At 36.4% G+C, this 530,487-nt stretch overlaps 5 protein-coding genes across 14 annotated transcripts; 3 read left to right on the top strand and 2 right to left on the bottom strand.

Moving 5' to 3' along the window:
• Positions 1–26,682: 26,682 nt before the first annotated feature.
• On the top strand, positions 26,683–69,341 carry znf618 (zinc finger protein 618). 8 transcript variants are annotated; one of them, XM_044144236.1, is made up of 16 exons: positions 26,683–26,854; positions 26,956–27,038; positions 42,516–42,843; positions 45,524–45,601; positions 48,380–48,424; positions 53,414–53,503; positions 53,809–53,889; positions 55,863–55,952; positions 56,458–56,547; positions 56,674–56,694; positions 57,326–57,403; positions 60,470–60,517; positions 60,901–60,978; positions 61,656–61,814; positions 62,647–63,746; positions 64,492–69,341. In XM_044144236.1, the coding sequence occupies exons 3-16, from the start codon at positions 42,543–42,545 to the stop codon at positions 65,029–65,031; spliced, it is 2,799 nt and encodes a 932-aa protein (XP_044000171.1). In that variant the 5' UTR covers positions 26,683–26,854; positions 26,956–27,038; positions 42,516–42,542; the 3' UTR covers positions 65,032–69,341. The 8 variants fall into 8 exon arrangements, with proteins under 8 accessions (XP_044000171.1, XP_044000172.1, XP_044000175.1 ...); XM_044144237.1 differs by adding an exon at positions 27,152–27,188 and having other exon boundaries at positions 26,683–27,038; XM_044144240.1 differs by having other exon boundaries at positions 26,683–27,038; positions 42,516–42,789.
• A 15,015-nt stretch (positions 69,342–84,356) lies between these two features.
• On the top strand, positions 84,357–184,372 carry pappaa (pregnancy-associated plasma protein A, pappalysin 1a). 2 transcript variants are annotated; one of them, XM_044144866.1, is made up of 22 exons: positions 84,357–85,212; positions 92,538–93,642; positions 101,712–101,857; positions 102,135–102,428; positions 103,286–103,478; positions 103,756–103,877; positions 114,335–114,836; positions 123,449–123,577; positions 123,682–123,773; positions 126,131–126,327; positions 135,375–135,485; positions 136,991–137,126; positions 137,413–137,626; positions 143,216–143,390; positions 156,101–156,284; positions 156,871–157,072; positions 157,169–157,361; positions 157,960–158,107; positions 158,302–158,417; positions 160,676–160,747; positions 161,396–161,494; positions 179,228–184,372. In XM_044144866.1, the coding sequence occupies exons 1-22, from the start codon at positions 84,822–84,824 to the stop codon at positions 179,330–179,332; spliced, it is 4,926 nt and encodes a 1,641-aa protein (XP_044000801.1). In that variant the 5' UTR covers positions 84,357–84,821; the 3' UTR covers positions 179,333–184,372. The 2 variants fall into 2 exon arrangements, with proteins under 2 accessions (XP_044000801.1, XP_044000800.1); XM_044144865.1 differs by having other exon boundaries at positions 157,169–157,391.
• A 4,663-nt stretch (positions 184,373–189,035) lies between these two features.
• LOC122819665 (astrotactin-2-like) lies at positions 189,036–503,398 on the bottom strand. Its single transcript, XM_044096573.1, has 24 exons — positions 503,383–503,398; positions 455,632–456,218; positions 419,170–419,357; positions 375,400–375,829; positions 359,310–359,462; positions 340,848–340,955; positions 336,893–337,039; positions 332,323–332,490; positions 324,013–324,097; positions 322,069–322,143; positions 320,306–320,443; positions 306,416–306,566; positions 290,187–290,353; positions 288,092–288,280; positions 257,570–257,694; positions 256,029–256,133; positions 255,695–255,874; positions 243,481–243,803; positions 232,048–232,181; positions 229,945–230,093; positions 206,431–206,572; positions 196,174–196,274; positions 194,988–195,171; positions 189,036–192,251 (listed from the first exon to the last, which is right to left on the bottom strand). Exons 2-24 carry the CDS (start codon positions 456,062–456,064, stop codon positions 192,017–192,019), a joined length of 4,110 nt encoding a protein of 1,369 aa, XP_043952508.1. The 5' UTR covers positions 456,065–456,218; positions 503,383–503,398; the 3' UTR covers positions 189,036–192,016.
• Positions 244,649–253,587, top strand: trim32 (tripartite motif containing 32). Of its 2 annotated transcripts, XM_044096575.1 has the most exons (3): positions 244,649–245,195; positions 245,499–245,552; positions 246,700–253,587. In XM_044096575.1, exon 3 carries the CDS (start codon positions 246,713–246,715, stop codon positions 248,750–248,752), a length of 2,040 nt encoding a protein of 679 aa, XP_043952510.1. In that variant the 5' UTR covers positions 244,649–245,195; positions 245,499–245,552; positions 246,700–246,712; the 3' UTR covers positions 248,753–253,587. The 2 variants fall into 2 exon arrangements, with proteins under 2 accessions (XP_043952510.1, XP_043952509.1); XM_044096574.1 differs by lacking the exon at positions 245,499–245,552 and having other exon boundaries at positions 244,651–245,195.
• Positions 503,399–521,400: 18,002 nt separating the features above from the next.
• On the bottom strand, positions 521,401–522,481 carry LOC122819664 (myosin light chain 4-like). Its single transcript, XM_044096572.1, has one exon. The coding sequence runs from the start codon at positions 522,399–522,401 to the stop codon at positions 521,793–521,795; it is 609 nt and encodes a 202-aa protein (XP_043952507.1). The 5' UTR covers positions 522,402–522,481; the 3' UTR covers positions 521,401–521,792.
• Between the last annotated feature and the right edge of the window lie 8,006 nt (positions 522,482–530,487).

Here is a 530,487-nt window from a genome sequence, read left to right as displayed (position 1 = left end):
TTTGTATTGACAAAACAGTAAGACGTTGTCAGTTATACACATGCATTAACAATTGTCATGTGGATAGCCGGGATAGCTAACACATACATAGGATTAGAGTAAGGAGGACAAACACGCTAGTTTTTAGCAGCAAGAAAAAAGCAGGTACACATCAGAAGACTGACAGTATGACTTCATTCTAGATTCAACAGAGCATTAAAAGGGCTTAAAATCTTCATTAATCATTAAGTCTCAGATCAGTCTACTCTTTCAACTTTTGGCAAAAAGAAACATCATATCTTCCCAGCTGTCCCTGCTGACTCAGTGAACTCTTTAACCCGCCTGGTGCGGAGGGACTTTTTAAAATAATTATTTGCCGTTCATTAAACTGCGTGTGTCACTTGTTTTTATTGTTTTTATGCTATTAGCCTATAACTCAGTTGCACAGTTTAGAAACAATAAATATAGTTCATTTTAAATGGATCTTGATCTGCTCTGTGAGGCCTTTAAATGCATGTTCACAGCTACATGGTCAACATCAATTCAACTCGCGATTAGCTTTCCTCACGGCTGTTCTTGGACTGGCAAAACTCTGAAAAAAAAAAGCATAAATTTTAGCCAGAAAAATGTGGTTCCACAAGTTGTGGTGCTTAGTGTTTCCCTTGAGATTATAAGTATAATGAAAGTTTGGGTTTAGGCATCAAACAAGAAAACGGGAAAGTGACAGATTGCAGTTCAATGGAAAGGTGTTCACACTATATACTTTTCACACATGCAATAGGTATTGTTGTGTTTTATTTCTGATATGCTAGGCTACAAATACAACACCAAGTCATCATCTTGCAGCAGAATCAACTCCCTTTTTTATTGTTTGCTGCTTCTATTGCCTTGAAAGGTCGGAATTTTCTTCCAAGAGGTTATAACACACTCCAAGTAGTTTTCACATAATAAAGTAGTCAGTCAGCATGATCCTTTGAGGATATTTTGTCCATTAAAATAACTGTGTGTACAGTAAACAAGAAGAAAAGCATAAAGTACCGGGAAGAGATAGTTTTTCTCAGTGCACTTAAGTTTATGCACCCGCTTTGATCCATCATATTTATAACTGATGTTTCCACTTTCGCATTTCCTTTCATCAAATAGGGTTTAGCGAAGCAGCTTGTCTTTATGTGCTCATGTTTTTCATGCACTATATCTTAATCCTGCCTGTAATTTAGGGATTTGGGGATTTTCAGTTCAGGAGTTTAACCAAAAATAAGCTACATTTGAATGATCTTCAAATTAAATGTTGAGTAGTACACACTGAATCTTACTAGTGTTGTTTATTTAAAAAAAGTATCAGATCCAAGATTGTTGTATCCCATTTCCCAAGTTCTTTGTCTCACTGAACTGTTTTGACATGGACCCGCTTAAATGTTCCAGAAAGGCTAACATGATGAAAAGCAGTGATGACACAGAGCTAACCAGACAACAGAACAGATTTTAAGTGAAGTCCCTCAGGCACAGACAAGAGTGGAGATAATGCAGGTGTTCCATGGCAAAACACTTTAAATGACGAATGCTTGAAGGAACTCTAAGCTTCAGTAATACACCTCACTAATAAGATTGCAATGGAAAAACGTCCACTGACATCATCCTATTACAGCCCAATATATTCCAACTGATACTCAAATCTGCCTCTGTGTGGAGTTTTTGTGTTCTGGTTGGCTTTGTTACCTCAGTCATTTTTGCATTGATCATCTGTCCCTCTATTTTACATAGCATTTTTCAGTATGCGGAAATTTCAGTTTCCATGGGTCAGTTCCAAACCATTCCTTGTAAATTACTATTTGTGCCTGATCTCAACCTTCTGGTCTTTCTAACATTTTCCTTCAATACCCCAGTCCTCGCTCCAAAGTTATGAGCAATGGAGACTTTTGCTGAGCCCCTTAACAATGTTTTTTTTTTTTTTTTTAAGAAAAGTTTGTTATTTTGTTATTTTCATCACCTTGGATTTTTATCGAGTGCAGAAGGTCGCTGGTCATGTCTTATAGAAGTATGTTGTCCTCAGACTAAATTCTGAGGTTGGGTTTTGAGTCAGAAAATCTAATAGAGCCCGGCTAAAGTCAAAATATCAACTCGTGACACACAGAGTTTATTCAGCCTTTTAATATATAAAATACAAATAAATACATTTCTTTGTACTTGTATTGTTAAAAGCACGGTACCTATGTTGATCATTGAGCACAGGAAGTTATGACACACTCGTGACCAAAGTCAAATTCCTTCGTTTTGGCTAAAAAAGCTAATCCTGATTTTAAGCTAATAACGTTGTAGCTAATATGATAAATTAAAATTCAACCATCCTTTAGTGGAAACGATGTTGCATTGTCATCCAGATGATTTCGTTGTAGTAGAGTATATGACCAGCAGACAAAGATCAGGGCTCATCCCAGCTTGTTTGGCAGTAGCCTGCGTTGGGATAGCAACTTGTTAAAGGTGGCAGCTGCCAGACAGATAGATTGAAACTGTTCAGTCTTCCAAAGGATCACAGCCCTTTGCCAAAAACAGATTAAGACTATAAAGCTGAGCTGTGACCTGAGCCAACTCAGTTACTGTGAGATCAGAAATCATTAAAAATGTTTGAAAATGCTAAACTCGTATCCAGTATTAGAAGAATCTATCACTGGTATCAAGTCATCCGCAGATTTGCCATCTTGGATGTTTTACTTTTTTTAAATTAAAACTCAAAAATACCAGCAACAATCTTTCTGTCTCAGTCAAGTAAGCAAGAATACATGAAAAATAAAATGTATGTCTTACAAAAGCATGTTTTTGAACTGTCATTTGATCATCTCATGACTACAGTCTGCACTTTTACCCCCTGGCTACAAAACACTTCTAGTAATATTTGTAAACAAAATTGAGAACCAGGAGTTCCCATGTGTCTATTTTTCTTTAATCTGAAAAATAATCACAGAAACCTTTTTTTTGTCAAGCTTGTATGATTATAGGGGAAATTATGTGGGTTATCTTTGGCATAGGTTGGTAAGAACAGTCTTGCAACAAAGTATTCCCCTCTTCTTACTGCTTTACAGATTTTTGCGGTTTACATATCTATCAATTTGAGTAATTGCAAAATGGAAAATTGAAATCCTGATTTTATTTGTTAAAGGAAAACTGCTCTGTAAGTTAACCTGCCGGCATTAAAACAGTAATTGTCCAAACTACTGTGATCAAGTGTTGGGATATCTACAATGCATCTTTAACAGAATTATTATCTTAACCACGCAGGAGGGTATCTGAGCAAGAACATGCTGGTCACTTGGTTTTATTTCCAATTTTTTAGGTTTTTATATGTAGACTTGCTGCAAACTATTATCCTTAAGTGGAAATACACAATCAATTCTAATCAATTCACCAATTAAGGAAAGTCGTCCAGGTCCTACAGCAGCAAAGCAGTCCCAGATCATGACTACCAGATCATGATTTAGTTTAACCAACATTGTTCTTTTAGATTGGAATTGTTATTCTCCCTGACCTTTAGTGTTTCTTTCAGTCTTAGTTCAACTCCCAGTGTTAATATTTCACTTCCCATCTGCCTGCTAGGTTTCTCACTTCCAAGCTGTTTTCCATCACCTGATTCTTTCTCCCCCAGCGGTTCGCATTTTCTTCTGATATCTGTGGCATTATCATTTCCACCTCTGCCTCAGTATATATATGGATTCTCTTTGTTAATTACTGGTTGAACAGTAATGAACAACCCTAATAATACGGTTGTTCATATTATACTGTTTGTTGCCTTACCTGTTTTATGACAGGCTTGTTTTGTTACCCTGCAACTCCTCTGGTATGGATTCCTCCCTTTCATTATTAATTAAAACTCTTTACCTTCTGCCTCTGGTTTTGCCGGCACTTTAGTCCCACTAAAAGCCAAAATAGAAGAGAATAGCCTTTATTTTCTTTTAGATCAGCTGGGGTTTTCATGTTGGTACTCCTCCATGGATGGCATTTTTTTACTAGTTCTTATTAAGACAGTTAATTAAGACAGTTTGGCATGAATAAGAAAAGGGGAGTTTTACTCTATTTTGTGAACTCCTGCCTGAGTTGCTGATGCACTTTTGGAGTAAAGTTAAGCTGATTACTGTGAAAATCACCTCTAAGACTGCATGTTTTAATGAAATGTAATTTTGCTGTTTAGCGTTGTCATCTGAGCAAATTGGAGATAATTTGTTTCCTGTTTGTACAGGAATTGTGTTCTAGACTTGGTTCTTAGCTTCCAGTCAGATGGTGGCAGCCACTCAGAGTCTTCATCGTTCCGTTGTAACACATGTTTTCCCTGCGGGTGCTGTACAGCGCTGATTGTGTTCCTTCATTCACATTAATGAGCTGACTCTGTGAACTGGCATAACAGAGCATGTGTGTCATTAAGAACAGGGAAGTGAAACAACGGAAATGAATCAAGTGCATGATGTCACGACGGTCCATCCTGCATAATTCACTGTATCCCCAAGCTTGTTTGAGTCATGTGTTGGTTCACAGTTTCGTCACATAGATATACTTTCTTCCCTGTACCAAACCTTTTTCATTATAGCGCTTTCACTTCCCTGGAATGAGAAGATTTTAAACCTCAAAATAAACCAGGGCAAAGCATATTTTAGACACAGCTTCCTCTTTGTGCAGACAAATATTTCCCTGTAGGCGTTGTGAGGATTTAAAAAGAAACTGGAAAAACATAACACGCATTATCTGAAGAATGATAATCAATGAGTGTGAAATTGTGACCTTCACTCATCGTCAATTCATGTGACTGTAAACTCTGCTGAGGCTGAGACCTGTTTTACTTGCATGACTCTGGAGCTCACATGACAGCATAAATATATATATTTATTTTTTTTTAAAAACAAATCTGATTTCATGCATCATGCAAAGCTTCATTATCTCTCTGTGAACATACACATTCCTTTAATTTTCCAACACGTCTCTGACACACCATTTGTACACAATGACAAAAAAAAAATCATGGTGTACTTTGTTTTCATTTATAAGTAACACAATGAAAGATAAGTATGCTTTTTACACTTTTTCTAGAATGATTGTGATTTATTCTTGACATTTAAAATGTTCTCAACGTTTTATTGATTACTCTCTCCAAAATATTAGCAATCAGTATGATTTTTGGTGTCACTAAATATAAACCTCCTTGTGCATTTTCAAGAGAATAGATCTTTATCTTAACTTTGAGATTTGCCGTTTACCAACATTTCCAAATCCAGCGTGTTTGATGACAGTGTTCAGAAGATCTACAAACATACGCAAGAACAACACTCCGTGACTCACATCCTTTCTCCTGTCTTTCCTTCTTTATCTGTTTTAACACATTTATTGGTTGAGATGTCTTTCAACTTGATACAACTGGAAAAAGCGATCACCTTACAACACCAAAGCCTCCATCAATGGAAGGGGAAATATTCTGGCTGTGAAAATAAATCGGACCTTAGTTGTTTAAACCTTGTCTCCATCACTAAGAGTAATGAGATAAAGAGCTACGCAACAGTTTCCATTATGTCTGTGAGTCATACAGTCACAAAGTGAATCTCCTTTGGGATTTATGCTTCAGCCAGGTCACAGCAAGTTATGCAGCAGGCAGAAAGAGAAACCGAGGCTGTAGTTTGTGCACTGTGGCTCCTTCTCCCTCCATTAGTACTAATAATTGTAAGAAAATACAAAGATATGCAATATAATGTACTCTTATGAAACTGTTTATAGGAAGGCAACAAGCTTAACATAGATGAATGATTGGTGGGAGCTTAAACCAGTCGTTACCATTGGTTACAAATGTGAATGCATACTACTTAGGTTTTCTATTAACATCCGCAATTTTTTAGACTTTAAAAGAGGAATATCCCAAATAACAACAGCTACAGTACAATATACAATGTTTAGTCATTAGTCAAGTAAGGCAAAAGGTACAGTAACATGAACCAAACTCCAATATCAGAAGAAAAAAATGATAACAACTATGAACTAGAACAAACTGGGAAGAATCAATTATGTTAGATGTTCAGCTCTAGTAAATTAACAGCATAAATAAAGAGTAATTGGTTGGTTTACATAATTAAAAACCAACAAAACCTTTCCACAAAACTACTTGAAAAGCCTGTTTTTTTGTTTGTTTGTTTTGTTTTATAGACAGACATCAAGTACAGACATCCTTCAGGAAAGGATTGTTGTGTTGTGCCCTGGAAAAATGTTCATACATTTTAAACCTGTTCACATTTTTTCAAACATTTGTGCATTTTAGTTTTAGAGACTAACACAAATTGTTATAGTTGTGAAACTTAAAACTGAATTAAGAACTTCTGATCACATAATAGCAATTTACCATATCTGCCATGGTAAATCATTACTGATAAATATCGTGAGTAGTCCCTCACATTAATATGATCAGGCAGCATGTAATCACATATATACATATATATACTATTGTTATAAAGGCTGAGCCAAGAAAATGTATATCTGTATCAAACAAGTAGCCCTTCGTGTTACTCTGGACCCGGGAAGTAGCTCCCAGTCTCAGAAAGGTTGATGACCCCTGTGTTAGATGTTTTTTTTTTGTTTGTTTGCATCACCTGCTATGTTAAGTCATTCCATGTTATGTAAAGTTCCTCTAAGGCTTTGCGTTGTTGTTCCTCCATTCAAACCATGGGAACTCTGCAGGTTTAATTCAGTTTATTCGTCTAGGTGATCCTTCCCCCTTTAAATGAGTAATTTTCTTCCACAATGATCCAAAGTGGAGACCCTCAAGACCTCCCAAACTCAGTGGTGGAGAACACCAGTACCACCTTCCAGTCTTAAACAGGCTGCTTGGCTGACCAGAAGAGCTTGTCTAGCGGCAGTCTGTCTCTAAAGACAGGGTGTGGAAATTGCATGCCTACAGAGTCTGAAGCCCGTTCTCTGGGAGAATCGAAAACAACAGCACATGCTGGATCAAAGTAAGGCCCTCTGTTTCAGTTCTGCTGCGGGGTGTCGTCTGGTTCTGGTGATACTGAGACTTTTTTCAACTTCCCACTTTTCCCCAAATCCTGATGTCTCATTGCAGAAGTTGCAATTTAGCTGTGAAGCCATTTTCTTTAGAGTTCAGGGTGACTGGCAGACTGATAGGGATTTGTTTGATTCCTTAAATTGGTTTTATATTGAATGTTCTAATTTAAGTTATTTAGTGGATTAATTTGCATTGTTGATCTTTGTCTGTTAATCTATCAATTTAGTTTTCCGGTTGATTGAAAATAAATGTACTTCTTGATTTAATTTGTTAGTAGCTATAATTGGTTGTCATAAATACTAACTAAATAACTGACTAGCTCAGATGTTTGTAATTATTTCTTAATCACAGAGAGGTGTGGTGGGGATGAGAATAAGATTTGATTTGCTGAGACAAGTCTGCCGTCTGAAATAGTAATGACTTCTTTCGTATTACTTTCATCGTCATCACTGAGTCTGTGTGAGTCGGTGGATCATTTGTTCAGTCATACAGGATCAGCAGCTGACAACATAAGCTCTATTGTGCTCTGCAATCACAGGATGTGGCCAAAATCCATTAATTCTTTTTTACCATTTATAGACTGCCGGGATAAATGGATTTCAAACCTGGTGTAAAAATAGAAGAAAGAAAGGGCGGGGTGCAAAAGAGGAAGGAAAGAGTAAATTATGAAACAGAGCTATCAGACCGCAGGGTGAAGACGGAGTGGGTCAGGCCAGGGCAGTCACAAGGCAAATTTACTGTCATAATCAGGAAATATGCTGTTGATTTACAGCATAAAAACACATTTATTTTAAAATCCGTTGAATGAAAAAGTTTCATTTTGGGTGACGTGCTTTTCAACATATTATTAGGGCAGAAAAACAACAAAGTAAGGCAAAAGAGAGTAAAGTTAAAATTAAACATGAAGTATATATGAAGTATTTCTTGATTCAGTGTGCAAATGTAAAGATTCCCCGCTCCCCCCCAAAAACTCAACTTTATCTCCTTAACATTAAGTGGAATCACATTTATAATTTAGTCTCCAAAAATGCAGTTTTGTAGATTGACACTAACATGTTAGTTAGTGTCAGTATTGAGATAGTGTAGAGGTGATTGTGACAGACTTTACACATCTGTAAGTATTGGACTTCTATCTGCTTTGGATGTCAGTTTAGGTTCTGGTTTGCTGAACAAGAATGGTTTTCTTTAGCACTGATGAAAAACCTTCTTTCAAAGTTTTATGGTAAAGAGCTGTGGAGAAGTGGCCATTTGTCAATATTGTCAAGATTCCCAGGATAGAAACACAAGAAAGATTCCTGTTAGCAATGTGATAAGTAAGATTGAAAATCGCCTGGTGAAAGACCACAACACAACATGCCTTCACATTTATTAGATATATTAGACAGTGCTCATAAAAAGTACTGAAATTGTACAAAAAGTTGAAACCAACAAAGAGAAAAGAAAATGTGTTTTAAAAACATGGTGACAAGTATTTAACAAAAGATGTGAAAACGTTGTCATTGAAGGATGAGAAAAATTTCCCATCAGAGATACCAAAGAAAAGAGTAAATGATTGTGTTTATGTCATGTTGCGTGTTTTTCTGTGTATTTATTTTGAGTTTCTGTGTCTCTCAGTTTCCATGTTGTCCCGTCTCCCCTTTATTGTTTCCCAGGTGTGTCTCGTTTCCTTGATTACCCTCTGTGTATTTAACCCCACCTGTGTCGTTGAGTCCTCGTTCGCTTGTTGCGTCATTTCTGTCTGCCTGTTTGTTTGCCACGCGTTTATTCTGTTGCTACTGGTGTGAGCCCTGGCTTCTGCTCAGCTGTGCTGCAAGAATCTTGTGGACTGTTTTGGAGTATGATTTATTATTAAAACTACCATCTCACTCTCTTACCTGGGTCTCTTAGCGTTCTACCTCACCACTCACCCACCACACTTCACGACAGTTTAAAGAAAGGAAAGTATATTTGTGTTGATGTACCATCAAGCCTTCAAAACTGTTTATTAAAAAAGAATATTGTAATATTACCCAGGCTTGTAGGATTGCGGACTGCTTCCTGACTATCACAATTTGTGTCTTGACAATACTATCACATTCCAGAAGGACAACGCAACAACAGGCGTTGCTGTGTTCTGTCCAAGCCACAGAACACAGCAACGCTTGGAGGATGTGGTTCCTGCATTCATTCAAAAGAATGAGGAACCATCATAAAGACCAGTCTGAAATCAAATAGCTGTGTGTGTAGAAAGCCTGTGAACACCTACAACTCGTACAGGAATGCAGGGCTCCATTGGGTCATGGGGAAGAAAAAACATCCAAGAGCTGTCTGTAAGGAAAACAGGGACTGTAGTTGTCCTACATACACAACAACACTCTGGCATTCAATAACAGTGAGCTTTTCACTGAAGAGGAAACTCCTGAATACAGAGGAAATTTTGTTCCAGTGAGCTAACTGTGTGAGATTTTCCATCCACGTTACTGTACAGTGAGTTACGTCCACTTAGCAACAAGTTAATGATACTCAAGTCATTTCTAAAGGGAAAATTAGTTTCCAAAACTCTGACACATGTCAGTTTAGTCATAAGCAGTTGAGCAAAATGTGGTCTCCACTAAATGTGCCATGTTCAACAAACAGTCCTCATGGGAATTAGAGCTGCAGGAAGTGAGCTGACGTATTCACTACATGGCTTCTAGATTTTTTTTCTTTTTATGTGAAGGTTAAATTGGCCGACTCTACATGTAGTGCAACAAACCACTCATCTGTAAGTTGAGAGCATTGTAATTTGGTAACAAAAGCTAAGGAAGTTTGGTTTATCCCAAGAGATGTCTGCATTAAAGCAATAATTTTATTTTTTTTATATATATTCATAAGATGCTTTTAACTTTCCAATTCCAGTGTGTGTGTGTTTTTTTTATAGGATCTGCACTTCATGATCACATGCATGACATCACCGGAAGCAAACGCATCTGGAGGCCGAGACAGTGGATCGTTTTGGAAAGTACGCGGGTGCACATTTGGTTTCCGCTTGACTGCTTCTCTGAGGCTGTTTTGTCTTAAAGGCCTGCTTTTAAAAAAAGACTTTAAAGTGTTTATTTGGTTGGTGGTCAGACAATCGTGGGATAAGTGGCTTCGAATCTGCAGTCGCGGCCAGGGCAGTCGTGCAAAAGCTTTGAGGCGAATTAGCTTTTTCCACTGTGTGACTGTTTTCACTTCCTTTGATTCTATTCCTGTTCCAGGCGCTGTGTCCCATTCACAGGACCTAAAACTGTGGTGGTTTACACAAACACGGCAAGCACTAATAGATTTTCTATCAGCAGGAACTCTGCTGATTTCTGAAAGTATGGGTAAAGAACTGGATCGTTTGAAAATCTTTTCTCAAGACCTTTTCTGATCAGATCTTCCTTGACCATTGAGATTTGAGATCTGGCGACTTGTGTAAATACATTTCATTTGAGGATTGTTCTTCCTGACAACAACTGACTGGCAAGCACAATGAACAGCTTTTTTTGAACTGTTCTCACCAAAATGTTCTATCATCAGCTTGTACATACTGTCTGCACCAAGCACTTCTGCCTTTTATATTTAAACAGACCAATTTTACGGTTGGTCATGTATCTGCCCATCTGTGTTTGCAGGACTATTCATGCTTAATTGTTCATTGAACAATTGCCTTGCTGAGAGCGTGTGCTCTGGTCTGTTCAGAGAGAACTGCATGAATTGTTGTTTTACAAAAGCAGCTCTGTAGCACACACACCCTCCTGCTTTTGCTCTCAATGTAAATGTCAAGGAAAGACCTTGCAGATTCGGTTAATCATATTAAAGCTAATAGGAACGTGTCCTTTCCTCCCCCTGTGTTACCTAATACCACAGCAGAAGATGCCAGCTTATCCAGTCAGGTTTTTGAGGCAGGATGTGAATTAAGTGACTGAAAAGGAGCAGAGAAAATAAACAAGAAAAAAAGAAAGTAAGGTGATATTTATGCATACTCATTAGCGGTTTCTGCTTTCTAGAGATTTGTCTAGTATAGCAGAAAAATCAGAAGTTTATATTTTGAGATGTACAAGTATTCACATCTCTAACTTTCTATTTTGGAATGTTGCAGCCAGATGTCTGGGTGTTTAATTGGTAATTTATTATACAGACCAGCAAAGTAGTGAATAATTGTGAAAATAATAAAAGATTTAAACATTTAAAATATAAAAATCAGAACTAAATCAACCTCTAGGAAAGACTTGAAAACTCCTGATCACAGACACTCTTCATCTGACTAAGCTTGGACTTTATTGCAAAGTGGAATTATAATAAATGATATGACTATAAGTTGTATAAGTTATACTATAAGCTATTACTATAAGTTATATTCTTAACAAAAAAATACTGATGTGATATATGCATATATGATTAAATTACTTAAAAAATCTAATTATGTATGATGGTGAACTATTAGTAGAAAATAATCAGGATTTTGATAATGACATTGTACTACTTCCTATTTATTTATTTTTCTTCATTTAACTCTTTCACTCCCTTTTTTTCTTTTTATTTATTTATTGTGGCCAATAAATCACGCTTGTCATTTCTTAAGCCCTGACTTTCCACTAGTCTCTTAGTCACTACCGCCGCATCCCTGAGGACATGACCAGGAAATTCTCCATTCCCTCCTTTTCTGGTTTAAATTAGAAAACAGGAATCGGGGTCTTGAAATAGTATCTCCTATTTTATTCCCAACTGAGTTTTAAAGGCACCTTATTTAATTTAATACAAGATAATGGAAAGATTTTAAGAATTTATTTGGAAATTCCAACTGTTCAAAAATATATAATTTGCTTCTACTATGCAGATTGTGTCATAATTGCTTTTCTAAGAGTTTTTCAGCCTTGTCAAAAGTCCCAATAACTCAGTTAGTTTTTGTTAATTGCTTGAAATTTATTTGTAATAGACCCACACATCCTTTTTACATCAAAGTTAAGCATTTTACATTTAAAATATCAGTTTGTAACTTTTTTCATCAAACTGCCAGCAGTGTATACTAATACTTCTCTCCTGCAGTGGATGACAACTATGGTGATATTTTTGAGACTAAAAATAACCAAAGGAAATTAAAACAGAGGTCAGGGAGATAAGCTCGTCTTTACTGTTTGCGTGTGCCAAGAATTTCAAGCATTTTTAACAACAACAGTCTTCTTGCCTTGATAATATATTAGTATTTCTCTTTCCTAACCTTCTCGTATGCCAAGTGGAAAAATATTTTGTTTCAGCTTAAGTTGAGGTTGCTGTAAATTTGACCAGAAGTTTCTCCAGTTAAAGAATTTCTCTCTTATTCTTTTTTCGTACTTTTTCCTTAGATATAATCAAAAGCAGCCTTAGATCTCAAGACACAACCACTAATACTTACCATGTGCAAGCAGTAAGCGGCCGGGTTTTTAGTGTTTCAGTGTTTTATTACTAAATTCCTAAGCATTGTATTCCCGTAACTATGAATTAGCTGAGATTTTCTTCTTCTTAAACCAATCTTATAGAATGTGTGCTGTATGGGTTGGCAGCTTAATCCAACTCCCACTTGTAACAAAGAATGATTAAACAATGGCGTAAATGAGAAGACAGGTACAGTGTAACTAAACAGATCATTCTATCATTTTGCAGAGATTTGAATTAGAGAGATATGTTGGTGACACAGACACAATAAAGCATCGGAGATAGAAAGAGACGGAGGAAGAGAAGGGATGTTTTTGCATTATTGTGTTAGTAAATGAAATAAACACGCTGAACACAGCTTATCGTCAGTGTATGCCCATAAATTTGTGAGTTCAGTGATGACGCAGGCTTTGCGCCACACTGTGACTAACAAGCTTAAGCAGCTGTGTCAAGGCTGGTCTGGGAATGAAAAAGCTAAATGCCGCTGGGGGAAGGTAAAATGGCACTCTGTTTAATATACGTATCCCAAATACATGGCTAAATAACTGTGGCTGAACATCGTCACCCCTGTGTCTAACCGGACTGAGGTGGGATGACACAAAGAATATGGGTGCATGTACTGTAAAAATATGTATTTTTAGTTACTGAGAATGGTGGGTAACTCAGCGTGTGTACACACTGCGGAGGAGTGTGCTGATGTACACAAACCCAGTTTTACAGTAAAATCTAAAAGTGAATCTGGGAAGCTATGTCATTTCCTATCCTCATGAATGACTTCTGTGGTAGTGAAGCACGGGGTGGGATATGAGAAGAGATCCATTGTTTAATGTTTATTTTTATATTTGCGATGAAAAGTCAAAAACTAAAGACAAAGCAAGACAAGTTCATTGTAGAGTACCATTCATGCACAAGGTTATTCAAAATGCTTTAAAGGAAATGAAAGAAACTAACATGAAGGGAATTATATCAAAATCAATTATTGCAGAAGTTTACCACAAGCTGAGCAAAAATGGAAAACAGCATGCACTTTCTGAAATTCAAAACAAGCACTTAAAAGGATAAATGTAATTTTAACCTCATTTAATAATCAAATGAAACTTTATCAAACAAAGTCATTCTGTCCCAGGCATTGGAGAAAAATAAAAAATGATTAATTCAAGACCTACTGCTTTTCAAATAAAACAATGGATCAGAACAAATGAAAACTCTACAACTCTTCTTTTCTAAAATATGTTTACAAACATTGTTATGTTGCCATAGCTGCCTTAACTTCTGGAGTTGATTCCTGTGAATTCTACACAACACTGCAATCCAATGACACTTAATGCAGCATACAAACGTTGACATAATAACATGCCATGAAGTCTCAAATTAGCCAACTTTCCAAATTATCCCATTTGAAGGTGTTGCACTTTTGGGTACAGAGAAGATCACAGTGTTCATGTACTAGATGAGGGATCTGGAACCTGCGGCTCTGGAGCCACAAGTAGTTTGTTGGCCCTGTGGCTTAGTAGATATGTTAAACAACATAATACTGATTTGTTATTTTAACTCCCATGAAAAAACACTGGAGTCACCCTTCCCCCTCCAGTATATGTGATCTAAAACCACCACTGCCACAATATTTTTGGATATTTGTGCATATTATTGTGCTTTTCTATTTTATCTTCTTGACTTATTAAGCCAAAGCTGACAGCATTAAACTCTAAATATAGATTTAACTAAGTGTCCGTCATTATTGAATAAAACCATAACGGGAAGCCTGCCACAAAGCTTCTAGGTCACAACACTCACTCAGGGTTGCAGAAAAATGAGATAAAAATTGTCGGAAACTCATCCAAGATTAGAGATCACGTTTGGTTTAACATAATCCTCAGCTTCAGCATCATCAGCAAAGTGTTGTGAGTAGAGATGTTGCTCAAAAAACAGAGTGCGCTCACATGAGAGTGTGTGCCTAAACAGCCCTCAGTCCTGTTCAGAGCTCTCATTGGTACCAGGAGGATGTATCATCCATTAAGATTATTTGAGTTCTATTTTTAGAATGTGTGCAATGAAACAAAACAATGGCTGTTATTCTGACAATAACACACAGAAGTATGCAGGCTTGAAATTTTGCTGTGTTGTTCCAAATTAAGACTTATTTTAGGAGAACTTGCACCTGTCTTCAGGTTGACAGCATGACCACAAAAATAATAAATACAATGTGTCTCTGTTTTTATACTTCTCACATGTATGGAAAATAAATACCTTTCCTGTACTATGTGTACTACGGTGCAACTTTTAGTTAGAAATCCCTGCACTTCCACAGAACCCAAAACGATCCATTATTAATGCTGTTAGTGCTGGAACGGGGAGAAATGGCCTTTTAAGGACAGACAATTACTCTGGAGGTTTAGTTTGCATTGTCTTTCTTCTGTCACTGGCTGAGCAGACCCAGAAGAAAGCAAAGCAGAAAGGTACACTGCAGCCTATTACCATGTAACTATTACCATGCTTTCCAAGTCCGTTATACCTGTGGGTCAGTTATGTAATTCAACACAATTAGAGCAAGAGCTCTATTTCTGACACAGGTAGAGACAGAAAAAGGACTGAAATGTTCTCTCAAAAGAAGAAAGGACAGTATAAGATGAAGCTGCACTTCATAACAGGATGAAAGAGTTTTCTTCTCTATGTGTGCTTGTGGACATGCTTTGCATATTGACCCACACATTTTGAGTTTATTTTAAGAAAAACAAAGAGGAACACCAGTGTCTTTGAAAGGCGGATATGATGAGATCCTATAAGGGGCTTTCTGCATTTTTCTTACTTTTCAGCAAGAGAACTGTAAACATTGTTCACCTTTAGTCCATATCAAGAAGATCCAAAACTTTGTAAATGTGGCACCCTGTCATTTTAGTATCTGAAGCAATTACAGAAACATCCATCCATCCATCAATCCATTTTCTGTTCACCATTGTCCCTAATAATTGTCCCTATCTCCAGCTACGTTCTGGGCGAGAGGCGGGTTCACCCTGGACAGGTCGCCAGTCTGTCGCAGGGCAACACAGAGTCGGACAAGGCAAACAACCATTCACACACACTCACACCTAGGGAGAATTTAGAGAGACCAATTAACCTGACAGTCATGTTTTTGGACTGTGGGAGGAAGCCGGAGAACCCGGAGAGAACCCACGCATGCACAGGGAGAACATGCAAACTCCATTTCAGAAAGACCCCGGGCCGGGAATCGAACCGCTCTACCAACTGCGCCACTGTGCAGCCCCTAATTACAGAAACAGTGGGATACAAAGTAAGAACAGAATAAACAGGAATGCATACCCACTGCCAATGAAATCCAAAATCAATTTGGAATTAAAAGGTGTGCTTATTTTGTATTCTTGCAAAAAGGTTAATGCATTAGATAGGAAATTACCAAGTCAGCATGATCACCAACTTGCTGGATAAGCAGGAAATCTACTTTTCTTGGCAACAGAATTTTTAAGCAATTGTAATTGACTGGACAAAAGGGGGGCAACCCAAATTTTTTACTTTATTAAACCGTTAAAATGGTATGAAAAATAGTCAATTAATTTACCAAATAGAAAGAGCTTGTGTGAAAATAAATATCTACAGCATACTCCCATGTTTTTGCAGTTCAGTATTTACAAATCTTCCTATTTGGAGATTTTCTGGGGAATGAACGAATTCAGCTGTATTCATAGGGGTTGTGGTCCTTAACCCCAACGAAAACTGAGGGACCTAAATTAATCGACATGCAGAATTTACAATTTATTTTAACTTCTAACCGTTTAAATGTCATTTAGACAATGACACATGTATGCTTGTTAGTAAAATAATCAACTGAATAAAATGCAAAGAACATCCCGGTATTGTTACTTGGAGTGTATTGCCAACAGTAGCTACCCTAATTATACCTGATTACTAACCACAGCGACTAGTTACTCTATCTTGTTTCCCAGTTTGTAACTGAATTATGATCATGTTGGTCGTGACGTCATTCTCAGATCCAATTTCCTACTAAGTTCCTACTTCGGAGGTGAATCATGTCCAGCATTTTGATGAAACACTAGCTCCTTGGGAATAATAAGATTGTTAGAAACCAGGACATCCAGAAGGTAATAAGGAGAGCAACCTAGAGCATTCAACAGGTATAAGACTAAAAAGAACAAGACTCTCAGTTTTTAAAGCTTTCCACACTCAGTTAAACAAAAAGGTCTAGGGAAAATTCAGTAGAGTCTGCTTTGCAGGGGCACGTGGAAAAAGTGCTGCAGTGTTGTGTAACATCTATGTGTAGGCTGCAGTGTACCGTTCTGAGTCTCGCTGCCTCCTCATTCATGAGAGAGACACGCATGTGGTTGGAGATTTGATTAAAGCAGAAAATTACAAAAGACAAGATAGATATTGAGTAAAAAGGTCAGAGTCTGAAAGGAGAGTAAGTAGAACCGCAGCTGTAGGGTCATTAGGAGAGAGAGTCTAATAAGGCTTTACACAAATTCAAAACGGGATAAAACAGGAAGTTAGAGCAGAAAAAAAAATCTTTACATAAAAAAACTGAAAAGGTCCTCTCTGATTACAAATAAAGATAAAATATGCAGCTCATCTTGAGTGTCTCTGGATTCTTTTATCATTGGTTGTTTGTCATCCTACTTTCAAGACAGGGGAGACAAAAACAAGCTGCACAAGAGGATCCTGAGTGCAGATTACACTCAGTGTGATGAAGATAGAAACTGAGGGAGGCCCTTGGCATAAAAAGGAGATTCAAACAGGGGAAAATCTCTGGAGTGGAGGGTCAGATGAGTGTGACGTTAAGCAACCCTACATTTCAGAGCCATAAAGGGTTCCAGCTAGAAAGGCAAGGGGATGTGAGTTTTAGCAACAACCATCCGCTAGAACTAAGTGATCAGTTTGTCTGAAAGTGTCTCAAACTTGTATGAGCTAAAATCTATTTACACTATGGAATGACTTTGCAAGTTGAACATGACTTTTTCATGTGTGATGTAATTGTGAAGCATGTACCACATTCATATTCAAGAACATATTCATAAAAAATTGATAGAACAACAGAAATATATGTGAAAGTGCATACAATACAAGAAACTAAATTCACCAAATAATTAAAACTTTCTAAAAATGTTTGATTTAATTTTGGTTGTGTGTCATTTTCATAGATTCTTAGCTAACATAATTGAAATGAAAAAGTTTCTGATCAAATATCGATATATTTATAACTGATGAATTTCACTGCATGTGCATTACATTACTTCATAACTTTTTACTTCCCTTATTATATCCTTACTCAAAACAAACACGTTGAACTTCATGCAACAGCAATACTTTAAGACAAGAGAGTTTAAGTTCATGAAATAATTTGTTACTAAAAAGCTTCCTTGAAATCGGAAATGTCACTGCTGACATTTCCTGATCCCTGATTTATTATCTGCCCAAAAAAGACACCAGGCAGTGTTTACAAGATGCCTTTTATAGCTTGTTCACAGAGGGTAAACATTTTTTTTTAGTCTTGTGTTGATGGTGTGGGTTGCAGAGAGGCAGTGCAAAGCAAAACGTGGTTTCCTAAAATTCTTCTAAGAAACTGGGACACTGAGCTCAGTTTCGGTAAATTTAAAGTGTGCAGACAACCCAATCACTTAAGTGGCACCATTTCATGTTTCTGGAAATACAGAGCATTTGTTGTAAGCCAAAGACATTTTTAGTCTCTGTTACTTTATTACTTAGTGTTTTTTATTCTCTACTGTGCTATTATTATACTTTATGTTGTCTTTAAAATGTAGATAAAATGTTTTATTGCCATATCATGAGAAAAATGCACATCCGTCTATACATTTTGGAACCCACAAGACATTGAAAAAGTGTAGAATTAATGGACATAATAATGACTTATCACAAGATGATTTGGGCTATATAAAACAACCCCTACCCTAGAAAACTAGAAAAACAAAAAATGCACAAAGTTAACATTCATTGACAGTTTCAAGATTGGAAGAAATTATGAGGGACAATTTCTACAAATTTCAACAAAATGAAAGAAACCTGCTTCAAAAGCAAGATGTTCAATATTAAACTAGAACAAATATTTAAATTTGTACATTTCTTATAAATTTAGATTCACAGTGACATGAAATTAAGATATAAAACTCAGCTATGAACTTATGCCTCTGAGGTGTTGCATCACTGACGGATTTTAAGTCCCTCAGGTCTGTCTCCATTATAATAGCTATCTAATGAGCTTCCATTTATAGGCTATCATTTATATGATGTCAGTCCTCAGGTCAACACACGACACCCACATGCATGCACGCACAACCATACACACACAGCTCTATATCTGAGTCTCCAAGGCACATATTCTTTGAAATGTCTTCCGTTCCTAATTTGTGATGCTAGGTGTTTCTCCTGACCCAGATGTAAACTATAACAGTTACATAATCCACCTTATAAATGGACTGAACGTATACACTGATGTTCTATTCATATCCACCACTCAAAGCGATTACTGGAGCTACGTTCACCCAGCTGCACTCACTGACGTGAATACATTCTTACACTATTATGGACGTCAGTAGATAACTTAGGGTTAAGTGCACAATGGCATCTGAGACGGGAGGAAGTTGGCTTCAAATCCACAACTTCCCAATTGCAAGACGATTAATCTTTCCAGTGAACCAGGTGTTATCAATCAGAAAAGAGCTGAAGCAGATGATGGGAGAAATTTATTGAAATAAAATGTAACTTACAACACAAAAAAAGCAAAAGAAAAAAAAGCAAATTATTTATGACCAAATAAAATTGATTGCCTATTCCACTATAATCTACTTTAATCCAAATTTAACTCAATTCCATCCATCCATCCATCCAGGTAATCTCTCTGTTATGAACTGGTGGTCGTTATTATTTTAGGGCACCTTTGGTGTTTTGTTTGTAAAATATTACATCACTGCTTTTTGGCACATGCAGGCTCATAGACATTTGAGACCAATGCAAATGTTTCTGGTTTCCAGTTGGTACGTATGTCAATTATTAGTTTAATTAATAATTTTATTAACTTATTCAATTACCTTTTAATAACTAAACCAGTCCTTGTGATGTACAGCTTTAAAGCAGCTCTGTAAGAGGCAGATCCCCAACACAGGAACACATTGATCAATCACATCTAGGTCACCTCATTGTATGAAGCTAAAAGACTGAAGGAATATCAATAAAACTGCATGGCAGCAAGACTAAAAGAAATGTCTAACTTGGTTCTGCATCACACAAAACAAAACACAGTGCACTTTGAATAATTTTACTTTCACTTTGAAGTGTCTCAGCAAGGATGAAGGACGAAAGCACTTCCTTTCGTCCTTCATCTTTTTCATGAGACTGTTGTCATCTATAATTTTTTCCCAGCATTTCTCTTATACAGATAGAAATTTGTTTTATTTTTATTCATACCTTGAGTCCTGTGTAATAATAAACATAAACCTCCTGGCTACATTTCTGGAATGTATACTTGCATCTGGAAACAGATGGGTATGTTGGCCGTTGTCACTTTTCAGTAGCCCATCAAGCTACTTTTCCATTTGTGTGCATTTCTGATTAATCTGAGAGTAAATTTTGCACTCCTTCGTATCTACACAAATTTTACAATTACTTGTAATTGCTATTCTGTCATCAAATTATCAGTGCATACTGTAAAAGATCTATAAAGCATTTGTGATCAATATTTGTATGATTATTTATGTGTTTCTTTTCTTCTGTCACATAAGGAACAAAAATGTACTTTGCCTTTGAATTTATTTCTAGCATGTTACTTCCGTATTTCTATAGGTGAATAAAATATCTCTGGCATACAAAGCAGAAGATGAATAAAGTGTCAGAAAAAGGACAGAACAGAATGACCTGTTTTATTTCAAATTCAGTTCAGGTGCAGATTCTTAATCTGGGCCTTTTTATCCTGGGTTGGTTTAATCAAATCCAACCAGACTTCAACAAAAAACATTATTATTTTCTTTTTTTTTTCAGATTTACTGTAGCATTCAATCCTCTTCCATGATGAATCATTAAGTGACATGAACAACCAAAGATTTTACATATGAAAATATAAACACAGGAATGAACCATTGTCTGCTGTTCCCAAATCTCCTAAAATACCAGAGTTGACCTATGACTTCATTTCTTCTAAGAAATATCTGTTAATGAAACATCAAAAGATAATAAACTTATATTTTCCAAAAAACTGCAAAATATTATGTTGTCCAAAGTGGGAGTTATCATCTGAGGCAATCAGAAGTTGTTGTTTGAAAAAACTCATTTTGACTATTTCAGACAGCTAAGGGATAATGACCAGAAAAATAAATATTTTTCAATACTCTTGTCTTTTTCTCTACCCAAATGATGAGAAATGCACTGTTGAAGAAAACTCATATCATGCCAAAAGTCATGTGGGAGACTACATGTTCAAGTGGAAGAAAGTTCTTTGGTATGATGAGACAACAATTTAGCTTTTACTCCATCAGACAAGGTGCAATGACACCAAACAATGCACATCACTACAAACATAGAGTCCTCAACATGAAGCATGGTGGTGGCAGCATCATGTCATGTGATGCTTTTTGGGCCCCAGATGGCTTGCAAAGGTAAAATAAATGCAGCAAAAAATAGAAAAATCCTGAACAACAATTTGCAAGAGAACTTTGTCTTCGAAGTGTATTTATTTTCCAGAAAAACAATGACCTGAAGCATACAGTCAAATCAAAGGCAAGATTTCAATCTCACAATTCGTGGCAGGACTTGAATAGAACTGTTCACAGCTGATCTCCACGCAACCTAATCAAGCTTGAACAGTTTTGCAAAGAAGAACGAAGTAAAATTGCAATGTAAAAGTGCCATATAACATTAACTGGGATCCTCACTGGGTTTTTGTTAATAACAAACCAAATCCTGTTATTCATTTATGCAGTCATCCACTGACACTGATTAGAAGGCTCCTTATCTAAATGTCCATTTTGGAGAGCCCAAAGTATGAACCCATCCTCTAATACACTCAGTTTTGTGAGGATGATTGCAGCCTGCGGTCTTGACTCCCCAGTGACCAAACATAAAAACAACTATCAAGGACTAAAATTGGATAACTATAATTAGCATTGGCAAGGACACTGCTGTAATCAAATTCATTCTGGGCAACAGAGGCTTGTGTGTTTTATTCTTAGTGCCCTCCTCAGCTTCTCTAGGTTTCTCATGCATACACAAATGTAGGAGGGTTAGTCATTTTCTGCCCTATCATAACTATAATTACAATAGGTGTTCTTATCTAATCAGGTGCTCAGAATGTAAGTGTAGGGAAGGCAGGTCAACCTATTATGGGCTTCTTTTGTGGGCTTTGTGCTATATTCATGGTGTGCAATCTAGTGAAGAGGAAAACAACCAGCAGCCTTTGATTAAATGCATGGTGCCTTTGAAAATAACATGACCAAAATGCTATAAAAATAGAAAAAGAGAAACCCATGCTATTCTGTAATGCCTTTTAAGAGCACAACAGGTTAAATGTTACACTTGGGATTTTAGAAATATTTTTTAACTGTAAAATATATCCCTCATCACACTAAATGTGATGAGGGTGATAAAGCTATGGAGAAAAGAAGATGATAACATTCTTGTATGGCTGTGATGTCATCTAAGCAATATTTTTCATCATATCCTCTTACTAACATTACTTAATTACTAATCACGTGATTAAACATGTTTGTAATATTACATTACATGCCTAAATTAAACATATGATCCTTTAATGTGACTCCATATGACAAACTGTAAAACCACATCTTCTAAATAAGTAACAAAATAACTATTATACTGTTTAAGTAGTCATTTTGGCAACGAGATTCAGCTGTTTTCCTTTCTACACAGACATGGAAGAATTTTGGTGGAATTTGACAAAACGTGCAATTTAGGTGTCAAGGTCAACAAACACCAGCCTGGATCACAGACTACTTTTACTTCTCTGAGGTCAGCCAGCAATCACTGTTTTCTTGGACCAACAGGAGGATCCTCTTCATTGGACTGGACAGTTGTACTCAAGCCTGTCACATTTGAACTGGTAATAGAGATTAGTCAGAGGTTGCATCACTGTGTTTGCTGATCTGTTATAGCATCTGCTAAAATAATAAAAGTTGTAAACTTTGTGTTTAGCTTAAACATGGTTATCAGATTTAATATGTCCATCTAAAACACAAACAATGTGTATGTGTGCCTATTGTCTATATCCACGTCATTGCTGCCTTCAGGTGCTAAGATGTTGGTGTGCTTTTACGACTTTGCATAAACCTTGAAATAAACTGAGGTTCTTTTGTGTTTCTGTTTGTAAAGAATTTATGTTTTATGGGAGAGAAGTTATATCTAACCATTGAGCAGCATATTTCAGTGTCTTGTTTTGCTATTTGCTAACCTTCACAATCCCCGGAGGCTTGAATTCCCAGTTCAATTTCTCAGTAGCAAAAATAAAGCTTGAAACCACGAAAGGTCATTACTAAAAAAGCTGGTTGTTCACAGAGTGCTGAATCCAAGCATACGTATACAAGGTTGAGTAGAACGAAAACGTTTAGTAGAAAAAGATGTATGAGCAACAAGGAGAACTGTCAAGAAAAAGCCATTCAAGTATTTGTAGGGGCTACTCAAGGAGTGGACTGAGGCATCAAGAGTCACTACGCACAGATGAATCCTATACATAGGGTACAAATGTCACATCCCTCGTATCAAGCCACTCCTGAACCAGAGCCAATGTTAGAAGTGTCTTACCTGGAGCAGAAATAACTGAACTGTTGCTGAGTAGTCCAAAGTGAAGCTTGAATTTAATTAGAAAATCAAGGTCCCAGACACTGGAGGAAGAGTTGAGAGGCACATAATCGATTTGCTTGAAGACCAGTGTGACATTTCCACAGTCAGTGATGTGAAATTTCACATTCTATGTGAAATAAGACTACCTAATATACATGTATAAGCTTTGGTTTCTCAAATGAGTGACAAAAATGTTACTTTTTCCATATATATATATATATATATATATATATATATATATATATATATTCAGATTTTTATTGTAACACAGTGAAGAGAAACACATCTTTCCAATCTACATTTATGCATTACTTTGAGTTATTTTATCACAAAAAAATGAAGTACACTGAAGTTGAAGCTCTAATGTGAAAATGTGTAAAACTCCAGGGAGTGTGAACACTTCTGAAAGGCACTGTACCTCACAAGGTGGGCTAGAGGTAACTCCAGAGACTGGTGCCACTGTGTCAAATATTACATAGAATTAAGGCCAAAAGGACAACTTTGGTCCCAATATGAGCAATCATTTAGTTTTATCTCAATGCCTTCAGTTTATTAAATTTGAAAAATGATTAACTGTTGTCCAACATACTGACTGCAATGTGGAATGTTGCAGTCAGGTATTTATTTACCTTAAATAAATAACTTCACTGTGCAATGCTTACACACCCAAAAGCTGCAGTAAAAGTCGAGTCCTAAAGTCAGGAGATTTAGTCATAAAACAATATTTGTTATAAATTGGCCAAAATTAGCCATCATATGATTATGATCGTTCGAAAGCAAGAAACAAAACCACCAAGAGTGCTAACTGAGAATGATCATGCTTTACTGCTATCAATTGTGATCACTTTTTACTCTGACAAAGGTCTGCTAAAAAGTCATAAACGTAGGCCTGACATTAGACATTCAAAATGTGCAAAATTCTATAAAATGCATTTAAAATGATTGACAGGTGCACATTAAAATGGGATTTTCTTTCACCATGAAATGGTTGTAGACTGAAATCAATTATTGGAGACAATGGAGAAATTAAAAGCTATGAAAATATAGATATCTTAGGAGCTTTTATGTTACAAAATCCCAATGTGCCGCAAAAGGAGATCTTATGTAAGTTGTTGTGATCTTCCAATTAGTTATTTTTGTCAAACTTTGCAAGACCTGAATTGTTTTGGGAATTTCCACCTAATTTATGTAAAAGCTCTTGAGCATCCTGCCAGGGTACAGTGGCTCTCAAACCAAAGTAGGTCATAAAGAAAAAATAGCCCAGTTGTTGTCAGCCCCCCTCACCTGTTGGTTCCTCTGCTGCTTCTAGGAAGATTTTTCAAAAACTAGGCTGGGAGGAGGTCAAGACAACCTTGAGCTGTGAAAAAAGGGAGAGGAGATAGATTTTTTTTATATGTAACAACACACTGACATCTGTTCATTCCAAATCTTGAAGCTGCTAGACATTTTAACAATATTCAGAAAGACTGAAACTGTGGATACTTGAATTCTCTCTCATTTTTTTAAGGTTGCTCAAAATAAGCAGCTTTGCAGTGGTATTCATTTTTTTCACATTTTGTTACACCTAAGCTTCGTAATATTTTATCCAGATTTTATGCAATGCACACCGATACCAAGAAGGGGATAAATATAAGAGGGAATGAGAATGATACACAGTTTGCCACCCGAACTGTGTATTCCTATCTTAAACTACCTGCAAATTTCTACAGCATAAATCTCAATCTAATCTCTTTTATAAAAATAAGCCTTCATGCAACACTTTCAATCAGAAACATTTAAATAGTCTTGCAGAGGAACAACACAGAAAGCAAGCAGTAAAAATGTTCATTGTGACAGCTTGATGACATATGACATTACAATATGTCAAAATATCTAAAATCGTAGTTGGTTTGAGGGAACAGCAGGGGGTGGTAGAGAGCAAAAAAGAGAGCGTTTGTAATAGATGGGATCACTGGCAGGCAACAGTCTAAATTTATGTGCTCCTGCCCTCTACTGGGCACAAATAGTGACTGCATCAAACGATGGACATAAACAGATGGTAAATTTTAAATGAAGAAATAAGAAAAAATAAACAGACGATGCAACCGAATAATAAAAAATACAAAAAAATTATTCCACATGACAAAACAAAAAAACATTCTGATAATAGCTATAAAGATAAATGATTAATCCAACTATTTGTTTTTATAACAAAGTGGAAATACATAAATCACCATTGCATATATTTTCAGAATGTAGTAAGAGTTGCTATAATTAAGGGATAGTTATTCCAGAGCCGATGCAGAAAAATAAAACGCAAAGTAACAAGCCAGGATAATCAATTACGCCCACATCATTCTGAGCAACATTAATAGCCCTATTCGTTATCTGCTTTTATCTCCTCCACAATTTTCAAAACTCTGCTTGATAAAGTGCTTTTTTCATTTTCGTATAAGAGGCACACTTAAGAGATTATTTTCATTAATTATCCTTTATATATAAGCTTGGCTGCGTTTACAATATTTGTCATGTTTTGTTTCTTATTGTGATTATGGCACAGCACATCAGTGAGCAAGCAAAATCTAAATGTAAGGGAAAACAATCCTCCCAGAAAAAAGAACTTAGATCAACTTGGCATTTTAGAGAGCATTTCTTTGCAAGTGATGAAACAATTGTCATAATGATAATGCAGTGTTACCATTTATGTATTATTTACATTTGCATTGATCTGTAAATTCAGATATTAAAAAGTCATATTTGTAGTTATTATTACTATTATGTTCATGCTATTACATAAAATCTGTATTAATACTGTAGCAAATAATTATCCGTAACTTTACTGAATATAAAAAAAACAATATACCTACAACGCTGTATCAAAACTCTTAAAACTCTGCGTTAAATCTAATTCCTAAGAAACAAATACTGTAAGCATATTTTAGATTAGAACAACACTCAAGTTCAAAACTTGTTGGTCTTCAAACAAACAAACAAACAAACAAACAAACAAAAAATTGTAAATTCTCCAAGAATGCGATTTTGAAAAGAGAATTTGTTGGTCAACAAAAACTTGCGCTGAAAAAAATGTAAGCCAAACTTGTGCAGTTTGGTTTACATATATAAGCAATTATACCTCAAAAGAGATAATTAATTGTCACTTTTTGTCAAATTGGGCTTTAAGAGCAAACGCACATCATAAAACAATACATTTGTCTCACAGCTCGCTTACATTGTATTAATTGAATGTACAGTTATGTTTTTTTTTAGATTTGAATGACATAACATTACATAAAAATTGTATCAGATTGACTATTTATTTTCAACTAGCCGTAAATTTCTAATAAACTTCCATCTTTTCGTTTTTGTAAGTCCCTTTTTTCCCCTGTGCAGCTTCACAGTTGGCCAACCTATTTTTTTCTGTCTCCATCCCAGACTTTTTTTCTTTTCTTTTTTTCCCCCCATGCAGGCTAATATTCAGGCCGGCGCTGCAATTTCAGAATCTGCCCTTGTATATGGCGGACGAAAATTTCCACAGGAGGAACCGCAACACTAACCCCCTGTGCACAGCACAGACGGAACGGCTCGACGAAGCCGTCAAACCCCTCGAATTCATTACTCAAATACGCCATCACGCTTTTCTAAAATGTAACGTAGCGGGTCGCAAGAAAGGGAAAAACCGCTTTGGTGAAATTTTTAATCATTTGGAATTTCTCATAACTAATTCAGAATTTTTTTTGAGGAAGCAGATTTTGTGCCGTCACCTCTGGTCGGGGAGGGAGGATTTTCTGGAGCAGTAGCCTGTTTCGCATGAGCTGCATCGCATTTAGAGGTATGTCAAACCACTGTTTTCGTTTTTTCAGATTTAAAAATCTTAAATTTCAGAAATTTTTGTTGCGGATATCAAGTTTTACCCTCCTCTTTTTACACGACAAACGAGCACAGGCAGCCTCTTTGCACTACTGTTCGCCTCTACAACCAGGTAAATGGCTTTTTAGCAATTTGAATAATCTGTTGATGTTATTTTTTGGAGGGCTAAAATTTTTAGTAATGAAGTTGCAGTGAAACTGCCGCCGTGTCGTTTGTGCAGCTAGTTTGCGCACACGTCCGCCCAGGTAAAAACGCCGTTTATTTCGATGGAGCAAGCCGGACCAGGCGAGAGTGGCAACATGAAGGACGATGAGGGGAGGAACAATCTGAAACACAAAAACCTCCTGCAGCCATGTTTTGTGAATTTTCCTGCAAATTTGAGCAGAGCTCTAGAGTTGCCTTTCTTTTCGTCAAACAGCACTACTGCTATCTCCGCTGTGTGGTTTTGATGTCTCATCGTTTGTCGTAGATAAATGAGAAGCAGACGAAAGCGTCCTGATTTTAAGAAACAGTTTCGAAATGTGTTTTTAAACAAATATAGGGTTTAAAATCAATGCGCCAGTGGCGCCACCTGTAGGTAGTCATTTTTTAGAAAATTAGAAAATGTAACGAGATTGGTTGTGCGACTTAATAATAATCAATTTTACATTTCATTACTATTATGAAATAATATTATTATTGTGGAATAATATGATGTTTTGTAATGCTTTCATCTTTTGTGTGAAAAAAGTATAATTTTAGCTCTTTCAGTTATTTTCATACGAATTTCCTAATCTTGAAAGCTTCCTAATCTTTCAGATCTTTTGCATCTACAAGTAGAAAACTATAACTGCTTGCTCAGTTATAAGTCTGTAATATCTGCATTTTGTGCCAATGGAATTTATTTGCAAAGATTGAAGCTGTGTAGACAGGGGAAAAATGTATCTGAAGTGAACTTTATAGCACTGGAAGAAGAAAGAAACATGTCAGCATAATTTGAGGGCAGGAAAAACAATCACAACCAGTGCCTGTACTGTTTATATTAATCCTGCAGACGCCAAACAGTTTTCCCATCTTGCACGGCTTGCTTTTTATTTTAATGTGAGGGGGGAAACTGCAAGAGGCCATTTTTTTTTCTGTGGGTGATTTTAATGCTGACCTTCAAAAATCTTTATTCATTCAGTTCCGAGAGCTTGTGGGGGAAAATGTATGGTCGGTATGCAAAATCTGAGTGTAAATTCTGACCTTTGCTTTAAAAGTCTAATCAAAATGCAAGAGTTCTTGTTTGACTATGGAACCGCAAAGAGGCAACCACTGTCATTCATGAGTTCAATAGAGTTAGTGATAAGAATGTTTATATGACGTATGCTTATGAAAACAAGTAGTAGGTCAATGCACTCTTGAGAATAAAACTAAGTGAACTTTGGTGAATTAAAGTTTAGATGCATAAGAGAAAAACAAGAATTTTGATAATTAGTATACTATCTGTACACTGGTATTATGATATCAGTTGGGCTAGCGTCACTCTAATATGTATCGACACAGAAGTTTTATAAAAAAATAATTATGTATCTGTATGGATTATGTACTATTACAGTGATTCCCAAAGTTGAGTTCAGTACTTCATTGGGTGTTACAAATGTGGAATCTTTGGGTGTTGTTTAGCAATTAATGTAAATAACCAAAATGATTGCAATGGCAAAATTATCAAATAAGCAAAATCTAACAAGCAAAAAAAAGTAAGGAAAATATGTTGGTAGTTGGTACTTGTATTTTCATCATACCTCTTTTTAATTCCCTTAACAGTAATGCCTGCACTACACAAGTATATCGCCATGTCATCTACAGTATCGCAAAGAACTGTTTTGAATGCATGAATTGTCGGCTAACATATTTTAGCTTTGAGGAACTTGATTTTTATTTTTTTTTTTACATTAATTTAAAATTAAGCAGTGTGACAACAGCAGATGCTCACACCAGATGCAAATTGTATTGTCCACTAAGCTAAGGGTCACAGAGTGATTGAAGCACCAATGAGAAAAGAGGGGATAGATGAAAATGGGCGTATGTTGTAACTGATATCGTCATCACAGCTTAGGCCAATTGCCATATTTTCTTATATCGTGCTGCTTTAGTCTCTTGCACTGTTATTTGTGGCATCACAATCATTTGGGAATCACTACACAAACAAAAGACCAGAATACCTTAATGCAGAGAATAATCCAGTGCCATTTCTTTGCGTAAAAGTATAGAACGGTGCTGGGCAGTTTCTGTATTTTACCAAAAAGAACCAGACGGACAGCTGTTGGTGAGGACCCCATCATTTCCTGAAAACACTAGTAGAAAAGATGTCTTCTTCAAAATAAATACAGCATATTCAGATTCATGTAAAAGTTTTATGTATGTTTGATTGAGAATTTTCAAGTGCGCTGGTTGAGAAGATCTAAAGGCACTCTTCCACTGGGAAATCGCACAGTAACCAGTTAATGTGCGGTTTGGTTCTATCCCAGGTAGAGAGCTTTTCCATTATACCATCTCTTCCTCACTATAGTGGGCGGGCCATGAGCGGCAGGAGCTGTGGTCAACTCTTTGCTGATGTTTACAGTGAGACTCATCAATGGAGAAGCTTGTGGTTCTGATGGACTCTAATAAACCTAGATATTTAATTTCGTCTTATAGAAATTTATTGCTGGCCAAAGCACAATGGTGACGATTATTTTGCAGTACAAATATATCTACATTCTGGCACTTTATTTTTTTTTAAATTTGCAACCTTTTGGATTTAGGTAAAGATGTAAACCAATAGCCAAACATGGAAAAAAAAAAAAATCAAACAAAAAATAAAATTCACATCACACCAAGTTGATATTATGTAGCTTCGGTTTTTCACACAGTTGGTGCAAAACTACAGCTGACCACAGCTTCAATGTTTCTCTTTTCTTTATTGATGCCCGTTCTTCAGATAGACAAGCTGCTTGCAGGTTTGCTAAATCACCGTCGTACCGCTAGCGTTGCTCTTCATTAAACTCATATTTACGCTTCTCTGTACTGAGAAGTTCTCTGACAATAGACCGCATGTCTGCGGTCCATAGCTAAAGTATAGTCAATCAAATAGCTTCGACGCAGTACTAGGCTAGTGCTACCCCTGAAGCAGGTGCGAAAATCTTAAAACAGCCACGCAGAGCTGGACCAGATCTGCTAATGGAAAATTAGGAAAATTAATCTGGCGGATCGGGACCAAACCGGTTGGAGGCGGTCTAGTGGAAAAGCGCCTTAGAGGACCTAATGTGGTTCAGAAACAACATCAAATTAAAGTTTGTTTAGCATATTGGTGGAAATCCCAGTTCTCAAGGGCTGGTGTTCTGCAACTCTTGGATGTCTTCTCCCTGGTCCAACATACTTCAATCGAATAGCTGTATTACCTCCTCAGTGCAGTAATGTTCTCCAGAGGGCTGCTAAGGTCTGGGGTCTATACAGAATGTGAAAAAAACAAAAAAAAATTGTAAGTTATGCCTTGTGAAATGCCTTTTTTAAAATGAAAATTTTAACATTCTTCACTTAAAAATGAACCTTTAAGTTGGAAGGTTAACAGCATTCCTGCTTGTTGATACTTATATGAGGAAAAGCCGAGCTTAGACTGGGATCAGTGAAGTCACTAGTTTAGATGAAGAGGTAAAACTTCCCTTTGGTCTCTGAGAAACAAGATGGTGGAAGATTAAATCACTGGCCCCAGGGTGGAGGCTTTGAAACCTAGTTGCTGCTCACATTGTCATAAAGTTGGTGCAGATGGATCAGGTATCTGTTTCAGGAAAACAAAACAAAAAATAGTTTGTGTTTATTTTATTTTTTTTTTTTCAAATGCATAATTCCAGATTTATTCTTAAATATGAGGAAAGAAATATTCATACTGTTAAGCCGAATGTTCTGTTTATTTCCATAGTGGCATGTTGGAAATGTCTGAAAAATGGCTTCAGTTAAATTAGTCTCGGGGGATAGGTTTTTAAGGGCGTGGAGTGCTGCATTAAAAATTTCTGTACATTCCGCTCATTTTTTTTCTTCCTTTGTAAAAATGAACCTTATTGCTTTCATGAATAATGCATATGGGTGTTCAGTTGCTGCAGCGATGAAAATTAGGCCTGTTTACGTGCTGTGGTTATATACACACTAGCTTTTTTTTTTTTTTTCCCTCAGCCATTTCTAGAGGTAGAGCAGAGCCTGAGTAGCTTTTCTGAAAATACAAATTTTCACCAAAGCAAATCTCATTTCTTTGAGTGAAAAGAGGAGGGGGGGGGGGGAAACTCCCGCGGGTTTAATGAATCCATAAATCACAATAGTGCCAGGTTTGCTGCGGCTGCGTCAGCGTGCAGTGTAATTTTGATTTTCATCAAAAATTTAATCTGCCAGCCTACAAGGGTTTAGCAGCAGTCCGGATGCAGCCCTGAATTTCTAATTTTAGGGGCCTGATCTTTCAGGATTTATTTTTGTATAATTCAACACTGCTTTTCAATATCTCTTGTTATTAAATTTTAATTCATGGCATTAACATATAGATTGAAAAGGTTTTTATGGGTTTTTTGAGTGTATGCTGATGGAATTTTACTAGACGACACAGTTTCTTTTTCCAGAACATCCCATGTGTGTATGTATGTGTGAAAGCGAGAGGCAGCGGTGGCGGAGTTTATCCATTTCTTTGCATTATTGCTTTTTGAAATCGTTGGTCATACACCATCTTGGAATATATTTACTACCGAGGACAGAGAACTTTGCATTTGATTAAAGAAATGGAAAATGCAGGCATTAGTGTGAAGCAGGTTTTGGTAAAGTCCAGCTCCTAGTCACTCACTCTGCTCTGGATAATATAAACATGCAGTCAAAGCAGTGATTGAAGTGACCCCCCCTCCCCCTCTGCCACCCCTCCCTCCTCTCTCCTTTTTCCCCTGTTTTTGCTGATTCCTATTTTAATCCCTCCAGAGTGGAAACATTTTTATGAGCGTTAAGCAAATTTGTATTTTATATTTGGAATCTTTTTTTCCAGCCTGTTAAACATGCAGAGCTTTGGGACTTTAGGTCAAGCAATGCAATTTTGTAAAAATGAGAAAACCTCAGCGATTTAAAAAAACACAGTGATTGATAAACAGAGTTATTGTGCAGAAACTCGTTTAGTATTACCCAAATATAGGCTGAGTATTTTAAGTACCTCTGGTAAGCACTAAATTTGAAGCAGAGTACTGTCCTAGAGATGTTTTTCATACGCATAACCTCATTATGTTGAAGCCCAAGATAAATTTACCACATATTAGTGCAGAAGTAAATGTGCACAAGTATGTGAAAATGAGGTTTTGCAAATCTGAATGTAATGACATAAACACACTTGGGTGCTTATGTTGACATTGATTTTGTCTTTTGTTTTTAAAATGCATACTAAACAACATGAAAATTTTCACATTTTGTCACATTGCATCCATAAACTCCGTGAAGTATTGCTAGGATTTTATGGGATAGAGCAACACGAAGTAGTGTGTTGAGAAATGAAAGACAAGAATATATTGTTTTCAAACATACTAACAAATTAAAATCTTAAAAGTGTGGCTTCAATTTGTATTTACCCCAGATGAGGTAATACTTTGCTTCCTTCACTGTCAGCAGCAGCAGTTTTTAGTTGAATTCTTGCCTTTACTCTGGAGTTTTACTCTAACACATGTGCATGTTTTGATCTAAATATGTTACTTTGTGAATGTAGATTTGCAAAACCAAGAATCAGCTCTTTCATCTTCACAATTTTGAGTTTTTGTATGTCTGTTTATAACATTTTACGATATACAGACAGAGACATGAAGCCAATGTGCATCTGGTTTAGATTTTCTCTTGCCATCCTGCTGTAGGCTATGGTATATAGGCCGCCTCAGACTGTAAGAAAACCTAGACCAGATGGCAAATTTTGCATTTTGGCTTTAATTAGAAGAAAACAAGCCACATCCAACATTTTATATACTAATTTAGAGTTTGCATTAAAAATGATACTCAAAAATGGTTGCATCGGTGAGAAGGGGAGCGAACGTTTTCTGAAAGGAAGCGTCCTTGGCATTATTTATCCTGATTTCAAGTGACAAAAGAGAGATAAAAAAAATATCTATTATTTAGCCTCAGGAAAATTTGTTGCATTGTTCCTCTCACAGGTCAAATTCATTAAGAGTACAAATCAAAAATCTTTTCGGTGTTTATAAGTGAATGTTTGCTCAGTCTTAGGCTTTTTAAGGACTGAAATTCAATGAAAAAAATTCTATTATCTGACTTTTTGAATTTTATGATCAAAATTATTTGATGTAATTTAGCATACACTACGTTTAAAATCCAGGCACTTTCATAATTTATAGCTATGTTCCTCCAGGAGTTCTGGGTATGTTTATTCCTCATCATGGTAAGAGGTCTTGCTCCACACATCATTGCACTTAGAACAAATAGATGCAGGAATTTAAAAGAAAATTAAATGCTTTGTTTGTTTCTTTTTAACCTAAAAAAGTACTCATAAAAAATTATGAGCCTTGGCCAAAATAATTAAGATTTTTTGCACAAGCCCTACACAGAGTTTGTCAGACATTGCTTTCAACATTCTTAATAACCAGAAAATATATTAAACACAAAGAGTTCTGCGGCTGCAGTAAAGGGTAATGATATATGACAACATAATATTTATGTAGCAACATGTGTGCGCTATTTTACTGTTTCAATGGGTTAAATAGAACATTCTAAGTACTTTCCTACCTATAAGCCATTCTGTACCTTAGTTACCAATTTACGTGGAGAGCTTTGAGATGATTAATGACAAGAGTGACCAGAAGGAAAAAAAATAGTACTGCTGGTCAATCTGTTTTCAATTTAATTAGGAAGTTTCTTTGGTCTTTGCCTTTTTGTTCTTTAATGAACAATTTTGCCTTTCTGGGCCCCAAACAGCAATTTAAATGAAACCATCTGAGAAGGAATGTGGCACTGGGTTAACTGGGATGCTTTTTATTTAAGTACAAGAAGCAGAACATTTTGCTTTGTGTTGTCGATATATTTTGGTAAATAAACATTTTTTTGTCCTAATTCTTTTTAGTGGTCATAAGCAATAGTTATTTGCAATATCTTATTGTCCGCTGGACCTTGTCTGATTTTTTATTTATTTTTGTTTTGTGTTTGTACTTGACCTTAAATCATTCAAGCATAAAGAACATAATTCAAAGGATTACCCATTATTGTGTCTACTAATGCCAGAATGAAAAACTTTTAAAACGCTGTAGCTGCATCAGTGAGGAAGGACATTAAATTAAATTAAATTAAATAGCTAGACCAGTTGCTTTCAACAGACAGTTTTGGTTTAGGGAGACAGTTGAGCAGCAGCGGCCCCTTTAAGGGAGGAAGAACAGCTTAGGGGGTCTTAAAATGTTAAATTTGGTTATAAAACAAGTTTTATATCCAGGAAACAGAGTAACTTTAGAGTGATTGTAGATCCAGGAGAACCCGGGAACCTGATCCAGAAGACTTTTCAGTTCAAAGGCAGAATCAGAAATTTATCTAAGCTAAATTTAGAAAAGTGCTTTTTACCTCAATTAAATTTTTTGGTGCCTAGTTTGGTTTGTTGTTTGTCTCAGCACGTGATGTAAATGAAACATAAACCTGTAAATGAAGAATGTGGTATTTGCTGTTTTTAGTGGATTTCTGCATTTTGCATTCAGAATCTGTGTGTATGTCATTCATAAACCTTGCTCACTTTGTTGTGGAAATCCACTCATTTTTCCTTTTAATTTGTGACATAGAAAGTTAACTTTTTTTTAACTACAGGGCAAAACCTCAAAACCTCTCTTTTTTTGTCATTTTTGTTTTACGATTGAATCACCTGTTAGTCCTGTTAGTAGTTTCAAAAACCTTTTGTTTTCAGAAATATAAGGTTTACTATTTTTTAAATAGTAAATAAATTCACTGTATTATTCCAGCATTATCGGCCAAACAATTTTGCTGCAACTGTAATTATTTCTCCAATTTAAATTTAGGAGGAGTTTCATGTGCAAACAAGATTATTCTATATTTGTAGCCTGATTCCAGGCTAAATAACCCAACAGTGTATGCATAAGGTTCTAGTTACATACCTTGGTAGTCTAAAAATATTTTACAAAGTGTGTTTTCTTTTGATGAAATTGTAAACCCAGATTAATGTCCTTGTCTTTATAGTACATTCAGTGTTCTTTTCCTTTACAGTTCTTCATGATACAGCTATTTTTGAATAAATGATTCAATTGTGGGCTAGTAAAGGCCTCATTCTCCTTATCCTTTGAAGGACATAGTTTACTGGAGTTCAACTTTGCTGACTTACTCGTACTGCTTTAAGATGAAACTATTCTTTTGCATTGAAGTATTTTCATAAGCATGCTATGATCCTTGCCTCTACAATACTTAATTCCTGAGTTTTGCCTGGAGTCCTTTTCACTGGTTTGATTTGACTACTGTCTGAACAGTGCTTGGTTTTGCTCATCAAATTTGTTTTTACTTTTAAAAACAATTTAAAAAAATATTTGTTATAGAAGTGGAATTTTGAAGAAAGAGATTAACTTGAATAAAGCTGTAAATTAAAATGTTGAAAAAGTGAAGTTCTGTAAATACTTTCCAGGCGCACTGTAATTCCGACTAAATGAAAAACAGCTATATATATATATGAGGTATACATCAATGGAAACTGAAGGATCTCAAAGTGGAACACCATCTTAAGAAAACACTTTTCCACATGACTGAGTGGGAGAATGTTGAACTAATGTTTTAATGTATTATGTCACCAAGACGTAAAATCTGGCGCCACTCTGTAAATGATAAAAGAGCAGCTCATTTTGCAGTTGACCCAGAAGACTTTTGAGAGGTCTGCCCACACGTTGCTTCAAATTGGATTGAAATGTTTTTTGCAGTGCTGAAATGCATAGATGAACTTTTGCGGCTTGTATTGCTGTTGGGTTGTCTCCTGTTGAAAATCCACTATTAAAACTACATAACCAGGGGGCAGTCCCACCAGATTAACATGTTTCACTGTTAAATCATCATCTTGTTCCTATCACATAATTACAAATAAATTGAATTTACTTAAGTAACTCAGTTTATTTGTAAAACGTGTGTAGGCTGATGTTTTCAAGCCTTCACCTACTTGAGATGAAGTCTTGATGTCATTGTTTACAAAAAGACGTGACTTGAATGGCCACATGGATGCATGAAACTGGCATTTTGGAATTTATTCGCACTCGGACAATGAGCATTTCAGAAATGATCATTTCTGGTCTACCGAGAAACCAAATCTCGGTAGATTGCGGATGCAGACACACCTAAAATTGTTTCTGTGTGAATAGGGCCTAAAATTACAATATTACGCGTGAAAAGCGAGTTAAATATCCGCTTAAATTTTATTTTCAAATAAACAAATTACTCATGCAACAAGTTTGGTTTGACAATGAATAATTCATAAAAAGCAAGGACAATTATTAATGAGGTTGTTGATAGAACTGGGCATTTAATTAATTAATCAAATGTGCTGTTTATCATTTAGGAAAATCAGGATTGTTTTTCACCATAGCAGTCTTTCGGCTCAGCCTACCCAGGGCCTGCCATCTTGTTTTACAATCATGTTTTACAGCTTGTATTTAGTTAGACTTTGAATTCTGGTCAACTCCCAGAAGGGATGATTAAGGTTTTGAAAATATTTTCTAATTTCTTTTAAAAAAAAGAAAGGAAGTTGATTAAAATCGGATTGAGTATGAGATTTTATTTTTAAGTCATATTGTCAGCAGTTTTTTTTTTTTACTAATACCTGCTTATGAGGCTTAGAATTATAGAACAAAAGATGAAGCAGTTAATTCATTCACTGTTGTTTAATGTTAAACCAACACAACTTTCAAATTGCGATTTCCAGAATGTACATGTAAATCAGTACATACAATCTTATCCAACATAAGGAGGTCCAAATCTTGGAGAAACTTGAGCTTCATTTCCTCAGGTTTACTTGAAACTGTTTATTCTTGTGTAGATTTTACAACTTCTTCTTTGGCTGTGACTTTAGGATGAAGCTGTTTTAGTTGTTGTGAAGCGACACATGGTGTTTCAGAAAGAATATCTAACAACATTTAGGTCACACAATTATAAGTAAAACAGCTGTGTTCAAATCAAAATTCACTTGAACAATATGAGTGGGATGGCTTCGTTTTTTTTCCACTTCATTCTATTTTAACTTGTGACATTTTGTGGAATTAAGGGGTTTTAAAGTCCACTTATAGTTTCTTGGGGAAGAAAAAGTACATCAAACCCTCAAAGCAGTGCCGACTCGCAACATGCCACAAGTATCATCTACTATTTTCTGTAGAGTACAGTGAAGCACACCAGAATATGGAAAATATTAATGTTAGTCATAACTCTAGACTGTTCAATGACAATAAAACAGCAGAATTTAGTGGAAAATGCAGGGGGGAAAATCCAGTTAAAAATATCCATCCATCCATTTTCTATTCACCCTTCGTCCCTAATGGGACGAAGGGTTGCTGGTGCCTATCCCCAGCCAACGTTCCGGGCGAGAGGCGGGGTTCACCCTGGACAGGTCGCCAGTCTGTCGCAGCAGTTGAAAATATGTTTCTTCAAACTAAAGGTCATCATAAAAAAACTTAACATCTTCATTTTTGTCTTTTAGTGATTTATTCATACATGATTAAAGTTATTCCTCAATATGTTTTATATGCAACATGAACTTCTCACACTTGTATCTTAATTTCTGTAGCTCCAGTAAACAAGCTAAATATTTAATAAACTAACAATAGACTCTAAATAAATAATCATAGATGATTGGTTATTGCTTTGGTCTCAGCAAAGCAACCTCTCAGATCACTAAATTTTCCTGCAGGTATTCTACAGCGATGTTAATAAAGAGAAATATTGTGTACTTTAAAAAATTTGCCCAGAAAGCTCTATTTTAAAGAGAGGGTTTTTTCGAAATATTATTAGCTATGCTGTGCTTATTGTTCTCATTGCCTCTATGGTAATCATTAGCTGTTCTGCATGAATAAAGGAGGGCCAGAAAGCTCTGCAGGTTTTTCGCCTCATCTATGTGGTTTACTGTGTGTGCATAGAGGAAAAATACACCCATCCTTTAGATTAAAACACGTACGTGCATCTTGTTTGAGGATTTGACTTGCATTACTTATGTTGACCATTTTCATTCCAGTGAATATTTACATTCATGTCAACCTGCTGAGTTTACAGTGAGACATGCATGTGTGGAATATAATAGTAGTAGGATAATTTTGGTTGCAGCTTCTTATATTTCATTTTGCTTTTGGTTTCTCGTTTCTTGTTCTTTTACTTCAGAGTCTCAGTTTTCTGATCTTTAGCAGCTGTTCCCCAACTTTTCATTTACTTACCAGTGTAGCATCCAGACCGATATGCAAACCTGGGCTGATGTTCGAACTGGGGAGGAGGGTGGTCATGTGGTGTTTGTTTGTTATGACAGTGACAATCACTCAGCACAGGATTGTACAGTTTAACTGAAGCAGAGATTAAGTGGTGATGTCAGCAGGATGTTCTTTTTTTTTCTTCCAAAATATCAAAGGGTAGTGACATATGTGATATCGCTATCATCCATAATAGCAATATCTATGTCAAATACTAGCCCAAATATTCATATTGGTGTATCCGTAGTCCATATCATGATGTTTCCAGTCTATTCCTAATAAGTTCTGTTAATAAAAATACTCCTTTTTTCATTATGTTCCTGTTGTCTTCATTCCTACATTTGGGTCCCCAACAACACTTAAACATTAAGGGGTGTTGTCTCTTTTTTTTTTCACATCGCAGTTTAACTTAGCCATCCTTTTGTACTACTGTGAAATATGTGAAAGTAGAAGTTGAAATAAAGAGTGAGATCTTTGTCTACTAGTAATGGGGGGGCAGAATTTTAAATTTTAAAGCCTTCTTGGATCATGTCTTCATGAAGCATCATGTTTTTATTTAGAGATTTTTGGAAGAGTCCCTGTAAAATCTAGGCCAAGTGAAGAACAGAAGATTTTACATTTTAATGATCAAGTTTTCTTTTTAAGCTGACATTAATACGGTTTATTTAAGTACAGCTGTGTTCTACGTATCTTTCTCAAATTGCTGTACCTGCCCAGAACATGAAAATATAATTTTAATTGTCAGTTACTTTAGCACAGAGATGAAGTATTCTAAAAAATCACATCAGTATCACCACAATCTGCCTTTGTTCTGTTTCAGAGATGAATGGCTAATTGTCTGAACTATAAAAAACTCAAAGGAATTTTTTTTTCTCAATTTTTAAAAGTTGTTTTATATAAAATTTCTTTTCAGACTCAAAAGTACCTCAGCCTGTGTCTTCACCTTTTCTGAAGACTTTCAGAAAAAAAACAAAAAAAACAATCAAATTTTATTTTCATTTGATTTCATTTAATCAGTTTGGCTTCTAAAGAAGATAATCAGCAAAAGGCAATTATTGAATTGCGCTGTTTTCCATTGATGCTTTTATTGTGTTATGCATTCTAAATCTACTTTCGACTTTGCATTGCTTTAAAACAACTTTTAATTTATGTCCTTTTTCTTTAAATTGTACTGAATCAGAAACGGATCAATTACAGTAGTTGCAAAAGTCTTTATATACCTTGAACATTTTCTTATTTGATCACGTTCCATCCACAAAATATAATGGATTTTGATTCTGTGAGATCGATCAACACAAAGAAATGGATAATTGTAGGGCAGTTGTAAACGAATATTGTAGTAATCAATTATTCTTTCAATTACCGTAATTGAGTAATCAGATAAAAAAAAAGATAAAGTAAAACATTGGTAAATCTAACATAACAGCAGATATCAGTATCAGTCCATTTGTTTTTACATTTGAACTTCCCTGACAGTTACTTTTCTGTAGTTTAGAAAATTAACCTGTAACAATAATAGCTCACTTTCTAAGTTAACCTGAAGAAAAGTAACACACAAATTTGAAATTATATTTAATAATAAAGAGGCTGCCAACACAAATACACTTATAAAACATGTCTATACTCCAGCTTTTTGGTTTATGCATTCATCTTCAGTCAATTTAATAGGTGAACTCTCACCTTGCCCAGATATTTATAGATTTTGTGTTTATGTCAGTGACGGGATTTGGCTCCTTTGTTTGTCACACACAGAAACACATCTACCAGCTATGTATCGTCACAATGCGCTCCGCCACACATTTGTTGAGACCGGGATGATATGAAATAAATTTTCCAGTTCTTCCGTAAAGCTACACTGACGTAAATCATCTAATGCGCAGCCGGCCGCAGTGTGCAGTCTATCCGCTCACCTGTATAAATACACCTGCAGCGCTCTTCTTGAACCAGCCACTAGGCAGCAGCTCCCGGAGGAGAAAGGCTGCCGTACTCCAAGCACTGTGCCAGTCATGTTAAGGATGCTTATTGATCCCCCGAAAAACAATAATAACCCAGATATTATCATGAATCAATAAAATCCTCCCAGCCCGAACTTGAAAACTGGACCTTATGCTGCTAAAACTTAGCTTTCGTCAACAACTTAGTGAGAGCTCTGCGCAACGCAAGTAATAACCCGGCCGGAACACGCTGCACTAAATGATAAAATATAACTTAATGAAGCTTCGAGGCAGATAAATTTTCCTCTAGGAATTTTAAGAATCGAGGTACTCGAATCACTCGCGGAATTTTTTCAGCCCTACATAATTGTAATATGGAAGGAAAGAGCTACATGATATTTACATTTGAAGTAGGCACTTTTACTTGAACTGGAAATAAACTCTTATGTAGCCAATTGACTTCAGAACTCACCTAATTGGTAGACAGCTATTTTATGAAGGACTCAACTGTTTGTTAGAGAACAACAAAGCAACTATTTTTAAATAGATGTTGACAGATGCTGTCGTTGCATTCTGACTGGGCTTGAGCTATTTTGGCAAGATGCATAGGTGAAAAAATATAATCTTGCAATGACATACCTTTAAAAGATTTTGTACAGTATTAACTCGGCTTCTTTAATTTCTTTAAAAAGTTGGGTAGTTTAGGTGGGAATATGAGAAAGTCTCAACCCGTAGGAAAACACCTAGTTTTAATGTTTCCACCACCTTTTTTTAACTGCATGTGCAGATCTACCATATGATTCTAAAAAGAGCAATGTTTGGTTTTAGTATTACCCATTTTAGGTCATGTGTCTTATTCAGAGAGAGGTGCTTTTGGGGTTTTAAGAGACTTGTTGCTGTATTGGTGTGCTATTATTAGAAGACAGATTTTCCTTCCTTCCATAACATCATTCATTTTGGCATACTTCTGTTTTGGTTGGTTGCATTTGAGCTCATTCTTTTAACAAGGCCTTTTATAGCCACGTGGTAAGCTGTGTAATTTAGATATTTCTCAAATTGCAGTGATTTGAGCACCACAGGAGTGTAGGATTTAAGCCATTAAAGATGACGTCCAATAACAGCCAAGACGCACTGAACATTACCACAGTAAACATCTCCATCAGTGTCTGGTTTGTGTGTACATGACTAAACAATTTTAATTGTTAAACGGTCTCAGCTAGCATGCCAGGATATCCTAAAGCAATAAGGGTGCCCAGATTGTTGCAAAGAATTAGGTATAGCCAAATGCTCCTTACTTCACAACTTTTGCAAATTATGTTAACAAGATAACTTAAACCTTTACTTTGAGGTAGTTAAGACTGATGGCATTAGTAGGATATTAGAAGATTGAGGCAGCAGTTTATATTTCGAAATTCTGCAAGTATTCATATGTAGTAAATTACTCTGAAGACTCAACTTTATATAAAAGCTTCTAAATTTTTTTATTAAAACAGCTTGTATTTTTCAATTAACTAGCTTGAATGGAAAACAAAAAACAAGGTGATTCAATGTTTTCATCAGGTGTTGTGAAAGACCACATTAGAGACGTCTTTAATAAACAGAAAAGTTTCTGAATGGAAACCAAACAGAATTAATGTTTCAAGCTTAAACATTTTCAGGAATTATATTCAGCTATTGATTGGATTCTTTTTTTTTTTTTTCTTATTAAAAATATCAAAAGGCACACTTTTTCAGAGCACAATGTTATAATGCCTGACATCAATGGCACTGTTTGCCTTCCTTGCTTCTAATTGGTTAATTGTAGGTTCCTCTCAAGCACTAATTAGATCCTTTGTTATCTCAAACCACAGTCCTGTGTTTTCATTACCATGCAAAAATGGGTCTCATGTTAAGCATTTTTTAAAAAGCAAGCTGCTGATAATCTTTGATGGCTTGTTCTTAGATAATAGACAAATATTTATTTCCATATACTATTGTATAATGCAAGAATGGAGTAAAGATTGGAGGCCATATAGCTTCAAATTACATTACTAGGATGTATTTTTATATCTACTACTGTTTTTACTCCTTGTACAGAAGCACAGGCTCAGAGGAGGTGGAGTCATGAGTGCACCGGAGGCACCTAATCCTGGGAAGGAGCAGGCTGAAAGCGGAAATGGGAATGCAGCCACGGATCCCTCCACAGCCACAAGTAGTACGCCACCGACGGTTGCTGTGAAGAAAGAGCCTGGGATCTCAGAGAAGAGCAATGGGAAAGTTGGAGATGCCAACCCTGCTGAGATCTGTGTCGTTATTGGAGGAAAAGATGGAGGATCAAGCGGAGGTGGAACCCGTAGAGCTCAAACCGAGGGTATGTTTGCCCTTGGTACTCCTCCTCCAACGAAGAGCACTGACTCATGCATAGGTGTGTGATTATACTGATATATCCTTGCATTTGCTTGAAGCCTAAATAGTTGCATTTATTTTTATGTGTCAAATCTATTGCCAGTTTATGAAAACAATATTCCTGCAGTGCAAAAGTCTACATTCAACTGATTATTGTTGGATTTGTTTCTTAAAAAGATGGACTGTTTGAAGGTTTACTGACATCCAGTTGATGCTCTGTTCAGTCATTTTTGTACTGCAATCAAAATGCAGTTATGTCAACTTGTTGGGATAGCAGCTAAATATCAAATATCAAAATATCAAATAAATGTTTTTCTACAAGTTTCTTTTAGGGGTGGAGAAGATATTTTGTCTTCCACATCATTCTTTCATGCATCTGTTAAGTTTAAATTATGTTAATGTCCGCTATTTTATAATATTGAGATACCATGTAGATGATTCAAAAATCATGTTAGCGTCATGCATGTATACAAGTGCAGCTGTATATAAGGTTGATTCATTATGTAAATTTGGTTAAAGCTCACGGTCTAACACAACAGCATTTACATAAATCATTATTCTGGGTAAACTAGAGCAAATAAAAAATTAATTGGAATCAGCAGCTTTTAAAAACCAGCCTGTGCCGGTTCTTTCTGGCTAGGATTAATAATAAACAGGAATTTAATTATAGATGTTGACACAAACAGTTTGTCCAAAATTTTAGAGTACTCCTAAATTTAAGTGTTTCATATTCATATTTTGCAGCTTCATATCTTCACATGAGTACTACATTCCCCCAAATTTTTAAAACTCGTCCCTCCTAATTATTGAATTCAAGTGTTCAATTTTATACACCTGTGCGTAACCACAGGTGTATAAAATTCAGCACTTAGGCTTGCAAGGCTGCTTCCATAACATCTGGTTGTGAATATCTAAGCAAGGATCTTTTTTATAGAACCAGTTCAGAATTCACACTTTGTATAAACCCTTACTCCAGCACTAAAGATGCACTGATGAGAGAATGTGACCTGCCAATAGCTATTTAGCTGAGTCAAGAATTTGTCGCTCGCTAGATCTCATTGAATTTCACTGTGGTACCATAGGATGCCACCTGTGCAACTATTTCCTTCATATTGAAGATTCCTATTTATGGTGCTATAATCAAGCGAAAGTGGTTGTGAATGAAAGCAACAAATCCACAAAATTGTAGGCTACCTAAAATCATAGACCAGAGTCAGGAGATGAGTTGTGAAGTGCACAGAGGTCAATCACTACACACCGCCAAGCTTCATGTAGTCTCTTAGAGTTTAGTGCAGGAGTGGACAACTCCAGGCCTAGATGTGTCTCTACGTCAACACACCTGAGTCAAATAATGAGGTCTTTAGCAGGACTCTGGACTGCACTTAGGAGGTGATTCAGCCGTTGGACTCAAGTGTGTTGGACCAAGGAGACATCTAAGAGTTGCAGGACACCGGCCCTCGAGGACCAGGATTGCCCACCCATGGTTTAGTGCATATCAGTGCACAAAGTAAGGTTCTTAAAGAAATGGATGAGTGAGTTTGGAGTAGAAGAACCTAAGTGGCTGCACAGAGCCCTAACCTCAAACTGAGCAAACACATTTTGGATAAATAAGAGTGGACACTGCTATCCAGGCTTTTACATCCAACCTCAGTGTCTTCCCTCACAACGTGCTTCTGAAAGAATGGTAAAAAAAAATATTCAAATGAATGTTCTCCTAAGTCCTGAGCAAACACTTCCTCGAAATGTTGGAGCTTTCATGGCTTCAAAGGATGGGTTGACATCATGTTAATATATAATACGAATTAGATATCACTAAAGTTAATATGTGAGTGAAGACAGACGGGCAAATACTTTTGGCAATAAAAAGTATATAAGGATTTGGAAATGGAAGCTGACTTCTTGTGATTAGTGCTACAGTTTGAGTATATCCTTCCTTCACTCCCCCTTGTTAAAGTTTTTCTACCAAGCAATCTCAATTCTAAAGCTATGCTAGTGTTTGCTTGCACCAATTCTGTGATTAAACATTAACTGGAACAAGTATTTAAAGTAACACAGTGATGTAAAACAGTGCTGAACCTTTATCTAAGCAAGGATCTTACTAATGTTCTGAAGAACCAGTTCAGAACCCACACTTTGTATAAACCGCTACTCTAGCACTAAATATGCACTGATGAGAGAATTTGACCTGCCAATAGTTATTTAGCTGAGTCAAATTCATTTTTATAAAGTGTACTTCCAGCATTTAAAATACTTCTTTCTGGCCTTCATGCCAAGAGTGGTCATTAATTATTTATCTTAGGAGTCACAAGATGTGTGAGAGAGCAGTCTCTGTAAAGAGGAGTTTGATTTATTTCAAACAAATACAAATGATTTGGAGTCGACATTTTAAACTCTTCCATCTTATACCAGCAATTATAATGATTGGGGCAATTAGTATTAGTAACTGTTAACATCAGTTGTTGTGTGTATTTCTGAAGGAATGTTGATGCTTGTCCTAACTTTGAGATCCAAACTCAACATATTTACTGAAATTGTGCAAGACTTGATCTTAATATCATTATAACAACAATAATCTAGTTTCACTTGAAAAACTTTCAGAAGTTAATCCCAACTTGAACCATATGGTTAAAAAGTTTGACTGTAATAAATTAATTGCTACTTATGAAATGGTACTAAAACTTACTTTTTGACCTTTGCAGGTTCGTATGTATGTGCAGTGTGTGGGAAGAAGTACAAATACTACAACTGCTTTCAGACACACGTCAGAGCACACAGAGGTAAGATAATAGATTTTATATATATATATATATAAACTTCTTTCCTTAGAGTTTAGGATTCTAAAATGTAAATGAAATACTGGAAGTCAGACTGCACAATATATTGAAATGCATTTGGTTTTGCAATATCAGTGTTTGCAGAAGACTTCCTTGAAAGGTTGTGGAGTAATTTCATGCTCCTCATGTTACTAATATTTTTTTGCCAGTTTTGTTGTCAATTACACAATCTTCCAGGAAGAGTTAATGCTGTAAGTCAGTTCTTCAATTTGGATTAAATTTAAATGTATATAACTTACTTGGAATCTTCTTATTATTGGATTGAATAGATATTTTTATTCTTTTTAGAAAGTGTATTGAGATGGAATTGTTGCTCGATTTGCCCACATGGGATTTTACAAAGTGGTGGCTGCATCTTAATGACAGCGGTAAAAGAAAGGGCCCCCTAAAATCTGTTTTATTTATATGCAAATTCCTCCTTTTATTCTACGAAATTACACTTTTCCCATTATTTCTCTGAATTCCACCATTTTCATTCTAACCATATTTATTAACCCATAAACTGTGTAATTGTAGAGTGAATTAAAACTAAATCAGCAAATCAATAGCCAAATAATTCCAATATTAATGTTATTAAGCTTTCACAAATATCACAACATTCTGTAGATCGACAAATTAGAGATTGTTTTTGAAGGTAATAACTAATATCACCCTCATTTTTTTGTTTGTACTTTTTTAAGGTATTATTAGCTCTAGTGGCCTTTATTTGATAGTGAATTGACAGTGAAGTGGGTAATGAGAGAAGGAGGAAGACATGCAGCAAAGGTCTCCAGTCCTGGAGTCGAACCTGCGGCAGCTGTGTCGAAAACTGAGGCCCCCATATGTGGGTTGTGCTTCATCCATGCACCGTCACAGCAATCCCACCCTCTTTTATAAAAAACAAACAAAACAAAAAAAAAACAGAACAAAGAACCTCTCATTTTTTATTAAAAAAGCAAGTCTTTATGTTTAAAGCTTTAGAGTTGATCTAACCTATCAACAGCTGAAATTTTTTCTTGAAACACTAAACTTACAAACAGCAAAACTTTGTGTACATTTGCATAACAAAAATGATCTGTCTTCATTTGTTTTTCTTCCATCTGTCACAGACTTAACCACTGAAATATATCATTATCAGTCAATTTGTGTTAACTCGTGTTATTTGAACTGACCTGAGTTTTACATTTTGTTGGAGCAAGTTTCAGAGAGCCTTTTTGCCATGGCTGACAGTTTTTTTAGAATAGAATAGAATAGAAGTACTTTATTCATCCCAGCAAGAAAATTACTTCGCAGTTGCAGCATGAAGACAAGACACAGTAACAACTAGTTGTAGATAAAATAAAATAAAATATAAAATATAAAATGCTATAAATTGTAAAATTATAAAGTGCTGTAAAATATAAAATGCAACTTAGTTGTATTTTTGTGTGTATATGAGAAGGAAAGTTAATCTCCTGCCTAACCAAGTAGCGATAGATACAGGGGGCTGCAGTGGCCAAAATACTTCAGAAACTTGTATCTTTCAACAATTGCAGATATGTTGAAAGATATCTGCAATTCGAACCTAAATTCTGTCATATTTTCCATTTGTATAGACGTGGGTTAATACTTACTGATGAGGTCAAGTCAGGATTAAATACAAACATGTTGATCACTGATCATCAGAAACAATATTCCTTCTCAGTCAGGTTCCAGCACTCTCATTCAACAGTCGAAAGGTCAACTTTGCAAGATGAAGCTTTCTCATCTTTTATTTTCAAATTAAATTACATTTGCTACTAAAATAACTGGCTGGACATCCTCCAGCCAGTCATGGAGGATGCATTATTTATTATTTTATCTGTATTTATTCTTTACATCTGTGTTGTATCTCCTCTAGTTTCACAACAACACATATATTTGGGAGCTTTTGAAGTCACTTGTTACAGTTTTGTAAATGTTTCCCTGTTCTTGGTTGTCAAAGGATTTCAACTGCTCAGCATTTTGAGCTCTCTTTTGTTTTGTCTTTTGTGTCATAATGATTTCAGTGAATGACAGGTCTGGTGTACTCAGAGGTCAGTATAGGACCTAGGTTATTCTAAAACAATGCAATATAATGCAATTCATGGGGTAAAATGCCACCACAGGAAGGTGTTATGATTTGCATCGACTCCAACCAAAACTAAAAGGCAGCACCTTTAAACATTGACGCCCTGTAAGAAAAAGGAGCTCAGTTCAGATTCATATCACATTTCTCTTTGTGGGCCCTTTAAAAAGAAAATAATACAATATTTAAAAGAGAAAAAGCTTCAACTTTGCTTGGACTTAAAGGATTGCATGCATGTTCTGGCATGAGAAGCCTTCTTTTTGGCTAAAACACAAAGGAGCATAAAATACAAGGCAACAGGGGGGTATTATAAGCCCGGATAAGAAAATCAATAGACTTCTATATTTCCACATAGGGAGGAGTTGCCTGTTGCTGTAGGTGTCTTTCTTTTTGTTGTTGTTGCTATCAAGCCTCTGATTCCAAATTGCCAACATGCTTTTTGAAAGCACACACTCAGATTAGAGTACGCCGACTGTGTTTGGTCAGTGTGAACAAAAAAGGTACAAAGGAACAAAATAATAGTAATTGTTGCCACAGTTTGCTCATATGCTTTATTGTCTTCAAATAATAATTTGGTGCAAACAGAGCTGGATCTTTACGTACATGTTGGCATTAATCTATTCAAGCAAGTCCAAACCTATTTTTTTTCATTATAGAATCAGAGAGCATGGTTGGAGATGGTCTGCCTCAGACACCCAATAGTAAGTACACCGTTACCAATTATCCATTAAACAAACTTTGTTTGCATGACAGCAGATTTGATGTAGCTTTTAAAACAGATGCACGAATGTAGATAATTGCAAACACAATAGGAAGATTGTGGGGAAAAAAAAATGCAAGTAATTGAGGTAATCTTTTACAGTGTGCAATTTAAAAATGGGTTACTGAGAAAAGGTTAAGTCCAAGATGATGAATACCAGTCGTATAGGACCAGTTTTTATCCGGCGCCTTAACATCACTTTTAAAGTTTGATTAGGACTAAAAATACTTGTGCCTCAGAGTAGTACTTGCGAGTTATTTATACATCTACCTACACATGCTCACTGTGCTTTTTATGTGAATATGCAACCTAGAGACTTCAGTACATGTACATTGAAAGAAATCAAAGTAAAGAGCAGTTAATGGAGATAGAATGAGAACGTCTAGATGGTGTATGAGGAGTATAAGCTGAATGCTACAATGCTGTTTAATATTTAGGCCACTGGACGGGGGAAAAAAACAACAACTTTGAGATTAAATTCTAGAATATACTGTAAAGCACTTTTGGTTATGCTGAGTCTTTATAGTTTAAACTAGGGCTGTTGTAAATGAATATTTTAATAATTGCGTAATATATCGATTATTTTTACGATTAATCGAGTAATCGGATAAAAAGAATTGATGAAATAAAATATTGATAAATCTAGCATAACACCAGTGTTACTATTGGATATCAACATCAGTCCAATTTTTCATATTTGAGCAGTTACTTTTTTGTAGTTTAGAAAGCTAACCTGTAACAATAATAGCTCACATTCTAAGTTAACCTGAGGAAAATGTATGCAAAAATCTGAAATTATATTCAAGTTAATAGTGAAGAGGCAAGCTCACAAATAAGTTTTTAAAAAATGTCTATACTCCAGCTTTTAGTTTATGTATTCATCTTCGAACGTAAGATGGGGGTTTGAGGGAGGAAATAGACCAGGAGCAGACGGTAGGTCTGGAGGAGACAGATGAACGAATGAACATAATGTGGGGGGGAGATACAACCTGTAGACCAGGGTACGAACGCAAGACCCAGGGGGAGAGCAATACGGGATACTTACAGAAAAATTGTTTTAAAAAAATCGCGGGAAAGTGGGATAAAAAACTGTAAGAAAATCAGTAGTTTCCCTGCCAAAACAGGAGACTTGACAGGTAATAAAACATAAATTAACGAAACTTTGAGGCAGTAAAATTTTCCTCGAGGAATTTTAATAATCGAGGTACTCGAATCATTCGAGCAATCGTTTCAGCCCTACTTTAAACTTCAGCATATTATGTATTTTATTTACAGGATATGTGTAGAAAAAAAAGGTAAATCTGTGAGATACCTGAACGGCTGTCCAGAGAGACTCTGTGAAGGTGATTAACGACAGATTGATAAGTCACGCAAAAAAATGGAGGAAAAATAGTCTCTTTCATTGATCAGACTAGTGAAACATCTGGGCCCAGTTTTATTAAGAAGACAGAACAGTGTCTTTTCTGAAATTGGGATAAGTGTATAGATGAGTGGGTGAGGTGTTATAACTGTACTGATCAAAACACAAATACCAATTTGAATTATACTGTCTAAAGCAGTTTAAGAAGCAGAGCAAATGAAATCATAGCTCAGTACAGCCGATAATTTAAAACTAATTGCCTTTTGGTTTTTGAACCTGATCATCTAATCATCTAGTTATTTATATTTCTGTCAGCCTCAGCTATAAATTTTATTGTGACTGGCATAAGGCTTCAAAATGTCTTTACAAGCTAATACACAGCTTGATCTACAGACTGCAGCTGCTAACTGTCCACTCTTGCATGTCTGTAAATGACTGTGATTTCATAAAATAAAAGCATGTAAAATCAGCATTGGCTGCAAATGATTTCACAACTTTTGTAAGAGTCTCAGTAAGATTCAGTAAGTCATTGTAAGATTGTGCATCCCTTTACAAAATCTATTGTTTTACCTATTGTGTATGGAATAGGTTGTAAAATCATTTTACAGCCAGGTAAAATGATTTCGATCTAAAATATTTAGATAGAACGTGTACTTTCAAGATGACTGTGCAAATGTCTTTATGTTTATGTGCAAACACAAATATTATGAAAGTAAAGAATTCCATTCCTTTATAGAAAATAACTTGAGAATCAAATCACTATGATTTTGTACATGAAACTGTCCTCAAATCATGCACTCAAGCTGAAACTTATATGAATATGTAACAGGACCTCAGATTTGTTTGCTCATACCAGATTGTGGAAAGTAAATATTGACAGTCAGTGACAGACATGACAATATCTAAAAGCAGTTTCTGACAATTCAAAACAAAGTTATGTTTTTTAATAAAAGCATTTTACCATGGCAGTGAATAGTCAGTTTGGATCATAGTGACGTTTTTCAGCTTCGGTTGCTTTGCGCTCACACAGAGGTGGGCAGACCGTACTTCATTTTAGACACAGGCTACAATTCTCTAATGATCAGTTCTTTAATAATTCCTTTGAAACATGTGATCATTATTGCAAACCTTGATCGTTTTTGTCAATAATAGCCAATTTCAGGTGCTAGCTGTTAAAATTATAGATCACTACCTCTTTGGCGTTGCTATGGTGGCACAAAATGATTTTCTTTGGAGAAATTTCAAAGGTCAGGCTATTATAAATCAATCAGCTCATTAAATACTAAAAAAACAGACATAAAATAATGTCTCCATTGTTTTGACAGCCAGAAGACAGCATAGCACAACCTTAATCCATTTATATCAAGGGGATTTTATCTCTGCATGTCAATTCCTGAAAAGTCTTTTTAAGATTATTCCCCCTTACTCATTTTTAAGTAACCTGTTGAATACAATAACCTTGACTTAAAGCCTTCTGGCAAGTTAAATAATGGACTTATTCTCAGCCTTTTATTTTAGGGTATGTGCTTCATAAAGGCTTCTATGGGCTGGCTGCAATTCAGGATGGATAATATTTTAGGATCTGAAATGAAATGAATAGAAAATATTTTGCATTAATTATACAGGAGGATGGAGGCTTTTTTGCCAGCCAACTGAACATTTTACAAACCGAATAGTTTACATTTGTGCTATTTGAATTACAAAATAGCAGAACAGTTCTTACATTCGCATTAGCATTCTTGTCAGATGTGGCTTTCATTGTTTATTCTGCTATTTACCGAAGGGACTGAAACAAATCATCAGCTACAAACTCCACTTGATCAAATTAGCTGCCGTTTCTCGTGATGATGTATTGATTCTGTGTTTGAGTGGGTGCAGAACAAAGAGAGATGCCAATGTATCATGTTTGTACATGAGTGGTTGGGGTTGCTGAATCACAAGAAAGCACAAATCTCTGCGTTTTGGATGGTTGAAAAAGGGAAGTTGGCTGCTACATTGCTAAAATGTAGCATGATTAGATTAGTTTGGATTTTGCTTTAAAACTGTACTGTTAATGTTTTGCTACATTTGATTTACAGAAGACTGACAATGAAGAGAACCCCATCTAGAGGGATTCAGGCTTCCATAACCAATATTTTTTTTTTGTTTACCCCATTATTGATTTACTATGATTTTGGCCTCACCTGTGTCTCGAACCATCTCATCTGAGCTTTTAGGCTGACAAATCGAAGAAATCATCTAATGTTTGTATAATAACCTTGTGTTAAAATGATATTAAAATGTTACGTTTTTGGTTCAGAGCTTTATTATTGATTTTAGTTGTTGTTTAATTATCGAGAGAAGCATAAACCTTCCTCTGTTGAAGATATGAAGTTCATCCATCCATCTTCTAACACCCTTGTCCCTAGTGGGGTTGGGAGGTGCTGGTGCCAGCTGACGTTCTGGTCGACAGTCTGTCACAGGGCAACAGAGTCGGACAAGACAAACAAAAATGCACACACACTCACACCTAGGGAGAATTTAGAGAGACCAATTAACCTGACAGTCGTGTTTTTGGACTGTGGGAGGAAGCCGGAGAACCCGGAGAGAACCCACGCATGCACAGAAAGAACATGCAAACTCCATGCAGACCTTCTTGCTCCAAAGATTTTATCTTGTTGCGTTGTGCTTTTCTATTTGCATCAGTTTCTCTTGGATCGGCAAACACATTGCAGATATTTTAACATTTTCTTTTTTATGTTTTGTTTGCACTTAAAACAGCATTTATATATTAAAATATCACCGTTATTGAAATATGGGTTTGCTTGCATCTAAGTATATCTATTTTAAGCTGACTTTTATGACATCGTAAAGTCTTTGAAGCTTATTGATTTTAACTTTAACAAACAATATTCTACATCAGTCAGGTTCTACCTTTCATATAAAGCAGTTTATAGATCACTCTTGTAGGATAAAGGCACGTCATGGTGCTTTTTTTTTTTTTTTTTAATGTTTTTTTTTTTTACAAAAATTTGCCAGCCATGTCATTGAGTTTTCATTTTATCATCAGATTCCTCTTTGTGTGATTTAATTTAATCTCTGTGATGCATGCATCTTTCTCCACTGAAGAAAGACTGAAAGCAGAACATAAATCATTTTTTATGGTTCTGTCTAAAGCTGATTTGTGAACCACTGGTGAAGAGAGACCAATGCATCAAGTATAACCCTCGCTTAATCCATCTTCACTGTCACTGTTACTGGTATATAAAAAAACAACTATTTAAGACAATGCTTACCCTGGTGAGAGGCCAAATAAAGCCTGGTGGCCCGCCAGGCTTATAGTATGCTGGAGTTTTTATGTAGAAACTCCTGTGTATGCATTGCACCTTCTTTGCATGTAACATTCCTCTGTTCTTATATTTAAAATGCAGAAACATATCTGTTTGCTGCTAGCTGGCGATTATTGACCCATAATTCATTCTTAATTGTTTTTTGTCTCTTAAATGTAAATATTACAGCAATTGAAATCCTTTGTCTAGCTGAACCTAAGTTGGAAAATATAAACTTTGCCTCTCTTCTGTTCATATACAGGTAGCTTCCGTTACTCTTGTGACATCTGCGGCAAGAAGTATAAATACTACAGTTGTTTCCAGGAGCACCGTGACCTACACGCAGTGGATGGTAACCTCAAGTTTTAGAAATTACATAAAAAATATGATTGTCTTTGAGAGAATCGAAGAATGATTGTTAATTAAATTAATGGTTTCATTGATGAGAATGAAACCAGTAGAGTTAAGCTCCTCATTTGGACCTCTTCAGTTCTGTTTGCAACTCTCTCATTGTGCATTGTGTTATAGGCCTTATTTTATATTTATTTTGTATTTTCCTCAAATGTTAGTTTTTAAATCTCTTATAAACAAGTTGTTTTTTTGTATTACTTAAGAAGGTTATCAACATGTCAGTGCTTATGTTTCCGTCTCTCTCAGATCCGTATGAACAGGTGGTTCTCCCTGTTGATGGCCTTAAAGAGGAGGAGCCTATTGAACCCTATCAGAAAATTGGACCAAGTAAGACTGAAGTACTCATAGTTTGTTTAAACATAGGCTATTATGGTTCTCAAAATAGCGTTTCTTTTTCTTACATTTTAAAAAGTCCCATAACAAATCGCACACTACAAACCCAAACCTATTTTCCAATCAGTGTAAACCATCAGAAACCATCCTACCTAAGGTTTTTGATTACTGTTATCTATAGTTTCTAACTTTTTAAGTGAATTACAAATAATTTCTATGTCCAACGTTCTTTTTTGTTGATTTAATGTGAATTGTCAGGTGTTACATGTCTGCAGTCGGTTTTAACCAACATGCTCCCAAGTTAAATTGGATGATTGACTCATTTATTGTGCAAAGAGATGTTGTAGAATCTTGTCTTGCTGACGGGACAAATAAAATTTGCAAAGAGAGTTTAACATAGAATCAACAATAAGAAGAATTTTATTTGCAGTGTAAGCATGTCCTAGCTAATCAGATACCACTGGTGCACTATTAAACTCCTACATCCTAGCTGAGGATGAGTATTTCTACAGAAGACTTTTAGAACATGGATTTACTGAAGCATGATCAAACAACAAATTTTTGTTTTAGGTTAAATGTAGCTTGCCATTCTCTTTAGTAGGTTTTTCCCAAATGTGAAAAATAGGCTTTAATAAGATAACAAAATGATTGTTCAAATATCCAACCAAACCAATACCTGGATCTTGTTGCTGTTTACAAAAAGCACATGGTTGATCCTCAGCAGTGTTACATTTATTCCAGAATTAATAGGGTTGTATATATATATATTTGAGCCTGGATGCATGACTTTAATCTTATTAATTCAAAAAAGTGAAGCTATTTTTTTTTACAAATTCTTTATACACATAATGATGTATTTCAAGTGTCTGTTAATTTTGGTGATTAATGTGTAGGGCTCCTAAAAAAATTTAAAAAAATAAAAAATTCTGAGAAAAAGTGAAATGTTACAGAAGATTGACAAAAAGATTTTTCTTTTTTAAGAGAAATTTTAGCATCAACAAAAGCATGTCCATGCACTGTATAGTACAGTACAGGCCCTGTTATTGGTCTTGTTACAACCCTCTTTTGTATGATTTACTGCATGGCTTGGATGTGATCATCCTGTAGCTCCGCTGCAGTGTTGAGGAAGCCCAGATTGAGTTATAGCAACCTTCATTTACTCTACATTGCTGACTCTCATCTTCCACTTGACAGTACACAAGATTCTTCCCTAAAAAAGGTATTAATAGTTTTGTAAAGTGGGCTGGTGGAAAGTGCTGCAAATTTGACATTTCCAGTTTGGTGACTGGTGATTTGATAAAATGCTGTGGACCAACACAAGTAGATGACAGTGCTCTTCAAATCATCACTGATTTAGGAAATTTCAAAGTGGATTTCAGACAATTTAAATTCTGTGCATCTCCATATTTAGTCTAGACTAAATATGGAGGATCTTGATTTCCAACTGCATTTAAAAAATTACTTTTCTCTGATAAAAGCCATCAGACAGAAATTCTGTATTAGCTTCTTGACTGACACCGGTGTCCCTACAAACATGTCTATGTCTGACATGTAAGTGTTTGGCAGTGAGAGGGTTTAAAACATTTTTATTAGTCTTGTATAATATAAATTTATTGGGAGAAATTGAATTCATTTTCATTTGGTTTACGCCTTAAACATCAACTTTAAACAAATCCTTTCCCATATTTTATCCCTGTGTGTAATAAATCTATTTAAAATGAGTTTCACTTTTTGAATTGAATTATTGAAATAAATTAAAAATATATTGAAGATATAACTTTTCAGGTGATATCTTCATTAAATTAAATGCACCTGTATGTAGGGACAGACACTGCTTAACACAAAGTCTGCTCTGCAAACATAATCACCAGTGTTATTTTAGCCTCTTATTTCCTGATGGCAAACGTGATTGTTTCTGTATTTATTGGAGTAATTAACAGGTTAATTGTGTTTATTTTCATCTCCAGAAACTGGGAGCTATGTTTGTGAGTTCTGTGGGAAGCAGTACAAATACTTCAACCCATACCAGGAGCATGTTGCTCTTCATACACCATTGGGTGAGTCTTATTACAGCGCCAAGCCAAAAAACTTCATGGAACTAAAATTTCATTTAGAGCAAATAGGAGGAATGGTGGAAAAATATTGTTTTTACATTGTAGCTTTGTGGAATATGCCTATAAATGTACCATAATAGTTTTTTTCCTTCAATACAAGTAAAAAAAAAGATGATGTTGACATGTTCAAAAACCAAGGAAAAATTAGAAAATGAAACCAAGTAAGATCAGTATGATTAGTTTATTTGTGCCTCCTTGGATTTAATGGTGGCTTGAAGTCTGGCAAGTTTTGACTTTAATCATTAAGCATTAATTAAGTTCCAGATGAAAAAAATGTCACAAACTACCTTTGTAAAATGAATCTTCTCGCTAAACAGTTACAATGCTTTATTGTATAATATATTACAGGAGTTTGCAGTTATATTGCTTTCCTAAAAGATGCTCTATGAACATATATCACTAAGTATTACATTGGTGTGTACATGACTCCCAGATACTTTTGTTATAGGGTCATTTGATTTGAAGACTTCACGTGTACAAGAATGTGGTACCCTGGACATGAGTAAATTTAGCCACAGCCAAGCTAGTAAGATAAAAAGTAAGTATGGCCTTCTTTTGTGACATTTTTGTTTATTGTTATGTGAAGTTGGATGAATAATACCCTTCTGAACGAAACTTCAATCAAACTCACAATAAATTTTGTCTGTTTCCTTCCGAATTACAGGTCTGAGCAAAGCACTGAGCAGTAAGTTTCATTTTAAACCACTTTTTCTGGATTTCACTTTAAATATATGCAGAAAAAACAAAGTTGCTTTGCTTTTGTACGATGGTCTTTTAAAAAATAGACAGCTAATGCTCTTGGCCATTTGTGTAACTAAAATAAGCAAAGGAATTCCAACACAAAAGATAAAATAAATGCAAACTAAAAAAGTCAATCATCATTTTTAGGTTAGCAAAAATGGACAAATTCTCAAATGGTAATACAATTTTTGAGTCTCATTTTGCCTTTCCACACCATCCCCCACTTCCCCCAACCTATCTTTCTGCTAAGAAGCACTCAGCCTATTTAAGGCACGGCACACACTCGCTTCGTAGAAGTGGGTCAAAAAGATGAAACGAATAGGCAGAATTAAACCCATATTTAAATGTAATATGATCATTTGGATCCTTATTCAAACCTGTCAGTATGATTGATTTTGATGCTGCAGATTAAAATTAAATGTACACTGCATGCCATTAATTTTGCTTCAACCTAATAGCTGTGGGTGTTCGTAGCTTGAATTTAAAATATTTTGGCCTTTTTGTTTTTTATGCGCAGTTCTCTTGTTTTGTTATGAGTATGCCACTTAATGTTTCTCCTGTTTTTCCCCTTACAGACAGCCCATTTAGACGGAAATTAGAGAGCGCGATTCAGACCAGTTTGGTTGATACAAACAGTTCGCAGAACTCAAGTGGTAAGCACTTAGTGTCTTGTTTAGTGCATTTCTAACTGTGCATGGAAATGTATTATTTCTACTCAAAGTGGGAGATGTGTTTTCATGTTTTACTAAGCAGATATTTGTTTCTGTCTGCTTCAGATGCTCTCAGCAGATATTGTTTTGCTACTCTTTGCTGGGCTGAAAATTGAAATGGAGTCTGTGTATAGAGGTTTGAGTGACCTACCTTGCATCAATTGTTACTATATAAAACTCAATTCTGAGAGCTGAAAATAATATTTTTCATCTTCCCACTCTGATCATGAAACCAGAGATGCTTTTGAAAATCATGTTTTCTCTTTTATAAACAGCTACTTTATATTACCCCAGATTTTCAAACAGAACTGTGTAACCCTCTTCTAGTAGAAAATGGCTGGTGAAAAACAATACATCATAAATTAGAGTGCAATGATGTGCAAAACATTTAAAGTCGGCATTCATTTCAGAGTAGTGCAAGCTGTAAGACAACATCCAGTCTTGAATTTGAGAAATGTTATTTTTAAATGTTTACTCTTTTTTTAAAATAGATGCCAACCACATGTTTAAAAATAGCTTGCACCAGGGTGTGTTTTACCACTCTATTGCATCACTACTTATTTTAACAACACTCTCGGTTTAGAATTGAATAGCTAAGGAAAACTGTTCCGTTTTAAATTTAATATTAGTAGTAGTATTCCTTAATTTTTGGGATTAATCTCTGAAATAATTTTTACTGAATCCTTTATTTTTATTTATTGGGGAACAAGTCTTGACTGGAGTTAGACCAGATTACAGAAAAAGTTCCAGTCACAAATTGAAATGCACTTACTATGGATATGAAGGTCATTGATTTGGGTATTTTTATATTTGTAGTTTTTAGTGCTTAGGTTCCACTGCACAAAAAGTAAAATTTAGATGCAAAAGTTTGAATTTATATTGGACTTTCTTCTTATTCACACAGGATAAAAATCTCAGACTCCAAACATATATTTACACCACCTCTAATATTTGGCTAAATGTCTTTCTGCCATTTGACTACTTGCTTGTTGTAGCGATTAACCCGATTTTATTGAAACCCTGTTTGAATCTTTGATTTCAGTTTTTTTGGCAGAGTTCATGCAGTTCATTTAAATCGGTTTGTGTCCCGGCTCTGAAGCATAAACCACATATTTTCTTGAGGGTTGAGGTCAGAGCTTTAGGAATGTCTTTCCAGAAGCTCAGCGTTAATCAACTTTATCTATTTGGGAAAATTTTTCTGTTGAAACGCCAACAATTTTGAATGACTTGGTCTAAACTGTCACATAGGGACATGGCAAATACCTTAATGAGAAAGTTTTCATACGAGACAAAGACTGAAAACCTTTGTTTGAATTAAAGCTCAACTTACAAATCCTAACTTTGGGGGAAAAAAAACCCAAAACAACTATGACACATTAGAAAGACTTAAAATTTGTAATAAATTTTCAGAAAGCATAAAATTGGATAGACTTTGCATGTAACTAATAATAAGATTTAAAAATACTTTCACAAAATTTTAATATTATTAAAATATTCTTTTATTTCAGTAACTCAATTTACTAAGTGGAACACATTATAAAGATTAATTACATGCAGACTGAGGCTTTTTTTTGTTAATTTTGTTTATTTTTAGCTTGTAGCCGATGCAGACATGACATTTAGGATTTAGAATGTTACATCAGGTCAATAAAAAAACATTTTAATCCAAAAATATGGGCTTAGTGAAATGTATGTGTATTGCCTGCTTTGTTTTCATATGGTGCTTTTTAATTTGACACACAATCTAATAGGAATCAGTATGTGGTTATAAGCCCAAATATTCAAAGTGTTACTGTTTGAGTATACTATGATCAAACCAGAAGACCACATATGCTATGAAGTTCATTTTGTGTATACAAAATCTAGAACAACAGTATCCCAATAACATAAAATTGCCTGGCTGCACAAAACTCATAAACAGAAGCCCCCTGGAGTTCCAGCAGGGCATAATTCACAAAGTAAAAGTGAAAACCAAAATAAAGTTTCGAACCAAACCAAGATGCACATGAAGAACTCATTAAGCATTAATCTTTATTTTGCAAGTTCATGGGAGGAAAAAGAGAGTGGGGAAGAAAAAAACAAAACATCCTAAGGGATTGTTAGGATTTCTATACTTCCATTTAATTGGGCAGGGATTGACTAATAATAGGCTGTCTTAACCATTGCATTTACTTATTTTTAAATGCAGAAAATAAGGCAGTTTCTACTGCCAAACAATAAATAATCCTGGGAGCTTGGATCATAACAATTATGACAGAAAATGACTGTTTTGGGATCTGTAACCAAAATAGAATAGAAGTCCAGGGATTAGCAAATCATCCCAGCAGCTCAAGGCTTCCACAACTGCCTGAGCTAGTCCATGGTTTCACTGCAATAAATTCATATTTACAAAGCAGTGTCATATAATAACCTCTTATCTTTTTGCAAACATATTTGCAGGTAAAAGCTCAGCGAAGTTCATTTTGAGGGAAGGCATTACCAAATTTTGGACGTTTGAAAGAAGGTTTTGTTTTTGTTTGTGTAGTGATCGCTAATTAAAATATTAGTTGCCATATAATCATGTAAAAGCAACCAGACCAAAACACACAGTGATTATTAGCTTAACATTATTATTGCTTGTGTGGACTTGGAAGTTTAAATTTGGTAGCATGATTATAGGCTATTTACTTCAGTTATAGGGTCTAAGATTAAAGCTGACCATACAGGCTTTAGCTACACTATATCAAAGCAGCCCTGATGATACTGCAACTAGCCTTTATGGCTCTAAAGATGAAGGCCTTTTCATGTTTTATTAGACTGCACTTTGGTTTTGCTTTCAAAAAAAGCATTTACACCCTTTTGTTACTTGATACTCCTGTTTTTGAATAAGTCCCCTCTGTATTATTGTTGCAAAAATAGAGGCACGGAATCTGGAGTTCGACAGATTTAATGAAGAAAGGGAAAGAGCGATGAGGAAAGGCCTGCACCACAGTGTCTATAGCTTTAAATCCTTCCCTCTCCTCTTGTCAGCAGGAACTCCGAGCCCTCTGGTGGCCACCACCTTCTCTACATCACAAAGTAAGTAGTAGTGCCAAAAATTAAAATATTGTGCTATTCTTTTGGACTCCACCTTTCCAATTCTTTTTTTTTTTGTTTAAGTTAAGATGTAAATGCTGTTTTTTCTGTTATTTTAATTTTTTTTGCTTTCATAGAGTCAATTACTAAAGACTAATATAGCCCACAACACTAACTGAATAAGGAGGGGCTTCTGTATTGGATGTGATTCTGTCTTGAATCACAGTAACTTGCAAACACTCTAAACAGTTATATGATAATAGAACTGAATTTGATCAATCCATGACAGATCAAGGAACATATTACCCAGGTTTACAAATGCACAGTATTTTTATTATTCTGATGACAAAGAGTCAACAGTCTTTTGGGCGTTGTGATCTTTTTAGAGCCCTACACTTGTGGTGCCTGTGGCATCCAGTTCCAGTTCTACAACAACCTCCTGGAGCACATGCAGTCGCACGCTGGTGAGTTTACGAATACAGATAAGCCTTGAGCTTAGCACCGAGACAAATGAATAATGTGCACAAGTCCTCATTGGCAACAAGGTTTGAGGTGTAGTTTTTAAAGTTGTGCTCAATATTAATGCAGAGTTTTAAGAAAGAGATTGTTATAAGGGTTGTTGCAGATCTGGATCTGAAGCTGCTGTGGTCTTTGTCTTGTTGAAAAATATTTTGAGAATTATACACTTAATCAGGTGCCTGTCTTTTGTTTGGCTGTGGGACATTTTCCGGCTTTTACCCTTGTTTATCCACAGACAGTCCATTTCGTTCCAACATATTTCCGCTTTGTGCCAGTAAACAAACCATTTTGTGCCCATACACTTAAAATTTATGTTTGTAGTTGAGTGGTTTTAATGAATTTTGGATACTGGTGTAAACAGTTGAGTTTCATGTTGTAAAGGAGATAACGCATAGCACTGTGCCTGTGATCACTCACTCAAAAGGTTAAAGATGTACACCACTGATTGGAAAGATGATTCACCTATTGATGAATCATGGTCGTCAAGAGAATAATTTTAAGGTTTCTTTTCCTATTTTGTTTATCCCTAAATTTTTGTACCTTTGTTTTACAGTTTCACTACTGGTTTTCCCAAGATGTGCTCTATTGATGGATGCTTTTTCTGCCATCTGTCTATTTTCAGCTGATAATGAGAACCACACCAAAGGGGACTCTCCCAAAACCTCTTCAGCTTCGGGTCCTCAAGAGCAGCTGTGGAGAGGGTCCCAGGCTCAGGCCCATCCCTCAGTGAAAATACAAATCCAGCCTCAAAGTATCTCTCAGAGGAACCATACACTCAGCCGTAAGTACTGCTAGCTCATGAAGTCTAAGGGTGTAGACACATAACATGTAAATGAACCCTCCCTCTTTCATCTTTCTTCTGATATCTACAGTTATACTATTATATTGGTATTAGGGATATCCTGATTAAGATTTTTATCAATGCCAACCCTAGTGATTTTAGATTAAGTGCCAACAGGTTTCTGCAGCAGAGCTGTTGCAGAACAGCACTTTCCAACATGGGGAATCTAGGTTACAAAAGCTTCTTTAGTGTTCTGATATTGTATCTCCTAAAGCAGATGGTGATATTATATCAGTTCTACTTCTGTGTTAAAGAAAAGTAGACAGAGTTGATTGTAGCAGTAGCTTTTTTATAATTTCACTTACATTGTTAACCCAGACTAGCTAAATAAACAATGCATTGACTATCTCCTATAATGCAGTTTTTGCACCACCAAATAAGTTTGTGATTTTTTTATTTTTCAAAACTGGCTGTGGAAAACCCGGTTCACCCTGCAACACTATGGGTGTAACTGGCATCAAATCACAGAGAATATGTCAACAATATATGTTTTTGAGAGCTCTTTAGTAAGGATCAGATCTAGCATTCAAGGTTGGATTGGGACATCCCTATTTGTATAGTATATTGGTAATGTTATATGTAAAATTTAGAACCCTTTTCAAAAACAATTCCTGACTTTTTCGTGTTATTTTCAGAAAATTAATATTTTTCCAGCATCTATATATTTTTCCAGCATGTCAAATATTGAAATCAGTCCATCAAATACCTCAAATAATGATACTGATTATTTGTTTTTTTGTTTTTTCTTTTTCCCTGGTAATCCATCTGGCAGAGAACAATGGGCTACCTGAGAAGGAGAGACAGCAGGTGGCTGAGCGCCTATTACGGGTAATGTGCTCTGATCTGAACATGCTCAATGTGCTAAACAGCAAAGACTTCCTGAAGCTGGCACAGACCCTTGTGGACACAGGGGCTCGTCACGGTGCCTACTCCACCCGCGATGCTCTTGGCAACATGAGTGCCTTGGCACTGCGCCAGCTCCCCCGTATGTACAACCAAGTGAAAGTCAAAGTCACGTGTGCCCTGGGCTCCAATGCTTCATTGGGCATCGCGGTGACCTGCCACTCCCAGACCTCTGGCCCAGATGCCTGCTACGTGCTCACAGCCTATCAGGTGGAGGGATCCCGCCTCAAACGTTACGTGCTCGGTGTAAGGGAGGCGGAGCTGAGGGAGGGGCCCGAGCAGATCCACCACTGGGTGCAGAACGTGCTGTCTGAGTTTGTCATGTCAGACATTCGAACCGTTTATGTCTCCGAGCCTCGACTGTGGGCAGCCGGATTCGCAGGATCGCCACTGGGAAGCGGCGGGCGGGGCAGAATATGTTTGCGGTGTGCGGGCTGTTCGCTCGGTGCCGTCGTTCAAGCAGTTCTCGGGAAACGCAGCCTCCAGGCTCGAGGGCTTCACGAGTTAGCCGAGCTTCTCTCAACCTGCAGAGATATTGCCTCCTCTTCCACGCTGGCCCTTCGTGAGGAACAGTGCTTCAACACATCCACAAGCACAACTGAGGAAAGTACACAAGGCTCCCCTGCACAATGCCCCACACCTCCATGCTGGGACCGCATGGCAGAGGCCCTCCTGCAGGTCCACGCACACTTCGAACACATCTGTGAGGCTTACGGGCGCAGTAAGTCCACCGCGCCACTTCTTCAAGGACTTAACAAACATCTGCTAAGCACCCTGGCTTGTCTCCTGGCACCTCTTCGCCTGGCAGCTCTGGAGCTGAGCAGCCAGAGGAGACCAACCCTACAGCAAGTACTACCTGTCTATCTGCGCTTGGAGAAGTTCTTCACATCTAAAGCTGGGGAGGCTGGAACCGGCACCGCTAGCAAACTCTGCCACTATTTTCTTGAAGCGCTCAAGGAAAACTTTAAGGTACCAAATTGATGATACTTCCTTCTTGTTTCCTGAACTGTATTTTCTCCTAAAAACTTTTATTGTATATTTCATAAAAGATTACAGCTGTCAGACTCTAAGCTTGATAATAAGGAAAAAATGTATTCATCTCATTGAACTAGTGTCTCTGATATACAGTACCTTGCAAAATTATTTATACTGGTGGTGATGGCATTATGTTGTGGGGATGCTTTTGTTAGGAAAAACCTCAAAGATAATAAATTGTTCAATCCAAACAGAGACTGTGGTGAGTAAAACTACCCTAAACATACAAGCAGAGCTACAATGGAATGATTTAGATCAATGCATGTTCACATGTTAAAATGATCCTATCAAAGTCCAGATCTACATGCATTTGGGATTCACTTGTATGACTTAAGAATTGCTTTTCACAGTTGATCTCTGTTAAAACTCACTGAATTTGAGCTATTTTTCAAATAAGGACAAGCGCAGTTGCAAAAACAAGAACAAAATCTATTGAAGATTGAAGCACAAGCTGGTAGAGACTTACCTTAAATAACTGTCTAGCAAAAAGTGGTTACATGAAAGAGACTCAGAGGGGGTGAAAATAAATGCATTCTTTTTTTTTTCATTTTTGTAAACATTTAAAATAAATATGTATGGTGTCCACTTTGTGCTAGTCTGTAAAATATCCCAATAAAACACTCAGAATATCTGTACAGAACTCTGTATAATATAATCAGTGATATTTCTCTGCCTATAGGTTGAAAGAGCCCACCAGGTGGCCATGGTCCTGGACCCACAGCTCAAGCTGCGTTCAGTTCCAGCCTACCAGCACGAGGACATCATTTCCCGTGCCTGCGAATTGGCTGCTGAAACCAGGGATGGAAGTCTGAGTGGTGGAGGTGGTTCTAGTGGAGAAGAGAGGGATGGAGACGGACCTCCCACCCCGAAAATAAGCCGTATAGATGGCGCTGGAAACAACGGCGGACCCTCAAGAGGTTCCTCTTTGGTTTCTGGGAACGACGAAGGTCCGGGGCAAGTTAGACAAGAGATTTTTCAGTACCTGGCCGAACCTCTTGTCCAAGGTACGCCTGAGCTCTTTCAGTACTGGAGCTCGACAGTGAGTGAGAAGTTCCCCCGGCTCGCTCGCTTGGCGCTGTGGCTTCTCGCTGTGCCTGCGGTGGGCATACGCAGTGAGTGTGTGACTGTGTGTGAACAAAGTCTGGCAATGAAGAGGAGGCAGCAGGTCACTGCTGAGGAGATGAATAAACTCATTTTTCTTCGCTCTAATATGGGTTAAAAAAACCAACCCAACATTCCCTAATCAACCAAACGATCATCCAACCAATGACTGAAGATGCATATTTATGTACTGTAGGTTTTAGATGAACTGTAAACATCAGTGTGTAAGAAAACTAAAGACTCCTCAAGGCAGAATAATACAGAAAAAACACACACTGCAAAGACTGTACACACATATAAAATTAAATGGCTTTTTATATATTTTGTGAGGACCGGGCTGATGTAAAGTACAGAGCAAAGAGCAGGAGTGGAATGGCATCTCTGATAAGACGAGACAGTCCTGTTTGGTGCGCTGCCCTTGGTTTAAGACGCACGTGTGAGCAGGAAGAATTTCATCTGTCAGTGATTTAAATTACTCCAGCCTAATGATTAAACCTCTACAAGGCTACGATGCTGTTACTCTCACTGGTTGACAATATTTTCAGGTAATTAGAGCTCTCACTGCTTCGGCCTACTGTTACACACCTCTGAAAAAAACCAACCTACTTCTCAAAACCGTTCAGGAGGGAGATAACGGCAAACTACTGTAGCAGTATATTTAGGGTTATAATGAAAGGATTACGTAGTTAATACTCACTGCCACTGCACCTCTGAAAATTGGGTGCACTAGGTTTAGGATTTTCTTACACAACTAACCTAAAATGAAAATACTTCAGCTTAGTTGACATTGGACTATAGGCAGGAAACGGAGCTTAAACGTTGCAGATGCTTTGATGGCCAGAAAATGTAGCGTTGGAGGATTTGCATGCACTGCATGCATTTTTTTCTCAACTGAGAAGGTAACTAATTTTATGTGATGCTTTCCTTTTTAATTACAGATGGTGAAGAAAATTGCTGAAATTGTTTTCTTCGCTTCTTGATATACAAGTCAAACCATTAGAGTTGCACAGGTCTGAAATTAATAGAAGTGGAAGGATTAAAAGAGGAAAGCATCCAATTAAATATTTTCGTTTCACGTTTTTTAATGAAATTGTTCAGTCATACTTGTTCTAGCTGGATTACTCCCAAAATGTATTCCATTACATTATGAAATAATAACTTTTAAAATGTTTTATTGTTTTAAAACAGCACAACCCAGGTAGTATATTGCTCAAAGACCTCCTACCGTTGATTTCACTAGCTTAATGGTTACCATTGCTGGTAATTCAGGAATGCCACATCACTTTGCACCCGCTATCAACGAGTAGCATCAATGCACTTGTTTTAGATTCACACATTGTACCTAGACTCTCAAAAGAACAGCTTATCATTCATTTGGTGAGCTTACTTGCACGAGTTTATTCCATAATGACATTTTTCAGCATGTAAATGTTTTTTTTTTTTTTTCTGAAGCTCGTTTAGAAGAAAAATACAGTCCATTGGAAGTGTGCTGGTTTATTTATTGTTGCTTCCCAGTGTTCTCATTCTACTATAAACATCGTCTTCCTATTTTGAGCTATAGATTTCCATTTTTAAGGCAATAAGCTTTAATACAGCACACAGGTCCCGTTATCTGACTGTTCTCACAACGCAAGTCATTAATCTGCATCGAATCGTTTTAACATTTGTAAAATCAATAGGATTTTTCTCAGGAACGAGCACATCCGAGCAGGCACCGCCACTTTTTCCTCACTGTACCTAAAAAAGAAACCAAACTGTGACCTCAGTGCTGAGGTGGATACCGAACCACGACTTTGATTTTCAACCATTCCACCCAAAATACACCTGGTGCCATCGAAAAGAAACACTGAGGAATTTTTATTTTTTTTAATTTTTTGGTCTACCAGTGTATCCGCTAAACTTAACGTAAGTGTGATCATGAAGTGAGTGTAGATTAAATTGCGCTAATACCTCCTTAAATGGCTTGGAAGAATGGAAACTGCTGTTTGTTGCCTTTGGTAATTACTATTCAATCTCTGGTTTGTTCTCTCTGTTTATGGGCCTTAAGTCTCTTCCTTGACTCGACCTGTAACCCTTCAGTTATCTTGCCTTTGTTTTGTAGATTAATTGCCTTCTTTTATGTTAAGCATTCGCTTCTTTTCTTTTGGCCATTCATGTAGACTTATCAGGAATTTATAGCTGGAAACAGCGTCCTCTAGTGTCCACATGGTGACATTTTTTTTGTGACTTAAGTGCTTTATTTATATGTTTATTAGGTGAAATCAACTGAGCATGTATGCTCATAAAACAGGTCAGTAATAACTTAAGCATTAAAACAGGTATCCACTGTATAAATAGACTTAAAATGACTCTACATGAGAATCGAATTTCAATATTTAGATTATTTTTATTGGTCTCAAACCGAAGGACGTTTCAAAACTGATACTGTGATTTGAGATTGTATTTTCACACATCTTGAATTTTGCTTAATATTCCTAAATGCTGCAGTGCAGTTATTTATTTTCTCATTCCTCCCCCACCACCAAGTAACCCTTCACTTTGTAAAATAATAATAAAAAAAAACACTTATATTTCTCCACACCTCAAAATCCCCTTACCATATTATACACTGTACTATAAGAGATGTTTTGCAGCTTTCAGGTGATATTGCATTCTTTTCTGTTGAAGCCTGAATGATGACAGTTTCAGTACAATAACAGCCTTCTCAGAAAACACTGATGGACTGTACACAGAAACAAAGTCCTTTTAACACTGTTAGCACTCACTTTTGCACAGACAGCTTCACACTAATGCAGTTCGCAGTGATCATTGGAAGGCAAAAGGCAGGGCTGTTTTGTTTAAAGTGAATGTAAGTGTGCAACTAATGAAAATACATATGTGGGAAGAGTAACACGTTTGTAAAGCCAAAAAAAAAAAAAAGAACAAGAAAACTGATCAATCTTTTATAAGAATTTCAGATCAGTACCAGTTTTGATTCAAAATCTTTTTTTTCCCCCTTTTATCTGATTTTAATTTTATGAAACACTTAAAAAAAAAATGAAGACAAAGATCCGAGGATTTGCTTTGCAAACTTTTTGTTTAGCTACATATTTTTTAATAGACTTTAGATTTTCTTTTTCCCAAGTTCCTAAAGGCCTTGCCACCCCTACTTCCCTATCCCCACGTTATGATTTCTTAGAATATTTTGATTTTGTTTATTATATTTTAATAATAAAAAAAATAGCTAATAAAAAAGAAAAAAAAATGACTGTAAAATCTGTTTGAAATAGTTTCCAAGTACTAATCCAATGTTTTACCTCAGCACTCAGAAGGCAGTATTGAGATTTTCAGAAAACAGTTAATTGAAATGTGGGTTAGATCAAACAAATGGTCAAAATATTGTACCTGGTTGTTGGTTTCAACAATTTTCCTGGGCTTACTGATGAAGGGATTTTTCTCACAATTTTTATTTTTATTTTTTGTTGTTGTTCTCCAATAGGATATGCTCTGGGACAAAATGCCATTGTTGACAAGAAATTAAATTTTCTTAGAAATAGTATTCTTTTTTTGTTGATTAAATGAAAAATATAACTAAGATATGCATGCTTTTGATAAGAGTAATCATATATAATATTATTAACCAGTGTTTCTCATCAGATAAAAATGAATCCTTCTGGCTCTGACGTGATGTTACTTTAAGGTACTCTGACTGAATTTCTGCCTCTCAAGGTGGAAGTAGCTATTCTGTTTTCTGGTTGGTGGTTAGAGGTTGACATCATCCCTTTTCAGAAATGGACTATGTAAATACAGGAGAACTGCTGTTTTTATGCCACAAGGGGGCGCCTTCATTCAAGAGAAAAAGTGGGGAGCACCAATAACATTATACCTCTTTTTTCTACAGTAGCATTTCAGAAAGTTTTGATATAATAGAAAAGTCAGCTTAGATACTTACACTAGAAATACTGAATTCAGCTGTAAGTTTTCTTTTGTTTAAGGGGTTTAACTTATTCAGATAATAAAAGTTCAGTTGTGAAGTTGTGGTAAATGAATGCTAACATGGAGATCTGTTCAACTAGTTAATTAATTCAGGTTAAGAACTCGGTGTTGCTTTCATCCTATTTTACAGGCATTTCTTCCTTTTTATACTCAGCTAAAAAGCAAAAAAATAATAAAAATGTCGGCTTCTGTTCAGCTAGTCTTTTTATCGCACTTTGGCAGCAGACTTCTGTGTAGATTCAGATCTGAGTTGTCTTATTAGTAAACCTAATTTATACTTTTGTAGCAACAATATTTTTATATAACGGCAAAGAAACGGTTGTCCTTTTGGTTTTGATTTTTTTTTTTTCTGTGACATATATGACAGCGCTATTCAATGTTCCTTGAATACATTATCCTCTGTAGTATGTTATGTGTGAATAAACTTTAAACTTCTGTGTGACAATATGCTAAGCTTGCTGTAGTTCTTGTATAAAGGTTTTGTGTGTAATCTGTTTGTCTTTTTCTCTATTTTCTGTGAAGATGAAGGTCAAGAGCTACGCTTCCCTGAAAGCTTTCTCTTGCATTTGACTTCAGCTCCGCTTTCTCTTGGCCACATCTGACCGGTGCTGCAGTCGCAACAATTCATCTGTTGATCTCCCGCTTTTTCTCCCCTCACTGGTGAACAATCCCCTTGCAGGGTAAAAGCTAAAGCGGGTCCACTGACCCTTCCTAAAACTGCGAGACTTTCACTTATGCAGCAACCGCTTGCTGCATTTTTGATGGTTGTGCAGCAGACTCCACTTCTTCTTCCTCTGGACCTTACTCAAGGTCAACGATGTACTGTTGCGCAAATTGCGCATCTGCTTGTAGCCATTTTCATGTGTGTAGAGAGTAAATTAAATTCAAACATACTTTATTGTTCCCAAAGGAACATTAAATATTGTTGTACGTCATTTAAAGAGTTATTGCAGAAACAAAAACGTGGAGTTGGAGGCGTGGCCAGCATTGCACAATCCTGAAATAGCTGATGCTCAAAGGAGCCCAAAATGGACAGAATGAGCAGATGAAATCTCATGATCTGAGAGTAATTTTTCCCAAAAATTGTAATGATTATATTTAATATGTCCCACAGATCTATCCTAACTTATTCAATGAAGCCTGATAGGTTTTGTTTAAACTACACAAGCGCACAACAGATATTACAACCTGGGTTTTATCTAAGGACCTCATGTCACACTTTTTATACTTTTAATTGTAAAAGAAAAAGTCGCAAACCTTTTTTTTTTTTATTCACATAAAAAAAATACAACTAAGCTTGTGGTAGTAGAGTGGCAAGCTGAAAAGATGCATGAGATATAAATACTTTCGCAAGGCTCTGTAAAAGTAGTGTAAGAGAGCCTTGTCACATTTGAGATTTTACTCCTGTAGAATTCAGTTCGCTTTTTTTGCCCAGTATAATTTCACCTCCAGGGAGAAATGAAGCCTTCCACAGTTTCTGACATAGGTGGGCGTCAGACACATGCTAAGTGAAAACAGGCTTTACACACACAAAAACAAAACAAAACAAAAAAAACCAGCCACCTTTGAAGCCCGCCCACAGGGAGTGTATACGCAGAAGCTGCTTAGAAGTGCGTGCAAGGGTTCCTCAAGGGGCTACGGATGGGGGGAGGGGGGGATAGGGGAGGGAGTGGGACCAAAAAAAGTTTGTCTGTGTTCTTCATAGACTGCTGTTGTGGTCCCTCCCTTCACACCCAGGTCAGTCTGTCCCTAAGGTGCACTGAGGTGCAGCCATGCAGAAACACCTGCACTCCCGTCTCCTCTGTTGCTCTAAACATAAGGAAATAAGGGGCTGCTTGCTTAAAGCCTAATTTGCAGCATGTGTCCACATTTGCCCTCCCTCCCCAGCTCTTTGTCTACTGCCACACCAGCCCCCTCACCCACCGCGCGCACACATACAACGTAACCCACTGTTGACAGTGACGTTTTGTTTTTTTCAAGCAATTACTGATGTGACGTGCTAAGTTTGTTTTTACTTAAGTGCTTAGGAGCCGGTCCTCATTTTCTGTTATTAAGAGAAGAAACATGGGAGAAAATAACCCACCTAACGGACAATTACTTCCGTTTAGTTCAGGGTTAAGGAGAAATTTCAAATCTGCATTCTCTCATAGAAACCTCTACACAACCTTTTACGTATCCAAAGCGCAGAAAATATGTTTTTCAATTAACGCCACATTCTGAAATAAATGTTGACTGAGTGCAATAGAGCAATAATATGTACCCTGGAGCAACAGAGTGTAAAGGGGGTTCCTTCTAGAAGTCAGTTTAACATTAGGTGGCAGTATAGGCTTTAGATGATTCAAAAAAAAAAAATAAAGGACATAAAGCCAATGCAGCTTTAAACTACGAATAAAAACATCAGATCTGGAAAAAATTTAGAGAATGTAGATTTTGTTATTATGACTGTTTTAATGAGAATAATATCAAGAGAAAGATTAGCATAAATCCAACCAAAAAAATCTCATACCAAAAGATTACACGCTTCACTTTACCCGCTAGAATATATGTGACTTAAAGTGAGCAGGGAAAGTTTCACAGACTTCCTTTTTGCCCTTGGCTGTTGTACAACTGAAGAAGCAGCATCCAGGTTTCATTTCCCATGCTCAATTTGTCTGCTGTCATGCAGCTTTCCTTCCACCTGTGGAACTCACAAAGTTGGCACTTCCACTCCCGATCAACCAAGGACCATCAGAGCTGTCGCAACTTCTCTGCCCAGTGAGCATCGGAGGGACAGGTATGTACAGAAGGAAGGAAGTGTTCCCATCTTCCTCTCTTTTGTCTTGCATGGAGGACCCTGTGGCACTGGGATGGAGGTTTCTCCTGTTCAGTGGGTGCTGACTTTTATCAGTAGTGACACGAATGTACAGAACTGCCAGGGCAAATCCACCTAGTTGCTGTCAGGTGTCATTACAGCTAACACTCCACAAAGACCCTGACCTCAAAGGTACCCAGTACACCTCTCTGTTCACCTGCCTGCTTCGCTCCCTTCCGCACACCTGCACACTCACTCGTATACGTGCGCACGCACACCACACACTTGGCTCACTTTTTTTCTTTTTTTTTTTATCCACAGGAAACCAAAAATGTGTATCCTTGGGGCTTCTCATGAATCTCTCAAATGCACTTCAGCCTTATTTCATAAATGATACAATATTGTTGGAGCAGATGACATTTACAGGATTGGGCAATCAGATTACACAATACTACAATCAGTGCAGGGGTTTTTTAAAATTTATTATTGAAACCTATAAAATTATTACAAAGTATAATGTAGCAACCATGCTGTCAAAATGTGTTATATTATTTTGGGTATAATTTTTTATTTTATTTTTTTAAATTGACTAAGTGTTTTTATTTATGCAGCTAGATGTGCAATTATTTTGAGCTATGAAGTTTGATTGAAAGTTATTTTCCTTCAAACAAGAAGCTTGTTTCCAACAACAAAAAATAAAGCTATGTACAAGCTGTATGACTAAAAAGGTAGAAATCATGATATACATTTACAAATAAATATGGCTAACATTAACTAAACCTTTCTGAGTAACAAATGGAAAAGCTTCAATTGCTATTGCAGTTCTTAATCTGCTTATGATTGTTAAGAATTTTATTTTAGTTTTTGGATGTTTTCAATGGTAAATTATATTTTTCAGGTTTTTGAGGTTGAAAGGCCTCTTGGCCATGACCCTTATCTTTGTCTGGACCATTCCAAACTGTTCATATTAGTTCCAGACAGAAGAAACATGTTGTCAAGTTAGAAAGTGTATTTCAGATGTAAATCTACCAGGTGTATATGTGGTAATAAGCCTAACTTATGCAGCTTTTTTTTTTTTTTTGAAAAAATGAAATAGGTTTTCATATGCTGCAATATTTTTTTGCTGCTTCGTGACAAAATAACAGGGAGCTGAATCCTAAAAAATCCCTAAGAATAAGCTTTGCCACCTATTATGAGTGACAGTATATATTTGAGTGAAGTTACATAAAACATGTTTTTATTTACTTTACAAGCCACCGTTGTTGGGCATTCTGGTAATGTTGCTAACGCTACTGCTGCATGTTCTGATTAAACTGAAGGCGTACCCGATCTGTTGTTTTGTGCTCAGTGATGCTGCTGCCAGCATTTTGGGGATGCAGAGAATCTCATCTTATTCAGCTTGTAGAACCCATTTGCCAACTCCGAAGACCAAAAGATTTCTCTGGTGTGAATGCACCCTAAGTATAACACATCTTAGCTCCTTTCTTTATAACAGTCACAGTGCAAAAAGGCCCATCCTGAGTCACTGAGAACATTTTGAAAGTCTATAGCAGTCCCTTTTAGAGGTATTGACACTCATTGAACAACTTTTTAACAGTCAGCAAAACTCAGAGCAGCATTTGACTGTAAAGCGGAAGAAAAATAATCCCAGGGTTTTGACTTTTTTTTTTTGCAAATAAGGGTGCAGTCACATGCAGGTTTGCTTGTCTAGCAAGTCCACTTATTTGGGGAGGTGTAAACTCTGAGATGAACCAAAAAAAAAAAAACCCAATTCTGGTCCACCTAAAAACCAGAATTTCGGTTTGGTTGAGGTAAACTGATGCATTTCGAATGTATATATGAAGGCTAAGCAAACAGGAGATTCCCCAAAAGCAGGAAGGACAAAAAATAAAATAAAAATAACACCAAGATTTATTTGGATAAATGCAACCAAAACAAATGCTTGTGTCCAGTACTAGTGGGGGAAGAGGATTGTGCTGAATCCATTGTTGAAGAGTGATGGTTTGGCACATGTGCCAAAGAGAAATTCTACAATCACTATAATCTGATGAGTCTCCATTTTTGCTTAGATTTCAAAAAGAAAGTTATGGTTAGAAGCTTAGAAGAAAGTTATGGTCAGTGTCTTGATCAGAGGATTTTGTATCATTTCTTTGGGTTTGCTCAAAGGGTTTGGTGTGCTTGACGCAATGCAAAAATGAATTGCATCAGCTGAAACAAATGTTGCAGTTTTGGTCCCCAATTGAATCAAGTCAGGTGTGAAAGCACCCTAAAACTCCAGACATCAGTACTTTCTATAACCACATTTTATTTCAGTTACTGCTACTTTCATCCAGCTTTGCTCATCTAGACTCTGAAATATTTTACCTTTTTGGGATTTTTTTTGCGCAATAGCTCAACTGGATATAGGTCCCGATCTTGACTGAGCCATTGGTAGTCCTTTACTCTCTCACTGTCTTCGTGGAGACGGTGCTTAGGCCCAAGTACACGCCAACGATTTTCTCCCAGGATTACACTTTATTTAGTACCAAGCAGTACTCATCAACTCAGATCCAACTTCCTTGTCCCTGACAAATGAACACATTCCCACAGCATAATGCTGCCACCATCATGTTTCACTGTGGGGATGGAGTCTGTCTTTGGTTTCATCTGATCTGGATATCCATATGGCTTTTCACAAACAGGACTCTGTGTTAAAGACAAAATTCATGGAGTGCTTTGGCTTATGCACTACTTTTAATTAAAATTAAATGCACTGACGTTCTGTTGATGCGCAGATTGTATTGCTTAATACTCATTGTTAAAACGTATTGATCATATTATTATTTCTTTCATGAATATATGTGCCAATGTTACTCTTTTTTCATCTTGTATGATTGTGTGCCTCTAATGTCTTAATAGGATCTATTCTAATTTAAACAGAGGTATGTTTACCATTGAATCGGTTATCACAGCTCACTCTTCATATTTGGCCGTCAGAAGGCTAATCTCATGCAAACTAAGTGTTGCTGTGGGGTGGAGGAAAGGAAGTACATTTTTAATGATTTAGGATTAAGTGGCTTTCTCTTCTATATACCATCATCTCATTTCCATGATTTGTAACTACTTGGTGGCTGGAATTATACCTTAGGGAGAATAATTCCTTGGCAAAATACACACTGAGCAATTATAATTTCGGAGGATGCTGAAAAATTACCCCTTTTATTAAGCCTGTTTGATGATTAAAGCCAATGGATCATTAGAATTTTCTAAGGTCTGCCAGTGCTAAAAGGCTTTTTGTGTCTTGTAATTTGGAAATGTGAAATGGGGGGCAGGGGGGTGTTTATAAATGTAATCATACTTATGTATTTGCATACTTTAATTGTTTTGGTCATTGTATCGAGTAACAAATGTACTACAAGGATTCAATATAAATGTGTCATGCAGACATTAACAATAAAAAAGGCTGAAGATAACCAGAGTATGAGTCTGTTAATGCCATAGGAAACAAATTGTCATGTAGCAAGACATCCAAATTTCCCACAAAGTGTCTGGAATCTGGAGCAAACACAAAAAAAACCCCAAGGGCATTACAGGTGCATCATGATGACGCACGCCAGTCATCAGTGTCCTCGACAATGTCATTCCAAAGTTTGGGGGGGAAGAAGCTGCTGGAATGGGTTCAGCGAGGCGGACTTGTTCTCCCTATCCTAATTCTTTCTGACATTCTTTTTTCCTCTCACTCTATTGTTTTGATGCAAGCTGGTATCCTATTGGTAGAAATGAAAAGGCAAGTTGATTGATCAGACTGGGGGGTATTGATCAATGTGAACCTCTGCCATGACCCTTGACCTACCGATTGACAGCGTCCTCCATAATGAGGCCTCAGTAAAAAGGCCATGGGATAGAGGTTTTGGGGAAGGGCAACTGTGGGGGGAAAAAAAAACGAAACCCAAGGGAATGGGTTGTGCAGACACACAGATGCACACACAAACACAGTCCAATCAACTTGGCGCCATTGTTAGATTGCAATGCCCTCGATAACCCCAATTTGCATAATCGGCTTTTACATTGTTCAGCCCAGACACATTAAGGTGCAGTGTTTTGCATTGTTGACTCCGAATCAGCACGTGCCTATTGTTTGCTCATCTCAATGTTGTATTATGCGTTGTTGTCTTATGCTGCAGCATGATTTTTTTGTGTGTTTTTTTTTTCTGCTTACTGACTTTAGTGTTATACTAAACACATTGCGCTTGGCTCGTGCTTCATTTCCCGACATCACAATTGCACTGCAGCACCCCGCCATTGTTTATGCACTCCACAAAGCATGCTGATTGCTTGTGATCTAAGCAAGGCAAATAAGATATGTTCGTCACAAAGTGAGCTGCATTTTAGAAGTGTTGTTGACCAGGTGCATTCTAGACATTCTTGCAATTTTTTTGTGTTTGGTTATAGTTTTGTAAGGGCTGCAGCTGTACATGGAGATGTTGTTTTTTGGTTTTGACATGGTTTTTCAATCCCGAGCCGAGGCCAGAGGAAAACTTCTGAGGAAATCAAACAAAGCGGGGAGGAACTTTCAATCTCTTTGTGTACATGAAGTTTTCTTTTTGGAAAACAAAGCGCGCGCATTTTTTCGACGCAAGCTCATGCCAATGTGTAAAAACTCCACAAGCTCTTTGTAAACAAAAAAGACCATAAACAATAAAATATTTGTCAACTGTAGTCAAATTCAAAACAGTAAAATTGATAAGAAACACACATGCACACGCCAATTTAAAAACAATGCTGCTAATCAAGTTTTTAGTGTTCACATCAGTGTAGTAACATGTAGCCAAAACAGAAAGGTCCCAAATTATGAATACACCTAGAAACATTTGTTTGAAAATAATCCCTTATTTTGACTCGTATGCGTGTTGTAATTTAAAATTGTATTTATTGATATAAAAATATAAACATGTCTCCTCCATAAATTGTAAACATTTATCAAAAACTGCATTGTTGTTGCATAAGCAAGAAAGTTATATTGGGTTTTACATTAGATAAATAAAGACTACTTTAACATTTTGTATTGTTAGATTTTTTTTTAACATTCCTTTGAGTGCATATTTTTTAATCACTTGACAGAATTACTGATCATTATTAGCATTTCAGAGGGATTGTGTAAGCTTCTCCCAAAGTTTCTGTCATATCCAAACAATTTAATATATATATAAAATAGTGAAAAGCTATTTTGTAAACTTCTTTACGTCCACCATTTTGGAATTATAGAGATTTGTAATTATTTACTTAGAAGTATTTGTTAGTACATGGTTTGTTACCACTGAATAAAGTTCAATGCAGTGTAAAGTAAAATTAAAATTGTTGATGACATATTCATTGAACCCCACTGCAGGTTTATTGGAGTATGGGATTCAGCAAAACCCATACTTTTTGTGGAGTAAAATAATAGCATCCTTTTAAAAACAAATAGAAAGATTTATTCAAATTAGATTCAGAATGGACATCTAAAACATTTATGTTTATTTTGACAGATTCAAAGTTTAGCTGGAGTTCAGTATCCCTCTTTCTGTTTAATTAATTTACAATTATTTTTCTTATACACACTAAATTGCTTCAATGGGCTCTCAAGTTTGTTGGCCTTTTTTAGCCGGTTGATTAGTGAAGGACCGGTTGTTTGGGCTTCTATGCAGTTATTTGTGTAGCTTTATTTCTCGTATTCAAATAGATTCAGTGTAGATAGAAAAAGTTTTAATAAAGACTGTGATTGTTTATAAAAGGTATTAAAAATCAATTTCAGAAAAGGCTTTTATTGTTGAATTGTTCACTATATCATTTGATTAAAGAATGAGATCATACGCATAGCAATAGAAAAATTATTTTCCAACATGCACTAACAAACATTCCTTTACCCTAATTAAACTTATTGCAACATCTATCTTCTGTTTTGACCTAAAATTTGTGCATTTCTTTCTGGAACAAAGGTACATTTATGTTTGAACAAATTAACTCGAAAAAATAAGAACAATTGGAGATCATATATGGTTGCATTCACTAACATTTTTCAAGTCTTCATTGCTTCTGTTTCATTAGACAAGCTCAAGAAATAATTTTAAGTTCTTACTCTTTTCCTGGAAAATTTTAGCCCAAAAATGTTGTCATTCCTGGGGGCTTGATACCTCAACCTGGTTAATACCACTGCAGAAACCAGTCTACTGTGTATTTTTATGGACAAGCGTCACTGCAACTGTATTTCAAGTAGGCAGTCTAATGAGCTTTCTAACTATCTCCATATGGATGTGTTCTAAAGTCTAGACGGAGGGGCAGTATTGGTGGTAAGCGATGGCGTGCTGACTGTGCCGTACTCCGCACTCCTGCACATGTAGCTCTTCCCCGTAAAAACACCAGAGTTAAACCAAGGGCAGCCCTCACTTGTTTTGTGAACCACCGTGCATACACATATTTACACATATAGGCAGTGATATGTTATGTTGTTCAATGCCAACCCATATTTTGTCAAGAATCTCTCCAAAACTACTTTGGAAGTCCATTTTTCTTTTTCTTTCACGTCGCCTTCGTAAACTTACTTTTTCTTTCTGAAGAATGCTGGCATTTTGAAAATGAGCCAATAAACTTGCATATCGTAGACAACTTTTACTAGACTATCTTAATATTGAAATGGGGAAGGCTTGTATAAAATCTAATTATAGAAGTAGTTTTATACTTTTATATGCATAATGCATATATATATGAAGTTTATCTATAGATAATTCAGCTGATTGTTGGAGTTGCATAATTTCATAAGAGTGAATAATTTATATATTTTTTTTAGGAATTAATCTGATATTAAACTCCACAGCTTGAGAAAAATATTCTTCTACACAGTGAGAAAATTGCACTCACCAGCATGACAGATTTCCTGCAAGTCAGTAATAATCTTATTTTCTGTCAAATCACCATTTCACATTCAAACTGCAACAAAAAGCAGATTCCATTTTCTGTTTATATTGTGCCTCTGTCCAGCTGAATGCTACTCTTCCACGCTGAGTACATATTAATGACAGCTGTCACAAGCATTAGTGAAGATTAACCCCCATTCTTGCACATATATGCATTTTTAGTAGCAGAAATATTCTGTGCTAAAGTAGAAACCACACCTCCATGTCAGCCAGTGCTTTCTTTTTACTGGAAAGTGCATGCGTGCCAGTTTTCACAGAAGCCTGGGAAACTCAGGCTGGTATCTGTTTGTGGGTAGAATGGGATAATACTCTTAAGTGCTTTAATGGATATTTTTGTAACGGCATTATATTTAGAAACAGTGGCCACCTTACTAAGTTCTGGATGAAACTAAAGCTTTTCTTCACTAAATGCTTAACAGTTCCCATGAATATACTAATTTCAGCCTAATTTACAAAGTTTTATAAAGACATGCCATTATGTTTTATTTTAACAAGAGCTTAGCTACAATAATCAACACAAGGTACTTAGATTTTCTTTCTAGAACAGCCACGGTACAGATTAAACTGAATGCATTAATGGATTATAGGACTGCGCTTTTTTTTTTTCTCCCCCACATTTGACTTGCACTTCTCCACACTCACTTAGATGATGTAGCAGGATTACAGCAGAGGACTGCAAATACATTTATCACAAGTGATCAAGAGACTACATGGGCAGGATTGAGAAGCTGAACGCTGACGAGACAAACGAAACCGATGTCAGAAAAATGTTCAGGATTCTATCGCGCACACAGATTTGACATGAAATCTGTGCACTCGTATATTTACCCACTTTATCAGGCTGTTCCTTTTTTGATATCACAGATGTAATCCCCCACTGGGTCAAAAGTGAGTGGCACAGGGGGTGGGGGATTTTTAATGCAGATAATCCCAACAGTGTCACTTACAGATATAGCTCTTTATTTCATACTAAATATTTAGTTTACCATTAATACAGTAAACATAGAGTAATCCATAACATAATTTTGATTTAGTTTGTGCTGCTCTTTCTGTTAGGGGAATATTTATAATGCTTTCATTCCACATTAGCATATTGCACTTTAAAAAGAGTCAGTAGATTTAATTGCCGTTTACCATACAGTTTAAGCACAGTTTGGGATTCTTTCCTTCACAAAGGATTATCTGAGGAGTTTGTCCTTTTCACTCCTGCCCCATCTGATCTTAACGTGATGCTTCTTTGATGCTGGTTTGCACTTTGTGGACTAACTCGGATCTGCCATGCGATTTGCAAAATTGTGTATGGGCTATATGGATTAGAACGTCACAGGTCATTGGGTTAAAGTGGGATGTTGCTTTCCTGGGTCCATAAATAACCAACAATTGACCTGTTTCCAAAAGAAGATGTCAAAACGTTTTACAACTTACAAATAGAAGAGATATGGGTGGAAAGCAGTTTGATATTTTAAAATTATGATTTTAAAATTATAGAGTGGTTGGTTGATGGGTGACATGTTATCCAGAAACAGTTAACCAGTTAACAGTTGTCTTCTGTTGACCTTTCATAACAGAAGACAACCACTATATGAGGCTGTAACATGGTATTTCTGACTAATTTATAAATAGATTTGTGAAGTAATTGTGTTTTCTGAGCATTAATATTTTAAAACTACACCAATAATTTCAAATTAAGCTTTATAATGTAAAGTGTTTACTGACCAAAGAGAAGAGTTAAAATTCAAACAGAAACAATTTCACAGGAAGTGTTCGAGACAATCACCCAAAAGAAAATTTACCATACAACTTTATATACAATGTTTATTTTAAATGTCCTCAAAGTCTGTCTTTATTTCCTTTCATACATGTGAACGTGTTCTTGTAGCAACTTTTTAAACTAACAAACTTCCTCTCTATATCTCCACCTCCCTACTGCCACTCCACCCACCAATACCCAATGCCTGGGACACAAAAAGAAATATGTGGCTCAAAAGTCACAAGACCATATTAGGAGGAAAGTAAATATTTAATGTTTGTTCCTTCTTCTCTTTATGGCTGGTGCCAGCTTTTCGCTGTCCGAACACACATTTGCTATAAACAACAGAAGGAGAACAGACAAGAAACAGGAAGATTTCAACTGTCTGAATGTTTCTGAATGCAAAGATATATATATTTTTTTCTATATGTGAGAGTAATTTGCACTTTAACAGAAACATTGTCTAGAAAAAAAGTTTTGCTTTCAGTTAGCTGCTTGGGCCTTTGAAAGGTTTTACACCAAGCTCAAAGGCTTAAAAGTATTGACTGAGTGTTTGATTTTGAAATTCACATCTGTCAAAAGTGACAGTCAGTAAACATCGGCATGCTTGAGTGAGTCGACCTGAAACTTACACATTTTGTCAACATTTGGCAGACATAGACATGAGAAAAGAATGAAACAGTTAATATACATTGTAAAATCTAGCAAGTTGTTTCAAATGAAAAACTGGAAGGCTCAATAAAATTGGAATATTTTATAGAAGAAGTTGTTGAACCATTACTTGGTTGTCTTAAAAAAATTTATGAGCTGTGTGTGTGTTTTATTGATTGGATTTAATAATGAAACAAACTCCCTTGAGTTGTTGCCAAACTACAAAATTATTTGCGAGCTTTTTGAGTTTGTTACTTTAAGTTGGAGCAGTAATTTTCTTGATTCTGCTAATTGCTTTCTTCCTTAAAAATCTGGTGAACTTAGCAAAATGTATTGGTTCTTTGAAAATGGTGTTCTGAGAGAGATTGTGGGTTTTGGGGCCAATTAGGACCATTTGTAACCTCTATAAACAGGCGAGAGCTTGATTTGTTTTACTAGTAATGAGTAAGACTTTTCCCCATTTGCTGTTGGACTCCATCAGCCTCACCAATTCTGTTTATAGCTTTAATAGACATAAATCACTTGTCCAGTTGATCAAGTTTTGGTCAGATGAGGGCTTTCATGAAAGGACCCAACATTGCAGAATAAGAATACATTTGAATGGAACTCAGTTGGAGTGAAAAAAACAAAACAAAACATTAATTACCTTAGTTTTGTGCAAACGTTTCAACAGCAATGGCTTAATTATTGTCAATTATGATAGTTGGTGATGCAGAACTTTTCTCGATTTTCTTATTTTCAAGCATCACTGCTGCTGAAGAAACTACCTGCAGCTGAAGTTCAAACATTTTTTTCTGTCCCTGCACCCATCAAAACATTAATGTGTGTTAATGGCAAAACATGCCTTCTGTGTTCTTGTCATAAATCCTTAGTCATCATCCCATCACAACCTAGAGCTAAAGAGACATCTCCCTAAATCAAACTTTAGGGAGTAGACTCTGGATTTACTGGAGAGATTATATCTAAGAGATGGTTTGGGAACAGTCTTGATTTGTGTTTTAAACCGGGGCCATATCTAAAAGTTTCAGGATACTGACCATTGAAGATTGGAGTTGCAGACTCCTGCACATGGTCAGTGGTCAAAGATATCCAGAAACCATATCTGTTTAGGGGAACTGCAATTAACTCAAGAAAATATCACAAATGTTTAACTTTTGTTCATATGTTATGCTTACAATGGCCTTTTAGGACTTTATTTTATGTCTCTTTGGTTTCTCAATACTAGTATAATGTTGAAAGCTCACATGTGATGGATATCAACCACTTGATTCATGATTTATGGAAGACCGATGTAGCTCAGTCATGGCCTTGTTTTTCATGACGGAACCAGTTTTTTGAACGTGTCTACTGTCTACCAGAGGGGAAATTGATCAAATTATTCCAATAAACAATGTATGCGAGCAGAAATGCTTTGAGGAGGCATTTGTCAGATTTAATGAGTCGACTGGCCCAAACACGCATATTCAGGCTGTCTTCAGAAAACAGCATAGTTTCAATTATATTTGAGATTCCAGCAATTTTATGAATATCTATCTCCATAATTTATCAAAAATACTTTACAACATTAAAAATAAACCAAAATTTACTGGGTTAAGAGCATAGAAAAGGTTTAACTACAATTGTGAAACTGGAGACTTGAAGGGCTAAAATGACAATGTGTGGGTACAAAATTATGAGTACAAAATTTCAGTGCCATAATTATGATTATTGTGCAATTTATGTACTAAAATCATGCCATATGTTCTGGTTCCACATTATAACCCAATTTTAGTGCTATAATTAAAATGATTGTGCACCCAGCAGAGGCTAATTACTTGTCTCAGAATACTATATCCCTTCCAAAGCCAGCTACTGATCTAATTAATGATAGGTCGACACTGGTGAGTGAGTAGCTAATGCTATCTGTGCTAATAGACAGCAGAGGAAGAAGCCAATCCGGTTGGTGACCAGCCTAGACATGCTAGTCACCAGCCTCTTTAAAGCAACAGTAGACTCCTTCTCATTTGCCAGCGCCAGCCGCTCAGTTACCAGTGACGACATATCATTAAGCAGCTGGATTCGGTATGGATAGAGCCTCCTATTTCAAGGAAGTAGTCACAGCTGGGAGCGCAGTATTCTTAATTGTGGCACTAAAACCATGTCATACAATATAGAGGTATGAATTATGTGCAGGGTCAAAGTACTGGAACTTTTCACCTTTTTTTTTTTTTTTTTTTTTTACGGAACTTTTGTTTCTCAGTTGTCTTGATTTGTTTGATTAAAGGCAAAGATGACTTTTGAAGTTGAGTTTTAGGGGCACTTTTTTTTGCCAACTTAAACCAATCAACATAACTAAATAACATTAACTAATCAGTTAACCCATAAATCAAAATTTAACCAGAACAAGCTATTCAGTTTGTAAAGAGAGCATTACTAAAAATAGCTTTTCTTCTTTTAGATCATGATTTGGTCTTTGTTGTTAAAATCCTAAGTATAGCATTTGCCTTAATCTCTCTCAATTTTAAATTAAACAATTTTAATAAATGTGGAGTCTGAGTGATAACTAAACCTATATGCAATGTAAGTTGTGACTAATGACACGCCACAAAACTTTTTTACAAACATAATCGGGCTTATACTGCCTGGTAATGATCTCCTGTTGTGCGAGGTGTGCAAGTGTAGGATTGTTTAAACTGTAGCCGCTAGAGGGATACATATACGCTTCACAAACTCTAAACATCATCGTATCACTGTGTACCGCGAAGGGAACTGCCGTCAGTGAGAGTTGGCTACCTGTGTGACTTCCCACTATGAAAACACGCGCATTCTCTCTCTCTCACACACGCAAAACGTGTATGAACAGCACACACACACACACACACACACACACATACGCATGCACACAGAAAGCCCCGGAACGTTTGAAACATGACTTGTTCTTTAACTGAGTTTTGAGAGTAGCTGGATGCGGACGTCGGGCTCCGACTCCTCCAAGTGAAGGCTATCTGCTTCAGGCAATCAGTGAGGACCGCGATGGTTAGTGTTGCAGCTCTCTGTCCCTCTGCCTCTCCTGCGCCTTAACTGATATATCATAGTGAATTTCAACTTTTGTACTGCCACACAGACTAAAAGGGAAGTTCTGTGTTGTTCTTTTTTTTTTAAAAATATTATTATTATTATTTCATTTTTGATCTCCAGTTAGCTCCCTTTTCTCTGTAATAAATATGAGAGGTCGGGTGGCTGTCACTTGGAATTTAATAGGCTGTGTGCCATTTCTTATGCTGTTTTACGAGTAGGATAAGGAAGCAACAAAAAGGTGTGACAAGAGGTTGGCGGACAACTGTGGATTTCTACGAGTTACTCCTACCTTCCAAAGGGATTGAGGGGGGCATCGGCCAGACCCCCCTCTTGATTGATTAGTTATTAGTCATCCCCTTGGCTAAATGGGACCCACTGAAAAGAACTCGTGGAACACATACATGAATGAAATATTCCTGTGTCCCCTGAATGTCTCCAGAGTAGTTTTGCTTAAGAGAGGGGGTCGTGGCTTAGCAATATAAAGAGGGAAAAACAGCATAGCTTTATGGGTTTATTTAGACAGTTTATACGGTTTGACATTCTGCCGCTGTAAAAAGAGAGAAAGGAAAAACTCGGGAGGATCCTAAACAGAAGAACATTTTGGACATTTATATTTTTTCAGTTTTTTTTACTTGTTTATTTTATTTTTCTTTTACCTCTTATTTTGAATTTTCTTCTTCTTTTTCTTCCTCTTCTTCTTTTCTTTTTTTTTTTATTTTTTTATTTATTTTTTTTTAGCTTTTGTCCGAAAAATGAAACTTTGGACATCACCCTGGGTGTCTTGCCTGGTGATTCTCATCCTGTGTTTTGGATCAGAGTGCGGGACAGTCCGGAGAAAAGGGAGATCCAAGAGAGAGCTGGTGCGCATTAGGGAGGCGAGAGCCACCATCCCAGGGGCTTGTGCCACACGTCTGCCCCGGGGCAAGCGCTCTTTACCCGGGCTGGAGCGGCGGGTGCTACGCCAGCGCCGGCGCTCCTCTCACGCGGAGGAAGACTCTCCAGAACGGGGGAAGGCTGTTTATTTTACCGGTCGGGGAGATCAACTGCGCCTGAAGCCCGGCGTGGAGATACCAAGAGGGAACTTTACTCTGGAGATGTGGATCAAGCCGGAGGGAGGTCAGCGATCGCCCACAGTGATAGCAGGTAGAATTTCTATCTTTTTATTATCATTCCAACTCAATTGTGAGAGTTGGAAGTGGATTAATGTATCATGGTTTTGTGCTGTTTTCCAAAAGAAGCAACGCATAGAGTTTAAAATGAGTTAATTTATCAGACTAGACAATGATGTAATGCTCTGAAAAGTGCAGCGGATATTTTAGGCAACGCACCGGAGACTTTTAAAAAAATATTTTTTATTATTGTATTAAAGTTTGCCACCTTATAGGGAGAGCATTAGTTTGACAGAATTTTCCTTTAAGCACAAATTTATTTTTGGTCTATTATTAATCTGTATATCCATGATTTATCCTATAAGAAATCTTAAAGCCTATAGAGGAAATATGGACATCAGTTATAGGCTACTGCATCTTTGACCGGCAGCTGATGTCACTGTGCGTAAAATGTAATTTCTCTGAGCCGGCTTGGCTATTTTAAAGCTATGATGTAATGGTCAAAACTTTGTGCGCGAGCACGTCACGTTCGGCACAAAACGGGAGAGATCCGTCGGAGGGATATGTGTAGGCGCTCAAAGCTCGCAGCTCACGCTGCAAGCCCGAGTGTCCCCCCTCTCGGCACTCCACCTTCCACCCCCATCACCAAATCGACACCTCTGGATTGGCTACCGGAGTTACGAGATGGGAGACTGCAAGATGTAGGGTTTCCCCTCATGTGCAGACGTGTAGGTGCGCTTTTATTCCGGAGGCTTTACAAGCGCGCCTTGTGTAACGCCGACAACTGTGCGAAACAATCGGTTCTAATTTAAGACTCAGTCAGTCGGAGGTGATGCATTAATATTCAGCGATAAAGGCAGATGTAGGTGCACTGTCACTTCGGCAGACGGATCCCTGCCGCCAGGGGAAAAGCTTTGCTGTCTGTGCACACTGCTGACTGCAGCCATGCGTAAAGGAGCCCCACAAAAGCATTAATACTACATCATTTGCTTTTCACCAATAGCGCGATTTGTGCATTACCATATCTCTTTTCACTGACACAAATATATCTTTTTTTTCCCATTCCTTACCGATAGGGAGCGTTGCAAACACAAGTCATTGCTTGCTGTACAGATGTCTGGCGGTTAACTGAGGTGAACTGAATTGAACTCAGTTCTCCTTGCCCTCTTGTAAGCCAGTCTGCATTGAGACGTTCTAAACAATAAAAGAAATTTTACATGCCTCTCCAAACCCCCCTCCCTCCCGCGGACCTGTCTGTCAGACCCCCAGATCTCAAAACATCCCTCTTCTGTGATCACATAAATACTCAGTGGTGTATTACCGAACACTTAAGCATAATGTTAGCCACTCTTAGACGACAAAAGCCACCTCTTGTGAGTCTCAAACGAAGCTGAGGGTGTTGAGGGAAGGTCTGCTGAGACCCAAGTGACACTTTGATTTTCCTCAGTATAATATCAGGAACATATATTGAGTTTATAGAATCTGATGCAGGAGAAACACAAGATCCAACTTCCAACTGGTTGTCCAAAAACATTCCTGACACAATTCTCAGCTCAAATTGAGCATCTTTGCAAATAAGGTATGAAATCACTTTATTTTCTGCAGGTGTTGTTGTTGTTGTTGTGCCCAGTCCCCTCATCTTGTTCTGGCTCCTCCTGACTAGAGATTAGTGTTTATGCATAATTTTATGTGTGCATTTTTAAGACAGAGGTCCATCAGTGCACCAGAAAGATGACTCAAAAGGCAACAAATACAATAATCAAACAAATTCAGCAGGGCCTAAACTTTTAAATCTAATTCAGCCCACAAAAATCTGACTGCCTCTAAAAATACTCTATCCCCTTGTTTTGATCCCAGCACGGTATTGTTTGCGGCTGCTGCTTTTTTTTTTTTTTTTTTCAACTGTTATTGACCACTGCAATATCTGTTTACTCCTTTTTTTCCCTTCTCCAGAATGCATTTTGTTACATCAATGCTTATGGTAATGTTTTCGCTGACCTTTGGAAAGCTTGTTTTCAATTTACGGATGCATGCTGACTTAACTGGTTTCTTAAGTGCTCAACAACCCTCATCAGTAATTTTTCCAGTTAAGTTTTTAAGTTACATTTAAGTAGCTGGTTTAGTAATCTGATATGATACAGGTGACAGTAATGTTTACCAGCTCTACATGCAGTATTTGCTGTTACTGTTAAAAGTGAGCACATGTTCTTAATTTTTAATAATAATGACATACAATACATTTAAACACAGTGGTTTTCAAACATACTCATACCTCTTGAAACTTTCTGCCACAAGCTTCAATGTATTTTTTGTATGTAAACAAACAACATGAATTAGTGGATTAAAGGTCAAGTGAAAAGAACAAGATGCATAGCTATCAATAGTTTTATTCAAAGATAGATCAGTGTGAAAAGTATGGCATACATTTGTACTCAGCCCTTTGGACAATACTTTATAGAATGACTGTTACCAGCTGAAAGTTTTTAAGGATATTTCTCATCAACTTTGCACAAAGTTGACCCAGTTTTAAGTTTTGTATGGCCTTTATCAGAATTTGTTCATCCACCCACCTTGTAATCTACTCTAACCTGCTTCCCTGGCCTTCCCACAGCATGATGCTGCCAACCTCATCATGGCAGTGAAAATAGGAGTTTCATGTAAGAGACAAAGCAAAGGTGTGGCCTGTGGAAAACTGCAAACAGTATTCCTGATAGCTTTTTTCATTAAAGGCTATCTCATTGCTTCTGTTCTTCTTGCTGCCAAACTTGTGGAGTGCATCGTTTATAACTATCTCTAAACATATTCTTCCTTGCTAGTTGTGGATCTCTGCAGCTCCTCCAAAGTTACCATGGTTCTCTTGTTTGCGTCTCTAATTAATGCTCTTCATCCTCTGGAAGATGGCCTTGCCTAGGAATTTATTGTGCCATATTTATTCAATTTTTGCACAGTAGAATAGTGTTACGAGAGTAGTGAATAGTGCTGCATTATATATTCAAAACCTGTCACATTGCTATAAAACCTTATAAGTTCCTCCACTAATTCATCTTTCTCTGCGTTTGTTGATTTCTGAATGTTGCTTAAAACCTAACTGTTATGAGGACATCAGTGTCTTCATGGATCCATTGACTAACATGCAAGCACATTGAGGGTGACAGGGTGCTATTTTAAGACATCACAACATTATAAGCAATCTGGCTAGTTGGTCTAATTATGTTAGTTAAAGGAAAGTTTGTGTATAAAAAGTTTGAATGCCCAGATCTGACATGTGTCTTTCTCTTTAAGGAATATGGTTTCATATTACATTATCTGATGATGATGCAGAGTGACAGGGGTTTTCTAAGATGCTCCCAGCCCAGTAGGATTATATTGATTATGGTGATGATTTCCCATGCAGTACTGTCTGAGGGCTTGAAAGTCACATGCATCCAGCGTGGCCTGGTACACAGAGTACTTGAAACTTTTATTTCTGTTGACTTTGATGACTATGGATTTGAGCAAATGAAAAATTCCCAGAACATTACATTTGAAACCAATACCTTTTTTGTAAACAGAAATGGTACACAAACGTATGTTCATTTATGCTATAGTGTGTGCTTACTTTTGACTCTTTGTGCATGAATTATTGCATCAATGTGGCACAGCAAGGAGGTGAACAGCCTGTGGCTGTGCTGAGGTGTTAAAGAAACCCAGGCTGCTTCAATGATGGCCCTCAGGTTGTCATCAATACTGAATGTGGAAACTTCACACTAGACTTTAAGCAATTTTGACTACAGTGGTCTTCTATTTTCCTCCAGATTCTGGCAACTTTATTTCCAAATGAAATGTAACATTTAATTCAATCTGAAAAGAGGACTTTGGACAACTGGCCAACAGTCCAGATGTTTTTTCTTAACCCAGGTGACACATCTTTGGGACTGACCTTTGTTAAGTAGTGTCCTTACACAGGGATTGCTACACTTGTAGCCCTTGTCCTGAATATGCCAGTAGGTGGTTGGTAGCTTCTGTTGAAGTACTAACTACAGCAGTAATCTACTCTATGTAAATCTACCCCAGATGCTGGGATGAACTTTGCTTGCCATAAATTTAAGGCTGCAGTTATTCTTGTTCACCTTCTTCTGTTATGCCTTTTCCTTCCACCTAATTTTCCATTAATATGCTTGGGTGGAACACAATGTTAACAGCCAACTTTGTTAGCAGTGCCCTTTTTGGCTTACTCTCCTTGTGGAAGGTTTCAGTGACTGTTAATTTGTACTTTTTGTAATTTCCCATGTATTTGCATAAGGAACAAAAGTTACCTCAAGGACACTATACACACACAAATTCGCACAAAACACAGAATGACCCACCATTGGGACACCAAGTTCTGCATCCAAGTGTTATGCAAACTCTGTTGTTTCCTATTAGCCTTTGCATCCGGGTCATGCTGGGCTATCCAGCATCAAAGAAGAGGAAAAAGAAAGAATCACAAAAGAAATGGTGGCAATCTTCCATGCCCTGTTGGAAGCAATTATATGCAGACGTTAGCAGATAATTGCTGTGATAAGAGATATATCTTGGTGCTTCCACCAGTGCGAAGGTATAAACAAAAACATTGAAATGTTACCCTAGCTTGTTTTTTTGACCTCCTCTGTTCTCAGAAAATGTCAAGGTGATCTTATGTGAATTCAATGGTGATACAAGGAGGGACATAAATAAGCCTAAGATTATGATTAATAAACTGTTGTAGAATTGTCAAAACATTTGTGGACATAGTTTTGCCTCAGCTTAACTTTTTTGGAGTATTGCATCCATACAGGGTTGTGCTAGGTGCTGACAGTAGGAATTTCAGTGTGCATGTTATTTTATCTAAGATTTAGTCACTTTTCTTTAGACACAATTGAAATAAGCTAATGACATTTTCCTAATTCTTACTTTTGACCTTGTTTTTGACCAATATTTTCTACTATTTTCTCCTCAAATTACTCTGATCACTTTAGTATAAAGATGAAAAAGACTCTTGCTGACCTCAGAGCCAGAACATTTGAAAAGTAAACAAGTCTTAATTATTTCCTTCCTCTGCTTTTTATCAAGTCTATGTGACATTTTTCATTGTGAGTGCATGTCTGCTTTTTGACTCCGTCATCTTTACGTAGTGTGTTGGTATGGGAAGACAAAAAAAAAAAAACAAACGAAGGGAAATTACTGCCTGGGCGCATGCATCCATATGTGTGTCAATTGTGGGACACAAATATGCTTTAACTTATCTGCTCACGTACATATTTGTCAGTTCTTGATTATTCATATTTATATATATATATATATATATATATATATATGTGTGTGTGTGTGTGTGTGTGTGCGTGATAGATTGTGTGAGTCCTGGTGCCCACAGTGTTAGGTCTGGAGAAGTGCAGTGCACTGGATTAATTGGGCATGGCAGAATTATGACAGCTGTTTACACAAGAAACCCTATGAGGACTTTAGCACACCTTTTAGCTCTGAGTACACAATGTGACAGATGGAAGGTTTTTCCTTCCAGCATTTTGGAAGCCTGAACACATCCACCCGAGGTTTGACCTTGATGTTGAACTCATCCCAATGTTTTGAGGATTTGTGTACTAAATTCCAAGTTAATGAATGTATACTGTTGTGTGTATTTAATTAGAAACAGGTCAAAGTAGCTAGATGTCTCTGCACCATTGGCCAGTCTGTTTATACCATTAGTCTCAAACTGTGGTCCAAGTACCAGTTTTGTGACATTCTGGAGAAATTTTGGTATTGCGTATCTGCACAGCAAATTCCCAGGACTCCCACTTATTACTATAGTCTGTTTTGGGGAGCATTCTATTTTCTCATTCAAATACATTAAAGATGGATTAATGTAGACCGAATCAAAACTTTTATATCAGTGTTTTTTAACAGCAATTCGCTATATAGCTACATTAAATTAACTTCTCCCCTGAAATGATGACAAATACCATAAGAATCTTGTAGCGCCAGATATTAACCATTCAACGACATATCAAGGGGAACCAGATGCTCTTAACTGTGTGTCCTAGTACAACTTCTACACTGTATTTAAAAACTATATCCAAATATAAATAAATACATACTTAACAAATATATTGACTGCTTTCAGTTATTTCTACACAATGGTTTTATTCATTGACAAAATAAGCCTAAATCTTTAGTTTAGTTTAAAAATGGGTACAGTTTAAAATCCAGCATATATTGATAAAATCAACTTTCTGTCAGAAAATTTACTTTTTTTAGAACTTGTTTCTCAGAAACATTTTGAAAAATGAATAATGATTTTTGTGCACCTTTACAGTCCTACTGCAACATTCCTAGTTCTATTGGATTTTGGAAATGGGGATTGTGAGAAACCACTAACTTCTACAGTGCAGATTTTGACTTCTTGGACCACTCATTTCTATTGCATAACATAACATTTTTGTGACATAACATAGCAAGTGCTGAGAGGGTGCTTATTTAATGAAGCTTAACAACCACTAACTTAAAAATATAATTTTAATAAATAAGAAATTAAGTCATCCAGGTGGGCATGTGCTCAAGCAAAGATGTAAACATTGTTGTGGTCACCAGCTTTACTCTATATAAAGGTATGATAGGCAAGTATGAAAGGTATTTACAGAAATCTCAAGTGCTGATCTCAATGTTAACTGTTAAGAACACTTCATAGCTCTTGGAACTGGGTGTGTGGGTCAAAGATTGAGTGTCTCTTTGTGGGTAGGAATAATTGCTTGAAAGCCCATGAAGTGCCTCAAGAGCAGAGTCCAGCTCTATCACCTGTGAACACACCATTTCCACTCTCTGAAAAGAACCTTTTAAAGGCATTTCAGCAGGCCCTAAGCTAACAAACAAACAGTAAGCATTCAGAGATCCCCTAAGAAGTAAAAACACATTACCATCCCGAAGCTGACAGGCAGGGTCCAAGTGAAACAGGAAAAAAAGTGTTTCGGTGCCTCTGCAAAAACAAGGCTTTAGCAGAAAACTAGCTGTTTCTGGCAACCCCCACTGGCATGAGACGTTGCATGTACAACTTTCAATGTACTCAATGTTAACATAAACATAAATATATACAAGAGACATTTCCATTGGGTCTCCCGTAGTTAAACACACACTTCCACCTAATTTCCAGGATAGCATAGTTTTAGATATCAAAAGGACCAATCATGGCAAAACCCTTCTTTTGAATGTTACCAAAATGTTTGTATTTTCTCTAGAAAAATATCTTGAAATCAATTGAACAATTATTTGTTTTACAGAAAAATCAATCACCTCTATTTTAGATTTACACATAACCACAGAAATAAGACAAATATATGTTAATTTACCTTTGTTTTCTTCTCTTTCCAGGCCTGTACGACAAATGTTTCTACGCCTCCAGTGACAGAGGTTGGCTGCTTGGGATCCAGGCTGTTAGTGAACATGGAAACCGCGATCCTCAGTTCTTCTTTTCGCTCAAAACTGACCGTGCTCACAAAGTGACCTCCATCCACGCTAATGTTCGTTATGTACCTAAACAATGGGCATATGTGGCAATCACATATGATGGTGTGTACATGAGGCTGTTCGTCAATGGGGCCCAAGTTGGTGTTAGCCGAGAGCAGTCAGGTGATGTCTTCAGTCATATGACCAAAAAGTGCAAAGTGCTAATGATTGGGGGGAATGCACTGAATCACAATTACAGAGGGGCAGTTGAAAAGGTGGGCTTGTGGAGGCAGGCCCGTGGACAGAGGGATATTATCAGGGATATGCAGGGTCACGAACACCCCAGAGATCTACCTCACTTAGTCATACGCGAAAACTTTGAACACCCAGGCCGCAAGTGGTTGACAGTTAAAGACGGCAGTTTTCCTCAGCCAGAGAAGCGAGGCCCTGGACACAAAGAATATCTAGGTACCGATGGCGTGGGAAATACTGAGGGATTATTGGACACAACTCTAGAACCTCCAGCTTGTGGCCAAACTGTGTGTGACAATGTTGACGTCATTAAAAACTACAACCAGCTTTGGACTTTCCGTCAGCGAAAGGTAGTCCAGTATCGCGTTGTAAATATTTGGGATGATGAAATGAAGAGACCAACTGTATCAGACAACCAAATTATCTTGCAACACCAGAAGTTGAATGATGCCTTCAATCCCTACAATATATCCTGGAATCTTAGCATTCATAATGTGACTAGCTCCTCCCTACGTGATCGCTTGATTCTTGCCAACTGTGATATTGGCAAAATTGGCAATGATGAATGTGACCCTGAATGTAACCATCCACTGACAGGGTTTGATGCAGGTGACTGTCTGTTTGGGCATCCAAGCAACTGTCCTAATCACAAACTGGGAAATGGAGTATGTGACGCTGAATGTAACTGCGACACTTACTTTTATGATAACGGCGATTGTTGCAATCCCAATGTGACGGATGTGACCAAGACCTGCATCGACAGCTCCTCTCCACACAAGTAAGGTTCTTGTTTTTAAAGTTTTTATACTGTTACCATATTTGTCCTTTTTTATTGGTTGTTTCATAAACACATGATTTTAATCCACTGAAAAGTTTCAACTAATCACAACATTGTAATTCATTTGATGAATATTTTTACTGACGTTACACAAAGTACACACGGAGGCCTCTTATGACTTTCCTAAATCAAACAGCAATTCTTTTCATACATGGATCCCTTAGGAAAGCTTTTTTTGGTCTGGCCTCACTGTTTCCTTACTATTTGGGCTGATGCTTAGAGTAACCCAACTCCCAGCCTGTGTGGCCAGGAAAATCCTCTGGGGTAGCCAGTCTAATCTAGCCTTGGCCTTGTTCAATCAGTGTTCCACACTCAAACAGGACAAAACAAATGCAAGATGATGACTTTCCTGGTAGCAAATGTGGAGGCCAGACTGTTCATTTCTGTCCAATTTTCAACACTTCCCTTCTTTTTTTTATACCCAGTGGTCTTAATTAAGCTGGCTTAGTTGAAGATTGGAGATGACTTGGGGGAATGATAACTTAAACAGAGTATAGGTCCATTAGAGGTCAAAAATAAAGGGTAGCATGTCTGTTTCTTGTAACAAACAGGATGATTTCTTAGACACATTCCCACACGTCAAGGAAGGGGAGTTATAGTTCCCTGAATCCTGGTAACAATGCATTTTCAGCGGAAAACACAGATGCCAGTATTTCTTGTGTGTGATTGAACAAATATTACATATTTTCCAGGTTATTAGGGTTGCATCCACAAAGAGAAAAATATTGTTCTTTACACAACATCAAGGCAATTTCTTGTTTTTGTGGTAAATTTATTGTGGTTACTAGATGATGAGTAAATCCTTAGCGGGAATTGTCTTTAGAATTTGCTGCAATAATTTTTAGCCAGACCTCCAATAGCATGATTGTTTGATTCTTAGTACACTGAAAGTCAGCACACCAAAGTAAGAAATTTTTGCGGACAGCATAGCAGACTGTCAGGGGTATTTCAGAAAAAGGAAAAAAAGTTACCAATATTTTAGCCTGTCAACGGAGGACATGTGAAAGACAAAACAAAGTATCTAGCATATTATGTTTGTTCCTCTATTTTTTCCTACGTGATAATAAGAATCATTAAGATAAGTCTATTTTATCTACAGTTGAGACAGAAATGCATTCTGTTTTACAACTTACCATTTAAGTTAAAATGACTACAACTAACCTAACATTTATATCTAATCACAAAAAAAAAACCTCTTCACCAACTTAGTCATCAGCAGAAGCTAATTAAATAGACGTTAACTATTTAGTTAAGATGAACATGCTTCCAATTTTCATATTTCAATCCCCCTTTAGGAATTGAACTTATTGCTTTGTAAAAAGACAGATGCCGGCAAGAAAGAAGCAGAGAAAAATGTCACAAGATTCTTCATCTCAAGAAATAGATATAATCTTCCCAAGTGGTTGCTTATTTTGCTTTGATTATGGAATGTCTGGAGAGACTTGCACTACAAACAGTTTGACATTCCTCTTTAATTATGGAATTCTTGTTGAACAATGTACTGCACATGCAGAAGAACAATGGCTGAGAGGTCTAACTTTTTTTTTTTTTTTTACCATTTTCATGTGATACTCCTCATGTGCAATCTGTGTTTGACAAAACACCAAATTGTGGACACATCCCATAAACAGTAACAAAGATTTTTCTTGGTCTTAAATAGGGTTATTGAGGTTTGAATTATATTCATGTGAGATTTAAGTTGAAGCTACACAGTCCGTTGTGATCATCAAGACCCAACTTTTGATCACCATAAACCATCATCTAGCAAGGGGGAACAGAATGCATTCTGTCAATAGAGTGTTCCTATGAGATAAACAGTACACACACTTTCCATTATCCACATCTGGTGAATGAAAACATTTTAAATTGTTTTTACAAATGTTGACATCCCATGACTTGTGTTTTCTCTGTTCTTTGGTGTTAAGAGCAATCCAAACAGTTTTAGAGTCTACTTAAATGCGAGATCGATTCAATATAATTGTTTTTGTCAACTTTACCAGGATCTAGACTACAACAAATCAGGTCATCACTGCAATTCATCAAAGTGAAATTTGAAACTTCAGCATAACACCGGAGTGAAGATTAAACAGTATTAATATGACCACAATCATATGCATCAATATCTGTAATTTGTTCATTATTTGACCAGAGAAGCCAAAAACACATACACCTTTCTTTGACCTTTGTGCAACTTAAAATGAAAATACTTCTAAACAATTCACAAATGACAGCAAGACAAATTGATCAGGAAAAATAATGGATCTATTAGAGGCTTATTAGGGTTTGAGTAAAGAAAAGTCTGGCTTGGAACTGTGTTTTTCCATCTGACTCTATTACTCTATGCCCCTCATTGGTCGATACCTTTCACTGTGACAGATTAACGTTTGGGCCATCCTTACATCTTTCTTTCAATTCTTCTCTTTGCTGCATCCTGGTGAAAAGATAATCTCTAGGGCTCATTGTTTGTTTTCTTTTTTTTTCTTTTCTTTTGCTTCTTTTTACTGTCGGTCAGCTAAACCTTAACCCTGTTTCCCATAAAACATAATGAAGTACTTTGCATTAAACAGCAGGACTTGACTCTTCTCTGTTTAACATTAAAAGCACCTGTAGTAAAAGTTTCATCTGTGGTCTCATGTGGGTTGATCCAAGTCTGAATTGGCATTTGTACATAATTAAGGGACTTAAGGGAATGTTGGAATGCAAAGGAGTTACAACAGGCCTATGAGATAAACAGCATATGGCAACATGTCAGGACAATATGTTGCCATTTATGTTTGGTGGTCCCTAAAAATATGACAAATTAGGGAATTTAGCTAAAAATGCAGTGGTATAGCCATCGTGGTTCAGAGCTCAGAGAGATCAATGATGAAGAGGTTCTCACGTTTCTACCTAATTGTGAGAGTTCACTAGAGTAATCTGTTAATTTTGACTCTAAGAATTAGAAAATATGAAAATTTTTTATCGTTTCTTGCGTGTTTCTCTAAATTGGGCTTTTGAAGAATCCAACAACAGCGGACATGTTGTCCTTGCAAAGCGAAGAGTTCCCAGAGGACTGTGCTGGAAGGTTAAATAGGAAAGTGCAAGCATAGTAATAAAGCCAGAGATGAATGATGGGTTTAAGGGCTGTGTTGTTGACCAATGTGATGACAGGGGAGCCAAGGGCCCCTCCAATTTCAGAAGTGTTCTTGGCTGTTACACTGTCATTGCAATGCCAGCTCACCTCAGCTTCCCTGCTGCCCTAAACATATGTATGCAAGGCAAATTTATAGGCTCATTTGAATTTTATGTAGAGTCAAATGAAGGAAGTTATAGCCCAACATTTAATATGTTTTAGGTATAAAAGCTTTAAGATGATAGCATGGCCTACTCTATCTTGAATTACCCTGAAGTGAAGCCTTTTTGTAGAGGCTTGATTTTCTTCACATGTTATCTTTTATCCAATGACAGAAGATAACTATCTTCTCTTTCCATTTAGAATTTAGTATGTTTGTATCCAGTTCAAAAGTGTTCTCCAGGAAAATTGCTTAAAGTTGTATAAAGGGGCTTCAGTGAGAGGGCGAAGCAGATAAGGGATTGTTGGTCTGGGTAAGAAGGTTGATACAGAGACTGGATTTTCAAAATATCTGTACTGTTGTGATTGTGTGAAGATGAACAATAAAATATTTATCTGCTTAAATAGCGGTGTAACGTAAATTTTCCAAATACACTATTCAAAAATGTGGAACAGATTTGTATTCCTTTTGGACAAGGGAATTGTCCCGCTGCCCTCCCCTTACCTCTACCAACCAAACAACTTAACCTTAGAACTGTGTTTCCTTCAATAGCTTCTTGCATGTAGCAGGCACATGGGTGTTAATGAAACAGAAAATATTAGATCCTTGTTGACCTCAAAGTAGAAATGCTCCTTTCATTCATTGCTGCCTCAATCATCTCAGCATCAAACCTTCTGACCCCATTCCCCCGACATGCATGTCCAAAAACTCTGGACAAATATTTTTGAGGAAATAACGAAATTCCTCAAATTATTGGGAATAGAGACCTCATATTATCTGCTTTCTCCCCAGTCTCTCCCACCCTCTCCTCTTAGACCACACCCCATTGAGGCTACTGTTGCTTTTGCACAGATCTATGGCCATGTACTATATATTGTACCTTCCATCCAAACTTTATGCAACAGGGCATGCTCACCTTTTCATGACACATGTCATTATAACATTATTCTTTTATGAGGCACATTCAAACTTTTTTAAAACCCTTTTTTTGTGGAAAAAAAAAATCTTCACAGTGCTGTTCTGACTCACCACTTAATATGCTAGTTTACCATAAGAATACGAATTAACCATAAGAATACAAATTAGATAGCTAACTTTAAAAAAAAAATGTATACACATAAGCTTGGTTCTGAAATGATAACTATTTTTTTACTAAACAAAATAATGACTGAAGAACTCACAAACATTTACAATACAATCTTTTTTTTCTGTCCAATTAACCCTAGAAATAAATCCCAAAGTTTATTTGCTAGCTAAAAAGATGAGGATCTTTATGACTTTGACATTAGATCTAGTTAGACATCTAGTATTTTAACCCTAGTTTCCACCATTAAATTAGCATCCTAACACATTATTCAAAGTGCTTGTAACCAGTGAAGCAAGTTTTTACAGTCTCACACCCCAAACTGATTCAAGATGTCATTGGAATAGGATTAGAGGCTGGTCTGGCTAAATCTAATAGTACAGCTAGGCTTTTTGAAAGGATTTGGTGCAAGCAGTTAAATGTATGCGAAAGGTCAAATCTGAGGTGTTTGTGTTCACATACAAGGCAAATTTGCACTGTGTTGGGCGATAGCGTCAGATAGTCTCAATGTTCTAACGGAATGAAAATGGTAATTGTTTTTATTGCAATGAGGAAATCATCAAACACAGTGGGACAGATTGAATACCAGATGGAATTAATTCTTCTCATCTCCTTTTTTCCTCCTAGTTCTTGCTGTTTTAAAAACCACCATGTGAGATTTTACGATTGGTAAATGTGTTTACTGAAAAAAAAAAGCGAGCAGTCCCAAATGCAACATTGTCATTAAAATTAAATTGTCCTCCCAGGTCTTGTGTTCCCATCAATGAAGTAAATTATTACCAGTGATTACTATATAGTCATTTATTGAAGGACTGATTATCGAAATAAACACTTCACTCGAAGGCCAGATTGCAATGAGAAGTAATACGTATTTATCCAAATAAGTCACAGATCCTAAGTTTTAATGTCTATATTATCCAGATAATTTGTTTGGATGTATGTGTCTTCAACTTTATTAATCCTTTTCTTAGTACACATTAAAATGTTTATGAAAAGTCTGAAAATATATTAGTGCCTTTTTTGCAGGGGTTTCTATAACAGTCCTAATTAGGTTACAATTAATGTCATACAAACAATGGAAAAGAAAAATGATCCTTCTTTTGAAGTGCTCAACCAGTTAGCATTCCAATTAAAAGATGTCAAATCTGTTCCTCTGGCCTTTATGCATCACCGAGTCATTATTGATAAGTCAAAATCAGACTTGAATTTTGCAAAGATTTACAACTCGCAAACTTGTAGCAGTTCCTAACTCATAGACGTATCTTATTTCAGCCACTGAGAGTAGGGGTAAATATAAAGAGTACATTCCAGGATCAGCTGGCTCACACAAAGGTATAAATCTTTGAAAACAAATCCTTTTATTCTGTATTTACATGAGCCCACTTAAGAAGGCGTGATTTGGAGTTTCACAAAATCAACACTCACTATAACATATTTATGTTGCGCAACACTAAACATATTACAATACGAATTCAAATCTATCTTATGACATCAAAGTACAAATTTAGCTCACAATAAAAACAAAGCAAGAAAGGAATAAAGCATGTTTTCAATCAGTGCTAAACTGGGATAAATTCTATTGTCTGCAAACTTTGTTTTACATGTTATTAGTACTATATTCCTTGTCTTAAGTAAATGTTGATTGTTAATTAGCATATACATTTGTTTCAGTGTAGAATGCAGTATGTTTCAGTGCCAGACTGTTTTATTAGACAGAGCAGGTAGGACGACAGAATCAGCATTGATGAATCGCCTCTTCTGCTTTTTTATTTGAAGAAACTGGAGTTTCTCTGCAATGCACAAAATCTTATGAGGTCAGGCAAAATATGAGCACAAAAGGAAAAGGCAGGCAAGTGGGCCAAATAAACTAGGTCAAAACATTAGAAGAAAATCTATTTTGTGACAATTAGGCCAATTTATGGTGTTTTGTTTTTGGTCATCTATCTTTATCTACTGAATGTATGTCTCCAAAGCTTTCACAGAACCAAATAAAAAGAATTAACAATCGGTTGCACTCCAGCATGTGCAACCGATTTCCAAGCTCTTCCAAGAAGACAGATCTTGTTGACTCTGTTTGCCAGGACCACCAGACAGACTCAGAGAAAATGTGTCAATGAATAACAGTTTCACTGCTGTGAAGATCTCATTTTGTTGAGTGATTGCAATCATTACTGTTGCCCTTACTATTCTCAGGGCTTCATACAAAACATTAAGTCATGAACAGGAAAACATCAGACTACCTGAACAACAATTGAAGTCTCAGGGTGACTTGTATGAGTCAGGCTGATCTGGGGTCCTTTCAGAATGCAAATGTCAAGACTATGTTGAGATGCAATGTTGAGATAGATGTAAGGAGGCAAATGAAAGCTTACTGCAGGGAAATAAAATATGTTACAATGTCACAAGGGACCATACTTTTTTTTTTTTTTTTTGTTGGAAAGCGGTGGTTTGTAGTAAAAATGCCATATTCTCTCTATTGATGCCAAACAGATCAATCTGCTATTTACTCTTTTATTATTTTTTTGGAATTACATATTGTAGTTTACAATTGAACTTTGAAGAAGCAAGAAGGATGGCAATTCAGTAATTTATTCATTTAAAAAACAGGCGCCTGAGTAGTTCATGGGAGAGACATACACAGTCACAACAAACTGGCACTTTCTCTTAATGGTGGTCAACAGGTTGGTCACACACTGCTATTGAATGGCTTACCATTCTTCAAACAGCATTTGTTATTAGTCAGACAGTTTGCTGCAAGTGTAAAATGGGGTTAAGGTCTGGGGGGTTTGCAGATCCTGCCATCCTGTTTACTCGGAAATCCTGGAATTAGTTGTTCATAAACCCTCATCGACATTTTGGAGTCTGTAAGAGTGCAGATGTGGAACTCCAATTAGTTGGCTCACCAATTGGTAAATAAAAAAAAAAAAATCTTTGTTAAGCTATACTATAAACAACAGAGAACTAAAAACCTTTAACAAAAGTATGAAAATATCCAAATCTGAACAGATACTTACTTTTATGTCACGCAATATAGCTAAGTAGCTTCTTATTATTCTTTTTCATAAATGCCACTTCAGAAATGTCACACTACATTATTAACATTCAGTCGTGGTCACACAACAAACAAATTATCCTTAGACCATGACATCAAATTAAGAAAACTAAGACAAATTAAAGAACAGTTTGTATAATTCCTAAACTACTAGGATTAGAATAAATAATTCAGCTTTAAGAGCGATCATCCTAACTGAACTTGATACAATCAGATGAATTTTCTCAGATAAGGTTGAAGGAATGGAACTGTTTGTGCAGTTGAATTTATCATAACAATTGAACATATTCTTTGTTGTGATCTTGAGCTAAATAAATGAAATCAAAACTATTTACAGAAAAACACAAATTATGTTATAGAAGGGAAAAGATACTTTTTGTTAAAAGTCAAACATTTTTAGGTTATTTGTTAGTCATGAAAGGCTCACTTTGAAACTTGTTTATTTCTGAAAGATGACATATATGATTTATTTTTCGCTATTTTTGCTGCTTTAGGAAAATCCATGAAAAATGTTCATTCCCTGGAAAAATGATCTTAGAATTATTACTTTATTGTCAACTCATTTCTTTTTCTGCCACTCCCTTTTGACTGTATTTTCTAGAGCCTTTTTGGATATGAAAGAAGTGAAAGAGATTCTACGTTTGGATGGGTCGACTCACCTGAATGTCTTCTTTGCCAATTCGTCTGATGAGGACCTGGCAGGAGTTGCCACTTGGCCCTGGGATAAAGAAGCCCTTACACATCTGGGTAAAAAATAAACAAAACCACAGACACACATTCATACACGTATGAACACTCACATGCACCACATCACAGTAAATGCATGCACATGTCCCATGGACTTCCCAGATTGTTGATTTTAACACAGTAACACAGTTCAAGCCATAAATAGTATCTAACATGTTAGAATAATATTGTAGCTAGGGGAGCTTATTAATAATTCACTGTCTGAATTAAGACAGACTCTTGTTTTATGCAAACATTATTAGCCTTTTCCCTATTTTTCTTTTTTTTTTTTTCATAGGTGGGATTGTGCTGAATCCCTCTTTTTATGGAACATTTGGTCACACTGACACAATGGTCCATGAGATTGGACATAGCCTTGGATTATACCATGTATTTCGAGGTGTATCAGAGATCGACTCCTGCAATGATGCTTGTTTGGAAACTGAACCCTCAATGGAGACTGGAGACTTGTGTGCTGACACCAATCCCACCCCAAAGTGTAAAGAGTGCAATGATCCTGAACCAGGCAATGAGACCTGCGGCCATCAGCACTTCACGCATACCCCTTTCAACAACTACATGAGCTATACAGGTGAGCTTGGATCCACTCATGGATTCTGCTTTTAACATGTTTCAAATTTACAGCTAAACTGAAAAAGATTTCCATAGTAGAATTTGATGATATGTGTGGATACCAAGCCATATGTGGAATTTTACTTCGAAAAAGCACTGAAAAAACTCAGCAGGAGGGATACATTTTTATGTTTCTTGATTTATACTACAGCCAGTTTTTTTCTCATCCTTGAAAAAAGTGATATAATGCTAAATGTAAACAGATGGGTATCTTTATTCATGTGACATGGGCCGTTAGAATGACTTAATGCTTTTTTCTTTGAACAAAAAAAAGATTGTTTTATCATAACAATTAGCAAAAATTTCATGCCGGCATTTTTATTTAAATATTATGTTGAGACTACTATGCTATCTTATTTTGAAATTTAGTTCTGGAATGAAATTCTAAATAGATATATGTCTTGATGAGCAATAACACATTGTCTTATAAGAGAATTGTCACTGCCAAGCTTTTCAAGCTTTCTCATTGTGTTTACTTCACTTTAATTTCATGTGGTAGACCAAAACAAAGTAGCGCATAATTTTGTATTCACAATAAAACTATACTTGGCTTTCTAACTTGAAAAGATGAAGCCTTTAGTTGTATTTCACTGCTATAAGGTGACTTCTAAAGCAACCATTTCTATGGGATTTTATTTATAATTAAAGTAAATTGGGGTGTATGCAAATGTTCACTGCAATTTTCAGATTTCTACTTGTTAAAAAGATAAAGTAAAATTATTTGTTAAAAACCACATGTAATTTTCCTTTTACTTCAGAATTATGTGATGATTGTTGAAAAATCTCACCTTCATGAACTTCCTTCTTAATCCTCAGATGATGCTTGTACCAACTCATTCACATTGAACCAGGTGGCAAGGATGCACTGCTACTTGGATCTTGTATACCAGAACTGGCAAACAAGCTTCAAATCTCCTCCAGTGGTGATGGCACCACATGTAGTTGAGCAGCATCACAATTCTGTTACCCTGGAATGGTTTCCACCAATTACTGGACACTTCTACGACAGGTGAAACAAACTACTGCCCAAAGGTTAACAAACAAATGCCGGTGCAACTAACGAAGTTACAAATTTTCATTTTATAAATTGATTTCAGATGATAGAATTGTATTTTATATTAGTGTCTTTAATATAGGCCGGAATTTGCCAAGAAAACCTTTTGGTTAACCTCCTACTTGTCACATATTTACGGTTCTTACTATTTTACATATACTGTGTTTGAGTGTTAGAGGTGTTTTTGATCTGCATCTAAGTTGTTTTTTGTTCTTGCTTATTGGTTTCCTAGAGAAGTGGGATTAGCGTGTGATAAATGTACTGAGGGGAGAGTTCTACTGCAATATGCCTCCAACTCTTCATCTCCAAGACCATGCGACCCTTCGGGACACTGGTCCCCCCGAGAAGCTGAAGGTATGTTTTTCACGTTACATGCCATGAAAGTTTTACTATTGAGAGGTTGCTTTTTGGTTAAACATTGAACACCTGTTTGGAAAATTTATTAAATATTCTTACCAATAGATGACAGATGTGAGTCACTTTCTTCAACTGTTTTGCCAATTTTATGTTCAAAACCAAACATTATATAAATGCAAAGTAACATCCCCCTTTAATCTTGAGTTTAAGAGCTGATTACATGATTTGAGGTTTATCTGGTGTTGGATTTCTGAGTTAATACAGCATACACAAATTTTGTGGACTGACTCTGACCCAAAATGATGACTCATTGGATTCATGACTTTTGGGCAGTGAAGAAACATAGAAGGATCAGAAGACGTTTGTAATAAATATTTCAAAACACTTTGAAAAATAAATCTGTTTACACTGCAGATGTAGACAGCAAGACAATGCTTTAAAGAAATGTGTTTAGAAAAATATGTCTGTTGCATACGTGATATTTTCCACTATGGACACCCAAGCAGAAGCATTGGGATGAATCTGGTCTGGGTTAAGCGGCTTTTAAAGTCCTGTGTTTGGAAACACATTTATTTGTGCTGCATGCAACTAGCAACAGAGGTTTTATGTGCTCCGCCGAGCAAAGTGCATCACTTTAGTTTTGCACAAAAAACACAGCAATGATTCACTTGTTATTATGAACGCTAGACCTCTTTGATGCTGGCAGTCACGAAACTTCAGGGTTCATTCCTGTATTGCACAGTAGTGAGTTTGGCACATGATAGCAATTCACAAATCTCTTTGGTATCTTGGTACATACTGATCCTTTGCAAAAAAAAAGAAGTTAAAATAGACAAAATTTCTGTTTTACAACATCTAGAAACTCAGTCAATATAAAATATAGACATATTTTAAACGTACCTCTTAAATTTTCATTGTTTTGTTTTTATCTAGAATTTTGTTTAAGCACATCGTGTCTAAATTCTTTGCACAACTAGCCATTTGGAAGGATGCACACATGTCCATCTGTCCCGTTTGTATACACACATTCCTTTGCTTAGTTCAGATGAACACAGATGGATACCTGCATGTCCTTAACCCAAGCTTGGAACACGTGGTGTTTAAAAACATCACGTGTGTTTAACCCTTAAGTTAGTTCTAATTTAATGTGTCAAATTCAGAATATTTAAAGGTAGTAATGCGTCAATATAAATGTTTATATTAAATGCCTCCATAAGACTCCTCAGCAGGGTTTTGTGTCCAGAAGAGGACCAAATGTGAGCTAGCAATAATTTTGGGGTGTTAAACCAAAATAAAGACCTAAGTTATAAGCAGGACAATTATAAACTTTATAAAACTGAGTGACTCACAAATAAATGACATTAACATGAATACATAAAATATGTAAGTAATTCTTATAATTCAAGCTATTTCAATTAGTAATACAGAAGCTGTAACCATAACCACAGTAGCTGTAATTTGTTGAGGGGTACGTATAAAATTACGGTAAGATGATGTCTAAAGTACAGTGTAAAATGTGCAAATATTAGTGGTTGCCACGGTATCCACAACTAAATAGATACAAATCTGCTGCTCATGAAATATTCCTGCCTGCGAGACTCCTGTGGCAAGTATTCGATTCTGTACATCTTCACAGAATAGAGTGTAAACCTGTTTCTATGCAAATCAAAGTGTCAGCCCCTCAAAATCAAAACATATTTTTATGTAAATCTGATAATGTTGCCTTTGGAGTAAGTAGAACATGTGTACCACAGGCAAGTCTGGACATGCCTGACATGTTGTGGGTGTGTGCATATGTGTGTGCGCACAAACTGTGCTCCATTTCCCCTCTTGGAACGAATCTCTCTCCTTGCTCTAGCCTCTACTGGATAAACAGCTGCTGTTCTGCTGCAAATGTGTCACATATTTTCTTACTTCCACTGGACATTTCTGTAGAGTACATACTCAAATACTCCCAAACAAAAAAAAAACACTGACATCACCTTATTTACAAAATAAGCATATTGAAGTTTACATATCTAATACACCCCAGATATGTATGGGGTGTAAACTTAATTTGACTCAAATTAAGTTTTTTTGTTAACTGGATTAATGTCCGCAAACACTGACTACATTTGTAACTTTATCTTAACCAGTACGTCAAGTGTGCCAGTACAGTTAAATATTAGTCATAACGAGTCTCCTTAAAACATTAAGACCTCTCCAAAGCAATAAAATAAACACAATTCGATTAAAGTATAGGAATAACAGGAAAATAAATCTAAATTTAATTCTAACACACAGTACGTTTGAAATGCAAACTGGTGCAAAAACAATTAATGTATCGTAATACACATATCTAGGCTGACGATAAGTTTGTATAGTGAAAAAATAAAGACACACAACTTTTTAAAATTATTTATGTTTGATAATAAACTTGAAAAAACACTTCTTGTTTCAGGTCAGTTATAACTACCAAAATTGTTTCAATAGAATAAACATATATAACTTAAACAGCTGTTTGGCCTGTTGTTTATCCTTCCATATGGTTTGAAGAATAGTTTGCTGGAATGTTGGCCCAATCCTCCAGGCAGAACTGGTGTGAAAATCAGGTTTATAGGTCTGCCCTTTGTTGTTGTCCTTAAGAGCTTTTAAACTAATATGCTTGGGATCCTTGTTCATTTGGAGGACCAACAAGTATTTCAATGAGAATAACTGTTGCACCTAAACACTTTTATGCCTTTCATCTGGTGAACAGATGAACATGGTAACTTAAGCAATAGTTCTCTTCAACTCGTCAAGGAAGTAATATGCCAGAAGTGTTGCCTTAAAATACTTCACAGGTGGGCTTCCAATTTACTTAAATGATGTGAATCAGGAGCTTACAAACCATGTCATCATTATGTATACTTTTCCAAAGTGCTTAAAGGTTTAGTAACCTAGAAAAGAGAAACGCTAAGTCTGATTTAAAGTCACACAGAGAGGAAAAAAGGGTTATGCATCCTTTTATACAGTCTAGGTTAATGACTGGTTTCTACTGTAAGATACCCTGGGCATTGCCTTCCTATGCAATTTGACTTGGTTCTCATTTCCCTTCAGTGCTCTGTCTGGGATTTCCCCCATTAAACTTGATTTCTCCAGCTGGAGTCTGGCAGACTCCAGAACAGAGTCAGCAACAGTACCAATAAGCAAACAGGAGTTGTGAACAATGGCATCAAATTTCTGCACTGTTTTAGAAATGCGGTCTGCCTTTGGTTGTAGTTTGGTAATAGCAGCGAAAGAAGTGAACAAAGCCAGTCCATGTTGGCCACACTTGAAAATATTGCGCAACTGAGGTCAGAACGTTTAAGACGTTTTATTGCTGGGAAAGATGCCATGGCCATACTCTCCATGGGGTTGTTTAAAGTGTATGCAAACTTCATCAAGGTGCCCATTACATATGTAACAACTAAACGGTAGTGATTGTGTAAAATCAGATTCATTTGTTCATAACTTCGTCATCCAGCATGTAATAATTTTCTTAATAGCAGAGGGTCGAGACCCTCTAGTGTAGGACTAGAGGCGTAGGCCAATTGGCTGGAGTTTCCCAGGGTAACAGTAATTCAATCTGGAGAGACTCAGACAGAGAAAGACAGTGATTAAAAAGATTTATTGACATACATGAATTAAAGTTCTTTGGCCCTTGGGCCCCGGCTGAGGACATCGAGCTGTGAATTGCAATAAACTCGGATGAGCATTCCCGATTCTGGTTAGGAATGTCATCCCCCAACAAAGGAGAGCTGAGGCCGGGGAATTACCGACAAGGAAAGTGGGAACAGGTGTTAGAAGCTATGCTAACTTTGGCTTATGGGCTGGGAATGGAGTTTGTAAAAGGCGACATTATTGTGAAAAGGGGAAAGTGATGTGAAGCTGATGGATAAAGGTCAACTGGGGACGCCGCCAGGCGTGGAATGGCGGGATGCTGGCAGATGAAGCCCAGCGGGAGACGCTGTAAAACGGATACAAAATGCATCGGTTTTATTTTGTAAATGGAGGTGTTCATCTGAGGGAAGGTTTTGCTACCTGTGTTCAGAGAAAGCAAATAAAGTTTAACCCTGCGAGCCTCAATAAAAAAAAAAGCTAAATCAGACAAATTCATACCTCAGTTAAGGTCAAAGTTTATGATTCAGCAAGACAGACACTTGATTTAAAGAAAAAACATAATTAGAAACATTTCAAAGCCAAAACGTCTAGGAAATTAATCTGAAGATTGACCATAACAAAGCTAAATTTGCTGAGAGCGAGACTGGAACAAACACGTACGAGCGTAGAACCTGGGTAAGCTAGAAAATAGGTTGCATAGACCTAGAAGTGACAGGATGGCCTGGGAAATAATAGCATGCAGATTTGGGGGAACTTGGATGAGATTAAATGTAGAAGCGCCAGAGAGGACATGAGTTTGAATGGGGGGGGAATTAATCTACGTAGCTGAACATGGACAGCATCCTACAGTAGCCTACAGGCTACTTGTTAACAAGCTTAAGGTGCTGTTCTGTGCAAAGTTCTTTGCGTTTAGCTGTTTGTTGCAATGATTCCAACACACACCTGTGCGTTGGAATGTGTTATGAAACTGGGAAAATTCCTATAAGTCAAACACCAAAACACACCTTCCATTTAAAGTTGCCTTGATAAGTAATAAAAAGGACATTAAACAAAATCTGATGTAAAACAATGATTGGATGATGATCCTTGACAAACGACAATTTGTGATTTGTTTAACAATTGGCGAAAGCACTGAGCCGTCTCTCTTCGGCTAGTGCACGATTAGGGACGGCTTTGCGGTATACTAAATGTTTTTTTTTTTTCTCTCGCCCCCCTGACTGCCTGTATTAAATCTTATGGGTCATTAATACACATCTCATTCACTAGTGTCAATGGAGGCATGACTTGTAGTATCACGCAGTTAAAGACAGCGAGTGCACTGACTGACGGCAAGTTAGCCACTATTGAGCAGAGAAATGAATGTCGTAACCATGATGACCCGTGAACGGCTCTACGTAGCTGGGTGAGCATATGTGTTTTTTATGAACGAATAATCCCTCTGTGCGAATAAGCATCACCCAATACCCAACCGTTTATTTTATCATTTTGTACAGCAATGACAACCATATTTTTTGTCAACATGCTGATATTCTGTTACCATACCAATACACTAATGGAAATGTACCATATTTGCCTTAACATCTGCATTTGTTTTACTGTTAGCTTACCAATTCTGTGAAATAACCTCAAACATACTAAAGATTTGTTGTTTGGAAATAAGCAAACTGGACAAGTTATTGATTTATTTACATGGAATGGTATCTATCATTTTCTTTTCATGGTGACATTTTGTGTGTATACAACTATAAGTAACCACACTAATTAGCAGTGACCATATTCTCTCACTGACTTTGTATACGTCAAACCAAAGTAAAACAGACATTATCTCACCATAATGTTTTTTTTTTTTTTTTCACAAAAATGCAAAACAAAAAAAACAAAAAAAACCAACTTATTTTAATTTAATTTTAATTCAATCTTTTCAAATCTATGTCAATAAGTTTGGACGTGATTGTTGACTGCAATTAATGTGTCACAAAATATTGATGCAGTATGGCAACGATATCCAAGCATTAGTATCTTTTACTGTTACAAAGTGTTTCTGTGTCTGCAAAGTGTGTATTTATGTAGTGTTTATTTATGACTGTGTTCATGCTAAAGGTTGGAGTGGGTCGATGTCTATCTTCTAAGTGAGGAAGTGTGTAACATTGTGTGACAGTGAGTCATAGATAGTGAGAGCCAGAAGCATACACTTCTTAGAAAGCATAAAGTGTGCATGCCCGGACATATTCTTGTTCTGTTTATCCATTCCACTCTTCAGACTGGTTTATAGTGGGGTAGTGGTCCAACAGTTATTAGTAATATTACTTTTCTATTTATACATTAAGCAGCATTTGTCATGGTGTTGACATGAAAGAATATTGCTGATTATTTTTAAAAGAAGTTTCAAAATACATCGGAAAGTATGGTCAAGTGCCCTTTGGCTGTAAGGTCAGTGCTGTGAGTTTTCCTACTCACAATACAAAAATGCATGAATGTATTTTATCCATTCTTTGACTTTTACATGATTGCTAAGCACCTGTGTGGTAAAACTGACTCTGAAGGATTTGAACAAATGTTTGATGAGTTTGGGACTGAAAATGTGTGTAAGTTGGAATTCATTTTCAATGATCTGGTCTACATTTCTGTATTTATTTAGAATTAACTCCAACTTAAACACATCCTCAGTCCCAAGTCATCACACAATTGTTCTACATTTATAAAGGCATATTTTTTATAATAGAAACGAAAATGTCAACTGCCTTGGACATTTTGTTTTTAATATTTACTGCTTATCCATACCTACATCTCCTTCACCTGGACATGGGACATGAACAATATATTATTGAACCAAATGCTATCGGGTGGGAAAAAAAAGAACACAAATGCAACCACGTATTTGTTAGAAAAAAATTAAAAAGTCTCTAATGCACTTATACTTGTGGTAAGTTTAGGTTTAAAGTTTAGTGCTCTAACTTAACCAACATATTTGTTCTAATTGGAAGAAATATTTAATGAAGTAGCAGGGGAGGTGTTATTATCAAAGAGAGCAGAGGTGTGCGAAAGAAGCACTGGGCAAGTCTAGCACAATGATAACTATGGTGAGATTAAGCTATGTTTTCAGATTTTACTGTTATGAGCCAATCTCTCCCAACCCCAGACTGTCCAAATGAACCTGACAAATGAATTTGTGACCTTTTCATTGAGCAATCTCTACCACATAAAAAAAAAATACATGCTGATTTTGGTAGATTTTTTTTAAATTTAAGTATTTAATTACAATCAGAAACAAATGCCACTCTAATTAAAGATACAAAGAATCAGCCAGCTAGTAATCAGTGAAATCAAGACTTAAATATATTGTTAATCAATGGAATGCACGAGTGTTTATCTCCAGTCCTCAAGAGTCAGAATCCTGAGTGTATCAGATATGTTCCTGGTTCCACACAAATCAATACAACAACTGGTTCTGCATAACATGGTCAAATGACGTCACCTGCATTAGAGCTGTGGCACATCTGAAGCATGCTGGACACTTGCATTAGAGAAATAGAGTTAAACACCCCTGAGCTAATGGCTATTTTCAAATGATTTTCTGTGCTACAGAAACATACACATATCTAATAACAAATATTGTGACAGACCACTTGAGAGCTCCCCTTGCAGCTGCATTGGATTTTAAAAAGAGAAAAAAAAAAATATTTTTTTGTAGCTTTCTGTTACTCTGTGTACCATTATTCTTTGCGTGATTCTATGTTCTGTTATTTTTTATGTTAGGCAGTGCGCCGTTACTTGGTGGGTGTTAGTTGGAGTCGAGTAGATGAAATGATTGAACCAAGCTCCTGTGTCATCCTTTTTTCTCCTCCACAATAGTTGTCTGTAGAATTTGTTTTCTACAGACTACTAAAACTATTTTAACTCATTAAAATCTAAGATTTACCAACAGTTCACCAGTCACTCAGAAGCTTAAAGAAATGACTTGCACTGACAAAAGGTTCAGTTCAGCAGTTTAATCTGAAAACTAAAAAGACAGGCAATGACAAAATTTAGAAAGCACATTTGATTTATCTGCTAAGAACATCAGAACTGCCACAAAAGTAAGAACATAGCATCTTATTCTGGTCCTCGATGCTTTACTACAGTGGTGCCCAAAGTCGGTCCCCGGGGAACGGTATACTGCATGTTTAGTTCTCTCCCTAGTGGTAGTAACAACCTTCTCAGCATGTTAGTGTTCTTCATAGGCCTTCTAATGAGCTATCATTTGATCCAGGTGTGTTAAACTAGGGAGAGAACTAAAACATGCAGGATGCCGGCCCTCGAGGACCGACTTTAGACACCAATGCTTTACGACCTCTCCCAGTCCGACCAAGTCCTCCCCAATCCTTCACCACAAAACAGAAATTGACTATAACTTTTGACTGGAAGGTTGGATTCCAGAAAAACTTTAAAGGCTTTGCCTATGGGCTTGTACTGAACTGGACTGAAAGTGATTTTGAAGATTTGCCAACATGCCACCTGGTGGATGGGTCCGGAAACAGTGTGAGAGTATTGACAATGGCGATGGGGTGGCACTCCCGGAGCTCCCGCGGTTGCCGCTGCTTGCAGCTGTAGTTGTCTTTGCATTTTAGCTTTTACTACAGATAAGAAGCTTGCATTTACGCAAACACCCTTACTGATCCATTAGGTTTTTTAAAAAAATTTATTTTCCTTACTAAACAACAACCATAAATAGGAACTTCAACTCCATATTTCGTCTTTGCCCTTAAGTCTTAGTCTCCATTTAAAAAGAAGTTCATATTTTAAGTAATAGACACAATGACAAAAGTCAACCAATAACTCAATCTTTTTGGCATCTCATGTATTAGGTCTCAGCTTTGATGATGACACTTTCTCCACAAACAACCATATTCTTCAAATAAATGATAACCATTTTGATATTAATTCATATCCTGTGTGTGGGGACAGACTGGCTTGTTAGTCACAGATACATACTTGCTTGGCTGTGAAACAGTTTGTTTAGGTTTCACAATGGATGATACCCCTGCTCTGTCTCTTCCTAAATCTCCAACAACATTACCAGCAGCGCCAGAGCAAAAGTTGGGCCCATCATAACAGCTGACATTACAAAATATTTTCAGTGGCAACAGCTCTTTTCCTTGCAAACTCTATAAAAATATACTCAGAAATCCAGGACTACATGAGGAGAGTGCAGCCAATCTCTTGGAGAACCTTAGTTCTTTCCCTTACAGCCCCCTCTTTCTCCATCTTTTCTTTTTTCACTGACTCACTTTTCTTTAATTCACCTTCACTCTGGCCACACACACACTTACAGTACGATAATAAATATGTTGAGATAATGTGGCTTGGAATACATTTTCAATCCTCACTTGATTAAACATTGGAATTTTGCATGGTGCCCAGAAATGAGGTTAGCAAATGGCTTCGATGGTTGCCAGCTTGGAATTGCTCAAAAGGAAAACGAGGGAGAACATAGTGTCTACCGCTTGCTGGCTCCTGAAAGTGCTTGATGAATGTTAGTGTACGTCACTTGGGATAATGCGAGTTAGCTGTGTGTGGACTCCAAATATGGCTGGAGTGTGACTGTTTGAGGTTGTAATGACTGCGCTGAAGTGAGAACCCTGCACAAGGCCCCTCTCAGAAGGTACACACCTCAGCTCTGCCTTTCCTCTGCAGATGGACTCACAATGAACTCTTAGTTTCACCTTAACCTTGATGTCGCAGGACCTTTAGAAACACCAAAAACATGAGTATGTTTCTTAACTGTGCATAAAGGTTTTTTAAACTGTTTAAGGAATATTTGAGATGCCTTAAATAAAGCAAACTAACATGCATTACCTTTGCAAAGGTATCAATAACCCTTAAATTTCTTCAAATTCTTTCACAATACAGCCACAAACCGTTTTAGAGGGATTTCTTTTATTACAGACCAAAACAAAGTAATGCACAACAGTAAATGTTAAAATGATACATTATTTATTTTTCAAATAAAAAAGGAATTTGACAGGTGTTTTATGTATTTATTTTCAGATACCTTTACTAATTAAAATTCAGTGCAACCAATTGCCATCAAAAGGTACCTAAAATGTAAATATAAATTATGTGCAATTTAATGTTAGTATACAAATGTGTTCTGTGGAGACCTAAGTGGTTTGTTACAGAACATTAGTAAGTAAACAGCATCTCGAGAACCAATGAACACAACAGACAGGGTAGAGATAAGATTGAGGGAATGTTTAAAGCAGTGTTAATAACATAGCACAAGGGTCCTCAAACTGAGGCCTCGAGGGCCAATGTCCTGCAACCTTTCTGTGTATCCCTGTTTCAACATACCTCAATCACACAGCTTAATTACCTTCTCAGTGTAGTCAAGTTCTCAGAGTGCCGCTAATGACCTGATTATTTGACTCAGGTGTGGTGAAGCAGAGTCAAACATAAAACCTGCAGGACACCAGCCCTTGAGGCCTGGTCTTAGTAATCTCTGTTTTAGATCCAACATCATTCTTGTGCTAGACCAAGACCCAAACTGAGTCTTGGTCTAGCACATGATTTTTAAGCGTGTGAGGCAATGCTTAAAAATGAATGTTAACAGGTGCTCTCTATTCAGTCTGGCTGAGTTAGAGCTATTTTGCAAAAAAAATAATAATAAAAAAAATAAATCAAATATGGTAAAAACTCAGGGGGCTCTATTGCCATACATGCCAGATTTCTTAATTATTTTTACTTTTCCTTCTACTTCACCATTATTTACTGCTTTGTGTTGGTCTATCACATGACATAGCAATAAAAAATAAAACAGTAAACACATGTTATCTGTTTTGCAACTTATCTTACAGGTCCTCCAGATGTGGAGCAAGCTTGTGAGCCAAGTGTACGCACATGGAGCCCAAATGCAGGAACTGACCAGGGTGTTGTTGGCCTATCAGAGTGTCCTCCACAGGGTTGTATGCTTCAGTTGGAGTTCCAACACCCAGTGGTACCCGATTCGCTGACTGTATGGGTGACATTTTTCAGCCCTGAAGAGAGCGCTCTGCCTGCTATCCATGACATCTTGCTTTTGACTGTGAGTGGAAACAACATTTCGCTGGGGCCCAGTAATGTCTTCTGTGACACTCCATTGACTCTGAAACTGGACTTGGAAGAAGAGGTGTATGGTGTACAGTTTTACACAATGGAGCAACACCTAGAGATTGACGCAACTTTATTGACATCCAAGCCAGACTGCAAAGTTTGCAGGCATTGCAAACCACTTCATTACAATCTGTTGCGCCAACCGCCCTTCACACATGCCCCGAAAGGCCTGCAACTGATTGAACCTATCCGCCGATATACAGACAGGTGAGTTGGCGTGGTGAATTGCAGTGAGTGATGACATACCGAATATTGCCTGCTTATTCTGTATTATTTTGTTTGCCAGGGTTTACAAATAACTTAAAATATTAAGCCATACTTTTTTTTTTTCTACAACAGCTGTTTTTTTCTCATTGTTTTCTATTAAAAGGTTAGAATGGCTGAGTGTTTATGATTTTGCTCCTGGCTTTCGTGTAGGGTAATTTTAGACATGTCAGTAAAAGGTGTTTATTTATCTGTGGAAAAGATCCACTAAAATTTGCTCATGTAGTAGCAGACATCCTTTTCAATACCCTCTGGAACACATGGAAGCCACTGCTGCTTCTGAGCTTTCAGATCTGTTTTCCCAACATTTGTTTCCTAAGTCACAGGTCAGTTGTCGCCCACATTTGTGTTTTTTCCTATGTTCCATGAAGCAAGGGCAAACAGATGACTTGTTGAAGGTATTATCTGCACACTGTGGAGAGAATTTTGTGCTTTTCTCTCATGGAATGTGCTGACTTGACAGAAATTGTGCTATACATGGCGCTGCTGCGTGTCATACCATCTTGCTGTCGTGCTATCAGTGAGATTCACATGAGAAGGAAAGTGCTAGATAAAACACAAAAGGGGTGGGTTTGCACGTTATGCAAGATGAAGTGATGAAATCGAAGTTTCAAAAGTGCAGAACTTCCTGGTTGAATGGTAGTATCTGTGGAAGGTTGCCTCCAGTAAGGATGTATTTATTTGGAGGTTTTGGCACACTTTGCTGACTGTTGATGTACTGTAGGTAGTTTTACTACTGTGGTACATTTCACTAGCTGTGGTCGCATTCCAGTGGTAGTGGTCAGTGGAAATGGCTGTATATTTTTTTCTTATGAGACCATGTGGGATCTTGTCTGTTAAGCTTCAAGAGAAGCTCTGTAGTAAATAAGTATAGCTGCATTGGATATAAAGTTTCCTTTACACATTTCTTACAAAATAAAGAGTGTAGTACAGCACTTTGCAGACGTATTTATATCCCTTGTAGTACTACAAAGAACTCCAGTGTCCTATATTCTAACATTTTGTGATAGACCAACACAAACTAACACAACCCTTTGAAGTATGAGGAAGAGGAATGATGCATTTTACAATGGGTTTTTTTGTTGTTGTTGTTTTTTTCAAATAAATATTAGAAAATATAGAGACATACATTTTTGTTCAGCTTCTCTAAATCAGTACATTGTACAATCGCCTTTTGATGTGAGAACAGCTGCACACCTTCTGCTGTATGTTCCGGGGAGCCATTGTGAACGAGCTCAGGGTTTGTCAGATAGGATAGATGGCATTGATGAACAGTGATTTGTTAGGTCTTACCACAGATTATCAGGTGGATTTATGCCTTTACTTAGAGTGGTCACTTCTAACACATAAATATGCTTTAATGTAAACATTTCCACTGTAGCTCTACATCATGTCCTACAAAAAGTCGAGTCTTGTCCCCAATTTTCTTCCAGCGTTCAGTTTTGGTTTAGCTTGACCAGTGCATTTTCTGTAACTGTGTATGGTTTTTCTACTTGCCACTTCTTTGTAAACACCAGATTCTCAAAACTGAGGTGTGACTCTTTTTGAGATGCTAGGAGATTCTCAGCTGCTTCTTTAATCATTGCTTTCCTTCTGTTGATTTAGGTTAAAAATCATGTCTTCGTAGGTGTGCTGTTGTGCTTCACTCTCTGTTTCCCTTTTGGGGTGATGATAAATTATTTATTGATTGATCTGTTAGACGTTTAAGGCTTATAGCCTAACTCTACTTTAACCCTCCTGTTATGTTTGTTTCTGAGGTACAGCAATAATGTTCGTGGGTCAATTTGACCCAAACAGTATCTATGTTCCGTAAAAAGTAGACACAAGGGGTGGTGTAAACGTGTCAAAAGAATATATTTTCAATTTATATGTAGAGTGCACCTATTAAGACAAATAGAAAAAGTTTCATGCAGAAAAAACACTTCCAACTATTAAAAAAAATAATAAAACTTTAAAACGGGTCAATTTGACCTGCAACATAACAGGAGGGTTAAATGTCTCCAGAACTGTATCCTTGGCCTGTCTAGTTTATCGCTTGGTTTTTGTGATACTGTTCACTGCTTTTACCAACAAGCCTCAGGAGTGCATGTACAAACATCACACATACAAGTATGCTTATGTAAGAAGGAGTTGACTTCTGTAGACAGTCCATTAAGGAACAACTATAGAAACATCCAACAATAACTGTGCAAGGTGCTTAGTGATCAACTTGAGCACCCAGATAAAACCCAGGCCTTGGGATAGCATTTAAATTTACAAGCACATTCCCCATCTGAATTTTGAATATTAAACCTCTTAGCTATGAAATAATAGTGCCAACTTTGACTTCACAGTGCAACTCAACTCTTTTTTTGAATAAGTGTTGTATTCATATCACAGAGTAAAGGGAAATCAGACTTTTACCCATTGTATTTTACCTAACTCTTCTCAACCACATGTTTATTTTTAGAAAATGATGGATGAAGCCGGTGAGAAATTTCTTAAAGACATATTTAGGACTTATCTATCATCTGGGTCCAGCTTCTGAAAATTTTTCGGTTGACCACACAGAAAGTTAATTCTTCCTGCAAAATGTTTCCCTGGGATTCAAAACAGTGGATGAGAGGTGAGGGGAATTGACCTCTTGCTGTCAAGCCATTGGCCTTCATCTAAACCGGCGCAAACAACAGGAGGAACGTCTAACATCTTGGCTCCTTTGGCCCCATCAAGGAGTGGTGGTTTGTTTAGAATGGCCAACGGCTGGGAGGTCAGGGTGACAGTAAATTATGGTGCAGAGTTTGAAGGGAGACACTGAGTGGGTGGTTGTATCAGTTGGGGGGTAAATTATTGCTTGGCTTGGGAAGGGGATAGGGGTGAATGGCAATGGGTGATGAAGGAGACATAAAGAGGTCAAGAAAGTATAAGGAGAGAGACCTCCCAGGCAAAAAAAGGACACAGGACAGCTCCTACACCTTCACATCTACTACACACTCTGTCTATATTAGGACTCTATCCTGGTTATGCTCAAATCTTTCACATAATGTGCCCCATCCATCAATTTAGAGACTGAATGTCTTTTATTAAAACTAGATCTGGTGACTTTAGGGGCAAAGACATTGAACAATTGATTAGTAAGCCTTCCCCTTACTTTGTCATAATGGTGGGATTGTGGCAGGAGCTATGTTTAACAATTTGTTCCTGAAGTCAACTCTGTTCACCCTTTTAATTTATTTTTTTCAAGCCTTCTAATTCTATTCATCAGATCGCAATTTTTGTCAACCTTTTTAGGGTAAAAATGTGAGGAAATATGTAAATAGCATATGGGAAAGCAAAATTGGAGTCCCTTTATTGTTGGCTTTAAATTCTACCTACCACCATGTAAATGTGAGAGATTTTTCATTCATTCGTACTGCTTCAGCTGAGGTAAAACCCAGTCATTTGCAGGAACCTGAAAATTCTGCTGACTATTAAGAGAGAACCTTCACCTGTTGCTTCCACTGCATCACCAATAGATTTTATTGTTTGATTTATTTTAAAAGCCCATACAATTTTCAAATTAGATCATGCACATCTCATTTGTATGCGCTGATTGTAATTCAATCATATTGCTAAGAATTATGCCTTTCTTAATTGTAACTATAATGCTTGGACAGCAAGCAGAACCAGAACTTGCAGAATTTGATCATAATGCCCTATGAAATTAAAAGAAACCACTGGTATCAATTTTCATCATCCTTTTATATAGAGATTAATTTTGCTTTAAATGGTATATTTCTCTTGTATCAGGCTTCTATTGAATAAAGTAAACAGTATAACTATGTTTATTATAAATCATATCATGGGCTGCATAGATGATAATTAGAGCATCTTTGGATTTCAAAGATATTACTATTAGCATCAGTAAGTAAACTTGCCAGAAGGACTTGGATGTGAGGTTACTAATTATTCAGGGTTCAGGAAAGATTAACATTTTTCAGAAAGCAGTGTGTTTCTGTCACAAAAAGTAGCGTTTTTTTTATTTCAACCCTACACCATTTAGTCTCTCTACTCTCACAATTGTCTTTTATTCCAGCTTGCCTCTTGATAGTTTATACTGGTTATGCATGAATTTGTACCAGCCCTGGGGACATTTTGCACCCACAAGGCAACTGATGATTTAAATTCTATTATGTACTCACTAGTTTACAGTAATAAAAGTGGGGTTGGTGATTCATAGGATTTTATGTATCAGCAAGTGCCACTCCAAGATTATTTTTGGTTTCATCATGAGTCCTAGCCTGTCATATTTCACAGGTACTCACTATCTCTAAAGTGTTCAATCCAAATATATGAATGCTAAAAGTTAGGCAAAAAAATTACCTCCAGTTAAACATGAAATTGGACATTTTTTCTGAGTTTTCCTGCTTTTTAATCAAAATATTTAACTACCAGTGACAGTTATGCTGATACCCTGAGGTGTAGTACATAGAAATAAAATGGTTTGTTTACAGCTATGAAATCTAAAGTTAAGTAAAATATGATACACTCCTGTTATTATGCCAGATTTTTGTGATAAACCATATTATCAGCTATTGTTCAGAATACATATTCAAATTTGGGTGGTGCAGGATTAAACAGAAGACTTCTGATTAATCCCAGTCCAACAGCAAAATTTAAGAAGCTCCAGGTTCTGTGCAGTACATGTGAAAACAATATTGTACATTCTTCGTATACCTGGGCACTTGTACAGGGTGGAAGATGGAAGTTGGAAGCTTTTGCTAGTAAAGAAATACAGCCAAGTCCAAAAAGATTTTGCTACACTCCATTTGAAGTCTCTAAAATATGTTTTAGTCCTGTGAGTTAGTTTATTCTTTTTGCAAAAGGTATGCACATTACCAAAGAACTCTGCACCTACAGGAAAGCATGTTTGTAAAAGCATCATGATTCGAAACTGGTTTTCTTGAGCCTGAAGGGTGGGGCTTGTCAGTTTGAAGAGAATTACGAACTGTTCTAAAAACTGTTGGGATAAAAGCTTCAGACATCTGCTAAAAAAAACTGACGATGATGAGAAATGTCATAACTCGGCATAGCACCGACACATTTATTAAAAATAACCAAAGAATGGCTTAACAAGATTACAGTTTTACAATGGCCCAGCCAGTGTCTACAGTAGACCTGAGTTCAATTCACAATCTGTTTGATGATCTGAAGAGGCCTGTGCACAGGCAATCTTTGCAATCTAACAAATGTAGATTGATTGTAAGCAAATACTGATTACATGGACCCCACCACAGCAAACTCCCAATAGCTGAAAGCCATGAAAAATACCATATATACCTTAAGATGATAATATAATATGCACAGTGGAAATCATCTTAGCGCTACCACTGAAATTAATATCTAGAGTTTCCTTTTTCCCACTTTTGGGGGTATAGCCAATCAGTGCCAAAGTACATCCATGGTACTCATGGATTGGCTGCCTTCTTAGAGCTTTTCTCCCTCCAACACACCTGATTTAATTTGAATGGTCATTAAGAAACTTCTGGAGAACTTGGTGACAGACTGTGGGAACAAAGTTGATCAGTGGAATCAACTGTCGAGGATTGCAAAAAAACAAAAAAAACAAACAAAAAACTAATCACCTGTGGGATTGGGAGAAATTTTAGGGAAAAACAAACAACAAACAAAAAAAACGTAATGATGAAATTTGTTGCGACGGTGATCATATGTAATATAAGTATTGTCCTTTTATGGCATATTAGATGTATACGTCACATTTAACTACATATATGAAGAGGCACTTTATTCATTCTATGTGGCTTAAAATAATGTGATCTTGATGCTGTTCAAAAATTATATCAAGTCATTATATTTAGCTGACATTTATTAAAAGCTATGCATATGTAACCTGTGTATGGAACTCTATGGGAGGATGAACTCATAGAGTTCTGTTACATCTCTTCTGTTTCTGCTTTTTTCATTCTTCCTTGCTGAAAGTAGCAACACTTTACATCACCAGTTGCAGTTGGGTCAGAGGGAACCAAGCATGCACCTAATTGAAAACAGGTTAAATCACACATTGAGTAGTTGTCTTACTCTGAGGAACAGCACTTTGACCCTTCCCCAAAGGGGGGCAATATGACACACAGTCATGGGGTATATGATCAGTGCACTGCAAAACATGGAAATCCTGGAGATAAGGTTGAGTAGATGTTTTTGTGAACTATACTGGTTGCTTTGTTATGGCATTCCATGTATTCCTTTCCTACCAGTTTCTAACACCCTGCTGTGGGATACGGAATTGCTTTTGGGGGCCTCTTTGTTCAGTCTGCATCTGGGATCTTGCCTAGTGTGTTATATCTGGGCCTCTATTGCTCTGGTCCTTAATATCTGCTCCTGCGCTGTCGTGATCAGTTCTTTTGCATTGTTCTTCAGACCTGTCGTATCTTGTGATTGGCCACTTCTGTTAGATTGAGCTGTGAGTGCTCTCACAAAGCTGAGCAGAGATCTCAAGTTTGACAGATGGTTCAGTATAGTATGGAGAGTGTGTCAGAAAACTATTGAGCAAGTGTGTATGAGATTGAAACACACGTGCCTCAAATTATTGTTCATTCACATAGATATGTGCGCTCAGCTCATTCTCACTGTGCACAGATTGGTTACTGCACGTTCAAGTTGGTAGCATTAACGATGGCAGAAAGAGAAAAAGAAACAGGTTGAAGCTTCAGCATTGTTTTACACTTATTGACCAAAAATGCAGTAAAGCATCATTTAGCATGAACTACTGAATCAACACCGAAGTGCTTTGAACAAATTAAAATCATTAAATGTAATAAATATGAAAGCAACATATACATAAGGAATGAGTTCATGTTCAGCCACTTTCATATGTCCTGGTTAAAAAATGATTCACTTTTAACAGCTGCCAATCAAAAAATATGTAACATGTGAAGAAGTTTTGCAGACTTTGAGGACTGACTTGGTTTTCCAATTTTTCTCAGTTGCTTTGGTGCATTACTCACTTCACTATTAACATTTGCACAACTGTTCATGCATTTATTAAAACAGTTAATGCAAACTCCAAAACCTAGTTAATCTTCAAAAGTGAGTCAGTTGTTCAGAATCGATAGCTCATTCCTCAAAAACAAGTGTTCATGTTAATGAAAGTGCTGATATCATGTTTATGTAAACAGCAACAAAAAACAAAAACAAAACTTTTTATCGCCTATGTTTTGCTTTTTTATCTTCACACAGTGAAGGAAGTAAATTAGACAGAGGGGGGATGTTTTATTGTCACCTGGAATTACATGAGCTACTACTGATGAACATGATAAAAGTTTGAAAAGAAACTTCAAAAGTAAAAAAAAAAAAAAAAAATCCAAAAAGGTTTTAAATAAAATTGAAAAACCTGACGTAGTAGCCAGAAACTGGTGTCAATAACCTAAATGCAACAATTTTAAATTTGTTCTTCAACAAAAAAAAAAAGGTAATTATGTGTTCTTGTACAAAAAACTGAGATGAGAAATTTTAGGTTTCACGTATTGTTATGTACATGAGGTTTTGTGGGAAACCTTTTGTTCTGCCTGTGTTTGAGAGGGTTCTGCTTTTCTAAAAATCAAAAATGCTGAGGGCTCATCAAAGTTTATGACTTTCCTGTACACCACTCAAACACTTCCTTGGTTTAACTGCTGACTTTGGCCTAGAGTTTGATGAGTCAGAGTGACTTGGCATCAGTATTTGCTCCTGGTGGTAAATTGCATTTACACTGAGGATTATATAGCTGTATTGGGAATAGTGGTTTAAACTTATGTTTATTTGTTAAGGTCTGGGGACAGGAGTTGGCCGACGTTCATTTGTCTATATTATCCATTACCGCATTTGAGGGTGTGTGTTTGTGTTTTTCTACTAGGAACATACTACATATCCTAATGATACATGCAATGGTATTCCTTTGAGGATTTTAGTATTTTGGGCTAATTGTCACTGCATCGGTGGCATTGATGATGGAATTGTAAAATTAAGTCAATGATACTTGATGGTCCACATGAAGTAATCTATGTCAAGCCCAATGGACACATTTACCTCATTTAGCGATATCTTCCCCACCCATTTACCAGTGTTCAAAACACAGATAATAGCTGTGATTATAACAGATAATTATGACCCCATCCTTCCATGCACTAAATAACATAAAATCACACTTTTTGTCTCAATTTTTCCATAGTCCAACTTAGTCTAGCCAAAAAAAATGTTTTACAGGTACTACTTGTATTTTTGTCCTTGTATTTGTATTTATATTAAAAAAATGGATCAGTACTCTGTTATTCGCTGTTGCTCATATAACCTAATACAGTTTGATAAATGAGCAAAAGAAAAATGGGTTGTATCAAGGGGATGTGCAGTCTTTTCAACATGTGACCAGTAAAGTCTTTGTTGATACACATTTGTCTATGTTGGTTGAAGTTATAACATGAAGAAATCTCACTATCAATCAGAGCATCTGTGCTATTATCTGTTTTTTTTCCCCCTACTAGATTTATTTTTGATTACTTGGAAATATGAACTCTCTGTGATTTTAGTTTTCACTTTCTGTGTAGAGACGTGGTACTGCATGTCCCGTACACCTACCAGGTCCAGACAGTCTCCCGTGTGGGCATGAGTGAGCCCTCTCCACCTCTGGTGCATGAACTTGGGGGTCCCTATTGTGGAGATGGACACATCCAGAGGTAAGGACTTGTGTAAAATATATATTTTAAATGGATTGTTAATTGAAATGATACATAAAAATCTCATTTATAACCTTTTAAGCACAGTTTCTATTTTATTTTAGTTTCAGGGGAGAGGAATGTGATGATATGAACTCTGTGAACGGGGACGGCTGTTCCAGTCAGTGCAAGGAGGAACCCTTTTTTAATTGTGTTGGTGAGTCTTATGAACTAAGTTGTTTTAAAAATTAATATTTGCCTTGATGCTGATGCAAATGATGGTAAATAGCAATATTTCCTCCCAAATGCCATTCAAATTTTGAGCAAATGTTTAAAATGTTGCTAAAAGGGAAGAAAATGTAAATTAGGTGTGTCCATCTGCTGGCTTTGATGCAAATCAACCTGCCAATACAAAGAGTAATTTTATCAGATATTTATGTTATGCATTACTATAACCATCAATGGTCTCAAAAAACAAAATCAAAAATTGTTTACATCCCTGCTGGCATTTGCACAATCCTTTGCATTAATTTTACTCATTTTCTGCTGTTGATACACATCTGCACTAATATACTTTGTTGCTAAGTCTGTTTTCCTTTTATTGTTCAGCTCACAACCACATTACATATATTAAAACCCCCCCCACAAAAACAAAACATCATCCTACTCAGTTTCACATCCTTTGCCCAGTATTTGTATAGTATAGTATATTATAGTATAGTATTCTTATTGTTGTTAATTGTGTTTTTGTTTGTATATTTTAACACTTTGATATTTTCTGTGAAGTTATCTTGATGCTGCTGGTAAACCAGAATTTCCCCACATTTTGACAATAAAGGCTATTTTTGCTTTTACTGCTAACTCCATTACATTTAGTCAAATCTAGGTTAGCTTAAATACTTAACAAAGCTAACAACCAATCATGTTTAATGCAATATTGTGTCTATAGTTTGATTTTCAGCCAGTAACCGCCCTTCTCCCTCCTACTGGAGGTCTTTCCTTCTTGTTGATGCACTCAGTCACCTTCCTACTCTTCTATTATCTGTTTATTGTATCCCTCTTCAAATCCAAATACAATATGAATGCATCGTTCCTTTCCTGAACTTGTTACTGCTCTCTCTTCAGCTCACACATTGCCCTTTGTTCGTACACTTTTCATCCGACACTATTTGAACTTCCTCTTGTCTCGCTCTCTCTTCTTGCCTACTTATTTGCCTGTTTCTGCTTAGTGAGTGGCAGAAAGCTCTTCTATATGCCCCCTCAGTAGCCCCTCGTTTCACCGTTGCCAGAGCACAAAACTGACTTGAGCTTTTGGCCGTGCTGGAGATGGCTGGAATTTCAAGGAGGAGGACCCGGCCAACTTGGCACAGAATACCGCCTTTCCCCCTAACTGGAACCCCACCGGCTGACGCTGCTTTAGCTTAGACCACTGGGGCCCAGGCAACCTTCCTGCTTCACTCCCCTTTCCTCCAATACACAGGCTTTCAGTTCCAGACCCTAACTCCGGGTGGGATGTCTGGAAAAAATACTGCTGTATCTTTCTTTTGCCTCTTGACTTTGTCTGTACTGCTTCTTCTCTCCTCCTCTTGTGTTGTGTTCTTTCATGATTTCATTTACTTATGCTCTCCCTTACATTCTTCTTTGCTCCCCTTTCAAGACCCTAACATACACTTGGATTCTCTAGTACATCTAAATTCACCGTTCCCATCCTCTTCTCTTCATCTTCGTTTTTGATAAAGTAATACCTCAGGTGATGCGTTATTGGGGTTTTGTGTTACTGCTCTGTGTGGTCACACATAAGAGTTAGAAAGGGATGGAAGATGTCCAGTAAATGTACTTTAGAATGTCAAAGTTGTGAATTCTGGAAATATTTTTGTTGAAAATCATGGAAATTGATTTGAATGTTGAGAAATTACAGACATGTATTTATTTTTGAATTGTCATATCCATACACAAATATACACCTTTGTTATTTTTCCATATGCAAACATCAAATAATAGCATACATAAAATCTATTTACCCAATAATGTAATTCAATTTCCTTTATGTAGCCCCAAAATTCAAATATGCGCCTTAAATGCGGTCTTACTTGTAAAGGGATCTAGAAGTAATCTGCACGTGACTAAAAACAAAAAGTGTAACATAACATAAAGTGACCTATAGTGTGTCCATACACAAAAGTATGCTATAATTTTTACTATCTTCTTGCACTATATAGAACAGGACCCCACCACAGGCAAAATCCATACTTTATTCATGTGGTGGCATGTAATGTTCCACAAAATGTTCTTTATTTCTTCATGTTTAGGCAAAAAAAAAAAATTAAAAAATTAAATGCAGACATATATGATAAGATACGTAGCAGTGCAATAGTGTTAACATAATGCACTTGAAAATAGGTAAAAAAATAAAACAATACAAAAGGCAGGAAATGGTAATTTCCTGTCTTTTTTTTGCAGGTTTGTTTTGACAAAGAAAGTGGCTGACAAAAATAAATCCTGATTGGTACTGTAAAAAATGGTATTTACAATTAAAAACCTGTTTGAAATGTACATTTCCTGTATCCTTCTCAGAAGAGCCAAGCATGTGCTACTACTATGACGGCGATGGGGTGTGCGAGGACTTCGAGAGAGAAACGGGTGTGAGAGACTGTGGCCTCTATACACCCAGTGGTTTCTTAGACCAGTGGGCTTCCCATGTTGATGTCTCCCATGAAGAAAAGCCATATTGCTCTGGGGATGTGGCTGCTGGGTATCCTGCTGTTACTAAGGTCAGTTCATACAGAAAAATGTGCAAGATTAAGTTCATTATCAATGTCACATTACCTCAGTGTAATGTGACACTCAATAATATAAAAGTGGTCAAGGTAATGCATCATAAAATAAGCTACAATCAGTTAAAAACTGTTCTAGGAAAAGTAAAATATTTGTTAAAATTCAGAACAATTAGGGGCAGGACCTCCTATAATGGCTGCAGCCTCAAGCACTCATCTACCTTTGTCTGTGGATGGGCTGCACAGAAACACATTTTGTTTCGCTACTGTACAATGACAGTAAAGACTGATTATGATTCTGAGGTCATCTGGCCTTACAGTGTTCAGGCATTTTTTCTATGTCACACAATAACACACATAACACAAAGGGAAGTGACATGCCTCCACATCTTAAAACTGAGTAAATTGATTTCATGAACAATGTAAAAAAAACAAAAAAACAAAAAAAAAAAACTTTTTTCTTCCTGAGATTCTTTTCTTGACATCTATTGTGGTGTGTGGTTGATCACTTCTTTTTTTTATCATTTAATATCCACATTCCCATCTGCATTAATCTTATACAATATTTTCATTTGGAGAGAAAAAAAGTACCCTTTTATGCATCTGACATCTACCTGCTACATTCTTCCCAGGATCTGTGGAAATAGTTTTGCTCTAGTGGGTGGTAATTTCTCATGACAAAACTAACCTGAAAATCAACTATGCTTCAAAAAAATGCATCTATTGCATTAGAAATTGTGAATCAACAGAACAACTATTTGATGGTTACATGCCATTTACAATGCATTGATTTAATGTTACAACAACTTGTCAGATGCAGCTGTGGAGCTACATGTCATTTAACGGAAAATTTCAAGCAACGCTAAATTTCTTTTGTGTTTTACAAAAGTTTGTCTATATCCAAGGGCAACAGATAGCCTTAAGCGCTCGATTTAAGTTTTCAGAAGCCTCGTATAGGTTTTGAAAGCTATTTTATTTTGTTTATTTGAATGAATCTTAGTTAAAATAGATACAAATAATGGAAATATATGTGATTAAATCTGAGTAATGTAGAGGAGAATAAGCAAAATAAATGTGATCTACAGTTTTATTGAGAATATGAAGTGCTATGCCAGAGTTATGCCTGCCAAAACAGCTTTGCTGTGCTGATGTAAACAGTTTATTTTAATTAGTTTGAAAGCAATTTGCATGGTGGGACCAAATGACTGGCTGCATTGAGTTGGGGTCATCAAAATAAAATGGTAAGAAGTGAGATTTAATGGCCATGGCTGAGGTTATTTTCTAAATTGTATTTCTTTTATGCAATATATTTCTCTAAACAGACTTTTTGCGTATGTAATGTTTTAACTCAGACATAAATTTATTGGTCATCCAGCGCCACCTGGTAAACATGTGACCAAGATATTGGTGCCCTTCTACCAAAAGTTAGTAAAACTGTTCTCTCAGCTAAGACAAAACAGATGTTGCCAAACATCTCTATCTCTTTTCTATTTGATAAGTGCCCTTTTTCAAATGGGTTTCTTTTGTGAGTGCAGCCATCTGCACTCACATCGTATTGCAGATTATATCATCCTTTCTCATGACATAAAGATGTCTGGGTTAAACTCTGCACCGTGGTCAATAGAGAATAACATTCCAACTGTTTTTTTGTGGTTTTGCTATGAGTAAAAATAACTTTATCATAACAACAGCACATTTTCTACACACACAAGGTAAATCCCTAATAAGCATTCTAAGGAGAATTGGACCTAGTATTAAATCCCAAGCTACACAACTTTGTGAACTAGATTAACAGTTTGGTGATGCAGCAGACACCACCATATGCATAAGCAGTTCAATGTTAGTGGACTTTGCCAAATTTTATCTCTCTAAGGGAATGAGCACCTAAACCCAAAATATAACATTTTGTGGCCAAGTACCTTAGATAAAATTAAAATATGAAGCTACAGATGCTAAGAAATTAAAAACCGCATGGGAGCCAAAAGAGTTGGCTATGTAAAAAAAGCTGACATCTTCCTAAGAATTGATCAAGGACTCCAAGAGGGTTAAAACAAAAGAAAAGAAAGGCCTTACAGCTTTTAATCCTTTTTATAGAATCATGAAAATATCCGTATATGAGTCAAAGTCTATTTGCGAATTAAGACAAAATAAAGATCAGAAAACCTGGACAAGTAATATTAAAGCCTGCTTTATTGGCTTCGTTCTTTGGTAATCAAGCTTGTACAATTACATAGTCATCCAGAAACATGTGTGCAAGCATGCATACATACAGTCCCTGTGCTGCCTCCTTATAGGTTTATAAGGTAAATCCATATGGGACTGAAATGTACTATTTTTGTCGCTCTAAAACAGTACGTAACGTTTCTCCACTACTTTTCTGCAGCATGCTTTAGGGGAATTACAGTTGTGATCTGGCCCTCACAATTTAGTTTGGTGTGTTTATAATTATTTGCATGTGTGTGGGCATGTTTTCTCATATTCTTGGGTTCATCAGTCAATAGTCCACTATGCTTGTGGGGTACACCAGTTTATTAGGACTAAAATGGCCCCAAAATTTTAAAAGGTTGTTTATGGGTTATTAGGACGTAGGTTTTAGGGTTGCTCTTGTTAAATGGTTGATAGAGCTTTATCATGCATAACAAGAGTAGACAAAAGTAAAAGAATGTATAGTGCAAAAACTTTACTTTTGCATATGTGTGTTGAGGAACTTGTGGAAGTGGGGAGTCTGCATTTGCATTCAAACACCAAGATTAAACATCAAACCGAGTGATTTCTCCAGAGAATGCTACTGCCCTCACAATCTCTCAATGGAGCTTTAATTATACATTAGCAACAGAAGGGATAAGCCTTAAGTGCTGCCACACAAAAGGCAAGTCATATGTAAAATTAAACTACCTTGGAATTTCAAATAAACATATGAGATGCACAATAGGGAGTGGGATAGCTAGACATTATTAACTGGCCTAGTTATGTTTCAAATTGCAAAAACATCAATGGTTTGTATTGGAGACAGAATAAATAAACTGCTTAGGAGCTGCTGCAGGGAGATATTTTTCTATACTATTTCTTCTCCAGCTAGATATTCAGGTACATGAATGAGATACTTGCACACAGCTTGAATCACACTCTAAAATGAGAAAGAGAGAGAGAGATACTAACAGACACAGAAGCTTAAACAGTAACTGAAATTATGCTTCAAGAGGGCAGCGAGGGCAGCGAGGGCAGCTTTTCTGGGACTTGCTCTCTTTCCTAACATTCCCTACAAACCACAAAATCCTCATCAACCATTTGGCACTGACATAAGCATGTGGTTATATTAAAAAGAGACCTCTAACATTGTGTCTTTTTATCTTTTTCACTATAGAATATTGTAAAAATACAATAATAAAAAAAACATCCTCTGCTTATTGTGAGACATTATTGATTAATATACAAAGTTTTTTACAATGTTTTGTTGAACACAAGTATCTTTAAGGTCCCATTTTGTTGACATTGCACACACTTTAGTTCTTATGTGAAAGCTACTTATGTTTTTCCTGATGAGACTGACAGACAAACTGCACCTACACATCAACTTGAAAAGATTAGTTTCCACAGTTTGCCACTGAGTTTGTCTATCATCAGCTTTAGCACAATGAGACGGTGAGCTTTGGTAAGTATGGGTGGCTCTGGGTGCAAGGACATTACCTCACATACCGGGAGCTTACCAGCATTCCAGTAAACCATGGGATGGTGCTTGGAAACTCATACTTTCTTCTCTCTGTTTCTCTTTTCTCCTTGCCACAAATGTCTCACAGATGCTCACAACTGTTTACCGAGTGCAGGCTCTAAATGTGTATGTACGCCTTCATCAGAGAAAGAATGAGAACTGGCAAAGAGGAAAAGAAAAAAAAAAAAAAAATATATATATATATATATTTGAAAGTAATACGGTGTAGTTTCCATCACTAAATAATCATTCTAATTAGGCTTTTCACCTACGTAAGAAAAGCTGTTTGAAATTAATAATAAGTTATGAAAAGCTAGGTGTTTTCTTTCACTTTCCATACTTTGAAACATAACGTAAATCATTCAAGGTTTTGTGACCACTATTTAATATCAAATTTTCTTTAAGAAAGGTTATTGACACTCTGTCAATACTGAAAGTGCTAATTCTGGCTTTTACTATTATTGTAAAAAAAAAAATAAAATTGATTAGCATTGCTAATTCTTAAATTTAGTGTGTTTGTGTACTCCCTAGGTAATGTTCCCAAATCAAGCACGTGTCATGGCACACAGAGCTAAAAGCTCCAGTGGAAAATAAAATGACAAATAAACAGAACAACAATGAGCAACTTCCTGGCATTTATTAAAGTCAGCTCTGGATCAATAGGCCTGTCAGTTAGGTGAATCATTCCCAAGTTCATTTAGTGGCTGCTGTGTTCCAGAAACTAGCTTAGTACTTCACCTTAATAGTTGTGACATAACCAAATCAGAAATTAGGCAATAAATATACAATGAAAGATTACTTCATCTATGCTTCAGATTGAATAGCTATGGGAAATCAGTAACAGGTAATATTTTAAGTGAGCTAATCTTTGTCTCTAATTTCTGGACCAATATCTCATTTCTGGAGTTAGACAATTTTTGTATAGAATTTTTTTCTTATAATTTTCTGCTTTAAAAGACTTTCAACACATTTGGACCATATCTGAAGAAGTATCTGTGAGATTATTGACTTGCTTCCTAAAAAGGTGCTTTCCAAAGTCTGAAGATGTTTGAGTGAAAATTTAAGCCATATAAGGTGCTTCATGCTCCCAAGATATGTATGTTTAAATTCTGACTTTTACTAGGTTGCATACGTGGAAACTGTAAAAACCCAATAGAGAGAGTCTGCTGGTGATGTGCATTACACAGTAGAAGGGTTATTGACATAATTTCTTTGCCTTTGCTAACAGCTCCCTTATGTGTTTCCTGCTTTTTAAGTTTATTGTTTCACTTTATGTTGTTAGGGAGTCTTTTTACAGTACAGACATAACTTTAGGGCAGTGAATCTGACAGTTGCACTCTCACTTTCTCTTTATCCCATTCGGTTTCCCCTTGGCTTAAGATGCTTTAGTCTCCTTTTATCTGAAGTGGTGATTTACAAACACCAGTTTGTGTCTGCCGAACTCCAGTTGACAACCCAGCTGGTAGATATTAAGACCATGTGTGTAACTATGTGCAAGGGCGTGTGTTTGTGTGTGTTTTGAAGCTTAGTTGCTCACCTTCTGTCTAATGTAATTGTGAATGTTTTTTTTTTTGAAAGTGAGAACTTGCCTATTCAAAACAGATTTAAACTTTAACTTCTTAGGTCAAATTGTAACCTCAGAGCTTCCATAGTAAATAATCAGTTATGTTTTTCAATAATGCTTGTCCAACAAATTAATAAATCTTCGGGTACCTCATGGGTTTTACACATTTTTTATTTTCACTATTTAACCAAAGCCAGCCATGTTCTGAGTATCTTAAACCCATGTGTGAATGTATTGAAGATGTATCAGGGATGGTGTTCTTCAGACCATCAACAGTGGCGGTCTCGGACACACTAGTAAAAATACAAGAAACACTGAGAAAAAGCAGATTTAAAATTAATATTTTTGATTGTTTTCTATTTAAGTGCCACCTGCTGATATGAGATGACTCTCCATAAGCATCTCGCTCACCTGAACACTTATCTCTGCAAATAAATAAATAAATAAAACTCTTCTGTGAACTGCATTGTCAAAATCAAATATCCGTCTTTTTGGGACATTTAAGAAAAAATATGTTTGTCATTTCCCAAGGTGCTCACTTGCAATTTTAACAATTATTTTTGGTTCCACTGCATTACGGAGCAATTAGTCATTCTTTCTTGGTCAGATTTTACTTGGAATCAAAAAGACCAGGCCAGGTGGCTTTGGTGCTCTTCCCGATAACAGTACTATTTATTTATAGTAATGGAAGTATAACTGTGATGTTTTGACTAAATGTTGCTGAAACAGCACTCATATTTTTGCCACTTTTGTTAAATTAAAGTATCCTTTTTGTATTGATAATAGAGGTCATATGTTGTACATTTGCAGAATCTGTGTAAAATGGCCCCATTTTTCTACATACACTATGCCAAACAGAATGCTGTACATGAACTGAGATTCATACTCCACTCTTCTCGGCAAGAATCAATGAATCTTTTTACTGTCCTCTGGGATTTAGTATTGAGCATGCACTCTACTCCTTGGAAAACACCTGATCATAGTGCACTCTTAATTGTGTTTTATTATTTACTCTTCCTATCGTCAATAGATTTATACTTAAAAATGTATAAGCTAATGAATGGTAAATGGACTGCTCTTGAATAGAGCTATATCTAGTACAGAAAACTCCAAGGCCATTTACACTATATTCAGTCATTCACACATTCACACATTCACACGCTCATGGTGGTGCTACATTGTAGCCACAGCTGCCCTGAGGCAGAATGACAGCTGCCATACATTTGCATGAACCTAAATAAGCTTAAATAATGAATCTAAATTGTTGTCAAAATTTCATATTATCTTTTCCTTTTTCATTGTCCTTTTCTCTCTCTCTTTTTTTTTTTTTTAGGCTCAATTAAATATTGGTCCTTTGATGCCAGCATTGCTTTGATGGACATAATTTTAAACAATTTGAAACCAATCTTTAAACTCAAACCATACATTGGTCTTTTATAAATGTTCACAGACAAAATAACACAAACGGTTTCTTAAAAAAATAACTGATGGCCAATTACCAATCAATAGCATTGGACTAGTGAATGTCGCACACCGTTTTATGAGAAAAAGATATTGGAATTCCAAATCCAGCTGATTCTGGTTTGGATTTTCCAGTTTTGTCGATGCTCGTTTTTCTTATAACTCTTATTTAACCCAAAGTGAAAAAGTAAGTGTACTTGCTATTTCCAACAAATAAGGTCTGAAAGAGAAATTCAACAATTTTCTAAACAATGCCTCTTACAATGAGCTTTCACATGGCCTTTTTTGACCCCACTCTTTGTAAAAGTTTATTGATGAACAAATAAAACTTCATTGAAGATAAGTACCTAAGTGCTTGACGGATGGAAAGTTGTCTTGCCATCAACACCCTTCCTCCCACTTTTAACACTGGCACCCAATCAATGACAAATTTATTCAGATTACTGTGATTCTGCACTCACATGGGGGATGGTGGAGTGGTGGGATGAAAGGAAATGTAATGAGCCACGGGTCACATGCGAATTGCCTCCCATTGGTGTGATGCTTTGTAAAGAGGGGGATGTTTGCCTGTGGGCAGGAAATTATGTGAGGAGGAGGGGTGCTGAGAAAGGTCTAGCTGGTTCCACCTGTGTTTATGTACAAATCGTCCCCTTGTCCCACAGTGCTTTTCTCCATCTGCCCTGCTACTGAAGTTTTAGCATTGGAAAAAGGTCATCCACAAGCAAAAAAAAAAAATAGTTTTAAGATATTTTCCTGTATCCAAATGGAGTGAAAAAGACGAACTGTCAAAACTCTCCCCAAATGGGGCAAGAAAAGCCATTCATGGCAACTAATCTTGTAGGGTGGGGTGTTGATGTTTTTTGTTTTCAACCGCATTTCTGATTTTTGCCAGTTCAGCTCTGAGCGGAAAGGTCATGTCAACAGATTCAAAGGACAGATATACTGACGTATAGCTGGTCTGGCCAGTTTTCTACGGTGGCAGGATCTTGCAGAAGCCTCTCTAGCAAAACTCTCATGTTACTGGTGTCTCATTTCACCAGCTCAGGGCAGCAGCCGAAACTCATTGTCCTTGGTGTGTGTCCTTTCTTCTCTTTATCTTTGTTTATCCATTGCTCAATAATCTTTTACAATCTGTATATATGTTTTTGTCCCTCTGCTACCTAATTCTGACCTTCCCACATTTTATGTAGATCGCACTTTTCTACTTTTAAGCATTTTGCATAGGTAATGTTAATGAGTTACCACAAATCCAAAGTAAGGATACCAGGATTTTTCTCTTGCCTTTGTTATCTACCCAAATAATGTGATGCCTTCAAAACTGTTGTGATCCAATTTTTCTCTCGCGTAAATGCAGCTCACCAGTTCAGCCAAAACATTTTACTTTGACTTTGGACCTTTCAACATGAAGGGCCTTATAAAAGTATTCACACCCTGTATTTTTTTTTTCATATTGACCAACTAGCACACCAGAAAATGAAGGGAAATGGATAGTAGTTCAGAGGTTTAAAGACCCCAAAGTTTAAAAATCTTACAAGGAACCATTCATTACATGATGCAAAATGCAAAGAGTACACCACAACTGAAAAGCTATAAAAAATGGCTTTTAATGTAAACCAACATGTGGGGAAAGGGGCCCATGTCAGTAGTTTTCAAGGTTTACATGCAATAATGTAATGTCATGCAGAAATATCATGGTCCTTTTTAAATATGCAGACCTTTTACTGTTTCACTACTTAAACAAAGGGTCTTCCAAAAACTGGCAGTAGGTTCAGGAATTTATTTTCAGTCCATCTGTAAACTAAAATCTACATAATATAGAACAGCCCCTACTAGAAACCCAGCTTCACCTTGCTGGAGTCTGAGTCAAAGTGGACCAATGAGCCCATGCACCCAGTCCAGAGTCACACTAATCATTTTGATATCCTTTTTCAGATGATTATATTTCTCGCTCACCCATAGACTCGTAAGCTGACTTTCTACATTCAATAAGAATTGAAGTTGATATTGCTCTGATTAGGAAAATATGACACAAAAAACGATTTCTATGGGTAAAGTTTGTTATTTAATGGTTAAGATGAGAGCCAAATGCAGAGAGCAGAGGTAGGCAGGTGAAAATAGACAGCACTTACTAAACAAATTAGGAAAATCAAAAACAAGAAATCCTAAGAGGAACAGAAGTAAACAGGATACAGTGAACTTGGTTGAGCTAGACTGATGTGCATTAAGATCTGACTGGGGGGAGGTTGATAACATAACAATTTTAAGAGCATGATGACATGAATCTAATGAAATAATCTTTATTTCATGCAGACATGTCTGTCCAAAGTCTTTGACTTATCTGATGGAGTCTCCCAGTATGCATGGTTCCCTTGTCAAGAGGCTTACAGACAAAGATCGGAATATTCTACTTACTGGCTGAAGGTAAGTTAAATACAACGTAAATATATTCTCAAGTGAGAATGGGAAACTTCATGTGTGATACTTGATATGGGTTGAGTTTTATTTCTTAGTATAATTAGTGTTATTCTACCTTGAAATAAAAAAAAAAAAACAACAACATTGCATGTTCCAAAACTCCAGAGAAAATCAAGTTTTAGATTTTGTTAAAATTGCCAGGTTTCAGATTAAAAAAAAACAAAAGATTCCACTGACATTGTCACACATTGCATTTTTGGAATTACTTTGTTTCAGTGTATGGATTTGGGAAGCTAGGGTTTCATATGTAGCAATTCTTCTGAAATTGCAATCTTCAGTTTATACAAAGCTCATTTCAAAAGCCCTTACAATTCATTTTGTTTGTAAGAGATATGGAAAAGGAATGAGAAGCATTTTATAGCGTCCATAAACCAAACAGAAATTTCTGTGGAATTTGGGGCTGGCATTTTTTGGCACACCACATGAGATGTAGACAGCACTGTGGGTTACATTGTTTTTTTCATTTTGAAATGCCAGTAACCGAATACAAACTCTGAACCAATGTTACGTCATGCTATTTGTGTTTGTATTAGTTAAGGCTAGCAAAAGTGACTTGATGACGGACTCTTCCCACATGACAAATTCCAATACCAGATTTTGAGGAAGGACTGAGTGCTAAAATATTGATTCAATAAAGTTAAAACATGAGAAGGAGTCTAAGAACAATATTTTGTTGACAGTCGTTTCAACCCAGTGTCAGTAATGTCAGTTAACAGACTGCAGCAAAGTATTTTTTTTTTTATAGCAAACCTGGGTGCTAGTAGCCTGGCCATTGCCTTCATACACAATTCTATTTGGTTCTCATCTTCTCTCAGTGGTGAATCTGGGATTTGTTCCATTATGTTTGATTTCTTAAGATGCATTTCACATGTCATAGCCCTACTCCCCATCTGGTTGTTTATGCAATTTCCAGTGAGTTTCATATCATAGGTCCCTTCATGATCAACATAGCGCATTATATACGTCATGGCCAAACAACTGGGTAAAAATAGATCCAATTGTTTAAAACGTCAACAGAGTCCACACCACCAGAGCAAGCAATCGTTTCTCAATAGCGGTACAAGGCAAACTGTAGATCAAGGTGCTTGTTATTAACAGACTTCATTTCATCGTTTATTGTTATGTGGTTGGAAAAGCAGCACCGAAAAAAAAAAAAAACTACTTGGTGAGTACCAAAAATATGTCCCAGTGTCAATTTGGCCTTCATTTTGGAAAAAAGGTATTCCAAATTTGGGACAATGTTTCACCTTTCAGTGATTATATTGACTGTGAAAAATCATAGACAGTGGCTACCCAAATTTGGTATTAAGGGGCCTAAGAAAACGAAACCATTTAAAGGGATTTGAATGCCTTGTTTCTAACATTGCTCAAAAAAGGGAATAAAGTGGAAAAAATAAATAAAATCTAGACAAACTATTGTGTTAAAATGGATTGTGTTTTCTTTCATGTAGGCAAACTTTTCTCATCCCATGGTGGCTGCAGCAGTAATTGTACATCTGGCTGCTGATGGGACAAAGTTCATTGACCAGACACAGTGCAACATTACTGTTCAACTGGTGGACACCAAGGATGGTTTCCACAGTCTAGGTGAGAACTCTTATAGTATTTTTAAGCTCCATCCCACTTCATATACTTCTGATACCACACTTTCATACTGAAAAGAACAACTTAGATCATTAAAACAAGGCAACTTAAACTGTAGCTCCCTTTTTATCGTTTGCTTGTGTTGCTTTTTTAACTTCAGCATGCTGCCTTGTTTAGTCACCACTCCTATTTTCTGAATGGAGAGGAATTCATTCCCACCGCCCTTATCATTTACTCTGCTCACTCTGTTTTGTCTTTGGCTCTGTGGCTTCTAATAACATCTCCACAGGTGAGTGGCGTCTGAGCTGCCGCACTAACCCTTTGGTGATCCCCGTGAGCCATGACCTGTCAGTGGCCTTTTACCACACCAAGGCTATCCTGGTCATGTTTTCCTGTCAACTGGTGGCCATCTCTGGCATTGGCCTGCGATCCTTCCAGTCGTTTGACCCCATCACAATCAGTGGTTGCCAAAGTAATGAGATCTACAACCCTACAGGACAGAGGTGAGAGATCTGCCAGCTAAAAATGAATGTGTGGAGTGGTAAAGACTTGTGCCAGAGAAAATAAATAGTTGATGCGTTTTTCAGTAATGCTGTCATGGTATTTGGTGATAATCCATTGCAGTAGGTCATATTTTGCATACATTCACAGTGACAAAATCCAAAAGATTACCAAATTTGAGATTACATGAATCAATAGAATTAAATGAGGAAACAACAGTTTTCCAGCGTTACTTTTAATAAACCTGACAGAAAATGGATTGTATCAATGATTACGCAGTCAAACCAGTGCTATCATCATAACTGTAGGAAATTGAGCAAACAATGTACCATTGCTTTGAAATTGTGGTGCAGCTCTGCAAATTTTCCAAAAATGAAGTGTCTGAATTGCCTCTAACCCTACATTGTGTTTACTGTGACGACTTGTTTTGTATCGAGCTCGGCTAAAGACCACGATACATTAAAAATAACTTTTTCTTTAAAAATCAGTAATCAGTTCTTCATGTTATCCTCTCCATTGCCAGTTCTGACTTGTCTGGCAACACAATTTCAACGTACACATCAAAGGGATTGCCACATCCAGAATATTATTTCTTTACTGGTTATATTTCTCTGGGTTCAAAATATTTAATTAAACACACACAAGATGTAAAAATGTGCATGTATATTGTTGTAAGTGGTTCTGTGTGAATGGACTGCTTGAATAGATTTTGTGTTTTCTTTTTTTGTTGTTGTTGTTTTATGGTGCCAGTCAGACCTACAGAGGATTGCAGAAATTTGAATTCGGCTGCAGGTTTTTCCATATGTTGTTGCTCTACAGCCACAAAATTAGAAAATCTTTATTGGAATTCTTCGAGTTTTATTATCACGAAATATTGTGAAGTGAAAGGAAGATAATGTGGTTTTAATTTTTTCTCATTACAAATAAAAATCTGAAACGGATGACTTACATCTATGCAGTAATGTTACTTCATGCTTATGTAAAAAAAACCAAAAAACATTCAAATAGAAAATGGTGCAATTTTATGGATGCAATGTGACAAGATGTGGAAAAGATGAAAGCTTATCTGTTATTATTATTTATTCCATAGTATTTTTCAATTAATTCAGCATTTAACTGAGGCCCACACCCTAATTCTCCTGCTAGTATTGACAAGGTTCTGCCTTTTTGATCAACACCAATCCATTATCTCTTTGTCATCAACCTTCCAATTAACCACTCTGCTTTCACTTCCCGTCTGTCTCTTGTACTTTTCCACACATCCTCCTCCTCCCATCCTTCAGCTCTGCTGTTATTCTGTGCCATCCTCTCATCTTTTTCGTTCACATTATCTTCCTTTACCCCTCAACCACCATCTCCAATTCCCCTTTTTTGTGCCTCTTGCTCTCGCTTTATTCCTATCATTTTCCTGTGCCAAACAGCACATTTCCTGTAACAATTATTCCCTCACTAAACACCACATCCCTTTTGCAACAGAGTTCTTAAAAACTGAATCTATTAACATGACTCAGTTTTGTGTTCCACGCGAGTCTGTGAGCAAACGCACATGTATGTTTTCCACGTTGTTTATTAGATTAAGAACCGAGGGGAATCCCAAACAGTTGACATGGTGCAACTGGTGGGCATCGGCGGTATGTGGAAATGTTTATTACTATATGTAAAGGTCATTTTTATATATGTTTATTATATGTGGTTAAGTTTATTCAGTTAAAAATGTTAACTACAGAAAAACATAACTCACTTCCAAATCATAGTGCAGCAAATAGAGCGGCTGTTCCCGCCGCCTTTTATCAAATGCCTTTTTTTTTTATATATATATGGCAAGAGAATTTAGAGACCCATTAACTAAACAGTCAGGATTTCAGACTGTGGCAGGAAGCCAGAGCACCCGAAGAGAAACCTGCAAACAGGAAACTACTTTTTGATATTTATATAATTTAATTACAAAATGTTTCTTTGATATTTGCTTAAAGTAGTTTTGGCCCTAGTAGCCAAAACTACTTTAAGCAAAAGAGAGCGGAGAAGACATGGGGCAAAGGTCAGCGAGTCATCTTTTTGGACTATGGGAGGAAGTCGGAGAACCCAGAGAGAACCCACTAATGCACTTGGAGAACATGCAAACCCATGAAGACAGAAGAACCCAGGCAGGGAATCAAACCCAGGGAACGGTCTTATTCACAAAAATAAATGTTTTAATCACACTAACGGAATTTAGAGAGCTATTAACTGAATAGTTGTGATTTCAGACTGGCAGGAAGCCAGAGCGCCCGCAGAGAAACCTGCACACAGGAAACCTGTCAAATCTTTTTACCCTTGTGTCCCATAAATTCAAGTCGGACACATGTTTGGTCCCAGTCAGATTTCTTCAGCCTCAACATGGCTACTAATTAGGTCTTCTAGGATTTTTACTCCTTCTGAATTTAATATTTTTAGCTCCTTTCCAAAGGCACCTTTATCATCTTCCAGAGGAGGGGCTGGAGAAACTGTAACATCAGGAGTTTCATCATTTCTTAACTTCTTGTAAATGTAAATCAATACATTTTGGGACATGTCTTCACTGCAGTCGCTGTCTGCAGTGAAGACATGCTCGTTGTCAGCCTTCACGGTTTGTTCTCCTTTTATTGAATAAGAGTAGAACTTGGCTGGCTTTGAATCCCCACAGATAATCGAGGACAGGTGGTACCTCTCCGTTCCACATTCACAATCTGCAGGCACATCCATGGTCTGATTGGCAACTACTTGGTGTGTCCTGCTCGACCTATGTAGAAAAAACACCAGCACGTTGTTATCAGCCAGGCAGTGTTTTCTCTGTAAGGCTGACCCGCAGCCTGAACACTGACGTTTGCCCCCCAAATTCAACCAACTGTTAAAAAGTGAAACTAAGTCGGTTGGAAATGTTGCCGGTGGAAGGGCAACCAGGGGGGCGTTGCTCAGTAGCTCAAGGAAAGTGGTTCCACAGTTTGAGCAAGAGTTTTTGTTGTATAACCCTCTATCTGTGTCACCGCCAAAAGAATCCAACCAGACCAACACGGACTCCAGCAAACATTTGATGTCATATTCCCTTCCCACGTCTGATGATAGTGTCTTCTCCCTCAGCTTCATCAGAACTGGGGGGAGAGGTCTTTTTGAGAAAAATGTTTCCTGGGCTGACGCACAGCTGAGAGGATGAGACTCGCACAACACGGTATGGACGATGCCTCCAGAAAAGCCCTTTTCTGAGCGAGACACCTCCTGGTGACGCTCAGGTTTAGGACACTCTGGAATGTAGCATTCACCCAGCTGTTGTGGAGTTTGCTGGAGAACTTAAAGAAGTTCTCCTCCATTTGTCCTTGTCCTGCAGTTGCTGTCCTCCCTACATCTGGGATAACCGAGCCAACTCTATGTTCTGAATTAACATCCAGGGAACAGTAAACCTCGAGCACAACGGTAATCTTAGCATTTACAGACATTTTTTGGGACAAATTAATGACTCCGTTTTCGTCTGAATTATGTTCCCCGTCCAGGGAACTTGATATTTGAAAGACGCTTGTAAAAGTGCTCTTCAGAGAACTCTTGTCTGGAAAGGAAAGCGATGGAACCAACGAAACCAAAGCTTGTGCTGTCACTTCAGCCACAGCTTCGGCTGTGAGGTCACCCGCAGACAAATCTTCCCCATCCGGGTTAGATTTTTCTGTGACTGTATTCTCACACTCACTGTGTACCGTCGTCTTTGAACAAATTTCCCCAGCCAGGTCAGTTTGTTCGAAGACAGTACCATTCTCCTCGGTACTGTCTTGTACAGTCTCAGTCACACCAATGTTTGGGATCCCACAGACATTGGTCAGTTGTTCAGAGCAAACCTCCCCAGCCGGGTCGGTTTGTCCAGAGACTGTACCGTCATCCTCTGTACTGTCTCGCGTAGTCCTAGTTGGGTCAGAGTCTGAAACGCATACATCCGTCCCCTTTTCAGAACAAACCTCCCCAGCCAGGTCGGTCTGTTCTTTGGCATTGGATGGAAGATCTTTCCAAAACAAATCATCCTCATCATCCTGATTATAACCTTCGCTAGAATCCTTCCCTGGAAAGTAACGATCATACACTTTCTTCAACCCCGTGGTTGCAGCATATCCAAGCGGGATAAACAAAGGAACGAGCGCCTTCGAAACACTAAACGTTATTTCTCTGCACAAATCTGAATCTCCAGGAACTGACTGGATCTAATTGATATTTTGAGATTCACTGGACTTCTGGCACAACGTCTTGCTTCTGATCATTGCTATGGAAACGATCAGATCAGTTCTGCATTACTCAAGCTGACATAAATACTTTAATTAAAAGTAACATTTTTTATTTATTTAACATGAAGAAATTAATGGATTTGTATACAATTTATTTTTTGCATTTGTGGTTTTCCATACCTGCTGTGGTATAGAAAAACATAATTTTTTTTCTTAATGTCTGACATTCCAACAGACTTTTCCAACCTTCACCGTTTTCTGTATTTGGTGAGTTAGGATTTGTCATCCATCTCCTGTCTCCATTCTTCTGCCTACTACCTACATTTAACCATGACAACATCTCTGTCTCCTGGTATATATAATGCATTCTCATTTTCGAAGGAGGAGGATAGTTTTCCAGGTAGTTAATTGTAATTTATGTCATAAATTCCAGAGTGACTAGCAGGAAACCACTAAGAGATTGTATTGAAAGCCAAACTGCCTACAGAGGAGGCTTCAAGGTTTCCCTGGTTTGTCTATTAAGGCTCTACATGAAAGAAGGTTTTTTTTTTTTGTTTTTTTTTTACGAACAGGCTTTATAAACAGTCTTCACCAGCTCACGTTTGTGGTAAATCTGATGAGATGGGAATACAGCAACACAGAGGTAGAAAACAAAGAGCACAGTGTGGTTAATATGATGGCTTCCATCAAGTTATCTGGAAGACAAATGAGGAAAGAGAAAGTTTATGTCTGCATTAGGAAACAAAAACCAAAATGGATGAAAAGAACAAATCAACTCATGAAAGTGAAAGTTGATTTTTTTTTCCCCTCTCCCATTCTGTGTTTTCACATGTTTTCTTGTTCCTTCTCTCCTTGTGTCTCTCTTCTTGCTTCCCCTAGTATGTTTTCCTACTTTTCTTTCCCTACAGTATAGCGAATACCTATACCTATGCTGTAAAATGTGGATTGTTGTAAAAAAAAAAAAGGGGGTGGGGGAAGAATTAAATGTTGCTGCTGGAATCCAGGAATTCCAGCAGCAATAAATGCCTTCTCCATTTGGCCAATTTCTGTTGTTGTAATCTGCAAGTGGTCTATCCTGTTGCTTTTAATTTACTATGTGTGCACCGACACCCCTTTTTATTCACATATGGCAGTCTGCTCTCCATGTGGTTTATTGATTTGATTTGTTAAGCAGTCATTGATGGATGAATGTGGTTCACTCAGTGCATAATTTGTTTGTTTGTGAGCAAATGTGTGACTGCTTCCATGTTTGCATCTGGAGTGTTACTTGGATAAAAAAAAAGCCTCTTGTTTGATCCTTAGTATTTCCTCTTACTCTTTTCTGTTACTCTTGCTTTTTTATCCCAACCCTCTACCACCCACTTCCACACACAGTTGTGTACATTATTCGTGCGAAGCCATTGACTGCCAGGAACCCTTAATCCGCAATGCAGAGCTAAAGTGCAGTAGCCCTGGTCGCCACTTCTACAACGGAGACCGCTGCACCATCTCCTGCAACTCAGGATATGTCCTGCAAGTCCACCAGGAAGACAACATCATCAAGACCCAGGTGAACACACTACTACCTATGTGCACTTAATGGCAGTTGAATAGCTTTATGCACAAGGAGGCACAAGAATGCTAAATTGTGAACATGCTTACCCCTGGGTGCAAGCACATTTTTTCCAGCAGATGGAGCATGCATGGAAACATAAATTTATGAATGCCTCTATACACATGCACAGGGGCAAACTCAAGCACACAAATGTCCACTGAGAAAAGGTGCAAACAAGCTTGCTCCCTTCTCTACTCTCAAAACTCTGCATTCTTTTGTCACCTGTGAAAACTAGGCTTGGCAGGTCCAGCCTCCAGGGAGGGTGACATCATAAAAATCCATGTAGATCAGTGCACCAGTCTCCTCCAGCAAATCTCTCATACACTTAAAATCACACATATGTGTACGTGCACATCCACTTATTCTCTTCAAGCAAAGACGTAAATGTGTGTAGTCTTCTGCTAAGCATACTGCACCATCACCTCAGTCACTTTGCATTGCTACTCCGTTGGGACAATGACATCATAGAGTACTGTCTGCTCTCTCTCCCTTGCAGGCATCTGTTAAAGGGCAGACACTTGCTACCACAAAATGGCATTCATTAAATGTCTATGCGTAGATAGGACACACATGTGATAATCACAGTAATTTAAAAGCAGTTTTTTCCACAATCAGGACATGGTAACAAGGCACACAAAGATATACATTAAGGATCAGAATAAAGCACAGTCTCTTTTAAATCTAGGGTTTATTGCATCAAAGCATAATATAAGGATCATAATGGAAATTAACAGCACCTAATGTACTGTTTAATAACTGTGATCAACTGGAATGTATGTGTGATTGAATTGAAATTATTTATTGTTTTGTAAAGTTCCTCTAGGTTATATTTGGTTTAAATTGGTGCTATATAAATAAACTGAATTGAATTGAAAGACATCCACAAACAAACAATGTATGAGATTAATCTGTAAAGATTATAAAGCAATTTAATGTATTATGAATGTAATGTCCATTATTCTACAGGGACATCAGGAATCACAAGGAGATGGTAGCTACAACAGCTGCTTGATATCCTGGGATTAGATGAGAACATCCTCCCAAAAGTCAGACCATGCTGTGCTCAGGGAAACTGCAAATAATGTAGTAACTACAACTTAGACTCTACAGATTGTAGTTACAAAGTTTATTCTTGAAGTTACACAGCATATTCAGAAAGTAATTGATAATAATAAATATTAAGTTTAGTTTAGAGCTGCCAGGAGAAACTTTGCCTGTAAAACGTTAGCTTTCAAAAGGTGCTTTTCCACTGGCAAGTCTGGATCCAACTGGTTAATGTCTGCTTTAGTTGTACCCCAGTTTACAGGGTCTCAAGGGCTGTGAGCATGTAGGAACTTGGGTTGTTGCTCTGGTCATTTCTCCCATTATGTTTATAGCAACACTCAGCAATGGAGAACCTCGAGGTTGTGCTTTTGATATACTCAAACCTAGATGTATAATTTTTGCCGTACATACATTAATTACCAGCTCAGCATAGTGAAAACGATTCAGATTAGCTGATTATTTTGCTCTAGTGTAGAAGTGACCAATGTATCTGTTTGGCTAATATGAGTAGCTCGTTGTTTGGTGAAAGACCAGGACAACATATTGACACAAACCTCTCAAGTATGGTGGTGGAGGAATGAGTCAATCACAAACTCTCTGTAAACCAGCACAATCTAGAACCACTGTGAAGACATTTGTTCATCAGCTAAATGTGTGCCCAAACTGGTACATAAAGTAATGACCGTGATCATAAAGGCAGCAGCAACTCCACAAACTAAACAGTTGTAAAGGAACAGAAGTACATTTCTCCACATTAACATTAGACTTATAACCATATGAAATAAACCCCTATTTTAAATTACTGCTGAAGATGTAGAGTTCACCTCTTCATTGTTAAATAAATAAAATGCTTAGGTATCAATACAGAAAATTTGCAATACAAGAAAATGTACTAAAAAAAAATCTTGTCTGGTTTGGTTTGGAGAAAAAAAAAAGTACATTAATATCGTGTGTGCGTGTGTGTGTCTGTGTACAGCTCAAAAATAGTGTTGTAAAAAAATGAACATATTTTTGTTTGACTTTCATCCCAGAAAGTGAAGCGCAGATTTGCTACATATTAATTGAAAGTTTTTAAGCATTTATTTTTTTGTGATTTTGATAACTATGGTTTACAAATAATAATATTACTGATAAAAAAAAATAGCATTGTTTCAGTAAATTAAAGCTATACATAATGTCAATTAGAATGTATATATTTTAAACTAAAATATCAGGATTGTGTAAGGTATGTTCAAGTTCTGGTCAGGACAGTTTGCCGGCTAATACCAGCAATACCCTTATCTTTAAACCAACTTTTTGTAACTTTGACAGTGTGCGCAGGTGCCAAGTCCTGCTTGAAAATAAAATCACCATGTCGATAAAGGGTCAGTGAAAGGCAGGGTTAACTGAAAGCAAAGCTGAAAAACAGCTGCAAAAGGACATGGCACCCCGACTCATGACTGACTATGGAAACTTCACATTCATTGGACTTTAAGCAGGAGGGGTTCATTGCCTTACTTCCTACAGATTCTGGGACCTTTATTTCCAAATGAAATAAAAACTTTACTTTCATATGAAAAACTGACTTTTTACTACTAAGCAACAGTCCAAACCTCTTTCTTCTTAGCTTTAGTAAGACAGTTCTGACATTGTTTTTGATTCAGGATTGGCTTGACACGAGGAATGTGACATTTGTAGTCCATGTGTGGGATTTATAGTAAGATGGCTCTTCATGCGCTGATCCCAGCCTCACTTCACTCTTTGAGAAGCTCCCCCAGATTCTAGAAAATATTTTGCTTGACAATACTTTCAGATGGAGTTATCTCAGTTTACAACAGTCTAATTTTCTGAGACATTACATTTGGGGTTGTCATTGTCTGTTAGTCATAATAATCAAATTGGCAAGAAATAAAGGCTTGAAATATTTATCTTCAAATCTAATATGTATTTTAAGAGATCCACTTTCTAAAACGGGACAGAAGAAATCGCAAACATTTTCACAATATTCAAAAGTTTTACCCGTAGTTGGATGTGTCAGTGTTCCTGTGAGGCTGCTATGAAGGTCAAAGTTCAGAGACTTAATAAAGCAACAGTGGAGTGAACCTAAACAAGGGAAGAGGGAATATTTACTTTTTGGAGTTTGGCTAGGATCTTTTTAAATTTAGAAATAAACCTTGGGATTTCAGTTTTCTCCAAGACAATTGTGCCGTTATACAGTTGTGAAGGTTTCATATCCTAATGCTTGCAATAGTTCTCTATTAAGTCTGCACATATTTCTAAATCCATTATGTTTTTGATTGACAGGGCGCCATGTAGCTATTAATCAATGTCAGCTCATTTTGGTGGTACATTATGCTTTTTAAAGATGGAGACACAGGAATATACTGTGATAGTGAAGCAGAAGGAGCAAGGAGAGAAAAGAAGAGGAAGCAGAATTTTGCTAAATATCATTTGCTAGATATTCAATTCAAGGCAGAAGGTTAAGGTTTGTTACAAAGGATGATAAAAGAAAACAATAGTATAAAAAAATACTCTACACTTTTTTCCAATTTGCTTCCATGGGGAAAAAAAAACAACTATTCTGTTAGATATTTTTTAAATTACTCAGCAGATATTGAAAGGCATTTTCTTATTTCTGCCAAGTTCCTGAATACACAGATGTGAATTAGTATATAAAGTCGATCTTTGTGTAGCTTAATCTCAGCATAAATGTCTTTTCTGTGAAAGCAGTTTGAGGTCAATCAAAAGGAAAAAACATAATGAAAACTAAGGAACTCAATGGATAACGTAAAGTTTAAAATATAATCATGTTAGAAAATAATATAAAAGCTCTAAACACAGTGACCACAATTCAATGTCTACATTATAACTTTAGCACAGTCACAAAGCTAACAGATATTGGATTCCATTTAAATTCATAGGCTGGCGAAGGAAAGCATTAATTAAACAAACTGGGAAGATTCTCATGGAAACTACAGCGATTCCCACTCAGAATGGGGTATTCGTGAACATCTGTAGATTCAACAATTAGTTATGCATTTCATAAATCTGGCCTTTATTGAAGCATGGCTAGAGCAAAGGTATTTTTGACAGAAATTCAGAAAGTTCTGTCTGGCACATGCCATGTTGGGGGCACAGAAAACATGTGTCAGAAGATGATTAAGTTAAAAATTTAACTTCTCAACATACAAAATGTTATGTGGTAAAATTCTGCATGGATTCCACACTTTTCTGAGTTTTAAAATTTGATTCTTAAAAAGCGCATTTAATCTTCCTTCCGCTTCACAATTATTTACTACTTTGCTTTGGTCTATCACACAGAAATCTAAACAAATCACTTTGAAGTATTTATTGCAATGTGAAAAAAGGTCAAACTGTTAGACATAAATACTTTTTGCAAAGCACTGTAAAACTCTGAAAAAGGAAGTTTTAAACAAAGTATTTAATAGTACAAGTTGGCATTTAATCATTTGTATCTTTCCGTCTTTTGTTAGTCATTAGTCTGTAAAACCACAAACTTCCACTCTAAAATTTAAACGTGCAGTGTTAGGCACAATCCTGTTTCCTTTCATTAGCCCATTACATTTTTTTTCACTGATGACAAAGTGGTTCTGGGAAAACCACCTTCTTAGTTTCTATCTTGAGCACAAATCTCTTCCCTTCACATGCTTGATTTGTTTGTGTGTGTTTCACGGCTGTACGTTTTTTTTCCTACCTCTCTCTCTCTCTTTGAAGATGCAAAGGAACACTAAGTGCTGCTGCTGATCAAGTTACATCATCTTCATACTGAACTATTCTTTAAGACATTTTACAGCCTTGAACATTACATTTTAAAAAGTATTTCCTGGCCTTATGTAGTTTATTTTACATTGTATTGTCTCCCCAATATGAATCCAACTTAGGTGACAAATTTCCTGTGCTCTTCCGTAAAGTAACTCATAGTGTGAACCTCAAGACATGAAGCAGTAAACTCATGTGCTACATTTCAGATGTAAATCAATATCCATTAAAGTTTAATTTTAAGATACAGTTGTTATGTGTTTTTTGAGTGCACGACAGAGATGTTTACAAGTCGCCTTTTTCCTTGTGAAATTTAAAGTCTTTAAGGGGCAAGTCTGAAGGAAGGCAAATTCAGAGAAAGCCCACCTCATCAAGTCCTTATTTTTTTAATTTAATTTTTTTCTCACTCAGGGCTGTAGAATTTTGTAATTGTATTGGGAAGTCATTGTTTACATCAACGTCTAAAACTAGAAGACAGGCGGGGCACAACCTGGAGAGGTCCATCGCACATTTAAATGATTTGTTCTTAATTCGAAATGGTAAAAAATGTTTAAACTGAAGGTGTTAATTACAACATAATGAATGCTGACAAGTGTAGTGAATAGGTGAATGTTGAGCTTCTACATGAAACAGAAAGTGCCTTTATATTGATATTTACAGTCAGAAATATTCTTAATGATGCATTGTGCTTAACGGCGAGAGAATTAGAATGTCAGAGGTAAGTTAGGTTAATTTTTTTTTCTGCAATGATCCAAAGTAATTTAATGCAGTTGTTCACTCAGTTGTAAGTTAATGTTATCATTACTGTGAAGCCACTGAAAACATGACGAGAATTTTATAAGTCAAAATCCACCAATAATAATCCACTAAAAATCAAGTTTATCCTTTCACGGTAAGAAATTTATCTATGGATAGAAACAAATATTAGAATGATGCTCTGACATGTTCACACACAATGTTTAGTGTAGTGCACAGAAATAATTTTTATATATATATAACCATTGCAAATTAAAAATCCTTTTTGTAATTAAGGACCTATGTTTGCATATTAAAAGTGACTTAGGTCTAACTCTTTCCATTAAATATTTAGCACAAAAGCTTTTAAAGATATCATATTTAATGGACCAAAAATATTAAAATGAACTATTTTTCTCCTTAGCAGCAGTCGTACGCTTTTTATGTGATTGACCAACATATTTGACATAACGACATCTGCCAATCAATCCAGTGGGTTTGTTAGAAACTGACGAATTGGCAGTCGCAATTTGTCCTGAAGGAAAACTGGAGGAACTGAACCCACTTTACCTCCAACAATGTTGTTGGAGTTTATCATTATGAATTAGCTGCGGTCATAGAGACTTGGTGAAAAGTAATCAGAAAAAATTGTTACACATTGTCAGTGGGGAACGTGCGATTAATTGATGTGAGTTATCTTGTCGTAGGTAGCGTCATTTCAGTTGAAGATTAATAGGGAGAAGAAGATAAACTATACACAGCATAACTTTCAATTTTGCTTTCACTTTTCAAATGCAAACTGTTTTGTTTGGTGTGTTTAAAAATAAATCCATATACTTCACAATAAAATATGGGACTATAGTGTGACGAATATAAAAATGCGGTCTAGGGATGCATTTGCAAGGCACTGTATGTTGGACTTGAGCTATTTTGGCTTTATTTTTATTTCTATGGAAGCAGATTTTTTTTTTTTCTGATAGTTCTTTGTGCTTTACTGTGTTGGTCATTGTCTCAGCTTTTACAATTTCATGGAATTAACAGACTAGATAATTATTTTGTTTTAAAATGATCATGAACACTTTCCTCCTGGAAATCGTCCAAACTCTGGAAATGTTTTATAGTCTTTCCCCGAACCATGGCTTACTGCAGATTCTTTGCAGAGGTCTACACATATCTCCCTCTACTAAATTGCCTGTTTATAGTCCTGGAACACTGTGTGAATTGTGGGACACAGATGTCTTTCTTCTCAGCTTTATCCAGTTCATTAATTTTCCTACATCCGAAACAAAGAAAGTGTTGCTTCTCACAAATGACAGATCTTGTCAATAAACTTTCAAATACTAATGAATCATGGTTCTTATGGCATATGGTTCTTATACGTAGAATGAAAGGATTTCAAGCCCTCTGTAACTGAAGGTACAAGAAAAAGAAATGGACGCAAAGTAGAAGCTCTAAAAGCATCATCTGAACAGGAGCTTTAGACTCTCAGATGGCACTTTGGGATAAATACAATGTTTAAAAAAAGTCACATGTGCTTGAGAGTTCCTGTAGCTACAGGTTTTACCCCCTAAGAAGTCCGTATGCTATTTATTGTTTTATTGCACTATAAGGGCCCTTAAGGCCCATTTTGAAAAATCTGATTGTTAGCCATGAAAGCAACAATCGTAAATGTATATTGTCTTACATTTCCTAAATTATTGGTGGTGGTGTTGGCATTCCTGAGTGCTCTTCTCAGTTTATTAACCCTCAATAGTAATGAGCATTTTTGTACTGTGATAGTTTTTTCATAGATATTTTTAGAAATAAACTTATATTCAACTAATAAGAATACATTTTGGTTTTGTTGCTACCTATCTGTGGTTCGATCTTTGTGGAGTCGTCTATTAACAGACCTTTCGGTGGAACATGACTCCAATTTTCTCTAAAAAAAAAAAATAAAAAAAAAAATCACCAATTCACAGATTTTATAGTTATACACATTTTTAGAGGGAGTCTCAAGCATTCGAATATTTTGACTACTTGTAATTGTATTTCTTGATCTCTGTAAATACTTTAAATTAGGCTTTATCTTTCTAAATTTCCATAACATTTGCAATTTGATCTCCAACTTCGCCAAACTGGCCACTTTACCAGCATTAACAAGTCACAAATCCCATAGCATAAAACATGGCATAGAAATACCATGTGTACCACACATAGAGACTACTGAAATGTATCTAGTCAGTTGTTGCACAAAGAAACCGATAATTAATTACTTGATCCCATGCTGTGGTGCAGAAGCTCTGTCTTCACTAATGAAGACTCATTCAGCTCAGCATGCTAAATGATTGGAGTGGATGAGTTGGCAGCAAACTTGGCCTTATTTTCTGATTAAGCAAGCTAATAATTAAATTACCACAATCATGGACTGTGTATAAAGTATTCTTAAAACCCAAGATAGTCAGGCAGTCATTTAGTACGGGGGAAAAAAGACAGTGACCACCCACCAAATTCTAATTTAATTAGTCCTTGCATATTAGCGTATAATAAACTGCACACTCTTCACACCAATACACAAACGCCATACAAAATGAGGGTGCATTGCAAAAGAAGCAGGAACTTAAAAGATGCAACTAGTTTGATGTTTCACAGAATTGGATCAATTTCATCATGTTCAGGACCTTATAAAATGTGTTTTTGTTGTGCTAAAATTGTAATAGCAGTTCCAAACTTTTTTAAAGCAATCAAGGATCACTTTTTCTTCACATAAATAATTTTGATTCAATTAATTATGATTCTGCTAAGATAAAGACAAAGTGAACTATTTTGAAGGCTTTATATTGTAACCATAGTTCTTAAATCATATTCTTATGCAACAATAACTTTTTTGAATTATGTCCCAAACCTCATCTTGTATATTTAAGCTATTAAAAACTACCACAACCTAGATAGTTGACAATTTACTGAGCAAAACCTGGAAGCATGTCTATTTCTGGGTACAGTATAATTCTGAGTAGCATGCTTCTTTCCTGACCTCTGCTTTCAGAAGATTTATACTTTGTGATTGTGTGCATATTCTGAGTAAAAAAAAAAAATGCTTTCCTTCAAACCAATCCCACAGAACATAAATCATTCTGTCTGGTTGGGGAGCAGAAGTTTTCAAACTTGCTACTAGAAGAGAAACAGATGGCATTATCTGCTTTAAAATGATTTAAGATTATCAAGGTCTTATATAAAACGTGGACACAATATAAGTTCTAGATTGCATTTTCTTTGAATCCATTTTGTTACATTTTGAACATTGTTTGAAGTGTAAACAAAAATCAATGAACACACAGACTACAACCCCCAATCACTGCAATTACCCAAACTTCAAGCTCCGACAGATAAACAACATGCATGGTAAGCACATATTAGAAACATGTAATTTTCTTTTTTCTTTTTTCAAAAGATGAAAAACTACAGTATGTGAACTACCATCTTTCGGACTTTGTGTGGTGGCTGTTATCATCTTTAAATTAACCCCTGAACTGTCACATCCAAAATGCTTACATGTCAGACAAAGGCTCTATAAGGACTCCAGTGTCCTCAGAGTGATAGAAGGTTAAACCCAATTATCATGACTATATTCTCTCCTTACGGTATTAGTTGAACTATGAGCTATTGCTGGAGCTTCAGTTCACAATCCCTGCAGAGCAGATTTCCTTTTGATGTCCGTTTGTGTTTGGCTGCTCTCATGTCTATCTTGACTCTGACCCCTTAACATGATTGACTGTTGGTGACAAAGTAATTGTCAGGAACTTATTCATCTCACTGGTGTTTGCCATTTTTCTTAAGTTACTTATTTTCACCAGATTGTTAATTCTATGAACTGACAATCTGCTCAAGTCTTGTTTCAAAGTCATGATGAATAGTCTCCTCCTAGAAATTCTTTTGACCCTGTAAAATTTATAGTCTTTCCCTGAATCATCCCTCACTGCAGTTTTTCCTTCTTTTTTTTTTGAAGAGGCCCAAACATAATTCCTCTCCCTAAATAGTCTATTTATTGTCATGAATAACTACAGAAATTGTGTGATACAAATGTCTGTATCAAGTGCCTAACAATGCATAGTGCAGTGACTCCGGCTCTTCATGTTTATTCAAGGTTTGTTGTATTTAAAATGTAAATCATCCTTTCTTCCGATATGCTTGCATACTATGTGGTTTATGCACTTTTTTTTAAAGACAGTTTTACATTTTGTTGTTTCTATCTTACTTGCAAAACCTTGCACACCAGACACCATTTATGCAAATAATCATGCTTTAATTCAGCATTTGAACACCACATGGATTTCTTTCATGCAGATTTTGCTCAAAACATCAAATCATGAGTGAGTCACTCACCTCTTCATGCAGTTATTTTTCATGCAGCCCTCACATGCAATGCATATGGTACTTTGTTGAGTATCCAAATTATGGATGGAGCTTATTTATTTCCAGGGAATCGGATACTGTTATTTGGTATCATATAATGAAATCAAGATGAAAGGCTGCTATTATTAGGGAATAGACATGTAATCTTACTGAGCCCAACATTTTTAAGCTTAAGGTTTAAAATGAATAAACATAAATAAACTGACCCAAACATGTAACACGTAGTCTTACTGATAGGCTTCCATTTTTACCTTTCTTTTTCTGTTAGAGATGGAAAATTGAAAATGATTGACTTTAACAACTTTGTTTTGTGATTTTTTTAAATTTTTTAAAGTTTTCCCTTTGGGCTCAGCTACCAATTCAAGCATCCATTTTTTTATTACACTGTGCAGTTTAGTGGAAGATGATAAAAACAGTTTAGGTTTGGACTATCTAATGCCTCACTGTTTTGCTCATGTTTCTGCAAAATACAAGCAAAACAATTTGCAGCAATCTTGAGGTTTTATTGTTCAAAGTATCATGATTGCAAAATGTACAAAAAATAATGCATTTTATTTGGATAGCACATTTTCAGCAGCAAGCAAAGTCAAAGTGCTTTACATGATTAAAAGAAAAATAAAACAAGCAAAAAATAAAAAATAAAAGGCAGTGCAGTGGCAAAATGAGGGAAAACAATGAAAAACAGACAACAGTTTACAATGTTCCAGGGTTTTCTAATTGAAGGCAGCTCTAAACAAATGGGGTTTTAGCTTTATTTAGCAAATTTCACTTTTTGCACGTTTTTGTACTTTTGGGTTCTACTGCTTACAGAAACAGTCCACATGCAAAACAGATTGTACCTGCTATGGTAGTTATGTTGCAGACACAATCCTGGTTAAACCTTGTTTGACGATCAGGTTTGCACCTGTTTTTATACATACATATAAAAGATCAAGCCCAAAAGCTATACAAGACACTTACTTTCAATCTTTATAGGAAGTAAGGTCTTGACTTTACTTCCTAAAGAGGATAAGGCCTAAAGAGGCCTTATCCTCTTTAGGTTTCAATTTAAACTCAACTCCTAAAAGTTTTTGCCTTATTTCTGACTCTTTCCACTCTGGTCTCGGTCTTGACTTGGTCTGGGGTTAGATGGTCTTGCTTATTGTGCAATCACCGTGTAGCCAGCCTAGGGTTGCAGATGTCTATTACCCACAGGAATAAAACAAATAACTTTGCATACATACTCATTCTTTAGACCAATCTATTTCCTCAGTTAACCTAACATTCACATTGCTGAACTGTGGCAGGAAACCAAAATACATAGAAAAAGGCCACAGATGCTTAGAGAAACTAACAAATGGCACTTTGAAAGGCCACAAAGAAACAGCCATATATGGTCAGGATTCAAACTGTTAGCTTCCTGCCTGCCGCCATACTACTGTGCACATACACAGACATAATCAAAAACAGATGAGGTTTCAAAGCTTCTGTCACGTCATGCTTGGTTATGAACATACTGAGAAATATCAGCCTATTATCAGATAATTTATAGTGTGCTATGCTGAAAAATGGAGCTTGATTTATTTTCCATAGCATTGTGTTGCTATCAGACATGGACGCTTTGCTAGTTCACTCTTTTGTAAATTTTACGTGTTCTTCCGATTTTTATAGTGGAATTTCTTTGGCTTATCCCATTTCCTGATATATTCAACATGTTCGACTAAGTTAAGCTCTGTAGGCTTGTTAAGATTAGAGAGGATGTTTTGTTCCCATAAAAAGTTGAGAAGACGTTGACGTATTTTCATTTTGGCTAAAAACTACCCAATCAAAACTCATAAGATTTTGGAAAACATAGAACAAAAACAAATCAGAAACAGCATAAAACAAGCTCTGAATCCATAGCTATTATATGTTCAGACATTTTTATCAGTAGTATTGACACAGTTTATATTGTTCATGCAAGTATCAACTGTTTAATTCGGTTTTCAACTAAAACATATATTTCTTGAGATTCAATACAAAATAAGATGCTGCTGTGGCATTTTGAACATGCCAAAATGAATGGGTTGTAGACTGAATCAAAGCCATTTAAAAGCTCCATCTATAACAACTTCCATAAGAGTTGTTCTTGAAGATCTATTTGCCTTTTTCTTTAAGTGTGTGTGGCTGCGTGTGAGTGTTTATGTGTGTGTGTTTAGCAGAAGGTGTCACACTTCCTTTAAATCAATCTGTTTTGGGTCAGGGCTGATTGTGCAGTTGGTGGATATCAGTTGTCCGTGAAGCATGACTTGACCTTACATATGCGACTACCAGTTAATTGAGCTGCTGAGTTGCATGTGAGGCTTACTCACATACGGTGAGCTAAGCACTCCAGGATTTGTTGGGCTACATGACGACTGGACAGAATCCTGAATTGCTGTTGTCAAAGATTTATACGATGAGTGAAACACTCCAATATGTCACATCAGTGTGGAAAGTAAAACTTTTGCCCGTCTGTACTTATACTTTGAGTCAAACCTTGACCAACCATTGGAAATTTTAAGAGGTCCTGAGGACTGACAGTAAATGACATAGTTGTAGTTAAACGTCTCTGCCATGTAAAACAAAAGATGTGAAATGCACCATTATATCAATGACGTCTCCTTAAGAATATAAAGAAGTCCTAAACAGCCTACATCTAGACCTATCTTTAATTACTAGGCCATCAATCCTATCTGAAACAGATTTTTTTTAGCATTTCTTCTCTTATTTTCTAGTTGGATTCTTCAGTAACAATAACCTGTACCAATGGGAAGTGGAACAAGCAGGTATCCTGTGAGCCAGTGGACTGCGGTCTTCCAGACAAATACCACGTTCATCCTGCTCATTTTACCTTCCCAGAAGGCACTACATATGGCAAGAAAAGCACCTTTCTTTGTCGAGAACCTGCCCAACTCATAGGTGAGATTCATCTGGTTACTCATAAATGGAAATTTGCTTTAAAAAAAAAAAAGCAAATGTTCTTCATTAATTTATTGTAAATGTATACCACTCACAGCACATTTGACTAACTTAAAAAAAAGTTTACATAGATTACCAGTTCATAAATATATGTGTAAGGGTAAGATTTATGCATATGAATTATTTTAGAGCAGGACATTTTTCGGTTTGGCCCCCAGTACCATATTAGAACACAAATCAGCAATGGATGCCGTAAAGGAGCACAAATACAAGAAAAACAGTTTTTCATTATGTTATGAAACACACTACTATATTTGAATACCATGCTATCTATAGCAAACACTGACCATGTTTTTTTTTTATTTTTATTTAGCCACATACCTTTATACCAAACCTGGATTTTAGAACAAACAATATTTTTACTCATCTTGTTGTTACATATTCTGTGAAGCCATTCCAAGGACCAATTTTAAGAAAGAAAAGTTTATTAAATGTAGATAGGATCTACCAAAAGCCATAAAATGGTGGTTTTGGTTTGCTGACTAGAATATTAGAAAATATTTGGATTTTTCTTTTGTCTTTCAAGGAACCAACAACACTCTTATCTGCCAGGAAGATGGTTTGTGGTCCTTCCCCGAAGCTCTTTGTGAGCTGCGCTGCCCGGCCCCTCCTCCTGTACCTAATGCTGTTTTACAAACAAAACGCTGTAATGAGACGGGCTTAAAAGTTGGCACTCTCTGCAAGTACAAATGCAAGCCAGGCTACCATGTTACCAATAAACCCAAAAGGTGAAAACAAGATATAGTGTTGCAAGTTTTTTCCACCTGAAATCTGGTCTCATAAAGTTTTTTTTGTTTTTTTTTAATTGGTCTTGCTCCTTTCAGACGTGCTTTTAAGCGCCAGTGTACAGAGGATGGCACCTGGCTGGAGGGTGCATGCGAACCAGTGACTTGTGATCCTCCACCACCCATTTTCCATGGCTCATACTACTGTACTGATGGCTTCCGCTTTGACAGTATCTGCAGACTCAACTGCTCTGAATCCGCCGGTAATCGTCAAGGAGTCTCTGTCCATACGGTGAGGTTGCTGCCCTCTTCCTGCAAGCAGGTCTGTCTATCTCTTTCCTCTCTTTCTATTCCTTATTTTTTAAATTATTTTGTTAGGCACATGCTACAGAATTTTCTCCTTGTTTTGGTATTGTTTTTAATTGTATTATTCCCTTCTTGTTCAAAAATGTTAAACTATTTGAATAAGCTAGTTGATCCCTTAAGACTACCAAAAACAGTGTTTAATAGAACGATGAACACTTTTATTTTGTCTAAAAGATGCTATAAAAACAGCTTTTATTGCCATCTTTTACACACTGCTGTGACTGTGTGTTTTTCCCCTTGTCTCCCTCAGCTCTACTCAATTTGATGACATGCTAATTAGATTGCTATTGATTTCCAGAATAGCTATGCCTGCTACAGACTTTTGAAATGTATACACCTTTTAATCTGTTCTGCCTCCCAGGCATTGTTGGTTGGATGCCTGATGAAAATTGTATTGTATTTCTCCATATGCAATGCAATGCCATCTGAATGTCCTTGGCTCTGCACTGTTTGTGTACCGTACTAGTGCGATTGCGAGTATAACTGTTAGTCTGCCATTATGTGCGTTTTTTTTTTTTGTTCAGGGCACAGCCTCCAACATGATCCGGTGCAGAAAGGATGGAAACTGGACAGGGTCATTCCGCCTATGCCCGAACAGCAAAGGCCAATGCTCGTTACCTCAAAACCTGCATTACAGCCTCCAGTACTCTTGCAAGCGTGGACATGGCATAGGTGTGTAACAAGAAAATTATATTTTGTATTGTTGTAGTGTTTACAGTTGGTCTTTGTGTGAATGTGGAAAATCAGATGATGCAATCTAGCATTTTGATGTGAAGATATTCCCAAAATGAAGATAGATCTTTTTTGATAGGTCTGACTTGTACATTCTTTTATGCAATTTATGCTTCTGTTTTAAACATGCACAGGTGAAGAGTGTGAGCTCTCATGCAGAGAGGGTAACAGTGAAGTGGTGATTCTCCCTAGCAACATGACAGCAAATTTCCTACTACGAGAGCACTGGTGGAACCCGCAAAAAGTCAAGGTACGTTTATAACTATGTGTATTTGTGTCTTCTTAATATGTCTGACAAATGCACTTCACAAAGTTCTGTGATCCACAACTCTCCCATCAGGAATTTCTCATCCAGTGCCTATATCCCCGCTGGATTACCTACAATGCAATATGCCAGCTTCCCTGACACATCACCACAAAAATATTTGTCTTTGAAGCATGGCAACCCCTAAAACAATTTGTTATATTCATGACAGAAGGTATGGAAACTTGCTGGCTCCGGAGTGCCTCAAATCAAAAATGGGCTTGGAGAGCTGAGCTTGGAACCACTAAGGTTTCATTACCCTAGATGCACCACAGGATGTTATTTGGGCTCTGTTAGACTCGCATTCAAAAAGGCTGCTTTTGGTTATTTTTAAAACTTTTGGAGGCAAACATTTAATCAGCAAATAAAAAAAACATAGATCTTTTTGGATAGATTAATATTTCACCATAAAATTTTTACTTTAAATTGTATCCATATATAAAATACTACTTAAAAATTTAATGCATTAAATAATATGACTCTATACAGGGTAGAAACAACCATCTATCATCCATACCCGCTTGTCCTTTCAGCACCGTGGGGGGCTGGTGCATTTCTAAAGGGGGAAGATTTGACCATCTATTCACTGATCAGGAATTAGCCTGACCAGTGTCAATATAATTTATTGACACTTACTTATCAATAAATTATATTTCATATGAATTTCTGATATCTGTTTCTTTACCTTTTTCCCTGATATTCAACAGGTTATCTGATTGTCAGATTTAAGTTCGCAGAATGAGCAAAGGATCTAATTTAATTGCAAAATGTTTTGAAATTAGAAATGTATAACAGTCCTCTCATATAAGATAAGAGTTAAAGTGGTTCAAACAGGGAAAATCAAGAAATACAAATAGAAACCATGAAATTATAAACCAAATATATTTTGGAAAAAAAAGACCATTCCTAAACATTCCTAGTCCAATTGTGGAAATGGTATTTCTTCCTCTGTTGTTTCTACACTTAAAAGAAAAGAAGAAAATAAACAATGGTATTTTAAAGTTATCGGCTTGGAATTTATGTTGTCCGTCTTAATAAGTAATGCTATTTCATTAACTCGTTTTATTTTTGTTGTTAGTGACCTGGTTAGACTCATACGTCTTTAGCTCCATGTCCTCCTGTTCCTTTCTCTTTTACTCTCTTTGATGATTATGTGCCCCACACCTCCTCCTCCACACCCCAATCCTTATCAGCAAAATTACTCTGTCGAGGCAGCTGTAGAATTAGTCATTTTCCATATGACATGACCTCGTCTGCGGTGGCGCTGAGATAGAGATCTATTTTTATGTGCTATGAGCGCCCCGGGGATGCTTTCGAGGGTGAGGATCCCATACGTAGCTAGGGGTGAGACCAGGCCACAGTCATGGATTATCATGATTTACGGCCTGACTGAGAAAGAGAGAGAGACAGAGAAAAAGAGGGAAAGTTTGTGAGATGGAGAGAGAGAGAGAAAAATGGAAGAGCAGATAAAGGAAAGAAGAATATGAGTTTCTGGATGACATCATCTGATAGGGTGACGGCGACAAGAAAACCGAGAGAGCTGCAGGATATATATATCCTGCAGCTCTCTCTCTCACTCTCTCTCTCTATATATATATATATATATACATATATATATATATATATATATATATATATATATATATATATACATATATATATATATATATATATATATATATATATATATATATATATATATATATATATATATATATATATATATATATATATATATATATATATATATATATATATATGATAACTAATCTATTACTCACACAGCTCTGTTGTCCTCAGACCCTGTTGTTGTTCTTTCTAGCTACCTTCGGGCCGAGATCTATATTTTACATTGATTTGCTGACTGTACTGAAATAGAAAATACCTTAGTTTGCAGCAACAAAAGAAAAGCATGTCAACTTTGGGAGATATTGGAACATGGTAGGTTTGGGATTTGGACCACCTGAGATCAGCCAGGACTTTGCAGTGGATGGCACTTTTAATTACAAATTACACTATCCTACTTATGCAGTAAACAACATGCTTCTTTCTGTCTTATACCCCCATCCCAGACTCAGGCTTACAGGCATCTTTTTGCAACTTCATGTTCATTTTGGAGGTGTGCCTGTGAACAGTTTCGGAATCACTGAAAGCAGCAATATTTTTTAATCAACTGAACAAACACGTGTTGTCTTGTCTTTCAGAGTATAGTCTGCACGATGGGACTGAAATGGTATCCTCCTCCAGAATTGCTCCATTGCATCAAAGGATGCGAGGTTGGTGCAAGACCTGAGCAATATATTCCTCTGATATATTTTTATTCTTTAACCTCTTGTGGACTGTGAAACATTAAAGGTAGAACATAAAGTTTTATGAGCTGTACTTGGTTAAATTGTTGTAGACAGAAAATTAATTGGCAGATACTGCACAAATAAAACATAGAAAGCATAGGTGAAGACAGCAGTTAGCAATAGAAAATATAATTAGTCCTACAACAGCCTTTTTCAGTAATTTCCAAACACGGAAAATCTTTCAAAATCTTTGTATTTAGCTTTGTTTCATGAAGCTATTAAGTAATCCGTTGAGCTGAGTCCAACTGGATAACCTGATGGGTAACCCAAGCGTTGAGGGCGGGGCCAACCCAATAAATCACCTTACTGGCGCGTTTTGTGCTGATTATGGTTTATGGTGTCCCGATTTGATTTACGGGTCTAGCTGACTAAGGGCTGAAATAGTGACATTGAAGAATGGGGAAAATATAATGTATTGGATTCATCAGCAAATACATTCAGAGACTTCTAAAGACTTCAAAACGCTCAAGAGCCAAACAGAACAAAGCTTTAGGCCTTAAACAAGGTAATGAGAGTCTTCTAGTTTTTGCTCTGTTGTTTCACTCTTTCTGCACTCTTCTCTTCCTTCAATAGCCATTTATGGGAGACAACTACTGCGATCCAGTCAACAACAGGGCCTTCTGCAACTATGATGGAGGAGACTGCTGTCAGTCCACAGTCAAGACTAAGAAGGTAAGTGGCATGCTCATATTTAAAATAAATTATGCTGAATTTAGACTGACTGATAAATCGATCTACTACAAGTTATTATTCTTTTGTCCTAAAGTCTACTCTTGTTCTTTAGTGGAGATTTTGTAATACCCCCAATCCAAAGGCATACATACCCGGTTGATTGGTGACTTTCGATCTCAGATGACCTCTATGATAGGGTTCACGCTCTTACCATCACGAACAGGATTAGATGGAATAAAAAGTGCATGATTTGATAAGAGTCATTTTATTCTGACTTTTTCTGTTTAGTAATTGTTTTTGTCTGTCTGTGTTCATAAGTGAACAAAGGTTACAGTATATCGATGAGAGATTACAGGCATCTCCTAAGGTCACATTCTCCTCATTAGGTACTTCAAAGTAGTCTGTCAGTTCTTAGTCTGCTTTGTATTTATTTGATCAGTTAGAACTCTTCCCTTGTCCTGACATAACTCTGTTTGATTAGTTTCAGAAAGCTGCTGGCAAGATATGTGTTTAGACCGGTTTATTCATGCTTGTTTGCCAGAACAGTTGCATATTTGACCTGACCTGTTTCTGTGAAGTTTGGATGAACTGGGCTGCACTGTTATTCCAAAGGCTGGTAGAATAATATGGATTTTTTTATTTAGCTATGTAAGTTTTCTCTGTCCATGCAGGTTTTTCAGTGGGGAGCCAGTTTAATTTGTCTTTTGGAGGAAAAAAAAAAGTGTTAATGAGGAGAAAAAGTTTCCTTTACTGTGAAGATGGCCACAGAACAAAAACTGAAAACTCCCTATTAGTCAGTAGCTTGTAGAACCACATTAAACACAATGATCACAGTAATCTCCAGCATGACTATCGGTCTCTCACTTTGATGTACAATGATTTTGGCAAACTTTTCTATCTATCATTGTTTCAACTTACCAAGGTTTGTGGGCATTTTACTTATGCACAACTTACAGAGGCATCACCAAAGCATTTAAGTCAGGTTGAGGTCTGGACTTTGACTGGGAGGTTGTAGCACATTGATTATTTTTCAGCTATTCTGCTATAGATATGCTGTTGTTTCATAGATCCCTTTACACTTATATTTGTGTACTTTGAGCAAGCATTAGCTGTTATGCTGTGCTCAGACCAAATGCAATTCATGCATCAGGGGTGTCTGGTTTGCAGGCAAAGTCTATGGTGGACACAGATCTAAGGGCAGTGATGAGATTTGTGGTGTGGTCTCATGCAATTAGCATTGCACATTTTAACGTGCTTTGCACTTCTGGTCTTTGAACACTCGACGCATGTATAGCAAGTTCAGTACATCCAACAAGACAGATGCAAGAGTTGGAAAATCTACACTTTCGCAGTTTGGACACAAAACATTTACTGGAGACTCTGCTATGTGACGTCAGTTCATGTAGTTGGTGTCCTAGCAGGAGACGCAGGCCTGTGAAGTTCAGCAGGTCATCATGGGTGAGACAAAAATAGCATTGACTTAATCATATCGCTCCTGGAGTAAGTACAGTTTAGTTAACCAAACTCAGAACACTTCTGAATTATCTGGTGAATTCAAACACAGCGCATAGGCTCCTGATGATGGCAACATTCTCTTGTAAATAAAGTCAAACCACTCTCTCAGTTTCAGCTGCCATTTTACAAAAAGACTGTCAGAGGGAAAAAAAAGGCAAAAGTCAAGAGGCTCCTTCCAAAGTGCATTTTTCCACACTTTGCTCTTGCACACATCAAAAGCAATTTTGACACTAGATATCAACCGCCAGACTTTTACTTGTACAAGCATTCAACTTCAGGCATTGGACGCCCTTTTCATGTGCAAAACGTGTTTGATATAAATTCAACATTAGACAAACAGCCTTTGACTCTGCAATACTTTTGCATATGAAGGTATTCATTATAAAAATGACTTCAAGATGCCCAGATCTGGTGGCTGGAATACCAGTCCATAACTTTACTCTTCTCCTCTATCCTCAGTGTTTGGTATGTGATGTTTCTGCTTCTCAAACATCTCTACTATAGTTCCATATGTCAAAAGGTGTCTGGAAAAAGAAAATGCACCAACATATTGCTTTTAGAGAGATGTTTTTTTTTTCTGGTAATTCTTTCAAACAAGTCGTACTAAGATTAAATCTTTCTTCTCAATATACTCTGTTGAGCTTTAATTGTCCCTGGGGTATTTTACAATTTCTTTGAGCCTTGTATTGTTTGACCTTGTCCATCATTGGGTAACTGTCTTTAATATTTTCCATTTTCCACCAAAAGTGTTGTCACCGTAGAATGATAAAATTGCCTCACAATCTTTCTCACTCTTGCGTCTCAGACATTAGAGTGGATGGGTTTTTTTCTATTCGGTTTTGTTGCATATTTCTATGCTTTTAGCTCTGCAAGCTGCCATAACTCTTGCTTTTATAGAGTTGGTCACACCTACCAAATATCCGTTAATCAAGTGGATTTAATTACACGGTCACTCCTCCCACTCCTAAAACATGTGGAAGTGCCATATGTACTTAGCTTCCTTTATCCATTTATTTGTGTCTTTGTCAGTTGAAATATGTTTTTTGTCACCTCATTTTTAGGTACAATTGAAACCAGAAGTTTACATATGCCATATAAAAAGACATTATACAACTTTTGTAATTGAAGTTAGATGAGACCAAACATATCTTTATTTATTTTTTTTAGGTCAGGTAAAATTCTTAAAATTTGGATGAGGGAAAGCAAAGTGACAATGTCAGACCTTTGGAAACTTCTATTAAGTATATTTCACATTTGAGTTAATTGTCTTGTTTAACACAATGGGAAAATTAAAAGAAAAAAGCCAAGATATGTGCTTGTAAATTTCTTTTTGTTTGTTGTATTAAAACAGATCTCTCTTGTAAATGAGATCTTTGATCTCAATGAGACAGCCTTTATAGATAAACATCAAGTAAAATAAAAAGAAGTTTATCAGGAAGAGAATTGTTAAGCTTCACAAGCCTAGTTTGATCCTTTGAACAATTTCCAAATTATCCTGGGTGCCACTTTCATCTGTGTAAACAGCTATAGGCCAATATAGACATGATGCGAATGTCCAAGCATCACACTTCTCAGGAAGGAGCTGGGCTGAAAAGTTGAAAAGACCATGCTACAAAATACTGAGGAAATATATGTAAATGTTTTATTTTCAATGAATAAAAACAACTCTTACATAATTGGGGCATTTACCAAATGCAAATAAATTAGCTAATTCTGACCTAAAGCGTAAAGTAAAATCAAACTTCACTGATTGAAGTTTTATTCAACTTCAAACAGTGAAATAAATTGTTTTTTTTGTGTCTTATTTGGTGCGTGTAATCTTCTGGTTCCATCTGTATTTAGAAAAGTCCCAATTACTGAAATTCTTAGGTTACATTTTAGCCTGAGTTTGTATTAGTTTCATTTTTGTCTTTCCATTTTTTGGTTAGTTTAGAATGTGAAAGAAATTACCACGTTGCAATTGTATAAAGGTAAAGTAAACAAACAACAACAAAAACAAAATAATGGTTCCCTTGTGCATTCTGGCAACTGCCATGTTGAGTATGTGCTGACCAAACATGTAAAAGTTCATGTTTTGTCCTAATTTCTAAGTCTGTTGGGTTTGGAGGACAAACAGTTAGGCCAGTTGTACACAGTCCTGTACAGGAAAATAGCAAGAGGTTCATCATTTGTTTGAATATTTTATTTCTTAAATGTATATTAGCAAATGTTTGGCCTAATTTGTCAGATTGGTGGCGCTATAATTTTGTTTGTAATTGCATGTGAAACAGCCTCACTTGTGTACGAGTTCTGCTGCTGTTGATTGACAGTATCTAGTCTCCACATCGTCTGAGACCAGTCTTAAGTAGTGACATCAGCAGAACTTCCAGAACTTTCTTTCAGACCTCATACAATTCAATAAAAGATTCAGGCAATAAGAGATTGAGCTTTGGAAAGGAAAGGAAAACTGGCCATGGGTTGTGTCATGAGTTAGGAGTTGGTATGTTGGATCCTACTACAAAGAAAAACATGTTCTCAACATCTTGTGTTGGTATGTATAATAACAAATGTGTTGTTTTTGAAAATGAAAAACCTTTGAGGATTTTAACAGTTTGATACACTTCCCAAAAATAGCCAAAACCAGGCCTAATCCTATTGTAAGAACAAAAGTTTTAATGCTTTAGTTAAACTTAAAATACAATAAATATTACAATTTTTGGCCGAGGACGGCCAAAAATTACCGTTCTTCAAGAAGCTTGAAGAAAACAATGATCTGCTAAAAGGGGAAATATTCTGTTAGAGTGTCCAACATAATTTGTAGCAAAAGGATGTTGAGTTTCCAAAATTGCAACTTTAAATTTCTGTAACTTTTCATTGAGTGGACCAGAGGAGAAGGAAGGGAAAATAGTAATACAGTATGTCAGGACAGTGTTATTGTGTCACAATGAGACTTGTCATTTAATACTTCCTAGATGTAGCTTTGGCTTTGTAGACATGGCCTGGAAAAACCTTAAAATACCTTGAACTCCTTAGAATGACTCTAGATGAACTAAATGCCCTGCTTAGCCCACAAAGTCAACATTATCTAGATAAAAACAAATACTTCAATAATTTATTGAAATGCAAACAAATGCAGATTCAAAGTGGTTGTATTAAAATGTGATTAATGATTAATTTTTCCATTACATTACAGCAGGGATGTTCAAAGTTTTTGGAACTAAGGTGTACGTTATTTTCTCACCAATCTGCTAAAAGCTTCCACTTGGCACCGAGATGTGAAAATTAGAAATTAAACTCTATACTGGTACATTTTAAGTGCAAATGTACATCAGTTAGCAGAAATATTAGCGTGAAAAAAAATGTTGTTTCTCCCTCAGAGGGATCTCTTGCCCAGGGAGGAGGCAGCTAGTTTCTTATTGTCAGGCCAGTAGGAGTTGACTGTAAGCCATAAGCAGGCTAGCAGGGGACTGTCAATCATGTTACATCTGCACTTTAATTGATGATCTTCATGTAAAAGAATTAAGATAGATTCACACAAATTGGGAGAGCAAAATAAGTGCCATCAAGTTGAAAACCCATCTTCTGAAGTTGAAATATTTTTACCCTAACAACAGGATTTGGAGGTGCTTGCTCATACCAGATCCTTCACTCAGTTTTTATTTCAATGTCATTTCCAACAGCGGACTTATCCAGATTGAAAAGGGTCTTTGCTTTGGGGACTTTTTCATCAAAATCAAGGTTCCTATCAAACTTGTAAGCTGGAAACAAAACTAGCTAGCAAGAGGTTTGATAGATGAAAGAAATTAAAGTGCATTTCGAGTTCTATCAAGAGCAAACCTGCTGATATATTGTGCAGTGTCAAGCTGTTTGACATCCTTGCTTTGTCTTTGTAGCACTGCTTGTATGTAAGAAAAATTGCTTAGGTCACAGTAGGTATGTTTACATGCAAAATTCCTCGATTGGATTAAATTATCCAAATGTATCATGTATATAGACACAAAATAAATTAATAAATTAATCCAATAATGATGTGGGTTTCAATTTCAATCGAGACAATCACTGAACAGAAGATGATGTTTTGAATGATAACTTCAATTTTCAATTTAAAATTGTAGACTTCCTATAGTTTTAGCAATGGCTGCAGAGGAAGTAAACAAAGACATGGTATTGGCTGTGGTTCCAATTATTGAATTAGCATTAATTAACTGGTAAACTTCATAGTGTCGAACTGGAGGATTACAAACATCATGGGCAAATGTTAGCGATTGGGTAAATTTCAAACTTCAACAGAGTCCAAACATCCTGTCAGCAATAGATTCTCAGTTGCCCAGGGTTAAGATCCTCTGTAAGAAGCAGAGCATAGCCAAAAGCTAGTTCTTACCAAACTAGAGTGGAATAGGATGCAATGTCAAGCACAGAGTTATAAAATTTTGCTGAAAAACAGAATTTGTACTTCCACTTGTGCTGAATATATATTTAAAAAAACTAGCAAACACTAGTAGTGTGTTCCATTTTGTGTTTTTTGAGCACCCACAATGGACCCACACCTGGTTCTAATCATGGTTGAGACATTGGTGCACTTACTTTATTAAGCTACAAGCTAAGCAGAAGGTGGTTGGTCTTCCTGCATTACAGAAAGAGAAATCAAGACTAATTTTATCTCCCCAACATAGCGCACGTGTGTGAAGTCAGGTTAGTTTGCCCCAATCAGAATAACAAGATTAGAACTAGGAGTTGCAAGTCCACTCTTAGACTAGTTGAGTCTGTGCTTTGCAATGAATTTTTACATTTCACGTTGACTAGTTGTGATTCCGTGGTAAAACCTTTTTCTAAGATGATGAAAGATGAGGAACTGGGTGGTGAATGGCTGATTCTCAGATGAACAATGTGTAAGTACTGCAAACCCAAGCAAAAGCTAACGGAATAATGTGCATATGTTACATGTCGGCCTCTTTTTCATCCATCCAACAGATTTTCAACATGATCAGTCATCCTGCATAGCAACATAGCAGCTTTATGCTCTTTTAAAATCACTATGACAGTATGTGGAAACATAGTTTAAGCTACATCCTGAGGATCTGACACAATCTATTTATGTTGTTTTAAAACCATGTTTTTAAAACAGTGGCTACACCTTTAGAAAAAGAAGAATTCCAGTAGATTAAAAACTACCAAACCTGTTTTAGATTATGTGAGATATCACACAATAAAATGATCAACACAAAATACTAATTACTTGACCAGATTATGCATGGTGGAATAATGTAGGCATTTGTGAAAACAACAATTGACGGGTGATTTCCACTTTTGGGTCCCCTTGAAATGGTTGAGAAAGATAAAACAAATTGCTCTGAAATTACCAATCATGACTTGGTTAATCAGCTGCTAGAAGTAAGGGTCAAGTAAAGCTTATTATGGGTGAGGAACAAAAAGGAAACACTAAGGAATTAGTCAGATAAGAGTGATTGGTATCTGAACAGCAAAAAAGCCAAATGTTTGATATAATTAGCTTTTCTTCTTAATCGGTTGCTAAATTGAGGTTTACTTTCAAAATATGTGTAATTCAATGGGAAATAGCAATGGGGTTTGTATTAGAGCTCTAATAAATCGGAAAATGTTTTTCTGATGCGCATATTTAATCAGTTTTGCTTTTTTTATTCATAATCAGTTTACTTTACTTTCAGTTAATCATTTAAACAGATTCATTACTGACAGGAAATGTTTATCCTCAACAACCTTGTGTGAGCAAGTCAGTGGGACCAAAACTGGGTATTACACCTGATTTTCATTTTCTCCAAATAGAACACATGTGTGGCAGACAACAGGATGGAATTGAATAAAACTTCTACAAGCAAACAAAACAAAAACAAAGAGACTATATGTCAAATGAATCTGTAACTTATTACTGAAACATTCTCTTTTCTTAGCTGATGATTCACAAGCTTATTGGGTGACAAAAACTCACAGTATTTCCTGCTTTGTCGGAATTCAGCATTGTTGTTCAAACCACAATTGATGACTTTATTCCAAATTGCCTAGCTGTTTCTAAGGACTTGTTTTGAAACAGAAGGTATATTTGCTTGTTTTATTAGTGTTAAAGCTGGAAGTCTAGATGTTTGTTAATGTAGTCATTTCTCCTGCTTTGTGTCAGGACATTTGTATTTAAAGGAAAATTGTATTTAGAGCCAGTCTGCTTTTTCTTGTTGGTGTCCATTTGGTAATTCTTTGCCAACAAGGTGCTGATAATGGAAAAGTAGTTAGATATGAAATAAAATGTTAATAACATATACAACAAGTTCAATGTTTTGTTCTTGGGAAATGACACAAAGGTGTAGTTTCTTATTCTTTGAATAATTATCTTTACTTTTCCTGTGACAAAGCAAAATGTCTCTCTCTCTCTCTCTCTCTTTATATATAATTCTTCAATAACAGTGGGTAACAACTGGTTTATTTGTTTGTCATATATATGATATTTAGAATATGTCCAGAAACTGTTCTTCCTTTCTCTGGATAAAGGACTATTTGATCAATATCACTCATTGACCAAAAAAGTTTGTCTACTACTGGTATTCAGTATACTTTGGTATTGAGCTCCTCTGCTGGTTGAGGACTGGTGATAATCTATATCAATTACATAACCTCATTCGGGTTTAAATCAGATTCACATCAGCATCAGAATATAAGTTTCTCACAAGGCCTTTCTTATTTGAGCTGAATGAGGGTAGGCAGTGTAGACAAGAAAAGGCTGTAAAACTGTAGTGCAGTTATTTCCTGCCATTCAGCAGGGATTTACAGGAAACAACTTCAAGTTTGGACTCCAATGTCTAGAACACTTAATTCTGTTGGCCCTCCCTTGATCTGCTCTGTCTGCTTGGTGTCTCTTCAGCTGTTGTGCATGCAGCTTCTCTTACTCCATCAGTCATTGGGAGGCCTTGTCAAACTAAGACTGTTCATGTTGCTATTGCTCAACCCTTTTGGGTTTTTACCAACCATTATTTCATTATCTTCTGCTTATTTGAAATTTAGTTGTGGTTGTAACACATTTAGGACTGAAGCCCAGAAATCCCTCTTGCAATTGATGCTCTATGGTTATTTCTGGGATATTCAGTCCCTCCAGTGGGCTCATGTTCTTCAAAGTTTCCTACCATTGGGGCCTGCATCCAAAGGAATTGTCCTGGGGCAATTGTGATCATATGCCTGAACCACCCTGGCTTACAGCTTTCAATGTGAAAAGGGAGAAAGTCTACTCCTGGATCTCCGAGGGTGATGAGTCTTCTCACTCTATCTTTAAAGTTTTGCCATGCAACAAATGAAGCTAATTTCCTTTGCTTATGTCCAGAATCTTATGCTTTTCATCACAACTCATATCTAGCAACCATAAGTCAGCATCAAAATGTAAAATAAACAATAAAAACATTCTCTTTTTTCCTAAGCTCTTTTTTCATCATGACAGGCCAGAGCAGTACTCACACTTTATTTAGAAATGGTCCTGTTCCTTCTGTCCATCACTGGAGAACAAGAAATGAAGATACTAGAACACCTCAACTTCAAAGACTTATGACTGAACTGCATGCTGAAAGACGTAAATAAAATCACATAATTTGCAAAACAACAGAAAATCTCTACTACTGCGTTAGAGTTTACAGACAATTCTTATTTTTGTGATTTTCCTGTTGTAAAAATTAAACATTTTGTATATTCTCCAACATCATGTAAAAGAAAATTAAACTTCAAATTGATTCATACAATTGGAACCTCCGAGAATCTCTAAGCAAAAGATGTTTGAAGTTTGGGGTGCTGTGGTGGCACAGGAGTTAAGCACAACCCACATATGGAGGCCTTAGTCCTCGATGTGGCTGTCGAAGGTACAATTCCCGGCCTGGTGACCTTTGCTACATGTCTCCCCCCTTCTCTCATTGCCCACTTTCCTATCAATTCACTATCAAATAAAGGCCACTCGAGCCAATAAAACCTTAAAAAAATGAAGTTTGAAATACACCGTCTTCCAAATTATTATGCAAGTGATATTTTCTCAGACTTTCTTAAATGGTCAATGCAAATGATGGTCAGTATATTTTTCAAGTCATGAACTATTACAGTATAAATCAAATTTTACTGAAATTTTACTGAACAAAGCTCCCCATGAGAACTGTATTTTTTTTTTCAAAGCTAAAAACCTCAAAATGCACCATTTCGGCCCATAAATTATTATGCACAGCAGATTTTCTAAACATTTTATGGATTATAAAGAACTGCAAACAGTCATTCATTGAATGTGCAGCGTTAAGTGGTCACATGTACTAAAATCAAAAGCTATTTAAATCGAAACATCTTAACAGACAGAGTTGCATGTTAACATGTTATCTTTGATATCACAGCACAATTCTTGCATCCATTGAACTTGTGAGTTTGTGGAAAGTTTCTGCTTGAATTTCTTTGCAGGATGTCAGATTACCTTCCCAGAGCTGCTGTTTTGATATGAACTGTATCTCAGCTTCAGATTTTCTGCTTCAGGAAACTCCAAAGGTTCTCAATAGGTTTGAGGTCAGAGGAGGATGGTGACCACACCATGAGTTTCTCCCTTTTTATGCTCATAGCAGCCAATGACACAGTGGTATTCCTTGCAACATGAGATGGTGCATTGTGATGCATGAAGATGATTTTGCTACTGAAGGTACGGTTCTTCTTTTTGAACCATGAAAGAAGGTCAGAAAGTCCATATACTTTGCTGAGGTCATCGTCACACCTTCAGCGACTCTGAAGGGGCTGACCAGCTCTCTCTCTCTCCCCATTTCGGCCCATAAAATGACCCCTCCACCTCCTTGCTGACATCACAGCCGTGTTGGGACGTGGTGGCCATCCACCACCAATCCACTACTGCGTCCATCTGGACCATCCAGGGTTGTACAGCAGTCATCAGTGAACAAGTCTGTTTGAAAATTAATCTTCATGTACAGTTGGGTCCACTGCCACCGTTTCTCCTTGTGAGTTCTGGTTAGTGGAGGCCAAATGGTAGGTTAATGCACCACAAGCCTCTGGAAGATCCTCCACCTTGAGGTTCCAGAGGCACCAGCAGCTTCAAATAACTGTTTGCTGATTTGTAAGGGCATTTTAACAGCTGCTCTCTTAATCTGTTGAATGTGTCTAACAGAAACCTTCCTCATTATGCCTTTATCTGTACAAACCCATCTTTGTTCTGAATCAACCACAAATCTCTTCACAGTACGATAACGCTTCAGGTTTTGTTAAATATCTAATATTTTCATACCTTCTCATTCAGTACTACACTATCTGATGATTTTCGTCAGCGGATATCCTTTCTCTTTCCCATATTGCTTGAAGCCTGTGGCCTGCTTAATAATGTGGAACATCCTTCTTAAGTAGATTTCCTTTAATTGAGCTCACCAGACAAACTAATCAACCAGCTCTCTGAAATTAATTATAGTGATTCACAGAGCCCTGACACACAATACCATCTATACATTTAATAGCATAACAAAAAATGTTATCTTTATGACACTTAAATCCAATTTGCATAATAATTTGGAACACGGTGTAATCTCTATAACTACTAATGTTATACACTGATTTGATAGCTTGTAGGTTTAGAAGGTATATCTCATGGTACTGAACTCATGAATTTAGGTTGTTTTGGGATTAAACCAGTAGACCTCACTTTTACATATTCTCATCCATTCTCTATGTCATTCTGTCTTTTCATCACTAATTGCTTCTCAGTCATTTACATGCTCTCTATCTAACTCAGAAACAAGGAGTACACATAAGCTTTCCTCTGGTTGCTATGCAGTAGTCTGGTGTCTCTGTGGGAATCTTGGTCAATGTCATGCCCCCATTATGTTGTGACAGCAGAACAGCGACTCCCTCCATGCATCTTTACTGTTCCTAACTTGTTACATCTATATTTCTCTGTCAACATAGGTGTTAAGGTTAAAGGGAAAATAAGGACACAGTGATACAGACAAGAGATTTTATTCACCCTCATTTTCTAATATTAATTTTACACATGAGGGAAACAATCTTGTCTTACAAACATTTACACACTTTGTTTTACAAAAACAATCAATCAATTAAGTTTATTTGTGCTTTACATAATAAAACCCCCAAAATCAACAATTTTTCCAGATTTGTGGTGTATAGAAGCTGAATGCTGCTTCTCCATATTTGATTCTGGTTCTGGGGCTACATAGCAGACCAGACCTAGAAGACCTGAGAGATCTGGAAGGTTGATACAACTGCAGATCTTTAATCTACCGTGGAGCAGTACATTTATAAACTACTATTTTAAAGTTTTAAAGTATTTTAAAAAACAAACAAAAACACCCTAAAAAGTCTTATATTATAGTACCACTGAGGCGTAGTCCATACATAGCCAGTTATTTGGGAAAATAAACAATTTTTTCATTAAAAACTCTATTTAATATCACTATTTAGTTTAAAACTATATATCTGTCCACACAAAGAAAATTTTGGTACCATGTTTATTTCCTTACCAAGAGCCATGGTTGTTTTAAAGCAATCTTATAGACTGACAGGTTTTAACTTGGCACTATAGTACTACGAGTGCTAAATTCACTGGGGGTACTATGGATGAACCCACACATGGGTTCATGTGGATGAAAACTTTTCTGAAACCGGTCCTTTGTATACAATATTGTTTTTTTTTTGGTTTTTTTTATGTGGCTGAGATTTTTTATAAAGACCTGGCTACATGTGTAGAAGGCCTGAGACTGCCATTTATTGTAAGGATTGTTTTCAGATTGCATCCAATGTTTCCTAAACAATGATGGATTCTGTGGTGGATACTGTGTTTGAGGTTACCAATTTGACAGTACATAGAAACACGTGCAACTTTGAAGTAAATGCAAGTCAGAGGTAGAATATGAGTTTGCTAAATACACCAGAAAAAAACTGTCACGTTTGGGTTGGGGCTAGAATGATGTTATTTTATTTACTTTGCTGTTAACCAACATAGTGACAATTATTTTTGACTGGAATGTAGGTACAGTGGAGCTAACTGTCAGGGCTGGACTCGTTGTAGGTTTGCCTTCTTTATAAGTTTGTTGTACATATAGCATCACTTCTCGATGTCTTCCACCACAAGAAAACATAGAAACTGTCTATATTCTACAGTAACGATAGTGACATAAATTAAGTGCTGCAATGCTGTCAACTAAGCTACCTTGAACTGCTTGAGGTCCAGGGTTAGGTTTGTAAAGAAAAGACCTTAATATTTTCAAAGAATATTAATGTTGTCAGTACGAAAACCCAAGAAAGAGATGTTTAAGTTTTCTTTTGAACTTAAAAAATATATTAATTCAGCTTAATTAATAAAAGGAAATTATATTTACAGAGGAAAATAGAGATTGTTTATAAAAGGCTCATAAGCATTTCTTTATACTACATCAAGCACACTGTCCTTTACAATTTCCAGCCTCCTATTGTCCCAAAAAACCAAATGTTTTATTATTTCATCTTTATTATTTTATCCTTCTCTCTTATCTGTTTTTATCTGAAATATATTTTGCAACCATCAGCCCACCGATTGGAGGACAAACCTCTACTAACATTGCCAATGGTAATGGCAATGGTAGTATACATGTGATAAAAACATGTTTACTGGAGATCACTGGTTGACATTCACAGTCCTGCTGTGTCTTGATAGGATGTTACTTTTTTTTGACATCGACATCTCCTTTTATACATTAGTTTTCCATAATAAGGCACAATATACCACGTACAAAAGACATGTCAACCCTGTAAGGATAAATCCAAGGGGCCAAATTATTATTTCCTGAATTAAGTTTAGGAAATTGCCTGGGGTCGTATATTAAGTAATGTTTATATTGAGTAACATTTGAGTTGTAGTTGCATTGATTCTGCAACAGAGGTGCTCATGTTCTACATACATAATGTGAAAGAGCTAAGGAGTCAAGGAGTAGAATTTTTTCAAGATGAGCAAAAAAATGTTTGGCAGGCTAGTTTATGTGGTGAACAAATTGAGTGTGATACAGTCTTACATGCACTGGAAGGTAATGTAAGAGAAATATTTTTCTCCAGTATTATGTTTATAAATGTCCTTGGATCAAAAGTCTTTTACACAATAGTGTGAAAAGTTTATTTCTCAGTTTGATCTAATAAGTGACACCTTTGCTTGTTTTCCCCACAAAGTTTCAAAACGTTATATAAATATTGACTTTGCTTAACACATTATGTGTTAAGAAAATAGTTTTTGTCTAATTTTAGGACCTAAGTACACTAAAAGTGTATTAACTAACAGAAACAGCTTACAGGTGAGGGTTATTTCTTTTAGAATGACTGTACATAATGGAATTCAGCACATAAATTTTACATTGCTTCCCAGATTAGTAAAGAAGCCTTAATTTTTGTTTTGTTTTAGTAAAGATTTGTGTATTAAGTAGTTCTGGATGACTTGCTGTCTATTATTCCACTTCAGGATCTTTGAAGGTGAAAGGAATGACTGCATGTAAGGTCACCGCAGGATCTCCCCTTAATAGTTGCAAGCTGTTGGCTGGATTTGGAGAGGCGGGGGGATGGAAGCAAGAGTCTGGAGTATGCCTCTCTGAGGGTTCCCTTTGCAAGACCCTTTTTGTAGCCCCCCATATAGTTTGGAAACTTTTTTTTTTTTTTCCTCAAATAGACTTGGCTTCTCTGAGACATTTTTTATGAATCTGGGTATATGTTTTTCTGTCAAAGTTAAGGTCTTGTGGAGGTGCTCAGATCACACCAAGGTTTCTAAAACTGCTTGCAAATCTAAGTCTGACACAAGTATGCCCAGTACATTATTTGCGTGTGACATGGGTGTCTGTCTCTAAAATGAGACAGGTTTGTGATGTCCCCAGCTAGCCATTAACCTCTGTCTTAATATGTTATCAAACTTAGCAGACTACACTTTTTGAGTTGTTATACAGAGATAAAAGCACATACATGGTGCACATAGTTTTTTTTCTAGCAGTACTTGTTAGTGTCACCAGTGCTTATTTCTCAGCATTCTAGGTAATTTATTTCCCGGCTGAACATGTCTTAAATGAAATGTACACATAATTATGAGCTAAAAACCACTCCATATCCTTTCCAAATCCAAATTGCTTCGTTGCTGTGAGCACATGGCTTCTAGTTTTCACTGGCTTTTAACAAGTCCACCTTTGGAGGTGCAGAGGAGCAATGTAAAAGATTAGAATTTTAGTACTGTTATTATAACAAACCCCAGATTCTTTAATCATTGCGTTCTTTTGGAGCCTGTTTGTCCAATCACTTTTTTTGGGCTAAGCAAAGTTGCCTCATATAATTGCATTTCAGCACTTTATTGGTGCCAAGTCGTCGGCTTTTCACCAAATGTGGATCTGATTCCAAAGATCCACCCAATTGATACTTTGCAGCAAAGGAAATGAGAAAACAAGTCCAATGTTAATGGCAAAACTTAATAGCCAGAATCAAATATGTCACAGAAAAGGTCCAGATTCTTACTCACTACACATCAAATAACTTTTATAAACCTTTTACTTATTATTTTCTCTTTGCAGAGTTCATAAAAATAGTAAATAAAATGAGCTGCTTTCCATAAATGCATTTTATGCATACTGGATGTGGAATGAGAATTATGGATATCATAAAAATATACACATAAACCATTTTGATCAAAAATAGATCATGTTTGTGAAGGAATTAGCTGATTTCAGTTGCTTGCAACCACTACTTTCTTCAAATCACATATGAATATAGTGATTTGAAAATAAATCCAGTATTATATAGGTTACTACATAATTTATACACAGAATAGAGGATTGCCATGTTTTACCTGTTGCTGAAATAGAAGAATAGGGCTCTGATAAGATTTACAACTTCAGTGGGTCTAGTGTTGTCCTTGCCTTGCTTTCACCTCATGGTCCTCACTCAGCCCTCCTCTAATTCTGGGACCCTGGACATCAGGATGGCCTCCAGTATTACAAAACTAGTCAACCCAGTTTCCCAGCCACCCTGAGAGAAGCCTTAGTCAGGGCCAGATGTGGCACCTGGCCCAGTCACCCTAGAGGTCAAGGTCAAAGGAAAGCATGTCAAATCTGCCACCCACCATCATTTTCTGCATAGAAATATAAGCAGAACTGGCCTTGGATAAGCAGAAACTGCACAAGAGGCTTGGATTATGTAGTGGGAAGCAGTGCTGTGAAGGAAGGGAGTAATAAAACAAAGATAGGAAGAGAATTTAAAAGAAACAAGGTATAAGTGTAAAACAAAGATGTTGTAATAAAACTCTGAAAGAGTCAGGTGAGAATCAGGAACTCTGTGTTCTTGGCTTCAAAATGCCTCAGAGGAAACGGTGCTCATGCAGTTGACAGCTGTTTCTGAAGTGTGTCCGGCCTTTAGCTTGTAAAGTCGTCCCATGTAGACCTCATTTTCTCCAAGGAGTCTGGGTCCAGCCCACCTGGCCCTTGCATTACAGACACCTCCCCCACACAAACAAGTTATTTTATACCCTATTTGCAAGGAGAGTCTGCATTACTAGTCATCTGGGACAAGCTCCATCTCATTCCATAGATCTGACATCTATATTGTCCTGTTCACACAAACTGCACAACTGGTTTTTTTGAGTGGTATCATGTTTATCACTGTAGTTGACATTTTTTTCGTTTTTTTCAGGTTGTAATCTCTTTTTTTAGGAACAGTAGTGCACACTGTTTCACACTATCAAGTAAACACACTTTCAAGTGTCTATCATTTCAGTAGCATATGAAGACATTGCTTTAAGTAACAAATGCTCTATCATCATGACTTACGGTGATGTGGTGACCGTAACTAAACCTCATGCTACATTATGCAGACACTCTTTCTCCACTGATTAAAAAAACTCATTCAATTCAACATAGTGAATACTTGAAATGGTTCAAGTGCAAGGCACTTTAATCTGATTTGTAATTAATTCATCTAATAATTGTTTGACAATTTGGGGACATCGATACACAATCTATAGAAAAGTAACTTATTTGTAAAACAAATTTATAAGACTGCACGTCACTGCTTGGAGGTCCTCCTATATAGACAATTTACACATACTGCATTGAACTAAAAACCGTCTTCAGCTGAGTAGTGTTTTTTGTTAAACTTGCAATGTTTGTTGGGACTTATATTCCAAAAAAGAGCAATAATACAGCCTAATAAGATCAAGTGATTCTGACTGCAGGCTCCCAGCCGCTTGGAATATAACCCACCAATACACAAATACAAACATGTCCTTGGTCTGCTGCCTACTTTACATGACTTGGACAACACGTGTTTCCTGTTTGGCCTGGAGAAGGGGGACACATTTTGTGTACCCAAACAGCTGAAGCCAACCCCTCGAGAGGTGAGCGAGCAGACAAGGCAGCAGCAGCTGGTGCTGGTGACGCATTGCCAACGTTATCCAGCTACGTCAAAGCCAGGGGCAACAACCACTGATCGCAGTGCTCTGCTTTCACTGGCAGGAGGTTATGTTGACAGAAAAACTATCAGAGAAAATGGAAATGCATGAAAAGATAAAGTGCTGTGATTTCACAAGACTGTGACTGAAGAGAGCCTCTATAGCAAAAAAACTAGAAACTTTCTTGCTTCCAAGCTCAGGAGCTGCAGTTTTTTGGGGTTAAGCCGTTTTCCTATTGCATGACATGTCACATGCCACATTTAGAAGAACGTTTTCTTCTGGCCAGCACATGTTTACTGTTGTGTTTGAGACTGTGTTGCAGCTTCAATATTTCCAATAGGATTCTTCATAACAGACCAACCCTAAGTAGGCATAATTTGAACGAATAAGAGGACAAATAATGATACACGATTATTATTTATTTTTTGCTTCGTAAATAAGAATCTAAAAAGTCCTTTATGGAATTGTTTAGTGTTTGTGTGCATGTTTGGGGTTATTATCTGAGTAGAAGGTGAACTTCCAATATAGCTTCAAGTCTTTTGGTAGATTGCCCTGTGTATTAGACTCCATCCATGTTCACACCAACTTTGTCCTGATGAGGAAAAGCAACCCTACACCATAATGCTGCCACCACAATGTGATTGGGTGCACTGGAATTAATTGTTTGTGTTTAGAAGTAGAAAGGCAGTTGAGTAAAACTGCATGCCACATTTTTCACAAAAAATCCCCAATACACCTTGCAATTTGTGATTAATGTGTATTTTTCACTACTACAAAAATGAAATACCTTTTTCTCTTTTACTTAGGTAATTCCATTCCCCATATCCTGTGATATACGCAACGAATGCTCCTGCCGGGATCCAAATGCTGCAGAGAACAGAAAACATGAGCGCGACCATTCCCTAGGGTGACCAAGCTGAGCAGGGATCTTCATTCATTGTTCCGGGACCCTTCCCCTACCACAACACATCCAGAATGGCCAACCCAATCTTCATCATCCTCATCTTGGCCCACAGTTTCCTGCACATGCTGCTAATGAAGGCATACCTCTACATCTGTACTGCAAACGCAACCAGCTTCCATCTTCAAATGAAAGGAAGATACAGAAAGAGGACAAGACTCACGGGACTCCACTGAAAATATTGTTGCTCTGCAAAAAGGAAAGTAACTTGTGCAATACCATCCTTAAAGATATGTAGTATTAAAAAAACCTGACAGACGTTTTCAATAACTCACCCAAAATAAACAAAAATGTAACTAAGTCTAGGTAGCATGCCTTTTGGTGAGTTTTGTGCTGGCTTTAGTATTGGTTTTAGTTACCTCACTCTACAATCACATGATTGAACCAAAGGTTTATCAAAACATGCAAGTTTGGGATTGTGTCAATGCTGGCTCTGTGTTTTGCAGATAAAAATGTTGACCAGAGATTTAAAGAAATCCTCATACACCTTGAATCCTCAGCACCTCCTCAAGGTGCAATCCCCTGCCTTCTTTCAGAGGTTGTTTTAATCACTTCTGCTTTTAAACTAGTCAGATATTACTTACCTCTGTGCCCTTCTTAGTAATGTATGCTTTTTTTATGGAATGTCGGTGGATATGGGTATTATATAAGACAGCCATATTGTTTTAAGCCACAGATCTGACACAAAAAAGGCAAATTGCAATGCACAAAAACTCAAAACAGTCAGCTATAGAAAAAACAGTCTAGGTCAATAGCTGTTCATAGAAAAAAAACACATTTGAAAATGTAGTGTGGCTTTTGCTTCTTTGAATCCATAATAAATAGTAGGCTTAGACAGCTTTGTCTTCCTTGCTGCTTACAGCTTCTCCGAATAGCATTAATTCATTCCTGCATGTTCTTACACAACTTTGTCATTTCGTATTTAAGAAGAAAACCCGTTGACAGCATCATATGTGAAATGCACTAACAACTGAAGAAAATCCAGAACCTCACTTGGCACCCCTCTTCGTATGCAGCTGCCCCCGGAAATAACGCTATACCTTGATTATGACTTAAAGAATGTTGTCGGTAACCTCACTTAGGGTTTGGGGTGATTTTAGTTTCAGTCTGAACTCCTCCCTTATGGAGATAGATAAAACCTTTGTTACCTCAAGAACCATCTGAAACTGAAAACAAAAGCTGAAAGTAAATCTATCCCAGTCCTGTTCAGAATGTAGTTAAAGCTTATCAAAGGCTTGTGGCTTTCTTGATCTCAGTTCTGCACACCACATTCACACTAAAGTACAGGGATGAAGGGTTGGCTAGACTATATCTCAGTAACCCTAGCCCTAATACCACCCAACACCCCCATCCAACAAGCCACCATTCCATGGGGAATGGACTTACCTTTCACAGACTCTCTCCTTTCACTGGGTAGTTAGCAGTTATACATTAAAATGACATTTGGATGTATATGTCAACACAGCATTTCCACCCACAGATTACCTGCTGGGTCTAGTTTCAGTTGTTTGCTCATTCTGCTTCCTCTTCAGTACAAAGTGCACTTCTAAATAGCATTTTTCTGTGTTGTGTGTTCCCATAAAATAACTTTGTTAAACAATATAGCTGCTATGATAGAGTTCTATTTTGTTACTCCTCTTTCCTGACACGTACAAACTGATCAGTTTCATGCAACATGTGAAAGTGTTGTCTGTTTGGCATCTTGGTCTAAACTTTGCATCAACTATTTTGCAACAATTACAGTGACAATTACCATGATTAATAATTATTTCACTTTACCAATTTTCTCTCTCTGACTCATATTTGGCTGCTATGGCATTCAAGATCATTCCTGTAAAACACAATCCTACATGCCATTTCAGAGCCAATGTTTGTGGAAGCCAATGTAAGAAAATATGAGAACATGCAAAGAACATGTGCAGATTTTATTTTCCATATAATATTTAAAAAAATTCCAAAAATGATCAAATAACAGAATTATTAAACAATTGGTTTGATTTACTGTTTTGCATTTTATGGAACATGCTATATTTAATCAGTGTTTGTACCAATGACCTCAATTACTGCACTTTCTAGTTAGAAAAACAATGTATATGTTTCAAAATTCTGTAGAAGCTGCTATCAACAGAATGGTGATCTAAGAAACTGCATAGTGTTTAGCAATTTGAATCATTGTGTTGCTTTTTGCTTTTCTTCCACTCTTGTTTCTACTTGATATGCTACATTATGCAGATGACATATTGCTATGCTTCTCTGCAACATCAAAATGGTATTTGCATTGGATGCTATTGATGAAGTAGAGTGGTAATCCCACATTGAAGGATATATTAATTTACAAATTATTCGAAACAATTAGACCAACATCAATGTTTTTCAAGACATGTATTATGGGCTGCTTAAAATTTAACTAGATTGCAAATGCAATGTCTTGTGTGTTGCCTTGGTGTTTGCATAACATCTTAGGTCTCAGAGGAAAAGTGAAAAATGGAGAAGATAAAAAAAGGAAGAAACCCCCAACAAAAAGGACTCTTGAAAGACTTTGTAACTTTTGCAAAACATGAAACTTTGTGAGGACACTGAAGGCTACAGGATCTTCAATGATTACATTTATAAACTTTATATGAAAACTATATATTCCTGGTAATTGTATGTATTTGAGATGTTTTGTTTGTATTCTAGATTCTGCTGCCTCACATATAATTCCTACCAGTGGTAAGTGTCTCACCTGGAGTCACTCCACATGCAGTCCTGTGGCTCAATATCTGCTACCGAGGTCATAGATAAGCCATTCCAACTGTTAAAATGAATCAGTCTCAAACTATGTAAATAGGTATAAACTTATTCTAGCATAATCAGAGGTCTCTTCTGCATAATTATATCATAATTATGTAATAATATCATATTATGTCAATAACTATCAACCAAAACAGCTGATTGTAATTGCCACAAAAGGCATCAGAATGTCACTACATCAACTTGAAAAAGAAAAAAAACCTTAAGATTGGAGAAGTTACGCATAAGCCATAGCTAACAAAGACAGTCATGGGTGGAAGTATACATTTGTGCATCGGAATAGAGGACATCACCTCTCTACTGTAGTTATCACATGATCCCTTTGCTGTACCTCATGCCTGTAATGTTTGCTGCTTCTATAGTTTTGGTATTTTAGTGACATTTTGAATCTCATAACAATGGTGTAAATAGTGCAACTATTTATTGAGAGTGGTATACTTTTTTAAGTTATATTTAAGTTCCATTTAAATTATTTTTTACATTGTTTCGATATGAACCAGCATATTATATGTTATGAGTCATTTTTATCTCCATCGTCACAGTTCTGTTGATTGTGATTGTTGCTGATAGGCACTGATCAGACATAAACAAGTTTGCCCCTTAACCATGAAATAACTTCTCTCAATGATCATTATGTGTAGATGGATACTGCTTTCAAATGTTATCTTTTTCTCATCTAAAGCTAGAATTGTGTTTATTTTTATTTTTCTATTAAAAAAAATGTGTGAGTGTCTAAGAGAGAGCCGAATTTACAATCATTATCATTGCCTTTTAAGCCAAGGCGTTATTATTTATTATAAACAATATACTTCTAGCTGAAGGCAGAAGGGGAAAAGGACTAACAATTAAGGAAAAAAAACAAACTAGAGGTGACATCCAGCTGTGAGCGTTCTTAAATGGGGCAAATGTAGAAGAAGTAAGCCAGTGAAGGAGAGAGAGGGAAAGAGAGGTATTTAAGGGTGGGCTGCTTTTCCTGGCCTTTGGAGGTGTTTGTCCAGGTGTGAAAGTGTGTACTCACAGAGGCTGCCCCTGGGCAAAGAGCGGCCAGCCTGACTGGCAACATGCTAAGGCAAGTGAGTCAGAGTTTCTCCAGAGAATGGCAGCCATCCCACGATGGGACTCCCTCCACCTCACTTACCTCCATATTCCCTCTAACTCGACACACAGCCTCATCTGTCACTGTCAGGTATGCCTTTGTGGGGCAGCCAGGGTCAAGCTGGCCCTGTGAAAATGAGAGGGGATGTTTGCCCAGTTTACAGAGCCAATTGAAGTCAAGATGAAGGAACACATTTCTTCTCACCTACGGTCTATACTTATCACACCATAGGAAACTCTACCAGTGTTCTTGTTTGACAAGCTTTGATTCCTCCATGTTCACCACCAATATTTGCTCCTGTAGTTTAAATGAAACACCGTTTGTTTTTCTTGTCTGCAGATGTCAAATGTTTCTGTGTAGTTCATCCAAAAAAAAAAAAAAAAAAAAGCAGAGAAGAACTGGAGTGTGTAAAGCCCTAATGTTTTTGCTCTAATCTTTAAAATGAAGGGTTATGGTGTTTCCCAATTTTTTATTTTTTTTTTGTGTGCTGTAACACATTAAGTATTTCTCACATGACTTTTGGTTATAAATTGGTCCTATTATTTGTTTTCTTATCCTTCCGTGAATAAAAAAAAATGTTGAATTATAGTTTGTTTTTTTCCATAGAACAAAAATGACAAAAAAAATGTACTTGCATATTATGTGGATATCTAGTGATATTACTGTAATGTTTCATACCCAACTGCTCAACAAATATATTTTAAGATGTAAATATTAATATTATCTTATGATTGTATTCAAAAACATGTACTAACTGTTTCAGAATAGGTCTTGGATTGATTTTTATCATAAATATAACATAAAAAAATGATCCATGAAATGTAGTGTCAAAGTATCACCTGCAACAAAAAAAGTAAACAAAAAAAGTAGTGATGCTTTATCACACCACTTGCTGTCAGCATTTAGTTGTTCATAATGACCTAGTGTAAGCACTGTTGTCAGATGTATAAGCCATGAATTTATCTGTTGAGTCCAATATTATTTATTTGTTGTCAATTAAAAAAAAAATAAAAAAAATAATATTCAGAACAGTCATCTTTGGGTTCCAGGAGTTTGTCAAAACTGATCACTACAATAAAACCTGTATGTTTTGGGCACTAAGACATCTTTATTATTTTGAATGTTTGGCACTTACTAACACCTTTTGTTCCTCTCCCATTCATTATGCACATTATCGAGTCTTATTTGTAAGCCTTTGTGTCAACTAAAGATTTGCAAATTCAGTAAAGGTAGTCAATGACCTTTACAGTCTCCCCCTACCTGTAGGCTACACTGTCATTAGTTTATGGTTTGCAGTTTTTATGCCTCATGGATACCAGTGAGTGAAACATGTTTCTTTCTATGTTTTTGTGCTTCTATATTTGCTGTAATATATACCTGTTGGTAGTCTGGTACATGGATGCAGACTTAATGCATTGTAGGGAATGACATACTAAATTCAATTAGATTTATTATATTTATTATAATACACCTTACTTTTTTTCCCCATAATATCAAAACAAAAATTAAATGTTGCAGCTCTTCAATCATTTTTTCCTTTTCATTATTATTTCCAAACTTGGGAACTTCTAAGTCATTCCTTTCTGCCATGAGTGCTGTGCTCTAAACCCCACACATGACGAAACACCATGACATACACTGGTGTCCAGTTCCCAAGAAAATTAAAAGCTCAGTACTTCTGGTGGTAAAAGAGGTGCAGCTTCTACTCAAGAAGTCTTATTATAATTTTAATTATAAATTATGATTAATTTTATTGGACGATAACTTTGCACTTCTACGTAAGTGAAAATATGTTATTTTATTGCCAGTCTTACTTGAGTATGATTTTTGACTACTCCACCAACCTTTGCTACTTTGCAGGCTATTTTAAAGGTTTCATAGATAACAAAAAACTTTTATATAAAGGTAGCTAAATTAAGCTTCATCTAGCGTTGGTCACATTTATCCTACATTTTTGGGGCGTAAATGAGGTGTTACAAATTCACCTTGAGGTTTTTTAAAATTAAAAACAAAATGTGTCAGGATGTGGTTGTAATAACAAAAAAACAGGAACTTGTTCAATAATGCTGCATTGACACACAAGCATGAAAATGTGAGGGTTGTTTCTGGCACATAGGTGACCTTAATGGCCTAATTTGTGAGAATGCACATCAAGCTACTGATTTTTAAAGTGCAGTTAATGTTGCATGACTGAAAAAGAAACTGGATCTGAGCTTGAAGGAATAGTTTGTTGAGCGAGGTGGAAAAAGTAAATGCTTCCCAGCAGCTCACATGCAGAGAGGCATAGCCACCTTCAGTTAATGATATAAATTAGAGTAATTTGTATGGGATGGATGTCTGTTAGTTTAGTGACTGATTTCCCTCCTTTCCATCTAAATGTAAATATTTTTCCAGCAAGATCATGTAGCAAATTGGCTAAAACTTAGGAAATCAACATTAAACCTCATTTTACATTTGCTTACGGCAATCTTCATCTGTGCCTTATTTTGCTAATTAATTGTGATCCAATTATTGCTCTACAGTTGTAATTTGAACACCAAGGGGGCTTCTCTGTTGTCAAGCTTGAGTCAGTAAAGAGTGTCTATGCATCCAATTTAAGCAAAATTGGTAGCTTTTACATTGCAGTAAATTTCTACTATTGGAAAAAAAAACTAACAAAAAAAGAAATAACTAAAAAGTTCAAAAGCCTATGTCCCTGGACCAAACACTATGTTATGGATGTTTATGTCATTTATACATCCAATAGACTTGGACCTGTTGTATGCACTACAGTCCATTTACAGAGATCCACAGACATTTCGTGGCAATGGGCTGATGGTTCTCCAAGGATAGTCTAGCAAGAAAATGTTTTATAGTCTAAATGAGCATCAGTGGTTAATTATGAGATATTTTCAAATTTTAGGAAAACTTTGGCAGCTCCTGATCTAGCTATGAACCTGAGTACATCACAAGAATTTTCCTAAAATAAGTCTGCTCCATCTACTGTTTAATAGCCGTAAGAAAACATCCCACTTTTTCCCTTCATCTCCAACCAAAAAGTAATGAGTATTTATTCCCTTCATGCCTATTGAAGGGAATAACTAGGAGCAAAGGGATCCATAAGCTGTCGCTTTCTCTCATTCTCTTTCCCTCCATTTCCCTTGATTTTTCTTTTTCTCCCTATCTCTCGGTCTGTCTTTTTCTCTGAAACAAATATTAACAACAAAAGCTATCTGTTATAGTTGCACATGTAGTCAAACTCAAAAACTAGATAAGGTATTTTTATGTTTTTTTCCATGTCCATGATGCTAGAAGTAATTCAGCCTGACTGAAAATATATCCAAACAGGCTGCCTCCTAAGTATTTCATCTAAATACCACATCTTTCCATTCCCCCCTTGTAGTGAGAATCCAGGGCAGATCCAGAAAATGCTGGAAAACAATGAAATATCTAAATTTTAGCCAGAGAGAACATAAATGTCTATCCTGGATGGATGTCTCATCCCAGATGGCCTCGAGGGCCGGTGTCCTGCAACTTTTACTTGTGCCTCTGTCGCAACACATCTGAATCAAATAATTAGGGGATTATCAGGACTTTTGTCTACATACTGAGGAGTTAATTCAGCTGTTTGATTCTGGTGTGCTGCATCAGTAGCACATCTAAAAAATGCAGGAGAGTGGCCTTCAAGAGTTTTACACTCATGTCATTCATGAAAGGATGGATGGATGGTCTAAACCAAGTACACGAGATCTAGGAGTTTCCCCAGCAAGCATATGATTGTTAAAAAATGACATGTAAATTTTCTAACAATAAATGGACTTGTAAGTATGGACTTTGGCTGTTGTTCTTAATACTTACACTATTATCTGCCTTGTGTTTCTATGAAAAAATCATGTGTTTTATCTTAAGCAAATTATGTATTAGCATAAACATCTACATACAAATTTTCACACAGGACCAAGTAGATTTAGAGTTTTCACTTCCTTAATATTAAACACATTAATTTAAAAACTGCATTTTGTGTGTACTTGTGTTGTCTTTCTTATTTAAATCCCTTTGACATTCTGAAACACTTAAAAAAAAAAAAAAAAAAAAAAAAAAAAAAAAAAAAATCTAGGAAGGAGGCAAACACTTTCTAACACTGTCTATGTAAAGGGATTTTTGACTATCTCAGATTTTGACATGTCCAGGATTTCTGTGGACTGATTTCTATGAGAACCCATTGCACTGTAGAGACGAAAATTCACTCACCTCGGTATGCTGCATGCTTTAACTGAAAGAAAGTGCAGCAGATCCTGCCCTGTCATCTGAGTAACTTAGAAAATGATCTGACCACTTGGGGGACTGATACATTGTGTATAGGGCACATTGTTCAGACACTCAAAATTTCAGTGGTGGCAGCAAAAAGAAAATTCTTGTCGTCATGGTTTAGAACACAAAATTTTACAACCTTCATCCCTTGGTGCAATATTTAGTAAATGTATATTATGAATGACACAAAAGTACACTTATTTTCTGTGTCTGGACCTATTTTCAGACTTTAAAAGGATATTATTATTTTTAAAAGGACTGTTTAAAATAAATTGTATGAACATTTATATGTATTTAAATGAGAACTTTCATAGTAAAGTTGATCAAAAAGATCAAGAATCAAAAAAGTCACCTTATTTAAAAAATAAAATAATAAATCCAAAGGGTTTGTTATACATTTCATTTCTATAATGAAACTATTAAGTGGTAAGACTGAATATTTTCCTCACTTTACAAAAAACAGCAGCAAAACTTATATAGGTTGCAGCAAGACACAGCGCTTTACCTTTCAACTGAATAAGGAAGAACAATGTTGGTCAGACAACATTCTGCATTCTGCAAACTAAGTGAAAAAAAATATACTGTGAAAGACACTGAAACAACAAACCTAAATTACCTTCTATGAATTAAGCAAGCACTTTACTTTCTGACAAACACACAAATTAGATCATTACAATAGGCTTGAAAGTAGTCCTGACATGATCACCACAGAGAGACTTTATAGTTTCCATTACATCAATCCTGTTGTTCCCACTGCCATCTGGATTAACAACTGTCAATTGTATTACTATTAGCCAGTAGTTGTTGTAGTTGCTGTCTTTCCTTTCTTGATATAACTACAATAGCAGTGCTACACCCATTCAAGATTTTCTGTTTAGAATGTAAAGAAACATACATAGAAAGTTGATGTTTCAAAATTGTTCCTTTTCCTGTTGGTGCCACGGCCACACCTTGTTCTTGATGCTCTAGTCTGCAGTTAATATACTGCAAGAAAAATGTTTTCAGTAAACTTATGAGTTAGTCAATAAATATTTTTCAAAACCTAAAGTTAGATTTTTAGGCCAGGTGTAAAAGTTAAAGAAACTTTAACCCTGATATAGCCACAGTGTTTCCTTTTGAATCGTGGACAGCCGGAGACAGGCAGCAGCACCCCTCGCATGCAAGATAATGAATGGACGGATTCAAATTAAAATTTGTATTACAATGTTCACTGAAAAATTGTGGAATATATATTCTGATAGGAGTTTCTTGAATTTAAAACTACCTATTTGGTATTTTTTGTGTGCTGTTTGGCAAGTTCCATTAGTAGAAAATAATGCAAACACAAGAACTACAGAATGAAAAGAGCAGTACATTAATATATTATTATTTTTTGAATAATTTTTTGTAATTTTACTATTTAAAAATGTGATAATAAAGACAATAACAAATTGTGTAAACTTAAATTGTGAGATATTTTATCACAAAGGAATATTTTGGAAAATAGACAAAAAATAACGCACAAATATAGATATGTATATACATTTTTAAAGCAAAATTGGAATAACTAAATGGCAGAATGTATTGTTTCCTGATCAAAATATTTTTTTAACCTCTTATGATAATCGCAGTGGCTTGTTCAACAACCACTCAGTTACAACCAACATTTTAAAGAAAAATCCTTTATCAGTGAAATAACAAAAGTCTGATTTTACTATACATGTTTAATACTCCACATTGTTCAGAAAAAAAGACAGTCACATGATGACACTGTTATATTTAAATATTTACAATTGAAAATTTACAATATAATAGTTATCACAAGTCCTACAATTAAATAAGGATTTTGTAAAATGTGTTTCTCACATTAAAGGAATTCATGGCTTTAAGAGATGTCATTGGACTAAATGAGAAAAGAATTCAACCAATGTCAATTATAACAATCACCAACCTTACTCAGCCTACTAGCACAGGACCATTCAAGCTTCCTGGGATTCTCAAATCTATGTTTATTTCTTGAGGAATATATCAACCTAATCCCAAAAATTAGCTTATTGTCAGTCATGGCATTTTTGAAAAAATGACCACATTGCTTAATTGGACTTATTAAAATGTTGTCGCCTTGCTGTCAAGATTTTACTTCAACCATAAAAGTATTAAGCTATGAAAGAGTTTCCCCTTTTCGCTATTTCACAACCTTGCAGTTTTGGTCGTTTTTTTCATATGTACAAAGTGGTGGTAGAGTAGAATAAGTGGACATTTTTCACTGGCATCTACTCAGCGTTTCAACCTACTTCACTTGGGTTCCAAACATGCCAAGTCGGGTTGAAAAAACAAAAACAAAAACAAAAACGGAACATCAGAAGACTGTTTGTCCCTGACTGGCATCACTGTTTGCTTAACATGATTGCGTCTTACACTCTTGTACTTTACCACAGTGCTTTGTCTCACCACCCACAGCTGTTTCAAACTCTCTTCTTTTTTTATGACAGACAAAAAGCCACAGACTGATCCGAATGTTCAGCATAACTTCCATGTTTTCATTGTTGCATTGTGTTTTTTACATACAGACCACATTACAATACTTTTAGATTTTGGGACTACCCACTATATATATGATAGCCCCACCCACTAGAGGTGCTGGTCGAAAGGGGCGATATTCTCGACATGGAGGCATGAAATAGATCGACTCCAAGCAATTGCACTGGCATATCCTTGTTTTGGGAACAATTTTAAACAGAAAAAAACCCCAAACAAACAAACAAGCAAAAAAAAAAAAAAAGAAAAAAAACCCAAACAGTTCAACTACTACTTTATTCTTCTGGTGATGCTGTAAGACCTACTTAGCGAAAGTTCATCTAGCTAACTCTTAAGGTAAAGCAACAGACTTTAGAGGAAACTCTAAAGAGAAGAGATAAAATTCCAAAGGACAGCAAAAAGAACTTTATGACTTGACTTTATCCTTTAGGATGACAAGCCCATTGCAATCATGGAATTTTTAATTTTTTTTTCATCCTTTAAAGCTGCTAAAGTCATGGTAAATCCTTACTTCTAGACACCAGATAGCTGATGCAGCAGTATTGTAAAAGTTTCCTGATACTTTCAGGGTAGTTATCTTACGTCTCTGCTCTTAGCTTTGCTACAGATATTTAGAGTTCTGAGGTGTGTCTGAGGTCATTGCCTAGACTCATGGTACACCAGATAGATTCCACATGGCTCAACAAAGGGGTGTGATTCATTTCGTGGATGTCATGCTAAAGAGCATATATGCAAGCAATCATGGAGCTGCGAAGCAGGTGGGGGTCCACATTAGGTTTTAACACAACAAATTTTAAAAGGTGACAGACGACTTAAGCACAGGACATTTTGTACGCAAGCTATAGTTTGTCGCCTTGGTCAGGACTCGCCTTAGAGGCACAGCACAGAGGGACCAGTGGCTACCAGAAAGAGGATAGTTGGTTATTACAAGCACTTCAATTTCTTAGGCTTTAATTATGTAATACATGCTTAATAGATTTCTTGTATTAATGTGCAGAAAACAAATGTCTGTATTTAAATGACACTGCATGATGTATGAGTACTTACCTAATTTTTGTGACTATCAGTACCAAAACTTCTTGATAAGGACGTCCCTTTCCCTTTAAAACATCCTTTAATGAAAGACTATATATGAAATGTAGTTTTTTATTAAGAACAGTAAAGATGAACGTGAAAAATGAGAAAACTATATATGTAGTTTAGTTAGGAAATTAAAGCTTAAGAACAATTCAAGAGTGCCTTGTTTATATTCTGCTGATAAACCATCTTTGCATAACGTCGCCAGTCTTCAGGATTTTCAACTTTAACCCTAAAAAAGCTGTTAAAGTTTAATACCATCCACTCATTACTCACCTAATAATTTTAAAACCTTGATGAAAATATTTTTTTCTCAACTAATTGGAAATTCAAAAATAAATGATTTTTATATGACTTTCACATAATTCCACTTCTCTTTTTTAAGGAAAGTAGCAAAGGCAAATAAGTTACAGAATCATTATATCCTTTTTCTTTTGTAGTATCCAAGGTAAGCACCAAAAACAAACCATATTATTACATTCATTGTTTTGAAGCCAACCACTCTTTTTGTTTGTTTTTCTTTTTATCCTTTTGATTGACTATCAGTTTTACAGACTTATACTGCATTTCCTTACTAATGTGCACAATCACTGGGATTCTGTAGCTGAAAAGCATATCCACTCCAGTAACTCTTCCATATCTTCTGTCTTCTGATAAAAGTATGCCACACAAAAATACGTTTTTGTGTAGCTTTAACAAGATGTTCTGTGATTTCTGAGGATTCTTCGAAGGCTCTCCTGGTTTTTAAAATGCGCCAGTCATGTGAGAGACACTTGCTGCAGAGCGTACCAATGAGGTTCAATAATCAATGATGTCATTTTGCAGAAAAGGATGATGTGTGCTCATCTCTGCATTTGTCTCTCACCGGAGTTTGGTGTTACTGTAAGTGTTGCGCTGTAAAGAAATGAGCTTTTCCATGCACAGAGCACGTCTTTCATGTAAAGAACCATGCCACATGCTGGGAAGTCCACCCTCTTCGCTCCTGCAGTAGATATATGCCAATGTGTCTGTGCGACTTTGGATGTGGGTACTGCGAAGGAGGGATCGGCAGTAGAGGCTGATCGTTTCCACCCTACGAAGTATCAAGTTTGCTTTCCTACAAAAACATTAGAAAAAAAGAAGCAGAAAAATAATCTTTGAAAAACAAACAATTGTTCAATTTTCATGATATATAGACACAACTGAGCAATGTATATAGTTAAAAAGAGAATAAAAATGAAAGAAAAAACTACCAAAGTCAAATAGGCACAAAAAAATCAAGACTGATAGTTATTGAATATGTTCTTATTACTTGATTTGTTTGTTTGTTATTGATATATTGTTCCCATAGTCTCCTGAATTTAGCTCTGTGATAATGGGCTGGTAGATCTTCACTCCATGAGACATTTATTTTTTAAGATAAACATCATGAGTTACATACAAAGTCTTCCTTAAAGGTAACTACTGGGCTCAGAACTGAAGGAGTAAAATTAACTTCACTTGTTTAAATAAAACTACATCACCAGATTGTTACATAGTTTGGGTTAATCTGTGCTAAAAACTCACACACACTGCCACTACAGCATAGTGTTGTTTATTTAATGCTGCAGTACTTTTTACTATAATCTGTAAACCAGGCCAGAACATAAATACATTTTCCGATCTTTAAAATTCTCTTAATATTTATTTTTTCCCATTTTGACATGTCTATCCAGTTACTGCTGCTTGAAGTCGAATTTAATTATTGTCTCAGTTTCAGCCAACAATAACATGATTATTTATTCAAATAAATTCATACATTGTTACAAATATTTATGAATTACAATAATGCTTAAATCACAAATCGGCATAAACATAAATGAGTAGTTTCACTTCTAAAGAATATAAACAATGGAGTACCAGATTCAGAAACTTTGTAGGGCCTATGATGATCAAGAATGCTAGTATAATAAGACTGACATCCCGCCTTCTGTCATTCTGAATCGACAGCCAGTTTGGCTCAAAACCTGAACTTTGATGCAAAATTGCTCTGTGTAAGACAACAAAGAATGTATCTGGGTCACAGTTCAGGAGCTAAGAGATCAGCAGAATTAAACACATACAAAACCACTGGACACCAATGATGTACCTTCTTCAAGGCTTTTTAAGCTCATATGGATATCAAAAAGTACTAGACACACAAGGGAAAGGCCAAAAATACGATTATTTTGAAAAGCAGCGTCTGTTGAACATCAACATCTGTCTTCAGTTAAGCAAGCAGTACAGACATCCTTTTCACTTATTTGAAATGTGTGCGTGTGTGTGGGGGGCATTTTTCATTTCCCTTGAATTCTTATGTCTGAAGTAACAGAATTCCAAGCTCATTATCAAGGGAAGCCTGAAATTACAAGCCCTACAGACAGAATATATGCATTTGTTGTTGATAAGAAACAGAATTACTATTAAATTAGGACTAAAAACTGAAAAAAAGGATGTTTCTGTTACTCATCTTACTTGAGGGCAGTCTAATTTCTGGCTAAAACCTACGTGAAATAAGGATTAATGATGAGGAAGTAGAAGGTGTTTGTCAAAAATACAGCACAGAAATACTGTTACCATGTATAAGAGCATGTGCAAATCACTAAATGGGCAGTAAGTTGGAACAACGGTGGACATATGTGGGGGGGCTCCTGGGATTCCAGCAGGAGTGCTGACGGTGCTTGCGTTCTTCTTGGCCATTCTTTTACCTTTTAAAATGCACCACCAAAGGAGCCTTCTTGTAAATTACTGCAAGGAGCCTAAACCCTGCCAACTTAAGGCAGTAAATAATCCACAGTCACTCACCCAAAAGCAACTCCCTATCCCAACCCCCATTTCCCCAATTCTACCCTCTTTGCCCACACACATACAAAATGCATACCATTCAACAAGTCCACATTCTAGGTCCCAATGGCCAACTTGTGTCTCCCACCCCCGTCACCAATCAGAGAGAAGCATAAACTTCCTACAGACCAAAGTTATTCCTCAATTATTATATTATTTATAGCTGGAAAAGAGCGCTTCCAGGCAGTGGGGGTGGACAAACCAAAACATTGGGCTGTAACCTAAGATTTTGTATTGCTATCATGAGTCCTGGAGCAACTCCTTTCTCAGACTCGCATGCATAAATGTTTTTGTTTTAAACATTTTTTTCCCCTCTAAACTCATTGTTTATACTTCATTCCACAAAGTTTTTTTTCCAGTCACTGAGCCTCTTTTTGTTCTCATGGTGTCGTAACATTTCACTGTCTGTTCAAACTACCAATGAGGGTGTCCCTGTCAAGAAGGTCATGGGTGAAGGGACATTAGGGTGGTATATTATGGTTATAAATTAACTATTTTATAGGAAAGAAGAGGAAATGGACGTGGAAGTCAAGTTAGTGTTAGTCGAGTATCACATTTACTGTTTGGCTTGGCTGTCAAATGCTGTTTTGGTATTGCCATGGTGATGTGTGGAGTGACTGCAGCCCAAAGTTTTTAATGGTGACCTGGCTCACTCCCCTTTCTGGAGAAGCAATGCTGGAATTATTATTTTTTAAATTATTCCTTTTGTTTTGGGATTTTATAGGGAGGGTAGATAGGCGAATGATCTGGATCTGACAGCTGGTTAAGGAGGCAGCACCTCTTATGTAAGAAGCCTCAGAGTGATGGTAAATGACAAACAGCACAAAGTCGTCAAGTATGATGAAAAGATGACCTAAGTACCAGCAGATTGGGGAAAACAAGTGTATTTGTTTTCTTCTGAACAGGATACAAAATGTTCCCCTTCAACTCTTTAGGTAGCTTTAGAATAATTTCAAAAAGCAAAAGTTTTTAAAGCTCGCTGTCTTCTCACCTGGGGCCCAGCTCATCCTCACTCCGCCACACAAAGTCCCCAAACTTCTCATAGTGGGAATTGTAGTGGTGCTGGACTCTATAAAGCAGCGGAGGGGCAATCTCCATCAGCATATTGTAGGCCATCTGCTGTTCCTTTCCACTGGTGTAGCCATTGTATAAGTTGTACACCCTGTCGGCTATTTCTGTTATGATGGAAAAGAGTTACAGAGGTACAAAGGAAGAAGAACAGCGAATAATCAATTAATAGGTAGTATTAAGATGATGGTTTTCAGCTAACAACCAGTCAAAATTTGCTATATTTGAAGTATTTTTGCTGTTTGTGTGATCAAAGTAAACTTTTTGTAACACCTTTCAACTGTGAAAAAAAAATTCTACCCTTTTAAGTCAGTAAAGAAAAAAAAAAATTACTACCAAGAAACATTAACTGCATAAATTTCGTAAAAAAAAAAAAAAAAAAACTTGATGAATTCCTGCTCAAAACTGCAACACATTCAATACTTTTGAGGATTTCAACTCAAAATTGTCATTGCTGTTATTAACTTCTCTCACAGATGACAGCTTGTGGTGATTAGACTGCAGTATTTGTAAGGGTTTTAATTTGATGTTACCTGCAAAGCACAGGGATTAAATTTTTTTTGAAAGGTCTACAATGGACAGATTGTACCAAACCTCGGTTTGGTATCAGTCGATGCTTGTGCAGCTCACTGAAAGCTGCCACATTTACAGAGAGAAAACCTATTGCCTTTGCCATGAGGTCATGCGAGTGTGAATTCCTGACAGAAAATATCACAAAATCCAGTTTTAGACACAGATTGTGATCTTAAACTTTTAATAAGCTCATATTTAAATGCAGTTTTTAATAACCTATTTGCTCTTCTATGGCTTGATTCCACTTTGAGCTTCTCTATGCATGTCAAAGCTCTTCTTACAACCTGGTTATGATCCATCAGGATGAAATAGAAATGCTCAAAATGTCTGCCACGGTCTAACACTTTTAAAGAAAAAATATGGAGAACAGTAGGGAACATTGTACATTCTTGATGGAGTATAAAGTAGGAGGAACATCATAAGAACAACTAGGATCTTCAGGTAAAAGGTTATTTGGGAAGGAAGTTACTTCTCAAATTTTTCAATATTGCTCAAACAAATATGAAAGTTTTCGGCTTCAAAAGCCGCAAGGATACCTTCTGCACGACTGTCATCCACCACTGGGCAAGATGTGCGTACAGAGACAAAGCTTGACTCTGTGTGACTGCCTCGATTATCCACTGCAGCAAGGGTAAACCTTTAAAAAAAGACAAAACAAAAATGCATTATTTGTTCATAAAATTCCATTACCTAACAATTTTATATCTACCATCTGGTACTATTTGCTATTTGTGTTTACTCATAAACACATATGATTTTATTGTTACTAAGTAAAATACTTAGTCACCTAGTAAACTAAAGCAAACTCATAAAAATAAAAGTTCAGATTTTGTAAAGTTTATTGCTTCATTAAATTAACTAAAACTCACTGGGATCATTTTAATCTTATTGAATTTCCATCCCAGAAAATTCATTGGATGTCTTATAGGCACAGTCCAGTTAACAAAACATGTCTCTTAAATTATTTTTTTTAATTTTATTTCTAGAATCATACTCCTCTTTTTCTCCATTACATTATTGAGATATTGAAATTCCATTCCTTGACCTGCAATACCAAAAAGTGATCCTCCTGTTGTCTCCACCACACAGGAGCTCATTTAAGATTCAAAAATAAAGATTGCAACAACAGACCCTGTTTACAATAACAATTACAATTTACATTCTTTGTAAGAGTATGTTATGTATATTGACTGACAAAAGCCAAAGACAAACCGAAATTTTTAAGAAGGAAAATATTTTTTCAGAGCACTACAACATATACAGTACTGCTGCAGCACTTAATTGGAAGAATAGGTTGCCAAGGTTTTTTGACTACCATATTCCATTTTGTGATGCCATAATTATTGTACTATTGTGGTGAAGCTTGTTCTGTTAGTAAAGATTTACTGGAAATAGAAAGAATGAGAGAGACCGAGTGAGCGAGGGAGGGGTGGTCGGCTGGCGGGGGGTAGAAAAATCATGTTTTGGTCCACATTAACTGTTTTTCCTACTGCAAGGAAAGTTTAGAAAAAGTGAATTAAATCTTGAGAAATATTTATAACTGGTTAAGAAAAACTGTAAGCTTTCAACAATATTTCCACAGAGTAACCACTGTAAAAACAGCAGAAGGACACAAAGGAAACCACAAAACAAAGTGAGACAAAATGAGCAACTCGCATGGCATTCCTATCCTAAAAGCTGCTCTGAAATGCACAAAAAAAAAATTAAGATATTATTGTTTATGCAAAAGTCACTTTGCCAAAAACGCCCATTCTCATTTTGATGTCTCTTGCAATCTGTTCCAATGCTATCAAGTGATTGTTTTGCTTGTAACATGACCTGTTTGGGCATTGCTTGCATAGTTTGTCTGGTCTTGTTATTCAGCAGGGTGGATGTGGTATTCCCCAAGAACCTCAAAAAAGACGTGCAGACCTCGCTGGCTCCTCTGCCTGGCAAAACAATGCCAGCATGTTACAGCCACGCTGTTTAAATTATATGGCCACATAACGTGCAGATGGCTATACTGAGGTGGGAGAAACAAGCAAAGCAAAAAGATGACATGACAGGGTTCTTATTAAAAGAGTTTTGGGTTATGCATGATCACTTGAAGAGTTGTATGTATAGGCTTGGTGCCTCCTTTCAAATCCCCCAAAACAGTTTTGGTTTGTAAAAATGAGTTAAGCCTCTCAGGAAAACAACATGGAAAAGATGTGTGCAAGATTTTTTTTTTCTACTCAAACCCAGAATGCAATGTTTTGATTTTGGTCCTAAAATTCAGCCAGGTGACTTTCTTATTATTATGTGTCTCATTTATGCAACATAAAATAAGTTGTTAAAAGGGGTGGAATGAACATAGTATACTAATTTATAAACAGGCACTCTATTATTATGAAGCTAGCCTGAGAGAAAAACAGATACAACCACAAGGAACGAGCTGAAAAAAGATCTACAACCACTATAATGACCATTCACCCACAGAGAGATACACTTTTCTTTGTCTGCGCTGTAGCTCATCTCTATTTTTTTTTTTGCTTCATTGTCTCGTTCTTTAGCCTCCATGGGAAATCATTGATTTCGTCAATTTGCTATTGATTAAAACAACAATACAAAGAGCAAAAGGTTTTTGTGTTAATTGGCAATGCTACCAGTAAAGCGAGCGCTAAATAAGAATCACAAAGTCAGAGTGATCAGAAACATGAGACAAAAGGAATGGGAAAATGTGAAGCGATAGTCTGGGAAGATCAATTAGAGCAGTATCTCTGGCATGCCGAGAGAAGCCAAGATGGTTGGGGATGCCTTTTCCATTACATCAGCATTTGGACACACATCAGTCGAGGCCGTCTGCAAATCAATCAAAGCAGAAAGCTGTTTCTCCTTGCCCAAAGAATTTGTGTCAGCTTACAGTATATCTCATGACTCCGAAATCATCCAATCTGAGTGGCATCAGACTTTCGTCATTGCTCTAAATAAGACTGCCTTGCCTCTCACTGTAAATTAGAAAAGATGGTCCGGCTCTGAATGAGCTCTGCAAGGCTCAGCAGAAAAAAAGTAATAATGACTGCACTCCATTAAAAGTCATCAACGGTGAAATAATCAAAACTTCTGGAAATTGAGTTTTGGGAAAATCCTCTAAACTGTCATTGCAGTGATACTTTTGAATTACAAATGGCAGTCACAGTGACCAACACTTTCGGCACACAAGGATTGGAATGTGTCATCATAAGAAATTTAAAGTAAGTGACATTTAAGTAATTAGTGAGTGAAAAATCAATAAACTAAAAAAGGCATTTATGCTTCCAGTATTATTGGTCAGACAGAGACATGCAGTTGCATGAAAATGATCAACAGCTAAAAAAATAAAAATAAAAATTTACATTGCCACTGGATGTTGCTGTAAATTCTTGTTTACTTGGTTAAGCTCAGGGGTTCTGCACCCAGTATGAGAGGTATGTGTGAAAATGAACGTCAACCACGAAACCACAGTGTCATTTTATAACCAAATCAAGTAACCATGTTACCTTCAGTTGTTATAAAAGTGCTGTATATATTGAACAAGATGTAAACGAAATTTCACTTTGCAATTTAGTGCCTTGAAATTGGCCCTCTGCCTCTTTAAAGCATTTAACAACGTATGTGGGAGAATTGCACTGAGATGTAGCTCATGTAATAAGCTATACAAATACACAGTTTCACCAAGTGTTTACTAATTTATAAGACAAGACAAACTTACAAGTTACTTTTCAGCAAGCTATAGGACCTTATTTTAAGTTAACAATTCTTTAATATTTGTTAAAAAGTAGTAATTCTGCAAGCAGATGATTTCATTATAGCAAGACATTTTATCCATGTTATTAGTGAAATAATCTTTTTTTTGTCAACATTAAGAAATTGTTTACTCAAAACAAACTCCTAAATCTAGCTGAAAGATTATATGTATGTTAGTTTTGTCCTATTTCAAGTGAATTTCCACTAGAAACTAGACAAAGATACTCTGTAAGACTTTGTGTTTTTCTAGTGTGGTTGCCATGGGAGAGTCAAGTATTTCTCCAACATGCATGAAAGAACTAAAGCTACAGTCCAGAATTGTTTTTAATGAGGGAATTACATTATAACATAATGCAAGCATAAAAGTAAAGGTTTAGCAAGAGCAAATTTGGCCTTGATGGTATTTAATGTTTACCAAAATGTTTTGATCTTTCTTTTCTGTTAATTAAACTTATGAGGAGACACACAACACTGGTATTACCTTATGAACTATTGAAGTATTAAAACTAGTAGCACAGAATGTACACTCATAAAAAAGCAGCATGATAATAACAAAGAAAACGTGTTTTATCCACGTGCTGCTCATAACACATGACTGGCTTAGGTGGTCAGGTGATAACACTAAAGAATATTATTTTATTGTTCCTGTTTTGTTTTGCTCACAAAAACCTTTAGGGTCAAAGCAGCCTGCAGTAAAGAACCAATGTATAGTGAATACAAGCTTAGGTTTTATCAAGCTTTTAACTGAAACAAATAGAGTTGGCTTCAAATATGACTCCTGTGACATAATTTTGATGCAAGTTCTTCTCTTATCAGAAAAAAAAAAAAAAAAAAAAAAAAAACCATCACTGTGGAAAATGCCTAAACATTGATACCAATGCTACAAAGTTAGATGTTAGTTGGAAGCTAGAAACCTTCTTGTTGAAGGTTTTCACAAGTGGTAGCCTGATTTCTGCATTGGACCCCCACAGTCCTTCAGAGGTAGTCAAAATTTGGTGGGAAATTGTGAATTTAAAATGATAAAAAAAAAAAAAAAGTGCTGTGTAACTGGTAAATGAAGGTATTTATTTTCTAATGTATTAAAATTTTCAACAGCAGAAAAAAACAATGCTAAACATTTTTTGTAGTTCTTTTTTCCTCTCCAGGGGTTTTTTGTGGGCTCTAGTGTCCCTTATATGAAAGTAGGCAGATAGGAAAGGGGAAAGCAGAGGGAGAAAGACACGCGGCAAACATCGTCGGGTCCGGGAGTCGAACCCGTGACAGCCACATTGAGGATTCAAGGCCTCCAAGCATGGGTCGCGCTATCCCCTTCGCCACCACGGCACGCCCATTTTTTGTAGTTTTACTCCATAGGTGGCAACAAAGCCTCTACACCATAAATCTCAATTAAAATGTGCAATTACTCACAAATACAAGCCATAAGGCTTCTCGAGAAATTTTTTAAATGATTTTTGTTCAATCATTTTTAGTTAGATAATCAATTAAGTTTATTTGTACGGCACATTTCAGCAACAAGGGAGTTCAAACTTGTTTACATTGTGAACATATAAAGGAAAAAAACTTAATGAACACATCATATAGTCAACAGTTGTAAAAACTAATAATAGACACTTTGCTGCTCATTACACATGACATGTCTCAGACATTTTGTCAAGAGCCATGACCAAAATATTTGATACACAAACATGTTGGTCAATGTTCTGTTTATTATGGCTCAAAAGCAACTCTAACCAAGTGGGTTTCTAGCCTTGATTTAAACAAACTCAGTGTTTCAGCTGTTTTACAGTTTTCTTGAAGTTTGTTCCAGTTTTGAGGTGCACAGAAGCTTTGGTCAACCTGGATGGAAAACAAAGATGGAAGAGTACCACCAAATTCTTTAACTTTATGTCACTTCAACCTCTTGGGTCCACTGGTAGTACTAAGTTTGCTTTCAGTGGTACTTGGAAGAAGTTGTGCAGTTGAGCTTTTATAAGTTCAGTATAAGGTTGTTTAACTGATAATAATAGATAATAATCCAGATCCAACAATAAAAAAATAATAATAAAAAAAGATAAGTAAAGAAGTATTCACTTCAAAGTGAAATGAACAATGGAGAATATTTCAGGAACTCCAATGATCAACTGAAATTTACAACAGCTAAAAACAAATGCTGTTGGATACTTATTTAATTGTAAGATACCACCGTGCATCTGGGAATGAGATCAAACCTGAATTTTCTTCATTGTGCAGGCAGAGAAACTAGAAGTATATGGTAACTGCTGTGCTTTGTATAAAGCTTGGTCCTATTAACAATATAAAGTAATAATGGATTTCTGTGCAAATTATGTATGCAACAACAGTGGAAAGTTCACTAACAGAGGTTGCAAAGAATTTTGTGTGAGAAACGTTTAATGAGTGCAAATAAAATGTTTATTACTGTGGTCAATACAGTTTACACAGCCATATTAGATTTTGAGGTCAGGGTTGGTTCCAATGCATTTTTTTCAATGGAATGCTAAACTAAATCATGCCCTTAATCCAAACATGCCGTTCTACTGGATAAGAATAAACTGCTTTCTTGTTTGGTTTTCTGTGAAGAAAAACAACAAATTAAAAATGTTTAAGGGCTGTTGTGTTGCTGTTCTAAAGTCTATAAAAATGGTGTTATAAGGAAACCTCAGTATTTTCTGAGGTGTTACTTAAGATTAAAAAAAAAGTTTGACAACTATCTAGTTGAAAAAAGGAAATATCAGTGTTACAACATGATAGTGAGTCCAACCTTGTGTCAAATCTGGTTATAGAATAGTTGTGGATGCAAGATGTCGGAGACAAAATAGAATTTCATATTGTTTTAGAAGAAAATAATCATAATCAAAGAAGCATGTTATGTAAAAATAAAATGGACTGAGAACAGACAAGCGTAAAGCATATACCAGGTGTGGACTATCCATCGGCATAACAGGCCATGCTCAGGGAGTCAATTCTCATGTCTTGGCCGGCCTGGGGCTGTCATAATTTCAACAAAAAAGTATATTATAAATAATTGTTGTCAACCGCATCATCTTGTTGATTCATTTTCTTGAAGGACATTTGACTAATCCAATAAAATCTCTGAACCCTCCTTGTCCTATCCCCTCTTCTGTTCCACCAAAGTGATCAAATTTTGCTGACTGGAGTTAGAGAGACATGAGTAGTGATTGGCAAACCACAAAAGTGCAATAGTGGGCAGGAAATCTGTGAGGAAAAAAGGCTAAAAAGCCTGAAAGTGGAAGGAGCAATATGTGCCAAAATAATCAATATGTTTGCTATTGGCATTATAAGTTCAACTATGTACCAGGTTCAAGGCCTTAAGAAGGAGCAGAAAAATAGGGATTCATCAAAGGAGAATGAAGATAGAGATGCGATCAAGAGACAGATTAAGAAAGATGACAAATTAGTGTCTGCCAACACTAAATGAGGTAGCCAAAATGTTCATGAAGAGGGATGTTTTATGACTGGAGAAGAGACGTTGATGTGTGTGAGAGAGAGTGAGATAATGGTGGGTGGTGATGTTGATGGTGTTGGTGAGGGGAATTAGAATACAGTCAGAAAGACACTGAAATGACACCAAGGATAATGGCTCATACAGTAAAAAATATTTTGGGATGGATGTAAAAAATTGTAAATTAAAACTACTAAAAAATAATAAAAAAAATAAATAGTTAAAACAGTTGGAATGGATATTATTTTGAAATAAAAAAAAATAAAAAATTATAGACACATCTTCACTAAATAGTAGCTGGGGAAATTGTAGCCACAAGTGCAGAAATGCTCAACTTAGGAAATTCTTACAAGACTTATTTTAATCAGTCAGGCTTAAAACATGGATAATAATGTTGGCCTGTAAAGTCATGTATGATTTGTGTACAAAACTAATGCTTGTGTACATACTGTGTATGCATAAGAGAGAGAATTGCCTTTATGATCTGTTTTTGGTATGTGGATACCAAGTGTCCACTAAGATAGTTGTTTGGTGTCCAACTTACCTTTTTAACTTCCCATAAGATTACAGTTTGCAGTTGTTACAACTTACAGGTATTATCACATAATACTAATGAAACCCTGTTTTGGGCAAATTAATGCTTCATCACTGGTAACCAGAAATATGACACCAGTGAAATTAGCTCCTTGTTTTTCATAGCATAAAGTGACATTTCAATTAGTAGCTCCTTATTTGTTAAGGATAAGTGGTCTTTAAATGAACATAATTGTGTATTTCATAAAACACTGAAAAAAAATCATCTTTAGCAATGTTTCTTTGACATTCACCTTCACTTCTAGAAGGGCCAGGGCCATTTTTAGATCCCGTCATGTATTGTACATACTGAGACATTTACTGACTAATGTTATCAAAGAGTATTGGCATGAGAGACAATTTTATAGAACTCCTGTCTCAGCTTTACACTTTCCAGCAGAAATGTCTTTTCTATGCCAAAGTGGTGATTTTCATTGCAGTGCTTGTTAGGGGAACAGAATGAGCTCAAATCTACATGATTATGGTTTCCTAAAGATTTCAGTTGTGGCTGTTTCTTGCGTAAAGACATTGAAATTGTTTCAAAACAAACCAAGGCTTTAATGCACCAAGACACTATGAAACAAAACCTGAGAAGACAAGCAAAGTTGAGATGCAATTGTGTTTCATGTGTCCAATGACAGCCACAACAACATCTGGGTCTTGTCTGCTTCCCTCATAGTTGTTGGTACTTCAGCTTAATTTCAGAACATAGTGGGGACAAATAGTACTCAAGAGAAAGGTAAATCAGAGACCAACCAAAAGTCTGCATTGACCCTTCTAAGTAGCATATCCTTGTATGATACATATAACAATAAAAATGATTACTACATTGTACGCTTAATTCTTGTTGACAGTGATTTATAAGTTTGCTGTATCAGCCTTATGATAATTTTTGAGCTTTGTTGTGCTGTCTAAAGTGCACAGGGCTCTTAAAACAGACAAAGGCCTAGATATTTGCTGATTACAGCTTTTTTCAAATTACTGCAGCTGATGGACTGTCATCTTTATTTATTTCGTAATTCATCATAGCAAAAACAAGCCTGGCTTAAATGATCACTTTTCAATTTCCTCCTGAATTTCTCTTTTCTATCCTTCAATACATTTTTTTCAGCAAGTTGTTTCGCATAATTTTTATATTGTTGTTTATGACGGGCCATTTCAAGTTGTGGACTATGCCTCCCGCACTCTGCCTGGGGGGGCACCGGAGCTCAACATGAGAAAGACATTAAAAAAACAGTAGCAACTCTAAACATTTTAGCCAATTTCACCAAGCTTTTGCCAGAAACATAAGCCAGGAACACAAAGGTTTGATTTTTCATGTGTAAAACTATGATGAGTAAAGAGAGTCAGGGCCAAGCAAAATAAAAAAAGGATGTATTACCATGATTTTAATTTGGGATTTACATGGGCTGGATTTAAAGATGCTCCACTGCCACAGTCTTTTCTCTAGTAGTTTTTTAAACTGCAGTCACAGCCGAAAGAAGCTCATGTTTGAGGCAATGTAAATGGCAATGCAGCTGAAACATCATGTCATATATTGCTTCACAACATTTGGTAACACAGGTAAACCCCACAACACTAGTGAAACATATATGATTGGAACCCCAAGTACAGCAATAGAAAAACATTTACAGAAATCGTATCAATAATGTAGTTGGGGTGGAGGAGCAGTGTTCTACTTGCTGTCTGAGTGATTGTAAAACCTTGTGCTTTAAGAGTCAGATCCACTGTGTTATTCCGAGTCTTCCTTTCAGGTAAGTGATATGAAATCAAATAATGATTAAAGGAAACCTTTTCACACCACAAAACACTGTTGTAGTTTGGGGTGCCAAAAGAATATCCATGTAGCTTCATTGAAGTAAATATGAAACCAAAAGTCTAAATCTAATTCACATTCTTTTCTTTCCACCTCTCGGTATGTCCAACTACTCAAGACTTACTTTGTAACGTTCAAGTTGTAAATACATGATGTGTACCACTATGATATCATTGTAACAACCTACTGCAGCACGTTATGAAGGCATTACATGATGTGGTTAGTTTGTTTTTTGAATGTAATTAACACTGCCATTTAACAAGGACCCTTCTGTATTCACTAAAACCTCTGACTAAAGAGAACATAAAAGAACGGAAGCATCGACCACGTTCAGGCTAAGCATGCTTCCCGGCTTAACTCAACCCAGCTGTTGGTCAGGAGAAGGTAAGGAAATTCACTCTTTTGAAACAAAATAACATTTGCAAAAGGAAAAGTAGGCAACCAGGAAAGAAACTGGTGTTAGTGGTACTTCCTTTTGCCTGGTTAGGTAAGCTTGGCGATATTGACACAAAATAATCCACGCAGATTCTATACCTGTCTAATCTTGTTTTGGGTTGTAAGACTGCCGGTGATGCTTATCTCTAGTGGTCAATAGTCAAGAAGTAGAGTACACCTGGAATATGTTTATAGTCAGTCACAGGTATTCAAGGCAACTATTCATGCTAACTATTTGAAGGAGAAAAAGGTTTTAAAATCCTAACAGTTCCACAAGGAAAAGGGCTGGTCCTGTTTAAGGCCAGACACTGATGGCAGATAAAAACTCCATTTAGACAATTCATGTAAAAATCTAGTTTTTGTGAGCCTTGATGCGTACCAATATTTTTGAAGGTTTTGGATTAAAGTAGCAATATTTTTCTACTATTATTTTGACCTTTTAACGTTAATAATGAGATGGCAGAAAATTCAAATTCAACTCCCTTCCTCTGTTTTTGCAAGTGAGCATAATTTAAGAAAGCTTTCAAATCTGTAATTTATGCCAGGTTGAACTGGTGATTTATGACTACCTAGAGTCAGTTTAACAGAGGTTTCCTCTTATGCCAGGGCTTATTTATTACCAAAAATGTATTTTATTTATTTATTTTCTTTTGGGGGGGGGTTGCTACAATTTTCTCCAACCTAGCACAAAAGGGGGATAATGAATATCATTGCAGCTGAATGACTGCATTATTTGTCAAAGCCTAAAGGCATGTATAGACTTACCTGTAGAGACTGTCAGGTTCCAGGCACTTGAAGACAACCGAATAGACCACAGACTGGGGGTGATCTCCGGTCCTTTTTCCCGCAACAACACAAGATGAGCTCAGACCAGAGAATACATCATCCATCAAGCTCAGAACCTCACCTGGTAGAGAAATAGGATGAAAAAGAATATTTTAAATGAAGAATGAATACAGTTTCAAAAACGTACAAATAATTTCATTGACTTTCCCCATGTTGCTTAATCAGTTTTCAAAAGTTGGTTTTAATGAATGCATCAGCTTTTAGAATTTAGAAACAAACAAGTAGCAGACACATGAGTTATTATATGTTTAGTCTAGTAGCTGTTTCCTTCATATTAGTTGTACCATTTCCCTCTGTTTTGTATGTTTTGTCTCAGCCTGGTCCTGTGGGAGCCATGTAAGCAGCAGCAAGCCCAAGGCTAAATTAAACATGACATGAAACCCCAGCACAAAACATTATAGATTCTGAAAAAAAGAAAAAAAAAGATTTCTTTCCTTTGCAGACACATACACTGTACTGTTACAATGACATCCCACCAAGCACACTGGTGTCTCACAAAACAGTGCTGTGTAAGCTGTGAAATATTTTTCTTGTCAGCTTACAGGAAAGGCAAGCAACGAACAGTTGTTCATTCAGACACTGACTCTCACACCAGTTTCCAGTACTCACAGGGCTGGTGGAAAAAAGAGAGACCTGTCAAAATAGTTTAAAGTACTCAAATGGTTGGATTTCCAGCTATTTCTACATGAGGTAAAGGGCAGCTTCCTTTTAGCTTATGATACATGGGCCAACTTATAAACACATTGAGTAATTCTGGCTGGTGGGCACAAGGGGATGGTAAGAAAAGGTTGCAAAAGGAAGGGAAAAAGAGTTGCACAAATGAATGAGTTGACCTTTTTACAGAAAGAGCTTTGTATATAGGAAGTTGCCCCTGAACACCTTCCAAAGCTGTGGCAGGGTTATTCTTTCAAAGAACCCAACAGTGGAGTTACTTAGATGGATTTTAAAATTTTCACAACTCTAAAATAAGATGTATATGTAAGACTTTTACATATACAATTTTGGTGCCAAGCTAAATTTAGTATCAGTCCGCCCTCTGACTATATGCATAGAGTATGTAAATTTAGATCCCTGAATATGAGGCGACTGTGATATCCTCGCTGCACTTTTACATTGCTGCCTGGTGTTTATCTGTTGTTTGAAGATATGCAGCTTTAGGTAAATAGTGTTCCAACATCATCTTCCCATATATTTTTTTACTCTAGAATCTAAAATGTAATCTCAAATTATTTCTGAGTTGCCACTGGGTTTGTTTTTGTTTATTATTCTGTTCTACCTAAGCATTACTACTTAGAAATGCCATATGTACCACATATATGTCACTGCTACAAAATTTATCTGAGTGCTATGCAAATATCATGGCAACCTGATGATAATGTTGTTCAACCTAGTGCTACACTATGCTGACACTCTGTCTGCGTCAATAAAGAAATAATGTCTGTTGGGTTATTTAATAAATATACAATTCTAAGAACCAAAGAATTTGCATTGCAAAGGAGAATATTTCAGTTTTAATGCAATGTCAACAGAGGGCATCACTTGATTATGTACACTTCTAACATAGTTCATCACTGAATAGGGTATTTAGATTACTGTCAATCTTTAACTGAAAATATGGCAAATGAGCATTTAACCAATTACATCTGATAAAGTTTGATTATTGCAGAAGACATAATAAAGCCAGGTCTGAAATGCCTTCTTATTTACGTGAATTATCCAAGGTATGGAGGGCTGAAATATGCTGCTGTTACACTTTCTACTCACTGCCTTAGGTAATTATAGAGATGATTTGTCAAGTAGGTATAAAGTTGCTGCTGTTCACTGGTTCTGTAATAATGTGACTGACTTGAGTAGTTGACTCAAAAAGTTAAGATGGCTTATAGAGGACCAAGTCTTTATTCAGGAACTGCATTGCGAAAATCCCTACAGAAAACTCAATTACAGTGGAAGTGATATAAAAAGCATCCAGTGATGAGAAAGCCAATATTTATTGCCAGCCAAATCAAACCAAGTCAAGCAAACTTTACTTATAAAGCACTTTAAAAACAGCAGGCACAAACTAAAGCACTGAACAAAAAGTACTATTTTATGTACTTTTTGTTCAGTACTTTTGCCAACCAAAAAGGTACATTCTGTTCAGCATATTAGAGTTTCATATCCAAATTTTTGTATGATAAAAATATTACAATGTAAAATAAATAAATTGATCAATATATAAAAAAATCAAATGAAAAGTTTAAGCAAGAAAATATTACAAAAGAAAAAAAATCTAAATAAAATCAATAATTTATACTGGGTCAAAAACCAAAGAGGAAATGGGTGCCTTAAGAGCAGATTTACAAATGGCTAGTGAAGAGACTTTTATAAATTGCAACGGGAAAGTGTTCCATAATTCAAGAGCTGCAGTGGCAAAAGCCTGATCTCCCCTGAGCTTTTGCCATGTCCTTGGCACCTCCACAAGCAGCTGGTCAGCTGATCTGAGTGACCAAGAATGGGGGTGCAGGTGCAATAGACCATAGAGTTAGGGAAAGGCAAGACTGAAGACTAAAAGACAAAAGATATTTAAAATGAGTGTTAAAAATAAGTCTATTGATAAGAAAAATATTACAGGTATTTTCACAACATAACATCTCAAGTTGTTAAACATTAGCCATATGGCTCTCCAAATGAGGATGCACCTTAATTTTACATTTTTGCCAAAGTCCCAAATTTCTCCTGTATTCTTTCATTTCATTTACCGGAACAGCACAAGAAAAAACAAAAAAAAGAAGACAAAGAAAACCTTGTCCTGGGGTTGGTGTCTGTTTTTATTGTCTATTTTGTAATGCAGTTGAATGAAATGAAAGAAAATGGGAGAAATTTGGAACGTTGTGTTCACAATAAAAATGCATCTTTAACGGTAATTTTCTACGTTCTGACTGGTAATGTTAATGGCTGTGCTATTATAACGCAGATACACACACTCTCTGTCCCAGACAACACACTATTGAAACGCTGTATTAGTCTGCACTATTTCAATGGCTGTGCAAAGATCCGGAAGGTAAGTAGTCAAGATAACTACTCTAATATGGATGTTATAGACAATGACAAACAATGAAAGTGTTGCAGGTCAGGATGTGCATTAATCAGCAGATGACTGCTTGTAATTTATTTTCTCCGTTGCACATTTATCTCATCAATGATATATGGCACAATAAAGCTTGATTGTCCCTGATCGATCATCCTAATAAGAAGGTAGTGTTTGCTCTTGCTGGCAAAAAGTTTTTTGTGTATTTCAGTTACGGTCTCACCACTTATGTGATGTCTTTTTCTTTTCCAATGATAGGTCTAAGATAAGTTTCTGTAGTGTTTAATGTGGCTATTCTTCCCTTCCATCTGCTCGTATAGCAGAATGCGCAATTTATTTTATTATAAAGTTGGATATAGTAAAGGTTTGGAAGCCGCAATATAACCTTCAGCAATCAAATGTTTATGTCTCATCTATGAGGTGGCTTGGTATTGAACAAAAATGGGTATTGTTCAGAATGCATTTTTACTTGAAAAAATAAACTATGCAAAAGTTTTATTATATTGTTTTGTTGAGATCTGAATTAAAATCCAAATGATAATAAATACCTTGTATAGATTAGTTGAGCTATGAATATAATAATCAGTGTTTTTCTTTCATATTAACCCTTCTATTGAAAAAGCATGTTATTCTACAATAAAATAGTTATATGCTTCTTTTTAAAAACTTAAAAAACAAAAAACAAAAACAGTATTAATCAATATGTTATATCAATTATCACTTAAGGTCAGAGTAAAGATGCAATATGGATTTTATTTTCTTCCAAAAAAATAAAAAGCCATGTTTGGTTAAAATGAAAGAAACTTTGTGAGAGAATGTTACGAATATATACTAGATACTGCAAAAGAGTTTTAAAAAAATAATGGGACTACACTCAGAGTTTCTCTTCTTCACTGTAAATGAACTTTGGAAAACCTCTGAATACAGTTTTTTTTGGTTTGTTTGTTCATTAAATTTTTTGTTTTAGATTTCCTTTTCTGGATCAGTGTTTAAGAAGCCATAAAAAAAAAAAAAATAAAAAAAACTGAATAACTGCCTTAAAAGAAAAGGAAGGATTTGGACTGCATAATCCAGAACTAAATCAAATAAAAAACGTGTGGGGTCACTGGACCGAGGTTGTCGACAAAATACATTCTTACATTCAGATAAACGTTCCTCCACTGCGAACAGAGAAGTGCCGATTCGAACGAGGCAGCTATTAATGCTAGTTCAATATTCGGAAGCATTGTCAACACAGACTGAATAGCTTTTGCTAAAACTACAGGCAAATTACAATACTAAAACAGTGCCAAAAATCAAAGTTCTTGTTCACAATTTTACTTTGTATTTGCTGATTGGCCCGGTCAAGAAATGACCAGAGAAAATCCAGGTCAATTAAAGACAGCCCACACTGTGCTAGAAGGAAGACCTTTTTTCGAGGGGAATTGCAGAGGAAGGCCTTGACCAGGATAATTGCAAGGAAGATTAGGCAAATATTCTCAATTAAATATGTAAGATGCTGATAGATTCCTGCAAAAAATGTTGTAATTAAATCAAAATAAAATATCCACAAAATATGAGTTGAAAAGTGTGTGCACTTGTTTCAGGATTATTATTTTCCTTATAAAAAAATATTTGATTTTCAGTGGAAATGTATGGGATAAATAACACCTTATGGTCTTCTTTTTAAATCAAAAGCAAGGACTTTAACAGGGTGTGTAAACTTTTGAGGTCTACTGTACATAAAGCCACGTTTCGTCACAACCGCACGAATGCGACGCTGGCTTGTACCAGTGTGAGAAACTGAAAAGACAATAAGTGGAACGAGCAACTCATATCTAAATAAAGCATTTCAAACATCTTCAGCTGTTTGGAAACACTTCACACCAAATCATAGGGGAAAGTGAAACAGTGAAAGTTAAGAGTTTCTCACATTGAACAAAGTAGCACAAACTACTTGAAAATCTGGTACTATTTGTTATTTCCTGGAAAGATTTATTTAATAATCACCTAAAACAATCCTGTGTTTCAGCCAGCATTGATCAGATGAACATAACTGTTCTTATTTATGATCACAAGCCATGAGAAATGAGAGGAGTAGCTTGAATGTAGAGCAAACCAGGATGATGAATTGAATGTGCTCACACATGCAAAAACAATTCCACTGCTGAACTGTAAGTGTTTTTTTACAAGTCGCTGGCACACACACTGGCCAAGACGTAAGGCTGCATTTGTGGTTGTTTGCTCACTTCCACTGAGGACTTTAAAATTTCACTGCACCCAAGCTGGTTGCTTATAAGCACGTGCGTATAGGAATTTGCTAATGATAATCAAAGTTCTATTCATTAACTCTAGAATAATGTTTTCAACCCACCCAGAAGTACAGCATTTAAAGTTTTACCCGCTGAAGGGGTTCCACAAGGGCAGGCCTGTGGTCCGTCAACATTTCTGTAGCTACCAAAGCCAAAACAGCTCACAGCTGGCAAAAATTAAGCCTCTTGAAATTCTATTACGGTAAAAGCTATTTTGTGTTCTGCAGCTTACATTGCGATAAAAACCTCATGACAAATGCCAGCTGAAGCTAAAATAAGCAGAATAAAGAACAAATAATAGCAAATCACAGGAATGTGACGAGTTGGACTGACAGACAGTGTACAGAGGAAACCGCTCTGATTGAAACAAACTCAGGCTTTGTTACTACGCTGTAGTCACAAACAGAGTCAAGTCATGTTTATTTTAAAGACCAATGTCATATAAGATTTCTTAAACGGCTGTGTTGGCCCAGAAAAATCAACAGTTCCTGACCTAGACTGGCCTAAATTTGCTACAAAAACAAGGAATACCCTTTTCAAGAACTTCAGCGCAAAACTAAACACGAGAAAGCAGGGGTGTGGTGGGTATAGGAGGGGAGATTCTTCCTCCCTGCCCAGCATGGAACACATTAGTTGGCAGGGGGGGAGTAAAAAAAACATAACATTGCAACACCCCATGACAGTCTGTGTACTTTTCTAACACATTTGGATATACAGACATTTAACATCATTATTATACCATACTGAAAGTTTCAACTAATATAAATAAATAATGTAAATTAAAAAAACAACAGTAAACATTTCTTATTTCCCCAAACCAAATCATTGGCTAAAACTAAAAATTGTCAAACAACATCAGGTTCATATGTTTAGAACATTATTACTCAGCATACTAAATGAAATATGAACATGAAATTTCTCAAATAGCTGGAAGCTGGGTGTAAAAAAAAACACAGGACAAACTTTTCCCAGACCAGATGGATTGAGGTTTATATTGACATAAATTTTCAAAACAATGTTATTTTCTGGCGTGTCACCTGTACAGAGAAGAAAGAAAGTTAGAGATCAAAATTTATTTTTAATAACTTGCACATATAATGAGATATCCTAATGTATGAAACATTTCACACATAAAGGTATGTTGTTTTCAGCTCCATGTTCACACCAAGGTGTGTGTGGTATTTTCTGCAAACGTACAGGCTCACCCAGGAAAATTGTTATCACAAACATATCATTTCAGTTTGACTACTAAATCCAGGCTGTGTGTCTTTGCCACAATCGTTAACTTATGTGTGTGTGTCTGAATAGGTGTGTTTTAGTAAGTGTATGCGTTAACTCTATAGGTTATTGGGTTCATGGGTGTTTTTTTCCCTCAAAGAGGAAATTTGAGGGAAAGTAGCACAAGAGAAAAAAAAAAAAACTGTTCTGTTCAGATTATGTACAAATCTAGCAGCAGGTGCTTGATCAGTCTTCCTGCAAAATAGACTGAACATAAATATAAACACAGCACTTATTTCATCCATTTTGTCACACTCAAACTGTGCGACTAAACTGCACATTTAAGAGTGGTCTTTTATTTTGATCTGCCTGAGGTACACAAGGTAGCATCTTGATATGTTTTACTTGTGAGGTGGGATGGATTAACTCAGTAAAGGAGAAGTGTTTACTAACAAATTTTTGAGAGAAATACTGTGTCTAGAAAAAGGTCTGTTTGTTTCAGTTGAGCTCATGACAAAGTGGGAGCAAAAAAAGTGTTGTGTTTATGTTTTTGTGTAAATACTCTAAATCATCATATAAGTAATAGCCTACAGCATTGACAGTTTGCAGTCAAAATAGCCTTTGTTTTACTACGCCTTGTTTCCTGACACAACCTTCTTTTAGTAAAGGTAATGGGACTGTTTTTAAACAAACAAAACATAAGCTTTTTATTAACGAACAAATCACAAGCTTTATATTTCCTGTGGGCTGCCAAACCCGCGATGGCCTCCTCTGTTAAACTGTCAGCACTCAGTCCTCCACTCCCCGCACTGCGTCCGCACAACACCGTCTTTCTGCCTCTCTCTTGCAAGCATACATAGTAAACTTTGTGCAGATATGTGCACTCACTAACACGTAGGAGGAGTAAGCCACCATAGCATAAGAACAAGCAAAAAAATTCAAACATTCAGGTACAATAAATGGTATGGCAACAATAAAAAACTGTGAAAAGTACTAGATCTACTGAGTTACACATAACAGACAATTTTTTTAAAAGTCATGTAAAGGGACAGTTGCTTGATCTAACCTGACAGAGCAGCCTGCTAGGACGTATATTAATGTAGTTTTGTAAATGAAGTGTACTTCATAATGCTCTCATGTACCACACCTTAAACCAGCTTAAAGAGTACAGGATGGTAACCAAATAAAATTTACATGCAAAGCAGTACAATGTTTTCATCTCGTAGTTAAGCACATAATATTTTAGAGACAATTACCTTAGTGGGCATTTATTAAGTACTTAATAATGAATTCAATTTCTGACAATGAAATATAATTGAGATTTAATAGTGGTCACAGACAATTACAAATTCTGACAAAAATCATGTCTCACAAACACACAACACAATTTTGAGGCAAAATAAACCACTGGAATAATTATTAAAATATGATGGAATAAACAAAAGTAATAAAGTGAACTAAAAAAAATTACTATATCAGGATAAGTTTAAGTACAGTCAGTTGAAGAATATTTACAAATCTGCATAAAATAGTCCTATAGCAGTTTTCTCACTGTCTGACATTGAAACAGATTGGACCTTTCCTGTTTTAGATCAGATATTGTTGACAAAATTAGATACAAGATTAAGAGGAAAGAGAGGATGACTGGTGAAGAACTGGTCAAAGTCACATCAGTGCTTTTTTTTTCTTTTTTTTTTTGCAAGAGACTTTAACAAAAGTAGTTGAGGTACACTTACAGTCATTGTCCCTCCTGAAGACCCATTTGTGCCCAAGCAATAGCATGTGTTTCCAAATTTGGCCCTAAAGTTGTCTCCTGCTGATGCCTTCTAAACTGTAAAGAATTTACACAGTTCTTCCGGAAGCCAAATACCCACACAATATGATGACGCCACTTATAGTTGGGACAGTATTCTCAGGCTTGAAAGCTTCCCCCTTTCTTCTCTAAATTTGCAAAAGCTTGTTATGGCCAGTTTGAGTTTGTTGCTGAGTGCATTTGTAAACTGCAATCTGAAATGTTATGCTATTTTGATAATGGCTTCCTGCTCCCTGAGTGGCATATTCCCTCGATGCCAGAACGTAGTTTGTTTTAGTTGACAAACCTCGAGTACCATTTAGGGATGCTCTTCAAACAGGTTTAGCCAGCATCTCAGTAAGGTCTCCTGCTTTTATTTAGGGGTTGTCACATGCATTCCTTTCTGATCAGTGTGACTGAACAACATTCCCTTGTTGTTTATACCGACATAAACTTGCTTACACAAATGAACGTGATACTTTTCGGTATCTGCAAGTGGTAAACAAAGATGAACCAGGCTTGTGGATCACAATTCTCCAAAATATTCTTTATGATTCCTTTGACTTTACCATCAAGTCACTCAAGGAAGCAGTGTGTTTGATGTGTTTCCTTAGTGTTGGATTCAAAGATGTGTCTATTTAACTCAAATGTTGTGAGTTAATCTATAAAAAAATCAAAAAGCCACAACATAAAAATAAAAAAAATCAATTATTTTGACTTTATTAAATTTAAAAGCAGAGGAATATTGGTATTTGTACACTAGTGAATGATAATATTCTCAAAACATGTGGAAAGAAAAGTAAAACATTATTTTAACATCATTTTTTTTCATTCTGATATTTAATTAAATTGAACTAATTTGGTTATACTAACCTGAAACTTTAAAATGTTAGTCTGATTCAATGTCCAACAGCGAGGACAAAAGATTTTAATATTGTATTTTTATATTGAATATATATTGTAAACATCTGGACACAACTGTATGTCTAAAAATGTTGTTTTCCAACATATTTTAAAAATATGTTAAAGGATATTTAAAAAAATATCTTTTATTTTAAAAAATATATTTTTAACATAGAAATATATGTTAAAATGATAGTTTAGAAAGAAAATTACAAATATTTCAGGGTAAATTTACAAGGCATAATATTGTAAATAGAACATATGTCTCAACAGGATATCTTCTACCCCATATCAACATATGTAAGATGCACATCCAGAAAATGCCAGACCTCATGCCCATTTAACAGTCTCACATTGTCCTAGAGAACAGTTACTGACTTCCAGTGTGTTTACTTTTTTTTTTTTCCAACATTTTTCAAGTTTTCTAAAACATTACCTTTAAATATTAGGCAAGCTCAGATTAATACGAGATTAATCTAAACAATTAGATTCATAGTTTTATATAGATCTACAGTTAAATTATTAGAATTACAAGTTTTGTATTTATTATTTGCTAAATCTTCAATGTTATCAATCCAAAGTGCTGCTAATGGCAGATATTTATTTGTATTTAGTTGTTTTTTGTTTTGTTTTTTTTTTGCTATGGACTTCCTCCTTGTTAGGTCAGCCTCCTGCTGCAATTAGCAAGCAAAAGCAGATGCTGTGGTTGAGCTTATTGTTTGCAGTGAATGAGTGAGATGTGAAACAGTTTGTAAACCACAAAATTAACAATTATTTTGGAATTTTTTGTATGAAATCAACTTAGAGGATAATTCATTTATTTTTATAAGTGAAGAAAATGTTCTTTTTGAGACCAGTAAACTCTCTGCAAGTGATTTTTATTTTGGATACGTTTGGAACCTCCTCCTCAGAAACTACTCTGGGATTCACAGGTTTTTGGCGCTAACTATGAAGCAAGAACCATGACAATGTTCTTCCAAGGGCTCAGGAATCTCTGACATATATACAGGGAGAGTCTGTCATTGACCTGTGTGTTGGCAGTCGGGAAGAAGAAACAGTAGACCAAAACATTGTGAGGCATAAGACTGTAAATATACTAATAATACAAAACTTTCTTCCTTTGCATCCACAAAATAATAATAATAATAATAATAATAATAATAATAATAATAATAATAATAATAATAATAATAATAATAATAAAAATAATAAAAATTCATGCACATTGTAGTACTCAAAATAGCAAGTTATGTTAGACCATATTTAATGGAGGCAGCTCTACATTTCTAGTTAGGGATTTTTGACAGTCCCTGTATAAAATGGAGTAGCAAGACAAAGATTGCGTGGTGCATATCTTTAAATCAACATTTGCTTTATGATGTCTTGTCCTCGGCAGTGTTCATCATCACAAATTATATTTCAATTTCTTAAATGCACCTCAAGATACAAGAAAAATAAAAGAGATGGCTTCTGGACAGTAAGACATTAGAGAGGTATACTTCCCTATGTGTCTCTCTACAAAACGCAAGAAAAAAATGCATAGATGGTCCATTAGTATAATGAAATAGAAGAAAAGAATGACGTAGCAAGCAGGTCTGATGTATAAAGCAATTGTGGAAGAGTTTAAAAACAGTTCTTCTTTTAACTGAAGATGTGTGTATAGATTAATATTAGTTAGTGCTAAACCTAGCAGTTTTTCGGCAGTTTGATAGTACAAATCCTAACAATATCATAACAATATAATGACCAGGAGATTGAGACACAAGACATCACCCAGTATGAAGCCAGGGCCTCACCCTGGAGTAACGGTGACAGACAGACACACATTTCTATTTTACATTTTTGAGTGAAATAAGTCTTAATTTGGATCTATAGTGGTCTACAAAAATTCTTAATCCTCCCTCTTAGCATGACACTCAGGAGGATGTCTTGGTTGATAGTCGGGCAGCAGGCAAGCATGGGGACGGTGTCCCGTTAGACTAAAACCACAAAAAAAACAAACTCATAAAGGCACACCGAGGGTCAGTGTGACTGCTGGACTCTGCACAAGGTCAAAAGCTTGCAGTCAATTTTGTCCTGTCTCTTAAGACCGCAAAAGAGTTAAGTCTTAAATTTGAGTTGGTGAAACTTGCAGAAAAATAAATGAAAATTCATAATCGATTGTCTAATTTGTGATCACTTTAAAAACTTGAGGGAGTCCTAGGCCAGCTACTTCTTCTGTGCACCAAAAAATAAATAAAAATAAAAACATAATTGTAAAAGAAATATTTTAATAAATATCACTAAACAATTGGGATAATGGCACAAATGCAAGTAGGTGACTCCATACAACACATTATTTAAAAAAATAAAACTGTCCCTTCAAGAAATATTCCATAAAAAGTAGCGTCACAACACTTTGGGACACAAAAGTGGTTGTGTTTATTTGTCACAGTTTTCAGTAATCATCAAATATTGTAATTCACTAATTCTCATCAATATTTAACATAGTAGTTTGAAGGAAAAAAGGAAAACAAATAAAAACAAAACGCATAAGTAACTCTCCTAATGCTCCAGGGAAAGTATTTCTGTCCAATCAGGCTTCAGGTATCACCTTTAAAGATAGAAGTTTGATTGTGTGTTTTAGTCAATAACACTAAACAATCATTTGTAACCCCGTCTGTATTTGCTAGTGAGCTTCTTTTTTCAGTACCTACTGTGTTGAAGAGATAAGAAAACAAATCTAAATGGTTCATTATTGCAGTGGCTCCTGTGTGAATAAAATTCCCAACCTGGCAGCTGCTTTGTTCCCTCTAAATGTAGGATTTTCCCAGCAAACTGGAAATCATGTGTTATTTTATTGGAACCCGTGCCCATTACATAATCAATGTTTTCAACAAACACATTGTTAACTTTGCTAAAATGAAGGCTCACTTTATAAAAACAACAATTTATTAGCCATGGTTTATACAAGTGGGCTCAAACAACAAACTTTAAGAATGATTTAATGAATACTATGGCTGAGACCATGTTGTACCCTCTTGGATAATTTTAACTAGAAGGGTTTAAAACACCATTATTGTCCTGCCTCATAGTTTTCTAAAATTTCTCCTTGTAAATGTTCAGGGCTTTATTTGAAAAAGCTTTCAAATAAAGTTATTGTTGTTTATTAATTATTATTATTATTACTCATACTATTTCCAGATAATGATAAGTGTGCATAACTAGAAAGTAGAATGAAACAAATATTTAATATTTTTTGTTTTTTTGGGATAAAGTCACTGTTGAAAGAAAGCCAACAGTGAAAGAAAAGCCAAAACTCCAGTTTGCATTTTTCAAAAACCCATATAGGGTTTAGGTGGGTGGACTGATTCAAAATTTTGTAAATATCAACAACTTTCTGGTTGATGTACAAAATGTGAAAAGCAGCATGACTTACACTGAAATGACACTGCAAGTTCAGTGGTATTTATTGCAGCATCACAGTCAACCAGTACAGAGTCAATATTAAAAATAAAATGATAATTCAGTGTTGAAACATTTGTTTCATAAAACATATTTGACTGTCATGAAACTGACAAAACAAACCAAATTTATCTGAGAATTACTGTAAAATTTCTAGCATATATCATGCATACTAAACTTTTCCTACATGCCATTTGATGTACTGGGTAATTCCCAGTTCCCACCACAACTCCAAGACTCTTTGAGAGTAACAACCTGAAAATGACACCGTGCTTAGCTCAGTAGCCTCTGCCCTTTCTGCACAGCAAGACATTGGGTCAGGTGTCGTGGTTTGTCAAAGACTAATGAACCCCTGTGTCCACCATTTTGATGTGAATCATGTGTGGTCTAGTTTTACTGCACTAAACTTTTGTTGTTTTTTTTTACTGAGCCTCAAATTTTGCCTGAATACACTCTTAACAAAAAAGTCATTTTCTGATTTTAGGGCCATAGATGTGAGCATCTAATGTTTTAATCCATTAAAAAATGTGTATGAAACATTCAGCTTTGGAAATATTGCCTTCATGAAATGGTTTAACCTGGCTTTTCAGTAAACGTCTTCAGCTGCTTTTTAAGAGTCAGTGGAGACAGTACAACAGAAAACGTCCCATCCCCATAAGTTTTAAACCGAATGTGTGGGACTACCTACAAATTCTGACCAGTTGACCTTGGTTCACAGGAAGAAGAATAGGGTTTCAGAAAAGTAAGCAATATACTGGGACGCTTGACATTGTAGGGCCTTAAAAGCAAAAACTAAAATCGTAAAATGAATTCTAAAATTTACTGGCAACCGAAGAAAAGAAGAGAAAGCAAGACTGGAGTAATGTGAGACGGGAGCTGCATTAGAACCAATGTGTTTTTGTGATTTTGGTAAAGGATTATTATTTGTATTATATTTAGTATTATAATAAAGTCAGCACAGGAATGATTTCAAGGTAAAATATTTAGATTTTTAACCATTTTAAGACATTTGAAACATTTTAATAACTGGAAAACAAAATCGCACAACATTAAAACAATATCCGTACCTATTTTGTGTCTATGTTTAAGAAAATGTGTGCCCAGAAGCAAGTACGTCTACATCAGACATCTCAGCCTGTTTCAGCTGTATACCTTGCAGCCATGAAAGAGGAAACATAAAATGAAAAGTTTGAATTAGAAGCAAACCTAATCATCAGTTTGCACAAACACATCCAAAGGCCAACAGAAATGACAGTATGGTAGAAGATAAACACAGTCACACAATAGTAAAGTATTTCACTTGCATGTACACACAATAATAAGTCAGGTTTTTCCCGTCTGCTGTAGCCACATGCATGCTCAGTATGAGGGATTGCCGCAAAGTAAACAACACAATGAACGTGATTGTCCACTGTTGCTCCATGACATGCAAAGGCTGCAAGTCAATGACTATGAAATCTGCTGGGTTTCATTAGACAGAAAAATGTTTTTAACCAATTCGAATACTAAAACTGAAACTGTTTGATAACTAGGATCATTTGGAATGTTTATGTGACTGGATTGAAATCACTTTTTGTAAAGTGCCTTGAGATGACATGAATTGGCGCGATGCAATTTAACTCAACTGAATTTAATAAAATAAAATAAAAAATCAGTAAGCTAGAATGGGGTGAATTCAGAATTCCTGGAATATGAAATAACATTTTGCTGAATAGAACTAGCAAGAAAAATACCTCACTGAATCAATTTTGAGCCACAATTCCTGTTCACATGGTCCCTGGTAGTGAGGCTATAACTAGACTGACTAAAGATAGATGTGGTTTACTTTCTGAATCGTAACAGTAGAATGAATTTAAAACTTTTTGCACATTTTGTCTGTTTTGAACAGTCGGGGTAAAGATCTTGTATAAACACCAAAATGTGTCCATTGAATTATACAAACAGCTCTCAGTAAACCCAGCTGGATTATGGATCCTGTCTTTATAATAATGCAAGCCATTTTATTATGGGTATGTATTTGTTTCTCCCACTTTAAAAGCCTGCTATGCTTTGATTCTGAACAGAATGAGACTAATCAATACCGATTTAATGCTTAAATGCATTGAAAATTGATTTTTTCCCAGCATCAAATTTGACTGACTCATAATTTGTGCCAGATACAATTTCACTATAACTGATAGGAACAAAATACCCCGTAATATAAAAAAAAAAAAAGACAAATGAAAAGAGGCAATATTCTTATCTTGCTTCAGTGATAATTTTATAATTCCTGCACACATTCATTAGTGAGCTTTTGGCAACACTGAGGGATTATCATAATTATTGAAAAATTGGGAGGAGAAAAAAAAAATAAATCAGGGAAGTCTAGACCTGTGGCGAAGGCAGAGACTAACAATGTGTGTGCAAAGAGGCGAAATGGGAAAGGAAGCAAAAAGGAATAAGGACTGCAGAAAGCCTTTGGCCCCCTGCCTGCAATCTGCAATCTGCTGATGGCGAAGCTCGTGACGAGGAGGTGCACAGCATCCATTTTTAGCGATGAGGTCATCTTTAATTAACAAAACAAAGAGAGTCAGCTGTGTCACTCCAATCTGTTATCTGCACCCATACTCAAGGACACCGTTTATCTCCATATAATTCAATCTCTTTGAATAAGAGCTTATCGACGCATTGGGGTGTATTCTTGGTCTCGGGCAATGATGGAGCTGTTACATAAACAAGGGAGGAGGGGGGATACCGCTGATTGTGATCGCAAAAGACATGTGGAAAGAGCAGAGTTATGTAGAGGTATTAGGCATATGACAGGAGAGGAAAAGCAGAACAAGATCCACATGTCGTGTGTCTCAATAAGCTTGCGGCATGAGCTGGAAGAAGCAAACTGGAACTAAATTAAGGGCAAAGATCAAATGGTTAAACTGTTTCTGAGTCCAATAGTACCAGCATGAGGTGACATCATTGCTTTGGAGCCCTCCATGCTGCTGCTGTCTGGTTCCCCCTAGCTCTCTTTTGCTTTGTGCTCTCTCTTTCCTCGTCTCTTCCTGGCTATACTGTCCTAATATGACTCCAATCTTCTCACAACGCAGTCGCTGTTTCCGTTTTTACACAGTGTTCGTAATTAATTTGTGACTAAATAAATCTCACTAAAAAATCTGGCCTTACAAGTATTGGTGAGTAGGTTTTTGTTTAGTGGTGAATAGCTTTGGTGAGCACAGCCTCATGATGAACGCTTATAAGAAGATTTCACCTATGATTTGACAAATCAATATGACACAGGAAGTGAAAGCTGGCAATGATGGTATCCAGAAGTAACGTGGGTTTTTTTTGGCAGTTTGCCTTTTACAAGGAACCTCTTGTAAAACAGACAAGACAGACACAAAACAGACCTGAAGGATGTTTAAAAATACTCCCTATTATCTCTTTATCAAAACTTTGTTGTATTATTTTATGAAACACAAATGATGATGTCTGTAGTCTCTGAGATGGCTAAAACTGGACTGAAATAAGATTAATACCTCTTCACAGTCAGTAATAAATACAAATACAAAGGATTACTACTTACATTACTACATACCCAGATTAAAATTTATCTTTCATGTTATCACAGTGCCATTGACACAACTTAATATTTTTAAAATCTGTGAGGTTTTGACTCCAAATTCTGTGTCTACTGTGAATGTACCTTCACATTTCACAGCTGGTTTGCTTTAGAGAAATGCTGAGCCTCACAATAACACACTAGTGCTCTCTATCTAACTGGTTTTCTAATAAATCCTGGCTCTGCCTTGTTGTGCCATCTAGAGGTCTGTGTAGAGCCCAGTGAAGTCACTCATTTTCTGCATATCCATCAGAAATGGAATCCATCATTACTTAAATTTATGATACATAAAGACTTCTCGGGCTGCACAGTGGCGCAGTTGGTAGAGCTGTTGCCTTGCAGCAAGAAGGTCCTGGGTTCGATTCCCGGCCCTGTCATGAAATTGTTCTCCCTGTGCATGCGTGGGTTCTCTCCAGGTTCTTCGGCTTCCTCCCACAGTCCAAAAACATGACTGTCAGGTTAATTGGTCTCTCTAAAATTCTCCCTAGGTGTGAGTGTGTGTGTGAGTGGTTGTGTGTCCTGTATGTCTCTGTGTTGCCCTGCGACAGACTGGCGACCTGTCCAGGGTGAACTCCGTCACCCTGCCTGGAGATAGGCACCAGCAACCCTCCCGACCCCTCTAAGGGACAAGGGTGTGCATGAAAATGGATGGATGGATAAAGACTTTTCGTATATGGAAAGCCCTGATGATGATGACATTTATCGGCAGTGTCACATGTTGTACACCCAGGCAAACATTCTGGGGAGGAAATTTTATATGTGCACAGATGAGGTAAAAATAAGTCTGCTTAAAGCTTACTGTGCAACCTTGCACTGTAAAAAGTAATAAGTTCACTTTACTTAAAAAAAGTTAGGAAACCGATTGCCTCAAAATCTTCAAGTAAAGTAGCTAATTCATTTTAAGGTGTTATTGCTAAAAATAACTATGTTTAGACCACTCAGATAAAGGCAGTAAACTTGAGTGCCGTTAACTCAAAATCATTAGTAAAGTTTACTATAAAATGTCAATTATGACTACTTCAAATTGTGAGTTATGTCAATTAAGCAGTACTCATAAAAATAAGTTATACTTACACGTTTAAGAGTTCACATTACTTGCAAAATATCAGGAAACCGATTGCCTTGATATGTTCAAGTAAGATGAACCAAAAGTGTTAAGTTATTGGAACGAAGAGCCAACAGACAACAGTTTGAATGGAAAAAAATGTTTAATAATTAAACAAGTTTACCTTAAATACAAGGTTCTCAAGTGTGGTTACATACACACTAACCTGGAAACAAAGTTTTCCACAGACTTTTTTTAGGGAAAAAAAATGACACAACTTTTTTTCTAGGGTAGCCTTCAATCTAATATTGAATCCTTCAAATGGCCCTCAGTCTTTAAAACTTTGAGAATCCCTGCTTAAATGTCTTTGTTGACTGGTGTGAAACAAAAACTAAATTCTCAATACTAGAGCCCAATATTTATCATAACATTGATAAAGTAAATAATGAAGTAGTGAAGTGAAGTAATGTTTCTCCTCATTAACATAAAACCATTTAGTAGTCTGCAAATGCAATGATGCTCTCTCCAACAAAAAAAGAATCAAACAAGAAATAAAAATCACTTTTCCAATAAGGGTAAAGGCATCAACGTTGATCCATAATGTCACATCACATTCACTCATTGCATCAGAAGATTTTTGAGTGATTGTATTTTTGGTTTTAGGGATTTATATCCAAGTGACAGAAGCACCCTTTGGATGAAGTCAAAGGTGTACTTCAGTTGTTGAGGGTACTCCAAATTCAGAGAATAAATAAGTCCAAAGAGCAAGCACATGGCATGTGGAAGATTCCCAAGATCATTCATGACAAGACTTCCTTCCAAAATGATGGCAGTACTTGAAGACTGGAGGTGCAGTGAGTCAGTGGAGGCCTGCCTGTCCTCAGGAATGATGGTCAGGATCCCAATGGGGGTGTGAGACACGTCTGGGTCTTCGCAGTCCTAACAACAATAGAAGCAACACCACAATTACATATCAACATAACACTTCTTTAGGGTGACCAGACGTCCTCTTTTTCCCGGACATGTCCTACTTTTCAGACCTAAAAAAATGTCCGGGGGGAATTTAAAAATCGTCCAGGATTTTGGTCAACTGCCTCAAAACACATTACATAGCTTACAGTGCATTGTGATTACATTGCCACTCCGTTCCACTACTCCATTCCAGGTTTTTTTGTATGGCAAAGAAATCGGTAGCACATGTACACACATGTTCCCCCCGCCCCCCGTCTCCCCCATCTCCACCCCCCGTTGGCGCATGTGTGTCCACCGATTCTACCCCCTCGCCAACAAAAAAAGAAGTGTCCTCCTTTTCAGAAACCCAAATCTGGTGACCCTACACTTCTTCATCACGGCTGCTTCTCCTACAGTTTACAGCTGTCTCACCTATGGCAGTCTACTCATCATAAGCCTTCTATAACAGTACAGCGGCTTTTTTAACCCGCCAACATCTTTATCCTTATCCCTTTTCCTTTTTTTGTTTTGCGCCCCGGACAGCTTTTTTGCATTGCCGCTCCATCTTGTTGCCACTACATAAACATGATATTTTCGACTAACGTTAGTCCCAGGCATCGCTAAATCATTACACATAAAGTTAACCTCAAAACCTGGACTTATGGATGAATTATACGGCCGAGATAACGAATATAAGTTTGCTAAAAAACAGTGGGACTTACCGTGACAAAACTTAGCTGCAGCAACCGCCGTATTGTTGACAGTTTGGAGCTTCTTTCAAACACGTCGTCACTCGTCAGTGTCCAATGCGCATGTGCGTTCAACGAGAGCTGCCGAATGATGCCGAGTTTTTTGCTGGTTATGCAGATGCGTTTTGCTCACTCATAACTCCAAGTTCGGGTTACTTGCTGCTGATGAGTTTGATTACTTGCCTCAGTAGAAAGTTGTCTTTGCTAAGTTTAAGTTAGTATAGTCAACAGAATAAGCTGGAATGAGTTCAGGTCACTTTTCTTTTTGAGTACACTTTACTTTTACATTTTACAGTGTGTATACAGCTCCTTTGTGGTGTAAATTTAAAAAAGCTAGCATGCAGAAGCTTAAGGTTGCTTATAATGACGCCCTGAGAAGTCTGCTTAAAAAACCCAGGTTCAGCAGCGCAAGTGAGATGTTTTGTGACGCACATGTCAGAACATTCTAGTAGTTAGTAGTTTAGTAACTACATTTAGTAGTTAGTGCAGCCCATTGAACAGTCTTATTGTAATGTTTTCAAATCCCTCTCTCAGTGCGCTAAGACACCAGTCGGCTCTGTGGAATCATTGATATGCAAGTATTTTATAAGATTTTATTTTTTTATTTTTTTATGTCATGTTGTTGTGCATCATCTCTTTGTGGACCATGAGTCTGTTGAATAAAGCAATCTAAAAAAAAATTATCTGACAGTTCCTTCCCCTCCCCCCACCCGGGCCGCAGCAAAATTGCCAAGTCTTGACCGGTCCACGGTAGTAGAAAGGTTGGGGAGACCACTGCTTTAAGCTACCATAACATTGCTCTTTCCTCTAAATACAGAGGTCTGCCCACAAGAGAGTTTTACTACTGGCTGTTTGGTTTTGTGGTTCATATAACAGTAATGTAACATGCTTTTAAAACTGGGGATTTCTTATCTATGTTTCCAAAAACCTCAAAGATTAATTTAGGCTTTTTCATCACAGATACTTCTATCCACGATTTTCCTTTTCACAATCTTTAAGTGCGCATCTGTGCTTTGTCCTATTGCCAAAAACTGCAAAGAAGTTTGAAAAGTTTTCTTACTGAACCTCTAGAACAGCTTTCTTTACATTCATGCCCCTTTTGAGAAGGCACATTGTATCTAAATGAATCTAAATGTGAACAATTTGGCATTGAAATGGATCATTAAGTTAGTGTCTGTCATATTGAATGAAAGGTCTGCTCCCATCCCTATATTCATCTGTCCATCTGTAAGTCCATCCATCTTCTGTACCCATGTAGGCCTATCAGGATCATCAAACTCTGGAGAAGAATGTAATTCTCCTCCAGAGTTTAATGAGAAAGAGGCACGGTACACCCTGTTGCCAGTCCATCACAAGGCAGCTATAATGCTAACATTGTAAAAATGTCAACTAGAATGTGGTGTTCTCGGTCCATCTCCAAGTTTTAAACACCATTTTTGAGAATGTTTGACAGAAGGCCAGAGAGTAAAATGTCTGATTCTGATGCAACCCACTACAATGATGTCTGGAAATAACTGGATGTGAAGCCTCCTTAAAAAGCAGGATTTTTTTAATGTTTCATTTCAACTAAATAGAGATTATCATAAGCTACCAAGAGTGATATCTTTTCATTTGATAATGAAAGAGGAAACTCATATGAGCAAAACCAATGAGCATTACAGTTAAAGAAAATTATGTTCAGTGCATGGAGTTTCTAAGACTTTAATTGCATTCATTCATGCAGGAAGCTGCAATGAATGTCAAATCTCAGGCAAAATGTTGGCACATTGCATAATGAGAGCCTTCTTTTTAACAATGACCTAGGTGGTGTGAAAAATAGTTCATAAGCAGGAAATTTTTAATTTTAAGTCATAACTGGAGTAATGAGAACTATTCCCACATATTTATTCAGCAGAGTTAAATTTTCAACGTAGTCAAACTATCTACAAACTCAAAAGAAAAAAAAAAGTTATGGCCTACAGTTAATTGGTCTTATTTCTGACATCAACTTAAATGGATTTTTGTCTTACATGTAATTATGCATGAACGTAAAAATAAAATACACATTTTAGTTGAATACTGACTTCACATTATGAGTTTTGAATGATTTTTCTACTAAACCCCTAGACAACAGGATCAAATTCCAACACCTTGTCTGAATAAGACCAAAATCATGGGACCTTTGATTTTTCAAGAGAAAACATGTCTATTACCATCATTATATGAAGTACATTTATGATCAAAGGAGTCAATCTCCTCTGCTGTTCAATAGAAACATAGCTTTGGAGAAACAGGGAGGGCAATATCCAAGTGTATGAACATCCTCACTCTTTGCCATCTGTATGAGTGTGCACATGGCTGTATGTGTGTGCTCAGTGAGTGACTCATACTCAGGATGGTTGAGTGGAGTGTCTGACTATCTCATTTCGCTTACATGCCTCAGTCTGAAGCAAGATTTTAATTCTTCAATGGGTGCCAGTTTAGCCACAGGTTCTTCAAACATGAGCACCAGCTGACTTTCGTTTTTATATATTACATTTTTTTTATGTCAATATTTAAAAATATTAGTTTTTAGTAATCTGATCGTGTTTTCTCCATTCTTCCTCTTCTATCTACCTAACTGTTCTCCCTGTCCTCCTTAGCACCATAGGGAATGGAACCTTTTCTCACTCTCCTTCCCAACTCTGGAACTCCCTCCAGAAAACTGTAACATTGACTCTCTTCTGCTTTTAAAATCACAACAAAAAACAACAACGAGAAACTTTGTGCCTCATTTTTTTTATTTTTTATAATATTACCTTATTTTAGGGTTGGACACGTAAAATAGGTGTACCCCTTCACATTGCCCTACACTGCCAAATACCTCTACATGCTTAAGCTCTATAGGTTGTGATTTTACCATGTGATTATCAAACATGGTTCAAAGTCATTCTGTTGAACAAATCTTCGACATGTAACCACCTAAAAAGTCTGGAGGGGAAGCCATGATTACACATGCCTTAGTTCAAATCATCCAACCACCTTGAAAAATATGAAAAAGTAGGAGAAAACCACTTGCTATCCAAAAAATGGCTACCTTAAAAAAGGTATCTATCCCCAAAATTTAAGTTCCAGTGCCAAATTTTTCCCACTTAATTTTATTTTATTTCTGAAATAAATCTGGCCTCACAATTTTAGTTTTGTTGTTGTTGTTGTTGTTGTTGTTGTTGTTGTTGTTGTTTTTTACTAGAGTCTCACTGAGAAGTAGTCATAGGATGAGCTCTGCAAATGTGTAGTTCCACCACAGGTTTGCTAATTGCTGCTGCTTGTCTTAAGGAGCTGAGTGGGGGATTTGTAGGGGAGGTGTTTTCTGTAATGTGGAAGCTTGGTAAGGAGACTGCAGCTTGGGGGAGGAGCTTTGTCAAATAGGCATCGTTTGATTAAACTACTAATTCTCTGCATCCAGAATAGCTACCAAGAGAGATTAAAGGATTTCTAAAACATACATAAAAGAATCAAAGCAACACTCCAGGTATGTTTTTGATGATGGGATAACATTATAATTTGATATAAAGCTCAAAAAAGTTGATTTTACATAATAATGCTACTTTAGACAATCCTTGCCCTAGCACTGGGCAGTCATGCTTTACTAAAAGTTTCATTTTCAGTTTACATAAATAAAAGTTATTAATGGTAAATAAATTAGAGAATTGCAAACAATAAACAGTGACATAAAAAGTTGAAAACAACTACTCTAAAGTTGAACTTGGTCTCTGTTGCAACACCATTTACAACACGAGTGGTGACTGGCAAATAGAAAAGTGAGTCACCCTCGCCATCTGCCCCTTCATGCCTCACCTCTGCCAGCATGTGTGTGCCTAGTTGTCTGGGGCCTCTCTTTGCTCACTGGTGCCCACGCTTCATCAGCATCACTTCCGGCTGTGATGGATGGCTTGTCTATACTTCTCAATGTCTGAGGCCACTTTTTTTTCCCACACCACCTAGTTTCTTGATTGAATCTGGCTTGTTCCTATGACTCATACCGGCCCTGATCACAACAATGACCATTCCCTTTACCTGCAAATACAATTGCCAGCACCACTCAGAGTGTTTGGACAACCTCCTCTACGTCATACCATGTCCTCAAGCAAATGTTTTATATGTGGTTTGTATACAGGGCCAATTCCTCCACCTTGTTTTTACAACACAAAGTTATAGTGTAACTTCATGCTTAGAAGAAGTTTTAAACTTGACATGAGCAGAATAATCATTATCTATACTTCAGGAATAATTGCTCACAAGATCACTATTACACAAGATACAAGCCTTGTGTAAGTCAAATGTGAAAAAAAACATAAACAAAAATAAAACAAAGGTTGTAAAATATAGCCAAGAAACTAGCTTTAAAATTAATCTTTTCTACCTGTGTAAATTTCTGCTTCTGAAGGATCCTCCACACGTTTATGTTGAATGATGTAGTCAGAAACTTTGCAGCCAATAAGTGGCTCCACATCCATCCATTCCAGGGCCACTGTTGTGCTTGACGGCTCCAAGTTAGGGGCTAGACGCAATCTATAATAATACAGGAAGCAAAACAGTCAGCATTTAAATTACAGTCACTCTGGCTGTTACGGTTGGCATTCAAATTTGATCAATGCTCTATTATCTTTATTTGCAGTTTTTTCACTCGCTTTGGTGCAATTCTCAAAACAGAATTAAAATTCTCAAAAGTATTTGTTCAATCTTCATATCATTGTATCACTTGTTCACATCAACAAATCAGTTTCTCATTCATTTAGGCAAGTTGCTAATGCTTTTGTACATCATGCAAGTGATTATGTACAGTTCTCAGTACATTTCAATTGCTTATGGCATGTTGATCAAAATGCATTATACGGGCCTCTGTTGAATTGTTTTGTCACGTTTGTTCAAGTCTTAACTTACAAAATGTTTGAACAAGTTGTCATAATATGCTAAGCATATATTTATACATTTCTATTAGACATTTTTTCTAGATATTTCCCAAACTGGTAAATTGTTTCCAGGTGAATCCCAAGAAGGTTCATGTGTGAAGCACTAGATCACCCAATGATCATACAATTTTCTGAAATAGACTGAAGGTGCATCTCATGAACCCTCAACTGGTAAGCATATGGTGTATAAAACACAATGTTACATTTCTGAGGAGTTAGGAGGCAAAACAGTGGAAGAGGCAGAAAAGGTTGAGGACATATTACCAGTTTCCATTGTAGGAACATCCACAAGATATGGTTTACAAACCACAATAAAATGCTGACACAGTTCCTCTCATCCTGCACCATTGAGGAATTGTTCTCAGTATGGAGATGGGAACTAAAGGAATATTGCGCAATATTCCCACAGACCTGCATTGTTCTGTTTCCATTTCTATTTTTTTTTCCTTTGTTCTCTGTGGCGCTGTCTAGTTCTTTATGTATCATAATGACATGGTCTGTCAACAAATTACAGTAAAAGTATAAATTTGAATTTTGTCCAGTCTCTTGCCATTGATCTCCAACAATTACTATTTAGAGTATTGTTATCAAAACTTTAGCCATAGTTTACAACAGAACATCCCTTCAGAGTATGTTGTTATATTGACATCATGACTAATCAATTTGACTGTCTTATCCATATGTAATGAAACATGGGCTTGTCATTCTGAGGCACTGATATTTAATTCTGAGAGACAAACTAAGGATTTTGAGAGAGAAATTTGCTTTTGCAAGCAGACATATGCCATGCTAAGATGTTTGTACGAACTGTTTTGAGAAATGCACTGTTTACACATGCCAAGAATGATTCAAGAAATGCACCAAATGGCCTATAAGTTCATATGAACACAAATTCAGGAGTTAGCCCATTCTCTCATCTTTCATATTCAAATTTAATGTGGCTAGCATAGCAACTTGAATATATTACAAAGTTTGTTCATATTTTTGCCTTTGGTATTCTTTCAAAAAACCACTAAATAGCATGCACACTGTGAAAATGTAAGCTAAACTTAAAGTGATTGTTATTTATAATGGGCAAATAACACTAGGATATGCTAAAAAAAAGGAACAATATATTTTGTATGAAACAAACACAACCACAGTCAAAGGTGTCTATTCAAATTCTCGTTTCAGTCATAAACTAGATGCCTGAGCAATAGCTCTGTCCTCTCTGGTTGCTTTTTCAACCCACTACTTTTTTGTGGAAGTCCTCATGACAGAGATTTCTTGAGAAAATGACTCACAAAAGCCTTAGGAGTATTATTAGGGCACCTTGAATGAATGTGTTCTTTTAGGACAGGGAGAGTGTGAAGTCAGCTAACAGTTATTAGAACTTCAGGGACCAGGCTTGTGTCTACAACATTCTTAGGAATCAGTAGAGGCAGGTGTGTGTGCGTGGGTGTGTGGGTGTGTGTGTGTCTGTATGCATATACTAATTTATAACTAGTGCATGCATTAAGAAAACCTCTCTTTGGTATGAAAGCCTAGATGTCATGGTGTCACCTCATACTTACATTGGCTGCCTGAGGGGACTGCAGTTAGGCAGGCCGTCTTTGCTGAAGGCACTCAGGTCACAGCGACACCAGTTATCAATGACATCGCCCTTTCCAGCACACCAGTATGAGCTCATTGTGGCGCTCTTGAAGGCCTGTAAAGGGTAACAGGTGAGAGAAATGCAATTATCTCTTGGAACATGTGTTTCGTCTCCATCAATGCTTAGCTCATCCCCACCCGAACCTTTTCAACCAATCCCATTGATACATAGTTATTTTCCATATGGTGGCCTCCCATCATTTCTCTCAGTCTGTCTGACAGAAAAACAGACAAATAGAAAGATAGATCATTTTGAATATCCTCAGTAATTAAGCATGGCTCACTTAGAGGAATTTAAATATAACATATTGTTCACACCTCCAATCAGTCACAAAAAGAAAGCCCTAGAGCTATACACTTCCCCCTACATGCAGACTGACCTTTTTATTTCCACCTTTCCCAATTACCGGATGGCAGGAAGATCTCACCAGCACCAACAAGCTTGCACTCCTATATCATTGATGCACTGTTACTTTTATGATGGATATGTGAGAGCAGTGTCACTCCTCACCTCCCTCATTCTATGTGCTTCTGTGCGAGATCTGCTTGCGTTGCTGTCAGTCTGACTGAGGCGGGGATGGAGGGGGTTGGGTAGTGAGATATTAAGGGGTGACATCATCTCCTAACATCTCCTTGTGCTACTTCATTAACGGGCGAAAAAGGAAAAAAGTCAAAGGCAGAAGCTCAGTCATCCTCTAAAAGGCAGCAAAATGCCAATATAACCGTCAAAGCAATAAAGTATAATGTCAGGGCTTTTCCTTAAGCCATGGACATGATATAGAGTGACTTCCAGGGAGTTTGCAAGCACTTCTGCTCCCCCTAGTCACACTATGGATCAATAGCGCTCTCAGTTATTTATATGCTTTAACTGGTTGGTAATGCTGTCTCATGCATACTGCTTTTGAGATGCTTGATCATGGTCACAAAAAAGAAACTGAACCATGCAGAAAGATAATAGTAGGATACCAGACACCCACACAGAGAACCGAATAGCCTCTTCTTTTTTCAGACACCATGACGTCCAATAATTAAAAAGCAAATGAAAATATGGGATGCCCTATTACTCAAAGAAAATTGTGCATGATTTTCACATGCATGCAACATTATATTGATTCTAAGTTAGTTGTTTCATGTTTCATTTCCCTGAAGATATGCCACCAAAAGATTTTTTGCAATGTACCAAGTATTGAAAGTGATATTTGAGGTGATTATCCTTTAAGTCCTCACATGATTAAAGGCAGCCTAGAAAAAAACAGTCAAGGTTTAAATGCAGAAGCTGATGTTTTTACTCCGTCAGACTACCACATACCTGCCTTTGACTGAATGACTTAGGAGGACAAGGTGTCAGCAAAATAAGTCACCCTGCTGCCGATACTTTTGGTCATAATTTTAGAAAAGCTTTTGTTCCGTGAGTGCCGCAGTTCACACAGGCCAGGAACACACAACATAAACTATTGCTACATAGTCAAAGCAACAGTGACTGAAATATAACAGCAAATATAGACACATTTACTCTACTATTCAGAGGGTTTTAAAAGTGAAATGCTTTGAAGGTGCAACAGGGCTATATGTTCCACAAAATCCATATTCTCTCACGATACCCACAGAACATGTTTTTTAAGAAGAATATATGGCAAAGTAGAAAAAACTGCAACTTTGACATTTCCACAACATTACATTGTTAGCTGTGGAAGAAGCTCAAGATTTTTTCATGGGAACCAATTCCTTCCAAAACCACTTGGTTTCACTCAAGCATTTTGAGAGCACTAGTGACCTAAATGAGCAGCAGAGGAAAAACTGAAGAAAAAAAGAGGGAGTGAGGCTGGAGAGCCCATGAAAAATAGGACAGTCAAAAAAACAGCAAGATGCAGGAAGAAGAAAAGGTGCAAAAAAGGACTCTTAAGCCATTAAAGCAATTCCCTACTTTACAATGAGGATAGAGGGGATCCCTCAGAGATCAACCTCTTCTCATTAAACAGAATGTACTCCAACGTAAGCCCCTCTAACTGATACTGCAGAACAAACAGTTACTGTAGAGTGCTAAGCAAAGACTGCAAACCATGAACATCTAATGACCCCATGAAAAAAAAAATGTCAGGACATATCAACCCCCTTTCAACCATGTGGTTAACTGCTGCCGGAAAACACCAACAGCAGGAAACTTGCCACCCCATGTCAACAGGAGGTACACCACAGACAAAGGCATCACAAAAATCCCAGACCCTGTGTCCATGTATGCACAAAGAATAGATAAATATGAGAAATGACCCCACTACAAAGGGCAAAAGAGAGAAAGACCACAGAACTGCCATGTGCTTACCACCCTCAGTTTCTTAGAAAAACCTCATATGGGCATGTGCGCTTGATTGCATGGCTGCACATGGGAAACACAGACAAAGCGATCACCACCGTGTTTATGTTTAAAGAGTAACGCAAGCCAGTCTTCACTGGGTAAACAGGGAATCTAATTGTGGTTAAGGGAATGAGGTGGGGAGATGTGTGGGGCCACATAGGAGGTAAAACAGAAATGAAGGTTTATGGACAGGGGAAGAAAAAAAATAAAGAAAAGCAGTTGCATATATGTGGAAAGTGATAATGTGTTAAATGTCTAATGGTGAAGATAAGGAACATGGATGGAAGAAGAAAATTCTTTAGAAAGGTTAAATGAGAAGATGAAGGAATCTAGACAGAGTACTTCTATAGTCAGAGTACAGTTGACAAGAGGTGGGTAATGTATATTTCATTAATTAACCACAATTCATACATTCCACAGAAACTTCAAATTCATTCCCTCTGTGCTCACCAAACAAGAACATGAAATAAATCGTAACTGCTTGTGCTTCATATTAAAACAATAGGTACTTTGACAAGGAGAGATCCACCAAAGCCTTGATAGCAACTATGTTGGACAGTTCAAGGGCAAAGACAGATTTTTTTTCAGGTACTGGTGACGTCCCTGTTGTTCCAGTGGCTACATTGATCTTAGCAGTTCCCAAATCTGCTGTGATTGGTATGCAGGGAACTTACTTGTGATCAACAATTTGATATTTAAATGCAATAATTTTCTGCAGTGTACATAAAATGTTACAAATAAACAGCAAGACCAATAACCATAAACAACTATAGCCATGTGAAGTCAAAGTCTTGACGTCATTTAAACCATGCAGACTCAGTGGCTCCAAATCACTAAGTGAACCTTTCACTTTCATAGAAACCCTGTTGTGACTTACAAGAAGCCAAGTGAGGCCATTGTGACCTCCTTACTGTATTAATCTGTTTGTCTAGTCTGTGCTGACCAAATTACTGTCTGTATTCTGAGGCTAATACACAAAAACACTGGCCAGCTGGCCCACAGTATTGATTTATAAGATAATCACCAGTGGTGGAATAGAGTCTAAGTCAGAACACACAGCAGATCATCTGCGTGCGCATGTGTGTGTGTGTGTGCACCCACATCAGTGCCTTTATGGGACTTTTCCAATCATTCAAGGGTAATGGTGTTAACAAAGAAGCCAATGGGCTTCTTCTAGGAACCTTATCAGTGGTAGCACTTCCAGGAAATTGTGCACTAAGGGCAGCTGGTGGGTTGGTTCATCCAGAGGTTGATGGGGGATTGACGTGTCACATGACAACTCCCAATCACCACATACGGTTTACCTTCCTGGAAAGGTAACTCAATGTAAAAACATTCTAAATAAATGTGAGATGTCATGCAACATAACTTGAGTCATCAAGAATACTGTGACAATATAGTTCTAAAATATACCCCAGTGACCAGAAAAATAAGTAAAAATAACAATGCAATCCATCCAATAAATCCTACCTTAGAGGAATTAAGATCAAAATGGCTGATAAGCTTATAATGTCAAATTTTCAATAAGTTTTTCTTAGCTGTCCTTTGACAGCCATAAACAAATTTGGTTAACTCATAGCATGAGTTAACCAAATTTGTTATTGTCAAAGCAAATAGATCATGACACATAAAATATTGCTGAAATTGCCTCACCTTTGCAAAAGGCTAAGGATCATTGGTTTAGTTTAGGTGTAGCAAAAAGTTAAATAATATGCTCCTGTTGATGTAATACATTTTTGAAGTCAAGAAGATGGTATATAGTGGAGACAAAGCGAATGACTAAATCTGATCAATGACCAGCAATATTACCTTCCCTGGTAGTGTAGCTGCATTCTTGGATTCAAAAGTTAATGTGTGCATCAGACTGGAAGAAGTGCTGCTCTTGACCTATATGACTGAATGCTACCAGAATGAAAGCACCATCTGCACACCCCAAGTTATTTTCCTTTAGGCTCTGGTTATATTTATGTGCCAAACTCCAGCTTGAGTGGATTTACATTATTGCTAAGGTACAATCTTTCTAACATATGGAAACAAATCTGTAGGGGTTTTGCTTCAGTCAAAAATGCAATTTTTATGTAGTACTGACCTAGTCATTATTTATTATTTAAACTGTGCTGAACAGAGCCTAAAGATGTGGACACAGTGATCTGTACGCCTTGTCCTGCCGTACATCTTCAAAGTATGGTGGGGATTAAGATTTGGTTTGGAAAAATATAGCTATATGGTGATATTACTGTTGAATGGATCAACAAGATGGGAGAACATCATGCACACTCAAATTCATCCAGACACATTAAAACTCTTGGAACAATATTTTGCCTTCCGCAGCAACAATCCAACCAGCCTTTCATAAGTTTTTCAAGCAAGTTTTTGGATCTCAGATCAGTTATGGTGTGGTACAATTACTGAAAAAAATGGGGTCAATAGGTTGCTTAATACACAGTCTCTGAAAAGACAACATTTTTGGGAGAGAAAAAAAACAAAAAAAAACAATATAAAAACCAGACATAATAGTTTTGCTTAACTCAGCCTAAGCCTGTTGAAGCTTCTTGGACATAATTTAATCTTGGACATAAACACTTTAATTATAAAGTGTTTCAAATATTCAGTCTGTAATATGTGTTGTCTAAACATTATGTGCAGTGCTGGGTCTGTTAAGATTATTTTTTTTTAATTAAAATGACCTAGGTCATAATTGTATCAGCTGCTGTTAATTCTTGGTTCATGCTCGTTTGCCAACAGCACAGTACTCAGTTGTTGCCTATAACATTTTACAACTCTGAAGAATAAAGTGAGAGGAATCATTGATCATTCCTCTTTGCTCAAACTCTTTGCTGTCCAGAATCCTTGACTTCTGTTTGAAGTTTCTTCAGCAAAACCTAAATGTTTTCTGTTGAATGTTGATCTGATGAAGGTAGATTTTGTGGCTATGTTGATTGGGCAATAACTTTTGTATCTTTATAAGTAACTAAAAGACAAGCTTGCAGCCATATAAGTATATATTTCAAATATTTTCAATTATTTGAAAGAATATATGACACCATTGTTTCCAACCAGGCCCTTCAGAAAAAGAAACAAGCCCATATGTATCTTCCATTACACATAGCAGAGGGCATGGATGCTTTTTTTAGTAATTGATCCCATTTTACTTGTGACTTGGAGGGTTTCTAACAGAAAAGTCGAATGTTAATCTCAACTAAGCCAAGTCTTTTTAAAATTTTTCCAAAGCTCCCCCACTTAGCCCCAGTTCTCTAACATTGAAATTGAAGCATTTCTATACCTTCCCAAAGACAATTTTTACTATGTGGTAATAAGATAAATATGTCTTCTTGCCCAGAATAGTGATCAGTGAGTCAAGGGAATAGATTCTGTGGCATGTCACTCCTATAATGAACATTGTGGATTACTAATTAGATATTTCTAGAATCTCCAATCATTTTTATTACCATAGATTTATTGGATTTGTAATTCACTGTGAGATTGTCTACTTCAATAAAAACTCAACCTATTTTTTAAGTTGTTTTTTTTTAAATATCAACATATTTGTTAGCGTCTGTAAATTGCTTTCTGTGCCTATGCTGCACTTGAGCTTAATCATTCTACCTCTCCCATTTTGAACCTGCCACCTTATATCTATTTCAAATGCAGTTTTGTTGAGAGGAAGCACAGTAGTGGCCAATAGGAAGGGTATAGAGCATTCTGACCCATTAGACTCAAAACCAATTTGTTCAAAAGGTTTGCCATAATTCAGTCATAGCAACCCAGGGGCTGAGGGACCACAGGCAATAGTTTACTTATTTATGGTCTGAGCTCTTTTTCCCTGGCATCAGACCACATGTCGGAGTTAGTGTTTGCATGTGTGTATAACCATGACCACCTAAGTCAAATCAAATCCAATTCCACAACTCCTTTCAGTACAAATGGTTTGAAGACCAAGTCTAAATTGAACAAAGACAAAAAGGAGCAACTTGGGAAATATGCATCTTTTGAAAAACGTCATCACTGAAGGAATGGCAAATGTACCGATAAATTATATAGGCAAATATTTAGTTTCGGCATGCAAAAATGGGGATGTATTATGGGTATTTAGTTTGTTTTTGCGTCGTTGTCAAACATATCAGGTCATAAACAAGGCTTTCTATCAGACAAATATTATTTTGAGTGAATACAACATGTATTGTTTTATGATATTTAAACGGTAATGTCATTTATGACAGGAAAAAAAGTACCAATAAAACCATCCTGACCCTGTGTGGAAAAAAAAAGTTATTGTCCCTTAAACCTAGTAATTGGTTGTGCCATGGCTTACGACAAATATCATCAAGAATTTATGATAACTGGCAACGAGTATTTTCAATAATTCCATTCCACTCTTTTTTCCTGAATTACCTTTTTACTTTCGACCCCCTCCAAAATCACATTTCAAAAGTGGACTTGATGTGCTATGAGCATTGTTCCAAATGCTCTTGAGGTTAAGGTCATGAAACGATACAAAATACCAAAATGAATATCTGGGTAACAGACAACAGAATTTACAATTATAGAGAATCAAGCAGGTTATGAAGAAGCAAAGCATCCCCAGAACATATTTAACTGATGGTATGGTGTCTTATTCGGAAATACTGTTAGTTTCCACTGACAATAACAGGTACATTTTTATTTCATCAGACCACAATATTCCCAGATATCTTGGGATTATGAAGGGATATATCAAAAAGGCCATTATGAGTTTCATGGGGAGAAGTGTGGGGTCCTTTGGTCTGCAGTGAATCATTATGTCATTGACTGCATTTCTCATCTCTTGTGGAATTTCCTTAGCCAGTTTCATATTGTCATATGGATTTCATTTAAGTATTTCTCAATTATTCTGGTCTGGTAATATTCTGGCTAGGGTGTGGCTTGTGAAATTAAATTCAGCCTCCCAGGGGATTAATTACATGATTTAACAATGGGGGTGATTACTTTTTCAGATAGGACCAGAATGATTAAAATCTTAACTTGGTAGAAACTGCAGTTTGTCTGATAATACATTTTCCTTCAGGATGATTAGACAAAAAGACAAAAAGAGGAAATCTGCAAATGGCAAAATATGTTTTCACATCACTGTACTAAATCAAAAGTCACTGAGACATTTGAGGTCTAAAAAAATTATCTCATACATCCCATCCAGTGTTTTCGACTATGAAACTGTTCTATCGAAATTTGTTTCACCTCTCTCTTCACTAGTCTCTTATAACTCACAGCAAATTATGGCCAAATAAATATTTCAAAACCCAATTTCCAACATGCAGAAACTAAGAAGAATGACTCCTATAGAGGTAGACCATACTTAATATTCATTTCAGTTTCTTTTCATTTCTAGTAAAGGTCTTTAGAAAGAAATGGGAATAAAGCAATTGTCCATACCCCCTTCTGAGTTAACATGGAATATATATGAGAGCTGTGTCCTGTCAAACTGCCAGATAGCGTGGTTGAGGTCACTGAAAAGATACCAGCAGCTGAAAAAAAGAGCAAGGAATGGAGCCAAAGTGAAAGTGACATATCTGTTGAAGCCAGATACAAGGCATTTACAGACACATTTATTCAAATAGAAATGCCGATTCAGATAGAATCTAAGTCCATCTAATCATAAACTGAACTAACAAGCTTCTATTTGATTGCTACCATTGATTCAGGGTAAAGCGGGAAAAAAAGAGGCCTTATTTCTAAGAGAGCTATGGCAGCTGTCTTTCCCCATAGACTCAGCCAAGTAGAAAGACAGTCTCAAGTGAAATTGTGTGTGAGAGACAGATGCACACATGAAGATGAAGCGACGGAGCAATTGTGTGTGCAGACAGACAGGTTGCTGCGAGTCTCTAATGCAATATACGTATCTGCCATTGTGATGTGCAGCAGCTTTGGCCAAGAAGAGAGGAAAATGCAAGCAAAAGAGTAGCAGAGTGATGTACTCCCTGACCTCCGCAGAGGTTGATGGCATCAATAAGAGGCTAATAATCCTGCCTCAAGCCAACTCAGAGGGGTAGCTTAGTCTACTGCGGTACCAGTCTTCTTCTCGCACGCCTTCAGAAGACCAAGGATAGTTTTGGGGTAGACAAAAATAAGGGTAGTTAAGTGGTTGGAACAGCACCATGAGGAGACATTTTTGCACTTCCTCACATTTAGGTATTGACTAGGCCCGCTATGGGTTGTCTGCTATTGATTGCCCCTCCTACTCTTTGGGGCTGTGGTGCTTGTTATGAGAGGCACGTACAGAGGTTAATGCTGTGCGTGTGCTTTCTGAATGCACTTATCCATATTTACATGGATATTTATGGAGATACCTAATCAGATGCATGCTTTACGGATGTTGAACATTTCTGATTCACCTGTTTTTGCTTCCCTTCTTGCGCAAATAGATCGCAAATATACCAGACATGAGCTTCCGAAGAACACTAAATGCAGCACAAACAGGGCAAAATGTGGTCAACTAAATGTCAAGTGAAGCCAGAGCCTCTTCCTAAATTAGGCTTCTGGAAAACAGATCTGATGTGATTAACTTTCACTGCAAAAAAAAAAAAAAAAAAAAAAGAATCCAAAGACATCTTATACAGAATGAATCAGAAACACAGCATGCTGCTATTACGATGATGTTACATTCAGCAGTGCATCCTTGTTTTAAAACACAGATAGACACACATTCAGACACACTCACATGCATACACGCCGACTTCCCCACAAGTGAAAAACCATGATGTCATCTTTTCATGCAGCCTGTATTACAGTACTCCTTTCCAGTGATCAAAGTTAAACAACTCATGCCCTCTAAAGGTGAGATGCAACAACTGCACCTGACATTAATTTAATGCTTCAGAGGAAACAAAATATACACAGTTTACAAGTGTTACACCGCAGTCATACTATATTTGATTACATTTCAAGCAAAACATGTCAAACAGTGTGCTAGCACCTTCTGAATAAGCAGCAATGAACACAATTTGAATTGTTTTCCTGAACACTCACATGTTCATTCATATAATTAAATAATAAAAATGCTGTTCTTTTGCAAAGTAGCCAAGTTCCATAGTAAATCTACAATTAAATTGTTTCATTTAATATCATAATATATAGTACCCAGCAAAAGTATCCATAGCCCTTTAAGATTTTTACATAACATTTTTGTCCGATATATTCAGCCTCTCCAACTCAAAGGTTTTCAGAACCATCATTCACTACATCTGAAAGTCCATTTAGGTACATATATACTAGTGTCAAGTTATGTCAAAAAATGTGTATTTGTTTCAATAAGGAACATGCAAGCCAACTGATTCCTCTCCAAAGACAGTATATTAAGACCCATGGGACTTGGCCAAACATGGTCACATGAGACCTGAGTACAGCAGAAAAAATCTTAATCATGAGTTCATGGTGAGGAATAGTTTTATACACTCATTGGAGTGTCAATGAAATTACAGCTGGATAGTCCAGAACATGACATAGCTGGTTCCTGTCCCAAATATATACCCTATTAATGCCTAACATTATCAATTAAGCTTTTCTGGACACTGTCCTGAACAATAATATTCAGTAGTATGTGTGTAGATTATCCAGCCAGAGCGTATTATCAGCTGAATGCTCTTCCTGCCAGACTTGACCCAGCAGGCTATTTTTATCAAAGACACTGGGTCACATCTGATTTACACCACCTGTTACAGCTGACACCTTAAACTGGTGGTCACAAAATTATTCACATTCCTCCAAATCACACCCCTTCTAAATAGCTCAACCACACCTTTACACCTCTAGAGACAGAAATTATGGTGGGGAGAATATGAAAATATTAAAATGTAATGTTTCTACAGATTCCCAATTGAATACAGGTCTAGACATTGATTGGGGCATTCTAACACATACAGCATATTTCTAATTAAACCTTCCCATTGTAGTTCTGGCTGCATGTTTGGGGTTATTGTCTTTGCAGAAGTTATCGTCTTTGCCCCAGCATCAAATCTTCTGCAGCCTCTATCAGACTTTCCTCAAGAATTACCATGTGTTTAACTTTGGTGATTTTACAATAAATTATGTCCAGCTTTCCTATGCCTGCTGAAATAAAGCATCTTTACTACTTGAGCCATGCATTAGTCTTCTAGCATGTTCTGCAGGCAGACCAAAATTCTTCATTTTTGGCACCATCTTCCACATCTGCTGTGTTCCCTAAAACCAGGGCACAGATGTGTGTGTGTGTGCTCTTTTTCAACACAGACTCCTCATGCCACTCTTCCCTACAGGCCGGTGATGCATGATTAATGTTTGTCCTGTCAACAAATTCTTCCACCAGAGCTTCAGATGTCTGTGGCTCCTCCAGTGTTACCATGGGCCTTTTCACTTCTGCTCTGATTAATACTCTACTTGTCTATTTCAGGTGTCTTAATAGGCTTGCAGTTGTGTCATAATATTTCCATTTTCAATTGATGAACTGAACAGTGTTCAGTGAGATGTTCAAAGTTTAGGGTTTTATTTCATAACTTAAACCTGCTTTAGTATTACCTAGAACTTTCTCTCCAACTTGTCTACTGTCTCCTTTGTGATACCTTTTGTTCACTAATGCCCTTTATTAAACCACTGGAGCCTTCTAAGAACAACTATCAATGCTGAGCTTAAATTAAACACAGGTAAACTCTTATTTTTAAATAGGTGACTTTTGAAATTAGTAATAAACAATTAGTTACACTAGATTTTATCTAAGAGTATCAGTTTAGAGACTGAATACATAGAAGGCACAATGTTCATTTTTATTTGTAAAAAGTCAGGTTTTTCCAAAGTCAGGCACTAAAATAAATTGAAGCTTGTTGTTATGTGACAAAATAACAACAAGCACTATTCAAAGCATTTGTATTTTCTGCAAATCACTACATATCTAAATGTAGTTCAATTTGATCAGTTTTATTTTGGTTTATCTCATTTGATTATTATTTTTTCTTTATTAATGGTATAATGAATAATTCATTTGTGTCTCTCTCACCTCTTTGGTAATGTTGTCTTGGATCAGGCTGTAGAGAGGCACAACCCTGCTGACTTCAAGGAGGACAGGGATGGGAGAAGACTGTTCCCCACTCCTACCATTACCATTGCGGCTTCTCCCTGATCCTCCTCCCATCATGCCCTGGTGATGGCACAGGTGGCAGCCGGAGGGACAGCTGCCCTTTTCTTCACAGCGGATCTCTACGCCATTTACCAGGTCATCTGACAGCAGCTGGCTCTTCTGTAGAGCTAACAGGTAGTTGATAAAGGGAACAGACTTAATCTCCCGTCGCCCTCCGCCTCCGACTCCCTGGTCTGTTGCCTCTGGAAGAGCATGGAGGAGAATGATAAAGGATGTGGAATTATCAGATATCCCTCCTTGATGCAAGGGATTGTGACTGTAAGAAAATCACAAACAAAAATCACCAAGGGTGGATCCAACACTCCAAGGAGTTTAAGCTCTATTTTCGATCTTTATGGATGTTTTGTTCTTTGTTAGAAGTTATGTCAACTCCCATGTTTTTGTTTTGTTTTATATTTTTTTCCAATGGCCCAGAGGCACTCTTAGTAGTGTTTCCAAACATAAAACCAGATAAAACCAAAAACCCTAAATTAACAATGCATTTTTTGTTGTGACACAATTACCAGAATATTAAACGTTGGTGCACTTAAATTGACAGCAAGTACCTTGTGATTAAAATCAAAGGCTTTGGTTAGCCAAAATGATTTCATACTTGGTCAAATCTTTATTTTAATAAATTTGTGTTACATGCTTTTGGCAAGACAGTCAACAAATATCTTGAATTGTAAAATGTAGGTATGCTGCATTGTTACGAACTACAAGTAGGCTAAGTGCTTTTCAGTAGTTATAAAAACAAACAAACAAACAACAAAAATAGCATCAACCCTGAAATTTTTTTTTATGCCAAACACTGATCCTTATTTAGAGGTTGTTAGGTTGGACTAGTTGTTAGGTTGCAGGGTTGTTTTTTTTTTCTTCTTCCACAAATCTTGACTTGTCACCTGATTTTTAGACTTTTTTTTTTTTTTTTGCTTTAGTGCCTATCTATCTATCTATCTATCTATCTATCTATCTATCTATCTATCTATCTATCTATCTATCTATCTATCTATCTATCTATCTATCTATCTATCTATCTATCTATCTATCTATCTATCTATCTATCTATCTATCTATCTATCTATAACATTCTACTGTGAATCTATGCTGACATCTAGTGGGCATTCTCAGTCATTACTGTTGTACCTTGACAAAAAGTTTTGTACGTCATTTAACCTTTGAGCATTACTTTAATTGAAACTTATCTCTGTTAAGCTTGTCCAGCCTGATTAGTAACTACAAGTATTTTTTTTTTATTGTCATTTGCAGTTTAACATGGCCTCGTGTTGTACTTTGAAAACCGAGCTATTTGCACAAAAAGAACAAAATATCTGCACAAAACATTGCGGTATTATTTGAGTATTTAATGGATCATGACATGGTGAAACCGCACAATAATTTTCAGTAAATGGATGCATGGCGTGAAAAACCTGTTCACTAGCCAATCAAAACAACCATCGGTCTCTGATGCAGGCGCTTTACGTAACCTACGACTCTGCGTAGGAAGAGTCATCAGCATTGCAGCTCCAAACAGCGGCTGTAGCTCAGTGGCTACACACCCTCTTATTTCTCCTCTATCAGACGTTGGAGGAAAGGTAAAGCTAAAAAGCAAATCTACGAACAAAAGCGATATTATTACCAGTTGTTTTGATGCACGTCCTGTTTCAATCAGTCCTGTATATATATATATTTTAATGACGCAGTCTCGATCTGTTTACCCTTCAGTACACCGTGAACATTTGCTGTCAGATAGATAGGCCTTTACATTCATGTTGTGCGTAAGTTAAGGGACCAGACAGTTTCTAAACTGCAATTGATACGCAGGCGGTGTTGAACAAAGTGTGACATGCTCCCATATGATAGCACACACATATGACATCATGTCTGTTGGCTCGCAGAAAACACCAGCTCAACATAGCAGTCAGCTTTCAGCGTAGGATTTATTTTCGTCGATAAGTCTTTCTTTTCTCGTCTAAATAAGTTGAGTTCGTTTCGTCATCGTGTGCGACATACAGGGGCTACCTTACAGTTCTAATAATGACATGCTTTCGTAGCGATCAGATGGTCATAGTTACTGAAATTACATTACATTAGTTATTAAGTAGCAGAAAGCTTTATTTACAAATAGCGAAGGAACTAAAATGTGATTGTTTTATTACAACTTGACACGTCAGTTGAAATAATGTAAATTGTCTTTTTGCAAATAAATATACGTGCATTGAAAAGGTTACTTTTTAGGAATTTATTTTCTAATCGAAATAATATATTGATTTTTAGATTATGAAAATTTTGATATCATCATCCCTGTAAAACAATGCAGAATCTTTCCGGTTTTCAATCGTTATTGAGTGTGCCATTTTAATTGCACCACCATTAAATTTTAAACTCAGCATTCGGTTAATCTGACACTTACATGCGAAGTAGGAGTAGATGATAAGGTTTTCAATTTCTTCATGATATCGTGGAGTATTGTAGTGGCAATAACAATTACAATGAAGGCAATTTCTGCCACACCTTCAGTAATAAAATAAACTCAAATGTATTATTCTCAATTTTTTTGGCCTTGGGCAATCTTTTAAGATTTCCCTTGGTAGGTGTGAGCTCTTTTAGTTAAGTCTTACGTTTAGATTTTTCCCATTCATTGCTTCTCCATTAGGCTTTTAAAATATTAGTTTTAGTATTGATTTTTATATTTTTTTGAGAAATGTAGTGACATTAATTCATTCATTGGATGGACAGATGGATAATTCTGCTGTACACAATACTTGTGTTTTGTCATATTTAGAAATATAAACACAACAGTGGAAAACAGTCCAAGCAAAAAAAAACAAAAAACAAAACAGTAAATACTGCAACTAACCTGTCTGTTTTGCAATTTGAAAATATCCTTCCTTAGAATTTAACATTATCATCACAATATTAGTGAATTAACTATCTTTATGATGACATACAGTATAACTGCTTATCCTTACTGTGACTCATTAGATGTTAAACACAAATAGAGTTTTATGTAGATTTTTGTCAGTTGTAATTTAATTTCCTTTTTTTTTCTGACAAAATTGGAAAATATTACAATTTGTTCTTTTATTTCCACTCAAGGGAAAAGACGATAATGGCAGCAGCATGCTCTTCTCTGGACCCGGACCTAATGAGGGAGGTTCTCGAATGCCCTATCTGCCTGGAGACTTACAACCAGGATCAACTCAGACCCAAACTCCTGCAGTGCGGGCACACTGTGTGTCGACTTTGTCTGGAGAAACTGTTGGCTAATACCATCAATGGTGTCCGATGCCCCTTCTGCAGCAAGGTCTCCAGGATGAGCAGCATCTCCCAGTTGGCAGATAATCTTACAGTACTGAAAATAATAGATTGCACTTTGACCTGCAGTGCTGCTGCCGCGGCGCTAATGTGCAAGTCCTGCGGCAACCGGCTACCAAGACAGTTCTGCTATGACTGCACCACAGTTCTCTGTGAGGTCTGTAAAGAGGATGGCCACCTGCATGAAGGCCATGCAGTTCAGCCGATAAAAGTGGCCGCTGAGCAGCGCCGTAAAGAACTGAGTGGAAGACTGGCTGCCCTCCGTGACGTTATGGGTAATATTCAGAAGAAAAAGACAACACTTGAAAACATTTCCAAGAGCTTGAGACAAAAGTACCGGGCGGTTCAGCAAGAGTATTCTACAGCAGAGCTACATCTTCAGGAAGAACTCAGCAAATCTCGAAGGACATTCACAGCCTCTTTGGGAGAAGTGGAAAAACTCAATGCACAGGTTCTTGAGGAGCAGACATATCTTCTTAACCTCGCAGAGGTAAAAGTGGTTTCACGTTGCGATTATCTGACTGTAAGGGTAAGACAGAGTGACATTGCCTTATTAAAGGACGATGGCGCAGGAAGTGATGATGAAGAGCTGGACCTCAGAAGCAGTTTACCCACAGAGTTCCAGCTACAAGAGCCAACACTAGCCAGAGCAGAACACTCTAATCCCATAGAAGTGAGCTGTTTGACCACAAACACTTACACAGTCAATACTGATGACGAGAAAGGTGGGTTAGAAACAATGTTGGAGTTTAAAGCAGAGGATGCGCCCTTTGCCGCTACAGGTGGTTGTGTAATGGTTCCAGGGGATCTTTACCGTGATGTTGACATGGTTTCAGCTGTAGATGAGACAGTATGTGGTTCACCAAGTAGCTTTAAGTCAAAGTCCATGGATGCAGGTGGGGAAACTGCGGGGGCTAGTTCCAGGCCACCAGTATGCCAGTTTGTAAAGAAGATGGGCTGTAAAGGAGCGCTGCCTGGAATGTTTAATTTACCCATTAGCATTTGTGTTTCACCACAAGGTGATATTCTGGTGGCCGATCGAGGAAACTGCCGTGTCCAGATTTTCAATCGTAAAGGAGTGCCGCGCGAAATCCGACGCAATGCAAGCATAGACAACTTTGTCCTGAGCTTCTTTGGTGCTGACCTGCCTAACCTTATCCCGTTATCCATAGCTGTGACTCCTCAAGGCCTGATTGGTGTTACTGACAACTATGATAATTCAGTTAAAGTCTACACCATGGATGGGCATTATGTGGCCTGCCATAAAAACCAGCTGATTAAACCCTGGGGAATTACTGCCATGCCATCAGGCCAGTTTGTGGTGTCAGACGTGGAAGGCGGAAAGCTGTGGTGCCTTGCAGTAGACCGCAATGTAGGTGTAGTCAGCTATAACCGATTGTGCTCTGCAGTCCGGCCAAAGTTTGTGACATGTGATGCAGCAGGAACCGTGTACTTTACCCAAGGCCTGGCCCTGAACTTCGAAAAGCGCCAGAACGAGCCCCACTTCGAAGGAGGCTTCTCCATTGGCTCAGTGGGTACCGATGGCCAGCTGGGGAAACAGCTCAGCCACTTTTTCTCCGAAACAGAGGACTTCCGCTGCATCACTGGCATGTGTGTGGATGTCAACGGTGATTTGCTGGTCACTGACAGTGGAAGGAAAGAAATTCTTCAGTTTCCCAAAGAAGGAGGATTTAACATTCTGATCCAAGAAGGACTGACCTGTCCCGTGGGAGTGGCCATCACCCAGAAAGGACAGCTGCTAGTGCTTGATTGTTGGGACCACTGTGTCAAAGTCTTTACATACATTCAAAGGAGGCATTCTTCAACTTCCTAGAAACATTTTTCCTTCCTGTGAACTTAAGAGATTTAGTGGGTGTGTATGGTTGGTCTGGTTGAAGTTTGAGAAGAGATAACACTATTAATTGTCTCTGTAGTGTAGCTGCAGCCAATACTATTTTATTTCCCAGCTTGGTTCCCAGGTGGCTTATTATATTTATCTCTATAGCAAGTTGTCTAAGTAGATCATGAAAAACAAGCCATTGGTGTTTAAGCTATGAAGCACAAAGAGCCAACATTCCCTTCTATATTAGCCTTGGTGTCCCCATTCAAGCATGACTGTGCGACTTACTGCAATTTGATTGAGAAAAATTTGTCAGAGGGGTAGAAAATATTTTCAGATTTACATATAAAACCAAGGCTGTTGGCCTGCGATGCACTTTATTATTGACTTGTCACTCTGTCCCATTATTAGGTTTTAGTAGCACACTAACTATTTCTACTGAATGCAGCTGGCAGCTTTAAAATTTACTTGACCTGTCTCTAATGGCAAAAAGTAACTAGGAATCAGCTTTCATTCTGTAATATTCAGGGAAAATTATATGTTAAATATTTACTTCTTATAAAAAAGAGTATTTAACCATAAAATCATAACCTGATGTGGTGTGGAGTTAGAGGTACATCTCCAGAGATAATTGTAATATTGTGCAAAAGTTCAATATATTTTGTCATTCCTTTCAGAAATTGAAAGTCATATATTACATAGAATAATAAAGTGAAAATGTCAAGCCTTTGTTTCTTGTAGTGTCAATCCTTATGACTTATAGATATAATAAAAGGGAATATTTAAAACAGAAATAAACACTTCTGAAAAGTACTCAATACCTGGCTTTTACATGAATAACTGCAGTAATGCAACATGGCGTGGAGGCAAGTAGCCTGTGGCTTTGCTGATATGTAATTAAAGCCCAGAGTGATATGATAGCTGCCTTCAGGCCATCTGCCTTGTTGGGTCTAATGTCTTATCTTCCTCTTATCTACAACCCGTTGGTTCTCTGTGAGCTTCAATTCCAGCCAGATTTCTGGCGCTACCCTAAGTGTGGACGTGTGCTTAGAAATCGAATCGGTTCAGGATAGCATTTGTCTGTGTGTAAGTGGCTCTTGATGCACTGTCTCTAGCCTCAATCTGCTCTATGTGAAGCTTCCTCAATTCTTTAAAGCATTTTGCTTGACAATCCTTTTAAGGCTATGGTTCTCTTTATTGCACCTTTTCCTACCACCCCTTTTTTCTTTCACTCAACTTTGTACATGTACATATTTGGATATACACTCTTAGAAATAGTCCTTTTGTGACTTACCTCACTGTGAAGCATGTCAGTGACTGTCTTCTGGATATATGTCAAATCATCATTCTTCCCCATGAATGTGTAGCCCACTGACTCAGAATAAAACCATTTAGAGCCTAAGAAAAGGAAAACTTTGCAGGTGTTTTGAGTTAATCAGCTGATTAAGGTTTCACAATGAGTTGCCAATATTTAACTCTATTACTATATTAGCATTTTTTGAAACACCAAAATTTTAGTTATTGCAAATTAATTATCAAAATTAAAGAAATAAGGGCTTGAAATATTACTATGTGTAATAAATGTATATAATATAGGATTATCACTTTCTGAAATGAGTGACGCGAAATATTAAACATTTTCCACATAATTCATATTTTGTTAGATGTACCTGTTTAAGATTCATTGAAATAACATTGTAGAATTTCTTTTTTGATTTTAATTATTTTTACTTTGTAAATCATATATATTGAATATACAATGATGCAATCAAAGTCCATCTACCTTGCTCCAAATTTTAGTCAATTCATGGTTTATTGCCTGGGTCAGACCTCTTCATCTCCATTTGATTCTACCAGCATAGTGCCAGTTTTCTCAAGGTTGACAGATCTGTGTGTGTAATAACCAGAGAAGAGATGTTCTTATATTCCAAATGAGCTGTGATGATTTGAGTGATGGAAACTAAAATAGGGCATACTTTTCCATGTTTCAAAATATGATGTGCTAAATGCTGCCATTTCAGGCCTTTTTGAGACATTTTTATATGTACAAGTCTACTAGTAGAAACACAGACAAAAAGACTGTTTTTTTTTTTTAAGATGAATTAAGCATGTTAGTGCAATTTGCAAAGGGTGTATGTCCATTCTAGTTGGATCACAAACATTTACTAACTCAGTCTCATCGTCCACTCATACATGACTTGTTAGAAGACTAGAGTAATATTGGGTGAATTTTCTTTTTGACAAGACTCTGGAAGTGTTTGGAATTTCTAGTGCATGTTGATCAACTTTTAATGGTTTTTATTCTATTAGGAGTGGAATAATGTTTACTGTATACAATACAGTTTTGCAGGAAGTGAACACAAAAATTAAAGGAAAACAAAGATGTAGATTGGTGCCACAAAACTCACATGTAACTGGCTAAGTGAGTTGTGGCACTTTTCTTTGGGGGTTTATTGTTGTTTGTTCAGTGGTATCGTATCATCAGACAGAATATACTTTTTGTTCTTGCTATTCCAGGAGAGGCATGTACATCAGAGCTGGGTCAAAAGCCTGATAAGAAAGCATAAGGTTGAACATTCAGTGTCCCAAAGGTGGTTTATGTCTTACTATGATACATCATCACAGAGAACTTTCACTTGGTAAAAGATCAAATATAAAAGGCAATCATTTCTATTTATCATGACTATCTGAAGTGCTACACTGTCAAGTACCTTTTTGTGAGAATTGTGACAGGGAAGAAATTCTTCCAATATTTGAAGCCAATGTGAAGTTAATAATAAACTTGTAGAGTACTTTTTTGAAAAGTAACAGTTTAATATTTGTTCTTTTATTTTTTAGTGTGAAATTGGCAGTGGAATGAATTAAAGTTTTAATAAAGTTTGAAGAAGCCAGAGTTACATCTGTGAAGGAAATCATTAAATCTAGTTAATCATGCCTTTAACAAACAACATCCCAAACATTTCATTTTGTTGAAGAGAAAATTGTCGAAAGCCTTGAGAGCAATATAATTAGCAATATGTGTAATTTATGCACTCAGTTGTTCTTTGAGGCATTACCCAGCACAGATGTAGTGTAACCATATCATAGGCAATGAGTATGGAAAGTCTTCATGCCTGAGATTTTTGTTCTTCCCATGTAAAATACCCAAACCTGGGTTCATGTTTGTGATTTGTTCTGTTCTCCTCTTTTTAAAAAAAATATATTACATGCATAGATCCATAACTGCGTACAGAGCTGATAAGTAACACTGTGACATCACTTAGTATGATCTCAGTTGATTTGGCTTGTTGAGTAAAAGCAAAAGTTACTCTGCACAAGCTGGACCTGAAACTTAGTAAAGCCTGAGCTTTACTCCAGATGCAGAGGACCATTTCATTGTGGCTATATGAGCCAATCCACAGACACAGTTAAGACCATAGCTGAAAGCAATATGAAGAGTACCAAAGAAAAGATGAGTAGAAGTACAACAAAACAAATGGTTTTTCATCTTTCCCTTCTGTAAAGAACAATTTCCCTTACACCATTGTGCATTGTACATTAACTATTAACTACTCACAAATTTTGGCAATAAAATTAGACACATTGAAGCCATCAACACATCTTTTATCAAGGTTTTTAGTTTCTTATAACTATGGAATGCTCTGAGTTTAGGCATGGTCTCATAAGAGACCCATGTGGTATGATAATCTTGAATAAAAATATCATATTCATAATATTTACACAGGTATTACAAAACAAAAATGTATAACATGATAGTTATTCTAAACAGCGAAACAGAACGTATTCATAATACTGCTAAAATATTATTTGGAATATAATCATGTTCATCATTTATAGTGATTAAGTGCAAGAATAGAATAACATCCTACAAAGTTAGCAGTAGTTTACCACCTTGACATTCACCAAGTTAATATTAACTGGTTCTACGGTTTTGCAGATATGCTTTTCATTGTTTGCAAATTTATTATAAAACGGCATCTTGAAAAAAGGGACAGGTACTGATTTAGTGTCTATGACACACTTATTTTTTTAAGACACCAATATTTTCAAATTGGTGATGCGTTTTCTCTTTCTTAAATGAAGGGAAAATATAGGAGTCTTCCGTCAGCATGCTGACCTGAAGTTCACAGTAAAAATGTAGGCAATTTTCCTTACACCCAGACATTAGTCACTATGGTATATTCCATGTATACTCTCAATACTCTGTTTATTATCCCCTGTCTTCTGTATATTTGTCTTTCCCAATACAGATTTGCTCATTTGAGCATTATTTATAATTACCTAAAAGTTAATGTTCCCAAGACAACCTTTACTCTGCATATTTATCCCCATCTATTGTAAGGAACATAAACTTAAAACTAAAGACAAGTTAGATTAGAGTATCAGTTCAAGTTTGCCATAGACATTTTCTTTTTGTCATTAGATATTTGTCCATCACTTTATTTTCTTGCAAATCCATCTCTGTACTAAATACATTTTGATCTATATGAGATCTATATTTGATCAACTGCATGTCATTCTTACCATAAAAATCCTCTTAATGATCACTTGAAGCAGTAACAAAATAACCAAGAATAACAGTTACAGAAAAAAAGCTTCAAATGTTTGAAAAGTTAAGTGTCCTTGTTTCAGTGTGGTCAGTTGTTGAGTGTCTCACATGCTCTAAATATGTCCTTTATAACAGATGCAGAGTTGTTAATTCATATTATTATACAGCATTTTGTTTAAAGTGAATCAAACTCCCATGTTGTTCATTGGTGTAATCAAAATCATGTTTGTATTGTTGATAATCCTGAGTGCAATAAACATTGTCAACCAGTAAATTAAAATATCTGCAGTAGTTTTTGTTACGCTGTTTAGAACATTTGATTTTAGAATGTTGTACTAAGCTTGTGCTATTCATTTTTAAAGTATTCATATGCCTGTCAGGTTTTAATTTAAAAATATTTCTACCAACAAGTTTGTTTCCAACAAATTACACAGGACTCCTTAAATATAACATAATAAACAAGGCAGGGAGTTTCTGAAGAAAGAGGTTTTTTTTATCTACATTCTTAAAAGAAAGTGTGTCCAAAAGTTACAAAGGTTTTTAGCTTTCATAATAATTATGGGAACTATCTTTAGCAATTAGAGCCATCATACACTTGCTGACTAAGATTTGTATATTTTCACTGACATTTTGACTGTTTTTGGTTATGAGCTCGTAGCCTGAGGCTGGAAAGCATCCTTACCATCACCCTAATCTGTAGCTTTCTTTACAGATTCTCTATTCAATTCAAGTGCAAAATTTAACTGCTGGTCCAAAAATGGATAATTCTAGTGATAAGAAACCATTTGTAAAATACAATTGATTAAAATCTGCCAAGGGTATGGGTAATTTGGTGCTTACCTGTAGACTTGTTGCTTTAATCCTTTATTTACAGGGTTAATGATTTGTATTTTTTTACTTATTCATTCATAATGCTTCTAAAGTATTAAATAATGTTTCTAAAGAATTTTTATGGTGTTGTCATTTTATTTAAAGGTCTGAATACTTATTTGTTTTGGTCCTAACACGTAATGGTTATACGTGTTAGGACATTTAAAATCTAGGTTTTGTCTGAGACAAAGTAAAATCCATGGGAAATCATTGGTAATCCAGGAAAAAAAGAATATTCATCCAAATATTTTGAACATGTTCTTTTACTTATTCATGATCACGCTCCAGCCAATTACAAGCTACCAATGGTTTTCACCCTGGATAGGTAGCTAATCCATCACAGGGTCATGTCTTTCATGACTCAATGTTTTACTTCATCATTTGTCCGACAAATAGAAAATGAAATGAACAACTCATGGGTAAACAAGAATAACTGGAATGAAAAGTACTATTTTGTTTAAGAAAAAAACAAGAACTACACATGCTCTTCTATCTTGTTAATTCCATCAAATATAATTTGACTCACCCTTCTTCCTTTCTTGTACACTTTACACAGACTGAGGATATTGATTCAACCTTAATAAAACATATTCATACTGCATATGTTTTATTAAGGTTTCCTCTTTCTACAAACATTTTCTTCATTTAAAATAAGGAAACATGGTCAAAACAGGGGTCAATGTTAACAAAAGAAATTCCATTGAACACATTTTTTTTTCTTTTGGTCATGCACCCACTTTCCACCACAGGTCTGTCTATAACACAAACAAACATCAATGCCTGTATTCACTTTAAAACCTTATTTATCCCTTCTGTCACATTGTTTCACATTTTCCTTGTGTTTGTTTCTGTAACATGCAAAGACATAGTGGTTCTAAATAATTAAGATTTTGTCACCTTTCGATGCATCTGATTCTGTAACATGTTAACTTTATCAGTCTGGCAGGTTTTTTGGACAATTTAAAACATTTTGTGGCAAGAGGATTGCAATTGACTAAACATAAGAACACCCTCTCTCTAATTTAATAAAGTGCTACTCAGTTTTAACATCAATGATCCATGACTTTACCTGACTTTATGGCAAACTATGCAGAAGCTCTGTCTGCACAGATAAAAAATAATTTACCTCAGCATGCTAAATGCTTGAAGTGGTTCATGTTGAAGGAAGGTTTTGATTAGCTGTATTAAAAAATAATTTGACCACTTGGTGGCATGCAGAACATTGAACCTCAGTCTGCATATGGTCAGGTAATTATTAAGCAGGAGGGGGAAAGTAACATAGGAGCAAATTGCATCCTCCATCCCAGTACACACACTGTACGGAGCTAGGAGTTATATCTCCTCTTGATACAACATGTGCTTAATTTCTTCATATTCAGACCCACTTAAATTAGTTCCTTAGATAAGTCAACACGCATGCCACCTTAAAGAACATGTGACAGTAGCTCTACATTCATGCTTTTGCAAATTAGGCCTACGGATACTTGGCCTTTCTCTATCTCGGTCAGTTTACTCACCTTTCTGGTACTGCAGCCAAAGCTGCTGCTGGGACTTCTTGCTGGGAAAGTAGATGCTGCAGCTGAGCTCAGAGCCATAAAGGGCCTCTGACACATAATGGCTGCCGTACTGTTGGAGAAAAGCAAGGAGCTCCTCACGTGTGCTCTCACCTGAAAGCGTCTTGAGCACCTTAGAAAATTCTACCGAATAAATAAAGACATAGAACAAAAGTAAATAGATTTTCACATTGCCCAGATTAAGACAGACGTATCACATTTATTTAGGCGTTGACTGATTTTCATATCCGTGAGGTGATAAATGATGAAATCCATATTACATTTTTCAGTCACTGACCTGTGGATAAGGTTATCGAGCTGAGTTTGACTTTGTAAAGATTACTGCGCACCCTCCACTGTTGGACCATGGGATAGCCTACCGCTTCACTGAACTGGGCATCGCCTGATGAAGAAAGAAAAAGGAAAGGAGACAGAACTGAAGACAAAAGAGCACATACCACAAACACAAGAATTTTAAACAAATTATTGGGTCGAACTCATAAAGAGAGGCAGAAGTTTATGATAAATGAAAACCTAAATAAAATCCATTGTTTTATTTTCATCATTACAGGCTTATTGCACAGCCATTACAACATTACAACCAATATTGCCTTAACATCATTTATCACCAGAGCCCACAACCCAGCTGCTCCTGGATCAATGGTGATATATGGTGCAGCTTGAACTCCAATTGGATTGCTGCCATTAGAATCGAGCAATCTTGGCTTTCAGCGCAATTCAATTACCTAACTTTCACACCGGTTTAGAAGTAAAGCTACAAAAGTGAAGAGCAAGGGAAAATAAATAAAGAAACTGCTTACAGGAATCTTGACCTTTTGCCTCTCTAAAGCGATTTACACCTGAGACATTCGTGCGCTGGGAAGAAAAGGGCAATTTACTTTGTGTACGCATGCGTCCAATTGTGATGAAAGCGGATCCCCAGTAAAAGATTTTAGAAATCAGCGTGGCACAAATGCCAATTTAGCTAATGGACGGATTAGGGGAGCAAAGGTGCAGGTGGAGGTCTGAGACAATTTCTGACTGACTCTATCCAAAAAATGCGGTGACACAACAGGATAAAATCATAGATTAGGTGTCGGATTTTGCAAATGCTCATTATCTATGGTATATTTTCTTATTCTGAACAAAGAGCAACAACTATGAAAGGTGACATTATATTCAAAAGGCCTAGAACCAAATGGTATATTTCTTAAATAGTCTGCACTATTACTTTGAAACTGATGTCTCAGAATCACAGAAAAGGTAAAAACAGCTGCTGAATTTCACATTTTGATTTTCTTTTTTTTTTTTTTTGCAATAAATCTTCATAAAAAATATTTTACATAGAGAACTTCTTGCCCTTAATTTCAGCCTAATCCCTGCTTTTAAAGTGGTAAGAAGTACCAATTCTTAACTGTACTAAATTCAGTACTACAATGAAAACTTAATATGCTTCCCAGAAATGAAAGAATACATGTAATTTTAAAGAATTTCTTTTTTATTTCTTGAGTACAAATAGACATATTTTATTTTTTATATTCTCAAAATGTTTCAGCTATTTGTCAAACCTATCATCACATTTGAGCTTATGTTTACAAATCGCTACAAACATTTTCTGTAGTGCTTTTATACATGTTGCTATAAATCTTAAGCTGTTACTGGTTTGTTTTGCAGGTTAAATAAATTTCAGGTGCACATTGACACAGTACTTCCAGTCACTTGACATTTATACAGGCCAAAAATTATATCTAGATTACATGAATCCAATGCTGTGAAATATGTATCAAAAATATGGATAAAAGGAACAAATTCCTCAAAACTCCTTGAATCCCCTTTTACCTGATAGAAGCTGCAGGTTGGGTAATGGCTCTGACAAGATTCCCCGACACTGTTCCTCGACTGGCAAGGGGATGACCATGAGACCATCGGCTAGCTGTGGAAAGTCCTTAATATAGTTGTTGTCCCTAAGATAAAAAAAAGAAATAATTTTATTTCTAAAGGAATCCTTACGCAATACATGATGCATTGACGTGCTCTATACTGCATATGAACTAGTTGAGCATTATTCAGAAATTCTTTGAGTAAACAAGAGCCTCTCAGGTTGTTTGTCCTGCTTCCTTTTAGTTTAGCAAATAGATGATTTTTCTTGAACTAAAGGATTTGTAAGTCATGTCAAAAAGATTCTCAGCGCATTATGAAAGCATGGTATGCAGAAGCACCCATTTCTCTAATCCATTTTTATGAGACCGAGTTTTATAAAAAGAGCTGAGGTTTTAGTCCTTGTGCCACATAAACTCTGGGTTTTCACTACTTCCTGATATCAGCTTTCATCCAGTTTGTCCTGTCGCTTCCCCTTTACTTGCTCTAACCACAAAGCCTTCTAGAAGCAATCACAGCTGCATGGTTAGATTTGAGGGTTACAAGGGCAATGGATAAGAGGAAAGAGCGAGAGGAGAGGTGCTGTAAAAAGATTACCGTGGCTTAGGCTCACAGAAAACATATTGATTGCTAACTAAATCAGCTGGCTTCAGGCTGTGGCTCAAAGAACCTTTAGAAGGCACGTGGACCCAGATGATTTGTAGCTATATGGATTTTCAAGTCTAGATGTGGTCTGTCCTTGACATGCTGGACAAGTAAATTAAGTCCAATGTTAGGTCTATGTAAACTAAACATGAGAAGGAGACACACAGACACACACACGCACACACACACACACACACATCTTTATATATATATATATAAGTAACATGCGGTCAGGTGAGGCAGAGCCTCACTTGTCATCATGGAAAAATAATATACAAACGGCAGAGAACGGATTCGAGGTGAAACAGGCAGTTCTCTTGCCTCATGGCAGGAGGCGCTCATGATCCCAGACATTGTGAGTCCACGACTGCAGAGTAAGAGACAGTAACAGCGAGCTAGCCATACAGTTGCTGCGCTGATACAGAGAGCGAGAAAGAAGTGGTTTTGAGTTGTACTTTAAAAAATATTTATAAAAATATACTGGCATATGCTGCCACCCCTACAAAAATTCCTGTCCCCCCCTTGCCACCCCATAGATATTTTTCTAGATCCGCCCCTGTGGCCAAGGTAACAATTAATGATTGATCCAAAGCTCCAATAAGTAAGCTGGACAAAGGTTTTAAGATGTACGCTTCATTATACTTTCAAGGATACGGAAGTGAGTTTTACTTTGTGACTAACATTAACTTTAGCTTATGCTAGTAGGCAATGTTCTCTGACATTTTTCTTGTAAAAATGTGCTATTTAAGTATCTAAACATTTGAATCTATTCTAATGGACAATGTTTTTACCTTATCAAGTATATGTTGAGGTTTTTACCTTATCATGTATATTATGTGTGTTTATTGTCATTAGTGTCAAACAGAGACCAAGTAATGGGGGTTCGACCTTTTTGCTTCTGAACCATGAGAAAGCACAACAAGCTTAAAAGTAGGGCAGCTCTGGTGTCAGAGTTTGAGTTCAGCTGACTGTTCAAAGTTGTTGTGCTACCAAGTTCTTTAAGGTCTCCGTGTTATTTCGTTTTATTACTTTTGCATGCTTCTTGTGAAGAGCTCAAATAGGATGGCGTTTACAGCAGTGTGTACAGGCGGATCAGTTGCTCGGCTGTCTGGCTCTGGTCTGTTCACTCGTTCTTATACTTTTGCTCTATCAGGCTCATCTTCTTAATTCAGGATTCTTTGGAAATCCATGAAAACTAAAAGCCCATTATATTAGCAAGACAACAATGTTCATAGTATTGCTTTATTTGCATCTGAAATACAACTTTATCTTTTCTAGCTGTTGTGGTACCTCAAAGCGGAAACAGGAAAGCTGAATTTCGCTCATGCGGATGTAACGTTAGTGCCGTACGTGCAAAGAGCACATTAGGTTTCTAGCAAGTTTAAAGTGCAACTGGGAATTTATGATTATACTGACTGGTAGCTGTATGTCAAATTAAATTCCATCTCTTGATGTTATGTGTTCATGAACCAATTAATCTAAAATAGTGTGAGGCATAATTCAAAAGAGAAACAGTTTCAAACAACTACGGTATTTAGAATTTTCAACTAGTGGCCAACATGTCTTGGAGAGGGTGCTACTATATTTAATGTGACAAGATTTACTTTATTTTAACATAACAGATGCACAAACCTTTTGAAAGTTTTGAACCATTAACACTGACACACAGTGAGTAATATAAGCATACTCCACACTAACCTTTCTTTCTGTGTCTTTACGTATCTGGTGTTTTTCTCGTGTTCAATAGAAATGAACAGATTTCATTTGGTGTGAATTGCATATGAGTAACCCCATTAAAAATACACTTATAACTCTATAAACTATCCAGAAAACATGCAGCTGAAATTCTTACTGAATATTGCTGTAATGCTAGTTCACCTTAAGCCATAATTTTGTGAGTCTTTTCTATCTTCTCCTCTTTTTGAAATGTCTTCAACACTCTTTGTAAGCATTGGTATCACAGCTACATTTGGGTCTGGGCATTAAGGGCAGTGAAATTCCATTCAACAGGCCAAATAAATTAAGGGCATGCAGAATTTGCATGCATGTCACTTGAAATTTAATAGCCTCCAAAATATTGCACTCAAGCAGTCCTTCGTGATTTGAATATTGAACACATTGACAAACACATTCAGTATATTGTGCAGCTCTCTAGCCTGATGAAGAAAAATGTTGATGTGTTGCATGCATGATAAAAATAAAACTGAAGATAGCTTGGGTAATTTGTAACAAAAAATATTATTTTTCTTTTTTTAGTCTCTTTTTTTGTTTTATTTCTCCGTTTGTTGAAGATAAATATTGTTTTTTAGTCTGTCAAATAAATAAATGAAACACATGCAGTACATATATTTTTTTTGCATGCAAGTGTTGGCACTGGACACCATGCTTCCCAAATTATTGAGGCAAACACTAGAAAACACTTTTTTGTTGTATCATTCTTGCTTTTTTCAATGCATTTTCTCCAGCTATACCGTTTCATTGTGAACACTGCTGTAGCACATCTCACTGCTACAGCAAACAACACCTTCCGTCTCACATCCATTTTTTTGTTTATCACAGCCGGACGTCAACTTCAATATTTCTACCTGCAGACAGACTGTGACAATTGTTTGCTCTGTGCTCAGCCTAAAACCCAGCAGTGAACCTTTCTGGATTTTCTCTATTGCCTACAGTTCTACTATCCTTCAGCTACACTTTCCTCAAATCGGTTGAAAGTGTAAAAAAAAAAAAAAAAAAAAAAAAACCTGTGCCAAAAAAAATTAACCTTCCCTGAACCTGTAATGATAGATGAGCATGGCTTTTTCTGCCTTAGTTTGCACCATTTTGAATTTATGTATCTCAGTTTAAGACATAAGACGTATCTTAAGTAATTTCTGCGCCAGACTGGCGACCTGTCCAGAATCTACCCTGCCTCTCACCTGGAACGTGAGCTGGGGATAGGAACCAGAACCCCTCCCCACCCCACTAGGGACAAGGATATACAGAAAATGGATGGATGTAAGCAATTTTGTTGCAGATGCTGTTCGCCTGTCGACACATTTACGCTTAAACCACAATGTTAAATGAATATTAACTGGATGGTTATATTAAAGCTATCAGTATGACTGCAGATCAATATCATTCATAAACATGCTTAAGGAAGTATAAGAATATGATAGGATCCCCTTTTTTCTTCACTCAGAAGTTTCCTTTGCGGTAAGAGACAAACTTAAATTAATACTTGCTAATTCCCAGAGGAAAAGAGAATTGAATTAAAATACTAGTCATTGGTGCCAAGCTTACAAAGGCTATCAGAGTTTCTGTTCCGCCTCGGCTGCTAATTGAGTGTGTGCAGCCTTTTCAGGTCAAAGCTTTAAAAGACTCTTTTGACTAATATTTAGTAGTTTTACAACATATTTTGAAAAACATTAGTTTTCAAATTTATATATAAATATATATAGAGAGGGAGAGAGGGATGGATGGATGGACAGACAGACGGATGGATACATAGGTAAGTTATATTATTTAAGGGATGCATTAAAAAAATTTTGAATTTAAGATGACAAGCAACAAATTATGACTAAAATCAAAAAAATCATTCTGATAGTATGAAAAATGAATCACATATTTGCAAAACTGTCTAATTTATGAAAGGGTTGAGGTTGAGAATGGTGAAACCACACTTTAAATGACTAGGATGCAATTTAAGTTTCTAACACGCAATTGCTTAAGATTAATTACAGTATAAATTGGTAGTCAGTTATAAACTACAGTCAAGAGTCACATTGTCTGAACTCTGGAATGTGATAATCAATAAATGCTTGACTTTACAATGAAGGGGGCAAGCGCAATAATAAATGTAACCACCAGAGGCTGCTCTGTCTCCGTGTGAAAAAAGTCACAATGGACTTCACCCAAAGCATTTATGAGTGTTTAACATTGCTGCACTTATGTAGACTTGAAAAGACTGGAACCAAAAAAAAAAAAAAAAGTAAAAGAAACGGCACATATTGTAGATAGATTGCACTATTGCTAAACAAGCTGTGTTCATGTTGTAGCAGTTCTTTGGAGGAAAATGCGGGATTCTGTGGGGTAGGCAGGCAAAACGCTGAATCACACAAGCAGCTGTTTTCAGAATGTTTCATCTGGGATTTATTGGAGTTTTTAAAAACATTTCTCCTCACAGACACCAGAAGAAAAAGCATCCAACCTTAATGGGGGCTGAAAAGTCTAGGCATGACAGAGCAATGGTCTGTTTACTTCAGACAGGGGCGGACAGTGAAGCAAAAGCTAAGGATGAGACTGTTAACAGTCTCTCACACTGAGCAATCATAGGGTAGTAAACCCCTGGTAGCATTGTCAGATTAGAACTAACAGCAGTGCTTTGAACTGTATGTGAGCAGCCACTGGGTGCCAGTACAGTGCACAAAGGAGGTGGGTTCTTTGAAGCTGAAGATAAAAATTGCTGCAGCATACTGGGTAAGCTGAAAAGGTGTCAGAGTGGATAAAAGACGGCTGGGAAGGAGGAAGGAAATACCGCTGTGTGGTGTATCAAAAAAGAAAAAGTCATTTCGTTTGACAAAAGTAATGCCAATCTTTTAGTATCAAGAAGATTTTTTTATTCTAAGAACAGTCTGAATTTTGCAAGGTTCTATATCTTTCTGACATTTAATAAAAACAGCCACCGATTAAAATACACAAAAGAAACTTAAAAACAATCCAACTTCCTGATGCAACTTTCATTTAAAGGTTCTTAGGAATCAGTGCTGCTGAAATGGGCTGCACACAAAGACAACCATTTTCAGATGAATTTCTCCTTAATAGAAGTGATTTTCTTGTCTAGAACACCTCTGGTATTGTTAAGTGTAGTTTTTATTTTGTACTTTCTTTCATGTTCCTCTCAACTCAATAAATCATCTAGGAGTGGCGATTACTGCCAATTACTATAATCGCATGGATTGGCTGTTCATTTTTCAATTTAGCTTTAAATGCTACTGGTCTTAAGCTCTGGCAGAAAGGACAAACATGCTTAATTATTCTGAAGAAAAAAAAACACAAAAATCTTTCAGGCACAATGCAGCAACTGTTTCAGTCAAAAAGACAACTGAAAAACCTGTTTTGAGTAATACAAACTTTAACCGACTGAAAACTGTAAGACTCAACAGGCTAGGTAATAAACAAAGTCAAATAAGTCTCACAGCATTGCCAAAATACAAAAAGAAAACATTGAAAGTCAAATACACATTGCCTCCTGTCAAGTAAAATGACAACAGTTAGCTAAAAAACAATGTTGAATTTAAACCATTTTAAAACTACTTGAATGTGAACTCAAGTGTATGAAAACTGAGAAATTACACAATGTCACTTCAAAAAAAAAAAAAAAAAAGAATAGGGTACAATGCAATATTTTGTACAAATACTGGGTACAAGCTGTGATTCAATAGCTGCAATGAACTGAAAGGTATTTTTCTTTGTTTGACTATGAGTTTCTCCTACTGCTGAGGATGAATTCAGACCGATTTTCCTCTACAGCGTTGCTTCAAGTTTTTGACATGTTTCTGCACACTTTTTAATCAACTTCAGTGCAAGTGACTGGAACTCCATGTTTGTTTTTCAGCCCCTTTGCTGTAGCTTTGCTGCCGTGTTTAGAATTAATATCTTGTTCCATGACCCAGCTGTAGAAAAAATAATAGATGTATACAAATTTTCCATTTTGCCTTTTTTTATTATTATTATTTATTTATAATGACTGTGTTATCGATGTTTTTGTACGCTTGAGGCATTAGAAAAATAATTAATGACCAAATCATTTCTATTATCTCAAAATAAATGTAAAATTAAAAAATCCTTAGTTTTTAATCATTACTGCAAAAACGTTTACTCTCCTGAATATAAATATTGACAGTGTTTGTGTAATAAATATTGCTTCATCATAAAATATCTGAATTAAAACGTTTATTGTCCAATTTTCTGATGTACATCATTCCAACAGTATTTTCTACTATAATTTCTCGAATATTGCTTTGAAATCTCTGCCACACATGCCCATGGGAGCCATACACCAATTTGTTGGAATGCATAATCAAAGATTCATAAGAGCCGGCTGTGTGCCTGGTTCAGTTGCATGTGCTCAGCAGCTGCAATATCTCTTATCTGAATAAATGCTAGGGCAAGAGGGGCCAGACAGAGGGCCTCATAACAGAGATAAAGCGCCCTGTGTCACCCTGGGCAACAGGCCTGGTGGAGAAAATTAAAAGTTATTAAAGGGCAGCGTGAGCAGAAAGCCTAATTTGCGGTGTAAAAACAAACAATCAGACGTGTTTACCGTGAGAGTTATGTTACAATCTCTCATTACAGCTGCAGCCATCGCTCAGTTGACAAATGATTCCACTGAGAAGAACTGGAGACTTGTCATGGCCAGTATTGATTAGGCTAGGGAGTTGATGCTGTGAATGAAACGGTCTCTAATGGAGCTACAGAGTTTGTTTTGACCGACAATGTGCATGACTTGCAAAGTAATTGGTAATGTTCGGGGAAATGTTGAGTCAGATGACAGGGAGAAGTGTTACCAGTGTTTCAATACCAAAGCATTACATTATTCAGTGTTTTTGTCCAACTCTCTCCTCTTAACTGTCTCTGGCTGGCACGCAAATATTAAGCGCTCCACCTCACTTTCATTCCCCTGAGTCGTGTATACAATTGAAATACAATGTGAGCGTGCTTGTAAAAAAAGGGGGGGGGGGGCTTTAATATCTCTATTGGCCTGAGGAAATTGTGGAAATGAACTCTGGCAGCAGGGAGCATTACCATAAAGATGGCACGTGGTAATGCAGAGCAGGGGGACAAGCAGGCCTTCCGGCTGTGGAACTGATTAGTGCTGTAGCCTTTCTACTTTTTTATGTTATCCTCACCTGGGCAGTCTAATTTAAACCAGCCATTTTAATGGAACTCATGCAAGAAAAGGTCCGATAGTTCTCCAATTTCCTGTCACATTTGGTCTTCTGCTTTTCTTTTACATCCTTTCAAACAAAAACACCTTCTACAAGTCTCCATCCCGAAAGCTAAAAAATATTTTCAAGTATCTTACTGGAAGAAAGTGAAATGAAACAGGGGGCTATCTTCACGCAGCTGGCAAAACTGAAAAGAAGCAGCATAATTCACCTTCCAGGCGTTTCTCTCTCTCTCTTCTTTTTTTTTTTTATAATAAAACAATTTAACAGGCAAATATTATTGCAAAATACTTATTTTCATGCTCATATGAATAGCACTTATGTTTCAAATTCTGTGCAGTCTGAATGATAGGGGACATAGAAGCGCACTCCAGGAAGATTTTTTGCTCAGACCAAAGCCTTGCAGTAATTGCATTCAGTTCTATTGGCTTCTTAAATGAAAGTGTGAGCGTGATTGCGTGCAGGATGCGTGCAAGGACTGTTTTCATCAAGGCCTGCTCCACATTGTGTTATCTTGATACAGAAAAGATACACAACAGGCTTTTAGTAATCTCATCACATTTTTTTCCACGTGCTCTATCATCTTGTATTTGATCAGCAGTGATGGGCCAACTGTGAGCGCTCTTTGTATTCCTTCTATTTGCAACTATTACTACAAAGTAATGCAACTTTCATGGGGTCTGATTAAATAGTATTATGATTTCTGAAACATTTGAGGTGACTATTCAAAAGGTTATCTTATTCATTTATATATTTTTTAGCAGTAACCATTTTAAAAGTCTGGCTCTGTAAATCATATTACCCAGGGACAATTAGTTGCATTATACCATGGCCTTGTGAAAGGTAGTAGGGAAATGGTCAATGACAGAACCTATTGGGCTTAAGAATAAACTGCAAGTAATTGTAAAGTAGCATTAGAAAGGAAATGATACAGCACTCTCCAAATTTATGGTGCATGTTGATAGATGTGTGTGAAAAGCCTTGAAAGAAATTCTTCTAATTTTAATTGTGGAAAAAAAGCCAAATATTGAAAATGCTGACCTTTAATTTAAGAACATTTATCAACTGGATATAAAACCCCACATAAAAAATAATTTTGTTCAACAAAATTATGGACATTAATTATTGGCACACCTGCAGAAAATACTTTTGAGAACATTTCAATCATTCAGAGACATGGACCATCTCTTATGCTCTTTTCATAGGAATTAAGTCCCAGAAATGGTATCTATTCATCCATCCATCCATTCTTTATATCAGTTTACAATTGCAGGGATTGGATGTGGTGGTTGGGAAAAAAGCAGAGAGTAAACAGTAAACCAACAAAAAAACAAAAGGCATACCTTTATCATAAACCAAAAGCTCTCTGCAAATTTCAACATGTCTTCTTAGAATCATTCAGTATACTTCTCAGATAATTTCTTTTTAAATACTAACTAACTAACAAAAACCACAAGTGTGAAAATGCTGTTCGGAAGCAATAGTTTCACATTTTTATGCCTTTTTATCAGAAAGGCCAGCAAATGTGGAAGGTGTTTCATCTGGTATAATTGAAAACTATGAACAACACTGAAATTACTCTGCTACTACTTGTAATTTCAGATTTAATATCAGTCTACAAGCTTCCTTTTTACTTTTACCGTCATTTAAAAATTCTCTACACATTTAAGATAATAATTGCCTTCAGCAAATGCCCTAACACGATTTGAGGGGCTTCATGTTGCATTTTTTATTGAGTCACTGATGGCAACAAATGCATGTGATTTGATCAGAGTTGCTCACCTGGGCTGCCATAACATCTTATGACCTTACAGCACCTTAATATGCCAAAAATCATTACACAATGTTAAAACGAAATAAAACAAAAAACACATCAATTCTATACATGAATATTGAAGGAAGACATGAGATTAGATTTAGAACAAAAAATAAATTAGAGCATGGTGTTAATTGTCTTACATTAAAAAAATTTTGCAAAGAATGAGTAAGCCTCTTAGTAAAATTTTAATTTTAACTTTTATTTCAGTAATAAATTGGACCCTCAATTTAAATAAAACATAGCCAGTATGTAATTATTTTTTTGCTCACATATGTTTTTTTCTTCATTCATTTTCTTCAAAGCTCTGGTTAAGCTATTTAAAATCTGTGTGCTGTAACGTTCCATCCGTATTCCAAACAAGCTATTTTATATACACTTCCTTGCTACTTGGACATTATTTATTTCAACAAGAAATAACAATGAGACTAATGTCTATTAATGTTTCTTTTTGTGGCTTAGACTAAGTGCAGGTTTTGCTGTGATAATACCAAGGTTGAATGGTCTGGGAGAAGAGGTTCTCATTCTCTTCTGTCTCTCCGCTTGTCTGAGCATGTTTTCTGGATGGATGAATTACTGTGACAATGACTGAAAACCACGACAATACAGGAAATCTCCAATATTTTTAATGTATCCTGGCATAAATCCAACTGAGACTGCGATGCGCTGAGACTATTGAAACTTTCATGCAACAAGAGCCCTTTCTGAAAAAGGCTGAAGAAGAAATTAGAAACCAGTCCGCATTGAGAAACTCCTAAAAAAAAGACAGTGATGTATTACTTAATAGGAAGAAACAAATCACAAAACAGATTTTTAGCATGAGTAAAATAGCTGTGTCTGACTAAATTAGAATGTCAATAATAAAAAAATCAAAAAAATCACATGAGACATATCCAGTAAAGTAGATATCCTGAACACTGGATTTAGGCTCCTTTTGCACAAACTACTACATCTGTGGCTTTGATGAAGCCCAGGTTGCTTTGATAGCAGCAGCCTTAAACTTATTTGCTTTGTAGTATCTGGTGTCTCAAATCCTCACATTGATAATACCTTTTCATTTGTTAATGGGATTTATGTCATCTAAGGTTTTTGCACAATGAAACACAGTGATACCAAGGCCAGTAAGCCAGGTGCTAGTATAGTAGACTCAGAGGACAGGTTTGAAGTCCTGCTGAAAAACATATCAGCAGAGCTTTGGAGAAATTTGGATAACTTTAATGAAAGTTATGAGAGGTATGTTGCATTCTGTGTTACCAAGTACTTTCTCTACTGGTTCATTTAAAGCAAAGAAAATGCCTTTTTGTTTTTGTTTTGGAGAAATTCGTCTTTTTCTGGCCTCTTGAATGATGAAATAAGCCCCCTTAACAGACAAGAACTGTCACTGAAACATAGTGTTTTGAATGCAATAAAAAACAATACATAATTCATGACCATCGGTATAAATACAGCGGTTTTTGTTAAGTGCACATTTGCATTCAGACATCACTCACACACAGTAAGTGATTTTTATTTTTGCTTTATTGTAAACAACGCAAATGTACATAATAAAAAGATAAAAAAGGGCTGCATTTTGGTTAATGCTACAAGAGGGACCGAATGCCTCGTTGCTTTTCACACAGCTAAATGTCTACACCTATCTGAGTCTTTTTTTCAGTTTTGTACGGTTGAAAAACTCATTTGGCATACATGTGTTATCGGTTCCTACTTCTTTGGACTTCCTTCATAAGTATTCCCTCCAAAAAGTCTAACTTTTGCTTAGCTTGGCAATTTGGTATACTGTTTTTCTCTTTTCATGTATTTTCCTATTAATCTTCTTTCAGAATGCTTATCGCTGCCTCTACCATTCCTTCTTCCTCCCTTCCTTCTCCCTCGCCTTCGCCAGTAAAACAGCAGGTAGTCAGCTATAAGCCTCTCTGACATTAGCTGATATTAGGCCACAGGGTCTATTGGATGTTGCCTCACTATGTGTGTTATTGAGCAAAGAGTGACTTTCTGGGGAATGATCAAGCTCACATTTACGTGTGCATGGGCTCTCACAAACAAACATATTCCCTATCCGATGTAAACACAAGAACAAATGTTTGAGCCCCACACTAAAGCCTATGCAATCTCCTAAACACCATTACCTTGCACACAGTCTGAAGAATGAAGTAAATGACAAGGATGTAAAAATCTGCTCTACACCTGCACACCAAATACACAACTCATTTTTATACAGCTGGTTTTAGGTTCAGCTTATTTGAGCTGTCACAAAGATTTCATTGTCTGCTGCCTTTTTAGTGAAATCTGAAGGATGTTCAGAATTTCTAAAGTGTGGCCCTAACCATAGTAGACGTCATTAACAAAGGACTGCACACCAACCACTTCTAGACAGCTCACATATTCAAGTTCTGTAACACATACTCCTTGTACTACCAGCTGCAACATTGTTTTCCCCTTACCTAGATACACTGCTCAAGTAGGCGTTACTAGGGTCTTAGTGTGTCTCCCAGATGAAAAAAATATTAGTCTGCACTTCTTCTCAGTAATAGCAGGAATATATGTCTGAGTAGCATCATGTTAAACACCCATGTATTTCAGATGCGATGACCCATGATTTCATGATGTCAGTGTCCAAAGAAGCAGCTCATGTTAATTGAAAAAGGGTTATTATATTCAGCGTGTTTGGGAAGACTTCACTCAAGACCCATTTAAGAGCTTTCTTTACACTTTTGCAGAATTGTGGAAAAGTTAGGTTTTTTTCAGGTCAGTCAATACACGATGTCTATGTTATGCGTGTCGAAGTGGGAGTTCCCTGACAGAGAATGTGTAAAATTTCCATGCAATATTGTTGTATTTTTCAACAATTTGAAGGAAGACCAGCTGTGGTGGCCTTATGCCATGGTACCCAACACATCCCACCCACACAGATTTGACAGTTTTCCAGGTAAGCAATAAGAACATTCTTGGCACTGACCATCACGTTCACAGTAAGTGTGCCTGCAACCAAAAGGATCTCACCAAGCAGCTCCAAGTTACAGTCTGAATAACCAACAATCTCCATATCAACACATACTGAGTCGTTCTTTGGCCTCCTGGCAAAGAAATGTATTTGCACCATTCGCCATGTGTGGTAGGGATTCCAGCTGGGGTAGAAGTATGCATACCTCTGAATTGTGCATGTGGTTGCTGGGTGACAAAAAGGAAAGCTACAAGTAATTTAGGCTACATTTCATTTGAACAAAATAAAAGCATTTCTGAAGAACCCAGGGGCCATGTTTAGAGCTAAGGTTTGGATGAGGAGTAAAATGGATTAGCAGCAATTCAAAGGAATGAGAAGGTCATTTTAAAATACTTGCAGCATGACTTGTAAAAACATCTAGTGTTATGCACCTTACACAAAGAACCTCAGAGTCATCAACAAAAAACAGAGCTTTTGCAAACATTATTCCTTTTCCATTAGGTTGAAATTATTGCACAAGGGGGCATGTTCTGTATTGTGAGTCCTCTCATACAGAACAGCTGGTTCTGTATGAGCAATAGTTCATTCTCATGCTGTAGATAAATTGATAAAACAAAATGTTATTGTATTTCTTCTGGGACACATGGGCTGATTTTCTTGATGCCAGTGCAGAAATATTTGATATGTACAGAGAATTACAACAGAGTCATACAATTCTAAGTTGAATTATTGGGTTGTGTCCCAGAGTATTCAACTTTGACTTGAAGGAAGAGATTTCAGCAGCACCATGAGTGCATTATTATGGTGATTGATTTTGGACTGAAATTCTTCTTTTCTAAATGTTTAGCAATCCAGCTATATGAGAACAATCTTTCGGGTTTCGGAGAAACTAGGGCAATCTTACTCCAATATGAAGGAGAACTAAGAAACTAACGACTTGCAAAGATAATATGATAATATGATGCATATCTTAAGACTTTTCAACTTCAATAAAAAAATAAGAAATAATAATAATTTAAAAGAAAACTTCACAAAGGCATAGGCATTGTCGGCTACATATACTGAAACAAATTAATACCTTCGGCTTATTCAAGGTCCTCTGCTTAAACTCCACTGAACCATTTGACTCCTAAACCCCCTTTATGTAACCACATCCTAGAATCTGTGAATAAAGAGTTTCACTGTCAACAGTTCTGTTAAAAGTTCTTCTTGTCAGTCATTTTATGACCCCTTTGGCTCTATGTTTCAGGTCACCGTCTCATTGGAAAGTTCAATGCTTCCCCGGCCAATTTATTTCTCTTTTTTACCTTCCCTGTTTTTTCTGCTAACTCCCTTGAGGTTGTCTATGCAATTCTAATAAATTATTTCTCCAGGGATTTCTGGAAGCCCTTTAGTGTCCACATTACAACCAAATGTGAACTATTCTGGCCCATTTATATATCACACTAAATATAAAACTTGCTGTGGGACATAGTTTCTGTGTCTTGGTTCCGAAAGGTTGATATTTTTTGCTAGTGGCAATGTTCAGCAACTTATTATTATTATGTAAAGAACTACCGGTACCTGTTTTGGCTTTCGGCTTTATATACTAAAAATCTGAAATGAAAACATTAGACAGAGCATTGTTCTGGCTGTCATTAGCTCACCTGAAGTCTATCTGCAATAACTGTAACTCCTTTATACTTATTTCAAAGAAATACAATACTTTGCTTTTTACATTTATATTTTTATCAGATGATTCTATCTTCCTGGGGTTGTTTGGTGTTTCACCTTAGTCACTGTTTGGTTCAGTTTCTGTTTGATCTTACAATTGCAATATCTTTTGTTTAGTCCAAATCATTAGCATTTTTGTCTTTTCCTGCCTGCCTCTGGACTATTTCTGCTCCTGCCCTATTTCAAGCTTGATTTTGGAAAGTGATCTTTAATTCAATTTGGATTTACAAACAAAGAAACAGACGTTACTTTCAAAAATTTCACAAACTTTTTCATGTCTTACTCTATGACTTGATAAAAACACAAACAATACTTCATAAGAAAGTTAAAATAGCTGAATGAAAAATGTTTTTGATGCAGAACTGTTCAACTCTTGAGAACATTATTCATAAAGTAAATGAATTAATATTTGGTCAAAGCTCCCTTTGCATAAATTACTGCATCACTGCAGTGTGGCATAAATGTGATCAGACATAGCACACCTCAACAACTCTGTTGAGCTGTTAAGGAAGCCCTCAGCTAATTTGCATGGTTGGCTCTGGTTTCTCTCTTTTCTCTACACCAGTAGCCTCCTGAGTCGGTTTGCACATCCAAATCGCAGTCATTAGTGTGATTCTATAGAACTAGACTGCATGCTGAATAGAAACTTTAGCCTTTTAATTCAGATGTACGAGTCCAAAAACACAAGACAAGACACTGCTTGACTCCTAATGAATAGAGTCTAAGATTCCAGACAATATCCCATAGCTTACAGTATCTGTGGAGTGGTACTATTGTAATTAAAGCAGGCATTGGTACTTTTAGCAGTGTGGGTATGTGCCAAGTTCTTAAAGAAAATTAAATCAGCATCTCAACAAAGCGTGTCAACGAGGTCAGCTGCTCTGGAAAGTGCTCCAAAATTTCCAGATAGATGGCTGTGCTGACTTTGTACTTAATGAAACACATTAAACCAAACCCAGAAGAGAACATGACTCCAAAAATCATCACAGACTTTGTAAGCTCCACACTGGACCTGAAGAAACATGGATTTTGTTCTTATATGCTCTCCCTCTGGACTTTGGTATTTTTATTTTTATAAAGGGTATTTTTTTTCTTTTACTTTGACTATTGACCAATATCCTCTTCTTTATTACCATCTATATTATTTTAGTCCAAAAATTCTGACATTTTTTTTTCTTTTTAAGGACTGGCTTCACAGTAGGAATGTGGCAGCTGTAGCTCGTGTTCTGGATAGATCTGTATGTTGTGGCTCTTGAAACACTGACTCTATTCACAGTCTATGACTTATGAATCTGCCCCAAATTTATGATTTTACTTTGCTTAGCAATGCTTTAACAACTGTGGCTATCCGTGTTTGTGGATGCCTGATAAAATTTTATGCAGTTAGGTTTGGGATTCTGTGAACGGCCATTTTCTTAAGCAATAACCATTTGTGACCTCCTGGTGAAGCGTGTCCGCACCAGCCTGGCTCACAACTGTCAGGTAAGTGGTTTTCCATAATATGGAAAATCTTTTTTATGGAAAAAGATTTTTGTAGTAAAATCAATTTTTTTTGTCACTCATTTAATTTTCTAACGTTTGAGTGAAACAGCTATAAGCCATAATCATCGAAATGAATAACAATTTATTTCACTTAATTTGTAATGAATAGGTGCTGCAATACATGAACTTCACTTTTATAGAACAACTTGAAGAAACTTGGTGAGATGCACCTGTAGCTTTTGGGGCATATGGGCACAGCTATAAATTCATTAGCAAGTCTATCTTAAGCCAGAGAGGAAAACACAAATTTAAATTCAGCAGAAAAACATGACCTTTGGCAGAACTGCATCTTAGAACAAGGCAATTATCCCTAAGATGCAGAAGAGGTTGCAAACAAAATGTACCTTAGAGCTTTATCAGCATTTACGGGAGAATGAAAACTAAGGAGTGTGTTGACGGGAAAAAAGCATACATCCTAATTTGCAACACCCATGAAAGTTGTGGGATGACAAAGACTATTGCTTGCAAAACAACAAAACAAAATACTTTTTTTTTTCTAAATTACTATATGCAAGTTTATCAAACCACATTTCTTTCACATTGTGTCATATGACATTATAACATTGAGGTATCAGATCATACGGTTTGCCCTTGTATATTTTTTGTGGATGAATTTTAAATGTAGTTTAATGCCATGTAAAACCTGTTTTCCTTAAATAAAAGTATGTTAATATTAATACTAATATACTAATATTAATTATACTTCTAATAGTAATAAGATGGATTGAATATATATTGTCTCAATGATCAGAGCAATAAATTGTAGAACTAGCAACTGTTCAAATCCTGATAATTATACTGAAATGCTAACGTTGAGAAAAATCAACTAAATTCATAAAAAAATCTTTTTTTCATATCACTGTGTATTTTATTATGGACTTTTTAATAACACTGTTTCCTTGCAGCAAACACATTGTACTCTTTGTGAACATGTGAGGTGTCTCCTCACACACTCTAAAAACTGAAGAGTTTTTAGATTAGGTTAAGTTGTCCTTTGGTATGTCTGTGCATATTGTTTGTCCTTTTGTTGGCCTGCAATGGACAAGGGATCTGTCCAGGGTCTACCCAGCAACTGCTGCTGGAGCCAATACTCCAGGCTTACCCTGAAAGAATAATGGATGTGATGGACGGATAAATTATATTTAATTTGTTCAGATGAGTTTTCATCATTCCTGAGAGAGTTTACTATTAACCCCAAACAGTTTGTTCTCTTGCCATTATCAGCGAAAATGTTGCCGTTTGATATATGTTGACTCAACTCCCCAGATCAAGCTATTGTGTGCTCACCAATGAGATGATAATTACTGAAAATTACTAAGGAGCATGTAAATATAACTGTCTGCTGAATGCCAGTGAGCGCTGTGGGTTGCCAGATTTGCAAATTATTTGTGTTGTGGTGTCGTTCTCATTTTAGAGGTGAACAGTGAGAAGGAGGTTTAACGGGATGCCTTTCACAACTGATTTTGTGTTTTTGATTACTGTATTTTCTTTTCAGCCATTACTTTATGCTCATTTGTGAAATCTCTTTCTTGTTTTGAAAGAAATGTGTTGAACAAAATTGTTCCTCTGCTGCCTCCTGACACTTCCTCAGTTCTTCTCCAGAACTAAAACTAAAACATTTCTCATCAGACCATATAATTAATTTTGTCAAGATGTGAAAACCCTTCAGATAAACATGCTACCATAAGCCTTTTATGAAGGAGTATTTTTTGTCTGAAAACTCTGTTATTAAAGGCTAATTGGTGGACTGCTGCAGATATAGTTGTCCTATCTTGTCTTCAGAGTAAAGCTGGAGCTCTGACAGAAGGACAATTGGGTTTCTTATTGACTAAGGCCCATCTCCCTGATCTCTCAGTTCATACAGCCGGCATGCTCTATAAATCCTGGTGTTCTGAAATGTTCTCAAATCAATCAAAATGAAAGAACATTTTTCTGTATCTTTTCCCAGATCAATCCTGTCTTGGAGTTCCAGAGACAATTCCTTTGATTTCATGATTGGCATGTGTGCTCTGACATACAGTACAGACCAAAAGTCCAAAAGTTTGGACACACGTTCTAATTGAATTCAATGAGAAGGTGCGTCCAAACTTTTGGTCTGTACTGTACACTGTCAACTATCCAACCTTATTTAGATAGGGCATGTGCCTTTACAAATTAAGTCCAATCAACTCAACTTACTACAGGTGAAATCCATATAGATGTTGAAATATCTCAAGAATTATTAGCAGAAAGTGTTCAGTTTTGAGCTTCACTGGCAAAGACTGTGAATACTTAAATTTGAGTAGTTTTGTTTTCTTTTTTTTTTTTTTTTTTTTTTACAAATTTGCAAAACATTAAAAAATGCTCACGTTGTCATAATGGGATATTTATGTGTAGCATTATGAGGAAATAGATTGATTGATTGACACAACTTGCAAAAGGACTGTAACATAAAATGAACGATTTAATCACTGTGAATACTTTCTGTATTTATGTCAAAAGTGAAGTTTTCAAGTGGGAACATGTACGGCTGTGTGGGGCTTACATGTACATGATATTGTCAGACTTCATATTATGAAAGAAGAATGGATGGAGAAATGTACCAGAACTTACTGGATAGGAACTTGAAAATTAAATCAATGTGAATTTGAAAGCAAAACAATGGTCCCAAACATTCAGGAAAGGAAACAGTTGCAGAAAAAGAAAGGATTGAGCTATGGGAACAATACAACACTGTTCATGATACAAATGAGTCAGCAGGAAAAGAATGAAATAGTATTTTTTTGTGCATTGTCTTTTTTTTTTTTTTTTTTTACTAATTTTGAGTTTCATGTCAATCCAAAATGCCTGTTCCCATATTAATCTTTTTAGTAATTAAACCAATAACCACACTGTCCGTACATTTCTCCTAAAGTGTCATGTAAGTGAGTGGAAAAGTGTGTAGTACACAGTGGTGCTTAACCACAATAATTAGCAAGAGCAGCAGCTTACTTTGTCTCTATCTCTGGGCAAAATGGACAACAGATTATATTTAAATATTCTGAGTTTCCTTCTAGCATTACTTTGAAATGACATTTAAGAGGTTCTGACAAAGATCAGTTTGAAATCCTGTTAACCTTTAAGGCTTTGGAAGGTGAAAGCTCCTACTACTCTCACCTATTAAAGTCTTACTCATCTTACTCAATTGTGGAGTTCGCCTCTTGAAAACAGTTGCAACTCAACGGTGGAATATGCATTCTTGTTTTAAGTTAGTGGCGTGACAGGCAGTGTCTTTGGAATAACCTTTTGTCAGCTACACAATACTGTAGTCCAGTTGAACATTGAAGAATAAAAAACTAGCAAGTAAAAAAATAAGATTTTATATGCTTTTATTCACTGAAGCTGTGTAATTATTGTCATGCCAGGTTATTTTGTTTAAGGTTTTTTGTCCAGATTAACAACAATATCAATACAATTTACAATGTTCTTAAATTATTGCCAATTATGCAGAAATACACAACAAATCAAATTAATTCCTGACAAGCTTAACCCAGACAGCAACTGCTGTGCAGTTAACTAATGCAAAGTGTTTTGGTTTGGAGAAATGAGACTGTTGGCCCACTCATCTCAGCAGAAACTATGTCTACCTTAATGCTGCCAGACTTTCTATGTTTCAAGAAAACAATTTCCAAACACTTATTTGCTGCTGTGACAAATTACAGACAGACTGGCTTATTGTAGAGCATCTTTAAATCTTTGGGTAGGTCGCCTAAGTTACATCTGTCCAAACTACTGCTACGGCTTTTCTCCTGATCTCAACCTACAATTATATTGCCTTAATATTGAAATTATGACCAAACCGGAAGATACTATCATTAAGTCTATGTTGGGGAACCATTATTTCATGTACTGTTTTGAGAGTTTTTTTTTTTTCAACTAGAATGCTCACACAATTCTGCAACTTTCAGTCGTTCTTTATGCTCAGTTCCTTTCTTTATTGTTTTTTTTTTCTCCAAATGCTACTTCTTGATTTTGAACATGCAAATAAATATGAATGCCATGAGCTACAAATATGAATAGTGAAAAAAAGTAAAACTTAAAGCATTTTTAGTATGATGAATTTAAATATACACTTTTTGTTTTCTTTTTCTTTTTTTTTTTTTACAGCAGATAAAGAAAATCCATTCGCTGCTGTAAAACTTTTAAAAATTTCAATTATCATTTCGATAATTTCCTGAACTTGCCAGGGTAAAACCTTTATATTTTGTATTTCATCAACAAATATTACTGACTCGGGAGCAGTGAGGATATAATTAGAGCTTCAAAAGAAAATCATTCACAATGACTTCTACGAAACACAATTTCTGGGATAGAAATCCTCTTACAGTTCTGGCTAAAGTGAAAAAAATTAATAAATGCTTCACCGGTAACATGAAAAATAGACAACTGACTGTATAGAAACATTTTTACAATTTTCTACATATTAAGAACATGAAAGGTGATCATTTCCTTGAGAATCTCAATATAAAATGTCATCACACTTTATCTTCTGCTAGATTAGGACCATCCTCAAGACTACTTAAAATAACATTAAAACCATCTCAAAAGATAGCATTTAAAATATTTCTTTCCACCTGTCATGTCCACCATGTTTTTGAAATACACTAGCTAAAGTGTTGAGCAGGGCTACCCAAACTTTCTCATCCTGCTTGCTCATGCCTAGATAGAATCTTAGGATGGAGTAGCTGACAGCTAAAATGAGAAATGTTTTTGATCTTATATTAGTTTTCAAAGTTTCCCCCAGAAAACTTGCTAAATCTGGTGGTTGGGTGCGAGGGCAGTCATACATTTAGCGGCCCGTCATGTTTTTGAGTTTAAAAATGTTCAAAGCTGACAGGAACTTTGAAAATATCACTTGATAATTATGTGCTATCACATAACATATAATGTTATGTGTTAGAATTTGATTCATCATTTTAATTGGTAGATTCATACCTTCCAATCAAAGTAATGAATCAAATTTTCCAAAAGATTGGAAGATTAATACCTGAATACCAGCTACAAAGTCTTAAAAAATGCAAACGCTTTAAAAAAGACTTAAATAAGTCTGGTGGTGGCTTAAAACCTGGTGGCCCAAAAGGGTTATAATACATTGGGGGAAACCCTGGTTTCTTCATCCTTTCATTTTTTTTTTTTGGCTGGGGCAGGAGGAGACAGTGTGGTGTTTGATCAGCTGTTCATTACACAGTGATGGTTTTTGCCGTCAGTGTTTACATGCTCACTTTGATAGGGTTAGTTGTGGGTTCAAACTCTATTGTGCGAGACATTTTAGAAGTTCAAACATGCCTGAGCAGAAGTCAAATGCAATTTGTTTGAGGGCCTATCTAATGCTTGTTTCAAACTGTTTTGTGGTATTTGATGCTTAGGAAATGAGACGTAAGCACAGCCCAAAATGGATTTCTTCCTTTAGTGACTAACTCAAACTAAAAGTTGCATGTCAGCTGGTTTCTCATGTCTTAAATTTACATTCTCTTTCAGTTCTTGACATAATGAATGTCTGTGCACGTATAATGGAAAGGTGATGTGATTTATTTGACAGCAACAGAAATGTTCACCTCAAGACTGATGGACAACCTGCCTCTCTGCTCCCACACTTTTCACACATACATCTCTCCATCTCTTGGTTGGCCCATCTATTCTGTTTCTGAGGGAATTAAGATGTTTGTACTCTGAATACAAAGATGAAATGAACATGGGAATCTTGAAAAAACAGACAACACATGGGTTTTTATACAGGAATTTTCCATGGAATCTTTGGTTTCCTGGTATCATGCAGTGACATTGTGTCATAACATCTCAGTTAAGATGTAACTTTATCATAAAAAACTTTAAATGCTTGCACAACTTTGCATAACTCGCTAGAGATTTGGTGGTACATCCAGCTCATGAGACAAAACTAGACATGATTTTGGAAATGGATCATGAAAATGAGACAAGATTTTGACAAAATCTTTGCAAAAATAATGCAGTCTCGGTTTTGTTTTTACAAGAAGAGGGGGATAAGGGGCATGCAAATAAGAAACTATTATTAGTGCAAAATAATTCAGCCCAGATTTGACAAGGCAAGATATTACTTTATGTGTCTGGGCAAAAATAAATTATAAATAGAATGACTTAGAATTTGATTCATTGCTTTGATTTAATGCATTTTTGAAGTGGAAAACCAACAGTCTCTTTGAAGAATTGCTTATTGCATAGTTTGATCATATTCACTGTGTGTTTAATAGGTTGGATCCAAAGTAAGGCATTGAGTTTAATTTGTAGGTACAGGCAAACAAATTAATAATAGCAGACAAACCCATGCATTGGGTCAGCTGTACCTCTCTTTTCTTTTTCTCCCTGTAAACGCATTCAAACCATCAAAGCTCATGTTTTCTTTGTCTGGGTTCTAAAGCTAGAACTACCCATGGTTCTATAGTTGCATTGTTTTGTCTTTTAGGGCCAGATTTCGATGCAAAAAGGAAAAAAAGAAAGTTGGTTTCAACTAAATTTGCATTAATTAAAGTAAATTATTTGCTCCAAAGCATTGCAGATTAGTTGGGCTGGTTCTTTTAAATTACATTGGGACCAACTATAGTAAATGAGCTGAATCAACCTAAATAAATCTAATTGAGCCAACACATTTGCTTTAAATTGGAATAACCTTAAAAAATTAAGTTGAGCCAACTCATTTTATTTAATTTAGAATGACCATAATATATTAAGTTCAGCCAACACGTTTGATTTAGAATCAACCATAGAATAACCATAATAACATAAGTTGAGGCAACACAATTGTTTTACATTGGATTAACCTTAATAAATTAAGTTGACCTAACACTTTTGCTTTAAATTGGAGTAACATAATTACATGGTGCTGAAATAAAGCAAAGTAATCAGGTGGAAATCCTTTCCATGATTTTTTTTTATGTTCATCCAAAGAGTTATTTTTTTCAGTGTAATAAAAGGAAAAAAAAATCTTTCATTTTGATTGATTGCAAATGTTTGCAATGGCAAAGATGTTTGAGGGAAGCTGATTTTATTTTCTTCTGAAACAGCTCAGTGTGATCTGTGTAGTCCATGATATGAAACAACAACTGCAGTAGGAGCAGATTATTATAAGCCATAAACAACCCACAGTCAGTGAACGTCACTGGTTAATAAATCAATCGTCCTCTTTCGCAGTAAAATATACATAAGCCACATGACGTGTCAGAGCTGTCGTCTACAGCATACATAATGGCTTGGTTTAAATCTAATTCAGTTAAATAAAGACTGTCTAAGGCAGTGGTGCCCATCCACCGGTCCGTGGACCAATTGGTACCGGGCCGCGCAAGAAATAATTAAATTTGTCCCTTCTAAGTATTGAGTCTGGAGGAGCTTTTATTTTTAAAATCCTAAACCGGATGCTGTTGGTTTCGTTTTGCAGCAGTGAGTAAGAAACAACAGCATCGGTCTCGGTCCTTACAACGCGCACCCCCCACCCTCACCCTCACCCCCAGACAGCAGAAAATTTATGAAGGGTTGACCGGTCCGCTGTACTAAAAATGTTGGGGACCACTGGTCTAAGGGACGGCATTGACTATATATAAATCTGAAATGTTCGATTTTATGTAGCCCCATTCTGACTCTCAAACCAAAAAGAGCATCTGTGGTAGCAGCTAACCAGTGTTATGAAAGTGTTTTCAAACCATTTGTACATACTCCATCACACTTTTAGCAATTATTTCTTCTACTGAGTACCCAACATGTTGCCAAGTAAACAACTTAAGACGTGGGAGCTTCTTCAATGCTTTTGTAAATAAGTGTTGTTGATTACCCAGACAATAAGGCATGATGACTCCATGAAGACATCAAGAAAACTCCAGAGCTACTTACTTTGTTGCTTTAAAATAGTCTCAAAAATAAATTAAACTGTGTTTTTAGCTCAAAAAACACAACTTCACATCGAGGAATCATAAAAAATAGAATACATGTTTCAGATTACACACTGACAACTGGACTGGACTTTTAAAAACATACCTCACATTGAGTAGAAATATCATGTGTCAATGCATCCCAATTAGTTATTAAATATTAGTAATTAGTAACGTTCACCTCACAGTGTTAACAGAGTCCCCTGCGATAAAATGCATGTAAAACAGGTGTAAATGAGGTGCTTTAATTCTTATTTAAAAAGTGAGAGGATGTGAGACAAATAAAGTAATTCATATCAATCATTTCAATTTTTTCCTTTGAGCTGCTGATGCAGGGGAATGAATTGTTGGGTAAGTGAGAGGGAATCGGTATACTGCTGAGGCAAGAGGGAAAAAAAAAAGGATGGGGGGGCTGTGAAATAAGAGTCACATCTGCATTTCAAAGATGTTGTGAAGGAAAGTGCAGAAAATAGGAGTAAAACTAGCAAAGTGCTCCTATAAATACACAAAGTGTGAAGTGGAATCTAATGGGAGCAAGTGTTTGTGAAGATAAAGCTTTGGTTCTTCTGACAAATCACACAGTGGATTTGAAAATGTGGAATAAGGACTTAAATGAGATGACATGCCGTAATACACATGTTTAATTAGCAGCACTGGGAGTCAAGTATTAGACTCCTGTGTGCTTGGCTTGTGTGTTTAGATTTACAATGATGAATGGAAAATTTTATTGTAATGCCTTAAATAACTATAATTCCTTTGTTTGAAAAAGTTTTATGTTCTTGCCTTCAAAATATCTGCTGATTGTGAATAAACAATTATTTCTACCTCAGAATAGAGTTAAATTCTTTGAAATCACATATTGAAAAGGACCAAAATTGGTCTATATTATGTTTTTTGCACTTAGTTTCAAACAGACTTTACACAAAGATATGGGTGTTATTTATGGAAGTACCCACAATCAGCCTGAATGTGTTTTTTGGCTGTCATCTGCACGCAATCAGCCAACTGCAAGGGAATATGCAAGTACAGCAGTGTGTGCATCTCACAATTAGTATGGAAATTTTTTCGAGCTTCCGGGAGCAGGTGCAAACTGGAAAGGTGTAATAAAGTGAAGAGCGTCGAGATGGGAAAGAGAACATGTGGTTCTCTGCAAATTACACAAGTCTCTCGGTGGACAAAATGTACCTAACATTCTTGGAAAGATAAATAACCACAGCAAATGACCAATTTATAAAGCCAGGGAAAGGGTGGTTGGAGTGCTGTGGATGAGTAGTGATTTGATGCTTGGTAGGACGAAACAGTCTTTTGGTGAATTATTCATCAAATATATTTAAAGATATTTTTTACCAGCCATTACTTTGATTGTAAGGAAACGTCATACTATCTTGACTATATTACCAAAACTATAAACTTTTCTGAGTGTCCTTTTTTTTAAAAATGCAGGCAAGTAATAGATTTATTACACATAAAGTGATATATTCTGAACAATTACTTTTGCTATTCTGGCTAACAGCTAATGCTATTCCAAAAAACAGTTTCTGTGTAGCTTAAAAGTATAAGAATAATCAATAAAAAATTATTTTTAATTCAGAAATGTAACATTAGAAGACTTCTGGTTTTACAGCTAAGGTAAGGTTAAAGTGATATACTCAACAAGTGGCGAAAAGCCATTGCTAAAGTGACCAGGTGTTTACAAAGTGCCATGTCTAAGCATATTATTGGACAGTTCAGTAGTAGAAACCGGTGCAGGATAAACTACTGGTGACCTTCATGTTAGACATATTTGATGCAGTAATTCATGCTAATGGAGCCCTGTCAAGGTTTTTGGAGCTAATACTATACAGTACATTGACACTAGTCTGCAAATATTTCAAAGCAGAAATGTAAGTTTTTCACCTCATTCTTTGGTATATTCCAGCTTACTAAGAAACAAATCAGTTTTTTTTTTTTTGTTTTTTTTTTTCGGGCTGAAAATAATTACAACTTAAAAGAGATTAGATGTAAAAAGGTGAAAATAGTCATGTTATTGCTTGACATAGGGCCTGATCTTAAAAAATTTCCAAATAATGAGCGCTAAATTGCTTGTTTCAAAAAAAAAAAAAAAGAAAGAAAGAAAATATATTACGTATTTGCCATGTGGCCATACAAAGATTGAGGGCACATCTAATTAACAGCGTAACAGTGGTGTGGACACCAGATCAACTGTAAAAACATAAAAAAGCTCTAAACACTTCTATTTAATGTTGTAACACTTTTTTCCCTCATAGACAGACAGATTTAAGGGATTTTAAAACCAGCATTTGTAAAAGTCCAGTTCAATCTTGGCTTCAGTACAAATGTCTCAGAGTTTTATTTGACCTGGTGTACAGACCTACAATCTAGAGGTATAGAAACCACTGTGCTCCCCACTGCTTAAGGGCAAATGGATCAAGACTGTCTCTCTCCTGTGGTTAAAATCTCTAAACCATCCCATTCTTTTATCTGTCAAACTGTGCCCTGTCAGTGTATCAGAGGCAGTTCCCAACTGGTTAAGCCTTGTGAAACATTAGAAAACATTTGGTCTTTTCCCATATTAGGCTGTAGATACGTCAATCATGTTAAAGTAATTCTCTGAAGATGGATGTCGAGGCCCATTTAGCTTACAGCTCTTAAGGTGATCAAATATATAAACAATTCCCACTCCAGGTCTTCATCCCTATCGTATTTCTTGACATGTGGCCCTTGGGCACACACAAATACAAAGCCAAGTCAGTTAAATAAAACTATGAAAGCTTTATCTGTGTTTTCTATGCTCTGCTAAATGTTTGAAATCTTTCTAATGCATTAATAAGCTAATTTGGGATTGCATTAAATTCTTATTCAAAAAGCAGTTCATTTTGTTGCAAAGTAGAAAGGTTTACTTTAAATAATAAATATGAAGTCAAAATTATAATATATTAAACACAAAATTACAAAGCAAACACAGCTAATGCTATGTTTGCTTAGCATTAGCTGAGCAACATAGCTAATGCTAAGCTGAGCTATGTTGCTCAGGTAAATCATTTTAGCTGAGCAACAAGTTAAATAGCTAACTTTATATAAAGGATTCATACAACAAAATGTCAATGCACAATAACAATAATAATGCTAAAAAAAATTATATATGAAGTGAAAGTTATGTTTTGATGTCAGGCCTAATTTTTATTAGAAAACTGTCCATGACTGCACAAACCTGTTGGATTGTGTAAACTTGACAACTGGTTTACATGTAGTACTTGATTATAATTTTATAAAAAGCATGTTCAGTACATAGCTAAGGTTGTTAGTTTGTATAAGGTGCTTTTAATCAAAATAATAAGTGTCATGGGAACCCATTTTCTAATTTATTATGATTTTATGCCATCTGTTGAGACAAGATTTAACAAGGCTCATGTTCATATAATGACTGTACATTGATTGATTCTGCTGGCTGTATAAATCCAACGAATCATCTGCTAGTCCTCTCTAGCTAAACCGAGAATAAAGAAAACTTGTGTCAGGCTGACAGGTGTACAGCAGCACTGGAAATTATATGTTGCTATGTTTTCCAGGCCTCTTGGTTGTTTAACAATTATTAGCTAATTAGATTGACTGAAGCCAATCTAATCAGCTGATGAGGTAATTTCTTATAGCATACATATGGTTAGCTTGTAAACTCCATCACTCTATGTAAGAAACTATTACAATAATAGCATAACAGAACCTTACTTCGAGAAAATCCAAATTAACCCTTTACAATTCTTCTATCATAATTGCAAGCAGTGACAAACAGATTTGAGAGCTTACATTAATTAAATCAGTGTTTTGTGATGTTCACATTCTGCAGGACAAATGTTCAAAGGGGCCAACTTTAAAATGTCAAGTGGAGACACTGTAAGCCAATTCATTAAGGTATACAATATAAAACTGGATGTCATGGGCTATTATGTCTGGCTACCCTTAGCCTATTTAGTGGAAGATGCAGGAAGCGTGAGTGGCTGGAAGAAGGAAATGACTTAACACTGATAGTACCAGTGTCCTTTCATTCTACATGAAGTGTGGAGAGAAAAACATTTTCAAAAAGCCTTTCAGTGTACTTGTAAAATCCATAAAACAGCCACTGAAGACCAGAGTGTTTCTTTGAGGATGAAAAATCTCCAGCTGAACTCCTGGTGTCCTCTACTTGAGTCTGAGATGATGTACCAGTAGCACACAGGCAATGGAAGATTTCAATAGAGCTTTTAGTTTTCTTAGTAATTTAATTTCAAAATGGTAGTGGTGGGAAAGTTCACCATAATAACTATTAATACCATCAATAATTTTTGCCTTACCTCATCATTATCCTTTAAGCTTTTTATGTAGCTTAGAAACTAAAATAGTTTAGTTTTTTAGTTCAATTTTTCCGAGAACACCTCTGGTCCGATTAAAAGAATTCATTTCTTGAAACAATATCTTGTCAGAGTTGAATATCTTTGATTATCATCTCATTAAATAGCTTGACTGCTTCACATTTTTAGACACCTGGATGATTTTTTTTTCCTCAAACACCTCGGTAATCCTCTGATTCCATCATCCATCTAGTAGATTTATATCTAGCACTGGGGGTACTTTTCTCAAACAAAAATGGACTTTTCAATATGTTATGGTAAAGGTTCTTTTCTCTTTGGATTGTATTTCATCATTCAAATCCAAACTAAAGTACTGCAGTGCGCTGCTCTGCAGAGATGTTTTAGGAAGCCTATGTTTCTTTCCCAAAAATATCTGATCTTCAGTCTTTCTCCCAGTGTACCACTATGTGAGAAAGGCCCGCATTTAAACATTTGTACTACATGTGTACTATTTGGTACAATGCAAAGCACAGGCAATGAGCTAAATCTAATAGTCCAGATTGCTCCACTTCGGTCTCAAGCCCTTTTGCTTTATTTTGTTCTTTGTCCTAAAATTCGACAGTAACATAAACAATACATTTTTAACTGGGATACTTGCAATGATTAGCATGCATTTTTATATAAAGGTGGATTTCAGTAAATGATCACAGAATAGATAATTTATTTTAAAATATGAATCTTGTAGTACATTAAATTCAACCTGAGTGACAGAACTCAAGCTTTCATTCCTCTTCATGTGGATGAACATGGTCCATCTAATGAAATCCTCATATTCAGTTTCTCAATGGGATGCAATTATGATATAATACCAATACAAAATTAACACAAATTGCAGCCAACTGAAACATACTCCCATTTAAATATGTTGTGATATAGTTGCACATGTCACAGCTAGGTTTGCATTATTTACTGCATCAATCCGGTGTGGTTTCAAGGCAACCCAAACTCTGGCTCTGCAGAGATGTTTTAGGAAGCCTATGTTTCTTTATAGCAGCCTTTAGCTCATTTGCATTGCTAGTTCTGGTGTTTCTCATTTTATCATAAACGTCTGTTGGTTTTCTGGGTTTTTAGGTCTGGCAAGATTGTCATCCAATCCTGCACAGTCATACTATTGTCATTAAACAAGGTCCTGGTAATTTTGCAACTGCCAAGCCAAGCAGGTAAATGAAATCAGGCTGTTCACTAAGTTTAAGTAGCTTATATTTTCCTGGTAAATGGCTGTACTAATTTCAGACTTGATAAGCACATAGCAATTAGGCACAGAACCAAAAATCTGTGCCTCCTCCATATTCCTTCAAACTCCGGGGCTTTAATTCAAATTAAATGCAAAATTTACCTTTTTCTTTTTTTTTTTTTTTTTTTTAAAGGACTTTGGACCACTGAGTAGAAATCCAGTGCTGCTTCTCCTTAGGACATGAAAGACATTTCTTATGCTCTCTCTGGATCAGGAGTGGCTTGCCACAAGAAATGTGACCACCGTCATCTCCTGCATACATCCACATTTGGTCACTCTCATAGCACTGGCTCTAGCTGCAGTCCATGCCTTGTGTATTCCCTACAGAACTCTTTAAAAAATTTATTTGATCAGGTAATTTGATCAGTTAATTTGAGTTGATTTATTTGGCTATTAGCTTCTATATAGGCTGTATTCTGGGTAGAAATTTAGTAATTGTAGATAAATTTTAAACCACAGTTACGGTGCATCTATCTTAAAGGCAATTGCTGTTCTTTTTGAATTACTTTTGGAAGTTTATATCAAGTGCAATTATTTTCCCCCAAAGTATTGACCCATCAAAAACGTATTGTCAGCTCTATAATAAAAGGAATTGTTTAATTTCACTTTCACTGTTAGAGACTGTTCAGTGTCTCATTACAGTACACTGCATCTCACACTGTGACTCACAGGACCTACAGCAGGTAGATAATGGTATCAGCTATTACAATTATTACTTTTTTTATTAGCCAAGCTGAGACACTGTGACCCACAAGGCAGAACTGATGAAAAGCACAACATGATAACATGTGGAAAAAAATAAAAAAAGCTGATATAAAAACTGGGTAATGGAGTAATGAAACAGACAGAATGGTATGAGTAAAAGATATACAACTAATGTGAGATATGATTTGAGCGTATTTTCTGTGTGTATTGAATTCATGCATAGATAGAACCTCATCATCTTTCTGTGTTATGCTTTTCATTATAGACAGCATATGACTTATCACAGTGAGCCAGATCTTCAGGAGGCTGCCGGTTTAAGGAGAACTGCCAAAGGATAAGTCTCAATCCTCACTCAGCCATCATTCTCTCTCATACACTTCTCGCACTCCATGCCCCAAAATACAAAGACGATGCACACATCTGTGCAAAGGCAGTAAAACCAACAACCCAGTCAACTGGCTTTTAGAGCTTCTTCCATGAGGTCACTATTAAGAGAAATTTTTTTTTTAGATATTTTTTAAGAATCTGAAAAATTTGTTACAATGTCAGCAATAGGTGTTTTTAAAACTATACTTTGTAACTTTTCAGTATAGTCTGAAAACTGTATCAAAAAAGCAACATCTTGTGTTAGTGTCATGTGTGTATTTGGACATAAATTACCGGAAGGTCATTTGGAATATCTGTCCCAAGTTGACTTTCTGCGTTTTGTTGTTGTATCCATGCAGCATCTCACCAAACAGAGTGTCATTGAAGTGGACATCTTGCCTCAGGCATTTTTGTCCCTCACAGTTCTCTGACTGCAGGAGGCAGGAGCGCCCATCTCCTGCCAACTTGTACTCCTGCACGCACCTGCGAACAAGGCACAAGCTGTCAGCGTAATGCAAGGTATCTGAACATATACACAAACAAAGGTGAAAGGTCTAGTTAAAAAAAAAATAAAAAAACATATAAAAGTTTCAGGTGATATAAATAAAGGACAGTCAGGGACATGCTCAAACTGGCTATATCTATATCTATATGTCTGTATATGTCTATATGTAAAGGAGTAAATATAGGACTGTTTTGTGCCCAAACTGCAACGTCCTGGCTCATGTCTGTAGTGTTGTAAAAAATACCAAATTGTACCAAGTAGTTTTGTGCAGTTTCTGGTCCAATAACCTAAGTACACTCAAAATAAGATAAAACTAGCTTACAATCAACTTTACAGCAAGCGGTTTTTATGATGTAAAGCACTTGAACTTGTTACTGAAATACAAAAATTTCTTAAATATTGATCAAAACGTAATTGGTATACTGGCAGATTGTTTCACTTATAACAAGACTTTCCTCCCACATGGAACTAATGCATATTTTATCAATTGCATATGTATAAAAAATTTAACATAAAGACAGAAAAATTAAAATTTGATTTGAAGGAGAAAGGAAGTCACACTAACAAATCACTAAGTTGCATTTTATGTCACATACAGTACAGTGTTTACAGATTGCTTTAATTTTTAAATGGGCATTAGACTGAAGAACATTTTTAATTAAAACCTTGCCATAAAAACCCTTATTAACAAGGAAGTAAAGTTCCCTGCAAGTAGACGCCAAAGAAAAAAGTGACATATTCCCTTGTCGCTTTGATAAGCTTTTAGAAGTAAAAGAGCAGCCAGAAAGTGCTAATCAAATGTGCTTGATTAGCTGATTATTAGCAAATGGGGCCACCTATGAAAAAGCAAAAGATTTTTCAGCTTGTTGGTCTACTGCATATAATGGGAAATATATCACCACAATTCTGCTACTGAAATGAATTTGAAATGTATGTTTAGAACAGATCATAATGCATTGCCAAAAAATACACTATAGAAATATATAAAATAAATGATAAGATGACAGAGATATTTCTCTTATGTAATAGTGTGTTAGTGTTGGATCTTATCAATACTACAGTGGAGATGCTGAACACACAAGCTATTTTTGCTGCTCTCCAGTCTGGGGAAGGTTATAATGATATTTTTAACCAAACTGACATCTCTCAATCTACAGTGAGACATTTTTTTTCTTTGTGTTAAACTGGTAAGACAGCTGCAGGGACTATACTCCCCTGGAATTTCCAAGAATCTTCCAGGGAAATTCCCCAAAGCTCACAGACTTTTTAACAAAAATATAAAAAGGCAAGCATGGCTATTTTAGGAAAGACTTTTCATAAAAAAATATGTTCTCTATTATGTCAGTACAACCTTGGTTTATAAAGTTGCACCAGGATGAACCGCAACAATTCTGCAATGACATTCATCTGACAGATGAGACCAAAGCAGAAATGTCTGACTATAACGCACACAACCATGTAACCCCAGTCATTAAGCAGTCCAGTGGTGATGATTTGGGATGGATTTTCAGCCTGCACACTTAGCAGTCACAGAGTCAACCATGAACTATACCAATAGATTCTAGGGTTACAGATGAGGCTGGTGTATGACAACTCTAGCTTGGTTTAATCTGAGTCAATCATAAAAGTGCCACTATGGTCCAATCAAAGTTCAAACCTTAACCTGACAGAAATACTGTGGCAAAACCTCAACCTGCACACCTCAATGTATTGGAGCAATGTTGCAAAATTTCTTCACAAGGATGTTAAAGACTTATTAAGTAAAATGAAGACAAGTATGGTTTCAGACATATTGAATTCTGGGGTGTACTAAATAATTCCCATGACTGTTTTTACACCATGGGCACAGTTTTTACAGATTGTCTTTCTAGTAGTCATGCTCACCCGCAAAACATAAGAACATTGTTGGACGTGGGGTCATCTTCAAGGGGTACAAGCTGCTGAAGGCACAGCTGTTCACAACCTCCGTTGAAGCCATCCGTGCAGTCAACACCTCTGGAGTAGTCATAGCAACCTGAGCCATCCTTCATTGGTCTCAACCCCTCAGGACACTGCAAGAAAATGGATTAGGAGAAGGAGGAGAGAAGGTGGGAGACACATGGAGGGACAGAGAAGGGAAAAGGATAGATTAGGGACAGAGAAGAGAACAGAGAGGTACCGAGCTCAGATTGTGCATTTTAATAAGGCGCCAGGGTAATGACAAGATGATGATTAATGAGATATCAAACACAAAATAGAAGTCCTTGGGCCTTGGATTTATAAGAAAGAATTCTCAAACACAATCAAGGATTTTCATACAGTGTTGTAATAGAGAGGTTTTCATGTGATCCCATAGCAAAACAGAGCAAACTGATGGCTCTTATCATAAACACAGCTCAGCTCGATACAAGCTTGGATAGACACTCCACCAGCACTGAGATCTGTGTGTTGTTTTTTTCTGTGCCAGGAGCAAAACTCCAAGTGTTATGTTGTTCCGATAAAGCTGCACACTGACAGGAGGAAAAGCAGCGCAGGAAGCTTTAATGTTTATAAGATGAGGGATGGGTGTGTAGTCTGTCCCTAAACCAAGGAGTATGACCAAAGAGGGGAAATTCTTGATTCTGGAAAATGGGGGAACAGAGAGAAACTTCAAAGTCATATCTCTGCCTTAAGTTTAACAAATAATCACTGTATATTCCCTTGATGTGTCATTTTAAGAGTTTAATATTTAAAACCTTGCAATTAAACTGTGTCCATTGAAACTTGAGTGCATTAACAAAATCAGCAACTCACTGACGTTGCCCAGCAGTGAGCTTCCACTTTCAAATCACATTATACTCAGTTTAAATACGCAGAATGTAAAAAAAAAAAAAAAAAAAAAAAAAAAAAATTAATAAAACAATAGGCCCAATGCTCTAACTTTAGACTGGCTAATTTACAGAACAGCCACTCATTTATGAAGTGGATTTCAATAAATTATGACTTCTCCAGCTTAAAGAACATTAATTTTGCCTGAATGCAAGAAGAGCAAATGCATACTTAACTAACAGCGACTCCATTAAAAATGCAATTTTACTTATAATTAATAACTTTAGACTTAATAGACTACTTATAATTATTTGAATTGCCTCATCCATCTCAGAAGTAAACAAAAGATTAATGCATGCATGGAATGGGTTGGTTCAGCTTATATGCTAGCAAAACACTTGGAGGAGGCACTATAGATAAGTGTTAAAATTAAAACCCTACACAAAGTGATGACATTGACAGTTGGAAAATACAGGAATAAGACTGATGGTAATATATATATATATCAAATTTGTGCAATATTGCTATGTTCACAAATCATTTTTGAATTGTTAAAATGTTACACTAAGGTGACTTACTTAGATTATTTCTTAAAGTAATTTGATATTAAAGGTATTTGAAAAAAAAAATTATATAAAAACTAACAGGTGTTTCTGTTTTTAATGTAAATTTTCTCCACAGCAAGGTTGAAATTTCACAAGTTAGTAATGTGTCAGACTGTGCATGCATTGTGTCCCACCGGGTGTGATATGAGACACAGAGCAACAACAAATGCATCTGCAGGTGATACAAAGCTACAAATGCATATACAGTCAACAAAACCACAAAGTGAAGACAGACAGACAGACAGACAGACAGACAGACAGATAGATAGATATCTATAGACATCTATCTATCTATATATGTATATAACTATCTATATAACTATATTTAACTATCTATATAACTATATTTATATCTATATAACTAAATATAGTTATATAGATAGTTATATACACTATTGTTATATATTATAGTTATATACACTATTGAAGTGAATATCTTGAATTTGACAGTGCTGCCTGTTAATGCTGAATTTCATCAAACTGTTCTCAGTAACATGCAGAAGAGGTTTAAGTTCCTGTCAATCAGGACTTTCTTCAAAGCTGCAGGTGTTTCTGCTCTGTCGTCTTTGCCAATATTAATATAACACATCTGTGGATTTCAAATGAATGCTGTTAGGGACACAGTTTGAAGAGTGTTGTTCACCACATTTACTGACGGCTACTGACTCATCTGTAACACCTCAAGTTCTTGCTTCCTGCGTGGGCTTTACCTGTGGGCATATAATGACTATAGTTAATGTTCTGTGTTAGTTTTGATCTATTTCTGCGAAACAAAAAGGAGAATGATGCAACCATTTATAAAACTGCTAATGGTAAAACTATTCAATTTCATTATTCTCTGTTTTAATTTTGCTTTGGAAGCTGAACAAATGGTGCGTACAGTGTGGGGCTTCCACTTTATTATTACTGATGGCTTCATAGCTTTGGGTTCAAATGTTTAGGTCTTTATCAAAGTACCTTGCAGTGCCTTCCAATTAAGTTAATACCTTTTGAGCTACTTTAAATCTTAAAGTATATATGCAAAACAATAAGTCTACAGTGTACATAAAGCTAACACTTCACACTATTAATATGAAGACAGTTGTGGCAGTAGCATGAATCCAGAAGAATAAATTATGAGAAGAGGGATGGAGCTACGTACATACAATGCAATTGTGTAATCCCAAACAGAAACTGGGATGTGTTACTTGAATATGTCTAGAGCATCGAGACTGAGGTGGAGGTTGAACTCTCAGCAAAAACTACTACAGAATGGTTTAGAGCAAAGCTTATTCATGGATTAGATAAATCCCAGGCCTGATTCCAAATTAACATCTGTGGCAAGTCTTGAACATTGATGCTTAAAGACACTGTTATTTCAAGCCGACTGAACTTGAGTTATGTTTTAAAGAAGAATGGGCAAATATTTTCCCCAAAATAAACTGGAATTACAAAATTGTGGGCCTTACACAGCATTTACTCTGGGGCACTGAATACTTAAATACCTCACACTTTTAATTTTCTTATTTCTAAAACGCTTTTAAAAACCATGTTTCTTTTTCCTATAACCTCCGAATAAGAACAACATTCTTGTGTATTTTAAATGAAACACAAGGAAGTTTGTGGTTGTAGCATAACAAAATATGAAAAAGTCCAAGAGGTCTGAAGACTTTTGCAAGGCAATATATGCAGGTATTGGGGATTTTAAAACTAACCAAAGATAACTGAAAAGTCTGAGTTAATCGCATGAGCCTCCAAACATCTAGGCAAAGAAATGTATAAGACTCAGAGAAGCGCATGTGTTTTGGATTGTGAAACCTGCTTGACTGACAGAAGGCAACTCAAACCCAGCGGCAGAACTGTTGGGTGGAACTGGCTCATCTGGTGGGAGTTGTTGTCGCTCAGGATTACAACTTTATATGAACATCTCTCCCTTCTGGACATGGGAGATCGTGAGGTGAGAGAAGTTCCATTGCTTATTTCTCAAAGCTGTTTGCCTAAATTATCCAGACAACAAATGCAAAGTTACTGTTGCTGCTAGCTGTGTGCTGCCGGATGTGAAATCATTTACCCTAAATCATGCTAGAGTCTACATAATGAATGACAAACTGCAAATGATAGACGATATCTGCATATCAGAAAATTTGTGAAAAAAAGGGTGTTCTAGTGAAAAGATGTGAAATATTCCCTTAAATTAGAGACAAGCCAATCCCATTTTATGAAGTCATCAAATCCAGTTATCATTGCATACTGATAGTCTTTGTGGGGACCTGATTTAAATACTACCTGCCTCTTTGCTTGCTTTAAATATGACTCAAACACATTTTATTGTGTTTTAAACATAAATCTGACTGAAGGACAATCCGCTGACTATCATAATGTAAGGATGAAACTGAAAGACGAGCAGAAAGATGAAGCTGCAGCTTTTAGTTACTTCTAAATTTCCTCTCAGGGCATCATACAGTTAAAAAGCTTAAATGACTCCCCCCGGTTTTACAGAGGTGAAGATTTTGTCAACAAATGTGCTTAAAAACAATACAGATGTTATTAAGACAAATACTACTCTTGTAGAATTCTATTTATGAATCCTGTTCTTCTAACTAAGAAGAATGAATTAATTAACTAATCAAGTTGAACAGAATTTCAAATTACCTTCTTCAGGCTCGACTGTTACAACACTACAGGCCATTACTTATAGAAGTGAAGTCAAAAAAGTAGAGGCATTGATGTAATCTACTTTAAAGTGAAGTAACATATTCATTTAAAAAAGGATTGAACTTTTAAATTCAAAGACAGTTAGTTAATGATATACTAAGTGGTAAGTTCAAAAGTATCTCAATGGAATTGTCATATTCACATTTTTCTTTTTTTCTTTATGCATTTTTATTCCATCCTCCACAGTTTGACACAATTTCAGAATATCAAAGAGCTACTGAGAGTAAACCGATAAATAGTGGTCCACAAAAAGGAAACACTATTCACATTCTAATTTACAGCTACTTGGTGGAAAGATGAAAAACCCACAGACACAAGAAATGCAGGAGCTCTAAGATCTCACCACTCTGATAAGAACAAGTTCAATGCTTAATTTAAACCCAAATGAAAAAAAATTCTTCATTCTTGAACAAAACAAAAAATTAGCAAAGCTAATGTTTCTTCTATTTCAAGTAGGTTTTAGCATGGAAATTTATTTTAGTCATACTTTTTGCCACTCTCCATAGCAACGGGCCAGATCTCTCTTCTTGTACACTTCATTAATCAGTACCTGTTTGAGATATTTGTGTAAGCTAATTTCTTCACTTCTGGGACTGTATCAAACCCAGGATGAGACTTCTTGCACTTTCCAAGACCTGAGCGAAGAGTTGATTAACCCCCATCCCCTGATTAGAACTGGCAGTTACCAGCCCACAGAAAAGTGATCAGGAATAAACTAGCCTTCTAGAGAGATGGTGAATGTAGCATGATTTGAAGTTACAGTTGGTAAGAAGTAGGGCTATTTGACAGATTTTCTCCGTCCAACTTTCCAATCTGGTACAGTAAGGTGCCATTCCCCGACAAAGCTGGAAAGCTTACAAAGTGAAGCATATTCAGACATATGTGGCTCAAAACAATGTGTTAGGTTGTATTCTTGAGATGTTAGACAACCAAATATATAGACCCAAACATAGAAAAAGCAAGATTTTCCCTTTAGAAAATATGACCGATTTATTTCTGAAGTTTAGCAGGGCTCTGTGAGACACGATCTAAGGCTGGGTGAAGAAAGCCTGTATTCAGTAGCTGACAGCTGTATTTTTTGCTCTTTTGGTTTTGAGTAAATGAATATATTGGAATTTACAATGTCAGATAATGAATACATACATGTTTGTGTGTCGTTATAGAGTGAAATAAAATTATTTTTTCAACAATATGTACTGACCAAAAACTTAAGATTAACAATTTCGATTTTTTTTTTTTTTTTTGACAAATAAATTAAAAACTCTGCATTTAGTTAAGAAAAATCCGATACCAGTTGAAGCTAAGGTTGTCACATTGATTCAGTGCCAAATTTTCTGTTTGTTTTGACATAACTGCATGGCCTGCCCTACAGAACATATCTACATAAATGGCAAAACAACATTGCTGAGAGGTGGTATATTTGGAGTTTGTTGACAATACAGAAAAGCAAAATTAATTCAAAGCAAAAACAAAATCAGCAAAGCCATTCACTAAGGCAGTCCTCATAAATAATCAGCATCATAGTCTGGTTTTGTGTGTGTTTTCAGAAGTAGTGGCAATTCTGTTTGCAATTATGCACTATTAAATTAACTTTTATTTAAATCAATGGGATTGTATCTATTTTTGATAGAAGTCATCTCCTACCAGCTCTTGCCTAACTGACAGGTCATGTCACTGTTAGTTGGCAAGCTGTACATATTGTGTTTTTCATAAATTGGTTAATAATAAACAGCACGATTTCAAAATCACTCCTCATTACTGGTATTAACAGAGCTTTGCTGCTAATAACCAAAGCTTTGTATTATTCTAATTAGATTCCTGATCAAAAGGATACTAGCTAATCACATTAAGATCTTCACACATGAAACACTTTGTTTTTACACAAACCATAAATTAAGATCAAAGTAAATTATTCTGTTTTCTTGGAGACAGTTTTCGATCACACTAAACAAAAATGTATTAAGTTGTGAATCGTCTTATGAATAAATGCAGATCATTCATTGTGTATTCTAAACAAACCCCCTCATGTTTGGTATCAGACAGGGAAAAACCCTCCAGTCTCAGACCCATTAACTATATTTCATAAATGTAATGTTACCCTTCTCAGGAGAGGAAGATTGGAGTCATTCATCACAATGAGGTGGAGCTGTAGGTATAGTTGTCAGTAATCCAGAATTGCCCTGCTCTACTCTGAGGCTGAATCCCTGAGGTTAGACCACTTTAACACATGTTGTTGTTCTGCCAGCTCTGCTTTTGAGATGAAACATGACAATAAAAACTCCAAAAATATTTGATCTAGTTGTCAAAATGGATAAAACAATCATGACTCTTAACTGAACACATATAGAATTAAATTGGCAATTCAAATCACGTATGTATCTATTGACCATAAAACAATGTTGGCTGCAAACATTACCAAGAATACTGAGATTTTGTAGCTAAGGTAAGCAGATCTAAAAAGAATTAATGCATCAGAAAAATTAAATAGCTTGTACATGCTCAAATATATAAATATCGCACTGCATTTTTCCTGTTGATATAGATAAACAATCACAATTTCCATGTATTTTACCAAGAGCCCCTAGCTTTTGTACAATCTATTGAAAACTTTATAAGGTTACACTGACCTTATCAAAATTATATGCTGAACATTAAAACATACTTGTCACTGCATATTGCAGAGAATGGAAAGATACATGCAACAAAGCAATAAATGCTTGAAGATGATAAGAAAAAAAAAAAAAAAACTTCTTTGGAAAGATGCTGAGTCTTTCACAAAACAATGAAAGTTCTGGAAACGGCACAGCCCTAAATCACACTGACAGACGAGGTGCGGGGGAAGAGGTGGGGGATAAAATACTTATATTTGACAGCCTAATCGAATTTAGAGGTGGCTGTGATGCATGGCCTAAAGCTCGGGAACCGCTCAGATGTGTTAAATTAGGTAAAACAGTTTTATTGCTTCAGAAGCAAAACCCTTCCTCTGTAAGTATATCTACACTGGCCATCCTAGATAGGAGGTTAACATGGGCTGGAAACAATCAGAGATTTAACAACTCAGAAAATACAGAGAAATGTAGAAGTGCATATCTTTGTATGCTGAACAAATATGAGGTACTGACTCACTCTGCACAGCCGGGTATTATTTAAGCATAGGCTGGCATTTTAACCACTTACGTGGTTGTCTATTTGTCCCTCCCTCTCTTTCTATATATATATATATATATATATATATATATATATATATGTATATATATATATATATATATATAAGCCACTTGGATGTATATACATATATAACTTTAGGGGTCAGGAGTATTGAAAGTAGTATGTACTAAAACTTAAAACAGTAGAAAGTATGCAACTGACTAAATTAGTTTGAAAGTAGGTCAGACTGCATCAGATAGAGCTGCTCCAGCTATTCACCATCCAGATGCAACTGAATCTTTCACCAGTGCAGGCAGAGCGAGTGCAAAGAATAGCATGACATTAAGCAATGTTGTTAGGTCACTGCTACAACATTTGATTCACACTTGAATTGACTCTGCTGCAGTGGCACATTTGTGCAGTACACGCCATGTCTCCTTGTTGCAAGCCTAATACTGCATAATTATTTTAATGTATCGGCCTTACCAAGGGATGAGGTTGTTTGCAGTAGAGTTAAATGCATAATGCATTGCAGGGATGTTATTGACTTAAAGGTGCTTATTTTTCTGAGCAACTAAAAAGCAAAACAGACCTGAAATAATGGCACAGAGATGCAAAACAGGGGTGTTACGATTTTACTTTCCATTTTATTTATCTTCAACTCAGTCAGCAGTAGGAAATATAGGTTTAAAAACATCTTGAAAAGATTAAGAGGTTTGTGTGGAATAAAAACTCAACTAAGCACATTTTCATGTAACCTTAATACAAAACAAAAACAGGGAATTTACCTTTAGCCTTTACTGAAGTTTGTGCTCTCATGTTTTTCAATGGTGTTGTTTCTAGGTTTTTATGATGATAAAAGCAATGCTTTGGCTCAAACTTGAAAGGCTAAAGCACTCTAATGAAGTTCTACCTAAAAAAACAAAACAAAAAAAAAAAAAAAAAAACACAAAAATGTGATCTAAAGCCTGACCACCAGAACAAATAAGCCAACAAATATTGCTTTGCTTACAAGCCAAAATGGATCTGGGAATAAATTTCTAGTTTTCAAATACTGTATAATTTGTACAATTAAAACAAAACAAAAAACGATTTACTGTATTTACTCGACAGTCTTCATTAAGTGACACGACAATTTGTGCCCCCCTCATTTTCACATAACCATCAGCTAAAAGTTCTAATATGTGATCTCAGTTAGCTAGGATAAGCCCACTTTGCACTTTGGTAACTGGCACATTTAAAAGATGCTGTCTCCATTTCTCACCCTCCTTTATTTAGTGGTGACTATAAAACAGATGGTTATGGGAGTGAATAATAGTGCTGTGATGCAGCTCCACTGCATTGTGCTTCTCTTAACTCAGCTTGGTTGTCATAGACATTTAGAAGTGACAATAATATACTCTGTTATTTGGACAATCTAGAACTCACTTTTGTTTGTAACTGAGCCAAAGTTAAGTAATTTAAATAAATGTCTCCTGCTATACTTTTATTACCACTGAATTGTTGAAGCCCACATTTCGGCTTATAACCCCTCTTAAGACTGTTTTTCATTACTTCCACTCAACACAAATCTTCCCTCCCTTATTTGGCTACAACAGTGCAGTGTGCAACTTTGCATTGCTTTAAAAAGAAACTATTAAAGCAAAACGCAATAAACATCAGAATTTTCCCCCCCATGCATTTCCTTCAAAGTATAAACAACTGAAATTCAGTAGTAATGATGTAAAATGAGGAGAGCTCTGCAGCAGAGCAGTGAGAGTCATGATGTTCAGTTGTCAGGAACACAGAACCATAGGGACACACACGGGAAGGGCTGTGGAGGGATTAGGGGATAGGGGGTTGCATAAAACGCTCACTGTGTGGGAGCGATATTTTACCTCCCTGCTGACTCTTTATGTAAAGCAGACAATGCAAAGCAAAAATCTCCCCACATCATTCCATTCTTTATTTCTAGAGTGTAAACTCAAGCACTCTAGGATAGCATAATAAAGAAAAGATAAAAAACAAGATTCTGTTCACTGACTCTTCATGAACATATTGAGTTTGACAGTTCAACATTATTACCTGGTTTGGTGATCCAACTAAAAAAAAAAAAAAAAGACATCTTTGTTAAATTTACAACCAAACAGCTTCCAAAATATTTCCCAAATGAGACATAGACTTTTGAAATATATGCTACCAATGTTTTGGTCTGTTAAATATCTGCTAAGCCTCTGTGATCTTCCTTTGGAAAAATGTTATTGGTAAATACATAAATGCCTTACAGAGAAATATAATTATGCATTTAGAAAATCTCTATCACTGTCAAACCAAAGTCCTTAATGCTGCAAAAGGTTTCACATGAGTTGACCTCGAAAGTTTAGCGGGTAACTGCTAAACTCAAATGTATAAGGTCAACTAGATTTTACTCAGATTTTGCTGTCCAAAAAATCAACACCTGAGAACTGATATTCACTCCAAGAGGAGGAGTTGTGTCTGTACTTGCTGGTGTAAGATGTTATGGCACAGAAATGATTTACATAAAGCAAAATTCATTCCATATTCATTGGAAACCAAAGTTTTTTTTTTTTAGAAAAAAAAAAAATCTCTCTGACAGAAAGATAACCATAAAGCAACAAGACAGTATCTGTCCAAAAAGAATATTTCAATCAGAATGTACACACTTTCATGGTGGTAGTAACATCATGATGGGTGCCTGTGTTGCTGCCTACTAGTGCACTGCAAAAAGTGGCTGTGATATTGAAGAGGGAAGACTGCCCCCTAATTCATAACTTTCCACACAAACTTTTCACAGCAGTTGTCATATGAGTGAAAATGAAACATGGTCAAAGTCCAAAGGCTTGCTCTTTTTACTGCATTTTTAAGCCCTGATGTAGATATCCATGTGTCGCACTGTTAACTAAGAAACACTTTCAACAGGAAACTGGATAGGAAAGAAATAAAAAAAAGTCAATAAAAGCGATATGAGCACAATCTTTTGAAATAAAACCATAGTGCTCATGCTGTTTAGATGGTTTTGCCTTCTTTTTGTAACAAATAATAATAGACAACATCTGCAAGATTGCATTTCCAGAAAATCTATCAAAGCTCATTGTCTTGTTGCTTTCTTGCAGGGGCCTTAATGTTTTAATCTTCTGGGTCAACATTTCTCTCTGACTATGCTCACCAACTATGACAACTTGCAACAATTAAAATGTGATTTGACATACATTTGTTGTAATATTCAATGTAGTACACTGACTGAAAAACGTTCTCACTCATTCCCTCTTGCCCCCATGAAATAAAAGAATGAAAGTGCTTTATAAATAAAGCTGGTATGGTATGGTATGGTAGATTTTACTTACTCCAGGTTCTGTACTCCCTCCTGCCCTGCATTTCATCTCTGATTCTAATCATTAATATTATCCCCAACAATAAATAGAAGTTTGAGTTTTGGACATTTTTGCTTTCTCCGCCTGAAGGACCTGTGTTTTGTGAGTTGTAAATTTTTCTGCCTTTATAGCATTCTGTCTCATCCATTTTTGCATGCTATAACTTTTTGGTTTTTGCAGGTGTGCAGCTTAATAAAGCCCTGGGGGTTAAAGGTTTGACCAGGACCAGCTCATTGTCGGGGAAAAAATGGAAAAAAAAAAAAACAAAATCTGCCTACCTGTTTTATTGGATGGTTAAACAATAAAACAGTTGTTCTGCCCAAAAGGCATGTAAGCCTCCTGGGAGAATGCCAGATGGCCAGTCCAGCCCTGTAAGGTGTAGAAAATGTTAGAAAGCCTGTGAAAATTCCCCCCCAAAAAACTTCTAAAAAAATCTATTCCTGGGGAAAAAAGTTTTAATGTCAATAATATCTTGACCCTTACCTTCGACATAAAAGGCACATTATCAACACTAATCAATCTCCTCAGGCACTGATGTTCTCCTTCAGCATGAAGGTGAATCCTTACAAAATACCACACTCTTCAGCAATGGCTTGATGCTCTCCACATAAATCCAAATCCCCACTGAGCATCCAAAGGGATGTGCCATAAAAAGGCGGATCCCTCAAAGCACCTTGCCGCACCCAATGCACAGAAAAAGTGTCAGATGCAAGACCACGGAACATACCGGGAGATTACAGTGCTGTTCCTTCTTTTTTGCACCTCATCTACTTTTTTATTTAAAAAGTTTGACTTAAAACAATATGTAGCTTATTTGATTGAATGTGTTTTATTAATTGCTATTATCAAAAGCAGTTCTTTGAAAAAAAACCTTTGTGATTAAAGAAAACTTAATGTAAGCAATACAATATTAGTCATCTAATAGGAAAATCACAGCTCTACTGTATAAAACAGATTGGATATGGGCAAAAGAAGGCACAAGCTCAAAAACATGAGCTTTTTCAAAATCACCATATGCAGCCTGCTGAGGTCAGATGGCGCAAGAATAAACTGTCAGCCTCTCTGTCTCAGCACAAGTGGAAAAGGAAAAGAGGCAAAATAGAATAAACAATGTCTGTTAAACTTGGGCTCTGGGGTTGACTTGAATTTAATTTATTGTAAAAACATACCAACTGTCCTAAGAGCAGCAGTGTGCCCAGAGGGACTGACTTTGATGACATATTTTAAGTTCTTTCTGTGAACTTTAAATGATCTGTGTTCACACAAGCCTTACAAGGGTGTTTGAAAGACAGCTGCTCCCCCCACAAAAACAAAATATCAGAAAAATATGAGGCTATATTTTTCTGTTCTTGTTTTTTCCCTCTTTTTGTGTCTCTTCCACTTTGTGGTAATCCCTTTATACTAGGAGGCATTGTGAGTCCTTTTCATCCGCACAATAATCAGACTTTTGCAGAAAAGTGAATTATTTTTTACAAATGTCCTGTCCTTCCTTCCACTATTTACGTTATTTTGTACTTAAAAGTACAATTGACACTTGTCCAACTCAAAAATGACAACAGAAATGATAGGCATAAATCATGTCTATCGGTTGGTAACAAGATTGGTCAGCCGATAAACATCTTCAAATCCAGATGTGACAACTGCATAGGAGCTGTGAAGGTTTTCAGAAATATGAAGAAAAGTGGTAAAATACTTTCACCATTTTTGATGCTGGCAGTGTGCATTTAAATTTAGGACTCATTTTGTCTCTTAGTGAGCACTGTTTATAAGTCATTGGGTGTGTTTAATGGAGTAGCATATTGTAACAGAAACCTTTATAGTAGCTAAAACCATCTGCCAAACCAAGTAGGAATCTTCATGTAACTTTTTCCTTTAACAGCATCCTGTGAAGTTATTTTGGTAGCTTATGAGAGTATTAAATATATATTGTAATAACTTCTATTATTTTCTTTTACAGCAATTAGAGAAAAACTTTTATTTTAGCAACAAAGACAATTTTTACAAACTATTAAATGTTCTGTCTTGCATTTCCAAGTCAATGTCCAGATTAGATAGGAATTATTATGAACAATATATTTTTTACTCACTTTACCAAGGGTTTTGTAAGAAAACAGTAAACAACTAAAACTTTCAAAATGATTCTCAAGGCCTCTGTGGGAGAAAAAAACAACAACTTCGTTTTCACCACCATAATTTGGTTTATGGGGAAGGTTCACTCCAATGCAGCAGAGAGACCTTCTATCCTACATTTTACAACCTTAGTTGCAGCATTTGCCTTCGAAAAAAATAAATAAATCTAACATCTGCAGAACAACCAAGATAACAATTGATTCCAACAACAACAACAACCTGCCAGATGTAGAATTCCACTCCATCCCTATTTTACAAGCAGTAAAATATGCAAGTCCTATGCACAAGCAGTCCACAGTGTAAAAAACAGGTACCTGAATAAAATGTAGGGAAGCAGAAACTCTGTATCCATACTTGAGATTACATGTCACATTATCATATTACATTGTTATTTTTCTGCTGGTTTATTGCATGTGTTTTGTTTTATTATTATAATTACCAAAATAGTCAGTTCTGTCTTGAGCTTAGGGGTTATTAAAATAGTCGAGGCTGCAGCCCCACAAGATTAAGATAAACAATACCAGTGGCTCACTCATTACCAATTTAAGTACATGTAAATGTAAGAAGTCGGCAATGATTAATTGAAACAAAGCCAGCTGATGCTCACAAAACAGTGGTGTGAAAAAAAAATGCAACAGACAAAGAAATTACTAGAAAAAGTCAGAGATAAAGAAAAAATAAGAAGGGGACCCAATAAAATCTGGGCATACTTTATGATAGGGAACGGCGTAATTTCTACAGTTGATTCTCAATAATGATGACTATGATTATCACACATTAAATTGTACAGTTATTGATTAATCTTCACGGTGAGAAAGGAGGGATGTAGGCTCTTTGGAAATAAAGGCAAAAATACTCAAAAGTATTAAAAGCATACGAGCTGTAAGTTATTCTAGTAAGTGGCTCTCATGAGGAAATTGGCTTGTTATTAATCATTTTTGATCATCGCCTGTCAAAGCCAAGTAACCTGTGGGTCTGCAAAGCCACCAATGTTATCTCCAAAACAGCTTTGAGAATGTAGTAACAAGAAGTTAGATCAAGTTTTTCTGATGAAGAATATTAGTAAGTCAGAAGCCAAAAAAAGATCTTCTTGTGTTTGTCTTTAGTCGTCACAAACAACAAAAACACTCATCGATTTACAGCCACTTCAAAGCTTTTAATGACTCAGAGAGCCGTCCTCCAGTAATTAAGATGGCTCATCAATTTAATTACTTTACAATGCAGGCCTGCCCTCTGCTATGCAAAGCCTGGGGTTTTTAGCCACCCTTCAGTTAGAAATATGCCAGGTTTGAATCTCATATACACTGTATAATGTCATTTGCAATGTTACATTTTAAGTCAAATTAAGTTTTATCCAGATTTGTGCTCAAAAATACAGATAGTTGATCACAAAGCTAAGAAAAAAATATATTAAAATCTAATTACCCAAATCAGAAAAAGGTAGAATTGAAGAAATCCTTTTTCAAAAAATCTCAATCACGTTTTTAAGAATCTTTAATTAACATTTTAGACTAACTAGCATACAGTTCTATTCGTACTCAAACGAACCTTTGAAAAACAGTTGCAATTGGCACGTATGCGTATTATAGAAAACAATAAAGCCATATACATAAAATATTTTTTTAAAAATAATGAGGTTAGAAGTAAACATTTAAATGTAAAGCCTTGTGTAACATTGTGAATTTATTTTTACCTTGCTTTATGTGAAAAGTACTGTACCTAAAGTAGATTTTAGTTTTTAATTAACTTTGTGCTGAGCTCTCACTATTCATATTCTTAACCCTGAATTCAAATTTGATTCAATTCAAAAATATTTTCTTAATCCAAGAGGAAAATTAATTCTTGCTGTTCGTACAGATGTTTATGGCTGCGGCCAGGAATTATGTCCCCTCGCTATCTGCATTATAAGAACTCTGTAGAAGCCTCTGATCTCAGAGTGTTGTTGTACATTTATGAGTAGGAAGTGCAAAGTTTTCCACAATTTTCTTGGCTTTCTGGAGAATCCTTAATTATCTCCAGATGCTCCATAACTGTTTAAATAACAAACAGCTTCTGGTTCAGATGCTGCTACGCCAACAGATAATGGCAGAACAGATAGAACTCTCTCTTATATGAAGCATCTTTGTGCAAACCTTGAAATTACAGACATGTTGATTGTTTTTCCTAATTATATAATTTCTGTAGGAATTCTGCGTCACACTGGATTTTATTTTGGGATATTAGTATAAAATTGCAGAAAACATCTACTTAACAGCTTTGAGATTTTAAATTGTAGAAAAGTTTTAAGCCCATTTATCCTTTCTTTTAATACAACATTTTATGCTTATGCTTTGTTGTTTCATTAAACATTTTTTTTGATGTTCTGAAAAACACTTTGGTTTGATTTATGTATGTATAGAAATAACTTCGCTATGCATTTTCCTTCTGACTCACAATATTGCTCTCGTATCACATAACATTCCAGTAAAATACATTAAGAGCTGCAGTTGAACTGCGACAAAATGTTTAAATAACAAAGGGATTTGCATAATTTTAAAAGCACTGCTTGTAATATAAAAAGCTTTAATGCATACATTCACTCCCAATATGTTGTTTCCAAAAAGATTCTTCCGGCATTATAATTCTACTATACCACTAAGAAATAAAGCCCCTCTCATGATTTAAGGCTTTGTTCCTAAACTTTGTTTCAGAAAATTTTGCCTTTGGCCACAAGCCCTGGGCTCTTAGCAGCACTTAAGGGCAGACTAATATGTGGGTAAGACAGTCTTTGCGTTCTTCTCACATGGATCAGGCAGTCTTTAGAAATCCAGAAAAAAAAAACAAATTAAGATGAACCAGTTGAGGTGGATGTAAAATTTAACAAGGATGCCCACTGGGCATCTCCATTCAAGGTCTAATTGGCATGCCAGGTCTCGCTAAAGGGATTATAAAAAGAGCTGGCCAGAGAGTGGCTGGGGATGAAGGAAGTAACTAAAGACAAGGAGACCTTGAAATTTTGGTTTTCTCGGTGTGACCTAAACTCTATAATTTGAGTATGTGGCACGTAGAACGGTTGGATTGTTTTAATATTTCAGGTGAATCTTCTTTCTGCTAAGAGTCTGGCTTTAACCTTGAGGAACCCATGAGAATATTGCTGGCAATTTACACAGCTATTGCAAAATAAATAAATAAATAAATAAATAAATAAATAAATAAATAAATAAATAAATAAATAAATAAATAAATAAAATAAATTAAAATAAAATAAAAAAAACAGGAGCTGGAATACACTCAACCAAAAGGGTTGGGTGTTCTATGACCGTCCTGAACAGGTATCACTAGCCATTTCCATTTCTGTGTGAATCTGAAAGTAAACAGTCTTTATTTGAAATTAGCTTACCATGCAACCAGAGGAGTCCATCTGTCGATCAGAGACACACTTAAAATTTTTTTTGCAGCCACCATTGTCTTTGGAGCAGTCACGAACAGGTCCAAAGGACGCCAACAGGTCCTGTACTGACTCAAAGTACGTAGACATCAAAGCCTCTTCCCTGGAATTGAAGAAAAAAAAAAAGGTTTAACTAAAGAAGTACTGAACATTTTACATATGTTTTCACAAAGGAATTATGGACACACAAGTACAAGTAATGTCTAATTAAAAACAATGCATAAGGAGCTGAGCATAATCCCTTACCACCTGGAGAGCAGTCTCTCAAAATGTTTTGTTCTATTCTACCGCAATTAGGAAAATATTCAAGCTCAGCTGTATTGTGACAAAGACACATCATTTTTTTAAATCATTTTAATTGATACACATAAAGTTTATATTAATATGTGCATACAAAATAAAGGAAACTGTGAACCTCAGCTGCATTTTCATGTTGCTGTTTATGAAATAAATTCTGAGATCATTTTACAAATGGATCCACCTTGGGACGTGCTATTCTGGTGCAAGGTACATTTTTTGGAAAGCAACTGTGCTCTGGGATTTATCCGCTCATGTGAATCACATCCATTTATGCTGAGCCCTGCCATGCCAGCACACTGGTGGAAGCTAGCTAGACATTCTTACCATGTTCCATTGATGTGAAGCCTTTGGGGAATTAGCATTCACTACGCATTAATGGTGATGACAGCTTTGAAGTAATTTCACTGTAAAAGTTGCAAATGTTCTCAGTTTTTTTCTGATTTATATATAAGTATATTTCTGCCCGAGTTGTTCATTACTTGTTCCTGCATGTTTTGTGTGGTTCTCCTATGTACATAAACATGGAAATGAAAATAAATGCAAGCAAAATTACACAGCTGAAATGTACATTTTGTTTACCCTACTACAGAAAAGTCAATACATTTTGTAGGAACCCTGTGCTTTATACAAGAGGTGGTCTGAAGGTGGGCAAAGTTTTGGACACATTACTTTTCCTTTATTTGTCCACATACACATTAAGGAAAATATTCAGTTTTGCCTTGTCCATCTAGCTTCCTCTCATTGACAGAGATCTGGGTAGGATGTGTTGCCTTCTAAGATATTTTTGCATATTTCATGTTATCAGAGAGTTTCAGAATTTCAGATTTAGCAGCTAGTAATCAACAAAAGTTGATTTGGATAGCCTTGTTGCTATAATAGATGAAATCATTATAACATAAAACTTGTATTCTGTTTTCACCCAGGTTGATCACATTTTTGATCAAAATTTGTAAGAGTTATGAAAAAGTATCAATAGAAACATAAAATATTCCAAAACTATGTTCACATAACATCACCAGTTGCGCAAATCTTATATTACACGTCACAAAATAAATTTTTTCCAACACCGCTGGATCAACATTAACTGCCAACACCCACATGTACTTGTAGAAATCATGCAAGATAAAGGAGCAACAGTGCAGAGTTTAATTTGTGTTAAAATAGAGCATGCAAAAAAAACAAAAAAAACAAAACAAGGAGACGTGATCCAAACACTCACAAAAAAATTAGCAGCCAGTAAACTATCTTGGCGAGGTAACATTCCAGGTCCATAATGGCACAGAGCATTATTTGTGTGTGAAACTGCATGATCAAGAGAGCATTTCATCTCTCTGTGCACAAGCAGATGCGTGACCCTCTGTTGCTCAAACCTGCCAAGCAGTCCAAGAGTTGAGGGCATGCTTGTGACAGTCCTGTGCTCCTATCACACTCCCTTAAAAGACAGTTTTAACTCTTTGCACTTGGGAAACAGAAAGTCTGTTTTCCAAGCATAGCTATGTCAAAAGTATCACTGATACTGTTCTCTGTGTTCAAGTCAAGCATAAACAGGCTGTTTTTCTTGTGTTTGGAAAGCGGTTTTAGAACTAATTAGCTTCCACAGAAATACCACAACTGGACTAAAGAACTACTTGCTGTTAAGCCTTGCATGTTTTGAATCCTTTCTTTCTTAAATGAAATTGACATTTTTTTATTATTATTGAAGCCAAACATTAATTTGAATGAAACAACAACAAAAAAGCCTATTTATGTTTTAATTAGGGTTCAGTCAAATAAAAGGGATACATTTTGGAAGTGCATAGCAAATTTACGTCAATTCTATGTTCACCTAAGCACATGCAGCCATGTCTGTATACTGACTTTAGTGCACTGGCTGTCACAAAGAATGAAATAATAAGCCACACTGTCCCCAGGCGTGGGACTAGAGGGAGCACTGTATGTTGTGAGGAGGGGCTCAAGACTAAAGGCAGCAGAAAGGTCTTGACTGATGGGAAAGACAGATGACTTGCTGTGTAAGGAGGAGCTTAGAGCTCCAGCTCAGTTTGTGTGCTTTTGCGTGCTTCGAATTGCTTGTTTGGCAAAGTCATTTCAAGGAAGATTCTAAAAAAAAAGTGCCACTGAACAAATTAAGTTCCTATTGATGTTGCTAAAAATGTGATTAAACTGTCCTCTTAAAAAAACATCAAGCTTAAAGCGGGATTAAAACTTCTCAAGGTTACATGCAGAGGAAGTTTACTCAATGAAAAACTACAAATCTAAGTAGAACAGATGTACGTTAAGATTATATGGAACACCATGGATAAATCATTTGTAATAATCAGTGTTAAAATGAACCATAACATTTGAAAGGAGGGTGGAGGGGTTTGAGTGTCCCAATGATCCTAGGATTTGCTGTCAGGGGCATGAAGCTCCTGACAACTTAGGTAGCCCTGGTAAGGTCACCTAAGGTGAACAGGTCCTATGTGAGGGATCAGGCAAAGTGCAGCCCAAAAGACCCCTTATGATGATTGCCAACAATGGTAACAGTGTTCCCTTGTCCAGACACTGGTTACCAAGGCACCATTCTGGAGCCAGGTCTGGAGGTAGTGCATGCTGGGGAAAGTTTGGTGGTGCTGAAGAGCACTCCTCAAGGGGATTCCCTTTTTTTCCTGGGAGAAAGCTTGGTGAGAAGCTTGTTCCAGGGATATCCCACAGGGAGAGACCAAGAGGAAGAGCCACCACATGCAGGAGAGACTATGTTTCTCGGATGGCTGGGCCTCTCTGCTTAGCCGGCTGCCATAAAGACCTGACCCTAGGTGAGTGGGTAAGTGGTGGATGGATGAATGGATCTATGAAAGCAAGTGGGTGGAGTAAACGGATGTATCAATCTAATGAAAATACTACTGATTTTTTTTTTCTTACTGTATACATGTGCATTAATTTCTTACAAATGTTGGTTAAATCAAACATTTAAAAGCCTTAATTTTCTTACAGTCTTCTTTGCATGTTAAATCCATGGCATCTTTTATTAAGTGAAGTATTTTGTTAAGAATTAAAACTGCCAGTGCTGTTTAACAAATCCTTCACTGTTACCACATCACATACCGAATGTGAGAAAATGTGTGCCTACTTGAGAATAAACAGCTTAAGTAACAGTTCCTTTGTTTATACAATGTTTATTGTACTGTGAAATAATAGCTGTAATTTAAAAGTGCTTTAAAATGTTTAAGGGTAAATTATCTCATTCAGTTTGTTGGCTATAGAAGATAATTTGGCAAAGATATATGCAGTCAGACAGCAAGTATTCTTTTTTTATATTTTATTCTATTTTGTTATGACCATAAAATCATACTTTTTTTTTTTTCTTCTTCAGCTTCAGATTTCTAGATTTGTGATGATACACAATAAAACTACATTTCCTTGAGCAAAAAGTGAAAACATCTGACATTTCAGGAATCGTTTGCTACAAAACCAATGGATGCATGATCATAGTTTGTATCTGTCCCATTTAAATGAGACAGCATTGATATGGAAGAATAAACTGCTGTTGTATTCACATTTTGACATCTTTGGGTGGTAGCTAACTGAACCAGAAGCGTTTGTGCAACCCAGACCTATATACTATTTTTTAGCAAATCTCAACTTTTTTTTGCTGTTGTTGGCTGGAGAGAGCTCATTTTTAGCAATATGTTATGTCATGCACACATAATGGCAAAAGACTGAACATTGGCTCTATTATAATACTTACTGCTGATGTAATTACACTGCAAAAATTGCAAGGTCTGAAAGGAACGCCTACGCTTCACATGCTTTCCTACACAGATCTTGGTGGGTATAGAAAAGGGTTAGTATTTTAAAAATAAAATAATAATTTGACCTCACTTATTAGCAGGGGTGGAATTAAGTAAAATACAAACGAAGTTTGGACCATGAACAAACACTTGTCTTGGCTTTAAAAACTCAATGAAAATGCTATGTAACAGAGATAGAAGGTGGAGAAACCCAGAGAGAATAGCTACACCCTTCCACCCCCCAAGACTGGAAGTGGCTACTGTTCTTAATTGCATATTGATGTTTGTTGTTCTTGTTTTCACACCACCTCAGGTTTACGTCCCTACTTAGCAGAGGCACAAGTGAGTAATGCCCTGCCATCGTACTGCACCAGAACCAACCAAAGTGAGTTCATTCTCTTTGCATGTCCCTTCTTTTTCCTTATTTAGCAGCTCATCTTTTCTGAATTATCCAGCTGGCATTTGGTTTCATCTGCCAAGTATTTAAAGCAGTGAAAAATGAATCCTTAATTCAGAATAGTCTAGTGCACAGGGAAAGAGGGGGTGACTAAAATAACACAGACAGATTCATAAAAAAAAAAAAAAGAAACGCTCAAGACTTATGTTATTTAAAACTTCAGTGAAATGCTGTGCAACTATTTAATCCATGGCAAAGTAAAACTGTTTTGGAAAGCTAGCTTTAGTTTAACAGGTTTTGATCTATTATGGTATTTACAGAAGTAAATAATTCAATTTATGAATTATGGTCACTATAGTTGACAGGTTCTGTCACTGCCTCTCAAGAGGAAAGATGGATATGTGCATTGACAACACATCAATGTACGTATTGATGTGTTGTCTTTATCTCTCAGCATTCTGAGAGATAAAAGATTCTTTCCCTTTTTTCCATTATAAAAGAAAGGGAAATATCAAATATTCAAAAGCTCAACTGAACCTAGTTAATTTTCTGTTTCTAGCTGTACAGATAGATTTCTGTACATCATTCAGTTTGTTGATTACTTTCCTTTTCCTTTAGTAATGTGCATAATACTTTAGTTGTTTTTTTGTTTTTTTTTGTTGTTTTTTTTTTTGTAGATATGTTTGGTGGAGGAGTCGAAGATATTCACAGTTATAGTTTTCAATACTGTTCATGTAATATTGACATTCCAAAGTTTAAATGTGATTTAACCTGATTGGACATGTGGACATTTTTTTAAATATTCAAGCTTAAAGAAATGACTTTTATTGTCATGCCTAAAGAGATTTGAAAACAAAGTGAGAGGCAACCATATTTCATGCATAAAAAATATTCTCTCCAACCCTTTCCATATCAAGATCAGTGCTTTTGACTCTTTGACTCTATTACATGACTTAGCCTTACACTGGCTGCATCTAAACACCGATGTGCCATACTTGTTATTAATCTCCCTTTCTGCCTCCTGCCTTTTCCACATGATGAACGACCACATGACACTGCCCAAAGTTAGAGCGCTGCTCCAGCATGATTACAGAGCCCGTTATTGGTCTGGCCCTGCACTTGATTAATGCTCTTATTCCCGCTCCCCACAAATATGCTGACTCTCATCAAGCAATTTTGTCACTGAATGGACCACCTATGCTTTAGAATTTCAACAACCACAGAGCAAAAAGGTGGTTCTTCACAGAAAAAAACTGGTAAAAGTAAATTATAAATTGAAGAGTGATGGGGCAGTTGTTACGACCATGTAACTGTAAAGCATAAGTGAGATTGTCTTTATATTTGATTTATTTATTGTTTTTTTTGTTAGTTTCCAGAAACTCTGGAAGTGTTTCTTTGTTTGTAATGGGGCATTTGAATTATGCTTCACTTGATCGGGGCTTGCAAACTCATTAATCACAAATGAAAGTGACAGTAAGTGTTAAAAGGTTATGAACAGTTTCTTCCCAATGTTTTTTTTTTTTTTTTTTTTTTTGTGTATGCAGCTGAAAGAACCTTAATTGTTCATTCTATAAACACAAAGAAGTAATTCTCCAAGTTAGAGAAGTGCATGATACGTTTTATTCTGCATTATAATAATCGCTTGAAAGGACAAAACCTCATTGTTTGGCATAATTATTGAGAAAACAAAAGGTTGTTGTTTCCAAATAAAAACAAGGCCATTGATCTTTGGATTGAAAAAGTGAAAAAAGAGAAACAAAAAAACATGAGGGATTTTTTCTCTAAGTCATCTTTTACTGCTTAATACTATATGTATTTACTAATAATATTAAATAATTTACTAGATAGGAATTTGACTAAGAGATTTTTTTTTCTTTCCATATAAATAAAAAATAAACAATGTAAACAAAATTGGGTTTCAGTTCAGTTCAGTTCACCAATTTCCATTCAATTTCCATGGTAACAAACCACTGTCATGTCTGGCGGGAGGTGCTACGAGCTTTGCTATAAATGGTTGCGGTTTTAATTTAAATATGCACCACATATATAATTTTCAGAGCAGAAAATATCTAGGGGAGTGCTACGGTGGCGTAGGGGATAGTGCAACCCACATTTGGAGGCCTTGAGACCTCGACACGGCCGTTGCGGGTTCGATTCCCAGACCAGACTGACATTTGCCGCATGTCTTCCCCCCTCTCATTCCGCCTTTCCTGTCAGCCTACTGTTATATAAGGGACAATAGAGCCCACAAAAGACACCCTGGAGGGAAAAAGAAAGAAAAGAAAAAGAAAAACAATTTGTTGAGAAATTTTTGTCTAAATGGAATGATGCCAAAGCAGTTATGCTGACATCCAGCAAGATTTAGAGAGATGTTTTTATTAAGCAAGTCACAAAGAAAACTGCTTTTTCTTGTGGAAGTAGGCCTTGTTTAGTGCATCCTTATTCTGTCAGCTCAGGTAGTTTGAATCCTCCTTAACAGTCACTTACACAATACTTCTTCCAAAATCAGCCATCTATTATCTTCCATACAACTTTACATCTTAGAAAGAATAACCTTGAAAACCATGAAAAAAACCCTGCATTGTAGTGCATGGTGCAAAACAAAAAAAAAGAATAATTTTACATTTCCTGGACCAAGAAAGGTCATTTTCAAACTACCACAGGACTCCTTAGTATCTGGTTTGTAAATATTTGCAAACCTTCTGAGTCTCAGACCAATCATTCCTAAAATTTCAAAATGTAATTGTCCAATATTGAGTGCCACATTTGTTTAAATTCTCAACTTTGTCAAAGCAGTTTTTCAGTTTTGTTATTTTAAACACACATGCCATTTGCATAAAACCAAAACCAAATGATTGTCTTTATCTTACTTTGCTTTATGTTTCCATTAATGTACATTCTAGGGACTTCTCGGAATGCATGTTCCTTTACCTTTGCCTGGCTTTAAATGTCACAGTCAACCCAAGTGAAAACATTCGGAGTATCTATAATGAGAATAAAAGAAACATAAAAAGCATGGCATATAGGATGATGGTTTTATAATTGACCGTGCTTTTGAAACATTGTTAGGCAATTGTTTTGTGAATGAATAACTTCAGGAAGCTGTTTTATCACCTTTTATGTTCCATATCAAGATGACATTTAAATGAATTTATGTAGTTTCCGTGAAACCTGAAAGGAACAGGATTCTATTTTAGAATGCATTATAGGGCATTAGCACCTCATGGATTAGGAGTGGTTAGACAAAATTAGCTGTCTCTTGGCCATCAGCATTAAGAACCACATTTAGGTTGGATTAATGTGAGTTGCGGTCTTTAACACAAGAATGGCCAGGATTTCAGTACCCCCTTTGAATTTGTCAATGACAAATATGACATTTAAAAAGGCTACTTTAGCTAATTTTCAACAGCCTGGTAAATTCCACGTCGAATAAGAGTTGACAAAAAAAAAAAAAAAAAAGATCCTTGGGCAAAATTTGATTAAAATGTGGTACTTTGGGGTTAGAGTTCTAAATTATATCTTAATGCAAAAATATTAATCAGCAATTTACAAAAGGCAAAAGCATTACTCACAACAGGAACAATTCAGCACTTTTCTTTGTCCCTTATTTGAAGTTGCAATAAAAGTCCAATAATAGTGCCAACTTTGCATTATTTGGTAAATAATGACACTTTAATGCAAAGTTGGCACTACTATTGGACTTTTATTGCACTTTTTAAAGCAACTTTAGATTAAAAGTGTCATAATATACAAGATGACACTTCATGACAACAGTTCTAAATATTCATAAAGACTCCTTCATATTCATAAACATCACATCATGTTTATGACAGTGACAAGTCAGTCTTATGCACATCCCTTCAAATAAAGTGTTACCATACATTTTTTATTTATTTATGCAGGAACAGTTAGTGGTATACTGCACAAGGTAAATACTGCTAGATATGCAAACAACACACATAAATCATGCAGGCTTCCATATAACATATGTTATAATCCTTGCACTGGGGAGTATATAACCTTTTATTGACTTACTATAAATACATTTTGTAACAGTATTTTATTTTAAGATTGAAGACTCAGTGTAAAAGTAGCCAAAGGATCATAAGACATGGTGTTGCAGCAGAAGACCCATGCATCTGTTGTTTTAATATAATGAAACAAAACATACTATATAATATAAAGTCTGCTTGTCCAAAACAAGTTATGTACACAGTTTTATCTTTTCTACATTTAAGTTACTTGACAATGTTATAGTCCAGAAACACATTTTGGGACAAGACCTCTACTTTATCATTTGTGCTGTAAGAATGGTGCTAGTTACTGTGTGAATAATCCAGACTGACTGATAGCTGCTGTGTGTCTCAGGGCATTCACAGTAGTAATGTATTTGTCACTTTCTGAATGCAAATTCACTGCCTATGCACCCAGTTTTTCCAGTTTTATGGGGTTGTTTTTGCATTGTAGCAGTAGGTTTTAAAGTCCCTATTTGGATCAAGATGTTTGGCTTTAATGAAGCCTTAAATTTGTTTCTTTGAGCCTAAATGTTGCTGAATTTTTATTTCCCCATGCTAACAGGGGCACTTCTTCAGACCATCAAATGATTTAGACTTGCCAATAACAGAAGATCTGATTGGCAGGTAGTGTGTTTGTAGTTACTTATACAATCCATAAAGCAAAATAAATGAAGTGACATTTTATTGAGCATTTGAAGTACCAATACATTGCTACTACATTAACAGACATTTAAAATAATTCAAAATTTAAAAACTGTAACTTTCAACCATAAAAAAAAAATTAACTTTACTGGATAATTTTGTATTAAATTAATAAGTCTTAATAAGTCTTAATTTTTTTATTTTTTTTTTAATTCAAAACCTGCAGAAACCCTGGAAGTTTTTTTTAGGCCCTTTTTTGATTAAGCTGTAATTTATGAAATAACATTCCTTCGATATGTGCTGTCTGTACTTTTGTGTCATAGAAAAGTGAATGAAATGTTTAGATTTACCTTACTTTATAAATACAGTTACATATTTTCTTGTTCAATTTATGAATTATAGCAATAAGAATGGTCCATGCATGAATTCTGTTAACACCCCATTTTCACACTTCTCTCAGTTTCATATGTCACAAAGGAGGATTGGCTGTAGACCTAAAAGGCAAAAGTGAGATTGAGATATGTCCCTTTAAAAGCTCCAGCTGCAATGCATTTTTGCACTCACCACAAGAGCCTATCTATTGTGACTAACTATCGACATAAATGTGCATATAAACATTTTGGAAGAGAGCATCAGACTGAATCACCATGAACTCCCATGGGACTTATTCCTGCAAAAAATTGCTTTGGATAATGAGCTATCTGCATTATTCATGACAATCTGACAGATCTGCCTCACAGTTACAGGGACTAATCATCACTTTCATATACAACATTAAGTTAGTATTCCAAACGAATGTTTTACATCGAGGAGCTGTATGCTGAAAAATGTCTTGCATTGAGGATTCAGGATTTCTTTTTATTTCAGGTCTAATATTTCAAGAGGCCACTCTCAATGATATCTCTATTTGAAAAGTCAAGATCAAAAGACAATATTCTTAGACAGTATTGTTGAATTGTAATCATAAGGGCAAGAGATGATTCTACAACGACTACTCTTGTTACAGAGCAGTGAAAATAGAATATATGTCCTTGAAGGTTTGTTCCACTGACAGCAAGGGTGATAACCTAAACAGATCTTACAAGCTGCAAATGAAACAAAAGGATACTCTGTAACTACTTGGTGAAACATTATATTACTAATTGAAACTGTGACCTAGGGTAGAAAGATCTATCTATCACGCGTACAATCATGTCAGACTAAATGAAACAAATGAAAAGAAAACCTCATTAGCGATTATTTATACAACCTCTATGCCTCTTGGGTAAATAGGCATGGGTTATTTTTATTTTTATGGGTTATTTTATAAATATGTGCAAACTGATTGGATCATTGTGTGCCCAAAATCTTTTTTTTATTATTATTATTATAGCTGCTGTACACTGTGCACTAGTTGCACAGCTTACTTCTTTGGTTGTGGAATTATCTCAAAGTAAATGAAAGACCAGGAATAATTACTCAAGAAGCATACAATAATCCTATTTACCATACATCAGAAGCATAAAGTTCCTTGGGAGTTCTGTGCTCCTGAGGCAAATTTATTAAGCCTCTAAAAATTAAATTTACGCAGCAACATAGAAAATTTGCAACATTGAAATATATGACAAACATTAGAAAAGAGCTGTCTTCTTCTATTACTGTAATTGTATGTTTTGCTGAATGCCATAAATCAAAAACACTCAAGAGTGTGCTCAATTGTCCTTTAGCTCTTGCCTAATTTTAAACATGTATACATATACAATACAATACAATACAACATATTGATGGGCCCAGGCAAGGGGAAAACAAAAAGGACAGAATAAGAGACTGATAAAAATGTTCAACCCCTGAATGCTTATCCCATTTTCATATGTAGTTCCCAGGGTGGGAGGAATCACAGATGGAATACCCATGATGTCATTGGACAACAAAACTCTGAAATAGCAGTGTTCACTCTCTTTATCCACAGTTCAGAACAGGTTGCGCTAGGGAGGATGACTTAATATTGTTGGGAAAGTAAAAGACTGCATTTTTTAAGAAACCCTGGATCCAAAGAAAATTTCAGTCTTCTGTGGTGTAGCCAGTGACTCTGTCCTAGCCAAAAATAAACCTTATTTTCTTAGACTTATAGGCTTATCTGAGCTCCTCCAGAAAAGAACCTGGCAGAGTTATAGATTCTTTAGAAAGAGATGCGTCTCTTGACTATGTCTGTTGTGAAACTGAACTGCTAATCCTGGGTGTGACATCATCATACCTAGTACTTGTTCATGATCTTGTGAGCACAAATTTTTTTTTAAACTTCCACCTTGGTAGTCAGTCACTGTGACGGCTAATTAATACACCATCCAGGATCAATTGACCGAAAGTTTAATGACTTGTAATTCCGCTAAATATTTGTATTAAAAGAATGTTTAATTTTCTCTTTTGCATTGTGAATTAGTGTTTAAACATATACCAATTGTTGTTCTTAATGCACACACATACATGCACACATATAAATGAATGTACACAGATATGGATATTGTACACAATCATCAAAATAGAAAATGGTGTTTGATTCAAAATCTTTGTACTTTAGTGAATGGTATTTTGTATCTTTTTGTTTCACTAATGAAGGTAAAATCTTCATCATGAATTTCATCACAGCGTAGCACCTTCCTTCCAATCAGTGAAGGTCAGTTGCAGTCATTGCTGAAGTATGGCCTTTGTCCCTTTAGGGTAGGGTTTTCTTTTTCTGTTGCTGAGTGTGACTATGGGCAATGATTGGTCCAAGAGACTCAACAATGTGTGTGCACACAGTATACAACTGTGACAGTGCACCTTCCTGCTTCTCCACAGTGTGTTCAAAGAGGACAGAAATTAGCTGAGAAAAAAGAAACAGATGAAATGCAGCTCTTCTCAACACAAATACATTAACTCCATTATATCTGAGTAAATACAATGGCGTAAATGGAATAAGCTATTTCAACTGGCAGGCGTATTTTGCCAGAAACTCTTGTTTAAAATACATGCTTCCACAAACTCAACCAGTCATATGGTCAACTAAATGCACTGAGGCATCTAGATGTGGTGAAGACGATTTGCTGAAATTTAAACCGAACATCAGAATGAGGACGAAAAGTGATTTAAATTAATTTAAACATGATGCCAGAAAGGCTAGCGTGAGTATTTCAGAAACTTCTGTTCTATTAGAAGTTTCACACAACTCTCTTTCAGGTGTACCAATTATCTGAAAAAGCAAAAATATTGTTTGAGTGCCTGTGGAAACCTCCCCCCCCCCCAAAAAAAAACAAAACAAAAAAAAAAAACAAAAAAAAAACTGCCTTGTCATTGTCAGATATCACTTCTAAATGATAGGAAGGAGACTGTAGCTTAAATAACCACATGTTAAAGCAAATATATCTGGAATTGTATGAGGTTAGCAAGTTAATATGCTCAAAAATCTCTGATAAGTGTGTTCGACTTCTTGTTGAATCTAGGCTTTGTAGTACCTTATCAAATGAGCAACCCTTACCCCAATATACAGCATATAGCTACTCCTACTCATTTTCTCATGCTACTCTTTTTGAAGAAGCTATCGCTGCTAGTATTATAGCTAATATAGTACATTTGACGTGCTCTCTTTGTTTGTCACTCCCACAGAAAATTCAGCTTTTGTGATTGGCTGTGTATCTTTCCAGGACAAATATTGTTGCCATTAAGTCTGTGTTTTCTGCTTTTCTTTTTTACAGAAAGGACTCCAGAACTAGTGTTTCAGTTTTTCACTTGTATCTTCTTTCTGTCCTCTTAGCCCCCAGTTGGTTTCTTGTTTCTGCTGGTAGTTTCCTTCAGTTAACCGGGTAGGGGTTTCTCTTCACTGTCGCCACATACTTGTCCAAGATAAGTGATATCGCCAAAGTCATTGGCTCAAAATATCTGGCTGGTCTTCCTTAGATTATCTTTGTGCCAGTTGGCATTGCTTGATTAATGGAATTTGACTGTGTTGCATTATGGCTATCAATTTGATTGGATAATTTCATTCGACTGAGTTAAACAAAATTTGGCTCAAAATCTGTACAGAATACGTGCTATGCTGTCCAGTGCAAAAAGTAAGAGAGTTTAAAAGAGAGTTTATTACTCTCAAAATCTACTTTCAAAAAGTAAAAAAAAATAAAAATCACACTCTCAAAAGCAATCCAAAAAAGGTTTTGAGAGAGTGTGGTATGGACTCAAAAACTTCTGGTAGTTTTATTTATTTGTTTTGTGCAATTTGACACCTAAATTGTTTACTGAGAAATGTAAGAAATGTAAGACATAGCTCATAGCAGATATTGTGATTTTTTTCTACTATGTTAAAATTTTTAATGAGAGCACAATATTCAGTTTTAAAATATATGTATTGGTAGAATAAATGAAATATATATATATATATATATATATATATATATATATATATATATATATATATATATATACTACTATCAGCATGGAGCTGAACTGTAGCACTGTGTCAGACTTATATATGCAGCACTGCTTTGCAGAATTGCTTTCTGCAAAGCAATTCTGCCCTAATGTTGGATGATATACAACATTAGTCCTTGAGTCATGGAAACAGCATGTCATCTAAACACCAATATTGTTGAAGCTTGGACTCTTCGTGACTGTTTATCAACTCATCCATTTAGTGAAGAGTTTAGAGTTATGCAAACACATTTGTCAGAGTGCCTGTATGAATCTGATCCCAGACTGGTAGTTTTCTTACCTGACCTCTCCTGGATCTTCGGTAACCAACACATCTGTCTTGCAGCTGGCAATTGGGTTGATGGACAGTTCCACTGGTGGTACTACAAAGCTTTTACTGACTGGGAGCCACAACCCTTGGCCCAAACTGTAGAATGATCTGTACAAACATAAAGTATGCAAATGTTACTTGAGTTCAAGTCAGATTAAAACATTTTGACAGAGTACGTGGCGTGGCAATGGAATAGAGGGTAAAGCCGGTCACCAATGTACAAAGGCCTCAGTCCCATTGACCTTTGCCACATGCTTCCCCCCTGTCTCACTACCAGCTTTCCTGTCAATCTGCTATGAACGTTAATATGAGAAAAAGTAAAAAAAAGAAAAAAAAAAAAACTTGCAAACTCTGACAACATTCAAGGTACTGAGATTGCACTGCAGATGGGTAGCGTTGGAGCACCAAAGAAGGATTGTTGTATCACGATTCCTTTGTGTAAACTCAGTTTAAACTAGCTAAATACACCTTTGTGTACAACATGCTGCCAATTTGTGTACAACATGCTGCCAGTTTTCTGATTTGACTCAACTAATTTGAATAGATTTCACTCAATATAACCTCTGTTCAACATTTGACCGTTCAAAACACATATATATATATATATATATATATATATATATATATATATATATATATATATATATATATATATATATATATATATATATATATATATATCCAATGCTTTTGTGGAGCGGCTACCTTGAGATCACAACATGCTTTTATTTGTCACTGTTCAGGTAGCTCTGGTTTTACTGAAAGCCTTCCAACTGTGAATCTAATCCCTGTTTTAATAATATTCCTCTCTTCACTGACATAGAGGAATGATTTTGTCCAGCTAAGGAGCATTGCAGTCTTCTTGCCTCCTACTCCAAACAGCACAGATATAAAACCAGTCCAACTCCATTCTAATGCAGGTTTCCACTTTACTGCTGCAACTTAACTCACTTGTGTTGTTATCTGCACTGGTGTGTTCAAGGCTGAATGCATTTTGCACTGCAACTGAAACTGTGTGTTTGGTTAGTGCCTGAGGTTTTGTGTGTGCGACCAGATCACGGACATACTGTGTAGCCTTTAACTGGCTGTGCAGGTGTAGAAAGGAGAGTGTTTCTGTCCAAAACACAGATTGTGAATTTAGTGCATCAGTTCTTATAATAGACTCCACCTGAACAACCAACTCTGCAAGGTCAGTGTAAAGTAAAGCAAGGCTATGGTGACAAATAATTCCTCCCACCTACATAAAGGAGGTCTAGGGAGCATGAAATAGGAGTTCAATTTCTCAAAATCAGTACCCATCATCTTTTAGAATGTACACCAGTTTCTGTATTTTCGGGTGGGTTGGCTGGTTAAAAAGAGCAGCCGGGCAACAGAGAATGGCTCCCTTGCCTTTTACACATGATGAAAAATGTCAAACACAATGACCCCATCAAGAGTGTAGAGTGGAACCAAAATGGCAGTAAAAGCATTTGAAATGAGGCCTTCCACAAGTTTTCCTTGGGCTATTCTGCGAAAACACAAAAAAACCCACTGGCAAGACTTTACTCCACCAATAAGGTGTCTGTCTTTGTCAGGACAGCTGTATTTATATGCATCTGCCAGCTACTTATCAGTATGCTCTGTCACACACATGCAAGTCACATGTCAAGAACATGACAACTGTGCAGTTATAGACTCACAGATGGCTAGTACAAGTCATATGATCAGGAAATGCACTGAGGCGTAGGACTCACCTGAAGATTCTCTCGGGGGCCTGTGCTCCTGTAACTAGGTCATAACCTTTCTCCAAGTTAGCATATGGCCAAGGACTTAATTCCAGGGAAACAAGAACAGAAACAAACATTATTCCTTTTGGTTTGTAGATTAACTATGTCACTAGAAGTTTTTTTCAAGCACAATAACTTAATATAAAGCTAATGGTATTGATAGTCCCGATGCTTTAATAATGTGACTGAGTCTTGTTAAATGTATTGCGGGTAAAAGAGCTACATGTCTATGCACATCTATTTCTAGTTGAAACATTTAGACTAACTATCTAAATACACTATACATAATTTTTCTCATGGATTGCCTTTTTTCCTTTTGTTTGGTTTTGTTTTTATGATGCTGTTTGCTTTTTCTCTACATATTCTCTACCACTGTGGTCCCCAAACCTGGTCATCAAGTACCCCTGCCCTGCATGTTTTAGGGGTCTACTACTTGCTTCAAAAACCTGAGTTAAATGAATGTGTTAACAGGCTTCTGTAGCTTTTGGTGGCTGCAAAGAAAGTCATGCAATCATTTGAATCAGGTGTGCTGGAGCAGATACACATTTAAAACATGCAGAACAGGGATACTTGAGGACCAGGTTTGGGAACCACAGCTACAACAAACATCTGAAGCCTTCACAGAACAGTTGCATTGATACTGAGGTTGAATTACACATAAATCATTTTCATTTACAAAATAGACAGCTTATGAATGCAGTTGATTGCCCCTTTTTTGGTTCCTTTAGGATTATCAAAGTAAAGTTGAATGAGAATGCATCCTTTGCAGATCAGGCTACTATTTGTAGAAAACACTTTGTAACAGTTTATCTGCTCATGTCATATAACAAACAGTTTTACACTACTTTAATTTGATAATCTGCAGAAAAATAAAGAAAAAATAGTTTGTGTTTCCAGACTAATTTTCTTAAATTAAGTAGATATCTGACTATTGGGCCATTTCTAAATTGTGCCAGTCTTTCTCACTGGCACAATTAGCCATTTCAATCTGACTAGAGATGACAAACTCAAAGACTTGCAATTTTTTTTTCTTCTTAGCTTCTTAGTTTTATCATAACTATATCTGGACAATGCCAAAATATCTCGTATTGTAAAGAGGGTTTCATTTGTTGATGAACAATTATTTACGTGCATTCTGAAGGCATTGAGCACTTTATTCACAAACTTTTAAGATGGCATAATAACATTTCTGTAATGATTTTCATCTGTGTTCAAAATGGCCTAAATCAGGCACCTAATGAAGACAAGATGATACTTAATATCTTGACAGCGGTTTCCTGTTCAGGATTAACCTACAGCATTTCTTTTAGAAAACAGTGAATGTAAAATTGATTAGTGATTGGACTGAAGCCAGCTGATGACAAGCAAAGGTGGCATAAAATGTGATCGCTGACTGGGAAAAGCAGCTAATTGTCGAGCAAGGTCAGAGTGGTTGCTTGTCTTTCTTCCCATCTGGTTGCCTTTTAAGGACTTTCTTTCCATCTCATTCTTCAAGTACTCCCAGGCTGATATATTTAATTACGCGATACAACATCCTTCCTTCTTTCTTTTCACACTTGTTTCATTCTTGAAAATTATGTTAACACCTTACATATACCTTAGCATGTTCTAATCTATTAACTATACATTCTTAGATTCCTGAAGGCCCTCTGCAAGTGTATAGCAAGGTTTACCCTTGGGTTTTAAATTATTCTAATATTGCAGTAGGGAAACATAATGGTACGGAGATTTAAAACTTGCTTTACATTCGAACAGTACATAAATACGTCAAGAAAAGTAGCCTTGGTATATTAAATAAATGTAATGAAATATGCCAATAGAGCAGAGGATATGGATTTTTAAAGAATTTCTATGGGTGTTCAAGCAGAAAAAAGTCTCCAGATGTAAGAGAAAGGAGCAAACATGTCTTACCCTTCGTTGCGACTCCAGTCACTGCGAACGCAAAGGTGTTTATGGACAGGGTCAGGGGAATAACCCTCATGACAGCTACATTCTCCTGTGGTATAAAGAGGATAAAATAGAGAGGCAAACATTTATTTTGTTTTATTCTTACTGAGGGAATCTATTCCCATTTAATTTGTTTTAGGCTCCCTTATTCATTAAAGATGTATTAACTAACTAGAGGGTGGTTTATATAATTGCACAGCTCCTTTTCTTCACTGAGGTAAAAATTAAGTTCATTTGCTTGGGAACTAATTTTATTAGCTGGGGTCAGTTGAAATATTTACCTATATAAAAGTGGATACTTTTTTGTGTTGTGTTGAAACAAGCCATGGTGTTAATATGTTTCCACAGCTGGTTGGTTGCTTAACCAACCAACCGGCTGGTTACATTTAGAAATTTGACAACATTTCTTAATGTTTGCTTTACTTCCACACACAGAGCCACTTAGAGTTTCTCCTGCTGACAGAGGATACCAGCACTAAACATGGTTTGATGACCAGTATCACTTTCCTTTGGTTTACCAGCAAACTCACCCAACCTCAATACCATAGACAACTTATGGATTTTATTTTATCTTTTAAATGAACATAGACACTGTGCAGAACAAAGAACAAAGGCCACTGATGAGAAAAAACTATGTTTTCATAACCCCACAGCAGAAAAACAGGACAGGCATCTCCGTCTGAACAGGTGTACCAGTTTTTGCTAAATGTACGTCAACTAAGTCTAGAGCACATAAAGTACACAATCTACTTTTCAGTAAACCAATATTTCAATGTTTTGTCAATTAGTTTTTAACAATTATGAGAAACAATTAATTTTGTTCAGCTTACTGTTTTTATAGTATTCTTTTTAGTTTTATTTATTTATTATTATTTCTTATTAGCTCTTAGTCATAATCATCCAAATGAACAGAAACCAGTACTTAAAATATACCACTATTATAACAGAAGAGTTTCTGGAACTGTATTACAGAAACTTTTCAAAGAAATTCAAATTTCTTTGAAAAGTTTAAATTTATTTGAAATATATGCACTTGCATATATTTAAAAAAAATATTGAAACCTGAAGCCTTATGAGAAGTATGGCTACAGAAATGCCTTGTATTGCTTCAAAGTCATAGGCCTTATCTGAGCAGCATCTATACATGTTTTTATTTTTCCTCAGAGATGAGCTAAAGAGAGTGAATATTATTTACTCTGAATATTAACAACCAAAATTGTAGAACTGTCATACAGGCTTTATTATGCGGCTTCAGAGATGGCCAATTAAACACATTCCAAAGCAACAATGTCGAAGCAATAATAGTATGCTTAGCTTTATATAGGGATGTTGCTCAGCTCATCTTTGATGCCAAGAATAAATTTCAGGCAGATGGACAGACAATGTAAAAGCAAGATAAATCTCTCCAGCAGCTGTCTCCTGCTCTACAGACAAATACATAAAGATTGAATGTGCCTGATGCTGTAACTTGATGAATGCTATCGTGAAATCTTAAGACCCTATATGAAACAGCCTTATGCTGACTATTTGTTCACAGCACAATAAAATTAGTTTATTAATCTACAAACCAAATTCATACGTTTAGAATGAAAGTGAACAGAGAGGAGAACAGATATATTTATTTATTCTTGTCTGCTTAATGCAGTCTTTCTAAAAGAGGAGCACGACCTCTAAAGATATCTTCCTTTCAAAATATAACAGAGATTTGATGAAGTTAAACAGAGTAAAAAAAACAAAAACAAAAACAAATAATACTTCATAAACATACTTTTAAGATTAAAGAATGTCCTGTAACAGAAATTATGTAACTATTGCCAACATTTAAAAGGATAGAATGATCTCACCTTACGACTATGACTAAAAATACTACAAAATAAGAGTCTATCTATCAAATGATTGATTTATTTCAACAGATTCATGGTCCACATAGACATAAAAAAAAGTGTGCATGTAAGATTACCAGCAGGGTAGTTACACTAATTTCACAATATAAGCTAATATATTAAAATGAGTATTTACTGACATTTCTACATTTAAAGGGGATAAAAAATAAGAACTTTTCTACTGACTGCCTTTGTTGTACACAGCAAAACTCTGTCTGTGAAAAATGGACGTGCTCACACAGTATTAAGAATATAAAATTTTCCATATGTTTCTTTTAAGACGCATACAACATATTTTCTAAAAAAAATGTAGTCCTTGTGGAAAGAACACACATTATCTATGAATTCTTGACTTTTGACTTTCAAATGATCTGCCTTGTGCAATGCACTTTTCAAAATGTGTCACTATGCAAACTTTAGCTGTGAAAGCTGCACACTTTTACCAGCTTGTGAAATTGTTTAACTCTAACCTCAAGTGTAACAGAACCATCAACCACTGATTTCACCATGTTATTATTTATTAAATATAAAAGTTTGTGAAAACATTATTCCAAAACCCTTAAATACATGCAGAATGTATAAAACATTTAGATTTTAAGGGTGTGTTCTTTCTTTTTGTCACAAGTGCACATAGCGGTTGAGCTGAGTACACTATTAGAAGTACTTATTTTTACACAACTAAATGTGTAAGCTGTAAAGGTGCCAAGGGACATGTTCTATACACCTTTCCCACCTTGTTTCAGATGAGGTGCACTAGCCTGGAAGCACTTTCCTACTCTAATCTGAAACAGACCTTGCAAGTAATCAGTGAAGTGCGGCTCTTTCTTCACTGCAAACACATTTAGGTTGGGATCAAGCAATTAGCAGGACGATTTATGCCTGGCTGATTACACTGCCTGCTGAGTTAACCTTTAACCAAAGTCAGGCGCATGTGTTTTTGCATGAAAAAGGGCTGCTCAGGTACATAAATATTGATTTTGTAGTTGAGATGCAAAGCCCATTTTATTGTTTAAATAAAATAAGCTCAGTGAGTGTGACAGGGGGTTAAAACATATCCTTTGTGCAGAGTTTTGCAATAAAAACACATTTTGAAAAGGTTAACCAATTGTGAAAATAGAAGATAAGTAAGCTGCTTAAACGCATGTTAACTGCTTCTTTGGATAATATTACAGACCATTTGAATCAATGGTTCATTTCATAAAAGATAAATGGTAATAGTTATTTGTTTGTTTTTCTTTTGTTGGTTACTATGTGTATAAAAAATAGTTATATTTATGAGCACAAAATCTACACTTAGTAAATCCACTGGACTGATAGGCATCAGAAAAACAATTAAAAAACAACCTGCTTTTTAAGAATCAGAAATCTTAATTCAAAGCATTTATTAGTAGTATTTAATTTTTGCTTCAGGCCTTTGTAAAATAAATATTCCTAATTGCTTGCAATTAGCTATTTTCATGCCATTGATTTGTCAATAGGTAAGGTGCTTGTTTATGAAGCTTCCATAACATGACTGAATTTAGAAATTTTAAAGATTTTAAAGCCACAACATCTTCTAGTTCTACATTAGAGATACATACTCACCTGTGATTCCAAATCACCATTAGATGAGCAACACTGTGCAATTGTCCTTATCCAGACCATCTAAAATTGTAGGAATACACATACCTGGATAGTGCAGATGGGAACAGTAAGATGCTTCATGCGGACTAATAGAACATTGCCAATGAGTTCAGTCTCCCTTTAGCTCCTTTCTCCAGTCTCTCACATCAACCGTTCCCTCTGTTCTAAATTAAGAGGCCAAAGCAGTTAAACAGAGGCAATCAATCGAGAGCACAAAGCAACTCCGTTTCACATCATGCTGGAAATGATGTTCGTCACCGTAATAATTTCTGTATCTCTTTCTGGCTGCGTGGATGATTTTCACATTTCAAGGTTCATAGTGTTGGCAGAGAAAAGATTTATTGTTGGATGGATGCCTATTTGTGCTTGTAATAATATTTCCAGGAAGAGAAGTCATTCTTCTTAAAGAACTTGGGTGGGTTTAATAAGTGTTTTCTCCCAGGAATGTGTGAACACCATAGATGTGTTGGTACACATATATGCAATGTGTTTCGGTGGTCAGCTAAAGCAGTTGATAAGATCAATTCAGTTCTATATGTGAAATCCTTTTCAAAAGTTTAAATACCCCTAAAACCTATTCACATCTATGCACATGTTTTTGTAAAGATAAAAGTCTATGAATTTAGATGTGCAGTTCTATCCATCCCTCCTGGGTTTTTACTTTGTAAAACCACTTTATGTTACAATTACAAGTGCAAGTTTGAGGGGGTCAGCCATACAAGCTTTACATCTGGAATTAGATTTTTTTTTTTGGGCAATCCTTCTTTGCAACTTGCTCAATCTCAATTGTGTTTTGACAGAACTTTTGTCTGATTGTCTGTGAATCACGTTTCTTGCCACAAATTCTCAACTGGATTCAAGACTGGTCAATACAGCACATTAATATGCTTTGATTTAGTATTCCCGTGGCTTGTAGAAAGCAGCACAAAACCCTCCTCTTAATGTCTTTTCAACAATGGCCATTGTTCCATAAAGAGTGAACATTAAATAGTTGTCTGGTGCCAGATTCACCCGCTTAAGCTGTGGATGTCTGCAGCTCCTCCAAAGGTGCCTGGGGCTGCTTCTGTAATCAATGCTCTCTCTCCTAATGACCATGCTTGGTACATTTGCAGTTGTTCCATAGTCCTTTAATTTATAGACTTTGGATTTTCAATAAAACCTTTTGTATCAGGATGTTCCATTATCATCACTACATTAATTTCTTAATAAAGAAAAATCTTGAACCTTAAATTAAAGATGATTTTTTCTTTGACTGCAAAAATTGCAACATATATCTAAAAGTAAATTGCTTCATCAACTACTTCCAGTGACACTTTTCTTACATTCAGACAAGAATTATTGCATTATTAGTCACCCAATTATGGTCAGCCAGGGTTTGAGCAACAGGGTTTCGGCAGAAAGCGGAAACAATTGCATCATCTCTGTATGCTGACCTCCACCCTGGCAGGTGAATTATGGAGTGAATGTGGAGGAAAAAAGGACTGATTATCAAGTCACAGTGATGCAGCGACAGGTAGTCAACAGTGCCTGTCAACAGGCTTCACAATGAGGCATAATGGTGGATGGGGGGAGGACAAATGATGGAGATGCTGATAGAGAACCTATGGAAACACATCCTAGTTTGTGATTATAGAGGCCAGAGAAAATATGTCTGCTGGCTGGCTCCTCTTTGAAAACTGCACAACTTCACAGGTCTAAAGGCCAACCTATTTAACTTCAGAGCTGTTTGTACAGAGTGCAGAGAACTTTCTGTACAAATTAATTATTAGAAGCATTCTTCTGAAACCATCATGTGAAATACCTAAATAAATGGACATTGCGGCTCCATTATTTAACAAATACGAATCCCATTCCAATCAGCAGAATTTGCATTTACGCATTTTCATTATGCAAAATTCTGAACATTTGAGACAGAACTTTGCAACTTCACAAACTAGGGAATACACAAATGATGTCTATTAAAGGAGCCGCAATTCCATTGTATTGAATTAAATAACTGACTGTACATACAGTTCATTTCAAAAGATTCATAGGCACCAAAGGGGTTGGTGAAATTCACCCTCCATTATTACACCCCTGATCCATATCTGGAGGTAGTAATAAACCTGTAAATTTCTCTGAACCGCAGGATGTAATTTTGGATTGCAGAAAAAATGAGACGCACGATACTAACTACAAATACAGAAAGCAGCAGCAGCAGCAGCTGTTCAGTATGTGGATTCACACTGAACAGAGACATGTGTCATCCTTTAGTGTCAATCTAATCTGAGAAATATGCTAATCAGTGCAATCTGATGCAGAAAATACTGAGGATGGCCCACAACAACTTTGCCTGTGTTTGAAGCACTGAATGTATTTGGACAACTCGGCTCTGGGGAAATCTTCTGCAGGTGAAGGCTGCAAGTTGTACGGTACAACTCTTTGCTTCCATAATCACAGCACTATGTGCTGAAATCTCAAAGGACTGTGGTTAAAACAGATCACCTGTTATATTGTAAAAAGACAAGATAAGCCATAAAGGGGGTGGTGGGTCCATGGTTTATTGTTTATTTTGGAACTAAGAGGTGAAAGGGGCTAAAGTAAAGAGGGATTTTTATCTCCAAAAAAGCATTTGTAAACCACTTCGGAATTGTCTTTCACGTGACCAAAACTTTAAGCTTTTTGTCTTAATTCCTTATCCACGAAAATACACTGTTGTTTGTTGTTATAATCTGACAAAAGATTTAAAAAAAAAGGTTTCAGGAGTGATTTTGCAAGACAAATTACTGAGCTTTATTGTATGGTGCTTTAACCAACAGTTTTAATTTCCTGATGTGTAGCATGTACCTAGATCAGATCAGAAGTATTTTGACCATTCAGCAAAAAAATGAACGGGGCTGGTGATTTAAATTTCCTCCTGTAATGAAAATCTTTTTAAGAGCACCTTTGACGCCTTGGTGAACCATTATTCGCCAAGGACAACAAAAATACTTAAGAGCAATTGCTGATTACACAATCTAGCTTCGGATAAGGACAGATGAAAGGAGAAATAAAAGGACAGTGACAGGAAGACAGCAGCTCTTAGAAAGTAAACATTTTGAATGCAGTGAGGGCTGGATAAAAGACTCAAAAATTGAGTTACAACCTTTAATGATTTCACATTGCAGCGACGTGCAGCGACTAATGAACTGCAGTTGGATGCACTCTTGTCTCTACACATCCGGAATCTCCAAACACATATGTGCCAATTCCATCTTTGGCATTGTGTGTACTGACTGGGCTGGGAGTCTGGGCCTCTAATACATTATGCATCAGCCCTCAGTATGTCCTTGACTTGGGTTACATAAATTTCACATACATTACAGATGTAATCCATTCTAATGAGCTTAGATTTTATCCAGTCGGGCAAAAAAAAAAAACACTGGGGAAACAGACCACTCAAGGTAAGATAAATATCATCAAGCTGCCTGCTCAGCTTTTGCTAGGACGGTTTTAATGTCACTAGGTGCAAAGCGTTCTGGGCTGAATGTGTACATACTGAAGTTGGTGGTTGTTTACCGAGACGTGGCGAAATACATTGCGAGTTCTGCTTACGCAGTGTGTGTGCTGGAGTCTGGCTGTCGCTCCAAGGATAGACAGAGGACCTTAAGAGGACTGTTACATTTACCTAAAATAATGCCAGAAAACAAACAAAAAAAAAAAAAAAAACCACTTTCCTAAAATATACACTACAGCTTGTATTATTTTAGATTCATATCACATCAATTATGAAATACTACCAATGGGACATCATTCAAAATGTTTTACATATATAATGTTGTAGATTCTGCAATAGTCTTAGGCTACTAAAGGACAAACTGACCGTCTTTTTTCACTCTGCTACTTTCTTCTTTTACTACAATTCAATTCGTATTATTTGCTGTTATTTAACCTGTTAACTTATGACTTCTCCTGTATATATACAGTACAGACCAAAAGTTTGGACACATCTTGTAACTGAATTCAATTACAAGGTGTGTCCAAACTTTTGGTCTGTACTATATATATATATGATCTGTGCCTAGTCTGCCATGCTATTTGCCTGTCACACCTTCCTGGAGGGGGACAGCTGAGAAAAATGCTGTCAACAACAAAACATTTCCCTTCTCCTGCTATTAACATATTAACAAAGTATTTCTCCATCAGTTCTTTTGTTTCAATTTTGTGTCTGTTCTCTTTGCTGGCAAAACAAATGTGGTTATTCTATGGTCATACCAAGTTCTACCGGAGGTTTCTTCTTGTTAAGAAGAGGTTTTGCTTCAACATGCTCATTCTTATCCAGGAGTGAGTGCTACAATCAATGACTCTATACAGTCAGCTGGGTTTACTTAGATAGAGCAATTTTGAAACTAATGTGTATAATGAACTGAACTTGATGCACAGATTAACAACTAGGCCGTAATGTATGTGGGATTAAATTGAAATGGCTTTTTGCAAAGTGCATCAAAAGGACATTCGTTGTGAAATTGTCCTTTATAAATCAGCTGAATTAAATTGTACAAAGATAAGTATGTCACTTGCAGATGGCCACTGAAATTAGTGGTTGAATGCTTTCACTTATATTTATGCGTCAAAATTAAAATACCAATAATAAAACGGTATAGATGTAATTAATTTTGCTCAAAATAGAGACTGTTAAAGTTTTTATACAGTCATAAGCAACAATCTACAGGAATCATTCACTACTCTGTGGAGGAGAAAGGGCCTGTGTTTATATTGAATGAAAATGTGTTGGGTTGTGTGAACCAACCTGTCTCTTGGTCACAAATCTGTTCACAGGGCTCAGTGGTCCTTTGGCCACAGTAGTCATGGACCCACTGTGTTGATGAATTGGTCTGGTAGTAAAGCGTTAGCTTAGCTGGATTTAGCCAGTTGGAGACATCCAGGAAGCTGCCCATGCTCACCACAAAACTGCTTCCTGGAATATAACAAATAATGGATTCATTTAATTTCACATATGCAAAAAAACATATTCTGAAAAAACTAAAATATCCCCCAAAAAATTGACTGATTGGTATGTTTTAAAAGCTTCTTTTGACATTTAACTGAAAAATGAATTGGGGAAGAATCTAATTATTTTGTCTTCACTGTAATTTTATTTTCCATCCTGACTAGACTGAATTTCATTGAGAAAATTAAGACCCATAATGTGTGTATCGATGGGATTTCCTTGGTAATTGCAGCACATGGGATAAAAGGGTTTCACAAGTCAATCAGTGAATGCTATTCTTACCTTTTTTTCTTACAGCTTCCAGACCAATCGTTAGACTCTGATCACTGAACAAGACTATTCCTAATTGATGCCAATGAGTTTCAGTTCCACAGGGAGCTGTGAGGGGATTGTGCTTTAGCCCTCTAGTTAAAGTCTTAAACAGCTGTATTGAAAGTATCAATAACCAGAAAATTAAAACCACTGGCAGGTAGGGTAAATAAAACGTGGACTCCAGTTTAAAATAAACAACCTTCAACAAGGGAACCTCTGGTCTGAGTACTTTGGATTGATGAATTTCACCTTTGATTGTGTTAGTTCTCTCCTGAAGACAAAGCACACCCTCTACTTTGCAATAATGCTCCTCGAAAGCAGTGGCCGCTTCCAAGAGGACAATGTACTCTGCTGCTCTGCATAAACTGCTGAGAAACAGCTTGGAGAGCAAAGAGCCAAAGGCTCTGACTACGTCTCCAAATTTCCTAGATTAAAATCTGATGCAACGTCCGTGGAATGCACTGGACCAGACCAACAGATGCCTCAACCTACAACCCACAGGACAAAAACAAAAACTCAGCTGTCAGTGACCTGGTGCTGGTAACCAAACCAGACAGACTTGATGTCAGTGGTGTTTATTGCAATTTAAATGACTTTAAAATGATATATAGTTTTTATTTTTATTTTTAAAATCTTACAGCTTTGGCGCGACTGGGCCATTAGTACACACTGATGCGTGTAAAGGTTCTACAACATCTCTAGTTTTTTGTTTTGTTATTTTGATGCTGAAAACCAAACCTTAACTCTAGTCTGTAGTCCTTCACACTGTTCTTTCCAGGATTGCCATATAACTCTATCAAAGGTGTGTTCAGGGTGATTGTGCAGTGCTCATTTTCCCCACATGTAACATTTTGCTATTGAACATTCACATCTGATTAGGTCACCTTCTTCCACATGTCTGGCTTGTGATCAATTTTAGACCAGACTGCCAACAACTTTCTTCTAACATTGAGTTTCTTCTCACCATTGTTTTATTGAGGCCCAATTTGTGGAACGCCTGACCTTTAGGTGTTCTGTCAGCAGAGTCGCCACCTAAACTCATCCATATGTCCATTGTCTCCGTCTCCGCTTACTGTGCTCCTTATCTGACCTGTTAGTTTAAATGCAAGAATGACTCTGTAGACTCTCAGATGTTTCATTATCTTTTTCACTGATGGACTGGACTTTATTTTGCAAAAAGTTGGATGTATTCTTTCTTCTGGGAGAAGGCAGAGGAGCTACATTTTTCCATATATATATATATATAAGTTACACACTTCAGCTTTAAACATAAGTAGAGATACAAGTCATGGGTAGATATCACATGTATGTCAATTTTCAGTCAAAATATTGTGAAGTGCATTGTGATTTTATGCTTTCCGAGAAATTAGGGAAATTGCTGCTGCTTTTAAAAAATTAAAGTACCCCACAGAAGCAGGAGTAAGCTATACACTCTCCAGAACAGACTCTTCAAGTAATCTGCTGGGTCAGACTGAGTACAGGCGACCATACTGATACCCATTCCTGCAAGAAGGCAGTTTAGCTAAAATCTCCACTGAGAAAACAGATAAACTTAAAGTTCTCCACCCTCACAGTGGAGCTGCAATTGTAACATTATTGCTTCTTTTCTCTTGGATGTAAAAAGAAAACACTTAAGCAGTAGGAGGATTGTTTATTTCACAGTGCACATTTTCTATTTTTAGTCTTCCTCCTATCGTTCAATAGAGCAAAGAAAAACTGAAGAGTTAGTCTGTGAGATAAATATTTTTTATAAGTGGGAAGTTATTGAGAATGCAATGCTTCGGCAGTGCGTATGTTGTCTTTTTTTGTTGTTATCTTTGATGCATCACCTCCAACACCAATGGAATGATGTATCTGAGGCAAGATTGAAGCATGAATAATTTGGAATAATTATTTTTAATAGATATTCTATGTTGGAACTCTGATGTTTATCAAAAAGAGTTAATAGCTGAGATTATGAGATGAAAACAAAAAAGATTTACAAACATATTTAGCAGCACCCGCACTAAAAACTGCAGTAGCATAATGACACACTGGAAATAAGTACATCAGTTTCCTAACGAAGCTTTGGGAGACATTTTTCTCCTCCTCCAGTCTCGTCTAGCACATCTTCATTTTTTCTGTAATGGGGAATCGTTTCTCCACAATTAGTCCATTTGTCAGCAAGTGTATGAGATGGACTACACATGTAAAAAAAACAAAAAAATATTTTAAATATAATAGTTACAACCTGCACCTTTAATACCTAGCCCAGATTCTATAAAATCCTCTCATGTAATGTTATACTGTGACACCTTTCTAAAGTAAAACACTAAATTTAATTTAAAACCAAAACCTTTGACTAATCTAAATCTGATCCCCTGTTTTGATTTCATGTCCACAGATGCTAACGGATCCATTAAATCTGAAAAATTGAGAGCTGCGTTAACACATGATGTATTTACAGGCAGGTTTGCATTTTGCTATAAAACAAAAGTTGATTTCTAGCAAAAGCATAGTTTAGTACGTGTCAGTCTACAGTCTTAATTCACATGTAAGGCAGTCTGCCACATGACAAGTCTGAGTTCATCAAAATAATTAGAAAAAGTCTACTATATTTCAAGCACATCCGTTGAATGACTGCAAATATCTGTTATTGGTTAAGGCAATGAATATTTTTCTTTTATTTCCATTGCTTTTTGCACACAAGTTTTTTTTTTTTGTTTGTTTCTCCAATGTTTGCTTTTTTTTCTTGTAAAGGCTTTTATTTCCCTTCAATAGTTGGAAAACTACCGTTCTTCATTGGCTGTAGTCAAAAGCTTTTGAATGTTGTGATAAAGTGGTTCAGTTTGTGTTTATCACTTGTCCCTTATTGTTATTTCTGATTCATTTAATCTTTCTATAGTTGGTCATAATGCTTCACAATTGAGGATGTTGAGATTTTAATGCAAGCACTTTATAAAAAAACATGAAAAACAGAAGTGTTTTTTTAAGGTAATCTTTTGAATTTACATACAAGCATGTTCCCACTAGAAGTAATCTTACCTTTTTAGAATGACCCAGCTAAAGTGCAGATATGAATCTGACAGAGAATTTGTGGATGAAGTTTAGAATTATGACAAGAAGACCTTTCACTAAACATAGTGATAATACCAGAAACATGCAAAAAACCTAAGGATTTAAGTGCTGTAACGGTAATAAAGATTTTTCTATTGATTATTGAGAAGGGTATGCATAACATCAATAATGCTGTTTTTTAAGAAACTGTAAATATATATACATATATATATATATACATATATATATATATATATATATATATATATATATACATATATATATATATAAATATATATATATATATATATATATATATATATATATATATATATATATATATATATATATATATATATATATATATATATATATATATATATATATATATATATATATATATATATATATATATATATATATATATATATATATATATATATATATATATATAACCAAATGTTTCTCAAACCAATATGTCTATTACAGAGTTGTATCTTGTTTGTAATCACTGAGAATACTATGACTGACTAATAACACACTCAAAACTATCTGCATCACTGTTTACAATTTTGCTCTCAGTGAAATGGTTCTTTCAAAGTTTTGCTTTAAATAATCTCAACTGTATTTTATCATCTAAAATTGCTTTGACTGGTCACACCTGAAACAAACTCTTCTGACATAAATTGCAGAATTTGAAGGACATTATTAGGAGAAGGTTTCCAATGCTCTTTTGGCAAAGGGACAACCACAGAAAGAAAAAAAAAATAACAATGAAAACTACAAATATTCAAGCTTGAACCTTGAAAATACTGTTTGTGATTTGTGGAGCCTTTATTTTATTTGCACATTTAAATACATTTAAAAAAATATATCTAATTTCTGATATATATCCTGTCTTCTAGAACTGAATGTAGTCTTACACATTTTTTTTTTCCATAAATACCTAAAAATGCACAATGTCTTGGTTTCTAAATCTTTTCACTAGTCAGCTAAGCTTTACTGTATGACTTGTACTTACCATCTGCAACAAAATGCTCTGGCACATGGAGAGTAACCTTGACGGTAAGAGGGCAGGAGTCCTGTGTAGCATAGACAATGGCGATGACACACGTGCTGATGGTAATCAGTGTCAGGGTGACCTTATTCAGGGGACTTTGTGAGTGGCCTAAAGGTACAGATAGAGAGACAAACAGAAAGAAAAAATTAAGGAAAATATGGATTTAGTGTTTTTTTTAAAGATGATTATTTATTTTTTAATTCTGCATTTTTAGCAGGTGAAGAGAACATTACACAAATCTACATCTGCCCTTTTGATCATTAAAGATAGAGCTTCCGAGCTTTTCTCAACTGAAAAGGAAATTAATTTCAAGTCTGTCTTGCAATAATAGCCATGACTCATATTGTGACGTACATATCTGGTGCATAGCTGAGGACGCCACAGCTTCTGAACAATAGTCTAGAATTATTTCCAAGTGTGATAAATTATTTTATCGCCAGTGACAGGGTTATAGATTGGTAGTTACTGTGGCACTTTGGCTCTGTCAGGCATCGTATTTCCAAGCTGGAGGATAGGGAATGAAATTAGCCGCTTAACCTCTGCCTGCTAATATCTATCATGGGACAGAACGTGACGGTTTAAAAACAGGTTTACTGGAATCTCACTGTGGTTGCTAGAAAATTCATTTTATTGCATCTTAATGATAAATGTTGAGTTGTATTACTCTAAAAGAATTGTTCAAAATCTGAAATGTTGATAGTTTGAACGCTAACGATGGTTAAATTAAGACTGTCCATTAGGAAAAAAAAAAAAAAAAAAATTCAAACTCATTGAATTAGTGATACATCAAAGAGATCTATTAAAAAACATTTTTTATAAATGACCAATTAAATTTATAACGATGGAAACCTTGACAGGAGTCCAAAGGTAGGAAAGTGCAGCACAAGGTTAAAAGTATGGAGACAAATTTAAGATTACAGAAACAACAGCTGCCTCCATCAGAAGAGGAAGTGCAGTTAATCCTTCGGGGTCGGGGCGGTGTCAGTAAGGTTCTGAAGGGGTCCCTCAATTACCGTAAAAGCTTACTGAGTGAAGTAAAGAATGTAAGCTCACGTTGGCAAACACTTCCAACGTGGGCAAAAACCAAACACGTCTATACTCTCAAACACTCACAGTAAACCATTCAGGAATGCAAAAACTAATGTATTAAGGGTCGACAAGGAAAAAGCTGTTTGATTTAAAATACATTTATCATTATTTAATGAACACTTAATTCCCACATTGAGTCAATTGTATTTTCTATGATGTCTTTTATCTATTGAATATGAAAGTTAATTAAATAATTAATATAATCATTTATTTTACTTTGTGTGTTAGTTAAATTTAGTGTTGTGTTTGTTTTTCAATAAAAAATGTGAAGTGATAAATATTAATAACTATTAAGACATAAATATTAAACACAGCCAGGTAATAAAACCTCAATATTTTATACAATATTCTTATACAGCTTGCAATCTTGTTGAAGCATAACAACGGTTAAAAAAAAGACACTTCAATTTTGTATTACTTGGATGACATCATAAAAGGTACAAAAATGAAGCATCAGCGAGGGTTATTGAACATTATAGCAGGCGAGCAAATATGATTTTAGTTTAGTTGGATTGTAAAAGGATTAAAGTTCATTTGAGTTCCAAAGGTTTAAACCCTCTATAGTTAGGCAATAGTTTTGCACCAACCAACACCATTCTATTAATTAAAAATTATTGCCTGGTTGTCATTTTTGGCAGAAGTGAGTGATGCAGCAGGACACATTGTTGGGACTTAGAAATCAAGTCAAGTTTATATCTTACCCAGAATTTATTTTAATCAGTATAAGTCTTCAATTACCATTGAAGACTTTTAGTAATATTAATTTTATCATGAATAGGTCCTCTTTACAAACTGCTTCCTCGCATTTTGGTGTTACCAAATTTTGCTAAACTCCACCCAAGGTTTTCACATGTGGCTCAAACCTCTTTATACAGCTGTTAAAACAAAACAACAACAAAAAAAATCCACAAACACACACACAAGTAGACATCTTTTTGAAGAAGATGTTTAATTAAAAACTTGCAAATGAAGAGAAAGAACAGACAGAAAAGTATTACTGGGCATGATCAAAATAAATCTGATCAGCTCCCTCATGTCATATCAGAAATTAGTATTTAATCGTGTATAGTTGATCCTACTTATTTTTCACAGAATTTAATAAATTCTGTGAAAAGACTGCGTGGAAAGACGTATAAAAATGTATATGTTTCTATACATTTTTCAAGCTAAACAAGGGAAAATGTGCTTGTAAAGGAAATATATGTAGCATTTGCCACAGCTAATTAGCTGCATTCACACACTTTGGCTTAACATTTTTGTCCTTGGTACGACTGCATCAACAATATAACACAAGGACGAGCATTATACTTGTTTAAATTCTGTGCCACGGGCCCTCCTATATGCTAAACGCCTCTGTCTGCACAGCTTCCCAGTCATGGTGTTTAGATTTTCAAAGGTGATCAGAATGTTAATGAGAATAGACCACACTTTTATCAACTTATTACTAAGTCTTTTGGAGGATGTGGTTTTAATGGCTGACTGGCTTAATTACAAATAAATAAAGAACAAAAATAAATAATCTATGGATAACTTATAGAAGCTGAAATTTTAGTGAAGAAATGAAGTAGTGTAACTTTAATTACCAAAAGCAGGAAAAGCTAACTATATTACTTTCAATAAGTAATTAATAAAATGAGCCATCATTTCCAGGTCAAGTAGAAAATGTTACAGTCTTACTCCAACCAATGTGCAAGGAAACATAAAAATAAAGAAATCAATCCAAGATCCATGGTCACAGATCCATGATGATCTATAACCAAGTATAGCCAATCTAGTTAAGATTTTGCATTGCTAGTTTCTTTACTAGCAAAGATCTCAGCTTAAACAGCTCTATGTTTTGATTTCAGAAACAATCTCCATATTGTTTTTGAATTGACTACTTTAAAAAAATACATATATTTTTTTGTTTTTATCCAGTCAAAAAATACCAATTTTAGCATTCACATCTATTTATTTAATACATGTCAAAAATAATACAAATGAAATTGTTTATTTGTATTATTAACAAGAAAACGCTCCCTCATTCCTTTAAATATTGTGGAGTTCTCGTAAATATAGAAATTGTTATTAATTTACATGCTTGTTTTTCAACCAGCTTGCTAAGTAGTACCAAAGTTTGCTCTCCATCTATTTGTTATTTTGGACAACAGTGGCATAAGTATTGTTTATTTTTTTCTTAAAGAAAAAACATTGGCAAACATACTCATGAAAATATAAGGTTTCAGGCAAACTGTAACCAAGGAGATGAAGAGTACAAACTGTTTTTCTTCTTCACTTTTTTATATGTTGACATTCAGGAGGACACACACTCACAAACTATAAACTACATTTCCTCTAGGTCTTCCAATACAGTCCAATACTTGTCCAATACAGTCTTCAGTATTACATGTCATGGAAGTTAAAAACACGCTTACGGTCCAAGTCATTTGACTTAAGTTTCATTATCACAGAAACTCCATTTACATCAGCTCATATATCTCCTTTGAGTGTCATTGGCTGTGCTATAAAATAGCACTTTACACACCGCAGGGAGTGTGCAGAACTCCTTCCTATTTCAAGCTATGCTGACAATTCCAAAAATGTCTTGGCTCATTTCTCTTTTCTGAATGCCATATATATCATTATTCCCTTTCATATCCAGCCACTTTAACATTAGAATTCATTTGTTTTTAAGCACACTTTACTGTTTTTTTTTACTCTCCATTTTTTTGCTTTCATTGCATTCTCAGCGAGAACAGACAAGTCCCTTACTGTGCACAGTGAGGAGTTTAACATATGACATCCATCCCAAGGTTCAGAGAAAAACATCTGTATTTTCTTTTCTTACCTTTACTGCGCCTTCGTCCTCTGTTCTGCTCTGTGTAAAACTTCATTTGACTGTCATCTTCAGGCTCTGAACTTGATTCCTCTTGGGGACCATACACACCTCCAGTCACTGCCGAAGAAAAGTTGAGTGAAAAACAGGGGGAAAGAACCTTATTAATTAGACTCCACTTGTGTGGTCATGAGAAATCATCCTAAGCTTCCTCATTCAGGTGTCATATAGAGAAAGAATCAACACTACATAATTACAGTGACAAAATTGCGGATTAATTGTTAAGAGTTTTGATTTTTGACTCTTTTCAAGTCCCTCCTAGCTTGATTGGGGGAACCTTTTGTCTCTGGAGCTCAATTTTCTAATCACATTGTGTCACATCTGTGGAGGATGTTCATGTGCCTGAGAGCACATCCACGACGAGGTGACAGCAAGACGGAAGATGTGAGAAACTTTGTTTATACCAATATGCCTGCGAAGCATCAAAACACGCAGTATTTTTTATCCGATTCTCACAGAGGGCTGCCTCAAAGTGGTAACTGCCATTCTGAGGATTTGTAAGCTCTTAAAATCTCTGAAAGATAATTAAATTCTCTAAAGCAGTTAAAAGACACTCAAAATGAACAAATAAAACAAAAATATGATGATCGTAATTGTATACCTAATACTGACAATGATAATGGCAGAAGTAAAATAAAATAAATAAATAAATAAATAATTCAACTAGATTACCAAAAGCTTTGGCTCATACATCCCAAAAATTATGGATGTTTTCTAAACACTTCCGAAGATGCATATAACATAAAATCAATGACCTATGTATGCAGAGTGCTTCTATGGACATTATTGAAGGAGAAAGAGTTGCCCCCAGGAGTCCAGAAAATTCCAGCTTTGTACTGTGAGAGAATGCCACATGTGCAAAAAGTAAAAGTAATGTGCTACAGCCAAATGTCAGTGTTGTTATAGCAAAGTGGAGGTTACTGGAATGACATAAATTCAGTGAGAAGATGATAGGCCACAAAAAATTACAGAGTGAGCTCAGGGGATGCATGGAGTTCAGCAAAGTCACCAACTTTCTGCAGAGTGTGTGTGTGAGAAAGCATGCAAGTAAGTAATTTTGCAAGAATAGTGTAAGTGTGCCTTCTCCATCCATAGCTATCCCACTAGCAAAGAGTGTATACTATAAAAATGTCTCTGGATTGTCTTTGAATATTCATTTATGTGTGCATGTGTTTGTCAGCACAAAAAACAAAAAAAAAAAAAAAAAAAAAAAAAAAAATCAACTTGTGCCTAAGGTGCAGATTATAAACATCACATTAATTTTTAAATTGTCTAAATAGGCCAAGGAAAAGTGGAGTTAAGCTACAATAATTAAACCGTCTTTTTTTTTAGAATGTCAGAAAAATGTTGAAACTGGCTATTCTGGGAATGTGAAAAGGAATGAGCTTGCAAACATAAAAAATGAAAATAAAATGCAAAATGAGAGGCCTTTGCTATTGGAAATTTTATATATTCAGCCAAAAAGTATCTTTTGCATTTGTTGCTGAGAAACAGAGTAAAGTTGCACAAGTAATAACAAAAAAAAAATATCAATAAGAAGTGGGATTGGCGAAGCAAGTGCAGGGTGAAGAACAGTGAGCTACCAGTGTTGACAGAAAGTTTGGAAAACTTAGTGGTTTTGTTTTGTATGTGAAAGAATGATGCAGATAATGAATATGAAGTAGGCAATTGGGACTCAGTTTTGAGCTGGAAGATGAAGAGGGGAAACTCACAGCCAGAGTCTGAGACAGACAGTGACCATTTCAATGTTTATGTGGAGAACCAATCATTCTTTTAAGAAACTAAGAAAGAAAGGCTGGGGTATAAAGCGAAAGATGAGGTCCTGACATGCTCACAATTAGCTTCTCAAAGATCCAAGCAGAAGAATACTTATCTTGGTTTATAAATCACTAAAAGCCTTCGCATCAAAAAATATGGAAGAGCTTTTGTTGTATCAACAAATTTGTAACCCACTCAGATCTTCTGGTTCTTATCCACTCTGCATTAACAGAGTGAGAACCAAACTAGGAGAAGCAACATTCAGTTTTTGGCTCCACTAATCTCAATTAAACTTCTAGAAAATTGCAAAAATGCTGAAACACCTTATTTTCTTTTTAACAGGACAAAAAAAACAAACAAAAAAACATGCTTACTTACATTTGCCTCTGATTATTAATAATAAATGCAAAAGGGAGTGATTTGATGTATATCTGATTATTATTAGTATTCATGATGGCATTTGACCAATTTAATGTTAGATGCTTGCTTCATAATTGATTATTGGGTTGCGTTTTTTTTTTTTTTATGTACACCATTAGAACTGCCTTGTGGCTGATATATACCTTACGAATAAACCTGGCTTATTTGCTAGTCGGCAAACTTGGGGGGGGTGGAAATACAATCTGTGCTGTATCAAATAGTTATTTTCCTCTCTGTGTGTATTGATAACAAATGCCAGATGAAATACTTCTCTCTTTCACTCCATTAGATGATGTGCAATGGCTTATGAAAAATTGCCTGCATCATAAAGATTTTGGGCATGATTAAAAGTTTTATTAAGTCTGAGTAGAAAGTCTATACTGGAAGCTAGAGTCAGTCTCTTGGTCTGGTGCACTTATACTGGGTGAGAGTTGAGTAGGATTCAAGTGCTCCAGCACAGCTGTTTGGAAAGTGGAGCTCAGTCAATGTGGTGTAAAATTGGTTCTGAATTTATGCATCGTGTTAGAACATGCTCACAGAGTTGGTGGGAGCAGAAAACGAGGGAAGAGGAGCAAACGCAGGGCTGGCTTCACAGGGTCAGCATACTGGATGTTCACAAAGCTGAAATAAGTGTTAAATTTTAGATTTTATACAAAACAAATTTAATTTATTTAAAACTATTTCACAAAAAATGAAAAGAACCTACAAGGATGATATTTACTTTCCCAGCAATAGATGGATGGCCAACAATTCGCTGTATTTTTATTTTTTTTTCTTGGTGTTTAGACATTGAGATTCCATTAAAAATATCCCTTTTAGAAATGTCTCAGCATCCTTGAGATAGGAAGTAAAATATCTAATTTAGACTTGCTTTAACCCTTGACTGTGTGCATATTAATGCTGAATACAATTTAAAATACCTCAAAACAGCAAAGAAATTTTGGTTTTAAACATCTCAAGCCATTCAAGACCTAGATGGATTTCAGGTGAAATCATGACCTTAACAGACATTGGTTTCTGATAAAAACAATAAGAAAGTAATATGTGTATACATTGTGACTTCAGTTTGACAAAACCTCATTCTTTATAAAAACAACAAGCAAACAAAGAAGTGCATTGAATTGAACATACTGATTTAATCTCATATGGATCTGATTTTTGTTTGTATTTTACAAGTTTAAAAGGTAACATAGGAAGTAAGCCAAGTCTTCAGTTTTTATAGACAACAAAAGAAAGAAGAAAAGCTTTCTAGCGACATACTGCTGTGATCACACCTCATCAGTGAGTGTTTGCTCATGTCAACCAATCCACTCGGGAATGAGTTCAGTGGTGGTGTAAAACGGGGCTTTATCATAAAAAATACCAATTGTAACAGCTGAAACTGGCTACAGTGCATTGTATACCTTGGCACGCTACCCACTGTCAGGATGTGGCACTGACATTTACAAATTTACAATAACAGTCTACCAAATACGGCCATTTATAAAATTTTGCCTGCATGTTTAAAAGCCAATTAGACACATAAAATTAAATGTGCTCGTTTCACTCCATTGATGTCTTAATTGTGTCTTAATGTTCTTTCCTCATTACGTACTTTGTGACCCATTTCTCCTGCAGCAAAACACCAACACAGCAAAATGCCACAACTCCTTTACTTCAAGGCCAACCTGGACTTTATAGCCTTGTTGTAGTTAGAGGGGCATCTTGAATTTAACACATTTACCATAGTTCCACAGATTTTGATTTGTAATGTTATAACAATGATGATAAGCATTTGTCTATCTTGCTGCACAACTAACCTTTTTTTAATATATAGCAACTAGCAACAAACAATAAAAAAAAAAAAAAAAAAAAAAAAAAAACTCTTGTCTTATTCTGACATTTAGGATAGACTATTTAATCTAACTAATCTGAAACAAAAAAACAATGTGTTTGCATATATTTATATTACATATGACGGAAAGATCCTGGTAACTGGGTAGTGTATAGCTTCGATAAATAAACACACACAAGAACCCATTTAAAATCACTTTGGGAATATGCTAGCCATCCTTTCACTTCCTATCTGCATTTCCTTCCTTTGTTAAAAATATTTTTCTTAACCAACTTCTTCAGTTACTTTGATTTAAAATATTTTTTTTCTCTCTCAACAGTAGTGTCTGTGAAAGTCTGTCCTTTAAAAAAAGGCAAACAGCTATGTCGCTAAGGCTAAACAGAAGCATGTGTACACAAGAGAATCCCATTAAAAAGAGACATCATTCTTCCTTTAAGTTTCCCAGAGATAACATAATTTCAAAAATCTTTCAAAGTCATTTTGTATGCTGTTATCGACTGTGCTGACATTTGGTTTGTTTGAAGCTCCATAAAACACCTATTTCAACTCAAAAGTTGAATGCCAGTCTTGTTGTCTCACAGTACAAATACATAATTTTTTTATGGTGTGGCTTTTCTTTTTATTGGACAAACAATTTATTTAATATTTACTCTTTTATCATATTATTTTAAGGTTTTTGTATTTGCTTTTCATTATTACAGTTTTATAAAATACCAGCAAACATGCAGTGTCTACAGATTTGACAGGACCTGTACATTTCAATGATCAAAATGAGTACACACACTTAAAGCAGTCTTCCATGTGTCCCTCTTTAATAATGAGCTGTTTGCAGCGCATTAAGCTGTTTGAACATGGCAAATGTTTAAAGTAGAAGAAAGTGCCTGTAGAGCTAAACTGCAATTATCTGTCACATCAATTTAATATGTATTATGTATAGTTTGTATTCACGTTTATGTACTGTTTTTGTAAACTAAGCCACAGTAGCTTAATAGTACCTAATCCATTTATCATTCAGCTGTCATCTTGCCTGATCAAGCAGAAGTGGAGATGCCTCTTGAATCGGATTGTGAGTTGCCAGGTTGCAGAGACAGATGGGTTGAAATTACAAAAAAAAAAAAAAAAAAATGTTGATTACACAAAACTTTAGAACATGGGAGTAACGCATAATGAAAGGTTTTCAGGTCATGTAAAAAGGAATAAATAATAATATGCCTGGGCATCTGCTGGCTTCTTCTCCACATATGCTGACTGGGCCATAAGAACCTTTCAAGTGAAGGACCCAGTAGGTTGACGTTTACATAACCATGGTTACCTGCCTAACTGGTCTATTACCATAAAATAACTACTGAAACTGACACTGAGTCTAGCAGTGAGACCAGCACAGAACACACGCATGTGCACGCAATGAAAGAACAGAAAGTCCACAGGAGATAAAAGGATGTTCTCCTTTGTAACATTCCCTGTAGTGAGAATAATTAGCTAGATGATGAGCTAAGGAATAGCAAAGGGCTGAGGTGATGAGTTCAATCTGCATAGTAAAAGCTAATAATCTTCTGCGTAGGAAGATGGTTAAACATGTTGTGGTAGTACAGTGACATACTGTAGTACAAAGACATACAGTATGTCATTGAGTGAGTGAGATTCTCACTCACTCACTGCTTCTAGCTCATATAATTAACCTTACCCATTTAAAGTGTTGCATATTTATTACAACACTATGACAAGCCTTTAGTTCTAAGTTTGTGCCTTATTTGTATGAGTTAGCAAGTTTTTCTACTCAGCTTTAATCTGATTATTCTGATGACATGTGTATATGCATGTGTACATTTATGGCTGCATGTATACATGCAGACCAGAAAATTTGTAATTGTAATTTTATATTTACAATGACTGTACATAAAGGTCCAGTTTGTTACTTTAGAGAAACAGCTAAAAATAATTGAATCATTTCTGAACTTAGCTTTCATCAGATTTATTCATATCTCCATTCATGAACAAGATTATGTTGCCTAAACTAAAGCCTTTAGGATGTACAAATAAAATCAACAGCACCATTTCTGAGATGTTCAAGCTGAACTGCATACATTTGCAATTCTTTAGCAAACATGACTCCAGTTTCTGGGTAATAGCTCTATGTGGTGATGACTTATTGAATAAACTTTGGGGTAGTGTGAGCAAAATGGGCTCAGATATGGAATTATCCCTCACATATTGCATCAGCAGAGTCCACAGATAATACTGAGTCAGTTTTGGGTCAGCTGGTGCAGTGAAATAAGTATGCCTCCCCCAAGAAGGAAAAGGAGATGTAGAGATCAGGGGAGGCCACAAATTACAAGGAAAGAATTATGTCTCCAGGGAAAGCCATTTGAAATAATAGCAAAAACATAAACTTAATCATTTGTGTGTAACCTCAGGGTGAAGTGCAGTTTCTACTTTGGCCGTCTTTGATTTATGACCATGTCATGAAATATCTTGTTTGCAGGTTATATAGTTTTTATTACTGGAACTAAAATCTTTAAACGCTAAAGTAGGAGAAGCTTGCAGAGAGATACGGTTTCTGGAGATTCATACTTTGTACTATGAGTTATACACTACATTTTAATTAATTGCAGACAGTTTGTAAAAATGGCACCAAAGTGTCATGACATTACATTTAAACTGAACAGTATTAACTGTAAGTAGATTAAATGAGCATGTGTTCTGCTAGTTGGGAAGACTTGGCATTTCTAGTTGATTATATTTATATGTTGCACACAACGTTTTTCAGCTTCATCAATACAGTTACAGAGTCTTGCACAAGCGTTCCTACGAATTGAACTTTACCTAACTTCACAGTACAACCACCAAATGCATTGTGATTTCTAGCTCACTCCAGATTATTTCAACCTGATCCCTACATGACTTGTTGAATCGTGAAGATTCATTTCACTGTGGCAAGTGAGGTCTGCTGTGTATATGATGTTGTTACGGGGTTTTTTGTGACCTCTGATGAATCGGCAATGAGCTCTTGGAGTACTCTTGATAGGTTGGCAGGCCACTCCTGAAAAGGCTTTTCACTGTTCCACATTTTCTCCATTAGTGAATACATGGCTCTTAATGTGGTTCATTCAAATCCCAGAGCATAAGAAATGGCTTTGTAACCCTTTCCAGACTGTTAAAGTCAGAATAAAGGAAACTGAAAACAAATGTAATCCCATATATATATATATATATATATATATATATATCTATATATATATATATATATATATATATATATATATATATATATATATAATGTCAAACATTTCACTTTGTGTTGGTCTATAGCAAATCCCTAAAAATACATTAAAGTATGCAGTTGTAATGTGACACATTGTAAAAAAGTGCTTGGATGTTTTTTGTTTTTTTTTCTTTTGTTCTTTTTTGGTATGGCACACAAAAACAAAGGGAATGGAAAAGATCACCCTATTCAGAAACAAACAACCAGATACAAGCTTGGTTTGTAGCTTAAATAGGTGGTACAATTTGTGTATGTCAGATGACTTTTGCTATGCCTTCACTTTACTGAGCAGGACACATTGGCTTAATTTACAAAGGAAACAAAAGTGTTGGAAATTGTAATTTCTTGTGCATAAGAAGCAATATGAAGGAGTGACTGAAAAGTCAAAAAGACTTATTTTTTACTGGCAAAAGTAAAATAAAAAATAAATAAAAATGTTTTTTAACAGTGAGATTTTAGTACTTGTATAACTGTTGACAGGTGCACACGTCTTGCTGGGATCAAGGTTAATGTAAAGAGTTGCCTAAATTCCTTGTAGGTTTGATGTAAACCAGTCAGATTGACATGAGTAATAGAGCTTTGAAATTGCAAACAGGCACAAACACAGCCTTCTGGAGTCAGAATAGCATGGAGTGCCTGAGGCACTCCATGCTACATCAGCCAAAGAGATTCAGAACTGCAAATCATAAAATCAGAGAGACAAAAAGGTAAACTCAGGTAGTTTTTATATATTTTTTTTCTTTTTTTGCAAGTCAGTCGGTCTCCTTTTAAAAAGCAATCAAGTTTAGTTGTACAACATATTTCAGCAACAATGCACATCATGCAGTCACCAACTGTGAAACCAGTAACAGACATTACACTTTGTCAAGTGCCATCATTGAGCTCATCAAGACATATTAAATATGTTCCATCTCAATGTGTCAATGTTTATGTAAAATAGTAAATGGCCTGTACTTGTTAAGAGCTTTATCAAGTCCATAACAACCCAAAGTGCATTGCACTACAGTCAGTCTTTCACACATTCACACACTGATGGTGTCAAGCTACTGAATGGTAGCCACAGCTGCTATGGGGAAGTCTGTCAGAAGGGAGGCTGCCATGCACCGGTGCCACAAGGCCCTCTGACCAACAGCAGACAAGGCTCAAGGACCCGACAGCAGACAGCAACACAACGACAAAGCAGGCAGAACGGAAACAGACAATCCACCGATAGAGGGACGAACTCCTACCACTGTTGCCAATATCATCCTTTTTTTATGTGTCAAAACCACCTCTAACCAAGTGAGTTTTTAGCCCTGATCAAAAGGAACTCAGCGTTTCAGTTGTTTTTCAGTTTTCAGGAAGTTTGTTCAAGATTTGTGGTGCACAGAAGCTGAATTCTGCTTCTCCATGTTCGGTTCTGGTTCTGGGGATCCAGAGTAGGCTAAAACCAGAAGATCTCAATGGTCTGAAGGCTTGATACTTTGTCTGTTCTTTCACTCTGCTTCTTTCACTCATTACTTCTTTGCACCCCAGTCTACTTCAGCTCTGTTTCTTTATGTCAGAAAAAAAAAATCAATACTGTTTTACCATACAGTTGGACTTTAAGCATTCAGCAAACAAAAGCACGCACACAAACAAACATCCACACACAATTCCATTTCATACAAAATGAAACCTTGGCATGATGAATATTATTATAGAGAGCGTTGCAGTATAAGTGCTGTTGACACATTTTACAACTAAAATTTATGAGCAGCTACCAGTTTAAAGGGAGAGAAAGGATTTGAAAAGGTGGAAGGTTTAACAAGCCACCACTTGCCTCATGTACTTCAGTGGGCTCAGTATTTGTTGGCTGCACTTATTTCAATGTCTTTTTTATTGCATCTCACTAGAATCAAGAGTCTATCTGGCTATTTGGAGCTAATATGCAAATAGAAAAGTGTGGGGAACCCACTCAGGGATTTTAGCTAGGTGTTTGCTAAAAAGGCGTGCCAGGTTGTCATTTTAGATGCAAGATGTTTTCACCCCCCTTGACAGTGAGCTTGTGCAGAAAAAAAACTAATATATACGCTGTCAATTGTAAAATAAAAAAAAAAAAAAAGTGCATGAATAAACATTGGCTAGCCCTTAAAACTCAGCTGAATATAAAATTTACTTATATAAATTTGTTGCATTAGTATAATTACAATAAACTGGTTTGAACTAATTTCTTCAGGTGTCTAAATTGTGCAGATAAATACTGATGGGACAGAAAAACTGAAAATGCAGCTAATTTTTACAGGATGATTATCCTGACTTGCTGGTCTTTTAGATCAAATGTGGATCCTCTAATAAACATTGACATTAGTAAATTTGGTAATTTGTACAGTAACAAATTACCAAATGTTTTATCTTTTAGACATTTTCATGCGCACACAAAATGTTACAGTTGCAATGAACGAATAGCAGTTGGGTTCAATTTTAAACATATGCACCCTGTGTCAGTCTCAGATTGTTAAATTAATAAAAATAATAATAATCTTTTAGTACAAGATTGTTGAAACTTTTAATTTACGTAGTGCTGGTGGAATCTATTCCACTGATTATTGATTCAAATGGTTTTCATCATGCAATATTTTGTGTAAATTTGATCAAAAAGTGAAATCCTCGTACAATCCACGATTATCTTTTGTAAGATGCAGGTCTCAAATAAACAGCAGTACTTTTGGTTGATTTAAAACATTAGGATTAAATCTGTGGGTATGGTTAATTCTGGTCAAGCTGTATGCATACATTGTGCATTAATATGTCTATAAATTTAGCTTAAAACCATCCCTATTTACAATGCAGCATTAAAGCTTAGCTGGATTTTGTATATTGACAAATTCACCTTATAATTAATCATGGAAGCAGCATTCAGCTTTTAGGCACCACAAATTTGACTACAAACCCATGGACTAACTTCCTGTTACTCTGTAACTATAACTACTGTGACCATAGTAGCATCCTTCTGCCGTAGTTCTAGTAGCATTAAGGCTATGTGGTTTTGGATGGATAGTAGAATTTGAAGTATCCACCACAACTAATTTTCAGTGAAATACTTTAACCAAAGATCAAAATGTCTGTATACTCAAACCAGTAGCTCATTGATTTCAAAAGGTTCAGAAGCTCTTTTGATCATAGAGAACAGAATTAGATCAATAGTATGACCTGCTATACATCTGGCTATGTTGCATGTAGTGACTCATTTAAACTGTGTACAGTCACCCCAACCACACATGCACAACAGGTCAGTTCAATTTTATCGTAATGACCTTTGTTACGCAAAGGAGCCCTTCAGCACCTCCTTTCCAACCTCCTCTCAGTCAGGATAGAGAGCCATGGCTAGTGTATCGTTGTAAATCTTTCCAGCCTTCTGCAAAAACACCAATAAATATTGTTCCATAACTGTTCATTAGCTGTGTAAAAACTGCAAAGCTCTCCAGTGAATTTCACCCAGACAGCCTTTGAGCCTTGCTCAATTTTGAGCAAGAACATTTCCTTATACACGAAGGTAATGAGTGTTTCTTTAAGGAACAGTTGTAATTCTTGTGAACAATGAGTGCATATGGGCAATTTCTTTCCCTCCTTCATACTTTCCATTTTTCTCTCTAACTCAGAACACAAAACTAAAATTGGTTTTAAATTTGTTATTACAAAGTCAATAAGTGATGAAGACCACAGTTAAAATGAATTTCAAATCGGTTGTCAATAAGTATTACGTTTGCATACATTCAGAGTTTAATTTCATGCTTCATGAACTGCTGTGCTGAAGAAAAAAAAGGGGAGAGAAACACACAACCAAAGACAGACACACTAGCTCCAAATCATCTCTGCCAGTTCCAAAATGTAATAAAGCTGGGTGCTATGCACATTTACACATATAAAGAAGAGCTTTGCTGACCTTAAGCAAGAAAAGTAGAGATGGGAAGCTTGGACTGACAACTTGTTGAAATTATCAGATGAATGCTGGTTAAACAATCCCTGCCGTTACCGCCCTTTTTGCCGTTATCTGTGCGGAGCACACCATCAGTAAAAGCACTAAGATTCATCAATACTGACTATGTTCAAACATGTTTCAACATACAATAGATCCGATTTTTTTTTTTTTTACAGTAATCTACAAGGATACTCCAGTGGGGTGAGCATGATTCAGTTCTACTCAGAAGCTCAAAAAGGCACCAAACTCCAGTATTGCTGCTGACACGCTTATGGGTGTGTGAATGAGAGAAAAAAGGACTGCATAGTAGATCAAAGTGTTTGAGCTGAAAATTTTAAAATATGTAGTAAAACCATTTGTGCAACAAAGCTACAGAAGATATGTGTGTGACACTGACAAAATAACCATAGCATACAGAGAAATTAGCTTGATGGGATTATAGCACCTGCCATAATCAAACGCTCCGCTGGCATTTCTCCAATACACTAAGCCATAAATTATAATCAGGACTTAGAGTTGAGCTGTATGTTTTTAATTATCCCTCCTGTTATGTGCTGGGTCAAATTAAACCGTTTTAAAGTAGAATTTTTTTTTTTTTTAATAGTTGGAATTGTTTTTGTTTTGTTTTTTTGCATGAAACTTTTTCTATTTGTCTTAATAGGTGCACTCTACACTATTGCATGATTAAACACTTCCCTGGGTCAAATTGACCCACAAACATTATTGCTGTACCTCAGAACTGAACATAATAGGAGGGTTAAGTTACTCAACATAAATACAACTTCTTCCCCTGAAGTTAATTTAATGTGTATTTTATGCAAAGGATGTCAATCTGTTTACAAATATCAGTAAAAAACAAACACACAAACAAACACATTTTTGGGTAATCATAATTATGAAGTAGCTGACTCAATACCAGATCTCTGTTTTCACTGGGGAAAATGTTTTTATGCTGCACCTGATACAGTTTCTGCAAAGCATGAGTGCTGGCCTGTTATCAAAATAGTGTAACTAGCGTATGGTTTGAAACTACTTTAAACAGAAAATTAAAGCAGCTAAGTTGTTAATTTAACAGTACGGGTATTTGTTGAGGGGGAGCTGAAAAGTGAAAATTTAAGTTTATGCAGCACATTATACATCAGGTTCTTAGTCAAGTTCTTAGTCAAGTTGGGTTGACCCAACTTCAACAGTTGGGTCAACTAAATTTGAGAAAGCTAAAGCAAAATTTATTGCAAAAAAGTTAACAGGATTCGTCACTCTGAATGACTAAACAATTGTTGTGATGTAAAATATAGAACATATCATTGCTTTTTTGCAGCGTCTTTATCAAGGATATGTCTCCCTTCCTCCCCCCCTTCAACACAGTGCTGTCTCTGCTGGATAAAAAACAAAAAACAAACAAAGAAAACCAAAACAAAACGTTTGTCATTGCTTGTGGGGTATTTTATCTACTGCAAATGCTTTTGGCTACACTACAGATATTTAGTGTTTGAAGATTTGCCCAATGTCACTGTTTAGCCTTGCACAACATAGAACAAACTCATCATTGAATAAGTGCTGTGCTCCATACCCAGCAGTTTCTTAGATCTCATACTACAAAACCAATACTGTAATCAAACAATTGAAGAGACATTAAACAGATGAAGAATCAACAAAGAGAGCGTCCACTTTGTTTCGCCAGAATACACCCAGTGTCAAACTAGTGGCTGTACATGTAGAATTCCTCTTATTGAGAATCTTCACAAAAAATGCGGCCAACAATTGCAAGATAGTAAGTCATATTGAGCAAATCAAACATTTTTTTAGAAATATTGAGAGAGGTGGGACTAAGTCATTGTTTTGCACGACACAAGAAAGTCTCAGCTCTGTCTAATCAAGTTTTGAGTCAAGTCCTGTGTAAAGACATAAAATCCAACAAAAGTACAAAGTCAAGACTTGGAAAGTTGAGAGTCAAATCAAATGGGTTCCAAATAAATGAGAAATCATGTAAATATATTGTTTTCATTTTTTATATTAAACGCCGTAATTATGATTTTGATTGCTCCCTGATCAAGGAGATCTACTCTCCTGCCTTACTACAGTTTCCACAGAAATTAGAAAAAGAAAACTGTTCCAGCTTGGCAGTACATCATATGAATGGCGTGTTGTGAAGAGACGCCTGAGGGCTGCAGACCAACAAGTGTAATCACTGTGTTTGGTCTGCACCAAAGACTGAAGACGACTGAAAGTGAAGCCGAGCTCTGAAACACAAATCCTCTTGCTGTCTCTCATTCTCCCTTCCACACCCACAAGCACATAAAGACACCAAAAGCTAATACTTTCATGTGTCACTTCAAAACATTAATTAAAGGATAAATCCCAGATATTAACCATAAGGTTATCATTGTTGAAATAAGAAAAAAAGTACTTGTTGCAAAACATCAAACACCAGCACTTCACCACGCTAGCACGCTGAAAGACATGAACAGTGGGAGATTAGAATGCACAGAAGTGTATGCAAATAAGGTAGCATGTTTTAAGGACAAACTTGTTATTCACATTGCCATAAATATTACTCCAGTGTATTTACCCACAGGTTTCTACGATACATTCTAGATGTTGGAATTTTAGATTGCAACTGTAAAGACAACATAAAACTAGCAAGTTTGATTAACTGAATAAATGCTTGATTTGATATTGCTGAATCTGCCAGTAACTGTAGAACTTATAAAGTATGCAATTAAAGTAATATACCTCCTTAAAAACAGTACCAACCATATCAAGCAGGAAAGAAGTGATACATTGAGCTGTATGGTTTGTTCACCCATATTTCTAAGCTAAAACCTTCTGCAACCCGTGCTTTATTCAATGACAGACACTACAGCAGACGTAGAACACAAATTAATGTACCAACTGGAAACATAAATCATTGAATAGCAGTCTAAAAATATTCAGCTAACCATTACTGAACATAATTTTGTTGACATAAATTAATGCCCAATGTAATTTTGATAATCATAATTTTAATGAAATCCTAATAAAACTTCAATGATTATGAAGATATGCAGAATATTGTCATCAACTTTATTATGCTTATTAATAGTAGTCGCAGTAGTAGTAGTAGAAAATACCTATTTTCCAAAAAGGGAAATGCAAGCTGGTGTACTGTGAATTTTATAACTGCATGATAATGATATTTATGCATGAGTCAACATTTCAAGAGTCCAGGTATATAATGCAGCTAAAAACTAGGACAATATGCTGAATAGGGAGTAAGGAATGTTGCGACAGTGCATATCTCTATATGAAGGTATGGGGACACTATGAACAGATGCAGTGTTTTCCTAATGGCCCAGAACAGCTTTGCCAGGTTGCATGTTACTGAAAACTCACTGATAGTTTTTGTGATAAATCTGACAATAATTTTGACTTTTTTATTTTTTTATTTTTATCAGACACTGAACAAATGTCTTTGCAACTTTTATTAATACGATAAAAAATGTTTTGGTCTTTTTGGTGTTCTGCATAGATTTGTGGACAATGTGGACAGAATGCAAGCGCACTCAGTGATTGGCCATTAGCTGTTTTTTTCTTCTCCACCCCAAAAAATAAACTTTTTTAGAAAACTGCTGTGTGGTGTTGGATGCCGACACCCCATGCATCATATTCCAACGGTAACTACTGTTTTCCCTCCCACACAGACACTGAAGACAATGAGGTTTCCTCTTGTGCAGACAAGCCAGTTTGTCAGCACAAGCTGGCTTCTGTTGCCAATATTGGTCTGTTAACCCCTAGATTGCATTGTCACACACCATTCACATGTTGCCAAATAAAAGCTGTGCAGATTATGGTATTGTTAAGTAAAATTGTAAAACTGTGCTTGTTATTTATTTATTTTATGAGTAGGTCAGAATGGCAAAGGTTTTAGGAACAACAAATAGCAAAAAATAAATAAATAAGTAAAAAAATCATGACTGTTGGATGCAAAAGTTAAAAGTTGCATAAAAAAGTTAACCCATTTTTTTGAGTGACACTTTTGGTGTCACTCACAAAAAGTAAATACTACCATGCTGTGGGAGGAGGAGCCACAGCAGGAATTTCTGTGAGCATTCTTCCTCTTTGCCCACAGTTCTCCACAAGCTACACTGGTGAAGATGTCTTGATCCCATTGGCTGAATAAAACACTGTATAGCTTTGAAGAAACCTTAGATCCAAAGTAAAAGACTTCACCAGGCAGGTATTCAAAAAAATCAATAACTGAAAGAGACTGAGGGTTGCTTGCTCATTAATTCCTGATAATCAATGTTGTTCCATAACACAAAGTTATGTTAATGGGAAAATAATGTGAATCTATTAAAGTAACTTCAATCATCCAGTCCAAATACCTTTCACAGCTTCTTATAAAATGCATCAATGATGTATTAGATTATGGAGTACAGATCTAAGTTACATCAAAGGTTTTTTCACCAAACCGGTTATAGCATCTACTAGGTGATAGTACAGTCTTAGACACTGATAAAATAGTAATAAGAGCATTTTTACACTCTGTGGGTAAAAATCTTAAATCTGCTTTTAAGATTTGTTGGTCTACAAATCTTAAAAGCAGGTCTATGAACTGCATTGAGCTGCTTTGCAAGTTGCATTAACAGCTGAAATGAAAAAATATCTTTGGCCCCTTTGTCCCGAAATAAAGTCGAGTCACTTCATTTCTGTGAACATTGTTTTTCCCTTTGTGCAGAACTGATCTTTGGGGTCTGACCAGTTAAATTGCTTTTAACCCCAGTCCAAATAAGTGTACATTTTTGTAGCACAAGTCAACTCTCAGGAACTGTTGTACAGTTTGAAATTATAAACTCACAAATAACATATTTCACCACTGACCTCAAAAAGCACATCTCTCAGTCATGTCCTTCACAGTTCTGAGAGTGTGGGAATTAATGACTTTGTCTCTTTTGCTCAGTAATTTGACACATGATACACTTCAGTAATGCCCAATCAAATTCCCAATGGCAATTAATAACAACACAAATTGAAATTTTTTATATTATTAATGTAATTGCTCTGAATCGCTGTGTGATTGGGGAAAATGAAGAGGCAAGTATGTAAGACTTGTACACAATGGAAAGAAAAGAAATTCTTGGTGTCATTTTTCTATTGTGCCATTAAAGCAAAAGAAGGGTTATTCTGTCAAGGGTGGGTAAACTCAGCAAGGTTAATCTCTCATTATAATACAAATTTCATCTGTGGTCATAATGGCATGACAAACGACATAGACTGTATTTTTACGGCATATGTGACTGAAATTATCATTGCAGGTAATGAGCTGTACTCAGTGCTAATGTTGCTGATCAGATTTTAAAACTGAAATGAGACGTCAATTGTTTTTTTTGTTTTAAGAAATGCTAAAGGTTTTGTAGCCATGCATATTTAAAGTACCATGCAGAGCAACCATTCTATAACATTTCTAACATTTATATTACTTTTCAGACAGTAAATACAAAATGCAGTTTACAAATGGGGTATTTTATAGTATAGGAAAGTCAAATAACTCTGGCCCTGTATGAAAAAAGTTACTGATCCAGTTGATTTATGTTGTCTTTTTTCTAATCTACATTTGGTTCTGCTAGTGGCCGTTTCTCCCATTTTTTGACAGGAAAGGGGATATAAAGAAAAGCGGAAGACATGCGGCAAAGGTACCGAGGTTGGGAGACAAATCAGGAACAACTGCAATTGGGACTACAGTCTCTGCTCCACCCTCTACACCACACGACACCCCTCATCCTTCATTGTGGAATAAGAGTTATAGGAAAGCTGTGATTAATTCCACTATCTACACAAAAAAAAAAAGCCAAAATCAATATCTTAAAGAAATGCTGACTTCGATTTGCCCTAGTTTGGGTTGGTGTTCTTGATGAAATAAGGTAACGGCGGGGCAAAAACTGCATTAATGTGAGATATTCTAGGTAAGAATGAAAGTGGTTACAAAACACAAATTGTGGTCTTTGGGTAAAACATGTTTGATGATTTGAAACATCTATATGTGGAAAAATAGGGGAAAAAAAGATCACACAGAGAAATACATTTTCAACAACTTCAGTCCAAGCATCAAACATGTGGAGGTCAGCACTTCTACAGTAAATAAAATGTGGTATCTGTCCATAGAATCAAGTTAATATTTGCACATGTTGTCTACAATATTATTCAAAGACAGTTTTCTCAGTACCAAGTGGGAGTCTGAAGGTTACCTGACTTTGACATTTATTGAGATAGCATAAGGCCCGTTAGCTTAACATTCTTGAAGCAATTTCATTTTGAATACATTTATTTAGAAAAAAGTACTGTAACTAGGTGGTGCAATAATAATTACTGAATTAGTGCGTATATATATTTTGGGGTTGGTACATTGATCCAACATGAAAATCTCAGACTAATTATAGTAATCACTCTTCCCAATTACTTATTATTTAAATAATATTACCTTCATAATCTTTGAAAGTAACTTACTGGTTACATGGTGTGTGCATGTTTTTTTCCCCAAACACAACCCGACACCTACATGCTTTCTTAAGAGGCTGAGAACAATAACTGTGCACAGTTCTGTTTTCTGTTAAAAGTTGCAGTACGCAACTTTCATAAACTATTTTTTTTTTTTTTTACATATTTGTTAAAACTTTCACTATGTTTTGACAGTATAACACGAGAGAGAATCTGAGGGAAAAAATAAATAAACACATAAATATTTTTTTTTTTTAAATCAACAAATAATTGTAGTTTAATTCTAATGTACAAGTATTCTGGTTTTCAATGAGTTTTAAAAGCATTAAAATCTAAAGTTAAACATATAAACCTATGCAAAATAGATGCTGCTATGTCTATATTTCTATGCAAAGACAAAGTCTTAAATGAGTTTTTGAACAACTAATTATTTCCCAAAACACAAACCTTTTACCACATTGGATCATGTAAGTCTCTTCAATGACAAAAAAAAACATATGCATGTTTCAGTGAAACAATAAATATAATAAACATTTTAACTACAGTAAGCAGTAGTAATTGTAGTTTTTGTTATGTACATTTGAATACATCATTCAATTATTTTAAAGTCTTGTTTTAATAAGACTTCAGCAGTTCTCACAAAATAAGTCTAGTAGTATTGGACTGGTGACAAGCAGACTGCCTACAATTAAGTGTTGCTTTTGTTTTCTTTTCTTTTTTTCTTACCTCTGGTGCGGCTGGAGAGCCTCCGCCGGCCTGTTGATGAGCTGTGCACGGTATGCTGGTAATGGGACATGTTGGTCGGTGTGTTGGGAACACGAAAGTTGTCCTGGAACCGCTGCATCAAATCCTCTATTGAGTCAGTGTTTGCTTCGATAGCTATAAAAAGAAGATGGTTGTCATGTCAAAAATGTAAGGTTGTCTTTTTTTTCAAACACTTTGTAAAGAGCGACTCTCTCTCAAGATGATTTGAAAATCCATACAGAGATACAAACAGCGTTTTTTCAAAAGTGCTTGTTTCTATCTTTTTCTTCTATTTAGGAGGGTTAAGATATTAGACCATGAAATGCACTAAAACCCACAAGGCTGTCTCATTTAGACAGTAGGAAAAAAAAATGGCGTTGTTTTCTTTCTTCTATTTTTTCAGCTTTTAAATGATACCATCAATTCAATATTGCCTCATCTCTACAGGGATCCTGCCAGCGCTTCCCTTGATTGTTCAGTCTCACTTCTGCTGATGAATGACTCCAAAACAACAAGCTGGAGGCAAAGAGGAGGGGCTGGGAGAGGGTTTTGCCTTGTTCAATAAAGGATAACACAAAAGGAAATAAGGGAGATTCTACACATTTTAGAAAATTTGTGGTAGTAAAAAAGTTAAGCGTACCTTTAGGATGTTGTCCCTTCTTTGCATTTGACACACATGCACACCCACACAAGCACGTAACACATTTGAAAGCAGTGTGTATCAGAAGTGGAAAATTTAACAACTAGATGAAAAACATCCTTAAACTTCCTCCAGCGAAGCCTTCTCTGAACGATGGGGCCATTCATCACCCAAAACACCAGTAGCCCCAACCTATCATCATCATCTTTTGATCTGTCAGTCTAGCTCAGAGGTGTACTCTGTCCATGAATAATGGTGAAATGTTGCACCCACTCAAGTATCATCATGCATGCCAATGAGCTTCCAGGAAGAGGAGATGAAGACACAGGTGAAAAGAATACAATTGCTCTCACAGGTCTTGATTGAAAACAACAATAAAGCCATTGCAGTTTGAACATTATGATGCACATTTGTTCATATTGATGCGCAGTTAAGCTCAGCTTCATCTGCTTTGTTTTTCATGGAGTTATTTTAGATACGGTGTAATGCAGGGCATTTTTTTCTTATAATTTACCCCTTCAATATGAAGAAACTGAAGTCCAAACTGCCCATGAATGTATTTTTGAACATTGCTAAAATCTTCTATGCTTAGTTTTAGACCTCTAAATGAAAATTCTTAAAAAAAAAAAACAAACAAACAAACAAAAAAAGACATTAACTCTTATTGATCTACAAAAATATGCAAGATAAACATTGATGAACAATAGTATGGCAAAAATTGTATGAGGAAAATAAATTTCAACGCAGCTTCTACAAGAATTCTAGCAATTAATCACATTTAATTTAAATATTTCTTTTATAGATTGCTTCAGGTAGGGCTTTTCCTACCTAAAGTACTTGAAGTACTTGCAAAAGCAGGTGAAATCTGTAATGGCCAATACTTTCCCAAAGTGCCATATATCTGCTGAACAGAGAATGTGTTATGTTTGAGTATAATTTACACGAGTCCACTGTTTATTGATTTTAAAAAAAAACAATCAAACTTAAAGTTAAAAAATGCAGTAAAGAAGCATTTCTATGGTAAACCTGTCATTGCTTTCACATGAACTTTCACAGTTCATGTTGCTCATTTTTTCATTTTGGCATTTCTTTAATCTAAAGTTGACTACTGTAGCCAACGGACGGAGGCAGAATGCAAGATGCATGTTGAGTGGCGCAGAGCAACTGACCCTCATGGTCTATTGAGCAAGCAAATTTGGTCTCCACTCTGTGAAATGCACAGCAGTGCAAATTGATTTTTATTGCACTATTGACAAAAGAAGCTTAAGATGTTTTTTTTGTTGTTGTTGTTGTTGTTTTTTTTTTCTTGTAACTTAGATTTAGAATTTAGAGCATGGCTCATGGCTAATGTATTTCTTGTAAATAAATACAGCAGCATCAGGAAAAGATTTAAATTGTTAATATGTAAACATGGGACAACTTAAAGAAAAAAAAAATGTTGTACACAGATTTTGTTTGCCAAAGTGTTCAAAAATAAAGATTTTAAGATTCATCAAAAGTTATCTAGACTGTGGATGATATTACCTATGTTATTTGATAGTAGTCATTTAATTTTCATACAAGTTTAGCTGATATAGGTTATTAGGAATATTTCTTTAGTTGTGCCTTTTCTGCATTGTCCAGGTTTTAGTTGTGTCCATAAGTTATTGTTTATAATACCAGTGACTGACTATAGTGTCTACTTCAATTTACTGTGTTTGATAGAATTCAGCATTTTTTTTCTAAATAGTTCATCTGTTATTCTGTCAACCTCACATGGCCTTCTGTGCCTTTGTACTCTTATCCTTTGTATATCTTGTATTGTCTTGCAGCTAGAGGAAAAAAATAAAAAATAAAAAATCCAGCAGAGCTATCACACTGGAATACTGTTTCAATTTCTAGTACAAAAGAAGACAAAGAAAATCTGTCTGGAAACGACATTGGTTTTAAGGTCCACCACAGCGTTTGATGCTGAGACAGATAATGTATTGGTGCCTATGTTTCTAGCAATGCTGATTTAAACTGAAGTGCATGCCTTGAGGGAGTAGCATCTTCCTGCTTGCCCCAGTGAAGAAGCTATTTACGCCATTTATATATATATATATAAACAAGTCAGGCCATGATGAGTTCTAATAAAACCTTGGGGTTAGACATGTTGTGCAACAGTGACATTTAAGAAGTTAACATACCATGCAGACATGATCAAATTGCTGAAAAAAAAACTTAAAGAAAACAGTTTGAGCCAAGTAAGACAAAGCAATTAAACAGAAAAGAAAAGCAGACAGATTTAACAGAAAGCTTTTTAGTGCAATGAGTCACTTAAAAATTAATTATAAAAGTACATTTTGCTCGAAGGTTGTTGAATAGAATTAAAAGCATAGGTAAACAATTGTGTCTCCAACAGTCTATGCGATGGAAAGTGTGTGTATATATTCACAAACTTGTTTCCACTCAATACACATATCTTTACTCTCAATAAAGAAAGAAAATATCAATGTTAGTCATGAAAATAACACAGAAAATTGTTGAATTGTGGTAGTATAATGTCCTGGTACACCATTTACTTGTGCCACAAGAAAAACAAAGATACTGTTTTTTGGTATTTTTCCCCCATTAAAAAGCCTCAAATAAATTATCATTCTGAATTCAATGTCAGTTGAAGCTCTAGTGCCTTTATTTTCTTCTTTTCCTCTCCCTTATCTACCTTTTGTCTGTTATCTGTGGTTTGCGCACATAAATACCGTCTCATGAGTGAGGTATGTCAACAGCATCCTGCCTCAGTCAACTTATTCCAGGTGGTCTCCTAATGCCCACTGTGGGAAGATAACACTATTGTGTTTTCTGCATCTGTTCAGCTGGACTATTTTGTTTGTTTACGTGCTTTGCAGACTTGCATTCTGCATTTTTGTTTTTATTTTGGTTTATTAGTACAATTCTCCCATCCCCAGTCTTATTTATGCATTTTTGTTTATACATACTATTTGAAAAGCATTGAAATATATGTTGGGGTTTTTCCTCAGATTTCATTAAGAGAAATGTGTAGGACTCTTTCAAAGCAAATCAAATATGTATAATCCTTAAAAGGAGAAAAAAAATCTGGTCACAATAGTTGAGTGTAACTTTCTCAAAAAGACATCTTTACTTTGAGGTAAATCTGTAAATGTACCAAAACAGTGAAAAAAAGATTTTGCTGGAACATCCACTCCAGACACACTGCAATCTATCTGCTTCTCCTTCTGTCTTCCATCTGCAACTCTGATTTTGCAGCATCCCCCCTTGGGATCTAATTGGTAAAAAAATCATGTAGATCTGGAGAAGTCAAATACTCTGCCATTTGTTTCTGGACAGACATTCGGTGTTCTTATTAAGGGTGCACTAAGGTGACAGGAAAGGCTTTACAACTCGGGTGAAACACATAAAAGTTTAACATTAACAAGTCTTTCACTGGCAACTGCTGTCTCCTAGGAATAGATTGTTATATATTTGCTGATACACCATGCACCAAATGGACATTCACTTTAACATTACTTTCTGGTAAAAGTGAAAACAACTAAAAAAGTCAAACTTTGTTTTACATTTTTTATTGTGCTAAATGTGATTGAATAAAACATTTTATCCTGTTTGTACCATGTCATTTTGTTCAAGTTTAAATACAAAATAGCATCTTGTAGTGTTGTATTCAGATTTTACAATAAAACATTAAAACATTATACTTTTCACATCACTGTAGCTTAACCTCAGTTAAACTCTGACATCTTTTTTCATAAAATACAATTTGCTGTTTAAAAATTATGTTCTAATACAGAGTTCAGCTTGATAAATATCTACGTGGTCGTTTTTATACTTCTACAACAATCAGCCATGTTGCTATGGAATATTAACGATTCAAAGTCTGTTAATAAACCTTTACCAATAAAATAAAAGTTCTGAAGTCTGACGTTCACTGTATTTGCACTGCGAATACCAGATTGCCAGATGGTGGTAATAAATAAAAACAGATGGAGGTTACAGATAACTCCTTTGACTTGGTTTTACTGTCATGAAACATTTCATTGAACTCATATTTACTGTACAAAATCACCATGACAACCAGTCATTCCCATGCTCTCCGATAACTCTTTAAACAACATTATTCACTAACGCAAATGATCCCTACCAGCTGGCTATGTTTTACCCTGATTTCATGAGGTAAAGATTGTTCTCGAGACTCTAGGCCTCCAGCTTGAAGACTTTGTTTTTACCACTTTAGTGCTACTTCAGTTTAAGATGCAGACTTGAGTCCTCATCTCTGGTAGTGCCTGGCTGCACTTTTGCCCAGTGATTAGCGCTGTTGTCTCATAGCAAGAAAACTCTGGATTCAAATCAAAGCTTTCTCCAAGCACAAACTCCAGGTGTATGCACAGCATTCCTGTAAGTACTTCAACATCTACAAGCAGTCCAAAAAAGTAAATATTAAGGTAACTGGTTCCAACTTCCCCTCAGCTGCTGTTATATGTGGTTGTGGTTGTCTGCCTTGTGTGTATCTTTGATAGACTGGTGACCTGGCCATTGCATTCTTTTGCTTTAGCCCATTGGCTTTTCACGACGGGACCCCCACAACCCTGAACAGGATTGAGCTGCTGTAGCATAGGTGGATGGATTGGCTGTGTGAATGGCTTACTTCAGGGTGTAAGCCCCTTCTCTTCTAGTGATAGCTGGAACAGACTCCAGTCTACAGTGGCCCTGACAGAATATTTCTGTAGCTTAAAAAAAATCCACTTTTTTTCATAGCAAGAGCAAACCACTCGATTGCATAAGCAGTGGCTTCTAAAAGACATTTCTATATAATATGATCAAATTTGATACAATGTTTGTACATTTGCTGGAAATGATACTCAGCACCAGGAAAGGCAGAAGACATTAAATCAGCGAAAAACAGACCTACAGTGAAGGACTAGCTAGATGCCAGTTGAACAAAGCAAGGCCAGATTCCTCTAAACCGCTGATGCAGCCTTTGGGAATTTTCGTCTGCCAGAAATGAAAACCTTTGACCATGATTACCCATCCACACGTAGCGTTTGACCCTTATTTCTCTTAGGCTCAAGAGGATATCTCCTATCTGCCCAAAAGTCAGTGAAACACAAGGTAACATTTTCAGATGCTTCATCTATGCCCCATGCCCTGAGGCAGGTGGTGATTCAGCTTGCATGGCAGCTTGAAAGATGAATTGCAGTGCTATGAATGTGCACACAAGAATGATAGTGTAGAAACGTCCTCGAGAATCCATTTCTCTATACAGATTACTTTAAGCTACACAGGCTGCAATTTCAAAAACAAAGTATTGATTTAAAACTATGTGATTTTTTTTTGGCATTCACCAAAACATGAGTTAAAAGCTCTGGGGTTGGATTTTATAAGAGCATTTTTCAATAATCCTATTAATATATTGCAATTCCCACAAGATGGATGGGCTGAAAATTTTGTCTGTGTCTCTAAATGAACCTTTCAAGATGGATTTTAGCAATGAAAAAACCCTTGTCCGATTCAGAGTCAGAATGATAGTTGGAATGGTTTTACCATTTCTTGCGAGCAGTTCGTTTTTCGGTTTAGATCAAGATTCAAGACTACTGACAAGCATTCGAAGCTACTCATAACCTTAAATAAAATTAACAATTTTCCCATGTAATGGCAGTTGATGGATATTTTTTAAATAGGAGATAGTAGGCTTTTTCTACTGTTCACGCATTCTGCCTGCATGACAGCAAACATTTGTGCTTAAAAATAAAGATGCAGGCTCAAAGGAAAGGATGCATTTCTGTAGATTTGTGGAGTATAGACCTCCTGCTGTTTTAATTTACTACTCCCCTGTGAGAAGAAAAAAATGATAGCATAGGAAATTAAATTCCTATTTTTAATACATTTCATTATTTACTCACTTTTTCACATCCACCTCAGCTGGCTGATTTTAACCACACACATACTCAAGCTCTCAAATCATGTTCATTTTTTACTGTATTTTATTTTCATATCAAACGTGGCTTAGGGTGCAAGCAAGTAAAGAATAGATCAAAGTTTGCTTTTTTTCACTCCAGCTCAGATTTGCCTCTCTGATTTATTAAATTTGTCATTGTTTGAATTGGAGCAGTCCATTGTGGATGTCTGTAAAAAAAAACAAAAAAAAAACAGGCTCTACTTCTGATAGTGTGATAGATACCTACATAAGAGGTCAGACAGAAACAAAGAAGTGTCGGAAAGAAAAAGGATCGTGTGCAAGAGGATACATGAGAGAGCTGAAACATTAGAAGATTAAGTCTGAGACATGTGCAGAAGGTAGAGCACCGATAAAACAGAGTTTAATGAATGAATAGCTACCTGGAAAAATAGAGAAATTTCAAAGTCAAGAGAAATACCTAAATACCATTTCAAAATAGCAACAGAGCCCTGAAAACATATATAAAGGCAAGGCAGACAAAAATAATTAAAATATATGCAGTACATTGGAAAAGTATTCAGACACCATAAACCATTTTAAATTGAGTTACACCACAAACTTTAATGCTTTTGATCACAAAATACCATGTAAAGCATAATTGGGAAGTGGATGAGAGGGATCACAGTTTTCAATTGCCCCCCCCAAAAAAAAAATAAAAATCTGAAAAAAAGCGGGAATGCTTTTATTTTCAGCTCTCCCAAGACAACTTTAAACAGAATGAGATTTCATTCCATTGAAAGGCCCTCATAGACATTCTGATTTGATGAAAAATATCTATTAACTTCTTCTAATCTGAAATGCAAAACATTTCAGATTTGCAGCTTGCATTACAGCCTCGGCTGTGTGTTAGAGATTGATTGAATCTTCCTCCCATTCATTTTATCTCATTCAAAGTGTTTTGTAGCTTCTAACAGTTTTTACTTCTGCCTAACAGTTTTTACTTCAGGGTTTGCCTATTTAGCTCCATCCATCTTTGAGACACTTCTGACCAACTTGCCTGTCCTTGCTAAAGAAAGCATCATGCAGCCACCACCAATTTTAATAGAGTGGATGGTGTGTTTAGGGTACAGTGTTATTTTTCTTCTTCATGGGGCATTTTTCCTCTACACCAAAAATGTAAATTTTGGTCTCATCTGACCAGAGCATTTCTTTCCACGTTACAGTCACCAACATGGCTTGTGGAAAACTGCTCAAGGGACTTCTAATGGCTTTCTTTCATCAAATGATTTTCTTTTTGGCACTCTTCAATAATCACAAGTAGTTGTCTCATTGGCAGATGCTCCCACCTGAACTGTGAATGTATCTAGCTCCTTCCGAGTTACAATGTTCTGCTTTTCCTTCCATGGCCTGTCAGTTGATGCAGATGATCATATTCTAATAGCTTGCATTTATGCCGTTCTTTGCCCATTTGTGGACGACTCTTTTCTCATTAGCTGACATGTGAGGGTCAATTGGTTGCATTGGATTTTTTAAATTTTTTTACAGAGAAAGACACAGAGTCCATTTATGACAGGGGGACACAGAATAAGACAAAAATATTTGAAAGCCATGTGTCATCTTTCTTCCACGTCACAATTATGGAATACTTTGTGTTGCGCGATCACATAAAATAACAATAAAATGATGGAACTGTGTTTCTAAATGTGACAGGATATGAGTTCAAGGCACAATAGTTTGTTGGCCAATATAGACTGGTCCATTTTCTTATTTAGTGTTTATTTTTTTTTTGCCAAAACAGTAAAACAAAATCAAAATGACAACTAAGTTCTCTAAAAGCCTTGAAAACAACAGGAGCAGACAGTACTTCACCCCATCTGTCTCCCTTTCTGTTTGGTCTGCAAATTTTGAACATCTGCCCTCTCATGTCTTGTCAATCCTACCCACCGGAAAACATGCAGTGTCACATCTTCAGTGAGATACTTTTCTTGTCTGGCCTCTACTTGCATATTTTAGGATATTTGCCGTTTTCAAGGCAGCACAAAAAAAAAAAAAAGTTCTATCTATAGCTCAGCTCTTGCCATGGGCCAGAATAAAAAATGGATGTGTCTCCCAATGCTGCGGCAGCAGAACATAGCAGGCCACACTCTGACCTCCAACTGCACCAGACACACTGAAAATCCAGCATGAAAATAAGAAATAAGTCCTTGCTATAAACATTAAAAATCAAATCTGGTGAGGAAAATTATTTCAGACCTATTTTTATTTTTTTTTTTATCTACTTGCATATCAAACTTGGTTTGGTGTGGAAATCTGCATAAAATACCTTACATGACTGAGAAGGTGCAAAGATCGCTGGAACTATATAAAGCTAATGTGTGAGGTTATGTTTCTCATAAATAATCATTGTGAGTATGCATGCAATTTTGTGATTGATTACCAATTCTTTTACAAAGTGGAGCGATTATGAAACTTAAATGAATTTAAGGAGAAATGCTTGATGCACAAATTTAAATGTGTGCATCAATGTTGGAAGATGATTATACATATGGGTTTAGCATCTAAACATAAATCCAACATGGTAAGCTGTCAGGGGGGCACGAAAAAACTTTTTCACAGCTGAAAAAATAATTTTTAGTGACCTAAATATGTGAAAATTACACATAAACAGACTGGTCACACTAAATTAAAATTGCACATATATGTGATTTTTTTTATATAGGTGATATGATGCAGTGCCCTATTTATTTTTGTCACTTGGCTTACATACAGAAACAATATGTCTATGTTTTCAATCATGGTGTGGTTGAGTGTCTATGCTTATTAGCACTGATCAACACAGCCATTGTACTGAGAAACTGGTGTTTCCAAGAAACCTGCAGAACGAGTTACTCTTCAACACCAATTTAAATTGTGACCTCAGGCTTTTTCCAGTTTCTGCGTCTTTCCAACCATTAATGTGTTTCTATGTATTCTTCTCAAAATGGCTCAGACAGCTGTGTGTCATTCATGGTGTGGTTGCTAATGTTTATCATTTTACCTTCCACATAAAAATAAATACAATAAAGAAAAAAACAATTGTTCATATGATGCTTCTGAGTATCAGCAGTAATAAGGTATGACTAACATTACTACACTCATACTGAAGATATCCAGAATGGCTTTTGCAGGAGTCTAGATGGAGTGTTATATGCTTGTCAACACATGAGGAGGTGGACGAAAACCCAACATTTTGGGTCTGTACTCAAATTGTGTCTTTTATATCCATTTTCACCCCACTTTTTTTAAAGAAATAAAAATGAAACATACAAACAAACTTGGGAAAAATTTGTGAAATCGGTTATTTTTATATCACTGTTACACTTTTTGTATGTTTATTGTATTCCAAACGACCTCAGTCATATTCCCATACTTCCATTGCTAAAGTCATAATTATATTTTACTCAATTTTTTTTCTTTTTTTCCCTTTTTTTTGCATTAGTGGTTTTAATTAATCCGCAGCTCAAAATGCAGAAGGTTAGAGAGGACAAGGAAGCACACGCAGTAAATGGCCTGGGGTCGGGAATCAAACGTGGGACAGCTGTATCAAAGACTCTATAGGGTGCATTTGTTCTACTCCTGTGCCCCACATAAGGACACTGAAAATCATGAACAGAAAGGAACGGGCTGCAGAATAAAAAGGCAAATGCACTACCACTTTTGCCTTAAATAACAAGACTATTTTTATTTATCTATTTAGTACATGATTAGGCTAGATAGCTCTGAAACACAGAGTTAACTTTTGTTGTTTCTCTGTTGAGTCCATGAGATCAATGTTTGCATTGTGTTTACATTTCAGTACGTGATTAAATGTAATTATCATTTACCATTTAACAGTACAGTTGTACTGCTGAATGAAACTGGGTATGTTTTATTATAAGAGTAATATCTCATTATGTTTAATGTTATTGATGTTTTTTTTTTGTTTGTTTTTTCAAAAAATGACTGATCAATTTATTGTTATTATAATAAGCATTCTATAACACTATAATAAAATACTTTTGTGGCATGTGCACGTCAGGACAGTCTACTGCTGACAATGTTGTGCTGCATAGTACTCTAGCCAAGTGTAAAATTATTTTTTCTTTGTTTTGATACGAGTCATTTACAAAATGACTGGCAACATATTTTAATATGATTCAAGTTAATCAAGAGCAAACAACACATACAGAAAAAGTAAACAGTGCTTCATGAACTTGTGATCATTTTCATGTTTCATAAGACACAGACAGATTAACAGTAGTCAAATTTTCTCTATCGATGTCATTGTGAAGCATGAAAAAACCCGGAGACAAAGCCCATATTTATTAGGTCAACAACATCATATGCACAGACAAACGTTTTAGCAGCCTGTAAACATACAAGTAGGCTCAGATTTAAAAATCTGTCCACACAAAATATGACCACGAGGTCTGCTGAAGGAGTGGCTGGCAAAATCACAGACCACTGGCATGCATCTGAGCTGGATTTTGTCAGAGCTTTTGAAAAGGTATGGTTTGGCAACCTGAAAACCCGATCTGGAATCCTTCCAGGAAATCCAAATGTTTTACAGGTGGAAATGTAAATCAAGGGAAATAGTCTGCTTCAAGGGTAGAGTGACATGTTACTGCTATGACATCATAAAACTTAGACAAAACTAAACTTTTGCTTAAATTTTAGCAACAGTTCGATTCAATGGTAAAGTCAGGTCTGGTCTATGTTCACAATGAGGGCTTATTAGCTTGTTTTTATATACAGCAAAACACACGGTTGCAGAAGGAGAAACAGCTGCACAAAAGCATCAAGATGGAGGGGATAAAACTTTATATTCAGACAAAATAAAAAGCCACAGCAATAGTATGATGTTCAAAACAGAAACAAAACACAAATTAGTTTGCAAAAGAAACAAAGGAGCACCAAAGAAGAACTGAAGAGAAGATGACAATGTGGCAAAGGTGGAACTAAATCCCCAGAAGTACAGGGATTGTGGATTGTTTTTCCATTGTGCAAAGAAATTTTATGTCTAGTAGCAAGACAAAAGTACAAGAAGGAATAAGAGGGCAGGAATGGCACTCTAATATTGATTGGTAACATTCCTGAACATTTTTCAACAGCTGGAATTATATATATTCCAGCTGTTGAAAAAAAAAAATATATATATATATAAAGCCTTGATGTAACGTATGATTAGGCTGGAAATTTCGGCACAGACAAAGAGATTTGTTTCATATGTCTGGTAATAACTTGGCAGTATAAGTGCTATGTACAAAAGATGTTCATAACAGAAATTCCAGATCCTGGATTCATTGAGTAGAAATTTTTCAGGCACATGCCTTTGATTTTTTTTAAAATAGTATTTAGTATTCCTATCACAGAACATAGATGAGCCGTTATATGTATGAAGTCAGAAGGACTTTCTCGGTAAAGACTGACAGAATTTTTATGAGAACCAAAAAAGAAATTGCTGTCTTTCTACTTTCATTTTAATTGAAATGGCCGTTTCTCATCTGGGTGTGAGGCTAACAGCATGTCCTTTTTACTGCTTTGCACTCTAAGTAGTTGTGAGTGAATAAAAAGTGATTCCATTCATTATGCAGGAAATGAACAAACAAGGCCTGGACAAGTCATGAGCCATATATCACTAGTCCTTCAACAAGATTCACATTCTGTGTTAAAGTGAAGATACATGGTAAAATATTCTCTTGGCCTTTCAAAATTACAAAACAACAACAAAAGGTCATTTGTGAGATTAAGTTTGCTTTTAGATGGTTTGCAATAAAATTTTAGGCAGTTCTAAATTAATTTGTTCAATTAAAAATAAAATTGTGTATGAGAGTAATTTCAAGTCATTGTCATACAATAAAGGTTTTTTTTAATGAATAGAAGAAAAAAAATCAGGCAAAACTGACTCATGTACCAACTTAGCAAATTTAGAAATGTGGTCCAGAAATCTCACCTGATAGCACACAGTTCTCCGAATAGCTGTAGCTATCAATGCTTGTGTAACATTACTATGTTTCTGCAGTATGCCTTTAGCTGCATGATGTGCATGATTTGACCTTCTGGCAACACTTGCCCTTTTGAAATGGCTTTTTGCTGTGCAGGATATCCTGAGAAGGTTAGGTATGGCTGATGGGTTATGGTGGAGTAGTATGATAGATAACAGCGCCATGAATGCCCGTCACAGAACAAGATTTTTTTTTGTATGGGTGATTTACATGGCCTTATTGCGTCCCTAGAGCTTTTCAAATCTTGCAGAATAATGAAACTGACAACTCTCATTCGTTTGCTTCTCTGTGTAAAAAGAGCTTATGCAATGCACAAGTCTGTGAGCAACAGTCACATAATCCCTTGAGGAAATACCATACAGAGTTCAGTTGTATCTGGTACCTCTTGTCATGGGCAGAAAATAGAGTGACTGTTATTGGAAAACTACATAGCAGCTCCTGAAAAATACATAAATATAAACCACTTTAGGGTAGAAAGATAGAAGTCATTAATTCAAACAAGAATTTGTGTGCATTCTCCTGGAAAATACCAGATTGTTTCTAATTTAGATGCAACATAATTAATTATTAGTAAGATGATAATACGTCTAAACTATCCAAGACCGGAAGCACTTCCTCATCAAATGCTAATTCTGAATCAAATGCAGTTCTGTACTTTTACATAAATACCATATTTTGTACAATTGTTAAGAAAGGCTTGTGTGTTAATTATTAAAATTCAGCTCAGAATCCAAAAGGTTACATAATGCTTCCACAATATATTCAACAAATCTAAACCTCATTTTTTTCACAAAAAGAGTAATGGTTGCATAAATGACAAATTGTGTTTTAGAAGGCGCTTTAAAAAATTATAGATTAATTAATTATTTCATCATTATAGTGTCATAATGATGATTACGAAATGATGAGTCTTTGATGTTCCTTAAATGAAGGTTTCAAACATCACAAACTGTGTTTTTCTTAATCTTTTTGTTAATGTGGTAAAGTTTGAAATCTATGTCCAATAATTTAGATTTTAACCTAAAGAGTTCATAAACCTCAAAGAAACAGTTAAAAGATGCAAACTTCAGCGTTATTTTAAAGTTTTCTTTCAAAAATTAAAGTAAGGTGTGTTTCAAAAAATTATCATGAGCAGTAAATCTTTTGATATGCAAAATACTGAACATTTTAGATTTCGATCTACAAAAAGAAAGATTAATCAGAGGCTAACTTCGGCACTGGTGTATGAAAATACTTGTTTATAGTCCCTACAGACATTTTTGGACTACCTTCAAGAATGGGAGTCTTGCAGATTGTGTTTTAGTCTATTTCTGTGCCACAGTGCTGCAGCACAAACTGTGGGTAATGGAAGCAACGTCAATACAAATTTATCCATACACAGTCATGCTAACTACAATTTCTTTATAAGGGAAGACTTCCAGATGACAAATAACATTGTGTTATACTGCCACAGTACCTTGTTACTTGACTTGTTGGTAATGAGACAATTTATATTTTGTCTGTTGCCTAATTCATTTGTTCCCTCTAACATTTTGGTGCTATCAACTTGATAAGATCACCCCTTCAGGAAAGACATTATGTTCACATTATCTTCATTCCTCATTATGAATTATTAATTATTTCTCATCACATATGTAAAAGGCCAGGGTTACTTGACGAGTATAACTTAACTGTAAAAAAAAAAAAAAAAAAAAAAAAAAAAATCCAAGCTTGAAGTCCTAAGGTTTATAAAACATTTAATGTTCTTCAAGCTTCTAAGATTTTAAAACAGTCTGTTTACTATTTCTGCTCGTCATTTGATATCCAATGATGTTCACGTTTACATCTGTACACTGAGTTCTCTGAACCAAAAGTCAAATTCCTTGATTGTGAACACAATCTTGGCCAATAAAGTTGATTCCAAGTCTGATATCTTATGTCAGTTTTTTTTTTTTTTTTTTTGTCGCTTCTGCTCTCCTCTTAGACTCATACAGCATTACATAAACATAATGTCCAAAGTTCAAAAAAAGTTTACCACTATTACTGCCATTGTCCTTGTAAACATTATGCTCTTAAACTTAAAAGAAACACAGTAATTATTTTTTTCTTTAACTGCACCTCTCTTTCTCTACCTCTATTTCTAAAGTACTATATTTTCAACAAATTCTGAAATTCAGATGTAACGCTGACATATTGTTCTATTTTCAGATAAACTTTCTTTAAGTGCACAGAGTAATACTTAGCATGTTGAATAGTTATGTGTATACTAAGAGATCATAGGGGCATTTCAATCAGGTTTATACATAATTCATTGTAGTACGAATAACGAGGGCATCCTCTACTCAGTCAGCACCTTTCAATTATTAAAATCTAAGCACCAAAGGTTTAAAAGAACCATGTCAACAAATTTGCTTAAATAGTTGGAGAGGTTTCATAAAAAAAATAAATAAATAAAAAAAAACATTAGCAGACAGATTTAAAAAAAGGCTATTTTTACAACATGTGCCATTTTTATTTATCATTTGGTTTAAATGGATAACCTCCAAATATAGTTTATGTTCAGGAAAGGTGAGCAGGTCAAGCACTCTTTCCATAGTGTCTACCTGACTGGTTGCCATCACTTGACCTTCACAGAATATATTAAGCTGCATGACTTGACTTGAAAGTCAAGGACTCTGGGGCTCAAGAGGAATCAGTCTGTCTTCATAATACTGAGAGTTTGCAGCCTCTGCCATAAAGAAAATAAAGACTACATGTTTTATTAAGGATACAAGAACCTTACTAATTTCATAGAGAAAAGATAACATATTGCATGAGATCAAGGATAACATAAATCCAGTACAAGCTGTGAAATGAGAGACTTGGATGGGTTGCAAAAGTGCATAATCTAGGCTAGCGGTTTGGAAGATTTAACACTCAGAGAGACCACAGATTTATAAATGCTTAAAGCAACACAACCACCTTCTCTGAGCAACAGATCGTACTTGTTTAATATATTTTTCTGAGATCTGGTTAACAGAAGGACACGGGATGAAGGAGATACACCTAAATGTTTCAATTAAAGTTATTCTGTCAAGCCCAAATTACATATGCCTCTGGCAGATTTAAATTTTAAATTAAACTCATTGGGCCAATGAAGTTTGTTTTTCATAGGAAAAGAGACAGACATCTCTCAATAAATAAGCAAACAACGTAAAAGGACAATCATTAAAAAGAATAATTTATTTAAATTTCAGCCAAAATGGCATGTCTAGAATTACACATAGCCAACTTTTTGCAAGTTCCCCCTGGTATTTTGAGCTTCAATTCTTTGAGGCTGAAAACCCTGCACAGATAGATTAATAATTTGCTCCCTCTGCACACTCTCAAAAGACTCAAGTCATGACACTGGCTGGGATACTCCAAAATATTACTTCCAGAAAGAAAAAAAATATGTTGGCATACCTGCCAGGGGTATTAATAATTTTGGTCTTAAATGTAATGTGTATTTTTATAAATGGTTTCTATTTTAAGAAAAATATTTCTGGAGCACCAACTTACCAGTTTTTTCAAAGTTGTGTTTGATATCGTCATCCTTGCACATGATGTCTGCATGTCCTCCAATGCTAACATTAACTCCATATTCATCGAGAATCTTCCCATCGTTGAACTTGTTGTGGAGCTGGTTGGGTGTGGAGTTAAGCGAGTGTCCAACTCCATCCTCGTCATCGCAATCGTAATCATCAAGAATGGGAGTCTCGCGAATAGGCATTCCGATGACAGAGCTGCCATGCTGGTGAGTGCCCCGGGAGCCCCGGTAACTGTCACGGCCCTGCGGACCCAGCAGGACGGAGGGGATGTAGTGGATCTCATGGGTGGCTTCTGTGCTGGCACTTTTTTGTGGAATCCGGCGACGCTTACACCATCGATGACGGGTATACAGGACCAGGGTGAAGAGGAGAATTAGGAGGAGAAGGGCAATGAGTCCCCCCTGGAAAAAAAAAAAAAGAAAAAAAAAAAGAGGAAAGCACAAAATGTGAGGAAAAAAATATCTAAACACTGAAGGACATAAACCTTCTGGACAAATTATGCTCTAGTTTCATATGGTACCCGGAAATACTAAACTGACCTAAAAAGACTATCTGGATTTCTATTGTAGCAACAATTAATGTCTACAAATGCTGCTTAGATATGAGATTTATAAGATTAAAAAAATTCCACCAAGAGTCATTCAGATTACAGTGATGGTGGGGTGTACATTAATAGCTGGTTATAACTTTATATTTACAGCAACTCAGACATGAATATTCAACAAATGTAGGCCTTTCTTATGTCACAGACACTTTTGGGCTTTTGCTATTGGATGATGCTAGTGGTCATTGGTTGAGTGTTAGGATACATCACTGGACAGAGTTATTTCACCCAATTTTAGACAAGTTGCCAGAACTATTAGCATCTGGTTGTAAGGAACATTTCTATAAATATTTATGGTGTTTATCAATTTGAACCTCGAGGTTTCATTTTGTTATTATGTGGATGACAGAATTCCACAACAAATTCAAACTTGTGCCCCAATTCTTGTTTTCAAAAATCATTGAAATTGTATGCAATGTTTTTTGTCCACTCCAAAAAAGAATATATATATATACACAATTATGTGTGTCCATTGTAGGTGTATGTCAACTTCTGACATACACATAACACTTCTACTGATCAAAAAGCTCTTAATAACCTTTATTCTTTAAAAAAAAGAACTTAATTCATTATCATTGGCAGAGATATGTTGCATATCCAGAAACTGGAACATTAATCCAATTTTGCAGTTGTGTTATGAGGAGTGATCTGGTAAGTTTAATTAAAAACTATTTTCTAACAAACCTGATAAAGTCATTGTAATACAATGAGAGCAACCAAGGATGACAAATATTTGTGAACTATTTCCAAAAAGAAAAATGAAAAAAAGAACAACATGGAGCATTCCTTTGTACCAATGGTGATGTTAGCAAGTAATTAGAAGATATCTTTTTTGCACATGCAAACCAGAGTTATTGTGCAAAATATGCAATTGTTGTGTTCTGTGTTTTTCTGTATGTTTATTTCTAGTTTCCTGTGTGTCTGAGTCTCTGTGTTGTCCTGTCTCCCCGTGATTAGTCCCCAGGTGTATCTCGTTCCCTGATTTCCTCTTGTGTATTTAGCGTCACCTGTGTGTGTCTGTCTTCGTCGGGTCCTACGTCTACGTCAGTCTGTGTACGTCTGTGTATGTCGAGTCCTCGTATCGCCTGTTGCTACCTGTAGTGAGCTTCAGCCTTCCGCTCAGCAGTGCTGCCAGGTCTGTGGACTGTGTTTTCTGTTTTTTCGGTTCCATTAAACTCCTCATCTCACATCATCTGGGTCTGCTGCGTTTGCCTCACCGCCACCAACACACCGCTTCATGACAGAAGGACCCGACCAAGCTGAACGGTGAGGCACGCACAAACCACCATGGACCCAGATGAAACGCAGGAATTACTGGAGACCATACGGGAGTATGAGGCTGCCATGGCCAAGCCGTACGCGGCGACAAGACGGCTTGGATTCGCCATCCGGTTGGGTCTGTTGCTGGATTACTGGGTTCCACGTTTTCCGCTTCCTGAGCTGGTGGCATTGCAGAGGGAGGCAGAGTGGGAGCGTGAGGCAGCGCTAGCTGTCATGGCTGGAGAACCGCTGCCTCCCAGACCCCAAACTCTGTCCTCCCGATCCACCACCCCCGTTCCGCCGTCTCAAGAGCCAGCAGCAGACCCTCCGCAGCCGGAGCCGCCAGCAACACTTCCGCCACCCGAGCCCGTTCCTGCCGCCGCTCCAGCCGGCGCACCCGAGCCCGTTCCTGCCGCCGCTCCAGCCGGCGCACCCGTTCCTGCCGCCCGCTCCAGCGCCGGGCGCTCCCGTTCCTGCCGCCCGCTCCAGCAGCGCGCAGGCTCCCGTTCCTGCCGCCCGCTCCAGCAGCACCAGCTCCCGTTCCTGCCGCCCGCTCGCAGCGCACCCAGCTCCCGTTCCTGCCGCCCGCTCCAGCAGCGCGCACCCGAGCCCGTTCCTGCCGCCGCTCCAGCCGGCGCACCCGAGCCCGTTCCTGCCGCCGCTCCAGCCGGCGCTACAGAGAGTGCTTTCCCCGAGACTCCTAGTGCTCTCCCCGAGACTCCTAGTGCTCTCCCCGAGACTCCTAGTGCTTTCCCCGAGACTCCTAGTGCTTTCCCCGAGACTCCTAGTGCTTCCCCCGAGACTCCTAGTGCTTCCCCCGAGACTCCTAGTGCTTCCCCCGAGACTCCTAGTGCTTCCCCGAGACTCCTAGTGCTTCCCGAGACTCCTAGTGCTTCCCGAGACTCCTAGTGCTTCCCGAGACTCCTAGTGCTTCCCCCGAGACTCCTAGTGCTTCCCCCGAGACTCCTAGTGCTTCCCCCGAGACTCCTAGTGCTTCCCCCGAGACTCCTAGTGCTTCCCCCGAGACTCCTAGTGCTTCCCCCGAGACTCCTAGTGCTTCCCCCGAGACTCCTAGTGCTTCCCCCGAGACTCCTTGTGCTCCACGCCGCCCGCCCGTGCGCTCCTTGTGCTCCTCGTCGCCGCCCCCGTGCGGCCCCAGAGACTCCTTGTGCTCCTCGTCGCCGCCCCCGTGCGGCCCCAGAGACTCCTTGTGCTCCTCGCCGCCGCCGCCGTGCGGTCCTAGAGACTCCTCGTCGCCGCGGACGGCCGCCGGACAGCCTCCGTGGTTCCCGCCTCCTGCGCCGCGGACGGCCGCCGGACAGCCTCCGTGGTTCCCGCCTCCGGCGCCGCGGACGGCCGCCCGGACAGCCTCCGTGGTTCCGCCTCCTGCGCCCGCGCCGCCCGGACCTCCTCTGTGGTTCCGCCTCGGCGCGCTGGAGGGCCGCCGGATCTCCTCCGTGGTTCCGCCTCCTGCGCCGCGGTCGGCCGCCGGACAGCCTCCGTGGTTCCCGCCTCCTGCGCCGCGGACGGCCGCCGGACCTCCTCTGTGGTTCCCGCCTTCCGGTGCTTCCGCCCACCCAGTTGGGTTTGTTTTGTTTGTTTTTGGACTCTTGGCCTTCGTGTGCCTCCGCCCACCCGGTTGGGTTAGTTTTTTGTTGTTTTATGGACTCTGGACCCCCCATCCAGCTCCCCTCCGCCCACCCTCGTTGGGTTTCCCGTTTTGGGCGTCTGGGAGCCGCCCGTTAAGGGGGGGGTACTGTTGTGTTCTGTGTTTTTCTGTATGTTTATTTCTAGTTTCCTGTGTGTCTGAGTCTCTGTGTTGTCCTGTCTCCCCGTGATTAGTCCCCAGGTGTATCTCGTTCCCTGATTTCCTCTTGTGTATTTAGCGTCACCTGTGTGTGTCTGTCTTCGTCGGGTCCTACGTCTACGTCAGTCTGTGTACGTCTGTGTATGTCGAGTCCTCGTATCGCCTGTTGCTACCTGTAGTGAGCTTCAGCCTTCCGCTCAGCAGTGCTGCCAGGTCTGTGGACTGTGTTTTCTGTTTTTTCGGTTCCATTAAACTCCTCATCTCACATCATCTGGGTCTGCTGCGTTTGCCTCACCGCCACCAACACACCGCTTCATGACAGCAATAGCTTTGGTACTTTGAATTAACTCTTTCTTAATGTTTACTCATGTACTTTTTCATGGAGTGCATACTCTCATGAGGTTAAGAAAAGTATTCCCATCCATCAAATGTTACATTCACACGCTTTTAAGTTTTTTATTGTGATGTTAGAAGATAGGCCAACACAAATCAGAAGCAAAATCTAGAAATAAAAAGGGAGAAGGTTTTAAAAGTTGCGAAAATAAAATCTGAAACAAATAAAAAATAAAAAATAAAATGTTTGTATTCAGCCTCTCCTATGCTGGTGCCCTGAACAAAACAAAATCCAGAGAGATCAATTACCTTCATAAGTCATCTAATTAACAGTCTATACCAGTGTCCACAATTATCTCTGTATAAAAAGAGAAAGTCTGTGAAGGACTCAGAGGCAAAAGATCACAAGGAATAAACAGCATCATGAATACCAAGGACCACACCTGAAAAGTCAGGAATAAAGTTGATATATTTGTTATTATTTATTCCTTCAACAAATGTTATCACCTAGAGCAAAAATTATATGCATGTAGTACATAAATGCCCAAAACAATCACATTGAATATTATTGCTGTAACTTGACAACATATAAAAAGGTCCAATGAATCTAAACACTGATCCTAAACAATGACTGCATATACAATCCCTTAAAATGCAAGGATGTAAGCAATGAGTAGTTCTACTCCCAATAGAGTATAGTGAGGCAGAAATGAAAGTCTCTGTAACAGTGCTATGTCCAGGGGATTTTTGTCACACACTGTTGCCCAGCGATTGCTTGTCTGCTTTGCCCTTTCTTTCTTCTCTAAGCCCAGACTTTAGCCCTGTAGATTCACCAGGGAGCATCACATTTCTCCATGGTTCATTCAATATGTGGCCATCACAGAAACATCAAACACCCCACCATACATGCAGTGGTTAGAAAATAAATCTATATTCAAAGACAGAGTGGTGGAAAGACTTATTCTTTGATTTTTCACAATGGCATCCAACGGGTGTGACGTGATATTGGATTCTGCAAGACAAGGCAACCTAGTGATTTATTTTTAATGTCAGGCTGAAAAAGCGAAAGTCAGCACTTTTCCAGCCATACATATAACATTGGAGCTGTATTTATAAAATGATATGTGTACATGCACACGAGAAAAAGGCCGGACACAGGAAACACATATGCATGCATGCATCAGCTCTTGGCTACTCTACATCAAAGCAGAATAAATACAAACTGCAAGGGTTCATTCATCACACCATTTAAAATTCTATCACCATGAGGAAAAACAAACCCCTTTCAAATTATAGCTCATGCGCTCCTAGGTGTTCATAAATCAAATATGCTGAGAGGTGAGGCAGTACAGAGAGGACTTGTACTACGGACAAACTTGTCCATTAATCTCCAGCAGGACAGCAGCTCTTCTGGTATGCAGTCACCAAAATTCTCCTTCTACTCTGTATGTCTTCATTAGTTTTCTTTAAAACAACAAACACATAAAAATACACAGGCCTATAGTATCTTTTGGTAACAGCGATGTAATAGATCATGACTGTCCATCCATCCATCCATCCATCCATCCATCCATCCATCCATCCATTTTCTGTTCACCCTTGTCCCTAATGGGGTCGGGAGGGTTGCTGGTGCCTATTTCCAGCTGCGTTCCGGGTGAGAGGCGGGGTTCACCCTGGACAGGTCGCCAGTCTGTCGCAGATCACCACTGTATGCCTCTGAATTACAATAAAAGATAAAATGTATGATTTTGTGTTTTATATTGGTGGGGTTTTTTTTGTATAGGCATTGTATAATGTGCCTCATCTCAATGAAAATATGTCATGCAAGCCTGACTTTAGGATACAATGGTAGACAACACATGTATTGTCCATCTGTCAGATCCAGACTGACAAGTCCTCCTATCTCATACTGCGAGTTAAAAGGGAAAACATGCCAATTTCAGTGTAATCATTACAATTATTGTGTTCCAGAAAATCTTACACTGGCAACAGATAATTTGTCACAAAAATTATTATGACAAGCAATAATGTCTTTTTGAGACCAAAATTCCATAATAATGCTAGAAGATTCTCGCAAAGATCAATAAACTTATTCCTAAATAGTATTTAACTCTGGGACTGGAAGACATTTTAAATATCCAAAATAAACAAACAAACCAAAAGCAAAATAAAATGGATTGTGAAGTCTCTGTAAACAAACTTGCCCTTCAAGATATATTGGTCATTAGGCGCAGAGAGAAAAACAGCCAATACCGTCGGTTAAGACTCCTGTGAAAAATAAAAGTGTAAATTTACTGCTGTCTACTGGGTATCAAATGTTTGCAGCATTTCTTAAAATGCTGGATTAAAGGGCAACATCTCTTTGGCAATTAAGCAAACTCTCATAGTGTGCACTAACAGCTTGCACTGGCCTCTTCACATTTTGTGATTGTGGAGCAAAACGGAGACGGGCCATTGGTGATAGCTTTTTTTTTTTTTTTTTTTCAAGCTGAGAAATCTTCAATAGATGATTATGTTCTACCATGAGCCTGGCAGGTAACTAATGTCAGAGTTCACTCTCACTTATGGGCTCGACACGCAGAAGGCAATGTCACCTCCTCGCCATTCATTTCCTATGTTCCATTTGTTGTCCGTGTGAAATTTTGAGCTTGTACAAATAGGCATGCAAATACAGGCTGACAATGAGACAGGAAAGTTGAGAAATGTTCACATATTGTCACTGTCATTGCTGTGGCATTACGTCCCATGTGTTAGGATCACCCACAGTGATAGAAAACTGATCCTTTTTGCGGTTGTGCTTGGTAGAAACAGAGAAACGGTGAAAGCAAACAAGCATGCAACTGGGAATTATCTACTTCAATTTTAATTTATTGAGCTCATTTGAATTTATCATGTGACTAACTGATTGATTGCGTATTGCAACAGCCCAACTGCTAACTGTAGGTATTTTAATATTTATAACATGGAATGTTTTGTGTATATATACATATATATTTATATCTGTATACTCCCACTTTGTAATGTTTTTTGTACATCACTGCCTTTAAGAACTAATCGTCCTGATAAGTTTATGTTGGTTTCTTTTTCTCTAAGGTCCCAGTTTGTTTCTCTTCTGTATGTTTCTTGTTTTACTTTGTGCTTCCTCTTGAACTACTTTTGTTCCGTCTCCCTCATCACCATTCCCCTTCCTGTTTGATCACATGTTTACAACATCTTCAACAAAGAAGCCAGGTAAATTCATGTTGGCAGATGTAACGATGAAGGATTTTTTTCTGTTCATCTTCAGACCTGAGAAGTCTCTGCAACTTTAGTTCTAAGTGACTTTATGGGGAAAAAATGCCTGAATACTCCATATATTTCTTCTTTGCTCCATTTACTCCAGCTCCTGCAGAGCTTGATATTTTTCCTTATAGTGATTCAATTTCATATTCAAATTACACTACATGGTCTTCTGGTTACCTTTTATTTTCTCTCTGCACCTTCACACTTTAGCTTTCCACTAACTGTGCCGTCATCTCTTACTTTTCAGTTTTCATTCCCCTACCTTTTCCTATTAGACCCTATTTCCTTCTTATGTTCAAATTGTTCTTCCAAAGGCAAAGCTTAACAGAAATTAAAATTTTAACTCTGAAATAGCAAGCAGCATGTACATTTCTGAAAAAAAGCGTTTGCCAACTGTAAGAAACAGTGGCTCTTAAAAGTGTACCAACTCCTGTTAAAATGCCTGGATTTTGTCATAAAAAAGGAAAAGTTATTATAAATATATTTTTTAAGAATAACAATAGATTTATCTTGGGCAATATAAAAAGATCTGGAGATATTTTGAGAATTTTTGCAAGGCACACATTCTGAAGCCAACATGTTAGTCACTTAGTCACTGCTAAGATTGACTCAATGGCGTTTCTGTAAAAATATTAAATAATGCTGTGATATAAAAACATATTATTTCTGTTTCTCCTCCTTTCCTCCACATAAACTCATTCAGTTGATGTGTAATACTATTTTTATTTTTGAACACTCTGGAATTTAGAAAAATAAAAATAAAAAAAGGGATAAGAACAAACAAAAATCACATTCAACAATGACTGCTTTTATGATCCCACCTACTAACTTCAAACAGGATAATGCCAATAGGTCAAGACTTGCAAAGCAAAAACTCATTATACTCAATCAATAAGCTTGAGTGGAGTTAATCTAAAATAAAGGTATTCAATCAATAATCTGTTGTATATTGCCCCTCATGTGAGTTAATGAAAGTAGGAGCATCGCATTGAATGAAGTGCTGCAGAAATTTTATGAGGTTTTCAACAAGCCATACAATAAAATAAAAAAATTGTTTCATTTTAGTGGTGAGTTGTAGAATTGACTGTGTGCATATTTCTCTTTTATCCATGTAGCTGAGATAAGAAATTATTTGCATAAGTCATTTCCTGTGTAATTTCCTGCTCAACTTTTCCTTAAAGGGTATATTAACTTTCATATAACTTTTAATATGCACACTATAAAAAGTCAGGTTTATAAATAACTTTGTACGGTGTTCTTTATGATAATTAAAGTTGGGATATTTCTAGTCACACATCTATCTATCTATCTATCTATCTATCTATCTATATAAATAACAAACATTAAAATTTACTGAAAATTAACCACACATTAAATCATATATTGCTTTTTGGGTGAACAAAATCAAAACATGATTGTACCTCTAGAAAAGCCCAAAGGAAAATGTTAGACTAAGATGTGTCCTCTGATGACCACTTCAGGCGTCTTCCAGCTTGTAATCAGTGCGTCATTATTTAAAAGGTTACACATATTCACTGTGCTGTTGACTAACATGGAATGCACTCGACTGAACATGGAGCACAGGAAGTGAAGAAGAGATTTAATGTTATCCTCCAATAACATTAAAGGTGAACCGCAAGAGCCAAAGTGAACTTCATGGAAGAGGTCCAAGGAAAACACAGCTGTTGAAAGCCAATCATAAAAGCAAGACTGAAATTTGCCACAGTGAATACTGACAAGCCACAAAACCTCCAGGAGAATGTCCTTTGGACTTATGAGACAAATAGAAGATTGAACACTGGGGTACCACACATGTGATTTCTGTCTAGTTAGATGCAAAGGTACCTATTGCCAAAAATAAGTCCCTATTCTTTAGATAACCAGTCAAATCCTGTATCAGGGAATGGACCCTGAGACGAGTTTAATATCTGAAACACATCACATGCAACTTTCTTAAGTTTTCTGTAGGATATCAAGACAACAAGAGGAGGATAAATATTGATAAATAGTTTTTTTTTCAAAGTTTTTAAGGCTGAGTTGGTGGTTAGTTGTTAGTGTTATTTTCTCTTGTTCTAAATGGACATAGCATTTGGTACTGGATTGGAAATTTGTACTGGATTGGAAATTTATGTGCAAATGAACCTACGTTTTGTGTGTGTGTGTGTTTTTAATTTAACAAAGTCAGTGCAGGTGCTGGTAGAGTGGAATTCAGATGCTAGAGTTACAGGAGGGTTTGTCATTCTGTCAACCATGGCAAACAAGACACAAGCATTGTTAGTGTTTCTGTTAATGATTTTATAAAAATATTTTTTTTCACTTGCATGTTTCAGTTGAGTGATTCAGTCGTCACAATCTCACAGTGAAGCCGGACTCAAGTTTTCGGCCATTTTTGTTCAGGGACAAAGGGATTTTTAACTTTCTAAGAGTGGAGCACTTTTCCACGGAAACATTTTCCTACAAGACATGACCTTCACTTCAATTGAAGCCATGGAATCAATGATATCTGAAATTTTAGAATAAAAGTTATCTACCAAGGATAAAGGGTAAGTGAAAGAGCAAATTTAATTAAACTTTTAAGCAGTGCTGAAAAAAAATGTTAAAGTCCTCAGTGGAAAACAGAAACATTTTAGGTTAGAAAATAAAGTAAAAAGATACAAAGTCCAAAAATTTGAAGTAATCTAGTTATAAGGGTATAAAGTATAAAAGTAACTACACACGCTGGGTGTATTATATAACTTTCAAAAACTATCAAAGGCAACACTGAGGTGAGAGACCAAGAAAAGCCACTGCTCCTTCGCAGGTTGACAACACCATGTGTTTGAATAATACAGCAAAGTCCAAACCTTAATTTGACCAAATCCTAGGGGGAGAACTGCTATTTACTGATGCTCTTTATTGAATCTGAGTGAGCTTCAGCTTTTCTGCAAAGAAAAAATTGACACACATTACAGTCCATGTATTTGTCTCACATATATTTCTAATAAATCTACTGAATGTGGAATTACTACTAACTTACTGATGACAGATTTTGAGGTATAAAATCTTTGCTTTCGAAAGTATTTAAAGATCAGCTTTATTGATCTTCCCTTCACACTTCAGTTAGTAGCTCCTGTAGATATCCAGCAAAAGGGAAACATTCATCTACATTCACATTATAGCTTGGATTGTATATCCAGGGTATTGGTTATTTAAACATATTAATAATGCAATTCTATGTCATCAAATGCATTATAATACTTTGAGTTTTGGACACAATGCATAGTAACATTTGCCCTTCTGCTTCAAAGAACAAAAGCAATATTTGCAGTATGCTTTAGAAATGTTGCAGAGATGCACAAATGCTAAACTCAAGATAGTTGAAACATCAAACAGAAATGAAGGAAAAACTGACATACATGTATTACTTCAAATAAGGCATATCTTGCAGCACTGGATTTTCCTGTATGCAACCACAACCAACCAGACTCAGAGTACACTCTTCCCTTGGGAGGCTTTTAATTTGCTGTTTCTCTGTTCATGCCACTGCGTATCAAACTTTCAAAGCAGAAAAAACCATCTTTACTCTGCTAAGCTAACTTTTTCTGTCACTACATTTCATATCAACCACATACACTTTACCTTCACTGTTCTACTATCAGTTCTAGAGTTGTTTCTCTGTCCTTCTAGCTCTCCCAGTAGGAAGTTAAAGTGGCATGTGGCTTAGCATTTGCTGTTCATTCGTTCTGTGTAACTGCAAGCTGCCGTGCAAATAGCAGCGTTAGCCTCTGGTAAATATTCCCATATTAGCAGTTTACCCCCAAGGAAACATGCATGTCCCTTATTGGATTGCATAGATGGTGTTAGATACCAACATTCTACAACAGCAGCATATTAGCCTTAATTAGCTTTTTAGTTTTAAAACAGCCAAATATGATCTTTGTCATGTCCAAATGTTCATTCATTAACTCTGTAAATAATAGTATCTGACATTAGACCAAACTACCAAGCTCTCCTCTTTACAACTGCATCAATGGATAATACATTTGTAGTATATATATTTATTTAATCCAAATTCTAGTATACCTATTCTAAAATATATTTAAAAAAGTATATCTTCTTACTATATTCATTAGTTTTTGTTTTAAGAATGGAAGTATCAATCCATCCAACAAATTGGTTTAGGTTTATTTCACATATGATGGACCCAGAGTTGGAAAAGAAAGATATTTGTTACATAATGATGAGTTAGAGAGTTGTTTATTTTTTTACTTAAAAACTCATCATGACACTTTTCCCTAGCTAATTGGTCCTCTGATGTTCAATTTGTGCTGCCAGTATTCCTCCAACTTTGTCGAAATACATTTTTCACTTAAGCACCTAAGTTCCCCCAGCAGTTCCCCAAGAGTCAGTAAATAACTTATACTAAAAATTACTAAAGGCCCCAACCTAATCATAAACTTTAATTATAATATGATTGAAAGCTGAATAAAATTCTACATCCTTGCTAAAAATTAAATGTTGACCTTTCCATTTTGTCCCTCTTGCCAGGGAAACTAATACATTTTCAATTTTCACTCCTATCTCATCCCTTTTTCATTGTCTCATGTCTTCTCCCTTCATTACTCTCCATCTCTGTCCTTCCCTTTTTCATACCACAGTGCTCCATCACACAGAATCAAACGATTTAAGGGCTGATAGTGCTAGTTTGAGGTCTGGCTTTCTGAATTATAACAGTTAGGGTTGATTCGCCAGTGCAGTTCTCCCGCCTACCTGATAATTCTCTCCCAGGATTTTTCCTGCTACAGCCAATGCCCTATACACCCACGACTTTCCTTTCTTAGACAGAAAAACAACAAGTTTTGTTCTAGACTCTCTACACTCAGGGCCTGTAGTGAAATATGGACTCTGCATTGATATCATAGATTATGGTGATTAATTTTCAGCTCTGTAGGGAAGGATGTTTATAAATATGTAGCAGTTGCAGAGCAAACCCTTTTTTTTAAAGGTATAATTCCAAAAGATCCCTTTTATAAAAAATATTTTTAGTTTTATAGACTTTTAAGAAAGTACTTTGTGAGTAATGGTAATGGAGAGAAAAGACTAACTAGACAAATTAAACAATATGTCCTGCTGTCAAACTCCTCCGCACATCACCCAGTTAAGCAGTAAATTGCAATATGATGTGCGAAGCTATGTTCAACATTTACCATTTTGCAAAATTGCATGCACATAATAAATACACTTGTACAAAAATACTACATGTAATAGATTCCTAGAGGCTTTGAGTCTAAGAGCCCATGAGCAAGTTTAGCCACATGTAAATGTTCTTTACATTTTCATATGAAAACAGATTCACATTATCACAGTCTGTTTTTATTTTTCCACAAAAACACTGTATTCCTTGAGGTGAAATAAGCATTAGTGATTCGTTCTTTAAATCATGGCCTATGGCTGTGGAAGTTTTGCATATTATAAAGTAATTAAATAGCAGACCACAGCGATCTCTCGTGAATTATCTTACCATTCAAGATAATTATGAACAAGCACAAATTAAAAACAAAAAGAAAGAGTAGACAGCATAGCAGCTGAATATTAAAAATACTAAAATTACAGCATTGATTAAATCTAAGAATTTTTAAAACTGTTAATTCTCAAAATGTTGAAAAGAAATAGGTAAAAAAGAAGGTGGTATCATACCACTTTTAAGATAAAGTCTGTTGTATTTCTTGGTATAATGACACTGACACGATGCTCATTGTGGCCAAACATAATTGCCTGATAAAAATGCAGGATGGCTTCCTTATTAATGTGCTAATTTAGCTTTGCTCAAAAAAGGAGAGATTACATTGCCCTCGCATGCAGACCCCAACACATTTACCCAAACCATGTTATGGCTCTTTCATCAGACAAATAATAGGTTCACATTCTAGCCGTATATGTCAACTGTAAGCACATATGCCCCTGGCCCCCCTCCCTCTTTTTGACATTTCCAGGGACGAAATGTGATTAGAAAGGTAATGTCAATATTTGCAGTTGCGTCACAAGAGCTCAATCCAGGACTGCCAAGGCTGATAATAACAAGGTAGTGCAAGGGTCTGGACAATGAGGCCCTTGGGGTGACTTTGATTGAGAAACATGCTTTGGCTATGGAGAAAGGGGGGCAGAAAATGGATTTTTGCTTTTGTTAAGGTACAAGTATAGACGAGCAGACAATAGTGCATACTTGTAAAGGGCAGTGAGTGGGGAAATAATGGGGAACACATTACTTGCGGACTATATTTTCAAGACATTATTTTGAAGTTTTAAAAAATTACCTTGGTCTTCTGGTGTTCCTGTAAGGAATTGTGTGGTATTTAACAGAACAGGGAGAAAAAAATCTAAATCTGTGAAATGAATTACTTTATTCTCTGCTGCATATTCTTGTTTGGAAAGCGTCTGGGTGCAATGGAGTTGGGTGCCATTACAGGTGTTTTTATGTGCCAGTCGCCAGCTCCACATGAGCCTGTGTATTTCTACCAGAGGCAGCATAGAACTTGGCTCTTGTTATAGCCCTTTTCATTTATCTTGAAGTGAGGCCTGCAGCTGTCGCCCGAGTGCTACCGCAACAGATTTGTGAAAGTGGACCTGTCAGTGAAAAGCAGCAGCTAAAAAGAAGTGTAGCCTTTGTCCATTCAAACTAGGGTCTAACAAAACGTCCCTTTTGTCCTCCATCCTGCACTTTACCACATCAAAGCCTTCTTCTTCTGGTCTACATATCACAGCACACTAACTCCAGTTCAAAGGCAAGTCGATAAACATATTTAAGGTAATTAATGTCAAACATTTTACATGAAAAATCTAAATGAAAAAGCATGGTCCTGTCTTGAATCTTTTCATTAGATTCTACTGGATGACAAGGTCTGATTCCCTCTTCCAAGTGCCACTACCAACAACATAGATGTTCCCAATTTAGTTCTTAAATCATTGATGGCTGCTTCCAGATCCCATCTGCTATCATTAGCGTTAAGAGGAGGGCAAACAAGCAGTTCAAATGCTCATTAATTTAACATTTGTTTAAATTTTTGATAGTTGACTTTTAAAGAGCCTTATCAAGGGAACTAAATAAAATGAATCAATAATATTATGCAAAGGATGTCTAACTGGTTGAATGATTTCAAGTCTGATCCATATGCAGCTTAAATGCAAAGATGTCAAACTTCACAAAAGGGTCTAAATCGCAGGTGTCAAACTCCAGTCCTCAATGACCGCTGTCCTGAAGTTTTTAGATGCTGCAAGGAGGAACTTATCTCCTCCTTATGTAGATCAGTTCTCCAGAGCCTTGCTAATGACCTAATTATTCTATTCAGGTGTGGTGCAGCAAAGACACATGTAAAAGTTGCAGGATATCGGCCCTTGAGGACTGGAGTTTGAGACCCAAGTTCTAAGTGCTTAAACTCAATATTTATTCATAAAATAAACATGATGTATGTCAAAACTGGACCCAAACTGTTGAGCAACTTGGCCACCCCCTTTATATAAATTAACCACAGTGGCTCATAGGTCTATCTCTAGCAACAGACAGTCCTCTAGGGTTTGGTGCAATTCTACTCTCTTCAGATCAGCTATGTGCGATTATCATTCAGCAGAATCAGAAAATTCAGGTTATTTACTGTTGGAAGGCAAAGGAATTGGAGAGAAAGAGTGATATGAAAGTGACATTACAGTGACTTTTTCCCAATGGGATGTATAAAAAGACCAAAAAGAAACAGATAAACTAAACAGAGCAACATAATATGTAATAAAGAGTTGAGCAACAAAAGAAAAAATTTAGACGCTACAAATATTTACAGTTGTAATATACAGACTGAGATAGTAATATATTATTTTGTTGTCCTTTTCTCTTCATTTTGAGATTATGTAAGGTCCAGTTTTAATACAACAATATTTTTAGGCAATCGCTCTTCCTGCATTTGTGGTGATCCTATCAAGGCACCCTGTGCATGATAAACTCTTGTGCTTGTTCCCAGCCTCTGGCTCAAGAAGGGTAGAAATTTCCCTGGAGATTGGAAGGCAGACCAAGAATCATTTTTCTAAAGTCAGTGAAATGTAATCTTGAATTTTTTTTCAATACATTTCCATTAATTGAGTTAATAAAACATATAAACACATTCATCTAGGTATATCTTCATATAGTTATAACTTCTACAAAACATTCATATAATGACATACAAGGACTTGAGAGCACGTAAATGAAAAAAATAAAATAGGTTATCCTATTATCCCCTCCCTTCAGCACATGTTATGCTCCTTAAACCTCGGGGTCTCAGTCAGTTACAGTTACCCGGGCAACAGAACACATAGAGAGAAAAGGTGATTGAATGTGAAAAAGGGAAAGAAGTGAAACACAAAGATGGAGGGAATGCTCTACTTGAGTTTAGTCTCTCACAAGGCAAACTTTATGGTATTTTTACTTTCATCATAACTGGAAATGAGGACAGAACTAGATTTTATTCATAGCTCTTGCCCAGTTGGATAAGTCTTATTCAGATTTATCTACTAAAGTTTGGACTTGACACATGTCTGAAAAAAAATGGCGTCCAACTTGTGTTTAAAACTTTAGGGATGATAAAATCAAAAAAGAAACTCAGGTCGACATACAAGTACCCCCGGAGTGCTTTGATAGTTTAGGCATGTTTCGAAGCAGTGTTTATACAAGATGTAGAGGAATTGATTTTTTGTATTTTTTTTTGTTTGTTTGTTTATTTTGATTTGCTTATATAAAAGATGAAAGCTATGTTTGTTACTGGAATTTGTAGCTTCTGTAGGCTCTTCATTTGCAGTAATTTATGCTGTGGATCAGCATCATCTTCTTAATTTGGCGCCTAATGTTTGAGAAAACAACTCCAGCTCACATGGCATAACACTGAGAAACAATAAAGTGAATAAATTTAAATATTTTGCAACTGTTTTACAAGCGCTATTTTGTTTTTTCGTCACAATAATCATGCAGTGGAATGCACTTAATACAAGTAGATGCAAACATACACCGGTAGGTGCAGAAGATGGAGCATTTATTTTCTCTTAAGCCAGAAAGACAGGACAGGCAAAAGGGAATCAATTAAGCAGTAATAGCGTAGTGATGCAACCAATACAGGATCAATTCAAAGTTTTACAACAGGGTTTTCTGCAAAAAGGTTTCTTTAAAAAGATTTTGCCAGTCAGACAATCCATGTTCCTATATAGAGCTGATAGCTTTATAATCTGCTAGTCCACTCTAGCTCCTCCAAAAATGGATTTGGATTTAGTATGAGATTCTCTGTTGTGCAACAGCGATGAAAATGTTATGTTCCTGCACTTTCCAAATATTATAGTTGTTTGAACATTATCCTAGCAAAGTCAATCTGCTGATCCACAAAACTAAGGTGATAACTTCAAGAACCTTGCTAAAGAAACCCTTTATCAGAATTATTCTGAAGGGGTGGCCTTGATTAAGGTAAACAAATGGATCAAATTGTTTTAAGGTGTCTGCAAAAAGTATACAGTTCTATTCTGTGATTAAAGCAAGCTGTGTGCTCCCCAGGTACTCCATCTCACCCTCCTCCTCCATCCCCCTGGCCACTTTTGTATCATCCTCAACTCAACAGCCAAGCAAAAGAGAGATTTCTCTGTGCAGTGCATTGTCCAAGTAGATCCACATGTCCGGGTCTCCTGACGGAGTTATTTCATTTGTGTTCTATTTATTCCCTTTGTGAAATATCTGTGTATCTATGTCCGAACCTTAATCATATAGTTTGTATTGTGAATATTAAAAAGAAACCAAATAATTTTAAAGACAACTTGGAAAATTTACTTGATTAGAAAAAAAAGTTATCTGCAAATACATCTACAAGGGCTTACTTAAAGGGAAGATAAAATACCTTAAATGAAATTTAGGCACTCTTTTTGAAAAAACAGCAGTGAGAATTGTCATGATCTCCCACTACACCAAATTAAAATTCATTTTCAACATATGGTAAAAAAAAATTAATAATAAGAATAATCACTTGCTAGTAGTGATGTCATAGCCAAGCTTGGGCCTAAGCCATCTTGACAGGAACAGAGTCCTTTAAGCAGAACCAGTGCACCTGGCCATGTGTTTAGTGTCCTGCTAAAATTCAGAAACAGGTTTGTTATGAAAGAGAACATGTGTAAGTCCTGCCAAGATTTTTCCATATCACGCTGCTTGTACCAATCCCTTTTATATCGATACAAGTATAGGCAGAGACAAAATCAAGCTCAACATACAAGTAACACACTGAGCTTTCGGCATATTGCTCCTTGCTTTCCAAGTGCATAGACACCAGCAGTACGTAGCAAGCCTTACTTCTTCTAATGACCTAATTAAAAGAAATAAAGACTTTGCGCTTTTGTCTCAAGTGTATCATATGCCTCTTGTGGAAGCAAAGGGCCGGGTGCAATTATATGCAGACCACTATAAAACACGTAAAAAGCTTCAGAGATCTTTTCAGTGCAATATATTAACTGGATGACTGATAGCAGAAAGTACTGATGTAGTTAAATGTTTGTGCTAGCAGTTATTTTTAGCTCCTCTTAAGAGCAAATGACAAATAACTTTACAGCTCAATTGTTCAGCAAAGATGAGTAAAGCACAGGCTAAAATCTAATCTGTCAAAACGAACAGCAAAAACATTATAGTCCACAATTCTATGACACGACAACAAGGAGTTTTTTTTAATTAAAATGCAACGGTAGGTTTAAAGGATATTGTCTTTTTTAATCATTAATTCTTAAATGGACATGCAATGGGGAACCAATTTTAAATGTAAAGGCAAAAACCTCTTTACAAGAAAGTTGTTTTGACTCCTGGAAAGTAACGAAGAACCTACGTCTTCCTTTAGTGACCCAAGAGATAAAAGGGTGACTCCAATGAGACTGGGTGTTGCAGAAAACAAAGCACAGTATGTTTTTACCTGTGCTAATTATAGCAGCTTCAGTAAACAATGAACACCTGCGCTGGTCAAGGATTTTCTCCCCCATAATGCAGGCACAATACTTGGGCTTGAATTACAGTATAACTCTGAAAACAGAGTCCTTCTGTCAAACTAAAGAGAAAAATCCTAGTAAAATTGAAACCCAGCAGAGAAAGCTTATATTGCGTTCTTATAGACTGACTTTTAGTCATAATCAAATGAGAGAAAAAAAAAAAGAGAAAAAAAAATGAACCCAGGCAAGGGATTTGTATGTTTTATTTTTATTTTATTGTATTATTTATTTTCTAATATACTCTTCTGTTCGGCTCTCTGTTCCCCAGCTGGTTCAGGCAGATGGTGAAACACCCGCTGTGGTCCTCTCTGGAGATTTTTGCTAGTCAAAAAAGCTTTTTTTCACCCCACTGTTGCCAAAATTTTGCTCAAAGGGGAATTGGCAGGGCTCTCTCTTTAATATGGTGAGGTTGTGACCTAACTATGTCAAGTAGAGATGATGTTACAATTTGGCCTCATATAAATAAGGCCAATTCGAATTTGAATTGAGGCTCATGGCAGGATTTTCATGGGGGCTCAGAGAAGCATGAATGCAGAAACAGTTATGTGCTCTTGTCTGAGCAGACTGCAGCTGCAAAGTACAAAAAGATTACTCTGACAGCTACATGTCTGACAAGCCTGCAGTTTCACATTGTCTGAATGCCAATTTGCCAAATCTGCCAATTCCAGCACTTTCAACAAACACAATATTTACAAATCTGTCAGGGTAAGGTTTTTCTACAGGTGTCAAATGGTTTTGCAATGTAATTTGCAAGTCTTGTTGAATCTGTATAAGCACGTTTCTATCTTACAGGATTCTTACACCAATTTGAAAAAAAAATAATGAAGGTGTTTTAAAGAAAATGTGTTTCTTTAAAATACTAAAAGAACTGAGTAAAGTGTGCACTGCATGGTTTCCAATTAGGTCAGCATGTCATGGTTAAAAAGAAGACATTCAAACCTCTAAAACATGATTGTTTTTCAGGCTAAAGCATTGTTATGATGATGTGCTGAAGGAGGAGTGTAGGAAAGAGCAGTAAGTTCTTAAAGAAACAGAGGCCTAATTTAAAGGTGTTACAATGGGGAGTACATTTCTTCAAAGTCATGTTTGATATACACAACTGGAAGTAGCAGTTACTTGACTGTTCTACAACATAGTACAATGTGCCTGTACATTACATTTTACTTAACTTTAAGCTCACATTCAGCATGCGGGGCACTAACAGCAGGTAATTAGAATAGACTCTGATTATGTATATGATGTAAGTTGCAACTGAACAAAGTGGTAAGGTTTGTTCAATTGCAACAGGGTAAAATTTTAACATAATTACAGTAGTTTTAAATTCAAAAATGTATGTTGCTCATGGTTGCTATTACATAATTAAAATCACCTTATGAGGGATGTGTGCCTGCAGTGAACATCAGACACAACTGTATTTTACTATTATCTAGAAGTGACTCTTGTTGGAGCTGCTGAATCAGTGTGGTGGAAAATTACTACAAGTTAACATCTGCTGATCATGTTATATTAAATGCTTGTGAACTCTTACCAAAAGAACTATTTGGGTTACATGTACACGGCTGGGAGTTGTTTTCTACATATGCATCAGAACCAGACTGTCTCACCCCTTGTCTTGTAATTCCTTATGCTTGGTATAAAACTCATGTATTGTCTCTGCCTGGTAGAGCTTTTCATCCAGACCTGCTTCGTTATTGATTGTCCTACAAGCTCTCTGTACTGTGCACAATATATGAATAAACCTGATTGAGTGACTTCACCTGACAGAACTCGGTAAAATTGTTGGGGTTTTTTTAACAAAAAAACAAAAGCTTTTAAAACTGATTTAAAGGCTCAAGCAAATGATGAAACTCAAAATCTTTTGTTATCCAATTTCCATCCATTATTCACATTTTCAGAAAAAAATAATCCTTCACACTAGCAAAAAATAAAAAAAATATTTATTTCTGAAAACACAATTATTATTTTTGTAGACCACATGGTGAAAATGAGGTAAATGGCCAAAATGGGAATGAAATTTGATTAACCAGCGTTTATGAGCTGTGATGATGTGCTACAAAATAGCCTTACTAACTATACACAGCAACAATTAACTCCTCCAGAAAATCCCTTTTCAATACACATTTTTTTTTCTAATTTTCTAGTAATTCCATTCTAGAATGTCTGTCTCAGCTTCCTAAGCTGCAAGCAAGTGCATTTTTTAATTACAAGTCATTTTGTATTCATTTTGCATTAACACAGATGTGTAAAATTAGGGAAACCAGAAGGTGACTGAAACAATTAAACCTCGGAGGCAATTAAAATGTAACTTCCTCTGACTTTTCATGTGATAATTGAAAGTGTCCTCAGTCACAGCGCTATTACGCTGTCTGTGTTAGGGCCTGGTGAAAACTAATTTCTACAGCACCTGAGTTTAATGCTGCCAAAATAGCCTAAAATATCTCTTTGATCCAACACACTAGTGGCTATATATTATCAGCGACTGTTTAATTATACAGAAGCCATTTGAGTCATGCTGGGTGCTTAATCTTCACACTCATCGATCATACAAGAGATAAGAATAATCCTTTCTTCGTTTTGCAGGAACCCTGGAATATTAAAAGGACTTCAGACATAGGCCCAGGTGTAGAAAATGAGCCAAGTTAATTCTAAAAATGCAGCAAATTTCAGTTTTGTTATTGCTCAGTTTTACTTTTAAATATTAATTTTATTTTCATGGCTGATTAATTAATGCTTTCAATGTAATGTCCAGACAGTCAGGATAATAATAAAAAAAAAACGGACTTGTACATATTTCATTAGATCTTGTGCTTCAGACAGTCGGATCCCCTGAAACAGGTGATTATTTTCATCAATGTGGGAAATGAAAGTCTAAACTGTCAGCTTTTCTTGCATCTCATTTTAGTAAAGTACTACCTGTCCTCCCAGTGAACTCAAATATTTCCTTGAAAAATCCACCACACAACACGAGTAACCACAATATGACATATTCCTGTTCCCTCTGAACTTCACATTCAGAATTCCACACACTACATCATTCTCAATAATGATAAGAAAGTAATGTAATTATATTTCTTCTACAATTTCCTTCTCTGAAATCAAACTTTCTCTAATGCATAATTCTTTGAGAATGAGAAGGTATTTGCTGTAAAGGTGTTAGTGTGCATGGGTGTGTTCAGAGTTGCAGAATGAAAGCTTTGTTTAAGAGCCCGTTTCAATGCATCCCAGGGGTCTGATCAAACCACGGATGTGACTTCTTTCAAGAGGCAAACTGTCTGTTGTTAAATGCTAACGTTCCTGCAAATCATCCCCCCCACATCTTTTTTTCCCTTCAGAAATGAGAATGGGCATTCACAAATTATTTAATAGTCAATCAGTCATATTTGCCTCCAATGGTGCAAGTAGATTTATTAAAATCAGATTTATATGAGTCATAAATCTGATTTTATTTAACTTGTGAACAGTGAAATGCTGCTCCACAAAATTTAAATTGTCAATGAAATGGAACATTTTTTGTTTTTGTTTTTCTACAATATGAGATACCTTCAACAGACAAGTGGACATGTCCAGCTACCGTCTACCTCAGCAGTTAGGACTGTCTTGTAGTGGATGACTGAGAATCTACTGTGCACCAGCACTTGATGTATGGATCACAATACCAGAAAACCTTGTAGGACTTGGCCAATAACTATCTGGACATAACATGAACACCATAACATAAAAGATATTGCCAGCATATTTACTGTATTAAGCTTTTAGTCTCACCATTGAAATAATATTTGTAAAAAAAAAATGTGACATTTCACTCTGAACCTGCAGTTATATACACATGTATAGCTTTAAATTCAGAACTTGTCAAGATAATGCAATAAAGCTTTGTGTACACTTAACATAGAGTTTTTTCACATTATAAAATAAAATGTATATATAGATATATATTTTAGTTTTTGACCAGGACAAATAAAATAAAACACATATACATGTGTATGCAATAGTCCCCTCATTATCTGGCATTGCTAACATGTTGACTGTACCAATAAGCAAGTCAATAATCATTTTACCTTGTGTTAAAAGGAGGGTGTCTGTCGACTGCTGTCACATGACGGGAAAGGACAAAAAGACAACCAAACGTAGTAGGAGTCACTACTGGTAATGGTGCTTGAGTGAGTGAGAAGCTGACAACTCAATGCTGAAAAAATAGAGTTCACACTTCAGCCTGGACAAAAACTGACAGCATCGACATTATGATGTTCACAAGAAGAGCCAGCAGACACCTTAGGGCCATGAAGCCTAACCAGAACACCTTCTATCCCATTTTGAGTGCCTCCATATGTTTCCCCCTCTCCTCTCCTTTCCGATTCGCTTTACATTTGAACTATCTCAAAACTTTGTGTGTGGCTGAGGTAAATAGAAAGCTAGGTGTAAGAAGGTATTTTCTGAATCTGACACATGACCTAGTTAGCATTTAATTATGCAGGCAGGAAAAACAGCAGCCTTTGGGTCAAAATAAGGTCTTGCGCAGAGCCTTGTGAAAGAATTTCACCTTTTGCTCATGTGCAGCTTGGATTTAAAATATTACTTGGGAAGAGTTGTATGTTATTCAATCAATAAATCATGATTGAAGATACTGAAAATGCAAAGAAGTATTAATTATAGAAAAAATAGACATTCACAACTGTAAGTAAAGATAAACCCAGTCCATGTAGTAAACACACTTAAGCCCAAAATTATTCCTACCCCTTGATGATTTAGAGCTACTATGATTTTTCACTGAGCAAAGAACTTCGTTTCTAAAAGAAATTAACGACATTTTAGAAATATAAAGTTATAAGAAGAAATACTAATTATCTCTTTTGTATTTAATTTTAATCCAAAGAATCATACCGAAAAATATTTATACCATTATCATTCTCAATGAGCAACATGTGTAGCAGTGTCTGTCTCCAGCGGTTTCACCTAAAGACTAAAGTTCCTGGACAGGTTGCCAGTTCATCCTTGGGCAACACAGACACACACTGGACAAACAATCTTGAACCCACACACTTAAATCTAAGGACAACTTGGAGAGACAAATTAACCTAACAGCCTAGACTTTGGGAGGAAAACCAGAGTACCTGGAGAGAAAACCATGAATTCACAGGAAGAACAACTCCAGGTTAGGATTCTTCTTCATGATCTTTTTGTTTCGAGGCAGCAGTGGTACCAACTGAACAACTGTGCATTCCAAAGTACAAACATTGAACAAAACCTTAAATTACTTCAAACATTAAATAATCGTAAAGAAATACTCAAGAATGTTAAAATCTTAAGTAACTTAAATATTTTTTACACATTATCTTTTAGGGGGATTACGTTATCCTATGAATTCACTGGTCGTGACTTTGGTCTTCTTAGGCAATGTGACTCGCCTAAATATGAAATATTATGAAGCTTGGTGAAATCAAAGAAAGAAAAAAAAACAACTATGAGCCATCTTCTGCTGACAGATGTGATTTATAGAGGTCAGCTAGCAACATTTCCATATTGTAGCATGTGAGAATGTGTACAACTTCCTGAAAAAAATGTCAGGTACACAAAGAAAATCTGAAAGAAATCTGAAAACATATGAAACAATGATGGGAAAAAAGTACTTGCTCTCTTAGAGTTTAAATTAATAAAATCTAACTTTCTTCTGACAAGCGGAGTATGCAAAAAATTCCACTTCACTGGATTATGTGACTGAAACTGTCAAAAGACAGATCATGCAAAAAGGGTACTGCAATGAAGTTTGCCATCATTATATTTAAGTTTGCAGAAGGAAGGATCCCAGTATCTTGCAAGTAATCACAGGTGAAAAGATACGCATGAAATAGACATAATAATGAATAAATATCTAGCATGTATCTTATAGAAAACATATTGGTCCGATCTATCCTTACCTGCTATGGATTTTTTTCTTTTAAAAATTCTTAATAATACTGTATAAGTATAAGCGATATTTTTTTTTCTGACTTTAATTACTTGCATTAATCTAAAATTAACACTCATTTGAAGATCCTTGTTTCAGCACCATGGGAACAGGGAGATGTAGGTGAATGAGATACTCTAAATATACCCACTGAAGCATTAAAACATAACTTTAAACTCCTGCTTAATTATTTTTTAAAATAATTTCATGATATGCCAATCTTTAACACACCACTGAAGAGGATACAAAAATGGTTTAAGAAAAGGCTGAACACTTAGAGCTATGAGCAGAGGAAGTAAGAGGAACCGAGGAGAACACCAACATGAACACGCAGAGGAAAAGGACTGTTAAAGACAGGCAGGTTACAGAAATAGAGGAGGAGGAGCAAGAGAAAAAGGTGAGGAGGAAAAGAAGTTAGCAGCAGAAAAGGTGCGACACGTGAGAATTAATCTGAAAAGTCGAACATATGAGCAAAGTGTTGAGAACAGAGGCTGATGGAGAAGATAATTGGGGGAAGCTGGCAAATCACAGTAAAGACAGCTCATAAGATGCCAGAATGCATCCATAAATGTAAATAATTTACTAATGGATATTTTATATTTAGAAAGAAAGAAAATAGCATATCAAAAAATATTGAAGAGGTGGTACTAAAAACTCTAGTCAGAAAGAATTTTGGTAGTGGCAAACAAAGTAGCAAAAATAAAACTAGAACATCACTAATGTGATGTTCCACACTTTTGGTGTCAGTGATAGAAGCGACAGCTTATACTCTGAAACATCAATCATACTGCAGCAAAGCAATAAACCTGTGCTGCAAAATTTTCCAAAACGCATGCCTTCACATGCAAAGCTAGATACAGGAAACAAAAACCAATCACACTGAAACTACAATAACCACATGCTTAAAGCTGGGTAACTTTCACAAAATTGTGTAAGAAAAAGAAAAAAATATATTTTTATAAAAGTTACTTCAGCTTTAAGGTTAGAAAATTCACAATTCACAGTAATTAATTAACCAGCTTCCAAAATACATGAAAAGAATACAGCACAATAATGAAACGCTCAGCTCGGAAAATTCAAGATCTTAACCTGCACATCCACCCTTGACCTTGTCTGTGACACCATACAGCTGCCTCCAAATTCTTTAAAAGCAAACCCCACTTCAATGCCTTTGAAAACCCCAAGTTTACAAGAGATGTCAAACATCTGAAAAACTAATCGCCACATTCATAATCTCAAAGAAAAACCTCACAAAGTATAAACTGTCTAAACATAGACTAAAGGGGCTGGTAAGCATTACCTTCAAACCATGCATCAATGATGGAGGACCTCTTTAAACATATCAATTTGTGGGAAAGCAATGGATTTTAAATGAAATCATGTCATCCAAAAAAAACTTGCCTGTTTAAACTACGTGCTAACATCCTGAAAGAGAAAATAAATAAAATTAAAGCTGCAAGCAGCCTCGTGCGGCCCTCGCAGCAAGCGCTGCTCCGGCTCAATGGCCACCGCGGAGTTCCAGCCACCGCGGAAGCTCTCGCACCGTTTCCAGAGCCGGCAACCGCTCGCCACAGCGGGAGCCGTCGCGAAACTTCCCCGCCCGATTGCCCGGCAGACGACACACGTGGATGCGTTCGGCAGCGCTCCCCGACGACTCACAAAAAATCTGGTGCAGATCGGTCCATTTACGGCAGAGATATAGCTGATGGATTAACCTAGGGGGCGCAGTGGAGTCAAATTACATTTTAAAACATTTGAGCCCTTTAAAGGTTACAACATTCATGTGTGGAGTAACAGTGACACCAAGAGGCCTTAAAGGGAATTACACATATTTATTTCTGAACAGTGAACTTAAATCCAAAATTACAGAAAACCTGTTGAATTTAGAACATGGCTCCAAGAGACTTTTTTGTTCGTCCTGAAAAGTTACACATATGTACAAAGTTTCGTAATTCTAGGTTAAAGCATGGCTTGGGGCTGATCATTTAAAACTTTCTATGGGGCGCCATAAATACAGTAGGCCACGCCCACCAAATTTTATTATGGATTTCTTTCAGGGGGTGGATAAAGATCCATCCTAGTGAGTTTGGAACAATTCGGCCCAAAACTGTGGAAATCAGAGCCAAACGAATGACAGCGGCGTTAGAGGTCACTTCGGCACGCCGCCACGCCCACCTGTTCCATCCAAGCCGGTCGGGGCTGGAATCTTCAATACAGCAACATGTTTTCTGTCTATGGAAAAAGTTTCAAGTTGATTAGTTCAAAGGTGTAAGATAGCGACCGTTCCCAGTAAAACATGACACTTCCTGTTCTCAGGGGGCGTGGCCTTAGTAATGTCATCATTTGACCACAGGGTATTTTAGGTGAACTCATGATGATCAATCACTGAAAGTTTGCTTCCTCTGACAGTTTTAGTGTAGGAGTTATAACTGTTTTGAGTTTCACGGCGAATAGTCAAAGTTTGACACATAGCCACGCCCACATACTTTGAAGTACGAGAATTCCTTTGATAACTTTTCACCTTTGATGCCTCAAGTGTGTGCTGAGTGATTTTGAAGTCTGTATCTGAAAAACTGTAGGAGGAGTTCGATCAAATACGAAGGCTGTAAACATCAAAAATGGGGTCAATTTTGGAACTTCATTCCAAAATGGCCGACTTCCTGTTGGGTTGAGACCATGGCTCCAAGAGACTTTTTTGTACATCAGGACAATATACAGATGTGTAAGAAGTTTGGTAATTCTAGGTTAAAGCATGGCTTGGGGCTGATAATTTAAAATTTTCTAGGGGGCGCCATAAAGACATTCGGCCACGCCCACCAAATTTTATCATGGATTCATGTCTTGGGGTGGATAAAGATCCATCCTAGTGAGTTTGGAGAAGTTTGGCCCAAAACTGTGGAATTCAGAGCCAAACGTATGAGAGCGGTGTTAGAGGTCACTTCGCCACGCCGCCACGCCCACCTGCTCCATCAAAGCCGGTCGGGGTTGGAATCCCTTATACAGCCACATGTTTCCTGTCTGTTAACACAGTTTCATGTTGATTAGGTCAAAGGTCTAATATAGGGACCGTTCCCAGTAAAACATGACACTTCCTGTTCTCAGGGGGCGTGGCCTTAGTGATGTCATCATTTGACCACAGGGTATTTTAGGTCAACCCATGATGCTCAATCACTGAAAGTTTGGTTCCTCTGACAGTTTTAGTGTAGGAGTTATAACTGTTTAGAGTTTCGTGGCGAGTCGGTGAACTTTGACCCCTGCTAACCCCCCTTCAACATGCTCAAAAACTCACCATTTTGATAACTTTGAATCGCCCATGCCTTCTGATCAGACTCACCAAGTTTGAAGCCAATCACTCAAAATCCCTAGGAGGAGTTCGATCAAATACCAATGCTGTAAACAGCCAAAATGGGGTCAAAATGTGACCTTCCATCCAAAATGGCCGACTTCCTGTGATAGTTGGACTATAACAATAATTGTAAATTCTGAGCATCTCTGGGAGCTCTACAACTGTACCAAATTTCAAGTCTCTACGACGAAGTAAGTGAATAGCAAAGGGTCCTTTGAAAATTGCTAGTTGGCGCTGTTGAGCCATTTTTTTTTAGATTTTTGCGTCGACCTTAAAATACGTAAATTTTAAACAGTCTCTATGCGTCCGCCAAATTTGGTGAGTTTTTGAATATGATAAAGCCTCCAAAAAGGCAATTCATTTGGAGGAAGAATAATAATAATAATAATAATTAAAGCTGCAAGCAGCCTGCCCTAGCAAGTGGCGCTGCTCGGCCGCCACCGCGGAGTTACAGCAGCAGGAAGCTCGCACTGCTTCCAGAGCCGGGCGCCCGCCGCTGCAGCGGAGCCGTCGAACCTTTCCCGCCCGATCGCCCGCCAAACGACACACGCGTGAATGCGTTCGCAGCGCTTCGACGACTCACAAAAAATCTGCTGCAGATCGGTCCATTTACGGCGGAGATATAGCGGATGGATTGACCTAGGGGGCGCAGTGGAGTCAAATTACATTTCAAAACATTTGAGCTCTTTAAAGGTTACCACAGGTCTTACATTTCAAGTTTGGTTCCAATCGGATCATCCATGTGTGATTTAAAGACAATCGTATGAATATGGCGAGGGTCTGACATTCGCCATCTGGCCACGCCCACACTGTTCAGCCAGCATTGACAGATGTCATCACCTTATCATTTTAAGTGGGTTTGCACTGGATTAAATCCATATAAAAAACAGAGAAAAGTTAGACATACTGCAGGAAAAATGGTGACTTTCTGTGGGTAGTGGGTGGGGCTAATGAACTAATCATTCTATCCAGGTGGTGCAGCAGCGGCACATCTAAAGTCACCAGGTTACTCAGAACCCATCCAAACACAGAACAGATGCTTAGAACAGATAATGTGCCAAACTTTCTCCAGCTGAACAGAAACAAAACTGAAGTTATTATCTTTGGACCTAAAGAGGAACAATCTAGAGTCAGTGCAAAGCTTCAGTTATTACAACTAAAATCAGCAATCAGGCCCGAATCCTGGGAGTAGTGATGGACACTGACCTGAACCTTCATAGCCACATAAAGACAGTCACAAAGATGGCCTACTATAACCTGAAGAACATTTCCAGGATTAAAGGACTAATGTCTCAGCCAGATCTAGAGAAACTCATCCATGCGTTTATCTTCAGCCACATTGATTATTACAACTGCGTCTTCACAGGTCTGTCCAACCAATCAAACAGCTGCAGCTGATCCATAATGCTGCTGCTCGTGTTCTCACTAAAACCAGGAAGATAGAGCACATAACACCAGTTTTAAAGTCCTCCACTGGCTCCTGTAGCTCAAACAATAGACTTTAAAATACTGTTGTTAGTTTATAAATCACTGAATGGTTTAGCACCACAATACATTAAAGATTTGCTGCTGTTGTATCAACCTTCCAGACCTCTCAGGTCTTCTGGTTCTGGTCTGCTCTACATCCCCAGAACCAAATGAGGAGAAGCAGCATTTAGCATCTATGCACCACAAATCTGGAACAAACTTCCAGAAAATTGTAAAAGAGCTGAAACACTGACTTCCTTTAAATCTAAATTAAAAACCCACTTGTTTAGAGTTGTATTTGAAATGTAATAAATTGCAAATGTATTGACAAAACCTGACTTGATGTTTTGTTTTGATTGTTGATTCTATGTTGCATTGTGTTTTTGTCTTTGATTTGGTGTAAAGCACTTTTAAATGCCTTGCTGCTGAAATGTGCTTTCTTTAACTAGGAAGAAAGTAAACAGATCTCAAAGCAAAAATTAATCCCTTAAAGCTCACATAAATGCTGAAGAGCCATGGCATTAAAATTAAAATTAATTTAAACTCTAATTTAAACTCTAAGAATGAGTTTAAAGTTCATTCAAATCATTGATTTTTATTTGATTTGATCAAAATCAAAACAAATTTTGTTTTGATTTCAAACAAAATCCGATTTGAAAAAATAAATAAAAAATTCACTGTGAAAATGTCAAATATTTACAAAATATTTTTTATAATTTAGAATTACAATATATACTGTAAATTTCTTAAACTGATGTAAAAATATTGCAAACAACAGTTTTACAACATTATTAGCATGAAAATTAAGGCAATTCTTCATTCGTTTCTATGCAATTTTTGAAAAAAACATCATAAGTCAAAACAAGGGAGCTGCGTTAGCTTGACTGTCAACCGTCATATTCAACCCTTCGAGGGTGGGGGGATGGAGGCGTGCGTGCGTGCGTGCGTGTGTGCTAAAGATCGAGCCAGAACCGCACACAGTAAAAATCTCTGCTGGGATCCAAACCGCTCTTAGAACTACCGGAGGTTCAAATTCTGCTTATTCATTTTTAGCTTACAGAAAAAGCACCAAATAAACAAAACCGAACTGAGAAATAAGATTTAAGCTTTGGCGTGCGCTACGTACAAGATGTTTTCGCTGGGATGCAAACCGCTCTTAGAAGTACCGGAGGTTCAAATAAAAAAAGCGAACTGAGAAATAAGATTTAAGCTTTGGCGTGCGCTACGTACAAGATGTTTTGACAGAGAATCTATTTTTCTCCACAATTTTGTTAATTATAAAGATGATTCAATAATAAAATATCATAAATTCTTCTTTTATTACTTAAGGGAAAATTAATAAGAAGAGTGCATCTGCAGTCGCTGCTCTCTCCGATAAAATCCTGCATGCTTCTGTGCACGTAGATAGCTTAGCTGCGTTAGCTTGACTGTGAACCGTCATATTCATATTCTGTTCTCTAGTGCTAATAAGTGATATAAACGCAAATATAGGAGATGGAAATGTATACTTACATAATAAAAACGCACATGCAGACGGGATTAAGGAAGGATTGATCGTTAATGTTATCCGTGGAGGCTATTTTTATCCCAACGAGCCAGCAGAAGTATCGAAAACAACGTAACTGTGGAACTACAAAATACACAGATGCATCTTTGGGAATTGCAGTGGTAAAAATGTACACATAGTCATGTATGGCGTGATAGTGACACCAAGTGGTTAATATCGCCATTACAGCACCTTTCTCATACTGTGTAATTCTCGCCTTATTCATGTGTGGAGTAACAGTGACACCAAGAGGACTTAATGGGAATAACATATGTTTTTTTCTAAAAAATCTAAAATTACAGAAAATCCGTTGAATTTAGAATATGGCTCCAAGAGACATTTTTGTTCGTCCTGAAAAGATACACATATGTACCAAGTTTCGTAATTCTAGGTTAAAGCATGGCTTAGGGCTGATCATTTAAAATTTTCTATGTGGCGCCATAAATACATTAGGCCACGCCCACCACATTTTATTATGGATTTCTTTCAGGGGGTGGATAAGGATCCATCCTAGTGAGTTTGGAGAAGTTTGGCCCAAAACTGTGGAATTCAGAGCCAAACGAATGACAGCGGCGTTAGAGGTCACTTCGCCACGCCGCCACGCCCACCTGCTCCATCAAAGCCGGTCGGGGCTGGAATCCAAAATACACCAGAATGTCTTCTGTGTCTGGAAAAACTTTCAAGTTGATTAGGTCAAAGGTGTAAGATAGCGACCGTTCCCAGTAAAACATGACACTTCCTGTTCTCAGGGGGCGTGGCTTGAGTGATGTCATCATTTGACCACAGGGTCTTTTAGGTCAACCCAGGATAATCAATCACTGAAAGTTTGCTTCCTCTGACAGTTTTAATGTAGGAGTTATAACTGTTTTGAGTTTCATGGCGAATAGTCAAAGTTTGACACATAGCCACGCCCACATACTTTGAAGTACGAGAATTCCTTTGATAACTTTTGACCTTTGATGCCTCAAGTGTGTGCTGAGCGATTTTGAAGTCTGTATCTGAAAAACTGTAGGAGGAGTTCGATCAAATACGAAGGCTGTAAACATCAAAAATGGGGTCAATTTTGGAACTTCATTCCAAAATGGCCGACTTCCTGTTGGGTTGAGACCATGGCTCCAAGAGACTTTTTTGTACATCAGGACAATATACAGATGTATAAGAAGTTTCGTAATTATAGGTTATAGCATGGCTCAGGGCTGATCATTTTAAATATTCTAGGGGGCGCCATAAAGAACTTAGGCCACGCCCACCAAATTTTATTATGGATTCCTGTGTTGGGGTGGATAAAGATCCATCCTAGTGAGTTTGGAGAAGTTTGGCCCAAAACTGTGGAATTCAGAGCCAAACGTATGACAGCGGCGTTAGAGGTCACTTCGCCACGCCGCCACGCCCACCTGCTCCATCAAAGCCGGTCGGGGCTGGAATCTTCAATACAGCAACATGTTTCCTGTCTGTTAACACAGTTTCATGTTGATTAGGTCAAAGGTGTAATATAGGGACCGTTCCCAGTAAAATATGACACTTCCTGTTCTCAGGGGGCGTGGCCTTAGTGATGTCATCATTTGACCCCAGGGTATTTTAGGTCAACCCATGATGCTCAATCACTGAAAGTTTGGTTCCTCTGAGAGTTTTAGTGTAGGAGTTATAACTGTTTTGAATTTCATGGCAAGTAGATGAACTTTGACCCCTGCTAACCCCCCTTCAACATACTCAAAAACTCACCGTTTTGATAACTTTGAATCGCCCATGCCTTATGATCAGACTGACTGAGTTTGAAGCTGATCAATCGAAATCCCTAGGAGGAGTTCGATCAAATACAAAGGCTGTAAACGGCAAAAATCGGGTAAAAATCGGACCTTTAATCCAAAATGGCCGACTTCTTGTGATACTTGCACTATGACAATAATTGTAAATTCTGAGCGTCTTGGGGAGCTCTACAACTGTACCAAATTTCAAGTCTCTACGACAAAGTAAGTGAATAGAAAAGGGTCTTTTGAAAATTTCTAGGTGGCGCTGTTGAGCCATTTTTGTTGTGATTTTTGCAACGACCTTAAAATACGTAAATTTTAAACAGTCTCTATGCGTCAGCCAAATTTGGTGAGTTTTTGAATATGATAAAGCCTCCAAAAAGGCAATTCATTTGGGTGGAAGAATAATAAAGAATAATTAAAGCTGCAAGCAGCCTCGTGCGGCCCTCGCAGCAAGCGCTGCTCCGGCTCGCCGGCCACCGCGGAGTTACAGCAGCCGCGGAAGCTCTCGCACCGTTTCCAGAGCCGGCGCCCGCTCGCGCAGCGGGAGCCGTCGCGAACCTTTCCCGCCCGATCGCCCGCCACACGACACACGCGAATCGTTCGCAGCGCTTCCCGACGACTCACAAAAAATCTGGCGCAGATCGGTCCATTTACGGCGGAGATATAGCGGATGGATTGACCTAGGGGGCGCAGTGGAGTCAAATTACATTTCAAAACATTTGAGCTCTTTAAAGGTTACCACAGGTCTTACATTTCAAGTTTGGTTCCAATCGGATCATCCATGTGTGATTTAAAGACAATCGTATGAATATGGCGAGGGTCTGACATTCGCCATCTGGCCACGCCCACACTGTTCAGCCAGCATTGACAGATGTCATCACCTTATCATTTTAAGTGGGTTTGCACTGGATTAAATCCATATAAAAAACAGAGAAAAGTTAGACATACTGCAGGAAAAAATGGTGACTTTCTGTGGGTAGTGGGTGGGGCTAATGAACTAATCATTCTATCCAGGTGGTGCAGCAGCGGCACATCTAAAGTCACCAGGTTACTCAGAACCCATCCAAACACAGAACAGATGCTTAGAACAGATAATGTGCCAAACTTTCTCCAGCTGAACAGAAACAAAACTGAAGTTATTATCTTTGGACCTAAAGAGGAACAATCTAGAGTCAGTGCAAAGCTTCAGTTATTACAACTAAAAATCAGCAATCAGGCCAGAATCCTGGGAGTAGTGATGGACACTGACCTGAACCTTCACAGCCACATAAAGACAGTCACAAAGATGGCCTACTATAACCTGAAGAACATTTCCAGGATTAAAGGACTAATGTCTCAGCCAGATCTAGAGAAACTCATCCATGCATTTATCTTCAGCCACATTGATTATTACAACTGCCTCTTCACAGGTCTGTCCAACCAATCAAACAGCTGCAGCTGATCCATAATGCTGCTGCTCGTGTTCTCACTAAAACCAGGAAGATAGAGCACATAACACCAGTTTTAAAGTCCCTCCACTGGCTCCCTGTAGCTCAAACAATAGACTTTAAAATACTGTTGTTAGTTTATAAATCACTGAATGGTTTAGCACCACAATACATTAAAGATTTGCTGCTGTTGTATCAACCTTCCAGACCTCTCAGGTCTTCTGGTTCTGGTCTGCTCTGCATCCCCAGAACCAAATGAGGAGAAGCAGCATTTAGCATCTATGCACCACAAATCTGGAACAAACTTCAAGAAAATTGTAAAAGAGCTGAAACACTGACTTCCTTTAAATCTAAATTAAAAACCCACTTGTTTAGAGTTGTATTTGAAACGTAATAAATTGCAAATGTATTGACAAAACCTGACTTGATGTTTTGTTTTGATTGTTGATTCTATGTTGCATTGTGTTTTTGTCTTTGATTTGGTGTAAAGCACTTTTAAATGCCTTGCTGCTGAAATGTGCTTTCTTTAACTAGGAAGAAAGTAAACAGATCTCAAAGCAAAAATTAATCCCTTAAAGCCCACATAAATGCTGAAGAGCCATGGCATTCAAATTAAAATTAATTAAAACTCTAATTTAAACTCTAAGAATGAGTTTAAAGTTCATTCAAATCCTTGATTTTGATTTGATTTGATCAAAAGCAAAACAAATTTTGTTTTGATTTCAAACAAAATCCGATTTGAAAAAAAAAAATTTCACTGTGAAAATGTCAAATATTTACAAAAAATATTTTTTATAATTTAGAATTACAATATATACTGTAAATTTCTTAAACTGATGTAAAAATATTGCAAACAACACAGTTTTTTTAACATTATTAGCATGAAAATGAAGGCAATTCTCAAACTGCCAGAATCTCATCATACTCTCAGTCTCTGATACTCTGTCAGTTGCTAATAAGAACGATCGATCTGCCATCGTCATCATGTCAATCCTCACTGCGCTAACATTGCGGCTTTGGGTTTCCCCTCTTCGTCTTCCAGCACAAAACAGAACGCTGCTGCAGCGCGTTCATTCTTCACATAATCTTTTATATACAGAACAGAAACCACTAAGCTAAAAAGAAATTAGTTATGGATGCCACCGATCGCCCCGATATCTTTGCATCAATTTTGCGATATTACTGCATAAGATGCTACTCCGTTAAAATGCTTTATGCTTCTGAGCAGTTCTCCATATCAGCACTTCGTATGCTATGAGCATTAATACCGATATGTTTTCTAATATTTCCTCGTCCATGCAAGTCAACGTATGAAACAAACTTCACCCACTTCGTAACTAACATGTGTACACCCGGAGAAAAATCAAAGCAAAACATGATCACACAATACCTAACAGAGTGAATTTTGACACTCACCAGAATCGACATGCCTCCAGCAAACTTGTAGATAACTTGGGATGTTGGAGGAAGTAATATCAGGACTGCTCACCGTTGTTATCCAGCATATTAGTTCCGACAGTTTAGTTCCGATAGCTTAGCTGTGTTAGCTTAGCCTCCTCGTTGTTAACAGACAACACCGTTTCTGTTGTGTGATTGTACATTAGAGAAATATGAGGACAATTTCCTGGGCTAATAAGGGATATAAACGCAAATATCGGACATGAAAATGTATACTTACATTATAAAAACGCACACATGTTTCATACACACTGGATTAAGAAAGCATTGATATTGTATTTTATCCGTGAATGCTATTTTTTCCTACCGAAGCATAAAAAACAACTTGATTGCTACGTAAAAGTAGAACTACAAACTCAGCAGATGCATCATGGGACATGTAGTAACGAAACTGAACAAGTCCTCCTGTCTGAGGAGCTTAGTCATGTGTGGAGTAATAGTGACCCCACTGGCGAATATGGCCATTACAGAACTTGTTTCTAATACTGAGGAATTATCCCCTGAGTCATGCGTGGAGTAACAGTGACACCAAGAGGCCGATATGGGAATTGCATATATTTTTTTCTAAAAAATCTAAAATTACAGAAAATCCGTTGGATTTAGAATATGGATCCAAGAGACTTTTTTGTTCGTCCTGAAAAGATACACATATGTACCAAGTTTGGTAATTCTAGGTTAAAGCATGACTTGGGGCTGATCATTTAAAATTTTCTAGCCAGCGCCATAAATACATTAGGCCACGCCCACCAAATTTTATTATGGATTTCTTTCAGGAGGTGGATAAAAATCCATCCTAATGAGTTTGGAGAAGCTTGGCCCAAAACTGTGGAATTCAGAGCCAAACGAATGACAGCGGCGTTAGAGGTCACTTCGGCACGCCGCCACGCCCACCTGCTCCATCAAAGCCGGTCGGGGCTGGAATCCAAAATACACCAGCATGTCTTCTGTTTCTGGAAAAACTTTCAAGTTGATAAGGTCAAAGGTGTAAGATAGCGACCGTTCCCAGTAAAACATGACACTTCCTGTTCTCAGGGGGCGTGGCCTGAGTGATGTCATCATTTGACCACAGGGTCTTTTAGGTCAACCCATGATGATCAATCACTGAAAGTTTGGTTCCTCTGAGAGTTTTACTGTAGGAGTTATAAGAGTTTTATGTTTCATGGCGAATAGTCAAAGTTTGACACATAGCCACGCCCACATACTTTGAAGTACGACAATTCCTTTGATAACTTTTCACCTTTGATGCCTCAAGTGTGTGCTGAGCGATTTTGAAGTCTGTATCTGAAAAACTGTAGGAGGAGTTCGATCAAATCCGAAGGCTGTAAACATCAAAAATGGGGTCAATTTTGGAACTTTATTCCAAAATGGCCGACTTCCTGTTGGGTTGAGACCATGGCTCCAAGAGACTTTTTTGTACGTCCTGACAAGATACAAATGTGTGCCAAGTTTCATAATTCTAGGTTAAACCATAGCTTGGGGCTGATCATTTAAAATTTTCTAGGGGGCGCTATAGAGAAATTAGGCCACGCCCACCAAATTTTATTATGGATTCCTGTCTTGGGGTGGATAAAGATCCATCCTAGTGAGTTTGGAGCAGCTCCCCAAAATTGTGGAATTCAGAGCCAAGCGAATGACAGCGGCGTTAGAGGTCATCACGCCGCCACGCCCACCTGCTCCATCAAAGCCGGTCGGGCTGGAATCTTATACAGCCACATGTTTCCTGTCTGTTAACACAGTTTCATGTTGATTAGTTCAAAGGTGTAATATAGGGACCGTTCCCAGTAAAATATGACACTTCCTGTTCTCAGGGGGCGTGGCCTTAGTGATGTCATCATTTGACCACAGGGTATTTTAGGTCAACCCATGATGCTCAATCACTGAAAGTTTGGTTCCTCTGAGAGTTTTAGTGTAGGAGTTATAACTGTTTTGAATTTCATGGCAAGTAGGTGAACTTTGACCCTGCTAACCCCCTTCAACATACTCAAAAACTCACCGTTTTGATAACTTTTAATCGGCCATGCCTTATGATCAGACTGACCGAGTTTGAAGCCGATCAATCGAAATCCCTAGGAGGAGTTCGATCAAATACGAAGGGTGTAAACGGCAAAAATCGGGTCAAAATGTGACCTTCGATCCAAAATGGCCGACTTCCTGTGATACTTGGACTATGACAATAATTGTAAATTCTGAGCGTCTTGGGGAGCTCTACAACTGTACCAAATTTCAAGTCTCTACGACAAAGTAAGTGAATAGAAAAGGGTCTTTTGAAAATTTCTAGGTGGCGCTGTTGAGCCATTTTTATTGCGATTTTTGCAACGACCTTAAAATACGTAAATTTTAAACAGTCTCTATGCGTCCGCCAAATTTGGTGAGTTTTTGAATATGATAAAGCCTCCAAAAAGGCAATTCATTTGGGTGGAAGAATAATAAAGAATAATAATAATTAAAGCTGCAAGCAGCCTCGTGCGGCCCTCGCAGCAAGCGCTGCTCCGGCTCACTGGCCACCGCGGAGTTCCAGCCACCGCGGAAGCTCTCGCACCGTTTCCAGAGCCGGCAACCGCTCGCCACAGCGGGAGCCGTCGCGAACCTTCCCCGCCCGATTGCCCGGCAGACGACACACGTGGATGCGTTCGGCAGCGCTCCCCGACGACTCACAAAAAATTTGGTGCAGATCGGTCCATTTACGGCAGAGATATAGCTGATGGATTAACCTAGGGGGCGCAGTGGAGTCAAATTACATTTTAAAACATTTGAGCCCTTTAAAGGTTACAACATTCATGTGTGGAGTAACAGTGACACCAAGAGGCCTTAAAGGGAATTACACATATTTATTTCTGAACAGTGAACTTAAATCCAAAATTACAGAAAACCTGTTGAATTTAGAACATGGCTCCAAGAGACTTTTTTGTTCGTCCTGAAAAGTTACACATATGTACAAAGTTTCGTAATTCTAGGTTAAAGCATGGCTTGGGGCTGATCATTTAAAACTTTCTATGGGGCGCCATAAATACAGTAGGCCACGCCCACCAAATTTTATTATGGATTTCTTTCAGGGGGTGGATAAAGATCCATCCTAGTGAGTTTGGAACAATTCGGCCCAAAACTGTGGAAATCAGAGCCAAACGAATGACAGCGGCGTTAGAGGTCACTTGACACGCCGCCACGCCCACCTGTTCCATCCAAGCCGGTCGGGGCTGGAATCTTCAATACAGCAACATGTTTTCTGTCTATGGAAAAAGTTTCAAGTTGATTAGTTCAAAGGTGTAAGATAGCGACCGTTCCCAGTAAAACATGACACTTCCTGTTCTCAGGGGGCGTGGCCTTAGTAATGTCATCATTTGACCACAGGGTATTTTAGGTGAACTCATGATGATCAATCACTGAAAGTTTGCTTCCTCTGACAGTTTTAGTGTAGGAGTTATAACTGTTTTGAGTTTCACGGCGAATAGTCAAAGTTTGACACATAGCCACGCCCACATACTTTGAAGTACGAGAATTCCTTTGATAACTTTTCACCTTTGATGCCTCAAGTGTGTGCTGAGTGATTTTGAAGTCTGTATCTGAAAAACTGTAGGAGGAGTTCGATCAAATACGAAGGCTGTAAACATCAAAATGGGGTCAATTTTGGAACTTCATTCCAAAATGGCCGACTTCCTGTTGAGTTGAGACCATGGCTCCAAGAGACTTTTTGTACATCAGGACAATATACAGATGTGTAAGAAGTTTGGTAATTCTAGGTTAAAGCATGGCTTGGGGCTGATAATTTAAAATTTTCTAGGGGGCGCCATAAAGACATTCGGCCACGCCCACCAAATTTTATCATGGATTCATGTCTTGGGGTGGATAAAGATCCATCCTAGTGAGTTTGGAGAAGTTTGGCCCAAAACTGTGGAATTCAGAGCCAAACGTATGAGGCGGTGTTAGAGGTCACTTGCCACGCCCGCCGCCCACCTGCTCCATCAAAGCCGGTCGGGGTTGGAATCCCTTATACAGCCACATGTTTCCTGTCTGTTAACACAGTTTCATGTTGATTAGGTCAAAGGTCTAATATAGGGACCGTTCCCAGTAAAACATGACACTTCCTGTTCTCAGGGGGCGTGGCCTTAGTGATGTCATCATTTGACCACAGGGTATTTTAGGTCAACCCATGATGCTCAATCACTGAAAGTTTGGTTCCTCTGACAGTTTTAGTGTAGGAGTTATAACTGTTTAGAGTTTCGTGGCGAGTCGGTGAACTTTGACCCCTGCTAACCCCCCTTCAACATGCTCAAAAACTCACCATTTTGATAACTTTGAATCGCCCATGCCTTCTGATCAGACTCACCAAGTTTGAAGCCAATCACTCAAAATCCCTAGGAGGAGTTCGATCAAATACCAATGCTGTAAACAGCCAAAATGGGGTCAAAATGTGACCTTCCATCCAAAATGGCCGACTTCCTGTGATAGTTGGACTATAACAATAATTGTAAATTCTGAGCATCTCTGGGAGCTCTACAACTGTACCAAATTTCAAGTCTCTACGACGAAGTAAGTGAATAGCAAAGGGTCCTTTGAAAATTGCTAGTTGGCGCTGTTGAGCCATTTTTTTTTAGATTTTTGCGTCGACCTTAAAATACGTAAATTTTAAACAGTCTCTATGCGTCCGCCAAATTTGGTGAGTTTTTGAATATGATAAAGCCTCCAAAAAGGCAATTCATTTGGAGGAAGAATAATAATAATAATAATAATAATTAAAGCTGCAAGCAGCCTCGTGCGGCCCTCGCAGCAAGCGCTGCTCCGGCTCGCCGGCCACCGCGGAGTTACAGCAGCCGCGGAAGCTCTCGCACCGTTTCCAGAGCCGGCGCCCGCTCGCCGCAGCAGGAGCTGTTGCGAACCTTCCCCGCCCGATCGCCCGCCTCACGACACACGCGAATGTGTTCGGCAGCGCTTCCCGATGACTCACGAAAAATCTGGCGCAGATCGGTCCATTTACGGCGGAGATATAGCGGATGGATTGACCTAGGGGGCGCAGTGGAGTCAAATTACATTTCAAAACATTTGAGCTCTTTAAAGGTTACCACAGGTCTTACATTTCAAGTTTGGTGCCAATCGGATCATCCATGTGTGATTTAAAGACAATCGTATGAATATGGTCTGATATTCGCCATCTGGCCACGCCCACACTGTTCAGCCAGCATATACAGATGTCATCACCTTATCATTTTACGTGGGTTTATTTAACTAATTTTATATTTAAAAAATATACTGTATATAAGAAAATTTTCATAAAATGTATTACCTCACATGATCATCACATTTGTTAGCTGTAATGTTCAATTACATAAAATTGGAGGACAGAATCTATTTCATCACATGCTCACTTCTTACATGAAACATGTTAAATACAACAAATATTTACTTTAAGTGTGACAGTTGTGACAGTTTAACCTTAGTGATGTCATCATTTGACCACATGACGATTAATCACTGAAAGTTTGGTTACTCTGAGCTCCGTCTACTGTGAAAATCACATTGAGCTTTGCCAATTCTTAATTGTAAGCTATTGTTGGTAACATCAACAATGTTTCTCCACTGGTAAGGTTGAACTGAAGAGGAGATTGTCCAAAAAATAAAAACGTGAGTAATTTGTGTGGTCCACTGCTGTGTGGAAAACTCTAAGAATTACTTTAAAGCCCCCCACCCCACCCCCCGCCTCCAGGTTCTGCGTTACGGCCCTGCGTTTAATATCAAAGCTCAGCGTTCATCCTGCTCATATTGCTGCACATATTTGTGACACTTATCTCAATATTAATTGTTATAGTGGCGTTAAGTTGCCATTATAATTCTTGGCAACTACGGACACGTTCATTCGTGGCTGTTTTCACGTTTTTTGGACCAGTTTATTTTATTGTCTAATAAATAAAATTCACTTCCTGTCAACACTTTGGAGGTAATATCGTTTAATAGGTTTGCCAGGCAAACTTTTAACTGTAAGGATATTTTGAAAGTACTAAACTCCACAGCTTTGAGTGTGCAGCCCATGTACGGTTCAAACAAAATAATGTGGCTTCCATTAAATGAGCAAGAAATTGTTTAGCATATCAGACTCACCAGAATCCACATCTCTGCAGCAAACACGTTGATAAGTTGGAATGCAACAACAGGACATCTCACCGCTAATACCCATGACATCTGTCTCCTATTCGTTAGGTCCGACAGCTTAGCTACGTTAGCTTGACTGTCAACCGTCAGAGAACGGGGGGGGGGGGGGGGCGCGTGCGTGCGTGCGTTATAAAGATCGAACTGCACACATATCATGACGGCTTGATTGATCGTGAATGTTATCCGTGGAGGCTATTTTTATCCCAACGAGCCAGACATTGCTACGTATATGTGGGCGGCGGAGGGGGAGGAGGGGTGGGGGCGTGCGAAAACCGAACTGAGAAATAAGATTTAAGCTTTGGCATGCGCTACGTACAAGATGTTTTGAAACAATGTTTCCATAATTTTCTTAATTATAAAGAGGGTTCAATAATAAAGATATCAGAAATTCTTCTTTTCTTTTTTTACTTCAGGGGAAATTAATAAGGTACAGCTGCAGGCGAAATTCTGCAGGCTTCTGCGCAGTTCTCTAGTGCTAATAAGTGATATAAAAGCAAATATCAGACATGGAAATGTATACTTACATAATAAAAACGCACACAGGTTTCATAAACACGGGATTAATCGTGGATGTTATCCGTGGAGGCTATTTTTATCTCAACGAGCCAGCCGAAAACAACGTAAATGTGGAACTACAAAATGCACAGATGCATCTTTGGGAATTTTACTGGTAAAAATGTATACATAGTCATGTGTGGAGTAATAGTGACCCCACTGGCGAATATGGCCATTACATAACTCTTTTCTAATACTGAGGAATTGTCCCGAGTCATGCGTGGAGTAACAGTGACACCAAGAGGCCGATATGGGAATTACATATATTTTTTTCTAAAAAATCTAAAATTACAGAAAATCCGTTGGATTTAGAATATGGCTGCAAGAGACTTTTTTGTTCGTCCTGAAAAGATACACATATGTACCAAGTTTCGTCATTGTAGCTTAAAGCATGGCTTAGGGCTGATCATTTAAAATTTTCTAGGTGGCGCCATAAATACATTAAGCCACGCCCACCAAATTTTATTATGGATTTCTTTCAGGGGGTGGATAAGGATCCATCCTAGTGAGTTTGGAACAGCTCGGCCCAAAACTGTGGAAATCAGAGCCAAACGTATGACAGCGGCGTTAGAGGTCACTTCGCCACGCCGCCACGCCCACCTGCTCCATCAAAGCCGGTCGGGGCTGGAATCCCTTATAGAGCCACATGTTTCCTGTCTGTTAACACAGTTTCATGTTGATTAGTTCAAAGGTGTAATATAGGGACCGTTCCCAGTAAAACATGACACTTCCTGTTCTCAGGGGGCGTGGCCTTAGTGATGTCATCATTTGACCCCAGGGTATTTTAGGTCAACCCATGATGCTCAATCACTGAAAGTTTGGTTCCTCTGAGAGTTTTAGTGTAGGAGTTATAACTGTTTAGAGTTTCGTGGCGAGTTGGTGAACTTTGACCCCTGCTAGCCCCCCTTCAGCATACTCAAAAAGTCACCGTTTTGATAACTTTTAATCGGCCATGCCTTATGATCAGACTGACCGAGTTTGAAGCCGATCAATCGAAATCCCTAGGAGGAGTTCGATCAAATACGAAGGGTGTAAACGGCAAAAATCGGGTCAAAATGTGACCTTCGATCCAAAATGGCCGACTTCCTGTGATACTTGGACTATGACAATAATTGTAAATTCTGAGCGTCTTGGGGAGCTCTACAACTGTACCAAATTTCAAGTCTCTACGACAAAGTAAGTGAATAGCAAAGGGTCTTTTGAAAATTGCTAGGTGGCGCTGTTGAGCCATTTTTTGTGCGATTTTATGACGACCTTAAAATTCAAAATTTTTCACCAGTCTCTATGCTTCCGCCAAGTTTGGTGAGTTTTTGAATATGATAAATCCCCCAAAAAGGCCCCTCTTTTGGGGGGCAGAATAATAAGAAGAAGAATAATAAACAGTACAAAAACAATAGGCCTTCGCAGCGCTTTGCTGCTCGGGCCTAATAATAATAATAAACACTATGAAAACAATAGGCCTTCGCAGCGCTTTGCTGCTCGGGCCTAATAATAAACAGTACAAAAACAATAGGCCTTCGCAGCGCTTTGCTGCTCGGGCCTAATAATAATAATAAACACTATGAAAACAATAGGCCTTCGCAGCGCTTTGCTGCTCGGGCCTAAAAAGCTATCATATCGAATCTATTTTGTAACCCCATCAACCTTTTACTGGTGTCTGTGGATGTTAAAACTTTAAAACAGGACAGCTTCTAAGATACCTTGGAGAAAGGAGTCAAGGAGAAAGCATGCATATTGTTGAAAAAAAGAAAGTTTCAAACTTGTAGAGAACAGACCATGTTTTACAACTACAGCCGTTACGTTTCAGTCGAGAACCTACCATAACTGAGATGTGAAGCAGATGCATGTGCTCGTGCAGTGCATGAGCTGGCTCCCGAGCTGTGGGCTGCGTCGTCTGTGCCAAGAGTTCAGGCTCAGTCATGGAGACGTGGAAGTACAGCGTCCCGTTTTCCAACCACTGTTGCTTCCAGTGCACCTGAGAAATCTCCTCTCCCGTACCTGACATCTCTGAAATTCAAAATTGAGAAAGAAAAGAAAAAACTGTTTTTCATATAAAAAATGTAATAAATATAACTGAAAAAAAATAGAGGAAATGTGCAAATTGTAATGACAAAATAAAAAGAAAAAGAAAAACATTAAGACTTTGGCATAGGTCTACTTTCTTTTTAAATAATAGAACAATTTTTAATATGGTTGAGGTTCAGGTTCCGATTTTTAACGTCAGCCTGTTTTGTCCATTCCAATGTTGTTTTTCTGTTTGTTGGGATCTTACATTTGTCCAAGTTTCAACAATTCAGCTTTTGCAAAATGGATCAGCATGATGCTTTCACTTCCATGCTTAACAGTTGGTTTAGGATTCTCAGCTTCTAAAGTCTCATTTTTACTCCTCCAAATATTGTGGACAGATAGCTGGATCTTTGTCTCATCAGACTACAACAGTTCTAGACGACTATGTAGGTAACAACCATTAGTTGCTCAAAATTGAAGGTGTTCCCTTTGAAGCAGGAGCTTCTTTTTTAATTAGTACCCTCTCTGCGCATTACAATTTAAAATTGACTTTTCTGCAGAGAATGACACAGTTTGACAAATTTATAATAGGCTGGAGTCTTAGTGGTGAGTTGTTATTCAAAATTCTAACCAATTTTCTTTCATGCGAGAGTAACAGCAGGAAGCAAACCAAGTTATATTAGCTCTACTGTAGGAGTCAAATATCTGTCCAGAGTCATGCCAGGTCCTTGTTGTGGGCTCAATGATTCTGCTTTGTTCTCAAATCATTGAAGTCGGAAGCTGTATGAACAATCCACCATCACAAAAAAGTTCTAAAAGCCCAAAATTACGCATTTTCATGGCAATGTGTTTTGAATGGAACTCCAACTGTTTGATAAATTAGTTTTTGAGTCATGTATGAACATAAACCATTTCTTTTTAACACGTCGCTACAGATGCTACACTTAACTCAGACAAAATAGGTACTGGACTAAACAACAACATATTAAAAACCCATTCTTTTGGCAAGTCTACATTTTACCAATTGAAAACCCACCTCCTGGGCAATGCTGGGCATTGGGCTTTCAACGTAAAAGGGCAGAAGACACAGCAAGGTAAAAAGCAACAAAAACAAAGAAAAAGTCTGTACATTTATGTGGCAATACAAAAAAGAACAACAATAAAAAAAATAAATAAAAAAAAAAAACAGTTGAAAACAGAGCAATGGAGATCACCAGTTTATCTCACTGCAGATCGTGGCAGAAGGATCCAGTACTATCAAGTGGGAGTGGTTGTTCAGTATAGTACTAAGAAGCCTCAGGGAGTCTAAGATTGCAAAGTGTGATACAGTATATGTCATGTAGTGGGGAGGGGACAAGGGCATAGACATTCGTTGACATCTCTTATCAGTGGCAGGTACCGAATGACAAATGGCTTGTGGTGCAGCTGGTTATTAACCTGCTGATTCTAGGTCAGAGGACACAGGCAGCAGAGGAGAGCTACATGAGTTGTGCTCAATAGTAGCAGTGGCCTTAAGGTGCAAAGAGGGAGCAAAGAAGACTTTGACTCTGAATTAAAGTACAGTTATACCTCTCAACACTAAATAACTAAAATATTTTTATTTGATTCCCTTTTCTTACTTAAACTTTTCCCACATGCTACATGACATTTATTTAAAGGAACAAAGCAAGTAATTTTATGATTAAACAGCGGATCGCTATGAAGTGAAACTGCAACTTCTATATTGCTTTTAGCATACAATGCCACTTTTTGCAATTAGAGGAATATCTTAGCCTTGTCCTTTTAAACATAAAATCCTAAAAATGTTTTTCAAACATGATGGGACCTCGTTCTGTTGTATGAAAATGTTGGAATCACTATTGGTTTTGCAAATGTAAGATGTAAAAGTTATTTTACTCAAAGGTTTCCACAATTTTTGAGGCTACTGAGTTGCACTGTAGACAAATAGAGCAGCATAACAACAGACCGAAACAGAAACAGTATATCAAATAAAGTGCTCAACACGGTTTGCGGATGCAAGACAGTAACTCTGCTGTGAATTATGCTTTTCATACATGATTATTACCATAGTATTAGCTATGTGTTTATCTTTTATTGTGTAAGTTAGCTTTTTTTCTTTTATGAATAAGCTCTTTCATGAATGTGATTAATTCTTTTCTAATGCAGTAATTTTGAGCTCTGTTTCAACCTGAGAAACTTGAGCTACTGTAACACAGATATATTTTCATGCTGGGAGAATTCAACTCTGAAGTTTTGAATTGTGAATTATGAAACAAATATCTATAAAATTGTCCTAGAAAATGCCCTATACTTTTGCTGACTACAGGTTATGATAATATTTTGTAGAGTGCAGAAGTCTCAAATGCCATAACTGCTGGGCGATTATTGAGCTCTTTATGAGTAATCTGTGGGTTGAAGATATGCTACTTCACCTTTACCCTTGACAGGAGATAAAGCTTTGTCAGCTGGGCCAATAGTGCTGTGCCTCCCGCCATCTGTTCATGTGGTAAATACTGCATATCATGCAAAAAAATAAAAGATGGATTAAACTTTGCCAAACTGGATTTGTGCATTTTGGCTACATACTATATATATATATATATATATATATATATATATATATATATATATATATATATATATATATATATATATATATATATACATATATATATATATATATATATATGTGTGTGTGTGTGTGTGTGTGTGTGTGTGTGTGTGTTTCTTCTCATTTTGAAAGATGGTGGGGCAGTACTATTTTTTTGGTTTTATTGTTCCACGGTATGACTGTTATGTAGATGAGTAAGCATGCTATTTTAAGAAAGACCAGTATCAGTGTTTATGAGCATATGTCTGTGTGTGAGCATGTGTACTTGTTCTTCTCTTTGTGCCACAAGGTTCATCATTGGGCATGGATCCTATTTGTGAAATATAGGCATATGGTCCTGGGGGTTTACATACATACAGCTATAGATGTGTGTATGCTTAGAAATGTGCACACATTAGTAAACATGACTGATACTGATAAGCAACAACGTCAACAGCTTGGATAATTCAGCATTATATATATTTGTACCCTAAAATTAATTTTCTGAAGTCGATTCATCTGCCAGGGCTTGGGGTTGTTGTCATGTTTCTCCAATTGAACACTACAATGTCTCAATTTAGGAATTTGTTAATGGTACCAAGTTCGAAATCCTTAAAAGAAGACAAATATCGCAACTTCTGGTGTTACATAAGATTCACATAAAAGAGAGTATTGCTCCAACTCCTCTCAACAGGTTCAAAGCCTGACCAGCGAGTCTGCCCTTGGCTTCTTTCAGAATAGGAGCAATGGCAATCTTAATCTTAAATTTGTAAAATTTCCCTAAAAAAAATAAAATAAGAATAAGAAAAAGTTGTACTTTTGGGTTGTGTTGCACATAAAAAAAACAACAACAATAAAAAAAACAATTGCAGTGGTGTCTTCTATCTGCATCTTCTGAGCACCCAGAATGGATGCATGCCAGGTTCTAATAAAGGTTGAGACCCCACTGCACTCAGTAATTAAACTACAGGCTGAGCAGTATGCTGTTGGTCTTCCTGATTTAAAGGATGAGAGATCAGCAGACCCGTTTTGCTAACCTAACAGAGCACACATATGCACAGTCACTTTAGTTTTCCACAATCAGAACAGCATGACCTGAAGCGTTTACATGGAGGCTGTTCAAATTATCAACTGGCATGAAATCGCTTTCTCATTTGCGTTACAAATTCACTCAAAATGAGCTGAATCCTATTGGGGCATTTACATGATGCATTTTTATTCAGATCGGTCGATTTTTTTCCGATTGCTGAAGTCCACGTAAACGTAACTAGTGACAAAACAATGTACCCCTCAACCACATATCCCAATCAACGCAAACGCACCGGTATTGACAAGCAGATGTCATGCAGTTGTACAAAATTTGTCCTTTTTTGATGGACTCAATGACACCGTTACTTTATTCATCTCTCCCACTGCATCCATCATAATTACATGCAGATAATCAATTGTGATGTCATTTAGCAGCTTCTTTCAAGGACTTCTTGTAGGACAGTCGGTAGCTTACTGAGGGGTTGGCAGCAGTGATGACAATTTTGTCTTTAACCCATTTTAAACAATTAGTCTTAAAAGGTTTGATTTTCTGTTTTCAATCCATTCATACTCATAAATGCTTCTCGTCTATTTGAAAGTGGATGCTGCAACTTAAAATTACAATCCCATTTAAAATTTGTTTTATTATCGTTGATAAAGAAATTGTGTTATGGAGAATGAGAGCAATATGTGCCATCGTAAGTCACAGAAAAGCTGAAAGGTGTGGTATTTACTGCACAGTGAAACAAAGACAACACTGATGTACTGTCTATATATATTTATATTGAGGGAAAACAAAACAAGAAATCCTAAAAGATTAAAGGAGTTGGCACAGCTGGCAACTATCACATATATACAAACTAACATTGACTGTTCTCCCAAGGTGGTCTCACAACTATTCACCAACCCAAACAACACATCGGATGGACAAATAGCTCAATGACACATGGCAACTTTAAAGGTTTTCTTACTGTGCTCTGCCTTGTTATAGATTAGAACTCTGAAATTCACCAGCCGACATTAAAGAACTAAAAAAAAAGTGCTTCAACTGAGAGGGCAAGTGTCCAAAAATTAAGACTAGCTGCTTTTTTTTTTTTTCCTGAGCTCTTATGAGTTCATGTTGAGATATATGTGCAAAAGTCAACAGCTATACCAATTTTTCAGAAATTGAAAGATATATTATGCCTGATACAATTACTTAGCTTTATTATTAAAAAAACAACATTGATGTGTTTACAATTCAGTTCCCAATCTCTTCATTATGCATTTAATAAAGTGACCAATATTGACCATTTGACTAGGCCCACTTGCAACATGAATACATAAATAAATTCATTAAAGAATTGAACAAAAACTAAATAACTTGTCTACATGATGATATTTGTTTTAGATGTGAAAAACTTCATAAAAAGTACTTTGTAAAAAAAACTGGTTTCTATAGGCTAAAGGAAGATGAATACATTTCCAAACATACATAGACATACATATCAGATGAAAGTTACATCAGAAATGAAAAAGAACAGTCAAGTTAAATTAGTATTTTGTATATAGAAACACACTCTTGTTCACGCACTAAAACTTACTCTTAAATTTGATAGAAATGGGCTACTATATACTTCAAACAAGAAGCTGTGAAGACCCATGGCTCATTAGTAAATATAGTTGAATCAGCATACACCAGTGAACATCAAGTCTTATGAAAACTGATTTCTTAGGGGAATTAAAAACATACCACCCTCTCGTTGTTAATGATGATACAACTCGCACAGCCTTCAAGCTCACCAGGCACATTTAAACCATGAATAACATCACATAAATTTTATAAGTAGACTGTGTTTTAACACAGCTGAACATCTTGGCTTTATGGATGAATCAGTGTCTCACATTACATCCAACATATCAACATCACACTACCAATGCACACCACACTAATATTGCAAAGGACTGTTTATGAAACAATTTTTAGATATTTTTAAACTATCATGAGCCAACACGTTCAATGCCAGTGAAATGATCAACTTGCATCACTGAGAAAAATATATTAATTCAAAGCAATATGTACAATTAATATCACCACTGTATGTTACACACATACTGCCCCTAACCATAGCTGTTTGTTTATGTGTGCATGAGCTATAATTGCACAAGTGTATCCCTCTGAGCAAACATAAAATATGGACACATATTAAAGAAGACACAAATGACCAGCATGCTAGAGGTTTATGCTTTATGATTTTACAAGGCAAGTGGCAACAGTTTTTCCAAAGTTTTCTACCTTTAAACCAAAATTCTGAATGAAAAACTGATAATATAAATGTCTGAATCTGGGGCATAAAATGGAGGAAGAGCTGAAATCGCTGACATAAGGGACTGAATCTGTGTCCAAATGTTCATCTGATGGGACATCTGACAGAGTGCTGTCTCTTCAATAATGGTTCCAATGTGCTGGTTCAGCTCAGATAACCCTGAGGTAGCGAGCTCTCATCTTGAGCGTACAAAGCTTTTTTTCTATACGTTTTTAAATCGCCTTTTATTCCCTATGACAACTATTTACTCTTTTATTTTACCGATGTGATGCTTCACATTTTTGTGAAATTAAGATAAAAGAATTAACTGAATATAAAGCAACTTACCAGGAATCTCTTTTCATTCTACCTTGTACAGATCAATATGACAGGTTGTCTGCACATTTCCTGAGTTTACATTTTCTTTGAGATAATCGAGACAACTACATTTCCCATGCTTATTTCGGTCCATCATAATAAAAGCAGATTGAAATAAATCTAAGAAGATGTTTTGAACTTGATGAACTTCTTCAAACTGTCACGTGTGTTACACATACCAGTTTTATGTAATATTTAGATTTTTGGCAAATAAAGTCTTAATTGCCAAAAATCTAAATATTACATAAAACTGGGTCCAAATATGTTGAGTGCAAGGAAAATGGTAGTAGGAAAATATGCAGCCACAACAGGGATAACCACAGCATTGAGGATCTTGTCAAGCAAAATCCATCCAAGAATTTGGGAGATCTTAACAAGGAGTGGGTTGAACCTGGAGTCAGCACATTCAGAGCAAATACACAAAGAAGAATCCTATACATGGGCTACAAATATCAAATTCCTTGTGTCAAGCCACTCCTCAACCAGTGACATTGGACACAACACTAGAAGTGGCTTTCCTGCAGGGAGAAGAAATTGGATGCTCAAACCAATGTTGCCCTATATGTAAACAAAGTAACCCTCAAGAAATAAAGAAATCACTTACACAGGACCTGTCTGACAACATAAAATCGGGCCTGCAACAGACAGGGGCATCGTAGGGCTCACATACAACCTTTGACAGGTCCGCCTGACATTGTGGTGCAAGTGGAAAATCCATTACTTTGTTATGTGCACAAAATATAATGACTTAGCACAGATACCCTGCCTGTTATATTCATACTTTATAGTAAACTCTGGCAAAAATACTTTCAAATATAGCTTTTTGCAAAAACTACTTTACTTTTTTGCTGTCTCTATTTTTAGCCATTGCTTGAATGCTTTCCCTAATACTCCATTTTCAGTGCTTAATCAGAAATGCTGCATCTAATTCCAGCCTTACTGCTGAATTCATATTAATGTATTTTTTTGCTTTGAACAAGAGCTACTTCTTCCATGAGGTGCAACCACTCAGAAATGTATATTCAAAAAGACAAGCTTTACCAGCACCAAAGAGTTTGAGTATAAACACAACATGGCAGATGAAACCTCTACATGCTGCCTCATGAAAGAGGAGCATGACACGTACAGAAAAAAAATGAGATAAACTGTTGCTTTTAAGCATTTTTACCACCACTAAGGATCTGTTGAAATACAGTCAGCTTAATCTTAGCATTACTACATGCCTGCATACTGATCACTCCTAATATTAACAAGATCTTACAATAATTTCTCAATTTAATTTCCATATGCAGGAAATTAAATCAAAACTTTAAAAACATTTAAATGAATAAACAATATAGACCACCAAAGTAAAAGAATAAAAATTGAAAGAAATGTATCGTCTGACATTAGTCAATGTTCACATCAATCAATGAGTGTTACTCACACTGCCCCAAGCTTTAATGGACTCTTATATGGAGTCCAGCTTTCTTACTAATTAGTTGTTGCCAACATAATGAAAAGAAAAAAAAAAAAAAAAAAAAAACAGTTTTTCCCCCCCCCCAACATTCTCTGTTGAGTCTTGCAGATCAAGTCCACATCTCCTCCTTTAACTGTTCTGACTAATGCTACACTTCCAATGAGGGATTTTGATTGCCGTCTCTGGTTCAGTTCAGATCCTCTTGACAAACAATGCTATGATTGATGTTTCTGCTCCTTATTTGCTTTCAGTTCAAACAGGCAGCTTTGCCTACTCAGATGTTTGTCTACATTTTAAAGAAACATTTTCACTCTAACAGTACCTTTAATGGTCTCTGCCCAGATGCAGCTCAGATCTGTACAGGATTATGCTCTTTATCAATGGATGCAACAACAGAATTGCCTTCACAAATCATGCAACTCTTAGAAGTGCTCTGTACCATCAGCTGGCCCAACTGAGAGTCCTAGGTGATTTGTCTGCCCTCTAAAACTTAGAGGTTAATGATGACCCATAAAAAACTGGAGATTCATGTGCGTGCATGCATGAAGAAATCTCGTTAACTGTGTATGTTTTGGAGGTGCCTTCATCCAACATAATGACAGGTGATAGAAAGTTACCCAAAAATATAAGAAGTGCGTGAAAAGCAGTGTTGAACCTGCCTTGTTCTTATTCTATAAGGCATTCTTCTGTATTAATCTGGTGTGAACTGTAAAATATTGTGAGTGTTGGTGGCTTTCCACTGTAAAAATATGCTTCATCACTTCTGCCCTGCTTTGAGCTCTCTGTGCTTTAAGACAGCATTTACAGTCACAATAGACACCTCATGGTGCAATAAAGTACACCTCCTGCATTCAATTATCTATGTTGAAATCCATGTACAATTACCTTACTACTTAAATTTTGCTCATTAAACACTGCTTAGGGGCTGCACAGTGGTGCAGTTGGTAGAGCTGTTGCCTTGCAGCAAGAAGGTCCTGGGTTCGATTCCCGGCCCGGGGTCTTTCTGCATGGAGCTTGCATGTTCTCCCTGTGCGTGCGTGGGTTCTCTCTGGGTTCTCCAGCTTCCTCCCACAGTCCAAAAACATGACTGTCAGGTTAATTGGGCTCTCCAAGTTCTCCTTAGGTGCGAGTGTGTGTGTGAATGGTTGTCCTGTCTGTTTTCTGTGTTGCCCTGCGACAGACTGGCGACCTGTCCAGGGTGAACCCTGCCTCTCACCTAGAACGTTAGCTGGGGAAAGGCACCAGCAACCCTCCCGACCCCATTAGGGACATAGGGTGAATAGAAAATGGATGGATGGAAAAACTGCTTAGCTAGTACATAATATTTAGACAGATTTTTATTTATTTTTTTTTTCAGGTCATGAACTGAGCAAATCTGACCAAATTTCCAGTCACTTCTGCTCTGGAAACTTTCCAATAAGATTTCAGAGGAGACAAACACAAACACGTAGTAAAAATGGTTTAAAAAAAAACAATTAATGACTGCATGTCTGGCTACAACCAATCCCTGAGTTTAATTGCTTATTTTTATTTCTACAGAAGAAGAATTTGTTAATATTTTCTGATAAAATCATGGTGTATTTTGCTTGTGGTATTTTCAATAGTGGGTAGTATAACTAGAGTTTAGGTGCGAATTTAATGAGATTAATTAAAACCAATGTCCAATTAATCTATTCCTGAACAAAAAAAATATGACTTGACTTTAATGCATCATGCTCTTAAAATGAGGTCATTGATACATTGGTAGAAGTATGGCTGGTTTCACTTCACCACATTTATTGGAGACCGAAGGGCTCCGACCCATTTCAACCCTTACACAGAGAGACTGCTGATTTAGCAGTTTGTCCCTTTGACTAATTGCTCATATGAAATGCTACAGATAGCTTAAAATATCTACTGTACAATAACAATATGCTGAGTGCAGGTAGGCTTGAAAAAAAATTTGCAATGAGAAACTAAATCTGGTAAATCTTTATTAAAATTAGAAACCAAACAAAATTCTTATGGATGCATCGCTAATATTTGCCTACAATGATATTTTGGGCACAGTCAACAATGTACCACTAGCAGACACCATAACCAGGCTGTTAACTGCTGGTTAGTGCCTGTGGGGCTTTAAAACACTGAATATATTTGTCACAGTAGAGAATGACAGATGCTTGAGTTGAATTGTGTACATTCTGTAGCCTACCTTCACCTTCCTTCATACAAAAAAAAAAAAATAAGAAACACACACAGACAAAAAAAAAAAAAAAAAAAAAAAAAAACACTTGCTCCCAAAAGGTTGGTATTCATCAGTGAAAAAGGTGATCATAGCAGCACAGCACCAGTGATTGTGCAAGCTTGACAGCTCCTTGACAGTTTTGTCAGCTCCACAACAAGTCGGTGTCATCAACATTTACAGTGATGAAAGCTGGCACCCTAAAGGCACTTTGCTGCCTGTCATTACAGGCCTGGTGGAACGTGCCAGTCTTATATGGACTCCAGCCCACAACTGACTGCTGAAGCTGTCTGCAGTGTGAAAGACAACACATAAAGTTCAATAATTTATGTGATATATAAAGATGGATTCACTGATTCCAAATCCCACTGTCTAGATAAAAAAAAGGGACTGACAAAGAGCAGTGAGAGTGTAAAATGTGTAAAAAAAAAAAAAAAAAGAGACATGCAGACAAAGTAATAAGGAAAGGCAAGGAGAATCTGACACCCTTTGAAAAGTGTTCAGGAATATTAGCATACCTCCTAGACAATTCAAATTTTACCTCAAAACCTCCCTGTCTGGTGGTTCATCACACCTCAACTCCTGCCAAAAGTTAATGGGAGATGTTGAGCAGAAGAAGAACAAACAGGTTAAAAATAATGCCTCCTTGATACACATTCCAAAGTAGTTAATATCAAGCCCTTCTAACACTGTGATTGTACTATTGGGAGTTTAAAGTCACCAAGTTGACTTTCTGCACAATTACATTGTAAGCTGGATTGATTCTTCTTCTGATTTAAAGTTGACAGAATTAATTTTTAACATAAATGTGTCTTAAAAACATTATTCAGATAATGCCTCTCCACATAAATATTTATTCTGGGAAAACTTAGAATCATTTTTTTCACATTATGTGAACACCATTCATGTTAAAAATTGTTAAAAATTCATGTTTAAAATTGCATCATTCTACTGTCAGACATTAAATACGCATGTGCATTTAAGTTTTCAGTTAAACCTAGAGTTTCATACAATGGCTTAACATACTCACTGTCACCTGGACAAACTGGGCATCACTATGAGCATCTGTTTTGCTTTCTCCAGTGCATTAAAAAAAGACAACTTAAAATGTTTCTTATGCATATAAATTCTGAATGATACTTTACAAACTCACCTGGATTAACGACTACTTGACAAACAGAGCACAGTGAGACTGAAGAACAGTGTCTCGTCACAGGTGGTTAACTGGAGTACTACAGGGAACTGTACCCTCGCCATTACTTTTCCCTCTGTACACCTCAGACTCTGAGTACAAGTCTTATGATCTGCATAAATCCACAGAAAACTCAGGTCTATAAGAAGAGAAAAGCAGTTTGCGGGAACAATCATTTAATCTTGAATGTCAACAAGACAGAAAATAACTGTGGATTTTTGAAAAAGCAGAATCATTTTAAACATTATTTCATCATAGGACAGGAAGTGGAGGTGGTAAAAATACCTTGGTGCTCACCTATACAACAGACAGGACTAGAGACAACAGTGAAACCATCTACAATAATGGACAAAGTACACCACATTTTGTGAGGAAGTGTTTACAAAAAGACCCGGAATATTTTACTCTAAGTCTTTTTTAGAGTGTGATCTTTTCTACAGTCATCTGCTGGTATAAGAGCATCAGAGCCAGCATCAGAGTCAGCATCACAGCCAGCATAAGCCAGTGACTTAAAAGCTTCGACAGCTGAAAAGAAGGCTGGTTTTGTTCTGGGGAGTGTCTCCACAGATCTTTGTGCAAAGTAGGATGCTTGGTAAAATGAAAAACAAAAGCTGGTCAGGTCTCATCATCATTTTTGCCACACAGTAAGTCAACAAAGGACTGCACACAGAGGGGTTTGTTCTTCTCTGAATCTGCTGCAACACAGACTGCTACAGGACCTACTTTAAGCTCACTTAAAGTATGTGAGTTTAAGTGAGGTATTCTTTAAAGAAACTCAGGTATTGAGAGCTCCTATAATGACTGTTTATTTCTTTAAGATTCTTGAATTTAATTATTAGTGTTATTTGCACTATTACTTATAACTACTCCTTTTATTCTTGAATAGTATTATTTTTAGTGCCACTACTACTGAGGGTCGCATAGTGGACAGTTGGTTGCTCTGCTGCCTCACAACAAGAAGGTTTAAACCATGGCTTGGGGTCTTTCTTCTGTTGAGTTTTCTCTACATAAACAGTGGCATATCCAGTTCTGTTGACTCATCGGTTACTGCCTGTTAATCTGAATGAAATTCCTTTCTAGCTTTGCAGATGACACTTTGAACACATTTTAATAAATCATAGTAAAGATATACTATGGTATAAGGTATTGTTAGACAATACCTTGTCTAACCTTATGCTTCAGATATTACTTACATTAAGTGTGTGTTTAGTTAACATAGAAGGTGGAGGAGGGATGTTGCAAGACCTGGCAGAACAAGCACAATTTTGTCCCCAAGTTCTTTGAGAAATCGTCTGTCAACAAAATGCCGTGCCAGTGCCAGAAACATGTGCAAGTGATGCCCAAACCCAGTGCAAGTCCCCACTGTGCTTCATCACAACAGCAACTGTTAGACTTTGCACTGGCGACCTCCTACAGAAAACCAATCATAACGTTGGATGCCACCACTGTGACCCAGCATGAAAAAGGAGGTGACTTATGACCCAAGAATATAAAACCATAGTACAGAAGTAACAATATTAGTTGTAGTGAGCACCTTAGTGAAAGTCAAATATTTGTTGGCCCTACAAATGCCAAGACATAGCCACAGAGCCTTTCATAACTTCAGAAATTAAAAATAAATACATAAAAACATTTAAAGTTGACACAACACTCTTAAACATACTATGAAAAGAATGTCACACCCATTTAACCTGCAATACAAAAATATATTCAGCTGTGCCACAATGTATGAAGGAACCTATATTCTGAGGTAAGCGGATGTCTATCTAGCTATCTATCTCATAAAACAGATAAACATTTACTGAATAATTTCATACAAAGCTAAAAAGTAAGGAATTACTTTGTCCTTCAAAAAATATTCTGTTCAAAATCTGTTGTGGAGTAGCTGAATTGTGGAGCAGCTCTCATTTTGATCTGGGGCTAACAGACCTCTGGGAACCTCTTGTGACAGTGTAAATAGAATAAACAAGCTGCTGCTCGCCACTAGCCCTGCTGTGCCACGGTGGGAACTGGATTACCCCTCATTACCATTAACTCCGTTATATTGTGTGTGTCAATGTAGGATTGGTGTCACCTTGTTTTCTTTACGTACAAATGTGTTTGTGCTCAAGTTGTTCAAGGTTAGCGCAGATCCTTATAACCCATTTTAAAAATACAAATTTATTGTGCAAGAGATTCCTCATATAGTTTCATTTTGTCATAAGGATTTTGTATAATTTCCCCATGAAAAACTGCCTAAGTTTATTGTTGGATACATAAACACTTTGTTCCTTATACTCCTTGGGATTAGTGAGGCAGAGTGCCAAAGTAATGCAGGGACCCTCCCACTCCTAATGTATTTAAAATGATGCATTAACAAGATAAACACTCCCCTTATCTGCCGAGTGCATACACGTCTTTTAAAACACTGCAATCCTATTAAAAAGGACCTGTTCTTATTTTACATCTCCTACATTCACTCTTAGTATAATGGGAACTCTATTTGTTCATGGCGTTCTGACAGTGTCACAGTGGGACATTTGGGTATAATAATAATAGAGTCACTAATCCCTTGCTTTGGCCACCTCAGTTAAGATGTCAGTAAAATGAGACATGAACTTGTACAAGAAATCTAAACAGTCTACAATGGTTTTATACCCTCACACACATTGCAGAATATATATATATATATATATATATATATATATATATATATATATATATATATATATATATATATATATATATATATATATATATTTTTTTTTTTTTTTCTAATCAAAGAATGAAAAATGCTTTGGCTGTTGTGTCATTTCTATTTAGTCTATAAAACCAGTCAAAATTCAAAATGCTTTGGTAAGTGAAATATACCAGATTGTTTCAAATGTGCAAAATTTCTTAAAATTAAAGGTTTGGGGGAAACATATTTCTCAGTAACAGTGAAGTTTACTGTAATAAAGTCACAACTTAAGTGTACATGATTAAACAATTAGTTCTGATAGGATAACAAAGGCTACATTTTCTTCTTGTATCATTTCACTTATTACCATTTAAATTGACCAAAGTGTAGACTTTAATAATGATTTTCAGCTTAAATTTTAAATAATGAAATCAATCTTATCCCTGGAACAGAAATAAATTAAAGCTTAATCTCCTTCAGCCAGGAAGTGGATTATTTACTTTCCTTGGAGGTTTACCAGCACAGCCAATACAGTTCAGAGGAGGGAAAAAAATGTATTAAAGTCTTGTGTCTCTGACACTGGCAACAACATCTCTGATGGTGTATCTTGCAAAATAAAGTAAATTCAGGGCTCAATCAAAATTGTACCTTTGAAAAGTTGCAACTGCCACAAGTCAACTTAATGCACACCATGATGTTGGTGTGTTTATGTAAAGATTTTTATGTAGCAAAATTAACATTTTTAATTACCCTTCCATATTTTACTACAGAAATTGCATCTACTAAAAGGATTTTTATGATACTTTTAGTAGTTTGTTCAATAAGTCTACTGCAAGGATTCCTGCTTTGTTTCTAATGGCACTTAACTCATATCTCCCCTGACTAGTGATGCAAGGGTGTTTCTTGGTCAGTAGTTTTATATAGGACTCCTAAAGAACTGGATTTATCTGTGTACACAATGTGACGTACACTGGCACAGACAAGTAAACCTTTCAAAAGTGGGAAAATGTACCAGTATTTTCAAGAACTGGCTGTGGACAGTGGTAGTTAAGTAACTATGGGATTATTTATACCCCAGTTGTTTACTCTGACTACAAGCGTTTGGTGTCAACTCAGATTTGAAAAAAAGATTTAATTGAAGTTAAGGCCTAAAAGCAAAGATAAATTGATTGTTGAATCCAACTACAGTTTTATAGCAGTACATGTTAGCTTATTTACTCAAATGAGAAAATTGAGTCTCTTTGACCATCTATGGTTGTACACTAATTATTCATTTCTACCAATGTAAAAAAATAAAAAAAAGTCAGTCTTCCTAATCTCTCTTTCTGGCTGCAGGATTTGGTATCTGGCCTAGCCAAATGGCTAAAATGGAGTCCTAATCCTTCTTTCCTCCCTGCAACTCAAACTGCTGAGTGCCATCCAGTAGCTGTAGGGATAGTAGAACAGGCTTCTTGTTCTCCACCATCTCAGCAACTGTTTATCTATTTATCTGGGCAAAACAAATCAAGAACCAAGGCAGAAATACTAACCATGCATGAAGGTGAACCAAGGTACTGGTACAAGTGTCCATGTTGTGTTCTGTGTGATGAAATACTCTTGAATCTTTTCAAGCCATGTGATAATGTTTTTTTTTTTTTCATGTATTAATTACATAGAATTAGCTGGTTTGATGCTCTTTGCAGCCATTTTGTTACATATGACAGCCTCCCCAGCAATCAGTTAGATGAGTGGGGGGTGCACTGTTAACCTTCATAGCTGTCTTTCTACTCGTGGTTGACTTTACAGCATTTCATTTGCTTTAATATCAAAGCAACCCTTTTTCCTGTTGTACTACAGAGTCAATGCTCTCCAGACTCTGCCCCTGGTCCCTCAGGACTCTTTCCGAAACTCATCCTGACTGCCAATTTTCAGCCCCCAACTACAGTAGCAACACTTGCCAAGCTGGTTACTGGCACAAGATGGTACAAAGTGGAGGCATCTTCTGCTATCCAAGTGCCGGCAAGGACATCTCCACCTTGACTCACCAGCTACTTCAAAATTAGTGATGTCAACATCAACAACTTTAATAAGTCAGCAATCAAGGACTCACAAAGGTGACATTATCTTCCAGTGCGAGTCAGATTCTGTCAAAACAGAGAAAACCGTATATGACCTCGGATTCATTATTCCTGCTATGTTTTTGATACCCCGACAGCTTCACATTGGCTTTAGGGGATTTATTGAAACAGAAATGTCCATCTTGATTCCGTTTCTTCCTTTCATCACCAACATGATGTAAGAAGACTACATCAACCCATCTGTCTCCAGAAAGTATAGTTTTCTACAAAATGAAAAAGTAAAAGAAAGGATGAACTGATTGTTACAGCTTGACGTCTAAAGATTTCACCCTTAACATTGACCACATGTTTTTGATTCTGCTAGTCTCACATTTTCTCATCTTGCTTTATGTTATGGCAATAAATACATTTACAAAGTGCTACTGTGTAGCATACAACTCCCATGTGTTAAACAAAGGTAACCTTGGTATCCTATTAGACACATTGTTTTTTTGTTTTTTTTCTTTTTAAACATTAATATTATAAATAAACAAACCTGTAACTGTATGTTCAAGAGCAATGCAACATGTGCCGTATGCTACAGAAAAGCCCCAACAAATAATGAGACTACTGTATGCTCATTTTTAAAAGTTAATTAATTTTCTCGGGGCATGGTTGTATCTTGTCTGATTAATGATTGTGATGCCACTGGCATACTGGCTCCAAGGCCTCTGTCACAGGAGATAAATCAGCGGTGCAGTAAAAAATGCTGTGCCCCACCTGTCTTCAACATATTCACTGCAACTGGCTTCTTGACCTACAACCCAATTAAGAGGGACCAGGGGTGTACAGGCTCATAGGCCAAACACTTTGTTAGTTATAGGACAATGTGAATCAGTACAAAATTCAGAGAAGATCTAGATATCTTTGTTAATTGGTTACGTTCTCTATCTTCATCCTTGGTTTTGCTTAGGAGTCCTTAATTGGTAGTCGGGCTGGTAATATTCAAATCTCTGAGTTACTGTTTTTAAATGTATTCAGTTAATTATTTAAGGTTTCACTCAACATATCTAATCTAATATGAGGAACTGCCAATTTAGCAAGACATAGGTCAAATGGTAATTAATATTAAGACCGTTGCATAATGTGGTCAATCTGATCAGACCTAAAACTAAGAGACAAATATGACAAGTGAAACTATCTATACCTTTGTATGATCACATGTTTTGGGTTTGGATATGCAATATTTCCAGTTTATGCATTAACAATTATTGAGTTTATTATGCCAAGACATAGTAGACAAATCAAATACCAAATTTGAGCCAAGCACACATGATTTTTTTTCTGCAAAAGAAAAGTGCAAAACTTTGTTTTTGCAAGAAAGATCAGAAAATATTAACTTTTGTTTGTCCATTTATTTCTTCTCTTAGAATGCATTGCTTCATTTATTTTGAACAATGGTGTAATGCCATGGTAAAAAGAACAGATTTTTATGTATCAGGATACAATCCCTTTCAACAGAGACTAAAGTTATTTAACTCTCACCTTCAGTACATAAAAGTATTATACATTATTTAAAACTGTGAGGATAAATAAAAAAAAAAAAGAAAAAGCTGTACATGACTAACTACACGCTAAGATTTCTATAATTTGTGGAATTGACTATAGGAGTAATAACAGTAACACAAAACAAATATACTTCTACACATTTTCCTTTTACTGTAACTGACATGCTGTTAATATTTATTACTTTCTTCAAATAAATTGATTCATATTATCCTCATTGTGCTTTCCTCCATTGTGTGAAACATATTTAACTCCAAAACCTTAATCCCTTTTTTGTTTTACTTTCTTTTCTAAAGGAACAAACAATTGAAAAATCAGTCGAGTTGGCATTGCTCACTTCATTACAGTAAGAAGCTTATCTTCAGCATATGAACCCAGTGTGATTCAGTACCACATGAGCATCCAGCTCCAAATACTGACAGTATTGTCACAAAACAGTAAATGAAGATTAGCAAAAGGTTACAGAAGAGACATGTGGTTTTACTGGGGTAGTTTATAATTTTATAAAAAGAAAAGGGAATAAAAAAAGTATGTAACAAGTTTTCAATACCTGCATTTGTTTCAAAGGAAAGCACAGCAAGAGCTTTTGAAATGATGCAACACCTCACACCACTGAGGGCTGGAAACCATAGATCCTCTGCAATTCAGACGACAAAGATTTACTGATACTTCAATTAATGATAAGACTGTAGCGATCTCTTTTTGAGCTAAACTTACTAAACCTAATCTTGTGGTTCTTTGTTTTTAAGAATTGTATTCTCTTCATGCAAACAGTTGGGTTGCAGAATGTTTTAAGTTCTGCAGCAGAAAATGTCTGATATATGGTCTTAATCCTGCCGTGGTCTTAGCGTGACACTCAGGAGGAGCAGGGAAATTGTCATGGTTGCACAGCGGGAAGTTGGGGGTGCTGTCCCATCATACTGTCAATTTCCAAAATCACACACACACAAAAAGACAACTTGTAAAAGCCTTGTAAAAACCCAGGGGTCAGTGTGACCCCTGCTGGACCACGCTCAGGGTAAAAAACTCATGGGGTCTAAATGAATTTAATACCACTACCTCTACCAAGTTTCCTTAGGCATTTTATTTCTTTTCTGCTCAGCATCCATTACAGTTAATAATTCAGTAATATGAAAAACACAAATTGGTTAATAAGTGTTGGTGTTCTCAGAAAAAAAAAAAAAAAAAAAAAAAAAAGGAATGTGCAAAAAAAAAAAAAGATTATGATAATGATGGACTGATCAGGCTTTTACTATGTAAAAGGCCTATTGTGCTTCTCTAACCATTTGCTTTTAAAAGAACACCCAAATGCAAAAAAAAAAAAAAATGTAAATGAGTGACTGTGAATAACAAGCCAATCACAGGGTTTCAATGTGCCTCTACTACACCTGAATAGGATGCCAATTTTTGTCTGATCTCCAAGATCTACAACATCCTACTTTAACCTGTTACTGCATTAGAAGATATTTTAATTTCCATAGCCAGCTGTCTACTGGAGAGGCTTCTCTGTGATTATAGCAGACAGCAAGCCCCATCAGCCAAGGTGGCTAAGTGGTCTGGCAGAGAGAAGCTCTTAGACATTGTATGCAGTCCCTGTCGATGGTAAAGGTGTATGGCGCTCATTAGACAGGCACACAGTGGTCCCAGGCTATGAAAGCATTGTCATTGAGAATTATATTATGCAGTTTGTCAGACACTCATGAGGATTTACCTCCTCAGTAATCATATGTATTTTGAAGTGCATTTGAAAGATGGCCAGTTCTGTTTCATTTAGGATGTTTCCGATCTGGTTTTCTATATTTTGGGATGACAAAAAGTATAGCACCTGCTATATTTAAGAAAACAAAAGAACAGCAAAACTTTTAAGACTTTAAACAATTGCACAAAATGTATTTTAATAGGCTTTCTTTGGAAATGGTTGTTTCAGGTTAGGTTTGCTAGTAAGATGTCTGCTTTCTGTTAATAAATCAGCTTTGTTACACATCTTCCTCAATAAATACACTAGTCAAACAACTATGCACTCACAGCATATCACAAGCACTATGTATGTAACCTCGACCACATTATTCATCCGTGTTCAACCCTATTTGTGTGTGTGTGTGTTTTTTTCTCTGTGCACCCCACGGAGCAGCACACACGATCTGAGATGCAATCGTCTCTGCTTTCTCTTCTTCACTCGCACCCTGTTGTGCCACAGCTCTGTGTGTCTGAACCGAGCTAGACCTGCATCCATGCAGTCTCTTCACCTCTGATTGCGATCAAAGGTCTGTAAGTGGATTTCTATTGCACCTGAATCCACTTGACTGGTGCATTGATTCATCACTGACACATTTGAGATGTGAAGATGCAGGCATATGTGACTGATAAGTGTATGAAAATGGACGTGCCTATGTCAGTGGAGCCTTATGAAATTATGTGAGCTCAAAAATTTCATCAATTTCTTTCATCAAAAAGCCAATTTGATAAAACAGATTGTATGTTTTTTGTTATCGTTAGTACTGGGTAACAATTATGTAGAGAGGTACATTATGTAATATGTATATTTTTATTTTCTCTGAAAACAGAATTTTTTCCTGCTGAATTTATCTGCATATCTGGCCTGCAAACATTAAAAGTAGCGAATTGATAGAGCTTAAATTATGATATAAGGGACTGGAGAAACTCTTAACTAACAGACATAGTAACAGTGTTGTCGGATTCTTTTTTTTTAAACTGACGTAGAATACTTAGTCTAATATATTTCTCTACCTTAAAAAAGTCATACAGAAATGAGACCGAGTTGAAATTCCTCATGTTAAGTATTAACTCTGGATCAGTGTCCCCCACTGAACTAATATCTTAAGGATGTCCCACTCACAGTGTTTTTCAAATGAAAAGCATGAAGAGTCCATACCCTCTTTCACAAAACATAATCCTGAAAAGACAAGCTGCTCTCCGAGCAAACATACTAGGGTTACCCAAGCATTTCACAAAGCTGCACACAGTCTTTAACAGGAGCAACACATGAGTACAACATCATTTTCCTTATAACTCTGGAGGCTTTCTAATTGAAAAACCTGCTGGGACAAAATGTCTAGTGTTATTAAAAAATGGGATCCTGCAGAATCAAAAAGATCCCTGGTGAGTAAATTAATACTAATCACACATATTTTAATACACTTTAAAGTTGCTGACTTTTCAAGTATATGTCTGGCACTGACTTTAATAAAATATCTGACAAGCACTCTGCATTTACAAACGCCTGCTATTACAGGCTCCGATTGGTATTGAGGACAAAAAAAAAAAAATTCTGATTGGGACCTCTCTAAAAACCACAAATGTTTAAGTGAAAAAGCTTGGCAAAATGTCTGATTTCTGGCTAATTTACATTGGCTTATGCTGAACTTACAGCAGCTACAACAACCAGCCATATATATGCCTCATCTGTTCCTTTCTGTTTCCTTGTATGAAGGCCACATCTATTAGGCAAGCTTCAGCTGCGATGAGACTGTATCACATCACCATAACAGACGGCCTTTGTCAGATGTCATTAGCCAGCAACTCTGTTTCTTTGAGACAGCAGACAGCGCAAAGATCCATGCAATACAAGGAAAGAATTACAGGCAACAGAAGCCATAAACACACAACAAAAATGCACAAATAAATGCAGCTGTTTTCATGCCAGCAACCAGAATGATGCTTCACAGAGCAGGATCGCTGGAAAAATCTGGAAGAGTTCTTTATTTTGGTCCTAAGTCCTGATTTAAAGGAGCCAAGTTCTTTATCTTGTTTGTGTGATCACATACAAAACACAAAAAGGACACAGAAGCTTTAATAAGCAAAGGATAAAATCCCCCCATAACAAATACACTTAAGGTACATATGGTACTAGAAATTAAGATTTTGATGGCAATAAAAACTGACTTTGGACATAAGTCCCAGACATTTCCCCATCTATGCCGACTGACAAAAAATGCATTAAAATCCACCCTCCTCAAACATTGCGTCAGGTGCCAAGGAGCCTACTTAAGCGGATGTCGACCAGTTGGATTATCATTCCTTTGGCTGCAGTCAGTTTTTGGCTGCATCTCTCTCCTTCTGTTCTCCTCTCTAGTCAACATTTCCAAGATCTCTTCCATTTCAAAGCTAAATATTCTAATTTCCTCTGGTCTTCAAGATTTTCTACCATAATCTTGTATAATTTTTTTAAGTATATCAATCTTCCTGGTTTAAATCTTAGCCCTTTGCATCACTGTGGATCTTTTTCTTCAGACACAGTGTAAATCTTCCCTCTATCTATACAAGATATCCATGTGTCAAAAATGTAAAGAGAAAACTATAGGAGAAAAAAAAACAGCTTGAACTAAAACTTCTATGAAATTAACTTAACTTAAATCCCACTAGCAATTAAATTAACACAAACTATTATTTTTTTTTCCCCATGCAAACAAAACGAACTACATTCCAAGGCAAATTTATCAAATCACACAAGGGTTTGATGCAATGTAACTATACACCAGATCCACAATAGTTTTTCATTAATAACAACTCCAGCTGTTTATGTTTTACACACCAAACTGAAAATAAAATTTATTTGGACTATATATGCATAAGTATACAACTAAAACGTTAAAACTCAGACTGAACAGTTTGTCAAAATCAGAGTTTGCTATAAATTTTGTACAATACTTTTAGCTCACTTCATAAGTACGTTTTCTGCACCATAATCTATTATATAAATATATAGAAGACAATCTTTTATATAAATAGTCTTGATAGTAAATACACAAAACTTTTTTAAAATAGGACTTTGCAATTGTGAGATACTCAACCTGAATGGTGTCATTGCACTTATGTCGATTTTTTGGTTGTTATTCATGGCACTTGTTCAAACTCTGATGGTGCTCTCACCTCATGAGGCACATGGCATACCTTCATCATAACCGTTTCACATACTGAACTCAGAAATATTTCTATTGTCTGTAATTTCATCATGGATAGTATAATGATTCATGCAGGTAACGTGTGTCACTGAATCATGTGTTCAAATGGCCAAGATTGTCACAGCATCCAGATGTAAAGTCAAAGGAAAATGACTGGGCAACTAGAGGTCTTACCTGTTATGAACTACATACAATGAAATATTACACTCTTTTCCTACTTATGCAACTATGTCATTTTTCAAGCTCAAACTTAAGACAATTTATGTATGTTATATGCTGCAATAAAAATAGCAGTGATCTTTAAAGGTATGGACATAAACTCCCTTCAGTGGCCAACACTACTGGACAGAACTGGAGAGATTATAACTATGTTAATGGTTTCTCTTAGCTCTGTCATGTTCTTTGAGGTGTTTATGAGCAAATTTGTGAACTGCTAAGAAAAGCAGAAGGTGTGTTTAATCAAATATGAAGTGAGGCAATGTAAATTTCCCTCTTACTGAGATTTATTTTATGCTACCACAGTTTCTGTTTTGGTTGTGAAACTTGGACACTGGGCTACTCTTCAGATTTAAAAACAAGATTTTCAGTAAGGAAAATATTTATTTCTTAACAAGATCATTTTCCAGAGAAAACATTGTGCAAGTACATTTACATCATTTTGATCAGCATAGCTTTGAAGAGCTGGAAATTTGCTGGAAAAGCTGTCCAGTTACGCAGGAGGTCTATCTTTTTAGTACTCGTTATAATCAAAAAAAGATATTCAAAACCAGTTTTAATTGTCACATCATAACAGTGTTCAGATTTGTGGCATTATTTTTATCTGCTTACATTATCACAAGGGACAACATTCTGGATGTTGCTTAAAACCAAAACCGAACAAGCAAAAATAAAAAAAAGAAACAGAACACTTAAATATTTCTGCTTAAAGACAATTTTCCCATTTTTAGTTTTTTCAGTCATTTTAAATTGAGAGCTGAATGCTCTTCAAAGATACATAAGAATAGAATAGAATAAAAGGCATTTTCATAGCTCAGATGAGATTGTTACTCCAGATCACTGAGTTTTGCAGAAAACCTTGGACTATAGATTGTAAAAGAAAAAAAATGTTACAAAACCTGGAACTGAAAATCTAAAGTAAGGTGTTCATGGTCACAAAGACTTTTCAAAAATTAAAGTGCACACAATTTTTTTAGATACCCATTGAGTATGTTGACACATTTCAAAATGCATTAAGGTTTTGCTACAAAATAGATTTCATAGCATCTTGCAAAATATATAGCGCTTCGTTGGTGATTAATGACTTCAGGAATCACAACCAGAGCAGAAATTGTAGTAGAATAAAATAAATCTCATTAAGGGGCACATTTAATGAGATTTACACCAAACAGGAACTTTACCATTCTGATATGTAATGCACTTTCTTAGCTTGAATTTGAATTTTTACATCTGAATGCATTAAGAGGTATTTCAATTTTAGATCAATAAGTGAAAATTACCTAACAAAACAAAAAATCTTCTGTGAGGCTTCGCTACAGTAAAAGATCAAAACAAATGAATACCTTAAAAATTGCTTGTTTTGATCCCAGTATATTAGTTATTGACTTTTCTTAAGCCTTTAACAGTCATTAGATCAACAAAATAAAGCTGAGAATCTAGCCCAAATCCAAAAATCGAATTGAAATTTTTATGAAGATATCAAAAGAAAGGCACAATCAAGTTGACATCTGCATTTGAAGAGAGAGAGAGAGAGAGGGAAACATTGGCTCAACTTCAGTTAAGGACAAGAGAGCATGCCTGTAAGTAGATCCCATCCATTAGGAGACTGTAATAATGACATATAAATGTAATTAATATGACTGATGAGAGACAACATCCTGGCAATCATCTGCCCACTTCTTCCTCATTTTTACAGTAGCACATCTCTGTAGATGTATGTAGTGAACAATGACAGGATGAAGGAATATATTAATCATAGGGTTGTCTAAAGATGAATGAATGATGGGTAATTGAGAAGCATTCAGCATGAAAATAGTGTAGTGACAAATGGCAATAAAAAAGAAATTGAAACATATTTTGTGTTTAATCAATATAACTTGAAATAATAGTTTTCAGTAACAGTAGCTCATTTTACATTCAACCTTGATTGTTCAACCTGAAGTCTATAGTACTACAATAATTGAAAAACTCTGGTAGGTAAAGTTTAGCAGACAAGATTTTGGAGTACTTCCTGGTGCCGTTTACCTCTTATAAGTGTTAATTTTACTTGGATTTCACTTATAAACGAACAAAGATAAATTAAAGAAAAATGAAAATGTTATCTAAAAGCCTTGTCCACAGATTATAGAAAAAAAAAGAACTTACATGAATCTTAAAATTCTAACATATCTAATGTAAAATTGCAACAAAATCAACTAACAAATGCAAGTTTTTACTTTAGCTCAACAGTTTTTTTGTTCCCCCCAAAGACTCTGACATCCCACAGCTATAAGCCTAACTAAGTGCTGATAAATGGAGAGGTCCCATTTATTTTGTTTGTTGAGCTGTCTCATTACTGAGTTAATAGTGCATTTGTCCCGATTGCGGTCATGTTACAGAACAGTGATTGCACTGTTGGATTAATGAGTTGAAGGCAAACCACATGGCTTTCTGTAATCATTTCCAAATGACTTAGTGTTGGCTGTACAATAATTTAAAAGATCTGGTTTTATTTTTCATTGTATTTATGCGTTTATCTATATACTTCAGTCACTGGTGTTGGATTAACTAACAAGAAATTAAATGAACTAATTTGTGACTAATTTGTGAGTCAGGTGGTGACACTGTAAATCTGCTTTTGTAAGGTCTGACAATTTTGTGTTATACATATTTACATTTTTTGGGGTCAGTTTTAAGCAACGTATAAACTGTGAGTTCTACAGGTTGACATTAAAATATAACCATGTGAAGATTTTTTAAGTTGCTTTGAATTTTAACTTTTAAGTAAAGTAGTAATTCATTTACTTGTCTCCAAATATATTTTTTTAGATCTAAACTAAAAATAAAATAATAATCTAACAAAAAGGAAAACACAAATTATGATTAATTTTACTAAATTCATTTTTGAAGAAATGTCAGAAAATAACAGTAAAATCTGCAAATATACAACCTTGCTAAATTAAGTATTCCCCCTGAATTTCAACATATCATCATATTCCAAAGCATCTAAAGGGGATTTTATGCATTAGACCAACTGATGATTAATAAATGAAACAACAAATCATAAGACAAATACACTCAACAGAACAAAGAGTTAAAAAACAGGAAGGAACAAAGGACAACATACTGCAAAAATAAAACGGGGACCAAAGGCTACAATTTATTTTTATCATCATTATTATTTATGGTATTTGCATAATCTTCAGCTTTAAATACTCCAAACTATGCAACTCCAAAAATACCTTGTCAAATAATCAGCTTAGTATTTCAGATAATTAGAGTTTTTCTGCTTGATATGAGCACAACAAATTAAAATAAAAATGTCGTCACACTGCTTATTTAAGCAGTTTGATCACATCACATTCCGTGACCTCTGAGCAAACTCTGCCCTTTCACACATCTAAGGGTAAATGTTGTCAGTTCATAGCTAATTTAGACCCCGACAAACTAACAGAAAATAATGCATAAAGTGTGCTCTGCCTCTGAACTGAGGTAAACCGAAAACAACCATGACATACCAATAAGCTTCTTCTGCATCAGCTTGCAGTATGTTGGGGGCAAACTGAAATTTTTCACAGTGGTTTACCGTAATGTGTTGAGGACACCTCAATTTGGGACTGTTGCAGATGTAGAAAGGTAGGATTTAACATCAGAGGAACCAAATTCTCAACATGTAAATGTGTGGCATTTGATACATAGCACTGATTCAAAAATAGCCATGCAGTCACATCTAGATTGTTGTATTGGTGACTTTTAAAACCATAATCTCAGCCTACTTTTGTTTTAAATTATATGGGTAATAGTATTGAAAATGGCTCCTAAGAAAATCATACTCATGCCAAAACATGCGTTCCTGTGCAGATAAAAGCCACAAAGAAGTCAGACTGATGATGGAGAACAACAAAAACCAACACTCCCCTCTACCCCTCACCCTCAGCAGAGGGGAGGATTAATGGGGATACTTTATCTGGGAGGAAATCTCAGAGACAGTATCGCTTAGAGAAAATGCAAATATGTACAAACACGCCAGCTTAGATAAAGGGTTTAAAATCTTTTGTAGGACCCATGGGGATCTTGTGAGGTGTGTAGAGCTGGTTGGATGCTCCCAAGGTGCATAACAAATTCTGGTGGGAATCAAATTTTATGGGTCTTATAATCAGTGAGGACAGCTTATATGAACAATGGCTTTTCTTCTACTTACTGAATCACAAAACCTGCTTGTCGTGTTTCCAAAATAAGATGCCTATATGAGTTGTGTGATTTTAAAAGTTCATTAAGTGGATTATTTAAGATAATTTCCAAACACTTTGAGGCTGTAAAATTTGTACATAAGAGGGCTTTTCTACATGAGTGCAGTTGTTGCTCCGTCTTACAGCTATGTGGTGATTTTGTTGTCGTTTCCCCCCCAAAAATATTCTCTGTATACTGTTTTAAACTCAAAAAATAAACATACTGAAATTGTAACTGATTAAAAAAAAAAAAACAAAAAAAAAAAAGAACTTGTGAAAATACAATATGCAAGGGCAAGCAGGTTTGTTTCCCTGCAAGCAGGTTTGTTTCCCAGGATTTGATTTGCAAATCCTGCTGGTTTGATTTGCAAACCAGCAGGATGATATTTAAAGGCTTTCTTGGCTGTCTAAAGTCAAATGTAGAGGTGTGGGTAAATTACACTGAGGCAAGATCTTGTGTAAAGTCAGATGGAGAGTCTTATATTTAAATTATTTCCCACTGATCTGGAGTATACCAGGACAGAGTGGCAATGTTTTGCATATTGCAGTTTAAGAAAGCCTGCTACCCACAATGGACAACAGAATGAAAAAAGCCATTTATATAAATGGATATATTCAACCCTCTATTTCTGCATTATTCTTGTTGTCGCAGAGATAGGGAATGTGTGTATGGAGGGGATCTTTTACCAGGAAAGACTCTGAAAACAACATTATTAGATCACCAGCCTACCACAAGTCAATGTTATCAAGAAAAAAAAAAAAAAAAAGATAATGATTAAAAAAATAATAATTACATGCATGCCCAGTATTGGAGATAGATTAAACTTACACACAAGTGAAAGCTCTGTCTGAGCAAAGGAAATTTAACTAGATGTTGTGCCCATTGATAGCCAGTGATACCAGAAATGCATATATGACCACTATTTACAGTATCAAGTAATCAAACAATGAAAATCAATAATTAAATTAAAATTAGTCATTATTGCTCTGTGAATTATTTTTCTCATTTCCTTATTTTAAAAAAAAAAGATATGCTTGCTTTCTTCTTGTGCCATGGTGATTGGCATTATATATATATATATATATATATATATATATATATATATATATATATATATATATATATATATATATATATATATATATATATGTCAACTTACACGTAATGCATACCAAGCAGCACATAATTTATTTCTGCAATAACCTAATGTGGTTCCATTTTTCTCCTTTTGAATTAATATGAATTTTACTTCATGCAGAAGATTCAACTTTTCTGTGAATTCTCTCATAAAAAGAGTTACTGTTACGGTTAAAAATGCAATTCTAAGAGAGTGAGTATTGGCAAGGTAATTTTTTATGTTTTTTGGAGAGGGGATTCATCAGTAGTCATATTTTTTTTTCAAAGTAACTGCAGCAACACTTAGTAGCTAACTCAAAAGGATGATCTTCATATTTCTAAGCATTTCTACAGCTTTCAAGCAGGAACCCAAATGAGAACAGCATCAGTTCCACACACAAATCTAAATGACTAAATGACTGACTAAGCCATTGATCCACTAATATTAAATATGTATGAAAATGGCACAAACTCACCGAATGCTTTCCTAGCATTTTTCTTTGCAGTTGTTTATTGTAAATATGTTTGTCATTCAGGAGTAGCTCCAACTAATTTGTTTTCATAGCCATGTGTGCTTCAAGCCTATTACAACATACAAAAGATATTTCAAATCAACTGGATGCAAAATCAAATGGGTCTTTAATTTGAAAACGTTAAAGAGCAAACTTATGCATTTCATTTTCAGATAAGGTAGATCTTGCTGTGCCTTGAAAATGTACTTGTACTCCTTGAACATCCTTGTTAACAAAGATCTTATGTGAGAAAATGTGCTGAGAGAACAATAGTTGGACCATACACAAATCTGGCCTTATCGGAAGGAAGGCATCGTTATAAAAAAAAAAAAAAAAAAGAAACCTAAGAAATGTATATCCTCCACTTGGGCACAAGCAGTGCAAAGCACACATGTAGAAGAAGGTGCTCTGAACTGACTAGATGAAAATGTTACTTTATTTTACAATAAGCTTCATGTGGGAGAAAACTATCATGTTGAACATACCAGAACCTTTTTAAAAGGGAAGCTAATCAGAGTCAAGAGAAAGGATAGTGTGAAATACAAAATCCTCAATGAAAATTGGCTACATAGTTGAAAATGCTTTTAGCAAGATTTGAGGTTCATCTTCCTTTACATCCATCTTTGTAGTCACAGAAAACTGTGGTACAACAAACTCAGCGGACTTAATATATATTGTACGTGCAACATTTTAAAATTATAGTTCCTTTCCATTGTACAATTGCACACTATTTTGTATTGATGTATCACATAAGATCTCATAAAGATATCGTAAAGTTTGTGGTGCTATGAGAAATAATGGAAGATGTTTTTTTGGCTTTAATACTTTAGAATTATATTTTGGGGACATGTGGCATCATTGCTATAAAGCCAGATGAACAACAATTTATTTGACATGCTTTGTTATCGTCAGAAATAAATTACAAACAATCTTTATTTGTCTTATTTTACAGAGTGTGACAAACTTTTCTCTAGGCTAATTTGTGTCTCTAAGAATCCAAAAATTACCTTTACACAAAGGTAACACAAACTGCCCATTTTTTAATGTGTTACATTAAAGCAAAATCATAAACTGTGTCTAGTGCTGTTTGGAAAAGGCAAACTGAGATTTTACACAAAAACAAACAAACAAAAAAACACGAAAACACGCAAGGTTTAACTGTTTTGAGCGTAGGTTGATATATGTTTCATGCAATGTTCCTGTGTCCCCAATGTCTTGCCTGCATTATACAAAGTATTTTGCAAAGAGGGCAAATTGCAGACTTGTTGTCACATGGGGCCTTCTATTATGTGGCAATGACACACCAAAGAGCCTAAAGAGCAAAAAGAGTAACTAAATGGAATTGCTTTTATAAATCAGTGTCACATTATACATTCACTGCAAAGGCTAAAAAGCCCTTTTACAGTATACAAGTAGAAAGTCCCTGAATCTTTAGGGGATCAGCTTGTAGCATGCTCCTGTGAGATGCACTTTTCAGGTTATTCTTTGATATAAGTCCAGCTTTATGAAGATAAACTCTTATGACCTTGTACAGTTACACAGACAACAATGCCTGGGCAGATTTGTCAATTTTGAAGAAAGTGGGAAAACAATTAATGTCGTAATTCCAAGACAAGAAATTTCTAACGGATGGAAGGGGGTACTGAAGGGGCTTACGGTCTTTAGTCAAGATGTTTTTATTTATTGATCTTGTTTCTGGTGAAAAATTAGAGACAATTGTGTATGGTGTTGCCTTGCATAAATCACACAAGTAAAAAGGAAAAGAAGGCACTTGTGCATTCATTAGAGGCATTTACATAAAGTTCTGTTTATCCTGTCAAAGACAACAACAGTCTGCCTCTCTGCAGTGGTAATGATCACATGATTATCTTCAGATCAAAGCTATCCACCAGTGGTACACAGCAAGACTGGAGACTCTGGTAGTAAAAATAAAGCTTTCTGAAATGCAGGATCTACAAAGGACGGACTTCACATCAGTCACCCACTGTAGATCATTCATTTTTCAATGCCATGAATTTCATCAACTGCCCTCACTCTGAACAAGAATGCCTTTTTCTTGTAAATTAATTGCATATGTATTTGTCCAAGTGAAACATCCCATCAGTACAAATTTGCAAATAAAGTATCTAATTGTCAGACAAAATGTTGCAAACATACCTAAAGCTGCAGTAAGTAACTTTTATAAACAGTTGTTATAATCTATGTTGTGACAGTCTAATATGAGACAGATAATCTGAAATTATCAAGCTCCTCTACCTCCTCCTTGTAGCCCTACAACCTTCTGCAGAAATACACCGGTGGGTCAAAAACAACCAATCAGAGCCAGCTCTGCTATTCAGTAAGGCGTAGTTGAAAGACTGTTTGCAAAACTGCAAACTTGACATGTCAGTTTTTGATAAGAAATAACAGTGGGTGATTATGATTGACAGAGGGAATAAAAAATAAGAGCTCAAAATGTTTTTGATCTTCCATTAAGTGTCTGATGGTTTTCAAGAAGGTGAACATCTAATGAGGTGTTCAGAGAGTGAACCATGTTGCCAAAAGGCATTGATTTATTTTTTTTTATCTAGTTCCATGACATCATTTAAAATGAGTTATCCAGAGTGACAAAGCACATCAACAGAAAGATCTCACTGAATTATTCTCCAAAGTGCAATTTTTAGCACATTTTGCAAACATATTTCATGAAGAGTCATTAAAGTCCTGACTTTAAAATAAAATATGCACATAGCAGAACAAGAAAATGTGAACTGTTTAAAGGCATGGTAAACTCTGCTGCACAACATTTACATCATTAAGATTAAGTACATATTGGTTACACATATCTGTCAATGTTTGTTCACATATAAAAAATGAGCTAAAAACAAAACCAGAAAGGAGAAACTGTTCTACACATTTCTGGATGGGTAGAAAGGATGTCCTTTCTACCCATCCATTCTCTGTGACACTTTGGTAATAAATCAAAGCTGAGGAGGCAGGCAAGAGAGGGATGGAGACTTGTGGTCCTTCCTCTCTCTTCCCTCAATAACCTCTGATGCTGGTTTGACAAAACAATCGAACATCTGACAGTGCCATAGAAACAAGACAGAACTATGGTTATTGTGGATTTCATGCATATGTTAAATTTATGTCAATTTAAAAACATTTTTTTTAACGTGCTTGTTCCAAGTTAGATTTTTTTAGATAGTAATCAAGTATAATGAATGACAAATGTTTGCGTAAAAATGTTTTTCTCTTATTGTTAAAACAAATGTTGGAATGAACAGTACAGGATTTAAAGTCACTGCCTGTTCAAATATACAACTTTAAGTTTTTGTAGCAGGTCAATTTCCAAAAGACAAATCTTTCGGAAACTAAAGTAGAGCTATCCACTTCACCCGGTTTTGCTCTGAAAAGACTAATCTCTTTCATTATTCTCACTTTTGGTTTGGTTTGCCTTTAGTGAATCATAATTCAATTCCACAGTCAATTTGCTTCATTTGTGCAGGTGTGAAAGCTCATCTTAACTCACCAGATAACACAAGTCTCAACTTGCTAGCAAGTCAACCCTCGTGCAATTTGCTTACAGTGGGAAATCAAACCAGTTATTTTGTCAGCCAAATAGAGGAAAGGAACCATAAAAAGGGAATGACTTCAACATACATTTGTACTATGACAACTAAAAAGTTTATCCCTGTCTTAAACACACCTAGTTGCTTAAACAAGTCTATTTATTAAAACAAGAAAAGTGCGATGGACCAGGTGTACCAAGTAAACCAGATGGTGCATAAAACACTTCAAAGCAAGACTTAGATGCCTTATGGCTTTATCTGATTGATTTCTGAAAGGGTCCAGATGGTTGAAGTTATCCCAAACTCCTGAACTTCTTTAGTGCCCAACAAGGTAGAAATAATGACCAAAAATAGACCTATATGCATGTATTTGCTGCTTGACGATGGGATATAACATTGACAGAAAATCTGTGGGATTTTTTTATATGGTTTTGTAGAAAATACACGAGTACATAACGTGGGATATCATTTGATGCTTGTCAATAATGTACATTTGACTGGTGGTGGTGAAGTGTACCCATAGCAGGTCACACTTAAAAATAAACACTAGCTATGGTCAGAGAAACAGTACCGAAGTTTAAAATGTGAAATATAACACAAGTTAAAGTATTTTAAAAATACATGAATATTAGTAATAGTCATTCATATTAGTCAATTATTTCACTTTTATTATGGTTAATTAAGTAGAAACAAGATAAAAAATGATCTTATAACAATTTTTTGTAGCGACTAAATACTTAGTTTTGCTTTCTAATCTTTCTGAACTGCAATAGGTACACCCCTACTAATAACACAATCCAGATAAAAACTAACTGTAGTGCCATATATTGTTTAATAGACATTGAAGTATATGAGCATAAAAAGTGAAGAAATAAAATCTGACCAAGTAAATGTCTAAGCTGCACAATGTTTGACCTATGTGTAGTGAGCCTCTGGGCTTTTGGGTACATTGCAATAACAAATACTACTAATATGGTTGGATTTGTATGCAAAGTGGGTTCTATTTAACTATAAAACATCTATATTACAAACACTAAATTTCTTATTTTTGTTTAAAGCTCTGTCTGAACTTTGAGCAAAAATATTCCTGTGGTGCTGGGTTTTCTTCAGGTGGTATGATTTAATTCCATAGTCCAAAAAATGCATAATGTAATAATTGGAGATTTTAAATGGAGTGTGTTTGCTTTAATGATTGGGATGTTTCCTATTTCTCGCTCACTGATCAGTGACATTAAGGAATCGGTTGCCTCCTGACCAGAAACACCATTAAGTCTGTATAGCAAATGGACTGATTGAAGAGCCCTTTATTATTTTAAACAAGCAAAGAAAAAAAAAGTATTTATTTGATGTCAATTACAGCTTTCAGTTTCAGGTGAGAGAATAAAACTTCTAAAAATGCTCATGAGAAGAGAAGGTGAGAAGATAATTGGCATGTCTTTATGCTCAGAGTAAAAGGAATGTAAAGGTGGGACCAAGAAATTGGGATGCAAGCAATAAGATATAACAAAAGAAAAGGAGAAAAACCAAGATTTAAATAAGACTTTTGTAAATTAGCTTTCACTGTGAGACAGGATTTTTAGAATGATACATGCAGCACCCCTCACATTTCTTCACACCGCCCATAAAGTGTGTGAAGCCATAAAGTATGTTTTTTTTGTTTGTTTGTTTTCTGCAGTAACATAATTCCAAGTTAAGATTCTGGTAAAATTTAACACAACACTCGCATACAAGAAATCTTTCACAGTCTGCTTTGTTTTCCAGAATTTCTCTACATTTAATGCCACAACAACCTGCTATTTTTGTTGCTAAAAAGTTCAGTCCTACTCTTGCCTGAATAGCACATAGTTCCTGCTAAATTCCCAGTGACATTTGGCAAACTCCATAGGTTTACATTTATGATGGTAGGGAAAAAAAAAGATACTCATATTTTATCACTCAAAAATAACTGCTAGTAGCCCTGAAGACTGTACTTAATAGAATGGGGACCTGACCTGTGACTTTTTGGGAAAAAAAAACAACAACAAAAAAACCCCCCTCTAAACTGTCTACAGTTGGAAAACATATATGGCTTCCATATCAGTGCCAGGTGACAAAAAATACGGCACTATATTAGGTCACCTGTATAAAATTTCTACTTATTTGAAGTCTTTTCAAACAACAATTGTATGAATAAAACTAAAAGTTGGTGAACAAGAACTTTAACTACAGAACATTGTAAGAGTTTAGTTGAAAAAGTGCCTTTGCACAGTCAGCCTTCTCTTATACAGCAGTTCCTAACTGAAGTATTGTACCAATAACTCTTATTATTTTTGTTTGGTTTGGTAAACTCTAAGTGCTTTGTAATTTACTAATAATGTGAATCAATGTTTTTAATCTATAGTGCAATACATTTACATAATAGGCTGATTTATGTTAATGTGCATTCTCCCATTTTAAATAAATTCATTAAACCACATCTTTACAAGAGGTATCAATAAATGTGGGTGGCTCTGTATTTGTATTACTCAGGTGTAACAATGGGGTTTGAAATCTCATATATTTAGAATGTGTTTAACAAGTCAAAAGAAAAATCTACATTAAAAAAAAGTAGCCGGGACAGTACGTACTTGTTCTGGAAGACGTATTACACATTACATTAATAAAATATAATTTAACAATCTGAGCCAGTCTCTTGCAGACAGAACTGCATTAGGCAAAAGGGAAAGAAGCATCCAAATGCTATCAAAGCATGTCTGTAAAACTATGTTTTCAAAGCTTAGGTGAAACTAAAGCACACTGCTGTGGATTTCCAATAAACACCTCAAACACTCGGATAAATAATTTATAAAAAAGAAAAATGAAATAAAATGGTGTCTACACCTCACCGGAGAACACACTGAGCTCATGCTGCGCCCTCAATATGTAATACACACATGGAACTATTAAAGTCCATTATACCTTCTTTTCTCCCTTCATAGCATGTAGTCATCCACTGAGAGGGTGGAGCAGCAAATTTGCTAGCTGGCTGACTGGGAGGACAGAGAGGCCTTTCTCACCAGTCAACGGCTGTCCTTAATGAGAATAGAAAGTGATTTAGTAGCTTAATGCTCCAACCCTCAGCCTGCCTGCCAGCCTTTGCTTCGCATAGCCAGCTCGGTCGACACTCCTTATAGAGGGGATGAAACTGAGAGCAGTGAACAAAAGAAAAAAAAAGGAAAGAGAAAGGGGGATGATGGCAAACCACTGTACAACGTAAAAAAAAAAAAAAAAACAGCAAAAATGCTAAACAGGAATGATACAGTTTTGTGTTTCCTCAGTACCCATATTGCTGACCTCTATTCGTCTTTGTTTTGACCAGCTTTCTATTCTACGTTGAAGTGATCTGGAAATGACTGTAAATTGAATAAGAGAACAGTGTGCAACTGTTGTTTCTCACTTTATCTTGTGTGGCTCCAAGTATTTACCTTGTTCCCCATGCTGTTGATGGACTGATGCACAGTTGTAAAAGCAAATGTGTGGCTCGCAGTACAAAGGAAAAAGAGGTGAGGATACTCATCTGCCACATGCTTTTTTCAGGCATTTAAATGAAAAAAAAATACAGAGACAAGCAAAAGCAGCGAGTTGGTTTTCATGCAAAGTCAGCTCCCTCTTGCAAAGCAAATACATATTCTGAAGGTAAAAGCCAGAAACACTTTCTTGCTATTATGTACTCTGTGATTATCCAATCAAACATGCTTTTACCCAGACCATTTTAGAGTAGTTGGCTATCACACAGAACTTCAGATGACCTGTCAAACACCAGTGTTGCATTGCCCTGATTCACTCAACTGTCTGGGGATGTGAACAGAGCTCACACACTAAATCTGATGTCAGGGGTTCCCCAAAGACCTTCAAAAACTAAATTGCTGACAGCTAGTTAAGTTATAGCCCAGCCGTTTATTTAGTGTAACTTGCACCTTCATGTGTGCAGCCAATTACAGACTTGAGTGAGAATAGAAGCAAAACATCATGCATATTCGCAGGGCTAAATTGCACTGCTGCATTGGGGTACAATAATTAAGGAATGTATTAAATTTTAAATGATTATTTTTAACTGGATAAGCCAAGAGAAAGGGACATCACATAAAGTTTAACTTTATTATGCGGCCAATATTTGTTACTTCTAGAATATCGACTTTTAACAGAGGCAGAGGGTAGAACAACTGCTGAATTTCTGGTTGCACATCAAACAAAGAAGCTTAAGCAAATTAGGTGATTTAATGGCTGGGATTGCATGATTTGAGAAGTCCATCTCAGTGTAGGGATTTCTGCTCACACCATGGAGGGTAAACAGACTACCACAATAGTTTCTTACCGAGTGTGAAGTAGGGAAGAGCTGTGTTGTCCAGATCATCCATTACAGAAATTCGGCCAGGTAGGTCTGTTCGAACGAATAACAGGAGCCGGGATTCGCTCCCTCCTCCTCCACCACCTCCTCCTCCTCCTGCCCCCGCTCCACCTCCCCCGGTTCCTCCTCCACCAGCACCACCTGCTCCAGCAGCAGCAGCGTTCCCTCCTCCAACCACGCTCCCGGAGGCTCCACCGGTGAAGCTGAACTCGTTCTCCCGGAGCACGGGCAGGGTAGACACGGTGACGGTTTTCACCTCGCACGGCGTCTCCGCGTCGCTCTCGCTGTCCCGCTCCTCGTCAGGCGACGTCGCACCTTTGCTCGTCCGGAGTGTCAGGCACCCAGTCAGGGAGAAACCCACGAGAAGAACGCGGATGTGCAGCGCTGGTATCCTCGCCATCCCGCTCCTTGTGTGTGGTTCTCTCGCTTTGAGTGGGGCTCATAGGCTGTCCGTTCACTTATAGTACAATCGCTGCAAAGGAGTCGCGTCCGTCCAGGAGGCGGCAGCACAGGTGTAGTGAGAATGACAACTCTCGGCTCCTAAAGATCCATTTCTGCCAATGTTGCGAGGGAAATAAATACTTGGCTCAATTAAACACGTGATATTAATTAATGCATTAAAAACTTTGTCTTTTTGTGTGATTTTTTTAAACGACGAATCCACATTTTTATTAAACTAGAATATATGTTTTTGACATTCATTTAAGCTCCAGTTCAGCGTAGAGCTGAAGATTTAAATCTGCATACGCTGAAAATGCCTCCTTATTTAGTTTCAGTCAGAGTTAAGGTTTAAAAGCTTATTTTGGAACTTCAACAATTAAAACAAAACAAGATGGTCCCGAAATTAAAAACACCTCTATTCGGATATGGATTTTTTTGGTGTGCTTCAAAGCCATTATTGGATTCACAAATTCTGCCTAAAACTCTGAAAGAGAACATCTGTTGGCCACATCCAGTTTTGTGACCTTAAGCTCGACATACTGTGGTTATGCAGCACGACAAAGATCTAAATCAGACTCAAAGCCACTGCTACATGCCTGAAAATAGTAAGATAATAAAGACAAAACTAATGTTTTTGAGTTACCTAGTAAAGTCGTATTAATAAGAGGTTTTTGATCTCAATGTTTTTGGTTTTTATATATATATATATATATATATACTCGTAAAGAAAGTTAAAAAAAAATAGTCTGAAGTGTAACACAATTGACTTGGCAACTTCTGTCAATCATTTGAGGGGGTTTGTCAGCAACTGACCAATCAGTGGTCACAATTTGCAATTTACAACACACCCTTCATCTGGAGGAACTCAACCTCCAGTAACGTTGAAAGGGGTCATCATTCCTAACACACTGTGGTCTTAGAGATTTTGAGGAAACTAATAGGAAATCATAGTTGAACATTGTCAGTGGGGAACGTGCGATTCCCATAACCTTTACCCAGAACGTATAGAGGGCGGAATACCATTTATTACATTTCCAAAACCCAAACGGAGTCTGGAAAATGCAAGAAATGGATCAAGACCTGCAGCTAACTTCATGTCCAGCTGAATAAAACTGGTTGGCTGTTCTACAACATGTTTGTCTGTACAAAGGTTACTGGTAAAGAGCCCTTTTTTGGTCATAATGACACTTACTGATAATCAATTCAAAGATCAATAATGAAAGTAGTTATGCTTGATTTTATGTGTGTAAATGCCAATGGTAGCTCTATGGCAGCATGAAAATGTGCTGGTGTTCATGCCTATTTATATATTTATTTATTATATATTTACACTTAAGTACCTTTTTATGCAACTGTTTATTTTTAAGCATTTTTGTGCAGGAAGATTTTCAAAAGCCGGTATTATCTAAATTATTACTCAACCGCCTTGTATGTGCAAAATGCATCCAACACAGGGTTCACTCTCACATCCAATGGAACTCAAGACCCCCTCATTCTTACTCAGACGGCAAAACTCTTGGATTTTAAAGCTGATTTCTCTGTTGTTTTCCACAAAAATCTAGACACTCCTGATGCCCAACTCATTGGAGAATGTTCTTGTAGTCTTTGCAGCAGTGTTGGCTTATAAGGCAAAAGTTACTCAAAAGATGTCTCAGGAAGCACATTGAGTTTCACTACCTCTGCAACTATAACATTGTTTGTTTGTTTGTTAGAGGTTTGGTCTACTTCCACATGGGGGCGGAGCCAACATCATGTTAATTGGAATGACCTTAAACATGGTTCATTTGTGGCTGAATTAAAATAATTTTCCAAAGAAATGTGCTTCAATATTGCACAGTGATGTAAGAGACTTATTCCAAATTACCTCAAATGCGTCATGGCAGCTGCTGGCACCAGAGTTGGCAGAAGTATTTATTATATTAATTAACAAATACTTTTTCCCTGAGGGCCGTCTTGGTTTCCAGTAGCAAAAGAAGAAAAAGATGTCTCCATTTGAAAACATATACAGTATACACAGTATATATGCAAGAGAATGATAATATTAGATTGTTGGGTTAACGATAGCTCAGGAGTTAGGCAGAGGTTCGACATGTAACCAGTGGGTTGTTTCTACATGCACCTGTTTTCTTTTAAGTTCTCATATGCATATTAGAAAATACATTTCCTATTACATTAGCAAAGAAGGCTGTGTACTTAGTATGTTTTTTGACAGAAATAATAATCCTACCAGATACGAGATAAAGTGATAATCTTACAAAATCTCAAGGATTTGACAACAGAATACAATCTCAACATACATTTGATATCCTAGCATTTGTTTTTTTGTCTGATCTCCTTAATGCCATTTTTAATTTTCTGAATTGCCCTGTCTATAAAACGCTTGTGTTTATGCTTTCCTGTTATTGCTGCATGTTTCCCTGGTGGGCAACAAAAATGTCACACTCCATTGTTCTTTGTTTGATGCTCAAACAGTTAAATCCCTCCTGGATACTGACGTCAACTGGCATTACAAAAGAGCATGCAGAGATTTTGAATTTGCAATAGATGCATTTTGAAGTTATTGTGCAAATCTCAGGGAATCAAAATTCACCCTTCAACTGTACTGACATAATAACCATAAATCCAGACATTATTGCAGCTATCTTGAAAATTTCCTTAATGTAACATTTTTAAAAAAATCCTCAGGTCCTGTAAAAATTACAGTTTGTATTTTAATACCTTTTTCCTACTTGATCATTTTAATTTTTGAGGTACTATCAACACACAATAGTGTGGACTATATCACTGATTTTACGTTGATTTTAAAGCCTCTACTCCTTAGCAGAGAGTTCCACAAATAAAGAAGATAGGAAAATATTTAGCCTCCAAAATTGACATTTTACTGCGACAGACTGGCGACCTGTCCAGGGTGAACCCCGCCTCTCGCCCGGAACGTTAGCTGGCGATAGGCACCAGCAACTCTCCTGACCCCATTAGGGACAAAGGGTGAATAGAAAATGGATGGATGGATGGATGGAATTGACATTTTAAACTTTGACAGAGTTAATGTTATCTCTGGGAAAGTATTATATAGATTCACAGGTCTTTAATAATGTGCTGCCGATGTCACATATGTTTGGGCTGAAGTAGAAACATGGTACCACTTTTCATTCTGACCTTTCTAAACAAGTGATTTTATGCTTTAGTTGTTTGAAATGAAAAGCACTAATGTATACTTGAATTTGTAGAATATTGTTAAATCTATGGAAATGCAAATCAAAATACTGCAGTGGCAATGTATGTCATGTCAGGGCAGAGTCCCACAGTCCCCTGACAACTTATCTTCTACTTACATTTATACTTCCTTTGGGATTTTTGTGATCTTGTCACAATCTCCAGAAAATTTTGAAGCCCTCATTTACTGGAGTGATTCTCGGGACAATAGGCAGCAGATGAGGCACAGATCACCTTGCCATTTCATTTATGTTTTTCCTTTTACATCTTTGTAACATGGATTTTACTTCAAATTTGGTGTTGTATTTTTGCATGAGTCAACTGCACTTTCAGCTGCTTGAAAAGTTTTGTTTCAAGCTGTGTTAATGTGAGAACTTTAACATATAGTTCTAATATATTTTTTGTCATGTTATAAACACCAAACATCAATCAAAATCCATTCCAGAATTTGGGGGAACTTCACAAGACGTGAACTGAGGCTGTAGTAGGTCCTTCAATAGCCACCACATGGAGGAGAATGTGAGACCTGGGCAACAAAACATGTTCTGTCTGAGTTTAAGGGAAAAAGAACTCCTCAAGAAAGAGGAGTTCTAGATGGAGGAGTTCTATTCTTCTTTTAAATATTATGTCTGCAATGGTACCCTTACAAAAAAATCCCATGAAAATCACATGTGACTTTCACATGTGATCACATGTGGTTCACACAAATTTTTACATGTGAATGATGTGAATCACATGTGAAAGCACATTAATATGTGTGATTTTGGAAGGTTTCGTGGTAAAATCACATGTGAATCACACATTTCCACATGTGATTCACACATTTCCACATGTGGATCACATGCGATCACATGAAAATCACATGTTTTCACATGTGATTTTCATGGAATCTTTTTGTAAGGGTACAGAGTCTTGTTTCCAGATGAACTTAAATTAATTGATAAAAGTGTTGAGAAAATGTGCATTCCTGTGCCATAGATGATGTGAGAAAGGTCTTACCTAGGCAAAGGAGAAAAAATAATTGGACCGTTGCTCAAAGTGCAAATTTCTAATTTCACATCAAAGTAGTTTGCTCTGCATTCAAAAATCAAGGTCTCAGATTCGGGATGAAAAGTGGAGAAGCAACGAATCCATGTTGTATGAAGTCCAGTGTAAAGTTTCAACACTCACAAAGGATTTCTGGAGCTATGTCAAGTGCTGCCTTTTGTCCACTATGTTTTCACTTTGTTTTTAATCTGTGCTTCTATTACACTGAAGTAGAACCACAGAATGATTGCCTCCATGCCATGTCATGTTGATGCAATAATTCATGCAAAATTAATCCAAACAAAGTAAAGATTGCATAGTAGTGAATATACTTTGAGAATCTTGACAGTTTGCCATGACCATCAAAATTACAAGAAATTACCAGAAATCCAAGCTTGAAATATTTCACTCTGTACAATGAATTTATATAGGAATTTCTGAAATGAGTCACAAAATCTTACATTTTTTAATTACATTATTTTTTATATGTACAGCCATATTAGCAACATTTGACAATGGATTGAATATAAAGAACTTCTATGTTTTCATTTTGCGGGTGAATTAGATAAGAGAGGGATATAAACTTAGTTGTATAATTTAATAATTTATAAACCATAAAAGGCTGTAAAGTAGCAAACTATTGCTTTAATAAAATTGTGAGTAGTCTTCGCTTCTTGGCATCATTTTGCTGGACACATGAATGCTCAAGACCAACACTGCCAAAAGTTCTATATTTTAGAATTGCTGGCGCTTGCTGATTTTTTTGTGATTTCATCACATTTAATTAGGACCACCTGGCAGATTTGTGCCATTTAGTTGTAATAGTAAGTATTTTAGGTTTTTACACATGTCTTGCTGGTAAACCAATGTTGCATTTTCCTAGTTAACATCCTTGCCAGGAGCTAGTTATTTTAAATCTGCCCAGTCACTTCCAACCTGACAGTTATTTGAATTAGTGCAAATTCCCTCTTTTCCTTTTGTGTTAATTTGACATTTTAGTTGCTCTGTCATAATGATTCCCTGATAGAAAAGTTGACTACAAAGATTAGCCCAAAGGGCAACTCTGACAATCTCCGCAGCCCGCTCATAAAAGTGCTGACACTGTGGAGAGACTCGATGTGAGCCCACAGAGCATATGCCATAATTGTGCAGACATGACCTCTTCTGCAGATGGATTTCATTGACTGCGCTGTCTGCTTTTAATGGGCAAACAGTAACAAGGCATCAGATGGGAATGATTGATGTTGATGTGTTAGCAAGGTGGTGGAGATCTGCAAGTAGCAACTTAAACAAGAGTCTGGAATGGCAAACGGCATTGTTATTAGCTGATGGAGAGCTTTTAAATGCTCTGTGGTATGTTATATGAGATTTATTGCTCAGGAAATTGCTTCGACCTGCACACCATGGCAGCATCTCACTGCTTTAAAATTAAATTTGACAGACAACAACCTACTGTCCACTGCGAATAGACAGAGGTGGTTAAATAGATTTCTGTGGCATAATAAGCAAAGAACCTGACCTTTTCCATCCTTCCTTCCATCAGCATGTCTGGTAGATGGTTGTTTAATGACAACAAATGATTGTTCTGTCTTCCACTTTGTTTCCTTGGGTTAGGTGTTAATAATGCACTTACAGGTAAAGTTGTGTTCAGGGTGTTTTTGTTTTTGTTTGTAAATTCTACAGAGATTATTTTTATGTCATAGACCAACATAAGTAGAGCCACATTTGGTTCTTTACAAATGTGTGTGGTTTATATATGTATTCAGGCTGTCTGTGATTTTCGTAATTGACATCCAGTGCAACCATCCCCAGAACGGTTATGAGAAGGCCTCATAGGTTTGAACATGTGTGAACACACAGCATCATTAGACACCAGGGATAAAGAACTGGAGAAGTGTAAAACATTGTTCAGTTATAGCATAACATCTCTATGTTTGAACATTTCACTGAGAAAAGTTCATAACTGGTAGACCTGCAGAAATCTACAGCCCAGGCAGAAAAATTTGTCAATAACTATTATTTTGGTACTTGGCCTTTGTGGAGAATTGACAAAGGGAGTTATATTGTTGAAAGCGAGCCACAAGAAGTCTTGTTTAAAGTTTAAACCAACAATGTAGAACACAGGCAAAACATGGAAGAAGGTGCTCTATGAGATTAGACAAAATTTGAACTCTCTGGTCATCTGTGTTAACATTCAATTTACGCAGATGTAGTATCATCGTGGTGTGGGGGATGTTTTTCTTCAGCATAGACAGGGAAGATGGTCAGAGTTGTTAGGAAGATAGATTAAGCAAAACACATGGAAATGCTGAAAATAACTGAGACTGGGCTGAAGTTCCACCTCCCAGCAGGACAATAACCCTAAGCATGTAAGCTGAGCAACATTGGATTGGAATAAATCAAAGCGTGTCCCTGTGCTTTAATGAATTTAAAGAATTTCAGAAGGCTTTAAATTGTATCTTCACAGATGCTTTCCATCTAATCCACACAAAAATGTGTGTGAATTCCTTTAGGTTAAAAAAACCACTTGCAGTTGTATTTGTTCTGCAAAGTGTTGTTTCACATATTCCGTGACATATTTCTGATTATTAAAATCATGTATTGTCTCTCCCCATCCCTCTTAACACTCATGTGCTCCTTTGGGTTTATAAAATCCCTTTACAATATATGGAATTTTGTAGAAGTCACATTAAATGAAAAAGTTCAAAGATTACAAAAGATTTAATGGCATTTTCATCAGATCAGTCTTTAAATGTGCATATCTAATTGGGTTTAATGACCTGTGAAGTTGTTGAAAGAACGACTCACACAGTCAGAATGGTTCAGTAGCATTCAGATCCAACTGCTGTCACAGAAATAGTACACATGTTGCAAGTACTGAATCTATTTCCTCTAATGTGGGAGGGATTTGGCAGTCAGCGTGAGCTCTGTGATTATGTACATAAATATAATAAGTAATCATGACTGAACTCAACCTTTTTCTCATTAGTGTTGGCACCTTAATAAAAAAAAAAAAAGTCAGGCATTTGTTAATGCATATTAATCGTGCCACCCTGGTAGCTGTTTCATGCAAACCCACAAATGTCAGCTTCATGCTGGTTAGAGGAAATGTCAGGGCAGGATCACCAAAATCATTAGAAGTCCTCCTCTGTGCGCAAAAGATTTAGACAATACCTCCAAATTCCTCAGACAAAAAGAAAGGGGGACCACGTGGTGGCAGTAGAGGAAAAGATAAGCATTTTCTAAAATCACATAAATTCACCAACATAAAACAGGGCATTGCTACTGAATATGAAGGCAGGCAGTCTGATAGTTGTTGAAACATTACAGCATAGACCACCCTACCAACTCACCCAACTTCCTTACCATTTGAGTCGTGATTAAATAAACTATTTCGTGGAACTCACGGAGCCTGGGAATTATCTTCTTTTTTTTTTTGCTCTTCATGAGGTTATTTGTTAGTAAAAAGCTAAGGGCCATGCTGGCAGTGCCTTCTTTTACTATCTTGCTAATTGATTAGTTTAAGATATCTAGAGGGTGCTCCAGTTCTGCAGGTGTAAACAAAGAGCTCCTCAATTAGTAACTGGGTTACACCTGGAGGACAAACACTCTGCCACACACAACCAGCAAACACACAAAAGCACATGGCAAATATCATCTAACAAATTGGTTTAGTGGGCGCTGAGCGTGCATTCCAGTAAATGTGTACAGCATCAGTACTGATAAGTCCTTTTAGTTCAAAGCACACACGCACAAAAAACTTCTAATCTGTTAGTCCTAATTTGTCATGTGATGTAAGATGTGCGGGGGTTAGAGCACATCAAATCCTCCATCGGCGCTGGTGCATTTTCCTGAAATCAAGAAAGATAAATGTGTCGGGATGTAATCATCAGTGTTTCCGTTTAATCGGCAGTTTTTTCCCCTTTTCTCTGTGATCCACGCGGGAACATTTGGCTGAGTTCTTACAGCACCGTCAGCAATTTGCTCAAAAATCTTTTTTTTGGTTGTTTTCGTCCTCCACAGAGGACATGCAAATTTAGGATTTCTTCTATAGTAATATGTGAGGGAGAGCTCTTTGACTAAAGTATTGAAGAACATAAGCATTTGAACAATCTTCAAGAGGAAGGAAGGCGCTGACATCTAACTCAGGAAAAAAAAAGTTAACTTAAAATAAAGAAAATGGTTTTACGTACATCTTTAATTCCAAGGTAGCAGTAGAATTTAAAATTGCCTATGGTCAACAAATAGCATTTTTGAATCTTGATCCTTAAATCCATTTGCTACTGAATTACTGAAGGTTCACCTTGAAACCTTTGTTGAAGCTGCTTTTTGTAAAAGATTGCAAGGCGTCGTCTTTAGCATGAATTCTTTCCTGTTTCATTCCTTTTGTATTTGTGACAGGATGCTGATTTGTGCCTGCAACACTGGTGTCATGGACTACTGTCATTGAGGAAAAAGCCCTACCTAGCTAGCAGGGCTGTGGCTTTCTTGACAGAGTCTAAGAGTTAAGAAATTTACCTCTAGATGACCCCACATCATGGTCAAATCCACCTCCATTATCCGCACTGAGTGCTGGCAGGTCAGCTGTCACCCCTGTTTACCATCCACATCTTGCCCCACTGGCTCATCCATCCATTAGGCCTGCCTGTGATTGACTGGTGAGGTGGGATACTCCAGCAAGGTCAGAAGAATGGCCCTTTGCTCATTATTGTGGCCTTGCTCCTTGTGATTACTTTCAGCTTTGTCTCTTCTGTTCCCTGAATCCATCTGTCAAAAGCATTAAAAGCGGTGTAATATATCCATCACCTGTCAGGCAGGTTTTATTGAAGCATTTAAACTGTAATATGCTCTATTTTAGAATTTGTAAAAAGGAATGTATATATATGTTTTACCAATTTCTAAAGGTTTTTAATTTTTCTAAGTAAAGCTGAGATTTAAGATTAACATTTTACATTTCTCACAGCACCTTGTTCCTATTACCTTTCTAAAGTCTGCATCCTTCTTGAGTCATTTAAAAAATACAAACCCAAAAAATGTATATATGTTGTATGGTCTTGCATTTTGCCCCTTTTAGTCTGACACGCCTAAATAAAGTCATGTGCAACCAATTGATTTTGTAGGTTTTTAATATTGTAAACATCAAGAAAATCATAAACTCAACAGCTATAAAACAATAGTCCAGAAAATCTGATTTTACACAAATTATGTCATCAGTTGCATACTCACTCAATAATCATTTGCAATTAACCAGCGATTTTCTTGCAACTGCTGTAGTGTCCCATTAGCAAACTTAGGATCACTTGCTCTTTGAGAGATGTACAAAAAAAGTACGGCTTTTCTTTGAATGAAAAATGTTTTTGTTTTGTTTTTTCAAACTGACCTTGCCAGGGGTTTTACCAAATAGCTTCAATGTTGTCATGAAATTGAGGGTAGCTTGACTGTGATTGATCTTGGAATAAAATGGGCCATTCACTCACCTGCCAGAAGTTTTTTAGAGTTCATGCCCTCTCCATAATCGTTTTTAAGAACAAAAACAGAAACAGATAAAACCTTGTCTTGAACTGCTACTGAAAAATTTGACTTATAACAAAAAAAACAGGGATTTATCTGCACTAAAAGTGACAACATATTTATTAGCCAAAAGAAATGTCTTGTGCTATGTCACCCATAGAAACCTTGTCAGTGCAGTATTCTTCATTAGCAGTAAAGCATCACCTGAATAGCAGATATTTCTGCAAACTGAGCTCAGGTTATACAGGCACATTTCGTATCGTATTGCTCGACTCCTCCCTCCTGATCAGCTCATGTAACTGTAAGACTTGACCTGATACAGAAATAGTTTACTGCGCACTGTGTTGAGGAAGGCAGAAGGACAATGTTGTAGGTTATGCAGAAATTATTTGAAATATGCTTTATTGCATCCATGTGCTATTTATGCATTCTGGCATCTACTTCAAGGCTTCTGGCTGATCAAAAGGGGCCCAAATCTGATATGCAGACATCTCCACATTGCCCTCCCATATTAACCGCAAACCAATTAGAAACTATTGCATAAGGTCATTATGTATTCCTGAAAGAACAGTACTACTTCTACCACCATACTATCACTTCTCATCCCAATATTAATATGGATTCTAATACCATCACTAGTACTAATAAATACCAAGACACTGGTCAAGATCACAGAGTTCATATAACCTTCGATTCAACCCCCAGTTTGGAGCTTGTACTGATTGAGGAACAACTGAGGAGAAGGGAAACTCTCGTAACAGGAATGCACCTCCAGCAAAACCAGACTCAGAAGGGCTGCCCATCTGCTCAGTTTGCCTGGGGGAATGAAGGAGAGAGCAGTCATAGACAATGGCAAAGCACCAAGGCAGGAACAACTGATAACAAGAAAAAAGTCAAAGAAAGAAAAGGAGAGTATGGCAAAATGCTCAAGATTTCATGGGTCATTTAAATACTGAAACAGCCTAGTTAAGGGTAAAGCCCAAATGAATCCAGGAAAGTTAAACTTTAAGATTGACAAAATAGAAAGAGTTTGTCTTGGCACAGAGGCGTTGATTCTCCTGCAAAAATACTTATAACTTCTTTTGACATCAGGACAGAAAAGGTCAGCTACATATGACCTTTAAGCCAGCCCAAACTCCTCCTGGGATTCTGAGTCCATGCACTATATGGCAAAAAAAGACTCAGTAGAAGAAGTTACATGCTAAGCATCATAGTATTGTGGTAAAGCCTTGCTGAGGTCAAATGCAAAACGAACGGACTGATACATACTTAAAATGTAGCACTCATGTCAAAATTCTGCCCTAAAGTATTTGTACTGGAGGCCCTAAGCTTACTGATAAGATGCAATAAACACTTGCAAAATAGATAAGTGAAAGCTCTAAAAACAGTGCTGTCTCTGGAGGTTTAACATGACTGAACTTGTGGCAGTAAACAACAGATGCAGCTATTGCAGGTGTAAAAAAAAAGAGCAACCACCAGTTTCAACCTATTAATCTACACGGATTTAAGACCAGCTGAGTCCTACAGATTACAGATCAAATCAAATACTTGATTTGCTTCTGGCATGCTGCTCCAAAGTTTACTCATCACCGGGGTATTTTTTATGATCATAAAACATGAAAGCTCGGAAACAGAACAATTCTATAACTGTGCACCACATTGAAAGAACAGCTCACTGATAATAAATGTAGTGTCCTTGTAAAGATACAATCTCTTTGTGCCCAGAAGCCATTTTTCTGTGGGCACAGCATAGCTAGATGTTGGCTTTGGACTTAAAAGTGACAAAGAGGCTGTGCTTTATGTATATGAAAAGAAATTATTTGATATTGCTTTTCTAAAGACACGGCGGCTCTCCAGCTGTATGTACCCTGCCGTTGACTTTAATATGGGTAAATGGAAAGTGTCTGTGAGAAAGAGCTTTGGCTCAGTCAGTCAGCATTTATCCTTAGAGCTGAGCATTTGAAAATTTAATTTTACCTTCCATTTCATACTCTCTGGAAATACCACATGTCATCAACTAGGTTATAAACCCCCCCAAAAAACAGCGAGGAGTAGACAGATCTACGGTTTAAGCATTGTGGGATGTTCAGAAGTGCGTTGGCCATTTTAATTTTAAGATCACTCCAATCAACAGGAAAACAAAGGTTGAAGTGCTCTGAGGATTCATTTTGAAACTTATAATACAAAACCACAGAAAATAAAACACACAATGATTTTTAATATCAAACTATGTCATTAATAGCCCAGTTGTTTTATTTCAAATCATGTGTTTTCAAAGGTAACAGTGTGTTATTTATGCACACAATGGAAAGCATCTTACTTAATGGTTTATATGTGGGTTAGTAGGAGACTGTAGAAGCTGAAAGGTGGTAGAAAATGGAAGACTTTGGATGTTAGAACATTTTCTCCATCATTTGTAGCTATCCAGAAAATAGTAAAATGATGCCCAGTGAAGGAAAAAAAATTGACTTTAAGACACTTTAAAAAAACAACTGGGTAAATTAGTACTTACAAAATGAAAAGTCGTATGAATCTCCTGTTACTATGTTTGTCAAAGTGAGAGATTTAATGATCAATGGATGTATGAGTTTAGAGTCAAATTAACTCTAAATGTAAAAGAAAACGTATTCCTTTATGTTTTCCACTTCATAGTCCATTTCATTCTACTTATCTTGTGTCTGCTGTATATGTTAAGATAACTAGACAATTTAAAGAAATGGCTACATTAAATATTTTGCTTTCATCTTTTAGAATAGTTGTCAGAGAACAAAGCATCTCTTGTCACTGCTGTGTGCAAGCACACAAGTTTATTCTTTGTGTCTTGGATTCTCCTGATAGTTATTCTTAATTTAACAGAGAAGGTTAAAGTAAATAAGTAAAGTCAAATTTAGGATGGCTAATGCTTTTAATGTATCTACACCCTCACATTATAACCCCATTTTCTGTGTGTATGTCAGTCTATCCATTTTTCTTTTTGTTTCCCACTGTACTCAAAACAATAGTTCACATTTAACTTTTCATCTTTTAGAGATTTCTTGTATTTCTCCACCAACACAGCTATGAATAAAAACCAACAAATCAAAAAAGAACCGTAATGTTGTCTCATGGTCATGAGCATACAGCTGTGTTTTTTATGCTGTACATCTCAACACCGGGGCTCTTACACACAATGAAAGCAATCAACAAAGACCTGGCTCATGCAATCACACATGTTACATTGGTGGGCTTCAAACTGCAATCTTCTGCTAAGTCTGGCTGAGATGGGTATCATTCAGTGAAGCATTAGTAACGTCACGGCTAAACTGATGTGGATGCTGGTTTTACTCATTTGGAACCAACAGGGGGCAATGTTGTTCTGTCAGTAAACCATCTCCTCAATGGGAGACTCCAATGCAGAAACATATCTGGAGAATAGAAGAAAGTCTGACAAAAATATATAAATAAAATGAAGAGAAAACAAATGAATAAAACCACCAGAGGAGATAAGTCTTGGGCAAAGCCAAATGACTTTAGGCAGTTTCATTTTAACCGCTAAATCAGATTTTATGCTGAAATTGTTCAATAATTAGGGAATACAGTGAGACTATCGTAAATGTCGGAGCAGATATATCAGCACATGCTTTCAGACCCCAGTATAGCCCTGCAAAATACTGTGGAAGTCTTTCCAGGGACATGGCTACACTGAAATTAATGAAGTACTGCCTCCTACATTAAATCTGTTTATTGGAAGTCTCCTCATTTGTGTATATATAGTACAGACCAAAAGTTTGGACACACCTTCTAATTGAATTCAATTAGAAGGGTTTGAGATAAGGACTTTGTAACAGCCTCTCAAAATTTAACTTGTCCTTAAGATTCTTTGTAACTAATTTGATGTCATGATGAAGATCCTTATCTGTGGATGTTTAAGCTGTATCTACTTGTCTTGAAATGTTACCTCAACATTTTCAAATAATGTTTTTTTTCTTGTGGCGCCATGTGTTTTTGGGAGTACACCATTTATTTCATCCAGCAGCAAACACCCACAGCATATAGTAATTACACTCTTACATTCACACTGAGGATGGAAGTATTGCAAACTTAGCACTTTTATTCCTCAAATGGATACCAGGTCCAAATGTAAGTTTAGTTTTATTACACCACAGGACATGTCTCCCTAATTATGGTTATTGCTCTAGACTGCTTTTGTAATCTGGCTTCTCAAGTTGTTTGTAGAATAAAGACATCTTCCTCTCTGAGTGGCCTTTCAGCCCATGTTGCCACAGACTGCATTTTATTGTGGATAATAATACTCTTTTACCTGCTTCAGCCAGCATCATAACATGCTTTTTTGCCCTTTATCTGTGCTTGATATGCAAATTTCACACCAAAACACTTTCATTTCTGGGACACAGAACTTGTCTGTTTCCTGAGAGGTGAGTGGTTGGGCATTCCTATATCCAACCAACTTTTCCAATCATAAGAAAATATCCCCCTCTCATAATCTTATCACCTACCTTGAAACTGTCTGAACAGATGAATGCAGGATCTTCAGTCATTAGGAAATTGTTCTCTCTTCAACATCTTTTCCGTGTTTATTGTTTATTAATCCTCATCATGTCACACACACAAAAAAACCCCATTGTGTTTTGTGAGGTTTTTGTCCTAAGACACATCAATGGTGCTCAGTTGAACTTCAGTGTTATTGATTAAGCAATTAACCATCAATCAGAGCTTAAATAGTCCCAACATTTTCATCTGGGATTTCCCAAACAGTTTAAAGGAACAGTAGTCTCAGTGTAAGTAAATTTTTTAATTTGAAGAACTTTATAATTCTGACATTTAATGTGCATATCCAATTTTGGTAATTCCAACTGGCCTAAAGGTGCAATATTGACTTAATCTGAGTAAGAGTAGTTTGAATTTTAACTGTCTGAATTAAAATCAGACTGAAATAAAAATGACCACTGAACCATAAATAAATTCACATAACAGAGGAACTGCTCATGAACATTTTTAAACTACTAAACATATTAGATCCCATTCACAGTTCATAGCTTGTATAGAGATACAGGTACTGGTATTTATCTTTTTTTTTTATTTTTTATCCTTTACGGCATCTAAGGTGAATATTCAATTAGAAGAAAAAAGAAGGTTGCAGAAGTTCAAGGTGAAATATATACAAAAGGCTCCTAATCTTCTGATTGTGTAACAATGATGCTCCCTGTATGTAATGAAAGTGGAGACATTATAAATTAAACATGAGGACATAATTTTTTATAGCCACTACAACACCTCCTGCAGTACATGGAGAGAATAGCAAACAATCAAATAGTCAAGAGATGAGCTCACTCCAGAGTGACCGTCTTTTGAAGTTGCATCTCTCTGCATTGTGAATTTCTCTGTAAAGAACAGGAGAATAATAAAACGTTCCATGTTTGTCTCTTTTCATTCAGGAGTTTACAAAGGTTAATTTGCACATCAATATCCAACAAGGGGCTACAGAACAATATGTCTTTTACCCATTCGCACCTCTCTGTGCAATTGATGTAAGATCATAATAAAATGAGTCTGTGATTGATGTTGCAGTTATGTCGCTGGGACCTGAATTTGCTCAGTTTTTGTATTTTATTAGTATAATTATCCTTTTTTTTCCTATTTTACTAGATTAGAATCTTCACCAGTTATTTTTTTCCCAAATACTTTGTGCATCGTAAAAGTCAGTGAAACATTTGTCAGGCCACTTGATTGTCAAAGCGCACCAAATATGAACCGTCCCTTTCTAAGGGATTCAAAGGTCCAACAGGGATCAGCGACTACTGTGATGCTCTTTATGTTTTTCATACATAATCTTTGGGTGAGCTTAGTGCTGGCTTATTGTAGCCAAAGCCAAAAGCTGACACAAGTTTTCATGTGAATCAACACATGACTGAGACAGGGTGAAAGACAAAGTCTCAAACTAGAGAATCACAGGACAGAAAGTAGTTTTTTATTCCAAAAAAAGAAGTGAAAGATCGATATGGTACAGTTCAAATCAATAGCTCTCTTGGTTGGAGATTGTGTCAGAGCGTTGTCCTCAGGAATACAAAAAAGGGTGAGTATGAGGTTCAGGTTGCAGAGAGTGTGTTTGTGGTGGAGAGGGCAGGTAGAGGAAACAACATGAGTTCAGAGTCATGCAGCATGGGTCGTGATGAGGAGAATTGTGTAGATCAAATGTTTGAAGTGCAACAAAGAATTTCAAGCAAGGACAACAAAGGTGCTTTTCATTATTGTAGATCAGAGCTCTATTGTCGAAGAGAAACAGCAAAAGTAGTTGAAAAATCCGCAGAGTGTTTCTACCAAATTTCATTCAGCTCTAAACTCCTCTGCACAGAGATAATAATTATAGCGGTGCACTGGATAGTTAGTTTTTCAACCCTTTATTGCCTGATGTAAGAAATAACTGCACATTTTGAAATTGAACTATTCATTAACAAAATCTGTTTAAAACATCATCTGGATTTCTCACTTTTTGCATCGCAGCTGAAGCACTATGCATATGGTAATTAATGTACCTTATTTTACTCAACTAAAAAATTCTGATTGCATGATTTATAAAGTCTTATTACAGAAATCATTTAAAAAGCTGACCCATAACATCTACCTTAGCAGTGAGATAAAGAAATAAGGATCTGATTAAGCAGATTTATCAGAAAAAATTGGGTTAAAGATGTAATTGTCTCAAAATTATTGTACAAAATTGCATTGGCCCAATCCCACATAATGTTTGCCATCAGTGGCAACTAATGAGCAAATGTAAATAAAAACTTTTGAAAAATAAAGAGTATGTTTTAATAACATTCAAATATTCTAATTGAGTACTCTAAGCTTTGTTTTTATTTGTTGTGAGCACAAAATACTGCCAATTAACAGAAATTAAGCCTTGAAAACATCAATGTGTGTAATTAATCTACATTGTGTGCTTCACTTAGGGAACTGAGTTAGTAAAATTAAGGAACTTTTAAATATTCCAATTTATTGAATGTGACTAGATAAGGCTATAATGTGTGTTCACCCTCCTTTATTTCAGGGAAAATATTGTCAAAACAGAAATAAAACGTCTTATCACTGCTGTGGAAGGACATTGCCTCATTTTAATTGTGTAAATCTAATCAGGTTCTTCTAAGAAATAAGAAGCCAGTAGATCAACATTCTACTGTTTGACCTCTTCCTTTATATAAAATCATGATTATGTGATAAAGCAGGAATTTCTGTGGGAGACTTCCTCACAAGAAAAGGAAAACACAGTGAGGCTACATCAGTGCATGGCATTGTGGTGTCAGCTCTTTATTGTGAGCAGTCAGCCATCCTGCTGTCCTTGCTGTTTAAAAGGTAAAATGCTGATGTTTTTCCTTCCCATGCCTTAGCAGCTTCAGATTCCATTCTAAGAATCTGTAATTCAAATGCAATTATTTGCTATGCTCCTGTTGGAACTAAAAACTCTAACTAGTTGCATTTTTTAATTGGAATTGCTTACAACAGAGAAACTGGTAGCATCCGTTTTTCTTTCTTAAACTATTTATTGATGATATATGTAATGTAAAAGGACTGGCTGTTTCTCTGGCTACTTTATTGTAAATCAGTTTTATATATTCATCATGATGGCGATGAACAGAAGAGTGTCTTAAGCAAAACCCTTATGTTTGTTGAATAAAATACATCATTGATCCCCTGGCACAATTCCAGAGAAAAGTCAGTCATTGTATCTTTGTCAAAAAGCATAATGAATTAACTTTGTACTGGGGAGTGTCAACCTATTTAGCAACAAGACAGCAAAAGACAGATCGAGAAGGAATTGGGTGCGTGTGTGGGAGTGTGTTGGCGTGTGTGCGTGTGAGGTGTGGGGGTGGAAAGCTGCAAGAGTGACTATATCTTATGAGCAAGTGTCTGACAGTGAAAAACACCAAATCAGAGAACAAGTCCTCACTCAGCTAGTGGTTATTGATCCAGGTTCAACAGGCCATCCAAAGAATCATTGATCTGAATCGCATCTTCCCTCATTAGTAGTCAGCACAAAAGCCAGTACTTTATGTAAGCTGGAAGATTTCTCTTCTTTATTTTCTTATTAATGCCAACAGTATTGAAATTTATGTTATCTATCTGTGTGATGCACACATAAAAGTAGAGTTAGGTGTCACTGTGTTTTCTCTGATGTTTATCCAAATTGTTGTTTTGGGTGGTAACCTACCAGTGAAAACACTGGATGCTTTCTAGCAATCATTGGAAAAAAGATTGCTAGAGACAAAAAGCAAAAAAAATAAAACATGTCCTCTTTGTTGGCTGTTCTGTGTAAATGAGCAGAGCTGAGAGAGCTGTGTGTTTCCAATAGCAGTATGTGCATTGGTTTGCTGTGTCATGCCTGTGAAAAGCAATGTAAAAACAGTGGAAACTGTGTTTCCGTGGCAAAGAAAGAAACTTTAATAGTTTTATTTTAATTTTATTTAACCAAGAAAGTCCCACTGAGATTAAAAGCCTTGATGGGTTACACAACAATCACAATTAAAATGCCTTTAAAATGTAAAAATTGAAGGTACTGTAGTCATCTCTAGTCATCTATTAGTTTAAAGTGCTCAATGGAATAATTTTGGTTAATTTCCAGTCTTTTTGCAACACAAATAACCAAAAAAAAGAACATAAAATACTTGTTAAACAATTTACGACCTCAGTTCTCTCATACAGTGGAACCAATGTTTTACAATAAATTTTGGAAGATTTGTCTATCTATTCTATCTTCTATCTATTAGAAGATAGAGTCTTAATCTCTTTCTAAAATTGAAAAGAGATGGAATTCCCATCACTAATTTCAAGATTTTATTGTTCCTGAAAGTAGCAACAACACAATGATCACTCAGATCATTTCTGGTGACACCCAAGGATGAGAATTTATGAGAAACATTTGTTAGAAGTAAATCGATGATGGTGGACTTATCAGGACTTTTTAGTTTTATCCTCTTGAGGAGGTTGACCAGTCGATTTAGATTAAGTCATAGAAAGATTTAAATTAATCAGAGGCTGCATTTTGGCCAGTCCCAAGTCTCCGGCCAGTAAAATTTAACTGCAATCTTAGTAAGCAAGACAAAAAATGCTTTAAACATTTGTGATTTCCACAGTAAGGCCCACAGAGACCTTCTCTTGTATTTAAACTCAGACAAAACAACTGATGTGTCAAATTTTCATTTAACATAAATTGCAACACCACTATCTTTCTTAAGCATGTCAGTGCAAAAGATATTATGTCCAAGTATAGTAATGTCTTCAATAATAATTGTGGTGCATTTGTTAGCATTATTGCCTTGCAAAAAGAAGGTTAGGCTACTCGTAATTAATTTATATAGTTGTACATGTAAATATTGTCTTTGATCTTTATCATTTGTTTACATTTCCTTTAACAACCTTGGGAATTTAACATAAAGCCTATGCAATCAAAAGTACCTTGTCTTTAACAGAATAAATAAAATTTTGTTGCAATGTAAAATGTTCACTCTTATTTTCTGTTAACAATTTTATGAAAGTAGTTTCTTCACTTACTTTATTCTGTGATTGTTTTGTGTATGGTGTGGCAATAAATGGGAAACCTGCAAATCAGAGTAAGAATAAAAATGCTCATTTGAAATCAACTTCATTATGCAAAAATCAGGTTCAGACATCTGAGCTGTTCTAGCAGCTAATGAATTATACTTTCATTGGCAAAGGTAGCCTTGAAAGTGCTGATAGCCTGAAAGAATCCTCATTTAGCAAAGGTTTCCCTAAAAACAAATGGAGACACGATTATCAGTCAAGATATCCTTTTGTCTCTCCAATTTTCTCAGGCTGATGTTGCAAATGTAGATTTTGGTTCCCGTTACTACCTTCAACACCTTATTCACAAATGTTGTCAGCTTTGACATTTGTGAGCCGGCAATTATTTTATCTCACAATTTAGATTATCTACAGTATCTGACGAGATGTATTTGTAAAATTATTTGCTTGTCTAACAACAGAATCGTTACACTGACGTCAGCCGACTCTTTCTGTAAAAATGGCATTGAGAAACTTCAGACATAGAAGTTGAGCATACTCTTGACGGTAATGAGGCACCACGTGTCTTGTCATCCTGCACTACCTGTATGTTTTGTAAAAGTTCACAGCTCTGTGGAATTTAGCTGCTTCCGCTTACAATTTATAAATAGCCTGTAGATTGATGATGGAAACATTTTATGAAAGAGGCTTGTGTCTCTAACAGTTAAGAGTTTTCTTTAGGGGTTTAGGGTTTGGGTTAAAGTAGACATGACTATTTAGCACCTTGTAGTAAAACAACAAACAGACCTTAATGATCAGATCTCATGTACCCATTTAAATGCAAATGTGCTACAGCTTTGGAGATTTCTCTACTTAAAGATGTCTTGATACAGATATTAGTGATTCTGCATGATTGGGCAGAACATGATTAACTGCTCTCAGTGGACAAAACCCCCCCAAAAAAACAAACAGAAAAAAAGGTTTGCCACAACCTATGTGTAACAGATATTAATAAAAACAGGTGAGATTCAGTTACGTCACATATTTGCTGAGCTAGTTGGTCTGTAAAACTCTTGGTAACGAAACGTCTCCCACCCCCTACTTTAATGGGAGAGATTCAGGTGATAACTTTGCAGGCTTGAGGGGAGTCACATCACATCAGAGTTTGTTCATTTGTGTCAGACAGGGCACTGTGTTTAGATGGTTAAATGTAGACGAAAGTGTCCAAGCTGACATCTGAAGGGATTTTGAGGCAAATTGTATGCAATTTTTTTACATGTGTCTTCAGAGCACCAACTAGATGGTAATGAGCTCATGCGTTATGTTATTGCCCAGCATTAACAGGATCTTGGTGTACGTTCTACATGTATCTCTGGTTCTATAACTACAAAATCTATTTCAAACTAAGTTACTGATAGGTTCCTAAAGAATTGTTTGTACTGTTTTTTCCTGGAAAGTACCCTGTGTCAGCATTTTGTTCTCAGTTGACACAGAATAAGTCAAATAGTTTTAAATGGTTAAATCTTTCATTGTGTTGGCTTTTTTTCCCTGCTGTCATTGTTCTATCTAAGCAACAGCTTTTAAGGCATAGAGCTAATGGCATTCAAAAGCTCAGTTTAATTCCCAAGTCTGTAGCACTTTATTGGAGTTACTTACAATACGTCTGAGTTTTATAATGCCATTTGTTATAACATTAACAGCTGTAAATACTCAAGAGTCTTTTTATGTTCAGAATCGATGGAAGCAGTTCAACTCTGTCATTAATCATGTTCTGTACCTTTTATGAAGCAATCTTACTTTATTCATAAAGGATAACTATATGGCTCCATTAAGGTGTCACACTATTTATCTTCCTTATAACCTGTCCCTAGCATTACAAAGTGTCTTGGCTTGCTTTACTTTTTCTCTTGTCTCCACTCCATTTGTCCCTTTGCCCTCTTCAGTATAAAATAATTGGAAAAACATAGAGGGACTAACGGGTAGGCATTTTACTGGCAATCACCAAAATGGCTGTAAAACAAAAATTGCTCCTTTCCTAAAGATATATGTGTATTCACATGAATGCAAGAGTGTGCCATTCAAAAAACAGCATGAGTAGAGGTGTTGGACTTCAGTTAAATTTTTAAATAAATAATGGCAATGCAATTAAAATATTGGAATGGGGATGTATTTATAAGTGTTATAAGTGTAGTCAGCAGTTACTTTTCATCTAACCTTATCATTGTACCAGACAACTGCTTTATACAAAAACTCTAATTAAAAATATTAAAACAAAGAACAGAACAATTTGCAGGCAGTAATAAAGCTTGCACATGACTGTACACCTCAATCTTCAATTATTGAAAGGGGATCTATAAATATGTTGACCCTCATCAACACTGTTGCCTGGCACCAGATGATAGTAATTTCTTTGTTTTCACCTGACTGTAATATACTGAACAAAAGACAAAATAGTGTTCTGTTGTTATAATGCAATCACTTTTGACAATGATGGGAACATAACAGTAATGGACATGAGACTTTTCCTTGAAAACAATTGGTAATGTCATTTCAATATATTGTAAGCTAAAGCTGTCTCTCAGCTCTGAAATATGTAGATATTCAAATTCCAGGAAAATTACTACAAATAATAATAATAATCCATCCTTGTATCTTTTTATGTGTAGAAACTCCTACTTTCCCCCCTAGAAGCATTTCTTGGTTGTTTTCAAAAAGAGATGAAATGCAGGTGGCTAAAATGGCTTGGTGAGCAGGTAACGTGTTTACCTGCAGCCCGGTCCACCAGGGGAGTAATTGGACAAATAGCATGTCATCTTGGGCTTGTGTCATTTTGCAGATATCCTGCAACCATAAACATTTACAACAAAGATCAAAAGAAACCAAGTTCATCTCTTCGTTTTAGCTATATGTTCTTCCTGTTCCTATATTATTATAATATAAACTTATTCTTTTTTAGGCAATTTAAATATAATGAGTTTAGTTTCACTGCCTGGATGAAGCTTGGATGGGAAACCAGTTTTGTAATATGTACTGTGAACAAGAAGAGACCTTTCCTTGTAGCTTCTGTGTCCTTCCAGGACATGAAAAATTAGCTTTTGAGACACCCTGCAAGCAGTGAGGATATTGGTTATTCCAATCTTCTCTGAGGATCATTCTGGCTGCCTGACCTCCCTTCTTTGAAAAGTTAGCAAGGTTCTGCGGTTTTAAATCACAACCCTTCATATTAACAGATCATGATATGTGTAACAACACATAAAAATATCTTCTGGACAAAGTGCAAGGTCAAAAATACTGAGCTTTTATCACAGGGAGACTCCAAGACTCTGCTGCAAATTTATAATTTACACTGTAATGGTGGTCTGGTGCAGGTCAGTGCCATGAAATTATATTCATAATTACGCTTGCACCAATCTCATCTTCTGTATCTACGGCAACTGTCTTAATACAACCCACATGCAACCCCTGAACCAAGTTATAAAATATACAGTGTGTGATTTATTACATCTGAGCTTTTGCCAAGAGCTAGCTGGGGAAAGCATGTTTTATGAATGTCCAGCTCAGAGTATTTGATGAACTGGTAGACCACAGTTTGATCCTTGGCGAAGGCTGGATTTAATATCTTCAGTGCAAGTAGGTAGAGCCCTGGAGGAACCACCTCTTTCTATGGTTATGGAAGCTCATTTTGGTTTTTAATGGCAAATAAAAGAAATGCCCTAATTTCTTCAACTCTACAGTCAGAGGTTTTGATGTGTTTCTTTATTGTGAAGTACTTACCCATAAGACTTTCTTCAAGGCAGCAATATAAAGAGGTTAAAGTGCTTAGAGCAAAGCAAGGCATGCTGCTATAATATGTGCTTTTAAAAAAATGGGTCAAAATACAAAATCAGCAAAACAAGGCAATGGCATTTTGCTTATGAGGCAAAAGGGGGAAAAAAAATACAATCTTCCATTAAGGGACTGTTTACAAAGCTATTATAAATGAAATCTTGTCCCAACAATTGAAAACTAATGGACTATGTCAATCTAATCTATTGATAAAAGCTTGTTAAAAATGAATAAAACTGAAATACTACAAACAAACTCAAATACTACAAAATGCACGTTTGTACGTTTTGCAGTATGTCACATGTTCACTGTTGCTACATTCAAGTGAAGAAAATGCTGCAAAAATGTTTTTTGATGATAACATTATTTGATGATATAAAACTTTAAAAAGTAAATTTTACATAACATTCCCTGTTTAATGTTGCCATCCAACATGGTTTCAATCCAGAAAAATGTTATTATTATTTTCAGTATTATTTTTTTTTTACTTTAGTTCTCATCTTTGGGTAAATATACAGCATGCCAATTGGGTGAAGACCCATGTCAAGAAAACAAAATTTTAAGTAAAGTAGAAGATGTAATGCTCCACTTGATAAATTAAAAAGATGTGGTCAACAGAGTCTTAGGGAGTGATCTCAATTACACACAAAATAACAGCAGTCACCCTCTGTAGCCAATAAAAGATACACTTTTAATAGTGCTGTTTCAGTGCTATAAAGAGCTTTAAAACCAGACTGAAACCCCTCAAGGATATTGTGAACCTTAAAAAAAAAAACAAAAAAAAAAACTAGGACGACAGCTGCAGAAATTCTGTCCCTTCTACAATTTTTGATAGCAAAGGAAGTTTTGAAATGGGCTAAAAACATAGAAGGACAGACCACGGGTTTGTTGGTTATAAAACATTGGCACAACACTTGAGCTGCAAAAAAGATTAGAATGTCAGAACCAACAACCTTATAAATTTCCCTTGTAGAATCTGTTGGAATGACATTATTTATAGAACATGAAGTCTTCATGCAGTTCATTACTTTTTGTCCTTTGATTAAAAACACACTTGCTAAAGACAGCAGAACTAATGACTATGTTAGAACGATCATGTTAAGGTATTGAGATTGTAAGGATTTGGGTTGTTGTCTGTGTTGATCTGAGTTCTCTGTGTATTTCTTTTTGAGTTTCTGTGTCTTCTGAGTCTCCGTGTTGTCCTGGCTACCCCTTGATTGTTCCCAGGTGTGTCTCGTGATTATCCTCCGTGTATTTAACCCTAACTGTGTTCTTTGGGTTCTTGTCTTGCTGTCGAGTTAGTCATTTGTTGTCGTGTGCTGCCTCCCCTGTCCTTCGTAACCCTGTTGCTACCAGTGGTGAGCCTTCGCATTCCGCTGTGCTGTGCTGCCAGGATTTTGGACTATTTGGATCTGTTTTTATACCGCCATTCTTCATTAAACCATCACTATTCCTCTTACCTGGGTCTACAGCATCTGCCTCACCACCTTTACACATGCACTTCATGACAGAGATAAGTGATCAAAGGTGTTCAAAACAGGAGACATTCTTATAGATTTTTAAAACATGAAGTGGCATTGTTGTCAGTTGCTGTTGTCAGTCTTATATATATATATATAGGAGAATGTATGAGAGAGTTTGTGTGTGAAGATGAAGATGAGAATTGGCACTTTATATAAAGCTTCAGAGTTAATACTAGGTAATTAGTGGGCTTAAAGGGGACTGTATACCGTACTTTGGTCAAAAATATCCCATACTTTTCTGGTAAGGTTAAGATCTGTAGGCTTTAAGGGGTGTTATTTATGTGGTAATATTAATTAGGTGCACCATCACGAATATCACAACAAATCAAGGCTAAATATTTTGATTCGTCATGACATTTTCTTTAGCAAACAGGTGTATTCAAACATTGCCAGCAAAATGCTTCCTACACCATTACAAATAAAGCAAATCCTCTTGCCACTGGGGTCAAGCATTGAGGCTTATAATGTTCTTATGCGCAGCTTGCACACAATCGCCCACTTGCCGAGAATCTGGTACCGGATGAGTCAGTCGTGCACAACAATTTTGTTTCTACCTTTGTGGTTTTAGCTGAGCTCAACTCTTAGATGTACATTTATATTTTCAATGATGGTTTAATTTCTACTATAATCATCTTCCATATACTGGTAAATGTAATTGTTACTAACCTGTTCTTTATGACATATTCTTTCATTTGAAAAGCACCAAAGCCTTCTAGTGCTAGCGGTTTATCATTTTACCCTTTATGGTGATGTTTTCCTAATTAAAAGTTGAGTTGCCTTTCTAAGTAAAAGAAAAGTTGTTTCTAAGACAATTAAGATCGTCTTTATGTTTTTTATTGGTGAGGCTTCAATGACAGACCCTGTATTTTTTTTCCCCTTAGTGTGCCTTGATAAAAAAATAAATGGCATCTTTCAGCATTTCTAAACATTTCAGTTTACAAAAGTACATTATTCACCGTATGTCAAGGAAAAGTAGCCACTCTAAGCCTCCAACTGGATTGCTGCACAGAGACGATGTGGTAGCTGGGTTGACGATGACAGTGGTAGGAATTTTTCCTGTGGGCTGCAAATTCGAATCCTGAACCCCAGTCTCAGTCTTTGTGTCCTTATAATATGTATGTGTAAGGCTGATTAACTAAATGTAGTGTAAAGTGCTTTAGAGTCCTCTGGACTAGATAAAGTGCTACACAAGGACATGCCCTTTTCATGAGTGATTATCTTTCATCTGTCAGATTATTGAACTCCAACAGCATATTTTAAACAACCACATAAAAAGAGAATGCAGAAGATGATTGTCCTCTTGTTTGAGAAGGGTCAAATATTTGAAATGAATCAATAAAGTAAAATCTTTTGACAAGAACTGCCTAATGCAGTATCAAGAAAATGGAATCAATTGCAAAATATACTTAAAAGGGGATGTATTATGCAAAGATAAGTTAATATTTTGTATGTTTTTGTACTTCCATTTGGGTTGCTACTGCTTCTAAATCAGGCCATGTGTTTTTAAAAAAAGTCCAGCTGGCTATTGGCAATAAATGTATGTTTTTTGGTGTCTGAAAAATGACCCCCATAAATAATGTGACATCACAAATCAACAGGCACTGCCCCTCATGAAGCAACAATGGCAAAGCCCAAGTTAGCAACCCAAGTGGAGCGACAGGACATTTGGTCAGCTGGTTTTACTGCTATATGCACTGTATAATGGCTGCTGGAAAAGACAAGTGTTTTGTTGTTGATTTACCATCCAGAAACCACTTGCTACATTCTTGTTGGAGGGTCATCTTCTGCTTTTCAAAGATGTGTGATTATATAACTTCACATCTGTTTGCAGATGTTTCACATGTGAGTGTAAATATTGAGTTGAGGGAGATAGCTAAGCTGCCCCTTCCATATTTTGCAGGGCTGAGCGGAGGGGTTGAGTGCGTCTTAGATCAAGATGAAGGAATGTCAATTTATCCACATTGTTATTATATTTATCAAATTTTCAGACTCCTCTAGTGACTTTTTTCAAAACACCAACTAGTATTCTGGGTTGTTGGAGACTTTTATGGGAACAACGCTCTGCAGCGCGGATGCAGTATATCTGCCATTAGTTTCTCCCGCTTCCTCAGCACTGCAGTCAGTCTCACACAGTCATCCATTCAACACCATACCTTTGCATATAGTCAGAGCAAAGGAGACCCATTCCATTCTGTGTCCACACTGCAAATAAATCACGCATTTGCAAAGTTGAGAAACACTATTGATCAATGCTTGCCAGTCACCATGACAATGCTTGGTACTCTCATTCCTGACTCGCGACCAAGTGTACGTAGGGAGAGAGCGCTTTTTTATTTGACAAATTTGTACCTAGCTGTACCGCTGCAATCAATAGAAAAATTTATCGTTTGACCGAAGAGGCCAGTTGCGAGATGTTTCTAGGGAAAATTATGCCAAACTAAAATGTCAATATTCACACTGAAACATAAGGGTAGAACTTTTAATAGCCAATTTAGACAGTTCAAAAGCCAAGATGATTGATTTTGGGGTGAGTTTCACTTTTAGGTACCAAGAGGCTCCAAAACAGCTCATGCTGAAAGGAGCTCAAGATATTCAGAACTGAGTAGACAAAAAATCTCATCTAGGAATAATTTTGCACAAAAAATTTACATGTCCTGTATGGCCCATACACCTATCATAACCTGTTCAAGGAACCATAAGGGGTAACCTTTTAAGGCACGTAGCCTGAGAAAAAGAAAGTGAGCTGAACTAAAACAAATCATAACACTCCCACTGCAAGATTTTAACTGGCCCTATTATTTCATCACTTCAACCACAACTGTTCTGACTCTGAAACTTGCATAACAGCTGAACAAAATAAATCTGGATTTATCACACCACATTAGTTTATATGATTGCTCAGGGGCTCAGATTTAATGCGGCCTCTCAAACTGAAGTCAGAGATTAGCCTTCTCTATCAGACCTTTTTACACCAACAGCAATTTTTTGTCTCCCTTTACAGAGCTCATGTGGAGCGTTGCAACATTCACTCTGCTTTGAATTTAAGCACATGGTACTTTCATTAACCTCTGATCAAAATCATTCTAAATTTTCTTCCAACTGTTATTGTTCCTAAGAATTGGGGTTCCTCACAGCATTTTCATGTTATTTTGTTCTATTGAGGTGTCTACACTTTAGAAGCCTCAGAAATCTAACATTTCCTCTTTTTTATGTTGCTATGAGATCTTTACCAGAGATAAGGAACAACTCACCTCATTGGGTCTCAAGAGTTTGATATCTAAATTATTTCAATCATTGCGCTTTAACTGACTAATTTGAAAAGTTACATTTATCCTGCCAAATATGTGCACAAAAATAAATGCACAGTATGACTGGAGTTTTAACTTCTGCTTTTTCAGTCCCTGGAAATGGTATGCGCCTAATGCTTGATGTTGCACTCTGAAAGGGGAATTCACAAAACTATACAGTTTGCCTAATTCTCTGTGGATATTTTGGAATGCTATCTATTTTTTTTCTGCACCAGATTTATGATGCACATCACATTACATGCAGACTAAATCTCAACCCTCTGTGCTGTTAACTTCATTTTTACTGCATGTGTCGAAAGTATACTTTTTGTATTTCTGTTTCCTGCTGATCAGTATGAAATTACTGGCTTTGAAATTTTACAGCAAATTTTCACAGTTACATTTGACAGTTCTGCAAAATTAATGTTTTTTTTTAAGACACCAGTCACCCACTAGTCCATGATGTTGATACAGGTAAATAAGTGAAAAGTCTAAGATTATCTGGTAGTGGTGTATTGTACCTGCAGAGAGTGTGTAGCTTCAGGTTATTATATTACGGCGCTCCCTTTACCTGATTAAGGTTTTATCTCCAGCCACAGCTGTTCCAGAGATTATATGCTACTTTGACATTATTTGAGCCATTGGAGCTGTGTCTTCCTGCTGCCAGGAATAAAAATAAATAAATAAAAGAGTCTGTAAATCTGCCTATGATAGTGACATATGCACTCACACAGTTTTACTATGTAAGTGTAAATCCACATGTCCATGCATTTCTGTATAGCAGAAACTATGCAGCACAACATCTAATCATTCCCAGTTTGCTATCTGTTGCTTTGTTCTTCGGCTTTGTTTGTTGCCAGCTCTGTGAATAGTGGGCCTCTTAATCCCTGATCCCAGTGGTCACTCCGGATTTCCTGTCTCTAAATCAAAAAAGCTTTAACTCACCAAAGCCTGCAGTAATTATTTTAAAGGTTTATCTGGCTTCATTGGTGATGACATCTTCAGTTAAATTGAACTTTGTTTTTTTTTTAGGGATGACAAACAAAGTTTGAGAGAAAGTGCTTACAATAATGTCAGCATTACAGCAATGCTGACATTATTGTCTGCCTAAAATAGCTGGACAAAGATGTTCTTGTTAGAAGCCCCTAAAGTCATTGAAACAATAAAATGTACTTGTTTAAACAAGAAATGCACTGTCCAAAAAGTACACTGCAAAATGAGGTTTTTCCAGCATAATTATTACTAAATTAAGAAATGTGTTATGTTTCAGCATCTTTATTCACCATAATGTTTATTTAATTCAACATTTACATGGGTGAATTACAACATTTTTTTATCACTTTTATTCTGGAGACCAGCCACCACACCACTTTCTTTAAAAGGAAAAAAGAAATAGTGGAATGAAATTAGATTTATGCTTTTCCTGATGATCCGTAACTATACATAAAGACTTCACAACTAAAAATGACATTTAAGCCAACCTAAATCTTAAATCAAAGTATGCAAAAATATCTTTTAAAATTTTTCCCATCATAACATTCCACTCTATGGACGATCAATGAGATTAACTTAAAGAAATGGCAATATACCATGGACACACGTTCACAATTTTGACATGCCAATAGAAAATCAGGAAAGCCACAGCCTTCCAACACAATTCCAGTCAATTCTCATCTCCCTTCAGCGCTCCGTCTGGGATTTCTTCTATTGAGCTTGATCTCTTCTTGGGAGGTTAATAAAAAGCTTAAATCTGAAAGTAGAAATATTCAGCCCTGTTGTACTGATGTGCTTTTCCACTATAACTTGCAGGGGACAGGAGTTGCCTACTGACCTTCTTTCCAAAGCCCCAGACAGCAGAGGAAGAGTGCTTTACCACTCTTCAAGGGGCAGTGTTACATATCATTTTATAGTACAATCAAGTAATTATGTCATCCTCTGTGAAAGAAATTTCATTTTGTAATTTACTGGCTTGGAATTTGTCATTGCGACAGTATGCCTAACACAATCCTTGTCTGTATTCCTGTGTTGGAATAATCAGTTTATTCCCCCTTATACCATTTCTATTAAAAATTTATCAGGTAACAAAACGTGTCGTCACAAAAGATGTGGAAATGTACCAAGCTGAGTCCGAGATATGGCGGTATACACAGTGACTTGCCCTCCTGTTATTTTGCACCATAGTGAAGAACATGAATTTGCTATCAGACAAGTACAAACTCTTTCAAGTAAAAATGTATCCTAGGTTTCTGAGCCTTTCCCCAAGATGGAATATCTTCATGGTTTTAAGGCTGTAGAAGTATCAAAGAAACCAATTCTCACCATCCTCCCATGGTTTCCCTTGGTAGGCTAAAGCCTTCTGAAGTAAGTATATCAGATGCTTGCCTATCTGGGTCTGTTATGCTAATTTAAGAAGAAGGCACCACATGTTCTGTCTCACCGGTGGTGGCTTTGAAAGATGGATAAGGCATAATCATGTGTCACATCTTGTGACTTTCAAGCATGTTTTTTTTTTTTTTTTCCTTAACACTTCAATTTAGGTTAAAGACTAGGTGGTTAAACATGTAAGAACTAAAATGTAAGAATTAAAACTTAGAAAAGTATTTTTTGTCCAACATTACTGGCCCACTGAGTCATTTAAGGTTTATTTTCTTTCATCATCACTAGTCTCACGTTATGACGTGATGCCACTGTTACTCTGACCTCTAGGTGGTAGCAGAGGTCTACCAAGATAACCCTCGGTCGTTTCTGTTTTGAAGCTCTATTTCCACTTTGTTGATGTCACTGTAGAAAACAAGACTTCATGACCACAGAGAGCAGCAACAATAGTGCACAGACAAAAGGATGAAAGGAATGAAATAAAGGTACAGCAGCCTTTGATTCAGGCAGATGTAGCATTTTTCCTTCACTCTTTACCTTATTCTTCTTGACTCCATCTCCAGTCTTTTTTCATTGTTCCCACCTTGTGACCATTCTGTATTCTACAGAGTCATCCCATTTAAATGCCCTTGTTGAAGAGGAGTTTGTTGGAAAGAAGCAGCTGCATTTTCTTTTTTTAGGGAGTGGGGGAGGCCTTTGGGGATACTCCATGTTGTGATGTACTGGGCGTTCTGAAGGTGTGGTCTTTCTATTCAAATCAGTTTTTAAATATAGTCTTGGTTGGCTTCCTGGAGAGTGGAAACTATTAAACAAATTACTTTTTAGCCTAAAGCTGACTTTGGAAAAAAAAAAAGAAAAAAAAAAAAGAAAAACATGTTGGGGCTACAGCATACACCATTAGCAAAGAGAGGAGTCACTTTGTGTACCGGTAATCTTTCATCTTTTCTCTCCTCTAAGCTCTGCTTGTTTCTGGGTTACTATTTGCATCAGTTGTGTGTTTCTTGATTTTTGTATTCATGAATGACTTTTTTTGTCCAGTGACATTTTAACTGTCTTTATAAGGGTCATGTACAATTTTTATTTTAATAATGTCTGATATTTAAATGCCAGGATGTTCCATTTTAGTTCATGTTTTAATATTTGATCTAGAGATTCAAAATAAGACTTATGTGGGTAAATTATTTGCAGGCTTATGTATTTGCCTCATAGTTCCTATGTATGCATCTAGAACACAGCTTTGTCTATTAGAATCCAAAAAGTAACCCAGTCCCTTGTCAAATTTGACACATAAAAAAATATTTCTTTTTAATCTCGGAATGATGGATCACACACAAAATAAACGAATCCTCCCACTTGCCCACAAAATATGGAGGGAGGAATCCCTGACTTTTGTTAAGAGGAGCAGAGAAGATAATATGAACACAGTTCTTCTCATACATAATGCTTCTCTGCTTGTCAAGCTGAATTTAGGACTTGTTTCATCTTGAAAATATCACTGAATCCAAGTAATCAGCATACTGACAAAAAAGACAACTTAATTTATTTATAAAGGAGCAGCTTGTATCATTTTTCCCTTCAAGAAGTTTTGTATTAGAGCAAAGCAGCATCAGCAGAAATGAGATTCTGCAGGCTTAATTGGTGATGAATGACATAATTTATGATTGGTTGTTAGAAAACACCCTTTCCCCCCCATCTTAAGTTATACACTGCAATATGTAGAGGTATTATCAGTCATACTCAGACAATAACTCATTTAAAATATAGTCTAGTAAAAGTTTTCCAGAGCTATAGTAAGTGTAGCTTGGCAGTAATATTACTAAGTTCAGTGATTGGAGGCATAGTTAAGCTCAAATCCATTTATTATAGTCCCCCTCTGAGTAGCAAATTAGCTTTGATTACATTTCAGTCTCAAACTCTCCTGGTGAATAACTTCAAATTAGAAAAAAACAACAAAACAGCATAAGAAATTGCCTAATGAGTTACCTTTTGAAGTATTCAGAGCTCACACAGTCAAGCAGCGATAGCTCCTTTGCATAGCGTCAGTCGAATTGTTATCTCATTTATCGTCAGTTCGTGTTCTTGTACCAGCAGCAATATAAGCGAGACCAGGTGATTTTTCACGGTTTGTGAGCTCCAAAGCTTTCCCCATTATGCTCCAGGTTCAAAAGGTTCGTGGTGGCACATTGCAGTGCAAATTGTAGGCAAGTACATGACAGAAGTGAGTGGAATCAATTACTGCAAGTATGACATACATCAAAAGAATGTTGGGGAGGGTAAGGGAGAGATACCTTAATAAAAATCAGCATATGCCAGATAACAAATCACATTCTTTGAAAACAAGCTGCAGGACATTTTCCTAACTTATTTCTCTTCTTTTTAAAACTAATCTTTCCAAGTAGAGATATAGTAGTCAAAAGGTAAAGGGAAATGAAGGCAAGTTAATTAAGCATCACATGCAGCAGTGGGAAACAGCGTTAGAAAAACTCTTGTAGGAAATCTTGTATTGTGGACTTACAACATGGCAGTGAGGGAATTATACCCAGCTACTGGTGTGAGACAATACTGGTAGCTAATTTAAATCCAGCCCAACTGAATAATTATATTGTTCATGTGCATACATAACTACAGTAGTTATGCAAAGTAGAACAGTGTGGTTTCTGAAAATTTCCTCATAACTTAGGCGAATACTGTGGAGATGCAAATACCTTAGATGCTTGATAATGAACTTAACTGAATGTATTTTTAGTTATGGATGAAGAAGAGCTAATTTATTTAAGAGAAATAATTTGTCAGAAATCAAAAAGTAAAAAAAAAATACAATAAATCACAGAGATGTCACACTGGCTTCAGAAAGTCATTATTTTAAGATAATTGAGTGGGTTGTAATGTCAAAGTTTTAATTTTTTTTGCAGCCAATCTAAAAAAGCTTTAGAAACTAATCAAAATAGAAATGAATGCTTTACATGCTCTGACCTGTTTGCTGCCTCTCTCTGGCTGTGAGTTTTTAAAACTGCAGTTTAAGATTGTAATATTTCCCTTCAGCTTTCTCAGGTGGAACACACAATGCTTCATCCTCAGTGTTCCAGCTGTGTCCTTGTCAGTGTTTTGGTCTCATGCAATTTATTTGCTCAGAGGTTCTCATTACCAGCAGTGACTGAATAAAATATGACTTAGAAAAGAGAAAAAAAAAATACAAACATTTTAAACAGATTCTACTAATCAATAACATTTAGGTGTGATATTAAGGATATGAAGATTGCAAACACAAATGGCATTGATACAGTAATGTAACAATTTTAAATGTGAAATCTTTAAAATAATTTTGTGTCCTTTTGAAACAATGTCTATGCACTAATATTTTTTTCTTTAGAATTTTCTAATAAATTATTTCCCATTTTATTTCCATGATCATCTTACCAGTGAAAGTAGTTTTTATTAGCCCGGCCATTGACTTTCTTCCTTCAGTGACATTTCTCCCATTGTGCTGGAGAAATCCAGCTTCAGTTCACTGATTGGTCCGATTTAAATTCTGGTAGAATTTAATAGAATTTAAATCGGACCAATCAGTGAACAGAAGCTGAAATTGTATACAGCCTATACTTGTATCACACTTTATCAAGTCCAGAGGACTCCAAAGGTGTTCACGCTACATTCAGTCATTCACCATTCATGCACACATTCACAGGCTGGCAAGCTACTGGATTGTAACTACAGCTGCCAATGGCACTTGTTTTTTTTTTATTTTTATCTTTGGCTCAAGGTTATGGACTTCTTTTTTAATCTGTGTGCAACATCAAAACAAGTCTGCACTACCTTTCATTTAAAATAAATACCTTAAATAATTGATTTCTAGACAAACATTATTTTGATCTTCCACAGAAATAAACCCACATTCTGTGTTCAGGAGTGGATCCGCTAGATTCTACTTTTAAGGTTTTTATTTTTCTTCCCCTGTTATATCTCAGATAGTGAAAAATAATTACACTATACCTACTTGTTTTGCTTTTGTAGTGTTTTGCCTATCCACTAACTCAAATAGGAAATATTATTTTCACAGTACCAGTGAAAAGAACCTTGGAGAAGATACACATTTAGCTCTATAACAACCTGCTGCTAAGGTAAAAGCTATACCCCTAATGGTCATTGTTTCCTTAGTACTGGTGAAACAGGCCACTTTGCTGTTAGAGAAATGCACTCCATTTTGTTTTAACCATAACACTACAACATGATAAAAGAGCTTGCTGAACAATAATTTCAGGCTGGAGGTTATTTCGAGACCATTTTGCTGACTGGCAAATGTCATCTTGCGATTTAAGTCCAGATGAGGTTCTCTCAGCATATGAGACATCAAAAGTGTAAAAATAAAATATTGTTCACTAGGTGTTTTTTGACAAAAAAGACCGAAGCTGATGCAGACCCGGACTCCAGGTGAGAAAAAATATTCTCAAGTGACCAACAAAGGGTTGTTGCTACTATGAGGAATACTTTTCTGTCACATCACATCACAGCAAAAGCAATAAAGTCTGATATCTACACACAAAGAGAGAAAGAAAATTATTTTTCATCATCCTTATTTGTTGTAATTCTTCATTATTATATGGTACAGTCAAACTGTAATTGAATGCGTAATACAATTTTTAAAAGGTATCTAAGGAAACCCAGTTGACTGGGTTGCGTCACTAACTCCATAGCAGATTGTCACCCACTTGTTGACATGGTAACAGTGGAAATGAACCACTCACTAAAACATAAAGAACCTTAAGTGTAACAGTGCTCAGTATGAATGGCCATCTCCAAGCTAATGGTTGAGAGGAAGCAACCACAGAAAAACAAAATCAGATCCAATTAACCAAGAAGGGATTTTATTGGAAAGGAAAATGTTGAGTATATAGTTATTGGCATATAAACAGTAATCTGTGAAATAAACTCAGCTTTGTGCTTAAACCCTGTTTGTTCTGCTTAAATTTGCTGTAAGATAAATGCATAATGTTAATTTAGTTTGTCAATTTAGTGAAGTCTTTTATTTTAAAGGTCAGTTTAGGCCTCAAACTGTCCTGTTTATTTCTTAGTTAGACAGTGGGGAAGTTCATCCACTGCCATCTGCTTTCTGATTGCACCATGGACAACACCATTTATATTTAAGAGGACAATTTAAAATTTTAAAGTCTTGTTTGTGGGAAATGTTTACAATAAATGTGAGCTTAGAAGAGTGTAATGCGAAATGCTTTGAGATTCTCTGGAGTTGATAAATTGCTATAAAACTAAAGGCCATTTACAAGTTAGAATACTGATAAGTGATGCCATTGGGTCCATGTTGATTTACTGGGAAGAAGATGTGAAATTTAAATTTTATGCCTGTTTAGTATTTGTTAATGGTACTAAACTAAGTACAGCTTTTTATTATATCCTACAATTTTACTCCATGTTAAGGGGAGATGCAGGGCATGTAAATATATTGACTTTTTTTTTTTTTTTTTTGCATTATATCATATTATAATGTAATCTAAATCATACTTGGAGTTTTGCTTTTGATTCATGCATATTTCTGAGAAATCCTTGAATATTCTTCGGCAGCCTGTCTGAACGCTAGCTCCCACAAAACGCCATCTTTTTCCACAAAGTTCCTTCTTTGAGCTGATCACCACTCCACAGAGCAGCCCATCCCCACACAGCTTAGGGGCAGCAGCAATTAGCTAACACTTGGTAGAACTGCATGTCTGCTGAGCGTATCAAACAAATTACTTCTCAGTTCAAAGTTTGTTAATAGCATAAAGAGAAACACTGTTGTAATGACACGCTGAAAGCGGAATATCGCCAAAAGGTGGAGCTTTTTAAAAGTATCACTAAAATTTGACTTTTTTAAATGCTGCATTGTTATAATCTTTTTCAAGTATTCATAATTCATAATACTACCTCTTTAAGGAGACAGAGGCCCAATTTCAAGGCATCACATTACAAAGTCAAGTTTATATTTGACATACACAGCATTTTTATAACAACTTTATAACAACAAAATAGTTATGTTATTGAGCTTTAAAATGGAAATATGTGGCTGGAAAATACATTATACTATCCTTCAGCATTTTTTTTATAATAATTACTAAACTACATAATATGGCATGGCATGTTGTTTGGTCATGACTTTAAAATGTCCAGATGTGGACATTTTTTTTAAGCTAGCCCAAAAATTTTTAAATAATATAATTTCTTTTTAAACATGACAGAAAAATTCTCCTTCTATGCAAGGTAGAAAATTTTATGTCACGAGGAAGGATGAGTGATTAAATCACAGGCAGAAAATTTTTTGAAGGATATTTCTTGAGGACAAAAAAGAAATTTAAATAAACTGAGTTTGTTGAAGAAGCTGAACCAAAAGACTAACAGAAAATCCTCCCCATGACCTTTAAAACTTAGTAAGGTTGGAATACTACCTTTCTAAAGGCTTCATAATTTACTATTCAAATATCTTTTGTAAAGCTTGTCATGATGGTTGAAGTCAAACCTTGTTTCCATCTGTATTGTAATTACAAATCACATAATCCATAGAAGTATTGGCCCTCCGTGAGACATTCAGATTACAGCAAGTGACAAAATGGAGCTGGGAGTTATTAAGAAAAAGCTAAAATGGGAGAAATTACACTACTTGCTTAGATGGTGGTAGAAAGACAAAAGTTGTAAAATCCTAATTAAAACAATATGCACAGAAGCCCAAAATACAAACAATCTGAACCACAAAGCTGTAGAGAAAGCCACAAGTGCCACAATTCAATTAATTAAATAAAAACACAAATTGATATTTATGAATGTGGAAATTGTAATTTACTGGGGATGTATGCATCAAATAAATTAATCAGTCTTTATTTTAAATAAGTATATAAATGTAGAATTCCTTATATAACGTTTTCAATCGTGCAAATCAAAATCGCTCAGCAAGGCAAACACTACTATTGAAACTGTTATTGGTCTGCTGCTGATTTACTTGGCAGGGTAGACTTCAGCTGCTGAGGTTTATTAAGTGAATGACCACAGTAGCAGCTTAAATTATTTTCTGATGTATTTTCTGATGATGTGTTGACCCAAACCATGCCAACAAAATGTTACCCACATCAGAACAGAGTCAACTTTTGGAAGGCTGTAAAATGTCAGCTTTTCCTTTAATATGTAGTCCATGTAAGTGTTGGTGATATGAGGAAAATTAAAGTACAGGTTTATCATGAAACAAATCTTAGGAGTGCATAAAGAATTAGCCATGCAAAATCAAAACTGCTTCACAAAGGCGGCTTAGTTAAAATACCATTCTTACACTTTTCTATTAAGATTTGTCCTATTTTTCTTGTTTACTGAGAAGTAATTTCCTTATTCACAGACGGATAGATTATGTATCTAGAAGTCAGAATGTGTTTATTGAGGACAGGTCTCTGGCTCTAACCTTTGGCATTAAGTTCAATTTTAATTGAGCATGTGATGGCTGTTATGTTGATTAAGATTAGGTAATGCATTAAGCTTACCATTTAGCATTAAATCTAACACACGGAGGGAGAAGGGTGTGAGGGTAGGGGGCGGATTGGTAATCCTGTCAGTGTGGGAATTTGTACCTGGGGCCGTTATTATATGCACATTCGGTGAATGACTATAAAAAAAGACGTTGCAACTATGTTTATGATGCTGTGAAAATATTTCCAACCTGTTTTGATGCCTTTTGAAAATGCACATTAATTTAATGTCCGATAGTGTTTAGGAATTTATTAGAAAAGTGTTCCTTTTATTTTTTCCATGTCACTGATAAGTTGATGCTTTTCAGTTGTCTGCCTATGCTCCTCTATATGACTCGAATATAGGTGGATACATTGCCAAGATTAGAGTGTTATAAATATTTATGTCTATATGAAGCACATCTCTCTACCTATATTTTATTTACAGAATAAAATGTGTTCCTCTCTGCACTCTGAATATTTTGTTGTATATATGTCCAGGATGTTGAAAACAGTGGGCTGGGTTCCAAATTACCCACCGGGCATAGAGCGACAAAACAAGCTGTGCTCTAGAGAGAGCTTGTAATAGATTACAGTGATTCCCTTTGGACATGCTGTTGAGCAGGTGGTGCCTTAGCTGGTGCAACACACGGCAATGAATTTACCATTTCCTGCCCCACCATCTGACCATAAATCATACACTCCGAAAACACATTTTAAATAAGCAGAGAAATGCAATTAGGTAAATTTAAATGAGTGTTGAAAAAAGACAACTATCTTTAAAGGTTATTTTTATCATCAACCCGAGCTAGGGCCAGGCAGACAGAAAAATATGCATATACTTATGAAAACAAACAAAAACTACAATTATTTTAAATGGATAATGGCTGTCAAAGTATACACAATATCACTACTTATGTAAAACATTTGTCACACAACCTAGAAAGTGTTTCTTTTCAAGTTGCACTCAGTGAATTAACTTCTTTACTTTTGATTTGCATAAGATATCAATTACCTTCATCTGCAGTCCAATGACAGTAAAACGATGAAATAGAGTAGCAGATGATGTCCTGCTACTTTACATCAGGACAACATTTAAAAAGTTGCCAAGTGCATCCAGGCTTAAATGTGTGTTCCTGGTGAAATCCTTCAGTTCTGGCCTGCTAAAAGTGCCTACAGCAAGAACCACCTGTCACTGACTGGGTATATTCTCCTTCCAGTAAACCCACAAACTGACAGGTGCTTAATCAGTTCTTTTTTGTCAAACTTAGTGATATTCTCCTCAGATTTCAAGGCTGGGATCCTGTGAAGACTACCTGTAACAGCTTCATGCACAATCCTTTTTCATCTTCAATGACCAAATAGGGTAGAAAACATGATGTTTCCTATTTAAGGAAATTGAGTACTGCTGTGAGAATATCAATCTACATTTCATAGGTGCCTTTTTTTTATTCCATTGTACAGATAAGCTCTCTGCTTTCTCTGAGCTTTAGCATCTTAATTAGTAAGATATATACTGAGCATGAATACTGGACGCAGCCATCATTAGATGTATACACTGTAATCATAAAAGGTTGAACACGACCAGCAAGACTAACCTGATACCCTGTGAAGTTTAAATTATTCATTTTGTACAAATGTATGCAAGACCAATCCTGCCATAATTAAAAATAAATTCAGAAATAAATAGCTTGGAAAATAAATTACTTAACTAATAAATGATATAACAAATTAACAAATGTGTCAGTAAATGCAAAAATAATAAAAAAAGTTCAGTTAAACAACTAATCAAAATATTAGAAATAAATTGATGTTTCAATTTGAATCTTTAGCAATTATATTTATCTGAGCACCATTACTCTCATTCCATTTTTATATGTCTCTCTATTTTTTCTTTAATTTTTGAGATCTGAATTCATTCATTTGTTATTATGTTTTCTCACCTAATATATCCCTGTCTTATTTTTCTTCCTGAGTGCATTTATTCCCATCCGTTTTTGTTTTTTAAATAAAAATGGGAAAAAATGGGCTCAAGAACATTTGTTGGGGAACAGTAAAAAGTGGGATATATTTAGAAGAAAAATATAACTATAAAATTGTATCCTATTAAAAATTGCATTCAAACACTATTTTACGATTGCAATATTACACATATTAAAATTTTGATTGCGATTGTGATTCAGTACATTGTGCAGCGCTGCTTCTGCACTTACTAAATATGCCATTACCAACAGAAATATCAGACCTGATTACACAGCATATAGCCATTCTATTCTGCCAGTTTAGAAAAAAGCATTACTGCAAGAAACACATTTAAAAGACTAAAAAAATCTGTGCCTTCATTGTGGATTTTTCTCTGTCTAGAGACATCACTGCACAAACAGTGATGTCTCAGTCCAGGGATGTACTTTGCTGTCTTGGATGGTATCCACCATAATTAGTTCCTCAACAGAGCTGGCGCATCCTGGGGCTTAATGGGGAACAATCAATGCCAACACAAACAGTGTGTATTTCTTTGCATTTCTCCACAACTCTCCCCAAGATCAAGTTATCGAATCAGTTGAAACTTTGTACTTAGTCTTAATTTAGCTTTAAATGAACTCATATTTAATTGCAGACAGGTTTCTTTTAGTGTAACTGCACACCATAAAGTACTAGCGTATTTCATGCAATGCATACACGGTTGCTCACACACACAAACACTTGATGCCAGAACTGGAGATGAAATATGCGAACGCTATTGCTTTTTCTGTCTCTCAACCTGCTGTCAGGGGTTAGACATATGAGTGTGTTTGTGGCAGTGCAGAACTACACAGAAATATTCCACCTACACATACTTTAAAAATCTCATTTATTTTCTACGGCCATCTGCAAGTACTCCACTAAGAACCTTGTGAACTGAATGAATCATTATGTGTTTGCAGACATGTAACTTTTCCTCTGAAATAGAAAAGTATTGCAAATTGAAAATGTTTTTTTGTTTCAAGCACATTGTCACAATTGCCTGCACGATAATGCTGATTGGTAATATATATGGAGGAAAGGTAAATTCGAGGGAATAGTAAAAGAAATGCAGCTGGTAAGTGTAAGCAAAAAGTCTTTTTTTTTTTTTTTTTAGTTCACATTGGAAACTTTAATAATACAGGGTTTTATGTAATGCTTTTATAAGGCACTGGCCTTGGTAGAAAAAAGAAAAAGTAGTTGTTGACCATACAGAAATCTCACTGAATGCTTTTTTGCATGATCCAATAAAATTAATCCAACATGGATTTCACAGGCAAATAATTTACAAAGACGCAGTTTTGTTTCCATAACTGTTACCATCAGCAACCATCCAGGGCGGCATCTTGTGGAGGGTGGCAAGAGTATGGGTAATTAAGGCACAAACAGTAAATGTTTATTATCTTAACCTACAATATGGGAGGTTAGAGGCAACTTAAGTATTATGAATTTTTTTATTTCTGTTGTCAGAGACTTGAGATTTGACTAATTTGTGAACATCTCTGATTCAGCATTTATGCCACATCACCCCATTAAAATTTATGAATGAGAACCTCAGTCTTGTAGTCAGATTCACCACTTTCTAATTCCATACATCAGCATAATAAAGACAACAGAAATTGTAAGTACTGATATTTCCTGTCGATAAAATGTTACATACTGCAGCTTTAAGTAATCCAAACCTACATACACACATCCATTCAGACGAACTGCATCATACATTTGTACTGCAACTTCTCTACATTTGGAAGGACGACATGTAGTGTTAATAACTGAGATGGCTTTGAGAGTCATCAGGGGCCCACTACCCTCCTTGAAGGCCATGATAGAGGGTGATTTGCATGAAAAATACCTGCATTTTGTCAGAGATCTTATGTGCTCTTTATTCTCCTCCCGTCTGGTGGAAGCTGTTTCTCTATTAAATCAAGACCAGCCATGTGCGTCAGCCTTCAGGTAGTGGGCTAGCCAAAAATGTTTGGCCGGTTTTTTGTTGTTTTTTTCCTGCTTCTCTTTTTTTGACCAAGAGAGATGCAGTTTTGTCTCATTATACTATATATATATATTTAAATAGAGAGAGAGAGATACACGAGTATAATATGTATAATATGTGATTGTTACAGGGGCCAACAACATGCGGTTTTCTAAAACCTACATCTCAATAGTGACATTGAAGATAAACCACCAAAATATTAATTCAACATTCGTAATTGTGTATAAAAGTCTTTCTCTTGGTGATGAAGAAGTTTTAGTTCCTAGCCTTTACAAGATTGCAAAAAATAAAAAATAAACAGTTTTTTGTTCAAAACTTTGGCCTTATTAGGTATTGACAAACAACTGGCTATTTCCATCCTTTAAACCATTATGAAGGTTCTTTGTTTAACAAATACTAGGTGTGTGATTACTTCACCTTCTCTGGACATTGACAAAGACACTGGAGTTATTTTTGAGAGAATGTTAAACTTTACATTGTTCTACCCGAAGCAGCTCAGGGTCAACTTCAACAGTTCTACAATGTGCTATAGATAATGAGTTGAATTAACTGGAAGGAAATGATGGTATTACTCAAGAGTTTAGACAGAGATCAGAGATGGCTCTCTAACTGATCACCAAGATTTCCCAGTCATGTTTTATTAATCAAAGTGGTGCTTTTGTTTTATCTTCTATTGAACTCGACACTAGACAAAAAGCCACCTCAGGACATGGCCTCTCTTTCAGGGTGTCTAATTTTTCTTTGGATGGCCTCATTTGCATTGCAATTAACTGAGAAGAACCCATAAGTGGGTTCTGCTGCTTCTGACAATTAAGATGGAGTGGACATTTCTGCTCATTGCAGTAAAATGATGGTAAGAAAATTATTGACGGGGTGGAGATCTAGGCCATCATTTATCAAGTTTACATAAAAATGTTGCTGTAAAATGTATAATTTGAGGAAAAAGGTCAGAGACTTTAATATGCAATCATCTGTTTATAAATCTCACATGTTGTCAGCCGTAACGCTTGTGCACACAAACATGTCAGAACCACCTTTAGTCATTGTGGTGCCCAAGAAAAGATTATGTATTGACACCCCAAAATCCCCCACCCCTAACAGCAGTAGCAGAAAAGCTATTCAGGCTTTAATATGTTATGTGTAGAACATTATTAAATATTGATGGTTGCACTCTGTTTTCATCCCATTGAGTATATATTATTTCACAGCTGTTAGCATATTAACAGAAGGGTTATAAAATCCTCCTGGTTTTCTAAAATAATAGCATGAGAAGGTCAAAAACTGCATGTGACAAAACTGTATTCAAACGAAAATGAGAACCCATGTGGAAGTTAAAGCTGTCATAGACTTCTGTTGCTATGGAGGTTTAGGAAACAAAGATTTGAAGGTCTAGCCATTTTACTGGCACATTAAAAATAGACTTTCAGAGTCCCCATGTGTGGATAGATACAGAAAATATTTCTTCATTGCCTCGGGCCAGAAGATATGTAAATGTTCAACCTTACATTTATTATTTGGTTGAGATTATGAGTTTAAAAATTAAAAGAGGTTGCAGTGCACTTCAAGAGTTACATAACAACTACACTATCTTTGCTAACATAATCAGACAAATTTGCTTTATTTTTCTTTGTTATCCTAACAATATCAGATTTTCAACAAGAGCAGAACTGTACCAAGAGCTAAAACTAATAACATCAAGAAGATGAAGAATCATTCCTACCAAACAACAGTTAGATCGGCTCTGTTCCTATCTAAGACACAGGCCAATAATTTATTTTTTTTTTATTTTTTTTTTTGTGAGGAATATCTAAGCACTAGCAGATAACAACGTTCTAAACAATTTTATTCAAGGCTTTGTTATCTCTTTTCTGTCAACATAAGGCACATGGCAAATCAGATAATTTTGTGATATTTAAGATATCGACATATATAAGAGAAGCTAAATATCTTTATCTTCAGTGTCTAAACTTTTCCTATCATTTGAAGCAGTAATTCCCTTATTCTAACAGTGCCACTTATTCACACGTAAAAGCAATAAATTATAAAAATTTAACACTGATACAAAATTCAGGAGAGTCTCACATATTGTTTTCATTTATCCACATGAAATAATTAAAACCTAAAGCAGTATAATCTTGTGGCATCTTCCTAGTGGTAATCATATACAATTCAGCAGGTAAATTCACAAAAGTTCAAGCATAAGTCGATCAGGCTAATTTTGGTTATCTCTCTGCAAATGAAAGGAACAGTTTGTGTTCATTTGTTGATTGTAGTGCATTGATAGCTTTAGGTTCAATTTTCTTTTATGGTACATTTGATTGATGGGTCCTTCACAACGAAGATCAACACAGACACAGATTGTAGAACATATTTTCTGAATTTCTATTTACAATGGAGAGAAATGGGTGCCAGCAGTGCCCCCTTTGGCAGTTGGCAATTGCCGATGTGGCTGAGCAGGCCCCACATGTCGTAGATTATCCTCATCTGGTATATTTAAAATGTCCTTGAGAACCATATTAAGAGTGTTTATGGATGAAAAATAGTGGAGAAGATGATAAAACAAAGGCAGTTTATGAAACTGAGATCACTGTGCTGACTGCTAACAGTGAGGAAAACAGGTCTCTCAATAAACTAGAGAATCATTGAAAAGGTCATTTATTTTGGTAATTCAACTCAAACAGAGAAACTCATTTATTATATAGACCCATTAAATGTGGTGACATATTATAATTTATGGATATTTATTGCTATTATTTTTCAATGTTACTTCATGCAGCTGATTAAAACCCACTCTCTACAAACTAGGAAGTTGCATGAGACCAAAAACAAACAAAAAAACACATGTCTAATACAGAAAAGTTGGTCCAATTAAAGAGATGCCTATGTACCATACACTGCATCCACCATGTTCCATGTATATATTTCTGGCACTGATGGGAGTTTAAGGATGCCCTGACTGCTATAACATCCACTAGTAATCAAATATTTGTCTGTTTGTTGGGTCTGGTTTCTCACATCTATCCCCTGACATTACTCTATTGATCATGTTTGGATTTAAAGCCTCAACAGTTTGCTGGCCAATAACATTGCCATACCAGGTTTTGTTCCTCCTATTACAGGTGAGTATTTTTACTCTCCACTTTTACCATAGAGACAACTACAATGCCTCATGCTCTGCATGCTCTGCATGAGACATTGTAGCAACATCAATGACAAAATACAAACATTGGTCTGTAGTTGCTACGTGTTCTCCAAAGAGTGAATGCTTCAAGTCAATGACTCGATGCAATCTAATGGGTTTCCTTAGGCAGAAAACCTTTAAGCTAATTTGAATTATAAATTGAGCTTAATGATAACTAGTTATCAATTTGTCATTGATAACTATAATAAATTGTCATGCATGTGTGAGTGAATTGTAATTAAATTTTTTTGAAGAAGGAAGTCTAAAGTGCTCTCTAGTCTCCCACTAGGTGGCTGTTTTGACTTTGGAAATTTTTACAGCATAATTGCTTACAAAAATTATTTTATTGGATATAAAAACCTGGATAAAATATTTGTCAATTCATGAAAACTAGACATCATGAAATTACTTTTTTACTTTTTTTCCCATGGGTAACAAGTTTTAGGCAAATTATATTGTCTGAAAGATAGATTATTAAACACAGCAAATCATGGTAACCTCATCCAATTTTACTACAAAATGTTAAATGATAAACCCGGTTGTTGACCTTTAAGCTGAGATGTTACATACTACATAGTAATTTTTGTACATGCATGAGCACAGCATCATTTCCATTTAATTGGATCAGTGAGCTGATTATAGAAGTCATGATCCATGGCTTCAGTGCACCAGCCTGACCAACCAAAGTGCAAAATTGCTACTAATAATTACTGTATGGTCACTGACAAACAAGAGGCACAGAGCTCCTCTGTCTAGATGCACCTTAATGAATGGATTTTTATACTGAACACATTTAGTTTGACAAAATAAAATCTCTTTCTGCTGTCACACTGATCTGAACAAGTTTGTCAATACAACTGGTAGACAATGTGAAATATGTAAAAAAAAAAAAAAAAAAAAAAAGATTTGAAATATCATTCATTGTAGCACAATCTCAATAAAAACATTTAGTTTGAGAGGATTCAGCTCTCCTCAACAGTTCTAGGTAATCTTTTATGTTCTTGTTTTCAGCTCATGCCTTTGATTTTACATTGAGTTTAGATGTGAGGTAAACAGGGGTGACCATGGAAACATGTTCATTTTGTGTTTTGTGAATCATTTCTGTGTTTCATTGGTAATATGGTTTGGTCATTATCCTGTTGAAAGGCCCAATCATTTCAGTTTTTAAAGAAACAACATTAAAGCCCACATTAAATCCACATATCTGTTTATAAAATGTTGTTCTGATAACCAATGTTTGCCAATTAATTATTTTTTTTTAAATTGGCTTCTGGTTCAACAGTACCAGAAAAAAAACAAACAAACAAAAAAATTCAAAGTTGTACTCATTTAATAACTTCTCCAAACTCAAATGCAGATTTTTTTTTGTTTTAAAAAAAGAAGCTTTAGTTTTGAGGACCCACTTTTACAGTCAGTATGTTACAGTGCATAATGCTAGTCACCCTGTGCCTGCTAGCACAGGGCTGGCTAGACAAAGAGGAGTGACACCTTTTTCTATTTTTGCTGATTATTTAAAAGTATCGAAGTCTTCAGTCCTGTCCCCGCAAACTGGTGCAGTACCAGCATTAGCTGTCATTGTGGTGGCCTCACAGTTATCCAGTGATTATGAGGAGCTGGCACAGCAAGGCAGAATGTGCGCACCCACGAGGTGTCAGTAATGTCACTGTCATAGCTGGCACTCTAATGGCTGGTATATTTGTTTCACGTCAGTTCAAAAACAAGAACATTTGAGAGGGGTAAATTCTAAAATCACACAATATGACCCTGAGTGCAGGAAAAGTGGCCCAAACTTGAGAGCAGGGTATTTGCTGGTGAACCCAGTAATTCGAAAGCAGGCAGAGTTCTCAGGATCAGAAAGGTTTTTAATTGCATGCTTGCACAATCTTGAATTATTATTGGTCACTGAAACCTCCAGTAAGAATATATATCCCACATTACAGATAACAAAACAAAAACAAAAAAGCAAGAACAATAATACAATAAAATAAAACTATACCAGGCTGCTCAGATGAAGGTACAAGATCTGTCATATTAACATTTCTGATGTAAGAAATCTGTTATATATTTATTGTTGAATAATTAAATTGAATGAGTCTAAATAAATACCTACTCAGAAATGCACACATTTCAAAATGCAAATATTTTTCAATTTCTTTTTTTTTTTAAATGACAGGTGACATTAGATATTGCATAGTTAACACATACATAGTGTGCACAATAAACCAATATGTACATTTATAGGACAGTACAAGTGATGTATCTTACTCACATGTCACTTAATTGTTTATGAGATAGACATATTGTAGGAAAAAACTGTTTTTATGCTCAGCTATTTTTCCATGTTCACAGCACTTACCTGAAGGCTGCAGCTCATAATTTCTGTACATGCATGAGCACAGCATCATTTCCATTTAATTGGGTCGGTGAGATGATTACAGGAGTCATGATCCATGCACCAGCCTGACCAACCAAAATGCAAAATTACTACTAATAATTACTGTATTTTATTTTTCGCTCAGAAGTCCTTACCTAAAGGCTGCAGCTCAAATAGTCTAAATCCTCCGTTTGTAGGGTATTGTATTTTTCAGCTTTTTTCATGGTCCATGATAAATACAGATTCTGAATGGATGCCAGTGGCTCACAGATGAGCAGTCTGAATTGTTTGTTGCAGCATTCTGAATTCAGTTTTAGTTGCCAAGGCAAAGCATACAGTTATAGAAGTACACAGAACACACTCAGTGACAGCTGAATAGAACTGCACCAGGATCTTCTGAATAGGAAAACTTCCTCGCTAGTGGAGAAAAAGGGGTGTCTGCTTGGCTTTGTCTCAGAAAGGACATTTTCTGTGTTGTTCTCTTTAGGTCTTCTGTGATAATTGTGCCTAAAATAAGTCACTGTGCTATTAAATGGTGAGAGAAGTCCATCAACATATCTAGCTGTTTCCTAACTCCAAGTTGTTAAAAGTGCACCATGTAAGTCGGCCTTCTGACCTTTATGCAGACTGATCTCCATTCTGTATCTAGCTGGTGACTAACATGACAAAGTTATGTAGTTTAACAAAGGACAAAGGATGGGGTATAGTCATTAGAGAACAAGGAGAATAGTAGTGGGGAGGGCTCACACCCCTGGGGAGTACCTGTGGAGGTTAACCTTGAGCTTGATCTAGATTTTTCCATTTTCACTTGCTGCTGTCAGTCAGGAAGTTTCTACTGTAGTGACAGGTAGAAACTGGAACACCAGTAATTGAGGTGCAGTGCTTTAAAAAATATTTATTTTCCTGCAAATGTAGATAAGTTGAGTTGCTGGTGTTCTTTGGGTCATTGTCCCACAAAAGAGGGACAATTAGTTGCTTAGAAAGTGACTCATTGGGAGTCACTTTCTAGAACTAGATAGTCATAGTTCTATTAACAACTAAACAGCCCAGACCCCACATCATCAAGCTACCATATTTGAGTATCAGTAGTATTTTTTTATATCTTAATTTCAAACCAATTGTAATAATTCACACCATGTAAAAATTCCACTTTAGCCCTATTTGTCCAATGGAAATGTTTTTTTTTTTGTTTTTTTTTTTTTTGCAAATGTGAGATGGGTTTTGTGGGCTTTGTGTTGTTGTTGTTTTTTTTTCTTTTTCTTTCTGCCAAGTCTTGTCATTCTTGAAGCTGGAGCACTTGCCTTACAGTACTTCAAATGTTTTTCTGAATCCTTTGGTGGCCTCCCTAGCGAATCCCCAGTGGGTTCTTGGAGTGATTTTGAAGTCTGGCCACTTCTACCTGTGTTTCATAATTCAATATGGTGTCACTTTGGTTTCAAAAGCCTTACAAATGGGATTGCAACCATTTCTAGGCAGATAGACATCAATGACTTCATTTATAATATAATATAATCTTATAGAATGGTACTTTTGATGTTGGATTTTTAGTCATTTCAGCTTTTTTCTGTTGTAAAGTGATAAATTCCTTCAAGATGGCAAAATCCATTTAATTGTTCTTAAATGTTTATGTTTGAGATTTTACATTAATAAGGATCTGAGCCAACTTTTTTTATTCTGACTTTCTTTTGTAGCATAGAATAAATCCCTTGAATCTGTTTATACATTATCTGTTAATAAATTAGTGGGTCCAAAAACTTATTCAGCCATTTTGAATAAATCTGTTTAATAATAGATAATGTTAATGGATTATCCTTTTTTTTTAGATAATGCATCAGCTGAACGTATAAACAAAATAAGAAATCTGAAAAATAGTAGATGAAATACCTTTCAATCTCTAGTAATTTTTATCCTGATGCTTTTCTTTTCCGTTTTTATGCTTTTGGTGAAATTGTCTGGGTAGTGCATTCTGTGTGAATAAAATAATATGGTACACGTCAAAATGATTTAAAGTATGGCGTAAATAGTGACAATCTTTGGTAAGAGGTAGGTGGATGTGTTAAGATAATAACCTTTATTTGAGTGGAGGCACAGTGTGAGAGAAAAGTAAAAATTATGAAAATCATTGTTGCTTACCATCACTGTTACTTACCAAGTGAGTATTACACTTTTCATGCAAAACCCAGCTAACGAGAAGTCATTCAAGCAAACCAATGTACTGCTGTTCTCCAGGGAATTGTGTCCCGCTGAGCATTTTCTTCTTCACCGAGACTTTGTCTTCTTTTGAACACAAGATAATAATGATGGCTATAATTATTTTTGTATGTGTGCACTTGTAAGTGTAGAGTATGATGCCATTCATTTCTGAACACTTCACAGACATCTCTCAAGAAGTTGTTCTCAAGAGATGTGGCACTCTTTATTTTTCATTTAACCTTCCTTACAGGACTATGCTCTCCTTTTTATTTAACCCTTTTATGGTGTTCAGTCTCATATATTAATTTATTCCAGTGACATTTTTTTTCCTTATTTTTTCCTATTTAGCACATAGAAAACTGGTTTCACAAGGTATCATCCCTCCAAACAATGTGTATTTTTCACAGTGAGACTAATTGAGCACACCAGTTCTATTGGTACACATCTCCTGGTGACATCAAAGATCAGAAAAGTGTCAAGAAAAATAACCTCTTAAGGTTGATAAAACGATTTTTTTCCTGCCTTCAATACTTTTAAAGGAGCTCTAAAGTTGTTCATTTCTTTACTGAAAAGTATTCAGTTCAGTTTCTGTATAAACATTTCTCAAAATCTCTTAGTGTTTTGATGTATAAAATGAAATGATTTTTGTTTCTTTTTTAAATCACAGTACCACACAAATTCTTTATTACTTTAGATTTCTCATTTTCAAAAAGCACTCACGGATCATAGAATCAGTCTGAAGGCTAGAAAGTCTCCTGTAAAAGACAACTAATAACGGAAAATGAAGTCACAAAGATTAGAATTTATTAATAAAAAATAATATGCTTTAGTAATAAAAAAATAGCACTATATTATAACTTTTACAAGAAGGTAAAATGATCCAAAAGTTGAGTTCATAGAGATGATTACAGCAAACTCATATTAAACTATTAAAATGGTCCATAGTAGTATTTTCTACTATAGTGTTATTTGTATTTAGGACATAAATAACACAAGTGGTTGGACAACCAGTTGATCAAATAATTTAGTAAGAATGCAAAAATATGTCTAATTTTGACATGTGGGTGTGTGATTGACCTTCCTCGGTTCTGTCATTTGTGCCATTTTTATTAAACATGGGTTTGTATTTACGATGCTTTGCACAGTGCAAGGACACAGAAGTTAAACAATCTGGTTACCAAATTTCAGTTTAAGTGAGTGTTGACATGTGTTTTTCTTGTGACAGATGGCATCCTGCCAGTGGTGTCCCCGGTTTCACCCTGCAAAGGCTGAGAAAAAGCTCAGCCCCTTGTGAACTTCAGCAGTATAATCAGCTTTAAAAATGGATGGATGCGTTTGTGTGAGCCAGAGACAATCCAATGACAATTATGTTGTGGCTCAAATAAGTTTTGATGGCAGAGTTTTAAAGTGATAAGTAACACGGGTGTCTACTATGAGTAAGCTCTTCATACTTTCTTACAATACAAACTTGTTCATCTTTACCATTTCACCTAGATCCATCAAGCCACTAAATAGACAAGCAGATAGACCTACAGAATTTGTATTGTGAGTTATCAGTGAATACCTCTTGATACAACTTCTTAACATTTAACTGAAAGTACTGCAGGCAGAAAAGGATTAAAAAAAAACAACAAAGTTTTAAAATCAGTTTTTATTCACTTTTGTCCAGTTTATCACTATCATGGTTTAGATAAGCCTTTGAGCCACATGCAAGATGAATTTCAAGAGAAAAGAGCAAAAGTTGAACAGTTTTTTTGAGAACAGTGAGTAATGAGGTGATGTTGGCCTGGGAGATTCTTGGAGCTTTGGGCTGAAACAATATGAGGGAGAGACTGAGAATGTGAGCAGGGCGGAATAAGAAATGCAGATACTGTTTGCAGATGAGTGAAAAGGCTTTTGGTAGTTAAGGATGATGAAGGCCTGGGAGGAGTGAGTTGAGTCTGCATGTTGGCTTATGTGGTGGCTTAAAGAGGAGGAGCTAGAGCGAAGGCTTGGAGCAAGAGGAGCTTGGAAAGACTCATAAAGTGGAGAGTGTTGGAGAGCTGACAGGTGAGGTTTAGAGGATGATGGTGAAAAAGAGCCCTGGGAGTGCTGGTCATGGTTGTTTTAATACAAAGGCTGATTGAGTAGAAGTGAATTAAACAATGAATCTAGGAAGCAACATGGTATAAAACTTCCTTGTACCTTTAAGGTAACCTTCAGAGAAAAGGCCAGGGACAAACATTAAGGATAGAGCAAGCTTGGAGCAAGCTTGAAAATAATTAAAGAAAATTAGAGAGCGAAAGGTGTTGCTAAGGTTAATACTCAGGCAATAAATGACTGGCAGCCGGCTCCTCTTACCCTCCTGCTAATGACTGATGAATTGAATGTGCAGGCGCACCCTGCTCAGTTCCACCCCCTGGTGGCAACCTGCCGCCACAGAAGCACAGCAACCCAAAACCCCAACAATCACAAGGGAATCAAGGGAAAACCAGTTATGGTAAATTCCTAATGAGATGTTCAATGTTTTTTAGTTTTCATCAAAGAATTGACAAATGGTGGCTTTATCGCCACAATTTGGAACAAATTGGGAATTTAGGAAATTAACAGTACGATGAATGGTGGGGCGCTACTGCTTAAAAAATAACATGGATATGAAATTAATTGGATGAAAATAATGTCAGAACCAGAACACAGACACTAAAGCAATAAAAGCTTAACATTTATTTGTTACATCAATGGTAGAGGCAAGGGCAACATGCATTCAAAGCATTTAAAGCTTGATGAGATGTTTACGCGACCCCCTGACAAGAATAAATGTCATTTTAAATATGGACTTTTAAATATTCATGTGAGCTATTCCCTTTCCAGGGTGAAAATAGCATCTCTAAATTAGTTTTAAAAAGAAAATTAGGTATGATATGGGGAATCTATTGTGGGCTTTTTCCAACTAGGCTGAAGAAAAAAAAGTGTTTAAAATATAAAAATGCAGCCTCACTCACACTTATCTGCTCTCTAATAGTTCCATCTTGTAAAATAAAAATGAACAAACAAACAATAAAACCAGGTGAAACCAGGAGTTTACATATATAAATAAAAATAAGCCTGAAGATAAATAACCCCAGAGATTTTTTTAGTTCAGTTGAAATAATCAAATTTACATAAATTTACCACAATAAATAACATGTTAGAGATTTACTTCTCCTTAAAATAAGAAATTTGCATACTTTTTCTGCCATGCCTTTTCAGGTCTGGCCCCAAATTCTTTATTGGTTTAAAATTAGGGTTTTGCAGTGTCCTTGCCAAACACTGACTTTGTTGTTGTTAAACCACTTTTAACCACTTTGGCTGTGCACTTGGGGTCATTGTCCATTTGAAAGACTCATCTGTGCCCAAACTTCAACTTTCAGGATGATCTCTTTTCATGATGCCATGTATTTTATGAAGTGCATCACAACATGGTGCTGCCACTTCAGAACTCTAATGAAATGAAATGACATCAGACATACATAGCACTCTCACACCAGGGATTGTGACTAAACAACTATTATAATTAAAGCAAAAACAAATATATTTTTGATCAAATCTTCCAGTTTTAAGAACATTGCAGATGACAGACAGACAGACAGATAGATAGATAGATAGATAGATAGATAGATAGATAGATAGATAGATAGATAGATAGATAGATAGATAGATAGATAGATAGATAGATAGATAGATAGATAGATAGATAGATAGATAGATAGATAGATAGATAGATAGATAGATAGATAGATAGATAGATAGATAGATAGATAGATAGATAGATAGATAGATAGATAGACAAGCAAAAATACATGTAGCAAAATTAAAGACAACAATGACAATTTTACAGGAGTTTAACCCAACTAAATGCATTTTTATTGCAAAAGGTAAAACACTCTTGGAGATTCTCCAGCAAATGAGGGAAGAGATCCTTCTGCAGCATCCTGGATGTAGTACAGGATGATGGACGATATGCTTAGACCTAAACATCACATTAATCCTCAGGCTCCGCACAACTCCCAAGGACGCAGCAGCGGTTTCTCCTCAAGAGCAAGCATGGGGCAAAAGACGGGTGGTATGTGAAGAGGAGAACACACCGGTTAGAAGCAGAGGGAGGCAGATCGGCTGTTTTAGCTTCAGGATATGGACTGAAGTGGAGGAAAAACAGACCACTGGAGCGAGAAGAGCATGAGAGGGAGGCATTAGAGGCAGCAAGGAGGATGGAGAGCAAAGGGAGGACAGATTTGCAGCAAAAGTAGCTGAAGAGAAAATAGAGGGAAAAAGAAGAGTCACAGGAAATAGATCCAGAGACAAGCTGATGACTATTTCACATATCGTCTAAACACATAGAGATATCATACAGAGTTTAATGGTCAGTCTTTTAGTTTTATCTCAGCCATGTGCTGTTAAGATAGATGTGTACACTTTTCTTTGTTTCTTTCTTAGAGTTTATTTTAGCTAATTTTTCCACAAATTTAATAAATCAACAATATAATGCTTGCATAAATAGACATAAAGTTTTTCCTCAACATTGTACATGTTGGGGGTTGCATAGGACCCAAAGCAAATATAGATACAGTTTCCACATAATAGGAAAAAAAAAAAAAAGATTTCAGATTAAGAACATACAACAACGTTGTTGTGCTTAGCAGAAATAGACTTTGTGATCTCTGAAAAAAATTACATATGTAAATAAAACAAAATAAAGAGCATGCAAACTCAGCTGAAGACAAAAGTTAATGTGCTCAGTTCTCTGAAAATCATGAGGCCAAATGACTATAAAGTCAGTAAAATATCTTTCTGGAAGCTTGCAGCTGTTGACATATTCCTGCAGAAAGGAGGAGTGATCATTTATTTTTTAACAAAGGTTTTGCAGTGAGAGTACTACTCTTAATTACCCTCTGAAAGCCATCTAATCTTATTGGACACAATGCCAAGTCATAATTAAAGAAAGTTTCTTCCACAGATCCATTCAACTGTGGCCAAAAAGAAAAAAAAAGAAAAATCAATCCTGTACTGTTTAATTAAAGGCCAGGCTCACACTACGTCAAGTCTTTTCAGCCAAACCGGGATCTCCCTGTGTGTGCACAAGGCTGCTGTTTAGCTGGAGTGCTTATATATGGGTAAATACTTTGGCACTGTTGGCATTTATTTGGATGTGTGACCTTTTTACCATGCTATCAATTGAGAGCCATCATGTTATTCTCACAGAAGCAAAGGTTTTGTGAAAATGCCACAGGGTGGCAGCTGATAATGGGAAAGTAATAGGGAGCTAGTTAGATATGTCAAGGTACGACTGACAGTGTTGTAGCTGTTCGTTCTTAACAATAGCCTGATCTAAATAAACTGACTCGTGTTCATAGTTCCCCACTTAAATATTTAGAAACAAACTTGAATCAGCTTGTTCATGTATCCTATTTTGCCTGAAAGTCAGTTTAAATAAATTTGTATAGGTGTTTCATAAATTAGCTTAAGTGGATTATCCAATAGCCAGATATCGATTTTATTCTCTCTTTTTGTCATTTTATAGCGACTGAATCTCCAATATAGTTGCTCATCTTCACATTTATTAATGCTTTTGTGAACAGAATAGAAAGCTGAAAATACTTAAAAGTGGTTCAATTAGACTAAGTATGTAAGAGTTTCACTTTTGACACTCGTATTAATATCAAATCAGCAAAGACAGGATTTGGCTTAAGGTTTATCATTTCTCTGCTCTTTAACCTATTAATGTCAAAAATGAACAATGAAACTGAACAAAAGCACTCACTCATTTCATGGTTTTGATAATCCATAACCATAAAATAAAAATAATTTGAGGTTGTCTCTATGTAACATTGGTCATATGGGAGTTAAACCACCATGGTGTTAGTCTTCAATAAAAAATTCATTCTGTTTAAGCACTGTTCTTTCATAATATGAATTAAACACTTTAATGGTTGTGTGATGCAAACACCATTTCCTTTTTAGTGTACTGAATGTCCAGGATCAGTACATTAAAATATGTGCTGTGGTACAATGTGAATGTATCACGTCCTGATTCACAAAACACTATTCAGAGTGAGTTTCTTGTTTAACTTGATGTAGAATCATCCACTTCCAAACCAAGTCAAGGTAGTAAAATTTTACTTTTCTTTGCTGGATAAATTATATTTTACCTGTTATCCTAAACTATTTTATTTTGGAAAATTAACTTTGAATTCTAACATTCAACTTTTGATTTAATAAGCACAAGGAACAGTTGTGAGAACTTGGCCACATTAGCTCCTCATTTAGTAGAAGTCTTCTTAACATAGACAATATTGATCTGAAATTGGGAAGGTAAAGCCACAGGGAGGAAAACCAGAGAAAATATCATCTATGCATTCACAAACCTGCATTGCAGTATTTTTCCTTCTCTAATAGGTGTCAGGTTGGTTGTCAGAGCTGTCAAATCAGCGCATACGTGTGCAGGAGTGTGTCTACTCTTCTGTGTGTTACCACACAAAATGTTTGGCTTTGTTTACAAATTGATTGTCTGACCACTTGTGTCTTTGCGGCTGATATCACCTGTCAGGGCGATTGGTGAATTATCAACGTGGTCGGACACGTTATTATTTATTATTTTATATAAAAAAAAAAAAGAAAAACAGCATTAATGGTTTTTCTTTTGCCTCTGTCACCTTCTGAAGGACAGTGACATCTATAGTGCAGTTAATTAAGATATATTTGGGCTCTGCAATTGACAAGAAACGCCAAAAGCCAAGGTTATCCAGATAAGTCAGGAAGCCTTAATTTGCCAGCAAGGTCAGGTAAAATTGACTGTCATTCCTCTGTTTTACACAGGTGGATGTAAACTCATATTGCCTGAATAGAAACCAGTGGGTAGAGAGTTGTTAAGCCCATAGTACCTCCAGGCAAGAAGAATGTATTGATGGTGAACAAATTACTTCTCTCAATATTATATATTAACAATGTGCCAATTTAAAACTTTTACACCTGCTATATACAAAGAATACAGAATTCACATATTTTTAGTGTAATTTAGTTTAATTTAGAATATTAATAGCAATACAGTTATCTATTTAGCATACTTATGTCATTTGTATTTAAACTTACAGATGTTATTTGACCCTTTTTGCTCGAAACGCTAATAGGAGCAAACTAGAATACATAATAACTCTTAATACAGCATGTTCAATAATTGGGTGGAGCGCCACAAGCAGCAGGAAGTCAGAGACTCTGGGTTTTGATGCTGTGCTGAAATCCCACTCATAAAGAAAGCATAGTGAGAATCACCTGCTTCACGGTTTTTAGGTTATGTCCTTATGTTGTTCAGCAACATTTATGCCTAATGAGTCCATTAGTGGTTATATTCATTCTTAAGTTATTTATGGGATGGCACAGAAAAATGCACAACAGAGTTTGCCGTAAAATGCTAATAAAGAATCGGGTAGAGGAGTGCAATGTACTTAAATTTGTGTAATAATTTAAGAAGCACGTCTCACAGTGAATTACAACAAATGTTTCTTTACACAAGTAAAACTCATTATATAAAATTATTATGTATCTTGTGAATTGCATAACCTATATGCCCAATTGCTGCTACCTTGTTTGTGTTTCTGTTGTATTTGTGTCAAATTGTAATGTAGAACTTTGCAAAGTCAGATTAATCTTCTGTCTGTGGATATTATTTAATAGCAGAGGGTTAGTTCAGAGCAATGATGAAACGATGAAGTGATAACTAACATCACATTCTGCTTTAATTTGACAGCAAATATCCTCACTAAATCTGTAATTATTTTATATTACTGGGGACCATTATTTCATTAGATAACACATTTCTCTGCAAAAAACTCTCAATAATGCTGTAACAAACATTAACGCCTCATAAATGCTACATTTTATCTTATTAGGTACAGTCAAATAAACACTCTACATTTAATGAGTATTGAGTAGTTTACATTAGTATAGAGATTTTGCTCCGCTTAACTTACCAATGAGGTTGCACTGATGATTTTTCAGTAAACCACTTCTAGCTCATATTGACGATGTATTTATGTGGGGTACGGGTTTCCACTTTATTCCTCGAGAACTAGGCTAAGCCACCTTTGCATGTAGAAGAGTGAATTTTTAAAGTATAACTTCCTGGGTCTCATCAGTCCTTGCTGAGTTTACTTCTTGTCTGCAAAATCTTGACAGATGCATGAACAGAGCATTGGGAGATGTTTTTCAAAGTCCTCATTGTACTGTGTTTTGTGGACCAAAGGGGGTGCAATCTTAGTCATATTAAGTGAAGGTGCACTGTTGCTTTTTTTTTTTTTTTTTTTGACATTTGCATGAATTTGCAGGTCTCTAACCTGCAAATACATAAATTTATTTCAACCTTTAGAGACTCATACACAGAGAGTGAGTGGCATTAGAAAGTTTAATTGACAAATGAAAGTCTTTGGCGCTTGGACCCAGGAGGAAGACGTTGCGCTGGTAACCGCTGTCAGAGAGAATGAGCCGCTGTGTATGCAGATTAGAGATGTCTTCCCCCCTTGGGCCTGAACACCGGTGTTGGAGAGGATGGTGAAGACTGAATGGATATTGAAGAAACCACGAGCTGAAGTCAGAGGAGGCGTGCAGGAAGGTTGAAGCTCAGCCAACGGAAGCTGGACGTTATCAAGGGGGCGAGGCTTGATGATTGGAGGTGGAGACCATCACCGACTGGTTGGAATCAAGGCGCATGACGACATCTTTGGTTGGGCAGGTGAGACGAATAGAGTCTTCCAGTTTGAATTTACGCCTAGGCTTCATATTTCATAATAATGCCAAGTCTACAGTAACATAACATTTGTCTATATATTGTAATTATTGTACTTTTTCATTGGTTAAATTTGTTCAAAGCAGACACGATGTATTTTATCAAAAATTACATACCAGTATCTTTAGAATTTGCTATGGCTGGAACTGATGCTAATGTTTAGTGTATCTTTGAAAGAGATTCAAAGCAATGATGTTTTTAAGGAACATTGGATGGTGAAATTAACACCCTACTTAACATAATAGCACTACTTTGGTGGATGAATTAGGATTCTTTCCTGAAACAAGTTTTTTTTTTTTTTTGCATTTCTTTCTAAATCCTCTTAAATTACCTTACATTTTAAGGATTAGAGGTAGCATTTTATTCGTGTATAATTTTGTTTTTGACACTCTTACATTTTATTTTTCATATATAAATTGTGGGTGTTCTGTTGATGTGTTTTGTGGTGCAATAGAATTAAATGTAGACTTTTCCTGACTACTAAATCTGTACCTGTGAAGCAAAGGGAGCAAATGAGAAAGTGAGTAGGCTGTCAAGCTCACAAAAAAAATTAAGGCAGACCTGAAGGTAAATAAATCTGCCACATTTAATGAGAAACATAAGAAAGTGTTTCAGCGTTGTACCACTCAGATGTTTTGGCCAGAGGCTGTGTCTGTAATTCCTAATATGGTTTCTCTATTACAGCTAAAAATAAATAAATAAATAAATAAATAAATAAATAAAGGAAACTTAGTGTGGAGAAGTGAGCTGAGATTAGACCTTGGGACACAGATCTTCATTTAGTGTTCCCTGGTAAATATAAAGCGTCAACAAGACAAACCCAAATTACTTAATTCTTTGCAATTGACATGGATGTTAATTGTAGATGACATAAACCTATCTTCCATTGGGAGGGTGTGTTGATCAGTGTAGTTTATAAACAGGATGAATCCCACTTTATTTATTGCTAAGTTATAGGTCTTTCAATTTTTTTAAAGTATTATTCTGTCTTTTTTGTGTTAAGATTTTTTTTTTCTCCCATCATAATGAATTATGATTTGATTTTTTTACTATAAATTTGTGCCTCAATTTGCTATTGCAGAGTAAGGGAAATCTTAATTTTTAGCATAACAACTTCTCACCTTGTCAAGTAGGACAGACTATGAAAAATAATAACTACGTGGAACTGAGGAAGTCAAAGGAGACATCCCTTGAGATCTAAGCCAGGGCTCACCTTCCATATAGGCGGCCATGGAACTGGCAGAAAAACTTTGACCTCATTAAGAAACATTTTTATTTATAGGCCCTCCTGAAATAGACATATCAAATGAAGGATTTTTCAAAGATAAAAAAGAGCGGTCTTTTAGTCTTGCATTACATTTATGTTGTTGAGGAGGCAATGTTTTGAATTTACTTCTCTTCCCAAGTTGTAAACAGGGAACAACAATAACTTGCATGGTGTGGCTCTTACCCAACCATTACTACCATTTAAGTTTACTGGAAGTTTTAAGTGTCCTGCTGTCTGCTGTTAAATTTTTCTGAGATGACATGAAGAAAACAGGAAAAAACAAATACTTCTTTATACAGGCTTCGGTCTTAAAATACAACATAAGAATAAATAATGCATTTTTCTCCTCCTTATGTTGTGCAACTGTCACACACCATCTCATAATATACAGTAATTTTCAGCAAAATTACTGTATATTATACAATTAATTAACACTTTCATTAACACTTCATTAACGCAGCATTTCTTTATACATTTTTTTTTTAATTCTCCTAAATGTCTTCACATCCAAATCCAGATCAGCTATCACAGAGTGGCACAAATTCAGGTCACTCCTAGTGAGGCTGTTGGACCTCACTGTTGAACCAGTAGCACTAGTGAACAGGAATTCACCTGAACCTCTCACACCCACAAGTCACTCACTAGAATACTGCTTAGGAAGTATATCAGCAACCCGGATTTAGTACAAGCAATATAATATATTGCCGTGGTAATTAAATGTTGCTTACTTGAAAGTAGATTTGTCACTAAAAAAAGACAGGTAGAGATTTGAACAATGGAAATTATGATTTCAGATATCTTCAAAGCCACCGAAAAATAAATGTCTTTTCTCCACAAGTATTTCTGCTTGCACATTTTATAAAGGATTCACTCATCTCTCTCACATTAACACACATCAATATGTTAATAAACACATAACAACCGCTTTATAAATGTTGTTAACTGTAGTGATGTTAAAGTTGAAGGTTCTCTGCACAAAAATCAAAGGATATGCTCATGTTTTTGTTGAGCATATTCTTTTTCCCAGGCCAGCATTTCCTCACTTTTGGGCTTTCCTTCTTCTTCTTTATTGTAGTTCTGCATTCAGGGCTGCAACATACCGTTGTGCAATGTGAGGACATGTAGTCATACTGTTTGTACTGGAACTGAATACAATCACTGAAAATGTTGTGGAGTGGATGACCAGCCAAGGCAAAAATGAAGACTGAGTTTTCAAAGAAACACTCAATAGAAGTGAGAGATGTAATTCAATACAACAAACTTAAAAGATATGAAAGAATTGTTTGTGCAGCCCCCAATGGCTTCAATCCAATTACAGCTATTACCAAATGTCTTTTGTTTCTTAATTTCAAAGATGCCTTTTTCTTACAGGTAATTTTTCAATAAATTACTTCTTGGCATTTGAGGAATCTTTGCTGCAATAATCTGCTTGATGCTTTTTTAACAACTAAATATCTTGTCAAAGAAGGAACTCTTTCTTTTCATAAAAAATCCCCCTGCAAAAGTACAGTTGAAACCAGACGTTTACAGAGAAAAAAAGTATATCTTAGGCACTTTTATCCACATACACAGGGAATGGTGAAACGTATCTGCTTGATTATTAGTGGGTACTATAATTTATTTTTTTTTTTTTCTTATTATGAATTTAAGGTGGGGTGGTTTGTGATCAGTAAATATTAGGACCACTATTCAGCACCAAAAGCCCAGAGGATCTTGAGTGAGACAAATCCCAAGTAGATGTCTCAGGCAGTAGAAAGAAACTTTTGAAGGTGTTTAGTATTGGTCTGGCCTTACCATACAACTCAGCTTGAACAAAATCTTGCTTACAGCACAGTTGGGGTTTTTTCCTCTCCTATTCCATTCCTTCTGGTGGTTTTCCTACCAGGCTGATCAGCGAACAGATGGAAAAGTTTTGAACAATGATGTTGATTTTCTGTGCTGCCTTAAAATTGTCGTTTGCCTGTAGTTTTAGCAATGGTGGTAAACAAAGCCATTCCGTCCATATTGGCCACAATTCCAAATATTGAATAAACATTAACACCCGCCTCCTTCGCATCAGAACTTCTCTCTTTGCAGTGAAACATGGTTGTTCAGAGTGCAGGTAATTTCTGTTAAGCATCATAGCTTCAAACAGACACATTACATTTTAATCTGGAGAGACTCACACATAGAAGAAAATAGCAGTTAAAAAGATTTAATGGTACAAGTTCTTTGGCGCTCGGACCCGGCAGAAGACCATGAGCCGAGGATCACCGTGAGCAGGCGGTCTGCTCGGCGAGCTCGGGATAGTCTTCCCCCCTTGGACCAAAACTGGTGGTGGAGCCTGGAGAGGGAAAGCACGGAGGATCCTGGAGGACGTCCCTCATGGTGAAGGTGGAGATGGGGAGGAGGTGGGTCGAAGCACGGCTGACGAGCAGGGAGACCCCAGGGTGGCTTGAACTTTTAAATGTGTCCTTGGACGATGGCTGCAGCCAGGCGTGGTGATTAGATGACGTGGAGAAGCTGGTCAAGTCTCCCAGTTTGAATTTTTGCCAAGGCTCCATATCTCATGGGCAGACATTAGTAATTACATAAGATTTAAAATAGGAAGCATTCATTCTTCAATTAACAAGAGCCCATACCCTCTGTATGAAGAAAATAGTGTAGGACAAGGGGCTGGTTTTACCAGCCTAGTGTTGTTTTACTAGTCCATAAAACATCTTTGTTAATTTCTCTTAATTTTTATATATCAATTTTATTCCTGTTTTTACAGTATCCATTTGTTGCTTTTGGATAAACACTCTTTGGTTTAGTTGAAAATATATATATTTTTAAATCACATTGCAGGGATGAGTTTTATATGAAATGTACCATATAAATGTACCCTTAAATAGCCATAAAAAAGCCACTAAGGTTCAGTTTTCAGACAGTATGTGTGCTTTAAACTAGCACAGATTTTGTAACCACAAATAAAGAAACAGTTGTAGCTTGGTTTTAGGGATCCGTCGTTTAGCCACAATTTGTTCATGGAACCATCTACAAAGCATAAATTCTTTTTGTTTTTCTCAAAACTACTACTGCAAAGCTACTTCCCGCATATTGCAGTTGACAACAGAATATTTTCTATGCAACTCTTGCTTTCTTGCTTAAAAAAAAAAAAAAAAAAAAAAAAAAAAATCAAGGTCATGCAGTAGCTGAAGATGAAGATAGGAGAGAATTATAACAGCTCTGTGAAAAAAAAAGATGATCTTTTTCACAGTGTTTCAGCTTTGAAACCACATTGACGGCTGTGAGTGTGAACAGAACTCAGGAGAAATTTTACCTCAAAAAAGCATCTCTAGCTCATTTCAATAGCAGCATCTGCATTCTCTTTCCTGGAGGAAACACAGTCACACAGTTGGAAACACAGTCACACAGTTTACAAAACCAGAAAACACATAATTGTATAGATGGAGGGATGTTTCATAAGCTACAATTAAATGACTCCTCTGAAAAAAAATGTTTGTATGTGAACTTCACAATTAGTTCCTTAATTAAAATCTGTGCTTATTTCTCAATAGGGCAGATTGATTTGTCTCAGGATCGCAAGTACACACACTCCACAATACTGCCCTTAGAACTGCTTTTAATCCAGTTGATATGCTGCATAAGGTGAGAGAATATTGATTGCTGGCATGTGTAATGAACGATAATGAAAACAGCTTTGAGGATATTTTACCCATGAAGGAGTCTAAGCAATCCCATCATACATACAGCACCTATGCAAAAATTACCAGTCAAATTAATTAATTTCTTTCATGATCAAATAATGTTCGCTCACACAGTGTCAGTCTTCAATGTGTTATAAGTGAAGTAACAGTCAGTCTTTTGGCAAATAAACTGAGTTCTTATTTTGTTAAATGAGGCAGATTTTGTTGCTTCCTGTGTAAGAAGGAAAGCTGCCAATGACTAATGCTGGCTGATCTTGACTTTGGCATACCTCCCTCCCCAGTTGTTTTATAATCTAGGTTGCCATTTATCATTGTCATTACTTTTATGGTAATTTGCAACCAACGTGCAAAAGAGCATTAAACTAGCCATGACTTTGCCGAAAACGTGTCTGTTTTCAGAATATTTCAAGGGAATTAAACACACGAACGTCTCACAATTTTGACTTTGTGATGGATGCTTAAATGACATTGAATACTTCATCAGTGTTTTTTTGTTTGTTTTGTTTTGTTTATTGTCTTTTATGGATTATCTATTTCAATTACAAAAAACATTTCCCTAATGAATGTGCGCCATTTTGCCAGTTACACAAAAAAAACACAAGACAGCCATTACATAATTTGATAGGTGGAAATAAATTACAGTTAAAGACCCCTTTGTTTTTGGAACGCTGCATGAAGGCTATTGTAAAAACCTGAAAATCTGACTACTATGCACTGCAGCAAAGGCTAAATTATGCTTGGTGATTTTATCTGTTTATGTGTTTGTGTGTACCATTGTATTCTATGTTGCCACTTGAGCTGATCCAGCCCTAGAGCAGTTTGTACAGCTGACATTTTAATATACTGCAGTCCATAACCCCAACAGTGGGAGATACCTATGCAATAAAAGCCTTGCTAAACATACAGTATAGCCCATAACACTAATGTTGTGTCCATCTTTTGTTTGGCGAATTCTCTCCAATGCTAGCATTTAAACTGTAAAGCACAAGCTTTTGTGTCCTTTCAGACAGGAGCTCTACATATTTGACAAAGAAGTTTAAAGCTAACAGCTGCTGATTAATCTCGATGGGTCTAAATTTCTGGCTAGTGCTCAACCGGTTATGGAGTTGGATGCTCGGCCTACTTAAAACCTCTTTTGCATCCACTTGACAGCTGCAAAGAGTAAGTGCCAATTCTGCTTGTTAAGCTGCTTCTTTCTACTCCTTCTACAATTACGCAAAAACAGAGAATAAATCTGAAGAGCATCTCACATTCAAGCTGCTACCAGTTAATTACTGATTGATTGATTTATTTTTTGTACTTTGGTCCTGTACAGATTTGCTTCGGATCAGCTGCACAGAGAAAAATGTTAGGTAATCAAATGAAAAGAAATGAGGTAAAGTCACTAAATAAGAAAAACAAAAAAGAGCCTTAGATTATTTTTCTTTTGTTTGCCACGTATTCCATCAACTTAGATGAACTATGTTACCTTTAAATAGGTGGTAATAATAACATCAGGTATCATTTTTCCAGCCACCGAGCTGCAAGTCCACTGATAGCAAAATAATGACAAATCATTATTATTTTTTTTTTTGACAGAGTGTTTGCAATTATGAAAAATAATTTATGCTATGTATTAAAGTTTATTCTTGGAAACTACACAATTAAAATGTATAAATAGTCATAAATTCAAAAAAAAAATGTTATAATGAAGTACTCACAATTTATAGATAAATTATGAGTAGTACGTGAAGGGCAAAATTTATAAACATCCTTCGTTTTACTTTTTATTGCGAAGTAATAGTCAAGTGATGTTATATTCATACATTTTTCACTTTATATGAACCTTTATTTACTTTACAAAGGCATTGCAAATTGTTCTGCCAGCTCTGCAAATAATGTGAGGAGGTCCGTCCTTGGTGCACCTGTCTTGCTCTTCTGTGTGTGCGCATGTGTGTGTAAGTGAAATATATATATATGCTGATTCAAAGCAGCTGCTGCACAAAAGCAAGCTTATTGAAACTCTTTGCTTTTGAAGCAGAATTGAGAAAAAAAAAAGTTTTCTCCTTTTAAAGATGGAACCAAATATTTATTTTCCCTTTCTGCTTTTCCAGATTATGTTATAACCATTTGTCAAGGTGTGTACATAAAAGTGCATTTTCATGTGTAGTCCTTCTTTCTTCTAAATTAAATGTTTAGTATATTGAAAAGTCACTTTTATTGCATGTAGTAATCACGTTTTCTTTATTATTCAGTGTATCTTCATTGCCAATGGTAAATTATTGACATTTTTATTAAGAAAGTTTATTCAAAAGAACAACTTACAATCTCCTTCTCTGCTCAAAAGTAACTTCTGACTATAACAGCCTCAACATATTTTCACTTCTTTCAGATCAATCTCACCTCTAAATATACAATGATCCAATAAGTGACAAAAACAAGGTTTGTCTTTTTTGGTTGAAAGTCCTCATTAACCAGAGAGGATGTGCTTTACAAATGAGGTATAGTTGATACACCCATTGGCATCCTCCTGCCCAGCCATCAGTCTGTCCACTTCGTCTTCTGTCATCCTCTCGCCAAGCGTTGCGAGCACATGACGAAGCTCTGCTCCCATAATGGTGCCGTTGCCTTCTTTGTCAAAAACCCTGAGCCCTTCCACAAAATCCTCAAAGTTGCCTTGATCCTTTGCACGGGAAATGTGTTGAAGCATTGGCAGGAAAGTCTCAAAGTCCAGCATTTTAATGTTCATGTCTTCTGGCCGCGGCTTCCCAAGGACTTTCAGTACATCAGCGTTGGTCGGGTTCTGGCCCAGAGCTCGCATCACATCCCCACACTGGGCATACGTGATCTTCAGTTCCCCAGTTGGTGTGCGGTCAAACAAGGCAAATGCCTCCTTGAACTCCTCAATTTGATCAGATGAGAACTCAATAGCAACACTCTTTGGATCAAAGTCAGGCTCCTTAGGTGGTTCAGGTAGTGGCTCCGGAGGAGGAACTGGTTTAGCAGCTGGAGCTGCATCTTTCTTCGGTTCTGGCTTCTTGGGCTCAGGTTTCTTCGGTTCAATCTTCTTGGGTGGCATGCTAAAAGGAAATTCAGGTGTTAGAGCTGGGACTTGGAGAGAAATGAACAAGAGGCTGAGCAGAGCTGAAATGACTCTGAAGCACAGAGGGAACCTCCTCTTTCCATGTCTTATATGTGCTTTTGTCTGGGGAGCAGCCTAGCAATTTGAAACACCTCACTATAAAAGGAAGAAACCTAAAATAGATGTAAAGTGATGTCAACATTAAGTATTGTTCTCAGCTGCTGTCATCTAGCCGACAGGGCTATTTGCTGTCATTAGTGGGGGGTACAGTTACATTAGTCTGGAAGGGTTCTCCTTCCCTGATGGACAAAGGGATTAGAGTGAAACCAGTGATCAATCCAAAGTATGAAAATAGCTTCACAGTTAAATATAGAAATGTTTCTATGCTTTCTTAACCATTTAAATGAACATGTTGTAGAAAATTCTTCATTATATAATTAGTATGGAAAACAAACAAAAACAAGATTCTTCAAGAGCAGAAAAACATTAAAATACACATATTTAAGATGAATATGATGATAGGAAAACAAACATTTGAATATTCACATTCAATCTTCATACAACATAGATTTAATAATTGCAGACTAAGAAAAATGCAAGCATTTGTTTCTATTAATTTTGATGATTGTTGCTTCCATGAAAAACATGAAGTTATGTTTCTGTTATAGTGTTTAATATAACATGTATAGAGGATATAATTTCTCAATTTATTTTTTTATTGATACATATTTTTAAATTAATAATGTTCTCAACAAAAATAATTGACACTAATTCTACAAGACACGTACATAAATATCAAACTTTATGCAAATAATGTTCAGAATCAGAGCAATTAACAGACAAAAACTGGAATACACTAGACAAGTTGTCACTCCAATAGAATCAACACAAAGAAAACAAACCCTGCATGCAAAAAACCCTAATGGCAGTTTGGACTATTTTAGACTGTGGGTGTAAAGCTGGAGTACCAGGAAGAAGCCCACACCCACACAGTAAAGACTTTAAAGCAAACATGGAGACAAGACAATCTGGGGATTATAATGAAGGCAAAAAAAAAAAAAAAAACTGAGTAGGGTCATGATTTCCAAATCCTCAAAGGACAAATTTGAAGTTGAGCTTTTTTATTTTAATACGAACATATAGCATTGTACCCTTAAAAGGCAGCCACTTCAGCATATCAGTACAAATGCTATTCAAAACATTTTTATTTCCCTTTTTGTTAAACTTTGTCACTTCAAATTAATCTTTGAAATGATTCACTATTTTATGTACAGTTAAATAACCCAGACAAAACATTAAAAGAAAACAAGTTCGGAATGACCAGACAGATAAAGTTTGACAGTATGAATAAGGATCGGGTCAATGGTTTGATATTTTCAGTTAAAGTTAAGCTCAAGATTATACACTTGGTAAAGTGATATTTTCATTTCACTGACATGTGTCTGTTAACTGGAAGGAATCCTAAACATTTTGGACTGACATAGCCAGACAACTTGAATCTGACTGATAATCTAAAGATGTGGGTCGTGGCAACAAGACTTACCAAACTAAAAGACTTTGAGTTCATCAGTGAAGATAAACTGTTCAAATATAAATGGAAACATGCAAAAAGCTGATCAGTCATGAGTAGAAAGCTTTGGCTGCTGCCATGTCAATAAAACTTTCTATTAATTATTGAGAAAAGGAAAATAATTTCAGACATTTTAAAATAAAATACAAATAAAGAATAGTGTCTTACATCTCTTAATCATATTTTAAGAAATGCATGTCTCTTTCTTAATCAGAAATAAATATTCTCATTGAATAAAATAGGTATGAACAGATATTTTGTGCTTTAATACTGTTTTATCATGGTTACAGTGTGACCTACGGTTACAGAAATGTGTAATGTGTTAGCAACATTGCTAATAATGACAGCAAAAGGTATTTGAACAGTTTGAATGTCTGCATTGACCTAACATTTTTATGTCCTACAGTACACCTTAAAAAGTTTAGGTAAAAGCAGACAAAGTAATTTTATTAAGTGTCTAGTTCCTAAATGCGTAATATGTCACTTAGCTGCATGCAAATGGCTGCTTGGTAGTTCCATTCAGTGCATGATGAATTAACCAACAAAATATTCATCTAATTTATGGGAGAGAGCTTGCACAGGATGTGTATTTCTCTGAAACAATTTTAATCATAGTACCTTTAATTTTATGCAGGCCTCACAATTTATCAACACAGTGTTAAAAAAAGCTAAACCCAGTCATCCAGTATTCAAATTGTGCATCCTGTGTCTTTCTGCCATCCTGGCACTTGATCTGTCAATCTAAAGCCTGAAGTCCTTGGACAGACTAGTTTAAGTGTGTGTGGGGGGCAGAATCTATGTCTGTATAACCGTCCTTAGTCTAAGATCATTATCTCTTTTCTCTTGGCTTTTGAGGTCACATGAAGAGAAAAAAACTGACAGCTAATTTGTTGTCTTTTGGTGTGTATGTGCGTGTGGGTGTGTCCGCGAATTTGGCTGGTGGATACGACGTGCAAAGGAGACCGAGTGGGGTGTCTGCTTTGAAACACCTTATATTTCACATTCAATGTTTTTATTTTATTGCCACTATTGGATGGGAATAAAAGGAAAAAAAAAGGATGACATAATTTTGGATTCTTCATCTTTTGTCATAATACTTAGTAATAATGGTGAATCCTGAGGCAGACAGGTGGGGTAGCATGATAAACTTTAATCAATACCTGAAAGTGCTTCTATGGCAGCCTGTTGAAAAAAAAAAAGAATATATATATATATTACTGAGGCAAAAACAAAAAAACAAATGATGCATCACAACACAGACTGCAATACTTGTTAACTTATATTTCAGTGCAATTAAGGTTTATAAAGATTTCAAAAAATATTTTGAAACTGCAAACATTTTCACAGTATTCCGTTCCTCTGATTTAAATTCCTTTTAAAAGATTTCATGGTAAAGAAAATGTCGGCGTGACCACGGAATAATGCAGCCAGTTGTCAGTCCACTTTTTTCTCCACCTATACTAAAAGGGAGACTTCAACTCAGTCTGTCACATTTCAAATTACTGACTACTTAGGAATGTTTAGGTCTGATATCGTCCTTATTATATAAAAGATAGCTTTTTGGACTTTACTTAGCATGTAAAAATAATTAAAAAAAAGGATACCAGTCACTTCTAAAGATAATGCAGAATGTTACTTGTTTCAACTCTTTTCTTCCACAGATGGGAAGGAGATGAACTTTAATCCAGGAGTGACAGTGCATGGAAGTATGAAATTGTTCAAACCTCAAGCATTCATGCAAACGTGATCCATGTAATGTTCTTTCAATTCATATTGGGGACATTGGCTGATGAGGCTGTCTTAGGGTTGCAGATACACTTGAGAAGAAAGTAGATATTAATCAGAGAGTCGGGTGGCATAGTAATAACATACATAGAGGGATGATTAATAGTCGGAGATGACTCCTGTGAAAGGGCCACCTATAGATTCAAAATTCCTTGCATATCTATTTCCTTATGCACATCTTATGTCAACACAAACATATATTGTATTGACATAAGATGTGCATAAATTGCTACACTAAGAAAGGTTTCTACCTGTTATCACAAAAAAAAGATGAAATAGTGAGTTTTTTTTTGTTTTTTTGTAACAAATTTAATCTAAGGACTGGAGCCTTTTGGACATGATTTTTGACCACTTTTTCCTACAAAAAAACTTTTTCCATATATTCAAACCACTTTGTTGTATCGTCAAACATTAAAGTGAGATTATTTTTCGTTTTGACTAAGCTACAAGATGTTTTTAGTTATTATTTTGTCTATACTTTTGCATTAAATAAATTAATTTTTTGAATTTTCCTGTTACCCACCACGGCCTTTATTGGATTAATTTGTGTAATTAAGAACACACGGGTGCTTTGTGTAGGAGGTTTGTTTGGCTAATGTCTGGTGTGGACAGGAGGGTTTGTAGAATGATTTGGATGATCGAACTTGGATTACTGAAACTTCACATAATGGACTTTGTTGTATTATTGGAAATTTTGGTTTTTTGGAACAAAAGGCTACATTTGGAAAGAGCAGAAATTGAACGTTCAAATCCGAAAACTTTCCTGATTTATTGTTGGATTTGGAAAAAACGAAATTTGTGTTGAAAATGGATGAACAAGATGAAGGACTTCAAAAGGAAAGAGAACTCTTTAATTTGACTTGGAAAAACGAAAGTTTGTGAAAATGTTGGACAAGAAAAAGAAATGACATTCATGCTTTAATTGATGCTGGAGAATCAAAACCCTCCATAGAAGAGCATATGAAAACTTTTAATAATTATTTAGCGGAGTTTATGGACTTGCAATCTTCAGTTCAAAGACTGCTTAGTGATGATGAAAAAGACATCGATCACAGCGATTGGTACGAACCAAAGCTGATCAGTTTTAAAGAGTTCTTGGATGAAATCGAAAATTGGATGGATGGCGATCCAGATGCACAGAAGAGCGAAGTGCGTTCAGCATTTGACGTTGAATCAAAGACGGCATCTCGTGACCGTGACGTGGAGCCGGATGACAGCGTCTCACAAACTGCGCAACAAGCGATCGGCAAAGACTCTGAAAGGCTATTTGGGTCCGCAGCTAAACCAACCAGCACGGCGTCCAGTATAGTGAGTAAAGCTTCTAGTGCGCGGAGTAAGAGTTCCCGGGCGGCTTCAATGGCGCTAATGGAAGTCGAGGTGGAAAGAGCCGCTCTGAAAGCGGAGGTGGATGCGCTGCAAGAAAAGCATGCGCTCGAGCTGGAAGAACTTCAGCTAAAAACAAGAAAAGAAGCATTGGCTTTGAAAACCAAGCTGGTGAAGGCGGATGCAAAGATGAAAATCTACAACTCTACCCAAGACCAGAAAAGTAATGTTTCCAGCGCTGGTGTCACAAACCAGGATACATCAGTTTCTGCGACGTCTACGGAGTTCATACCTGCTGCTACAGCTCAAAAGGCTCCAAGAACACAGAAACGATTGTCTACTCTCGCACCGTTGCCAATGCCCCAAGAGACACTTGTTAATGAAACATTAAAAGTGAAACCAGAAGGGGGAAGCCCAAGACAAATATATGTTCATAGTAGTGCATTAACAGAGGTTATGAAGAAGCAGAATGAAATCACTGAGATGCTTGTAAAACAACAAAGACTGTCACTCCTGCCATCTATAGAAATACCTGTTTTTAGTGGAGATCCTTTGCATTTTAGGTCCTTTCTTAAGGCATTTGAGCAAGGAATAGAAACTAAGACGGATAACATGCAGGACAGGCTTTATTACTTGGAACAGTTTACCACGGGTCAGCCTAGAGCTTTAGTGAGAAGTTGTATGCACATGAGTCCACAAACTGCTTATTTGGAAGCAAAAAGACAGCTTGAGTGGAACTTTGGTAGCAGAGCAAAAATAACATCTGCATTTATAGACAAAGCTCTGAATTGGTCAGTTTTAAAGTCTGATGATGCTGCAGCTTTAAGAGCTTATACATTCTTTTTAAGAAGTTGTTTTAACACAATGGATGAAGCTGGGTTTATTGATGAGCTAGAAAACTCAACCAATATGAGAATTCTTGTTTCAAAGTTGCCTTTTAGACTTCGTGACAAATGGCGACTAATTGTGGTTGACATAGCAGAAAACTATAATCAGAGCAAAGTTTAAAGATCTTCTTGATTTTCTGGAAAAACAAACAAAAGCTGCATTAGATCCTGTTTATGGAGAAGGTCAAACTACAAAAGAAAAGATGACTTTAAAACCATCAAAGGTTCCTTTTAAAACTAAAAGCAGCAGTTTTGCCACTTCTGTTGCTGTAGTTTCTAAACAGAACAATGACAAAAAGGTCCAGTTTAGCAAAGAGGTTACAAAAGTAGTTCAAGCTCAGTGCTTATTTTGTGAAAGAAATCATTGCATGGAAAAATGTGACTCATTCAAGCAGAAAGCCAACAAAGAAAAGGTGACTTTTCTTAAAAGTAAAGGTTTATGCTTTGGTTGCTTACAGAAGGGACATATGAGTAAGAACTGTCCACAACGTCTAACATGCCTCACCTGTAATAAAAGTCACCCTACTGTTCTGCATATTGAATCAATAGAGCAGCAGTACCAAGCAGTTAAGGCTGAGGGTAAAGAGTCACCAATCTCAAATGCTCTTGTATCTTTGAATGTTGGTAGCTACACTGGGGCCGGGTCTAATGAGTGTGTTCTGTCAGTCGTCCCAGTAAAAGTAAAATTGGAAAACGGGACAAAGATTGTGGAGACTTATGCCTTTCTAGATCCAGGCAGCTCTGCAACGTTTTGTACAGAGGCTTTGATGATGCAGTTAAATGCACCTGGAAAGAAAGTGGAAATCATGCTAAAAACCATGGGTCAGGAAAAACCTGTGAGTAGCTATAGATTATCTGGTTTGGAAGTAGCTGCTTTAAAAGAAAATGAGTACTTGAAGTTGCCTGATGTTTATACTCAACAGTCCATTCCTGTTACTAAGGAAAACATCCCTAAAGAGGAAGACTTAAGAAAATGGTCTTATCTAAAAGTTGTTGAGCTGACACCAATAGATGCTGGCATTGGGCTGCTCATTGGTGTAAATTCTCCCAAAGCATTGGAACCTTGGAAAATAGTTAACAGTGAAGGTAATGGGCCTTATGCTGTGCTAACACGCCTTGGTTGGGTTGTTAATGGTCCACTCAATCAGGGTAGTGAAGAAAATGGACATGTTGCTGGTTCTATTCAGGTGAACCGTATCTCTATAAGCAGTTTGGAAGAAATGCTGATCAGTCAGTATAATCAAGATTTTGTAGAGCACAAATGCAATGAGCATACTGAAATGTCTGTAGAAGACAAACAGTTCATGGACATTATGTCAAAGTCAGTGGTGCTTAAAGATGGTCATTATCACCTGAAGTTACCCTTTCGTAATCCTGAAGTAAAAATGCCCAACAACAAGCAGGTGGCCCAGCAGAGGGCGCAATGTCTGTTAAAAAGATTTCAGAAGGATAAGCTATTCTTTGAAGAGTACAAAGAATTTATGCATAATGTTGGTTTGGAAGGGCATTCAGAAATTATACCAAAAGATCAAATAGAACATGAGGAAGGACAAGTGTGGTATGTACCTCATCATGGGGTCTACCACCCCCATAAGAAAACACTGCGGGTTGTTTATGATTGTGCTGCAATGTTTGCTGGAACATCACTGAACAAAGAGCTGTTACAGGGACCAGATTTGACTAGCACCTTATTAGGTGTTCTCATTCGTTTGCAAGGTCCAATAGCCCTTATGACAGACATTAAAGGGATGTTCCACCAAGTCAGAGTTGCTCAGGAACATGTAAATTATCTACGTTTTCTTTGGTGGCCCCATGGTGACATCACAAAAGAGCTTGTGGAGCATAGAATGTTGGTCCATATTTTTGGTGCAGTCTCTTCTCCTAGTTGTGCCACATATGCACTTTTAAAGACTGCTGATGACAACCAACATCTGTACCCAGAAGAGGTTATTAATACAATCAGACACAGCTTTTATGTAGATGACTGTCTCAGGTCTGTACAGACGGTTGAGCAGGCCATTTCTCTTTATCAACAGCTCACTGAGGTGTGTGCCAAGGGGGGATTTAGGCTCAATAAATGGGTGTGTAGTGAGCGCTCTGTCCTCTCGCAGATCCCTGAGGAAAACAGAGCAACAGGTGTAAGGATGCTAGATCTTAGCCGGGACCAGCTTCCCACTGAAAGAGCCCTAGGGGTGCAATGGGATATTGACCAGGATGTTTTCACCTTTAGCATTGTAAACAAGCACAAACCACTAACAAGACGTGGTATTTTGTCCATTGTCAGCTCTATTTATGACCCTTTGGGTTTCTTAGCTCCAGTTATTCTCCCTGCTAAACAGATTCTGCAACATTTATGTAAACTGAAGTTTGGCTGGGATGAGACAATTCCACCAGAAATGGCACAAGTTTGGAAAAATTGGGTCAAAGATTTAGTTCTTCTTGACAACTTTAGTGTCAGAAGATGCATCACACCCAAAGGATTTGGGGAAATAGAGAGTGCTGCATCACTTCTGTGATG

Source organism: Gambusia affinis, linkage group LG17 (assembly GCF_019740435.1).
Source record: "Gambusia affinis linkage group LG17, SWU_Gaff_1.0, whole genome shotgun sequence".
NCBI lineage: Eukaryota > Metazoa > Chordata > Actinopteri > Cyprinodontiformes > Poeciliidae > Gambusia > Gambusia affinis.
Note: the sequence above shows the minus strand (reverse complement) of the source record. Positions and strands in the feature narration are given on the sequence as shown.

Excerpts from the sequence above, each read along its gene's own strand:
- znf618 (XM_044144236.1), top strand. The coding sequence starts at position 42,543 with ATGAGTGCACCGGAGGCACCTAATCCTGGGAAGGAGCAGGCTGAAAGC. Across the intron at positions 42,844-45,523 it reads GAGCACTGACTCATGCATAG|GTTCGTATGTATGTGCAGTG; the intron begins GTGTGTGATTAT and ends TGACCTTTGCAG. Across the intron at positions 56,548-56,673 it reads CCAAGCTAGTAAGATAAAAA|GTCTGAGCAAAGCACTGAGC; the intron begins GTAAGTATGGCC and ends TCCGAATTACAG.
- pappaa (XM_044144865.1), top strand. The coding sequence starts at position 84,822 with ATGAAACTTTGGACATCACCCTGGGTGTCTTGCCTGGTGATTCTCATC. Across the intron at positions 126,328-135,374 it reads GGTATCCTGCTGTTACTAAG|ACATGTCTGTCCAAAGTCTT; the intron begins GTCAGTTCATAC and ends TATTTCATGCAG. Across the intron at positions 157,073-157,168 it reads GTTACCAATAAACCCAAAAG|ACGTGCTTTTAAGCGCCAGT; the intron begins GTGAAAACAAGA and ends TGCTCCTTTCAG.
- trim32 (XM_044096575.1), top strand. The coding sequence starts at position 246,713 with ATGGCAGCAGCATGCTCTTCTCTGGACCCGGACCTAATGAGGGAGGTT.
- LOC122819665 (XM_044096573.1), bottom strand. The coding sequence starts at position 456,064 with ATGGCGAGGATACCAGCGCTGCACATCCGCGTTCTTCTCGTGGGTTTC. Across the intron at positions 324,098-332,322 it reads GATTTGTGACCAAGAGACAG|GAGAATGTAGCTGTCATGAG; the intron begins GTTGGTTCACAC and ends TTTATACCACAG. Across the intron at positions 196,275-206,430 it reads GAACCTGACAGTCTCTACAG|GTTTACCCTTGCTGCAGTGG; the intron begins GTAAGTCTATAC and ends CTTTTTTTAAAG.
- LOC122819664 (XM_044096572.1), bottom strand. The coding sequence starts at position 522,401 with ATGCCACCCAAGAAGATTGAACCGAAGAAACCTGAGCCCAAGAAGCCA.